Source organism: Lagenorhynchus albirostris, chromosome 3, assembly GCF_949774975.1.
Source record: "Lagenorhynchus albirostris chromosome 3, mLagAlb1.1, whole genome shotgun sequence".
Lineage (NCBI taxonomy): Eukaryota > Metazoa > Chordata > Mammalia > Artiodactyla > Delphinidae > Lagenorhynchus > Lagenorhynchus albirostris.
This window is the reverse complement of record NC_083097.1, coordinates 169,407,743-169,942,691: the sequence shown is the minus strand read 5'-3', so window position 1 is coordinate 169,942,691 and position 534,949 is coordinate 169,407,743. Positions and strand designations below refer to the sequence as shown.

At 57.4% G+C, this 534,949-nt stretch overlaps 23 protein-coding genes, 2 long non-coding RNA genes and 1 pseudogene across 63 annotated transcripts; 16 read left to right on the top strand and 10 right to left on the bottom strand.

Moving 5' to 3' along the window:
* Positions 1–28,553: 28,553 nt before the first annotated feature.
* Positions 28,554–43,940, bottom strand: SPPL2B (signal peptide peptidase like 2B). 2 transcript variants are annotated; one of them, XM_060145742.1, is made up of 15 exons: positions 43,832–43,940; positions 38,517–38,636; positions 37,772–37,954; positions 37,245–37,334; positions 36,522–36,661; positions 35,816–35,958; positions 35,550–35,646; positions 34,603–34,719; positions 32,794–32,875; positions 32,026–32,100; positions 31,882–31,944; positions 31,697–31,796; positions 31,266–31,343; positions 29,717–29,877; positions 28,554–28,927 (listed from the first exon to the last, which is right to left on the bottom strand). In XM_060145742.1, the coding sequence occupies exons 1-15, from the start codon at positions 43,904–43,906 to the stop codon at positions 28,700–28,702; spliced, it is 1,752 nt and encodes a 583-aa protein (XP_060001725.1). In that variant the 5' UTR covers positions 43,907–43,940; the 3' UTR covers positions 28,554–28,699. The 2 variants fall into 2 exon arrangements, with proteins under 2 accessions (XP_060001725.1, XP_060001726.1); XM_060145743.1 differs by having other exon boundaries at positions 28,789–28,927; positions 29,650–29,877.
* Positions 43,941–43,996: 56 nt separating this feature from the next.
* On the top strand, positions 43,997–48,827 carry LSM7 (LSM7 homolog, U6 small nuclear RNA and mRNA degradation associated). The gene is made up of 4 exons (XM_060145741.1): positions 43,997–44,068; positions 44,216–44,306; positions 47,048–47,119; positions 48,579–48,827. Exons 1-4 carry the CDS (start codon positions 43,997–43,999, stop codon positions 48,719–48,721), a joined length of 378 nt encoding a protein of 125 aa, XP_060001724.1. The 3' UTR covers positions 48,722–48,827.
* Positions 48,828–57,882: 9,055 nt separating this feature from the next.
* On the top strand, positions 57,883–65,795 carry LOC132517814 (uncharacterized). Its single transcript, XR_009539825.1, has 3 exons — positions 57,883–57,976; positions 64,576–64,804; positions 65,623–65,795. It is a non-coding gene; the product is annotated as an uncharacterized LOC132517814 (long non-coding RNA).
* A 3,847-nt stretch (positions 65,796–69,642) lies between these two features.
* On the top strand, positions 69,643–71,551 carry LINGO3 (leucine rich repeat and Ig domain containing 3). The gene has a single exon (XM_060146752.1). The coding sequence runs from the start codon at positions 69,643–69,645 to the stop codon at positions 71,419–71,421; it is 1,779 nt and encodes a 592-aa protein (XP_060002735.1). The 3' UTR covers positions 71,422–71,551.
* A 9,695-nt stretch (positions 71,552–81,246) lies between these two features.
* On the top strand, positions 81,247–85,742 carry PEAK3 (PEAK family member 3). The gene is given in 8 exon segments (XM_060146436.1): positions 81,247–81,273; positions 81,275–81,335; positions 82,087–82,372; positions 82,374–82,419; positions 82,421–82,450; positions 82,452–82,580; positions 84,994–85,213; positions 85,216–85,742. Coding segments are annotated over 8 exon segments (1,326 nt in total).
* Positions 85,743–87,908: 2,166 nt separating this feature from the next.
* OAZ1 (ornithine decarboxylase antizyme 1) lies at positions 87,909–91,574 on the bottom strand. The gene is given in 6 exon segments (XM_060145740.1): positions 87,909–88,463; positions 88,689–88,774; positions 89,208–89,380; positions 89,782–89,868; positions 89,870–89,927; positions 91,344–91,574. Coding segments are annotated over 6 exon segments (684 nt in total). The 5' UTR covers positions 91,490–91,574; the 3' UTR covers positions 87,909–88,329.
* Positions 91,575–119,223: 27,649 nt separating this feature from the next.
* LOC132518495 (ras-related C3 botulinum toxin substrate 1-like) lies at positions 119,224–120,749 on the top strand (annotated as a pseudogene).
* Positions 120,750–131,384: 10,635 nt separating this feature from the next.
* Positions 131,385–188,529, top strand: DOT1L (DOT1 like histone lysine methyltransferase). Of its 13 annotated transcripts, none has more exons than XM_060145734.1 (29): positions 131,385–131,636; positions 144,123–144,166; positions 152,918–152,992; positions 155,802–155,865; positions 156,450–156,678; positions 158,304–158,398; positions 158,797–158,859; positions 164,185–164,240; positions 166,217–166,296; positions 169,996–170,064; positions 170,577–170,683; positions 170,832–170,873; positions 171,537–171,647; positions 171,759–171,993; positions 172,297–172,389; positions 173,197–173,288; positions 173,685–173,786; positions 174,030–174,167; positions 174,375–174,500; positions 175,349–175,833; positions 175,985–176,120; positions 176,473–176,619; positions 177,760–177,889; positions 178,595–179,172; positions 179,256–179,461; positions 181,974–182,038; positions 182,423–183,355; positions 184,056–184,671; positions 186,140–186,276. In XM_060145734.1, the coding sequence occupies exons 1-28, from the start codon at positions 131,556–131,558 to the stop codon at positions 184,634–184,636; spliced, it is 5,163 nt and encodes a 1,720-aa protein (XP_060001717.1). In that variant the 5' UTR covers positions 131,385–131,555; the 3' UTR covers positions 184,637–184,671; positions 186,140–186,276. The 13 variants fall into 13 exon arrangements, 12 of the variants coding, with proteins under 12 accessions (XP_060001717.1, XP_060001708.1, XP_060001714.1 ...); XM_060145725.1 differs by having other exon boundaries at positions 131,386–131,636; positions 176,440–176,619; positions 186,140–186,365; XM_060145729.1 differs by lacking the exon at positions 131,385–131,636 and adding an exon at positions 143,783–143,998 and having other exon boundaries at positions 176,440–176,619; positions 186,140–186,365.
* Positions 188,530–189,076: 547 nt separating this feature from the next.
* On the bottom strand, positions 189,077–191,878 carry PLEKHJ1 (pleckstrin homology domain containing J1). Of its 3 annotated transcripts, none has more exons than XM_060145738.1 (6): positions 191,290–191,878; positions 191,123–191,190; positions 190,889–190,955; positions 189,877–189,986; positions 189,737–189,800; positions 189,077–189,648 (listed from the first exon to the last, which is right to left on the bottom strand). In XM_060145738.1, the coding sequence occupies exons 1-5, from the start codon at positions 191,381–191,383 to the stop codon at positions 189,759–189,761; spliced, it is 381 nt and encodes a 126-aa protein (XP_060001721.1). In that variant the 5' UTR covers positions 191,384–191,878; the 3' UTR covers positions 189,077–189,648; positions 189,737–189,758. The 3 variants fall into 3 exon arrangements, with proteins under 3 accessions (XP_060001721.1, XP_060001722.1, XP_060001720.1); XM_060145739.1 differs by having other exon boundaries at positions 189,891–189,986; positions 191,290–191,877; XM_060145737.1 differs by having other exon boundaries at positions 189,896–189,986; positions 191,290–191,858.
* SF3A2 (splicing factor 3a subunit 2) lies at positions 191,513–202,227 on the top strand. The gene is made up of 9 exons (XM_060145735.1): positions 191,513–192,040; positions 196,600–196,764; positions 198,284–198,355; positions 199,097–199,143; positions 199,343–199,452; positions 200,422–200,471; positions 200,552–200,692; positions 201,170–201,238; positions 201,325–202,227. Exons 2-9 carry the CDS (start codon positions 196,639–196,641, stop codon positions 202,102–202,104), a joined length of 1,395 nt encoding a protein of 464 aa, XP_060001718.1. The 5' UTR covers positions 191,513–192,040; positions 196,600–196,638; the 3' UTR covers positions 202,105–202,227.
* A 67-nt stretch (positions 202,228–202,294) lies between these two features.
* Positions 202,295–205,705, top strand: AMH (anti-Mullerian hormone). 2 transcript variants are annotated; one of them, XM_060146751.1, is made up of 5 exons: positions 202,295–203,396; positions 203,954–204,096; positions 204,310–204,418; positions 204,533–204,692; positions 204,778–205,705. In XM_060146751.1, exons 1-5 carry the CDS (start codon positions 202,931–202,933, stop codon positions 205,634–205,636), a joined length of 1,737 nt encoding a protein of 578 aa, XP_060002734.1. In that variant the 5' UTR covers positions 202,295–202,930; the 3' UTR covers positions 205,637–205,705. The 2 variants fall into 2 exon arrangements, with proteins under 2 accessions (XP_060002734.1, XP_060002733.1); XM_060146750.1 differs by having other exon boundaries at positions 204,533–205,705.
* Positions 205,706–205,918: 213 nt separating this feature from the next.
* Positions 205,919–209,824, bottom strand: JSRP1 (junctional sarcoplasmic reticulum protein 1). Of its 2 annotated transcripts, XM_060146748.1 has the most exons (7): positions 209,701–209,824; positions 208,614–208,766; positions 208,190–208,227; positions 207,942–208,044; positions 207,360–207,530; positions 206,579–206,670; positions 205,919–206,471 (listed from the first exon to the last, which is right to left on the bottom strand). In XM_060146748.1, the coding sequence occupies exons 2-7, from the start codon at positions 208,729–208,731 to the stop codon at positions 206,010–206,012; spliced, it is 984 nt and encodes a 327-aa protein (XP_060002731.1). In that variant the 5' UTR covers positions 208,732–208,766; positions 209,701–209,824; the 3' UTR covers positions 205,919–206,009. The 2 variants fall into 2 exon arrangements, with proteins under 2 accessions (XP_060002731.1, XP_060002732.1); XM_060146749.1 differs by lacking the exon at positions 209,701–209,824 and having other exon boundaries at positions 207,942–208,035; positions 208,614–208,784.
* A 6,784-nt stretch (positions 209,825–216,608) lies between these two features.
* AP3D1 (adaptor related protein complex 3 subunit delta 1) lies at positions 216,609–261,203 on the top strand. The gene is made up of 32 exons (XM_060145721.1): positions 216,609–216,767; positions 237,796–237,891; positions 238,484–238,564; positions 239,598–239,678; positions 241,110–241,217; positions 242,843–242,972; positions 243,692–243,831; positions 243,935–244,008; positions 245,194–245,243; positions 246,190–246,239; positions 246,333–246,381; positions 247,448–247,593; positions 247,669–247,817; positions 247,894–248,124; positions 248,538–248,769; positions 249,536–249,681; positions 250,125–250,266; positions 250,848–250,919; positions 251,555–251,630; positions 251,963–252,162; positions 252,507–252,580; positions 252,732–252,909; positions 253,237–253,293; positions 253,809–253,907; positions 254,087–254,233; positions 254,454–254,501; positions 254,808–254,997; positions 255,204–255,292; positions 255,374–255,459; positions 255,981–256,102; positions 256,209–256,288; positions 260,057–261,203. Exons 1-32 carry the CDS (start codon positions 216,672–216,674, stop codon positions 260,150–260,152), a joined length of 3,615 nt encoding a protein of 1,204 aa, XP_060001704.1. The 5' UTR covers positions 216,609–216,671; the 3' UTR covers positions 260,153–261,203.
* Positions 261,204–262,900: 1,697 nt separating this feature from the next.
* IZUMO4 (IZUMO family member 4) lies at positions 262,901–265,698 on the bottom strand. Of its 2 annotated transcripts, XM_060145720.1 has the most exons (9): positions 265,464–265,698; positions 265,301–265,381; positions 265,113–265,184; positions 264,608–264,634; positions 264,424–264,499; positions 264,229–264,276; positions 264,136–264,150; positions 263,780–263,797; positions 262,901–263,219 (listed from the first exon to the last, which is right to left on the bottom strand). In XM_060145720.1, exons 1-9 carry the CDS (start codon positions 265,675–265,677, stop codon positions 263,129–263,131), a joined length of 642 nt encoding a protein of 213 aa, XP_060001703.1. In that variant the 5' UTR covers positions 265,678–265,698; the 3' UTR covers positions 262,901–263,128. The 2 variants fall into 2 exon arrangements, with proteins under 2 accessions (XP_060001703.1, XP_060001702.1); XM_060145719.1 differs by lacking the exon at positions 262,901–263,219 and having other exon boundaries at positions 263,780–264,150; positions 264,424–264,526; positions 265,464–265,677.
* Positions 265,699–266,038: 340 nt separating this feature from the next.
* On the top strand, positions 266,039–288,777 carry MOB3A (MOB kinase activator 3A). 4 transcript variants are annotated; one of them, XM_060145714.1, is made up of 4 exons: positions 266,039–266,222; positions 276,745–277,268; positions 281,475–281,677; positions 288,663–288,777. In XM_060145714.1, the coding sequence occupies exons 2-4, from the start codon at positions 276,848–276,850 to the stop codon at positions 288,702–288,704; spliced, it is 666 nt and encodes a 221-aa protein (XP_060001697.1). In that variant the 5' UTR covers positions 266,039–266,222; positions 276,745–276,847; the 3' UTR covers positions 288,705–288,777. The 4 variants fall into 4 exon arrangements, with proteins under 4 accessions (XP_060001697.1, XP_060001701.1, XP_060001698.1 ...); XM_060145718.1 differs by lacking the exon at positions 288,663–288,777 and adding an exon at positions 282,960–284,293; XM_060145715.1 differs by lacking the exon at positions 266,039–266,222 and adding an exon at positions 266,818–266,879.
* Positions 288,778–302,996: 14,219 nt separating this feature from the next.
* MKNK2 (MAPK interacting serine/threonine kinase 2) lies at positions 302,997–314,897 on the top strand. Of its 4 annotated transcripts, none has more exons than XM_060145711.1 (14): positions 302,998–303,016; positions 303,159–303,293; positions 306,871–306,958; positions 307,056–307,157; positions 307,238–307,335; positions 309,419–309,498; positions 309,820–309,893; positions 310,140–310,244; positions 310,386–310,441; positions 310,531–310,626; positions 311,087–311,281; positions 312,060–312,224; positions 312,942–312,985; positions 313,334–314,897. In XM_060145711.1, exons 2-14 carry the CDS (start codon positions 303,243–303,245, stop codon positions 313,563–313,565), a joined length of 1,386 nt encoding a protein of 461 aa, XP_060001694.1. In that variant the 5' UTR covers positions 302,998–303,016; positions 303,159–303,242; the 3' UTR covers positions 313,566–314,897. The 4 variants fall into 4 exon arrangements, with proteins under 4 accessions (XP_060001695.1, XP_060001694.1, XP_060001693.1 ...); XM_060145710.1 differs by having other exon boundaries at positions 313,328–314,897; XM_060145712.1 differs by lacking the exons at positions 306,871–306,958; positions 309,820–309,893 and having other exon boundaries at positions 302,997–303,016; positions 313,328–314,897.
* A 20,119-nt stretch (positions 314,898–335,016) lies between these two features.
* BTBD2 (BTB domain containing 2) lies at positions 335,017–357,442 on the top strand. Of its 4 annotated transcripts, none has more exons than XM_060145709.1 (9): positions 335,017–335,420; positions 346,558–346,677; positions 350,344–350,500; positions 351,588–351,693; positions 351,865–352,062; positions 355,203–355,395; positions 355,540–355,627; positions 355,919–356,065; positions 356,481–357,442. In XM_060145709.1, the coding sequence occupies exons 1-9, from the start codon at positions 335,026–335,028 to the stop codon at positions 356,640–356,642; spliced, it is 1,566 nt and encodes a 521-aa protein (XP_060001692.1). In that variant the 5' UTR covers positions 335,017–335,025; the 3' UTR covers positions 356,643–357,442. The 4 variants fall into 4 exon arrangements, with proteins under 4 accessions (XP_060001692.1, XP_060001691.1, XP_060001689.1 ...); XM_060145708.1 differs by having other exon boundaries at positions 335,026–335,420; positions 355,146–355,395; XM_060145706.1 differs by lacking the exon at positions 335,017–335,420 and adding an exon at positions 338,652–338,866.
* Positions 357,443–370,264: 12,822 nt separating this feature from the next.
* On the bottom strand, positions 370,265–398,472 carry CSNK1G2 (casein kinase 1 gamma 2). Of its 8 annotated transcripts, none has more exons than XM_060145700.1 (12): positions 398,208–398,467; positions 380,533–380,965; positions 373,059–373,099; positions 372,844–372,913; positions 372,617–372,765; positions 372,284–372,518; positions 372,133–372,218; positions 371,970–372,054; positions 371,722–371,870; positions 371,475–371,558; positions 371,284–371,390; positions 370,265–371,164 (listed from the first exon to the last, which is right to left on the bottom strand). In XM_060145700.1, the coding sequence occupies exons 2-12, from the start codon at positions 380,714–380,716 to the stop codon at positions 371,110–371,112; spliced, it is 1,245 nt and encodes a 414-aa protein (XP_060001683.1). In that variant the 5' UTR covers positions 380,717–380,965; positions 398,208–398,467; the 3' UTR covers positions 370,265–371,109. The 8 variants fall into 8 exon arrangements, 7 of the variants coding, with proteins under 7 accessions (XP_060001683.1, XP_060001681.1, XP_060001686.1 ...); XR_009539823.1 differs by having other exon boundaries at positions 371,122–371,164; positions 371,747–371,870; positions 398,208–398,472; XM_060145698.1 differs by having other exon boundaries at positions 371,284–371,558; positions 398,208–398,471.
* Positions 398,473–407,950: 9,478 nt separating this feature from the next.
* SCAMP4 (secretory carrier membrane protein 4) lies at positions 407,951–420,174 on the bottom strand. Its single transcript, XM_060145696.1, has 7 exons — positions 419,164–420,174; positions 418,760–418,808; positions 417,474–417,602; positions 417,027–417,183; positions 415,207–415,308; positions 410,096–410,213; positions 407,951–408,405 (listed from the first exon to the last, which is right to left on the bottom strand). The coding sequence occupies exons 2-7, from the start codon at positions 418,764–418,766 to the stop codon at positions 408,229–408,231; spliced, it is 690 nt and encodes a 229-aa protein (XP_060001679.1). The 5' UTR covers positions 418,767–418,808; positions 419,164–420,174; the 3' UTR covers positions 407,951–408,228.
* A 103-nt stretch (positions 420,175–420,277) lies between these two features.
* ADAT3 (adenosine deaminase tRNA specific 3) lies at positions 420,278–425,462 on the bottom strand. Its single transcript, XM_060145695.1, has 2 exons — positions 425,389–425,462; positions 420,278–421,886 (listed from the first exon to the last, which is right to left on the bottom strand). Exon 2 carries the CDS (start codon positions 421,608–421,610, stop codon positions 420,558–420,560), a length of 1,053 nt encoding a protein of 350 aa, XP_060001678.1. The 5' UTR covers positions 421,611–421,886; positions 425,389–425,462; the 3' UTR covers positions 420,278–420,557.
* A 20,041-nt stretch (positions 425,463–445,503) lies between these two features.
* ABHD17A (abhydrolase domain containing 17A, depalmitoylase) lies at positions 445,504–454,015 on the top strand. The gene is made up of 5 exons (XM_060145694.1): positions 445,504–445,639; positions 449,037–449,573; positions 450,702–450,896; positions 453,256–453,435; positions 453,537–454,015. Exons 2-5 carry the CDS (start codon positions 449,242–449,244, stop codon positions 453,760–453,762), a joined length of 933 nt encoding a protein of 310 aa, XP_060001677.1. The 5' UTR covers positions 445,504–445,639; positions 449,037–449,241; the 3' UTR covers positions 453,763–454,015.
* Positions 454,016–462,870: 8,855 nt separating this feature from the next.
* Positions 462,871–473,704, top strand: KLF16 (KLF transcription factor 16). 2 transcript variants are annotated; one of them, XM_060145692.1, is made up of 3 exons: positions 462,871–463,459; positions 463,885–463,965; positions 471,356–473,704. In XM_060145692.1, the coding sequence occupies exons 1-3, from the start codon at positions 463,003–463,005 to the stop codon at positions 471,655–471,657; spliced, it is 840 nt and encodes a 279-aa protein (XP_060001675.1). In that variant the 5' UTR covers positions 462,871–463,002; the 3' UTR covers positions 471,658–473,704. The 2 variants fall into 2 exon arrangements, with proteins under 2 accessions (XP_060001675.1, XP_060001676.1); XM_060145693.1 differs by lacking the exon at positions 463,885–463,965.
* Positions 473,705–476,913: 3,209 nt separating this feature from the next.
* On the top strand, positions 476,914–497,964 carry REXO1 (RNA exonuclease 1 homolog). Of its 2 annotated transcripts, XM_060145690.1 has the most exons (16): positions 476,914–477,162; positions 486,862–488,597; positions 489,562–489,666; positions 491,072–491,282; positions 493,083–493,246; positions 493,396–493,527; positions 493,592–493,715; positions 494,253–494,366; positions 494,475–494,612; positions 494,729–494,842; positions 495,435–495,508; positions 495,732–495,842; positions 496,259–496,374; positions 496,540–496,678; positions 496,865–496,985; positions 497,064–497,964. In XM_060145690.1, the coding sequence occupies exons 1-16, from the start codon at positions 477,006–477,008 to the stop codon at positions 497,150–497,152; spliced, it is 3,645 nt and encodes a 1,214-aa protein (XP_060001673.1). In that variant the 5' UTR covers positions 476,914–477,005; the 3' UTR covers positions 497,153–497,964. The 2 variants fall into 2 exon arrangements, with proteins under 2 accessions (XP_060001673.1, XP_060001674.1); XM_060145691.1 differs by lacking the exons at positions 495,435–495,508; positions 495,732–495,842; positions 496,259–496,374; ... (1 more) ...; positions 496,865–496,985; positions 497,064–497,964 and adding an exon at positions 494,949–495,427.
* Positions 497,965–498,598: 634 nt separating this feature from the next.
* On the bottom strand, positions 498,599–500,225 carry LOC132518749 (uncharacterized). Of its 3 annotated transcripts, none has more exons than XR_009539944.1 (3): positions 499,999–500,225; positions 499,474–499,769; positions 498,599–499,042 (listed from the first exon to the last, which is right to left on the bottom strand). It is a non-coding gene; the product is annotated as an uncharacterized LOC132518749 (long non-coding RNA). The 3 variants fall into 3 exon arrangements; XR_009539946.1 differs by having other exon boundaries at positions 498,599–498,951; XR_009539945.1 differs by having other exon boundaries at positions 500,083–500,225.
* A 2,697-nt stretch (positions 500,226–502,922) lies between these two features.
* On the top strand, positions 502,923–511,654 carry ATP8B3 (ATPase phospholipid transporting 8B3). Its single transcript, XM_060146435.1, is given in 5 exon segments — positions 502,923–503,155; positions 505,130–505,232; positions 510,769–511,074; positions 511,207–511,419; positions 511,421–511,654. Coding segments are annotated over 5 exon segments (1,089 nt in total).
* A 4,887-nt stretch (positions 511,655–516,541) lies between these two features.
* ONECUT3 (one cut homeobox 3) lies at positions 516,542–534,704 on the bottom strand. Its single transcript, XM_060146747.1, has 2 exons — positions 533,522–534,704; positions 516,542–516,834 (listed from the first exon to the last, which is right to left on the bottom strand). The coding sequence occupies exons 1-2, from the start codon at positions 534,702–534,704 to the stop codon at positions 516,542–516,544; spliced, it is 1,476 nt and encodes a 491-aa protein (XP_060002730.1).
* Between the last annotated feature and the right edge of the window lie 245 nt (positions 534,705–534,949).

Below are 534,949 nucleotides of genomic sequence, written 5' to 3'. Positions count from 1 at the left end.
TCACCTGCATTGGGTTTTGGTTTCCCAGGTGTGCCCAGTTGACAGAACACAATCAGACCGTTTTCTAAATGCATTGTGGTTGGCAACACAGCCCCAGGGTGTACTGACCTCTTCTATCTTTTTTTTTGGTCAGATCTCAACTTCATCTTTATTATTTATTTATTTTTGGCTGCGTTGGGTCTTTGTTGCTGCACACGGGCTTTCTCTAGCTGCAGTGAGTGGGCTTCTCACTGCAGTGGCTTCTCTTGTTGCGGAGCATGGGCTCTAGGCGCTTGGGGTTCAGTAGTTGTGGTGTGGGGGCTCACTAGTTGTGGTGCGTGGGCTCTAGAGAGCAGGCTCAGTAGTTGTGGCGCCCATGTCCCCTGCATTGGCAGGCGGATTCTTAACCACTGCACCACCAGGGAAGTCCTGACCTCATCTTAAAGGTAAATGTCTAGTCCAGGGTTGGCTGGCTTCACACCTTGTTTTTATAAATAAAGTTATATTGAAACACAGATATGTCCATTTGATGAAATCAGTGGTTCCTAACTGGGAGCAATTTTGCCCCCAGTGGTGACACATGGTGATATCTGGAGACATTTTGGGTTACCGTGACTGGGGGTGCCCCTGGCATTTGATGGGTGGGGACCGGGGATGCTGCTCAACACCCACAGTGCCCAGGACGGCCCCACACAGAGAAAGATCCAGCCCAAGATATCAGTGGTGCTGAGTCTGAGAAACCCAGAGGTATATATTATCTTTGGCTGCCTTCGTGATGCAATGGTAGAGTTGGGTGGTCAAGACAGAGACTGATCTGGCCTGCAAAGCTGAGCGTATTTACTCTCTGGCCCTTTAGAAACATCTGCCCATCCTGCATAAGGCCATCCCCAGCGGAGGAGTCATCACTAATGCTTTGATGCGGAAGAGGATTTGCAAACATGAATGTCAGAGTTTGCCCTGGTGTCACAATGCAGGTGCTGGAAGAGAAGCCTCCTCCTCCTGCTGGCGGCTCACTCTCTTTGGGGCAGTGGATTCACCCCAGGGTGGCCCACAAAATACCGCACCACGGTAAACTGGCCCACTAAACACAACCTGAGAGCTCGTCAGCCCCTGAGAGATGGAAGGAACGCCATGGTAGACAGAATCCAAGATGGCGGCCATGACCTGAGGCCCTCAGTCCTGCAACCACAAGGAACTGAATTCTGCCCACAACCCTGTGAGCTGGGAAGCGGATCCTTCTCTAGTTGAGACTTTGGATGAGACGGCAGCCTCGACTGACACCCTGATTGCTGTCTTGTGGGAGACCCTGAGCAGCAGACCCAGCGAAGCCGTGCCCAGACTCCCGACCCGCAGACACCGAGAGGTAATAGATGTGCGTTGATTTAAGCCACTAAGTGTATGGTGATATTGTTTTGTGGCATAGAAAGTAAATACAATGCCATTTCACCCATTAAATGCTATTTGAAAGTCAACTGTTGGGTTCGTTTATATGAGTCTGAAAATTTTGAGCATTACGCTGATTCTCCGTCGTAACAGTTCACTCCATTCTTTTTTTTTTTTTTAATCTCTTATTAGGGAGGATGCAGGGTAAGAATAGCTGTGCGATCTAACAACCCTGGCATCCAGCTTCCTCCTCTGTCAAATGGGCAGAATGCAACGCCTGCCGTCTGGTTGATTTTTCCTCTCCAGGATCCAGGATCTCAGGATCTCAGTTCCAAGAAGCAGGCTGAGCTCTGGCACTTTTGCTTCTGAAACTTCTCTGGGTCAAGAGCCAACAAATTCACTTAAGGCTGTTGATTTCTGCTACTTGCTACTAAAAGAGCCTTGAATGTGTTAAGCCATCCCCAGCCCCCTGCTGGATAATTCTCTTCCGTTCATGAGACCTGAACAGACCTTTACTCCAAACCCAGCACGTTCTCAGTCTGCAGAGAAGCTTTTTTCTCCAGAGGGGATGAATCACCTTTACATCTCTGCAGAGCTGGATCTCATTACCTCCCCTCTGCCTCTGCTCCCCCGGGGATGCTGGTCCAGCGTGGGCGGAGAATGATTCATACCTGGCCTCTGACACACTCTTCCCCATTTGAACACCACAGAGAAGGAAGTGGGGGGACAATCCCATTCCATTTCCCTTGTCAGGGCTCCATGAAGGTGCCCACTCAGCCAGGTGCTTCTCTGGAGGGAGCAGAGCTGTTCTTGAGGCCCGTACAGATGAACGGCAGGCCTGGGTGTCAGATAAAATACGGTCAGACCTTCTGGTAACTGACTATACTGCTGAACTGAATGAATAAGCATTTTCAGAACTCTAATGGAAAACTGATGAATTCAGAAAAGTGCTAACAAAAGATCAAGATGAAAAAAAAAGTAATTACATGGGACTGAGTGAACTGGTGAGGATGATTAGAATTTTTGTGACTTTCTGTTTGAATAAAAAAAAAAATCCCACAAGGACTCAGAGGCAAAAAATATACAAATCAATTTTCACTGCAAAGTAAAGGAGCTGTTACAGTGGAGGATTCCTGGACTGAATGTCAATATCATGACATAGTGTGAGTGTGTTTCGTAATTGCAGTCGTTGTTGCTTTTGTTGTGACCATCCATTTACAAAAAAAAAAAAAAATACAGTCAAACTTGAATTTCAGATTGATAAGACATAAACAACCCTGTGATGGTGATTTTGTGTGTCCATGGGGCTAGGCCATGGTGCTGATTTCTGGTCAAATATGATTCTAGATGTTGCTGTGAAGATGTAATGAACATTTAATTCGTTGAGTTAAGCAGATAAGCCTCTGTAGTGCGGGTGGGCCATATCTAGTCAGTTGAAGGCCTTAAGAGAAAAGACCAAGGTTCCCCCCCCCAAAAAAAGAGAGAATTCTGTCTCCAGATAGCCTTTGAACTTGAGCTGCAACTTTTCCCTGGGTCTCCAGCCTGCCCTGCAGACTTCAGATTTGCCAGCTCCCATGGCTGTGAACCAATTCCTGTCTCTCTGTCTGTCTCTCTGTGTGCATCTCTCTCTCCATTCTATTGGTTCTATTTCTCTGGAGAACCATGACTCACACAGTTGCTAATACGTCTTGCACAAAATTGGGGACATACTTGTACCAAGAAAGGAAAAGTATTTGTTGTTCGCCTGAAGTTCAAATGTATCTGAATGTGCTGTATGCTTATTGTTATACCTGGGGCCCAGCCAGAAGGTCCCATCCTATCAAGATAACACATCTCTGCTGGGAACAGCCACTCTGTGCCTCACTGCCACCAACCAGAGTCAGTGGAAAAGGGGAGCTGTGCAGGGGTGGAGGGGGGGCGAGGCTGTACAACACTTACCCCTTTATTCTTACACTTGAGCTAAATTGCCTTCCGAGGAGCCAGAGAATCTCTAAGCATCACTTGATGAAATGTTTTAAGGACAAAGACACCCAGATTCCCTTCTGTGATTAGGGCTGGAAACTCAAATGTGGTGTATGAGCTCACTGACAGCACCCCCTACAAACACACACACTGTGTTCATTCAAGCCCAGACGATCCTGCCGCCACCCCACCCCGTGGGTTTTCTAAGGATTTCTGTGTTCTCTAAATTGTCTTGTCATCACTGTCACTAGGGCACAGAAGGGGTCTACTGCTATTTAGCATTGAATATAGAAGCTCCATTCATTGTTTCCATCCATCCGATATTTACAAAGGGCCAGGCTTGGCCGCTCTGTGCTGGGTACCCAGCCCTGAATGAGACAGATGTGATTCTCAGCTCATAGAGCGTACATCTTAGTGACAGAGACCCAAGTAAATTAAAATTGCAGCTACAATAAAGGCTGGAAAGGAGAGATGCATCCATGGGGCTCTGAGTCTCTGTAAAAAGGAAGCTTTGATCTAGACAGGGGGCCAGGGAAGTCTTCCTGACGGGGGAGATGAGTTATCTGAGTTCGAAAGGATAAATAGGAATCCAGTAAGTGCCCAGTGGAAGCAACAGATGTCCACGTAGTAAGAACAAAATATGGAAAAGCCCTGTGGCAGGAGGGAGGAAGTAAGGGCCATCTTAGAGCAAGTGTGTCAGTCAGCTACTGCCATGTAACAAATCACCAAGACATAGCTGCTTAAAACAACGCACATTCGTTATCTCACGGTTTCGGCAGGTCAGGATTCGGGCATGTTTTAGGGGTCCTCCGCTCCGGGCCTCACTCAGCTGCAATCAAGGTGTTAGCTGCGGGAGTTCCCTGGTTGTCCAGTGGTTAGGACTCAGCCCTTTCACTGCCATGGCCTGGGTTCAATCCCTGGTCAGGGAACTAAGATCCCACAAGCTGTGCAGCACAGCAAAAAAAAAAAAAAAAAAAAAAAAGTGTGAGCTGGGCTTCATTCTCATCCAGAGGCTCAGCTGGGGAAGGATCCACTTCTGAGCTCCCTGTTGTTGCTGGAATTTGCTTCCTTGTGATGTTAAGGCTGAGGTCCCATTTCATTGCCGGCTGTTGGCCCAGGGCTGCTCTCAGCAACGGGGAGCTGTTTAGTTGCAAGCAAATTTAGAAAGCATTTCCAACTCCCATCTTGACACTCCCTCTCTCTAGATATCCTGCCAACACCTACAGTGACCAACTGTCTCAGTTTTCCCGGGATTTCTCTGTTTTAGCCACAAAAGTCCCACATCTCAGGAAACCCCTCAATTCCAGGCAAACAGAGTCAGTTGTCACCCCACAGGCAACACCTAAACACAACCTGTCCAAAATTAAACTAATTTTCTTTCTCCAAACCTTCTCTCATCCACGCAGTTGACCAAACCCTGAATTCTCACTTACAGTCGACCCTCCATATCCATGGGTTCTTTACCCAAAACTTCAACTAACAGTTGATAGAAAATATTCAGGAAAAAAATTCCAGAAAGTTCCAAAAAGCAAAACTTGAATTTGCCACATGCCAACAACTATTTACATAGCCTTTACATTGTATTTACAATATTTACACAGCATTTACATTGTACTAGGTATTATAAGTCACCTACAGATGATTTCAAGTATACAAGAGGATTGCATAGGTTATATGCAAATGCTAAGTCATTTTATATAAGGGACTTAAGCATCTGTGGGGTTTGGTATCCATGGCGGGTTCTGGAACCAATCCCCCTCAGATACTGAGGGATGAATGTAATTACCCCTGTCATACCTTGTCCGTCACCAAGTCCTGCAGATTTTATAACCTGAATTTCTCTAGAATGGGGGTCATTAAACTTTTTCTGCAAAGGGCCAGAGAGTAAATATTTTCAGCTTTGTAGTCCCACAGTCTATGTTGTAACTACTCAACCCTACTATTATGTCATGAATGCTGTACCAGGCACATGTAAACAAACGGGTATGGCTGTGTTTCCATAAACAGGCAATGGGCTGGAGTTAACCTGTGGGCCATAGTGTGGTGATCTTGGTCTAGGATCCATCATTTGTCTTTATCCACACTGCCTAGTGCAAGCTGTCACCACCTCGAATCTGAATTATTACAGTGACTTGGACCCTCCACTTTATTACCTTCACTAGAGTCAGACTAACTTTTCACCAGGAAAACCCAGTGACTCCTCTGCTTGTAAGCAGTCAAACCCAATGGGTGGAAGACAGAAAAACAAAGTAAAACAAAACCTTTCAAGAGAGACACACCCTCATCTCAGATTCTGCAGGATTCCCACAGATAAAAGCGTGCTAAGGATAAGCTCCCCACCTCAAAATTGCAAAACACACGAGGGAAAAAAACCACCATCAGGAAGAAGCAGCAGACACGAGAAGGCAGTACTAGACACTGAAGACATTCAGAAAGTGACACTATCTGAGATTATAAAACAAGTATGCTTAAAATTCGTTCAGACATAAAATAATTGAAAATATGACAAATGATCTCATGAAAAAATGGGTACAACTTTAAAAAAATGGAAGTTCTAGCAATGAAAACTATGGTCATTAGGATTAAATTCTCAGTAGATGGGTTAAACAACAGATACAGATGAATAAAAAATAAATGACTCAGAAGACAGATATATTACCCAGAATGCAGCAAAGAGAAGTAAAAAGATGGAAAACCTGTGACAGAGGTTAACAGATACAGGACACAGAAAAAATGGAAGGCCCCACTGTATATCTCACAGGGGTTCCAGAAGGAGAGACTAGACAAAGGGAAGAGAGGAAATATTATAAGAGAAACTAGTTGAGAATTTTCTAGAGTTGTTGAAAGACATGCATCCTCAGATTTGAAAAGCACCATGATCTACAGAATAAAAACAAAGAGAAAATTATAGAAGTAACCAGAAAGTAAAGACAGGTTATCTATAAAGGAAGGCTGATTCAGAGTGACAGCAGATTTCTTGGGACTTCCCTGGTGGTCTGGTGATTAAGATTCCATGCTCCTGCATGCCATAACTAAGAGCCCACATGCTGCAACTGAAGATCCTGCATGCCACAACTAAGACCCAGCACAGCCAAATAAATAAATAAATGGATAAATATTAAAAAAAGAAAAAGAGTGATAGCAGATTTCTCATCAGAAACAAAAGAAACTGGAAGGGAGAGAATAATATCTTCAAATTGCTGAGAGGAAATAGGTCAATCAACAATTACATGCCTAAACCCATTTAGTCAAGGAAGAGAATGTAATATAGACATTTCTAGGAAAAGACTTAGAAACTTAACCACTAACAGACCTTCACTGAAAAAGCTACTAAAGGATGTATCTGGGGGAGAATAAAATTGAATTTACAGAAAAGATGTAAAAAGCAGGAAGCACTGTGAGCCCAGACACTGGTGAACATGTGGGAACATCTAAATAAGCATTATGTATATAAAATAGTAATAATGACCAATTAGGGATGTATAAAAACCAAGGTGGAACTAGCACACAAGACGGAGGGGATGATTGCAGTCAAAAGACATTAAGGTTCAGAGACTTCCTTGGTGGCTCAGTGGTTAAGAATCCGCCTGCCAATGCAGGGGACATGGGTTTGATCCCTGGCCCAGGAAGATCCCACATGCCACGGAGCAACTAAGCCCATGCGCCACAACTACTGAGCCTGCACTCCAGAGCCGCGAGTCACAACTACCGAGCCCGCATGCCACAACTACTGAAGCCCACGCACCTAGAGCCTGTGCTCCACAACAAGAGAAGCCACCAAAATGAGAAGCCTGTGCACCACAACGAAGAGTAGCCCCCGCTCACTGCAACTAGAGAAAGCCTGTGTACAGCAACAAAAACCCAATGCAGCCAAAAATAAATAAATATTTTTAAAAGACATTAAGTTTCAGGGGAGACTATTGACCAATTCCAAATCTGTTAAGTGAAGCATTCATGAACACTTTACGGGTAACTTTAATAATAGAACTAAAATGGATGACTTCCAAAAAAGTACAGTGAAAAAGATAGAAAAAGGGAGGAAAACAAAGAAAAAGAGAAAGAAAAAGTGCAAATGTACTAAATTTACAAGGTAAAAGACAGAATTTGTCAGGTTAGACTTTTTTTTTAAAAGCTATCAGGTGTTTTAAGTGGTCTCTTGTAAACAGTGAAAGTCACAAAATGGAAGCGATAAAAATTCTAACCTCATATGTACCAAATAGCAAGCTAGACACCAGACGATCTTGTTTAATGGAAATATATGTTCATGGCATTAGAGAACAAACTTACCATTTTCAGGCACACATAGAATATTTGCAAAAATTAACCATACAGTAGCCACAAAGCAAGTCTCAACAAAACCCAAAAACTCTCTCAGACCACTTCTCTCACCACAGTGTAATTAAATGAGATGTCTAGAAATAACAAGAAAATTATGACTGAAAATCTAAAATCACTTCTTGTGAATTAATAATTCCAAGAAGAAATTATAGCTAACTTAATAAAATATTTAGAACTGAAGGACAGTGAACATGCTTCACGTCAAAATCCTGGATGCAGGGACTTCCCTGGTGGTCCAGTGGCTAAGACACCACACTCCCAGTGCAGGGGGCCTGGGTTTGATCCCTGATCAGGGAACTAGATCCCAGATGCTGCAACTAAGAGTTCACATGCCGCAACTAAAGATCCTGCATGCCGCAACTAAAAGATCCCATATGCCGCCATGAAGATCCTGCATGCGGCAATGAAGATACCTCATGCCACAACGAAGACCCGATACAGCCAAATAAATAAATAAGTATTTTTTTAAAAAATCCTGGATGCAGTCAAAGCAGCCCTTACAGGCAAAGACGTGGCAATCACCATCCATGTTACATCAAGTCGGACAGCTGGACAGGCATTGATTTCAATGTTGCAGTCACTGGGGTCTCGACCCTCTGTGGAAAGCACAAATCTCTAGGCTCGGCCCCCCAACAGCACTCACTGCACTGAGGTCAGCTGCCAGGATCCTGGCATCCCCAGCAGAGAAGGCCACGTTTTGGGTTTTTCTGTCCCAAGCAAAACCCCATCTTTCCACAAGTGGTCCCAGGAGTACGCATGGGCCATCATAACTGCTTTCTCTTCTCTTAGTTTTTCCTTAAGAAGTGTCTGAGAAGGCAAATCCACCAGGAAGAGAAAGGGGTAGGAATTCAAGGGGGTAGAGATATCTCCTCATGGGGATGTGTAGTCAAAACTTTGGCCTTTGCCAATAAAATTGCCCTGTAAGTGAACTGGATTGTTAAGTCATCAGAAGGTCCTTGTGGGTTTCCTAATGAGCTACATAACCCATGCCCTATTTTCTATGACATTTCCTCATATTCTATGACTTAATGACAAAACAATGGGAGGTAAAAAATAAAATAGGAAGAACATTCTAAAAACAAAAAGTACAACAACAAAAACGAACAAACAAAAAACCTTTGGCCTTTGCCTCTGGTTCTGAGAAGTGATCTCTGGGAGGCTGAGGTCAACCACATGGACAGTCAATGAATTAGTTATGCCCAGTGAAAACTCTTCACCCTGTAGCATGGGGGAGCTGCCCTGACTAGCAATACTCCATGTGTGTTATCACACATCAATGCCAGGAGAATAATGCATCCTGAGTGCATGGGGAGAGGACAGCATCACTTCATGTTTGGTGATTCTCCGGATTCTGTGGACTACTGTTTGTGTCCTCCCCCAATTCTTATGTTGAAACCCTAACCTCCCACGTGATGGTATTTGGAGGTGGGGTCTTTGGGAGGTGATTAGGTCATAAGGGTGGGGCTCCCATGAATGGGATTAGTGCCCTTATAAAGGGACCCCCCCCCCCAGAGAGCCCCCTGGACCCTTCTGCCGTGTGAGGACAGAAGGGAGGGAGACAGCCACCTACTAACCAGGAAGCAGGGCCTCACCAGACACTGGACCTGGCAGCGCCTTGATCTTGGATTCCCAGCCTCCAGAACTGTGAGAAATAAACGCCTGTCGTGTATAAGCCACCCAGTCTGGGTATTCTGTTATAGCAGCCTGAAGGGACTCAGACAGCTGGACTAGCCCCGTGAGTCTCTCCCTTTGGTTGATCTTAATCGATAATCTTAACCCCTCTAACTGTTACAGTTAATCTTAAACCATAACTATGACTATGACAGCTCTAAGCGATTTCTGAGTTTTTCTAGTGAATTGTCAAACCGCAGGGTGGTTTTGGGAACCACCCCCCTTATTAGTTTCCTGGGGCAGCCATGACAAAGCACCACAAGCGGGGTGCCTTATATCAAGGGTTCCCCAACCCCTGGGCTGTGGACCAGTACCGGTCCGTGGCCTGTTAGGAACCGGGCCGCACAGCAGGAGGTGAGTGGCGGGCGAGCGAGGGAAGCTTCATCTGCCGCTCCCCATCGTTCGCATTACCGCCTGAACCATCCCTCTGCCACCACCGTCCATGAAAAAATTGTCTTCCACGAAACAGTCTCTGGTGCCAAAAAGGTTGGGGACCACTGCCTTATATAACAGACACCTGTCATCTCCCAGCTCTGGAGGCCAAGAGTCAGAGGTCAGCATGTCAGCTGGGCTAGCTCCCTCTGAAACCACGAGGGAGAATCTGTCTCAGGCTCTCTCCTGGCTTCAGGGGGTCGCTGGTGATCTTTGATGTCCCTTAGCTTATAGCAGCATCACCCCCACCTCTGCTTCCATCTTCACATTGCATTCTCCCTGTGTGTGTCTATGTCCAAATGTCCGCTTTTTAAAATTATTATTATTATTATTTTTTTTTTTTTGCAGTACGCGGGCCTCTCACTGTTGTGGCCTCTCCCGTTGCAGAGCACAGGCTCTGGACGCGCAGGCTCAGCGGCCATGGCTCACGGGCCCAGCCGCTCCGCGGCATGTGGGATCTTCCCAGACCGGGGCACGAACCCGTGTCCCCTGCATCAGCAGGCGGACTCTCAACCACTGCGCCACCAGGGAAGCCCTAAAATTAATTTTTATTGGCGTGCAGTTGCTTTACAATGTTGTGTTAGCTTCTACTGCACAGCAAAATGAATCAGCCATGCATATACACCTATCCCCTCCATTTAGGACACTACAGTGCATTAAGTAGAGCGCCCTATGCTATGCAGTATGTTCCCATCAGTTATCTACTTTATACATAGTATCAATAGTGTATATGTGTCGATCCCAGTCTCCCAATTCCTCCCCCCCAACCCCTTTCCCCCTTGGTATCCATACATTTGTTCTCTACGTCTGTGTCTCTATTTCTGCTTGGCAATTGAGGTTTAAATAGAACTACCATATGACCCAGCAATCCCACTACTGGGCATATACCCAGAGACACATGTGGTGCTTCCCTGGTGGTGCAGTGGTTAAGAATCTGCCTGCCAGTGCAGGGGACACTGGTTCGAGCCCTGGTCCGGGAAGATCCCACATGCCGCGGAGCAGCTAAGCCCGTGTGCCACAACTACTGAGCCTGCACTCTAGAGCCCGTGAACCATAACTACTGAGCCCACGTGCCGCAACAACTGAGCCTGCGTGCCTAGAGCTTGTGCTCCAAGCGAGAGAAGCCACCGCAATGAGAAGCCCACACACCACAACGAAGAGTGGCCCCCGCTTCCCGCAACTAGAGAAAGCCCACACGCAACAACAACGACTCAGCCAAAATAAAATTTAAATAAAAAAAGACACATGCACCCCAGTGTTCATAGCAGCACTATTTACAATAGCCAGGCTGTGGAAACAACCCAAATGTCCCTTTTACAAGGACAGCAGTTGTACTGGCTGAAAGCCCACCCAAATGACCTCACTCTAACCTGATTACATTTGCAAAGACCCTATTTCCAAATAAGTGCGCTTTCTGAGTTGCGGGGGTTAGGACTCCAACATATGAATTTCAGCGGGGGGGACACAGTTCACCCAGAACATCCCTGAACTTTCAGTTGATCTCAGAATCGAGGACAGTCCTGCGCGGAGACTGTGACCTCTGATCTTGTAGTGGGCCCTGCCAGCCTCACGCAGGAAAAGAGTTAAAAAGACAGAGTTCACGCCCCCTAGAACGTCTATCATCAAAACCCAGAAAACAGCAAGGGCTGATGAGGATGTGAGGAAATCAGACCCCTCGTGCACTGGTGCTGGGAATGCAAAATGGTGCAGCTGACTGGGAAGCAGTCTGGACGTTCCTCAAAAAATTAAGCATAGGGCTTCCCTGGTGGCACAGTGGTTGAGAGTCCCCGCCTGCCGATGCAGGGGGTAGTGGGTTCGTGCCCCGGTCCGGGAGGATCCCACATGCCACGAAGCGGCTGGGCCCGTGAGCCATGGCCGCTGAGCCTACGCGCCCGGAGCCTGTGCTCCGCAACGGGAGGGGCCACAACAGTGAGAGGCCCGCGTACCGCAAAAAAAAAAAAAAAAAAAAAAAAAATTAAGCATAGAACCACCATACGCTAAAGCAATTCCTCTCCTGGGTACACATACACCCAAAAGAAAGGAAAGCAGGGTCTCAAACAGATATCTGCCCACCCACGTTCACAGCAGCGTATTCACAATGGCCAAAGATAGAAGCAACCCAAGTGTCCGCTGATGGATGATGGATAGACACAATGTGGTCCATCTATACAGTGGAATATTATTCAGCCTTAAAAAGGAAGGATGTTCTGACACCTGCTACAATGTGGATGAACCTTGAGGACATGATGCTCAGTGAGAGAACCAGACACAGAAGGACAAATACCGTCTGATTCCACTCACAGGAGGTCCTGGAGGAGTCACAGCCACAGAGACAGGGAGTAGATGGTGGGGGCCAGGGGCGGGGGGAGGGGTGGGGAGTCAGTGTTTCATGGGGACAGAGTTTCAGTTTGGGAAGATGAGAAAGTTCTGGAGATGGATGACGGGGATGGCTGCCAAACAGTGTGAATGTACTTAATGCCACTGAGCTGTGCACTCAAAAATGGTTAAATGGTGAATTTCATGTTATGTATAATTTACCCCAATAAAAATAGATAGAAAGGAATTAAGAGGGAGAGGAACTGACATGCCAGAAGCAGAGATGTGAGAAGGGAAAACTGTTCACAGACAGAAACATCCAGAACGTGGAGGCCAAGAGCGAGTATCTGTGCACAAACAAGGAAGCTCAGGAGAGGCCAGGCCACCCTCAGGGCCAGCCCCGCCCCACCTCCGAGTCCAGCAAACGCTGGGCTGGATGCGCGCCAGTGCATCTGTGACCCGGCCCGACCCCACCTCGGCCTCCTCGAAGGGCACAGAAACCTCACCCAGCTGTTGGCAAGCCTGGTGGAGTGCAGATAAAAATCAGGCTCCAAAATCTGCCTTGGAACCAGAAAAGGCAGTGACTGTTTGGTCCAAAACACCTGACAGTGTCTCCAGGTCCTTCCACAGAAATGGCGTTTTGCTTGGACACTGTGACAGGCAAGATAACATCCCCTGAAGACGTCCCCGTCCTGGTCCTGGGAGCTGTGGATGGGTCATGGGGCAGAGGGGACTTTGCAGGTGGGGTTAAGTTGAGGCCCCTGAGATGGGGAGGACCATGGATTCCCTGGGGGGGGGGGCCCAGCGTCATCCCAGGGTCCTTATAAGAGGGAGGCGGGAGGGTCAGAGGCCGAGAGAGACGGCAGATGCTGCACTGCTGGCTGTGAGGATGCAGGAAGGGCCATGAGCCAGGGATGTGGTGCCTCTAGAAGCTGGAAAAGGTGGGAACCAATGATGCCCCAGTCATGATGCCCCACCCATCCGGCCCCCAGCCCTGCCAATCACAGTAATCACCCCTCCATCCCTATTGATGACTGGTCCACACTGGACCCAGGCCTGCCAATCACAGTACCCACCCCTCCACCCCCATCAGTGATTGGTCCACACTGGACCCAGGCCTGCCAATCACAGTACCCACTCCTTCATCCCCATCAGTGACTGGTCCAAAGGACTGCATGACTGAAGTAGGCCAACCAGATTTCTTCCTTGAATTTCAGCAGTATAAAATTGCCACTTCGGTAGGCCAAAAACAACAGGACACGATCAATTTCATAGGGTTTAACTAATAATAGGTGGGAGGGAGCAGGCTTCCTCCCAGTGGGGCTCCTAAGCTGTCATGGCTAGGCTTGGGGCCATTGGCTGCCATCTTGGCCTCTAACAGGAAGGAGGGATGAGGTGAATCTGGAAGGAAGAGCCTGGGTAGATATAGGGGCCACAGCCAGGGAAGGACCTCACGGGACAAGATAGAGTGGCCCAGCCTTGCCTGGGGCCAGGTCTTCCTCTGAACAGCCCAGGCACTGGAGCCAACCTTTGCTTGAACTGGTTCAAGTTGGGGTTCTCTCTCTTAGGACATCAAGATTTCTGGCTCTTGGACAAACCAAAGCAGGGAGCAGTAACTTCTACAAGGACACTACAGCCCTTCACCACCTCTTCCACCACTGTAAAAAAGAGAGCGCTCAATCAACATGCCCTCAGGCTTCTCCAAATTCTAGATGGCATCGCCTCCCCACACACGGGGACGCCCATTCCCATGAGGCCTGGGCAGACCCGTGCACAGCCGGTGGTCAGGAGAGGACCTCCCTCCTAAGCGCACCTTCCAAGTCTGCAAAGGGGCCCTGGAGACAGAGGAGCCTCCCCTGAGGTCTTCGTGTTCTCAATACTGGCCTCCTTTGGGGGAAACATCTCGATGGGACAATGCAAGTAGCCACAAAATAAATAAATAAAATAAAGCTTGTCCAACTATTTGTAAGTGGCATCCATACCACAGTCCGTGCAAAAGCCCTCCTCCCTCCCAAGGAGAGCCCAAGTCAGCAAGGATCGTTTATCCACTGACAATCCCCAGATAGAAGTTTCCAGCTCATGTCTCTCTGGAGCTTCAGGCAGGAATGGACACCTGCATGTCTCCCCCTGAAGCTCAGCATGTCCCCGGGATGGGGTGTCCTTCCCCTGACAAGCCTCTCAACCCCCTTCTCCTGAGTTCCCGGGTACCACCTCTCCCACCCCCGATACCCTAGACCAGCCTCTGGGGTCTCCTGTCACTTCTTTATCCTTCTTCTCTTCCTTGCTGGTCACCTTCAAATCTAGCTGTTCCACCTCCTTCCTCCTGTCCAGGGGCGCCACCCAGCCATTCCCGCTCTCACGACCTGTCCCCCTTCCCTGGGCTTGTGGTGGTCTTGCTAACCCCAGGCTTGCCACCACCTGGCCATTTTTCAGACAACTGGAGAGATGTGCCTAGACCAGGGGGTCTCATGTGGGCTGAGCCTGCCCCCAGGGGACACTGGGTGATGTCTGGAGACATCTGTGGTGGTCACGACTGGGGGCTCCTGGCATCAAGGGGGTGGGGGCAGGGATGCCGCTTCATCACCGCACCGTGCTTGGGGTGGCCCCCGCAGAGAGAATGATCTGGGCCCCATGTCAGCAGTGCTCAGGGGGAGACCCTGGTCTATACAAACACGATCGTGCAATTCCCCTGCTATGAGTAGCTACTCACTGCCCTTAGCACCAAATTCAAAATCTCGGCCCTGACTTCCCTCCCCAGGCTCATCATTCACCATCACCCGCTCCCACCACCAGTCACTCCGTGTCTGTTCTGCTCCCAAAGAAATTCCGACACTCACTACACCGTGGATGAACCTTGAAGATGTGACGCTCAGTGAGAGAAGCCAGACACAGAAGGACACATGCTGTCTGATCCCACTCACAGGAGGTCCCTAGAGGACTCAAATCCATAGAGACAGGAGGTAGATGGTGGGGGCCAGGGGCTGGGGACTCTGTTTCGTGGGGACAGAGTTTCAGTCTGGGAAGATGAGAAAGTTCTGGAGATGGATGGTGGGGATGGTTGTACGACAATGTGTATGTGCTTAATGCCACCGAACCGCGCACTTAGAAATGGTTAAGACGGTGCATTTTATGTGGCACACATCTTACCTCCGTAAAATAATTGTTGAGAGACATAAGCACAGAGTGGACAGGGTAGAAGTCTGTGTCTCTCCTTGTGACTGTGGACACAAGAAAGAGGAACATTTGGTGCTGGTAAAATGACTTCACACAAGTAGAAAACAGTGATGCCATGAAGGCAGCAGACCCCCTGGCTGGGTAAGTGATTATAAAGTACCACAGGGATGCACCCGGTTTACAGAAACTTCCAGACTCTCCTATATTCCTAAGGACAGAGAAGGGCCTTCCACACCTGTCCCTTACCCTCATCTCCCTGCAAAGTCTTTGCAAACAGTTGGTGCAGAAAACATGTTTGTTTCTTGAGTGAAAAGCTGACACTTCTACCAAAGGAGAAACAGGAGCGTGCTTATTAGCTTTGCAAGAAGTGGACCAAAACCCTCCAAGTAGCAACGTCTCTGGGTTGCTTTATCTTCCATCTAATGTTGAGGCACAAAAAGCAGAAGGTTGGATTGATCCCCTGCTAATTATCTGTCTTCAGTCGTAACGTAAAGTCCATTTGAAACCCAACTTTCCCCAAACACCCCTATTTCTAGATTGAAATAAAACTTCTCAGCAAGATGTAAAGTCCATTTATTTATTTTTAGATATTTATTTATTTATTTGGCTGTGCTTGGTCTTAGTTGTGGCCCGTGGGATCTAGTTCCCTGACCAGGGATCAAACCCGGGTCCCCTGCATTGGGAGCGCAGAGTCTTAGCCACTGGACCACCAGGGAAGTCCCTGTAAAGTCCATTTAGGGTTTTTTAAAAAATAATCAGCTCAGGGCTTCCCTGGTGGCGCAGTGGTTGAGGGTCCGGCTGCCGATGCGGGGGGCGCGGGTTCGTGCCCCGGTCCGGGAGGATCCCACGTGCCGCGGAGCGGCTGGGCCCGTGAGCCATGGCCGCTGAGCCTGCGCGTCCGGAGCCTGTGCTCCGCAACGGGAGAGGCCGCAGCAGTGAGAGGCCCGCGTACCGCAAAAAAAAAAAAAAAAAAAAGTCAGCTCAGACAAATTATTTGGTGTTGGGTAGACCAAAAAACAAACCTGCCTGTTTGGATGTATCTCTCCCCGTTCACTCAGATGTAATGGAGACAGCCCGGCTCGGGCCAGTGGGTGTTTTCCTGAAGAGAGAGGCAAAGGGATGGAAGATTCAAGAAGATCCTACACACCCCTAATCTCAGACGGCAAAATATCTTCTAGAATTTGCTTTATTTTTATTATTTGCAAAGATCGGGGGTGGAATACAAAAGCAGAGTAGAAGGAGGGAAGATAAGAGAAATCAGAGAAAACCGAAGAGGCGATTGCTGGCTCCACACGGAGACCTTGGGCTGAGAGAGCGCCCTTGACAGGTTGAGGACTAATTTATTTTTCTAAAAGCAATGTCGGAGGATAAGTTACCGCCTCAGCTTGAGAGATACGTGAGAACACCCCAGGCAGATCTGAAGAATGACTGTGCAGCAGAAAAGCGAGAGAAAGGAGTAGGCGGGAGATGCTGTCCCCGGTTACGGGAATGACCCGTGAAAGCTTCCAGAAGGATACGGATCCTTCTGGAAGATCTGAAGTGCGGGCCCAGATACAGGGATGGAAAAGGAAAGGGCTGGGGGGAAGGGTGGGGGGGAAGGGATAGTTAGGGAGCTGGGGATTGACATGTACACACTGCTATATTTAAAACCGGGGCTTCCCTGGTGGCGCAGTGGTTGAGAGTCCGCCTGCCAATGCAGGGGACACAGGTTCGAGCCCTGGTCCAGGAAGATCCCACATGCCGTGCAGCAACTAAGCCCGTGCACCACAACTACTGAGCCTGAGCTCTAGAGCCCGCGAGCCACAACTACTGAGCTGGCACGCCACAACTACTGAGCCCACGTGCCACAACTACTGAAGCCCGTGCACCTAGAGCCCGTGCTCCGCAATGAGAAGCCCACACACCGCAAGGAACAGTAGACCCGCTCACTGCAACTAGAAAAATCCTGCACGCAGCAACAAAGACCCAACGCAGCCAAAAATAAATAAATAAATAAATTTACAAAGAAGCAATATTGATTTCATTAAAAAAAGAAAAATGTTTTTTTTAAATAAATAAATAAAATGGATAACCCACAAGGACCTACTGTATAGCACAGGGAACTCTGCTCAATATTATGTAACAACCTAAATGGGAAAAGAATTTGAAAAAGAATAGATACATGCATATGTATAACTGAATCACTTAGCTGTACACCTGAAACTAACACAACATTGTTAATCAACTATACTCCAATATAAAATTAAAAGCTTAAAAAATAAAAAAATAGAAAAAAGAAAAGAAAAGGAAAGGGCTGTAGAACATATGACTACAGCACAGAGACTGCAGAACCAGACGGCAAAGGGTCAGCTCTGAGGTCTCCAGCCGAGCCCATGGGTGCAACAGCACCCCCTCCCCCATAACATCCCCCACTGTCATCTCATGACCTGACTCTCGTCCCAACTAGGCAGTGATGGGGTGACACTGAGCAAGTCACCCCCATATGGGGTGACCAATCAACCCAGGTTGCCCGGGACTCTTCCAATTTTAACCTGGAAATCCGGGTATCTGGTCACCCTACTCCCCCTCTGTCTTCACGTGCCAGAGAGGGTCTGGAGCCATTTGGGGGGGTCCCAAGGGAGGGCTCAGCCAGGAGACCCTGAGACCTGAGCCATAATAGTGAATGAGGCAGGAACAGTGTCTGTTTCCAGCCTCCTGACGTGCCACGGAGAGTCTCGGTGTAAAGCCAACGTGTCCTCAATGCCACCCGAACGCCTGCCAGAGTCTGTTTCCAAAGAGAGGGAACCTCAGGTGCAGGGCCTCCAGGGAGGATGCCAGGCCAAGCAGGGGGCGGGGTGATGAGACACTGGCCTCAGGGGACACCGAACACCTCCGTCAACAAGATCAATGGTGGGGGCGAGGGATAAACTGAAAGATTGGGATTGACACATACACACTACTATATATACAATAGATAACTAATGAGGACCTACTGTATAGCGCAGGGAACTCTACTCAATACTCTGTAACAGCCTACACGGGAAAAGAATCTTAAAAAGAGGGGATATATGTATATGTATAACTGATTCACTTTGCTGAACAGCAGAAACTAACACAACATTGTAAATCAACTCTACTACAATAAAAAACAAACAAAAAATCAAGATCAATAGTATTTTCTGCAACTTTTTTTTTTTTTTTTTTTTTTTTGCGGTACACGGGCCTCTCACTGTTGTGGCCTCTCCCGTTGCGGAGCACAGGCTCCAGACGTGCAGGCTCAGCGGCCATGGCTCACGGGCCCAGCCGCTCCGCGGCATGTGGGATCTTCCCGGACCGGAGCACGAACCCGTGTCCCCTGCATCGGCAGGCAGACTCTCAACCACTACGCCACCAGGGAAGCCCCTAGTTTCCTTTTGTTAAAAAAAAAGTTTTTAGGTTTAAAAAGTAGACCACTTCATAAAAAAAAAAAAATCAATAAAATGCTCTAAAATTGATTGTGGTGATGGTTGCATATAGCTGTGAATATATCAAAAACCACTGAATTGGTTTATAGGGGTGAATTTTATGAGATGTGAATTATATCTCAATACAGCTGTCATTTTAAAAATCAAAAGAGGGACTTCCCAGGCAGTCCAGTGGTTAAGACTCTGCGCTTCCACTGCAGGGGGCGTGGATTCAATCCCTGGTCGGGGGAACTAAGATCCCACATGCCGTGTGGCACAGCCAACGACAACAACAAAAAGTAGACCACTTGAAGGTTAAATAAACATTTTCACAGACTACCTGCAGATATGCGCCTGGCCCCTGTGATCCCATCCGGTCTGTGGTTTTAATAACACCCCTGACGCCTCCAAGCTCCAGGCCAGATTTATCTTCTGAATGCCCAACTCAGCTTGGCTTCTGCAACCTCCTTCTGGGTGACCTAAGGTGACTCCCCCAATGACCCCCACCTCCTGGTGCTCACGCCCCTGTGTAATCACCTCCCCTTGACTGTGGTCAGGACTCTGTTTCTAAGCAGTAGGGTATGGGGAATTCCCTGGTGGTCCAGTGGTTAGGGCATTGTGCTTTCACTGCCATGGCCCGGGTTCTATCCCTGGTTGGGGAACTAAGATCCCACAAGCCACGTGGCCAAAAAAAAAAAAAAAAAAGGCAGTAGGATATGGCAGAGGTGATGTGTTGTCACTGTCATCACTAAATTATATCTTGTAGGACCCCATCTTAGCAGACTTAAAACCCTCTTGGTGGACTTCCCTGGTGGTCGAGTGGTTAAGACTCTGTGCTCCCAATGCAGAGGGCACAGGTTCGATCCTTGGTCAGGGAAGTTCCGAATGCCGCGCCGCGTGGCCAAAAAGCCAGAACAAAACAAAACAAAAAACCCTCCTGGCTGGCCTGGTGAATATGTTGGTTTGCTGGAAGAGGCTGTATGGGAAGGAACCGTGAATGCCTCTAGGAGCTGAGGGTGCCCACCAGCTGGGCCCCTGGTCATCTGCCAGCAACCTGCACGAGTTTGGAATTGGATCCTTCCCCAGCCCATCTTTCAGATAAGAACACAGCCCAGCCAGCCTTCTGATCACAGCCTTGTGAGACCCTGAGCAGAGGACCTGGCTAAGCCACGCCCAGACTCCTGACCCACAGAGAACAGGAGATAATAAACACGAGCCGTTTCAAGCCACCACACTGGTGGCAATCTGTCACCACAATCCAATGACTGACAGACGTCTCAGATCTGACACATGCCAAACTGGCAGCCCTTCTCAGCCCCTAGAATATCTGTTCCTCCCATAGTTTTCCCCATCTCAGACGGAATTTCCACTTCTATGATCACTCGGACGCCAAAGCCCCAGGGTCATCCTGATGTCTTTCTCACAGTCCCCATCCAATTGGCCTGAAAATGCTGTCAGCTCTTCCTTTGAAATGCACCTAGGATTGGACCACCGGCACTATCTCTACCCTGGGCTAAGCAGAGATCTCCCAGGCCTTATCATAGGGCCTGCTGCTGCCACCGACACGGCAGCCTCAGAGAGCCAGCTGAAACCCGACCCAGGCCACATCCACCTCTGCTCGGACCTCCGCCTGGCTCTCGTTCAGGGCAAAAGCCCCAAGTGACCTGGTCTCACCCACTCTTTGCTGTCTGTCCTTAGCTCCCTCCCTCTGCTCCAGCCATACAGAGACATGACGGCCCTGCCTCAGGGCCTTTGCACCTGCTGTGCCCTCTACCTGATGAGCTTGCCTATACCCTCATGGCTGTCACCTCCACTTCCCCCGCTGCATCCCCTGCTTTGCTGGTTTTCTCCTGAACTGCGCCAGCTGCACTCATGGGGGTGTAAGTTAAGATGGTTTCTGCCAAGGTGCAGAGCCTGGAGTCCCCTCGAGTCCCTTTGGGAGAAGTGGCTGAGCACTGGAAAGGGAACCAGGGCAAGAACAAGTACAGCCCAATATGTATGGAGAAAGCGAGTCATCTTACTCTGCACCCTGATCTCACAGTTCCTGGGGGTTCTGGTTTGATGACTCCAGCTGGTATATCGTTCCTCAAGAGAACGGAAATGTACCGGGGGGAAAAAAATGCCTTCAGTAAAAATAAGTCAACAAGCATGTTCTACGTGGCAGGCATGTCACTAAACAATATTTACGTGCATTACCTACTTTATGACCACAACCCTCCTACAAGACCAGCTGCATTCTGATGGAAGAGGAAACAGAGGCACACAGGAGCAGGGTCACTTGCCCAAGGTCACGGGAGGTGGTGGTTTTAAAGGAGGTCCACAAATTTCTTGCCGCTTTTCTCTTTGGTGGAGCCTAAGTTTCCTTCCTTAGAGTGTGGGCTGGACTTGATTTACTCCTAATGAATAGAAAGTACCAGAAGAAATGGCGTGAGACTCCTGAGTAGGTCATAAAAGGCACAGAGGTTTCCCTCGCCTGCTCTGTGCGGGGCCGGCTGCCATGTAGTGAGAAGCCTCAAACAGCGCCTGGGAGGTCCACATGAGGAGGAGCCACGTGAGGGGGCCTCCTGGAAGCTGCAACTCCTGCCCCCATCAGGCCCTCAGGTGAGGCAGCCTTATGAGGGACCCTCAGCCAGAACCACCACACCCCCCGCAACAGATCACTCCCAAATTCTCACCCAGAGAAACTGGCATAATAAATATTTGTCTGAGACTGCTAACTTTGGGGATAATTTGTTATGCAGCAACTGCTAACTAATACACAAGACTCCAGGCCCCAGGACCTTTCTGCCTGGCTTCCCATTTTCCCTCCCAGGAACCACACCCTCTATTCTCAGTGGTCCATCCTGTTCCCTTCTCTTTATTCTCTCCTGCAGCCCACCAAGCGCCCACTGTGAATCTTCCACTTGTCTTTTTTTTTTTTTAATTTTTACTTTATTTTTTTTGGCTGCGTCAGGTCTTAGTTGAGGCACGTGCGATCTCTGTTGAGGCATGCGGGCTCTTCGTTGTGGTGCGCGGGCTTCTCTCTAGTTGTGGTGGTGGGCTTTGTCTTCTCTAGTTGTGGCACACAGGCTACAGGGCACATGGGCTCTGCAGTTTGCAGCACGCGGGCTCTAGTTGAGGTGTGCGAGCTCAGTAGTTGTGGCGGGCAGGCTCAGTTGCCCCGCGGCATGTGGGATCTTAGTTCCCTGAGCAGGGATTGAACCCACGTCCCCTGCATTGCAAGGCAGATTCTTTACCACTGGACCACCAGGGAAGTTCCTTCCACTTGCCTTTAACGGCCGATTTTATCTAGTCGGTTCAAACAGTGGTTCAGCCTCTCCAAGGGGAAATACAGCACTTGGGATCACTTTTTTCCAAACAGAGTCAACTATCAACTTTAATAAAACCCCAAACTTCATCCCAGCTCTGCTCCTGGCTCCTACATTTCTTCCCCTCCTCACTCTCAACTCTTTGCCCATCTCTCTGTATAAGTTTTTCTCTTGCCACTCATCCAAGACAATCACCGTTTTCCATCCCGTATGTCTCTGCTTCTTTGCTTCCATGGTAGCCAACGCTGGTCTATGGAACAGGCATCTCTTGTCTACACTACACCCTCTCCTGTTTCTCCCTATCCTACTTCTCAGGCTCAGATCCAGCCAGGAAACCTCCCCTCCCCCATTGCCCCAACTCCATGAAATCAATCACTCAGCAAGCCTTTAGGAAATTTAATAAGCTTGGCCTTTTTTTTTTTTTCCTTTTTGTCTGTGGACTTTTTGTTAGGTTTTCATAGGAAGAGGTGTTTGTGAGAGAACTATTTGCGGTGATGATATCTCGTGTTTTTGTAGCTTTTTAACGTGCACAGAGGAAAAGGAGTCAGAGATCCTGGGGGGAGGGGGGTGTGCGGTTGAGGCCAGAAGCTGATAAACACGAGTGATACCCAGGAAAACGGATAAAGACACGTAGATTAAAAAAAGAAACTTCCAATCACTTACAACTTGTAAGTTAAAATTAATACAGGGGGGCTTCCCTGGTGGCGCGGTGGTTAAGAATCCGCCTGCCAATGCAGGGGACACGGGTTCGAGCCCTGGTCCAGGAAGATCCCACATGCCACGGAGCAGCTAAGCCTGTGCGCCACAACTACTGAGCCCGCGTTCCACAACTACCAAAGCCCGCGCGCCTAGAGCCCGTGCTCCGCAACAAGAGAAGCCACTGCAATGAGAAGCCCGCACACCACAACGAAGAGTAGCCCCCGGTCGCTGCAGCTAGAGAGAGCCCACACAAAACAACGAAGACCCAACGCAGCCAAAACTAAATTAATTAATTAATTTTAAAAATTTCATACAGGGTCTCCATGCGGTGGGGCATCTCAGATTGGATCCCTGAACAGAAGAGGCGTTAGTGGAAAAACTGGGGAAATCCAGGCAAAGTAGGCTGCGAGTGTTTACGTTCATTTTAATGTCAATTTCTTAGTTTTGATCTACGGTGGCACAAGGTTTGAACACTAGGAGACGCTGGGTGAAGGGTGTACGGGGATCCTCTGCACCACCCTTGCAATGACAATTATTCTGAAATCACTGTTTTTAATTAATAGAGTAAAGCGGGAAAAATGGCAAAGCCTGATGCCGACACGAGCCAGAGACCCAGAACACGTGACCCTCTGCCTTACTTTTAGAGCCACGCATGTTCAAATAACTGGGGACAGCTGTTTCCCCGTTCTCACTTTTATGTGGATGGGTGCCCGAAACACGAGCAGCTAGGAGCAGAAAGTTCATGCCTAAAATCTGTGTGGGCTCACAGCCTCAGGTCAATTAGTTCAGACCTTCCAGCACTCCCATGGGGAGGGGGCCGGCACAATGATCCCTACTTTACAGATGAGGACGCTGAGGCTTGGAGAGACTATCTCCTCTGTCTCTGTCTCTCTCTCCCTCTTTCTCTCCCTTTGTCTCACTGTTTGTCTCTCTGTCTCCCTCCCCCTCCCCCCTCCTCCCTTTTCCACACAGAGTTCTTAGAATTCAGGAACGGCTCCCCCAGGCCCCTGTGGTCCAGGTAAGGCAGGTGAGCCCAGGGGACGGGGACCAAGAGCTCGAAACCCTGCCCCAGGGCAGGAAGACAGATGACGAGCGGCCACGCCCCAGTTCAGGTCCCAGCTCCCCACGTGCCGGCCACAGACCCCCCACGCTCGCCCCGCCGGTTTCTTTCTCCTTCCTCGACTGCAGAAACTGGAAGGAGGCGCCCAGACCTTCGTGTCCTCCTCCAGGAAGGACACACTCACCTGCACGCGGCCTCGGGTCCCTCCCAGGGCCTCTGCCCTGTCACCGACAGCCACGGTACCCCAGCAGACCTTTCTCCGCGCGCAGCTTGTGCCCAGACTTAATCAAAGGTCACCTGGCTTGCCTCTGTTCAAAGACTCTCCCGGCTCCACACTTCACACCCTAAACATTCAGAATCCTGCCAAGTGCACACGCTGAACAGCACGCAGATCTCCTGGGGGTGGAGAGCTGCAGGGTCCCCTCTCCAGTCCGTCACCGCGGGCAAATCAGGGGCAACACCTGACGTGCTGTTTGGAGGGACAGGAGGGCTATCCACCACGTCCTGGGGGCTCCCAGGGTCTTCCGTCCCCTTTTTCCAGGCGAGGAAACAGGGAAGGGGCGTCCACACACACACACACAACTACACAACCACACACAAAATCATACATGACCTCACAGTGCAATCACGCACACGTGGTCACACACTAGTTACACAGACACACAGCACACACAGAGGCAATGACACCACCCCACACAGCCATACGCAACCCCGCGCCGGTAACCAATCTCACACAATCCATCACAGGCACAATCACTCACACGCCACACCTGCCGCCGGCAGCGGACTCTACGGCCCCTCCCCCATAGGACCCCCAGCCCAGCTTCAGGCCTTGTGACCACACCCTCCCCAAACTGTTACCCCCCAAATCCTTGTCGTGTTTTTACTCACTAGCAAGGAATTGGCTGAGAGAAGCCACAGGGAGGAAAGCAAGGGGCCCCTCACCAGATCCCTGGAAACCTTCCCGCCGGCTCTGCGCGCCGTTTCCTGCCGGCCCAGCCCCACCGCGGGTTTAGCCGAGTTAATGGGTGGGAAGGCGGGAAAGCGGCCGTCGGGGTTGGGGAGCCCTCGGGGTGCCAAAAAACGCAGGGTGCCCGGCCGTGTCTACACGGCCTCAGTCACACTCCCCGAGGGCGTCTACACAGTCCGACGCGTTTCCCGCACGGGCCGGGCGAACCGAGGCGCGGGGAGAGGGCTGCCGCCTCATTTCGGGGGACCCCGGACTCACCGCGCTCCTCCCGAGGCTGCACCGCGGCCCGGCTCCCTCCGCAAACGACCCGGACTCCAAGAGGCTCAGGGATGGGGCGGGGCTGGGGGCGGCACCGGGTGGGGGAGCCGCCCTCCTCCCCACCCGGGCATCAACCGGGGCTGGGGGCGGCGCCCTCCCCCGCACCCGGACAGCACCGCCTTCGCCAGCTTCCCCTGCCTGCCCCCCCACTACACCCCTTCCCCTGCGCACCTGGGACTCATCCGGGCCGCTCCCAGCTCCCAGAGGCTCTGAAAGGACAACTGGGTGTGGGTCGCCCTGCGCACCTGGTCAGGAGCCCAGGTGGGTCCCATCAGCAGAGGGAAGGGAGTGGGCGGGCGGGGCCGCGGGAGCCACGTGGGGAGATCGGGTTCTGGACCCTTCGGCTTTCTGGAAGCTGCGGGAGGCCGGTAAGGTCCAGGTGGAGGGCATGACCTGGGCAGGTGAGCCCACGTGGGCAGGTGACCTGGGACACAGGGCAGGGGAGGGGTGCCCGGGCCCGGTGGAGCAGATGCTCAGGGTGGGAGACAGCTTGCCGGGAGGAGTGTGCATGCGAATAACTACGGTAGTTTATTAAATGAAATTTAAATTTTTGAACAGTTTCAGGCTTATGGAAAAGTTGTGAAGACAGTACTGAGAGCTCCCACACACCTGGCCCCGGGTCCCCATTCCTGTCTACTTACTTTAGCGTGGTACGTGGTCACAATCACCAACAATATTCGTTAAGCCCGTGCTCCTGGGGGCCACCGTCCTCCCTCCCCGAGGCCAGCCGAAGGGCTTTCTAGAACTTCAGAACACCTGAGGGTGACACCCCGTGAGTGCCTTGCCCACGTGGCTGGCAATCCCCACCTCTCCCCGGCCAAGCTCCTAACCTCCTCTCACCTCCCCACCGGAGCCCAAAGCAGCCTCTTCAGTGTCCCTCTGGCTGGACAGTCACCTCCTCCAAGCAACCTTCCATGCTACCTGCCCCCCAAGACAGAGCTGGGGGCCTCTCCCGTGCTGACCCTCGGATGGGCTGCCTTTCCAGACTCACACAGGCATCCCAGGCCTGAGCGACGCCTGGCACACAGGCGTGCAATGAACCAGTGAGTGAATGAGCAGGTGAATGAATGAGAAATGCATAAGATCTGGTCTACTTAGTGAAAGAAAATCACTGGGGCTTCCCTGTGGCGCAGTGTTTGAGAATCTGCCTGCTAATGCAGGGGACACGGGTTCACGCCCTGGCCTGGGAAGCCCATGAGCCACAACTAGTGAGTCTGCGCGTCTGGAGCCTGTGCTCCGCGACAGGAGAGGCCGCGATAGTGAGAGGCCCGCGCACCGCGATGAAGAGTGGCCCCTGCTTGCCACAACTAGAGAAAGCCCTCGCACAGAAGCGAAGACCCAACACGGCAAAAATAAATAAATAAATAAACTCCTACCCCCAGCATCTTCTTTAAAAAAAAAAAATCACTGTGCTCACAGCATGGGTCCTGTTTGTAGCTCAAACACGAGACGCTGATGGTGATGTGGCGAGTGGCACAGCCTGGCGTGAGCCTGGAGGCGCTGGCCCCAGAGACTCGACCTCTCCATGTGTGAAGCTGAAACAGGCCAGCACACGGGCCCCCGCCCCACACACGGCCTGCAGTCCTCACCACCTGCCGGGGTCTGATGGCTGGGGCCACCACCTGTTTTTGCTCAGCTGTTTGCTAAGCAAGGGCTTTCCATTTTTGAATTGTTGTAAATGAGGGTATTTTGTGACCTGTGAAAATGACACCAATGCACATTTTGGTGTCCACCAAGTTTTTGGCCACAGTCACGCCTGTCTGCTTACACGTTGTCTGATGCTTCCGGCTACACAGCTGGGTTGACCGGTTGTGACAGTGACCATGTGGCCCCAAAAAGGCCCAAACATTGACCATCTGGCTCTTTACAGAAAGTCCGCAGGCCCTGCTACAGGTGACTCCCTCCGTGGTTCTTAGATCATCACAGACAAGCTAACGGTATCCAAACACAGCCAACAGCAGGCTCCGCTACCCTCCCCTCCCCTCACGAGGACCCCACGCGAGTAAGGACAAGTAGCCACAGGCGGCAAAGCTGAAACCCCACTTGGGCGGCACCAGCGGCCACAGGCTGCGGGTGTGCTCCGGACACCTCCATCCACACGGGAATTCCGCAGGCTGAAGGCCACCGGGGCCCAGCCCGGCCGGCCCACCGAGGGCTTCCCCACAACGCCCCCGAGCCCCGCCCCCCAGCCCCGGCTCACTGCAGCACAGAAAAGGCAAAGACCCAGCCATAAGTATCAAAAGCTGTGTTTAATTATAAGATTCAAACAGAAGCAAGGCAAAAACTGCAAACTGAAACTTCAGGAACTAACATCCTCCTTTGATTTCTTTGACGTTTGTCAAACCAACAAAACAGAAAAAAGAGATTCCGCGCTCTTTACCGACGTACAAAATGGCTTAGAGGAAGGCGCAGTCCCTAGAGGGAGGGCGGAGGTCCGCTCGGGCCTTCCCCCAAGGCTGCCCCGTGGCTGCGTCCTGGTCCCGGCCTCTAAGGCCAGGGGCTCCCGTGGGGCTGGGCAGGTCCAGCTGCTCCAGCCCCGCCCTCCCACCGGATCACCTGTTCTTTTGAGAAACACACAGAAGCAGGTGGGAGACGCCTTCTGTTTTTTTTTAGGAATAAACATCGTTTCTTCCTCGAGAGGCGTGGCTGAGAGGCTGTGAGTCTGGCTGGCGCTGGTATTGTGTGGAATGGACCGTGGTCGCCCCCGCCTGCTGTGTGCAGCGCAGCAGCGCGCAGAGGGACACAGAGCCGGCGTGCGGCGCGGACGGGGTGTTGGGGGGGGTGGGGGGGGGAGCGGGCCGGGGCCCTGGCGATCAGCAGCCCCGGGTGCCTGTCCGGGCGCCGGCTCTGTCGCCAGGCGGTGACACGGGGGCCGGCGGCATCTCCGTCGTGAGGTTCAGAGAACCCTGTCCGTGAGGTAGAAGACATAACGCCAGTTCCAGAATATCCTCCCGCATTCCAGAAGCTCCCCGTCCCCCGTGCTGGAGTTGGAGGCCGAGGTGCGTGCACTGGATAGGGTGCTGAGAGCGTGCGGGTGCCTGTGGCGAGGGTGGGAGCCGAGTTCCCTTGAGCTGAAAGGCAAGATGGGGCCACCGGCCTGGCACCAGCCCCGCCCCCGAGAGAGGCAGTCCGAAGGGCTCGCACCCCACGAGGCGACACTATCAGAATTTCAAAAAGTCGTGGCCGTTTATTCAAACTTGGAGGAGCTGGACCACAGGCGCTGGGCGCTTCCGGGCGATGGACGGGCCGGGCGCAGGGCTCGGCGCTCACCGCGGGCCCCCAAGGCTGCGGCGGCGTCCAGTCCAAACCCCTGGGGGCCCTGCTGGGCAAAGGCGCCCCTCCACCAGGAGCCAGAGACCCGCCCTCTCCCGGCCCGGACCCGAAGGGAAGCAGCAGCAGGGCAAGCACCAAACTGGGCGTGTCCGCGGCCAACGGCGAAGGTGACGGCCCCGCCCTTCCCGGGGCACCACCGCCGCAGGAAGCGGGGCGCGCGCGGGGTTGGCCTCAGCCGGCCGGGGGCTTGGCAGCCACGCGAGCTCGGAGCAGGGCTGGGGTCCGGGGTGTGGCCGGGCTGGAGCAGGACGTGCGCATCGGCCAGGCCAGAGCACCAAGTTGGGGTCCGCGCGGGTCCAGTCCCGGGGCGCGGGGGCCGAGTCTGCGCCCTCCCCTAGGCCGAGGGGCCGGGGCCGAGGCCTGCCGGACTCTCGGGCTCCTGGGGGGGCGCGCCGGCCCCGCTCTCTTCGGGCGCGGACGACTCTGGGGGCTGCTCCGCGGGCGGAGGGGACGGGGCCGCTTCTTGGCCGGGAGGCTGCTGGGAGGGGGCGGCGTCGGAGTCCGCCTGGGGCTGCGGGCCGTCGGCAGAGGCTGGCGCCCACGGCGACTGAGGTAGGTCCTTCTGAGGGAGGGAGGAGGCCCGGGTTGGTGGAGCCGCGGGGGCGCTCCGGACCCAGGAAGGAGCTGCGCTCGCCAACTGGCACCAGCACCGCATCAGGGCCCCAGGAGGGCCCCACCCTGCCTTCTCTGGCCTGCTCTCCCTCCAGAACCTTCCAGAACCAATCCACCCGCTCTGTAGCAAAGCCAACGCCCGCCGGGAGGGAGACCTTTGGGGACGGGGGCACTGAGCCCAGGAAGCCTTCCCGACTCACCGGGTCACAACAGTCACACCACATGTAAAGCGTGTTCACATCTATGCGAACAAGTTACACACACACCGGAAGCGCTCAGAGCCCCCATCGGGGCAGGACGGGTCTCCTAACAGGGCCCGCTAGAGACCCCGCAGGCCCGGAATGCCCTTGAGTTGCAGGGATACAGCGGTCACCCTGCGCTGCACGGGGAGTGGCCTCTGTCCCTTTCCTCTTCAGTTTCAGACAAGAACAAGGCCCGGCCCACCCCCTGCCCGTGGCAGAAGCAGCTGGAACCCCAAGTCCAGCCAATCCAACCAAATGGGTTAGGGTTAGGGTTAGCAGCAGGGCAGCAGCATCACCCCGAGCCACACCACGGGCACATGTACCCCTCCCCGCCCTGCAGCCACGGGAGCACCACACCCAAAGCAAAACCTTCCAGAGACCGGACACGGGCTGCGGGGTTTAGTTGTAGCGCTAGGAGGTCTTACTCAACTTTAACTCTAGTTAGGGCTTATTAGGCTATTATTTCTCGCAGACATTCATAGCAAACTGGTATTCACCGCAAAGCCGCTGCCCGTCCAGAACATGCCCAGCTCCCTGCGCCAGAGCGCCAGGGCGCAGCTGGTGACGAGCGTGCAGGGCACCAGGTAGAGGAGGGCAGGCTGGCCGCGCTGCATGAGGGCCAGCGCCATGAACGTCACCAGGAGACCGATGCCGTAGGCTGCGGAAGCAGAGACAGGCAGCACGTTACCCTGGCCGGTCCCAAGCTCACCACCCACTGCTCACAGGGGCAGGAGAGGCAGAGCTCGCGCCAGGGCCGTGGCCAGCGGGTCCTCCCCACCCACACCTTCCCGGACGCTGGCAGGCGAGAGTGCACACAGGGGTCAGCAGGGAAAGAGGAGGGAACGAGGGCCCAGCCGCCAGACTGGGGAGAGGAAGCGGGTGGCCGCCATGGGAAGGCCTGGCGTCCCGGGAGCGGCTGGAGGAGCCGCAGAGGTGCCCCAATAGCTCATTTTTGTAAGCCTCTAGTTAGAAAAATAATTTGAACTGAAGTAACGTAGGTACAGAATTAGGAAATCAGACCTTTCATAACTGAGTTGTGACCGCATGAAAGCACTGAGGGGTGAGAAGCGTCCGCATTTCCTGCTCCCCGTTCAGCATAAAACAGCGTGTGTTATTTAGGGATGTGAGTCCAACGTATAAAGACCCCCGCGCACGTAGAGCACAGGGATGGACATACAACACAGCACACACGAGGAGTTAGAGGGGCCGGCCTGAGTGCAGCGGCGTGGGGCTCACTGTACTAACCTTGCAACCGTACACGTGCAATTACTCCCAGGTGAAGAGTTACAAAGAAAGACACCATTTACTGGCACACCCCCTCCGAGGCAAAGAGCCCCGTCTCCAGCACCTGCGTCGGCTCGGGCTGCCTGCCCTGCCCCTTACCTCCATGTTTCCAAGCGATAGGCTTGTGCAGGGAGAGTTCCCGCTTATTGGCTGTGGACTAGCCACCTGTCCTAAAGAAGTGATTCAACCGAGCCAACTACAGGATTTCAGTGACGGGAACTACAGAACAATTTGACAAACTGTGGTTCACACGGAGAAAAGCTCTGCAGGCGCATCTGGACGAGCTAATCATGGAGTGTGAACCCAGGGGGCAGGGGCGGGGAGCACGTGTCTGGGCCTTCAGGAACCCAGACGCCAACGGCCCAAAGTACGCCGGGAAGGCCAGCCTGCGTCCGCCTGGCACTGCTGGGGGCCATGGCGGGGCCTCCCCTCACCCGTGTCGGCTGGTGGGGCCTGTGCGCTCTGCACCCCTGCTCGTCCTGAAGAGCTGACCCAGCAGGACAAGAGAACTGGTTTGGACATTTTTAGAAATGATTGGACTCAACAGAAAATGAGAAAACATCCCTTTGGTGTAAATGGCTTTAGTAACAAAGGAAACAGAAGACAAAGGAAAAAAGAGAAAGACAAAGAAGACCAAAGAAAAGAGAAACAACGACCACCATGGAAAGTGACAAGGAGGCCTGTGACGGGGCACAGGCCTGTCCCCTACCACCCCGCGGCAGAGGACGAGGCACGGCCGAGCCCCCGGGGCAGCGGGCTTACCGATGGTGCAGGCCACGAAGTAGACCCTGGAGGACTGCACCTGGATGTCGAAGCGGTGGCAGTAGGCCACGAGCAGCCCTGTGGGAGAGAGGCCATGGGCAGAGGCCGGGCCGCAGCCCCGGCCAGGCACCAGGGGTTCCCCCGGAGGCACCGTGCGTTCCTCCCAGCTCAGGAGGGAGCTGGCCCGGCGCCACCCTCGACTCCTGGCAGGTAACCAGACCTCCAGCGAGCGCAAACCCCAGCTCAGAGGCTGCCTGGTGGGGGGAGGGGCCCGGAGGGGGACCCTGGGGGCAGTACGGCTGGGACAACGCCTCCGGGGGACCACCTCCCTGGCCCCCAGGCCCCACTGGCTCAGCTCTGCCTCTGCCCACCAGCCCCTGTGGCCTGACACCCCCAAGGGCACCCGGGCCGCCAAAGCCCGGCCCCAGTACCTGGGACCAGGATGTCCCCGAAGCCCAGGAGGGAGAAGGGCCGGTCACACAGGGCCAGCGGCGAGGCGTTGAGTCTGGGCACCTTCAGCACCATGGGGAGCTGGGGAGAGGGGGCAGCGTGTCCAGGACCCGCCAGCCCGCGCTCACTCCGCTTGCTCAGCACCTCGGCCGCGGGCACCACATACCTTCTCGTGGGTGGCCGAGTCTGACGGCCCGGTTGCCACCTCCACCATGATGCTGTTCCCACTCTAAGAGAAGGGGGACTGCGTCAGACGGGGGAACGCGGGGGCCAGGGCGGGGGGGGGGGCGGGGCGGGGCCCAGAGCCCACCTTGGTCAGGAAGGGCGTGATGAACACGAAGAACACATCGTAGATGAACAGCACCAGCAGCAGCAGCGTGCAGGCCTGGGAACGGGGCGTCCTGAGGGCTGTGCTCGGGGACCTCCACCGGCCCTGCCCTCCACCCCACCCTGCCCAGGGTCCCAGACGCACAGACACTCCGGGACGTGTCCCTGCCTCTCCCAAGGCTCAGAGTTTCCCTGTGGGGACGAAGCCTTTAGGACAAAGTCTGAGCACGGGCAGCCTGACCTTCGGTGCCCTGGAGGCAATGTCAGGCCCGAGGCTCAGGGAGGGCGACTTTCTGATGGGACGCTTGAGAGAGACACAGCCGCAACCAGCCAGCCACGGGTCTAGGCAGGTGACGCCCGGCTTCACGTTTGCCTGTGTGTTTCTAGGTTCCTCCTGCTGGGGTTGGGCCTTGGCCCAGGGTCCCGGCCCGAGCCCTGTGCTTCTGCCCCCTTGGTTTCACCTGGTTTTCCCTCCTCTGTTCACCTCACCAGCAAGGAGGCGGCCCTGCTCCGCGCGCCCGCCCGGGTGTTCCCTCGGCCAGCGGTCACAGACGCTGCCGCCACGCCGTGAGACAACTCTGCACTGATCCTTAAGCCCCGTCCCCAGGAGGGTGGCCAGAGGGACGGATAAGCCAAGACCACACGGCCCACACAGGGCCAGGCTCAGAGTGGAAGGCCCTGGGCAGGGCTGCACGAAGAGACCCCGTCCCCTCGTCCGCAGAGCGCCCCCACCACCCCGAGGGGCCCTCACCTTGAACGTGGGGAGGCGGATGGTTTTCAAGGTGTAGAGGCAGAAGGCAATGCCCAGCGCGTCCTGAAGGATCCAAGCCCACCTGGAAGGCAGCGCAGCCACCCTTGGGCGGGGCCTCCACCAAGAACCTCCGCCTGCCAGGCCCCTCCCCCGCCCTGGAAGCCTCAGCGCCAAGTCCAAGCCCAGATGAGCCCAGACGAGCCGCGGAGGCCCTTATGCAGACAAAGGCAGCGGCCGACGTCCTGAGGCCCGTGGGGGGACAGGAGGGGCAGCAATGGCTGGTAGGAGCAGGGGGTGAACCGACCCCCCAACCCTGACGCCACGGCCAGAGAAATGCAGGCGCGTGCCAGGGCCTCTGTCCCTCTGCAGCAGTGGCTCTCCCACCCAGATCACAGCCCGGGGCAGGGGGTGCAGGGCGAGGGGGGACCATGTATCCAGCGGATTCAAATTTCTTTAAAAAAAAAAAAATTTTTTTTTTTCTTGGCTGTGCCGCGGGGCTTGTGGGATCCGAGCTCCCCTACTAGAGATGGAACCTGGGCCCTCGGCAGTGACAGCGTGGAGTCCTAACCACTGGACCGCCAGGGAAGTCCCTCAAAAATATCTTTTAAAAAATTTAGAAAAGCAGGGCTTCCCTGGTGGCGCAGTGGTTGAGAGTCCGCCTGCTGATGCAGGGGACGCGGGTTCGTGCCCCGGTCCTGGAAGATCCCACATGCCGCGGAGCGGCTAGGCCCGTGAGCCATGGACGCTGAGCCTGCACGTCCAGAGCCTGTGCTCCGCAACTGGAGAGGCCACAACAGTGAGAGGCCCGCGTACCACAAAAAAAAAAAAAAAAATGTAGAAAAGCAAAACTTGTACCCACCCAGCCAAATGCCCCACACTCTCTGAGGAAATAGGGACTTGGGGCCCTGAGGACATCATCTGGAGTCCTGGGAAGCAGGGCGCCACCCTTGCGGGGCCACTTCCGAATTGGGAAGTCAAAGTTGTGTGATGAAGCCCGCGTGTGATGAGGCTCCCCGCTGGGAAATGGCCCCACAGCCGGCCCCGTCCTCCCTGCCCCTCAAGTTACTCATCAGAGCTTCATCTGAGCGCACGATGAGAACCTCTCTGAGCCAGGGCGCTGGTGAGAACAGAGAAGGTTCACCAAGGCCACATGGGCGCCCAGACATGGCGGAAGCCATGGCCTGTTCTACTTTTATGCGAAGGAGCAAGCCTCCTGGCTTGGATTTAACCGTGAGCGTCCCTATTCTCTTTGTGTACAAAGGACTCAAAATATTTTCATGCTTTCCTTCTGCCAGTTAAATCTGTTACAGCTCCAAACAGCAGCACAGCCAAGAGCGTTTAACTGCCCCGGGAGAAGCTCAGAGAGAGCGCCAGATGGTGTCAGTGACGGCAGGCGGTGGCGCGCTGCCTCGCGGGGGAGGCCCCCCGGGGGGGGGGGTGTTGGGAGAAGCAGAGCTAGCTGAGCAGGCGGGCGGGCACCACAACGGAGCAGCGGCCGAGCGGCGCCAGGCCACGTCCAGGCTGCCCCGGAGCACACGGCTCGGCGCCCGGGCAGCAGTGCCGGCGGCATCTCACGCCCAGATTGCGATCGCAGATCCCGGGGCACCGGACAAGCCACAGGGCAGACAGGGCCAGGCCTGGACAGAGTGCGGCCACTGCGTCCAGAGCACTGACAGGAGAGCCTTTCATAACCGGGAGCTGGCCCAGCTCCAGGCGCCCCGAGCGGAGGGCTCGGGGAGTCGCAGGGAGGTCAGAGCACCCGAGGACAGCTGCACCCACCCCCAGCAGGGCCTCCAGGACTGCACTCACTGGTCCTCGTTCCGGAAGACGCCCCACACCACACTGACGGCCACGCACAGCAGCGCCAGGAGCAGCATGCGGACCTGAGGGCGCTTGTGGAAGTAGGGCAGGCTGTTGTCAGGGACCCTGAGGGCAGGCAGGCAGGTGGAGAGATCAGCGGCCTCTGACCCTCACAGCCCTGCCTCTGCCCAGCACCCGGAGGGTCAGCTCAACTCCTGCCCAAAAGCCCGTGGCCTCCCCATCTGTCCTCCTTCTGTCCGCCGGGCTCTGCTCCCAAGGGCCACCCCTGGCCCTGTCCCTTCCCCTACTTTACCTTATCTGTTAAACTCACCATCCCTCACCTTTTATTTCTAGAAGGGAGGCTCCCAAGGGCAGGGCAGGGCAGGGCAGAGTGGGCAGGGGCAGGGCCTTGGGGGAAGCGACCGGACCTCAGCCAGTCGCTAAGCCGACCCCACCCGCAGGAGCCCTCGTCGGGTGCTGTGACCCCTCTCGCACAGCCCTCCCTGCTCCAGGCCCTCCCCCAAGCCCCCTGAGCCAAGCTTCCTGACCCCGTTGGACCTCGTCTAAACCCTTCCGTTTCCCACCTGCTCCACGACAAGCAGACCAGACCCCTGACCGCAGAGAACCTTCGGAGCCTGGATCAGCAGCGCCGCCCGCCTGCTGCCCCCAGCCGACGTCCCCCGAGGGATCCCACAGGCCCTGAGCCAGAACGGGAGGCCCACCCAGGGGCTGGAGGTGGGGCCCGTGAGCCCCCAGCCAGCACGGAGTGGGCACCTGCTGTAATGCCTGCACCGTGCCAGACTGACCGAGGGCTCCGGAGGGCAAGGGTCCTCGGCCTCAGCAAAGCTGTGGAGCCTCGGGGGGCCGGGTAACGGGAGGTGGGAGCGGACGGGCCACAAGGCAGCAGAGGGGGACCCCCGCGAGCAGGGCCAGGTGGGGGTCGCCCGGGGGCTCACCTGCATCTGCAGAACGGCAGCCTCTGGAGGAGCGGCGACAGGCAGCTGTAGAGGCCCGTGGAGGAGGCCAGGCAGAAGATGCCGATGATGACGTAGACTGCGGGGCGGGGCGGGCGGTGAGGGGAGCCTGAAGGACGGCTCTGTGCCGCACTCCCTGGCAGGGTGGCCGCCCCAAGGGAAGGAAGGGGTAGCCCCAGGCCCCTCCTGGCGAGGCCCCTGGACTCCCCCCTCCCCCGCCGCCCTGAGAGCCGGGGCCGGGAACCCACCGAGCTGGTCGTAGAAGTGGTAGAGCAGCACCAGCATGGAGCAGCACATGACCACAAACACGCAGATCATGACGGGCGTCACGTCCACAGCCTCGTCCTCGTGCTTCTCGGGCCCATCGTCCCGCTTGTGTTTCATGTACCTCCTTGAAAGACAAGAACGGGCTGGGGGACGCCCTACCGGCCGGCACCGCTCCCGGGGGCCGAGGGCCACAGACATGGGGAAGGACAGGCAGGGGCAGCCTGACACAAGGGGTCTGGACAGGCTGAGGGACAGCTTGCCCGGAGGTGACCACTGTCACCTGCCCCGTCGGCCAGTCCCCCGTCCCCACCCACCATGTGTACCTGGGGTCCCCCCCGACGGAGCCAGTCCTGCCGGAGGTGGGGCTCCGGTCCCCAGGGCCCAGCTGTGGTGGCCGCATGGGGGCCACCCTGGACCCTGGCCCTGTACCAACCCCACCACCGCCCTTCCCTGGACGGCCGGGGCGAGGTCTCCCGTGGATGCCCCCGCCAGGCTGGGCCCGGGCCGGGAACCCTGAGGGCAGGACAGAATCGTGGGGAGCGGGGCCCTCGGGGCTTTCAACGGGTCTCCTGGGTGTTTGTAGCAGCTGTTTTCCAGAAGGCTCTCTGGGCATGCGGACTCTCGTGGTTACTTGTCCAGCATTACGGCCGCCCATCCGGGACGCACGCACACGCGCGGACCACTCACTTCCTCACGTCCCGGCTCCCGGCCCAGTAGCCCCCGAGGGCAACGGTGCCCACAGCCATGATGAAGATGATGACCATGTTGTAGTCCAGCATGGGCTCCTTGGGGGCGTACAGTGCTGCCCGTACCACCCGGCCGAAAGTCTGCCTCAGGGAACACAAGAGAGCTAAGGTCGGGGGGGCCCACCCGTCCCCTCGCCACCCAGAGGGCCGAGGCTGGCCCACTCGAGGAGCCGGGGGCCGGGAGATCCCGCCTCAACCCACGCCCTCACCCGCTACTCCTGACCCCAGAGAAGCGGGCTCTGCCGGGATGAGCTTCACACAAGGTGGGTGACAGGACCGCGCGTGTGTGGGAACACAGACCCCGCCCCCAGACAAGCATGAGTGAACGAGGGTGGACGTGGCCTGGGAAGCGGCCCGGAGACGGACGGTGGGTCCCTTGGGGGAGACGCGAAGCCTGCAGTGGGGAACCTGGCTATCCCCATGTCACTGTGTGCTGCAGCTCGCCTGCTCGGGACCCGGCTCCCCAAATCAAAGACGCACCAGCCTCTGGCCAGACAGGGCCGGGCCGGGCGAGGGGCCGGGCAGGTCTGAGCAGGGGGTGACACGCAGGGTCTCTGGCATGGGGGAGGGCTGGGGTCTCCATTCCTGACGTTCACAGCACTGCGGGCACACCGTCTCCTCAGGCACTGGGCCCAGCTGCAGACAGGGCGGGGGACGAGCCTACCTCGAAAATGTCCAGCATGTCTTTGTAGCTGAGCAGGGCCACGGGAATGCCGATCTCGTCGTACTGCGTCTTGTTGCCTCCTGGGGGGACCTGGGGGAGAGGGGGAGAGGGCGGCTGGATGGCTTAGCAAGGCCCACCCAGGGCGGGGCAGCTCTCCCCGAGGGGGAGGGGAGGGGACGGAGGAGTCCTGCGTGTGTGTGTGTGTGTGTGTGTGTGTGTGTGTCAGGTGGGAGGGTCACACTGCCTTGAGGGCAGGCCTGCAGGCTTGGCCCCTCCCTCTGGGGGAGGGCAAGCTCCCCTTCCCTCTCAACCCTGGGCTTGGGTGACGCTGGTCTGCCCTGAAGGGCCTGAGGGAGAGGGTGGCACGTGGCCCACACCACCTGCTCCTCAGGCAGCGGCCCAGAGCTCCGCCCCAGGCCTTGTCGGAGTCCAGCACCGTCCTGGGACAGGGCCCCTCCGAGGCCACAAGTAGGAAACCCCCGCCCCCCAGGGCCCCCGGCTGCCCAGGAGGGGCCCGGCGGCCGCACCAGCGTCTCCTTGCTGATGATGAGCAGCCCACGCGCCCCGCTGCCCTGGGCCAGCCGCACTTTCTCGTAGAAGGTGCAGTTCCCCCGCGCCACCAGGGGGATCTGGTTACTGAAGCCTTTGGCAGGGAGGTCGGCCGGAGAGCAGAGCACGGAGGTCGTCCAGTCCCGCACCTGCAGAAGAGACTGCAGGAGGGCGGCCTTCACGTGAGACGCTCCAGGGGAGCCAGGGCGCGCAGCATCCTCGGGGAGACAGGTCAGCGGAGGCCACTGCGGCGACCACCGCCCCTACGCAGCCTCACCTCAAGCCCACATGGTCTCAGCCCCACACACGCGTGCGCACACACACGCACGTGCACAAGCGTGTGTGCACACCCACCCCGAGCACAAGGCAGACAAGAGGGGTACAGGGCGTCGTGTGCTCAGGAACCCTCCCCGCCTCTCTCGAGCCCGTCACAAACAGCACAAGGTGCGGGCGGGAGTGCTGGCCTTCGTTCCACCCGCCAAGCCAGGAACTGGGCACCCTGAGTCCCTCTGGGACGAGTGAGACCAGAGCAGGGAGCAGAGCATCCGGGCTAACCCAAAGACGGGGCCGGGCACAGGCCCTTCCTCCGTCCTCAACGGCTCTCTGCAAGACCCGTCCTCCAGAGGCCCTCGGGAGACCCAGGGGAGGAGTGGGGGGAGGGCAGCAAGCAAGACAGACAAGACCCTGCGTTGGGAGGGGGTTCCCGCGCTGGCCGGTACTCACTGCTTTGCTGAGGTCGAGCGGCAGGTGGGCCCACTGCGGGTTGTAGAGGATGCAGTAGTCTTTGCCTTTGGGGCCCCCGGTCTCGGACACCACGTGCACCATGCCGTACTCACAGGCCACCTGGACAGGGGGCAGCAGTCAGAGAGCCGACACAGGGCCGGCCCACGGCACGACCTGGCTTGGGTGGTCCCTCGCTCCGACAGCACAGATGGGATACGACTGCCACATCTTAGGGGGGGACACGATGAGGAGGGCAGGGCCGAGCCTCCTCAAGGGAGACCTGGGCGCTGACATTGGCTGTGTCAGGTCCCCTCCCTGTGGCTCCAGTGGCAGGAATGGGGGAGTCCTCCTGGGACTACAGGGAGAACGAGAGCCCCACGCCACTGCCATAAGGCAAGAAGGGGATGGGGAGTCAGCGGTGGCCCAGCAGGTTCCAGGCTCCCCGACAGGCCCCCACCCAGTGAGGCCAGCAGGCTCAGGGCAGAAATGGGGTGGCGGAGCCCGGGTCACGTGACCAGCACCTGCTGGGCCACAGGCCGGTGGGAACCCCTGGGTCAGAACCTTGACCTTCCCTGCCCAAACGCGTGGCAAGTGGACGGTGCGAGAGGCAGGGCTGCTCTGGGCAGGGGGCCCTTCATGACAGGTGGCGTCCCCACGACCCCAGCAGGGCCCAGGCAGCTGACAGAACCTCCTCCCCAGCACGTCCCGAGCAAGTACAGCAGCGCTCCCGATGGGCACGGGCAGCAGAAGTGCCCGGCTTCCTGGCCCACTACTCCCAGGAGGACGACAAGGCCTCAAGTTCCTCCTGCCCAGGCCCGCCAGGCAGCAGGCTGCTTGTGGAGGGTCCCACAGAGCCCACGTGGACCCCGCCCGCTCTGACACGGAGCAAGGTCGAGGGCAGCTGGCTGACTGCGGAGGACAGGGCGGGCTGGGCACACGGGCCATCAGGGCCTTTGCTCCGAGTGTGAATCCAGAGTGAGGTAGAGGCGCAGGCCCCAGAGTCCTTGGCACTCCAGCCCCTCCGCTGAGGGCAGCGGGGTGGTCAGGACCTGGGAGCGGCTTTACCTACATGAGAAACCAGTATCGCACACGAGCGTCCCCACTGCCTGCTCGTCCCCTCCCGCCTGGACCGCTGCGTCCCTGCCGGGGCTGCTTCCTCCTATAGGCCGAGCTCGGCTACGGAGCCCCCGCGAGGACCTCAGCCCCAGCGGGTCTCACGCTGTCTGGCCCTGGTCTGGGCTGCTCCCTGGGGCTGTGGGACCTGTGAGGGAGGACGGGTCCCAGAGAGAGCCTTGAGCAGGGAGCCCGGCCACGCCACGCCCACAGGGGCCTGGGCCCACCCCAGCCCCTTGGCTTCTTGGAGCTGGAGAGGTCCAACTGGACCCCAACTCTGCACACTCCGGCTCCTGGGGCCATCCCTCTGTACCACCTGGGGGCTGAGACAGAGACTGCACCCCTCGGTGACAACAGGCAGTAGCCTGTCTGTGCGGGGACAGACCCCCACCCCCATCTGGCCTTCCCAAGGTGCAGGCGGCGGTGCTCCGACTCAGCTGGGGTTCCGAGGGGCCGTGGCCCTGGGGCACAGACCAGCTCGGAAGGCCAGGCCCTCTGTGAATGTGTAACGGGGCCCAGCCGCTCCAGGAGCTTCTCCCCACTGATCCACATCCGCTGGCGGTGTGGAGAGGAACCAGGGCCCCCACTGCCCCTGCCCAGTGCTTTGGTTTGTCGCCTGGAACGAGGTACCGACAGCTGAATGGGCTGCGGGGTGTGCTCAGTGAGGCCATGTTTGCAGGGCACGTGGGCACTGCCACCAGCGCTCGAGGGAGGGAAGTGTGGTGACCTCCCCACCCACCCCTGCCTGGCCAACCTCGTTCCCTCGACCAGAGGCAGGATGAGAAGCCCCCTCTTCCGGGTTCTCCCCACCAGGCTGTCCCCAAGTACAGTGCCCAGCCCTGTGCCCCCACCCCAGGTCAGCCCTGCCCTGCCCCCCACCTTGGGCCACGCAGGGGTTCTGTGATCCCTCAACCCCCAGGCTGAATCCGGCCCACCTTCTGTGTTTGTCAATAAAGTTTTATCGTAACATGTCTGCCTGGTTGCTGAACGCAGGGTAGGGTGTATGCTGCTCTCTGCAGAGCCTGGGAGTTACAACAGAGGCCATGTGTCCTGAAAAGCCACAAATACTGTCTGGCCCTTTGGAAAATGTTTGCTGACCCCTGGTCTATGGGATCCGAGTTGCTGGTGAAAACTGTCGGTTGTATAAAATGGGAATGACTAAAAGCATTTGTTTTTAAAAAGTCACTGAGAAGCGCAAGGGCACACTTCACAGCTCTCCCCTCACAATGTGCACAACTGGCTTTCTGTTAAGAAATAAGCCTGGGCTTGTATCAAACACCCGAGAACACAGTCTCGCCGTGAATACGGTCTCCTCCCCGGGGAGTTAAAGGGCTAGGAGAAGTTCCTCCAAAGGGCCCAGGGCTGTGAGTGCCCCCCCGTTCCAGCACAGCCCATCCCAGTTTGGAGGACGAGAAACAGCTGGGGCTACCGAGGACAGGCTACCTCCCGATGCGCCACAATCATATCGAGCTCAGGAACTCCTAGGGAAACTATGCTTCAAGATGACAGTGAAAGCATCCATGTCACGGGACTTTGAAAGAAGCTAAGGGGTCCAGACAGGGAGTAGTCTTCCTAGGACTTGGTGAATTCTAGAAGGGGCTAATTAGGCCCCGGGAAGCTTAGAAAAAGATGTGCAGGCGGAGGGGGCAGTGGAGGGGTGAAGGGGCAGGCGGAGGGGGGCAGTGGAGGGGTGAAGCGGCAGGCGGAGGGGGCAGTGGAGGGGTGAAGGGGCAGGCGGAGGGGGCAGTGGAGGGGTGAAGGGGCAGGCGGAGGGGGGCAGTGGAGGGGTGAAGGGGCAGGCGGAGGGGGCAGTGGAGGGGTGAAGGGGCAGGCGGAGGGGGGCAGTGGAGGGGTGAAGGGGCAGGCGGAGGGGGCAGTGGAGGGGTGAAGGGGCGGGCGGGCGGAGGGGGCAGGCAGGGAGAACACCACTGTGTTCAGATCTGCCGAGTAACAGGCCCCACATGGGCTGTATGTGCACAACTTACAGCAACTGGGCAGGGGGTCCAATCTCTCGCCCAGGGTCACAGATGGTCGGGAATGAGCTTCGACCTGTGAGCAAGCAGCCTCCCGCCCCGTGGAGAGCTGGCCTTACCAGGGCGCCACCAAGAACCACACACAGGGTTCTGTCCTAGGAAGGGCTGGCCCAGGTGCTCTCCTGCTCGCTTCTACACCCTACCTGGCTCCCCACATTCAGGGTAAAGTTCCAAATCCTCAGCCAGTGGGAATAAAGTCCAAACGTCCCAGCACCCGGCTCCAACCAGCCCAGTCTGCTCCCCTGGACTCCAGCCAGGAGAGGCCACACATTCAGCCTGCCCTTTTCCCCCTACGCCTGGAGCCACTCCCACTGCTGCTCCCTCCATGGCCTTCCCTGCAAGGGCACCTGAAGGGTCTCCACTGGGATGACACCTTCCTCAGGTGTAACCATTGGATTATCCTACACGCCAGCTGTAGTGGACCCTCACCATCTCCAAGGAAATCATCAGCTCTCGAGGGGTAAGGGGGAGGGATAAATTGAAAGACTGGGATTGACACATACACACTACTATATGCAAAATAAATAAGTAATAAGAACCTAATGTATACACAGAGAATTCTTCTGAATACTCTGTAATGACCTATATGGGAAAAGAATCTAAAAGAGAATGGATATATGTATGTATAACAGATTCACTTTGCTGTACGCCTGAAACTAACACGACATTGTAAATCAACTATACCCCAATAAGAATTAAAATAAATAAATCTGTTATTTAAAAAAAAAACACATCAGCTCTCACACCTCCAGCCCTGCTCCCATCACCTGCAACAACCTTCTCTACCTTCTTGACCTAGCAAACGCCCACTCATCCTTCAGATCACCCCTCAGGCACCTCTTTTCAGAATGCTTCTGAAAAGCATTCCTAGGCCAACTGCGTCCCTCCTTCTGTGGTGTTCCCATGATCCTCCGCCTACCTATCGCTTGGCCCTCATTTGAAATATCCGGAGAGCTTAAAGTCCCTGCCTCCAAAGGCTCAGACTGCTGGGGAAGATGAGTGAACAGGGCTGGGGGAAGTACAGGGGGCTGGCAAAGCAGCTGGGGAGGGGGCATCCCAGAGAGCTTCTGGGAGGGAGGGACAGCTAAGCTGAGACGTGAAGCATAACCAGGGAATTCAGGGAAACAGAGACCAGCGAGCAGAGTGCCTTCAAGACACTAGAGCTGGAGAGAAACGGGAAGCTTCCTGATAGCCAGATCACAGAGGCCTCCCAAATGCGCCAGGAAGCCACCAGAAGGCTCGCATCTGGGCACAAGACACACTTTGAAAGGGATCACTCCTGCAGTGTTGAGAATGAACTGGGGATTCAGGGGGACAAAAGTGGCCACGGGAGAACGCCAACCGCCTGGAGCAGAGGTGGGGGCACTGGAGCAGAAGGGTCAAGGTTAACGGCCCAGTCTGTAGGGCTGTTGCGGGGTGGGGGGTATTTCCTGAGCTGTGGAACCTGGCGGGGAGAGGGAGGATTTGGAAATAAAAGATGAGCTTATGACAACGTACATCAGCCGTTTCCTGGTCGGTCCCCCGCTAGCACTGGAGACCCTGAAGGTTTAGTGACAAACAAGTAACATGCTGCGCGCTCGTGATCCCCTACATCGTTTTGCTGACTCTGCACTGTATACTTATCTTCCTTTTGCAGACTAGCAACGGACGCTCAAAGCGGGAAACTCCCTTGCCAAGGTCACGGGATCAAAAGATGGGGCGGCGATTCCACCCCACTCCAGGGCTGGGCTCCTGGCCGCTTCCCGACACTACCAGACACTGGGTGCCGCGCTCGACAGTTTACCACAACCACGGGAAGAGGGAGTAGTATGGCACTCAAGGGGAAACTGAGGCTCAGAGAGGGGGAGCCCCCCGGCCAAGGCCACGGAGCCAGAGAGGGGCGTCCCCGGCGGCGGTGGGAGACCCCGAGACGGACCAGCAGGGGCCGGGGCGGGAGCGGGTGACGCTGTGGCTGAGAAGGACTTCCAGGCGGGGAAGGGAGACGGGCCGGGGACAGGCCCGCAAGGTCACGACCGAGCCCCGGACCAGCGGGCCGCCCGCGCGCGGGGCACGGATCCCCTAAGCTGGCCCCAGGCCGGGCCGGGCGGGGTCCTGCGCGGGGCCTGGGTGGGGGGCGAGGGGCCGGGGCACCGCGGCCGGCGAGGCCGGCGGGGTCGGCGCCGCCCTCACCTGGGCCGCGAGGAGGAGGAAGGCCGCCGCTAGCCGCGCCAGCGCCGCCGCCGCCGCCGCCGCCGCCGCCGCCATGTCGCCCGGTCCCAGCCTCAGGCGTCGGCAGATGTTTCCCAGCAACGTTCCGGCGCACCGCGTCACGCAGGCGCCCTGCGTCCGCCGCGCATGCGCGCAGGGCAGGGTACAAAGGGCGCGGCGGCGGCTCCTGCGCACAGCGACGCGGCCGGCAAGATGGCGGTGAGCGTGCGGCGAGGCTGGCGGGGTTGGCGGGGCTGGCGGGGCTGGCGGGGCTGGCGGGGCTGGCGGGGCTGGCGGGGCTGGCGGGGCTGGCGGGGCGGAGTCCGGCTGCGCTCCCCGCCTCACAGAGCTCTGTTGCTCCTGCAGGACAAAGAGAAGAAAAAGAAGGAGAGCATCTTGGACCTGTCCAAGTACATCGACAAGACGATCCGAGTGAAGTTCCAGGGAGGCCGAGAAGGTGAGGTCCCTCCGCCCGCCCCCTCCACGGTCCACGAGGAGTAACGGGCGGCGGTACCGATAACGGATGCCTGGGCTGCGCTTTAAGCGCTAGGCTTGGACAACTCGTGCTGGCCTGACGGCGCCGGCAGGTAGGAACGGTTACACCCCTTTTGCAGGTGGGGAAACTGAGGCACGCAAAGGGTCCCCAACCTCACCGGAAGCTACAGTGGCTGGGATTCACGGCTCTGCTTCCTGTGGGTCCTGCCTCACTCAGGCGACTGTTCCAGCTCCTCACGGGTCGTCCTGCACCTGAGGGTTTCTCAGGCTCGGCGCTGCTCACGTTGGGGCCGCATTTTTCTCCGTTGGGGGCCGTCCTGCTCCCACCCACTCGGTGCCAGGAGCCGCCTAGTCGTGACGTCCCAGACATGGCCTAGTGTCCCCTGGGCGGCAGAATTGCCGCAGTTGCGAACCACGGCCCTATGGTCAGTTTCCACCAAGCTGCCTTAAGGGTTTGTTTAAAACAAATCTCGTCTCCTTGTTCACGGTTGTTCCAGGGTAACACGATGAACGTTTTGTACCTGAGTAATGCAGGGAGCTCTCGACTGCTCTGGGAAGCTTTCCCTGACCCCCACGCCTCCACCCCAGGTCAGGCCTCTGTTGTTACAAGTTCTTGGTAGCACTTGTCACAGTTTGCGGCTTTATGCTGTCACTGTGAGGCTTTAACTCTGAATTTGCTGTTGGAGTCTGGTGCGAAGACAGCAGGAAGGATGCTGCAGGGTTATGCAGGGAGCGCTGCTCGTGGCACAGCCCCAGCTCACTGGCTGTGGGACTTCGGGCAAGTTGCTACCCTCTCTGAGCCTCAGTCTCATTTGTCAGAGGTTATTAACTCCACTTACTTCAGTAGTGGCACAGAGATTAAAGTGTTTAAAGCAGGTAACGTGTTTTTCTTTTTTAAAAAAATAAATTTATTTATTTATTTGTTTATTTTTTGGCTGCACTGGGTCTTCGTTGCTGCACACGGGCTTTCTCTAGCTGCAGGGGCTGCTCTTCGTTGCCGTGCGTGGGCTTCTCATTGTGGTAGCTTCTCTTGTGGATCATGGGCTCTAGGCACACGGGCTTCAGTAGCTGTGGTGCACGTGCTCAGTAGTTGTGGCTTGCGGGCTCTTGAGCGCAGGCTCAGTAGTTGTGGCGCACAGGCTTAGTTGCTCCGTGGCATGGGGTATCTTCCTGGACCAGGGCTCAAACCCGTGTCCCCTGTATTGGCAGGTGGATTCTTAACCACTGCACAACCAGCGAAGCCACAGGTAACGTGTTTAACAGGGTTCCTGACACTTGGTGAGAGCCGGTCAACATTTCACTTATTCAGCTGCTTCTGAACGTCAGTTTCTTTATTTTGTAAGACAGTGATCCAGACCTCTCCTTCCCTGAGATGTGGATGACTGGGCAGCCTCAGAGGGCTAAAAACACAGCGCCTGCCCGTCTAGGTACCCAATGCAGTGAGGATCGGAATCTTAACAAACACTTGGCACCGTGCTGGCCCTGGGATGTATGAAGAGATGGGGCTCTTGCTTCTCAAGGCGCTAGTATTCGTTTTCTACGCTTAAACAACATACGTTTTTATCTCACAGTGCCTGTGGTTCCAGACTCTGGGTGCCTCAGGCTCAGGTCTCTGACGAGGTTGCAGTAAAGGAGTGTCTCTGTGAGCCTGTCATCTCAGGCCCAGGGTCCTCTTCCAAGCCTGGGGTCCCCGTTTTCCGCCAAGAGTTGGCCAGGGACCCCCTGGGCTCCTAGAGGCTGCTCACCGCCCCTGCCATGGACTCTGTCTACAGCACTGCACTTCACGTCTTCAAGACCAGCAGGAAAATCTCATTTTTGAAATTTCCTTTTTCAGAAAGGGCCCATCCCTTTAACGGCTCACCTATCAGGTCAGGCCCGCCCAGCATAGCCTCTCTTTAGATGTACTGAAAGTCTACCGACTCATGGACGTTAATGAGATCCACAAAGCTGTCTGTTGCAGCCTGAGCACAGACTGACGTCCCATCGTGGGTCCCGTCCCACACTGGGGTTTTGGGGAGGGGGAAACGCTGGCTCTGTCTGAGCGTCCTGCCCGCCTGCTGCAGCGCCCCTGTCCTGGTGAGGAGGGCAGACCCGCGGGTGCAGGCTCGCTGCCCGGCTGGGGCCAAGTGCCTGCACGTGTTACTGGATTTGTCACTCTCCATACCCCGCTAGGTGGTGCCTTCACGGTCTTTGTTCTGCAGGGGAGGGTAAGCAGGAGAGGAAGAGGGCCAGGGCGTCGCCCTCAGGCGGGGCTGGTGGACCTGTTCTGTAGGACAGCACACAGGAAATATTTTCAGCTGCGCCGGCCAGATGGTCTCTTGTCGCGGCTACTCCACTCTGCCATTGCAGCAGGAAAGAAGCCACAGGCGACATTGAACAAATGAGCATGGCCGGGTGCCAGTTAAACTGTTTACAAAACAGGCGCAGGCGGACTTTGCCGACTGTGTTGTGGTGGCGATGGTTTTGGGGTCCGCTGTCACTGCTCCCCGTCCGGGAGCCCTTCCCTTGCTTCCCCCGTGGTCTCCCATCTGTCCCGTCCCTGGAGAGGCTGCTCCCACACCTGCATCCGGCTGGGGAGACCCCTCAGCGGTGGGGGCACCCCAATCTCACGTGCTGACACCCGGGCACAGCTCGCATCTGCCCAGGATGACCGTTGATCTTACGCCTGTCTGTCTCTCTTCTCTTCTCGGTGATTCCGACAAGCCAGTGGAATCCTGAAAGGGTTTGACCCGCTGCTCAACCTCGTGCTGGATGGCACCATCGAGTACATGAGAGGTGAGTGCAGCCCGTGGGGCTCGGAGGCGTCCTCACTGGGCCTTCCTTAGTGTTTGTTCCAAAGCTGCTCTGCCGCCGCCCAACCGCTGTGTGAACGTGGTGCCTTGCGGATCACGTGGCTGACAGATGTGTTGGATCTCCCGCGGTCCTGGCGAGGCTCAGTAGACCATCGTCTCAGGACTTGGTATTTTCCGGATCCAGTCCTCACAACACTGAGCCCCCGCTGGGGCTGAGGCGTGCCCAGTGGGGCTAGAAAGATGCTGCGCCTGCCGTGAGAGAGCCGGCTGCCCTGTGGCTCGTCCTGCCCCCTTATCTCCTGCCGTCCCTGTGTGTTAACCCCCGGCTGCTGACGGAGGGCCCCCTCCCCCTTATTCCCTGTCCCCCCAGGTCCCCAGACCCTTCGCATGGTGGTCAGGCCAGCCCTTGCCCATCAGCCAGCAAGTTCTCCAGCTCAGTCTGACCGTAGCATGAAGGGGACCGCAAGGCCTAGGAGAGAGGGGGTGTCTTTTCTGGGAACTGTCGACGTTGAGACACACGTTAGTCTAATGAAGAGTTAATGGAGCCACACAGAAGTGTCAAAGGGCCCCCAGGGAGAGGCCCTCTTTGTGGGGAAGCGACCCCGTGGGGCCTCTTGCTTTGCCCTTGTCTTCCCTCTTCGCACTGAGTCTGCCCAGAGTCCCCCCCCCGCTGGGATCCTGGCCTGGCTTCCTTGGGCGGATGACTCTGGAAAAGGACAGCCTCACCTCGTGGGGCTGCAGGGAAAAGCAAGGGAGCTGGGGTGTGCCACGCGCTTAGACGGGCCCGGGCGGAAGAGCCCTGGAGGCAGGGCTGCTGTCCCTGCGCCAGAGGCCGCTCCCACCTGGGCCCGGGCTCGCTACTTGGCTGAGTCTGCGCCCTCTTCTCACCCCCAGAACGGCCCTGGGACAGAGGCCCTGACACATGCACACGGTTCCGGGAGGGAGGGGCAGGCTTGGCCAGCGGTCATCCTGCAGGGTCTGGGAGTGGGGAGCCACACCCCAAGTCGGGCCTCCCCAACTCGCCATCGTGCAGTAACAGTAATGGAGGCCTCGCCGCCGTGACCTCAGGAGAGCTTTCCTCGGCGTGCCATCACTTCCCGGGTCCCTCGCCCCACTGTGAACAGGCCGTTGGCACGGGGGTGAATGGTGGCCCCGCAGGGCTTCCGAGATTCTGCAGATGGGGCTTTTCTCTGCCGCCCATCTGAGAACTCGGTCTCCGCTGTCCCCTGGGCTGTGTCCTCATTGTAGAAGGAGGACAGGCTGCACGCGGCTATTTCCAGAGCTCTTCCTGAGCCTCGTGGTCCGTCTCGGGGAGAGGCTGCCAGCTGGCTTGGGAGTGGGGCCCTTCGCCTGCCCTCCCCACCCCCCACCGCGGGCCCATCTCCGGTCCTCCTGGGCCTCTGAGCCCACACCGCCTCATTGCCGCCCCTCTTCTTCTGCAGACCCTGACGACCAGTACAAGCTCACGGAGGACACCCGGCAGCTGGGCCTGGTGGTGTGCAGGGGCACCTCCGTGGTGCTCATCTGCCCGCAGGACGGCATGGAAGCCATCCCCAACCCCTTCATCCAGCAGCAAGACGCCTAGCGGCCAGGGCCGCCCCTCCCCCAGGACTCGGGCCACCCGTAGGAACGGAACTTTCCTTTTTGTATTGCTTATGTTTTTGTTTTCTTTATAAAATTGCAAACCTCAAGTGTCCAGGAGCCCTGGACTCTGGCTTTCAGCCTTGGTGTTCTGGCAAGACCTGGGCCCCAGGGATGCGGTCCATCCAGCAGAGTTTGCGCGCCATCTGGGGTCCAGGCCCAGGGCTGGGGGGCTCGGAGGTGACTGAGCGTGCACGGTCCAGGTGAGGGCACGGGACGTGGAGGCTGGAGCCTTTGCAGAGCCCCCCCGGGGCCACAGCCCATGCAGACCCCCCAGCCAACCTTCTCAGAGGCAGGCCCTGTCACTTCAGTGCCTCTGTACGCCGGCCTGAGTGGTCCCCCAAAGCCGGGTCCTTCTGTGTCACATCCCCGCACAGCCGTGACCTCACAAAGAACAAACTGGATGGAGCCTTGCTGTCCGCCCGGTCCCACGACCTCCTAGCCCAACCTGCTTCCCGCCTCAGCTCAGAGGACGAGCCCACCCCTGCCCCTCAGCTGGCGACTCTGTGGGCCATGATCCTGAACGTCCCCATGCCCGCCCTCAGGAAGCAGGGCTTTCTCCTGGCCCCGTTTCCTAAACCCAGTGTCCTCGTTAGGATCCTACCTCCATGGCACCGTCTGCTGAGAGCAGGCATGTGTCTGCTATTTGTAGGAGTGCTGGGCATGTGAGGACGAGCGGGGCCAGGAGTGAGTGGGAGTTGTCCAGGCGGGAACTGTAGACCAGGGCCCCTCCACCAACGGCTGGCGACACACAGGAACCCACCGCACAAGGGGACCCGGCTGGATGGCCCCCACGCTACCTGTCGGTCGTTGCCACCAGATAAACTGAAAGCAGCTGGCTTATCGTGGGGATCTGAGTCTGCTGTGGCCCTGCTGCCGGGGATTAGTCGTGGGGCCGCGTCGCCAAGCCCCGTGTGCTCATCCCTCCCGGCCCGCTTCCCTGCCAGCTGGCGGCCCTGCCTCATGCAGCTCCTCATCAGAGGCCTCAGCCCCAGCAGCTGGGCAGCGGGGGCGCCTGGGCTAGCTGGGGTCACGGTCCCGGGGAAGGCTGTGCCAGAGAACATCCAACCCGACGCGTCCTGCTCTTGGGGGCAATTCCCGTGCCCATTCAACAGCCGGGGGACTGCGACTCCGGCGGGGGGGACACACGGTGGAGGGACCGAGAACCTGGGCACCAGTGCCTCTGTTCTCTCCACACACCCAGCCTGCCCTATCTGAGGCTGAGATACAAAGGCTGAGACCCAGATCTTGGGGTCAGAAGGCCCAGGGGTCCGGACCCCAGGGTGGGGTGGGGTGAGGGAGCAGTGAGGGCTGGAGGCTAATCAGACCTCGTTAGAGCCCCGGGGCAGCCAGGGGCCAGGACAGATGAACAAGGACACCTGGCTTTCCAGCTCCCAGCTTTGGTTGCACAGAAAGCAAGGCTTGTCTCGGGAGCCTCTCTGCTCCATCATTACAGCCCTCAAAGGCTTCAGACCACTCTCCACCCACCCCTCACCTCCCAGCCGATGAGTGCAAAAGTTCTCTGTGACCACAAAGTCAGGTCCTTCTACCACTTGCTGTGTGGCTGAGGGTAAGTGTCCCAACCTCTCTGAGGTCCCATTCCTTCTCTCTTAAGCTCAGAAAAAGTCATCCAGTATCCACTCTGTGGCCGGGCACTGGGCTGCTGTTGGACGGGGAGTTGGTTAAGAGCACAGATCTTTGTGTTCAAGTCTGAGGCTGAGAACAAGATGCTCCGGGGGCCCAAGAGAGGGAGACCCTGACCTCCTGGGGGCTCAGGCAGAACTCCCCAGAAAGGGGGGTAAGATGAGCTTGTTCCACTGAACCGTATCCACCCTACAGAGCCACTATGACCTCGTTTGTAAAAGACCGTAAATAACCTAGCTGCCCATCACTGGGGGATCTGCTGGAGAAACTCAGGTTCCTCTGGCCATATATCAATACAAAGCAACTTTTCACAGAGAGGTAGATACATCTCTTTGTGCAGCCACTAATTCCCTGCAGCTTCCCTCGCAGAAGGGGGAGTCTGTTTCTCCACCCCTTGGAATCTGAGGGCTTGGTTTAATGGTAAGAATACGGCAGGAGTGACGTGGCATTCAGAGCTTAGTTTGCCAAGGAGCCCTGCGGCTCCTACCTTTGTCCTCTTGGAACACTGCCCAGAGGTGGCCGTGTGTCTGAGGCCTCCTGAGTTAGCCCAGGTGACACTGAGCCCAGCAGAGGAACTTTGCTGCCAACCCACAGAATCATGAGGAATAATAAATTTTTATGCCCCTACGTTGGGGGATGTTTGTTACGCAGTGACAGGTCACTGAGACTTGCTGACATACAAGTGTAGCATGTGCGTGGTGTAACACCATTTCTTTAAGATGATCCTTATTAAGAAGATCTTATGTTTCTATGATTTTAAATATATTGAGAAGGATCTAGAAAGATCCTGCTGACCCAGGATTGAAGATGGTGATGAAAGGGGGATGTTAGCCTATCCTTAACATTTTAATATCTCATGAGGAGAAATTTAATATTTTACAGAGTGTTATATTGAAATTTTAATATTTTACAAGGAGCCTGAGAAAGAGAAGGCCAGAGGCAGATAGGGAGACGCAGGGCAAGACCGAGGGAGACTAGGAAAGGCAGACACAGAGGCGGAGACTAGAGAAGGAAGAGGGAGAAAAGAGCCGGTGACACTGATCCCGCCCCCTCTGCCCCCTGGCCCCCGTATAAATCCCTGGCATCCCCAGCCGGCCTGCCCGCCAGCCAGCCCACCATGCCGTCCGGAGGCTCCCCGCTGACCCCTGCCCAGTTCCCACCCTTTCAGCTCCCTGCCCACGGTCAGCGCGGGCCTTGGAACACCGGGCGGGGGCTGCGGCCATTGGATGCGGGGGCGGGGGGGGCCGGTCCTGCTCCACGTGCCCATGGTCACCACAGCCACAGCTTCCAGGTGCTGTCTGCCAAGGCCCCGCTCCGGGAGACGTCACCAGAGGCCCCGGCAGGCCCCACCTTGAGCCCAGACCAGGCTCCCACCCCACGGCAGATTCCAGAGTCTTCTGAAGGTGGACAGGATCTTGACATTGCTGATGGTCAGCCCTGCCCCTCCCCACAGCTGCCTTGTCCCCAGAACAGCTTTAGCAACAGGCTGGGCTGACGTACACCTTCTGGTTCACTCAGCCCCCCACCCCAAACCCTTTCCTTATCCCCATCCACAGATGAGGACGCTAAGGCCCAGAGAGGCTGAGCAACGTGTACTGGGTCACACAGCCGGGATCCTAACTCAGGGGGCGGGCTGCCCCCCACATCCCTCCTGTGCTCTGAAAGCTGTCTCGTGGGTGAGAAACAGGCCCAAAGCTAGGTGGGTGGGAAGCAAACAGGGGAGGAACCGCCTGCCCACCTGGCCCCAGGAGCTGGGAGGAAACAGCTTCCCCCGTTCTCACGACCAGGTCTGGTCCTGCCACCCACAGACCTGGGGAGCCCTCATCTCCACCCTGGAGCACCAGTGATGCCGCAGAGCCCTGCAGCCCCCCATGGCTGGCCAGTGAGGCAGGAGAGAAATCCAGTTCCGCCTGGACTCAGACGTGGATGTGGATGTAAAAGGAAGAAGCTTTTGTTGACTTTGCAAATGGGGTGGGGGGGGGAAGGGTCTTGGATCCCTGGGGCTGTTGGATTGTGACGCCCCGGGGGTCTGGCCCTCCTGCTTCTCGCTTCCTCCCCAGCTCCAAGCCCGAAGCCCTCACTGTCCGCAGGAATAGTGCCTCCCACCCCGCCCCATCCGCTCCATCAGACCGAGAGCTTCTTGGCTCTGATGTGCAATATATGTCCTCCGCTGAAAAGCGCATGTCTTTTCATGCTCTCTGCCTGTGTTCAGGGCCCAGGTCAGCTCCTTGACCCACCCCGTCCCGTCCCCAAGCCATGCTGACTGGAGCCTGCAGGGGTCAGGACTCACCCAGGAATGAAGAGCCCAGAGGGAAAACAACATTCCTGGCTGAGGGGGCTGACCAGGAGCCTGGGATCCAGGCGGATATGCCTTTGGGCCCCACCCTGTCACTAATTTCTGAGTTCTCTTTCCCCACCTCTGCGCCGCCCCCGCCCCTGCCCGTCTCCCCCAAAGCACCAGATCCATACCCACTGCGTGTCTTAGAGGAACCCCAAATTAATGTGCCCCAAGCTGATGCTCCCCCTTCCGCCTGCCACCTCCCCAGCTTTCCTCATCCCAGGATCCATCCCCACAAGTCCCCTGCTTGCCCAGGCCCCAAACCTGGGGGTCACCCTTGACACCGCCCCCCCACCCCCGCCCGCCCCATGCATCCCATCCGTCAGCAAGTACTGACAACTCTACTTCAGAACTTATCCCGAAGCTTTTAAGGGACAAATAACACCAATCCAACCTCAGACACCAGAGGAGGAAGGAATATTCCCCACCTGTTATATGAGGGCAGTGTAAGCAAAACCTGTCAAAAACATTGCAGAAAAAGAAAACCACAGACCAACATCCCTCACGAATACAGATGCAAGGACCCCTCACCAAACATCACCAGATTGGATCCAAAGGATTGCACATCGTGACCACCAGGTGGTCATGGCCAGGAACGCAAGGTGGGTTTAACACTGGAAAATCCATCTATGTGATTCACCACATCGACAGAATAAAGGAGAAAAAAACCCATGACCATGTCATAGCTGCAGAAGAGGCATCTGACAAAGTTCAACACCCATTCAGGTTAAAATCGTGGCAACTAGAAATAGAAGGGAATTTCCTCAACCTGATAAAGGCCATCTGTGAAAAAACTGACAGCTAACATCACCGTAAACGGTGAAAAAACGAACGCTTTCCCCATAAGACCTGGCAAGGCTGGCAAGACAAGGACACCCACGGTCACCTTGGACATTGTACTTGAGAGCCTGAACAGTGAGATAGGACAGGAAAACAAAATCAACGGTAAGTGTTGGGAAAGAAGAACTAAGACGGGCCCTATTTGCAAAATCGGAAGCTGCTGCAAGGTTTACTTGCTGAATGACAATTACCTGCTGAAAACACCTGCTGTGATTCAGGCCCCAGCACCCCTCAGCTGGATCAAAATGGTACCTGCCCCAAGGCTGGAGCACTGTGGGGTCCCCGGGCTGAGGCCAGATTGGTCAATTTGTCAGTTCAACCGAAAGAGAGCGGGGTTTTGGTAAGCTCCATGGGGTGCACGTAGGGAGGCCCCGAGGGCACTGTTTCTCCAGTCGTACCAGGGACCTACACTTATTTGGGACTCTGGGACTTGCCGACTAGGGCCTGCCTTGCACAAGAGGCTAGTGTCAGTTCGAGGCCCCCGCTTGACCACACAGAATGGCTGCAGAGGCCCCAACGCCACGTCTGGGCAGCCCTGCGGGCTTTGCCCACACCGGGCCCTTTGCCGGCAGGCCTCTCCCACCCTCTGGGACCCTCAGAGCTTGTCCTGTGATGTCTGCCTTACAGTCTGGCTTTGGGCCCCTTTTTGTGGCGGGAGCCGCATTTGGGGACCAGCATCCCCATGCACAGCCCGGGAAAATGCTGACTCGGTAAATAACACCAGCTAACCAACCACTCAAGGCTGTTTACCGTGGATGGGGCAGACAGACTTGTGAATCATACAGTCCTGTGTCATCCTCCCAACAGCCTCGAGGGACTGCTTGCTATGATTCCCACATTACACACGAGGTTCCTGGGGCTCAGAGAGCTTAGGTCATTAGTCAAGGTCATCCTGAGGGGACCCGGCACAGCCCCAGGGGCCTGGAGCCCAAGGCCTCAATCCCTCTGCTCTCTGGCCTGCCAGAAATCCAGGACTCTGCTCCCGTCACAGAGGGAAAGCCACTTGTCTGAAGCCACACCTGAGGCTCCCAGGCCATGTGACCCCTCCCTCCCCTGGCCCCGACCGCCAGTCCTGCACATCTCGCCGGAGAACGAAGGAGAGAAGAGCTTTTAATTTTAGAAATAGTTACTGCCACCTAAGGGTTCCTGCTGGCTTTCCCAGGCATGAGGACGCAGAACGGGGAGAGCCACGGCCCTGCGACACTCCCACCCAGAGGGACACACGGGGGCTACGGAAGCCCCCTGGGCTGGCAGCCACCTCCAGGCCCCCTGCCCCTGCCACAGCTCCCCCATCTGGAGCCACCCTCTCTATCTCCCAGGGGGTCTGTCTCCACGGCAACATCCCCATCACAGGTGGTCGTAACCTTGGCAACCAGGTACCGCTGCCCCACCACCTGGGAGGCTGGGATCCCTGGACGCATCCCCTTCCCATGTCCCCCTCAGCCCCCACGGCAGCATCCCACTGGGGATGCTGGGCCAGGAGAGGCCACCCAGAAGCTGAGCCCACCTCGCTCCCCTTGCTAAATGCAACAAAACAGCAACGACGATGTGTACATTCTAGCCGGTTGCTGAGGACCTACTGTGTGCTCCTGGGCTCCCTCTTGGCACAGAGAGCAGGTTGATGCTGACCATGGACAGAGAGAAGACAGTGGTTTCAGGCAGCCGTAGATGCTTCCCTACTCAGACCCCCAGAACCTCCACCTCCGGGGCCAAAACCTACAGCCCTCAACGTCACTGGACTATTGGTTCATTCAGCCAGTCCTTACTGGACGCCTACTCCGTGTCTGCTGGAGCTGCGGCCGAGAAGAAGGCAGGGCCCACGATAAACAGGATAAGTCAGTAAATTACACAGTGTCTTAACTGGAGAGAGTGCCGAGGAGGCAGAGAGGGGACAGAAGGAGGCAAAGGGTGGAGCCATGAGTCAGGAAGGGGTGAGCCAGGCGGATGGCTGGGGGAAGGCACTGCAGGCAGAGGGGACAGCTGTTCAAAGGTCCTGAGGCAGGCAGTGTCCGAGACCTCATCCTGCCCTTCAGCCAGGCTTCCTTCCGGAGCAATGAATGCAAGCTGGGCAGAGCCGCTGAGCGCCCTGGTGTCCCCCTGTGGACACTGAGGACAGTGATGTCCCCCTCCATCATTGAGTGGGGTCTCTGCAGCCCTAGAAAACAGGTACTGTTTGGGTCCCCACTTTACAGATGTGGAAACTGAGGCTGCAGGGGAGTGTCCCACAGTTCCACAGGCAGGAAGTAGGTTCGAACCCTGACCACTGCATTGGTTACCCCCTTCTCCCTGCAGGACTCATCTCAAGCGCCCTCTCCTTGGAAAAGCGTCTCTGGCCCCCAGCCTAGGTTGGGTACCGGGTATCATCTGCTGAGTTTTCCGCCACCCCCTTTTGTGATAATCTCACAAATCTGCTCCCCCAGGCCCATGGCGAGCCCCCCCCGGCCACGTCTCCTCCCTCCGGCCCGGCGCTTGACCTGGTACACAGACCTACTGGCACATGGTAGGAAAGTGCTTGCTTTCCTAGAGCCCTGGGTGGCAGGTATCAGAGCCTCATTTTACAGAGGGAGACAGAAGCTCAGAGCTGGGAAGCGACTGCCCTGAGGTCACACAGCCTCTGCAGCAGTGTCTCCTCTATGCGGGCGCTGGGCTGTCCGTGGGGATGGGGAACCACAAGGGAGGGGAGCCCACGTCCTCCTCCTGGAACTCTGTTGGCCAGGAAAGGGATCTGCCCCCTCGTCCCATGGGGACCTGGCCTACGGCCTCCTGGGATGCGGTTTCCGGGCCTCCGGCCAACACGACAGTCTGGGAATGGAGCCTGCTCGAATCACAGTTGGCTGAGCTGATGCCAGGCCACCATGGAAGCAGCTGGGAGGGCGCAGCGGGCAGGGAAGGCTGGTGGGGGTGGGATCATGAGAGGTTACACGCCTAGCCCCCTGGGCAGCCAGGCCCACCTTGAGCCCCTCTCTTGGGACAAATGGTATCTCTGAGCCTCGCATTGCTGATCTGTGAAATGGGAATAATAAGTGTCCGCCTGTAACCATGACCCTGCAGCAAGCACAAGAGGGCCCGTGTTTGGAACGGAGCCCAGCATAGAGTAAGTGCTCAGTAATCTCGCTAATTAATCGTGTATTAGCATGACGGTGGGGGGGGGAGGGTGCCCCTACCCCGTCCTCTGCCCCTGCACCTCCCACACTGCAGTAATGTCCTGCCTCTCACCCTGGACTCCACAGCGTGAGCTCCCTAAACAGGGCCGATGCTGGGCAGGCTCTGTCCTGGGGGGGTCAGGACACTCCACTCCTGATTCCATTTCTGCCCTGGCTTGCACAATATCCCAACCTGGGAGTCAGGGTAGGGACACTTCACCCCAACTTTTAGTGATTCTAGGACATCTGCTCCAACAAGACGCCTTTCATCAGATGAGGCAGGACTCCCTCCTAACTTGAGGTTCCCAAGCTTGGGGGTGCCCACGGCTCCCCAAACCACCACAGTAAAAGTAAAAGGGTCATTCTTTCCACAAACATCCATTGAGCACAGCATTGAGCTGCAGTATAAACAAGCGATTACAAACTGGCCAACAAAGGATGCAGGGGAAGGCATTCCAGGCAGAGGGAACGGCGAAGGCCAAGGCCCTGAGACTGGCAGGAGCCTGGCATGTTTGAAAAGGGGCAAGGGGGCCTCACTGGGAAGGAGTGAGGCGGCCGGTGGGAGGAAGGCATGGGTAGGGAAGATCCAGAAACACACACCGAGTTTAGCCATGAATCTGAGGGCAACAGGGAGCCGTAGTTGGTTCTAGAGGCCAGTGGTTAAGCATCCTCCGGGGCCCACGTGAGGAATGGGCCTGGAGCGCTGGCCGGATCGGAAGAGGCTGGGGCAGGTATCCAGGTGCCGGGTGGCGGAGGCCTGGAGTGGGGTCAGCGAGGAGAGGCCAGATCCCAGAGGGTCACAGATGGGGAGCCCTGCGTTCCCTGCACCGCAGCCTCTGCAGGCCCACCAAAGCCATGGCCACAGGGGTGGCCCTCACTCGCGCCACCGCCTCGGGTGCGCACTGAGCGGCAGGCGCTCCCGGGTCCTGGACGCCCTGCCCTTCCCCCGCCCGCCGCCCTGGCGCCAAGTCCCGGCACCTGCGCGCACGTGTCCTCGCGCCCCGCAGCCCCGCACACCTGCCTGCGGTCGGGTCACCGCGCACCCCAGCCGACGGGCCGCGCGCACGTCCGAGCGCAGTCCCACGCGCCCCCGCACCGCGCGCCGTGGAGGGCGGCGGCGGGCACGCGCCGGCGGCGGCGCGCACGGTGGACCCGGGAGGTGGCGGCTGCTCTTGTCGGCTCCGGGCGGCCCCCGCGCCGCAGCCCGCGCCCTGTCCGCGGCGGAGCCGCCCAGGTGAGTGGCCGCGCCGGACCCCGAGACCCCGCTGCGCCTGCCCTCCGCAGCCCGCCCCCCCGAGCCCCCACCCTCGCCCGGGGACCACTCTCACTGAGCGCCCCTTCCGGGCTCATTGCTCCTCGCCAGGCCCCCAGCGCTCCCCCTGGAAACTTTGGGGGGCCACTCCCCATGCTGGGGTCCCCCGTTCCTCCCCTGGGGCGCCGAGGAGCAGGGAGGCAGATGGGCTTCTCTCTGGGGCAGTGGGTACGCCTGGGGGGATGCGCCCCCTTCCATGAGGGGAAGGAAGGGGGACTGGCTGGGTTTGGGGGTGGACGACGGTCGGGATGGTAGCGTCAGCCCCAAGCCTTCCTGCCCTCCCCTCCAGCGGGGTCTGGTCCAGCCTAGGGGGTGCCGAGCTGCCAGGAAGGAGAAGGAAGCGTTTGGGGTCCACACCAGGACCTGCTGCATCCCTGGGGCTGGGGACAGCTCAGCCAGGTGGGAGGGATTTGGGAGCACAGAGCCGAGCCCCCTGCACTGAGGGCCTGTGTCCAAGCAGCAGCAAGGATGGGGTCGGGGGAGCTTCTCTCCATCCCGTGAGGTTGGGCATAGGTGCCCCCCAGGGCCCTTTGGGGCCAGGCCTGGGAGGCCACTGAGCCCCATTCAACAAGTTGCGGGGGGGGGACAGCACCTTATGCCTTGACTGATCTGGGTGCAGGAAAGGACCCGGTCCTTATTTTTGAGACTGCCTTATGACTGGTGTTTTCAACACATGCCCCAGGCACTGACAACATAGGCCCCCCGGCCCCCCAGTTCTGAGGAATCAGAACTTCTGGGGTTTGTGCCCCAGAACCTGCGTTTTTAACAAGCAGTGCCTGGTGAATCCATGTTTGTACAGAGATGGTTGCTGGTGGGGGCATGGGGAGGGGGTGTCTGCTGCAGTATGGCAGCAGCAGAGGGACCATCTGGGGCTCGATGGGGGAACTTTCAGGCACAGCAGGGCTCTGAAACCTGGAGCAACCCAGGAGGGCTCCCTGGAGGAGGTGTGGAGGCTGGGAAGGCTATGGTGTGTGAGTGCCCAGAGGTGGAGGACACAGGGTCTCTGTGGATGAGACTGGTGAAACCAGGTGCAGGCAAGCGGGGAGAGGTCTGGGGCCGTCGGGCTGCGGGTATACTGCCTTGCCCATTCCCCACTGAGCTGGAGTGGCAGCCATCTGAGACAGGGTCTGAGCTGGAAGACCCCGTGGGCCCACCCCATAGGCTTCCCCCGCAGATGCAGCTCCTCCACTCTACCTGGATGGCGTGGGGAGATGGGAAGGGGACGCCCAACCATGGGACGAGGGCTCAGTAGGGCTAAAGCCAGCTGTCCTCGGCCTGCTTCTCTGTTCCCCGTCCCACCCGGTGACTTCCGGCAAAGGACAGCCCCTCTCTGAGCTCCAGTTTTGAGATGGACATCAACACGGGATGTAATAAATGGAGGTGCGTTGCACCCCCGGCATGGGGCTGCCATGAGGTAGGTGCTCTGAGACCGTGGGGCAGCCATGATCGTCCTCACTGGTACTCCAGCAGCTCTGCCTTGCCCCTGCTCGGCCTCAGTGTGATCATCTGTAGAATGGAGGTGGCTGCCACCCCCGCGTGATGCCTGAGATCCGAAGGTGCCTTGCTGAGTGGGAATTACAAAGCAGATCTTAGGCGTCAACTTGATTTCTCTTCCCACAGTGCTGCCATTCTTGGGCTCCCCTGAGTCACCACCTAGTCACCAGGTAGGGAGCCTCTTGGAGAACTCTCCGAGCAAAACTGGTCCTGGGTGGGCCCGGGCGAGCCGCCCACCACCCCATGTCAATCCTGGGCCTCTTAAGAGGGCCGTCCATCCACCCTCCAGTAGGGCTCTGGGATTCCGTGGAAGGGAGCTGGCATCAGACCCGGGTTCAGATGTTGACTCTCAAGCGGAGCGCTGCCAGGAGAGCTGGGGACCACTCTCACCCTCAGTCTCCTTTTCTCCGAGTGGGTGTCGTTATTCTGCCCCCTCGGGGCTCGGCTGGGCTCGTGGCTGAGCGGCCGTGCTATACAGCGGGCATTCAAAACGTGGTTCCAGATCTAGAGGCCTCCCCTGCAGAGGGCGGTCCACAGCCCCCCTGCACAGGCTGGCAAGGAAAGTGGGTCGGGAGGCCCCCAGCCCCCGGAAGGTTTAACAGGGACTAAAGGCAGCTGGAGGCTAATTAGCGCTTAATGAATTGTCATGGATCAAAGTCCCGGGAGGGCCCGGATCTAGGCCGAAGGATGCACCAATCCTGAGGGGTCGGCAGTGCGTCCCCAAAAGCAGGCCTCAGGGGGCCGGGCACTGAGTCGGTCCAGCCGCTGGAAGAGGGAACGCTTTGAGGACCTGCCAGCCGCACTGCCCTTGCTCCCTCTGGCCCCAGTTGTGGCCCCAGGGACAGAGGGGCTGGCTGCAACCATCTATTCCCCCCGCCCCTGCCCTCCTGGTGGGTTCAGCTGCTGCCTGCAGGAGGGGCCTGGCTCAGCCTTGCTCAAGGGCGTGTTCAGCATCCCCCAGCCTGAGAAGGGTCGGGAGGATGAGTCCCATGTGGCCTGTCGGGGGCAAAAGCTGGCTCAAGATAGAAGGGATGGGAGGGGGAGGGACCCTGGCCAGGAGGGAAGGAGGAAGCTAGCCACCTGGCCAGGACCCCTGGGCCTGGGCTGCCTCTGCTCCAGGGGAGGGGCCCCGGCAACCCCAGGCCCCTCGGCTTAAGAACTTCCTGGTAAATTTGGGTAAAGGACAGCTTGGGGCGAAGGGGAGGAGGGGCCTCCATTTCCCAGGTCCTGCCTGGACGGACAGATTTCGGGCTCCTCCCCCGGGGTAGGTCCCTGCACTGCAGTTGAGGCTGATGGCAGACCCTGAGGGGAGCTCGGCCCCCTCCACCTTCCAGCCCGCAGAGCAAGCGCACAGCTCTGGAGAGGCCTCCACCCACCTCCTCTTCAAATCTGCAAAGACCCTGCGTGAGTCTCCTGAGGTTGCTGCCACAAATCACCACAAACCTAGTGCTGAAACCACACACATTGATTCTCTGACAGTCCTGGGGGTCAGGAGTCCGACTGGGGTCTCACGGGGCTGAATCTAGGTGTGGGCAGGGCTGGTCCTTCCGGAGGCTCCAGGGGAGCATCGGTTCCCACCTTTTCCAGCTTCTAGAGGCGCCGCATCCCTGGCTCGCGGCCCCTCCTGCATCCTCACAGCCAGCAGCGCAGCATCTCCCATCTCTCTCTGCCTCTGACCCTCCCGCCTCCCTCTTATAAGGACTCTGGGATGACAGTGGGCTCCCCGGGGAATCCAGGGTCCTCCCGGTCTCAGGGTGAACTGTTCAGCATCCTTAATTTCATCCCCCTTTGCCACACGAAGTAACACTTGCAGGTTCCAGGGATCAGATCGTGCGCGGGCATCTTTGGATGGGGCGTTGTTCTGCCGACCACAGACCGCCACCTGCCCCGTTTTCTCTCCGTAGCCCTGTCCACACGTGGCCTCTGTTTTACTCCTCCTGTTTATCACCCGTGGATGAGTGGCAGGGATTCGGTCCATGTTGCTGTTTCCCTCAAAGAGCAGCGCCCGGCACACAGAAGGTGCCCATTCAGTACTTGTTGAATGAATGAATAAATGAATGAACAGATGAGGTGAGGACTTGGCCGAGAGCAGAACAAGGCCTAGGACTCGGGGCGCCCGACCCCAGCCGGCACCCAGTGGAGACTTTTCTGAAGGTGCCCAGGTTATAAAGTATCTTCTCTCTGACTCCTCACCTGCCACTCCGTCAGCCCCGGGAGGCGGCTGTTAGTCACATGAGTCCCTTTTGCAGAAGAGGAAGCTGCGGCTCAGGGCCTTAAAAGTCTCTTCCAGGGCGGTCGGGGGCGGGCTCCGACGGGGACCCCGAAGAGCTCGTCCTGGCGCGGGATTTCGCTGATTCTCTGCTTCATTCGTTGGATTTTTTTTTGCGGTACGCGGGCCTCTCACTGTTGTGGCCTCTCCCGTTGCGGAACACAGGCTCCGGACGCACAGGCTCGGCGGCCATGGCTCACGGGCCCAGCCGCTCCGCGGCATGTGGGATCTTCCCGGACCGGGGCACGAACCCGCGTCCCCTGCATCGGCAGGCAGACTCTCAACCACTGCGCCACCAGGGAAGCCCCTCGTTGGATATTCTTGGGTCCTCTGAGCACCCAGCTCTGTGCGTGTTGGTGATGGGGGGTAGAAAGAGGACTAACGTGGTCCCCGCCCTTGGGACAGTGCTGTCCAGGCAGGAGACACAAGTTTCCAGCCTCAGATGATGTGGAGTGACAGGGCCAGAACACACACAGCCAGACGCATCTTCAGACTCCAGCTCAGATACGTCCTGCTCCTGCCCCAGATCCCCCCATGACTCCCCCGCACTCTCAGAATCAAGTCCCAACACCTCACTGTGGGTTCAGAGCCCTGCGTGGTCCCACCCTTGCCAACCCCGACCCCCCAGATCCAAACTCAGACGCACCCTGAGCCTCCAGCCGCAACCCCCCTTTCTGTCCTCCGCGCACCAGCCTATTCCCACCCCAGGGCCTTTGCCCCGGTGGATCCCTCCCCCCAGAACACCATTTCCCGGCCTTCCACCTGCTCACTCCTGCCCGCCGTTCATGACTCAGCTCAGACAGGCCTTCCCGGCCATGCTGGACAAAGCATCAGACCAGATAACAGACCCCCACTTTTCCCAAACGATCTACTTCATGGATGTGTTTGCACGTCTTGCCTGTTTGCCCACCCGACACGATGCTCAGTGAGAGAAGCCAGACACAGAAGGACACACAGGGTGTGATTCCATGGATGGGAAACGTCCGGAACAGGCAGATCCACAGACACAGAGGGTGGGTTCCTGGTTGTCAGGGACTGGGGGAGGGGGTAGGGGGTGAGTGCTCATGGGGACGGGGCTTCTTCTGCGGGTGATGGAATGTTCTGGAATTAGAGGTGATGGCTGCACATATATGTGAAAGTACTAAAAAAAAAAACACTGGCCACTTGAAATGGGAAAAAAAGGCCCCAAGGAAGGCCCCCAGCACCCACGCTTGCACAGCAACCACGCAGCACTGTTCAGAGAGAGAGGGGGAGTCCTGGAGTGTGGCCAGGGTGGGATTTGCCCCTCGCTGGGGAGAAGAGATGGGAAGGTTCTCGGCCACCAGCCCCGAGGCTCTGGCTCCTCTGTGTGGAAAATGAGGGGGGGTGGCCCTGGGTGTCCAGGGGGTCTGGTCTGCAGCACACTCCGCATGAACAGGGCTCAGTCCACGTGGCGAGCAGTTTTTCCCACATCAACAGTCACATGGGGACTTAGCCCCAACACGGCTGCACTGCAGCCCAGGAAGGGCCAGGCTGGCCCCCAGGGCCTCCTCCACCCTTGGCCACAAGCCACGTGCTCGCTGACCATGGCGTGGGGGGAGGGAGCCTCGCTCTGCCAAGGGCAGCCCCGGGGCCTCACAGTTCTGCCCGGCTGGCACAGGGCAGGCTCCTGGGTCTGCAGAGCTGGTGGAAGTCAGGGTCCCACGAGGATGGGCTCCCACCGCCCCGACCCTGGGAGAACCGTGGGAAGACAGGGTGTGGAGTCCTGGATTCGAGTCTTACATCTGCTTCTCACCTGCTGTGTGGCCCTGGGCAAGTCACTTCCCCTCTCTGGGCCTCTGCTTCCCCATCTATAACACAGGCTGATGATAATCAGCCTGTCTCCTCCTGGGGCAGCCACTGGATGCCTGCTCTGTGCCCAGCATCCTCTACGACCGACAACGGGTCTCACCCGGGTGGTCCCGCCCCCCAGGGGGCGTGGGCGATGTCTGGGAATGTCTGTGGCTGTCACGACTGGGGGGCTCCTGGCGTCGATGGGGTGGGGGTCAGGGATGCTGCTCCACGCCCCCCAGGGCCCAGGATGGCCTCCCACAGAGAATGATCCAGCCCCGGAAGTCAGCGATGATGAGGGACCTCACACAACCCCAGTGCATTCTGAAGGTGGGGACGCTGAGCCCTGAAAAAAGCAGGGTGTCTGTTGAACGGTGGGGGGTGAGCTGGAGCCCATGCTGACAGGAAGAGGGTTTGGAGTGGGTTGGTGGTGGCCTGGCGGTGGCAGAGATGCAGAGCACGGTGGATCTGGGACATGTTTGGAGGTGGAGCTGACAGCACCTGGTGATGGATTGGTCGGGGGTGTGAATGAGGAGCTGCCAGGGGACGGGTGACGTCGGGACACTGCGGGGCCTCCGGGTGATGTCGGGATGTGGCTGGTCCCCAGGGCTGGAGCTCAGGAGAGACACGGGGTCAGGAGTCATCAGTGAACAGATGGTATTTAGTCCTGGGCGGACAGGGTGGCAGGTCCCTGGGGGTAAAAGGAGTGTCTGGAGGGCAGGTGGTGACCTTGACCGCCCTGTGGGTGTCACCTCCCCTGAGGCCCCTGCCTCAAGGAGGAGGGAAGGGGCAGAGAAGGTGTAGCATCAACATGGACCTGTCCACATGGCCTCATTTTACCACCCAGCACGGCCCCCCTGAGTGGCCTTTGCCAGACCTGTCCCTCCCACCCCCCGCCTGCCCTTCCCACCACCGTTCACAGCCGGCTGGCCTTCTCACCACCTTTCAGGAAATGGACCCGATGCCCTAAAAACGTAGCAGCAAAAGCAGGACTGGAATCCAGACCCCCACCCTAATTGGGACCTGGGATCCTGGCCTTCTAACCCCACCTCAAGGCCCAGGCCTCCACGCGAGGAAACAGGCCCAGAGAGGGTGACTCACTTGCTCAGGGCACCCAGCCCTCCACCGAGACCACCCTCCCGCGAGCTCTCCCGCTTCCCAGTCCAGCCAACGTCGAGGTAAGTGAATGAACAGGGTTGCTAGAGACAGAGTCAAGTCCCCGCTGCTCCCTCACCCAGACCAGACCTTTCCACAGTGGAGGGGGAGGCATCACAAGCTCCAGCCCAGCTGCGAGTCCACCCACCCCACACAGAGATGACAGGCCCATGCTGGGGGGAGAGGTTATAGCTCACAAACTGGGTCACAGCTGGAGCAGACCCCGCTGGGCGCCAAGGACCAGCTATCCTCTCATCCCGGGAGCAGTTACAGCGCGAGTGCTCCGAGGGCGCCCCCGGACTTGCTCCCTTTGACAGGCGAGGTTCAGAGAGGGCGCACTTTTCATTAGAGGTCACACAGCGCGTCAGAACCAAGGTCTCTGCCGGCCTTTCTGCGACTGTGTCACAGTGGCTGTGCCCTGGCCATGCTGGCCTCTTGTCACTTAAGTACTTCCTTCCTGATACTGTTCTGTGACAACTATTTTTTTTAAAATTCTTTCCAACTTAAAAAAAAAAATTTAAGTTTGTAAAAAGTCCACCTTCCTCTCTCTGCAGCGCCCGACCCCGGACTCCATGGCTGAATGGCCCAGTCCTGCTGCCTGCCCCCCCGCCCCGCCCCACTTGGCTCCCTTTCTCCCTCCCTAAGTCTTTGTATGAATGTCCCTTTTTTGGCAAATTAGATCATTGCAATCCCCTCAACACCCCCTTCGCCCTTTTCCTGGATTTATTTCTCTCCACTTAGGGCCACCTAAGGTGGGAGAGAGTGTATTTACTTACCTCTTTTATTATCCGTGGGCTCCAAGAAAGCTGACCCCTTTGTCTCACGCACTGTGTGTCCTCAGCACGTGGAAAATGCCTGGCACAGTAGATGTTTGTTGACTGACTGATGGACGGAATCAACGAATGAGAGGAGACCAGTGTTTGTTACAGGATCTCTGCAGGTGACGATGAAAACAGGTCCAGCAAAAACAGAGCCGTATTTTGAATTCTAGCTGAATGAACTGCCAGGACCCTCTCCTGCCTCTGCTAAAAAAAAAAAAAAAAAAAAAATTAGCGAGTGTTACAGGGTGTAGCACCACCCCACCTCACTCCGAGACTATCCCCTGCCACCTCTGACATGCGGTGTGAACCTGAGCGGGTGACTTATGTTGCTTTGAGCCTCAGTGCTCCCATCTGTAAAGTGGGCATGACCCACCCCTGTGAGGTTGTTGTGGGAATTAAATGGGCTGATCCAGGTAGAGCCTTAGCCCAGGACTGGCCCAGAGCAGAGCCTATAGCAGAGTTTGCCTTTTTTTTTTTTTGCGGTACGCAGGCCTCTCACTGTTGTGGCCTCTCCCGTTGCGGAGCACAGGCTCCGGACGCGCAGGCTCAGTGGCCATGGCTCACGGGCCTAGCTGCTCCGCGGCATGTGGGATCTTCCCGGACCAGGGCATGAACTCGTGTCCCCTGCATCGGCAGGCGGACTCTCAACCACTGCGCCACCAGGGAAGCCCCCAGAGTTTGCCATTTTGATGAAGATGATGATAATGATGAAGATGATGTTTCCAGTCCAGGAATAAAGACCAGCTTTGAACAGGGTTTAAGGTGCATTTCAGAGAGCCTGGGGGGAGGGGAGGGGTAGTTTAGTGCAGAGAGTCACCAGGGAAGTGACACTGGGGGCGAGACCCAAATAAAGTCAGGGAGAGAGCCATGAAGGGACAGTGGTCTGGGTCTTGCACAGCCCGTGCAAAGGCCCTGGGGCAGGACCATACCAGGCATGTTGGAGAAACAGCGAGGAGGCCTGTGGGGCTGGAGCAGAGAGAGCGAGGGGGAGAGAGGGAGGAGGGGAAGGCAAGGAGAGGCCGGGCGCGTGAAATTCTCTCCTGCAGAAGGCACAATGCAGGCAGCTCTGCCCCCACAAGGAGTCTGTTTGGGGGGCTGAACAATACCAGCCATTTCCTTCTTGGGGCAGAGCCAGGGAGGGCCTTGCTCCTCCAAAGCAGACTGCTGAGGAGCTGTGCCCCATCCCCGGCTGGGGGACAGTTATCCCTTGACCACAGGGAGCGGCCTGGGCTGGGCCGGCGACCTGGGAGTGACCTCAGAGCCCCTTTAACGTAGAAAAGAGACAGCTGAACAGGCAACCATCAATTCTGACTGTCATGTCCCCTCCTGGGACACGGCCTCTCCACATGCTCTCCAGGGCAACTACATGGGAGGGAATGACCTAGAAAAAGAGCCGGGGAAAGAAGTTTGCCTCAGGGAAGGATTATGTTCCCTGCAATGCCCAGGTCGGGATTAAGGACAGTTGCAGTGGGAAGGCACAACCAGATGCCTCTCACTCCCTCCCTCTGCCTCCCTGCTGGGTTTCCCAGCCGGGGACAGGGAGCTAAGACCCGTGACCTCCTGGAGGCCAGGGGTGCCTTGGTTTCCTCATGATGTGACCGCACTCTCCACTACGGCAACTCCCTTCCCGCCACTCACAGTGCCGTCCCGAACGGTGTGTGAATTCCCAGGCGTTTCAGGGGCACCTGCGCTTGTGTTTATGTGCCCGCCCAAATCAAGAACTGAGTTTGGTGTTTGGTTTTATTTCGCCACGAATAGGATTGTGCTGTCTGTGATTGTTTGGCAACGTTGATTCCCCCTGGCCTCCTGTGGAACTACTCCTCAGCCAGCTTTCCTTGTGGGTACATTTGAATCTCCCAGCCTTCCACAATAACCGTAGATTATGGCTTTTTTGATCCCCTATTGATGGGTGCTAAGGTTAGTTCATTTTTCCTCCATGTAACTAGATCTCGGCTCTCTTTTTCTACTGAGTACATACAGATCTCCTTGATTCCACAGCAGGCACAGACCACAGTTTATTTAACTAATCCCGTATTGATGGACACTTAGGTTAGTTTGGGGATTTTTATTCACACCCCCCCCCATATAACTACATCAGTGTCTTTCTTCACTGGTACATACAAGTCTCCCTGTGTTCCACAGCGGGCACGGACCACAATTTATTTACCTGATCCCCTATTGATGGATATCTAGGTTAGTCCCAGTTTTTGCTGTTCCGAACGACCCTGCAGCAAACCTCCTTGTTCACCCTGCTCCCATGTGTGAGTTTTTCTTACGGATCCGTGGATATTCCGTCAGGTCTTGTAGCTGCCACGATGAAATGCCACAAACACGGTGGCTTAAAACAACGGAAAGTTCTTCTCTCTGTTCTGGAGGCCAGACGTTCAAAATCAAGGTGTCAGCAGGGCTGTGCTTCCTCCAGAGATTCTAGGCGTGGACCCTTCCCTGCTTTTTCCAGGTTCTGATGGTTACTGGCAATCTTTGGTGTCCCTTGGCCTATAGATGCATCACTCCAGTCTCTGCCTTTGTTGTCACGTGGCCATCTTCCCTGAGTGTCTGCATCAAAATTTCCCCTTTTATAAGGACACCAGTCATTGGATCAGGGCCCACCCTGCTCCAGTATGACCTCATCTTAAATTGATGACACCTGCAAAATACAAACTCTCCCCCCAGTGACGTATGGTTCACCTCTGGCATTAAGTTACTCAGGGCTCTGTGTGTGTTCATGCTCACCTAAGATTCCCAAAAGGGCCCAGGAAGGCTGGAGCTGGCCACACCGCTGTTTGGCAGATGAGAATCTACAGCCTGGGTCTTTGCTGAGCCGGGCCTGCGGGAACAGTGAGGAAACAGGCAGTAAGCATGTGTCAGGGGTTAGTCAGGGGATGCCTGGGGGCTTCAGCTGCTAAGATGCTGAAAATAGGTGCCTGGCCAACGGAGCAGCACCCTCAGGCTGCCATCTGCCTACGCCCTCCCCACCCCCACCCACCTTGGCCCCGGGATCCGGGCTGCAGCCCAGTAGAGTGCGGGGACAGGGGGTGGAGGGCCAGCTGGCTGCCAGGAGAGATGGAGCAACTCGGAAGGCGCAGGTGCAAAGGCCCAGGCGTGTTGGCATCTGTCCCTCCGGGCCTCCCCAGCCACATCATCCAGCCTCCGTGAACCCTCCAGTGCATCTCCCACTCCCCACCCCCATTCATTGTACTCCTAGCCTCACCAGCCACTCCTTCAGCCTCAGGACCTTTGCACTGGCTCTTTCCCCAGCCTGGAACCCTCTTTCTGCAACACCCATGGGCCCTTTCCTGGTCATTCTTTGGGTCTGTATTAGCTTCCTGTTGCCAGACACAAAGTACCACAGACTGAGTGGCTGAAAGCAACACAAATCTATGCTCTCCCAGTTCTGGAGGCCAGAAGTCTGAAATCCAGGGGTCTCAGGCCATGCTCCCTCTGAAGTCTCCAAGGGAGGGTCCTTCCTGCCCCTCCCAACTTCTGGGGGGCCCCCGCCATCCTTGGCTTGTAGGCGCATCCCTCCAACCTCTGTCTCTATCTTCACGCGGCCTTTTACCCTCTGTGTGCACCTATGTGTGAGTCCAAACTTCCCTCTTATTATAAGGACATCAGTCATTGGATTCAGGGCCACCCTAATCCAATATAACCTCGTCTCAACTCACCACATCTGCAAAGACCCTATTTCCAAACGAGGCCCCCTTCCCATGTACCAGGGTTAGGACTTGAACGTTTCTTTTGGGGGAACACAGTTCAACCCAGCCCAGGGTCTCAGCCCAAATGTCACCTGTCCTGGTCTGAAGTCACCCCCTCCATGGACCCTGATTATCCATCCACACTGCTTCCTTACCCAGCCCTTGGGTAGACACCCCAGAGGGGGATCCCGGGTCCCACGGTGGATAATCGCTTCCTGAGCTAGCTGCCAGGATGGGATGGGACGGGCCGGGGTGGCGGGATGGCGGGATACGGGTGCTAACGCTGCCCCCGCCCTCAGGTGCCCACGAGGATGGTGGCGCGGCCCTAGGCCCAGGCTCCGCACCATGACCTGCTGGCTGTGTGTCCTGAGCCTGCAGTTTCTGCTCCTGCCCGCGGCCCCGCCCCCCGCTGGGGGCTGCCCGGCCCGCTGCGAGTGTACAGTGCAGATGCGCGCGGTAGCCTGTCCCCGGCGCCGGCTGACCGCGGTGCCCGACGGCATCCCGGCCGAGACGCGCCTGCTAGAGCTCAGCCGCAACCGCATCCGCTGCCTGAACCCGGGCGACCTGGCCGCCCTGCCGCTGCTGGAGGAGCTGGACCTGAGCGAGAACGTGATCGCGCACGTGGAGCCCGGCGCCTTCGCCAACTTGCCGCGCTTGCGAGAGCTGCGCCTCCGCGGCAACCTGCTGAAGCTTATCCCGCCCGGCGTCTTCACGCACCTGGACAACCTCACGCTGCTGGACCTGAGCGAGAACAAGCTGGTCATCCTCCTGGACTACACCTTCCAGGACCTGCGCAGCCTCCGCCGGCTGGAGATGGGCGACAACGACCTGGTGTTCATCTCGCGCCGGGCCTTCGCGGGGCTGCTGGCGCTTGAGGAGCTGACCCTGGAGCGCTGCAACCTGACGGCGCTGTCGGGCGAGTCGCTGGGCCACCTGCGGGGCCTGGGCGCCCTGCGGCTGCGGCACCTGGCCATCGCCGCCCTGGAGGACCAGAACTTCCAGCGGCTCCCGGGCCTGCTGCACCTGGAGATCGACAACTGGCCCCTGCTGGAGGAGGTGGCCGCCGGCAGCCTGAGGGGGCTCAACCTGACCTCGCTGTCCGTCACGCACACCAACATCACCGCCGTGCCGGCCGCCGCCCTGCGCCACCAGGCCCACCTCACCTGCCTCAATCTCTCGCACAACCCCATCAGCACGGTGCCGCGAGGGTCCTTCCGCGACCTGGTGCGCCTGCGTGAGCTGCACCTGGCTGGGGCCCTGCTGGCCGTGGTGGAGCCGCAGGCCTTCCTGGGGCTGCGGCAGATCCGCCTGCTCAACCTCTCTAACAACCTGCTGTCCACGCTGGAGGAGAGCACTTTCCACTCGGTCAACACGCTGGAGACGCTGCGCGTGGATGGGAACCCGTTGGCCTGCGACTGTCGCCTGCTCTGGATCGTGCAGCGCCGCAAGACCCTCAATTTCGACGGCCGCCTGCCGGCCTGCGCCACCCCAGCCGAGGTCCGCGGCGACGCGCTGCGCAACCTGCCGGACTCGGTGCTCTTCGAGTACTTCGTGTGCCGCAAGCCCAAGATCCGCGAGCGGCGGCTGCAGCATGTCACGGCGGCCGCGGGCGACGACGTGCGCTTCCAGTGCCGCGCCGAGGGCGAGCCGGCGCCCACCGTGGCCTGGGTGACGCCGCGCCACCGCGCGGTGACCGCCGCCAGCGCCGGCCGGGCGCGCGTGCTGCCGGGCGGCACGCTTCAGATCCGGGACGCGCGGCCAGGGGACAGCGGCACCTACACGTGCGTGGCCAGCAACGCGGGCGGCAACGACACCTACTTCGCCACGCTGAGCGTGCAGCCCGAGCCAGCCACCAACCGGACCCCGGGCGAGGGCCGCAACGACACGCAGGCGGCCGTGCGCTTTCCTCTGGACCTCACCACTATCCTGGTGTCTACCGCCATGGGCTGCATCACCTTCCTAGGCGTCGTCCTCTTCTGCTTCCTGCTGCTCTTCGTGTGGAGCCGCGGCCGCGGGCAGCACAAGAACAACTTCTCGGTGGAGTACTCTTTCCGCAAGGTGGACGGGCCCGCCGCGGCTGCCGGCCAGGGGGGCGCCCGCAAGTTCAACATGAAGATGATCTGAGAGGCCCCGGCCCACCTCCCGCGGCCCCCGCCGCTGCGCCTGCGCCAGAGGCCGCGTCTCCGTCTCCGCCCAAATCCACGCCAGCCCGTGGCTGGCCCATCTGACTACCACCTATGCATTTCCCGTAGGGGGCGGCCGCAAGCCGGCTCCTGGCACAACTTCCCCTTTTTTTGTAGAGACCCAACCACAGGACTGTTTTTTCATCAGGATGCATCTTTTGCAGAGTTTCTCAAGCATTTTCTTAGGGTTTCACGCTGTCTTCCTGCCCCTCGTGTGGTCGCTGAGCTGGGCAGGGGGCGGGGGGTGCTCAGAGGCCCAGGGTCCCGGGCGTAAACAGCTCACACCTGGTGGAGATGGTCTACACCTGGTGGAGATGGTCTACACCTGGAACCCCACGGAGGTCACCAGGGGCATGTGAAAGCCCTCACTGTTCACACCTGCACACACACACACACACACACACACACACACACACACACCGCCCCCGTCCCTACACCAGAGCACACACGCACACCTGGAACATACAACCAGACGCACGGCTCCAGAGTGGAACACACACACCTCACACCCAGCTGACACTGAGCAGGTGTCCCAAGCTCCAGAGCTCACCAAGGGCACGCAGGGCTCTGGGGAGAGACCAGCGCACACCTGGGCCAGGCAGCTCACACTTGGGACACATTTCAGCTCACACCCAGACAGCTCACACCCAACTCGCGCTCAGCTGGCCATCTTGGGGCAGATCTCAGGGGCTGCGCTACGGTCTCGCTGAGGAGGTCAGGCTCACCCTGAGGTGGTTCAGCACGCAGGCTGGTCCCTGACCTGCTGGCCCAGATGCCCCTGCACCCAGACTCCCGCCCGCCAGGACCTGTTGGCCAGGCAGGGTGGGCTGCCCGCTAGGAGAAGCCATTCCCCTGGTTCCTCCCACCATCCCTCACAGCTGCCACCTGCTTCCTTGCTCTCACCGCCCAGGAGGGACAGCCGTCCTGGCCCCTGGCCCAGGAGCATGGCTTCCAGGTGTCCCTCTCCAGCAGACCAGTTGGAGTGACCTTCAATCCCGAGTCTGCAGCACCCCTGCCCAGCCCCGTGGCCCATTGCTCACCTCGGGAAGGAGACCAGAGCGTGGAAGGTTCTCAGGGTCCCTGTTATGGGCATGGAAGGGGCAGCGACGGGGAGAAAGGCCAGAACAAAGGTTCAAGCTACAGGGAGGCCTGGACCTGGGTCGTTGGGAGAAGGTGACAGAGGCACCTTGGTTTCTGCAATGTTGGGGCAGATCTTGGGCCAAAGAGTAGAGAGGGTCACAGGAAGACTGTAGCTCAGGTGAAAGAAGAGCTTCCCCAAGGTCACTGCCCTGTTGCTCTACAGCTAGTGAGTTCCCAGTCACTGGGGGTATGCAAGCAGGAGCTGAGGTTTTGCAGAAGTATTCAGATACCAGACAGGGACCATACATGACCCTGCCTCACCCAGCCTGGTCCTTGCCCCGACTTTCTACCTCGGCCAGACAACAGTTAGGGCATCACTTGGGGGAAGGGGCACAGGAAATTTTGTGTGGCCAGGCCCTGGGCAGAAGGGAGGTTAGACAGTATTCTCAGGGACCTTGTAAGAAGGTTCAAAGCCAGCTCTGTGCCCTCGCAGCTGTGTAATCTTTGTTGGCAACCGAGGACCACCTGGACCATTGGTGTCCACGTCTATAAAATGGGTCTGACGGTCAAACCTATTGCTACACACGTAGAGGCCAGGCCCGTGGACAAGCTTGGTGATTGACTTGGAGTCTGGATCCCTCAAGATCTTTCTGAGATGAGCCAGAGAGAAAGCTGTCCCTCCTGGAAGTTTTGCACAAAGGATTCAGCCAGAAGGTGGGAGGGGCCACTGGCCATTCTCCCTGGGCTGGAAGCATCGGGAGGCCCTGATCCCGCTTCCACAGCGTGCACATGGGCCAACAGGGTGGGGACCCCACCCAACCCCATTCATGGCAGGAAGTGAGTGAGGGCCGAATGGGGTGTCCAGCAGCCCTACACAGAGTCGAACAGAGTGGACTAGTTTTGTTCCCTTAGCATCCTCCTGACCTTGGTTGCCACGACAACACCGAGGGCCCCTCCAAACGACATCCAAGTGCCTTTAACATCATCAAGACAGGAGGGAGTATGTTCTCAGCAGTGTTAGGACTTATAGAATGTCAGCATATTGAGATCTCCCAGTCCCCTCTGCCCACCCCCTGTCCCAACATCAACCAAGACCCTTAGCCCCTGCCCCCCACCCCTACCCGGCTGTATTTGGTTGGAATCCAATAAAAATGAAACCAATTTAATAACAAACTTCAGGGTTTTTTAAAATTCTCATGGGAAGCATGGGGGCAGAAAGTAGGGGCTGCTGGGGGTCCCTGAGGGAGAGGCCTGGCTTCAGCACCAAAGCTGACCCTGAGTCATAGGGCATTTGTGGAGAATGACCCGTGTGATAAGGTTAGAGGTCACACTTCAGGAGTGCCCGTGCTGTTCCCAGCGCTGTCCCCTGTGCTGCCTGCGTTCACTCCCCCGTGAGCTGGGTCCTGTTATGACCCCATTTTACAGGTGGGCAAAGGGAGAGTCAAGTCCCCAGCTAGGGAGAAGCAGGGTGCTGAGAGGGACCAGTGGCACTGGGCTGTCCAGGGGAACTCTTGCCCTGAGCTTGGTCCAGGGGCGGAGCCAGCGGCAGGGAGGAAAGGAGAAATGAGGTGCAGACTCCCTCCCTCCCTCCCTGCTGCGCCTCTGGAGCTGGCAGCTTCTCCCCCTGGGGCTTCCCCTGGCCAAGGGCAGCTGAAGGGGGACCCGCCCCGTTGGTGGCTAGAAACCCAAGGCGGGGCCCCGCAGAGGGGTGTCTGTGGCCTCAGTGCTGTGTGGCCTGGGGGAAGTCGCTGCCCCTCTCTGTGCAGTGTGCTCATCTATAAACTGGAGGATTATGGTCCTCTTTTATGCAGGGAACTGTTTGAGCTTCCTATGGCCGCTGTAACAAAACTTAGTGGCTTACAACAACTGAGATTTATTATTTGACAGCTCTGGGGCTCAGAAGTCTAAAACGGACTGGCAGCTGGTCCTTCCCGAGGCTCCAGGGCAGCATCGGTTCCCGCCTTTTCCAGCTTCTAGAGGTGCCGCATCCCTGGCTCGCGGCCCCACCTGCATCCTCAGAGCCCGCAGTGCAGCATCTCCCGTCTCTCTCTGCCTCTGACCCTCCCGCCTCCCTCTTATAAGGACCCTGGGATGACGCTGGGCCCCCTGGGAATCCAGGGTCACCCCCATCCTCATCTAATCAGCAACCTTCACTTCCCCCTGCCGTGCCACATAGCATATTCACAGGTTCTGGAGATGGACATCTTTGGGGACTGTAACCCTGCGTGCCACAAAAAACTGAGGCATTTTTCTCAGAAATGCGAAGTCATGAGAAATTTGGGAGGATCTGGCATCCTGAGCCCTTGCTCAGGGCGATGCCAGGGATGCAGAGAGCCCGGCCCCAGCTCCTGCAGCGCTCCAAAAACACTTCTCGAATAAAAGAACAGCTTTACTATCTGCAGAGGGTTTGACCCTGATGTGGGGTGGCCGGCCAGGGCTGACACACAGGGGCCACTTTTCAGGGTGAGCTGAGGCAATCGGTCCCCATTTCTAGGCCTTAAGGGAGGACTGTCCACTGGGGCTCAGTGGGGTGGTAGGCACATTGGGGTGCTGAGCAGATGTCAGCTGGCATCTGCTCTCCTCCCCCACAAAGGGCCCCCAACCACTCCAAGGAGGGGTCATCTTGAGGTAGGCAGGGGGGTTCCTGGGCACCAGCTGCCCCCCACCCTGCCTGTCCTGGGTGGAGAAGTCCCCAGGGATGTCATTGCTTGTCCCAGCCTGGCCCTTCTGCCCAGCCCCCAAACCCCACCTCAGGGTCAGGCAAGTAAGGCACTGCCCTGGCATCCAGAACTCAGTCATCAAGATCAATATTCTACGAACAAAATTAATTCATGCCCTGAGTCCACAACCCTTTAGATAAAGACAGGATCCACTCTGCCTTGGCATGACCCTGCCTCACTCCCCACACCTGAATCCTGGCCCTGGTGCCAATAAAACTTTATTTACAAAAACAGCCGGCCAGCCCAAGGGCCATAGTTTGCAAATAAGATTTCTTTTTAATATTACATTATTATATTACAATGTTATTTATCTTGATTACTGGGTTGTTGTTTTTTTTTTCAATCACGCTTTTAATGAAAAGATCATAAAATAACAGTTTCTCATCACTGTACATTAAGACTGCACACTTCTAAATGGAGAAATCGATGAACTGCTTTACTATGACACTTGAGGGTTGCATACCTGCAGCTATGACCTGAATTTATCCAAACTCTCGAGGGAAGTGAACTCGGTGTGATGACTGACCGTAGCGGTGGCCAGTACAGGGGTGCGATCACGGTGCCCCCTTCCTGGGAAGCGCGCGTAGCAGGACACGATCCCTCTTCCAGTTCCCGGTAAACAAAACAGCTATAACCCCATCCTTCGCCCTCCCCCTCGAGGTATTTGTGAATGGGCCAGTGCCCAACCTGGGGTCCCCCAACAGGGGAGGGGGAAAGCAAGTGATGGGTGGGGGACAAAGAGGTTCCCCTCAGCACCTGGCCCCCCCGGGGCCCCGCCAAGTGAAGGCGGGGAGCCCTGGGGATCCTCCCTGCCCTGAGTGAGGTCTGCTGTGCAGCGTATTTGAGGTCAATAAATTACAGCAATAAACAGCAAGGTGAGGTGGGGGGAGGGGTTCCTGGTAGAAAATTAAAGTGGGGTGACAAGCCTGGGGCAGGGTGGGTGGTCCTAGGCAGGGGGTCCCGGGCAGCCTCAGTCCCCACAGCTCACACCCACCCCCTGATTTGGAATGTCAGACTGAGGTCAGGCCCCGCTCCACCACCCGCTCCTGGCATCGGGTTCACAGGTTCAGTGATGCCCAACCCGGCTCTGGGGAAGAGCAAGGGCCTTGGTCCCTGCAGGGGGCCGGCAAGGCTGGGATCCCTGGTCTGTTCTGAGGCCTGGTGCCTCTGCTTTCGTCCTCCCCCCACCCACCAAGCCAAGGGGACGGGACGGATGCGGCCACCTCTGCCCTGAACCCTGCCCTCCCGGATGCCCAGGCCTCACCCCGACTCCGGACAGCCACGGGCAGCGCGGCTGGGGTCCCTGGTGGATCGCACTCCTGCACACGGCCAGTCCAGGGCATTCTGACGGGTGGGAGTCAGGGTAGCCCACGGCTGTGTGAGGTTCTGAAAGTCCGTCTGGGTCCAGATTGTTCGTTTCACAGGCTGAGGTGTGTGGCTATGCCGCGAGTCTGAGATTCGTATTTGCTTAAAGGTTCCTCTTTCCTTCTTTATCTTTTCTGCAATCCTGGAGGAGCCCCGGCGGCGGTGGGCTGGGCCTGGCGGGAGCGTGCGGTGGCGGAGCCCGGTCTGCCACTCACTCGCCCCAAGTCTGAGAAATAAATACATTCGTCACTGCACATTGATACAAAAACAACACTGGGGCTTCCCTGGTGGCGCAGTGGTTGAGAGTCCGCCTGCCAATGCAGGGGACACGGGTTCGTGCCTCGGTCCGGGAAGATCCCACATGCTGCGGAGCCTGCACGTCTGGAGCCTGATCCCACATGCTGCGGAGCCTGCACGTCTGGAGCCTGTGCTCCGCATACGGGAGAGGCCAAAACAGTGAGAGGCCCGCGTACTACAAAAAAAAAAAAAAAAAAAAAAAAAAAAAAAAAAAAACAACACTGTTCAGAGCGTTTGCACCGGCCGTGCAGTGTTTGCCCAGTGAGCCCCTCCCACGGCTGGGGTGGCGGTGGGGGTCCCCAGAGGGCGGTGACCCACTGGAGCCCACGGAGCTGCGCAAAGTTCCAGGCTTTTTGGCGCGAGAGGGACCCTCACATCAACACACCCGAGGGTCGCAGGCAGAGCAGCGGGATGGGGGCGCACCTCCATCCCAAGGGCCCAAGCCCAGGCTCAGGTCCTGCGTCCACAAGTGACAGCCACCCCTGCTGTGCCAGCTGGCAGGACCGCCAGGGTCCGGCCAGGAGGCCTGGGGGGGGCCAGCTGGGCTGGGAGAGGCCGGGCTGGGAGGAGGGCTCAGGGGCCTCCACGCCCGCCCCAGGGCCTACTCAGAAGGGGCTCCCGCGGAAGCTGGGATTCACTGGGACTGGCCTTTTGTCTGCTGAGGTCTGAAACTGTAGAAGTTTATGTAAACAAACAATGAGATAAATATATTAGTATCTTTTTTTCTGAGCCCATTGAGGTTCCACACGCATTCAAGATGTGCTTGGTTTAAAAAATAGGTTTTGTGAATTTGGGTGTGAGCTTTTCTTCTTCCCCTTTTTTTTTGGTCGTTGTTTATCCTCTTTCCTACATGACATCTGCTATTTTCTGTTTCCTGTTTCTCCAAAACATTCAGGAGTTCAGCGACTAAAGCAGAGAACTGTAAGCCGCCCTTTGGCCTCCAACAGCCTAATCTCCTGGTGAGGCTCTAACACACGTCCACGCACACACTCACGAGCTCGCGCTCCACGTGAAACCAAAGGAAAAGGAAAGCAAAACCAAGTGTCGTGTTAACGCCGCCCGCCCCACAAACCCTTAAAGTCTTAAATAGGAAACTAGTGTTTCACTTTCTTGTTCAAATACAGACGAGGCTCCGTGTATGATACAATACTCAGGTGCGCACAATACTACATCGCACGAAGGTCGTCGAGTGAGGGCCTTGCGCCCGGTCCCCGAAGCTCTGCCTTGAACCACCTGCTTCACTGGGGTCCGTGCGCAGGGGCGTGTGTGCAGCTCCTGCTACAGACTTCTGTCGTGTGGCTTAAGTGCCGACGGAGTAGGGGGGTCGGGAGAGCAGAAGCGCTGCAGGGGCCCCGCCCGACTTGCTGGAACACGAGTCCCCAGAGGGGAGAGGAGTGGCCGGAGGCCGGGGGCACCCCAAGGGCTCAGCAGGGCCCCGCGTGGCCCTCGTGCCCTCACTCCCGACACCCACCACTCGGGTCCCTGAACTCAGGCTCTGGTTTCAGCTGGAGGGTCTCTGGAGGGGTGGAGGGTAGGGGTAGGGGATGACTCTGGACTTTTTTGGTCTGAACTTAAAGTAGAAAGAAATAAAAACCTGAAGCAAAACGCAGAAGATAAAGCCACTGGTCCAGCCCTGTGGCTGCAGTAGGCTGAGGACAGCGGGGCCGACCTCTCAACCTCGCCCTGGCCTTGCGAGCGCTGCTCTGGGCCCACGGAGGTGTCTGAGGCTGGCAGGGAGCCCGAGGCGAGAGGTGAGGGTAGGGTGGGATTCAGGGCTGAGCCCATGGGTGGCAGCCAGCCTCCCCCTGCCGGTGGGTGGGAGAAGATGTACACACCCCTGTGGTCAGCCCCTCCGCGCTGGTCAGGTAAGGGCTGCTGCTCTCCCGAGGTGAGGCTCTTGCAGGCCCCGGGGACAGGATGCGGGGGGGGGGGGTCTCACTGCTGCCCCATCCTGGCCTGGCCGGGAGCCACCAGGAGCTTGTCCCACCGTGTGGCTCCCGTATCCCGGCACCCGCTCCTGTGCCGGGGGCCCCCCAGGGGCTAGAGCACCCATACCGCAACTCGGGCCCCGATGAGAGGCAGCTCGGGCTCCCTGACAGCAGCACATTCGGAACACTTTCAGGGTGGCCGGCTGGCCACACGCGCACGGAGGAAGTACAGGTGCCCCTTCTGAGAGGGGGCACGGGCGGGGGGCCCAGGAGGGCGACAGGAGGAAAACGCAAGTGTCACGGTCACAACGGCCATCACCAACCAACGTCCTGTTCTCGCGAATTCAAGAGGTAGCAAAAGGTCAGAAGTCTCTCCACCTTGATGGTTTTTTCCTTTTGTTTTGTTGGCGTCACCTTCAATTCTGTGCCTGAGGTGAGTGCCTTGCTTGCCTCACCCTAATTAGTCCTGGATGGGAGGCGTGGCCCAGCTGGGTGACCCCACAGGGTCTCCTGAAGGAAAGAATAAGCACTCGTGGTCAGCAGGGGTCTGGGCAGTGAGCAGGCCACTTCCTTGGCACCTCTGGTCCCTTCTGTTCCACCTGGAACAGCCCAGGATTTGTGGAATCCTTGTCCCATATAATTGGCAAATCCTTCCTTGAGCCTGCCATTCTCCGACTGCATGATTCTGAAATCTGCCCAAATCACAGGCTGCCCCATGGATTAAGACAAAGAGTATAAATTCTATGAATTACAGAAGCTGAGTGCTGGGAAAGACAAAATATTGAATCAAGTTACAGACACTCACGCTCGAAAAGCTGGCTGTTAGCAGGTCAGTGTGGCCCAAACTGTGGAGACCCACACGGAGGACTCCGTGAGATGGATCTGTCTTCTTTCCCACACCCAGGGGGCACCCAGCGATGGCCTGTGGACCCCTCTGCCCAGCCTGGACCTGCTATGTGACCATGCAGGGACTCCAGCCCTCTCTGTGCTCACTGCCCCTAAGGGAAACGAGATGAGGCGGAGGGAGAAACTCAGCATGAAAGACACTCAAGCTAGGAAGCAAGAACGTCTTCGCATCTTCGCATCTGCAGTGATTTCTTGGTTCTTCCATTACAGAGGGGAAGAGGCTGGGTTTCAGCTGAGACACCTCTCATGCCTCCGGGCAGGGAGGGCAAGCCTCAGGCCCCCAGACAGCTTCGACAGTGTGTGCTGAAGCTAGAATTTCACACTGTCTGGCTTTCCCTGGATTTTCACCCTTCTTGATTTTCTGTGTATGGTAATTCTATATCAAATGCCTTTTTCTGAATCAATGCATTAAGGTGGTGGGGGGAAGGGAAATGAGTTGATTAAATTTTTAAAGAAAAATCCAGCTTCTGTGGCTGTCAGGAGGCAGCAAGCAGGAGCCACTTTTCTTTATTTGCTGGAACAGAGAGGGGTGGTGACTGACCCAACATCACACAGCAAGTCAGAGCGGAGCTGGGGCTCAAATGGAGCAGTACCTGCCAAGGGTCCTGGGATGGGTCAGAGGTGGGGGCACGCGCAGTGGAGGCTTCTCAGATGATCCTGCAGAAGGGGAAGTGGCCCTGGGGAAAGTGAAAGCCACAGATGAAAGGGTCACCTGGTCAAATCTCTCCCTAAACAGTCACTGCTGGGGTTCCCTGCCCTCCCCAAAGGCGGGGGAGTCTAAAAAGTCTCTATCCTCCCCACCTCTCAGGGCTCCCCTCTGCCACCCACCTCGTGTAAACTTTGGGACCTCCGCCCGTCTTCCCATCTCCTGCCACCCGCTTTCAGCCCTGGAACCGGGTGGCCTTCATGGGGAAGTAACGCAGAAAACTTCCCCTCCTGCCTGCCGGGGCCTGCGGTCTAACAGTTGCCTGGGCATTTCCAGCAACCGGTCAGACAGTCCGGGAGGCCAGGGGCTGCAGCTACTGGGAGTTTGTCCCCAAGATCCCCCTGCCCCGAGGTCACTCCAGTCCTGAAGCTAGGGCGCTCCTAGAGGGGGACTGCGGCAGGGAGTGGGCAGAAGCAGCTGCTTTTCAAGGTTGGGCAACCTGGAATCTGGGTGGGGCAGAGCTGGGGCCCAGGCTGCTGCTGGCAACCACACAGCTTGAGGGGGCTGAGCTCTGGGGACAAGGCCTAAGCATGGGTTCCCTGGGTATTGTCACCGGCCCCCAGCTTCTTCCCCCACCCCCTTGAGGTCTTGTCCTTACAGCTGGACATTCTGTCCATGTCACAAAAGTACAGGGTCCTTCTCGCCGCCCTGAAAGGTTGATGGGCGACATTTGCCCAGAGAAGTCAAGCAACCCTCCCAGGGCCACACAGCAGGTGCTGGGCCCCTCCCACACATACCCTGCACTCTGACCTTCCCCCAGCAGCATGAGTAGCCCAGAGCCACCCACCGAGACCCCCCGGGGCCAACGCCCCGACCTGGCTGACCCAGCCCACGTACAGCAACCTTAGTGAGAGCCTGGGAGGGGCCCCGGATGGGGGTGGGACAGGTGATCGGTGAGGCAGCCAGAGCAGAAAGGTTGAGTGTTTCATTACCATGCAAGGAACGCTCTGCCCCATGATGGTTTAACTAGATCACAGCAGGGATTTTTTGTTGGTTTTTTTTTTTTCATTTTTGCCGTGCTGCTCGGCATGTGGGATCTTAGTTCCCCCACCAGGGATCAAACCTGTGCTCCCTGCATTGGAAGCGCGGAGTCTGGACCACCAGGGAAGTCCTATAGCAGCTTTTTAACTACCTTTAATAAAACTCTTTGTTTAAAAAAAAAAGCAGCTGGATAACCAGCTTCTAAAAATGAGGAAACTGGAGTTCAGAGAGGCTCAGTCACCTGCCCAGAGCCACACAGGGAAGTGGGGGTCACCTGTGCTGAGCCAGATGTTTCTCTGCCACTGACTTGTCACTCCTCTGAACCTTTGTTTCTTCATCTGTAAATTGGAGATGGCATCCTTACCCCACAGGGCATAGGGTAGTTAGAGTTGGTATTTTTTCCTTTTTTTTCTTCGGCCGTGCTGCGTGGCTTGTGGAATCTCAGTTTCCTGACCAGGCATTGAACCGGGGCCACAGCAGTGAAAGCTCCAAGTCCTAACTACTAGACCACCAGGGAGCTCCCCACTGTTTCCATTCTAGAGATGAAGGAATTATGGCTGAGGGTGGAGCCATGCGCACAGGACCCCACTCTGCGTGTCCTCACGCCCTTCCCCCACTCCCTCCCCGTGCCCGCCTGCTGCCCTCCAAGGCCTGCTGCTCACGGACATCTGAGCGCCCCGCTACTGACCCGCAGCCCCTGCCCAAGAAGACCCTGACCAGGGCCCAGTCGCTGCCCACCCACAAGTCCCCCAGCCCCGGCCCCACTCGAGCAGGGCAGCCTCAGAAGCCCCTTCTGGGATCCCGCAGTGTGCACGAGAGCCAGGCAGGCGACGACAGGGCGGGGCCAGCCTGTCGCCCTGCAGAGCTGCCCTTCTGCTCGCTGGACACGGAGCTGGGCCTCTGTCTCCGCCACGCTGGAGGCCCGGCAGCTGGAGGGCCTCCGCGCCGTGTACGCCCCGGCTGCTTGCCCGGCTCCTGGGGGGGCCTCCCGGGCCCCTGCCGCCCCGGCCACCGCTTCCGCCTCCTGGACAGCTCGCCCTGCGTGGAGAACCGGGACGCCCTCTACCACGGCCTGGTGTGGAGGGACAAGGAGGCGTGGCACCTCCTGGCTGCCAAGGTGAGCCCCGCCTTCGCCCCGCCTTCGCCCCGCCTCCTCGGAGGTTTCCCCAGTGTCCCGACCAAGGCGTAACCCAGGGCTCTTTAGACTGAGGCCCAATTGCTTATTTTGCAACTAACATACGAACTAACACCGTCAGCCCTTGGAACCGCGTTTCTCAGGTGTGGGGCGACCTACATTCAAATCACCTGGGAGTCTTGTTAAAATCTCCCCCACGACTCTCAGGGGCCCAGTAGTCTGCATTTTAACTCATTCACCCGTGAATTCTGGCGCGAGAAACCCACAGCCGGCTGATAGCTCCCACTTTCCATCACCATCTTCAACAAAATATACTGAGCACTGTTCCTTCATGTCTTGTGCTGTTCTAAGGACTTTTAGACACTTTCATTCAGCTAATCCTCATGCAAGCATCACCACGTTTCGTTATAAGATGCTTCTGTTTTATGCACCACCAAGAAAAAGAAAAAAAAGATTCCCATCAAATAAACCAGACTACCAAGCGTCAGACACATCACCATTTTGGAGGAACCTCACCCATTCGGCAGAATGTGTCATCATGGACCCATTTTACAGACCGGAGCATGGAGGGAGTAAGTTGCTGCTGGCTGTGAGTTCTTTAGTTGACAGCTCCGTCCTGGTTCCATCCATCTCAGATACCCCTGGGGAGTTTATTTTTAAATATCACACTCCCAGAGCCCCACCTCAGCACCTGTCCTTTTTAACCCCTGCCCCAAGGTGATTCAAATGTAATCCCCAGGGCTGATACTCCCCTACTTTCTAGAAAGAGCTTTGCTGTTCAGTACTGCAGCTGCTGGCCATGGGTGACTTCTGAGCACTTGAAGTGGGGCTGGTGCCAATTGAGATATACTCTGAGTACCAAATACACACCAGGTCTCCAAGACTCAGTATCAATAACAACAACAATAATGTAAAACATCTCACTAATACTTTTTTCATTTGGTGACCTGTTGAATGATAATATTTTGGATAAATTGGATTACATAAAATAGATTATGAAAGTTACTTTCAAGGTCATAAAACTCAGTATCAAAAAAAAAAGCCTAATTAAAAACTGGGCAGGGGACTTCCCTGGTAACGCAGCAGTTAAGAATCCGCCTGCCAATGCAGGGGAAACGGGTTCGAGCCCTGGTCCGTGAAGATCCCACATGCTGCAGAGCAACTAAGCCCGTGCGCCACAACTACTGAGCCCGCATGCTGTAACTACTGAAGTCCGTGCCCCTAGAGCCCGTGCTCTGCAACGAGAAGCCACCGCAATGAGAAGCCCGCGCACTGCAACAAAGAGTAGCCCCCGCTCGCCGCAACTAGAGAAAGCCCGCACGCAGCAAAAAAGACCCAACACAGACAAAAATAAAATAAAAATAAATTTATTTTTTAAAAACTGGGCAGAACACCTGAAGAGACATTTTTCCAAAGAAGACATACAGATGGCCAACAGGCACATGAAAAGATGCTCAACATCGTTAATCAGAGAAATGCAGATCAAAATCACCATGAGGTATCACCTCACACCTGTCAGAATGGCCATCATCAAAAAGACCACAAATAACAAATGCTGTCGAAGGTGTGGAGAAAAGGAACCCTGTACACTGTTGTTGGGAATGTAAAATGGTGCGTCCACTGTGGAAAACAGTCTAGAAGTTCCTCAGAAAACTAAAAATAGAACTACCATGTGATCCAGCAATTCCACTCTTGGGTATATATCCAGAAAAAACTGAAAACGCTAATTAGAAAATATATATGCGCCCCAGTGTTCATAGCAGCATTATTTACAATAGCCAAGACATGGAAGCAACCTAAGCGTCCCTCAATAAAAGATGTGAAATATATCTACAATGGACTACTACTCAGCCATAAAAAAGAACAAAATAATGCCATTTGCAGCAACATGGATGGACTTGGAGGGTATTATGCTTAGTGAAATAAGACAAAGACAAATCCTGTAAGTTTTCAATTGTATTGGAATCTAAAAAATAAAACAAACTAGTAAATTTTTTTTAAGAAGAAAGAAAATTACTTTCACCTGCTCCTTTTCACTTTTTAAAATGTGGCTACTGGAAAATTTGAATTACACCATGGCCCGAGTTGCATTTCTAGTGGACAGCCCAGCTCTGTCACCTTAGCTGTCATCTCCCTTGCTACCAAGTGGCAAGCATCCGCCCCTCTGGCAGAGTGGAAAGTCCAATCCCCTAAACGCTATCCTCCCTGGTGTAGCTTTCCTTAACATCATACTGGTGACCAACATCCGAATTAACACGAACCCCCCGCTTCTGGAGGGATACAGCGATGGTGGGCAGGTTGGGTTGGGTGGGAAGTCTTTAGAACAGGTAGAGGCACTGGGCGAGCTGTGCTGGTTTGGTGGTGGGGAGCTCTGAAGCGTCCCTCTGTCCCGCAGGTGCCCAAGCCAGGAGCTGACGAGCCCCACCCGTGTGGGCTAGGGCCGCAGGCCTCGCTGGCCCCGCATTTCAACCACCAGGAGCTGTGTGGTCTGGCGCCCGAGGGCGCACTTCCCGAGACGCCCTGGAGCAGCCCCGTGGCGCTGGCGGCGGAGATGCCGGAGCTCACGGTGGTCCAGTGGCCTGTGGAGACAGGCGCGCAGCCGCCCGAGGAGTTCGCAAGGCCATGCCCCTGCTGCTCCTGCAGCCCTGGAGCGCCCGGAGGGAGGCGCGGGCTGTGGCCCTGGCCGAGCTGCGGCCCAAGAACCTGATGCTGGCGGCACTGCGGGGCTGCTTAGCCGCCAGGCCCCAGCGCCTGCTGCTGGCGGACTTCGGCCGCGGCCCCCCGGCCGCCCACGCGCGGCAGCTGGGCAGCCCACTCCGAGAGCTGCTTGGCCCGGGCGCAACCTTGGCCACGTCCTTGGCCGTGGGCCTGCAGCACCTGGCGGCCCAGCTGGCCCGCGCGCAGCCCTCGGAGGCCGGGACTCGCGGCGCGGTGCTGCTCTGGGCGCCCGGGGCCGAGCTGCGCGGCCGCGGAGCCCCGCTGGGGTCCTGGCTGCGGATGCGCCGCGCGCTGCTGGTCCTGCACCTAGCCGAGCAGGCCGTTGGTGGGGAGGTGCCCAGCCTGGAAGACTGGCTGTGCTGTGAATACCTGGCCAAGGCCACCGAGGACTCCTTGTACCTCGCCCTGGAGCTGCTGTGTAACTGATCCTTCCCGTGAGCAATGCACCTGTTCCAGGGCCTCTCTAGGAGGCAGGTCCCCCTTCCCAGGGCTGGGGCTGGTGATAGGGTGGACGCCCCCTTCCAGAAGGAACCAGGAGGCCAGCAGAGGATGCAGCTGAGAACTTGGGCCCAAGGCCCCCTAAGAATTCAGGTGCCCCCCTTCCAGGGCTGGGGGCTAATGGCCAGTGCCTGCTGAGGCTTTCTGATGCCAGAGATGCCCACCCCTCTTCCAGGTGTGGAATCCCCGACAGCTAATGTCTCTCCCAGTGGGTAGAACCGCTCCCACCGCCTTCCAGCAGAAGCCAGGATGCCCTTCTAATGCTGGGGTCTGATGGCCACTGTCTCCATGACAGTGTGGACACTCCTCCGAATGGTGGCATCAGAGGCATTCCTGGCCCTGGAACACCCCCTTGTGCTGTGAACGACCTTGTCAAGAACTGCTTGGGGCCTCCAGGAGGAGGGAGGCTCCCTGGAACCTGAGACAGCCAGCCCACCCCAGTGGGGTCTGGGCTCACCTGCCCAAACCTGCCCATGCCCTGCACCCCCTACTCCCTCCACCCACCGTGGCCTCCTTGTTGTTCTTCTGTGGCACTAAATTCCGTCCAGCCACCAAGTCTTTGCATGGCCTGTTCCCTCTGCCAGACTGTCCAAATCTCACCTTTTCTAAGCAAATAAAGTTGCCCCTCCTGGGCCCTCTCTAGCTCCGCGCCCTGCCTTCCCCAAGCACTTGTCACCACCTGGAAGTATTTATTCATCTCTTTACCTGTCACCTGTTCACCTCACCTATCAGGCTGTGAGTTCCCTGAGGGCAGGGGCCAGGCTGAACACACGCTAGGCGTTTAATTGATGGAATAAACAAAGTGGTACACATCAGGGGACCTGAGGGAGAGAATGAGGTCTCGGTTTATACCTCTGAAAAATGGACACAGGAGCCCTGAGGGGTCCCACTGCCATAGCCTGGGGTCTCCAGTCATGCCCCTTCACTCACCCCAACCCTACCATGGCGATCCTGGGGGGAACTTTCTGACCCCCAGGTATGACCAGGGCCCTCTCCTGCTCAGACCTCTCCCATGGCTCCCTAGTACCTTCACAGTACAATCGGGCTCTTCTAAAGGCTCTACATGCTCTCTGGCCAGCCCCTCCTGCCACATCGCCATCTGCGGAGGTGCTTTCTGGCTTCCAGGCCTTGCCCATTGTTCCCTCCACTGCAGACACTCTCCCCTCTACCTCTGCTTCGGACTCCTGTACCTCCTCCAACACCCCGACTCCAAACCCCTTTCTCGGCCCTTGCCCTGCTGACGTGGACTGGAGTGTGTCCAGCTGTCTCCCCAAAGCTTTGAAAGCCAACTCCGTTATCACTCAGGTAGCTGAATAGCCCACCCAACCCCCAAATATACTTGAATCCCCTAAACTCCATCCTCCTCAGTAAAAGATACCCGCTTGGCCGCCTGTTTGTCAATCGCCGGGCCACGCTCGCAGATGCAGCCAGCAGGTGGCGCTGCAGCCCCGCAGCTCTTCCGCCTTCCACCCCCCGCCACTGCAGTGTCTTTGCCTTCTGGCTCTCAGACCTCCCCACCTCTGCCCCGGCCAGGACACCCACCAGCAGCGCTCCTGCCCCAGCACGACACTGTACAAAGGCTAAAGGGCGGGGTGCCCACGGCTAAACACCACCCCACCCCCAAGCTGGAAAAGTCCCGGGCAGCCCCTGCCCCGCCCCACGCCACGCTACGCCACTTCCCAGGACCCAGTAAACAGCTTCAGCCTGGAACCAGGCCACTCCAGCCAGCCTCAGGCCTCGGCCACCGCAGGGAATGGCACTGGGGAAGGCGAGTGACGGCCCAAGGTGTGGGGTGGGGCAGGAGGTGGCGGGAAGGCGAGGTATGGAGCAGCCGGGGTGGAGCCCCAGGGCCGGGCTGCCCACAGGAGGCCAAGGCTGGCTGTGGCCAGAGGTGAGACCGGGCCCTTGGCTTCCCCACCCCTCTGTAGAAAGAAGGAAGTGTGTGTACGGGGGTCACTCAGCTCAGGACGCTCGCACAGCTCCCTGAACCCCAGGCAACCCTGAGGCCCCTCTCCCCTTGGCCCCGGGCCACCCCTCCACCTGCCCTCCATTTCGGACAGCGCCCCTGTCAACACCACTGAGTCAACACAGGTCTTGGAAGAGCAATCGTTTTATTTGGATTTTTGAGAGCAATAGAAGGGTAGATTAATACCTATCTTTCCAAGTTAAGAGACCTAAGACTGTTTCCAAAAGACTTCAAATAAGAAACTCCTCCTTAAGGTACAAGGATAACCTGAATCATCTTAAACCAGCAATAAAAAAGTAAAATATAAATTTTTATTTAGAATTAAAGCAAATACTTCAGTATCACAAACACAATATTAAACTTCAAGAAATACACGGCTAATTTGGAGTGAGCATTTATTTGCACAATTACGACATGCGGACAAACCCAGCAGGTGAGCAGGCTGACGCAGGTCAGCGCGCAGTTGATCACACCACCCGCCCGAAGCACGGCAGCAAGTGCACACGGAGCGGTCTGCAATCGAGCCCCAGGGGCCGCAGGGGCATCACGCTACTCCTCCTCACCAGAGGACTCCCTCTCAAACGTGTAGGCCATGAAGCAAGCGTCGGGTCTCTTGGGGACAAGGGGATGCCCCGGTCTCACAATCTCAAAGCCCAGAAAGCTGAAGGTACGGAGCAAGGCGGCTGCGGAGGAGACGCCATCAGGTCAGAACCACCCCGTCCACCTGCAGGGCCCAGAGCCCTGCCAGCCCAGGGACCGCCTGAGACAGAAGGCCCGAGTCTAGGGCAAGGGGGCTGCTCACAGGGTGTGGTGCGGCCCCCGGACAGCATGGACCCCACCCTAGGCCTGGCCTCCAGGGCAGTGGGCAGCCTCTCCCATTTCCTCTCCCCCGCGTGGAGATCACCCACCTCGGTCATCGCGGTTCTTATGGAGACAAACGAAGACGTGGTCAGCGCGGAGCTGCTCCTCAGCAAACTCGAGGAGAACTGCGAAGCTGAGGTTCCAGCGTCAGGGCCCGCGCCCCTGCCGCCCCACAGGGGCCCTAGCCCAGCTCTCCCACTTGTGTCTGTGGCCTCATCTGCATACTGGGAGCACCAGCCTCTCCCGGGTCTAATCCAGGGTCAGCCTTGCCACTGCTGACATTGGAGCCAGGTCATTCTGGGGGACTGTCCTGGGCACTGTGGGGTGTCCCTGGCCCCACCCACATGACACCAGGAGCAACACCCACAATGTGACAACCATAGATGGCCCCTGGAGTCCCCTGGGTGATACTGCTGATCCACTGCTTAAAAGGGGAACCCTCACTCCGGAAACAATAACCACTGCCTGGCTCCTGACTCAGGCTTCCCTCCTCTGGAGTCCAACTTTGAGGTGCAAACACAGTTTGCCTTGCTCTGCCCCCCAGGCACACACAGGCCCGCCCTCACCTGTCCTTGCTCCCCTCGGGCAGAGCGCCGCCTGGGATCTCAACGTAGAGGCAGCTGTTGCTCAGCACCGCTCTCCAGTTAATGTGTTTGGCATCCGTGAGCCTGGACTGGACGTTAAAAATTCTCGTCTTGTTATTAGACGTTAGTTCCTCTGTTACATTCAGCCGATTATCCTGTGGAAGAAGACCAAACCCAACCTTGGACGCCAGCCTTCACAGCCTGGGGATCTTCCCCCTTGCTACTCTGACAGTTTGGAAAACCCAGAAAAGCACCCATATAACCCTGCAGCGCTGTTGGGGTGCGGGGCCTCCCGGGCCTCTGAGGAACGGTGGTTCCGCCCAAGGCCAGAGCAGGACCCCAAGCTGAGGCGCAAACATGAGGCGCCAACAGCTACTACAGGCTCAGGCAAAGCCTGCGCTGCAGTCTGCACCTTTGTTCCTTCCATCTTGGATTCAGGAAAACCATGTGGAGAGTTCCTGGCACATGACAGGCGCATAAAACATTTCGTGGGTCTGGCTACTCTCCCCCTCCGCCACCTCAGGTACCCAGAAGTCCGAGGAAGAAGAATACTTACAGAGTAAAATAAATTAGCTGAAAGACTGTGATCCCTCTGACTATTCCCTCGCCCACCTGGGATCTTCAGGGGTGGGTGAGGGACATCAGGAGCACCACCGAGGCCCTGGGCCCAGGTTACTACAGCAGTTGATGGACGCCCTGGAACTGGAGAAAAGGCGCTGGTGAGCAGCACTGGGGGAGACGCCCCGCCTCCGCTGACAGGGCCCCGAGCCCAGCAAGGCCAGCAGAAGACCAAAGCCTACCAGAGCCCAGGTCCCTGCGACGCGCCTCCCTCTCTCAAGCGCAATGTTTACACCGGGTGCAGAATCAACATCTGCCTCCGTCGGGTCAGCAGCCACAGGAACAAGAGGCCACTCAAATCCACCTCCTCGGGTGGTGACGCCGATTAAAGGTCCAACCGGTCCCGAGTGCCTCTTCTGCCCAGCACTAAGTGTCGCCCTATCCAGCCCTGCGCCAGGTTCTACTTCCCACTTCTAAGTCCAGCGCTTCAGCTTCCCCTTTTCCACTTTGCAGTCTCCAGCAGACCTGAACCTCTAACAGCTTTTTCTTAGGAGTCCAGCAAAACCGTCCTTCCACTGAAGCAGCCCCTGCTGCGGCTCTTTCGTTGTCGGCACCCGCCGGGAGGCGCGGGACCCGTTCGGTGTCCCCGCAGGCGCAGAGGAGACGGGCCCGCGCAGACGCCCTCCCGCGCGCACCCCGAGGCCTCCGCTTGCGTCATCTCGGCAGAGCGGCCCTCGGCCCCGGGGGAGGTTTTCACAATCGCGCAGCCGGCAGCGCCAGCAGCCATTTGCTGCGCAGTGTCAACAGGCCCCGCGGTCGCCTCCATTTTGCTCGGCTCCCATCCGGGGCGCCCGACCCGCGGGCGGCGGCATCTTGGCTCAGGGCCCGCGCGAGAGCACCCCCGGGGCCGTGGTCTAAGACCTCACGATCCGTGGCGAGCGCGGCTCACCTAGACCCCCGGCCCCGGCCACCCTCGACCCAGCCGTCCTATGGGGGAGAGGCGGGCGGGCAGCCACGCCGAGAAGGACCCCGGGCGCCGTCTACGTGGCGCGGCCCGGCTCCGCGCATCCTCGGGGCTGAAAAGTGACCGCCAGGGCGGCCGCGTCCCGGGGCCACGTCGGGGTGCGGGATAGGGGGAAGGGCCGCTCCGCTGAGCGCTCACAACCTCCGCGCCCGCAAAGCGCAGATTCCCGCGACCCGCCGGCCCGACCGCCCCCCAAACCCGACCCCGGAACCTCGCACCCCCAGACCGGACTGTGGACTCCTGTGCCCCCCAAACCCAACCAGGTTCCCTGGCGACCCCCAATCCAACCGGAAATCCTCGTGTCCCTCCCCCAATCCGACCAAGTAGCCTGCGGACCCCTCAATCCAATCAGAGACCCCCTTTGCCCCCACCCGCCCCGCCCCCACCCCGCCGAGAACCCGCCCCCGGCGCGACTGTTGCCTCGACAAAGGGGCGGACCTCGCGCTCCCGGGACTTCCGTGGCGCCCCGCGGCTAGGCCCCTGCGGGCCTGCGCGGCGGCGCTTCTGGAAGCTTCGGGCGGGGGCGGGGCGCTCACCTCTCGCTGCTGCGGCCTCCGCGGCTGTGCAGGCTAAGGAGCGGCATGGTGCGGGTGGCGTGGACGGTGGCGCTGGGTTTATCCCCCTCCTTCTCTCTGGCGAAGCAGTGGCTGTTCAGGATCCGCTGCAGGGAGGATTTCACCATCCGGCCGCTGGGGTCCGAAACCAGGAAAACCTCCGCTGCGCCTCTCCGCGCCCCCGCCGCTGCTCGCCGTTCGCAAAATGGCGCCTCCGCCTCCGCCCGCCTTTATACGCACAGCGCCCAGGCCACGCCCCCCCACGCCGCGGGAACGCGGCCGCACGAGGGAGTGGGGCCATCAGGAAGCCGAGGCGCGCCCGCCCCTCTCGGCGTCTGATTGGCAGACGGCGAGGGACATGGGGTGGGGCCGCGCCTCGGACTGAGCAGGACGCGTCGGGTCCCGCCCCCTCCGGCTCCCCGTCGTAGCTCTGCGGGCGCGCGGGAGGGGGCGGGGCCGGCGTGGCGTCGGGAACGCGCGCCGCGGGCCGCGCCGCGCCTCGCCCCGCTCCGCCCCGCCCCTCCCGCAGCCGGGCCTGGGGGCCGAGGCGTGTCGCTGTGCCCGCTTTTGGGGGACTCGCGGTGGCTACGTCTCCGCGGTGATCCCTGTCGCCCTCCCCAAGGTCCCCTCCCTCTAAAGGACTCCCTATCCTGGGCGGCTCTGGGCGACAAAGGTCCCGGGTATTTGGAGAGAAGGGTCCAAGCTCCCACACCGCCCCATAGAACACAACTATTTTCAGTAATAACCTCATAATGATCGATCCTAATAATGGTTTTTCTGGATTCGGTCTTTCACGTGTTAAAACAATTTGCAGTTTACTTTCGATGTCAAAGATATTATTCAAATTCAGTAAAATATTTCGCATCACATTTGGACTTAAGCAAAAATGCTTTTCCTTGGAGATAAACTCACAAAGATATTTCACGTGTGAACTAAAATTTGCCCCAAGCAAAATATTGTTCTCGCAGGTCCCACTTTGTTTCATGTTTTTACGTTTTAAGCACAGAGTCTCCGAAGAGTTGCCTGGAATGAAGTAACTCCTACTTGTTTCTTTGTCTTTACAATCCTTGCCTGTCCTTTTTATCTCATTTTTATTTCCAAGCTACTGTGTCCATTGGGGTTAGAGGCACAAACTTTCTGCAAAAGGACCTTGAATTATTACAAAACTGATAGAAATTTACTCTCCAAAGCATGTGGCGAAATCCCTGTGTGTCTCCAAATACCCTTCCATGTGGAATGCAGAATTTATTGTTTATGTATACAGCATTTATAAGTAATACAAACATCTAATTTACAGCTTCCGTATGTACATTATTAAAACTCAACAGAGACTGTAATAATTGCAAATGTTAGGCCAACCAAAGAAATTTCCCAGAGAAAGAATAGTTAATGAATGACATTGCTTAGAATTGCCGCTCATGGTGAAAACCAAAAGCAGATGAATTTGTGGTTAACTTTCTAATTGTTTTCAATGTTTCTTTTACTGCCAGGGCTCACTCCCACCGACCCACTTAGGGTGCCACTTAAGTGTCCTCACTATTTGTGGGGCTAGTATGCTTTTTTTTTTTTAACTTTTTGGCCACACCGCATGGCATGTGGGGTCTTAGTTCCCCAACCAGGGATGGAAACTGCACCCCCTGCAGTGGAAGCGCGGAGTCTTAACCACGGGACCACCAGGGAAGTCCCCGGTGTACCATTATTTAGGCTCTGTTTTCTTGAGGCTGGAAGAGCCTATGGGTTTGAAATCTGGGTCTTTGCCTCACGGTAACTCTCCGGTGTGTTACACAGACGGGCAATTCTGGGCTAAGAGTCCAGGATCTGGAACAGCCCATGGCTGGCCACTGGTCACTGGGTCGAGCCATGTTTACCCCCCATGACTGAGGCCAGGGAGTGACAGGGCTCCCAGGTGACTGTCAGCACAGTGGACTCAAGCAGCCAAGCAGACCCTGGTCCAGGGAGATGTCTCCAAGAATGCCTCGCATGCCAGGCCAGTCTCTGGGGGATGACATTTAGGCCACGTCCAGGTCTCTGCAGTCCACGAGAGCCAGCAGGAAACTCCAGACCCAGGACTTGGGGTGGGAGGTTCCTTCTTCATCAGCAGGCCGTGCGCCCTTGCTGGCCAAAGCACACTTTAATTTGGAATCACTGTGGGTGGAAAGGGGAACAGTATGTAATCTCTTGGTAAAAAAACAAACTGCAGCAGCTGGGGGAAAAAATGGGTGGAGAAGAAAATGGGTGCCCATGAGGTCGGGGTGAGACATGTCTGGAAAAGTCACCGTGGGGTCTCTAGGTGTTGGAGGGCCCCCAGCTCTGGGCGGGGATATGGGGAGCAGTGTCACGTCTTCCTCGTGGGGAGGGTGGGCTCCGGTTCTAGGGACAGCTCCCTCTGCCTGCTGTTGGGGAGGTGAGAGTGACCTGGTACAGGATGACACACGATGGGGACCGTGTTCCTCTGCTCTATCCCTGTGTGTGCATGTTGGGGGCACCAAAGCACCTGCCACTAAGATTGTAAACTCTGAACAAGACCAAACTCTCCTTCCAGGTTTCATCCGGCACCAAAAACCTTGCTCGCTGTCAGATCTCGGTTGTGAGCCTGCAGTCAGGGTTGGTTGTTTTTGTGGGGGTTTTTTTGTGTTTGTTTGTTTTTTTGCCATGCCACGTGGCGTGCAGGATCGAACCCGTGCCGCCTGCTTTGGAAGCGCAGAGTCTTAACCACTGGACTGCCAGGGAAATCCTAGGGTTGGGTTCTCGAGGCAGAAATGAATGCCCACTCTCCACATTCGGGGCCATCCCAGGTGCTGTGGGGTGTGGAACAGCCTCCCTGGCCCCCACCCCCTCGATGCCAGGAGCCCCCTCCCAGTGTAACAACCACAGGAGTCCCCAGACATCATCCAGTCTCCCCCCTCAGTGTCACCTTCTCCTACTTTCTCCCACTGATCTGGGGGCACCTGCACGTGCTGGGAAGGGGGAACCTACACACTGAGCAGAACACAGTGGGGAAGGCTCAGGGTGGGCATGGGTGCCCAAGGCAGCCACCCTGGCTGGGCTTGCTGGGGACGGAGAGAGAAATCAGGTGAGGCGACAGGGGTGATGTGGTAGGGAAGGATTGGGAGTTTGGGATTAACAGATGTAAACTATTATATAGAGAATGGACGAACAACAAGGTCCTACTGTATAGCACAGGGAACTATATTCAATATCCTGTGATAAACCTTAATGGAAAAGAATATGAAAAAGAATGTATCTATGTGTAACTGAATTGCTTTGCTGTACAGCAGAAATTGGCACTACATTGTAAATCAGCTATACTTCAATAAAAAATAAATATATAAATAAAAAATAAAAGGCCAAAAAAAAAAAAAGAAAAAAATCAGACAGAGGGGCGGTGCCTCACTGGGAGCAGGGAGTCTGTGAGAGGCGAGGGCCCCAGACTGCAGGGAGGGAGAGGGGGACATCAGGGAGGGCTTCCTGGAGGAGGTGAGAGCTGAGCTGCTGGGAAGGGATAACAGAAGACATGGGACAGGCACGTCAAGGATGGAGGGCCCATGCCCGGTGTCCTGCTAAAATCAGTATGGCGAGGCGGGAGGATGCCACGGATCTCACTCTGATTTTTAGAAAGATTCATGGAGTGTAGTCGGCTGAGTAACAGCCCCCAAACACCTCCCCATCCTAGTCCTGGGAACTGTGAATGTGCCACGTCACCTGGCAAAGGGACTTTGCAGATGGGGTTAAGTTAAGGCCCCTGAGATGGGGGTGACCCTGGATTCCCTGGGAGGGCCCAGCATCATCACAAGGTCCCCATAACGGGGAGGCGAGAGGGTCAGAGGCTGAGACAGAGACTGGAGATGCTGCACTGCTGCCTGTGAGGATGCAGGAGGGGCCGGGAGCCAGGGATGCAGCGCCTCTAGAAGCTGGAAAAGGCGGGAACCGCTGCTGCCCTGGAGGCTCCGGAAGGACCAGCCCGGCCCACGCCTGGATTTAGCCCCATGAGGCCCGAGTTGGATTTCCAACCTCCAGGACTGTGAGTGGATAAATCCGTGTTGTTTTAGGTCACTACACTGATGATGATTTGTTACAGCCGCCCCAGGGAGCTCATACACGGAGTGAGGGCAATATTCAGCATCTTCATGGGCCGTTGGTGACATTCAGCACATTTGACAAAACCCACCTTACAGTGCAGTTGGGACGTGTACATTTCCCTCGAGTGAATTTCATCCAAACATTAAAGACACATTAAAGACACAAACATTTGTCAAATGATTTTTTTTTTTTTGGCCACGCAGCTTGTGGGGTCTTAGTTCCCCACCAGAGACTGAACCCACGCCCTCTGCAGTGGAAGCGTGGAACCCTAACCACTGGAGTGCCATGAAAGTCCCTATTAAAGACACAAACATTTATGGATCCCCAGTAAACGGTGCGCCTGCTAAAGGGGTTTGATGCCTGCAGTAGACTTTGAAATGAAATTTTAAAAGTAAGGTGGGTAAACAAAGACAGGACAAAGCGAACACAGCAAAAGATAACTCGTAGAATCTAGGCGGCGGCAATGTGGGCCTTCACTGTAGATTTCCCTCGACCTTTCTGTCCGTTTGAAAATGTTCGTCATCAACTGCTAAAAAGTAAACATAAAAGGGGCTAAAGTCCTTTCACCGCATTCAGCATCCTTTTCAAGCCTGGCCCTCTCTCCTAACCTTATTCTCCAAACAGAAAGTCAAGAGGCCGGAGGCAGCCTGAAGAGGGAAGTAAACAAAAAACGACCACTTTTCCTACAGTGAGAACCGGGCCAAAGGACAACAGCCTCAAATGGCCGGATTTGGCCACAAATCCGCACACACGTCTGTTGCCGAGTGATAAAGTACAGGACACCCTAACATGCTCCTGGCGTTTTGACAGCCCCGTAAAAACACCATGACCAAGGACTAGAGGGGGTGACGGGAGAAAGGAGCAGGCTTATCTCAAACTCTGGGCTACTTTTTATGTTGTTCATGTATATATTTTTTGAAGTATAGTTAATTTATAATGTTGTGTTAGTTTCAAGTATATAGCGAAGTGATTCAGTTATACATATGTATTTATATTCTTTTTCAGATTCTTTTCCATTATAGGTAATTACAAGGTACTGAGTAGAGTTCCCTATGCTATACAGTAGGTCCTTGCTGTGTACTTTGGAGTTTCTGCTTTTGTGGTCATTACACAAAGGCTGTGTTGACTCTCTTGGTGTATACATATTTGTGGCATTCTAGATAACTTTCTTAGGATCAATTCCTAGAAGTGAAATCTCTAGGTCAAAGAAATAGCTATTACCTAAGAGCTTCTAGAAATGTTACAAGAATTTACTTTCCCACAGGCAGCAGGGGTGAAGGCCTGTTTTGCCATGGCCTCACAAAAAGGAAGTATTATCATAAAAAAAATGTTTTGGAACTCTTTTTGCCTTAATGTGCATGTTAATGGTCACTTGTGGGGTTGGAGAGTTTCCACGTGGTGAGATTTTTTTCTGCTGTGTTTCTGTTAGTCAGGAAGGCTGGGTACTGGGGTCTGCTGCAGGAACAAAAGCCCCCAGCTCACTGGCTTAAAGCACGAGGGGCTCGCCACAGTGAGACGCCACCTCACACCCAGTAAGGTGGCTATTATCAAAAAGATGGAAAATGACAAGTGTTGGCAAGGATGTGGAGAAATTGGAACCCTTGTGCACGGCTGCTCCGAAGGATATAAAATGGTGCAGCTGCTGTGTAAAAGTCTGGAGGGTCCTCGAAAGGTTAAACATAGAATCACCATATGACCCAGCAATTCCACTCCTGGGTGCACCCCCAAAAGAACCGAAAGCAGGGTCTTTTTTTTTTTTGTCCATACTGCAGCATGTGTGATCTTAGTTCCTCAACCAGGAATCGAACCCATGCCCCCTGCAGTAGGAGCATGGAGTCTTAACCACTGGACCACCAGAGAAGTCCAGCAGGGTCTTGAAGAGATATTTGCACACCCGTGTTCAGAACAGCTTGAGTCACACCAGCCAAAAAGGTGCAAACACCCCAAATGTCCATTTGACAGATGATGGATAAACACGATGTGGTCCGTCCACAGGCTGGAATATTACGCAACCTTAGAAAGGACGGACACCTGCTACATCACGGATGAACCTCAAGGACATGATGCTCGGTGAGAGAACCAGACACAGAAGGACAAATACCGTCTGATTCCACTCACAGGGGGTCCCCAGAGGAGTCACATCCACAGAGACAGGAAGTAGATGGTGGGGGCCAGGGGCTGGGGGAGGGGCTGGGGAGTCAGGGTTTCATGGGGACAGAGTTTCAGTTTGGGAAGATGAGAAAGTTCTGGAGATGGATGGTGGGGATGGTTGCCCAACAGTGTGAAGGTGCTCAATGCCACTGAGCTGTGCGCTTGAAGATGGTTCAGATGGTGAATTTGTTATGTGTATTTTACCACAATAAAAAAAAAAGGCACCCCACACCCACGATCCAGGGGTATTTCTTCCTCTTGCCTGGTGGCCTTCTGGGGCCCACACGGGGTGCTGCTTCCCAGAGTGGCCCGGGCACCCTACCCTCTTGGACTTCACTGTGGCCCTGGAAGGAATCACGCCAGCAGCTCAATACCCCAGCCTGGACGTGATCCCACCAATGGGTACAATGGTAAATTTCTTCTGCGAGCCTAAAATTATTTCAAAATAAGAAGTTAAAAACGAAGCCACTCTCTATGTCTGTGGATCTGCCTGTTCTGGACGTTTCCCATCAATGGAATCACACACTGTGCATCCTTCTGCGTCTGGCTTCTCTCACTGAGCATCGTGTTCTCAGGGTCCGTCCACGTTGTAGCGAGGGTCAGGGCTTCTCTCCTCTTCATGGCTGAGTGATGCTCCCATGTGTGGAGGGACACGTGTGTTTATCCACTCATGAATCTGTCAAAGAACATTTGACTCATTCGCACCTTTTTGCTTTTGTGAAACATGCTGCCATGGACGTGCGTGTAGAAATATCAATTCCAGTCCCCACTTTCTCCTCCTTTGGGTGTATACGTAGGAGTGGAATTGCTGTCATATGGTGATTCTATGTTTAGCTTTTTGAGGAACTGCCAAACCGTAATATACTCTTAAGAGGAAAAGAAAAAATGTAGGTTCCAAAACAAGATGTTCAGACCTTCACTAATGATGCCAGTCTTGTAAAAATAAATATGTAAATAATATTGAAACACAAGGTTACAAAAACATCTGAGGAGAGAACCCTTGAATATTAAACAGCGTCTGTTTTTGGATGGGAGCAGGCGGGTGTTTTAAAAACTGTCCTCTTTGAACTTGGGTACGTTTCTAATGTTCAGGTTTTGCCTGCGTCGTAAGGCAGAGAGTAAGAACTGTTTCTGAGCGAGGTGGGAGGGGGCAGGAAGCCTTTGGCCTCGGCCCGGAAGGTGGGCAGGTGCGTCTGGCCTCCAGGTGTCTCCGGGGGTGGGGAGGGCAGTGAGGTTATGTGTTCAGGATTTTTACTGGTGAAGACTCATTGAAGAAATCCACTTCCCTTTCTTCTCAGGGGTCCCAAAGTGGCCCATGCTTTCCAGCTGCAAACACCTGGCTGCAGGCCTTAGGACCCCTTAGGATGCCCCTTTGAAGGCTGAGGTCCCCCCAGAGGAGGGGAGCTGGGTTTCTCTGCCCCACCAAACGGGGGTGCGTGTGTGAATATTCAGGGTGTTTGAGTTTCCTGCAGCTGCTGTAACAGGTGACTGCATACTGGCGGGCTTCAGTCAACAATCATTTGTTCTCGAATGTTCAGGAGGCCAGAGTCTGAACCCAGGTGTGGCAGGGCCTAGCTCCCTCCAGAGGCTCCAGGGGAGGGTCCTTCCTGCCCCCTCCAGCTTCTGGGGCTCCAGGTATCCTTTGGATTCTGGACACATCACCCCCATCTGTCTCCGTCTTCGCATGGATATTCTGTTTCTAAATCTCCCTCTTCTGATAAGGACACAGTCATACTGGATTAGGGCCCCCAACATTCCAGTATGACCTCATTTAACTAATTACATCTACAATGACTCTATCTTGGTCCATTCGAGCTGCTGCAACAGAATTCCTGGGACTTCTCTGGTGGTCCAGTGGGTAAGACTCTGCGCTGCCAATGCAGGGAGCTCGAGTTCAAGCCCTGGTGGGGGAACTACATCCCGCATGCATGCTGCAACTAAGAGCCGGCACAGCCAAAATATAAAGAAATAATAAAATAAATTAAACAAACAAAAAAAGAGAATTCCTCAGATGGAGTGGCTTATAAGCAGAAGTGTACTTCTCACAGTTCTGGAGGCTGGAAGCCCAAGATCAAGACACCGGCAGATTTTGTGTCCCGGTTCAAAGCTGACACCTCCTCTTTGCTGTGTCCTCACGTGGCGTAAGGGGCAAGGGTGTTCTCTGGGGTCCCTTTCATAAGGGCACGGATCCCATTCACGAGGGCTCTGCCCTCCTGACCTAGCGTCCTCCTGAAGGCCCCACCTCCTCATATCATCACAAGTAGAGGGCGTTAGGATTCAACATATGAATCTGGAGGCGGGGAAACACAAACATTCACCATATAGCAGACCCCGTTCCCAAATGGGTTTGGGGTTAGGACTTGAACGTATCTTTTGGAGGGAGTGCAGCTAACCCATAACTGGGGCGGGGGAACACCAGGGAGCTGGGGACCAGGTGACGTGGGGTGAGAGCACTCCCAGTCTGAATGAAGGCGGGTTTCCCACAGCAACGCAAAGAGACAGGCATGACCGGTACCTTTCTTCCGGCAAACGACATGGATCTGGACGTGGGACAATTGGTTGGGACTCAAACTGGGGCCTCGGAATCCAGAGGCAGCCCTCTCAGCCCCTCCTGCAGACCTGTTTTCATGGGTAACTACCCTGACGGCCCATGTGTGCTAAAAGTGTTTGGACTAACTAACAAGGCTTTGTCCTGATGGTATTTTATATTGTATCATGTTTTGTTTGGTTTTTTTTCGGTACGCGGGCCTCTCACTGTTGTGGCCTCTCCTGTTGCGGAGCACAGGCTCCGGACGCGCAGGCTCAGTGGCCATGGCTCACGGGCCCAGCCGCTCCGCGGCATGTGGGATCTTCCCGGACCAGGGCACGAACCTGCGTCCCCTGCATCGGCAGGCGGACTCTCAACCACTGCGCCACCAGGGAAGCCCCTATCATGTTTTCTGACGGTTTAAATTAAACAGGGTCTCCCCCAGCACTGCTGACATTGCGGCCGGGTCGCCCTCTGTCAGGGTCCATCCTGAGCGCCGTGGGGTGTGGAGCGGCCTCCCTAGTCCTGCGCGTTTGATGCCAGGAGCCCCCACTAAGTGATGACAACCAAAGATGTGGCCCGGTGTCCCCTGCAGGCAGCATCGCCGCCAGTTGAGAACCACAGACCTACCATCACAGACATCACGTCGTTTTACAAATTTCAAAATATATAGCTCAGGGGCTTCCCTGGTGGTGCAGTGGTTGAGAGTCCGCCTGCCGATGCAGGGGACATGGGTTCGTGCCCCGGTCCGGGAAGATCCCACATGCCGCAGAGTGGCTGGGCCCGTGAGCCATGGCTGCTGAGCCTGTGCGTCCGGAGCCTGTGCTCCGCAACGGGAGGGGCCACAACAGTGAGAGGCCCGCGTACCGAAAAAAAAAATATATATATATATATATATATATATATATATATATATATATATATATATATAGCTCAGGGAGAGTATTCCAAAGTTCCTCGGTGCTTTCGAGATAAGCCTGTGACTTGTAACTCTGCCAGTGCACGTTAGCTACTTCGTCAGGGTGAGGTTTGTACAGGCAGCCCTTGTGGAAGGGGGTTAAATTATTTTCGGTCACTTTGTATGCCATTTTGGTAACGACCAATGGATGTTTTAATAATGATCAGGTGAAGTGGTATTTTAAGATTCTACAGAAGCTCACGGGGCCGGTACTGTTCATTTGACCATAGGAAATGGAATCCATCGATAAGTAACTCTTGGGTTGTCTTCACACATTTCAATATTACTAACTGTATGCTTTTTAAGGGTGAAGAGTACAGTATGTAAATTATATCTCATAAAGCGGGTACAAAAAAAGAAAGCAGGGCTTCACCCATGTTCACAGCAGTGTATTCACAATGGACAAAGGTAGAATGAACCCAAGTGTCCATTGATGGATGATGGATAAACACAATGCGGTCCATCCCTATCGTGGAATATTACTCAGCCTTAAAAAGGAAGGAGATTCTGACACCTGCTACAACAGGGATGCACCTTGAGGTCATCATGCTCAGTGAGAGAAGCCAGACACAAAAGGCCCCATACAGTGTGAACCCACTCACAGGAGATCCCTAGGGAGTCAGATCCACAGAGACAGGAAGTAGATGGTGGGGGCCGGGGGCTGGGGGAGGGGGAGGGGGAATCACTGTTTCATGGGGACAGAGTTTCAGTTTGGGAAGATGAGAAAGTTCTGGAGATGATGGTGGGGACGGTTGCACAACAATGTGAGGGTACTGAATGCCACCGAGCTGTGTGCTTACAAATGGTTGACATGATCGATTTGGTGTTACGTGTATCTTACCACAATAAAAAACTGGATATGGTGGCAAGTGACTGCTGTGTTGCAGAGCACAAATTTAGAGAAAGGTTGAATGGGGGCGGGGTGAGGTGGAGTGAGGAGTGGCCTGCACACCGTGGTTATGCCCATGACTCTGTCGGGGACTCAGGCAGCTCATTATTGGAGCCTCAGTTTTCTCATCTGTTTTGAGACGAAAACTAAACAAAAGTCCTTGATTCATGGGGTTGAACTAGGATTAATATAGAATCTCTCACCTGGGGGCGATCCCCCTCCCCAGGGGACACTGGGCTACGTCTGGGACATCTGTGCTTGTCACGACTGGGGGGAGGGCTAAGAAGCTGTAGGAGTGATCATCTCTTTCCCGGAATCCAGCTTCTTAAGTCGGATTCACCTTTGCAGGCCCAATGTCAGCCGTGGTGAAATAGAGAAACTGTGCCCTAGAAAATGCAAGGTAACCTGTAGTGACACAAAGCAGATCAGGGGTTGCTTGGGGACAAGGGGTGAGGAGGGAAGGAAGGAGGGATCACAGAAGGGCATGAGGAAACTTTTGAGGATAATGGGGTGTTCACTACCTTGACTGTGCTGATAGTTTCACAGGGTATACTAATGTCAAAGTTTACCAGATTCTGTAATGTACATATGTGCATTTTACTATGTCAGTTATACCTCAATAAAGCTGTTATTTTTTTTTTTAATGAAGCCCCCCCCCAGACTTCCCTCGTGGAGCAGTGGTTAAGACTCCGAGCTCCCAATGCAGGGGGCCTGGGTTCGATCCCTGGTCAGGGAACTAGATCCCACATGCACGCCGCAACTAAGAGTTCACATGTCATAACTAAGGAGCCCACCTGTCAGAGCTAAGGCCCGGCTCAACCAAATAAATAAATAAATATTTTTAAAAATAAATAAATTAAAAAAAATGAAATGAAACCCGTGATATCTGCTCCCTTTCCTGCTGAATTTTTCTCCATAAACTTTAGTATCTTCTAACACCATATTTTTTAAAAATAAATTTATTTATTTATCTTTTTATTTTTGGCTCTGTTGGGTCTTTGTTGCTGTGCATGGGCTCCCTCTAGTTGCGGCGAGAGGGGGCTACTCTTCGTTGTGGTGGCTTCTCGTTGTGGAGCACGGCTCTAGGCACAGGGACTTCAGTAGTTGTGGCATGCCGGCTCAGCAGTTGTGGCTCGCAGGCTCAGTAGCTGTGGCGCACTGGCTTAATTGCTCCGCAGCATGTAGGATCTTCCCGGACCAGGGGTCAGATCCATGTCCCCTGCATTGGCAGGCAGATTCCTAACCCCTGCGCCATGAGGGAAGTCCCTAGCACCATATTTTTGACCACTAGGCTTATAATCAGTATCCACCACTTCTCCCACCCTGAACTCAAATTCTATGATCTATGGATCTTTGTCTTTTTGTTTGCTGTATGGATAGGTGCTTAATAAATGTTTATTAAGATGATGAAGACTGGGGACTTCCCTGGTGGTCCAGTGGTTAAGACTCCGTGTTCCCAATGCAGGAGGCCTGGGTTTGATCCCTGTTCAGGGAACTAGATCTTTTATGCCACAGCTAAAAAATACCCCGCATGTCGGAAAAAAAAGAAAAAAGAAGAAGATGAAGACTAAAGCAGGATTTTGACAAGAGCCTATTTTTACATTACTGAGAACTGGTGGGCTGCATGCAAACTCCAGGACAGCCAGCAGAGGGCAGCGGTAGTCAGGCTCAGAGAAGGGATGGCTCTTCTCTGAAATGATCTAGGCCTGGAGCCCTGAGCATGGGGATCTGGCCAGAAGTTTGGACATGTATGATCAGTCCCTTTTCCAGCCCTGAATCAGTTCCCTCATCCCAAAATGACCCATCCATCCATCTATCCACCCACCCACCAATTTGTCTATCCATCCATCCATCCATCCATCCACCCATCCACCCATCCACCCACCCATTTATTCATTCATTCAGTAACAGTATACTGAGTGTCTATTGTGTGCTGACTTTGGCAGTGAGCAGAGGTGGAAAACAAAGTCATAGCCGAGAGAAGTTTTTGGGGAAATGGTCCAGAGAGATGTCAGGACAAAGTGAAGGGTTAGAATGAACTTGTGGTTCTTGGTATGATGTGGGGACAGAGAGGAGGCGAGTGTGGTTGGAACAGAGTGAGCAAGGAAGAGAGTGAAGGAGAGTGAGTTTGGCAAGGTCATCAAGGCCCAGATCAGGCATCACCTTATGGGAGAATTTATTGAGTGCCTATGGTATACTGCACACATGTTCTTCTATTTTGATCCTCGAGACAATGGGTGGGGGTTATCTCCATTTGCTCTTTTTTTTTTTTTAATTGAAGTAGAGTTGATTTACAATGTTGTGCCAGTCTCTGCTGTACAGCAAAGTGACTCAGTTATACACGTATATGTGTGTGAGTATATATATACCTCCATATATATATGTATATATATATACATCCTCCTTTTCATATTCCTTTCCATTATGGTTTATCCCAGGAGATTGGATATAGTTCCCTGTGCTATACAGTAGGACCTTGTTGTTTATCCATTCTAAATGTAATAGTTTGCATCTGCTAATCCCAAACTCCTAATTCATCCCTCCCCCACCCCCTTCCCTCTTGGCAACCACAAGTCTGTTCTCTATGTCTGCGAGTCTGTTTCTGTATTGTAGATAGGTTCATTTGAGCCATATTTTAGATTCCACATATAAGCGATATCATATGATATTTGTCTTCCTCTTTCTGACTTACTTTACTTAGTATGATAGTCTCTAGTTGCATCCACGTTACTGCGAGTGTCATTATTTTGTTCTTTTTCATGACTGAGTAGTATTTCATTGTATATATGTACCACATCTTCTTTATCCATTCATCTGTCCATGGACATTTAGGTTGTTTCCACGTTTTGGCTATCGTAAATAGTGTTGCTATGAACATAGGAGTACATGTATCTTTTTAATTATAGTGATGTCAGGATACATGCCCAGGAATGGGATTGCTGGATCATACAGTAATTCTCTTTTTAGTTTTCTGAGAAATCCATTTGCTCTTGACAGCCAGAGGCTCAGAGAATTGAGGTCAGTTAACCAAAACCCCACAGCTATTATTAAGTTGCCAGATTTGAAGTGAGGTCTCGTGTTCGCCTGTGCTCCCAGCTACCTTTGGACCCCACCCATCACCCTTAACAGACTCTCTCATCTGCACTTGGCTTCACTGCTCTGACGCTCTCTTGGTCCAACATGGTGGACACCTGGTGTATCAGTCAGCAACTGTTGTGATAATGTCATGTAACAAACTACACCAAAGCTCAGTGGCTTAGATCATGGTCACCCATGGTCAGCCAGGCTTCAGTAGGTCTAACCTTGGCTCAGCTGGTCTTGATTCCAAAGTTTAAATTGACCCAAGTATGTTCCATGCAAGGTGAGCTGGCAAATGTTTAAACACGGGCTCCTTGGCAGGGGTGGGGTGGTGGGGGCATTGATTTGTCACCTTTGCCAATTTCTGCCGTGTAAATATTCTCACTGATTTCAAGCTACCATTGTGACATCACCGAGTGCAGAATTAGGAAGAAAGATGGAGGGGTGGGCCATTACACACTGTCTCAGTCTGTTTGAGCTGCTGTCACAGAACATCACAGCAGACTTTTATTTCTCATAGTTCTGGAGGCTGGAAGTCCAAGATCAGGGTGTCGGCAGATTTGGCATCTGGTGAGATCCCGATTCCTGGCTCCTAGGTGGCCATCTCCTGGCTGTGTCCTCACATGGTGGAAGGGGTGTGGGAGCTCATTGGGGTCTCTTTTACAAGGCACTCATCCCATTCATAGGGGCTCCACCTTTATGACCTCATCCCAATAGCCCACCTCCTAATATCACCTCCTGAGTCCTCTGTCCTCTTGTGTTTCTCTTTTACTTGCACACTGCTGCCCACTCACATTTCTGACACCAGATACATGGTTTTATTTCCCCCAGAGCAAGCAATTCTCTGTGACATCAGCTGGGAGTCCTACCATTCAACTAAATTCTGACGCGCTCTACCTGAAGATGGCGTCAGACCCCACAGGTGAAAGGCTCGGTCCCACAAGACTGCCCCTCCGCACAGATGCCAAACTCAAGTCCAGGTTGTCACCTGTGCTTCTGACCAACTGGCTAGAGATCGGCGGTCCCATGACCCCCTCCTTGGGTTCGATTAATTTGTTAGAGCAGCTCACAGAACTCAGGGAAACTGTTTCCTGACTGCTTATTGGTTTATTATAAAGGGTGTGATAAAGGATACAGATGAGACTCCAAATGAAAAGATGCATAGGGCAAGGTAGGTGGGAAGGGGCACAGCGCTTCCATGCTCTCTCTCCAAGCCTCTCCCCATGTTCACCGACCAAGAATCTCCCTGAGCCCCATAGTTTAGAGATTTTTATGGAGGCTTCATCATATAGGCATGATCTCCATCATTAACTCCATCTCTGGCCCTTCTCCCCTCCCTGGAGGGTGGCAGTGAAGCTGAAAGTTCCAAGTTTCTAATCATGGCCTGGTCTTTCTGGTGACCCGTCCTGGCCAGGAGCCCACCCAGAGCTATCTCATTACACCAAAAAACACTCCAATCAACCAGAAAATTAAAAGAGATTTAGGAGCTTTGGCCACCAGAAACCAGGGGCCAGAGACCTATATATATATTTTTATTGTTTCACAAATATTATTATTATTATTATCTTGGCTGCATTGGGTCTTTGTTGCTGCGCGTGGGCTTTCTCTAGTTGTGAGAGTGGGGGCTACTCTCTGTTGCGGTGCACAGGTCTCTCATCGCGGTGGCTTCTCTTATTGTGGCATGCAGGCCCTAGAGCGCACGGGCTTCAGTAGCTGTGGCACATGGGCTCAGTAGTTGTGGCTCGCAGGCTCTAGAGCACAGGCTCAGTAGCTGTGGCTCGTGGGCTCTAGAGAGCAGGCTCAGTAGTTGCGGCGCACAGGCTTAGTTGCTCCGCGGCATGTGGGATTTTCCCGGAACAGGGATGGAACCCGTGTTCCCTGTATTGGCAGGTGAATTCTTCACCACTGCGCCACCAGGGAAGTCCCACAAATATTATTTATATACCATGAAATTTACACTTTTAAATGTACAAATCAGTGGTTTTTAGTACATTCACAAAGTTGTGCAACCACCACTCCATCTAATTCTAGAATAGTTTCATCACCGAAAAACAAAAACAAAATCTGTGTCCACTACCGTCGCTCCCCACCCCCTTCTCCAGCCTCTGCAATCAGGAATCCATTTTCTGTCTCTGTAGATTTGCATGCTCTGGACACTTCCCATCAATAGAATCACACCCTGTGGATCCTTCTGTGTCTGGCTTCTCTCACTGAGCATCATGTTCTCAAGGTCCATCCACGCTGTAGCGAGTGTCAGGGCTTCACCCATTTTCATGGCTGAGTGATGTTCCCGTGTATGAAGGGACCACATTTTGTTTATCCATTTATCTGTTGATGAATATTTGGGTTGTTTCCACTTTTTGGCAATTTGGAATAACGCTGCTGTGAACATTCATATACAGGTTTTTGTGTAGACACATATTTTATTTCCCTTGGGCATATACACAGGAGTGGAATTGGTGAGTCATATGATAACTCTGTTCAACCTTTTAAGGAATTTCCAGACTGTTTTCCAAAGCAGCTGCACCATTTTACATCCTCATCAGCAATGTATAAGTGTTCCAATTTCTGCACCTCCTCTACAACACTTGATATTATCTGTCTTTTTGATTCTAGCCATCCTAGTGGATATGAAGTGATACCTCATTGTGGTTTTGATTTGCATTTCCCTGGTGGCTAATGACATTAAGCAACTTTTAGGAGCACATTGACTATTTGTATATCTGCTTTAGAGAAATGTCTATTCAGCTACTTTGCCTTTTTTTTTTTTTTTTTTTTTTTTTTTTTTTTTTTTTGGTGGTACGCGGGCCTCTCACTGTTGTGGCCTCTCCCGTTGCGGAGCACAGGCTCCGGACACGCAGGCTCAGCGGCCATGGCTCACGGGCCCAGCCGCTCAGCGGCATGTGGGATCTTCCCGGACCGGGGCACGAACCCGTGTCCCCTGCATCGGCAGGCGGACTCTCAACCACTGCGCCACCAGGGAAGCCCCAAGTTTGCCTATTTTTTTTTACTGAGTTTTGAAAATTTTTTGAATTGTAAGAGTTCTTTACATAGTCTAGATAGAAGTTCCTTTTCAGATATCTAGATGCAAATATTTTCTCCTATTCTGTGGGTTGTCCTTTCATTTTCTCAGTGGTGTGCCAGGAAGCACAAAAGGCTTTCCTTCTGATGATGTGACATTTATCTAAATGGTGTGCATTCTTGGAAGTTCCCTGGTGGCCTAGTGGTTACAAGTTGGAGTTTTCACTGCTGTGGCCCAGGTTCAATCGCTGGCCAGGGAACTGAGATCCCACAAGCTTCATGGAGCAGGCAAAAAAAAAAAAAAGATGTACATTCTTGTGCATGTTTTTTGGTGGACAAGTGCTCTCATTTCTCTTGGCTGTGTATGTGGGAATGGAATCACTGGGTCATGGGGTAAGCGATTGCTAGATTTAGTCATTGATACCAAACAGTTTTCCAAAGCATTGTACAAATTTACAATCCCAGCAGCAATGGGTGGGAGTTCTGGTGCTATCTATTCTCGCCAACTCCTGGTTTTGTCAAAAAGTTTGTTCAATTAATACATGCCCATAAGGCGATAGTTCTGGTGCCCATATGGCAGGTGAGGAAGCTTGCCCGGGTCACTAAGAAGGTCAATGGCAGAGGAACAGCCATCTGGCTCAGAGCCAGAAGACACCTCTGCTTCTGCCTTTGAAAGGTGGAGTCCCGAGGGCTGCGTCTGGCTGGTGTCTGGGTGAGTGATTAGGCACCTCCAGCCCCCAGACACACCAGTTAGGCTGCCTCAGGCCCCTGGTGGCCAGGGAGGAGATCCCAGCAAAGTGCCCATAGTCTTGCATCACCTGCGGTACCAGGCACCAATTCCGCCGGGAGGGCTGGTAACTCCTGTCATGGCTTCGGTGTGAGCTGGGCTGCCAGGGAGTTGGTTCAGGAGCCTCGAGGGGTCATAGCCAAGGCTCCACCAGGAGCTCAACTCAACAATGTGATCCTGGGCCTTGGTTTCATCAACTGTAAAGTGGGGTTATTGTATTCCCTGCTTGCCTAATTTCATGGGAAGAAGGAAAGGCAGCGCTGACAGGAAAATGAAAAGAAGGAAGGGTAAAGCTGTTAATTATATGGACGCTAATAATGACAACAGGACTTTCCTAGTGGTCCAGTGGTTAAGACTCTGCATTTCCACTGCAGGGGGCAGGGGTCTGAACCTTGGTCGGGGAACTAAGATTCCGCAAGCCGTATGGTGCGGCCAAATAATAATAATAATAATAATAACAATGGGCAGATTTATTGAGCACTTAGTATAAGCTTTGCCTATGGTGCCTCGATTAATTCCCTTTATGATGTTCATATAAAAATCTGAGGCTTAAAAATAGATAACTAGGGCTTCCCTGGTGGCGCAGTGGTTGAGAGTCCGCCTGTCGATGCAGGGGACGCGGGTTCGTGCTCCAGTCCGGGAAGATCCCACATGCCGCGGAGCAGCTGGGCCCGTGAGCCATGGCCGCTGAGCCTGCGCGTCCGGAGCCTGTGCTCCGCAACGGGAGAGGCCACAACAGTGAGAGGCCCGCGTACTGCAAAAAAAAAAAAAAAAAAGGTAACTAAGGCTTCCCTAGTGGTGCAGTGGCTGGGAGTCCGCCTGCCAATGCAGGGGACACGAGTTCGAGCCCTGGGCTGGGAGGATCCCGTGTGCCGCGGAGCGGCTGAGCCCGTGCGCCACAACTACTGAGGCCTTCGCGCCTAGAGCCCGTGCTCCACAATGAGAGAGGCCACCGCAATGAGAAGCCCGCGCACCGCAATGAAGACCCAATACAGCCAAAAATAAAAACAAATAAATTTATTTAAAAAAATAGATAACTAACGAGAAACTGCTGTATAACACAGGGAACTCTACTTCACTTTGCTGTACAGTAGAAACTAACACAACATTGTAAAATAACTATACCCCAATTAAAAAAAAAATCTGAGGCTGAGGACCCTCCAAAACACAGCCACTAAGGATCAGAAGCAGGATTTGAACCCACTTCTATTTCTCCCTTCACTATTCCTACAGAGGAAGGCTCTCATTGGTCCAGTATGTCACCGCACAATGCCCCTATTGGCTAGAGCTCCAGGCTACCTGATAGGCTGCTTCTCCAAACATATGGCTGGAAGCTTTGGGAGATCCAATCCCTGTCAAGGAACTATGGTCACGTGACAGGGTCACGTGATAACAAATAACAAACCCAGGCCTCAGGAATTGCCCGGGACCATTTTTCCAAAAAGGCTGCCAGTATATTTCTGGATTGGAATGCCACCTAAAATACAGGACTGCCCAGTTAAATTTGAATTTCAGATAAATAGTGAATTTTGTTTAGTATAACCATGTCCCATTCAATATTTGGGCCATATACTACAAAAATTATGGTTTATCTGAAATTCAACTCTAACTGGAAATCCTGTATATTTATTTGCTAAATCTGGCAATCCTGATTCTGGAAACTCTCTACTGCAGGCGGTTCAGAGGGAGGGAAGGGGAAAGGGACTAAGTATCTGGATTGTTGATCCTGTCTCTCCCTCCTCCCACCCACATTGCAGCCTCACCTTTCCCCGAGACCCTTCCTTTCTTTCCTCCCGCGAAGAGGACAGTTGAAATATGTCTCATTTCTCTCTCCTCTTCCATTCTCACAACATCCACGGAAGTTCACTGGAACAAATTTACTGACCCCATTATGCTAATGAAACAACTGTGTCTCAGAACAACTGAATGTCTTGTGGAACATTACACAGAAAAAAAATGAGTCTAAAGACCTGGACTTAGCAAGGGCTAATCCCCACTTCCTTCTCTGTGTTGCAGAAATGGCCCTTCGCCACCCCCATCCCCTTCACTGGTAAAGCCCATCTGATAAAGACCTCCCGGGACACAATTTTGGTCTCTGAAAGTTAGGCTTAATAACTTGATGCAGCAAGAGTAGACAAAGTACGGGTTATCTCCCCAAACAAAAAAGCAAAAAGACAGAGACATATTATAGGATTTGGGGGCGATGCACAGTTTAGGTAATATTTACATAAAGTGGAGTTTGTTAGGCTCAAAGCTAGGCAGAGCTATGAGTAAAGAGGTTGGCATTAAGCTTGGGCTGATGGGAATTCCCTGACAGTCCAGTGGTTAGGACTCTGAAATTTCACTGCCAATGGCCCAGGTTCAATCCCCAGTCAGTGAACTAAGATCCCACAAGCTGCACAGTGTGGCCAGAAAAAAAAAAAAAAAAAATATATATATATATGGCTGAGATGAGGATGCAGGGTCCTGTTTCCTTGGAAACTACCAAATCGAATGTTTTGCCTAGACAACCTTTACTTGAAGCTCCACACCTGGGCTGGAAAACCAGGCTGCTTCTCTGGGTCAAAGTGACCTACAGGGTTCACACCCTCCAGGCAAGAGCAAGATGTTGGATTCTCACTAACGGGACTCAAAACAGCAATGGCAGTCTATAATTTTAGAGTACAGTGTGGTCCAGCACTATATCCTCAATGTGATTAACGAAAGCCATTTATACAGACTCACATCACATATCCCTGCCCCATCACATGGAACACTGAAAAGTTCATGACACCCAGCACCCAGATCTTGGTTTCTAATACCATTCTCCAATAAAAGGAACCAGAGCTTTGTGGAGAAATGGCTGATTCTAAGCTGGGGCAGGAAATATAGAAGATGAGCCTGGAGCATCTTGTGCTACAGAAAGTGTTAAGAAATCTACCACAATTGGGACTTCCCTGGTGGCATAGTGGTTAAGACTCCAAGCTCCCAATGCAGGGGGACCAGGTTCATCCCTGGTCAGGGAACTAGATCCCACATGCCACAACTAAGAGTTTGCATGCCACAACGAAGGACCCTGCCTGCCACAACTAAGACCCAGTGCAACCAAATAAATAAATAAAATCAATATGAATATATAAATAAATAAGACTCCGTGCTCCCAATGCAGGGGGCCGGGGTTCAGTCCCTGGTCAGGGAACTAGATCCTGCATGCCGCAACTAAGAGCCCACATGCCAAAGCTAAGACCCGGTGCAGCCAAAAAAACACAAAAAACAAAAAAACACTACCACAGTGATGGGATTACGTTGTAGAAACACAGAAACCAAATGAAGGAGTTCCCAATGCCCAAAGCTAGAACAACTTTTGCTGCAAGATAAAGCAATGCTGGATTATAACCCCAAAATTAACATAAATATCCATGACTCCATACTGTTATAAATAAATGATTAAATGAATAGGAGATTAGACAGACCTCCCAGGCAGCAGAATTCAAAATAATTTACATAAATAGTCATCAAGGAAAGGGAGCATAATTCCCCACTTCTTAGGTATGGGCTGTGCACTATTTATAATAGCCAAGACATGGAGACAACCTAAACGTCCACTGACAGATGAATGGATAAAGAAGATGTGGTGTATATGCAATGGAATACTACTCAGCCATCAAAAAGAGTGAAATAATGCCATTTGCAGCTACATGAGTGGACCTAGAGATTATCACACGAAGTGAAGTAAGTCAGAAAGAGAAAGACAAATACCATATGATATCACTTATATGTGGAATCTAAAGTATGGCACAAATGAACCTATCTATGAAACAGAAACAGGCTCACAGACATAGAGAACAGACTTGTGGTTACCAAGGCGGGGGTGGGGGTGAGGAAGGGAAGGATCGGAAGTTTGGGGTTAGCAGATGTAAACTATTATATAGAGAATGGATAAACAGCAAGAATGGATAAACTGAATTCTCATCAGAATGGATAAACTGAATCACTTTGTTGTACAGTAGAAGTTAACACAACATTGTAAATCAACTATACTTCAATAAAATAAACTTCTAAAATTTATTTATTTAATTAATTTTTTTTTTTTTTTTTGGCTGCATTGGGTCTTCGGTACTGCGTGAGGGCTTTCTCTCGTTGCAGCGAGCAGGGGCTACTCTTTCATTGTGATGTACATGCTTCCCTTTGTGGTGGCTTCCCTTGTTGCGCAGCATAGGCTCTAGGCATGTAGGCTTCAGTAGTTGTGGCACACGGGCTTAGTTGCTCCGCGGCATGTGGGATCCTCCCAGACCAGGGATCAAACCCATGTCCCCCGCACTGATGGGAGGATTCTTTACCACTGCACCACTAGGAAAGTCCCAATAAAATAAATTTTTTTTAAAAAGTATGTGCTGTGCATTTTGACTTCTTTCAAAAGAGTGTGGGCTGGAAAGACTGTAGGGAAGAGTAAATTTACGGTGGAGAAAACTGACAAACACACCTCAGCCAGGTGATCAAGACCAGCACCCACAGGGATAAGTCATGTGGATGGCACAGACCCTTGATACGACATGATGAGAAGTGCCCTTCACCTCTGCAGTGTCTTCCTTCCTGAAAACCCATCACCACAGCCTAATCATCAGAAAAACACCAGACAAGCTGCATTTGAGGGATTTTCCAGAAAATTTCCAACTAGCACTCCTCAAAACTGTCAAGGTCATCAAAAGCAAGAATTTCTGAGAAACTGTGTTAGCCAAGAGGCACTTAAGAGAATGGACGTGACATCTAAGTGTCATGTGGTACCCTGGATGGGATCCTGGAACAGAAAAAGGACACAGAATTGGCAAATCCATAGAGACAGAGAATAGAACATGGAATGGTGGGGGCCAGGGGCTGGGGGAAGGCTGGGGAATCAGTGTTTCATGGGGACAGAGTTTCAGTTTTGGAAGATGAGAAAGTTCTGGAGATGATGGTGGGGATGGTTGCACAACAATGTGAATGTGCTTAATGCAATTGAATTGTCACTTTAAAATGATTAAAATGGTAAATTTTATGTTATGTGTATTTTACCAAATTTTTAATTTTATTTAATTAATTTATTGTTGGCTGTACCACGTGGCAAACGGGATCTTAGTTCCCTGACCAGGCGTCGAACCCGTGCCCCCTACAGTGGAAGCCCAGAGTCTTAACCACTGGACCGCCAGGGAAGTCCCTACCATAATTTTTTTTAAAAAGCATATCTGGAGATTCCAGGGATCCTATGTGGCTGACCAGATGGCTTCTGGAGGCTGCCATAAGGTCAAAATAGCAGAACAGAATTTGTTTTTTGTTTATTTTCCCTTTGTTTTTAATCAGCATGCTCAAACCAACTGGTATAATTTGAAGCCCAAACCTGGACACTTGACCTTGCCTAATTCCTAAGAGACATGTCAGTAAAGGGAGCGCTTCCTTCAATTACAGACCTCCCTTACTGCACATCCATTGAGAGTCTCTAAGTGCAAAAATATTTAGAGGTTCCAGGAAAGATCCAAGATATGGGCTGCCCTAGAACTTGAGGATGACCCCCGGCTTGAGACCAAGTAAGGATCTGGAAATAAGGAGGCCTGGGATGTAGTTAGCAAGACAAAGCAGGAGCTAGAACTTCAGAGACCCTCAACTCTCTCTAGAGACAAACTAAGGGTGGGGGGGCATTTCAGTACCACGGAGAGCGCCAAGCTGCCCAGAAAGAGACAAGAGCCCAGATCCTGCTGAAGTGGGGAGGACGCAGCAGCCTGGACTAAGGGGGCAGAGGAGATGCAACCTCAGACCCCAGGGACCTTATGGGGAATGTGGAGTGCCCTAAAATAGCTCCGCCTACTTTACTGAGTGAAAGACCGGGTTTCCACTCTTCTAAACCCTGCATTCAGCCCTCCACTGCCTTCCTCCTGTCCACAGGCACTTGGGGCCCTGACAATCACAGCTCTGGTGAATAGCCTGGGCTCTGGAGTTAGACCACCCAGACCAACCACTGACTAGTCCCTGGTGACCCAAGCAAGTCACTGAACCCATGGGATGTTTTATAAAGTATGGTAGGCAGGTAAAAGGGCCTCCCCACAAAAGAGGTCCACATCCTAGTCCCCAGAAGCTGTGAATATGTTAGGATACAAAGGAATTAAATAAACAACAAGGTCCTACTGTATAGCACAGGGAACTATATTCAATATCCTGTGTCAAATCATAACAGAAAAGAATATGAAAAAGAATGTATATACTTTACTGTACAAGAGAAATTTTTTTTTTCTTTTTTTTTTGCGGTACGCGGGCCTCTCACTGTTGCGGCCTCTTCCGTTGCGGAGCACAGGCTCCAGATGCGCAGGCTCAGCGGTCATGGCTCACGGGCCCAGCCGCTCCGCGGCATGTGGGATCTTCCCGGACCGGGGCACGAACCCGTGTCCCCTGCATCGGCAGGCGGACTCTCAACCACTGCGCCACCAGGGAAGCCCTAGGAGAAATTTTTTTTAAATATTTATGTATATATATATGTATGTATGTATGTGTTCGTTTGTTTGTTTTGGCTGTGCCGTGTCCTAACTGTGACACGTGGGATCTTCAGTGCAGCACGCGAGATCTCTTAGTTGTGGCATGTGGGAGCTAGTTCCCTGACCAGGCATTGAACCTGGCCCCCTGCATTGGGAGCTCGGAGTTTTACCACCGGACCACCAGGGAAGTCCCTGTACAGCAGAAATTAACCCAACATTGTAAATCAACTATACTTCAGGGACTTCCCTGGTGGCACAGTGGTTAAGCATCCACCTGCCAATGCGGGGGACATGGGTTCGAGCCCTGGTCCAGGAAGATCCCACATGCCGCGGAGCAACTAAGCCCGTGTGCCACAACTACTGAGCCTGCACTCTAGAGCCCGCGAGCCCCAACTACTGAAGCCCGCGTGCCTAGAGCCCGTGGTTCACAACAAGAGAAGCCACCGCAATGAGAAGCCCACGCACCGCAACGAAGAGTAGCCCCCTCTCGCTGTAACTAGAGAAAGTCCGCGCGCAGCAATGAAGACCCAACGCAGCCAAAAATAAATTAAAAATAAAAATCAACTATACTTCAATAAAATTTTAAAAAAAAGAATTAACGTTATAGGTGGAATTCACATTGTGATTTAGCTGACCTCGTTGAGAGACCAACTGGGGATTTTATCTTAAACGGGGAGTTTATCCTGGTTTATGCTGGTAGACACAAGGTAATCCCAAGGATCTTGAAAAATGGGAAAAGGCGAGAGGGATGGCAGCATAAGGACTCAGCCTGATGTTTCTGACCTTGAACATGGAGGAAAGGGCCACGAGCCAAGGGTTGCAGGCAGTTCCCAATAGCTGAAAAGAGGAAGGGAACGGATCCCCCCCAGGCCCTTTAGAGAGGAATGCAGCCCTGATGACACCTCGATTTTAGCCCAGTGTACTAGTCAATGTTCTCCAGGGAAACAATATATGTATGATAATGAATTTGTGTTGTATTAAGCCACTAACTTTGTGGTCCTTTGTTACAGCAGCTGTAGGAAACGGATATGAAAAGAATGTCTCCCACGGGGGTCCTTGAAGGATCGAGTGAGGATTGTGTGTAAAGTGCGTGGTGCAGCCCAGGCACGCAGTAGTCGCTCAGTAATTGGAGGTGTTTTAGTTGCCTAAGTCCCCAGTAGCAGGGAACTCAGAGACTCTGGGCTCCGGAGGGATCGGCAGGCTGGACTTTGGCCCAGCAGAGCCAATGTGATTCTTCTGTTCTCTGCAGCCCTTGCTGTCCCTCTGTTGCAGGAAGGGGGACCCCTTCCAGGCCCCAAGAGTGGGCTCTTGCCTAAGACTCAGCAGTGAATTGTCCGAGGAGACACGTGTGCTGACAAAGCAAGAGACTTTATTGGGAAGGGGCGCCCAGGCAGAGAGCAGCAGGGTAAGGGAGGCCAGGAGAACTGCTCTGCTACAGGGCTTACAGTCTCGGGTTTTATGATAATGGGGTTAATTTCCGGGTTATCTCTGGCCAATCATTCTTTTTTTTAAAAAATATTTATTTATTTATTTTGACTGCTAGGGGTCTTAGTTGCAGCGTGCGGGATCTCTAGTTTTGGCATGCGGGATCTAGTTCCCTGAATAGGGATCAAACCCGGGCCCCCTGCATTGGGAGCAGAGAGTCTTGACCACCGGTCCAGCCGGGAAGTCCCTCTGGGAAATCATTATGACTCAGGGTCCTTCCTGGTGGCGCGTGCATCACTCAGAGGAGATGGATTCCAGCGGGAAGGATTCTGGGAGTTGGTAGGACATGGACTGGTGTCTCCTCTCCCCTTTCGATCTTTCCCAAGTTCTTCCAGTTGGTGGTAGCCTGTTAGTTTCCACGTCCCTACCAGGACCTCCTGTTGTAAGATAACTCATGCAAGTGGTTACTATCGTGTCTGGCCGGGACGGGCGGTTTTGGTCCATGGTTCCCTTAACGCCTCCAGAGACTTTATTTATTTATTTGTTTGTTTGTTTTGGCTGCACCGCATGGTATGTGCGATCTCAGCTCCCCGACCAGGGATCGAAACCGGGCCCGCTTGCAGTGGAAGTGTGGAGTCTTAACCACTGGACTGCCAGGGAAGTCCACCTCTGGAGACTGTAAAGTAGGCCTGGAAGAGCTGGCAGCTCCGTCATTTCACTTCAGAGGGACATTTGGCAGTTCGGCAGCTGACCCCAAGGGGAGGGTGCTCTGATGCATTACGTCAGGGGCTGGCAAACTTCCTGTAAAGGACCAGGGAGTAAATGTTGTTGGCTTTGCAGACCAGGTGGTCTCTGTCCGATGGTGCAACTGTGCTGTCGCAGCAGAAAAGCAGTCACAGACAGTGTGTAAACAAATGGGTGTTCTGATAAAACTTTATTTACAAAAACCAGAGGTGGTCAGGATGAAGACGCTGTCTTTAATCAATCCTCCTTAGGGGAGAAAGCAGGGGCCCTTAAAGCCTCTCCAAATGGCCTCAAGAGGTCTGGAAACTTCCATCCTTGTCGTCTTCCAGGAACGTCAGGATATACTGCACTGAAGTCTGGTTTGCCTGCTGGAGAACCAAGATCAGAGATGAGCCAGCCCAGCTGAAGCCCTCTAGAGCAACCAGCCTGCCGCCCACCTGCTAAATGAGCACAATTATGTGAGTGACCCCTGGCAAGACCAGCAGGGGATCTGCTCAGCTAGGCCCAGTCCAAATTGCTGATCTATGCACTAATTATTAGAGAAATGCAAATCAAAACGACAATGAGATACCACCTCATACCTGTCAGAATGGCCATCACCAAAAAGTCTACAAACAATATGGGGCTTCCCTGGTGGTCCAGTGGAAGCACCCTTCTATCACAGAGGGTGTGGGTTCAATCCCTGGTCCACATGCCTTGTGGCCAAAAAAATCAAAACATAAAACAGAAGCAACATTGTAACGAATTCAATAAAGACTTTAAAAATAAATAAATTTTAAAACTCTACAAACAGTAAATGCTGGAGAGGGTGTGGAGAAAAGGGAACCCTCTCGCACTGTTGGTGGGAATGTAAATTGATACAGACACTAGGGAGGACAGTATGGAGGTTCCTTCAAAAACTAAGAATAGATGGGCTTCCCTGGTGGCACAGTGGTTGAGAGTCCGTCTGCTGATGCAGGGGACATGGGTTCGTGCCCCGGTCCGGGAAGATCCCACATGCCGCGGAGCGGCTGGGCCCGTGACCCATGGCCGCTGAGCCTGCGCGTCCGGAACCTGTGCTCCGCAACGGGAGAGACCACAATGGTGAGAGGCCCGCGTACTGCAAAAATAAAATAAATAAATAAAACTAAGAATAGAACTACCATGTGACCCAGCAATCCCACTACTGGGCATATACCCTGAGAAAACCATAATTCAAAAAGAGTCATGTACCACAATGTTCATTGCAGCACTATTTACAATAGCCAGGAGATGGAAGCAACCTAAGTGTCCATCGACAGAGGAATGGATAAAGAAGACATGGCTCATATATACAATGGAATATTACTCAGCCATAAAAAGAAACGAAATTGAGTCATTTGCAGTGAGGTGGATGGACCTAGAGTCGGTCATGCAGAGTGAAATAAGTCAGAAAGAGAAAAACAAATGCCATGTGCTAACGCATATATATGGACTCTAAAAAAAACCCATGGTACTGGCTACTGTAAAAAATTGTCCTAATAATTAGTGTGTAAATCAGCAATTTGGACTGGGCCTAGCTGAGCAGTTCCCCTGCTGGTCTTGCCAGGGGTCACTCACATATATGTGCTCATTTACCCGGTGGGCGGCAGGCTGGTTGCTCTAGAGGGCTTCAGCTGGGCTGGCTCATCTCTGATCTTGGTCCTCCAGCAGGCAAACCAGACTTCAGTGCAGTATATCCTGACGTTCCTGTAAGAGGACAAGGATGGCTGTTTCTCTGCAGTTTTCCCCAGCTTTGGGTGGTGGCTACTGCTGGGCTCCAGCTTCCCATCGGCGGAGGGCAAGGCGGCGTGGACAGCGGCCCCAGCACCCCACGCTCCGCCGCCCACAGCCGCGCGCCCCGAGCTCTCCGCTCTTCGCCTCAGTGCCCGGCCGCCGCCACCGCGGCCCAGAGAGCGGCCCAGATGCAGGCCATCAAGTGTGTGGTGGTGGGAGACGGAGCTGTAGGTAAAACTTGCCTCCTGATCAGTTATACGACCAATGCCTTTCCTGGAGAGTATATCCCCACTGTCTTTGACAACTATTCTGCCAATGTTATGGTGGATGGAAAACCGGTGAATTTGGGCTTGTGGGATACAGCTGGACAAGAAGATTATGACCGATTACGTCTCCTATCCTATCCGCAAACAGATGTATTCTTGATTTGCTTTTCTCTTGTGAGTCCTGCATCATTTGAAAATGTTGGTGCAGAGTGGTACCCTGAAGTGTGACACCACTGTCCCAACACTCCTATCATCCTGGTGGGGACGAAACTTGATCTGAGGGATGATAAAGACACGATTGAGAAACTGAAGGAGAAGAAGCTGACACCCATCACCTACCCGCGGGGCTTGGCCATGGCCAAGGAGATCGGTGCCGTCAAATACCTGGAGTGCTCGGCGCTCACGCAGCGAGGTCTTAAGACGGTGTTTGATGAAGCTATCCGGGCGGTTCTCTGCCCGCTCCCCGTCAAGAAGAGGAAGAGAAAATGCCTGCTGTTGTGAATGTCCAGGCCCCTCCCGCCTGTCCCAGTCCCCCAGGACCCTTTGTACGCTTTGCTCAAACGGTGGAGCCTTCGCACTCAATGCCAAGTTTTTGTTACAGATTAGTTTTTCCATAAAACCGTTTTGAACCAATCAGTAATTTCTAGGTTTTGTTTGTTTAAAGTGTAAGAGTTCAAACTTTCACATCCTATTAAAGTTTAGCCCTAAGATGACGAGCTTCCTTAAAGCCTTATTTCTCAAAGCCCCTATTCTTGCTCAGATTAAGGGTTGCCAAAATATCTTGTGAACTAAGTTGCATTGTTGGGCTAAGAACACTAAGCACTAAACTGTTCAAAGACCTTTGTCTGGAAGAGACTAGCTTCTGAGGCAGGAGATGCAGACAGTCGCTAATGAGTTTCAGACGTGAAGAGCAGTACAGCCTCCTTCCTGAAACGTTGCCATTTAACGCATCCTGATTTACCAGCCCACGTTCACTACCTAACACTGTACTGTACGTCATAATGAACGAGTGTAACAGCTCAGCTCTTTGGATCCATCTTTTTGATTTCGTAGTGAGATTTTTAAAACAAATTAGTGTATTAGCTTTGGTGAGATTTTGAACAGAGCTTTTAGTCCCGTGTTCCCTCCGATGAAGCATTCTGCTCTGGCCGCGGGTGCACTGGGTGGAGTGTGTGGAACACTTGTGATCTGAGGATGAAGACAGTATTTTAACAAAATATGGAGATTAATTTACACTACATTGTATACGTAATAATTAAACTATTAAAAGTGTCACGGGTACACGTTTTAAAAGGTTAATTTCTGTCAAATGCAGTAGATGATGAAGAAAGGCCGGTATTATCAGTGTTTTCTTAAGCTTTTCCTTTTCCTTAAATGTGCCCATCCCTCCTGAAATTGGGCATTTAATCCATCTTTGACCTCATCATTCTCATAGTTGCTAACTTAATAAGTGCTTTTCTTATAGAACCCCTTCTTAATGAGCAATATGCCTCCTTGTATTATAAAATCGTTCTGAATATGCATTAGAAAATTTTTTTTGTAGATTAGTAAAAGTGCATTCCTGTTTTCATGTTACCTTATCCAAAGCTATAAGTGCTTTCCTTGGTTTTCTAGTAACTAGGTGTAAAAATCCTATGTTGCAGCTTTACAGTTTTTAAGATACTTAGATATTCTTCTTTTTTTTTTTTGCAGTATGCGGGCCTCTCACTGTTGTGGCCTCTCCCGTTGCGGAGCACAGGCTCCGGACACGCAGGCTCAGCGTCCATGGCTCACGGACCCAGCCGCTCCGCGGCATGTGGGATCTTCCTGGACCGGGGCACGAACCCATGTCCCCTGCATCGGCAGGCGGACTCTCAACCACTGCGCCACCAGGGAAGCCCATACTTAGATATTCTTAAACTGTAAACCCTGCCAGATCACCGACACTGCACCTGGACTAATAACACTGACCGCCTCTTGCCTCACAGCGTGCACACGCTTCCTGTCCTTGCCCTAACGATGTTCCTTGGGGTCCGTGAGGTTCTGTCAACCCCGTGCTCGTGCTAACGAAGTTCTGTACAACTTACCCGCTGGCAAGAATACGAGCTTGGACCTTTCAACCACTAGAACAAAATTTTTTAAATTGACAGTTGCAGAATTGTGGAGTGTTTTTACATTGATCTTTTGTTAATGCGATTAGCAGTATGTTTTGCATGTATGACTTAATAAATCCTTGAATCATGATTGGCAAAAAAAAAGAGGACAAGGATGGAAGTTTCCAGACTTCTTGAGGCCATTTGGAGAGGCTTTAAGGGCCCATGCTTTCTCCCCTAAGGAATATTGATTAAAGACAGGGTCTAGAGTTCTCAAAACATACACCCCTGCCCACTGACCCCAGGCTTGATGTTAAAAAAAAATTTTATTGGAGTAGAGTTGCTTTACAATGTTGTGTTAGTTTCTGCTACAGAGAACAGAAAACCATGGCAGAAAACCACAAAAAAGATGAGAAGACAACTCTCAGAATGGGAGAAAATATTTGCAAAGGAAGCAACTGACACAGGATTAATCTCCAAAATATGCAAGCAGCTCATGCAGCTCAATATCAAAAAAACAAACAAACCAATCCAAAAATGGGCAGAAGACCTAAATAGACGTTTCTCCAAAGAAGATACACAGATGGCCAACAAACACATGAAAAGATGCTCAACATCACTGATCATTAGAGCAATGCAAATCAAGACTACAGTGAGGTATCACCTCATACTGGTTAGAATGAAAGAGAAAAACAAATATAGTATATTAATGCATATATGTGGAATCTGAAAAAATTGGTATAGACGATCTTATTTACAAAGCAGAAATAGAGACACTGATGTAGAGAACAAAAATATGGACACCAAGGGGGAAGAGCAGGGTGGGATGAATTGGGAGATTGAGATGGACATATATACACGATTGATACTATGTATAAAATAGATAACTAATGAGAACTTACTGTAGAGCACAGGGAACTCTACTCGGTGCTCTGTGGTGACCTAAATGGGAAGGAAATCCAAAAAAGAGAGGGAGGATATATGTATGTGTATAACTGATTCACTTTGCTGTGTAGCAGAAACTGACACAACATTGTAAAGCAACTATATTCCAATAAATTTTTTTTGAAAAATTGCTGATCTACAGAGCAAGGAGCGTATTACATGGTGGATGTTCTAAGTTGTGTGCTGGTTTGTATGCAGCAGCAGATAACTTCTCTGCATCATCAAGCCTCGGGTCAGTGGGGCAGGGGTGTATGTTGTGAGCACTCTAGCGGGAGACCCTGTAAACACACATGGCAGAGCGTGGGGATGTGCACGGTCCTCTTGTTGGGAGAGACTCGGATATCTGGGAATAGCAATCTACTCTTCCCTTCCAGGTACCGTGCGTGGTGTGTTTCTCGTGAGCCAGAAAGAGCCCATCATACGTAAGCACACTGTATATACGTGTGTGTGTGCAAACATGCGTTTCTTCTGCACATCCCTCAGCACCTTGCTTTGTTCGTAGAACGTATGGTGTCCATTCTTCTCCATGAGGACATCTGTCCAAAGTTACATCTGCTGGATGACCTTCACCTTGACATACAGATTTCTCATCCTCCTTCCCTGCTGAGACAGATGCATCCGTGCTCCCAGTCTTGCCAAGAATGAGCTCACTGACCCCAGGACAAAGGAAAGGAGGCATCGGGAAGGCATCAAGAGGACACTGAGGGGGGTCCAGATTTCTGGGGCAGAAGCTTTTCCTGCAAAGCTGCTTATTAGGATTGTATTTGCTACCACAGTTTCTCTTTTAACTGTGATAAAATATACATAAACATAAAATGTACCATCTTAACCATTTTTAAGTGCACAGCTCACTGGTATTAAGTACATTCCCATTGTTGGGCAACCATCCCCACCATCCATCTCCAGAACTTTCCCATCTCCCCAAACTGAAACTCTGTCCCCATGAAACACTGACTCTCCGTCCCCCTCCCCCAGCCCCTGGCCCCCACCATCTACTTCCTGTCTCTGTGGATCTGACGCTCTAGGACCTCGTGTGAGTGCAATCAGACAGTATTTATCCTTTTGTGCCTGCCTGATTTCACGGAGCATCATGTCCTCAGGGTTCATCCATGTTGTAACGAGTGTCAGAATTTCCTTCCTTTGTAAGGCTAAATAATATTCCATTGTATGCAGGGACCGCATTTTGTTTGCCCACTCATCTGTTGATGGAAATTTGAGGTGTTTCTGCTTTTTGCATATTGTGAATGGTGCTGCTATGAACATGGGTGTACAAATATCTGTTGGAGTCCCTGTTTTCCATTCTTTTGACTCTCTGCCTAGGAATAGAATTTAGTGAATCATATGGCAATTCTATGTTTAACTTTGTGAGGACCCACCAAACTGTTTTCCACAGTGGCTGCACCATTTTACACTTCCACCATCGCAGACCTAGTTTTATTTTATTCTTTTCTTTCATTTTTATTTGAGGTATGATATACATACAAAAAGGACACAGAGGGGCTTCCCTGGTGGCGCAGTGGTTGAGAGTCTGCCTGCCGACGCAGGGGACGCGGGTTCGTGCCCCGGTCTGGGAGGATCCCACATGCCGCGGAGCGGCTGGGCCCGTGAGCCATGGCCGCTGAGCCTGCGCGTCCGTAGCCTGTGCTCCGCAACAGTGAGAGGCCCGCGTACCGCAAATAAAAAACCAAAAAAACAAGCAAAAAATGGACACATTACCAAGTGACCAGTTTAATAAATTTCCATCTATCTATCTATAATCTAACTATCCATCTCTTTCTCTAAGTAACCAGCCCCCAAGAAGTCTATATGCCCATTCTCAGTCAATATCCCCCAGAGAAAACCTCTGTCTGACTTTTAATTTCATCAGTTTCTCCTGTTTTTGAACTTCATGTAAATGGAGTTCTTAAGTATGTCCTCTTTGTTGTGTGTGACAGCCTTCACCCAACCTTTGTATTTTGAGATTCATCCAGGCTGTTGTGTGTAGTGGCAGTCTCCTCCTTTGCGACGCCGGATATGAATGTACCACAGTTTATTCACCTGCTGTCTTCTTTTTTTTTCTTTAATACTTATTTATTTAGGCTGTGCCAGGTCTTAGTTGTGGCACGGCGGGATCTAGATCCAACCTGGGCCCCCTGCATTGGGAGCACGGAGTCTTAACCACTGGACCACCAGGGAAGTCCCTCACCCGTTGTCTTCTGAAAGGACATTTACATTATTTCCAGTTGTTGGCTGCTGTGAATAGAACCACCATGGACATTCTGGTGCACGTCCTTTAGAAGGGAGTAGACATGTTCCTCTTGGGTGTGCCCTTTGGAGGGGAACTGCTGAGACCTGGAGTAGTAATGTCAGCTCTGGTGGATCATGCTGGACAGTTTTCCAAAGTGGCTGCTCCAATCTGCACTCCCACCAGGAAGATACGGGTGTTCCAGTGGCTCCCACTTGAACCAGCACTCCGCGTTGTCTGTGTCTTTAATTTTGGCCCTTTGAGGAAGAGGAATGTCCACCCGAGGGTTAAAAGACAATACTGGGGACTTCCTTGGTGGCGCAGTGGTTAAGAATCCGCCTGCCAATGCAGGGGACACGGGTTCGAGCTCTGGGCCGGGAAGATCCCACATGCCGTGGAGCACCTAAGCTCGCACCACAACTACTGAGCCTGCACTCTAGAGCCCGCAAGCCACAACTACCGAGCCTGCGAGCCACAACTACTGAAGACCGCATGCCTAGAGCCCGTGCTCCGGAACAAGAGAAGCCACTGCAATGAGAAGCCCGCACACCACAACAAAGAGTAGCCCCCGCTCGCCGCAACTAGAGAAAGCCTGCGCGCAGCAATGAAGACCAAACGCAGAAAAAAAAAAAAAAAAAAAGACGATACTGGCCAGGTGATCAAGGGTAAATTCGTTTGTCATAAGTCCTACTGATGGTGTGTATCCTTGATGTGACCTGAGGAGAATGGCATTTTTATCTCTGTCTGGATCTTCCACCCCAAACCCCGTAACTCCAGACCAACCATAAGAAAAACATCAGAATACAAACAGATAAACAAATTGAGGGACAAAATACCTGACCAGTCCTCCTCAAAACTTTCAAGGTATCAAAACCCAGGGATGTCTTAGAAATGTCACAGCCCAGAGGAGACTGGGACAGAAAAAGGACCTTAGGGGAAAACTAGGGAAATTCTAATAAAGTGTAGACTTTAGTTAATCGTAATGTATCCATCTTGGTTCCTTAGTTGGATAAACATGTTGTACTAATGTGTTGGAAATAAGGGTACTGGGTCGGGGTCCACTGGCATTCTGTACACTCTGTACAGATCTTTGCAACATTTTTGTAACTCTAAGCTATTCTAAAATTAAGCAAGTGCTAAACAGAGATAAGAATGTTATTTCCTTGATTTGAACATGCCTGAGTTTCTTTTCATGGTCACATTTTTGCTATCTGGATGTGTCTTGGAATTAGTGGCAAAGGAGAGTTGCCAGCCCCTGGGAAGATACGGCTGGTTTGCAGGTGGCTTGCTCTGGAGCTGAAGACCATGGTAGGAAGTCTGCAGCCTCGGGCTGCACTTAGAACCATGGGAGGGGATGGGCCAGCTCAGTTAGGGATGGAACCTATAAATAAAACTCTTTTTCTTTTCCATTATGGCTAATCACAGGATATTGAATATAGTTCCCTGTGCTAGACAGTAGGACCTTGTAGTTTATCCATCCTATATTTAATAGTTTGCATCTGCTAACCCCAAACTCCCAAACCAACCCTCCCTCACTCTTTCTCCCCCTTGGCAACCACAAGTCTGTTCTCTACGTCTGTGAGTCTGTTTTTGTTTCGTAGACAAGTTCATTTGTGTCGTATTTTAGATTTCACATATAAGTGAGATTATATGATATTTGTCTTTCTCTGTCTGACTTACTTCACTTAGTATGATAATCTCTAGGTCCATCACTTTGCTGCAAATAGCATTATTTCCTTCTTTTTATGGCTGAGTAATATTCCATTGTATATATGTACCACATCTTCTTCATCCATTCATCCATCAGTGGACATTTAGGTAGCTTCCATGTCTTGGCTATTGTAAACAGTGCTGCAATGAACATTGGGGTGCATGTATCTTTTCTTTCTTTTTTTTTTTTTTTTGTCACACGGCATGTGGGATCTTAGTTCCCCGACCAGAGATGGAACCCATGCCCCCTGTACTGGAAGCATGGAGTCTTAACCACTGGACCACCGGGGAAATCCCAGGGGTGCATGCATTTTTTCGAATTAGAGTTTTCTCCAGATCTATGCCCAGGAGTGGAATTGCAGGACCCTATGGCAGCTCTACCTGTTCTCTGCACGTCTCATATCAACAACCCGCATTCCAATCCTTGCTCTCAACGTCATCTTCGGGGAATCCAATCTGCGACAGGGACCTTGACAAGAAGAAATGGCTCAGGGAAAAGCTACCTGCACAGGGAAGAGATAGAGGCCATCGCCCCTGGGGTGAGGCGGGGAGGGTGGGCACAAAGATTTGTCATTTCACCCCCGATACTCATCTCAGCCTTCCTGGCTGCCCCACTCTAGGTCACCGCGGGATACAGAGGTGGCCCGGATACAGTCCCTGCCTGTGCAGGAATCTGGGGGCACCAGCTGGTCTGAATAATGTTAGTACAGAGTCTCCCCCGTGGCACTGGGGTTACTCGGGGCGGGTCATCCTCTGCTGGGGGTCCCTCCTGGGCACTGTGTGGGGTTCAGGAGCATCCCTGGCCCCACCCATTTGATTCCAGGGGCCCCTCCCTCCCAAGTGTAAAAACCACAGATTTTCCCCAGACATCACCAAAGAACTGGGTGAGGTGGGGGCAGGATGGCCCTGGGCGAGGACAGCTGTGTTGAAGCAACCAGCCTGTCCCAGGGCAAGGTCTGCCCCAATCCTGTCAGCGCCTGCATTTAGAACTGCCCCTTCCCTCTCCCACCTCCCCTGCCCTGCAGTGGTCTCCGAGACATCATCCCCATGTAACAAATCACACCTTCTCAGTTTACTGTCCCCAGCACCTAGAAGAGTGTCTGCTGTGTAATAGGTGCTTCATAAATACTTGCTGAATAAAGGAGTTCAATAAAGGGATGAGTGGATGAATAAATGAAGGTTACCATGGAAGGAGGGGGGAGATTCCCTTTCTGGCTCTCGGGGGTTGGGATATCAAGTGAAAGATCCATCCTAAATAGGCTGACCAGCCTTCTGGGGTTCCCCGGAAATGAGGGTTTCCCCAGAGTTCCAGCGCTCAAACCTGAGCGGTCCTGGGCAAACTGGGGGCAGGTGTTGGTCACCCTGTGTAAACACAGTAACAATTCCAACTGCAATAGCAATGGCCGAGGACCTCTACGGTCTTATTGACCAGGCCCAGTTCTTTACCTGGCGGGGAAGGGTGGGCCGGGATTGGAATTCTGGTGATCCAGGGTGGGTGAGGGCACACCCCGGGCTTGTGTAGGGGAGTCCAGGAAGGTTCTGGAGGAAGTGACAGTGACACAGGAGGGAGGGAGGAGTCTAAGGAAGAACGTCCCACAGCACAATTTGTGCCAATGGCCCTGGGGCCAAGGTCACACCTGACCACGGCTTGCTTTTTTTTTTAATTTACTTTTTTCCCACATGGATATGCAATTGTCCTAATGCCATTTATTGAAAACTCCTTAATTTCCCCACTTTCTGTCATATCAAGTTCTCATCTATCTGTTTCTGGACCTTTATTCTCTACCATAGAGCTATACGTCCCATCCTTGCACCACTAGGGCTGTTTCATCACTATAACTTTATTTTTTATTCATTTATTTCTTTGGCCGTGCCAGGCAGCATGTGGGATCTTATTTCCCTGACCAGGGATCGAACCCTCACCCCTTGCAGTGGAAGCTCGGAGTCTTAATCACTGGACCTCCAGGGAAGTCCCCAGGGCTTGCTTTCACATCCATCGAATGGTGGGGGTGGGCATGGGGAGAAGCGAGCCATCCTATGTAGAAATGCAGGGTGGAGAGCAGGACAGCTGGAGCGGGAGGGGAAGAGGCGGAGGAGGGAGGGAGGGATGGCGGGCGGGCGAGAGACAGAGAGTTTCCGGAGACAATAGCTCTGGCGTGTCCTAGGGCATGAAAGCTGAAAATAGCTCCTACTGCCGGGAGCCTTGGAGCCGGAGCCTGGGAGCCAGGGTGACTGGCTCTCCTCCCTGGTGTGTGTGTGTGTGTGTGTGTGTGTGTGTGGGGTGCTCTGGACTTCTCAGGCTGGGAATGGGGTGCACGGAGCAGGGACGGAGCAGGGACCCTTCCCTCTGGGACCTCGCGGGCCATCCTCAGCTCAGAAAGCTGAGCCACTCCTGGCCCTACGAGTGGGGGGCTTATCCTCCCTGTCCCCTGGATCACACCCCCTCACACACAACTTCCCCGTGTGTGCTCCCAGCAACCAAGAGAATCTGTTTTTAAAAGATTTGGGGGAGGGGGGTGAACATACAAACAAGAGCAGAATGGATACTTTTTCAGAATGGGAATGGCTCTGTGTAAGCCCATCCCCAGGGTAACCAGAGTCCTGACCTCTAACACCCTTGACGAGTCAGCCTTGGTCTGGGCTTGCAGACCCACGGAAGCTTCCTCATCCCCTTCTTCAGACCCGGTCTCTCCCTCGGCGTCTTCGTGAGAGGCACCCGGGGAAGTGGGACTGCTAGGCTGTACTGCTGCTAGAACTCCACCTGGGCTCCACCGGGCTCCAGCCCCCCGCCCTGTGCACCTCTCTGACCCTGAGGCACCTCAACTGGTAGGAGCGGCATCACCTTCCCTCCCAGGACTTGTGACACTTAAGGGAGACACAGAAAGGACAAGCGTGTGGCTCCCTGGCTGGCAAAGAGCAGGTGCTCAATTGTTATAAGTGTCCGTATCAGTGAGGGTTCTCCAGACAAACAGAATCCATAGGGTGTGTGTGTATATACACACACACGTACATATGTACACGCATACAAAAATATACAGCTGTGTATATATGCAGTACACATACAGACATATACACATATAGTATATACAATACACACATACATATATACACGCATATAAAATGCATAGTTTGTATATATACAGTATGTATACACACATATACACATAATACATACAATACACACATACATATACACTATACATACACACATATAATAAAATGCATAGTTGTATATATACAGTACGTACACATACATATAACATATACAATATACACACCTAGGTATATATATATTATATATATATACATACATACAAAGATATATTAGGTGTGTATATATACAGTATACATACATATACTATACATACACATATAATAAATGCAATACATGCACATACATACATATAGACACACATATACACCTACATATAAAAGCATATAGCATAAAAATATATATGTGCTGTATATATAAATACACAGTATATATACATACATATATCATATATATAAAATATATACACATACATATATACAATGTATATACACACATACACACCTATACGTAAATATGCACATGTATATACATATAAATACATACGCAAGTGGGTATATATACAGTATATACATATATACATATAATGCCTATACAACATATACACATACAGGTATACAACATATATACACACCTATACACTGTATACATACATACATACAGTGTACATATACTGTATATATACACACCCAAATATAAATATATGGGTGTGTATATATACAGCATGTTCACATGTATAATACATATACTATATATACACATACATACATATATACAATATATACACACAAATATATAGGTTTCTATGTATACTATATATAGTACTTACACATATACTACATACGCACGCACATATAAACATATGTGTATATACATATAAACGTGTATGTACATACCTTATATTCAATATATGCATGCGTACACACATATATATAATATGTATACACACATATACAAATTAATAGGCTTGTATATATTCAGTATTTTTACATATATAGTTTTGTTTTAAGGAGTTGACTCATGTGACCGTGAGGCAGGCAAGTCAGGGCAGAACTCTGGGCTGGAGACACAGGGAAGAGCTGATGTCTGAAGGCCATTGGAGGAACAGTTCCCTCTTTCTACGGAACCTCATTCTTCTCTCGTCCTTCAACTGATTGACGAGGCCCACCCACGCCGTGGCATTGACAATCTCCTTTACGCAAAGTGGACCGATTTCAGGTCCTTCCAGGTCAGGATACCTTCCTGACCATATCTGGGATGTTTGTGGTTGCCGGGGCCCCGCGCAGTGCGCACATGAAATTAACCATCCCCGTAGCGTTGATGACACTTTACTTTCTCCCCCGAGCATTGTCACTACTATTCCAATTAAAATGGGAGCGCCAAGAGGTCAGGGCATTTCCTTTTTTGCCAGTACTGAGCGTCCAGGGTCTGGTGCCTAGCATAGGCTAAATAAACGGCATTCTTGGAAACAGAAGCAGGGATTCCGGCTGTCACATTTAATGAGGAATTACAGTCATTAATGACGGGGGGGGGGGTGGTCACGGTACGCCAAGAGGTGGACTCGAACCCGCCACCGCAGGCCCCGAGGGGTCTCCCCGGGTCCCCACGTCGGGCCGGTGGGGTAGGCCGGGGGCAGCCGAGGACGTGCGTGCGTGCGTTCGTGCGTGCGTGAGAGCGGGCGAGCCCACGGGGCGGGGCTGAGGGGGGGCGCGCGCGGAGCGGCGGGCGGGGCAGCGGGAGCGCGCCGCCTCTTCGCGCCGGGCCCCCCCGCGCGCGCGCCGCGAGTGGTTCAGCCCGGCCCCCGGCTCATTGTGCTCGCCTCACGCCGGCCCAAGATGGCGGCGGCGCTGGAGGCTCCGGGCCTGTGACCACAAAGAGGGAGCCGGGGGCCGGACGGGAGCGCGGCGGCGGCGGCTGAGGCCCAGGCCAGGCCCCCTCCCCTCAGCCTCCCGCCCGCCCGCCCGCCCGCCTGCCTGCCCCGCCCCCGCCGGCGGCGCCCCGCCCCTCCCCCAACCGCCCGACTAGCATGGTGCGGCGGCCGCGCGCGCAGACATGGGGGAGAAGCTGGAGCTGAGGCTCAAGTCGCCCGTGGGGGCTGAGCCCGCCGTCTACCCGTGGCCGCTGCCGGTCTACGTGAGTGCCGCCCGTCCCCTCCCCCCGGACCCCCGCCCCTCTTCCCCCACGGCGAGCGCTGGGCCCACCGAGAAACGGAGCGACTCGAGTCCCCAGACCCTCTTTGGACCCTCCTTCCCGCCCCGCCGTGGTTCTCCGCGGCCGTTTCCAGCCTCCGCGCGCAGGGTGGGCAGAGGGGAGCCGGGGCCGGCCGGGGGCGCAGACTCGGCCGCGGGGACCCCGCGCTTCCGAGGGGCGCCCGAGCCGGGCTGCCGTTGGCTCTGCCGGGCTGGGGTCCCCGGTACCCCCGGGCCTGGACTGCCGGTGGGCTTGCCTGTCCGTACTTTATGATCTGACATGTAGGGTTTCTTCTTCCTGGTAGTTAATTCTTGGCGCTGTCAACGTGCTTAGCTTTTTTATTTTTGAGGACACCCTTTTCTCCCTCTTTCCAGTTTTTTGTGTTTTTGTTTTGTTTTAGTTAGGCATCTTGTCCCTCTGATCTTGAGTGGCAGGACTGGCTGGACCTTTGGAAAGGAGGCATTCTGTTCCCTGATCTTGAGTGGGTGGGCTGGCAGGACCCTTGGAACGGAGGCGTTCTGTGCCCTGATCATGAGTGGGTGGGCTGGCAGGACCCTTGGAGAGGAGGCGTTCTGTCACCTAATTTGAGTGGGAGGGTTGGCAGGACCCTTGGAGAGGAGGCGTTCTGTCACCTAATTTGAGTGGGTGGACTGGCCGGACCCTTGGAGAGGAGGCATTCTGTCCCCTGATTTTGAGTGGCCTTTGGAAAATGACAGGGAAAACGGAAATTTACACTGGCGTCCCGGTGGTTCCAGAAATGTAGGGTGCCCAGCCGGGTGGGCGCCCGGCCTCTCGTCCCCGGTGGCGGCGTGGTGCGCGTGTTCGTGTCCCAGGGTCCACGCTTGGGCCCTGCAGCCCGCCTTCGGGAGGGAAAGCGCAGCGGGCGCCGTGGGCCGGCGCCTTTGGGGCGCTCTTTCGCGCGCTCGGCTTGCGGGGGACCGGCCTCCAGGGACCCGGCGGGGAAGCCCGCGCGCCCCGCCCCTCGCGCGGGCTCCGTGTGTGTCAGTTTGTGGAAACTGTGTCGCGGCCGGGGGCGGGGTCGGGACGCTGGGACCGCCCGGGAGCCGATGTTGGCTCCGGGCCGCGGTTCTCCCCGGTTCTCCGAGGTCCGAGGGTTTCCAGCCCGCCACTGCGCACCGGCGCTTTCTATTTTTGCTCTTCCTGCGCCCGGAGGCGCGGCTGAGCCCGGGCTCTGGCTTTTCCGGTTGGGTAGCTCCGGGTGGCCCGGTGGGCGGCCTGAGCAGTGGGCAGGGCGGGGAGACATCCCAGGGCACGGAAACTGAAAGTGGGGAGAACCTTCAGAACTCCAGCTGATCCACTTGCCTCACCTCCCCCGCCCCTCTTACTGCACTTGTCATGTACCGGTTGGCTGGCCGGCGCATTTTTCAAAATGTAATAATTCGTTTATCCTTAGTAGCCGTGAAGCATAGTTCACTTGTAGTGCACAGTTCTAGGAGTTTTGACAGATGATCGCCGTCAGGCGGCAGAGCAATCCCGTCATCCCATTTGCTGCCCTTTGGCGCCAGCGCGCCTCTAGCCTCTTGGCCACTAATCTCCTCTCTGTCCCTAAGGTTTTGGCTTTTCCAGAAAGTCAGATAAACGGAACAACAGTATGTAGCTTTTTGATTCTGGCTGCTTTGGCTCAGCAAAACCTATCAGAGATTCATCCCTGTTTTTTTTTTTTAATATTTATTTATTTAGTTATTTACTTGGCTGTGGTGGGTCTTAGTTGCGGCACATGGGATCTTCATTGCCGCGTGCAGGATCTTTTAGTTGCGGCGTGCGGGATCTAGTTCCCTGAGCAGGGATGGACCCCAGGCCCCCTGCATTGGGAGCGCGGAGTCTTAGCCACTGGACCACCAGGGAAGTCCGTCATCCCTGTTGTTGCGGGTATGAGAAGTCACCCCTTTTTCTTCCTGTGTTGTATTCCATTTTCCGTTTGTCCATTCGCCTGCGGGTGGCAGGACTTGTGGGATATTTCCAGTTTTGAGGGGATCAGGAATAAAGCTGCTGTAAACATCCCAGGGCAGGTTTCCATGTGAACTTGGGTTTTTACGTCACTTGAGAAAATACTCAGGAGTGGGACTGGGGACTGTGCTAAGTGTATGTTTAACAACCCTTCTGCATCTTAGAAATTGGTATTTTTGAGTATTGGAAGAATTTAGAAATCCACTGTGACCCAGCACCCAGGCACTTGAAACAAAGATGAAAGTTCATCTGGAGATGGTCACGTTGTCCCCATCTCTGTCTTTTATTCGAGGCAGAGCAAGGCCACAGATTTGTAACCCTTGTAAGAAAGGCCTCATGTGTCCAGGCCCTGGCAGGACCTGGCTTTCTAGCGGTGGGCGGTTCTGAAGTGGAGAGCGTCTTTCCCTTGCTGGCCGGACCTCGCTTGGCAGGGTGCGGGGTGTGCTGCCTGCCTGGCCGGGCGCTCCTCCTGCTGGTCAGCAGCCGTTCCTGGTGTGTCTGTCCCACTACCAGGCAAGCAGTCAGGGGCCCTAGTGAAGGGCTCAGCGAGCCGCAGCCTTCCTAAAGCTTTGCGGGTAACGTCTGCTACCCTCCCATTTCCCTGCTGAGGAATTTTGCTTTCTCATGGGAAGTGAGGGGGCGGTACTTTATAAGAGTTCATATTTTGTGATGACTCGATGCTGAGTACATTAAGAAAATGGGCTCCTTCTAGAAGCTTAACTTTTCAGAAGGTCAGATTACTCATGTGACCGCACGTTTGAAATGACTGAGCTTGTTTGTTCATTGATTCATTCATTCTGCAAGCACCTCCTGGATATTTACACTCAGTGTTCCAGGGGGCGCGGAGGACAGTAGACAGTATTCTTATTCTCAAGAAACTTATGAACGAAGGACGGTAGGTGATCTATAAACACAGAAGGTCACCTGAGGTGTAGTGCCCCGTATATGGGACCAGCTGAGGTCCCAGAGGGTGGGGCTGCCAGGTTTGCCCTGGGGGAGGTGTGGGTGGCTTCTCTGAGGAGGGGGCACCTGCAGGAGGAAGTGCAAACAGCCACAGCCGTCCGCACGCGGAAGTGTCCAGCCTCCAAAATGGGCTTTTGCGCAATTGACAAATGGGAGGGCGGGGTGCAGGGGGTGCAGGGCGAGTTTTGTTCCTTCTGTGACTGAGAATTCCCAGATATCCACTTGTAGCTCACGGCAGCATTTCTAAAGCAGCATGGCCCTTCTTTTGGTGGGAAAACCGGGTCTCAGCTCAGGAGGGAGCAGGTGGTATCTTCGGCTGCCTGATGGCTGGGCAGGAGCCTGCGAGGGTGTGCAGTGGTCCTTCCCCTCCGTGACTCACTGAGGCTGTGGGCGTGGAGCGGCCCCAGCGTGACTGTCCCCGCCTGCTTCTGGCTTCCTCCTCAGAGCCCACAAGTCTCTGATGAATGCCCGCTGAGCAGTCATGCCCTTCACTCGACTGTGAGTAGTAGCTGAAGTGGGTGGCCGAGTGAGCCATCCCTCCCTGTGACTCAGAAAATATTTTCTGATCTGACCTCTGCTGGTATGAGTCCTGCCTGATCTGAGCTCAGGTGGAAGGCAGGTTAACCCTTTAACGACTTTCTGTGGGTGAAGTAGCCTCTTTAAAGAGGAAGGGATCACCTGAAAAGCCTGATATTCCATACGTACGTGACTGTTAGCTTTTGAACTTTTGTACCTTAACGTCCAAATGCTGCCTGTGTACTCTGTTCCTGGTGGGAGGAGCCAGAGGTGGCCGGCTCTTTGGATATTCACTAGGCAGGAGGTGGCGGGAACTGCAGGGGACCTGCCCCCAGTCTACCTCTAGGAACTGCATCCTTTTTTCCTTAATTAAACTTTTTTATTTTGAGATTATTGTAGATTCTTGCACAGCCGTCAGAAATAAGACGGAGACATCCCACATTCTCTTTACTCAGTTTCTCCTGATGGTGGCATCTTACAAAGCTACGCACCGATGTAATGATTTTGTTGGCATTGGTACAATCAAGATACAGAGTGTTTGGTGTCCCTTTTGAATTCGGTGACCTGTAGGGTGCGACTGGCTGTGTCTGCGCGTCCCTGGGTCCCGGCCTGGCGCTCGTCTCCCAGGAAACCCCTCTCCTGCCTCTTTCTTTCTGCCGTGTCCTCCTCTCGTGGTCCTGGCGCTCTGCCCCAGTGTGTGCGCCTTCTCTCCCTGGCTGTGGGATGACAGTCCTGTTTCCTTCCTCCCACTCAGGGCACTGCCTGGAGGCCTCTTTGGCATCTTCTCTGTCCCTTCAAGCTGTCCCGGCCGTTCCCACCAGCCGGGTCTCCTGCCGCGCCCATGGCGTTGAGCGGTCCCAAGGGTGTTCACAGAGGACGTGCCGGGTGTCTGTCTGCCGTGCTCCGCAGCTCACACGTGGCTCTGTAGTGTCTCCCTCACCGCCTGCCTTTGTCGTTCCTTCCCAGACTCTCTCTCCCCACCCATGGGCGCTGTCGCGGTGCCTGGCCCGGGGCTCTGTTCCTTGGCGCCCCTGTGTCGGACCGGGCCCTCTTCCTGTCCAGGGCGCCTGGCAGGGCTGCCGAGTCACAGGTTCCCGTGAGCTGCAGTTGGGAGGTCGGAGGCTGTGTGCTTCACTGAGTATTGACCTTGGATGACGATGTCTCCTCATCTCTGAGGGGCTTCCGTTTAAATCCCCTCAGTTAGTCATGGGGTGCGCGGCCAATGCCAGGAAAGCGCGTTAGACTCACACCAGGTGCACGGGCAGCCGGTGTGTGAGAGAGGTTACCTCTGAGAATGCTTCTCCCTTAAAAACCTGATGCATCTTTTCCCGGGTGGGGAAGGGGTTTTGCAGGCTGTGTGCTGGGGGCCAGGGGGCCGCCACGGGGTGGTGCCCACAGGGATGGCGGGAGTCGTGAGGCTCGGGGCGGGGAGCTCTCGGGAAGGATTTGCACGTCGCATGGTGGTGGTGGCTCACATTTCCCGTGGTCTGCAGGTGGCTCCCTGGCGTCTGCTCTGTGCTCACCCTGCAGGCTGAGTGAGGCTCCCACCGGGGAGCAGGTGCTGGGGCCACAGGACACGCTGGGCCCACACCTGGTCTGGGACAGACACCAGGTGAAGGGGCGGGACAAGGGGAAGAGGAGCCGTGCTGGGTCTTGTGGGTTTTGTGTCTTTTTAAATAACAGCTTTGTCAAGATAGCATTCACACACCACCCATGTGAAGTGTACAATTTAGTGGCTTCTACTATATTCACAGAGCGGTGCAACCATCACTTCTAATTCCAGAACGTTCCATCAGCGCAAAGGGCCCGCAGTCCCCTGCCCCAGCCCCTGACACTAGGAACCCATTCTCTGTGTCTGTGGATCTGCCTGTTCTGGACGGCTCCCATCAGTGGAATCACACACTGTGTGTCCTTCTGTGTCTGGCTTCTCTCAACTGAGCATCGTGTTCTCAGGGTCCGTCCACGTTGTTGTGTCAGGGCTTCACCCCTTTGCGTGGCTGAGTGATGCTCCCGTGTGTGTGGACCAGGTTGTGGGGTCTCGAAGCCCCTGGAGAGGCGTTCGTTTGGCTTGGTCCTGGGGTGGGGCGATGACAGTTGCACTGATACGGTGCTAACAGGACCCCTTGCTGGAGTGGGAGACAGTTGAAGGCTGGGGGTGCAGCTCGCCTTGGCCTTTGAGACCGCGGGGTGGAGGCCATGCTGCTGCTTGTCGCTTGGGGAGCTCCAGGTGAGTCCTTCTCCAGCTGTGCCCCCGCGGTCCCTGGGCTTTCCCTCCCTTCCCGTCACGGCCTCGGCCTCAGGCCGGACTGCTCTGTGGCAGTAAAGCATTTTCTTTGGTGAGGGCAAGAAAAGTTCTGGTGGTGAACTTTTGGTTGTTGTGTTCCCCCGTCCCACCGGAGTCACTGCACGACGGCCCCTCCATGTGGACCCCCGGCATCAGGCGCTAAGCACTTGCAGGCGCTCCTTGTGTGGGTGGGTGACCTGGGCTGTTACAGGTGGGCTAGTTTGGATTGAAGCAACTGAAATGGTCTTGTCACCCCTGGAGCCACCGTGGCACCCCGTCCTCCTATGGACACACCCATGCCCGTCCCGCAGAAGGACGGCTGCCCGGACATCAGGGCGTCCCAGCTGGTCCTGGCTCTGCGCAGACTAGCTTCCGTGAGCTGCGGACCCAGGCGTGGAGCTCAGGGTCAGGTCTGGAAACGCTCCCGCAGGTGTGGCGGTAGGTGAGGGGGCACAGGAGCCACGCACATGCCCTACTGGGAGCCACGTGACGAGTCAAAAGGGGGAGACGAGGTACGTTTTCATAGCGTTGTACATAACCGAGTATAGCCCAAATACTACGTTTTCAACGTGTCGTTTAAAAAATTAGTAAAGGGCAGTTTTACTTCGTGTGCGTGTGCTTGCGCGTGCTGTCTTAGAAATCTGCGTGCATCTTGTGCTCACAGCACACGTCACTGGAGTGGGCCAGCGCGCACCATTGCCCCTTGTCCAGGTGGCCAGGGGCCGCTGTGGGCACAGTGAGGCTCTAGACCCCTCTCCCTCGTGAGGGCTCCTTCCTTGGACCCTGGTCATCGGGACCCCAGTGTGCACAGCGGGTCCCACCCGCCCGGGTCAGGGCCACGGGCCCACCGTGTCCTGCACCGTGTCCGTGGCCCGGGAGCCACGAGCCTGCTCCCTCTTCTCTCTTCCTCCTCCAGCTGGACTTTGGCCTCATGGGGTCCCGGCAGCCCCTTCCTGTTTTCCCATGTTGACTGTTCTTGCAGTGCCAGTCTCGCGGGCAGGGTTTTGAGACGCGGCTCGGTCCCGAGACCAGCCTGGTTTGTCGCCTGGCCCTGCGGGGAGAGGACCGGGTGGGCGGTGGGAGGAGAGCCTCCTTCCTGGCTCTCTCCTTTGCATCGCTTTACCGGGCGGTTCCCATCCTTGGCCTGGCTTGTCCTCAGGTACGGTCCTGGGGCCAGGCAGCACCCCCTTGCTGGGGGCCTGCGGACATCCAGGGCTGACTGTGGACGAGACCCGTGTGATGCTGCACAGCCAATCTCTCTGCCACCCCTGCCCCTGTGTGAAATGCACTCATTTTCAATTGAAAACCTGTTTGCTTCTTGAATACTCAGGCCCACCACAGGCGCTGGCCCTCTGCCTCCCCCTTCACGCCCTGCTCCCTCTCCTTGGCAAGTGGGTGCTCCCCAGCGGGGCTGCAGGCTGAGAGGTGCTCCCCAGCGGGGCTGCAGGCTGAGAGGTGAGGCTGAGCTCCTTCACTGGGCCTCGGGGCCCTCTGCTCACCCACCTGGCTTTCCTCCCAGACTGAGAGCCTTCTGTGGATTTTCCACTCCTCCAGCCAGACCTCTGCTCTCAAAGCCCTGCCACTGAGAGAGGCAGACAGACAGCCGGCAGAACTCCCGCCGTGTTCCATCTCCCGTGCCTTTGACTCCTCCCGCTGTGCTTCTCCACTTTGGGAAGCAGTGCGTGCATCACATCCTGGCCGCTCTTTCCCACTTGCCTTGGCCTCCACCCCAGGTCTCCAGAGGTGTGCAGAGCCTCGGGGAAGAAGGCAGCGACCCCCAGCCCGCAGGCAGTGCCCCCTGCAGCCTGCTGGGGAGTGGGGACCGCGGGCAGAGTCCCAGGGTGCTCCCCCTCGGCACCTCCTGGGCACTTCTGCCCCCAGCAGACGGTGATACAGAGTGTGGTCCCTGCTTGCTTCAGGCCGGTGGTTCTCTGAGCAGGGCCCCTGGGCCAGCAGCTTCCCCACCAGCTGGAACTGGTTAGGAATGCGGGTTCCTGGGGCCCAGACCTGCTGACTCTGAAACTTTGCGGGTGGGCCCCAGAGCTCCACTCTGACCAGGGATTCTGATGCTCGTCCCGGTGTGATGCCCCTGCCTCGGAGGCCCCCTGGGTCCCGGCGTCTTCCTGCTGCAAGTGGGAAGAGGAGGACGGAGTCCACGTCTTGTCTCCTCCCTAGTCTCTGCCCCCTGCCTCTCGCCGGGTCCTCGAGGGACGATGTTTCCAGATGTCGTGCCCCTGTCACCGTGAACCAGCCTGTGTGCTCAGGGGTGGGCTGTGCCCTGGCAGCGAGCACCCAGGAGGCCTCCTGTCCAGGCTCCTCACGCCAGGTGCAGGGCCTGCGGGGACGCGCAGGGGCAGAACCAGACCTGCGGGCGTCCGGGTGGAGTTCCTGTTCCCACACCTGTCTTCACGGTCAAGGAGGAGGCAGGGGCCTGCCGAGTGGGACAGCCAGACTCCCCAGCCCCGTGGGCGGCCCCCGTCCTCCCCTGAGCTGGGCAGGGGAGGGGAGCGGACGGGACGGGCTTGGTGGCGGCTCAGGCCTGATGACAGCCCCCGGCTTGCGCACAGCGTGCTTTTTCAGGCGGGAACGGCTGTGCTTATTGCGGCTGCTTTCCCAGGACCCCGCAGTGAGGCCGCGGCTCTGTGCTGAGCAGCATTTCGCTAAGCCTCTGCGCGGCTTCCTGCGGAGGCTCTGAGGCTGTCAGTGAGAAGAGCCTGGGTTAGTCACTGACTCAGCAGGCAGCCAGCAGTGGGCCGGGGCTGTGGCTGGGACAGGGAGGCCGGGCGTCCCGTGCAGCAAGACCAGGGCTGGCCTCAAACTCCGGAGTTCCAGGGTTCCCCTGGGGAAGGAGGTGTGGGCGCTCCTAAGCGCAGGCTTCCTCAGGGCTGTTCTCAGTTGGACCTTTCTGGGTCGGCTTCTGGCGTCAATCTGTTCTGAAGGCCTGTGAAGCAGAAGAAGAGGCCACAGCCGAGAAGCTGTGAGAGCTTCTGAATCATCGATGGTGATCAGGGCATCTTAAATCATACGACTCAGGACGGTCGCTGGAAGCTGGCCAGTCCCTAAAGCAGCATCCTCAGATAGTAGGAGGCACATCATAAACTGTTTCCTTCCTTTTGTTCTGGTTTGAAAGTTGAAAGCTTGGGAAAGCTTGAGTTCATCTCATCACAGATGAGACCACGTTCCAGGCCCCCGTCTTCCCAGGTCTGCGTGATTCGGTCTGAGACGTGGTGGCTCAGCCAGGGCTGCGGCCCGCGTGCCGTGAGGGCCCCTGCCGCCCCTGCAGGAGGAGCGTCTCTGGGGCGCGTCCAGCCTCCTGGGGGGCGCCGAGGGAGGGAGCACAGTCCGAGCCGGCACGGGGCTGCCACGCGGCGCACGCTCAGGCACACGCGCATGCTCACGGGGTCCTTTCAGAGCGCACACCCTGTTTTGTAACTCCACAGTGGTGACTGGAATCAGACTCTCCTGGCTGCTGCCACGTCCTCCTGTGGCTCTAAGACTTGTTCTTACGGGCCGTGCTCGCAGGGTAGTGTATCGGCCTAAACGCAGACGTGAATTTAGCAGCTTGAGACGACGCACACTGATGACCTCCCGTGGTTTCTGAGGGCAGGGATTCAGAGCAGGCGGGCCAGGGGATTCCGGCCGAGGGTCCCTCAGGAGACTGCAGTAGGGGCTTTAGCCGGGGCTGCCCCATCTGAAGGCTGGACCGGGCGGGATGCCTGGCTTCCAGGAGGCCCCTCCCGTGGCTCCTCTGCACGTGGGCCCCGCAGGGCTGCTGAGGCTCCTCAGTGCACGGGGGCCGGCTCCCCTCAGGAGGAGTGTGACGTGGGAGAGCGTTGGTGGAAAGTTCTAGACCCTCCTCCTCATCCTGTGACTACCTCAGCGCCTTGTACACTGTGCTGTGTGCGTTTGTCTCTGAGCAGACCCTGCAGGACAGCGTGGCGTCTTCTCTGCTTTCAGTGGGTCCAGGAGCCCAGGGAGTTCAGGGCTGCCAGGACTGTCTTTGTGGACTCACTGAATGTTGGGGACCAGGAACAGAGTCTGTCGGCCGTGTGAGTGTCTGAGATGCTCAGTGTCTTCCTACTGAGGCGGAGGTGCTTCTAACGATACCGTGCATTTCCTCCTGTAGGTTTTGTTGTGGTTTTTTGTTTGTTTGTTTTTGCCACACCGTGCAGCATGTGGGATCTTAGTTCTGTGACTAGGGATTGAACCTGGGCCCTCGGCAGTGAAAGCACAGAGTTGTAACCACTGGACCGCCAGGGAAGTCCCTGTTGTTCTTGTTGTTGATAGCTGTTTTGAGGTGTAATTCCCACAGTCTTCACCTCATCCACCTAAAGCATGCTGTTCCCTGCTTTGTAGTGTATTCATTGAGTGCAGTCGTCACTACTACCAATTTTAGAACATTCCATCACCCCGAGAGGAAACCCCGTCCCCATTAGTATCCCTCCCACCCCCCTCTACAGCCCCTGACAACCAGGAACCCACTCTCTGTCTCTGTGGATCTGCCTGTTCTGGACATTTCCCATCAATGGAATCACACCCTGTGTGTCCTCCTCTGTCTGGCTTCTCTCACTGAGCATCGTGTTCTCAGGGTCTGTCCACGTTGTAGCGAGGGTCAGTGCTTCACACTTTTTCATGGATGGATAATATTTCAGTGTGTGGAGGGACACATTTGTTTATTTGTTCATCTGTTGATGGACATTTGGGTGGTTTCCACCTTTTGGCGGTTGTGAATCACGCCTCTGTGAACATTAATGTTCAGGGGTTTTTTTGTGTGTGGTTTTTTTTTTTTGGTCGTGTTGGGTCTTCGTTGCTATGCATGGGCTTTCTCTAGTTGTGGTGAGTGGGGGCTACTCTTTCTTGCAGTGCGCGGGCTTCTCATTGCAGTGGCTTCTCTTGTTGCGGAGCACAGGCTCTAGGCACGCAGGCTTCAGTAGTTGCAGCATGCAGGCTCAGTAGTTGTGGTGCACGGGCTTCGTTGCTCCGCGGCATGTAGGATCTTACCAGACTAGGGCTCGAACCTGTGTCCCCTGCATTGGCAGCTGGATTCTTAACCACTGTGCCACCAGCCACCAGGGAAACCCAATGTTCAGCGTTTTGTGTGGACAAATATTCTCATTTCTCTTGGGCAGACACCAGGAGAGGAATTGCTGGGTCATTTGCTAACTGTTTAACCTTTGAGGAGCTGCCAGACTGTTTTCCAAACCCAGCTGTCCTCACTGTTTCCTGCCGTTTGCCAGGAGGCCTTGGGGCCGATCAGTGGTTCTTCCCAAGGGTTTCTGGGTCAGCAGTGGTGCTGATGCTGCGGGTCGCTTCCCCCGTCTCGGGAACCACTGGTCTGCAGGGCTGTCCTGTGCTGGACCGCACGTGCTCCATCTCCCGCCCCCTGCCTTGTCTAAGTAATATGAGTTCAATGGATATTTACTGCTCCGTCCTTGGTAAGTTGGAGGATGTTATTAAGAACGATAGAAGATTGGTTTTTTTCCTTTGCCTTAAAAAATAAGACTCTGGGCAAAAGGTCACATATCGTAATTCTATTTACAAAGGTCCAGAACTGGCAAATCCACAGAAACAGAGAGTGGGTTAGTGTTATCAGGGGCTGGGGAGGGGATTGGGGTACGTCTGCTAATGGGGTGATGGGATGTTCTGGAACTAGATAGAGGTGATGGTTGCACAGCTCTGAATGTATTAAAACCCACTGAACTGTATACTTGAAGTGGAGGCCCATTCTGTGTGAATTATATCTCAGTAGGGCTGCTGTTGCAAACATGAGGCTTAGGACACAAAGGGTGTTTCCGGAGTTGTTTGACCTGTTAGGAACACTGCGCCGTGGGGGGCCCTGTCCTGGGACCTTACGGGCATCCGTGCCCTGACCTGCAGGGACTCTGCCCGCGTTGCCATCCTCCTCTGTGAATCGTGGAAATGGTGGCCTGGGCTGAGAGGGGCAGTCGCTGTCCCGGGGCAGGGCTGGCAGCTCTGGGCCTGACCATCTCACCTCCGGCTTCAGCCCATGCTCTTCGCAGCCCCTCCTCTCGCTGTGCATCCTTTTGAGACCCCTCCTCACCACGATAGAAACCTTCACTGGCGGGGCACAGGTGCAGTCTAGAGTTACAGACCGTCCACACGATGCGTCGTCCTCACTTGGTTTCTGCGCGGTCTTGGGTTAGCTGGCCGCCAAGACCCCGGCGAAAGGCCAGAGCGACCCCCGATGTGCTCCTCGGGAAAAGCGGCGAGGCCAGCCCGCCGGGCGCAGTGGGGCCAGGAGAGCGCCGCTGTGGCCGGGAGGGAGGACCGCTGCTTGCCCGCTCCCGGTGGTTGCACGACTGGTGTTTCCCCATTTTACAGATGGAAACCGAGGCCTGCAGCGGTTCAGGGATTCAGAGCCAGGCCTGTGGCTTCCAGGCTGCAGGAGCGCCCGGGGGAAGTCCTGGGGAAGGAGGGTCGGGGGCTTAGACTCCGTCCCGGTCCCTTCCCCGCAGCCCACTGGGCGGCAGGGCGCTGCAGGAACAGGCGCTCCCGAAGCCAGCGTGTCCCACGTGACAGGACATGGCCCCAGCGCTGTGGGTAGGGCTCTCTGGTAGGTCCCGCGGGTCGGGAAATGAGGCGGGGAGTCCTGGGGGCTGCAGCACCCGCCTCCTCTGGTCGCCACCATCACCGGAGGGTGGAGGGACGGCTCTAAACCCTGTCCCATTGTCTTTCAGGACAAACACCACGATGCTGCTCATGAAATCATCGAGACCATCCGGTGAGTGTGGCACCTGCTGGGGCTGGGCCTCAGGGGCGGGGCCTCGGGGTGGGCCAGTCCTGAGTTCCCAGCAGCCCCCCAGCTGTGCGCTCCCCCATTCCTCCATGCTGATCTGTGTCAGCATCGTCAGCATCGAGGCGGCTTGGGAAGCGGGGCTGTGGGGTCAGGGGTCAAGTCCTCTGAGTGTGACCCAGGACAGGTCTTGGTGCTTCGTGAGCTGGCTTCCTGTGGAAGAGGCTGGAAATCCTGAGTGGCCAGCTTCCCGAGGGACCCCCCCCTCCCCTCTCGCCTCATCACCTTGCTTTACTCTTCTCCCGTGGGGTTTGGTGTGACCTTTGGGTTTGGGCTGCTCTTCCCTCTGTGAGCCTGCCCCGTGCTGTGCAGAGGAGGCCGGGTGCCCAGGAGGCTGACCCGGACGAGATCTGGGAGGGGGGCCGCCGGCTGTGTTTCTAGTGGGCTGTCTCCTCACGTGGGACCTGAGGGTCTGCGACGGCCTCCAGAGTGCCTTCAGGGGCCCACGCGCGGAATCCTGCGACCGCTCTTGGCTTTAGATGTTCCACGTGTGTGACCGTGGCCCTGGCATCTCGCTGCATTGTTCCTTAAAATCCTTAGCTGTGTAGCCACTGCCTGGGCCACACGCCATTATATCCACTTGAACCTGGGGCGGACGGGCTGGCAGTGCCCCAAGGAGGAGTCAGGATTGGGGTCTGGGCTGTGACATGAGGCCCCCTCCTGCCCCTGGTGGCTGAGTGACCTCAGACTCCCTGAGATTGTTTTCTCTGCTCTCGGGTCTGAGCAGGGCCTCCTGCAGGATTGTCTGGAAGACCGAGTGAAATCATGGGTGTGAGTCTTGCAGGGTGGGCCTGTCCAGGGGTGGTGCTGAGAATTTGGGATCTACTTTTTTTGTTGTTAATGGTGTAATATATCATAAAAATAATGGTTTATTTTTAAAGAAGACTGCTGGTTAGGAAGTGGGGCTGTGTGATTAGGCAGGGGGCACTGAGTCGGCCGGCCTGGGTTCTCACCCGCTCCGCGGAGCCGGAGCCGAGTGAGCTCCGGGGGCGGGTCAGCCTCCCTACCTGCTTCCTTTCTGCAGGGAGGGGGTGTCCCTGCAGTGCGGAGTGTCAGGACTGGGTTTGCAGCTGTCCAGCCGGGCCTGGTCCTCGTCTCACAGGCGACTTCACCTCCTTCCCTCGTGTCCCCAAAGGCGGGTTCTGTTCACTGGCAAAGACAGTGGTTACCTATTTTGTTTTTCCTCTTATTTTACTTTTTATCCTGGAGGATTTACGACATGCCTAGAGGTAGGCAGTGGGTGTTATGAGCCACCCAGCCCAGCACTTGCCGACTCTCAGCTGCTTTTGTTTCACCTGTGCTTCCATTCACTTTCTTCTTTTCCATGTTAGGGTTTATTATGACACAGTCGAGGTGTGGTTGAAGTGCAGGAGACTGCACGTGTGGAAAGTGTACAGTGGCCGACGTGGATGCGTGGGTGTCCCCATGTACCAGTGTACAGAGTCACCCCTGTGTTTCCTTGTGCCCTCTCTCGGCCACCTCTCCCTCCCTTCTGTCCCAGGCAGCCCAGCCTGCTTTCTGCCGCTGTGGATTACTTTGCATTTTCTAGAATTTTACATTTTTTAAAAATGTAACAATAGTTTTTCCTTTTTATTCGTGAGGAGTGCATCATTGCAGGATGGACCACAGTTCTCTCATTCGTTTACCAGATGACAGACATGTTTGGGTGGATCTCGATTTTCGGCAATTGTAAATGAAGCTGTTGTAAACATCCCGTGGAGGTTTTTGTGTGGACACATCTCCCTTCCTTCCGCGTAAATACCCGGGAGTGGGATTGCTGGGTTGTGCTTGAAGACAGGCTGCCAAGGTGCTTTCCAAAGGGGCCGCCCCACCTGGCGCTGCAGGCAGCGGTGCAGGACCGCTCCCGTGGCTCCCGTTGTTGGCAGGTGATGTTCACTGGGTTGTTCTTGCTGGTCCTGTTCGAGTCGTGGGGTGGTATCATTGCGGTTTTAATGAGAGTTTTCCTAATAATTGATGATGTTCATCATCTTTTGCCTCGTTTTAAAAACTGGTTGTTTTTTAATTATTGAATTTTGAGCATTCTTTATCATTGTGATTTATCCTTATCAGGTATGTTTTCTTCTGGTCTGTGGCTTGTCTCTTCATGCTCATGACATTGTCTTTTAAAGAGCAGATATCTTAAATTTTGATAGAAGTCCAGTTTATCACCTTTTTTTTTTCTTTATAGTTTGTGGGTTTTTTGCATGCTAAGACGTGTTTGCCTAACTCAAGGTCACAAAGGTTTTCTCCTGTGTTTTCTGGAAGTTTTATAGTTTGGGTTTTACATTTACATCTTTTCATCCATTTTGAATAAATTTTTACATGTGGTGCAAAGTATGGGCTCAAGTTTATTGTTTTGCATGCCAGACGTCCAGTAGTTCCAGCAGCATTTGTTGATGAAACTGTCCTTTCTCTGTGGAATTTCCTTGTCACCCTTATGAAAGATCAGTTGACAGTGTACCAGGTGGTTTATTTCTAGACTCTGTTCTGTGCCGCTGATTCATGGCTCTCTCCTTTGGGCAGTACAAAACCTTGGTTACCACAGCTTTATGGTAAGCTTTGGAATCAGACAGAGTCAGTCCTCCATCTTTGTTCTTCTTTTGAAATGTTGCTTTGTTTATTCCATCTCCTTTGCATTTCCATGTAAATATTAGAATCAGCTTGTTGATTTTTGCACAGTTTAGTTAGGAATTGAATCTGTAGGTCATCTTGGAGAGATTTACCATCACTGTTGAGTCTTCCAATCCATGAACATGGTATACCTTTGCACTTACTTAAGCCTTTCAACACTTGTCTTGGCAGCTCTGGCATTGCAGTGTTGAGGTCTTGGACAACCTTTTGTTAGGTTTATTCCTAGCTCACTCATGCTTTTGGCACTACCATAAGTGGGATTGTGTGTTAAATTTTATGTTCTATTTGCCTTCTGGTAGTGGGTAAAAATACTGTTGATTTTTGTGTATTAACCATGACCTTGTGCTTAATTCATCAATCCTAGTGGTAGTTTTATAAATTTCCTGGGACTTGCTGTGGAAATAATTGTATCACCTGTAAGTGGGGACAGCGTTACTTCTTCCTTTACAGGCTTCATGATTTCATTTCTTTTTCTGGAGCTTATTGAATTGCCTGGGACCTTCAAGACTGTTTTGCAATGAAGTGGTGAAATCTAGTATTCTTGCCTTTTCCCTGATCCTGGTGGGAAAGGTTTAGTCTTCCACCACTGAGGTGATGTTAGCTGTAGGTTCTTCACAGATGCCCATTATGAGTTTGAGGAATTCTCTACTATTCCTGGTGTTATTTTCCCTAGGTGTGACAGTGGCATCCACTTATGTTTTAAAAAAAAAGAAGCCATAACTTTTACAGTTAAATACTGAAATATTTATGGATGAAAACGTCCCGTGTGGTCTGCTTCCAAATAGTATGGAATGGGTGCAGAAAAAGCATTTGACAAAACAGTGTTCCTGATAAGAGCTCTGAGTACAGCAAGAGGCACATGGCATCTACATGTCTTGCCACGATGACATTAACTTGGATCATGTGGTTGAGGTGGTATCTTCCAGATTTCTCCGGTGTAAAGTTACTGTTTTCCCCTTTTTAATTAATAAAAATCGTGGGGGAAATATTGGGTTGGCCAAAAGGTTCATTCGGGTTTCTGAACAAACCTTTTGGCCAGCCCAATACTGGGAGGCTGTGCAGATATCCTGTTTCTTCTTGGACTTTTGCTTCTGATTTTAGCATCCAGAGGTGGGTCTCACCTGCAAGGACTAGTTACTGGGGCATTTGAAAGATACTTTTTTTTCTTTTTTGGCCGTGCTGCGTGGCATGCGGGATCGTAGTCTGAACCCATGCCCACTGCAGGGGAAGCGCAGAGTCTTAACCACTGGACCGCCAGGGTAGTCCCAAAAGGTGCTTTTCTGTTTCCGTCATTCTCCCTCCATTTATTAATTGGAACTCTTCTGTGAGGAAGGGCTGTTCCTCCGCAGGCATTGACTTCATTCTGTGGGTCATACCCCGCTGCTGCATTACTTGTTTTGCTCCTCAGACTGTTCCTGTTCTGGCCTGGGGGGCTCTTTGGGTTTGTGCCCAGTCCCTTTGACTTGGCCTCGCCCACTCTGAGCACATCCTCACTTTCTGGAGCCGCCAGATGCTCCAGAGTCATCTTGAATTTGCTGTGTCCCAGCCCAAGAGTCGGCCACTGCTCCAGAGAGCTCTGGTTTTTCCCCTGGAGAAGAGTTTGTGCTGTTTTTTGTTTTTGTTTTTTAATTTTTATTTTTGGCTGTGCTAGGTCTTCGTTGCTGCGCGCAGGCTTTCTCTAGTTGCGGCGAGTGAGGGCCACTCTTCATTGCGGTGCACGGACTTCTCGTTGCAGTGGCTTCTCTTGTTGTGGAGCACGGGCTCTAGGTGTGTGGGCTTCAGTAGTTGTGGCTCACGGGCTTAGTTACTCCGCGGCATGTGGGATCTTCCTGGCCCAGGGCTTGAACCTGTGTCCCATACATTGGCAGGCGGATTCTTAAGCGCTGCGCCACCAGGGAAGCGCTGTGCTGGTTTTTGAGAATGGGTTGCTTGTCTTCTTACTGAGCTATAGAAATTCTTAACATGTTCTGACTGAGTGCCTAGTGAGGTAGTGTATTGTGCATAGTGTGGCTGATTGCAGCTTGAATGGCATCTTGAGGAGTGGAAGTTTTTAACTTACCGATTTATTCTTTGATGGTGGGTCATCTGGGTCATATCCAGGAAATCTTTGCCTGCAGAGTCATGCAGTTATTCTCCTGTTTTCTTCAGGAAGCTTTGTGGTTTTAGCTTTTACATCCAGGTTTAAGATCGATTGTGAATTAATCTTTGTTTATGTCTGATGAGGGTTTGTGTTTATGGGGGTCAAGATTTTTTTTTTCCATTCACTATTCGATCCTTCTAGTCTCATTTGTTGAAAAGATGTTCCTTTCCCCATCAAATTACCTTGGTGCTTTTGTCAAAAATCAGCTGTTAAAATTTAGTCTGTCTGTGGATTCCATGTCCTGTACCACTGATCTGTTTGTTCACCTCTCTGCCAATACCACACTCTTGGTTACTGTAGCTTTACGTTAAGTCTCAAATTAAGGCAGTGTGAATCTTGCAACAGTGCTGTTAGTTTTGAAGACTATTTTGGCTGTTCTGGATTCTCTGCCTTTTTTATGTCAATTTGAGAATCACCTTGTCTGTTACTCAGAAGAAAGCCTACTGGATTTTTTTATAGGAATTATTTTGCAGTTCAGTTTGAGGAGGAGATTTAACAATATTTAGTCTTGTATTCCATGAGCATTGTTTGTTTGTTTCTATATTTACTATTATGTTGTCTTTAATTTTTCTCAGTGATGTTTTGTTGTTTTCAATGTAGAGGTCTTGCAAATTTTTCATTAAGATAATCCCTAAGGATTTACATTTCAATGTTGTTTTTTTGTTTTTGTTTGTTTTTTACATTTATTTATTTATTTTTGGCTTCGTTGGGTCTACATTGCTGCACGCAGGCTATCGCTAGTTGTGGCGAGCAGGGGCTTACTCTTCACTGCGGCGCGGGGGCTTCTCATTTGCGGTGGCTTCTCGTTGCGGAGCACGGGCTCTAGGTGCACGGGCTTCAGTAGTTGTGGTGCACAGGCTTAGTTGCTCCGTAGCATGTGGGATCTTCAGTAGTTGCGGCGCACGGGCTTAGTTGCTCCGCGGCATGTGGGATCTTCCCGGACCAGGGCTCGAACCTGTGTCCCCTGCATTGGCAGGCAGATTCTTAACCACTGTGCCACCAGGGAAGTCCACGTTTTAATGTTATTTTTAGTAACATATAAAATTGTTCCCTTGGGCTTCTCTGGTGGCACAGTGGTTAAGAATCTGCCTGCCAATGCAGGGGACACAGGTTCGAGCCCTGGTCCGGGAAGATCCCACATGCCGCGGAGCAACTAAGCCCGTGCGCCGCAACTACCGAGGCTGCGCTCTAGAGCCCGCGAGCCACAACTGCGGAGCCTGCCTGCCACAACTACTGAAGCCCACGCGCCTAGAGCCCATGTTCCACAACAAGAGAAGCCACCGCAATGAGAAGCCCGTGCACCACAACAAAGAGTAGCCCCCGCTCGCTGCAACTAGGAGAAAGCCTGCGTGCAGCAACAAAGACCCAACACAGCCAAAAATAAATAAATTTATTTTAAAAAAAGAAAAATTGTTCCTTTTTAAAATTCTTTCTTGCTGGCATTTATAAATATAGTTGACCTTTGTCCTGTGACCTTGCTGAATTCACATGAGTTCTGGTAGGTCCTCTGTAAATTCCTTAGGATGGTCTGTGTATTGAGTCATGTGTATGTGAGTAGGGACAGTTTTGCGTCTTCCTTCCTGGCCTTTATTCTGTGCATTCCTTTTTCCTGCCTGTGGTGCTGTCCAGGACCTGTGGTAGAAGGCTGAAGGTCCCTGCCCATCCCATCCTTGGGGAGCGCAGGATCGCACCGCCAGCTTGGTGCTGGCTGCGGGGGCCCTTGCCTTCTGTGCTAGGGGCCTCCCAAGGGAAAGCAGGTGTGCTGGACAAGAGCTCACCAGCGGTGAAGGCGCTCACCCTGAAGGCCCAGGTGGAGAGGCTCTGATGACCATGGGGGCAGTGACTCCAGGGGCCCTTGGGTCTGAGGGAGCCGGGGGCTGGGGGGGATGACACACGGAAGCCAGCACTGCTCAGCTGCTGTGGTGACTGTGAGCTTGGGCGGGTCTCGCAGGGAGGGGAGCCAGACCCCTGAGGTGGGAGCACCGGCCACCGGTGGCTAGGGCCGGTGCGTGTGTTTGGAGGGGCCTGGGGTCTGTACGATGGAGAAAAGTACCTGCTGCTGGGTGAGGCAGTCTCGCTGGATGACACAGGGACCCGGGCGGGCACAAGAGAGCCAGCTCTCCTTCCTCTCCAGACCTGTGGTCTCCTTGTGCCCCTCCTGGCAGAGCCCCAGGCACCAGCGGGCTTGTTGCTGAGAGATAGTAGCTCCACCACGACCCCATGCCCTTCATCAGGCGGAGGGTGGCTCTTTCCATTTCTGTTTTCCTGGAAGTTTTTATGTGAATAGGAATTGAATTTCGTCGTGTGCGTTTTCTGCATCTGTTGAGGCGATCGTATGACTTTTTTTCTCTTTTATTCTCTTAATGAGGTAAATTACAGTGACTAGTTTGTTTTTGTCTTTGTTTTTGTTTTGGCCGTGCCACACGACACGTGAGATCTTAGTTTCTCAACCCGGGATCGAACCCATGCCCCCTGCAGTGTAAGCGCGGAGTCTTAACCACTGGACTGCCTGGGAAGTCCCTACAGTGACTAGTTTTAGAATGTTAAACAACTTTTCATTCCTGGGAGAAACTCTACTTGAATAAGATGTATTGCTGACTTCAGTTTACTAATATTTCTAAAGGATTTTTGTGTCTGTGTTTGTGAGGGATACGGGTCTGTAGATTTCCTTCCTCGTGATGACTTTATCTTTACAAGGCTTTGTCTTTCTCTGGTTTTGCTGTCAGGGTAACTAACGTTGGCCTCATAAAGCTGAAAAGGATTAGTGTTACTTCTCCAGTGATTCATAGAATTCACCAGCGAAGCTACCTGGGCTTGGAGTTTCTTTGTGGGAGGTATTTGATTAGGAAGTCACGTTCTCTAATACGTATAGGGCTATTCAGATGTTCTGTTTCTTCTTCTGTCAGTTTTGGTAATTTGTGTCTTTCAGGGAATTTGTTCATTTCTCCCAAGTTGTTGAGTTTATTGACATGCCATTTTTCATAATATCCCTTAATTTCCTTTTATTCTCTGTAAGTTCTGTAGTGATGACTCTTCTTTCACAACTTTTCTCAAGATTGTATCAGGATCCAATCAGGGTTACACCTTGGGATTGGTGGATATATTTTTGTCTTTCAGTCCGCAGGTTCCCCTTCCATCTCTTTTTTTCCCTTGCACTGTTTTTTTGTTTTTTGGGATCTTAGTTCCCCAACCAGGCATTGAACCCAGGCCCTTGGAAGTGAAAGCTCTGAGTGCTAACCACTGTCCTGGCCCACCAGGGAATTCCCTCAGTGTGTTTGTTGAAGAAGCCCCGTTGTTTGTCTTGGAATTAGTTAATTCTTCAAATAATAGTTCCCTTTCATTTCTTGTCGATACGTTGCTTTTCAGACTCCCTGATTTGAGCTGATTTGATTTCCTAGACCCTGTAACACATTAAGTCCATTTAGCTCCCAATGGACAACATTGTTGGAACTTGAAGCAACGTAATACTTGTGTAATTCATAAGGACAGCATCATTGTAATGATGGCATTGTAAAGTTCACAGCCTTTGTGTTTTTTTGTTTTTTTTTTTTGTTTTTGCGGTACGCGGGCCTCTCACTGCTGTGGCCTCTCCCGTTGCAGAGCACAGGCTCCGGACGGGCAGGCCCAGCGGCCATGGCTCACGGGCCCAGCCGCTCCGTGGCATGTGGGATCTTCCCAGACAGGGTCACGAACCCGTGTCCCCTGCATCGGCAGGCGGACTCTCAACCACTGCGCCACCAGAGAAGCCCCACAGCCTTTGTTTTGAAGTAACACCTCCCTTCACTCTTTCACATTTTGAGTTGGGTAACGAGGATGTTTTGTTTTTGTATTTGTAGAGTAAACAGTGTTTAAGAACAGTGTTGAGAGTAAAAAATAGAGCACTAATACTAGTTTTCTTTGTGTTTCAGGTGGGTCTGTGAAGAAATCCCAGATCTCAAGCTCGCTATGGAGAATTATGTTTTAATCGACTACGACACCAAAAGGTAAGCCAGGTTCTGCCTGGACTGCGTCTCCACTTGGGACGGGCTCAGCGTGTGTGGACACAGCCTATAATTAGATCTTCCTCGATGCTGCAGGCTGATGGGAAAGTTCCTTTTAGAGTTTCCTTTCAGAGCCAGCATTGAGTTATTTTGGTAGGAAATGTTTATCCAATATTGGCAGAGGCTGTCAGAGTGAGGACATAATTGGACACTGCACGTTGCAGCAACTGGGATTGGTGTGTGTGTGAAACTACCCCAAGTTAGGAGTCACTCTTCATGGCAGGCAGCTGCCAGCGCCGGCGGCCTGGCCTGGGGAGCCTTGGTCCCTGCCCAGCTCTGGTCAAGGTCTCACTTGGCTTTGGCCACGTCTAGCAGTTTCCTACAGCCACATCCTGGGTCTCCAAGGAGAGTCCTCTGGGTGGGGAAGGGCGAGGCCGTGTCTGGAATGCCTGCCTGGAATTTTTTTTGTTTTTCTTTGAGAAACGCTCCTGCCTGTCTCTGTCCTTGGCAGGCTCGAGGTGGCACGCAGGCTCGGGCTTAAGTAGCTGCTTATGGCAGAGAACGCGGCCCCGAGGCGCCCTCGAGCCCCGCACAGGCCCTGCTGCCAGGCCTGCTCACGTGGGCTCACTTCTGTGTTTGGAGGACTTGTGGTCCTGGCCGGCCTTCCCAGCCTCAGTCAGCCCCTGGTCCCACCCCCTTGCCTCCCCCTCCTCCCCGTTCAGTCATCAGCACTTGCTGTTGTGACAAGAGGCCACCCGTGCTGGCCCCTGGTCCAGAGCAGCCAGACCCCCGCAGCATCGGCACAGGTGGCCGCACGGCCTTGGGCGGCCAGCGCATCCATGGGTCCTGACCCCTGATGAGGACGCCTCCTGCCCCTGGGGTGAGGGCGCCTGTGGCCGCTGACCTTGAATGATGGTCTCGAGGTCCGTGCAACTCACGTCTCGTGATGGTTGAGTGCCGTGGGCCTGGCCTAGAGCAGCTGGGGTGCTTAAAGGCGCTTTTGGTGCAAGGTGCTTGCAGGTGGGGGTTTGGTGTTCTTCCCTCCGTGTTCAGCCAGTTGAGGAAAGACTGGAAGGACGTGGGGCTGGGAGAGGGCAGGGGGCCATCTGACGGTGCCCACCCCAGGGACCCGTGTGACCTCAGGGTCTGTGACAGCAGGGCCGGCGCAGAGAGCCGAGCTCCTCTGTCTGGTGGATCCCGGCAGGGATCAGGGTGCCCAGGTTCCCCTGAGCTTCCGTGTTGCTCATCCTCCCAGAAAAGGTCTCTTCCAGGGTATAGCCAGAGGCTTTGAAGGAGGTGTAGAAGTCAGAACACAAGGAAGTGAGGTTGTGAACTAGTGCATTGTTTTCTCCCTGAGGCCCGCGTAGGAAGACAGGAGCTGGAGATGGACTGGCCATCGCGTCCACCCTTCCATTTCGAAGAGTGGGTGCCTGGGGCCAGGGACGGGCGTGTCACTCACAGACACTGCACTCGGGTGGCTGCTGGGCCGTGCTCCCTGAGACCCCGCGGCCCAGTGCTGGGCTGGACCCCTCGCGCCTGTGCACGTGGTTAGCTCCCCTGGAATGTGGGTTTCCTGCCTTGTTGCGGCGTGTCAGCCTGCTCCCAGCGTGTTGGAACCGCGTATCCCTCGCTGTGTGTCTGTGTGTGAGTTTCACAGGCTTCAGCCGCGCCTGCTCTTTCCTGCTCGAGATCTCTGGCTTTTCAGCTGCAGCTGCCATTCTAGGAAACCGAACTTGCCGTATGGTTACAGGTCCCAGTTGAATTCTTTTCCTTCTGTTAGGAAGGAAGGAAGGCGCACTTCAATTCCCAGAGCCCTTCCAGGGCCGGGGTCGTGGGCCGGGGGGTCTCGAAGATGCAGGTGGGGAGGGGCTGCGGGGGGTGCTCCCTGCACCCCCGTATGCGTCCTTGGGTTCCCCGGGGTCCTGGCATCTCACTGGGGAGCAGCCGTCTTGCTGCCCTGCCTGTAGGGGGCGTTGGACGAGCCCTCGAGTGACAGCCCCTCCCCTGTGCAGCGCAGGCACCAGGCACAGCCCCTCACTGCAGGCGTCGGGCAGGTCATCCTCCGCGGGGCCATCCCAGGCAGCCCCCGCCCCATCTCTCAATTCCAGTGGTGACAACCACAAATAGCCCCACATACCGCTCCGGGGGTACCCCTGGGTTAGGGGGTTCCATTGAAAATTCATTCCCTTGGTGTTTGGGAGAACCTAGTCTTGTTAAAAACTCCCGACAACTCCCTCGTTAAGTATCTAACACAGGCTGCTTATATCTGTGAAAGTGTCAGAAACTTAAACAGGTGTAGTAAACAGAAGTGCTGTCGGCGTGAGGGGGGAGGTGCTGACCCTACTCTCTGCAGAGCCGGGGTGTCGGCCGTTGTCCCCTTCCACCCGACCAGCAGAGTGGGAGCCCTTTCTGCCTGAGCGTGGCCCTCAGCACCCCGGCTGTCCCCCCACCCACTCAAGTTAGGCCAAGGGGTAAACATGGAGGCCCCCCCACCCCCGGCTAGGACAGGGAAGGGGCGGCCCAGCCGTGGGGCGGTGGGACTTCATTGCATCCACGGGTTGGGGGTGAGGCGGCCTTGGTCCCACCCGCCTCTCTCTGCTGTGGTAGCCCTTTCCCTACCCAAGGCCTGCAGGGCACCGCTGCCCGAGGCTTTGACCCGTGAGCCGACCCCTCCGCCCTGGTCTCGAGGCCCCATGATGCCACGCTGGTCTCGAGGCCCCATGATGCCCTGGGACCTCTGCCCCCTCCCACGAGGCCCGGTGGCTTGTTCCGAGCTCGGCAGTGGCCAGCGGCTATCACCTGCCTCTTTCAGCTTCGAAAGCATGCAGAGGCTCTGTGACAAGTACAACCGGGCCATCGACAGCATCCACCAGCTGGTATGTGGCCTTCACCCGCCCCTCGGGCCCGCCTCCTCCTCCAGGTCCACGCTGTGCTTCAGGACCCTGTTGCCTGTCGAGTCTCCTGGGTGCTTCAACCCGGCCCCTGAGGCCCTGGGAGTGCAGAGCCTGCAGCACCCCAGGGCGTTGGACCCTGTAGTGGGTAGGAGGTGGGGAACCGCAGCCGCTGTGACGCAGATGGTCGGGACTGAGCGGCCTCATTACTTCCAAAGGGGTCCCGGGCCCTGGTGCGCCCCCCGGGGGCCATGGCAGGCGGGCGGGTGACAGGGAGCCTCCCTGGGGCTTCTCCGTCCTTCACCCACCCCTCGGGCACTCTGGGCGCTGGGACAGACCAGCTAGGAGAGGGGAGCTATGCTGGGGAGCTCACACTGCTTGGGTCCAGGGGTGCACACGTGTGCACACGTATCCCTGCACGGGTACATGCATGCATGCAGGTTCATACTACACACATCCACACACAGGCTCACACACACGCTCCTGCACACATGCGTCACCATTGGGGGCAGCGGCACGGCCGGCGGGGCGGGGCCCAGGTGGACCAACTGGCGCCCCCTGTGCCGCAGTGGAAGGGCACCACGCAGCCCATGAAGCTGAACACGCGGCCATCCACGGGGCTCCTGCGCCACATCCTGCAGCAGGTCTACAACCACTCGGTGACCGACCCCGAGAAACTCAACAACTATGAGCCCTTCTCCCCGGAGGTGTACGGGGAGACTTCCTTCGACCTGGTCGCTCAGATGATCGACGAGATCAAGATGACCGAAGACGACCTGTTTGTGGATCTGGGTAGCGGTGAGTGTGGGCCACGCCCATGTGCCCGCCGGGAGGGGTCCGGGGCAAGTGCTAGGCAGTGGGGGGGGCCCTGACCCTGCAGTCCTGAGTCAGCACACCCCTCTCCCCACCCGGCAGGCCGCAAACCAAGCCCGCCTTTCCGGTGCCCAGAAAGCTGCCCCTTCACTCCTGCTAAGCCAGCCTGAGAAGGTCCATGGGCTCCGCCCAGCCGCCAGCGCTGAGCTGCGGCTCTGCTTCTCACCCCCCCCACCCCCCCCACCCCCGGCCTGCTCCTGCTGAGAGGAGAGCCCTGCTCCCTGTGCCCCCAGGCCTCGTGGCCGCACTCCCTCCTGCTCCCTCCCGGGCCTGGGGCTGCTCCTGGCTCTTGGCCCACAGGTGGCCCCAGGGACCACCGAGGCAGACCAGCCCCCACCTTGCTGGCGGTCCCTCCCCTCTTCCCGCACTCACCAGCCCAAGCGGCCCCTCTGCTTGCTCACGGGGTGTCCTTCTGCACAGAGTCGAGACTCCTGGGGGTAGGGCCTGGCAGGCACACACGTGGCACACCGTGCTGCCTGAGTAAGCATTGGGCTGACTGGTTCCTGGTGGGACCCATGAGGTCACGGGCTGATGGGGAGCTGTCCGGCATGTTGTTGGGCGGCTCCATCAGGAACCCCCAGCACAGCCTGCTGGGGCATTTCTGCCATCCCATGTGACCTGCTCACAGACCCGAAAGTCCCGTCTCAGCCGGGCAGGGGCCCTGCAGATGGGGACGAAGATGGCTTCTTACGTGGTGTCATCATCGGTTTAAGTCCTTTTTAAGTGTATGATTCATATTTTGATAAGAATGCACGTACTTCAAAGGTCATTTCTCTAAAAGCCTGTAAAACTCCCCTAGTGTCAAAAGGCTTATGATTTCTGAGAAGCGCCAGCCGCCTCAGGCCGAGCTCTCCACGCCTTCCCCCTGTCCCCTGGGAGGGACCGCTCGTCCTCTCCCCTGTTTACCCCGTGTTTCTGAATAGAGGTTTGTTTTCATCATTGGAGTACATTCTATTCAAAATGGGAAGTCAAGGGGCTCCTGACACTTTATTTAAAGTGCAACTGATCTAAGTTCAAGGAGAGACCATTTAAAAAGCTTCCTTTTGTCGTGAAGGCTAAATGCCTGCAGACTCTGCCTGCGTCCTGCTGGTGTGTGTGTGCAGTGCGGGGCTCTCCCGCCCCCTCTCTGAGCCCGCTTCAGACTCGGCTGAGGATGCGAACTGGCCATGTAGTGGAACAGTGGTGTGTCCAGGGCGGGCGGGAGCCTTCCCGAGGGGTTCCTGAGTTCCACATAGCTGGGTCTGTGTCTGGACAGTTAATGCCATGTGGGGCCGTGGACCAAGGACGGATTCTGGTTGAGGGACTGTGGAGTGTTGTCCTTGGATGATGAAGTGAAACCCAGATGGCTGTCCCCTGGTGGCGGCTCAGCCCACGGCCTGGGGCATTTGAACACATTCTGTGACCTCGGAGAGCGCTCGGGCACCTTCACTGAGAGCCCGTGGCCTCTGCCTGGTGACCTTGTGGCCATCGCCCCAGTGGCTGGGGTGTGGCCTCTGTCACAGTGCACATCTGACACCTGCTGCTGTCTCTCTCTCTCTCTCTCTCTGAAGGAGTGGGCCAGGTTGTGCTGCAGGTCGCTGCGGCTACCAACTGCAAACATCACTATGGTGTCGAGAAAGCTGACATCCCGGCCAAGTACGCGGAGGTGAGCGCTTCTGGGCTCCGGGCATGGTTGCATCTGTTGCTTTTCTTTCTAACCTTGGTTTGTGGTGGCCTGTGGGGCAAGGGCGTGGCCTGTACCGGGGGTCAAGGGGAGGGGAGTTCCCCCAGCACCATGGGGTCAGCTGGCATCACCCTTGTGCCGGCGTCTGCCTGGGGGGCGGCAGGGTCTGGGGAGAGCACACGTCTGAGCGGTGTCATCCCCACAGGAACGTGTTTAGAGTTGTGGTTCGCACGCCCGCTGACTCGGGTTCCCTGTGGTTGGGAGCCTTTGCCAGGAACCCTGGAGCGGGCAGGCGAGGGGAGGAAGGGGGATTGGGGAGCCGTGGGTGCCATCCCGGCTGCCTGGTTCCTGATGGGCTGTCTGGTTTGGCTCCCTTGCAGACCATGGACCGAGAGTTCAGGAAGTGGATGAAATGGTATGGAAAAAAGCATGCAGAATACACAGTGAGTGCCACCGCTCCATGCCCCGTGGCTGCTGGTGCAGTGCCTGCCCTGAGCCTCCGCCCCCGGGGGCGGGGGCAGCTACCCCACCTGGAGCCCCCTCCCCACCGCTTTCCACCCTCTGCCGGACACTCTCATCCTCCCTCCTGGGGGCCCTTGCAGGCGCTCAGAGAACAGAGGTGGCCCACGTGGTGTTTCTCTTCCTCAGCCCCCCAGGCACTGTCAAGGCCTCAGAGCACCGGCTCTTTCAGAGGCAGCGCCCCGGGTTGGCACGTGGGGGCGGCAGGGGGCGGGCGAGGCGGCCTCTGCCCCGTCCGCGGGCCAGCTGAGGGCATCTTTCTCCTGCTTGCCCCCCGCAGCAGCGTGGGGCCCAGCGGATGAGTCCCCCGGCTGTCCCGGTGCCGCCTGCCCCTCTGCCCCTCACTCAGCATCGCTCAGCCCGGCCTTTCGACGCCGAGGTTCCTCGGGTCTCGCTCCTGGATCCTGGACGCTCTGGCCTCTCTCTCTGCTCCTCCTACCCAGGGTGTCCGCGTCCGCATCCTCGGCTCGAGTGCGTTTCTGTGCTCAAGGCTTCATCAGTCTTTCTGCCAGGTTTCGGTTGCCTGTGGACGCACGGCCGCCATGCAGCCACCATCCCCTGGGCCGCTGCTGGGGCATCGCAGGGGGCGGGGTCCGCAACCGGATCTTCACCACACCCACCACTTCCCATCTCACGCCCCCCAGGTCACTTAGACCCCAGCTGGCTGCGACGTGGTCCTGACGCCCCCTCCCGGAGTTCCTTGCCGTGCTCGCTGCTCTCCCTGCGCCGTCCTGCGGGCAGGGTTGTGGGGCCAGAGTCGGCATCCCTGTCGCCTCAGGGACCCAGAGTGGGTCACGTAATTGTAGGTGGGAGGCGGATGGGGGCACAGGAAAGGGGGCTCCAGGCTCTTAGAACAGCCTAGCCATTTCTCCTTTCATGGGTCGTGCCCTCGGTGTCGTGTTTAAAAAAGCCAAGCCTCAGCTCACCTAGATTTACCCTCACGGTATCGTATAGGAGTTCTGTGGCTGTGCGTTTTGCCTGTAGGTTTGTGGTTTCTTTCTGGTTACTTCTTGTGGAGGGCGTGAGGTCTGCGTCTACATTCATTTCTCCGTGTGCAGACATCCAGCTGCCCCGCCCTGTCTGCTGCAGGGCTGCCTCTCTCTGTTGAGCCGTCTTTGTTGATTCGTCCGAGGCCAGCGGCCGCTCCGCTCCGTCCCACGCTCTCCCCGTGTGCTCTCTCAGTGGCACTGCAGTGTCTTGACAGCTGCGTCTTCGTGAGAGTCAGTCCTGAACCGCGTGGCATCGGGCCTCCAGCCTCGTTCTCCTCCTTCAGTGATGTGCTGGCCACTCTGGGGGGTTTGGACTTGACTTCTGTCTGCGCTGTGCTGACATACATCCATGCCCTCATCCTGCAACCTTCCTGTAGTTACTGTGTTAGTTCCAGGGTTGTCGTCGTTTTCGTTGACTCTCTTGGATTTTCTACATAGACGATACCATCACCTTTGAACAAAGGCACTTTTATGTCTTCTTTCCCAGTCGGTACCCTTTCCTTTTCTTGTCTTATTGCATTAGCCGGGGCTTTTACTGTGGTGTTGAGGAGCAGGGATGAGAGGGCACATCCTTTTCTTGCCCCTGACCTCAGCAGGAAAGCCTCAAGCTTCTCACCATGGGTGTGATGTTAGCTTTGGGATTTTTCTGTGGACGTTCTTTTTAAAGTTGACGCGGTTCACCTCTGTTCTTATTTTAGTTCCGGAAATCTTTATTGTGAATGGGTACTGGGTTTTGTTAAAGCTGCTTTTGCATTGTGTGATTTTCCTCTTTGGCCTGTTGAGGGGACAGAGTACAAAGGCTGATGTACTTCCATGCCCGGGGCAAGTCCCGCCTGGCCCTGGGGTATAGCTCCTATTTTGTTGAGGGTATTTGCAGCCAAGAGGGATGCTGGTCTGTAGTTTTCCTTTCTCGTGATGCCTGGCTTTGGTATCAGGGTGGTGTGGCCTCGTGGTGTGAGCTCGGCTGTGCCCTCTCTGCCTCTGCTCTGCTGTTCTTGGACCAGGACTTGCACATCTACAGGCTGGGCCCAGCTCCCCTCCCCTTCTTCCTGGTGGGATTTCTTGCACGATTCTCTCCCCTCAGTGAAAAGCGAGGGGTGTATCCTCTGGCCTCCTGTGTCCCTCCTGCATCTGAAGTCCTCTGGTGTTCGTTGCTCAGGCTGACGGCAGTCAGTCCAGTTGGTTTCTGTTTCCAGGAAACTTCTTCCTGCCCAGTCCCTAGATCCACTGGCATGCTGCTAAGAGTTCCTGGATGGTTTACCATTTTCCTAAGACCTTATGACCTCCTAAAACATAGGTTTTTAAATTTAACAAGTGCCTCCTGCTTCTGGTGAGAGGGCCAAGCGGTTCAATCCCCTAGCGTAGAAGTCTGCATCGACACAGGCCCCAGGGGTGCCCCGATGGATCCGCGAGCAGCCCTCGCTGCTTTATACGGAGTGTGGTTCTAGCTGTTAGTACAATCCCCGCGACTGGAGGGAGAGGCAGGGGTGAGGCTGGTGGCCTGCCTGCCCCGGCGGGTCACCTCTCCTCCCTTCCTCCCCTTGTCACCTTTGGGCGGCAGCGCCTGGCCTGGTGGGTGTTTGGGGGTCAGTGGCACGTCAGCTGGCTCATTGGCGGGGCTCCGTGTGTGTAAACCTTCTCGCTCTTTGGCCTCGTGAGGTCCAGGGCGCTTGTCAGTTGCCCTTGCTCTGTGGCCTCGCGAGGTGGCTGTGAGCAGAACTCGGCTCAGAGGACTCTTGGTCGTGGCCTTGGCAGCCGTGTCCGGAGCGGCAGCCAGCTGTGCCTCTGGCGTCCACGTGGCCCTGCTCCAGGAGGGTGTGGCGACAGCCCCTGCCCAACGCCTGGATTTGGCAGGAGCTTGCCGGCTGGGTCTGGAAAGGTGCCCTCACTGCGGCTCTCTGTGGCTGGGAGCAGGTGCCCTGGTTGGCGGGCAGGTTCCTGCCCCTGTCACTTAGTAACTGAGGGGAACAAAGCCAGCAGGAGCCTCCGAGCCCAGTGTGTTTCCTGGCGTCTGAGCCGCCTCTTCAGTCCCTGCCCGGCCCTGGAGCCCACAGCTCTCCTCCCGTCGGAGGCCCTGGGCCCTCCCTACGCCAGGCTTCTGCCTGTGTCTGTCACACCTCTGGGCGCCCCCTCTGCCTGGCGACAGCCGGGTGACCCCGTGCTGTCGGCCCCTGGCAGTGGGCCTGGCGCACAGGTTTCCCTTGCCTGGGGCGGTGGCGGCCTCACAGAAGTGCCATGTGGGGAGGTGCCCCCGGCCAGGTCCCCAGGCAGGCAGTGGCAGCCCCTGTGCCTTTGCGGGCTGGGGTCCGTTCTTCTCTCTTATGCCCGTGTGCGTTTCTCCACACTGGAGGTCTTGGTTATCTTGGGGCCAGTCATGGGTCCTTGGTGGGGGTGACATCTTCCTGGCACGGTTAACTCGGGCACACTGGCCCCAGCAACACAGAGCCGACTCGGCCAGTCTGTGTCAAGAGGCGAATGGCGGCGGGGCCGGGACAGTGGCCATTTTCTTGCCTTGAACATGAGGCCACAACAGAGCAGTGGTGCTGTGGCTTGGATGGGTGAGCCCCCATGGAGAGAGAAGCCACATCAGGACGAGCCTGTGGGACCCCAGGACGCAGCAGACGTCGTCCTCACATTGTGGTTTATTCAGAGACAGGATGGAGCAAAACCAGCAGAGGGAAGAGGCGTAGGGTGGGTCCAGGGGACCAGGCGCAAGCTTCCAGACTCTATAGGAGGCGCTTCACTCCCCCAAACGAGACGTGACAGCACGAGCGAGGTGCGCGCCCCAGGGAGGCTCACAAGACCCAGTGCCCGGGGGCTGTGGTCTGCTCTCTTGGCCACAGAGACCCAGCCCAGGGTTCTCACTGGGGGCCGGTCAGCCGAGACCCCAGACTCCGGGAGGAGAGCAGGTGCCCGTGTGGACCCCGTGTTTTCCCAGAGAGTGTGCGGACAGGGAGCCCCCGAGGTCGGGTTCCAGACACCGAGCGCCCTTCCCAGGACACGGCCTCAGGCCTGCAGCTTGAGCGTTTTCCTGTGCGGCATCGTAAGGACTTTGGACTTGGGTCAGTGCCCCGAGCCTGCCGGGCTGTGCGCAGGGAACCGTGGCAGCCTCACGAGGGGAGAGGACCCAGCGAGCAGACGCGGACGTCTGGGACGTAGACCTCCCACAGCACCCGGGTGTTTTAGGATGGCCATCTCCCTTCTGCCCTGCGGGGCTCGGCCCCTCATGCCCCTGGGTGACTCCTGTGTGCTGGAGGGCGCCGGATGTGGCAGCCGCTCTGCCTGGGCGCCGTGGCACTCACAGGCTCCTACGCTTGGGGTCTTCCCTCCTGCCCGTCCCCAGACAGACTCAGGGGCCAGCCCTGCTGGGCGGCGCTGCCCCATCACTGCCTGGAGGGCCTCCGGTCACCTGGTGGCTTGTGGGGTGCAGATGGGGGCCGCCAGCAGCCACCTCCACCCTCCCCCGGAGACGCTCTGTCTGTGGGGCCGCCTGTCCTGGACGTTTCCCATCAATGGAATCACACACCGTGTGTCCTTCTGTGTCTGGCTTCTCTCACTGAGCATCGTGTTCTCAGGGTCCGTCCACGTTGCAGCGAGTGTCGGGTCTTCACCCCTTTTTATAGCTGGGTGATGCTCCCATGTGTGGAGGGACCACAGGGTGTTTATCTGTTCACGTTCATGATGGACACGTGGGTTCCCACCTTTGCTGCTGCGGACGGGTGTGCAGGTTTTCCTGTGGAGGTCTGTTTTCATTTCTCTGGGGTGGACACCCAGGAGTGGGATGATAGCCTTTTTTTGAAGAATTATAAAGCCAGATTTCTTGGTTTGTTAAATGGTACAGTTCTGGGCAGTTAGGTTAATAAGGTCTGAGTTGTCTCAGGCAGACTTTGGCCTTGAGGCACAATGAGATTAGTCGGCTAACAAAGATAGTGGTCAGAGCAGTGCTGAGGGCGTAAGGACAGCCCTGCTGCCCAGGAGACAGGCGAGGTGGTGCAGGAGAGCTGAGCCATTGCCGCGTGTGCTCTGTCCAGCACGGCCGCCTCGGGGCGCCCCCTGCTGGCCCTGCATGGGCATGGCGTGGTCTCGGTCTCTCCCCGCCGTCCCCTTGTGGGAGCCTGGCCCCAATGCCACCGCCCCGCCGCGGCCTCCCCACTCAGGGCCTCTGCTCATTCCATCTCTTCTTTGGGGGGCAGGCAGGGGTGGGGTGCAGAGGCGAGCGAGACCCCTGAGTGATGGGCTATCCCTCTTTTCTCCTTTCAGCTGGAGAGAGGAGATTTCCTCTCGGAGGAGTGGAGAGAGCGGATCGCCAACACGAGGTACGGCCGGGCCAGAGTGAGGCTGCGAGGGCCGCGGGGGCCTGCTGGGCAAGGCAGGATGGCACGGGGTGGCACAGCTCCCCATCCCCCCCCCCACCCCGGGGTCGCTCCCCCTCCCCGGGGGTCATCCCAGCAGGCAGGGGCTGGAGAGAGCAGGGAGGGCCCGGAGAGTGCGGTGAGGGCCCGGGCTCAGTGCAGGTTCCTGCTCTCGGGCCTCCCCGGGATGGACGGTAGCACCGTGGCAAGCAGTCTCCAGGCCGACACTGCCGCGTGTCCTGAGCTTGCCGGCAGCTCTGCCTCCATGGCTCCTTCCCTTGTCCTGCCCAGGCCTGGGGCCGGGGAGCGGGCTGGACCCCGCGCTTGCGCACCTGGCGGCAGCAGTGGCAGCACCTGTGGAGCGCGAGGTGCTCGTGTGGCTCAGTGGGGGTGGCCGGGCCTTGGTGACTGCGGGGCGGGCGTGTCACTCTCTCAGCTCTCTGGCGGGGCTCGGGTCACACCATTTCCCTTCGACCTCGTGGTCTGGCCTCCCCCCCTTCTTTCTGCATGTGCTCGCTGCATGGCGCCCTGAGGCCCCACCACTGGGTTCCGTGCGGGCAGGTAGGGAGCAGGCGTCCCTCGTTCACAAAGGCCTGTCCTCGTCTCGCTCTCCTGTGAGAATGTCTCACCTGATTTGGGCACGCCGTCCCCCTTTTCTTAAGGGGACCGTGCTGACCCCGTGGGTGTCCCCATCAGATCAGATGGGGTCGGGGGACTCTGGAGCAGCTGCTGTGGGGGCCTCTCCCATGGGGGGCATCCAGCAGCTGTGGCCTGGCAAGGAAGAGCTCGCCCAGAGCACCGCGAGGCCCCAAGGCCAGGCTCTGCCAGGGCCCCCAGACGGTGTCCCCCAGACGGCGAGCGCCCTAGGCGCTTTGCTTCCTGTTGGAGGCGTCCCCGCCCTGATGAGCTCCTCTGCGCTCAGGGGTCTTCATCCTGGCTTCTGCGGGCCTCAGGGAGCTTTCTTGTTTCCTCTCGGGTGACTCTAGTTCGGGCAGCCCAGGGTCTGTCCTGGCTTACCCCCTCTACCCACCTTGGCCACCTTGAGGCCCTGGCGTGCAGCCTCCCCAGGCTCCGTCCCAGAGCAGGGACCCCTCCAGGCCGGCCCCACTCCCTGTCGGAGCCTCCCCAGCTCGCCGCTCTCATCAGGGCTCAGCCCGTCGGCCCCAACCTGAACCGCACCGCATCTGGGTTTCTTTCCAAGCAGTCGGCAGCGAGAGAGCTTGGCTTACACCTTCAGTGCTTCTCCTACTGCCCGTGGCCATCCTCACCCCGGTCAGATCTTCCGTTACTGTCCTAGTCCCGAGATTCCAGTCAAGTGGCGTGGAATGGCAGACAGCATGCTGCTGCCCATCACGTGCAGATGGGGAAGGGATCCCTGGTGGGGGTCCTCCGTGGGGGCAGGAGCTGGCGGGCAGAGGAGGGGACAGGTTGGGGGCCTGTGCAGGCAGCAGCCTCCCACCACCCGGTGGGCGTCTTCAGGCAGCGCTTCTTCGGGCCGTCGGGTGCCAGAGAACGTTTGAGAAACGGGAGAGGATGGGCCAGGCCCTGCCTCGGAAGAACTTGGCGCTGGGCTCCCGGGTGGTAGTGCAGCTTGATGGGTCTGTGCTGCTTTCCTGCCCGGGTGTTCTCGCACCTCTCTGCCCAGGTGGCGCTCGAGCTGCCCGCTTTCCAACCCCGGGGCACCGGAGGGGCAGGCGGGGCAGCCCGTTGCCCTGGGCCTGTGTCCGTGCACGCCTTCCCAAGGAAGCCAGGGGTCTGCTTGTCGCGGTGTCTGTGTTCACGGCACCCAGGGTGGCAGTCACAGCCTCTGGGCCCTGGCACCCGTCCCCAGGCTGGGCGGAGGTGGTGCGGGCAGAGGCGGTAGGCGGCGTAGGCGCGGCGGCTCTGTGTGTGTGTGCAAGTAGAACCTCCTTTCACTCAACTGGAATATTATTTTGCAGTGTTATATTTGTGAATAACTTTGCCTTTGGTCCTGAGGTGGATCACCAGCTGAAGGAGCGGTTCGCAAACATGAAGGAAGGTAACGGACTCCCCCCACCCCCCACCCCCACCCCGTGCATCCCGCGTCTGCGCCTGCTCGGGGCTCTGCAGCTGTGGCCCTGATCGCAGGTGGTGGGGTCCGGACTGCCGTTGGGATCGGCCCTGGTGGGAAGGCCTCAGGCAGCGGGTCCCGTCCATGGTGGTTCTCACCGTCACCTAGGTTGTGGGAGGGTGCCTCACAGCTCAGCGTGTGTGGTGGAATAGACCCGACGCCTCCCCCCGCTCAGGCCCCAGCTTGCAGCTGCCGGAAGGACTGGGGCGGGGGCCAGATTAGCAGGGGAGCTGCAGGCTGTCTGGTTCGTTCGGTTGTGGAGACAGGGAGTGACTTCTTAGTTCAAGGACGTCCTGCCTTCTAAAGGATTCTTCACGGTGTATGGGAAACTGAGACTTGATTGGGTGTCCCCACGCGATCTGGAACCCTAACTTGGGGGCGCTGAGGGCACGGGGGTTCCCCTGGCCAGCCCCTGCGGCCTTTGCTGGTCGGGTCTTTCCCGTACTTGGACCCGGGCTGCCTGGCTAGCGCCGCTCCCGCTGCTTCCCCTTCCCCCTCACACTCGGTCCCCAGGCCAGTCGAGACCCGGACACCGGAGGGGACCTCACCCTTCTTGTGTCCAAGTAGGAGGGGCGTGTTCTCCCGTGCTTATGAAAGCGTTTAGACTCACAGGTTACCTTGGGCGATGGGAGCTCCTGGTGTCTGAGCAGACTCTCCTCTCCTCAGGAACGCGGGCAGGGGTTGTTAGGTCTTCTTGTGTCCCGAGCTCCTCCCTCTGGCGTGGTGAGCCTGAGCAGGGTGGTCCCCAAGTGAGATCCCTCCAGGCCACTGAAGGTGCAGGGAGGGAGCTGCGTCGAGGTCTCGGCTTAGCCACCAGAGTGGGTTGCGCCTGCCCAGGCCCAGCAGCACACATGAGGTGTCCCTCAGCTGTGCTTGGGGCATCCTCGTGCACATGGAGCATCAGACCGATGCAGACACCTGGGTGGGAGCCTTCTACACAGCTGGGAGCTGACCAGTTTCTTTGAACCTAGTTTGTGTTCTCGTGCCCGCCCCTGGGTCCCGTGGTGAGTTGCGCTTAGGCTCAGAGTGGGAGAGCAGGTCCGGTGTGTTCCAGGAAGAGGAGACGGAGGAGTGGCTGCTTCTTCAGGCCGTCCTCCCCAGTCCGCCTCCCTCAGAAAGCTGGGCACTTTCTGTCCCAGCACCATCGATGGTCCTGACAAGCAGGGCAGCAGTGGGGGACCCATGCAGGGCCCACATTTCCCCTTGTCCTGTGCCCTCGCGCCTGCTTCTCACCTGCTGCTTTGTTTCTTCCCCGTGGGGAGGCCGGTAGCTTCCCATGTGTGGTGAACACTCAGGATGACGGCGGCTCCGTCTGTGCCCTGTGACGCGCTCTGCTCCAGGAGCGTGGTGGTCATCCCACCGCTGGTGGAGTCGCGGGCTTCTTTCCCTGGACGTCCAGTCGCACACGGCCGGGCTCTGGTCCTCGGCCGGGGGCTGTCGCCACCCGTGTGAGAACTCCAGCCTCGGGTGCCCATCCTTCTCGGGGTCCTCCTGGCAGGACGGGACCAGTCTCCCGGGCCCCCCGTGGGCTATGACCTCAGCGTGAGGTCGGATATGCTGCCCCACATGCCCACGGCCCCGCTGGGCTCTGCCCGCTCCCCTTCCTGGGGCCTGGCCGGGGATGCAGCCCTGACAGTGTGTCCCCATGCTTCTCCAGTCGTGACATGAGATGGCAGGAGTCACCTGTCCTGCAGGGAGGTCTCCAGAAAGCGTCTTCATCCTTGGGCTCATGAGGGTGGCTTCTCCGGCCGCTGCTGCTGCCCCGATTCCCACGTCAGGTCTTCCCTGACGTGCCGCAGGAGCCCCGGCAGGGCAGATGTGCTGCGCTCTGTCCTGCCCGCCCCCCACTGCTCCCTGTCCCCGCAGCTGCAGGGAGGCCCCCGTGCCATCCTGATCTCTGTGGCCGGGAGACAGAAACGGGGTGTGTCCCCCAAGTTTTGTTATGAAACATTTCAAGCAAACAGGAGAGGGGAAAGGATCACCCAGCATGGACGCAGAGAGTTTCCAGCTGCCCTCAGCACCGCCGGCTGCGTGTGTGTTTGCGTGTGTGCGTGTGCAGGTGAGCGTGTGGCAGGGTCACTCCTGATGGTTTTGTGGGAACGAGCGCCCTGCCCGGGCCCCTCTCCTGAGCACTCAGCGCCCATCCCCGCGCCCCACCCAGGAGAGGAGCGTGGATTCCTGCTCTGCCAGCTGCCACAGGCACCTCTTGGGCTGTGCAGTCCCGACTCTCTAGCCTTAGGGCCTCGGGTCGTGGCCCCTCCATCTTTGTGGACGCGGCCCGCTGGGCATCGGGCCTCATTGTCTCGTGGGATGTCGCCCGTTCTTCACTCATCCCTCGTGGTCATCTTGACCTTGCCCTCCGCACCCCGTGTCCCACCTGAGTGCCTGGGTGTTGCACGCGGCCGGCTCGGGGCCCCTGGTGACATGCCCACAGAAGTCCCCTCAGGTTACCTGTTGTCCCGGAAGCCTTGCAGGGGACACATTCCTAATTTGAGCGTCCTCCCTTCGACACTCTTCAGGTGCGCCCAGGGGACCCCCTCAGCCTCTGGCTGCTGTGACTTTGCTGTCACAACCAGCCGACTGCCCAAACTCGCCCCTGGCCAGCCCGGGACCTAGCATCGCCGCCTCCTCGGGGTGGGGGGCGCCCAGAGGCCAGGCTGGGGCTCGGGGAGCCGTGAGCACATGCGTGAGCAGAGGGCTCATCCTGACTGCTTCAGTTTACTCACCACGCGTTTTCTTTGACTTCTATATTTGGTTCTGTATTTCCTACGCTGGAACGTTCTGGTGTATTACGTTTCCTGACAGTGTTTCATACAGGATGGGGGAAGCGTCTGTAACCTGAGGGTGACATCATCAATCATGGTGATCTCACTGCAGGAGGCTGCGAGTCCTTGTGGTTCTTTTCCCTACAATGACTGCACACGTGCCGGGAGTTAATTGGAAAAACTTTTCTGTGCAGCTGTTCCCGACCTGACCCTTCCGCATTCTGTCTGTGTGGGGTTAGGGCCCGGTTCTGCCTTAGGTTCTGTCTGTTCCTGTGGATCAGGACCCAGTTCTCCCTCAGGTTCTGTTTGTGTGGAGTCTGGGCCCGTTCTCTCTGAGGTCCTGTTTCCCTGGAGTCGGGCCTCGTCCTGCCTCAGGTTCTGTCTGTGTGTGTGGATCAAGACCTGGTTCTCCCTCAGGTTCTGTTGGTTCTGTGTTAGGGCCTGGTCCAGCCTTAGGTTCTGTCTGTGTGTCCGGACCCGGTTCTCCCTCAGGTTCTGTCTGTCTCTGGGGTCAGGGCTGGTTCTGGTCCAGGCCTGGTGTGGGTGTGGCGCATCTAGACAGTGCAGAAGTTGTAGAGGGGGTGCCCAGTGGGCCCCACGACGAGACCCAGGGGACTGTGAGGCCCTGAGCACGTTTTGCAGGAAAGCAAATCGTGAGATGGGTCGGAGCCCTCAGGCGCCGCTTTCTTTGCTTTTAGCTGTGAGGTTAGCTCAGGACTCCCAGTCCCTCGGCTTTTCTGTGTTCAGAGGGCTGGTTTCTCTGGATGCTTTTGCATCCTGGTGCTCTAAGCTTCACCAGGCTCTTGCTCGTATCGCGCACTGGTGTCCCCACGGCCAGCACTGATCCCTCTCTGTGTTTTAGGTGGCAGAATCGTGTCCTCGAAGCCCTTTGCACCTCTGAACTTCAGAATAAACAGTAGAAACTTGAGTGGTAAGAGCTCTCGTGTTGCCGAGTTCTTAATACATGTAATTATGAGCACCTGCCGTGGGTTAAAGCGGGGTCACCCGCCAGCAGTGGTGACGGCGGGGGGCGTCCCGGGTGCTGTGGGATGTGGAGCGGTGGCCGCACTCACTCCATGCGGGAGGCCCCCAGTTGTGACAACCCCAGACATCCCCAGACATGGCCCTGGGCAGGACTGTGGTGCCGGGACCCAAGGGAGCAGTGACAAGGACAAGCAGCGGTGTGTGCGAGCCCGCGGGGTGGCAGGACCCTCAGGCGCTGGGCATCCTTGCGGCTGCTTGGTTGCCACATTGGCCCCCACGGGCCTTTGGAGCCCGCCCTGTGGGCTTATCGCCCTTGTCCTTAGCCAGGTGCCTGGGTGTGGGGAGGGCCATGGGCACCTCCCCAGCTGGCAGTTGGGACACGCCTGGGACCTGAGCCCCGCCATACCCCTCCCCCTGGTGCCCTGGCAACCCCTGACCCCTGCGCCCTGTTGTGCGCAGACATCGGCACCATCATGCGCGTCGTGGAGCTGTCGCCTCTAAAAGGCTCGGTGTCGTGGACGGGGAAGCCGGTGTCTTACTACCTGCACACCATCGACCGCACCATAGTGAGTGGCACCCCTTCCTCCCCGACCCGCCTCTCAGCGCTCACCGCGCCCGTCACTGCCTGACGTCGGTGGGTCTGGGGTGTGGCTCTTGTCCTGACAGGGTTTTCCATTGCTAATGAGACGTTTTCTTTTCCTTTTCCATTTTTAGCTTGAAAACTATTTTTCTAGTCTGAAAAATCCAAAACTCAGGGTAAGTTTGTGTATTTGTCCTTGATCTCTAAGCTGACCAGGGCCCGAGGCATCCCGAGTAGCCGGGCGTGGGCCTGGGCGCTGGGGCCCCCTGGCTGCGGCGGCCACGTCTTGAGCAGCTGCACCCTGGCCACGTTTCTTGAGAGATTTGGGGGGAGATAGGTTGGAGTTACAGCCTTTCAAAATGTCCCGCGGCCTCGTGCTCATCACTTTGTCTCTGAACCTCGTGGGACGTCTGTCCCAGTGACTTTCTCTTTGGAGGCTCAGACAAGCACGTGAGCCTTGAAGGAGCCCCCCGCCCAGGCCCTTCCTGCCGTACTAGGGCCTCTGGGTCAGGGCATGGTGATGGCCACCCCCACCTGGAGACAGAGGACGGCCTTGAGGGTGGCCCTGTCCTCCCTCCTGTTGCCGTGGGTGTCCCGCAGCCCTCGCCTGTGGACAGCGTGCCCCTCGGTGGGGAAGTGGTTGTGGGGACCTTGGGACCACCCGCCGCGGGGGTGGCCAGGCCAGGCCGTCCGGGGGCCCACTGGGTTCCCAGCAGAGACTGGGTGTGGGGTGTGTGTACCTCGCTTTCCCCCAGGGCCAGGGCTGCAGGGCCCCTGCAGGCAGGAGGGTCTCCGCGGTGCCCACGGTTCAGAGGATGAGCCCCCCGCTTACTCCCCAGGAGGAACAAGAGGCAGCTCGGCGCCGGCAGCAGCGGGAGAACAAGAGCAACACGACCACCCCCACCAAGGTGCCCGAGAGCAAGACGGCCATGCCCGCCGACACCCCCATGGTGAGCACCCCGCCCCCGGCCAGATGGGGCGGCCCCGGTCTCGGAGGAGGGAGCCAGGCTGCCCCCGGGAGCCCACATCACCGGCTGGTCCCTCATGTGGTCTTCCGCTAGGACTCTGGTGCTGAGGAAGAGAAAGCCGGGGCGACCACTGTCAAGAAGCCATCTCCCTCCAAGGCCCGGAAGAAGAAGCTGAACAAGAAGGGCCGGAAGATGGCCGGCCGGAAGCGCGGACGTCCCAAGAAGATGAGCACCGCCAACCCCGAGCGCAAGCCCAAGAAGACCCAGAGCGCACTGGACCTGCTGCACGCCCAGACTGTGTCGCGGGCGGCGTCACCCTCGCCGCAGGGTGAGTGCCTCCTCGCCCCCGCCCCACTGTGCTCTGGGGTCCCAGGGAGCCTCACTGCTGTCCCTTTTCCTGCTGGCCCGGGCAGAAGCCACTGCGACAGCGTCTGTGCTGAGTACTCGGAGATGGGGGTGGGGGGGCTCCAGCTCCAGAGCCTCCCGAGGGCTCTCCAGGGGTCCCGTGCAGAAGCCCCGCTCAGGCAGGGCGAAGTGCCATGGTTTGGGGTCTGGTGGCGGCTTGGCTGGGCAGCTGGGGCATCGCGCAGGGCCTGGCGTCTAGAGAGCGTGACCCGCTGTCTCCCCGCAGGCGCCCCCTACCAGCTACCTCCCAGCACGCAGCGACGCCCCCCTGAGCAGCTGCTGCTGGCGCCCGCCCCGCCTGCCCTACACCGGCTGCTAGGTGAGCCGCCCCAGGGGGGCGCGGGGGGAGGCCGGGCGGACGGGGTGGCTTGTTCGCAGACCCCCTGGGAAACCCACGCTGCATGGCCAAGCGCACCACCCCCAGGGCTCAGGCTCAGTCCTGCCAGGGCACGCCTGGGCTTCGGGGTCAGCGGGGCCCGTGCGGCAGTCTGAGGCTGCAGTCCTGCCCCAGGGGAAGTGAGGCCACATCTGGGGGCATCATCACAACTGGAGGGGTGGCTCCTGGCGTCAAGGTGGAGGCCAGGGATGCTGTTCCACCACCCACGGTGCCCAGGGTGCCCCGCAGAGAAGGACCCAGCCCCGTGTCTGCAGTGTCAGGGAGACCTGTCCGGGATGAGCCCGGTGCCCCGAGGGAGCAGGGCCCTGTCCTGCCGAGTCGAGCTCGTGCTCACGTGGCTGGGCTGCCTTGAGATGCCTCGTCCCTTCAGAAAGTGGATGAAGGAAACTCCTGTACAATTTCCTCAATTCAACATTGGTAGCATATGTTTACCGAGAAGACCGGCAGACTGGCTGACCACAACCCATGTGTCCTTGGGGAGAACGAAAACGCGGGCTGGGGATGGCAGGAGCTGTGAGGGTCCCCACGTGGGCGCGAGCCCCACGTGGCGGCAGGACATGCTGAGGCAGTGTGGGGACACGGGCCCCGGCACGACAATGGCACCGTGCGACCCCAGCACCGCTCGGGCCCTGGGGAACCTGCGCGTCGTTCCCGAACTCCACCCACCCCCGCCTCGAGCCTCAGCTGGAGGGTTTCTGAGTTAAAACCTTGTCTTGGCTCCCCTCGTAGAATCCTTCAAGATTCAGTACCTACAGTTCCTGGCGTACACAAAGACCCCTCAGTACAAGGCCAACCTGCAGCAGCTGCTGGACCAGGAGAAGGTGAGCCGCACATGGTGCTGCCAGACCCAGCTGCCCTTACCTACGGGGTCCGATGGCCCCGGGGCCGCGGCTGGCCGGGCCCTGCTGCCCCGTTTGAGGCGTCCTCGTCTGGGGACAGTGTGCCCTGCAGCCTCAGTGGCGGAGCTGGGGTGGGGGGCTGTGAGGTGCGGCCGCCCTCATGCGGGCCTGGTGCGGGCACCCCAGCTTTCCTGAGGGCGGGAAGCGTCAGGCTCTGTGGCTCCCGGTAACGTGGTGCTACGTTCCGGGGTGAGGCCCGGATGGGGGTCTGGCCAACCTCCTCACGGGTGCGTGTCTGCCACCGTGTCCGCCAGGCGGGCTGCAAGTCGGGCGGGGTGCCCGTCCCGGGGGCCTCACGCTCATGGCCCTGCCCCGCAGGAGAAGAACGCCCGGTTGCTGGGCGCCGTGCAGCAGCTGTTCGGCCACTGCCAAGCTCAGAAGGAGGAGATCAAGAGGCTTTTCCAGCAGAAACTGGATGAGGTAGGCGCCCTGCCCTGGCCACCCGGAGGCCACGCAGACGGCCCTGGTGCGGGATGGAGGGCAGGCAGGGCCCAGGGCCCAGCCGGACGTCTGGCCAAGATCCAGAGGGACTGGTGCCCTCCTGGTGCTCTTCACCTTGAGTCTCCCTGATGGAGAGGCCCGGAGGTGGTCAGAGGGAGGCTTCCTGCCTCGCGATGCCCCTGGCCCCCGTGAGAGCCCCCCTTTGCCGTCGTTTGTCCTCAGCTGGGAGTGAAGGCGCTGACCTACAACGACCTGATCCAAGCGCAGAAGGAGATCTCAGCTCACAACCAGCAGCTGAGGGAGCAGACGGAGCAGCTGGAGAAGGGCAACCGGGAGCTGAGGAGCCAGAGCCTGCGGCTGGTGCGCTGGCGGGACTGGCGGTCTGCCTGAGGCGGGGCCCCCCAGGCCGGGCCGGGTCTCGGGATGGAGAGATGACCGAGGGCAGCCCCCGAGTCTGCGGCAGTGGGTCCTGGCAGCCCCCCGCCCCCCGTCCCCGTCCTCCCTCAGGATCCTCGCGGGGCGTCCAGGGGCCTCCGACGCCTCACGGCTGCCCACCCATCCCCACAGCTCAAGGCACGGTGCGAGGAGCTGAAGCTGGACTGGTCCACGCTGTCCCTTGAGGGCCTGCTGAAGGAGAAGCAGGCCCTGAAGAGCCAGATCTCGGAGAAGCAGAGGCACTGCCTGGAGCTGCAGGTAGGAAGCCTGTCGGAGGCGGGGGGGGGGGGGCTCCGGGCTTCAGCTGGGGCGCCGGGACCAGCGTCCTAGGCCCAGTCCCCGCCGCACCGCCCGGGCTTGCGAGCGCCTTGTTTGTGAGGCCGCCGGTGGCGGCCCTCGCTTGCACCATGAGAGCGGCTCATACTGACGAGGTGAGCAGAGGATGGTGCAGGAAGGAAGGACGGACAGATCAGCACGCAGGTGCGGGCTTTCCGGAAGCCCGTCTGCAGGCTGAGGCCTCCCACCACTTTGCGTCTCCCCAGCGAGGTTTCGTGATTTACGTGAAGCTTTCGCTGTTGCCCGGCCCTGGGGGCTCTTTCAGGGATGGGTTACTGCAGAATGGCACTGCAGTGAATTCCTCTGCACCGGAGGCTGCTCTGGAGGCTACGTCCCTAAAGACACGCATCCCCCAAGTAGCCGTTGGAGCGGCTGTAGGTCACGGGATACGGTGTTGCGCTGCCTCCTGTGGTGGCCCGGCCCTGCTGCCAGCCTGTGTGCAGGAGTCTCAGGAGGCTGCGCGCTGGGCCCTCACGCTCCTGTGTCACCGAGAGGCAGCCCGAAGCTGTGGGCCCTTGATTCATTGTGGGGAGAGCCAAACGATGCCTCAGGCCCCAGCCCCCGGGGCCGATACCTTACCCTCGCAGTCACAGTGACAGCCACGGAGCCTGGGCCCCTCGCTTCCTCAGGCCGGCGCGTCTGCCCGTCACACTAGCCGGCCCATGTCCCTCTAGCCGGCCCACGTCCCTGTCGCTCTTGCATGACCATCCCTGCCAGTGAGGTGCTGGGCATGGGGCCTCTCAGGCCTGACGCCTCCTCTCGTCCCCCAGATCAGCATTGTGGAGCTGGAGAAGAGCCAGCGGCAGCAGGAGCTCCTGCAGCTAAAGTCCTGCGTGCCGCCCGACGACGCCCTGTCCCTGCACCTGCGCGGGAAGGGTGGCCTGGGCCGAGAGCCGGAGGCCGAGCCCGGCCGGCCACACCTGGAGCTGGACTGTGCCAGGTTCTCCCTGCCCCACTTGAGCAACATGAGCCCGGAGCTGTCCATGAACGGCCACGCGGCCGGCTATGAGCTCTGCGGCGCGCTGAGCCGGCCCTCGCCCAAGCAGAACACCCCCCAGTACCTGGCCTCCCCCCTGGACCAGGAGGTCGTGCCCTGCACCCCGAACCACAGTGGCCGGCCGAGGCTCGAGAAGTTGTCCGGCCTGGCCCTGCCCGACTACACCAGGCTCTCCCCGGCCAAGCTGGTGCTGCGGCGCCACCTGAGCCAGGACCACACAGCCAACAGCAGGGCGACCGCCAGCGAGCTGCACTCACGGTGAGCTCGTGGTGGGGGGCCTTCTGAGCGGGGGATCGTCAGTTTGGAAGAGAATCTCGGGGGTTGTTAGGCCCAGGCGGCCAGCTCTGAACGCAAAATTGTGGGTCTGAGGGCTCCCCAGAAAATGACCGAGGACACGTCTCATTTCCAGAGCTGAGCATGCCAAGGAGAACGGCCTCCCGTACCAGAGCCCCGGCATCGCCAACGGCATCAAACTGAGCCCACAGGACCCTCGGCCCTCGTCCCCTGCGGCCTTGCAGATGACGGGAGAGAAGGGCAGTGAGAAGGTGAGGCCACCGCTCTTGTGAAAGTGCCCACGCGTGGGGTGGAGTAGGGCTGAGAGGGAAGGTGGGAGGCTGCCTGGCCGCGCCCTAACCCTGGGGTGAGGCTGGAAGAGTGGGATTGTCTCTGGGGAAAGGAGAGGCCGGGTTGAGCAACAGGGGAAGGGAAAAGCCTGTTGCACTCCTGTGATGGGGTGTGTGCTGGGGTGATGGGTGGGGGCCCTGGCAGGTCGGGAGGATCGCTTTGGGGTGGGGGTGACTTGTCACTGGTTGGAGGGCTGCTGTGTCCCTCGGGGCGGTGCTCAAGGCCCAGTTTCCTGGTCAGCGGGAGCAGGCTGGCCCGGTGGTGTGTCTGCAGGGTTTGAAGGAGCGCACCTACGCCAGCAGTGGGGAGGCCATCACCAGCCTGCCCGTCAGCATCCCGCTCAGCACCGTGCAGCCTAGCAAGCTGCCAGTCAGCATCCCTCTGGCCAGCGTGGTGCTGCCCAGCCGCGCCGAGAAGGTGGTGAGTGAGGCCCTCGGCCTGGAAGCCTGGCGTCCCCAGGCACCGTGTGTAGGCGCCAGGAGAGCCGGTGCTCTTGTTCTTTCCCCTCGAGGCCCAGAGCCTTCTTGTTCAATTGCACGTGGTTAAGTTTGGAGCTTACCGTGATGCCCGAGAAAAACAGAATGTCTGATGTCCACATTTAATTCCAGTAACATTTTGCCACTTTTACTTTAGATCCTTTTAGTAAAAGGTGACGTGTGCAAACGGAGAGGGACTAAAACTTCCAGATTCTGTAGAAACTTCTCCCTTTCCTTATAGTTCACATGTGCATTCAGCGTCACATGCATGGACTTGGAAATGACACTCTCCTGTGGAGTGGGCTGTTCGTGTTTATGGAGATGTCACTCACACACAACTCACCCACCTAAGGTGTTCGGTGCAGTGGGTTTTAGTACATTCACCAGTCGTGCAGCCATCTTTAGTTCCAGAACATTCCATACCCCCAAAAGGAAGCCCATCCCCACCAGCAGTCACCCCCATCCCCTCCCCAGCCCCTGACAACCAGGAGCCTACTGTCTGTCTCTGTGGATCTGCCTGTTCTGAATATTTCCTGTCAGTGGAATCACAGACTGTGTGTCCTTCTGTGTCTGGCTTCTCTCACTGAGCATCGTGTTCTCAGGGTCCATCCACGTGGTAGCGAGTGTCAGGGCTTCTCTCCTTTTCGTGGCTGAGAGATGTTCCACCATACAGACGGACCACATTGTGTGCATCCGTCACCTGTTGGTGGTCATCTGGGGTGTTTCCACTTCAGGGCTGTTGTGAATTGTGCTGCTGAGGACATGCGTGTGCGGGTTTTGTGTGGGTACTTGCTGTTGTCTGGCTCCACGTAGGAGTGGAGTTGCTGGGTCAGATCATAACGGCTGCCCTCACTGCTCTCCCTGCCCATTTATCCCTGGCCCAATGCTTGCCTGTTAGCCAGGGCCATCCCTTAGAACCGAGGTCAGACACCTGTGCCTCACCTCGTGAGAACCTTCCCGTGGCTGCCCACCAGGCTCACACCCTGAGCGGCCACTTGCCCTTCCGTGCTCGTGGCCTCGGGCCCTTGGCACGTCCTGTGGTGTATGGCCGGATCAGCTGAGAACCTGCATTTTCTCTCCGCAGAGAAGCACCCCCAGCCCCGTGCCGCAGGCCCGAGAGTCCTCGTCCACACTGGAGAAGCAGATGGGTGCTGGCACCCACGGCTCCGGGTGCAACGCTGCTGGGAGCAGAAGCCTCGCCCTGGCCCCCGCAGGTTAGGGCTCCCTCCCGTGCGAGGACCCAGAGGTGCTGGGTGGGCTCAGCATGTCAGCTGCACAGCGTGGCCCGGGGCTCGGGGGCTCCGAGCTGGGCTGTCCCGCTCTGCTCATCTCAGCTGGCTGTGTTCGGCCTGGGCCCATGCCAGTCCTCTGGGCGATGGCGTCCTCATCCAACCGCGTTCCAGCCGGTTCTGCTCCTCCTCAGAGAGCTTCGAGTGAGGCTTCCGGGCGGGGCCCTGCGACCTAGAGGGTGCCTGTCACCACTGCCCAGCCATGGATCCCATCGGGGGCAGCGGGCATGTGTGGTCAGGTTGCTTGCCTGTGTCCACATGGCCTGATCTATGCCTGTTCTTCTGGGGATAAAGAGCACAGTGAGGAGGCTGCTGTTGGGACGGGCGTCCCGCCTCTGGCGCTGCTGCTCTCGCGTGGGGAGGGCGTCACCGCTGGTGGTGCCCGGGGTCCACCGGCTTGTGCGTGAGCTCCAGGGCCCAACCAACCCAGGCCCAGAAGTGGGAAGAGCACACAAGTGACGGCCCAGGGGTCCCCACTTGTCCTCACCCGAACCTGGTTCCGTGGTGCCGTCTCAAGGTGCTGGGCACTGAGCATGCGGAGAGCTGAGCTTCCTTGCGCTCCGCCGGGTTCGGCCAGGTGGGCATCCTTTCCCGGACGAGCTCCCCTGAGAAAGCGTGTCCTTCCTACAGGCTTTGCCTACGCCGGCTCAGTGGCCATCAGTGGGGCCCTGGCAGGCAGCCCGGCACCACTCGTCTCTGGAGCCGAGCCCCCCGCCCTGGACGAGTCCTCCAGCTCTGGAAGCCTCTTTGCCACTGTGGGGTCCCGCAGCTCCACCCCTCAGCACCCCCCCCTGCTGGCGCAGCCCCGCAACTGCGGCTCGGCCTCGCCCGCCCCCCAGCTCTGCGCCAGTCCCCGGCTCGGCGCCCAGGGCCCGCTCCCCGACACCAGCAAAGGAGACCTGCCCTCTGAGGCCGGCTTCTCGGATCCCGAGAGTGAAGCCAAGAGAAGGATCGTCTTCACCATCTCGGCCGGCTCTAGCAGCGCCAAGCAGTCACCTTCCAGCAAGCACAGCCCTCTGTCCTCGGGCGCCCGCGGTGACGGCGGCCAGAGCCACGGGCAGGACAGCCGCAAGAGGGGCAGGAGGAAGCGGGCAGCGGCGGGGACCCCCGGCTTCAGCTCGGGCGTGTCCCCCAAGCGCCGGGCCCTGCCATCCGTCGCCGGCCTCTTCACCCAGTCTTCAGGGTCCCCCCTGAACCTCAACTCCATGGTGAGGCTGGGAGTGGCGTTGGGGGCGGTAGGTCCAGGGCGCTCCAGGGGCCTGCTGACGGGCTTGTGCGTCTGACCCCTCAGGTCAGCAACATCAACCAGCCCTTGGAAATCACGGCCATCTCGTCCCCCGAGAGCTCCCTGAAGAGCTCGCCTGTCCCTTACCAGGACAACGACCAGCCGCCCGTGCTCAAGAAGGAGAAGCCCCTGAGCCAGACCAACGGGGCCCACTATTCCCCGCTGACCTCGGATGAGGAGCAGGGCTCTGAGGACGAGCCCAGCAGTGCCAGGCAAGTGGGGCCGACGGGGCAGGTCCCTGTGGCCAGGACGCGGGGCAGGCAGCTTCCCACCTGCTGCTGGGTGGTGAGCACAGGGTCCCGACCTCACTTGGGGCACTTCCTGGAGCAGACAGGCCCCTTCCTGGATCGTTCACTTTAACTGTGTAAGAAACAGCCCGTGAAGGGCCCAGGGCATCTGAGAGCCTCTCGCCACGTGCGTGTGGGGCAGGGCTGACCCCTGAGTCTGTAGCTCCCGGGGCGGCGGCGCGAGGCGGGTGTTTCTTGGTGGCAGAGAGAAGGGGAGGGCGGCCGCCACAGCGCAGAGCCAAGAGGCAGGCGTGCAGGCTCCCATCAGTGCCTGGTGTCCACTCAGCTGACGGTGAAGAGTGCTTTCTTCCTGGGTTTTTTTTCCAATAACAGCTTTATTAGGTATAATTCATATACCACACTGCGCGCTTGACGTGCGACCCAGTGGTCTTTGACGTATTCGTGGAGTTGTGCAGCCATCACCGCTGTCGGTTTTAGAACATTTTCATCACCACAGAAAGAACCCCTGTACCCTTAAACACTTGACTCCCCAGCCCCTCCCCCAGTCCCTGGCCCCCACAATCTACTTCCTGTCTCTGTGGATCTGACTCCTCTAGGGACCCCGTGAGTGGGATCAGGCAGCGTGTGTCCTGTGTCTGGTTTATTTCACTGAGCATCCTGTCCTCAGGTTCATCCGTGGTGTAGCAGGTGTCAGAACCTCCTTCCTTTCTGTGTGTATATATCACGTTTTGTTTATCCACCGTGTGTCCATGGACGCTTGGGTTGCTTCGTTTTCAGCTCTTGTGAATCGTGCTGCTATGAACGTCCCTATACTACATGTGTTTTTACTTGAAAGTGTGTTTGCAATTTACCCAGTACTTAGGCGTGGAATTGCTGGATCTCATGTGGCGAGTCTGGGTTTAACGTTTTGAGGAACCACCAGACTTTTCCACGGCAGCTGCCCCATCTCACATTGCTGCCAAGCATGCACAAGGGTGCCAGTTTCTCCACATCCTCACCGGCACTTGTTATTTTCTGGGTTTGTTTTTAGTACGGTAGCTATTTCTGTGAGGGTGTGGTGGTGTCGCCATGGTTTTGACCTCATCTCCCTCACAGTCGACGACACTCAGCATCATCTGTTCCTCAGACAGATGTCTGTTCAGGTCCCGGCCCCACTCTTGAGTCGGGTTGTCTTGTGCTGCTGTTGTTATGTCATGAGAGTTCTTTAGACGTCTACGTACCGGATCCCTTGTCAGGTACGGGATCTGCAGCTGTGTTCTCCCATCCTGTGGGTGGTACAGGGGTGGTGTGTTCTGTGGGTGGTGTGTTCACTCCATTGCTGGTGTCCTTTGAGGCATAAGAGTGTTCAGTGTTGACAAGATCCCGTGTGTTGTGTATCTGTGTTTTCTTTATTATTATTTTTCTTTAAAATTAATTTATTTTTGGCTGCGTTGGGTCTCTGTTGCTGCGTGAGGGCTTTCTCTAGTTGCGGCGAGCGGGGGCTACTCTTCGTTGAGGTGCACGGGCTTCTCATTGCAGTGGCTTCTCCTGTTGCGGAGCAGGGTCTCTAGGCGCACGGGCTTCAGTAGTTGTGACATGCAGGCTCACTAGTTGTGGCGCACGGGGCTTAGCTGTTCCACGGCCTGTGGGATCTTCCCAGACCAGGCTCGAACCCGTGTCCCCTGCATCAGCAGGCGGATTCTTACCCACTGCGCCACCATGGAAGTCCCTTTCTTTAATTTTATTTAATTCTTAATTTATTTATTTTGGTCGCTCTGGGTCTTAGTTGTGGCATGTTTAGTTGCGGCATGTGGGATCTTTAGTTGCGGCATGCAGACTTTTAGTTGCGGCATGCATGTGGGATCGAGTTCCCCCACCAGGGATCGAACCCGGGCCCCCTGCACTAGGGGCACGGAGTCTTACCCGCTGGACCGCCGGGGGACGTCCCTGTGTTTTCTTCAGTTGCCTGTGTTTTCAGTGTCTTGTTGACTTACCCTTCCACATACGAAAAGTACATTGTACAAGTTCTGGATTCTTTGGCGAGTTCTGTGTCTCTGGAGGTCATAGTTCTTCGGGATGGTCCACAAAAATCCTGACACATGAAGCACACACTGCTCTGTACTTCGGTACAGCTATGGGTACAGCTTGCTGGGGAGTTAACGTGCTAGGTGCTGCGCATCTGCCTCTGTGGACGACGCGGTCTCCTAGAGCTTGAGAGCACGTTAAGCATGGAGACAGTTCTGTCTGGGACTCGCGGCTGTCTTTGCGTGTTGGGAAACGGCATCCCTGCTCCTCCGCCGGGGCCTGGCTCTCACCACAGCCGTCATCGTGCCGGCACAGGTGCCACCGCACGGGCATGGGGGCGCCCGGGGGCCCTGACAGTGGGTCATGCATTGCCGGCTTACTGACCCCCGCTGGGCAATTCGGTGTAAACGTATAGCGCTCTGGTGTGCCCGTGGATTGCAAACATTTATCATCTCTTTTTTTTTCCTAATAGAATTGAGAGAAAAATTGCAACCATCTCCTTAGAAAGCAAATCTCCTCCAAAAACCTTGGAAAATGGTGAGTTTGGTGCTCCCGATGCCTGAGTCCTTGGTGCCCGGCCTCTGAGGAGCCACACGGGGCTTCCAGAGTGGTCCCTGGGTGGTGTGGGTGCCGCCCGGCCTCCTGGCCCCTTTCCCTGTGGACATGACGGGCGCTCTGGGTGCTGCCTGGGTAGATGGGGCACATGTGGTGCTCTGTGCTGACACGCCGGCCCTCCCGCACAAGCAGCCCTGCTCCCTGAGTTTCTCCCACGGCCCCACCCTCGCCAGGTCTGCCCCGTCCTCCGCCATGGGGGCTTGTCTTGGGGGCGGGGGTCATTCCGAGCCGGCGGTGGTCTGGTCCCCGTAGCTTCCGCTCTGCCCCACCCAGCCCAGGCCTCATAGCCGCTGCCTCTCCTGGCAGGGGGCGGCCTGGCGGGAAGGAAGGTGCCAGCCAGCGAGCCGGTCAACAGCAGCAAGTGGAAGTCCACCTTCTCGCCCATCTCCGACCTCGGCCTGGCCAAGGCAGCCGACAGCCCGCTGCAGGCCGCCTCCGCTCTGAGCCACAACTCCCTGTTCGCTTTCCGGCCCGGCCTGGAGGAACCTGGCGCGGCTGATGCCAAGCTGGCTGCCCACCCCAGGAAGAGCTTCCCAGGCGCGCTGCCGGGGGCGGGCGGGCTGAGCCCCAGCAGCCATCCCGCCAGCAGCTTCGCCCTGGGCGGGGGCCTGGCGGCCGACCTCAGTTTACACAGCTTCAGCGATGGTGCTTCTCTCTCCCACAAGGCCCCCGAGGCGGCCGGCCTGGGCACCCCCCTGAGCTTTCCCGGCCCGCGGGGCAAGGAGGGCGGCGCCGCAGACCCCGGCCCCTTCGTGAACAAGAGACAGCTGGACGGACTGGCCCCGAAGGGCGAGGGGGGCCCACCTGTGTGCGGGCCCGCGGACAAGGCCTCAGCGACGCACGGCAAGGCGGGCAAGGGCCGTGACCGCGAGCCCGACGTCAAGAACGGCCACAACCTCTTCATGGCCGCTGCTGCTGCTGCCGCCGCCGCCGCCGCTGCCACCCCCCCCGGGGGCCTCCTCAGCGGCCCGGGCCTTGCCCCGGCGGCGTCCTCGGCAGGGGGCACGGCCCCGTCCGCCCAGACCCACCGCCCCTTCCTGGGCGCCTTCGCCCCCGGCCCGCAGTTCGCACTGGGCCCCATGTCCCTGCAGGCCAACCTGGGTCCGTCTGTGCTGCAGTCCCTGTTCAGCTCCGTGCCCGCCGCCGGCCTGGTGCACGTCTCAACCGCCGCCACCAGACTGACCAACTCGCACGCCATGGGCAGCTTCTCCTCCGGGGTGGCCGGCGGTGCAGTCGGAGGTAGGCAGCGCCCTCTGGCCGTGCGGGACCCGCTGGGGGATGGGCCGCGGGCCGCATGCTCTCACCGGCGCCCTCCGGGACCGCTGGGTTTAACCACCGCTGTTTGCAGGTTCCCTTCCAGGGCCCCCTGAGGGGGGAGAGGCTGTGCCCGCGTATCCCCTTGGGTCCACTTTGCACCCGTCACCTCGTTCCTTTTCGCGAAACGCAGACGTGACTGTCGTGTGGGCAGAGCGCTCAGGCGTGAGTCGGCCTGTGCCACGCTCTCTGGTCTGACGGCGTCCCTCTCGCTCTCAGGGGAGCTGGCGCCAGACGGAGCTCTCTCCTTCCTCCCCGCGGAGGTCACCTGTCAGGCCTGACGCAGCCCGGGCTCTGGGCAGCCTTGGGGCCGGCGCTGGGGAAGAGCCAAGGGCCGCGGCGCCCGCCAAATGCACCGTGGCGCGTGCGGGGTGGAGAGGAGCGCAGGGAGCCACAGCCGGCCCCTCACCGGGCACGGGCGCCGGGGCTGGGCTGGGGAGGGGAGCCGTCCTGCAGGTTATCCCAGCGCCTGCGCTCCCGCTGCCTGCGCTTCACCCTCACCTGTGCCGCTCGCACGCGGAGCTGGAGCTGCAGCCGCCGTCGGCTTCCCCTTCTCCGCGCGCCTTCCTTGGCTTGGCTGGTGATGCCCGCCTGTTGAAGCTGGGTTTTTCTCTCCTGTTTGCAGGTGCCTTTAACCACGCGGTGCCTCCCGCCTCCGCTCATCCGTTTGGAGCCAGTTTCGGCAGTGGGGCTGCATGTCGCAGCGCCACGCTGAGCCTAACCCCGCTGCAGGCGGTGGCCAGCACCCCGGCCTCTTCCTTTCAGGCCCCGCCCCCTGCGGAGCCGAGGCCGCCCCCGCCCCCTCCGCACCTGGGCCGGCCCCCTCCGGGGCCGCCCGCCCTCCACGCCCCGCCCCCTCCTAACGCCGCCTTGCCTCCGCCCCCCGCGCTGCTCCCGGCTAACTCTGAGCCCGTGCTCCTGCAGAACCTCGCGTCCCTCCCAGCTAACCAAGCTTTCTTACCTGCCTCCTCTGCTGCCTCTGTGCCGCCTGCTAACGCCTCTCTGTCCATCAAGCTCGCCTCACTTCCGCACAAGGTGTCCCGCCCCTCCTTCACGGTGCACCACCCGCCCCTGCCCGGGCTGGCCCTGGCCCAGGCCGCGCCCGTGATCCCGCAGGCCAGCTCCACGGGGCCGCCCGCCGTGTGGGTTTCCCTTGGCATGCCACCTCCGTATGCCGCGCGCCTTGCGGGGGTTAAGCCGCGATAAAGACCTTGCTTAGCTAGCAGTTCGTATTCTGTAAGGTAAGGCTAGAGCTCGACCAGGCGGCCCATACGAGAACCTGAACTGACCTTCCTTTGCAGAAAACAGGCGGGCCCGCGGGGCTCCGTGGAGGGGCCCGGGGGCCAAGGTTGCTCTCCTGCGGCCGGGAGGTGCGAAGGCGAAGAGCCAGGGAGGCAAGGGAACCCGGGCGGCGAGAGCAGAGAGAGGGAGGGTGTGGCTGGCCCCGCCCCCTCCGCCGCTGCCGGTGGACCCTCCCCCCCGGTCGCCCAGGGAGGGGGCCAGGAGGAGTCAGTCAGTCAGGGTTGGCGTCCTGGCCGGGTGGAGCCTAGCTCGAGCTTGCCGCCGCCCTAGGCTTGGCGTCTGCAGCAGCCTGGGACCTGGGCAGCCCCGGCGTGGGGTCATGGGGGCAGCTCAGGATCCCAGCTTTGCCTTTGTGTGCGCTCTTGGGCCCCTCAGCCCGTTTCCATAAACGCGCCTTATGAGGGTTTGGGGAGAGCTCAACGCGTTTAAGGCACCTGGTACACGGCAGGCCTTCTGGACGTGGGGGTCGCGTTTGTTGGGCTCCTTAGCTAGAGGGCCTGCCTGCAGGGGCCGATGGGCAGCAGGGTGAGTGTGGCGCCAGCCCCACAGGCAGGAACGCCGGGCCGGTGGCGGGGCTCTGTAGTTGTGGCCGAGGCCCGGCTCCTCCGGCCTCCGAGGCGCACGGGCTGCCTTTCAGACCGTCCGTGTGAGGGTCAGCGAAGACAAGCGTAGGAAGGGCCCGCTTTCGGGAGCTGGAGGGGGCAGGTGTCTGCGAGGCCTCCAGGGAGGGTCCTGGGCCCCGGTGCAGCTGGCCTGGCCACTGCTGGTGCCATGTCCACATCCCCTTGGGGCCAGGACTGGAGCGGGGGTCCTGCCTGCCGTCCTTGGCTGTCTGTCGTGTTTTTAAGTGAAAACAGATGGGAGGCCGCTGGAGTCTGACGGCCTCCTGGTCAGGGTGCAGGTCAGTGGACAGCCCTACCCGAGGCCTGGGGATGGGCTGTGCCTCGGTTGTTGGAAAAGCCCAGAAGGTAGGGCGGCTCAGCCTGCAGTGGCCTCGCGCCGTCAGAGGAGCTTGGAGAGGGCAGACGTGCACTGGGAGGTCGGGGACCAGGCCCACAGTGGACGCTGCCTGCCTGCCGTCCTGGCCGCGCCGGCCTCACTCCTGGGGCATGCAGGCTTGTCCTGGAGCGCTGCCCGGCGTGGGGACCGGGGAGGGTCTCCTGGGGAGGAGGGGAGGCCAGGACCCAGCCAGCGCCCCACACGCACTGGAAGGGCCTGGGGACAGGACCTCCTGCCTCTGACAGGGCCCAGAGGCGTGGCTCAGGGTGCTGCCACCACCTCGTCTGCCGTCTGTCGTCCGTCCGTCCGTCCGTAGGTGGCTCTGGCGCCCTGGCCTGGGGGTGCGACGGGCTCATCTGGGCGCGAGGCTAACGCTATGCTGCCTTTCCTCCCGCGCCGTGTCCGCAGGTAACTAGGATTTCTACCTCAACCGCGAGACTATGCAAGGATGGGGCGGGCTGGCGGCGCGGGGCCCCCCGCAGGACGGCGAGGACGGATGGAGGCCAGAGGACAGGCTCTACTGTGAATCAGCGCCGCGCACAGCTGCGGAGACGGCGCGCTGGGGCCTGGCTCCAGCCTGTACTGTCGATAGTCTTAGATAAAGTATTTATCGTTTTTTAAAAAGTATAAACAATTTTGACTTATTTTATTTCACCGAAGTCGTGAAGGCAACCTATCGAGAGATGTAGATACTATATTATATGAGAGAATATATGTAAAGACATCGCCGAAGGACCGGCCCACCGCGGAGACGCTGGCAGCCGGCCCGGTGCTATCTCGTCGCCAGGCTCGCGCCTCCACGTGCTCTTGGTGCTGACTCTCGAGGTTGACCACGCCAACGCCAGGTCCTAGCGCCTGGCGTGTTCATTCCCGCCGCTCTTCCCATACCAAAGGCGGCGTCTCCGGTGGAGGCCCGCCCCGCCCCGCCATCACTGTGAACGGCCTCGGCTCAGCCCTCGGGATGGCGCCTTTGGCATCGGAACGGCAGTCCTGCGCGGCAAGGCTGCGGTGGCGGAGCCTCGAGGAGGGGACCCGTTCTCAGTGGTGCTTGTGAGGAGGGTCTGGTACCCGACTCTGCTGCCTGCCTGGCTGGCTCACTCGTGTGACAGGTGCATTTACTTTTGTACGTCTCTGCTCGCCCTGGGCTCACGCCGCAGCCCCCCCCCCCCCGCAGGGTCGGCTCCTGTGGTGGCCGGGGACGCAGGCGGGTTAGTTGTGGGTGCCTGCTTTGTCTACAAGGGAGTCACGCTGACAGGTGACAGTATTTTATAGAGAGGTGATAAAAATTTATAAATTTCATAGACGGACTTCATTTATTTTTAGACTGTATGACGAATACACAGTAAACTAAAGAGAAAAGGAGGAAAGGAAAGTGAGGGGAAACCCTCCCGCCTGTTCAAGTGCACAGCGGCACCGGCCCAGGGCCCTCCTGCCCACCCTGCTGGGGTGACACCTGCTCCACCCGAGCGGCCACGGTGGTGCTTGGGAAGGGATGCGCTTGGGGTGGCCGGGCAGGAGGGCTGCTCCCTGAGGCTCCGACGTGGCCGGTAGGGTTCTCGGTCCCTCGAGCACAGCACCTGTGACTGGTCCTGGGTCCCTGGGTGGGGCAATGTTGTCTGTGTGCCTCCCGAGAAGCTCTCGGTCCCCCGAAAGGGCCAAAGGTGGGTGCCCCAGCGAGGGCTGAGTGTGGGCAGTCGGAGCCCCATCCTCAGGTGTTTGCCACCCAGGCGGCACCCGTCAAGGAGCGCGGGAGGGTGGGCCTCTGTGGTGGCCTAACGTGAGCCTTCCCCGGCCTGGCCGACTCCACATACCCTTCAGAGGTGGACGCCACGGGTCCTCTGCCTGCCCTTGAGTGGGGTCGGTGTGGTGGCCGAGGCCTGGCCCCGCTTCCTGACCCCCGGGACGCAGGCCACAAGGGTCAGAGCGGGCCAGTGCGCTGCCTGCAGCCACCTCTACACTGTGTGGGGCAGCAATCAGGCTAGAGACGGAGCCTTCCTCCTGTGACCGCCCGCCCTGCCCCCCTTCCCCCCAGGTCGGTGCTCCCAGTGCACGACGGTGCTGTCCTGACCCCCGGCCCCCGGCCTCTTCAAGAGGCTCCCCTTCCCGTGTCAGGAACACAGGGCTCCCGAGAAAGCTACGGCGCTGCCAGCGGAGCCCCCATCTGAACAAAGGACACTGTACACAAACACTGCGTCACTTCGGGAGGACCACCGCGCCGCGTCTGTCCTCTGCATGCACGCGCAGGCACCAGGGGACGGACGACCCGCGCAGGGCCTGCCCCACAGCGGGGCCCAGCTCGGCCTCTCCACACCCACCCTCCGGTCCCAGCCTGAGCGCCGCTGCTGACGCCAGCCACGGGAGTAGGGCGCCGGCTGGCGTGCGTGGGGAGCGGCCCTGCGGAAGCCCCACCGCTGCTGCCGACGCGGGTGCTCCAGGTCTGACGGCTGCTGTCGCTTTGCTCAGGAAAACCTAACTAGGACAGCCTCCAGTCAGGGGATGCGTTCTCTGTTCAGCTATGAATCGTGACCTATTTAAGAACCACCCCCCCCCCCACTGCCCTTATTTATCCTGCCAGCCGGCCCGTCTACAGTTAGGACTGTTTGTTCTCATTTACACATCCATCCACGCTGGCTCGCGCATCCCTGCCTTGGTTTGTAACGGAGACGGGCTTTGCTTTCTTGTTCTGGTAGCTTATGTTTCAGTTGGGGCGCTGGCTCCACCCCCTCTTCCCAAGGGAACCCCACTGCACTGCGTTTCCACCTGTAGACGCTGTAATAAAATACCTGTTTTCACTTGAACCTGGTCTGGTGGCAGTGTTTCTTCCCGACCGTGACATGGCAAGGTCCTGGAGCGCAAAGAGGGTCCCGGGCCGTGATAGCCATCCCCAGTTGGGGAGGACGGTCACTCCCAGCAGAAGCCCCACCTGCTCCGGAAGGCAGGCCCTGTGACCACAGCAGACAGTGAGCCCCACCTCAGGGAGGCCCAGCCCCTCCTTCAGGGCCAACACCTGACTAGGTCAGGCCCACCCAGGGTGGGCCTCCTCCTTGACTAACTGAAACCGACTGCTTGGGTACTTTTCACACCACCAACAAAACCCTTCCCGAAGTCCCGCCTGCACTCGGAGGGAGGCCTGTGAGCCCCAGAGGCCCTGTGGGCTGGGCCCCAGCCTCCCTACCTTTCCTGGCTCTGGGTTCTAGGCCTCCTCTCCTCTGTTCCTACTGGGCACTTAAACCTTGAACCTGGGCAGGGCTTCACTTCCCTCAGGACCCCGCTGTGACTCTGCGGGACCGGCAGCCTGCGGAGGACAGAGGTCCCTCTCTGCATTCACTGCACCGCCGTCCCGTGTGAAAAAGAGGTACCTTTATTTGAACAGAACAAACTGGCCACCCGAAAGGCGCACCTTCCAGCTCTGCCCAGAGGCGTCCGGCCGGGGCCTGCCCCTTCAGCAGGAGAATTCACAGCAGCCCCAGCATGGGCCCACGCCCTTCACAGCATCACCTAATGTTGTACATTCAGCCTGCACGGGGCAGGAGAGTTGCACCAGCCTCAGGCACCTGCCAGGCCTGGATGGACGCACCCAAGGGGCTGGGCACAGCTCCTGGGAGGGGACACCTGTCCCCTGGCAGCAGCATGTGGCACTGAGGTGCCACAGTCCAGTGGGTCCCAGTGCATCCAGAAGGGGCTTGCTGGATTGTTTCTTCAAAAAGGCAGCCCCTGCGGATCCTGGGGCTTTTAAAATCTGTAAACCAAGACACCTCCCACGACAAATCAAGGCTTGGCCAAGAAACCGGGGACCCAGGGAGGGTTCATCCAGCCCCCAGCAGGAAAGCTGAGGAGCCCCACACCCAGACTCATGCCTTCAGGCCGCTCAGCTGGAACCTGGCCTCCTCTGATATGCCGAACTGCTCCAGGGGATCCTGTGTGGGTGGACGATGGTGGGGGGGGGGGCGGCATGAGCCTAGGCCCAGAAGACCCCCCAACTCCCACCCCTGCACCCACGCGCACCTTGCCAGTCATCTTCTGGATCTCATTCCGGTAGAAGATGAGGCTCCTCCGCATGAACTCGTAACTAGGGAGGAGGGTGGTGTGAGTCCACAGGGCCTGCCCCGCCCCTGCCCCAGGCCCCCAAGGCGGCCGCACCCCACCTGGCTCGACGCACCCCACCTGGCTCGACGCAGAGCAGCCATCCACTCCTGACACTGCTCCTCACTGCAACACTCAAAGTGATACTTTCTCTCTGGGTCCTCTAGAAAGCCTGCGGAAGGAGTAGCCCCCATCTGTCCCTGCTCGCTCCCACCTCCCCCCCACCCAGCCCTCAACTTCCTCTTGCCATTGTCCACGACTGTCCCCTTTCCAGCCCCGGCCCGCCTGGGCCCACTGCTTCCCACCAGCTGGGCGTCGGTTTAACTGTGTCCCCCAAAAGATGTATGTTCGAGTTTTAAAAAACATGAGACATTTCCCAGGACTATGAATCTATCCGGATGTGGAATCACTGCAGGTCTAAATAGTTACAAGCAGTTGAGCTGAAGTCACGCTGCACTAGGGTGAGCCGCTAATCCAACAGGACTGGTGTTCTTAAGAAAATGAAACCTGGACACTACCACACAAGGGAGAAGAGCCCATGAAAAGGAAGGCAGAGATGGAGTGAAAACGGTCGCCAGCGACCCCCCAGAAGCCGGGAGAGAGATCATGGGGGCAGATTCTCCTTCAGAAGGAACCAGCCATGCCAACACTCTTGATGTCACACTTCTTGCCCCCCAAAACTGGGAGAAATAAATTTCTGCTGTTTAAGCCCCCTAGTCTGTGGCACTCTTGCAGCCTCCCCGGAAGACTAGTTAGTAGCTCCGTCTTCGCCTGCAGACCCCACCCTCTCAAGACGACCCAGGAGAATCCTCCCAGTCCCCCAGCACAGGGCCCTGATCCCAGGAGAAATGAAACAATTACAGCGAGGCATCCACCCCGAGAGGGCAGCGCTCCCCAACAAGACAAGGGCGGCCTCTGGGGTAGTGCGCTCGGCCTGGGTCCCCACCCAGAGGAGCCAGCGCGAGTGGGGCTGCCCGGGACACTGGACTCAGCCTCTGGGGACTCAGGCGGGGCCGCGCCGGGGTGGAGCGGGGCGGGACGGGGTCAAGTAGCCTCGCCCCAGGCCGCACTCACTGATGGAGAAGCCGCTGGGCTCTTCCTGAGTGACTCTGCAGTGCTCCAGCAGCAGGGCTCCGACGGGCTAGGGGCAGACAGGGGCATGGGGGCGGGCACCGGGAACCTGCCCCCGCCCCGCCCCCGACTCCACACCCCGCCCCCCAACTGCGGCCGCCCCCCCCCAACTCCGGACCCCGACCCCGACCCCGACCCCAACCCCAAACCCCGACCCCGCCCTCCCCGCCGCCTTACCTCCGCCTCGTCCGTCCGGAAGTAGAAGAGGAAGTTGACCACCAGCTTCACCAGCCGCCGTTTCACCACTGCGGGAACAAGGCGGGCTCGCGCGCGTTCCGCGGCTGCCCACCCCCGCCCCCCGGCCGCCCTGCCGCCCGGCCGCTCCGGCGCCTCGGGCCGCTCACCGCTGCCCTTCTTGGGGCCCCGCATGCCCAGCTCAGCTGCCATCTCGGCCGGCTGCCGGGACAGCGCCTGCAGCTCCTTCTCGTTATAGCGCATGGCGCCGCTGGGACCCAGAACGCGGAGCGCTGGGCCGCGCCCTCCGGGCCGCCGTCCTCACTCGCGCCGCTGCCGGCGCCAAAAGAGTCCCACGGCGTCGTCCCGGAAGCGCGGCCGGAGCTACCACGCCTGCGCGCTCCCGGGCCGCCCAGCCTGTCCTACACCGGCGAGTGGCAGAAACGTCCCGGGGGCCGCCGGGGCCGAGTAGAGCCTTCGTGGGGCGCACAGAGCAGTAGGCAAGATGGACGGTTGTCACGTAACCAAGCAACAAGGTGGACCCGGGGTGGAAACGATAAAGCACCCCCACGACCTATAGCGCCCAGTACTCAAGGGAACAGGCGGACGGGAGTGGGAGACGAGAAGCAACTCGCTATCCCGCGAGAACTGGCTCCGCGCGAGTTTGGCCGACGATAAGCACAGTGAGAGCCGGTGCGCACGCGCGCTTCGGCTTCCGGCCTGCACTCCTGCTGCCCGCAGTCCTCCAGCCTCCGAAGCGTCTAGCCCGCGCCGCTGGGCGGGCCGGGCATGCGCACACGGAAGAACCCCGCCCCGCTTGCCCTCGGAAGTGCTTCCTTAGCCCGCGGCGCGCATGTGCAGAACGAAGTCGGCGCGGCGGCAGAGGTGGTGGCCGAACAGGCGACGGCGGTGCGGCCGCGGGTGAGAGTTAAGAGCCGCGCGGGGCTAGGGCGGCGACCGCGAGGGGCTCCCTGGAGGGGAGTAGGCGAGGGGCGCCTCGGCAGGGGCGCGGGCTGGGGGCGGGCGCCGGCTCCGCGCCCGGCGCTGGGCAGGCCCGACCCCCACATCCTCGCCCGCTAGGAGCTCCGGCTGCAAAGGCCCATTGGGTCGGGTCGGGTCGGGTGGCGGCTCCCGTGGTCCGGGGCGCCTTCCCTGCGCCCGAGGACTCGTCCGTTGGCTTGCTGGCTCTGTGGTCCGGGACTCACCTGGATAGGGGTGACGGCGGCCCCAGTTCCAGGCCCACCGAGTGGAAAGGAAGGTCCGGAGGCGGAGCGCCCGGCACCGCGCCCGAGGCCACCAGAGCCCGTTAGCTGGGCCCGTTTCGCAAGCGAAGCCCCGAGGTTAAGTGACTTCCCCGCCTGTCAGTCTAGGTTTCTTATACCATTCTTCTTCCTGCCCCCCAAAGCTCATTAACTTCTTCACCTTTCCTATTCGCCTGATTTTCTTTGCTTGTTGTTAAACCTTTGTACTCAAAGCGTTTTCACCTCACACGCCTAGCGGTTGTATTTTCCCACAGGTTGAAACAAATGGAAGTCTTTTTTCCTTTCCCCCGTGGAAACTTCCCTCTCAAAGCTGTCATCCTCCTGCTCCGGTCGGGACTGGAGCCCCACCTTGCAGCTGAGTAGCTGTCCTAGAACCTGTTGTCCGGGCTCCCCTGGGCTGGCTTCTTTTCAGTGTGACCATCTACTCCCCTTCCTTTCTTCCATCAGAGCTCATCAGGTAGCTTTTGAAGAAGTCGACTAATTTTTTTTTTTTTTTTTTTTGGTGATACGCGGGCCTCTCGCTGTTGTGGCCTCTCCCGTTGCGGAGCGGACGCACAGGCTCAGCGGCCATGGCTCACGGGCCCAGCCGCTCCGCGGCATGTGGGATCTTCCCGGACCGGGGCACGAACCCGCGTCCCCTGCATCGGCAGGCGGACTCTCAACCACTGCGCCACCAGGGAAGCCCTCGACTCATTTTTTTTATATTGAGCTCTCGGTTAGCTGAAAACGGCTTTATTTACCCTCACAGGCAGAAGGGTGGGTGTAAAGTTCCAGATCAAAAGCCCCCGGTGGGAGCTGTGAAAGCATTGCCCGTCTTAGGAGTTCCCTGCTGTCCTGAAGGGTCTCGTCCCGTTCTGGTTTCCGACCTCTTGTTTCTGATTTTCTTTCTGTCTAGTAGAAACTTTAGGTTTTCATTAGTGCTGTGAAATTTAATGGTTTCTTCGTTTGAGAGTGGTTTTTTTTGGTTTTGTCTGAAAATTAGGTTCTTTCAGTTCTGGGGTATTTTCTTTTATTTCATAGGTTATTCTTTTGATGATATTCTCCACGTTTGTTCTTTTTAATTGTTATTTTATGTGGGTCTATAGTTGATTTACGACATCGTGTTAGTTTCAGGCGTACAGTAAAGTGATTTATACACATACATGTGTCCGCTCTTTTTCAGGTTCTTTTCACATATAGGTCATTGCAGAGCATTGAGCACAGTTCCCTGTGTTATGCAGGAGGTCCGTAGTGATTATCTTTTTTTGAATAAAGTTATTTATTTTATTTATTTTTGGATTTGTCAGGTCTTTGTTGCTGCGCACGGGCTTTCTCTACTTGCGGCGAGCAGGGGCTACTCTTCGTTGCGGTGCGCGGGCTTCTTGTCGTGGCAGCTTCTGTTGTTGCGGAGCATGGGCTCTAGGTGCGCAGGCTTCAGTAGTTGTGGCGTACGGGCTTAGCTGCTCCGCAGCATGTGGGATATTCCTGGTCCAGGGCTCGAACCCGTGTCCCCTGCATTGGCAGGCGGATTCTTAACCACTGCGCCACCAGGGAAGCCCTGGTTATCTATTTTAAATATAGTAGTGTGCCCACGTTTCGTTCTGTTTTCAGTTCGTGATTTCTAGATTCTTGCTTTGCCTGTTATTATTTTGCTATTATTGTTATTATTGTTGTTCATTTTCCTGTTCTCCATTATGAAAGCCTTCTTTAACTCTTACATTCAAGCGCTCGTATTCATTGTTTTGTCAGGTTCATCACGTATTTACTTTTAAAGGTTTATTTTTTTTTAACTTTATTTGTTTATTTAGGCTGCACCGGGTCTTAGTTGTGGCATGCGGACTCTTAGTTGCAGCATGTGGGATCTAGTTCCCCGACCAGGGATGGAACTCAGGCCCCCTGCATTGGGAGCGTGGAGTCTTACCCACTGGACCACCAGGGAAGTCTCAGGGTTCGTCTGGTTTTAATTCACCATGCTCACCTTTGGCATCTATTCTAGTTTCACGATGTGGTAACGTCTCCTGTCATCCGGGAGGACGTTAACATCTTCTATTGATGTTTTCACCAGGTTTCTTTTTTCTCTGATACACACGTTTCTTTGCGTCTGTTTATGTTAAGTTACCAGTCTGCATGGAGAGTAGTGCTTCTCATCTAGCGAGCTCAGTGGGCCTGGCAGAGTGCTGGGGTTTGGGGAGTGTGGGGGGCCCCCAACTGTCAGTGTCTGAGAATACTGTCTCTGGTGCTCTCTTCCCAGAAAAGACTCCTGATCTCCCCTGGGCTGGGAGCACCAGCTGGGTCTCCTGCCTGCTGGACACAGACCAGGGGAAGGGGTGTTGCCTGCTGCTTAACGGGTGGGTTTTTTGTTGTCTTTTTTTTTTTTTTTTTTTTTTTGGCTGCATCAGGTCTTCGTTGCTGCGCGGGCTTTCTTTAGTTGCGGCGAGAGGGGGCTACTCTTCGTTGTGGCGCGTGGGCTTCTCATTGCGGTGGCTTCTCCTGTTGTGGAGCAGGGGCTCTGGGTACGCGGGCTTCAGTAGTTGTGGCTCGCGGGCTCTAGAACGCAGGCTCAGTAGTTGTGGTGCATGGGCTTAGTTGCTCTGTGGCATGTGGGATCTTCCCAGACCAGGGCTCGAACCCATGTCCCCTGCATTGGCCGGCGGATTCTTAACCACTGCGCCACCGGGGAAGCCCTAGCAGATGGGTTTTGATGGACCTGCCCCCTTTTCTCTCTGGCCTCATCTCAGTCTCTGATAGCTACTGGCACTCACTGTAACGTGGTGAGTGATTAAGTACTTGCTTGTGTTTGGGTTTCCTGAGCCAGTCGGATCCTCTCCACAGGTGCTCTCACGACACCTGTGGTGCGTACTCCCGGCTAGGACAAGAGCTTGTTCTGGCTGCTTGAGGAGAAACTGGGCTCCCCCCAAACTGACTGGAACTCTTGGCTCTGGTAGTGTTTTGCCTTTACCAGTTGGCGGCTCTGGGTGGACTTAGCGTGAAATAAAAAGTCTAGTCCTGGGATTCTGCAGCCTCACCACGTGTGAGGTTTTTGTAAACTCATCAGGTCACACTGCCGGTCGGTGGCACAGCTGGCTGGTGCCTGGACTGTTAGTTTCCTGTGGTCGGTGCAGCAAACCACCACCGACTTAGTGGCTTAAACGACCTAAGTTCATGATGCAGCTCTGGAGGTCAGGAGTTCATTGTGAGTCTCACTGAGCTTTATTTCTTCTGGAGCCTCCAGGGGAGCATCGGTTCCACCTTTTCCAGCTTCTAGAGGCGCCGCATCCCTGGCTCGCGGCCCGTCCTCCATCCTCACAGCCGGCAGCGCAGCATCTCCTGTCTCTCTCTGCCTCTGACCCCCCTGCCTCCCTCCTATAAGGACCCTGTGATGACACTAGGCCCCTTGGGGAATCCAGGGTCCTCCCCTTCTCAGGGGCCGTAACTTAACCCCACCTGCAAAGTCTCCTCTGCCCCGTGAGGTGACACGTCCAGGAACCCTTGAGATTGAGATGGGGCCATCTTTGGCAGGGGTCATAGTCACTCCTGGGCCCCATCCCTGTGAATTTACCCCAACAGAGACAAGATGCCAGGGGCCTGGGGCCAACATTGACCAGTGGGAAAGGGAGTGTAAGATGAGAGAGGTTCCTGGAGGTTGGGTCTGAGCTGAGCCTGAAGGAGGGTGGGAAACAGTGGCTGGGCTGGAAGAGACATCAAGGGCTCGGGAGAGCCTTCCTCAGCCGCGAACGAGCCGTGAACATCTTGTGCGTTAGGCAGTGGCGGGGGGATAGGTTGGTAGATGTGTTCCTTGTTTCCAGCAAATGTACAGCTGAGCCAGAGAAGCAGAATTTAGGCTGAGAGAAATAAGTGTAAGACAATCAGAAAGGGAATTCAGAGGAGGGAGTGAACAGCATGGGCTTGGGTGGTCTGGGGAGGCTTCTTGGAGGAGGTGAGACTAATTAGTGAGACCTTGGTCTCATTTTGCCCTTTGCCATTTCGGGTCCTTGGGCCTTTGCACTCCTCAGGCTGGGGGGACTTCCTCAGTCCACCCACCAGGTCACCTGGAGATGCCCTGTTTCTCCTTCTTCCTCATTTCCATGTGCTTGGCCCATAGTGGACCCTCGGCCACTGGAAGAGACTTGGTAAAGCGTGGGCATGAGGCTGAGAGCTGCGAGAGCTCTGGGGGATGAGGCTGAACCAGGAGGGCGAGGCCTCCTGCGCAGCCTCACAGCCGCCCCTTGGCCTCCACAGGTTTCCTCTCTGGTCTGGTAGAGCCCCAAGGTCCTCACCATGGACTTCCAGCATCGCCCCGGAGGCAAGACCGGGAGTGGGGGCGTGGCCTCCTCCTCTGAGAGCAACCGGGACCGTAGGGAGCGCCTCCGGCAGCTGGCCCTGGAAACCATCGACATCAACAAGGTACACGTGCCCTCCCGCCGCCTGTGCCCACCCTGCACCAGGGAGCTTCACCTGGAGTGGCAGCTCTCAGTGTCCACCAGAGGCCGGCTGCTGTTCGTAGCCCCACGTTTGAAGGGTCTGTTAGCACAGGAAGCTATACTTAGCCAGAGGTGTGGGGAGTCGCCAGTGGTGGGGGCCCTGATGGCACCACAGGCAGCGAAAGACAGCAGCTTATCCGTACAGAGCTGTAGGGAGACAGGCCTCTGCCTCGGCCCTGGGGATACGTATGTGGGTCCCCCTGGGCGCTGTGGGGTGTGCAGCAGCATCCCTGCCCTGCCCCCGCGCCAGATGCCAGGAGCTCCCCAGTCACAGTGGCCACAGATGTCCCCATATGTCGCTCAGTGTCCCTTGGGGGGCGGAATCACCTCCGGTGAGACCCCAGGGATAGGGATTCCACTGACCCCAGGAGACTGGGTTCCATGACCACCTGACCTCTGTGGTCCTGGGATGCTGTACACATTTCAGTCCACACCTGAGTGGGAGGGAGAGGAGGTGATACAGATGATGGGGGCCCCCCTGGTTTACACCAGCTGAGCATCGGGGATTTATCCTGGTGTCCAGCGTGAGCAGGGAGCAGACTCAAGGTTTTCGCGAATAACTGACTAAGGGTTTCTCAGCTTGGAGGTGCGGCCCGGTCATTCCCTGGGGCGTGGGGGCCGTCACAGGCGCTGTTGGGTGTGGAGCAGCACCCTCACCTCGACACTTGATGCCAGGAGCCCCCAACTCTTGACAACGACTGACGTCCCCAGACATTGCCCAGTGGACCCTGGAGGCAGAGTTGCCCTCGATGTGCCCCTTGCTGTTCAGTGTATAGGTCCTCTTAGACTTTGAAACGCTCTGAGGTGTGTCGAGCCCGCACCGTGTGCCGGACGCTCCCAAAGCCCCTCAGAGGCCTGGCCTGGGAGGTCAGTTCTGTTACTCTTCCCATTTTCCAGATGAGGAAACAGAGTTGAGAGTGGGATTGTCATCGCCAATGACGACACGGTCTCTGGGCGGTGGAGTTGGGACCTGAACCCCTGCCGTCTGCTCTGCGCCTCTTGAGTGGTCACCAGTTGGCCCTGGAGCCCCTGCCCCACTCACGGGATGTGCAGAGACGGGGTCTCCTAGGGCCTCGGGTTGGCCTGCTTGCTTCTCTGCCCGCGTCAGGCTGTGCTGCGGCACGAGGAGGGCTGGCCTGGTCGGCGCCATGGAGATGCATGAGCAGCGGTGCTGTTTCGGCTCTGCCTCCTGGACCCCAGGCTGCCGAGGACGTGGGGCCGGGGCTCCCGGAGGACCCTTCCCCGAGCTTGCTGCAGGGGCGTGTGGTCAGCCCCAGCCCCACCCAGTGGGCTCTGCGGTGCTGCCTGGGGGGCTCCTGCTTGTCCTCTGCGCCCCCTCCCCCGCCGCGAGCGTTTGCCCTGAAGAGAGTGGTGTTCTCTCAGCGCCCGTGCGGGGTCCCCAGGGCCCCTCCCACCGCATAATAAGCGTGCTTCCTCCGCAGGACCCCTACTTCATGAAGAACCATCTGGGCTCCTACGAGTGCAAGCTGTGCCTGACGCTGCACAACAACGAGGTGTGGCCCCGCCCCTGCCCCACCCCCCACCCCGCCCCACCTGTGCTGCTGTGGACTTGGCGAGTCCTTCAGTACCGGTGGCACCGTTGCCACAGATGTGTATCTGGGAACGTGGGGACACCCTGGGATGTTCCACGTCAGGGTCGGGGTCGTGAAGTCTAGCCGGTGTGGCTCTAGTTTGCGCCTTTGAAGCAGGCGAGAGTCTGATGCTCCCTCACGCTGGGCCCCTCTCCTGGCACGAGTAGGTCCCTTTGTCCCTTTTCTCGTGTGGAGGACGTGCTTTGTTTCTGGTGGTTGCCAGCCCCGGTCGGCAGCACTGAATTGAACAGCCCGATATGGGAGGGTCTCCCCGCGGCATTGGGGCTGCTCATCCTCCGGGGAGGACCGTCCTGGGCATGCTGTCCCCGGGGGTCAGAAACCGCCCCCACCACCGGCCCCCGTTGAGAACCACTGATTCGCCTGTCTCATCCCTGGGGCATCGTGGAGATGGAATCACGGGACATGATCACTCCCGGGTTTCCCCACCACTTCCAAGCAGTGTCCACAGCCCACACTGCACCCCAGCAGCTGCAAGACTGCCCGCATCGCACCCTCCGGAGGCCCGCCTCACCCCCGGCTTTTGGGGGTCTCGTTCCCCTGTGTGCAGACCCACTAGCGCTCGTCTACTCAGCAGCGATCGGGTGCCTATCGGCACCTCCCCGCTCGCTTTGTTCTGAGCTGTGCGTCCCTCTCCCGTTCTAGGGGAGTTACCTCGCGCACACCCAAGGGAAAAAGCATCAGACCAACTTGTGAGTACCTCGCGCCCCTTCCCATGCCCGGCGCTCACCCCCACCAGAGCTGTCACCTCACTTGACCCCCGTCCCCCCTGACCTCGAAGCTCCAAGGTTGGCTGGGGCAGGGCGGGGGGGTGGCACTCCTGGCACCTGGGCCTATGGCCTTGGCGGCCTGTATGGAGGGGCCTCAGCCCCATGTCCGTCCCACCTGCAGGGCCCGGCGAGCAGCCAAGGAGGCCAAGGAGGCCCCCGCCCAGCCGGCGCCAGAGAAGGTCAAGGTGGAGGTGAAGAAGTTCGTGAAGATCGGCCGCCCGGGCTACAAAGGTAAGGATGCTCTGTGGCCTTGGCGGGCAGCCCCACACCCATCCACACCCACACCCACACCCACACCCACACCATCCGCCTCTGGGAAGTGGCTTCCTGTCAGAGGGCTTTCTTCCCTGGGGGCTGGGACCGCCTTCCCACCGTGAACTTTCACACACATGCCGGAGGAGGAGCAGTGTCGTTATTCTTTACGCTCCTAGCAAAGGTGGGTGAGCTTGTGGGACGTGAGCGCAAGCCCTGGTGTGGCTCTCTCCTCTGACCACGGAACTGGGTGCTGGCTCTTCTTCACCTGAGGAGAAAGGAAGGGGAGGGGGAGGGTCTGTGCGTGCAGCAGCGCCTGTGTCACCTGGTTCGGAAAGCCAGTCAGGCGGCCCAGCTGGAGCACAGGGGATACAGGAGACCGTGTGCCGGGGTGGGGGGGACGGCAGGCCACCTGGTAGGCGTCCTGCTAAGGTGGGGACATCCTGCGTGTGGGTGGCGTTTCGGGGCGTGGCGTGCAAAGGCCCTGGGGTGGGCCTGCTTGGTGAGCCAGGACAGGGATGGCACTGTTTCCCTGGGGAGGCCACCACAGGCTTTCTGGCCAGTCCAGGCCATCTGGCGTCTTCCTGGGTGTAGCGGGGAGACACTGAGCACCCGTGTGGAAAGCAGCCCAAAGCCACAGAGCTCTGGCAGTGGGCACCCTCTCCCAGAAGTGGGGGCACAGTCTTGACCCTCACACTCGATGCTCCCCAGGTGGGGGGGCGGGCAGTGGGGAGGTCTCCCTCCCACCCCCACCCCCACCCGTGTGATCTGGGGCAGATGGCACCCGGGGTGCAGCCCTCCCAGCCCTGGGTGGTGCCCGTCCAGCTGCGGATGGCTCTTGTGCTTCCCCAGCCAGGTGACCACCCCCAGGCCTGCTCTCCCGTTTGTGGGTGGTGTTAGGCCAGCCCCAGGGCCCCTTAGCTGGTCCTGACACCTCCTGTGTTGCAGTGACCAAGCAGAGGGACACGGAGATGGGTCAGCAGAGCCTCCTCTTCCAGGTGAGCAAAGGCTGGGGACCCAGTTCTGAGGGAAGGGGCTCCCTGAGAGGCGGTGCTGCCACCTGGCCGTGTCCCCACAGATCGACTACCCCGAGATTGCCGAGGGCATCATGCCCCGCCACCGTTTCATGTCCGCCTACGAGCAGAGGATCGAGCCTCCGGACCGGCGCTGGCAGTACCTGCTCATGGCCGCCGAGCCCTACGAGACCATTGCCTTCAAGGTAGCGCACTGGACCCCCGAGAGGTGGGGAGCCGGCTGAGGAGTTTGCTTCGTCCGGGCAGCTGGCCTCCAGCCCACTCCAGGATGCCCCTTCCTGCCAGGGCCAGGGATATCCCTCTGGGCCCTTGCCTCTTGAGAGGGTGGCAAAGGACAAGGCAGCGCGAGGGCCGGGGGCTGGGCATTGAGGTGGGTGTCCGCCCAGAAGCAGAGACCCCTGACATGGCCCCAGCAGTAAGGTGTCCCTGCTGCTGACTGTTCATGGATTCCATGACCGGATCTGGTCCCCAGATGGACGTTAATGGCATAGCGTAGATCACGGCTTTCTCGGGCTTGCAGGTTTGCTGAGCGGTGGAGCAAGGACATCAGTCGACTCTGTTACCCCTAAGCTAGACCCTGTCCCCTCACAGAAGGGCCTCCTCAGCCAGGCCATCTCGTGGTCCTGAAGGCCCGTCTCTGCCCCCTGCTCCACCCCACGCAGGTGCCAAGCAGGGAGATTGACAAGGCTGAAGGCAAGTTTTGGACTCACTGGAACCGGGAAACTAAGCAGGTGAGTCATTGCAGGTCCAGGCAGTTGCCGAACCTTCTCCCAGCCCGAGGCCCAGGGGCCATGCTCAGCCTCTCCTTTCTGTCCAGTTTTTCCTCCAGTTCCACTTTAAGATGGAGAAGCCACCGGCCCCGCCGAGCCTCCCTGCAGGGCCTCCTGGGGTGAAGCGGCCCCCACCCCCGCTGATGAATGGTTTGCCCCCTCGGCCACCACTGCCCGAGTCATTGCCCCCGCCCCCGCCAGGAGGCCTGCCCCTGCCCCCCATGCCGCCCAGTGGGCCTGCGTCCTCGGGGCCTCCGGGCCCTCCTCAGCTGCCCCCACCGGCTCCCGGTGTCCACCCCCCAGCACCAGTGGTCCACCCCCCAGCATCTGGAGTGCACCCCCCAGCTCCTGGGGTCCACCCACCGGCACCAGTGGTCCACCCACCAGCATCTGGGGTCCACCCCCCTGCTCCGGGGGTCCATCCCCCAGCCCCAGGGGTCCACCCTCCAGCACCAGGGGTCCACCCTCCAGCCCCCGGGGTCCATCCTCCCCCATCTGCTGGGGTTCACCCCCAGGCCCCAGGGGTGCACCCACCAGCTCCTGCAGTTCACCCCCAGGCCCCGGGGGTCCATCCTCCAGCTCCCGGGGTCCACCCCCCAGCCCCAGGGATCCACCCCCAGCCTCCTGGGGTCCACCCCCCACCTCCTGGGGTCCACCCATCAGCTCCTGGGGTCCATCCTCCAGCTCCTGGGGTCCATCCCCAGCCTCCTGGAGTTCACCCCTCAAATCCCGGGGTGCATCCCCCAACTCCCATGCCTCCGATGCTGAGGCCCCCGCTGCCCTCCGAAGGCCCTGGGAACATTCCTCCCCCTCCCCCCACCAACTGAAAAGCCACCCCTGTCCCAGCAAGTCTGGCCTTGTTTTCCTGTGTTCCCCCCCGCAGAGTGAAGTTGAGTTTTTTGTACAGGGCTGGGCCGTGTTCCCAGAGCCCATTAAAGAGTCTCTGCTAACCTTGGAGTGCACTGCTGTGTGGGCTGGCCAGCGAGCGGGTGGGCGGGAAGCACCCACTCGCTGTGGGTGAACACGCACGGCTGCCCTCTGCCACCTATGGGGGTGGCTCAGGGTCGGGGCCCCACCAGGATCCCAGGGGGTGGCCGCTGGCAATGCTGTGCCCTGGAGGCTGCTGGGTGAGGACAGACCCTGCTGGCCAGCAGGGGGTCTGGGGTCGCCCTCTGGGAGGAGAGCAGAGCAAAGGCTGCTCGCTCTCCTTGGGGGTCTCTGTGGGCCCCGAAGGCGTGGTGAGCGAGCGTGCAGTGGGTGTGGGGGTTCGCCCCCCACCTACCCAGTGGTCCTGTGGGGCAGGGGCTCTGCACCTCTGCCCTCCTCCAGCACCCTCCACCCCCCCAAATTGTTGATCGTTTGGGCCACGCACTCCCTGCTCACATTCCTGCTCCTGGCTCTAAAGGGGAAAACTTGTCAAGGACATTTTGACAAATGGGTCACAGGCCACACTTTGTAGCACTGGTGAGAAGAAGATAGATAGGCAGCTGAGCCGGAACAGAAGGGGCTTTGAGGAGGCTGCCGGCCTGCCCGGGCTCACAGCGGGCACTGGCCCCCAAGGTCACATCCCTGAAGGAGATAGGGGCCGCCTTCTGGCACAAACATTCTTGCTCCCCCATATAAGCTGGGGCAGCCCGGCCTCTCCAAGCTCCCATGATGCAGGGTCCACCTCTCTCTCAGCTGGCCCTGGTGCTGTTGGCAGTGGGGGCCCTGCTGGGGGCCAGGACCCTCAGGGGAGAGGTCCCCAGCACCCTGGCCCTGCCCAGGGAGCCAACCCCAGGCGGCGGAGGCGGAGGGCTCATCTTGCACCAAGACTGGGACTGGCCACCCCCTGGTGTCTGGCCACCAGGCAGCCCTCGGGACCCCCTGTGCCTGGTGACCCTGGATGGGGGTGGCAACAGGAGCAGTGCTCCCCTGCGGGTGGTGGGGGCCCTGAGCGGCTACGAGCGGGCGTTCCTAGAGGCTGTGCGGCGCGCCCACTGGGGGCCCCGGGACCTGGCCACCTTTGCAGTCTGCCCCCCGAGAGACGGGCAGCCCGCCCTGCCCCATCTGCAGCAGCTGCAGGCATGGCTTGGGGGGCCCGGGGGGCGGCGGCTGGTGGTCCTGCACTTGGAGGAAGGTACGTGGGGCCCTAACCCAGGGGCCTGGGCGGGGGGCCGGCTCTGGTGCCCCGGGGTGGGAGAACCCTTGGGAAGTGGAGGCTGATGGCCACAGAGGTGGGTGATCTTATCTTTGCCCTACCTGGGGCAGCAAGTCCTCCTGCAGTGCCTGGGGAGGGTCCCCTCTCCTCCGACCTTGGAGCCACAGGGGGCAGGGCCAGCACAGCCTGAAGGTCCAGCCGAGGAGGGCCCCTCCCCCCACTCCCTGACCAGGCTGCCCAGGGGGCCTGTCCCCAGGGACCGCTGGCCTCAGACACACTACAAGGAAGGGCTTTACCCCAGGACATCCCCAGACCAAGAGACCCCAAGGGCTCCACCCCACTGCCCACAGTGTCTGTCACTCCTCCCAGGCCACCCGTGTCCCAAGGAAGCGCTACACCTGGGGTCCAGGGGCGTCAAGCCTCTCCGTCTAGGTTCCCCGGGGCTCTGGGTGGGGTGGGGGCTCTCCCTCCTGCAGGACTGGGACAGGCTTGGGGGAGGGGCTCAGGCATCCCCTTCCCCACTGTCCTGACCGCAGTGACGTGGGAGCCGACACCCTCGCTGAGGTTCCAGGAGCCTCCACCTGGAGGAGCCAGCCCCGAAGAGCTGGCGCTGATGGTGCTGTACCCAGGGCCTGGCCCGGAGGTCACCGTCACCGGGGCCGGGCTGCCCGGCGCCCAGGTACCAGGGAGTTGAAGGGGACTGCCCCTGGGCCACCAGGAGCCCTCACTCAGGGCGAGGAAGGGGTTACGGTTTTGTTGATTTTTTTAACTGGGTTTAACAAAAAGGCTGCAAGTGCCCAGGTTGGAATTTTGAAGGGATGCTAAGGGCAGCAGGCAGAGCAGGGCTGGCGCCCTGCGCACCCACTGCCTGGCTGAGCCCCCATTTCCGCAGAGTCTCTGCCTGAGCCGGGACTCCAGCTACCTGCCCTTGGTTGTGGGACGCCCCGAGGCGGCCTGGCGCGGGCCTGGGCTCGCCCTGACCCTGCGGCGCCGCGGAAACGGTAGGTCTCGCCCAGAGAGGGACAGGGATGCTGCGGAGCGTGGTGGGGACGGCTGTCCTCGACCCCCAGACCTCCGGCGCTGAAGCAGCGCCGCGCACGCGCCTCCCGTCGCAGGTGCGCCACTGAGCACCGCCCAGCTGCAGGCGCTGCTGTTCGGCGCCGACTCCCGCTGCTTCACACGGATGACCCCGGCGCTGCTCCTGCTGCCGCCGCGGGGTCCCACGCCGATGCCCGCGCACGGCCAGCTGGACTCGGTGCCCTTCCCGCAGCCCAGGTGCGCGCGGGCCCGGCCCTGGGGGCGCGGGGAGTGGGGGGCGGCGCAGCCTTGCGCCCTCACGATCCCCCACTCTGCCGTCCAGGCCGTCCCCAGAGCCCGAGGAGGCGCCGCCCAGCGCCGATCCCTTCCTGGAGACGCTCACGCGCCTGGTGCGCGCGCTGCGGGGACCCGCGTCCCGAGCCTCGCCGCCGCGTCTGGCCCTGGACCCGGGCTCGCTGACCGGTTTCCCGCAGGGCCAGGTCAACCTGTCGGACCCCGCGGCGCTGGAGCGCCTGCTCGACGGCGAGGAGCCGCTGCTGCTGCTGCTGCCGCCCACGGCAGCCACCCCCGGGGTCCCCGCGCCACTGCAGGGTCCGGCGTCCGCGCTGTGGGCCGCGGGCCTAGCGCGCCGGGTAGCCGCCGAGCTTCAGGCGGCGGCCGCGGAACTGCGCGGCCTCCCGGGGCTGCCGCCCGCCACCACCCCGCTGCTGGCACGCCTACTGGCGCTGTGCCCGGGGAACCCGGTCGGCCCCGGCGGTCCGCTGCGCGCGCTGCTGCTGCTGAAAGCGCTGCAGGGCCTGCGCGCCGAGTGGCGCGGGCGGGAGCGGAGCGGGTCGGCACGGGCGCATCGCAGCGCCGGCACCGCGGCCACCGACGGGCCGTGCGGGCTGCGCGAGCTGAGCGTGGACCTCCGCGCCGAGCGCTCGGTGCTCATCCCGGAGACGTACCAGGCCAACAACTGCCAGGGCGCGTGCGGCTGGCCGCAATCGGACCGCAACCCGCGGTACGGCAACCACGTGGTGCTCCTGCTGAAGATGCAGGCCCGCGGCGCCGCCCTGGCGCGCCCGCCCTGCTGCGTGCCCACGGCCTACGCCGGCAAGCTCCTCATCAGCCTGTCCGAGGAGCGCATCAGCGCGCACCACGTGCCCAACATGGTGGCCACCGAGTGCGGCTGCCGGTGACCCCGCGCCGTGCTCCGGCCGGCCCATATTTATTCGGACCCCTTCATCGCTCCCAATAAAGACCAGAAAGCACGCGGTTGGGGTGTCCGTGCATGTCTGGGGACAGGCGGAGGCCTCCTTCCCCCATTTCTCCTCTGGCAGGCAGGGCCGCGTCCTCCCCGTTGGCACCCACTGCCTCCCTGACCCCGCCCCCGCCCCCCCCCCACAGCCGCCTAAAGCTCCCCATCCCTGTCACTCAGGCCCCGGGCAGGTTCTGGAGTCCAGGCACAAAGGAGCAGGCGATGAGGGGGACCACAGCGCTCGCTTTATTTGCTGGAACTGCGGGGCGGTCGAGCAGAGGTTCAGGGACCCCCGCGCAGGACCCAGGTCTGGCTCAGTCCCGCCCCTTGCCCGCGTGGTGCTTCTGGCGGCCGGGAGGCCGGTCCTCCTCATCGGGGCGCCGCGGGGAGGCCCAGGCCTGCCTCTTCCTATGCTCGGGGTCTCTGGACTCTCCCGCCCATGCCCGATGGCCCCCTTCGCGCGCCTCCCAGCGTCGGTGTAGGGCCTCCCCGGCAGCCCGCGGCCTCTCCTCTTTCCGGGGCCTCTCCCTCCTCGGCCTCTCCTCCTTCTGTGGCCTCTCCTTCCGGGGCCTCTCCTTTCTCAGCCTCGCCGCCTTCTTCCGCCTCTCCTTGGGCCCTCGGTCGGCAAGCGGCACGCGCTCCTCCTCAGCGGTCTCCTCAGACTCCCCTTTGTCCTTCCCTGCAGCCCCGCTGCTCCTGGGAACCGCGGCCCTTTCCTCTACCTTCGCCGGGGGCTCGAGCGATCCCAGTGGGGGGGCCCAGGCCACGGACTTTGGCTGCAATGTGGACAGTGTGGGGTGGTGGGGTCGGCACAGAGTTCCAAGGCCCAGGCCCCTTCCCCCAGTGAAGGCCCCACTGACAGGTCACTTGAGGAAGTGCTTACCAGGGGTGACGCTGGCTCCTTCAGGGACGAGCTTGGCGGGACCCACGGCTCAGGGACAGGCGCAGGGGCTTCCGCCTCCCCCGCCACGGCCTCTGGGAGGGGACGGGAGGGGATGCGAAACAGCCTGGCCCAGGGGACCGACCACTGCACACCGTCCATCCCCGCCCTTGCCCCCAGAGACCCCTCTCCCTGGGGACATGCAAGGGTGCCCAGCCGGACCCCACCGGGTACGCTGAGGCTGGGCTGGGTCCCTCCGAGCCCTGGGAAGGGGTTCCGAGTCTCCGCTGCTGCGATGACCTTCCCTTCAAACCTCCCTCATTCAGGCTGCAAAAGGATACTCCCGTTTCTCTGAGGGACGCAGGAGCGCCCGCCCTGGCGCACAGAGAAAGCAGCACGCTACCGAACGGGGGCGCACACGCCCATCCCGGGCCTACAAGGCCCGGGGTGGGAGTCGTGGGGCAGTGAGGGTCGGTCACCGGGAAAGGGAGATGCACCGAGGTCCTTGCTGGGGGGTGGGGGGGCAGGGCTCCTCTTAAGGTCTATGGGAGGCGGGGGTCAAAGCTGGTCCTGGATAGAGGGAGTCGGGCGCGACCGTCGGGGTGCACAAGGTCAGTCTGTCCCTGAGCAGGAGGTGCACGGGGCGGGGGAACCCCCCCTCACTCACAAGGTCCATACTGGGGGGAAGGGGGGCGCACGGCCTAGAGTGGGAGCGCACAGACCCTCCCCCTGGGCTGTCCGCGCTTCCGGGAGGGAGTAACCACGTGCTGCGGCGCAGGCTCACCTCGGCACAGCTGGAAGGCGGAGCCCAGCAGCGCCACGAGCGAGGCGAGCACCAGGCACCTGTTGAGCGTCAGGTGTCCCCAGAGCAGCTCCTCGCTCAGGACCGGGGGCGTGGGCGGCGGCTGCGAGGGCGGCGCGGCCTGCGCCTTCTTCCGCGCGGGGCTCCGGGGACCTGCGGGAGCAAGTGCGGGCTGGGCGCAGGCCGCGTGGGGCTGACCCGCGGCTAAACTCAGCTCTGCCCTGCCCGGCTGTGCGGCCTTGGGCCGAGGAACTAAGCCCTGCGGGATTGGCCGCTTCACTGGGATGCCGAGAATATTCTAGAAGATAATTAGCTGAAGCTTAGTGGCACCTAAGCTGGTGTTATCATGAATTAGCAGAGGCTCCCACAGCCCACTGAGTAACGGCCTGTGACACCCAGACACCCCCCAGTCAGGAGCCCCATGCACGCTATCACCCTGCCCCCTAGATCCAAGGACCCAGCCCAGGACCGATCCCCCACCCCCATGCTGGTCCACACCCACCCCCCCCACCTCACCCCTGCCTCCCGGAAGCCCACTTGCTTCTGCTTTCAGCCTCTCCTTACCCGGTCCGGAGGCCACTTTGTCCACAGGCTCCTTTTCTGTTTTCTTGGGCCAAGCATCCACACCGCCTGCGGGGCTGCCCTCAGCTGCCGGCTCCTGAGAATCCTGTGGGGAGTAACATGTCATCCTGGGTGTTTCCCTAAGGGAGACCAAACCCTTCCCATGGGCTGCAGAAATGCACCCTCTTGGCCAACATGTCCCCTACTTTAGGGGCACCCTGGGCTGAAACCCCAGGGCCCTGGCTACTCACACGGGGCCAGCTGCTGGAGTCGGCCAGCCTGGATGTCGCTGTTGGCAGGAAAAGAGGGACAGTCACAGTCGTGGAAACCCCCAGGCTGATCCCACCCTCCGCTCAGTTCTGCTGGGTGAGGGGCAGGTGACTGCTCCCGTTCTGCAGATTAGAAAGCAGACAGACGCAGAGGCAGCCTTGCATGAAGGCACACAGCACGTCACTGCCAAGCTGGGATTCAAACCCCGACCTGTGTGGCCCAGCACCTGTGTTCTCTGGGCTCTTTACAAACCCCCAACACACTAATGGACACAGGTTGGAAATAGGGGGCATGGTTTAAGTCAGTCCAGTGTGGGAGACCGAGTCCTGGTCCCTGAAGGTGAGCCACCTGGCTCAACAGGAGGATGGGGGCGTGGGCTTCATCCTGTGGTACCCTCTTGGCTACCTTGAGCCCTGTCCTCCCGGGGCCGGCCTGGGCAGGGGTCAGCCAGTGCAGAGAGGTCCTCGTCCACTTGGCAACTGCCCAGGCCTCCATCCAACTCCTCCAAGGCCCTGGTTGTCATGGAGACGTCTGAGAAGCAGCAGGTCCGGAGTCCGGCTTGGGGGGGAGGGGGAGGAGGCAGCCTGCATTTGCTGAGCCCCTGGTATGGGCCTGGGCCTGGGCCTGACCTGGGGAGAAGGGGGCTCCCTACCTCCCCACACCGCCTTCCTTGTCCCTCTGCCTGGAGCCACCTTTCCTCGGTAGCTTCACACGCAGGGCACGACCACAGCCCTCCGCCAGGCACTCTCCCTGCCCCCCTCAGGCCTGCCTCAGGACCCCTCCTGACAGGCTGCTGGGCTGCTGGGGCCCAGAGTGGGCTGGGTTCTGGCCATGGTCACACAGAGGTGAGCAAAGAGCCCAAACCGGAACCCTTGGCTCCAGGGTCGGCTCATGTTCTCAGAGACCAGCGACTATTTTTATCCAGTGCCTGAGGCCAGCAGGACAGGCCAATGTGGGGCCCAGCCCCTCCTAGGCCCTTGCCCCCCTGGGGTCTCCCTTTGGACCATCCTCGCCCCCTATTCTTGGCACCCAGCCTCCCCCCAGACACCCTGGGTGTAGGAGCTCAAGCCCCAGCAGCCGGGACCGGCCTGGTTCTGGCCTTGGCAGGCAGGGGCAGGGGTCCCGGGCCTCCAGACCCCAACGCTGGGGTCGCCACCTCTTCTGGCCGTCTCTGCTCCCATAGGGCAGATGAAGAAACTGAGGCTGGAGGTGGAGCCGTGGGCCAGAGGTTGTGCAGAGCTGGAGCCAAACCCGTCTGTTGGCTTCCACAGCCCTGCTCTTTGGGGTCCCCAGTGTCTCTGCTGCCAGCGTTAGTGTGACCCATCCCTGGGGCCAGAGCAGGCCGTGGGGAAGGGGCCCAGTGGGCCAGGGGGTGCCCCTAAGGGTGTGTGTGGGCAGCCACAGGAGTCGGGGACACCCGTGGACCTCAGGGATGCCCTCCCAGATCCCAGGGACCACCATCTCTGCCCAGGCCTCCCTCTGCCCCTCTTACCCCGCTGTTGCCACGCTGGGCCTGGTGGACAGGATGGAGCATGGGGAGGGTGGCCCCAAGACAGACAGCAGCAGGTGGCTGGAGGCCGCGAGGTGGGCCAATCAGCTCCTCAGCCGCTGCGGGGGTGGAAGGAGGGCTGGCCTGAGGTCCCTGCTGGGGCACATCCCCACCTCGGAGCAGGGCCAGGCACTGGCCCCACCCCCATGAGCACAAAGCCACCACCAGGCTGGCCACGGTGACTCTGGGAGCATTGCTTCCTCTCTCAGCCTCAGAAAAGAGGGTCCCTGGGGGTGGGAGCACCCACAAAGCGTGGTCACCTCGCCTTTATGAGCACCTGCTGCGTGCCGGGCTCAGAAGCAGCTAAACATCCACGTCCCTGTGGAGCCGGGGTCCATCAGGGAGGGCTTCAGGGAGGAGGATGACACCATCGAAAAGAAGCCAGGCTCTGCAGGCTGACGCGGGTCAGGCACAGCTCAGAGGCCTTGGTTTCCTCATCTGGAAAGTCGGGTCGTTTCCTCCCAGGGGGGGCTGTGAGGCTCAATTGTGGGCTGTTTTTTTTTTTTCTTTTAATTGAAGTATAGTTGATTTACAATGTTGTGTTAGTTTCTGCAGTACAGCAAAGTGACTCAGTTATACGTATATATATTCTTTTTCATGTTCTTTTCCATTGTGGTTTATCACAGAATATTGAATATAGTTCCCTGTGCTTTATAGTAGGACCTTGTTGTTTATCCATCCTATATATAATAGTTAGCATCTGCTAATCCCAAACTCCCAATCCATCCCTCTCCCACCCCCCTTTTCCCTTTGGCAACCACAAGTCTGTTCTCTATGTCTGTGAATCTGTTTTTGTTTCGTAGATAAGTTCATTTGTGTCATATTTTAGATTCCATGTTTAAGTGATATCATATATTTGTTTTTCTCTGACTTACTTCACTTAGTATGATAATCTCTAGTTGTATCTATGTTGCTGCAAATGGCATTATTTCATTCTTTTTTTATGGCTGAGTAATATTCTATTGTATCTATGTACCACATGTTCTTTATCCATTCCTCTGTCGATGGACATTTAGGTTGTTTCCATGTCTTGGCTATTGTGAATAGTGATGCTAGGAATATAGGGGTTCACGTATCTCTTTGGATTAGAGTTTTGTCTGGATATATGCCCAGGAGCGGGATTGCTGGAACATACGGTAACTCTATTTTTAGTTTTTTGAGGAAACTCCATACCGTTTTCCATAGTGTCTGCACCAATTTACATTCAATTGTGGGCTGCTTTTGTATCATCCCACCTAGTCACCCATCCACACCTTTGTTTAGTCAATCATCAAACACACACCACTCAGCCCAGCCGAGCTGTACTGGAAATTACTTTGTCATTTTCTTAAATAACAGCCTTATTGAGATACAGTTCATGTGCAATTCACTCTGTAAAGTGTACAATCCAGTGGTATTTAGTACATTCCCACAGTTGTGCCACAATCATCTCTATCCGGTTCCAGAACATTCCATCACCCCAAAAGAAGCCTGTCCCCATCAGAGTCACCCCCTATCCCCAGCCCCTGGCAACCAGGTATCCACTCTCTCTGTCTGTGGATCTGCCTGTTCTGGACGTTTCCTATCAGTGGAATCACACACTGTGTGTCCTGCGTCTGGCTTCTCTCACTGAGCATCGTGTTCTCAGGGTACATGCACGTTGTAGCGAGTGTTGGGGCTTCACCCCTTTTCGTGGCTGAGTGATGCTCCCGCGTGTGGAGGGACCACATTGTGTGTATCCCTTCACTTGCATCTGACAGGACTGGGATTAGGAGGAGGAGAGGAGGAGATTTGGTCAAGTGCAGGTTCAGATCCTGTCTTCCTGCAAATTTTTTTTTTTTTTTTTTTTTTTTTTTTTTTGCGGAGCACAGGCTCTGGACGCGCAGGCTCGGTGGCCATGGCTCACGGGCCCAGCCGCTCCGCGGCATGTGGGATCTTCCCAGTCCGGGGCACAAACCTGTGTCCCCTGCATCGGCAGGCGGACTCTCAACCACTGCGCCACCAGGGAAGCCCTGTGCATTAATTTTTAATTGTGGTAAAATACACATAAATATAAAATTCACCATCTTAACCATTTTTAAGTGCACAGCTCAGTGGCATTAAGTACCTTTACACCGTTGGGCAACCATCCCCACCATCCATCTCCAGAACTTTCTCATCTTCCCAAACTGAAGCTCTGTCCCCATGAAACACTGACTCTCCACCCCTCCCCCAGCCCCTGGCCCCCACCATTCTACTTTCTGTCTCTGAATATGACTAGGGTTAAAACATACTGCTTCACACATCCTGTAAGACCCTTACAAGCTTCCATTTCCATTTCCACCTCCCATTCTGTATATACTATTGCTTTACTTCAAATATGTTGTAAAATAAATCTCATAGCACATTGCTGTTAGTTTTTCTTTAAAAGGGAATTATCATCTGAAGACAGTAAGAAATAATTATAGGGCTTCTCTGGTGGCACAGTGGTTAAGAATCCGCCTGCCAATGTAGGGGACACGGGTTTGATCCCTGGTCTGGGAAGATCCCACATGCCGCGGGGCAACTAAGCCCATGCACCACAACTACTGAGCCTGTGCTCTAGAGCCCACAAACCACAACTACTGAGCCCGTGCACCACAACTACTGAGCCCGCGTGCCACAACTACTGAGCCTGAGCTCTAGAGCCCACAAGCCACAATTACTGAAGCCCGTGCGCCTACAGCCCATGTTCCAAAATGAGAAGCCACTGCAATGAGAAGCCCGTGCAGGGAAACAAAGAGTAGCCCCCACTCACCGCAGCTAGAGAAAGCCCGCGCAAAGCAATGAAGACCCAACGCAGCCAAAAATAAATAAATAAAAAATAAATTAATTAAAAAAAAACCCTGAATGTAGTAAGGAAGAGACTATTTAAAAAAAAAAGAAAAAGAAATAATTATATTGGGACTTCCCTGATGGTCCAGTGGATAAGGCTCTGCACTCCCAACGCAGGGGGCCTGGGTTCGATCCCTGGTCAGGGAAATAGAAGAGCCTGCATGCTGCAACTAAGACCTGGCATAGCCAAATTAAAAAACAAAAAAATTGCATTAACCACATTTTGTAAATTTCTTGTGTTCTTCATTCCATTGCATAGATCCAAATCTCTGGTAACATTTCCTTCTTTCCAAAGAACTTCCTTTAACATTCCTTTCTTTTTAATTTTCTTTTTCTTTCTTTCTTTCTTTTTTTTTTTTTTGGTGCCAAAACCTAGGAATGAAAACATTTCTTTTATTGTATGTCTACTGGCCACACATTCACTCAGCTTTTATTTATCTGAAAATAGGTATTGCCTGGGACTTCCCTGGCAATCCAGTGGTTAAGACTCGGCGCTTCCACTGCAGGGGGCCTGGGTTCAATCCCTGGTCGGGGAACTAAGATCCCGCATGCTGCGCACGGCTTGTGGGGTCTTAGTTCCCCGACCAGGGATAGAACCCAGGCCCCCTGCAGTGGAAGCTCAGAGTCCTAAGCACCAGACCACCAGGGAATTCCCACTTTATCTCTGATTTCCAACACTTTAATTTATAATGTGCTTGGTTGTGCTTTTCTCTGTGTTTATCTCCTGTGGGATTCATTGAGCTTCTTAGATTGTGGTTTTATAGTTACTATATTTGGAAACTTTGTGGCCATTCATTCTCTGATTTTTTTAAAAATAAATTTATTTATTTATTTATTTTTGGCTGCGTTGGGGCTTCGTTGCTGTGAGTGGGCTTTCTCTAGTTGCGGTGAGCGGGGGCTACTCTTTGTTACTGTGCACGGGCTTCTCATTGCAGTGGCTTCTCATTTTGGAGCATGGGCTGTAGGCATGCGGGCTTCAGTAGTTGTGGCACGTGGGCTCAGTAGTTGTGGCTCACGGGCTCTAGAGTGCAGGCTCAGTAGTTGTGACGCACAGGCTTAGTTGCTCCACGGCACGTGGGATCTGCCTGGACCAGGGCTCGAACCCGTGTCCCCTGCATTGGCAGGTGGATTCTTAACCACTGCACCACCAGGGAAGCCTCATTCTTTGTTTTTTTGTTTGTCCTTCTTCTCTCTCCTTCTTTCTAGGACTCCAGTTATGTATATTAGATTACTTGATATTGTTCTACAGGTCACTGAGGTTCTGTTCATCTTGTAAGCGTTTTTGCTCTCTGTGTGCTTCATTTTAGATAGCTTTTAAGTCTTTAATTTCACTAATCTTTTCTTCCTCAATGTCTAATCTGTTATTAATTCCATGTAATGAATATTTTTCATATGTTGTACTTTTTCAGTCTACAAGTTCCTTGGTTTATTTTTTAAATCTTCCTTTTTCTCTCTTTATTGTGTACATGTTTTCTTTTCAATCTTTGAGTGTATTTGTAGTAGCTATAGTATAATCTTTGCTTATTCTCGTCTCTCTGTTATTTCAGGGTCCATTTCTCTTTTTTTGGTCATGCTGAGCAGTATGTGGGATCTTCGTTCCCCGATCTTCAAACCTGAGCCCCCTGCAGTGGAAGAACAGAGTCTTAACCACTGGACCACCAGGGAAGTCCCCAGGGTCCATTTCTATTCATCCCTTTTGTTCTCTTGTTCATAAGTTACATTTTCTTGCTTCTTCACATGTCTACTAATTTTTTATTGAATTTATTTATCCAGTTTCCAGTTCTTTCTTGTATAGTTGTGTAACTTATGATGTTACTTAATTCTATCACCATAGATTAATTTTGCCTGCAATTGGACATCATGGCAATAGAACCACACTGTGTACACTCTTTTGTGTTCACCATTGTGTCGTGTAATTCATCTATTTTGTTCTGTGTATTAGTAATTTGTTCTTTTTTTCTTATAAATTTTTATTTATTTATTTTTGCCTGCATTGGGTCTTTGTTGCTGTGCACGGGCTTTTTCTTTTTCTTTTTTTTTCGGTTAATAGCAACTTTTACTGTTTCACTGGTGAAGCAGGCTTTTTCTAGTTGCGGCGAGTGGGGGCTACTCTTTGCTGTGGTGTGTGGGCTTCTCATTGCGGTGGCTTCACTTGTTGTGGAGCACGGGCTCCAGGTGCACAGGCTCAGTGGTTGTGGCTTGTAGGCGCTAGAGCACAGGATCAGTAGTTGTGGCGCACGGGCTTAGTTGCTCTGCGGCATGTGGGATCTTCCCAGACCAGGGCTCGAACCCGTGTCCCCTGCATTGGCAGGCAGATTCTTAGCCACTGTGCCACCAGAGAAGTCCCAGTGATTTGTTCTTTTTTGTTGCTGCATAGTATTCCGTTGTTGGATATACCACAGGAGTTATATATCCATTTTATGTCAATGGACATTTGGATCATTTTGAGTTTTGGGCTAATATAAATACGGCTGCTGTGAACATTCTTATCCAAGTCTTTGGTGGATGTATTTATGCATTCTTGTTGGGTACAGTAGTAGAGTTGCTGGGTCAAAGGGCATACATATATTAGCTTTAAAAGATACAGCCAGGGGATTTCCCTGGTAGTCTAGTGGTTAACTCTGTGCTTCCACTACAAAGGCTTCCAGTGTAGCTGTTTAGTTTTACATTCCTACCTGAAATGTAAGACAGGGAAGTTGCAGTTGCTCCACATCCTTGCCACACTTGAAATTGGCAACCTTTCTAATTTTAGCCATTTTTATGGGGGTACAGAAATATTTCAGTGTGGTTTAAATTTACTTTTCCCTCATAACTGAGATACAGCAGTCTATTGGCCATTGCGGAGCACAGGCTCCGGACGCGCCGGCTCAGCGGCCATGGCTCACAGGCCCAGCCGCTCCGTGGCATGTGGGATCCTCCCGGACCCGGGCATGAACCCGTGTCCCCTGCATCGGCAGGCGGACTCTCACTGCGCCACCAGGGAAGCCCTGGATATCTTCTTTTGTGAAATGCATATTCACAATCTTTTGCCATGTTTTAACTGGTTTGTGTTTTTCTTTGCGATTTGTAGGAACTTTTGTTTGGTTCTGCTTTATTTTCTGTTTAACTGTATTGTGGATATAAGTCCTTTGTCAGATATATGTATTGCTAATATCTTACCCCAGTTTGTGGCTTGCTTTTTTACTCTCTTTATGGTGGATCACGGTGGCAGGAACCAAGTGTATCTCATTCACTGGTCAGGCCTGGCACATAGTAGGCTGTCAATAAAGTTCGTTGAATGAAAGACTGTGTTGAAGTCCTAGTTCTGGGCCTCAGTTTTTCCACGTGGCCATGTTAATCCCTGTCCTGTCCATATCACAGGATTTTGTGAGATGTGCAGGAGACTCAGGATCGGTTCGCCCTAGAGTCGGTTTTGGAAGTTCTCTGACACCGTCAGCTTTTAGAATCAGAAAGGGCGGAGCTGGGTCCTTCTGCAGGAACCACCCTGGGAAGCTCCACGTGGGCGCCCCGCCCATAGCAGGCCCCGCCCACAGATGGGCCCGCCCACACCTGTCACTTAACTGAGGGGCGGGCCAGGGAGGGAGCGCTTAGGGGGCGTGGTTACAACCGGAACGAGGAAGTAGGTGGAGTTCCGGAGGTCACTGACCTATGAGAGGGAAGAGCCCTGAGCTGGAGGGGTCGCGGCCGAGCGGCCCGGAGGCCGGTGTCTGCGTTTCCATTGGGCTGTCTGGCGTTGTCAGGGAAACGCGGCGTCTAGGGGTGAAGGGGCGGGGTTTATAGGGAGGCGGGGCCTATGGGGGCGGGCCGCCCGGTCCGGGTTACCGCCGTCAGCTGACCGGCCGCCATTTTGTCCGCCATTTGCAAGCGGCGCGGAGCCGGAGGGGAGGGGAGCGCGGCCTGCTGAGCGGGTCCGCTGCCGCCGCCGCCGCCCCGCCGACCGCCGCCGAACTGGCCTGGGAGACCGCCCCGCCGCGGCGGCTGGCAGCGCAGCGCTCCGCGGGCGGCAGACGCGGCCCCCCGGGCCCCCTCAGGGCGCCTGGCCGCGGGCCTCCCGGGGTTCGGGCCCGACGGCAGCAGCCGCGATGGCCCTCAAGATGGTCAAGGGCAGCATCGACCGCATGTTCGACAAGAATCTGCAGGATCTGGTGCGCGGCATCCGCAACCACAAGGAGGACGAGGTGAGCCCGGCGCGCTGGCCCGGGCCCGGATCCGGACCCGGACCCTCGCGCCGACGCAGTCCGACCCCGGCCCTGCCCCTGATTCCTGCCCCCAGCCCGCCCCCGAGGCCCCGCTCCCGGCTCGAGCCCCGGCTGCCCGCGGCCTGGGCCTCCGCACGCCCGCTCCGTCTCCGAGCCTTAGTTTACTGCCCGGCGTTGGGGGCCCGCCTCCTCCCCGAGGGTGGCCCGGAAGAGACTTCACAGCCCACCCCCGCCCCCCCAGTGGTGGATCTCCAATCTTGAGTGTGGTTCTCGGTCTCCTGTTCAAAAGGGAGGGCCCCCGGCCCCGCCCCAGGCCTTGGACTCCTGGTTGGGGGACTCTCCTCTCCGCGGGGGAACCCCTGGTGGGATAAACGCACGTCCAGGCCTTGCCTCGTGGGCCCATGTCCCCCGGAAGGTGGGGCCGCGCCTCTTACGGGGTGGGGGAGGTGGGGCAGCGGATGTCTTCGGCCGAAATGAGGAAGCCGCTCAGGGGTCCTGGAATAGGGAAGCCGACTTAAACTAGACACCCGAAAGTCGGAGGGAAAAGGTTTTCCAGAAGTAATGTAATCGTGGGCACCATTTTCTTCCCTCCCGCCACCCCCCAACCTGTGACCTAGATTTAGGAGGATCGGGGACAGTTAGTGACCACCAGACCTCTGATTTCCATGAATGGACGCCCAAGCCTGCACTTACACAATGGGGTGTTGGAGAAGGTCCCCTTTTCCTGGCTGGAGAGTGAGGCTGCCCGATGGAGAGCAACTGTTAGACATTGTGCAGGTCCCACTACCAGATTACACCCCGCCGGCCCTCACAGTGGCTCCCGGGAAGCCCAGCAGTACCCGGAGGAAGGTGCAGAGAAGTTAAGGAATTTGCTGGGAGGCACCAAGGGCCCTGGGCTCTGTCCTTCAGCTGAGAGCCTGAGTTCCTTGCCTCTTTGTTGCACTTTCTCAGAATGGGTGTGACTTCGCTGAAATGTAATTAGGTTGTTTTGGTTCATTTCTGTCACTCCTTCTCTTCTCTGGCTACACTTGGGTTTTAAATCACATTGGAAGCTCTGGCCAGCTGCGTTGGTTACAAGTGTAGGGAACTCTTGGTCTGATTTTCAGTTTCTCTTTGAGTTGAAAGAGTACTGGTTGGCCTGCATTTTGTTTTATTTTATTTCAATTTTTTAAATATTTATTTAATTTCTTTCTTTTTGGCTGCGTTGGGTCTTCGTTGCTGCGCGCGGGCTTTCTCTAGTTGCGCCGAGCGGGGGCTACTCTTCGTTGCGGTGCACGGGCTTCTCATTGCGGTGGCTTCTCTTGTTGCCGAGCACGGGCTCTAGGCGCGCAGGCTTCAGTAGTTGTGGCACGCGGGCTCAGTAGTTGTGGCTCATGGGCTTAGTTGCTCCGCGGCATGTGGGATCTTCCTGGACTAGGGATGGAGCCTGTGTCCCCTGCATTGGCAGGCGGATTCTTAACCACTGAGCCACCAGGGAAGCCCTGGACTGCATTTTAGATACTAAGCATGGTTAAGTGAATTTGGAAGGTGTTTGCACCCTTAGATTTCCTTTTCTGTGCCAGTTGGCCTCCTGATTTTCCCGTCTTGGTTAGTGGATGTTACCGAGCAGTCTGTTCCAGGATTCCGAGGAGGGGCCGAGGGGTCTTTCCAGTAGAGAGATGCACAATGCAGTTAGGGGGGTCTGCTTTTTACGGCGTGTGCCAGTCATCACTGGTAGTACCCTGGGCTGTGCTCTATTCATTTGGGATTGATGGCGCTGTCCCCACAGGCTCGGAGCCTACTAAATGGGGTTTTGGTGGTGGAGGTGCTGGTGCTGGGAGTCCTCAAGGCAAGGTTCCACGCGAATATTGCCCTTAGCCTGTTGGCGATTCCCACAGACGTGGCGTCGGGATGTGGAGGTTTCCTCATCAGAAGAGTTGTGATCTGGAGGGTCATTACTGGTTCCAGATGTTCTGGAGCACAGCAGGTGGCTGTGGGGTGACTCTTCTAGCTCCAAGATGACTTCTTCCCTTCTACCCCGCCCCGCCCCACACATTCCAGGGAAGACTTTTGGCAGCAGTATAGTTTCCCCTCAAAGTAACAGATTTCTTTTTTAAGGATTTACTTATTTATTTTTTATTTATTTATTTAATTTATTTTTGGCTGCGTCGGGTCTTAGTTGCAGTGTGCGGGATTTTCGTTGTGGTGCATGGGCTTCTCTCTAGTTGTGGCGCGTGGGCTCTGTAGTTGTGGTGCGCAGGTTCCAGAGTGCGTGGGCTCTGTAGTTTGTGGCACGGGGGCTCTAGTTGAGGCGTGTGGGCCTAGTTGCCCTGCGGCATGTGAGATCTTAGTTCCTCGGCCAGGGATTGAACCCGTGTTCCCTGCATTGTAAGGCAGATTCTTTACCACTGGACCACCAGGGAAGTCCCCAAAGTAATAGATTTTAGCTTAAAACTTCCGTGCGGCACCACAGAAGTGAGGGTTATCGGTGACTTTAAAAGCCATGTGGAAAGGCAGCGTGGTTTAGTGTTTGACTTTGGGAGACCCACATCCTGGTTCTTGGGTCTCTTTGGGTGACCTGGGGAGAGCCCCCTGATGTTTTGAAGTGGGGGTGACAGCCACCTCTCCGCCTTGCTGAGCGCCTGTGAGGGTGCAGCAAGTGACAGAATGCAGGCTTCTGTGAGCCCCCAAAAGAAGAAACTAGGAAATCCGGATCACTGGTGGAGTAACTTGTTTTTTGAAACTTTTGTTTCAGTTTATGATACTAAGTGTATGTATGCCTGTGAGTTGGGTTACCATGGAAAATATATGTTTTCCAATGAGTCAAAGAAGTTTGAGAAACAGTTGGCTAATTCACCTGTTTCTTGGATGCTTGAGTTTGTTTCAGTCCCTAAGATACAGTACAGGTAATGTTGGCAGGTAGGTGGAAATTCACTTGCGAATGTCCTTGCTTCCAAAACTTGGGTATGACTAGGAAAAAACAAATGACTTTTTAACGTTTCATTCTTACGAGTACTTTTCATGTTTTGGGGAAGGGTTTTTCTTTCAGTCTTTTAAACTATACCCGTAACTTTTTGTAACGAGCTTAGCGTTTATTAAGTCAAAAGGTAACATTCTTCTCCCCAGAAATCAATTTGAGAATTTTTTCTGTGTGTAGAAATTGAGGGAGGTTCTGTCTGTTAAGATTCTGTCCTGGTCTTGCCTGTTAGCCTTCCTGAGTGCTGTCCACGCACGCCAAGTGCTCCTGAGGGCTTCGCCCTCACGAGTGTGGATTCCACGTGGGGCACTGCAGTCTATGTACCCTGCCCCCCAGTGGCGTTGAGGTGGGTTCCATGTTTTCTGTTTGGTGCCACAGCTTATTCCATCAGGCGACGCTCAGCAGTATCAGCCAGGGTTTGGGTGGTGTCTGAGCGTTTTCTCTTGGGTCTAAAAATTTCCGACCCACTTAACTGAAGTTTCTGAACTTTATTTTTAATTTATTTATTTGCTTTTTAAATATTTATTTGGTTGCACTGGGTCTTAGTTGCAGCACACAGGCTTCTTAGTTGTGGCATGTGAACTCTTAGTTGCGGCACGCGTGTGGGATCTGACCAGGGATTGAACCCAGGCCCCCTGCATTGGGAGCACAGAGTCCTATCCACTGCACCACCAGGGAAGTCCCCTGAACTTTGTTTTTATTTATTTGTTTTAAAATTTTTAAAATTTTGTTTTTTTTTTTGTTTGCGTTGGGTCTTCGTCGCGGTGCACGGGCTCAGTGGTTACGGCGCATGGGCTTAGTTGCCCCGTGGCATGTCGGATTTTAGTTCCCCGACCAAGGATCGAACCTGCATCCCCTGCGTTGGAAGGCGAATTCTCAACCACTGGACCACCAGGGAAGTCCCGAAGTTTCTGAACTTTAAAAAATTCAGTTTTAACTGTGTGTGGTCGGCTCTGTGTATCTACAGGTTCTGTATTTGCCAATTGTGGATTGGAAGTATTTTTTTTTAAATTCCAGAAAGTTTCGGGTCTTCCCCGGTGGTCCAGTGGTTAGGACTCCATGCTCCCAACGCAGGGGGCCTGGGTTCGATCCCTGGTCAGGGAACTAGGATCCCGCACGAAGCAACGAAGATCCCACGTGTTGCAACGAACACCTGGCACAGCCAAATAAATAAATAAGTAAATATTTTTTTAAAAGCATACATCATATATGTGCTGTTACATACATTAAACACATTTAAAAAATATTTCCAAAAAAAAATTTCCAGAAAGTTTCAAAAAACACGACTTGAATTTGCTGAACGCAGGCAACCATTTACACGGCACTTGCAGTGTATCAGGTATTGTAAGTCATCTAGAGATGATTTAAAGTGTACCGGAGGCTGTGTGCACGTTGTATGCAAGTCTGCGCCATTTTATACAAGGGACTTGAGTGTCTGAGGATTTCGGTGTCTTCGGGGGTCCTGGAACCAATCCCCCACAGATACCAAGGGGTGACTGTAGAGAGATATTTTGAAATTGGGTATAATCTGGGATTAAGATGGAACTGTGTGAAGTGCTGATATTCTAGTGCTTCTGACCTCAAAAATGGCAATTTCCTGGGGTTCATCCTTGTGCCGAGTTGTGTGGGGCTCCTCGGGCTGTGAGGTGTGTGTGGGGCTGGCCCTCGCTCCGAGGACAGTGACGAAAGCACGTGTTATGTCTGGCACGGCTAAGCACTTGGTGCTTTTAAGCTATTTCTGTAAGATTCCTTTTAACAGCTTCTGAGGAGAGTGAAGATAGGACGTTTAGTAAATGGGTTGTTACCCTAAGTCAGGGTCTCTCCCCCTCGGCACTGCCCACATCAGGGCTGGGTCATTCCTCTGAGGGGGGCTGGCCTGGGCGCTCTGGGGTGTAGAGCAGCATCTCTGGCCCCGCCCATCTGATACCAGGCCATGCCCAGTCTTGACAACCACAGTTTCCCCAGACGTGGCCCAGTGTCCCCTGGGGGTTGGGATTGCCCAGACGAGAACCCCTGACCCAAATTGATAAAGGAAAATTTCCCAGAATTCCCTAATGCTGGCCCTTCATCCAGGCGTCCCTTGTCCCCTGTGTTGTCATTGTGTTGTTGGACGCTGTGCTATTGTGAGATAAGATGGCCTTTGTCCCTGCTCCTGTCGCAGAGCTCCTGGAGCTTTTGTCGTTTCCTAAGCAACAGAGGTACTAGGGGCATCCTTGTTGGGTTATTCGGTCGCTGCCCCCGGTTCCTGACACTGAGCTGCTGAATCCCTTGGGGTTTCCTGGGTGATAGGAGTGTCTTTTGTTCTAATGAGATGATCCGGGGTGGGCTCCTGGGTGGGACAGGTCACCAGAAAGACCAGGCCGTGGTTTGAAGCTTCATACCCGCTCACCCGCCAATCCTTCGGAGAGGGGAGAGGGGCTGCAGGTGGAGTTAATGATGGATCATGCCTGCGTGATGAAGCCTCCATAAAAATCTAAAGTATGAGGCTCAGGGAGGTTCTCGGTTGGTGAAAGCATCCATGTGCCAGGATGGTGGCGCCCCCCAGTGCCACGAGGACAGAAGCTCTGCCTCCTGACCCTCTGAACCCCACCCTCTCTGCCTCTTCGTCCAGCTGTTCATCTGTATCCTTTGTCGTGCCTCTCACACCGTGTGATAAACTGGAAAACACGAACGAGTAAGTGCTTCCCTGCGGAGAAGCGGGTCATGGGAACTCTGGTTTACAGCTGGCGGGTGTGTGAGGTGGGGACAGACCTGTGACGGAGCCCTCAGCCTGTGGGGTCTGCGCTGATGCCGAGCAGAGAGGGTCAGATCCGAACTGAGTTTTGGGACACCCAGCTGGTGTCAGGGAGTCGGTCATTGTGCGGGACGCCCGCGCTGGATGTCAGAGTGAAGGGAAACGGGGAGGTTTCCTAGACAGCCCACAGGGTGAGTCTCCTAGATTTGTGTGTTTTTTTCAAACTCTTGTTAGTTGTGAAGTATATAATGCACATTCGTACAGCTTAAGTATCATATGATAATTATCCTAAGTTCTCTGAGGGTAATTTCCTTGCCTTGCTTATAGTTTTGTCTCTTAAATGTCCCTGAACGTCTCGCTTACTTCTGCTTGCAGGCTGGTGTCAGTGGCCGCCTCTGTCGCTCGCTGCTGCGGGGAAGGGCCACGGTGGCTTGTTCGCTTTGGACGCCGGCAGGGGTCTGCTGTGGTTGATTTATCCTTCAGAACATCCTTCGGACTGTTGCCAGACCTCTGGGTTGTTTCCCGCCTGGGGCATTTGATGAAGCGCCCTGCGTGGGAGGGCAGTCACTGCAGCAGCATGGGCAGGAGCAGCCTTGGCCTCCAGGGCAGCGTCGCGACCACTAGAAGCGCTCCTGTGGCTCCCGTTCCCAGCAGCAGCCGCCGGGGCCTCGCCTGCCTTTACTCTTTCCTCGGCTTAGTGCCATCTGCAGCCTTCGTGACGCCGTCTGCCTGACCCTCCCAGCCTTTGCGCTGGGAGTCTGGGCGCTGGTGCCCGACAAGACCAGAATGGAGGATTTGTGGCGGCACTCTGGGGAGGCCAAGCTTCGGGAGAAAGTGAGGGGGGCGCGCCCGTCCTGCCTGTGCCCACCGAGGACCCGGGCACAGCTGGGGGTCCCGGGACTCGGCCACGGATCGGCCGCAGGGTTGCAGTCAAGCCTCAAGCTTCCCAGCCTTCGACCCCCAGCCCGTCCCCGCAGCAGAGCTCCCAGCATAAGGCTCTCAGCTCTCCCTGACTTGGAGGAGTTATTCACAGGGCACACAGTCCGTGCCCTGGGCGCAGTGGGTGGCCAGGCTGTGGGCGGTGGCAGTTGTGAGGACCAAGTCTGTAGTGGGCTGTGTCTGTGCGGGTCACCAGCCCTCGGGAATTCCATTTGCATAACAATTCCAGGAGGTTGAAAAGCAGGAGGGGGGAATTCCTTGCGGTGCAGTGGTTAGGACTCCGCGTTTTCACTGCTGAGGGCGTGGGTTCAATCCCTGTTCAGGGAACTAAGATCCCACAAGCTGTGCGCGGTGTGGCCAAAAGTATTAAACAAACAAAAAAAAAAACAAGGAAGGAATGGTGACCTAAGTAGGCTCGATGCTGGGGTGCCCCCTTGGCACCGTGGACTCTGGGGCCTGCTCATCCCCTGGGGGGTGGCCGTCCTGGGCGCTGGGGTGTGGAGCAGCCGCCCTGGCCCCACGCACTGCCTGCCAGACCCTCCAATCTGAGGACCAAGGAAGTCCCAGGTGTGGCCCGGTGTCCCCTGGGGGCACGGCCGCAGAGCTGAGAGCCTTTGCGCTGGGAGCTCTGCTGGGGGGACGGGGTGGGATTCGAAGGTCGGGAAGCCTGAGACTTGGCTGCGGCCCCATGGCCGAGTCCCGGCCCCCCCGGCTGTGCCCGGGTCCGCAGTGGGCACAGGCAGGACGGGCGTGCCTCCCTCGCTGTCTCCCAAAGCTCGGCCTCCCCAGAGTGCCGCCACAAATCCTCTGATCTGGTCTTGTCGACCCCAGCGCTTACTTGGGTGCGGAGGCTCAGGGTGAGTCCTGGCGCCACCGTTGCCGTCCACTGCCGGGGGACCCCGGCGCTGAGGGTCTCTTCCTCCTCCACTTGAATGACTCGGGCCCTGGAGGCCACTGCTGGGCCGGGTCTCCGGGCCGCTGTCGCCCTGCAGGGAGGAGGGTCGCCGCTCTGGTGTAGACTAGTGCTGTGAGCATTTGCAGAACCAGAGGCACAGGCCCGTCGGGTCACGTGTCGCTGAATAACGTCTTTCCATTCTGGTGGCACCGAAGTGGTTTTTCTCTTGTGGCTTTATTGAGACAGTATGGTTTATATAGCTTAGCATCCACCTGCTTGAAGTGTGAAATTCTGTGAAGGTTTTAGTGTATTTACAAAAACGCGCAGCCATCAGCACGATCTACCTTTACATTTCTGTCACCCCACCAGAGATGCCGTGCCCACTCTACGGTCCCCATTTCCCCTCCCCCGGCCCCCACCCATCTGCTTCTGTCTCTGCCGAGGTGGGGCTCCAGTCCGAGCCGAGGGCGACTAGGTGACGAGAAGGGCCATGATTGGCCGTCAGGAGCTGCTTGACGTGCCTGCGTGGGGTGCCGGGGGCTGAGCGCGGGGACGAGGGGCTCGTGGGGTGGATGGGGTGGATGGGGTGGCAGTGGTCCGGATGGGCTGTCTGGCCTCTGTCCGTTGAACTCCTCAGCGCCGTGCCCTGGCTGTGTTTGTTGCTGGGATGGTGAAGGGTCCTGACCCCAGGTGGGCCTCAGCTCGGACTTCTACAGGAGGCCTGACTCTTCCGGCTGCAGAGGCGTCGGCGCCCATGCCCAGCCAGGTGAGCACAGGACAGTGCCCTCCTTGTGGGTCCTGCTTGCATCTCGTCAGGAGAAGTTCTCTCGTCTCGACGCTGACTCGCCTACGTTTCTGGGTTAAAATGTTAATATTTTCTTGTGGAAGCAATGGTTGTAGATGGCAGCTGGGTTGTTCTTGGCAAGGTGGATGGAATAACGGGGAGAGCCCTCCCTGGTCGTGTATCATAACGACTTCTGAAATGTTTCTGGTCTGACACTGGCATGCCCTGGAAATGCTGCTGTCCTTACACCCATCTCTGGCAGCGGCGGTGGTGGTCTCAACCCGTCCAGGCTCCCAAAGGTCTGAGCACTGCTGGTGCTGGTGCTCATGAGAGCAGGGTGCTGGGGCTCTGGGTCCCGAGCCGGGGCAGCTGTGGGTGGTGGCAGGACCGGCATGTTGGGACGATCCAGAGAGCACCTCTGGGAGACGGCAGGGGACGAGGCAGCAGAGATAATGTCGCCCAGGTTGTGGACGGAGCATCCAGACGATGCAGTGTCCCTCAGAGCTAAGGAGAAAGCCATCAAACCACAGAAGACACGCAGGAACCTTAAACGCACATGACCGAGAGGAAGAAGCCAGTCTGTAAAGGCTACACACTGTGATTCCAACTCTGGGACATTCTGGAAAAGGCAGAACTCTGGAAGGGGGGGAAGGATCAATGGTGAGGGGATTGAGGAGAGGAGGGATGAATGGGCGGAGCACAGAGGGGTTTTAGGGCAGTGAAACTACGCCGTGTGACGCCGTAACGGTGGATGCGGGTCAGTGTATGTGTGTGCAAACCCACAAACTAGTGAACCTCCGTCAGCTGTGGCTCCTGGGTGATAACGACGTGTCCGTGTAGGTTCATCGGTTGTAACACACGTCGCGCTGGTGGGGGATACTGCTAGTGGGGACGCTGTGCACACGTGGGGTGGGGGGTGGGAAACCTCTGCCTCCCAGTCAGTTTTGCTGTGAACCTAAATCTCTTTAAAAAGGAAGTCTAAAAGAGGAGTCCAGGGTCCAGCTGCATGGTTTTGCAGCCTGCCAGCACCTCCGGGTCAACGGCAGCTTCTCTGGGCCTCAGCCCTCGAGGTCTGACTCCACTCCTCTGGGAGGGCCTGGGGATCCTGGGGATTTTTAAGTGTCCCAGGGAACTCTGCTGAGCAGGCAGTATTGAAATGGCTGTTTTATTATAGCTGCCGGGTTCATATATGAGGGAAGGTTGTATCCTTTGTTCTCTGGTAAATTCTGAATCACACATCCATTTCAGTACTATTTGCTCTGTGGTGAAGTGTGACCCTGCTCAGAACAGGCCAAGGTGTTTGAGAATTTCGTCATGCTTGCATCTCCAACTTCTTTTTTTGAAAACAGTGTACGTTATATGTGTTAGCTATTTATACTTTAGATCTTAAAATATTTCTATTTCATGTTTTTGGTACAGACAGGCCTTATTTTTTCGCACTTCCCTTCGTTGTGCTTTGCAGATACTGCGTTTATCACGAATGGAAGGTCTGTGGCGACCCTGCAGGGAGCACGCGTGTCGCCGCCATTTTTCCAACAGCATTTGCTCACTTCCTCTGTGTCACATTTTGGTAATTCTCACAAGTTTTCAAACTATCTCATTATTACGTGATGATGATCTGTAGTCTGTGATCTCTGATGTTAACTCTTGCTGTTGTTTTGGGACTCCACGAACCTCGCCCACGTAAGACATGACATAATCGATTGTTGAAATGACAACAAAGCATTTAGAATATTACATAACTTAGTTGATAAAGGGTTTGAGAGCATTGACTCGAACTGTGAAGGACGTTCTACTGCGGGTAAAATGCCGTCAAACAGTATCGGACGCCACGGGGAAACCATTCGTTAGAGGAAGAGGCCACCGATACGGCAGACTTCATTGTTTTATTTTAAGAAATGGCCACGGCCGCCCCGTCCACAGCATGGGGGCAGGACCCGCCACCAGCAAAAAGATTGACTCGCTAGGAATTCCCTGGCGGTCCAGTGGTTAGGACGACTTGGCGCTTTCACTGCTGAGGGCGCAGGTTCAATACCTGGTCAGGGAACTCAGATCCTGCCCCCCCCCCAAAAAAAAAGATGGCTCGCTGAAGGCTCAGATGATGGTTAGCCTTTTTTAGCAATAAAGTGATTTTAATTAAGGCGTGTATGTTGTTTTTTTAGACATAATGCTACTGCATACCTGGCAGACTACGGAACAGCGTAAACGTAACTTTTACGTGTGACTTGCTTTACTGTGATATTCACTGTATTGAGGTGGTCTGAAACCCTCCCTACAATATCTCTGAGGTCTGCCTGTATAATTTCCTGGATCTAGATCATGCCTGTATACCTTGGCCATTTTTTTTTCTTTTTTTGTGAAAAGGAGAGTAAATAGTTCTTTGTTAGCAATGCTGTGTGTAAATAAGACTGCAAAGACTAATCATTCTCTCCCACGTTCCTTACTTTAACTTCATGTGTGTAACTATGTTTTAGATAAATATTTAAATACTCCCAAGGGAATATGAAACATTTTATTTATTTATTTAAACATCTTTGTTGGAGTATAATTGCTTTACAGTGATGTGTTAGTTTCTGCCCTACAGCAAAGTGAATCAGCTATATGTGCACGTATATCCCCGTATCCCCTCGCCCTTGCGTCTCCCTCCCACCCTCCCTACCCCACCCCCTAGGTGGTCACAAAGCACCGAGCTGATCTCCCTGTGCTATGCGGCTGCTTCCCACTAGCTAGCTATTTTACATTTGGTAGTGTATGTAAGTCCATGCCACTCTCTTACTTCATCCCAGCTTACCCTTCCCCCTCCCCGTGTCCTCAAGTCCATTCTCTACGTCTGCGTCTTTATTCCTGTCCTGGCCCTAGGTTCATGAGAACCATTTTTATTTTTAGAGTCCAAATATATGTGTTAGCATATGGTATTTGTTTTTCTCTTTCTGACTTACTTCACGCTGTATGACAGACTCTAGGTCCATCCACCTCACTACAAATAACTCAATTTCGTTTCTCTTTATGGCTGAGTAATATTCCATTGTATATATGTGCCACATCTTCTTTATCCATTCATCTGTTGACGGACACTTAGGTTGCTTCCATGTCCTCACTGTTGTAAATAGAGCTGCAATGAACACTGTGGTACATGACTCTTTTTGAATTATGGTTTTTTCAGGGTATATGCCCAGTAGTGGGATTGCTGGGTCATATGGTAGTTCTGTTTTTAGTTTCTTAAGGAACCTCCACGCTGTTCTCTGTAGTGGCTGTATCAATTTACATTCCCACCAACAGTGTAAGAGGGTTCCCTTTCCTCCACACCCTGTCCAGCATTTATTGTTTGTAGATTTTTTGATGATGGCCATTCTGACCGGTGTGAGGTGATACCTCATTGTAGGTTTTTTTTTTTTTTTTTTTTGGTATGCGGGCCTCTCACTGTTGTGGCCTCTCCCGTTGCAGAGCACAGGCTCCGGACGCGCAGGCTCAGCGGCCATAGCTCACAGGCCCAGCCGCTCCGCGGCATGTGGGATCTTCCCAGACCGGGGCACGAACCCGTGTCCCCTGCATCGGCAGGCGGACTCTCAACCACTGCGCCACCAGGGAAGCCCTCATTGTAGTTTTGATTTGCATTTATCTAATGATTAGTGATGTTGAGCATCTTTTCATGTGTTTGTTGGCAATCTGTATATATTCTTTGGAGAAATGTCTATTTAGGTCTTCTGCCCATTTTTTGGATTTTTTTTTTTTATATTGAGTTGCATTAGCTGCATGTATATTTTGGAGATTAATCCTTTATCAGTTGCTTCATTTGCAAATATTTTCTCCCATTCTGAGGGTTGTCTTTTCGTCTTTTTTATGATTTCCTTTGCCGTGCAAAAGCTTTTAAGTTTTATTAGGTCCCATTTGTTTATTTTTGTTTTTATTTCCATTTTTCTAGGAGGTGGGTCTAAAAGGATCTTGCTGTGATTTATGTCATAGAGTGTTCTGCCTATGTTTTCCTCTAAGAGTTTTATAGTGTCTGGCCTTACATTTAGGTCTTTAATCCATTTTGAGTTTATTTTTGAGTATGGTGTTAGGAAGTGTTCTAATTTCATTTTTTTACATGTAGTTGTCCAGTTTTCCCAGCACCACTTATTGAAGAGGCTGTCTTTTCTCCATTATATACTTTTGCCTCCTTTATCAAAGATAAGGTGACTATATGTGCGTGGGTTTATCTCTGGGCTTTCTATCCTCTTCCATTGATCTATATTTCTGTTTTTGTGCCATTACCATACTGTCTTGATTACTGTAGCTTGGTAGTATAGTCTGAAGTCAGGAAGCCTTATTCCTCCAGCTCCATTTTTCTTTCTCAAGATTGTTTTGGCTATTTGTGGTCTTCCGTGTTTCCATACAAATTGTGCAGTTTTTTTGTTCTAGTTCTGTGAAAAATGCCATTGGTAGTTGATAGGGATTGGACTGAATCTGTAGATTGCTTTGGGTAGTACAGTCATTTTCACAGTGTTGATTCTTCCAATCCAAGAACATGGTATATCTCTCCATCTGTTTGTATCATCTTTAATTTCTTTCATCAGTGTCTCATAGTTTTCTGCATACAGGTCTTTTGTCTCCTTAGGTAGGTTTATTCCTAGGTATTTTATTCTTTTTGTTGCAATGGTAAATGGGAGTGTTTCCTTAATTTCTTTTTCAGATTTTTCATCATTAGTATATAGGAATGCCAGAGATTTCTGTGCATTAATTTTGTATCCTGCTACTCTACCAAATTCATTGATTAGCTCTAGTAGTTTTCTGGTAGCATCTTTAGGATTCGCTATGTATAGTATCATGTCATCTGTAAACAGTGACAGTTTTACTTCTTCTTTTCCAATTTGGATTCCTTTTATTTCTTTTTCTTCTCTGCTGTGGCTAAAACTTCCAAAACTATGTTGAATAATAGTGTGAGAGTGGGCAACCTTGTCTTGTTCCTGATCTTAGTGGAAATGGTTTCAGTTTTTCACCATTGAGAATGATGTTGGCTGTGGGTTTGTCATATATGGCCTTTATTATGTTGAGGTAGTTTCCCTCTGCCTACTTTCTGGAGAGTTTTTATCATAAATGGGTGTTGAATTTTGTCAAAAGCTTTTTCTGCATCTATTGAGATTATCATATGGTTTTTAGCCTTCAGTTTGTTCATATGGTGTCTCACAGCGATTGATTTGGGTATATTGAAGAATCCTTGCATTCCTGGCATAAACCCCACTTGATCATGGTGTATGATTCTTTTAATGTGCTGTTGGATTCTGTTTGGTAGTGTTTTGTTGAGGATCTTTGCATCTGTGTTCATCAGAGATACTGGCCTGTAGTTTTTTTGTGTGACATCTTTGTCTGGTTTTGGTATCAGGGTGATGGTGGCCTCGTAGAATGAGTTTGGAAGTGTTCCTCCCTCTGCTATATTTTGGAAGAGTTTGAGAAGAATAGGTATTAGCTCTTCTCTAAATGTTTCATAGAATTCGCCTGTGGAGCCATCTGGTCCCGGGCTTTTGTTTGTTGGAAGATTTTTAATCACAGTTTCAATTTCACTGCTTGTGATTGGTCTGTTTGTATTTTCTGTTTCTTCCTGGTTCAGTCTCGGAAGGTTGTGCTTTTCTAAGAATTTGTCCATTTCTTCCAGGTTGTCCATTTTATTGGCGTATAGTTGCTTGTAGTAATCCCTAATGATCCTTTGTATTTCTGCAGTGTCAGTTGTTACTTTTTCATTTCTAATTCTGTTGATTTGAGTCTTCTCCCTTTTTTTTTTGATTAGTGTGGCTAATGGTTTATCAATTTTGTTTATCTTCTCAGAGCCAGCTTTTAGTTTTATTGACCTTTGCTATTGTTTCGTTCATTTCTTTTTCATTGATTTCTGATCTGATCTTTATTATTTCTTTCCTTCTGCTAACTTTGGGTTTTGTTTGTTCTTCTTTCTCTAATTGCTTTAGGTGTAAGTTTAGGTTGTTTATTTGAGATTTCCCTTATTTCTTGAGGTAGGATTGTATTGGTATAAACTTCCCTCTTAGAACTGCTTTGGCTGCATCCCATAGGTTTTGGGTCATCATGTTTTCATTGTCATTTGTTTTGAGGTATTTGTTGATTTCCTCTTTGATTTCTTCAGTGATCTCTTGGTTATTTAGCAGTGTATTGTTTAGCCTCTATGTGTTTGTGTTTTTTACAGTTTTTTTCCTGTAATTGATATGTAGTCTCATAACGTTGCAGTTGGAAAAGATACTTGATACGATTTCAATTTTTTTAAATTTACCAAGGCTTGATTTGTGACCCAAGATATGGTCTATCCTGGAGAATGTTCCATGAGCACTTGAGAAGAAAGTGTATTCTGTTGTTATTGGATGGAATGTCCTATAAATATCAATTAAGTCCATCTTGTTTAATGCGTCATCTAAAGCTTGTGTTTCCTTACTTATTTTCATTTTGGATTATCTGTCCATTGGTGAAAGTGAGGTGTTAAAATCCCCTACTATAATTGTTACTGTTGATTTCCCCTTTTATGGCTGTTAGCATTTGCCTTATGTATTGAGGTGCTCCTATGCTGGGTGCATAAATATTTACAGTTGTATTTTCTTGGATTAATCCCTTGATCATTATGTAGTGTCCTTCCCTGTCTCTTGTAATAGTCTTTATTTTAAAGTTTATTTTGTCTGATATGAGAATTGCTACTCCAGCTTTCTTTTGATTTCTGTTTGCGTGGAATATCTTTTTCCATCCCCTCACTTTCAGTCTGTATGTGTCCCTAGGTCTGAAGTGGGTCTCTTGTAGACAGCATATATATGGGTCTTGTTTTTGTATCCATTCAGCCAGTCTGTGTCTTTTGGTTGGAGCATTTAATCCATTTACATTTAAGATATATTTTTTTAATTTATTTATTTATTTATTTATTTTTGGCTGCATTGGGTCTTTGAGTGCAGGCTTTCTCTAGTTGCGGCGAGCAGAGGCTACTCTTCGTTGCGGTGCACGGGCTTCTCATTGCAGTGGCTTCTCTTGTGGAGCACAGGCTCTAGGTGTGCGGGCTTCAATAGTTGTGACACGTGGGCTCAGTAGTTGTGGCTCGAGGTTTCTAGAGCACAGGCTCAGTAGTTGTAGCACACGGGCTTAGTTGCTCTGCGGCATGTGGGATCTTCCCAGACCAGGGCTCGAACCCCTGTCCCCTGCATTGGCAAGCAGATTCTTAACCACTGCGCAACCAGGGAAGCCCTAAGGTAATTATTGATATGTATGTTCCTATTACCATTTTCTGAATTGTTTCGGGTTTGTTATTGTATGTCTTTTCCTTTTCTTGTGTTTCCTGCCTAGAGAAGTTCCTTTAGCATTTGTTGTGAAGCTGGTTTGGTGGTGCTGAATTCTCTTAACTTTTGCTTATCTGTAAAGGTTTTAATTTCTCCGTCAAATCTGAATGAGATCCTTGATGGGTAGAATAACCTAGGTTGTAGGTTTTTCCCTTTCATCACTTTAAATATGTCCTGCCATTCCCTTCTGGCTTGCAGAGCTTCTGCTGAAAAATCAGTTGTTAACCTTATGGGCATTCCCTTGTATGTTGTTTGTTGCTTTTCCCTTGCTGCTTTCAATATTTTTTCTTTGTATTTAATCTTTGATACTTTGATTAATATGTGTCTCTCAGCATGTTTCTCTTTGGGTTTATCCTGTATGGTACTACTCTCTGTGCTTCCTGGACTTGATTGACTATTTCCTTTCCCATGTTATGGAAGTTTTTGACTATAATCTCTTCAAATATTTTCTCAGACCCTTTCTTTTTCTCTTTTCTTCTGGAACCCCTGTAATTCGAATGTTGGTGCGTTAACGTTGTCCCAGAGATCTCTGAGACTGTCCTCAATTCTTTTCATTCTTTTTTCTTTATTCTGCTCCCTGGCAGTTATTTCCACCATTTTATCTTCTGGCTCACTTATCTGTTTTTCTGCCTCAGTTATTCTGTTATTGATTCATTCTAGAGTATTTTTAATTTCAGTAGTTGTGTTGTTCATCACTGTTTGTTTGCTCTTTAGTTCTTATAAATCCTTGTTAAATGTTTCTCGTATTTTCTCCATTCTGTTTCTGAGATTTTGGATCATCTTTACTATCATTACTCTAAATTCTTTTTCAGGTAGGTTACCTGTTTTGTTTTTATTGATTTGGCCTTGTAGTTTTTACCTTGCTTCTTCGTCTGAAACAAATTATTTTGTCTTTTTTTTTTTTTTTGATGGTTGGTGCTGTATTCCTGTCTTACTGATTGTTTGTCCTGAGACGTCCAGCACTGGAGTTTGCAGGCAGTTGGATAGAGCTGGGTCTTGGTGCTGAGATGAGGACCTCCTGGAGGCCTCACTCTGATTGATATTGAATATCTGATTGATATTCCTCAGAGGTCTGAGGTTTTCTGTTAGTCCAGCGGTTTGGACTTGGAGCTCCCACCATAGGAGCTCCGGCCCGACCTCCCACCTGGGAACCAAGATTCCCCAAGCATTGTGGCGCAATAAGAAAAATTAAAAAAAAGAAGAAGAAAGAAAAAAAGGAGCAGTACAGTATCAAAGAATAAAAAACAAAATAAAATTAGAGAGATAAAAAATATATTAGGAAAAATAAAACTATAATGGAAACAACCGGTCGCTGGGGGTTCCTCCCGTCCCCTTAGGTGTCTGTGGTCCCCCACCGGTGCCTGGTAGGTGCTCTTAGTTGTGAGGAGGTGCGAATTCCACGTCCTTCTAGTATGCCATCTTGACTCCACCCTCCTGAAACATTATTTTAATATTTTACAACCCATTCCTCCCTTTTCCTGCCTGTAGGAACCATGAGCCTGTGCACTTGTCCTATAGCTAAAAACTAGTGTTGAGGCTGGGTCTTCCTGCAGGTTAACCACTTCCTGTGGGCTCATTTGTGGCCCCCGTGGGTGCTCTGAGGTGCAGGGATGTTACTGTGCCTTCATTCCTGAGGGGTGTTCTTGGATGGAGAGCCCTGGTCCTGGAGTCCTCCCACCTCCCTCAGCCCCCTGCTCCCCTGTAGCAGCACACCCTTTTCCTCTGGCTCCTCTGAAGAATTTCTCCTTATATTCAGTTTTTAGCAGTTTGCCTGTGATATGTGTGGGTGTGATTTTCTTTTATATTTCCTGTTTTGGGGGGGCGGTGCTGGGCTTCTTGAAATTGTAAGTTTATGTCTTTCACCAAATCTGGGGAAGTTTGAGCTGTTAGGTTTTCACATATTTTCTCTGTCCTTCCTCTCCTGGGACCCCAGTGGTACACACGCTACACCTTTGGTGTACCACAGCCTTGCCTGGCTTTCCTCCCTTCAGAATGAGTGGGCCCTGTTGTTCCCTGTTCTTCTCAGCTCCAGCTCCCCGTCCAGTCCACGCAGTGCCTGTTCTACCTCAGAAATTGTTTTTCATTTCTAGGGTTTCCATCTGGTTGTTTTGTGTCACTTTCCTTTCTCTGCTGAGATTTCCTCTCTTTCTATTCATTAGGAGCATATTTTCTTTTTTGTCATGAGAGCGTGGTTACAGTTGCTGTGTTGAAATCTCAGCAAATGAATGCGTTCATCATCACCAGGATCACCTCAGGGCCCGTCTTCATTGGCCGTCTCTTTTTTTCCTTGGGTATAGGTTAGGTTATGTTTTCCTGTTTCTTTTTTTATTATTATTTTAATTAACTAATTAATTTTTGGCTGTGTTGGGTCTTTGTTGCTGCATGCGGGCTTTTCTCTGGTTGTGGCGAGCAGGGGCTACTCTTCATTGTGGTGCATGACCTTTTCATTGTGGTGGTTTCTCTTGTTGCGGAGCACGGGCTCTAGGCGTGTGGGCTTTAGTAGTTGTGGCTCGTGGGCTCTAGAGCGCAGGCTTAGTAGTTGTGGCACACGGGCTTAGTTGCTCTGCGGCATGTGGGATCTTCCTGGACCAGGTCTCGAACCCGTGTCCCTTGCATTGGCAGGCGGATTCTTAACCACTGCACCGCCAGGGAAGTCCTTCCTGTTTCTAATTTGAATAATTTGGGCTTGTGAACCGGACATTGTGGCTGGTATGTTGTAGTCACTAGATTCTGTTGTATTCTCAGTAGAGTGTTGGTTTTGCAGAGAGGGGATGTGTTTTAGGGGCAGTGAGCTTGTCTGGGCTGGAAGTTCGGCTCAGCCTCTCCTACAGTGGGCAGGAGGCCGCTGGAGTGCTGCGGTGGGTGCAGAGTTCACGTGAGGATGTGCCACCCCCTGCCCCCATTCCCCCCTCACTTCCCAGCAGCTGCGTTTGCCCAGGCTGCTCCCTGCTCTGCGTGGCTCTCAGGATCAAAGCCGGGGCAGGACCAGTGGTCTCGCCTGTCCTGTGCTGCCTGGACATTTGTCTCCAAACAGTGCTGGTGGGAGGCGTGGTCTGACGGTGGCTGCGCACACATTACCAGGAGTGGACTGTGCCTGACTTCCTGAAAGCTGAGAGGTCATTGGGCCACCTAGAAAATAGATTTGTGCAGAGAGTGCACCGTGTTGGCCGTTCACCAGCGGACGGACATCTGGGCGTTGAGGGGCCAGCGTGTGTGTGTGCATGCACGTGCACCAGTTTGCACCTGGGACCTGCAGACCATCTCCCACAGCGGTGTGTGCTGGGCCTGTTCTCCCACGCTTGGGATCATCTCTCTGTTCTTTCCCTTTTGAATCATTAACAGCACATCCAGGGTGCACGAAGGGGTTATCGTGCACTGGGATGGGAACTGAGGCGCCTGGGGGATTAGTAACTGGAAGCCCGTTGGAAGGATCTGGTGACCCATGTTCCATTGTCCGACTCTTGGTCATGGAATATTCATCAGACGCTCGCTGAGAGCGCTCTCAGGGTGGCGCCTTCCCCGGGAGCCTGTGCTGGGCCTACGAGTGGTCTGGGGTGACATGGGAGGAGGGTGCAGCCACTTGGGCGAGGTCACTGAGCTCGCTAGCCTGGCAGGTTTAGGCGATGCCACTATTGGTGGGTGACGGGAGCGCGGGGCACCACACTCCTCCCAGCCCTGAGTGACGACCCGTCTCTGGGCAGGGCTGGGCTCTCCTGGGACTGCCAATGGGACTTCTGTGCGGCTCTGGGGGGTGGAGCCTTGCGCCCCATGGGGCACATTCCTCGCTCTGGACCGCGTGTGTCGGTACTGACCTTTTGGTCCGTGTTTTAGTACAGGTGCTGGGGTAGTGAGGAAACTGAAGAGAATCGAAAAGGTGTCCACACAGGCGCCTGTATAAACACATCCACGGCAGTGTGCATCACGGGAGCTGGAAAGTGGGAAGGATCCAAGCCCTTGCGCTGCTGGGTGGGTGGACACGCATGATGGCAGCGCAGCCAAGCACTGACACGCTGCAGCGTCCGTCATAAGGCCAGTGGGGCGTGCACACAGACCCCGTCAGACAGGCCCTGAGAAGCCTGCGGGAGAGGCTGCCTAGAGAAGGGCCTCAGCGAAGGGGGATCCCAAGGGGAGCCTGCGGTGCCCCTGCCAGCGTGGCTGGTCCTGGGAGGAGCCGGGGGTCCCAGGGGCTGGAGGTGTTCACCCTCCCACCCCCGGCGGCTCTCACCTGTGCCCATGCCATCTGGCCCATCTAGGCTTTAGGCGCCTCGGCGCTTTTCTTGGGTGGCCAGCCCCAGAGCAAGCGAGAGGCCTGCGAGGGGCCCTCCCAGGGGACCCATGGGTGCTCCTGCCCACGGGGGGCAGCGCTGCACATGGGCAGTGAGCCCCAGCCCTGCAGGAGCTGGAAGGCACCAGCGCGCTCACCTGGACGGGGGCACGGCGGGGGGTCAAACGAGTGGAGTTATGTGAAGCTCTGTGGCGGGTGCCTAGGGGGAGGCCCCGGCGTGGCCTGTCACCTGCTGGGCCCCGGCTCTGTGATGTGTGCGGTGTGGGGAAGGAGAATGGCTGCCCGGGCCAGTAATGAACCCGGGCCGCGTGGAGGTGGACGGGAGGGGCCCAACAGGCACGGTTCCTGGGGCGGCCAGGCCCTTCCTGCTGTGGGTGCCAGTGGGGCCCCCCAGCGTGGGTGGCCGTGCTGGGTGGGGCTCCTGGGCTCCCCGGTCACGGCAGCGTGGGACCGAGGTGGACCTGCCGCCCCTGGCCATGCGGGCTGAGGGATGGGCCTTTGGCGCTGGGATGTGGGATCTCTTCTGGGCTTGCAGTTTCTCTCGTTCACAGCTGGTTAAAGGGCTAAACTGGAGGACTAAGAACTTTTCCGTGTCTTAATGCTCTGTGTTGGAATGGTTACTCTTTTTTTTCTAAGTTTCAAAACTTTTCATCATAGAAAGTGTCAGATATACACATGAGTAGGGGAAGCAGAATTCCCGCAGCTCAGTGTGCCTGCTTCAGGCTAGATCAGCCCAGGCCACTCCTGTTCTCTCGCGGCCCCCTGCCCCTTGGGAGGAGAGCTTTGGGGGATCCCAGGCAGCTTATTGCACTGACAGGGCTTTTCAGGATAACAGCCTTGTTATCATTCACATACCATTCAGCTCACCCCTTTAATATGTGTAATTCAGTGGTTTTTAGTATAGTCACAGAGTTCTGTTGAATTCCAGAGCATTCCATCACCCTCCCTCTCCCCCTCCCCCAGCCCCTGACAACCAGGACTCCCCTCTGCCTCTCTGGAGTTGCCTGCTGTGGACGTTTCATCTAAATGGAATTGCACACTGTGTGACCTCTTGTGTCTGGCTTCTTTAGGTTTTAGCCAGACACTTGCAACTTTTCAATTTTTTTTTCCTTTTAGGCAAAATATATCTCTCAGTGCATTGATGAAATCAAGCAAGAGCTGAAGCAAGACAACATTGCAGTGAAAGCAAATGCGGTCTGCAAGCTGACCTACGTGAGTGCCGGGCCGCTCGCTCTGTCAGGCCGGATCTGGCTCCAGCATCCCCCTGCTGTCTGTCCATCCGTCCCACCATCACTGATAGACACCATCCGCTCCAGGCGTCAGCCTGGGGGCACACGCTGGGCTGACTTGGGGTGGAGGGCGAGGCATGCGTGAGGATCACATGGCACAGGGCAAGCTGGGGCCCCATCCAGTGGGCCTTTCCCACCTGGAGGGGCGGGAGCGTCCCTGCTTTCACGACTGCCCTGCGGGCTGGGCCCCGAAACCTGGTGGGTGGAGCCCTGCAGTCCCTGGTCGGGGTGTGAGCCTGGGCCAGGCACCCCATGCTGGCCTCCCCTGGTCAGAGAAGGGAGATGAACGGCCTGCCCGTTTACCGGTCCTTGTGGGGAATTTTAACCCATGTAACGCTGGTATTTCAACTGCAGGTGTTTGTTTATCAGGGGCATTATTTTAGTGTGTTATTAACCTGTCACTTTGGTTTTAAATGTGAAGACTCACCTGTCAGAAAAAGAAATGAATCTCCCCAGAGTGTATGGGGGTGCGGAGCTGGGGCAGGTGCGTGAGAATCGACCTCTTTCCTCCGCAGCTGCAGATGCTAGGATATGACATCAGCTGGGCCGCCTTCAACATCATAGAAGTGATGAGCGCCTCCAAGTTCACATTCAAGGTGAAGGGAACCAGCTCGCTCTGGGGCCTGAGCCCTGTGGGTGGGGTCCTGGGGGAGGAGGGCGTCCATCCTGTGACGCAGGCCATGCTGGGAGGGCACACAGTGACAGACACCAGCGACCCATTCCCATCACCACTTCTGTCCAGTTAGGTCTTAGCACTATTGCATCACGTTTTTCTTTCCATTTTAAGTAGTGTCAGTGAAATTCGGGTTTGTAGGGTTGGTTATGTGTTTCATAATACAGATTAAATTTGTGACTCTTCAAAAAAATAAGCAGACACTGATCGTCTCCCTGAGAGGCCACCACTTGTCATTTGTCGCAGTGTCTCTTAGGACCCTCTGAGCGTTTTTTCTTGGCGTCTCAGCGATCCTACTCATGCGCAGTTTGGGACATTGTTTTCTTCTTACTTGATATCGTAACAAATAAGCATGTCTTCTGCTTTAGTAAATGTTCTGAAAAGCGGTTTTCAGTGCCCACAGCCCATTTGGGGGTGTTCCGTGGCTTTCCTGGCTTGGCTCAGTTTTCCTTGGGAACACACACCCTGCGGCGGCTGAGGCTGTGTCCTGCCGACGGGTCACTGCCGAGGGCGGGTTCCCGTCCTCCTGAAGGACACAGTTGTCCTGCCTGCTGGTTACTCTTGGTGAAGAAACGAAATGCCGTATTTGCCAAAATTGGGCCAGTGCTCTGCACGTGTGTTTAAGTATCACATGCAAGTGCGGGTGTGACTTTAGGTTACACTCAGCCCAAGTTTAGGCGCTTGTGATGACTTACTCTGTCAGGCCGTAACAGCAGCTCCCGCTGCCAAGAATGCGGTGAGGATGCACACGTTAGCGACAGGACGTGCTTGGCAACCCCTGAAATACACTGTGCTCCAGAGACCATACGCCTGGGACAGGGCGAGGGATGCCCTCCTCCTGGTTTGTGACGGGCCGGCCAGGGCTGCTTGGCGTGAAGCTCAGGAGGGCTGGGTGCTTCCCCGAGGACGCCCAGTCCCCTTGTCACCCCTGACGTCTCCATTTGTTCCACTCACAGCGAATCGGCTACCTCGCTGCTTCCCAGTGCTTTCACGAAGGGACCGACGTCATCATGCTGACCACCAACCAGATCCGCAAGGTAGGCCCCTCCTGCGGGAGCAGGTTAGCGGGCAGATGGACAGCCTTCTGCGATCCTCGGAAATGGGAAAAGGGACGGCGGGGCACGCGGGGCTTTCCTCTCTGGTTTTCCCCCCTTGGCGATGGGGGCTGCCCCCTCAGTCACTCCTTTTTTCAGCCCCTTTCCCCTCTTTTGGGGGCGCCTGCTGAGGGATCGCCCCTCCCAGCGTGGGGGCCTTTGTGCCCACTGGGTCTTGTGAGTCGGACCAGGTGCGTCTCTCGGCCCCGTGTGGTATTCTATGTTCTTCAGTGAGAGCACTGAGTAGTCAGCTCCTCCTTGGCCTCAGGACTTTGAGTATCTCTTGTCTCCCGCTTCGCTGCAAGTGGTCAGAGGGGGTGTCAGAGGCACCCTTTCCCACCCCAGACCCTGCATCGGACCCTGTGGCCCGGGGCTCTCAGACAGCTGGTGCCAGGGTCGGGGCAGAGCTGTTGTGGTCGCCCCGCAGGTGGCTGGTGTCGGGGCTCCAAGCGGGCGCTGCAGGGCAGGCTGCAGGGCTACTCTTCGTTGCAGTGCGTGGGCTTTTCATGGTAGTGGCCTGTCTTGTTGCGGAGCACGGGCTCTAGGTGTGCGGGCTTTAGTAGTTGTGGCACATGGGCTTAGTAGTTGTGGCTCGCGGGCTCTAGAATGCAGGCTCAGTTGTGGCGCCCGGGCTTAGTTGCTCTGTGGCATGTGGGATCTTACCAGACCAGGGCTCGAACCCGTGTCCCCTGCATTGGCAGGCGGATTCTTAACTACTGCACCACCTGGGAAGTCCCTGGAAGATTAACTCTTAAAACGTCTCTCAGTGTATCTTTTACCACATGTGTGAAGTTTGGGGAGGTTCTCTATGTAAACAGAGTCCTCTCTTTGTGCCGAGATGGGGCTTCCGCATCGGTTTTAGCGGGAGCACAGGCGAGTGACGTCAGAGGCTAGGGCAGATGTGCGCTTCCTGTGGCTGCTTTTCCTGCTCCCCTGAGGGGTGGAGCTCTGGTGGAAGCTTCTCTCCGCTTTGGGGAGGGGCCCAGAGGAGTCACCCCTGGCTGTAGTAGGGGAGACACCCCAATGGAAGCAGAGGTTCTGGGGTTCCACCCTGGGCGGCCCCCACTCTGTGCCTTTGGGCGGTCAGAGCCCGTCTGGCTGCACCATTTCCTCGGCCCTTGGGTTCTCCCATAGGGAAGCCATGGGTGGCACTGGCTCTGCCCCATTGCACCCCTGGAGCGAGGGGCGGACCCAAGACAGCCCTCCCCTTGGAGCCGTCCCGGGTCTTGCTCGGTGACAGAGCGTGGAGCTGGCTGCTGCTTGTGAGTCCTCGTCCAAGCCCGTCTCCAGACCCAGAGCAGGACTGGCGGGCGCAGCTGGGACCCAGTGAGGCACGGTGGGCGCCTGCCTCTAACCCTCTCCCTCCCTTTCCAGGACCTGAGCAGCCCCAGCCAGTACGACACTGGCGTTGCGCTGACTGGCCTGTCCTGTTTTGTTACCCCAGATCTTGCCAGAGACTTGGCCAACGACATCATGACACTGGTGAGTCTGGGAGCGTGACCGCCCCCCTTGGCTTTTGCTCCCTGACGTGCCTGGAAAACCGAGGTTGTAATGTCACGTTGAGGGCCTTGGGTGGGTGGAAACGGCCTGGGTCCCCAGGATGAGCTGGGACACCGAGTCACTGTCTCCCCTTCCATCACTTGGTGGGGCCCAGCATTCACACCTCACCTCCTCTGAAATGGTCCTGCTGGGGAGGGGCGGGGTCTGGCTGGGGACGATGGCCTGTCGTGAGCGCATGACCCATCAGCTGTGTTCTGAGGCATGGGTGGTGATGGCAGTGGTCTTGGCAGGCAGCGTGGTCAGGTGGTTCTCTGGCGAGGGAACTTTTTATTTTCATCTGAGCAAATCTGTTGTCTGGGGCCCAGTCCATCCAAAAGGCAGAAACCCCAGCCAGCCTTGATCTCCAAGGTGGGCAAGAACTTTGTTCTGAAATGTGGACATGCTCTTGGAAATCACAATCCTCGACTCCAATAAAAATTAATTTAAAAAATAAAAACAAAATTGGAATTGACCCTAAAAAAAAAAAAAAAACGGAAAGAAATCACAGCCCTCAGAGGGTTGCCTGCACGCCAGATTCTCCATGATTGGGAGGCTTCCCCCCTCCGGCCACGATAAAGCAGCGTGGAAGGGTGGCATGTTCCTCCCAGGAGGGTTCTGTCCGTACGTGGCCCGTTCTCTGTGCAGATGGTCAGGTCTTGGCTCGCAGTCTAGAAGGCTTTGGGTACACGCAACTTCTAGATCCCAGGCTGCATCCAGTCACCGCCTGCTATAAATGGTTTGTCCACACACGGCCCCGCCCCTTCGTCCACACGGTGGGCTTCCCAGCAGCAAGGGCAGAGTCAGATGAAGACTCTGGCCTGCGAAGCCGACAGTTGTTGATCTTCAGGCCCTCTTCGGGAAGTGTGAGGAGCTCTCTAGGTGAAAACGTCACGAGTCCACAGGGGGGTGGTAGTGAACTATCACAATGAGTCTCGGTGCCAGGTCATGGGGGCGGGGGTGGCTTCCTTAGGGCCAGGCTGCCTGGGGCCCTGACAGGTGAGGAGTGTGCCCACCTGCAGACCAGAGGCCCTCCTGGCCGGAGCACGGTCCCGAAGAAGGACAGGAGCTCCAGGGGTGCAGTGCAGAAGTGTGGAGGGGGCTGAGGCCCGGGCGAGGGGCACTGCTCTGGGGACAGGTCTTGGTGGCCCTAAGAGTCCGAGGCCAGTGTTGACAGGTGGAGGCTCTCTCCAGCGTGACCTTCCATTTGGGGCCCCCCTCCCTCATTCTGTCTCTCAGTGCGCCCCAGTGAGTCCAGGAGGCCGGTCTCAGCCTCCAGAGGGCAAGCTGGGGTCATGGACTCAGGGAGGCAGGTTTCAATTCCGTCCAAGACACTGTTGTGTAATCCCTGGGCTGGGGGCGGGCAGTGGAGTAAACCTGCAGGCCGGTCTCAGAGGCCAGAAGCCAGATGAGCTGGAGAGAGGGTTATCCTCCAGGTGATGGAGGCGAGATGCGGGCAGGTGTGGGAGGGGAGGGGAGGCGAGGGGGGGGGAGCAGGGGGTACGGGAAGGACCGGGGAGGGGTGGGCGCAGTGGTGTCAGCAGGGAGACTGACACCCTCTGCCCCTGCAGATGTCGCACACCAAGCCGTACATCCGGAAGAAGGCTGTGCTGATCATGTACAAGGTGTTCCTGAAGTACCCTGAGTCTCTGCGCCCTGCCTTTCCCCGCCTGAAGGAGAAGCTGGAGGACCCCGATCCCGGTTTGTTGACTTGAGTTAAGAAGGGGCCCGTGTGGGGCCGTGATGCTCCACCAGCATCTGTGAAGGCTTGGTGGAGGGGGGTAACTAGGTCCCAGGACCCCGTCCTAGCCCTCCTCCATAGGGCACCTTCTTACTTTCTGGCACCACGAGATGCCAGGTTCGCTTTCTACTTTCCCGCCAGTCCTGGAATCCGCCGTTTCTCCAAACAGCTCTAGTTTTGTTAGCTGGTGTGGGATTTAGAAACCAAGACCACTGGGTGTGCTTATTTCTGCCAGCTGTCATTGCCTCCAGGCCGTAGCAGACACCACACTCGCTCACTGGGGAGGCCTCTCTGTCCGCATGTTCGCAGTCTCGTGTTTATTCTGCTGCCTTGATTGGCAGTCCCACACCACAGGGTTCACTCCTGCCTCCGCCTGTCCTTTTCTGTAACTCCTTCCGGAGAGACCCCGGGCCATGCAGATGTAAAACAGCTTCTCCAAATCTTTGCTTGTCTCGGGAGAATCTGCTGTGCATCGCAGAGGATCACGGGGTGTGGAGCGTCGTGGTTAGGGTCAGGAGCCGAGGGGCAGGCGAGGCGGGCTGGGGGCATGAGCGGGGGCAGCCCCGGGGGGAGGCGGACAGAGCACCTGGAGTGACTTTGATCCTGCTGGGGACACACCCCGAGGGTCCCGCCTGCTCTGGTGGGCGCCCCCTTGCTGATGGTGTCCCTCGCTTCTCAGGGGTCCAGTCGGCGGCAGTCAACGTCATCTGTGAGCTGGCCAGACGTAACCCCAAGAACTACCTTTCTCTCGCTCCGCTCTTCTTCAAGCTCATGACCTCCTCCACCAACAACTGGGTCCTCATTAAGATTATCAAACTGGCAAGTGTCGCCCCTGGGGTGTCCTGGGCATGCCAGCCAGCAGAGCCCCGGGCTGCCGTCCCATCCCTGCTTCGGGTGACCACTGGCCTCTCTTGTCCCCTAGTTTGGTGCTCTGACTCCCTTGGAGCCAAGGTTGGGTAAAAAGCTGATTGAGCCTCTCACCAACCTGATCCACAGGTAGGGCTTGGGGTGGGCGTGGGAGGGGTGCCCCAAGGAGGGGCGGGTAGAGGGGCACCCAGGCCTGAGGGCCTGCCGCCGCCAGGAGCCGCATCTCTGGGTTCTCCCTTCCTCAGTTTGCAGACAGCACATTCATGACAGGAGGGAGAGGGAATTTCTTGGCGGTCCAGTGGTTAGGACTCTGAGTTCTCACTGCCGAGGTCCCGGGTTCAATCCCTGGTTGGGGAACTAAAGTCTCACAAGCCGTGCAGCACCACCAGAAGTAGACAGACAGATAGATAGATAGGCAGGCAATGGGGATATATTTTAAAAATAATAAAAGGATGGAGAAAGCTGTCCCAGCCAGTCTCTGGTTCACAAGTAGACCTCAGCGGTCTAATTGAAGAGCCCTAGGTGAGTGTGTCACCGCCCAGTTCTGGAATGTTCTAGGAGCTTCTACACGACTTCAGGTGCCTTCAGGTGGTTGAATTGTGGGGGCCAAGCTTCAGGTGCCAGGAGATTCTGCTCCTGGGGTCCCCTGGGAAGTGGCCAAGGGCTTGGGACGTTGCTGATTTTAAACAAATCACCAGTCACCGGGTTTATAGCAGCTGGTGGTTTTCAGAGCATTTACGAGAAGCCATCAGTCCTGTGACCGTTCATGTGGACTGCCTCTGGTGGCCCGTGCTGTCGGGTTTGGGGGATTTGGGCTTGAGAACATCACTGTGAGAATTTCAGAGTGGAGTGGACGTGCCTGGTGCCCACCCTGGTCGTCCTGGGCTGTGCTCACTGTGGCCCTGGACGCCCCCGGGGGATGACATGGGGCACGACTCCGTGTTCTTCCTGCCTGCGCGTGGCCAGGCCTACTCCCTGTCCCAGTGGAGGCGGCCGGCAGGGTCTGGGCTGGAGGAGAGAGGCCTTTGGGGAACTTGGATTCTCTTCATGGGGGTCGCAGAATCAGGTTATTTGTGCGTGGGCTGCAGTGGCGGGAGCATTTCAGTTCGCTTTTGAGGGCTAGAAGGGGTGCTTCCGTCCCTTGGAGGAATCTGATGGCCTCACTGCCGAGGGTGGGGTGTCACCGGCATGGCCTTCAGACCCGAGGCTTCCTGGGCTCCGCATTTCCTCAGAGGTGGTGCCCCCAGGAGTCTCGGTGGGGTGAGCGGGAGGCAGGCGGCCCTGTCTTCTCGGCTCCTATGTTTCCTTCTCTAGCACGTCTGCCATGTCCCTTCTGTACGAGTGTGTCAACACCGTCATCGCAGGTGAGCACCGGGGTGACCTCTTCTGGAGCAGGGAGCTGTCGCCGGCGGGGGAGCTGGTCCCCGGGCCTCACCAGAACCTTGTTCCCGGCTGGGAAGCTGTTTGGCCCGGCCCATCTGCAGCCCCTTTGGAAGTGTCAGCTCAGACACGGTTGCAGCCAGAGCCATTGCCAACCTCGGGCTCCAGTGATAAACACTGCACCCTGGCATCTGCCACACCCACCAGCAAGACCGCTTTTCATGAGCATTTTAAAGCAAATCTCAGGCCGCTTTCCCTGTGGTGTCTTTAGCATAGGACCTACAACCACGAGAGTTCTCGAGAGGGAATCGGCACGTGCTCCCCAAAGGGTCTCGTGGAGTCCGTTAGTTACAATCAGACCGCCTGGTGACTTGTCCCTGCAGCCCAGTTTCCTGTAGATAGGCAGAGGGAGTTGGTGGCCCAAGGGTTCAGCTTCTTGCTGCCTGCCTGTCACTGCCCTAAACTGTCAGATGCTCCTCACAGCCCATGGGCAGCCTTAAGTTCAGTGAAGCCCAGGAAACTGGCCCGGGGTCGACACTCATGACTGCTGTGTGGGCTGTGAGTGTCGCTGAGGGTCAGCGACAGTGAAAGGGAGAGGAAGGGCGAGTGTGGGACTTGGGAGCAGGGCAGGCTGGCCAGAGAGTGGTCCCTGAGTCTGGAAAGGTCCATGGGGAGGACCAAGGTGTGGCAGGATCGCAGATGGCCCTGGTTATGGGCAGAGGGAGTGGGGATGCAGACGGGAGGTAGGCCTGGTCCATTGTGCATTGCAGGGCCAGTGGGTCTCAGCTGAGGGCTGGCCCACAGACCTGCCCTGGACAAGGACTCCTGGTGCCCGGGGCCTGTGGTCTGCTCTCTTGGTCGCAGAGACCCAGCCTGAGGTTCTCACTGGGGCTGGTCACGCAGGGCCCTCACCCCAGTCATTTGTTTCAGTGCTCATCTCGCTGTCGTCTGGCATGCCCAACCATAGTGCCAGCATCCAGGTATGTCATGGGACCAGGGGCTCCTCTCCTAGGCCCCAGGGACTCTGCCATTGGTTTAGAAGATGTGACGGGTGGCATCTCCCCTCTTTACAGCTCTGTGTTCAGAAACTGAGGATATTAATAGAAGACTCCGATCAGAACTGTGAGTTGCTCCCTCTGCAGGTCCTGCAGGCCCTGCGCCCTAGACCTCCGCAAGTGAGGGCTCGTCCCCGCCCGAGAGGAGAGCGAGCCTGGCACGGCTGGCAGATTCCTCCCCGGGTACAGCCCCCTCGTCTGCACGGCGGGCTCCTTCCAGCTGGCATCTCAGGGTGTCGCTCGGCCGTGGCCACTGGAAAGGTCTTTAAACTCGGGCCCACATCCACGGGGAGCTGGGACCCGGTTGCAGGGAGGAGCCGGGGAGGCCAGCGGAAGCACAGTTGAGACATAAAGGGCGAGCTCAGCCCCGGGAGGAGCAGGCTGGGCGTGGAGGAAAGTCCCCGCGGGCATGCTGCAGGCACCCCCGGCGGTTAATCAGATGGGGTGGTGCGTGGGGCTCCTGACGAGCGAGGGGGAGCTGCTGTACGTCTTGCTCGTGTGCCAACTCGTGCACTTCCTTCAGCCGACATGTGCTGTCGAGGGTTCCAGCCAGTCACACGCCCCTGCTGCCAGGACCACGGTGGAGAGGGCTTCTGAGGGCCTGGTCATGTGGGCTGCTCAGTTTTTGGTTTTCGCTTTTTTTTGTTTTTTTTGTCTGCGCCTTGTGGCTGCTGGGATCCTAGTACCCCGACCAGACCAGGGATTGATCCTGGGCCCTTACAGTGGAAGTGTGGAATCCCAACCACTGGACAGCCAGGGAATTAATTCCCTGGCTGCTCATTTTGAATCCAGGTCTGTTTGTTTTGAGAGGAGTTGCCAAACTTTTCCTGGAAAGGGCCAGATAGTAATTCTTGTCAGCTTTGCAGGCTGTGTGGTCTCTGCCACCGTAGCGTAGAAGCCTGCTGGCGGGTGTAGACCACAGGCCTGTCGTGTGCCAGTAACGCTGCCCTGGAGACGGGCTGCGACCTAATCTAGATGACGGTGCGTTGGGCTGCTTGAGGTGGGCAACGAGGTGGGCCTGGTGCCTGTGAGACGTGGGCCGACGGGGTCCAGGTGGTTTGGGGTGGGGCTGCAGGCCCGGCCTCGCTCTCAGAACCTCGTCCACGTCTGAGAGTGCTGCGCTGTCTCTGCAGTGAAGTACCTGGGGCTCCTGGCCATGTCCAAGATCCTGAGGACACACCCCAAGTCCGTACAGGCGCACAAGGATCTTGTCCTGCAGTGCCTGGACGACAAGGACGAGTCCATCCGGCTGCGGGCCCTCGACCTCCTGTACGGCATGGTACGTGCCCACCCTGCCACCTGGCCGCCCCGCCGGCCCGCCCAGCCCCTCCCTCACCAGCCGCCCCCGCTCCAGGTGTCCAAGAAGAACCTGATGGAGATTGTCAAGAAGCTGATGACCCACGTGGACAAGGCCGAGGGCACGACCTACCGCGACGAGCTGCTCACCAAGATCATTGACATCTGCAGCCAGTCCAACTACCAGCACATCACCAACTTCGAGTGGTGCGGCCCGCAGCCCAGCGTGCAGGCGGGTGGGCGGGCAGGCGGGGGCGCTGCCCTCACGGGCTCTGTCCCGCAGGTACATCAGCATCCTGGTGGAGCTGACCCGACTGGAGGGCACCCGCCACGGCCACCTCATCGCCGCCCAGATGCTGGATGTGGCCATCCGCGTGAAGGCCATCCGCCGGTTTGCCGTGTCGCAGATGTCCGCGCTGCTTGACAGCGCCCACCTGGTGGCCAGCAGCACCCAGCGCAGCGGCATCTGCGAGGTGCTCTACGCGGCCGCCTGGATCTGCGGGGAGTTCTCCGAGTGAGTGGGGGCCAGGGACCCCTGCTCCCCAGGGGAAGCGGGTGTGCCCGCCAGACCCCAGTCCTGGCAGCTGCCCCGCCCACCCGCCCACCTCCTCTCTCCCGCCCTCATTGGGCAACAGCTGCTCTCGCGGCGAACGTCTCCCGTCACGGGGAGCGGTGAGAGGTCCACCAGCCGCTGGCCCAGCCTTCCTCCCCTCTTCACTGCTGCAGCCACAGGTCGTCCGTTGCCAAATCCAGGCCGTTGATAGCTTTCCTCTCCTTTTTCTCGACTGCTTTGTGCGGCTGCGCTGTGACTGTCATGCCATTGCTGTGGTTTCTCCCTTCACATCCCCTCCCTCAGCACCTGGCATCGGCCAGCCCTGGCACACAGACCCGCTGGGGCGGCTGCTCACCGGCCCTCCCTGTCCTCAGGCACCTACAGGAGCCCCAGCAGACCCTGGAGGCCATGCTGCGGCCCAAAGTCACCACCCTGCCGGGCCACATCCAAGCCGTGTATGTGCAGAACGTGGTCAAGCTGTACGCAGCCATCCTGCAGCAGAAAGAGCAGGCCGCGGACGCGCAGGCGGCCCAGGAGGTCACGCAGCTCCTAGTGGAGCGGCTGCCCCAGTTTGTGCAGAGCGCGGACCTGGAAGCCCAGGAGCGGGTGAGTGCCGCACGTCAGCACGTCCTCAGGGGGTCGGGTCAGCTCCGGGAGAGCAGCTTGGGCAGGTGTTCTTTTCCTGGCTCCCCCGCACTCGGCCTGGGGGGGTGGGCAGATCTGAAGCCACCGTGCTGGGGAGGCCCTGGGTCGGTGGGTGGGAGACTGAGCGAACGGGAGACAGTGTGAGGGTATGTGGTCAACCCGAGAGGGAAGCCTCAGAGGTGACCGCGGTCCTGGAGGGCGCTGGCCGGGAGGGTGGAGGAGAGCTGGTTGGACGAGAGTTTGGCATGGCATTTGGGCATCGGTGGCCTAGGAGCCCGCCTCTTGGCTCTGTGGTGACGTGGGGCTCTCAGTTACCCAGACCCCGCACCGGCGCTCAGTGGGCCCCGGCGGCCTCTGCGGTCATGGGCGGGTGTGTGACGTGCGCCTGTCTGCTGGCCGAGGGTCAGCTGCACTCTTGGGGGCCGTGTGAAGGTGCCCTGGTGGCTGGCGCCGCTGCTCGCTGGGGCGGTTGCCTTGTGGGGCGGTGCTCAATCCACCCCCAACCCCTTGTCTCATCTGGGAGCCCTTTTGTGTCCTCGTGAAGGAGACAGCAGCTGGGCTGGCCTCCTGGCTGGCCCGGTCAGCGGTTCCTCGTGGTGTGTTCTGCAAGTCCTCAGCAGGGGTCTGGCTGGGCGTCTGCACGGTTTGAGCAATGCCCTGCGGGGGCTGAGTGGCCTTCACAGCCAGGCCTCCGTAACTCCTTCCTGACTCATCCACGGCCCCCCAGGCATCCTGCATCTTGCAGCTGGTCAAACACGTCCAGAAGCTTCAGGCCAGGGATGTGCCAGTGGCAGAAGAAGTGAGTGCGCTCTTTGCTGGGGAGCTGAACCCGGTGGCTCCCAAGGCACAGAAGAAGGTTCCGGTCCCCGAAGGGTGAGCTGTGTTCTGTCCACGTCAGAGGACACAGACACGGGGTGGCATAAGGGCCCGTGGGAGCAGAACCACAGCCCGGACCTGCTGTCCAGACGGGCGAGGTGGAGGGGTCTGGGAGGAAGGTCCCGTGAGGCCCCAGTCGCCTGTGGACGGGACAGACCCTTCTCACACAGACCGTAGGCACGGCACTCACTACTTCTCCTGCGGCCCTGCTGCCCCACCCCTGGGAAGCAGGTTGGCTGGTAGTTGTCGCCCACAAACCCTGCGGGCAGCGTGAGAACGGGGGAGGCGGGCTGCCCAGGCTCCAGGGTCCCTGGTCTGCCTTGCCCACTGTGACCTTGGGCCGCTGCCCAGCCTTCATATCCTTGTCTCCAAGGGGGCGGCAGCGCCCAGGGCCAGGCATGCAGGCTGGAGCCACCGTGTGATCTCACTGTGTCCTGCAGCCTGGACCTGGACGCCTGGATCAATGAGCCGCTCTCGGACAGTGAGTCTGAGGATGAGAAGCCCAAGGCCATCTTCCACGACGAGGAGCCACGGCACGCCAAGCAGCGGCCGCCCGAGGCGGACGAGCAGGAACTGGCCCGGGTGAGGCGGGGCGGGCCTGGGCCGCGCATGGTCAGGTCTGGGCTTGGGTCCACTGTCCGGTGGGCAGCGCTGAGCCCACCTTCGACTTTGGGTGGGGGTTCTCGTTGAGACCAGGAGTGGCCTCTTGAGCCAGGAGCTCCCTAGGGAGACCGTGGGGCCCGAGCATGCTCAGGCCCTGGGGTGCCCGGCATGCTGCGCCTGCCTGCTGCCTGCGCTTGTGGGTGCGGGGCCTCAGGGTGTCGTGCAGAATGGAGAAGCAAGGCGTGCTGCGTCCCCCGCTCCCCCGCCGGCCTTCCTCGCCCGGCCTGCCCCCCACCCGAGGCCCTACCCCAGAGCACGCGGTCTCTCCGACCCCCGCCTGTGCAGCTCCTGGGTTGTCCCTCCTGCCGCCTGCCTGTCTCCCACCTGCTCTTTCCCACCGCCGGCCTCTGTCTCCTGGTGGTCAAAGGCCAACAGTGAAAGTGGCGAGGGGTCCCGGCCCCCTTGGGTCTGGCGCGTGGAGGAGGCCCCCACCTTGGGAGCATGCGAGGGTGAGGGCTCCGTGTACCCGCTGACGTGTGCGCTGCATCCTGTTCCCTCAGCGCCGCGAGGCCCGGAAGCAGGAGCAGGCCAACAACCCATTCTACATCAAGAGTTCCCCGTCCCCCCAAAAGGTGAGGCCGGCCTGCTCGTCCTTGAGACACGCTCCCACGGGGCCCATCCGCTCTCTGTCCACGGCCTGTGCGGGGCTGTCAGCAAGTCCACGGGCAGGACCGTGAGGGGCTCCCGACACCAACAGCTGGGGAGTGAGTCCTGCATGGGCGAGGTCAGGCTCCTTTGCCTTGGTGGGAGGGGAGGGGGCGCAAGGGGACCTGGGGTCCTGCCTGGAGCCACCTCCTTCATCTGTACCCTCCACGCTGCAGACCCGTCATCCGTGTTGGGCTCCCCTGGGGACATGTGGCTCCACGGGGCGGGTGCTGCGTGGTTTCCTTGATCCTGGGATTTCTGGGTCACCCCTCTGAGGGGCTGCAGACTGTCCCCCGCTGGCACCTGTGTGTCGGGCTTGCTGATTCCAGCCGTCCTGGGGGCGGGAAGCACTATGTCACCATGGTTCCAAGCCTGCACTGTTTTTCCGACTTGGAAAAAAAAAAGATTCAGGTGCAAAAAATGGAGGTCTTGCGCCGCATCCTGTACTCGTCCCCACTGGCACCCCACCCCCGTCTTTGTGACCCCTTGCTCTGGGGCGTCGGCGCATCACGCTGGGCCCGCCGCCCTGCCCATTGACGGGGCCTCAGTGTCTCCTCTCCAGCGGTACCAGGACGCGCCAGGTGTGGACCACATTCCCGTGGTGCAGATTGACCTCTCGGTGCCCTTGAAGGTGCCAGGCAAGTGTGTGCCCAGTGGCACGGGTGACGGGGACCTCACGCCAGGTGCAGGCACCGCCTCGGGCCTGCGCTCCAGCCCTGCCCTGCACCCCGTGCTGCATCCTCGTCCCAGCAGGCACGGGTGCACGCCACGGCCCCCAGGTTCAGCCCCACACCCCTCACCGCCCAGGGGCCCCCATCTGCGTCTCGGTAGCCAGAGGGCATTGCCCAGCATCCCCTTCCCCCAGGCATGGGTCTCGGGGCTGTGGGTGAACCAGGTGGCAGCAGGGTGCTGGCCGGGTGGGACGTGTCCACGGCTCTGGGCTGAGTGCCGCATGTGCACCTGTCGGCAGGGATGCCCATGTCAGACCAGTACGTGAAGCTGGAGGAAGAACGGCGGCACCGGCAGAGGCTGGAGAAGGACAAGAGAAAGAGGAAGAAGAGGGAGCGGGAGAGGCGGGGTGCCCGGCGCCACACCTCACTGCACACGGAGAGCGACGAGGACATCACCCCCGCCCAGCGTGTGGACATCGTCACCGAGGAGATGCCCGAGGTCAGCCGCGGGCTTGCGTGTCGGGTGGGCGCCCTTCCCCGAGGTGGGCTCCGCCCTGGCGTGGGCCTGCCCATCGCTGCTGCCTCCATGGCACGGGGCAGCCTCAGCCAGCTGTGCCCTGTGTACTGGGAGCAGGCGGCCCCTGCACTCCTGGCCCATTACCTGTGTTGAGTTTGCTGCCCGCGCTGAGCGCCAGGCCCCAGATCAGACTCCCTCGTGGGTGTGGACCTGGTGGCCCGTTTCTGAGAAGGGAGATGGGGGCCCTGTGGACCCGTAAAGGCTTGGCGGGGTCAGGGGCCGGATGGGTTGATCTGGATGGACGCAGGGCTTCTCTCCCCCCTCAGAACGCCCTGCCCAGCGACGAGGACGACAAAGACCCCAACGACCCCTACAGGGCCCTGGACATCGACTTGGACAAGTGAGTGCTGGGACTGAGACCTGGGCAGCTGCCCCGTGGGGCTGGACGCGGCCTGGGCTCCCCATGGCCTGGTTCCTCTCTCTGTTCTCTGTTCATTGCACAGAGGGGGAGCGGCCTTGTCACGGGCCACGCCTCCTGTGACCACCCCCAGGCCCCTAGCCGACAGTGAGAAGCTGCCCGTCCAGAAACACAGAGATACTGAGACTTCCAAGTCCCCGGAGAGACAGGACGTCACTGTCGTGGAAAAGAAGAGCAAGAAGCCCAAGAGGAAGGAGAAGAAGCAGAAGGAGAAAGAGCGAGAGAAGAAGAAGAAGAAAGAGGCGGAGAAGGTGAGAGGCCAGGCAGCATGTCACGTTGGGCGGGGCGGGCCCGGGTTGCCAGCCGTCCCTCTTCCATTACGTGTGTGTCACACGTGTGGAGGGGGGCTCCTACACAACCGTCACGCACGGCTCGTGGGCCTTGCCGCAGAGCAGCGTGATTCCGCCTGGCCACGTGGTCCTGGCGGGCGCTCGGTTCTGTGGTGGTAGCGCTGGACATGCCCCCAGCTCCCTGCACATTCGGGTCCTGCGGGGCCGCAGTGGCTTGTGCCTGGCGGAGCCACTGTGCCCTCTCGGGGCTGCTGCTCTGGCCAAAGGCACGTGTTCCTGTGGTTTCAGGGTGTGGACTTAGACTTCTGGCTGTCCACCACGCCGCCTGCTGCCACCCCGGCCCCGGTAAGAGCCTGCTAGTGACCCGTGCTGGCCCCGAGTGTCCCTCGGTGGACACCTGTGCTTTTTGGCCTTGGAAACGTCAGGGTGCCACCTCGGTGCCCTGCCCTGGCGGTGGAGGAGGTGGGGGACCCTCAGGCAGAAGCCCGGTCTGGGCCGGCTCGGTTCTGTGCCCAAGGTCTCGCCCAGGCAGTGGCTGCGTGGCTGGCCCTCGGCGCAGGGCCCGGGCCCCCAGAGCCAGGCAGCGCTCCTGAGCGACCGCTTTGTGTTAGTGGCTGGGGCCTGGTGGCTCTGGGGTCTCCAGCCGTGACCCCGGTCAGTGCCAGCCGGCCACAGGCCGGGCCTCCTTTTCCCTCTGCTGGCCACCGGCACTTACTGGGGGCCACATGTCTGTCTGCGTGCTGACAACTGGCGTGTGGAGGGAGGTTCGTCACTGCGGGGTGTCCCGGACCAGGGCAGGTCAGGGCTGAGGGCGCAGGCCACCCCATCCTGGGCGCCAGCTGCCACCCGGCTTCCTGCAGGAGGAGCCTGACGTGAACGCCGCGGTCACTGCCCCTAAGGAGGAGCCCAGGGGAGAGGAGCAGGACGCCGGTGAGGACGCGGAGCAGGACCTTGAGAAGGTGTGGGGCGCGCTGTGCAGGAGCCGGGCTGGGGGAGGTGCTAGCCTGCCACCGGGTCCCACCGAGCGGGCCACTGGGGCCTCCTGTCGCTGTGCTTATGGGGTTCTGCTTCCACACGGCTCCATGGGCTGTGACTCGCACAGGAGCATGGGCTTGACCTGAGCCCTTTTCTGTCTCGGAAGCCTTCCGAGCAGAAGAAGAAGAAACACAAGAAGGACAAGGGGGAGCGCTCCAAAGACAAGAAGAGACCCAAGAAGAGGGCGCCTCCGAGGGAAGGGGACGCCGAGCCCGTGCAGAACGGCGCGCTCCGTGAGGAGCCCCTCCCGGTGAGGGTGCTTCCCGAGCACGTTGGGAGCGGGCTGTGGGCGTTGCACCCTCCCTGCGGTCCTCCCGGCCCTGCCAGTGTCAGGAGCCCCGGGGTGTAGACTCATGTTGTCCGGGACCCGCGGGGGTCCCTAGTGTTTCCTGCCGGAGGCACCTGGCAGCTCCCAACGTCAGCCCCAGGTCCTCACCGCCTAAAGCTGAAATGTTTCTCTTTTGTTCCAGCCCATGTCTAGCTACTCTCTCCTGGCTGAAAATTCTTACATCAAAATGGTGAGCCACGTGGGGGTTACGGGTGGTGGGGCTGGGCGGGCTCAGGGCTCTTGTTTCTGGATGTGCAGGGCGTGCAGCGGAGCCGGGTGGCCGGCGAGGCCTGCTCACTGTGGGTCGGGAACAGCTGACAGTCGCGGACAGAGCTGGAACTCGGGTGCTTGTGCGAGGGCTCAGGACGTTCCCTTGTTTGCACGTTCATGCGCTGGGAGAGCGGATGGTGCCCACACTCTCCCAGGCCCTCGTCTAGGCCCACGGGGGTCCCTGGTGGGCTCCCCTGCCCCGCCGACCCCGGGCCTTGCTCTGCAGACGTACGACGTGCAGGGCAGCCTGCAGAAGGACAGCCAGGTCACGGTGTCCATGGTCCTGGAGAACCAGAGCAGCAGCTTCCTCAAGAACATGGAGCTCAACGTGCTGGACTCACTCAATGCCCGACTGGCCCGGCCAGAGGGCTCCTCGGTCCACGACGGTGTCCCCGTGCCTTTCCAGCTGCCCCCTGGTGAGTGGCGCCCAGGAGCCCCTGGATCCTGTCATCTGGTGCCCTCTCAGGGCTGAGCCTGGCTTCCCTGACCAAGGCAGGCAGCACTGAGGACAGACCCAGGCCAGGCTTGCATCCCTGCCACCTGCCCAGGTGGCTGCACCCCCATCTGCCACCCCAGGCCGTGCCCCGTGCTGCTTCTCAGGTACGTTTCTCGCCCTCTCCAGGCATCTCCAACGAAGCCCAGTTTGTGTTCACCATTCAGAGCATCGTCACGGCGCAGAAGCTCAAAGGGACCCTGTCTTTCATCGCCAAGGTACCTAGTGGGGGAGGGGGTGCACCCTGAGGGTCAGCTGCGTGCCCCGCCCCCACCCACCCTGTGCCCCTGCTCCTGCAGAATGACGAAGGTTCCACCCATGAGAAGCTGGACTTCAAGCTACACTTCACCTGCACCTCGTACTTGGTCACCACGCCATGCTACAGGTGCGCCACCCTCCCGCCCACCCCTGGCTCCCCACTTCTGTGCCATGGGAAGCTCTCCATGCGGTCACATTGGCAGCGTCCTCTGACCCAAGACGAGGATGTGCACGGAGTGTTGGGTGACCGGCTTGTGGTTGGCGCAGAACGCCCAGCACGTCTGCCGGGCCAGCCAGCTCGGGCGCCTGACTCTCAGCACAGGCCTGGCGGCCCTAACGCTGGACGTCCGAGCCCAGAGTGTAGGCAGGGCTAGCCCTCTTGAGGCCCCTCTCCGTGGCCGTCTCCCCGTGTCCTCACATGCTCGCCCATCCCTGCACGTCTGTATCCTCATTTCCTGTTCCCACAGGGACCCTGGTCACGTTAGATTAGGGCCCTGTCTCCAAGTGCAGTCGTGTCCTAGGGACACAGTTCAGCTCTTGACTTCCTACCCATAAAGGACGCGCCCCACCCCCTGGGCTGGGGTCTCTGCCTGCCCTGCTGCAGGGGAGCCCCCTGTTGTTCCCCCCCATTCTGTGTCCTTCCCACAGTGACGCGTTTGCCAAGTTGTTGGAGTCCGGGGACCTGAGCATGAGCTCAGTCAAGGTTGATGGCATTAGTATGTCCTTCCAGAACCTTCTGGCAAAGATCTGTTTTCACCACCATTTTTCCGGTAAGACTGGACGTGCCAACAGATGGCTCGGCCCTCTTCCCGTACCTGTGACTGTCCCCTGCCGCCAGGGGCTGGCCCAGCCTCACCCCCAGGCCCTCTGTTGCAGTCGTGGAGCGGGTGGACTCCTGCGCCTCCATGTACAGCCGTTCCATCCAGGGCCACCACGTCTGCCTCCTGGTGAAGAAGGTGAGCCCCATGGGAGGGCCCCAGCCAGGCCTGTCCACCCCTCGCCGCTGTGCCTCCTTGAGCCTGTGTTTGTGAGGAGTGTCGGCCTTTCCTTTTGTCCATCTGGCCTTGGCATCAGGGCACTAGTGCATTCCCTCCTCTCGCATTTCCCGGAAGAGATTGCGTGTAGTCAGTATTCCTTCTTGCACATTATGTAGAATTTGCCAAGGAAATCGTTTGGGGGTTTCTTTTTTGGGGGGGGGTTCTTTTTTGAAAAGTTTTTATCTACGAGTTCAGTTTCTTTTTTTGATAGTTGTAAGACTTATTGCTTTCTCTGTTTCTTATTGGGTGATTTTTGGTAGTTCGTAGTTTTCAAAGAATAGGTCTGTTTCATCCAAGTTACGGAGCTGATGGTGTGTCAAGTCATCCAGTTCTCTTCATGTCCTTTTAGTGTCTGAGGGCTCAGTGGTGATTATTTTTCATTCCTGATGTTGGTGATTGGTGTCTTCTCTCATTTTTCTTGGTGTCTTGGTTATCCTGGCCCTATTCCCTCTCTGTCCTGGCCAGAAGTCTTACTTATCCATTTTGTTGATCTTTTAAAAGATCAATTTGATAACCAATCTTTTTAAAAGTTAGGGACTTCCCTGGCAGTGCAGTGGTTAGGACTCCGTGCTTCCACTGCCGGGGGCCCGGGTTTGATCCCTGGCGTGGTGCGGCCAAAAAAAAGTTAATGTTTCTTTAAACAATAAATTGTATTGAGTTCTGCTGCATATGTCCTTACTTCTGCCTGCCTTGGGTTTATTTTGCTCATTTGTGGTTTCTTAAGGTGAAAACTTAGACCAAAACCTGTCTCTTCTTCTTTTTTTTTTTAATATTTCTTTGTTTGTTCGTTTATTTACTTACTTATTTTTGACTCGAGCCAGGTCTTTAGTTGCCACACGCGGACTTCTTCGTTGTGGCATGTAAATCTTTAGTTGCGGCATGCGGGATCTAGTTCCCCAACCGGGGATCGAACCCGGGCCCCCTGCATTGGGAACTGCACCACCAGGGAAGTCCGAGACCTGTCTCTTCTAATAAAGGTTTTAGTGTTATAAAATTTTCTCTAAGTACTGTTTTGGATGAACTGCACACATTTTTATGATTCATTTTAATTTCTATACAGTTCAAAATACTTTCTATCACTCCTTCCTCTCTGACCCTTGGATTACTTAGAAGTATGTTAATTTCCAAGCATTTAGAAAGTTTCCTGTTGCTTTTTGGTTACTGATTTCTAGTTTGACTTTTCAGGCCTTTGAAATGTGCTGAGGCTTGCGCTCTGGCCCAGGATGTGGTCATTCTGGGTGGATATTCCATAGGTGCCTGGAAGCATGTTATACCTGTCACCTAGATCCTGCTGGTTGATGGCGTTTTCCTTTTCTTCTGGATCCTTGCAGATTGCAGATTTTCTTCTGGGCCTTGATGAGTGAGCAAGGAGCATGAGGCCAGTGGTGGTCAGTTGGTCTGCTCCCCCAGTTTGTCAGGCTTTACTCCATGTGTGGGAGCCCTGTTGTTGGCTGTGTGGACCGTTAGAATTGTGGGATCTTGGCAAGGGACCCTCTCATCAGTGGGTGTGCTCCTCTCTGTCCTGGGCTGTGTTCTTTTCTCTGAAGGCTACCTTGTCTGGTATCAGTACAGGCACTCCTGCTCTCATTTGATGGGTGCTTACGTGGTATGTCTTTTGCTATGAACCTGCCTTTATCCTGTTTGGATAAGAATTCCTTGTGCATGCTGTAGAGTTCGGGTCACGTGTCCTTATTCATCCTGTCAATCTTTGTCTTTCACTTGTCATGTTTAGACCATTTGTGCTTAAAGTATTACTGATTCATTGGGGTTTGTCCCACATTTTGTTTTTTCCCTGTGTTTTTCGTTCCTCTTCTTCCTATTCCCACTTTCTGTGGCGTATGTGAGCATTACAGTATCCCATGTTTATATGTTGGCTGTGTTGTTGATGGTCTCCGTGTATCTGCTTGGGGGGCTCGAGGGATTACATTACACACTTGGTGTGCACAGTCTACTTGGAACTCAGGCGGAATGTAAAAAGCTCACACCCTCTCGGTCCCTTGACCCTCCCTTCTCATGGGCAGTTGTCTTAGGTTTTGCCTTTGCAGACGTTGAAGACGCCTTACGCCACGTTACAGCTTTACAGATTTCAGAGAACTCGGGGTGTAGGTGGGGGTGGGAGGGGGTGAGATAGCCTCTTGTGCTCACCCACGTGTCTACCATTTCTGTCGCTTTCATTCCTCACGTTCCACCCTTCTGGCTCATTTTCCTCTGTCTGAAGAACAACTTTTTAGATCAGGTCTATTGGATGTGTATTCTCTTAGTTTTCCTTCATCTGATTATTCTTTATTTCAGTATTCCTCAAGGCTATTTTTGCTGGGTATGAAATTCTGGCTTTGTTGGTCTTTTCACTCAGTACCTCAAAAATAGGCCATTTCCCCCTTTTTAAAAAAAAAAAAAAGGAAATATTTACTTATTTGGCTGCGCCAGGTCTTAGTTGCAGCATGCAGGATCTTTTTAGTTGCAGCATGAGGGATCTGTGGTTGCGGCATGCGGGATCTAGTTCCCTGACCAGGGATCGAACCCGGGCCCCCTGCATCGGGAGCACAGAGTCTTAGCCACTGGACCACCAGGGAAGGCCCTAGGCCATTTCCTTTTGGTGTCTGTGGTTTCTGACAAGGAACATTTTACTTTTACTGGGGAATGCATCGTTTTCCTCTGGCTATTTTAGGTTTTTCTTTGTCTTCAGTTTTCAGCAGTTTGTGATGTGTCCGGGCATTGACTTCCTTGGGTTTATGTTAACTGTGTGGAGTCTGCCGAACTTGCTGAATCTGTGCGTTTATGTCTTTTGCACAACTTGGAAGTTTTCAGCTATGATTTAAATACCTCTTCAGCACTGCATTCTTTGTCCCCTCCTTCCGGGACCCCTGTGATGTGAATCTCAGACCTTTTGTTACTCTGCCCACCCTACTCCACCTCCGACTCCTTTCTGCTCTCTGTTCAGCTTGGATTATTTCCATTAATCTCTTGTCTGGGTCATTGACTCTTCTGTCATGTCCATTCTGTTGTTGAGCCCACCCAGTGAGCTTTTCATCTTGGCTGTTGTATTCAGGTCTAGAAGTTCCACTGGGTTGATCTTGACTCTTCCATTCCTTTGCTGAGATGTTGTGTTTTCTTGTGTGCTTCAGGAGTGTATGTGGTTGGTGATGGGAGGTTCTCCTAGTAGCTACTTCAAAGCCTGTTAGGTGATTCCAACATCCACCTCTTCTCGGTGGGCGTTTGTTGATTGTCTTTTCCACGTGAGCTGAGATTTCCCCGGTCTTGCGGTGCCAAGTGATTTTGGACTATATCCTGGACACTTCGAATAGGAGGAGACCCTGGGCCTTCCTTACACCCTGTGGAGAGCGTTGACACATAGGTTCCAGCTGCAGGATGTCTGGTCCCACGCCCTCCGGTTTTCACAGCCTTCCTCTCTGCACAGCTGCCTCCTGCGTGCCCGTGGGGCCGGGCCGGGTGGGGCTGTGTGTCCTCTGCAGGGCTGGCATTGCTGCCTCTGCTGCGCTCTGCCAGAGCGTCCATCCTGGGCCCCTGGGAGACAGCAGGGCACGGTGCACCTGCTCCTTCTTGCCTGGAGCCCCTCCTTTTGATTGTGAAAGCACCCGGGCATAGGAGAGCATTTGTAAAAGTTGGAGGTACTTGGGAGTCGCAGGGTGGCGTCTCAAGGCACTGGCCGTTATTTCCCCGTTTCAGGGTGAGAAGTCGGTGTCGGTGGATGGGAAGTGCAGCGATTCAACGCTGCTGAGCAACGTGCTGGAGGAGATGAAGGAAACGCTGGCCAAATGCTGAGCTTGCCGCCCGCCATGGGGAGGGCTCGCGGGGAGGGCGGCCAAGTGCCGGGTTTCTCCTCTGTCGCAAGGACTGGGTGCAGCCGGGCGATAACCCAGTCCACCGTCATCCACTGTGTAGACACTGAGGTTTATGTTGCGTTGATTTATCCTGTCATCTTTTTTACTTTGCCCTCACTGCTCTCTCTGGCGAGAAGCCCCCTTCCACTCCCCAGGCCAGCAGGGACTTCTGTAGCCGGAGCGGACTGTGCACGTGGCCACAGGAGCTGCCCGAGGGTGGGGGTGACCGCCATCCAGGCCGGTTCCTGGTGGGGACCAGACGGGGTGGCGCGTCCCGCTTCTGTCAAGCCATCCAAGTCCCATGAGTCCCCAGATGCCCTGCCCACTGGCAGCTGGGGGGTGAAGAACAGGCTAGCTACTCAGGCGACATTCCTGTTCATCCCTGACGCCAAGGGTCACGTCCTCCCCGCAGGACACATGGTGGGAGAGGGTCGTGCAGGCTCTCGTCCATCACATCCCGTTCATCCCACCACCGTGTTCGTGTGTCCGCTGAGCGGGGGGTGCCCAGCGGGGATCCCGGACCTCACTGGCTTCCGTGCCCAGTCAGGTGTTGGGGTGAGCGGTGGAGAGCTGCGACTCTGGCCCCTCTGCTCATCACTGGACTCTGCAGGTCTGTGCCTGCACGTGCGGAAGGGCCTAGTCCTGGGCTCCGCAGCCCTGATGGCGAAGCACGTGTGTCCAGGGGCGGCTGGGCCCCTGAAATGCACCTCAGGGGCAGGGAGGGGGGACCCCAGCCCACCCCCGTGAGACGGAACTTTCCTCAGAAATGACAGTCCTCGATGACGTTTTAACTTTTCCTTTTGATGAAAACTGTCACTTTAGCATGTAGAGTAACCTATTACAGAATCCTGTGCAGTGATTCTAGAATCTCGAAATGTATGATGTGTTATATAAGAATTTATTTGCTATCGACATTCCCGTATAAAGGAGAGACATATCACGCTGCTGTAATGATTCTGTGTCAAGATGATCCAATAAACTTGCAAAACAGACGTTCACCTGTTGGGTCTCTGGCCCATGACAGTGTATGCCCCCCAGCCAGGGGATTCTGACCCACTGTGCGGGTCAGCACACAGCCCCTGAAATGCTCGTGGTCCGAGGGGGGCTGCAGGGCACCCTCATGGAGGTTGCAGTGTGCGGGGGGAGCCCTTGCCCTCCTGCCATGCACCCCTCGGCCCCTCGGGAGGGGACGTGGTCCTCACGTCATCCAGGCCCCTGGGCTCTGGTGGTAATGAGGAGCCACCTGACACCCCCCCACACGGGATTCTGAGGCGTCCACCGATCTCCCTCCTTTTACTAGGGAACCCCATTCGTAAGTGGTATGCAGGGTGAGCAGAAACATTACTAAAATAAAGTTTAAGTTAGGTAAACGCTTGTACATGCACGTGCACACACACCCTCATTTCTAATCTTCGAAGTGCCTAGTGAGAAAAGGGCAGGGTTAGGAGTCCAGACACACGTGTACAGACCCCGGGGCCCCAGGAATCAGTAGGAACAGATGCTGGAAGGAAGGCCGTGTTGCTGTTGTACGGTTCTTTTGTTTCGTTTTGTTTTTTCTTTTTTTTAATTTTATATTTTATTTTTGGCTGTGTTGGGTCTTTGTTGCTGGGTGCAGGTTTTTTCTAGTTGCGGTGCGCAGGCTTCTCATTGCAGTGGCTTCTCGTTGTGGAGCACAGGCTCTAGGCGCGTGGGCTTCAGTAGTTGTGGCACGCAGGCTCAGTAGTTGTGGTTTGCGGGCTCTAGAGCGCAGGCTCAGTAGTTGTGGCGCATGGGCTTAGTTGCTCCGTGGCATGTGGGATCTTCCCGGACCAGGACTCGAACCCGTGTCCCCTGCATTGGCAGGCGGATTCTTAACCGCTGCGCCACCAGGGAAATCCCCTGCTGCTGTTTTAATTCTCAAGGTTTCATATGGCTTCACTGATGCCATGTGTACAGAGGACTGTGTCAGCAGAGCCCAAATCAACTCCAACCTGAATCCAAAACGTGGGCAGGTGCGGAGCCCCGCACGGAAGCCCCCTCCGGCAGCGGGTGGGGAGAGAGGCCTCAGGTGGCCCCCGGGTGGTCATTGGCCTGGCCTGCCCTGCTCCAGCTCGTGGACCCCGCACAGGTCCCGGGGCGTTGGAGCATCCCTTTGGAGTTTCCCACTCACCGTTCCCCTGATCTCAACATTCCTGGGCAGGCAGAGACCAGTGTTCTGTCAGTGAGCCCTTGGAAGGAAGGCGCCACGCCAGGCAGGGGACCCCTTAGCTGGGGGAAGGGATCGTCGGCTGACCAGGCTGGGAAGGGCCAGCCCTGGAGCCAGACAACTGCTGGGCTCACCATGGCATCCACAGGCACAGAGGCACCTCCCGTCTGCTGGATGGATGTTGAGCCCTGGGTCACAGTTTGGGTCTGTCCCCTCATGACCCATGTTGGGTGTTTTCTCGAAACTAAGAAGCCAAGTGGTGGGCACAGCAGTTCCTGTGCCTCGGCTGAAATGCAGCCGATGTGGTAGGAGCCCCAAGATACACCGATGCTGGCCTTGGCTTTCACCAAACCGCCTCCTTTCGTGTCATCAAAAGAACCAGTTGCCCTGAAGGCTGATTGCCGTGCGCGCCTGGGAAGCCCCGCAGCCCAGCCCTGTAGGCCAAGGTCGCACCTCGCCTGGGGCCCCAGCCCGGAGCCCCAACAAGGACTACTTCGGGATGAGAAATGTCAGGGATATTTAATCATTCCCTCAAACAGCTGTGATCCTGCCGCTATATACAAACCCATCTACCTCCCTTCCCGTCCTCCCAGCCCCAGCCCGGCCCAGCCCGGGCTCCGAGCCGGGTGGAGCACCCAGGCAGCAGCAGGCCTGCTCCACAGCGCCAGGCTGAGGTGGTCCAGCGGAGGCCCCGCACCATGGCGGGGGCGGGTCTGGCTGGCCTGGCCGCCCTCAGTGCTGTATCAGGCACTTGGAGGCGTTTTCCAGAGTCAGGTTGGCCAGGTGCGAGGACTCCAGACACCTGAAGCTTGGTGATATCAAGCTGCAAGGAGACGTGGGTGCCCCAGTCCTTCTTCCCCTCCCACACCTTGCTCTCCCTGGTGGGGTTTTGCTGGAGGCCTGGGCCCCTCGTCCCAGCTGGGCATGTGACAGGGCTGCAGACAGACCCTCAAGCTGAACTCGGAGGCCTTTCCTGTTCTCACATCCCTAGGACAGCAGTGGGGTCACGCCCTACACTCCCACGACTAGGGCTGCGAAGGCAGCAATGGTGGGGGGGCATGGGGTTCTGATCTCTGGCTTAGGCACAACTCCTGCCCCTGGAGTCCACCCATGTCCCTGCGGCCTACCCCCACTGGGTCACTCAAAAGGCTGGAGTGGTTCTGTGTGTCCAGGCTAGGGGCAGGAGGAGCTCATGTTTATTCATGGAGTGATGGCATGGGCGGGGTTGCAGAGGTGATGTCCACATGTCCCAGGTGCAGAGAGGGAGCCCTGCCCGGCTGCACCCACCCCATCCAACACCCCTGCCCTCCCCCACTGACCGGGACAACCCCACGCCACACACCCCCGCTCCAGGAGGACGGGCCTTGTTGGGGGGGGGCTTACCTTGTGTTGGTGTTCTGTCTGAAAGAGACAACGGGGCCCCAGTTAGCTCTGAGCTTTGGGGCTGAGGCTGTGCCTGTGGCCCTGAGGTGCCTCCACTGGAGCACGCCTCCACCAGGGGGCGCCCTCCCCAGCTCCGACCACAGCCTGCCACCAGCCTGGGGCAGGGGTAGAACCAGACTCTGGGGACCACTTAACCGGGATGTGCCCCCTCGTGCCAGACGAGCTCAGAGACCCTGGGAGGTAGAGGCTGGGCCCGCCACACCGAGGGCAGGTGCTGCCTTCTGTGGCTGCCCCGGCGCATACTCACCCACGAGGACGCACATGCACACTGCCTTTGCGGAGCGGGAACTACTTACTTGCTCCAGTTATTTCTACAACGACAGCAGGACTTTAGTCAGGGCCAAGCGGCCTTGATCGGGGTCTCCCCGAGCCAAGCTGCCCTGACTCACATGTGCTGGAGGAGGCCCTGCACTGCTGCCTTCCACTCTGCCGACGACCTGCGGGGACATGGGGTGTGGAGGGGGGCGCGGCCCACATTCACGGGCCAGGTGGGGGGCTTCCATTCCCTGCCTGGGTGATGAGGGGACCCTCCAGGGAGAGCCTTGGACCCCAGGGGCAGGGGGCCGCCCGCATCTGAGCCCTACTCGCAGCTGTAGCCAAAGCAGACGACGTGTGAGTTCGTGCAGTTGGTGCAGGAGATGGTCTCGTACTGGAAGATGCCTGTAACACACCAGAGGCGGCCGCACCCTACCCTCACCCTCAGCTTCTGGGGCCCCGAGCTGCCGCCACTGCCGCCACACCCCATAACCGGGACAGAGGCTCACTCACCGCAGTGACGCTGACAGTCGATGCGGCCTGTGGGGGGACGAGAGCACAGCCGGCGCCTTCTTAGCAGGCCTGTCCTGTCCCCCGCTCTCTCCCCCTCCCAGGCTGCCCAAGGCTCAGGGCCTGTCCGTTGGCCACTTAGGTGGGCCCCAGCCTGGGATGGGGCAAAGCACGGGGGAGGGCAGCCGCAAGACTCTTGAGGCCTCCAGGGACCCGTTGGGGGGAGGTAGCAGGGACGGGTGGGATTTATCCTTCAAGGCCCTCCTGTTGGTGCCCACTGGATGAAAAGGGCCCCCCTCAGGGTGTGGCCCTTCTCCCCCGTTTCTGCCCTTTCTGAGTTCTGACACCTGGCTGCACCAGGCCAGACGCCCTATTCACATTACTCCAGTCTCACCACGACCTGGCCGGGACCCCAGGCCTGGAAGGAGACTGAAATACTCGCGTGGCCCTGGGTCCTCAGACCCTGGGCAGCAGCACCCTCCCTCCCCCACAGCCCTCGTTTGCTCACTTTCGATGATGGCTTTCTGGATGAGGTGCACCTGCTCCCGGAAGATAGCTCGCAGCTCGTTGGGAAAATACCCTGATGGCGGGAAGGCAAGGGGTGGGGGGTCACGCACAGTTGGCGGGCGGACCTGAGGTGTCCTGGGGCGGGTGGGCTCTGCCTCAGTTCCCCATGCGCGGCGGTCGCCCTCTTACCAGGGAAATACAGCTTCCCCTGGTACAGTTGATCCATTCTCTGGTACACGACGTTCGCCACTTGGTTCAGCTTCTCCCAGGCTGGGGACGGCAAGAGGAGGCGTGTGAGCGGGCCGGGGCCTGACTGGGCCGGGGGTGATCCCGGGCGGGGCCCCGCACTCACTGATCTCCGCGGGGATGGCCAGGTGCAGCTCCTTCATTGTGTCCTGGCTCCAGTCAGTGAGCAGCGAGCCCGACACGGGGATGTCGCCCACCCACCAGGACTTGAGGTTCACGTGATGGCGGTAGAAGGAGAACTTCTCCGAGAAGTTGCCGTGGCAGTGCAAGCAGCCGCGGGCCAGCGCCGCTGTCAGGGCCAGGCACAGCAGCAGCGCCATGGCCCGCCCCCGCCCGCCGCCGGCCAACCGACGGCGCCTCCCGTGCCACGCCCCTCCGCCGCGCACCAACCAACGGTGTCTCCTGCCACGCCCCTATCCGGGCACCAACCAACGACGCCCTCTCGGGCCCGGGCCGCGCCCCCCAACCCCGCCCCCGGCGTAGGCCCCGCCCCCGCAACGGACAACTGAGGGCGCCGGATCCTATTCCAGGCCCCGCCCATGAGCCGCCGCTCCCGGGGAGGTTCCACCTCTCTGTTGGCCCCGCCCGCGACCTCGCTCCACGCATGCGCCGTAGGCCGGCGCAAGCTCCTCCTTCCAGGCTGGCCTCTATTCAAGGCCCCGCCCCGCTCTACGAGCAAGCTCCGCCCGCAGGCCTCCCCGGAAGCCTGGGAGGCCTCGGCCCGGAGCGGAAGTATATCCGGCCGGGGGGCGGGGTGGTCGTGCGCGGAGCTTCTCCGGCCTGGCGGCGAGGCTACGCTGGCTAACGGCCCGGGGACGCGGTTCAGCGGCGAGCTTGGCCCGACTCTTCTGGCGGCAGGCGGCAGGCGGCAGGTGGGTACTCAGAGAGGCGACCGCGGGCGTTAGGGAGACCGAGCCCCTCAGGAGAGGAGACCGCGGGCGGCGGGGAGACCGGGCCCCTCAGAGGAGTGAACGGTGGCGGCCCTTGGTGGAATTAGGGGTTACATGTGTCACTTTGGGGTCACCCCCTGGCCGTGTCAGTAACCAGGACCCCACCTCCTGGTGTGGATGGAAAGTCCACAGGATTTTACGGCTCCCAGCACACTGGGACCCCGCCCTCTGAAAGCAGGCTTCTTGGTCCCCAGAACCCCTGAGCAGTGGGAGGTGTTTGCGTGTCAGCACTGCCCACTGGCTGACTCCACCGCTCCGTCTGTGCACTGGCTGTAGGGCTTGCGTTTGCTTTAAAGGCCCATGTATTTTACAAAATGTCACTGAGGAGGGAAGGGGGTGTGTGATCGGGGTGATTCTCTTTGTGACGGAGAGTCACAAAGCAGAAAATAAATTGCGAGTGATGCTCCCCCCCAGAGAGCCACTCACTGCTTATTTTGGGGTAAGAGTCTTCCAGTCTTTATTCATATGTGCCTTCTGCTCCTTGCATTTTTTTTTTTTTTTACCTTTTATAGAGGCTCAACTGACATGCAGTGAACTGCACACATTCACAGCACACACTTGGATAAATTTTGGTATGTGATGCGCGAGCACTTTTCATATTTCACCCCCACTGCCTGTCCGCACTTTCGTGATTTTGGACTTGCTTCTGTTACACGTGGCCCCCGCCGGCGGCTTCTTTGTTCTTCCCTCCCGGCAACATAAAGTTCAGGGGCTTTTATTAGCCCATTTTACAGACTCAGCGTGGAGTGATGCCAAGAATCCTGGCCCTGGCCAGTGTCAGGACAGGACGCTGCAGCCTCCCAAAGCCCTGAGCACCCGTCCACCCACCTCCCCCCACCCCAAATTCATGGTAGCCTGTCAGTGTCTGTTGTACTGATTATGGAGTGGAGCAAGTGGAAGTCCTGGCTGCCCCGCCCCTGCCTGCACCCTGGGGCGCCCTGTTTCTCCCCTCCCTTCCGGAGGCGCCCTTTGTTTGTTCACCTCAAACCTCAACCTTCTCTGATCCAGAGCCTCTCCCCTCCCTGGGGTCCGAATCCAGTGCCCACCTCAGACAGCACCCATCCCATTGCTCCTGTCCTCTGACAGGTGAGTTTTCCCCTTTTAAACCGCCCCGGAGCTGGGCTGTCCAGTGCAGCAGCCAGGCTAGTGAGCACCTGAAACGAGGCTGGTCCAAAGTGGGATGCGCCATTCGTGTAAGATATGCACCAGTTTCTGGAGACTCTGTGTGTTAAGGCGGGGGTGGGGCGGGGAGTGTGTGCAAATTATTTCCTTAATATTTTCTATGTTTGTTAGGTGTTGAAGTGATGTTTTGGTGCTCTTGGGTTAAATAGTATATATTATCAATGTTTAAGTCACTTTTTTCATTTTTTATTTTTCAGTGTGGCTACCAGAGGTTAAAAATTATATATGTGGTGTACATTATATTTCAATGTGTTCCATGGCATTTATTCTTTTTTTTTTTTTTTAATTTTTGTCTGTGTTGGGTCTTCGTTGCCACACACGGGCTTTGTCTAGTTGTGGCGAGCGGGGGCTACTCTTTGTTGTGGTGCGCGGGCTTCTCATTGCGGTGGCTTCTCGTTGTGGAGCACGGGCTCTAGGCGCGCAGGCTTCGGTAGTTGTGGTGCACGGGCTCAGTAGTTGTGGCTCACAAGCTCTAGAGTGCAGGCTCAGTAGTTGTGGCACACAGGCTTAGTTGCTCCGCGGCATGTGGGATCTTCCCGGACCAGGGCTCGAACCTGTGTGCCCCTCATTGGCAGGTGGATTCTTAACCACTGCACCACCAGGGAAGTCCCCTGAGTTCACTCTTGGTGTTGTATGCTCTCTGGGTTTGGACAATGTGTACTGACATGTACCCATCATCTTATCACACGGAGTAGTTTTGCTTCCCTAAAAACCCCGTGTGCCCCCCATTCATTTGTCCCTTAGCCCCCACCCCCACTGCCTTCCACAACCACTGGTCCTTTTCTGCTCTGCCCTTTCCACAGCGTCACAGAGTTGGAATCGCAGTGTCGTCTTCTCAGACGGGCTTTGTTCACTTGGTGGTGGGTGTTTACAGTTCCTCGTTTCTCTTCGTGGCTTGATAATTTGCTTTTTATTTGGACCTCCCTAAAGGAGAAGAGTAACTCTATCATCTTGAAAATCTGGACCGTGGCGTTCGCACACCAGGTGCCCCAAATAGCTGTGACAAGCTGAGTTCTAAGATCACCTCTGTCTCTCAGCAAAAGCATAAGTGGTTATTTTAGTCCCTGAGGGGGTTCTTGGAAGTGCTGTTTTCAGTTCCAGGACTCTAGATGATCCGTATTCCTAAGAAGGTTAAGCTAGTCTGTTTCATGTGTGATGACACTCCCAAGCCAGCCAGAGTTCATGGAAAAGTCAGCCATTAACCATCATTCCGGGAGCTGCTCTCACATCTCCAGGGCTTCTCGAAATGGAGGTTGAACAGAAATTCCCCAGGCAGCCGGCTTGGAACTCGGGTTTTTACTCTGGGAACTTTTGGACATGCCCCAGCTGGTGAGCCCCGCTCTTGACTTCCTGGAATTGCGAGGTTCAGATTGCTGCAGCAAAAGAGGCGAATCCGACTTCAGAAACCGAGTTCTGGGAAGGAGATGGTCATTCCTGCAGCTCCTGAGTCCCAAATAAGACATCCGGGGCCGGGTCAGTCTCTGGGGGGGCCGTGCCGGGCGCCGTGGGGTGTGGAGCAGCCTCCCTGACCTCCATCCACTCGGTGCCAGGAGCATCCCCAGTTGTGACAACCACAGATGTCCCCCGTGGCCCCTGGGGGCCGGGTCGCCTCATTCGAGACCCACGGCTGCAGCGGAGCGTGGCAGGAGCTCTTGCTGGCGCCTGGAGAGAGTGCGGTCCTTGGTGGACACCCTCCCCACAGACTGGGTCAGCGCACAGGCAAGTCCAGATCCCGAGGACCCTGATGTTGAGAGGAAGTTTGGGCAGCCAGCGAAGGGGAGCTCGCGGTGGACGGGAGATCGGGCCGCGGTTTCTTGTCCATTACCCTTTCTGACACTCAGGACTCAGGTCAGTTAAACACGCGGTGACGGCTCTTGCAGCCTCAGACCGGGTCCTCAGAAGGAAGAGGTGTGGCTCCTACACAGACACACCACCCACGACCTCCCCCCACGTTTCTCCTTTCTGTCCCCACCCCCACCCCCCCGTGACACCGTTCTGTTGAACAGAAAATCGCGTTTGCCCCCATGGGGAACTGAGACTGAGGAAGGAGGTTCGGAGGAGAATCGTGGCGCTGGGCTGTGTGCACCCGGCAGCCCCTCTCCGTCTGGGTGGAGTGAAGGCCGTGGACGTGGGGACAGCCGGGTTTAGATCCCAGACCAGCTCTTATCTGCTGTGGGCTCAGGGCTCTCAGAGGCCCCAGGGAGGGACCTTCGTGCCTCTCTCCCGGCTTCTGGTGCGGCCGGCCATCCTGGTCATTCCTTGGCTTGTAGGGCTTGTAGACGCATCACCCGATCTCTGCTTCCATCACATGGCTGTCTCCCGGTGTCTGTGTCCAGATCTCCCTCTTTTTATAAGGACAACAGTCATTGGCCTAGGGCCCACCGTCCTCCAGTGTGACCTCATCTTAAGTTAATTATGTATGCAATGACCCCACTTCCAAACAGGGTCCCTTCACAGGTTTGGGGGGTTAAGACTTCAGTATGTCTTCTGGGGCCGGGGAATGTGATTTAGCCCATAAAGGGGGATAGGAAGCGACTGCTGATGGGCACGGGGTTTCGTTGTGGGGTGATGAGAATGTTCTGGAATTAGATAGTGGTGATGGTTGCATACTTCATGATGTTTCTAAAAGCCGTTGAATTGTATACTTTTAAAGGGTGGAGTTTATAGCTGTGTGAATTATATCTCAATTGGCATTTTTTTTTTTTTTTTTTTTTTGCGGTACGCGGGCCTCTCACCGTTGTGGCCTCTCCCACTGCGGAGCACAGGCTCCGGACGCGCAGGCTCAGCGGCCGTGGCTCACGGGCCCAGCCACTCCACGGCATGTGGGATCTTCCCGGACCGGGGCACGAACCCGTGTCCCCTGCATCGGCAGGCGGACTCTCAACCACTGCGCCACCAGGGAAGCCCTCAATTGGCTTTTGTGTAAAAAAAAAAAAAAGATTATCAGGAGGGCTGGAATATACAGAACATGCCTAAAGCACCTGGCTTTCATGTGTGTCCTGCAGGATGGCGGGCAGCCTCCCCACCCAGGCTGCAGTCGCAGTATTTAAATATAAACATTTAGTTGATGGAAGACAGCTCTGGAGCGCAGCCATCTTTAACAGGACAGATCCTGGGCCGTGAGCATCTTCCAGCCAGACACTTAGCCTTCCAGGCCAGGGGCCAGGGCTTACATGTCAACCGAAAACATGCGGGACTTCCGAGCTTGGGGCCTGTCCCCATGGCGGCGGTGGCCGGCCAGGATGTGGAAGCACCGGAAGGAAGTGGCTGCCGGGCCAAGGTGCGGCAGTTGCTTACAAGAACTGTTTCATTTTGTTCTTAGAAGAAAACGGGGGTGCGTGTGTGCCGGGGAGGGGAGCTTTGTCACCTTTACTTTTGTCACAGAGTTTGAGTGCCACACGCATCTCATCTGCAGGAAAAACTAGGGGAGCCCTTAGCGCTGAATTCCGAGAAGCCTGTCCTGGCTCCCCCCGGCCCCGCCGTCCTTGGAGGTGTTCTGAGAAGGACCAAGACAAAGCAGCCCCAGAGATGGTACCTGGAACGGCGGGGCGGTGGTGGGCAGCAACTCCCGGGCGCCCTGGCCTGCGGCAGCGCTTCTCAAGGAAAAGGCACTTTCCGGTGGCCGGCCACCCCGTGGCCACGGGAGCATGTGTTTCTGATAGAAAGCTCTTTGCTTTTGATGGGACCTTTGCCCATCCAGGGAGTTGTTCAGAAAATCGTTGCTTCCAGTTAGAAAAAAAACCCTCCCACTTTCTGAGGAGACAGAAGGGCAGGCAGGAACCTTACAATCCCCTTCCGCTGCCCCGCTCTGTCTTCCAGAACTGTCCTGGCATGGGTCAGCCCACGGCATGATGGGCTGTGGATAGAGCCGCAGGGTTGCCCCAGCCCCCTCCCTGAGACCCTCCTCTCCACCCCACAGCCACACCTGTCTGACATGTCACGCGTCGCCAGGTAACATCGTGGGGAGTTAGACTCCCAAACCTGTCCGCAGAGAGGCCCCAGGATCAATAGAAGGCAGCAGCGGGACACTAGCGGGCTGCGTTCTTCTTGACGCTGTGGTTTCTGTGAGGGTTAGAAGGCTGGCTGCAGGGTGGATAAGGAACCTGGGCGGGTGGGTGCACGGAAGCTGCTGCCAGGGCTCGGTGGCTGGTCTGGCCCAGCTCTCCCAGCCCCGCCACCCGCCGGCTGGACAGCGGGGAGCACCCCGCCTCATCTCCTCGTGACCAAAGTGGGGCTGTGCTCAGCCTGGGCTGAAGGGTGTTTGGAGGCTGAAATCAGTCTGTGCCGCTGGCAGGTGGTGGGAACGGGGCAGGACGGCTTGAGTCGCTAGTGGGTCCACACAGGGTCACCGTCCCTTGACCTGCAGCCGAGTGGCCTGAGAGTGGCTGGTTAGCAGATTAATCACCTGGGCAGGTTCACGGTGCCCTGGGAAGTTTGCAGTCACAGGTGGGGCCGCAGGGTCCCTACGCGACACATCCAGCGCCCATGCCCTCGCGTAGAGGGGTCCTGGCTGCCCGGCGCAGGGGACACGGCCAGTCTCTGCAACAGAGGGTCGGGGCAGGTGGCCTCTTTTAATCAGTGCCTCCTGCGGGGTCTGAGGTCCTCCATGTCGGGAGAGAAGCAGGCAGGTGGGGCGTTTGTGGCTGCACCCTGTACTCAGCTGCATTCCCTTCTCGGAGGCACCACCTTCCTGCAGCATCCCTGCCTGCACCCCCAAAACCAGGGAGAGTCGGAGCCGGAAGTACCCAGCTGGCCTGCAGGCATTGTGGAGGCACCTGGTGCGGGAGCAGCCCCGGCCCAGAGGGCACTTGGCCCTGGGTTTGGGATGAGACGGACAGAAGCTCGAATAGCAGAGGGGTGGGGCTGTGGAGGCGGTGGCAGGCAGAAGGAGCCACGGTTCAGGGTGTGGAGTCGACTCCTCCTGCTGCCAGCTGCGTGGCTTAGCACTGATTTACTAATCATTAACTAGTGGTACTGAGTCACCATCTTCTAACCCGGTGGTTCTCACCTAGGGTGGTCCTGCCCCCAGGGGACACTGGGCCATGTCTGGGGACATCTGTGGTCTTCGGGACTGGGGGGAGCTCCTGGCATCGAGGGGATGGGGGCAGGGATGCTGCTCCACCCCCCACAGCACCTGGGACGGCCCTAATGTCAGCAGTGCTAGGTCTGGGCCTCAGTCTTCCCATGTAAAGTGGGGGTTCTGTTTTGTTCTGAGGGTTACTGTGAATGCCTCACTGGGTGTTAACCAAGGTGGCAGGAAGTGATGATGGTTTTGGGGAAGGAAGCGAAGGCACTTCTGGTCTGTGGACGAGGCACGGGGCCTTCTTGCTCCAGAGCACAGGTGGCCTCCAGCTGCGTTGCCAGGGGGGCCCTTACACAGCGAGTGTTCACTCTGTGGCGCATCAGTGACTACACCTTTTATCCCATGCAGTTTTCCGTGCTTGTGTTGTTACCTTTCACGGTAAACAGATTTTACAGGTAGTGCTGACCTCGATTTGAGCTGAGAGGGAAACTGCTTCAGTTCTTTATGGTGCCTGGGGTAGCGGCTCAGCCCGCACTTGCTCTGCTTGTCCCCCGCGCCCTGCTTTCAAAATGGCAGCTTCACTGACTGTCATTCACATGCCGGACTTTCCGCCTGTTTCCCGTGTACATTCCAGCGTTTTCAGTACATTCACAACGTTTGCAGCCACCATCTGTGTCTAGTTCCAGAACATTCCATCACCTCAGAAGAAGCCCCATCGTCAACAGCAGTCACTCCCCATCCCCTCCCCAGCCCCTGACAACCAGGAACCCACTCTCTGTGTCTGTGGATTGGCCCGTTCTGGACGTTTCCCGTCAATGGAATCACACACAGTGGGTCCTTCTGTGTCTGGCTTCTCTCACTGAGCATCGTGTCCTCAGGGTCCATCCACGTGGTAGCGAGTGTCAGAGCTTCACCCCTTTTCAGGGCTGAGTGATGTTCCCGTGTGTGGATCAGTGCACCCGTTGCTGGGCATTTGGGTGTCTGCCTTTTGGCTGTTGTGAATCATGCTGCTGGGCACATGCACAGGTTTTTGTGTGGACATGTGTTGTCACTTCTTTTGGCTGGGCACCTAGGAGAGAATCGCTGGGTGAGGTTTAACCGTGTTTTGGTAACTGCCAGGCTGTTTTCAACAGCGGTGGCCCCATTTTACGTTCCCACCAGCAGTGCAGGAGGGTTCCAACTGGTCCACGTCCTCAACAGCCCTATTGATTGTCCTTTTTGATTACGGCCGTCCTCATGGGGGGAGGTGGGTCCCTCCGCTCTTCACTGGAGCTCCTCCCGTCCATCTGGCTCCATCCCCGGATGCTCAGCTCCTGTGTTTTGCACAGTTCATGCTGCCTTGAGTTGACCTTCCCACACCCGTAGTGTCCAGCGGGGCCCAGAAGCGTGAGCGGGCTTTGCCTGCCAGCGGGGAGAACAGAAGATCCCAGGCCCACATGTAACCAGATCCAGTTACATCAACTACAAGTTATTTTGCCCAGCGCTCATTAGGATTATCTGCGTAGCCTCTGTCTGAGTTTCCTAAGACTGCTGTAATAAGTCACCACAGACTTTGTAGCCCAAAACCACACAGGTTTATTATCTCACGGTTCTGGAGGTCAGGAGTCTGACTCGGGCCTCACGGGGCTAAATCCAGGTGTGGGCAGGGCTGGTCCTTCCGGAGGCTCTAGGGCAGCATCGGTTCCCACCTTTTCCAGCTTCTAGAGGCGCCGCACCCCTGGCTCGCGGCTCCTCCTGCATCCTCACAGCCAGCAGCGCAGCATCTCCCATCTCTCTCTGCCTCTGACCCTGCCGCCTCCCTCTTATAAGGACCCTGTGATGACACTGGACCCCCCAGGGAATCCAGGGTCATCCCTGTCTCAGGGGCCTCAACTTAATTCTGTCTGCAAAGTTCCCTCTGCCGTTTGAGGTGACATGTCCTTGGGGCCCAGGACCAGGACGGGGGTGTCTCTGGGGCCCTTATCCTGTTGACCACGCCCTCTCCCCTAACCAGGGCAGGGAGGCCTCCTCCATGCTTTCACATTGGATTCTTTTTGAGCCCTCTGTGAGCAGGCCCTGTGGACACGCTGAGGACACAGGAGGAGGTAGGGTCAGGGTCACTCCCGCCCTGAGGGGAGAGACGCTGGGGTCTCCTCCGCCCCCTTCCATCGGGCCCCACCCTCCCCACGCCTGGGCTCCAGAAGGATCTGCTCTCCAGGCTCAGCTCGAGCACCATCTCCCTTTAGGCCAGAGCAACGTTTTTCTTTGTAAATTCTCATAACTTAGAGTCTCCATCCTCCTGGCTCTGCTGCCCTGGGGGCAGGACCGCCCCGGCTAGAAGGCTGGTTTGAGCCCTAGACATCATCTCTCCAGCCTCCGGAATTAACCCAGAGGCTCACATTCTCGAGGCAGCTGCTGAAGGCCAGGCCAGGAGCCCTGGGCCTGCGGGGGTTTCCAGACCTCCGAGCTTGGAAGGGCTGAGCCTGCAGGAGACGCTGGCCTACAGGACGTGGTGGGTCGTGCCTCAGCTCTTACTGTCTGCTGAGATCCTCCCCGTCCCAGTTGCTCTGCCTGGACCCGCGGACACGGGTCCTCCAAGGTCGGGGTGACCAGACCTGCCGGCCTCGGGCCTGCCCACCTGGAACGGCTTCTCTGTCACTGAGGCCGTCCTGGTGGCATTGACGTCCTCTCTGCAGGGCCGCCCTGGGCCTGGGGGGTGACAGGTCCCTACTCAAGGACACATGAGGCCCGGCTCAGATGTGGGACGTCCAGAACTTTCTGATAATGAAGCAGGGCTGTTCAAAGCCCCTCAGTTTCTGGCAGTTTGCCACACACTGTGCTAGTCTGGAGGGCGGGCCACCTGACAAGGCTGCTGGTCCCAGGGCCCAGAAACCAACTGCCGAGGGATTTATTAAAACGTTACAGATAAGTGGTCGTTCGTCATATGGGGGTGCACGTTCGTCATATGGTGCGTGCGGTGCAGCCCGGCCTGGGCGGTGCAGAGGCTCTGCTTCCGCTTCCCCTCTAGGCCGACTTCCCCTTCTGTGGCTGCTCCTGGGTGAGCGCCCAGGACACCCCCGTGCCGGCCAGGTCCACACTCCCGGGAAAGCGCATCTCCTGGGCCGGAGATGAGAGCCAGGGGCGGCGGGCCAGCGCTGTCATCGTAGCAGCAATGGGGACGGGGATGGCGCCGTGACCAGTCCCGAGCGTGAGCCCGACCTGAGCTCCTTGTGCTCGATTTCATCCTTTCCTGCCCTCCGAGGTGGGGTTTGTAACAGAGGAGACGGTGCAGAGCAAAGACTCGGGAGGAGCCGGAGGGGGACCGGGCATCACGGCAGGGCCATGGCAGCTGCAGCCCCTATATCGGGGCCTCATCCCCCAAAACGGGCGGCGTCAGTCACGAGTCCAGACAGCTCATAGAGGCATCTTTACTTAGTGCACTGGGGTGGATAGTGTCCCCGCAAATTCATATCCACCCCTTGGAAATGGAGTCTGTGCAGATGTCACAATGGAGAGATGAGGTCACGATGGGTCACGGCGGCCCCTAATCCAGTGACGAGATTGGGACACGAGACACAGGAAGATCAGAGAGGCAGCAGGAATGTACCCCCTCCCAGTCCCGGAGGCCAGAAGCCCCAGATCTGTGTGGGCAGGGCCGGTTCGCCCTGGGTCTCTGAGGGGGCATATGTCCCAGGCCTCTCTCCCGACTCTAATGGTGCTGGCAGTCCTTGGTGTCCCCTGGCCTGTAGACACATCACCCCATCTCTGCATCCGTTATCACATGGTCTTTCCCTGGGTGTCTGTCTTCTCTTATAGGGACACTCATCATTGGACTTAGGGCCCATGGGGATAATCCGGGAAGAGGGCATCCCAAGATCCTTAACCCAGTCACATCTGCGAAGACTGCAAAGTCTCTTCTTCCAGATAAGGTCCATTCGCCAGTCCCAGGGCTGTGGATGTCTCTTCGTGGAGATGAAGAGACCACCTCGCCTGTGGGGGCCGCCCTCAGCCAGCGTGTGGGAGCTAGCAGCTCTCTCCGCTTTACTGAAAGCCTCCAGGCGTGGAGAGGATGATGCAGGGCCCGACTCAGTGTCTTCTGCTCTGAGGCAGGGGGATGTGCCTGGGGCAGTGCTGTGCGCCCTTTTGGTGAAACTCAAAACCAGAAGTCCCGGGAGTGTCCCCAGTCTGCCCGCCGGTGCTTACAGAACAGGGTTCTGAGAAGGGTGACAGTGCTTCCTCTTTGTGTGTTCCAGGTCTGGGGGAGACCCGGGGGCCCGGTGACCTTCGCATCGTGAGCGTCCCGCCCGGCCCTCCCCGTGGAGGCCTCGCGGGGGGCGTCCTGAGCGCGCAGCGGAGATGTCCAACCCCTTCCTGAAGCAGGTCTTCAACAAGGACAAGACCTTCCGGCCCAAGCGCAAGTTCGAGCCGGGCACCCAGCGTTTCGAGCTGCACAAGAAGGCGCAGGCATCGCTGAATGCGGGGCTAGACCTGAAGCTGGCCGTGCAGCTGCCCGCCGGCGAGGAGCTCAACGACTGGGTGGCCGTGCACGTGGTCGACTTCTTCAACCGCGTCAACCTCATCTACGGCACCATCAGTGACGGCTGCACCGAGCGCTCCTGCCCCGTCATGTCAGGCGGCCCCAAGTATGAGTACCGCTGGCAGGACGAGCACAGGTTCCGGCGGCCCACGGCACTGTCGGCCCCCCGGTACATGGACCTGCTCATGGACTGGATCGAGGTGCAGATCAACAATGAGGACGTCTTCCCCACCAACGTCGGTGAGTCTCTGCACTTTCATGTTCTTTTTTTTTTTTTAATTTTATTTTTCTTTATTTATTTTTGGTTGCATTGGGTCTTCGTTGCTGCGTGCAGGCTCCCTCTAGTTGTGGCGAGCCGGGGCTACTCTTCGTTGTGGTGCGCGGGTTTCTCATTGCGGTGGCTTCTCTTCTGGAGCACGGGCTCTAGGCATGTGGGCTTAGTAGTTGTGGCTTGCAGGCTCTAGAGTGCAGGCTCAGTAGTTGTGGCGCACGGGCTTAGCTGCTCCGCAGCATGTGGGATCTTCCTGGACCAGGGCTCGAACCCGTGTCCCCTGCATTGGCAGGCGGATTCTTAACCGCTGCACCACCAGGGAAGTCCTCATGTTCTTTTCATAACAGTTTTATCAGGATGGAATCCACACCCTGTAAAACCCACCCACTTAAAGTGCACAGTTTGGTGTCATTTTAGGACAGTTACAGCTTCGTGAAGCTATCAGCTCTATCTAAACCCATCACCCTGGGACTTCCCTGGTGGTCCAGTGGTTAAGACTCCACCTTGTAATGCAGGGGGTGCGGGTTCGATCCCTGGTCGGGGAAGTAAGCTCCCACATGTTGCATAGTGTGGCCAAAAATTTTAAAATAACAGTAATAAAAAATAAATAAATAAACCCATCACTCTAAAAGAAGCCCGTCCCCGTCAGCAGTCACTCCCCACCCCCTCCCCAGCCCCTGACAACCAGGAATCCACTCTGTCTCTGGATTTGCCTGTTTTGGACGTTTCCCATCAGTGGGATCACCCCACTTTGTGTCCTTCTGTGTCTGGCTTCTCTCACTGAGCATCGTGTTCTCAGGGTCCGTCCACGTGGTAGCGAGTGTCGGGGCCTCCCGCCTTTGCACGGCTGAGTGATGCTCCCACGTGTGGAGGGGCTACATTTTGCTTCAAGTTAAGGATCTTGAGATGGAGAGATTATTCTGGATTATCTGGGTGAGCCCTAAATGTCATCACAAGGGTCCTAACAAGAGGGAGATGGAGGGAGACTAGACACCCAGGAGAGCAGAAGACAGTGAAGCAACAGGAGGAGGAAGGGATTGTGAGCCCAGATAAGGCAGGAACGGGTTCTCCCTGGAGCCCCCGGAGGACCCATCCCCGCCCATACCTGCACCTCGGCCCAGGGCACCATGTGGACTCTGGCCTCAGGAGCTGTGGGAGAACCCGTATGAGTTGTTCTGAGCCACTGAGCAGCCCTGGGCGACTTGTCCTGGCAGCCCTGGGCGATGGTAGATGTCGTTCTCACATTCACCAGTGCGACACGGCTTCCTGGCAAACCACTGGCCAGTGCGCAGGCCTCGGGCCCAGCTCTTGGCCGCTGACGTGCTCTGTGCCTCGTTAAGTTTCTCGCCCGCTGTCGGTACACTGAACCAGGCTGACCCTGGTGGGGTTTTCAGGGACTCATCTGGGAAAAGGCCATCCCGGAATCATCACTTGCCCAGAATAGAGATTCCTGGGCAGCCCCCCATCAGGTTGCCGGGTCCACGTCTACACATGCTCCGTGTCATCCTGAGTCCCTGCCTTGCTGGGACCCCCTGAAGCCTCCCCAGATCCTGAGCGGTCCACATCCTAGAACTCAGACCCTGAGGGCCTCTAGTCAGTGCCTCGCCCACGGAAGCAAATTCTAGTAATCCTACCAAAGAGGAAAGCACGAGAAGGGCGAGAGAAATGACCTTGTCAGACATCACTCAGCTGCCCAGCAGGGGTCAGAGACCTCTGCCACACGGCCACAGTGGGTTCTGTGGCTGCTGGCGCCTTCCTCGGGCCACCTGGCCCAGGCCACACCTTCCAGCCCTGTCCACAGACCCCGGGGCCAGCTTCGCCCCTCACCTAGGTTCGACCCCCAGCCAGGCACACAGACTGGAATGCTTCTTTTTGCTGGTCTGTGGTGCTGCGCAGAGCCTGCCTCGCTCCTCAGGGTGAAATTTGTGGGCGGGCAAAGAAAGGGCGGGTCCAAAGTTCATCCTACCTTCCGTGCTGGTTCCAGTCACACCTGAGCATCCACTTAGGCCCCAAAGCCACCTGCCCACACTCTTGAGCTTAGACCCAGGTTCTTTCCCATAAAAGAAACGTTCTTTCACAGACTTTTCCCGTAAAGGGTCAGACAGTAAATCTTTCCGGTTTTTGCCTCTAGATGGTCTGTCTCAGCTATGTGGATCTGCTGTGTAGTCTGAAAGCTGTCATGGACGATATATAAACAGACAAGGGTGCATAAGGAGTGGGCCTGCGTTCCAATAAAACTTTATTTACAGGAGTGGGCGGTGGGCCGGATTTGTGACCCCCGTGTGAGGGCATCGTGGCAGGTGTGGGCAATGCAGTCCCAGGCTGCAATGCAGTCCCAGGCCTTTCTCCTACGGGGCTGCCGCTCCCCCTCCACCCAGGATGGCCCAGGGTGACCTCGGTGACTCCTGGCATCCCTCTCCCAGGAGAGGGGGCAGGGCAGGGCCTTAGCCTCGTTGGGCCCAGGACCCCGTGTGGCTGGTGCCAGCCACACCCTGTGCTCACCTTCCTCTGCCTGCCATGGGCTGTGCGCTCCCTCTGACTTCCTGACACTGTTAGGGGGACTTCCCTTATGGGGATGCCTATGCCCTGGAGACCACTGTCCCACCAAGTGGCTTTCACAGGCCTTCAAGACGGCGTGTGCTCCTGAGATGCCCCGTGAACGTGGTCGTCTCTCGAGAGTGGAGCATGCCTTTTGTTTTAGCCTTTTTTCTCCGGTTGGATGGAGGGAGAAAACCCAGAGGCCTCATTGATGCTGAACGAACCTTCCGCAGAGGTAGATCCCTGGAGCCGCTGGGCCCTGTCCACCTGTAACAGATGTTCACAGGCACTTCTGGCCGATGGAATACCAGTCCCATCAGCTGTCACACCCACCAGGACACGCAGGAGGGAGCAGGATGGGAGCTGGAAAGGCGCACGTTCGGGGGAGCGTCTTTCCCGTTTGCCTCGTGCCTCCACAGTCCCGGGACCTTTCCCTGGTGTGAGCCGCCGCGTGGGCTCGTCTTCCACCTCCCACTTGGGCCGGGCTGTTCCCCATCTCACTGCAGACGCCATCCCGTGACGCCGCCCTGCGCACGGATCTCCGGCACTTGCCTGCACGTCTTTGGGGCCTTTGCTCGCCGACCACAGGGCTGTGAAGCACAGCACCGTCCAGCAGCTGACCGCTCCATCTTCCGGAAGCGTGTGCCTTGTGCGCCATGGCTTTCCTCGCGCTTCGTGGCACCTTTGTGCTCCTCCCCCTGGGCTGCCAGCTCTGGAGCCCCTCTCTTGAAGAACTGGTGCCGGTCCACCCTGGTCCTGGGGAGCCCCCTGGTAGTGCCAGTCAGGTGGAGCGAATGCATGGCATCTGCCCTGTGGGACGAAGAGGACACCAGGTGGGAGTGGGCGAGCACGTGGGGGGCACAGACTAACACCGGAGGAGGGCTGAGTCCGCCAGTCCCACAGTACGTGTGTGTCACCGCAATTTAGAAAACAGAGGGGCCTCCTGGTGGCAGAGTGGCTGAGACACCAGGCTCCCAGTGCAGGGGGCCCGGGTTCGATCCCTGGCCAGGGAACTAAGATCCCACGTGCTGCAGCTAAGCCCACGCGCTGCGACTACTGAGCCCAGGCACTCTACAGCCAGCGCGCCACAGCAAAGACCCAGAGTGGCCAAAATAAATAAATAATAAATACACTTTAAAAATAGAAATAAAACGTATTAAATTCAGTAATTGGACAAGAAAGTGCAATATAGTGTATGCATGCAATTAAGTTAGGATATGTACATTCAAATTTAAGTGATGTCATGAAACATACACTGGAGAGAGAGAAGGGTATTAAGTGAAAAATGTCAAAGGCCAAAACATAGGTTTTTATGGGTTCTCCAGTTCTATTCCAAAAAATAAACGTAACTGGAGACAGACACACACAGAAACCTGTGAGCCACCGGAAGTGGGATGGCGTGTCCACATCTGGCCAGACCGGGGTGGGGCGGGGCGGGACACGTCCAGCAGGTGCTGGGCCGCGGGGGCTGCAGTCCTGGCACTCTATCTGCCGGCACCCCGCTCCACCCCACCCCGCCCCCAGGCACTGTTAGGGAGCCAAGAAGTGGGCTTCCCAGGCCCGGGGTCCCGCAGAGAGGGGTTCGCGCCTGCAGCTGGGGGCGCATCCTAGCTGAGCTGCCCCTGCCGCCTCTGCAGGCACGCCGTTCCCCAAGAACTTCCTGCAGGTGGTGAAGAAGATCCTGTCGCGGCTCTTCCGCGTGTTCGTGCACGTCTACATCCACCACTTCGACCGCATCGCGCAGCTGGGCTCGGAGGCGCACGTCAACACCTGCTATAAGCACTTCTACTACTTCGTCACGGAGTTTGGCCTCATCGACACCAAGGAGCTGGAGCCGCTGGTGAGTGGGTCGGGGCATCGTGGGGAGGCGAGTGCCCCCTGTCCTGGGGCTGCATGCCCATCGGGGCACGGGCGGGCGGGTCACTGCCTGCAGCTGCCCCCGCATCCCTGTGGGAGAAACAGATGGGCCTCTGGTGACTGTCCCCACCTACACCTCCTCCACCCACCCCCGTCCCCTGCCGGCGGAGAACAAGGATTTTTTTGGTTTTAATTGAGGTAAAATTTGCATAACGTAAAATTAGCTATCGTGAAGTCGACAATTCAGTGGTGTTCAGCGCATTCACAGGGTTGGGCAACCATCACCTCTATCCAGTTCCAGAACCTTCCTTCCGTCACCCCAAAAGAAGCCCCGCCCCCATCAGCAGTCACCCCCATCCTCCTCCCCAGCCCCTGCAACCACTAACCCACTTTATTTCTTTTCTTAAAAAATTTATTTTATTTATTTGTTTATTTTTGGCTGTGTTGGGTCTTCGTTGCCGCGTGTGGGCTTTCTCTAGTTGCAGCGAGCGGGGGCTACTCTTCGTTGCAGTGCACAGGCTTCTCATTGTGGTGGCTTCTCTCATTGCGGAGCATGGGCTCTGGGCGCGCGGGCTTCAGTAGTTACAACATGCGGGCTCAGTAGTTGTGGCGCACGGGCTTAGTTGCTCCGCGGCATGTGGGATCTTCCCAGCCCAGGGCTCAAACCCGTGTCCCCTGCATTGTCAGGTGGGTTCTTAACCACTGCGCCACCAGGGAAGCCCCAGCCCCTATTCTTTTACAACTTCTAAAACTCTCTGAAAACAACTTCACAGAACTTTCTCATTTTTGTATATTCCCTTGCAGGCTCTGCCTATCAGTAAACATTTTTCCGGAGTTAAAGTTACAGTGCGCATGCCTAGTGGGGTTGGGGTTTTCCTCTGGGGTAGTGGAACGTTCTGGAACTAGAGGTGGGGTTGTGCACCCTTGTGGAGGTGAATGCCTCTTTCCCACAGTTCCTTTTATGTGAATCTCACCAAATACTGAAAGTCATTGTGTGCAGTTTTGTGATCAGCTCACTTTTGTTCGGTTAACTCAGTGCCCTAATCGCATGGTCATTTGTCCCACACTGATGCTTAGAGTTAGCTCTTTCTGGACACAGGGACTGTGGGACCCTTCACAGAAAGAGTCTGCGCCCCAGCCTGAGGCGCGCTGCCGTCTGCTCTGTATTTCGTAAGATTTGCTTTAAGTGAGGCCTGAGGGCTCCCATGAGACTGCGTCCCCCGATTTCCTGTGTGATTTGCTGATGTCCTGCTTGTTCTTAACAGAAAGAAATGACCGCACGGATGTGCCACTGAGAGCCCCTTGGCCCCGTAGTCACCGAGTCCGCGCCTGGGGAACAGTCCTACTTGAGGGCCACGTCTCCAGAAACAGGGACCGGTATTTTCTAGCCCAGCAAATTCTGTGCTGTCTGGGCTGCGTCCTCTCTCCGATCCCAAGGTGGCAGCACCCATGGGTCTGAGCCTCCCTGAGCCCCAGTCTCCTCGGCCAGCATGGGGGAGATAAGATAGAACTTGAACTCTGTGATTCCACGTGTTGTGAGCAACCGGGAAAACCCACTTCATTTGCAGACCGCTTGCACCTGCCCGGAGGCTGGCCCCACTCGGGTCCGTCTCCTGCACCAGCCCGCCTGCTCGGCCGTGGGTGGTCAGGCCCCCATGAGCGAGGCTGAGACCCCGCAGTGCCCCCCTCTGCGGCCCAGGCCTGGTTCCGAGTGGTACGAGCGCTCGGCTTGCGTCCTCCCGGCGTCCTCCCCCCAAGCCACTTCCGTCCCGCTGTTCCTCTGGGACCCTTAGGCTCCTGTGCCAGCTTCCCGAGCCCACACCCACATCCCAGGTGTCCTGGGGCCCCTTCATGTCGCATAAAAGATTGAATTCGTCTAGTTGCATTTACGACCACTATGAGATGTTACCGGAATAAAAAAGTTTTTTACCTACAAGGAGTCATCCCCCTCCCCTCTAGAAAAATGTCCCCTTTCCGTCGTGAATAGCAGTACGATTCTGCCAGGGAACGCCTCTCCCTGGTTTGGGACCTTTGAGTTTTGCCGAATGTTTAGCCGGACTTAGCCTTGCTTCACACGCCTGCCAGCTTCATATCGAAACCCGTTGTCAGCGTGGCCCTCCGTGGCTCCGGGACCAAATCCCAGCACCGTCTCCCCGCAGAAGCTTGGGGGCCCCGCCCGCTCGCGCCCCACCCGCGCACAGCATACTCCGTGGCCTTTCGCCGTGGCGGTCCTGCCCACCTGGACCACACCAGCTCTGAGTACCTCTGGGTGTCTGGGACGCTCGCGGGGAGACAGGGCCACCACCCGACACCAACACCCAACAAGTGCAATTAACACGACCTGGGCCTCGGTCCTTCCAGAAGTTGCTGGGGTCCTGCTCCCGGAGTCCTGGAAAGACTGCAGGAAACCGCCCGGTCGCGTGTAGCTCCTCTTAAATGCAGAACCACGACCAAACGCCGTAACCACTGTGCCACTCAGGTCACCAGCCAGGTTGGAAAGGTGGCGGGGCTGGAGGGGAGGGCTCCCCTGCCCACCCTCCCGTGCCCATGGGTGTTCCCACAGGACCATCAGAATAAATCACGTGTCTCCTTACCTGCACCTGCTGGTTGTCATTTCTGTCTTCCTGGTGGGAGGGCCTGGCATTGGGACACATCCCCAAGTGGCAAAGAAATCTTAGATGTCACAACAGTTTGTGCCCACCCCCCCGCAGAGTGTCCCAAGTAGCTAAACAGATGCACAGAATATCAGTGGGATTAGAATTTCACAGGGTACAGGGCGGGGCTGATGAGGACCAGAGTCTGGAAAGCAGGTTGAGACGGCGCCCACTCCCTCTCCCGTTTCTGCTTTCAGCACTCAGCAAACGAGATTTTAACTGTTGCCTCTTTGCTGTGTAAAGAAGGTTCCAGAAAACTTTGAACCACGTGGGAACAGAGGGGTGTTTTCTGTCTCAGCCCCGTCCTAACTATCCTGTGACCTTGACACATGAGTTTACCCCCAAAATCTCTTATATGTGAGGAATGGGAACGGGTTACTTACTCTCAGGGGTCGTGGGGCTGACAGGATGGTCTTTTGCCAGGCGGGTTGGGGCCTGTGCTCCAGACCTTCCTACCCCTAGAGGGCGTGCCATCTCCATCGGACAGACAGAGTGACTTGCGGGGACTCCCCATCACTTGTAAATACCTTCTAAAGAAGCTGCTGTTTCCTTACCCCTTGATTTTGCAAATGCACCACAGAGGTCTCCAGGACCATTTTAAAGTTTGGGGAGCTGTGATTCGGAACAACAGACCCCGAAGCCATCCACATCCCGGTCCCAGGACCTTTGGATGTGTCACCTCACGGGGCAGAGGGGACTTTGCAGGTGGGATTAAGTTGAAGCCCCTGAGTTGGGGGTGACCCTGGATTCCCTGGGGCCCCAGCGTCATCTCAGGGTCCTTATAAGAGGGAGGCGGGAGGGTCAGAGGCAGAGGGAGGCGGGAGGTTCAGAGGCAGAGAGAGACGGGAGATGCTGCACTGCGGGCTCTGAGGATGCAGGTGGGGCCGCGAGCCAGGGATGTGGCGCCTCTGGAAGCTGGAAAAGGCGGGAACCGATGCTGCCCTGGAGCCTCCGGAAGGACCAGCCCTGCCCACGCCTGGATTTAGCCGTGTGAGACCCGTTTTGGACGTGTTACCTCCAGTACTTTAAGGGAATAAATTCATATTATTTAAGCCACTGAGTTTGTGGTGACTTGTTAGAGCTGCCACGGGAAACTCACACACCCTTTAGAAGGAAAATTTTCGCACACAGAATGCCTGGGACCCGCTGACTTGGGCTGCCTGGAATGCGAGAATTAGCCAGGCCAGCTTCTGAGCAACTCCTCCCTCCACGGGCCTGAGAATCACTCGTCTTAACCGGACAGTTCACCCCAAAACTTGTCCAACCAGGAGAGGTAGTGGGGGGCAGGAACTGGTGTCTGGAAGTCTGGTCAGCCGGGGCAGTGGTAGAAGAAACCAGCTGTGTTGCTTGTACAAGACCGACTGGCCCGGTTCCTTCCCGGTCAGCATGGGAGAGGCTGCCACTTAGACGTGGCTGTGGATTCGTATCATCCCAATGGAGGTGACAAAGAAGGCAACCTCTGGTGTACCCGGAAGGGATGTTCTTCCAGGAAGAGGAGAACTGCTTAGTAGGGCCATCTTGGAAAATCAGGAGCCCCGTGCTACTGAAAACTTCCAAACTGGGGCAGGCATTGTCCTAGCGTCCCATGCTGTCCAGTATGGCAGCCACTAGCCACAGGTGGCTGTTTCACTTCTAATTCAAGATCAACTAAAAGGAAAATGGGGACTTCCCTGGTTGTCCAGTGGCTAAAACTCCATGCTCCCAAAGCAAGGGGCCCGGGTTCGATCCCTGGTCAGGGAACTAGATCCCACATGCCCCAAATAAGATCCAGCGCAGCCAAATAAATAAATAAATATATTTTTAAAATTAAAATAAAAAATAAAAGGAAAGTGTCTCAGCTCCTCCATCTCACTAAGCCCTTGTCGGTCCACGGCCACCCATTTCTGCCACGCCTGTTGGCACTGCTTCTAGAAGCAGTTCCTGAGTCAGAACGAAGGTCAGGTAGAGATGATTTGAATCCTTTCCAGTTCATAAAACTCGATGGTGAAATCTGGAATTTGATAATTGGTCTTCACCTGGACCACCAAACGGAGAGGCCATGTGGGGTCATGGAGGACAGATGGAGGATTTGAAAAAGCCCAGATAGACTTGTCCTTCTGTTGAGAACCAAATGAAGCCCCTCTGGGTTGTTGCCATTATTTTATAGCTATGATAAATATTCCTCTAGCTGAATCTTTATAAACATCCTTAATTTTTTTTTCAATTTTTTGGCCACCCCGAGCAGCATGCGGTATCTTAGTTCCCTGACCAGGGATCGGACCCATGCCCCTTGCAATGGTAGCACAGAGCCTTAACCCCTGGACCACCAGGGAAGTCCTTAAACATCCTTAACTATTGACATAGCCAATATTGCTGTTGGTGTCAGAGGGAATTACGTTGTAGGGTATTTTTGTATGTGTTGTGCAATACCCTGCAGATAGGGGAAACCAATTTACACCCCCATCGAGGTGTCTGGTGGTTCCCATTTCCTGCATCCTCCTCCCAACACTGGGACTTAGGCCTTGAGTCACTTATCGATTCGAGGTGGAATATCCTCGTTGTAGTAATTCATTATTTTGTTTGTTTAATTTTTTTATTTTATATTGGAGCATGGTTGATTAACAATGTTGTGTTAGTTTCAAGTGTACAGCAAAGTGATTCAGTTATCTATATACATGTATCTATTCTTTTTCAAATTCTTTTCCCATTTAGGTTGTTACATAATATTGAGCAGAGTTCCCTGTGCTACACACTATGTCCTGATAGGTTATCCATTTTAAATATAGCAGTGTGTACATGTCAATCCCAAACTCCCTAGTAGTAATTCATTGTTGACCAGAGATATTGCCAATTCATATCCCTTGTCCATTTTTCCATTGGGAAGTGGTCTTTTATTGGTTTCTGAAAACATTTTACATATGGGCTTATTAATGTTTTTTACTTGTTTATAAAAGCTTTCCTATATATAATTTGTCATATATGTTACACAAATTTCTCCTGGTTTCTTGTTTGTCCTTAACATTATTTATGATCCTTTTGACATACTTTTCCCTTCTTCTTCTTTTTTTTTAATTTTGATTGGAGTATAGTCGATTTACAGTGTTGTGCTATTTTCTGCAGTACAGCAAAGTGAATCAGTTATACATACACATATATCCACTTTTCCTTTATTCTTGAACTTTCATATTTTTGGTCAACCTTTTCCCTGGTGGTTTCTACCCCTGGTGATGAGCTTATAAACTTGAGCTGGGGAAGGCCTTTATGTGAATATTCACCTCTGTTTTCTTCTTGTTCTCCATGTTTCTTTTTTTTTTAATATTAAATACGGGTAAACTAAAGAGTTTAATTTCCATGTGTGGTGAAAGGAAAGGCTCTAGAGAAATTTTTATTTTTTTAAATTTTATTTATTTATTTAATATTTAGGTGCTCCAATGTTCGATGCATTTTTATTTATTTATTTATTTATTGGCCACACCCGGGAGCACGCAGGATCCTAGTTCCCCAACCAGGGATTGAACCCGCGCCTCCTGCAATGGAAGCACGGATTCCTAACCATTAGACCACCAGGGAAGCCCAAATTTTTTATTTTTTAAATAATAAGTGAATCCCCTGTTCCAACACCATATGACTCTCCCGCCTCAGAAATGTTTCTTATTTACACAGGGGTCCATTTATGGCTTTTCCAGGAATTTGCCTATCCCACCTCCAGTTTTACTGTACCTTATGAAGTTAGAGTAATTTTAATATCTGGCAATATGAGTTTCTTATTTTCTAAAATATATTTTCTTGGGACTTCCCCGGTGGTCCAGTGATTAAGACTCCACACTTCCACTGCAGGGGGCGCGGGTTCAATCTCTGGTCGGGGAACAAAGATCCTGCAAGCCGCGTGGTGTGGCCAAAGAAAATAATAATAGTAAAAATAAACAAATAGGGACTTCCCTGGTGGCACCGTGGTTGAGACTCCGTGCTCCCAATGCAGGGGGCCCGGGTTTGATTCCTGGTCAGGGAACTAGATCCCACGTGCGGCGGAGCAACTAAGCCCGCGAGCGACAACTACTGAGCCTGTGTTCTAGAGCCTGCGAGCCAGAACTACTGAGCCCGCGTGCCACAGCTAGTGAAGCCTGTGCACCTAGAGCCTGTGCTCTGCAACAGGAGAAGCCACCGCAATGAGAAGCCCGCACACCACAACGAAGAGTGGCCCCTGCTCACCGCAACTAGAGAAAGCCCACGTGCAGCAACGAAGACCCAACGCAGCCAAAAAATAATAAATAAGTAAATTTATTTTTTTTTAAAAAAGGAGTACCACAATCTTAACACTTTCTTCTTTTCACACAGACCTATACAGTGGTGATGGTTGCACAACTCTGCATATGCTAACCCAGGAGCTGTGCACTTACCATGGGAGAATCTCAGGACATGTGACTTCTATCCCAATAAAGCTGTTATATAAAAGGCACAGCACGGGGCTTCCCCGGTGGCGCATTTGTTGAGAGTCCGCCTGCCGATGCAGGGGACACGGGTTCGTGCCCCGGTCTGGGAAGATCCCACATGCTGTGGAGCAGCTGGGCCCATGAGCCATGGCCGCTGGGCCTGTGCGTCTGGAGCCTGTGCGTCTGGAGCCTGTGCTCCGCAACGGGAGAGGCCACAACAGTGAGAGGCCCGCGTACCGCAAAAAGAAAAAAAAAAAAAAAAGGCACAGCACGGTTCAGGGTAGATCAGGCCGAGTTATATCCAAGCAAAGAGAACCATGAGAGAGCAGGGATTGCAGTATTAACGCGTACGAGAAAGAGTATACTTATTTTGATCAAGTTTCCTGATTAATAGCTCTATAGGGAAAATATATTAGTCAGAAAACTATATGTACTGAAATATATTAAATGAAATAGAAATTCAAGGAAAACTTTAAAAAAATTATACAAATGAACTTATTTACAAAAGAGAAATAGACCCACAGACATAGAAAACAAAGTTATGGTTACCAAAGGGGAAAGGAGGGGAGGGATAAATTAGGAGTATGGGATTAACATATACACACCACTATACTTAAAATAGATAAACAACTAGGACCTACTGTATAGTACAGGGAACTATACTTGGGAATTCCCTGATGGTCCAGTGGTTAGGACTCGGTGCTTTCACTGCCGGGCTCGGGGTTCAATCCCTGGTCGGGGAACTAAGATCCCACAAGTCATGCGGCACAGCCAAAAGAAAAAAATAAAAAGGGAATTAAACTCAATATTTTGTAATAACCTATAAGGGAAAAGAATCAAAAAGAACATATATGTATATGTAACTGAATCACCTTGCAGTACAACCGAAATGAACACAACAGTGTAAATCAACTATAGTTCAATTTAAAAAAAAAGAAATTCAAGGAAAACATGGCAAAATGATTTAAAGTTACTTCTCTTGCCAGCTAAGAAAATGTATTAATATACTGATATATCAATATATAAATTTATTGATAGATTGATTATAAAATGATATATAAATTTATTAACATGACATATCATATAACTGATTTACAAGTTAATATATTTAACTGAATATTTAATATGTTCAATATAATTAAAAGTAAAATAATATTTTCTATACATGCTATTTATTAAAGTTTACTTGCTGGCTATTTTTAAAATTTCTCACTCAGGGTTTCCCTGATGGTGCAGTGGTTGGGAGTCCGCCTGCCGATACAGGGGACACGGGTTCGTGCCCCGGTCTGGGAGGATCCCACATGCCGCGGAGCGGCTGGGCCCGTGAACCATGGCTGCTGGGCCTGCGCGTCCGGAGCCTGCGCTCCGCAACGGGAGGGGCCACAACAGTGAGGGGCCCGCGTACCGCAAAAAAAAAAAAAAAAGAGAGAGAGAGAGAGAGAGAGCTTAGGGGTCTGCTTGTGGTTTTATTGGGGTTGAGGGTGAGGGCCTAGGTTTCATGGGCTCACTCTTTATTGGTGACTTTAAAACATACGAGCAGGAATTTAAAGCATGGGAAGAGAAAAAACAAGCAGCCCAAATGGTCAGTTATGGAAACCAACCAAGATCTCTGACTCAGTGAGGGGTGGTCGCCTGGCTCTTTACTTCGTCCCGTGGCTGGCAAGGTGTTTATTCGAGATGCCATCTTTTTTTTTTTTTTTTTTTTGGTTTTGGTTTGTTTATTTATTTGTTTATGGCTGCGTTGAGTCTTCGTTGTTGCCGCTCGTGGGCTTTCTCCAGTTGCGGCAAGCGGGGACCACTCTTCGTTGTTAGTTGCTTAGTTGCTCCGCGGCATGTGGGATCCTCCCGGACCAGGACTCAAACCCGCGTCCCCTGCATTGGCAGGCGAACTCCCAACCACTGTGCCATCAGGGAAGTCCGAGATGCTACCTTTGAAGTAGGTGTGTCAGCAATCTAAGTCAGGCGCCTGCATTATGAAAAAGAAAACAAAAAATCAACTGTCAGGGCTTACACTACACCACTAAAACTAGAAATTAATAGCCAAAGATTAAGTAACTCTCAGCCACTGGAAACATACTAAGCCTTCTCCAGAATGAATACCTCTGCATGGGGGGAAGAGCCCAGATTTTTTTTTTTAAAAACGATGTTTTGGGGTTTTTCATAATTTATTTAATTTATTTATTTTCGGCTGCGTTGGGTCTTCGTTGCTGCACGCGGGCTTTCTCTAGTTGCGGCAAGTGGGGGCTTCTCTTCGTTGCGGTACGTGGGCTTCTCATTGCAGTGTCTTCCTTGTTGCGGAGCACCAGCTCTAGGCGTGTGGGCTTCAGTAGTTGCAGCTCGTGGGCTCAGTAGTTGTGGCTCACGGGCTCTAGAACGCAGGCTCAGTAGTTGTGGCACACGGGCTCAGTTGCTCTGCGGCATGTGGGATCTTCCTGGTCCAGGGCTCAAACCTGTGTCCCCTGTATTGGCAGGCAGATTCTTAACCACTGCATCACCAGGGAAGCCCGGCAGGCGGATTCTTAACCACTGCGCCACCAGGGAAGCCCAAGAGCTCACATTTTACGGGGAGAGGCCTGACTGTAGGGTCAGACAAACCTAACAAGAAATGTAAGCTGTGTAAACATCAGCTTCCATGAGTAAAGTGGAGATTGCATATATGTGTCTTTAAGAGAAGCTGTTAGTTATATAGTAATGGAGTAGCTGTATTAGTCAGCTAGTGCTGTATAACAAAGCACAACAAACAAAACTTGAGACAACACACATTTGCAGTCCACAGTTCCCATGGGCCAGGAGTCCAGGCCCTGCCCTGCCCTGCTTGGGCTACAGTTATGGTGTCAGTAAGGCTGGGGTCTCACCCAGAGACCCAACTGGTGACCCATCCTATTCGAAGCTCTCGTGGTTGTTGGCAGAGTTCAGCTCCCTGCAGTTGCAGGACAGAGGGCCTTAGGTTCTCGCGGGCTGTCAACCAGAGACCTCCCTCAGCCCCCTGCCACGTGGATCACCCCAACATGGCCACATGCTTCATCAGAGCCGGCAAGAGGAGTGGGCCAGAGGGGCATTAGGACCTGATGTGACCACTGCCTCACTCATTGGTGCCGTCCACACTCAGGGGAGGGCATGGCACCAGGGCGTGACCACCAGGAGACGGGTTGCAGCGGCCACGTGAGAGCCTCCAGCTTTTTCTCATTAAGTGGACGTGAACCCCACCATTGAACTACTGGGGTCACTCCATCACGTGACAGGAGCACAGGTCGGTGGCTCTTTGATGGCATGAAGGCAGTTGCAGTCGTTCGCCTCTAGAGACATTTCTGACGTCTCCTCCTCCTCCCGCATGGGGAGTCTCTCTGGACCAGGGTCTGTCCCCTTCGGTGCTGCTGGCGTTGGGGCTGGTTATTCTCGGGGGTGGGGGGGCGTCCTAGGCACTGGAGGGTGTGGAGCAGCCTCCCTGGCCCCACCCACTGGATGCCAGGAGCCCCCAGTGTGACAGCCACAGCCATCCCCAGACATGACCCAGCGTCCCCTGGGGGCAGGACCCCGCAGGTGCAAAGGCTCCAGGGCACGCTCCTGGCACGGGAGGTTGGTGCTTTCCCCGACCCCCACAGGGTAGCGTCTGGGGGTCCTGCCGACCTCACACCCTCACCAGCACCGCCTCTGACCTATGTCCTCTCTTGCGTACACTGAAATGTCTTGCGAGTGACAGCAGGTGTTTTCTCAAATGCCTGTTTCCCGTGGTGGATGTTTTCCGAAAGTGCGATCTTCAGCGCCCAGCTCCTGACCTGTGGCGGACGCACGCTGGCTTCCTTCTCTTTGTCCGCTCAGACCCTTTCCTTCCTTCCATCACGGCCAGGAAGCGTGGAGTGTGCAGATGTTTGCTTTGCATCCAACCTCAGTTAACAGGCCGGCAGGGTCCTCTCGATGCCCACCTGGCGCTGTCACTGCACAGTTGCCAGCCGCCACTGGGCTGTGCAGGGTCTCTGTTGTTGATAAGCATCTTTGTGAGCCATCACTGACGTGCTCTGCAGTCCATCTGTTTACAGTGGACAATTCAGGGCTTACAGTCCATTCACAGGTCGTCCAGCCGTCACCCCTATGCAGTTCCAGAACATCCTCACCACTGTAAAAGAAGCCCATTAGCTCCAGCCCCCCAGTTCCCCGCTTTCTGTCTCTGTAGATTTGCCTGTTCTGGACGTTTCATATACCAGCAGCTGCCCTCCGGCCACCGCGCTGAGGGCCTTGCATCCCTGGACAAGAATTCTGCCCCACGAAGGCCAGCTGGGAAATGGGTGAGGGGGGAGGCCGGTCCCCACATCCGCCAGGCCATCAGGGTCCCCTTCACTGCCCGCCCCGGGGACCCATCTGAGCGTCTAGCCGATGTGGAGGGTTGACCTGCATTTCCCACTGGGGACACTTGACCCCTTCAGCACTTTGCTGGAGAGTAGAGATGGACTCAGGTGGTCCCTGCTAACCCCGCAGCCCAGGAACCCCAGCCAAGTTGCTGGAAACTTCTCCCTCTGGCCAGGCCCTGGGCTCTGGTCCTGACCTCTGGTCCCTCAAGGTCCCTGGTTGGTCATGGCGCAGGGAGACAGCCTTGAGACGCCCAGCATGTGCTGGCCATGCTGTCCTTCCACTGCCATCTGGCCCGTTTCCTGCTTTCTGTGAGCCCATCTCCCTGCCTGTTTCTCCAGCTCAGCTCGGGGGCCACCATGAGTTCCTCCAGGAACTCTGTCAAGTGAACGTACTCGTCCGTCAGTCCAGGCCCCCCAAACCACCCGAGAGCCACGCCAGTCTGTCATGGCAGTACGCTCAGCCCTTAGGGTTAGCCCGGGGTGAGGGCATGTTGGCTTCTCGTGGCTGCTAGGATGAATCACCAAAACTCAGTGGCTTAAAACCACACGTGTTTGGGACTTCCCTGGCGGTCCTGTGGTTAAGACTCCGTGCTTCCACTGCAGGGGACGCAGGCTCGATCCCTGGTCCGGGAACTAAATTCCTGGAAGCTTCCGGGCGCAGCCAAGAAAAAAAAGAAACACCACACACCTTTATCATGTCACAGTCCTGGAGGTCAAAATCCAGGCGTGGGCAGGGCTGGCTCCTCCAGAGGCTCCAGGGGAGCATCGGCTCCAGCCTTTTCCAGCTTCCAGAGGCACCACATCCCTGGCTCGTGGCCCCTTCTTTCATCCTCGCAGCATGCTGGCCCCCCTGGATACAGACAGCCCACCCCAGTGGTACCTCCGTAAACCCCAAAGAATCCTGGACACGTGGGTGAGCTTCCCCCTGGCTGGGGGTCCCAGGAGAGTGTGGAGAACATGGACAGCTGACCAGGAGGGCCTCGGGGGGCCGGGTGCCTATGACCTCCCCTCCGCAGACCAAAGCCAGCCTTCCGAGGACATAGCATGCCCGGAAGCAGTAAAGCCTGCTTTCAGAACAGCTGGAGGCTGTGGCACTTCTGGGACGTGTCCAGCTTCATGCCTTGGAGGGCCATGCTGCACCTGCTGGTCATCTTTTATGGGTCAATGGGCAGGGGCGACAAAAATGTTTAGAAATTACTTAACACTAGTGGTGTGCTTCCTTTATTATTTTACTTTATTTTGAACAAGTTTTAGACTTACAGAAAAGTTGCGAAAATTGTACTTCGAGGTCCTGGATGCCCTCCACACAGTTTCCCCTAAAGCTAACATCTTACATCACCAGGGAACAAGGATCAAAGCAGGACACCCCAGGTTAGCGGTGTCCAGGGTGCTGGGGTCGGGGGTGATGGAGGGACAGGAAAGAGGGCCACCAGGGGGGAGCTGAGTCCACATCCCACATGGACCAGGGACCCTGCCCAGCTAAATGTCCCCCTCCTCCCCACATCTCTGGGCCCAGTCACCCCTCCAGATTCCAGCCCTGTTCTTTGAGACCAGTCTTGGCAGAAACCCAGGCCGCAGGCATCTCCAGGCACCACAGGCCACCCCTGGGGGGACTCCAGTCTTGGGACACAGAGGGTGCAGGTGAATGGTTTTTTGGAGGGGTCACTTCTGCTGATCTTTGCACCCTGGATCAGCCAATGTCACTTCTTACTCCTGATTTGTCTTTCATTGACATGGGCCACCTGACAGCAGAGAGTAGGGTCCATCCAGAGTGGAGGGACATCGTAGCTGTGGCCATTGCCCCCCAGAGTCCACGGGAAATAGACCCTCACCACCAACCCCTTTTGCCTTCCCCTGTCGGAACTGAGGGCGGGTGGGTATAGTGCCGGGGCATTGAGACCTGAGGACAGGGGAACCAACCTCCCAGACCTACAGGTGGAGAAGGGGTCCTTGTAAGGGATGTTTCCTAGCCCTTGAGGAGGAGGGGTTGGCGCAGGGGCCCAGGCCTGAGGACAAACCTGGCCCCCCAGCTGCAGTATGGTCTTCTTGGGGACGCGATCGCCCTAAAGCCGTGCGGCCAGGGACATCCTGCGGGGGGCGGGGGGCGGGGGGATGGCGCCGCATTGGGTCCAGGTGCAAACTGGCACTGCATAAATGCAGGGGGCCCCTTGGGGGAGCTGCGGGCTCTGGATGCACGTGCCCTTGCTATGCGCACCTGGGGAAACTGAGGCTCAGAGAGACACGCGGACCCCTAACCCCGCGCCGTGTTCTTCTCTCAGAACCCGTAGGCAAGCCCAACGCGGTGAGATGAGCGCGATCCCTTTAAAGGGGCGCGGCCCTCCTAGCGCGACCTCGACAACAACAACCCCATTGGCCGGTGGGCAGGCCGAGGCCACGCCCTTCGCGTTCAGTCCCTAGAATTCTATTGGCCCAGCGCCAGGGCCCGGCCTCCCGCTCCAGGGGAGCCCGGGCCCAGTGCCGGTTTCGGTGACGCAAACGCGTTGCCCGGCAACCGGTCCCGTAGCGGGCAGAGGGGCCCCGCGCCAGAGCCAGAGCGCAGGCGCCGCAGCCCGGGTCCCCAGGGCACCCAGTCCTGCAGTCCACGGCGTCCCCCGCCGCCGCCCCAGGCCGACGGCCACCCCAGGGCAGCCGGCGGTGGGCCCCCCGGGAGTCCCCGCGACTGGAATGAGGAGGAGGCGCCCCGGGGAGGGCATGCCTGGCGGGGGTCACGGCGTGGGAACGGGCTGGGCGCCGCTGGCGTCTCGCTGCAGAGGGCGGGGAGGGTTCAAAGGCGCCGGGTCACACGCCAGGCAGCAGATCGGCTCGAGCATTTAGCAGCACAAGCAAATCCGACCCCGGGGGAGGACATTCTTGGAGGCTGGTCCCTGCGCCAGCTCCGTGGTCAGGCAGAACCCCCCTCCTCCGGCCACAGCGGTCTCTGGGGCCTTTGGCAGGTCAGCAGACACCGGGCCCAGGAGTCCAGGCTGCGAGGCCCACTGAACACATCGCCCCTGTCCCCAGCCCCATCAGGGGCCCTGGCCGGGAAGCCGGGGTCGGTTGGCCTCCTCCGGACCCGGCTGGACTTGCCTCATTTTGCTCATCTGCTAAATGGGAACTCTGGGATGCTGCGGGTGTTGGTGCCTGTATGAAACTCCTAGGGCCGCTGTAACAAGTTGCCACAGATTTAGGGGCTCAAAATGACAGAAATTTAATCTCTGACAGTCCTGGAGGTCAGGAGTCTGACTCGGGTCTCACGGGGTTGAATCCAGGTGTGGGCAGGGCTGGTCCGGAGGGTCCAGGGGAGCAGCGGTTCCCGCCTTTTCCAGCTTCTAGAGGCGCCGCATCCCTGACTCTAGGCCCCTCCTGCATCCACACAGCCAGCAGCGCGCCTCTCCCGTCTCTCTCTGCCTCTGACCCTCCTGCCTCCCTCTTATAAGGACCCTGGGATGACACTGCCCGACCCCTAATCCAGGATCACCCCCATCTCACGGCCCTTAATCTCATCTGCAAAGTTCCTTCTGCCACATTAAGGTTTCATATCCACAGGTTCTGGGGAAAGCCCCCCACCCTCCTCAAAACTAAGGGCTCTTGTACGTGACGCCCAGATCACTGTTGGGGAGAGGTCAGCTGGGAGTGGGAGACCTGGCTCCCCTGAGAGCCACCTGGGTGTCCACTGCCTTGGACATGGAGGGAAAGCGGGATGACAAGCCAAGCGCCCCATCCCCAGTTGCAGAGTGGCAGCCATTGGCCGTCAGTTGGGCCAGCACTGCTCAGCCCCCGACCCCACCCCCACCCCTCCCTTGGGGACTTTCAGTGACTGACCCCTGGGAGGCTACACAGCCGCCACCATCACAGCAGAGCGGGCCGCACGGCTGCACACACCCACAGCCAGGCAGGCGGGCCAGCTCCGAGCTCCTGGCCACACCCGCCCCTGCTTTCCCTTCTCCCTGCCCTCTCCCCACCCCCACAGAGGACAGCGGGCCTGGCTCCGTCCCCAGGACTGCTGAGCCACTGGAATGGAGCGGGCTGTGAGTCAGCCAGTAGGAAGGGACACTTACAGCCACTTGCATCAGATGTTCCTGCTGCTGGGCCCCACGGCCGGAGGCCCCAGCCCAGCAAGGGCCCAGTGATGACTCTGCCCATGACCCTCACTTATCTGGGGACCTGATAAGACCGGGAGCTGGTGGTTCCTATTTCTGGGGGTCCAGACAGGTGGGAACATGCAGAGGGGGCACAGGCCAGGCTGGGCTCCAGCCCAGGATTCCAACTCTACCTTCCCCTTATGCTCACAGTCACCCAAGCACCGAGTGCCGACCGACCCTGATTCTGACACCCTGATCCTAGCTCAGAAGCTGCGTTGGGATCTGGCTCCTTCCATAACCTCTCAGTGCTTTAGGGCCAGCCCTGTGCCCGCTCTGAGCCTAAGGTGCCTGAGCAGAGGAGGGAGGCATGCCTCCGCAAAGGCATGGGCTCATGAGGATACTGCAGAGGTCCCAGCACTGGCCCCAAGCACGGGCTTTACCTCCACTCCCACCTGTGCACAGTCTGCCCTACACAGACACAGGCTCAGTGCCTCTCTAAATGTGCACAGACACACATACACACACCCCGATCTGCTCACACTCACACACAATCACACCAAACAGGTGCCTCTTTTTAATGTTGGGAGACAGGGACTTCCCTGGTGGCGCAGTGGTTAAGAATCCACCTGCCAATTCAGGGGACACAGGTTTGAGCCCTGGTCCAGGAGGATCACACATGCCACCGAGAGACTAAGCCCGTGCGCCTGCAGCCTGCGCTCTAGAGCCCGCGAGCCACAACTACTGAAGCCCGTGCGCCTGCAGTCCGTGCTCCACAACAAGAGAAGCCACTGCAATGAGAAGTCTGTGCACCGCAAAGAAGAGTAGCCCCCACTTCCCGCAACTAGAGAAAGCCCACACGCGGCAACAAAGACCCAACACAGCCAAAAATAAAAATATATAAATAAATAATGGTGGGAGACAAAGGTCTCACCATTACCCCTTGGTAAGTTTGCCAGATAAACTAGAGGACACCCATTTAAATCTGAATTTCAGATAAACAAAGAATAATTGTTTTGGATATACTTACGCATGGAATATACTTATGCCTGGGAATTACACTGGAAAGTTATTCATTATCTGAAATTCAACTTTTTTTTTTTTTTTTTTTTTTTTTTTTTTTGTAGTACGCGGGCCTCTCACTGTTGTGGCCCTTCCCGTTGCGGAGCACAGGCTCCGGACACGCAGGCTCAGCGGCCATGGCTCACGGGCCCAGCCGCTCCGTGGCATGTGGGATCCTCCCGGACCGGGGCAGGAACCCGTGTCCCCTGCATCGGCAGGCGGACTCTCAACCACTGCGCCACCAGGGAAGCCCTCAACTTTTTTTTTTTTTTATAATCTTTTTTAATTTTATTTATTTATTTTTGGCGGCTTTGGGTCTTCGTTGCTGCGTGCAGCCTTTCTCTAGTTGCGGCGAGCAGGGGTTACTCTTCGTTGCCTTGCGCGGGCTTCTCATTGCAGTGGCTTCTCGTGTTGCACAGCGCGGGCTCAGTAGTTGTGGCGCACGGGCTTAGTTGCTCTGCAGCATGTGGGATCTTCCCGGACCAGGGCTCAAACCCGTGTCCCCTGCATTGGCAGGCAGATTCTGAAGCACTGCGCCACCAGGGAAGCCTTGAAATTCAGCTTTAACTTGGCGTCCTGTATTTTTATTTGCTAAATCTGGGGGCTCCACCTGCTGGGTTTCTAGGCCCTGAGCTGTCCTGGGGTCCCTTGGATGCCGTCCAGGAGGTGAACTCTACACGACTGAGGCCCCAGGATGCCAGGGCTCTGGCTGCCCAACCAGACCCAGGGGAAGGTGGTCAGAATGGACCCCACCCAGCCAGCCAGCCTGCCTTCTGGCTCATAGGAGGTAAGGGGAAGCAGAGGCCCTAGGGCTCAGCATCATGTCCTGCCTCGTGTCTCCTCTGGGGTTTGGGGGAGACCATATACAACATGGGAAGAGAGTCACCTTGCAGAAGGGAGGGGCTTCTCAGAAAGCTGATTCTCTGCCCCTTTGGCCTAAGGCTTGCCAAGTCCCCTCCATGACTGGGGTGGAAGATGGGGGCCAGCACCCCTGTCCTCCTGGTCCCCTAGGGTATCCCAGGGGAAGCTGGGGTAGGGGAGGGGAAGGCCCTGGAGCCAGGGAATTGCTCCAACTGCTGCAGAAGCCTTGTCCTTCTTTATCAGGCCAGCGCCTGCCAACTCCAAGTCCCCCAGAGCAATCCTGAGCCCCCTTCTGCAGCTGGCCAGCTCCCATGCTATCCTTTGGGTGGCGGGAGTATCCTTGCCCTGGATTCTGCCTGTCCTGCCCACTGCTCTGTGTCGTCCTTCGCCCTGCTGGACCTGCCCCTCACTGTGTCACTGCCCCAACCCCGAATGCACTCCGAAGGGATGGAAGAAACTGGCTGGCAAGAGGAGGAGGGGCCGGGCCCCAGGTTTTCTGGCTCAATCGCCCAGTGTCAGGCAAGACTCCTGGGGCCCAAGGTAAGGTGGGCAGCGTGGCCAGGCCCCCAGCTACCTCCCAGCCCCTGGGCGCCCAGCACCTCTGGGAGCTCGGCCTGTACATGAGGTCAAGGAAGATGACAGAATTGGCTGGGTCTGGCAGCCGGCCTGTGGCAGGACAGGGCTGAGGCCCCAGAGCCAGCAGGCCAAGCACAGAGGTCCCTCCGCTCCCCCATTCCCACTAGCAGTACCCTACCCCCACCTAGTGCAGGCCGGGCTGGGGCTGGGCCTGGCTGCCTCGCCCTGGCTACCACAGCCCAGGCACCCACAGGGGCCCGCACCAAGGCCAATCCCACTTCTCAGCCTTGGGGGCTTAGGTGCCTCCTGAGGGCTTGGGTGAGTCTCCAACCTGTCCTGTTCCTGGGGGGACGTGTGGCGACTGTATGCATATGCCTGTATGCACCCATGGACACACGCACACATGCAGGCACTCGTGTTTCCAACACAGAAGCCCATGTGTGTGCACACACACGTATGGCCCCTACCCTGGTTGAAGAGCCCGTGTGTGCACCAGGACCCCTCCCAGCACTCACACAAGTGCTCCCTTGGTGGCCACCCTCCTCACACACGGGGTGGGGGGATGGCAGGACTCAGTGCATCCAGTGGGCAGAAGCAATGACTCTTACCTAGGGGGTGATCCTCCCCCCAGGAGATGCTGGGCGGTGTCTGGAGGCATTTGTGGTCGTCATGACTGGGAGGGCTCCTGGCATTGAGTGGGTGGGCATGCCACTCAACAGCCCACAGTGCCCAGGACGGCCCCGCACAGAGAATGATCCAGGCCCCAGATGTCAGCAGGGCTGGGTGGAAGGACCCCAAAGGCCCGGGGGTCATCTTCCCATCTCTGAGCTTCCTGTTTCCCAACCTGTGGTACTGGGCCCAGCAAGGGACCATCTGTCCAGGCTGCGTGAGGGTAAGGCAGTTCCTCTGAGCAGCGCCCAGGGCTGGATGGTGCTTCTGGCTTTGGGAAAAAAAATCTACCCCCACCAGCCGGACTCCCAAATCAGGCTGCCCAGGAACTGAGCTCGGCTGGACCGAGGAATATGGCCTTGAAGCAAGACCTCAGTTCATTTCTATTCCCTGAGGTCAGCGTGACCGGCAACCCCCATGGATACACACATGAGGATGGACACAGCTAAACACCCGCACCAGGAGATAGATGTATCACAGCCACACACCAGAAATTGGGTCCCCTTCCTGTCTGATCTGAACTGCGTGCCTCAGAAAGATATGTCCACGTCCCAACATCCAGAACCTGTGAATGTGACATTTGGAAACAGGGTCTTTGCAGGTGTGATCAAATTAAGATGAGGTTGTACTAGATTAGGGTGGCCTTTTTTTTTTTGGTTGCATCAGGTGGGATCTTAGTTCCCTGACCAGGGATCGAACCTGTGCCCCCTGCACTGGAAGCATGGAGTCTTAACCACTGGACCTCCAGAGAAGTCCCTAGGGTGGCCTTAATGCAATGACTGGTGTCCTTAGGAGAGAGGAGAGACACAGACAGAGAAGATGGTCCCGTGACAATGAGGCAGAGTTAAGGTGATGAGGCCATGAGCCAAGGAGCACCAGGGATTGCCAGCAACCACCAGAAGCTGGAACAAGTAGGAAGGATCCTCCCCTATAGCCTTCAGAGAGGGTGTGGCTTTGCTGATGACACCTTGATTTCAGACTTCTGGGCTCCAGAAGCAGCCTCAGGAAGCTCAGACCTTACCCAACCCCTATATGCGTGCACACAGACATGCACATACGCACTCACACATGCTTAAATACATCCTTTCTTTTCAGCACTATTCAGTGAGCACTTCCTGTGTGTGTGCCAGGCCCTGTGCTGGGTGCTGGACCAGCAGTGCGGGGATCTGGGCTTTCTCAGAGCTGGCCTTCTGGCGAGGGGCATCTGTACACACCCATGCCATCCAGAAGCACATGAAGACCTGCAGGTGACGGTGTACACACAGAGAGGGACAGCCCAGTAAGGAGGGGGGTGGGGATGATGAGGAAGGAGCCTGAGGCTTCCCCTGGGCAGGCAAGTCCAGCAGCCCCACCCCAGCACCTGGAGCCAACGTGTGTCTACAGACACACACACACACACACACACACACACACACACACACACACACACACTCACACGTACACACGCACACGCACGGGGCAGGGGAGGGCTGGGGGCTGGCCGGTGAGCTCCCTGCAGGTCCCTCCAAACACCCCAGAGCTGGCTGAGGTCAGGTCTTACAGCTCCTGTGGCCTGAGCTGTGGCCTTGGGGGGCAGCACAGAAATAGAGGTAGCCTAACAGGCAAGGGGACGGTCCAGCTCAGGCCTCGTTGGGGGACAGTTGGGGGTGGGTGGTGGGAAGCCTCTGAAAGGACAGGCTGGGGCCTGGAGGAGAGGGAGGACAGTTCCCTCCGCAGGCCTGTAATACTAAGAGTCCAGACACGGGTCTGAGGACCATGCACCACTGGGCTGCGGGGACAGAGAACTGACTGATTCTCTCAGAGCCTGGGTCAGGGGCCCCAGCCAAAATGGGGTTGTGTTTTGCCTCCCGTCCTGGTCGCCCCCACCCCTTGGGTTTTCTCTCCATCAGGCAGGCGAAGCACTCCTTTGCAGGACGGGAGGACAGTCCTTCACAGGTCTGTCCCCACCCCCTAATGTGGTCCCCTTTCCCAGCCAACAATCACGTGAACTCTTGGGAAGCAACCTGGGGAGGCAGCTGGGCCTATAAGCCTGTTTGGGTGCGCCTGCACGACAGCTGGGGCCAGGATCGGGAAACCCAAAAAGAGAGCCACGGCAGATCCTAGAACAGAGATGCAAGAGGGAGCCATGGCAGGTTCTAGAGCAGGGGTGTCGCCCAAAGGAGTCAGTGTATTCTAGGCCCCGGCCGACAGACTGCGGTTGTTGCCAGAGGTCAGGGCCGGGCTTGGGCTCAGTGTCAGGGTCCTGCGGGTCTCCCGGAGCCTCCAGCAACCCTGCCCACGCCCGCCAGGACCCTTCCCGGGTCCCGCCCCCCGAACCCCGCGCACCACACGGCGCAGGCGCGCAGACACGCCCCGCCGCCAGAGCGGCCTTCCAGTCCCGCCCCCGCCGTGCGTGCATGGGCGGAGCCATGAGGGGCGGGGTCTGCGTCGGGGCGGGGGCGGGGGCTGGGGGTGGTGGTGGCGAGCCTGGCCTATAAAAGTGGCGGCGACGCGGCCCGCCCGGCTCCTCTCGGCGGTGGCGGCCTTAGCGGAGGAGTCCGCGGTGGCGGCAGCGGCGGCGGCGGCGGCGGCGGCGGCGGCGCTGTTCCCCGCGCGGTCCGCGCAGCGGGCTCCGGGCTACGCGTCTCGGGCGGCGGCACTGCGGCCCCGGCCCGAGCCCGACCCCGGTGAGTGTGGCCCAGCGACCCCGGCCCGACCCCGACCCTGACGCGGAGAGCGGGCCCCACGGAGCCTCGCCGCCCTGGCCCGGGCTCCCGGCGCGCCGGCCGCGGCCACTCAACGCCCTCCTTTGTCTGCTCCCGCCCACAGGGTCCCCTCACCGGCCGCCCCCCGCCCACGGGCCGCCCCCCGGGCCCCGCGTCCCCTCCCCCGCTGGCGGGGCCCGGACAGAAGATGGTGCAGAAGAAAACAGCCGAACTTCAGGGCTTCCACCGTTCCTTCAAGGTGAGGGCCGGGTCGTCTTGGGGCCGCCCGGGGCTGGACCACCCGAGTGGCCGGTGGCGGGACGCGGAACCCGCCCCCCAGGATACCCACCGGGGCTCGTGCCAGCTCCCCACCCTTCGCCTGGAGCTGCCCCAGCCTGGTGTGCATTGTCGGGGGGGGCGGTGTCAGCAGGCCACAGTCCAATCTCAAGCACCCTGGGACCTGTCGGGTCTTTCTTCTAGAAGCCCCAAACCGGGTTGGGGACCCCTACATATGTGTCCCCTGCCGACCCGAGCTAGGCATGTGCTGGTATGGTGAGCAGGGGGCAGTTCAGTAGGCCACAGTCCTTAGCGCCCTGGGGCCTCTGGGGTCTTTCCTCCAGGAACCCCGGGCAGGGCTGAGGGGCGTCCTGCCCGTGGGGGCCCCTGGCTGTGCGTCCCCTGCAGAGCCCAGCCGAGTGTGCACTGCTGGGGACTGTCAGCAGGCCACAGTCCGGTCCCCAGCGTCATGGGGCCTGCGGGGGTCTGAGGGGCCCTTCCTTCTGGAACCCCAGGCAGGGCTGCAGGCCTCCCCTACACACTCCTGGGTGGTCTGCAGAATGGGGCAGTGGACTGGATGCCCTTCCAGCCCAGCACCTCCCAGACACCCCAGGCCCAAGGCTATTTCCTGTCGGAGCAGGAAGTTTCTGCGGCGGGCCCCACGGCTGTGGCATGGGGCCGCTGCAGTTCTAGTCTCAGATGAGCGAGCCTGGGGGTGGGGGGGCAGGCAGGTGCTAGGCAGGGACCCCACAGGGCCTGGCCCAGGGGACACAGTGATGTCAGCGGCCACCCCACCCCGCTGGCCGCGTTATGTAATGGCTTCCCTGGGCCTTCTTGGGCAAGAACCTGTTGCCCTCTAGAGAAGGCAAGACCTGGGTGTATGTGCATGTGTGAGTGTGTGAGTACGCGCGCGCCTACAAGCGAACTGCACACCAGGGTGGGAGGAGCGAGCTGAGACTGTTTGGGTTAAAATTCCCAGGCCCGTCCAGCCAGCGTCCTGGGCCAGCGCCCCACCCCTGCCCACACGCCTGTCATTCTGGCTTCTCCCCCCAGGGCAGCCACAGCCTTGGCACGTCCAAGTGTTCAGGGCAGGGCGGGAGCAGGGTGGACTTGAGACGTCACTGGTGGTGGTCTGTCCCCTCTGGGGGCTGGGTGGGAGCTGAGATGGGGTCAGCGCGTGGGGCCGGCACAGTGGCCAAAGCAAAGTCGAACTTTCTGGATGGTTCCAGCCACCTCCTGCCAAGGCCTGCTGACTGGAGGCCCACAGCCAGCCCTGGGCCTGGCCTGGCAACACTGCCTGGTACTATGGGTTGGCCTCTGCAGGCCGTGCGAGAGCCCAGCGCTGAGGTGGGAATGTGGGAGTCCTGAGGGAGTTGGAGGGACACTGGGCCGGGAGTGCTGGCTCTGAGGTGGCCCTCCTGGTGGCCAGAGGCCGGCCTCGCTACGTGTCTCCTCCCGCTGCACCCCAAGCTTCCTCGGGCCGCAGCCACCTCCCTCCCCTCAGCCTGGCAGCAGCGTCTGCCAGGTGTCTCTGATGTATTTTTCCCCATTTCCACATGGGAGAGTGGAGCCTTGGACAGCGTGGGCATTTGTCTTAGCACCCCCCGCACGTGGTGACAGGGACACAGGAGCTGGCATGGCTAGTGTCCCTTCACCTTGGTGGCTTGGCCGCCCCTTCTCTCCAGGGTCCAGCTCTTTGCATTGGAGGTTGGCACGGGGGTGTGGGGTCGGTGACAGGCCCCCTGAGGTCCTCATGCCCTTACGTGGTCCTTTCGAGTCACCCCTGGGTGCTGGTCAGGCTCGGAGCTGAGGTCACTAGGCCGAGGTGAAGTAGCTGGTGAGGGCCGCCGCTGGCCCCGAGCCTCACGTCCACCCTCCCTCCTGATCACCCCCACGTTGCCACGCTGGGGCCCCTCCTTCTGGGAGGAGGGAGCCGCCTGGCGCCTCCAGACGCCCCTGGACTGAGCCTTCTCAGAGCGCTGACTGCGGTACTGGCACAGCCGTGTGCCTGGCTCCCCGGGGGTGCCGGACCCCTGGGCCGGCAGAGGCAGGTGCTGGTGGACGATCCTGCGCCGACAGGCTGGAGCGCCGCCCTCCTCCCCTCCCCCGCCCGCTGGGCCTCCTAGCAACTATCTGCAGGGCGGGTGGGTGGCGAGGCCGGGAGGGCCCACGCCTGTTTTTCAGCCGCTCCCTGTGACCTCTGCCTGCCCCTGTGCTGCCGGACTGGCTTCCGGGCCTCCCGTCTGCAGGAATCTGGCCTGGCCCCTTCTGCTGTTAGGCCCCTGGGTATCTCCCTGGGGCTCTCCCGGAGTTCCTTCTCTGCCAGATGGCCCTCCTGCTGGAGACCTGCTTCCCCTTGTCCCAAGGCCCAGAGGGAGGCAGTGACTTGACCCAGGTCCTCCAGCATCAGAGCTGGAGCCACCGCTGTTTGTACAGGGCCCCCACGCCCACCTGAAGCCCTGGCCACCTGGACCCCAGGATTCGGGGAGCTAAATGAGAGCAAACTCCTAGAGAAACACGGTGGGGCCTCAGAGCCTCAGCCTTAAAGCCTCAGCCTCGTGCTTTGCCGGGGGCTGCCAGTCCTCACGCTGGATCCGCAGAAACTGGAGGAACCCCAGCTGCCTTCGTTCCCTTGTTAGGATCCCACGCACCCCGCCCCAGTCCCGGGGGCTGTCAGGTGACCTTGAGCAGGCCCCTTCCTGCTCAAGGGCTGTTTCCTTAGCTGGACACCGCGGCCTGTGAGGGGCTCCATCCTGGTGTGTCTGAGGGTACACGGGACAGTGCGGCTGTGGCCGGGCGAGGGAGCGGCCCGGTGCTCACGCGGGAGACCGCAGGTGCCTTTCCCGTGATACCCCGGAGCCGGGTCCCAGCGGTGCGGAGCTGGAAGCAGACGAGCGAGGGGGTCGGACCAGGAGAGAGGCGCAGATCTGGGGGACGGGGCGCATTGTGGGCGCATCAGGAGCAGAGGTGTGGTGGCGGGAATCGTCTCGGGCCGGGAGGTGCAGTGGGGATGAGCGGACAGTGAGAGGCAAAGAGGGCAGTGGTGCCCCATTACACAGAGGGGAGACTGAGACCAGGAAGCCATGGGAAAGCAGGCAGGGCCGCCTGGCTGGGAGCCCCGCTCCGGGAAGCCGCTGACTCACTCCCTCCCACTGGCTGCCCTGCGCCTTTGATCCCTGCGCCGGGGCACGGCAGGGGCGCGGGCGGTCAGCCATGCTGTGGTGCTGGCCCCATCCTGCAGGTGAGCAAACCAAGGCTCAAAACGTGGCCTGGTGCCCCACGGCGACTCAGCCCTGGCCTGGGAGGCGGCACCCCCTCCCCTGCCTGCGTCTGGCCTCTTCCCATACCACACCCCCTCCCCAGAGGCCCCGAGGGCCCTGGGCTGGGGGTGAAAGGTCCATTTCCTTGTGGTCAGGCAGAGCCAGGCTTTCTGCTCCGCAGCGTGCGGACGTGGAGACTGGGGCACTCTGGCCACCTGGACCCCAGGATTCGGGGAGCTAAATGAGAGCAAACTGCCCCGCAGGGCTGGGGCCTGAGCTCTGTCCTCTCCTCTCCTGCAGGGGCAGAATCCTTTCGAACTGGCCTTCTCCCTAGACCAGGCCCACCACGGGGAGCCTGACTTCGTCCTGGAGTGCCCGGCCCGCCCTGGTGAGGGGCTGGAGGGGAGGGCGAGCCTCTGGCGGTGGCAGAGGGCTGGGCCACCTCCTGAGCCAGGCGGGCCTCACCTCTAGCTCCCCCTGCACAGATATGCCTGCAAGCCAGCCCATCGACATCCCCGATGCCAAGAAAAGGAGCAAGAAGAAGAAGAGGTGCCGGGCCACCGACAGCTTTTCAGGCAGGTTCGAAGGTGAGTGGGGCCGGCGGGGGCAGCGGCGTCGGGGAGATGGGCCGGCCCAGGGTGGCTCTCACCGGCCCCCTGCTCCGCAGACGTCTACCAGCTGCAGGAGGACGTGCTTGGGGAGGGTGCCCACGCCCGTGTGCAGACCTGCGTCAACCTCATCACCAGCCAGGAGTATGCCGTCAAGGTGAGACAGGCCCCAGCACCTGGGCGGCCCCCTCGCCCCTCCCCAGCCGTGCCTGGGATCTGGCACCCTCCAGGGGTGGCAAAAGGAGGGGAGCTGGCATTTGAGCTGCCGGACTGGCAGGCGGGGAAAACCAGTGTCTAAAAATGGCCTCAAGGCTGGTGCCTCAGGCCACACCTGGGAATCCAGGTCAGCCTGGGCTGAGCCCCCAAGTCCGGGTGAGAAGTGACAAGGGGTGGCCCCGCTGCACAGGTGGCCAAGGACCTGGTGCCAGAGGGACCGCCGAGAACTGGGGGCTTCAGTCAGAGCTGATGCTCACCTGCTGGGTCACTCGGGCCAGGCCCCTGTCCCCAGGGATGACGAATGCTTCCCTGTACTGGTTACAAACATTGAAAGGCAATGCCCTATTCGGGGCCCTGGGGGAGCTGGGCATCAGGGGAGACCAGGGAAGGCCTGCAAGAGCCTCCTGCAAGCCCTGGGCCGCCTCTGACCCAGTGTGCGCCTGCGCAGCCTGCGTTGCCTGGCCGGGCGTCAGACCCTGCGTTCCAAAAAGCCTTCCAGGCTTCCCTCGTGACCCTGCATCTGGGCTGGGTGGGGTAACAGGAGGCTGGCTGCCCAGGAAGGAGGGCCAGGTGCACAGTGGCAAGCGGGCTGGCCCGGAAGCCTCAGGCCCTGGTGGAAGCGTGGTGACCAGGGTGGCTGTGGTCCCCACCCCCTGGGAGCGACCGGGTTGGGTGTGTGATGGTGCCATAGGACTGCACACCTAGCAGGCATCAAGCACATTCTGCACGGTCAGTGTCCTCCTTCCTCAGGCCCCTGCTGGGCAGCCTGGCTTCTGTCACTCTGACGGACAGGGAAACCAAGGCTCCGAGGGTTGGGTTAGTTGTACCGTGTGTGACCCCTCAGAAGGCCGTCCCCTCTCAAGAGGGACCGCTGTCTCCTCCGTGGAGTGGGGGGCCCTAGCCACATTCCCAAGGGATGGAATGAGGTTCAGGTAACTCCAGGAGGGCACGGCTGCTGGCATTATCTCAAGGAGCCCTGGCATCTGGTGGTTCTGCCCCTCTGTGGGGCAGGTGTATTTGTCACTAGACAGGTCGGACAGTGCTTAGGGTGGTGGCCGAGCCCCAGTGACCAGTGGATGTGCGTGCCCGCCTGCTGCTGGAGCCTGGCCAGTGGAGCACACCACGTCCCCTCCCCCAGGCTGCTGGTGGGCCGGGAGCCCTGGGCACAGTGGTGACCCAGGCCGCCCACCCACCTCGTGAGAGGGGGCCCTAGGTCCAACCTGGGAAGAGGTTCCCAGGAGGTGTGTGCGGCCTGGCTTTGCTGGGAAAGAGCTGGCACGCACTTCTTTTTTTTTTGGCACGCGCTTTTTGACCTCCCCTCTCTGGGAGCGAAGCGGCTCACCCCAGGCGGTGGGCCCAGAACCCTCCTGTCCTTAGAGCTCCTGGGTGCCAGAGGGGGGTGGGCGCAGAGGCGTGGGCTGGTTTCCTGAGGCTCTGGGGTCCTGGGCGGCTGTGCCCACTGACCTGGCCTGAAACAGACTTGGGCTTACGGGGCTGGGGCATCTGTCCAGACTGGTTCCCAGGCAAATGGGATGTCTTGGCTGGCAGCCAGGCGCCCCTAGGCCCCTCCAGTCCCCTGGGTGGTGTGTGAGCCAGCACAGTGGCCCCCAAGTCTCCTGGTCAGGGAGAGCAGGCCGCTAGGCTAAGGAACCTGCTGCCCTGAAGGAGTATCTTGCAGGGGCTCCAGGCCCCAAATACACCCCAAGGCTTGTGGCAGTCAGGGGCAGAGAGCTACCGGCTCCTGTCCCGCTCGCCCCTCCTGTGATGCCTCTGGGGAAACACATTGCCCCCAGTTTGTTCTGACACCACAGTATTGACTTTCAGTAAATTCTGGGCCCCCATAGGATAGCTCCGCTTTCCAGAACTTTAAAATCTAAGCTCTGACGAGCTTCACGCGTGACACAGGAGAAGTTTCTGACAGGGGAAGTTTCTGGCAGGGGAGGGGGGGCGGGTCTCAGGCTGTAGGGGGTCTGGCTGACCCAGTTGGTGTCTGTGTGTGTGTCCTCCCCCCGCTGACATTTCAGATCATTGAGAAGCAGCCGGGCCACATTCGGAGTAGGGTTTTCCGGGAGGTGGAGATGTTGTATCAGTGCCAGGGACACAGGTAATGTGACCTACCCTCACAACACTGGGCCCCGAGCCATCTTTCAGTGGCTGAATGGGCCCGAGTGCCTCATCACCCCCAGCAAGCACTTAGTGAGCACCCACAATGTGCCAGGCCCTGTGCTGGGCATTGTGGGTGGGCCCAGTGGCAGGCAGGCTGACAGTCCGAGGTGGGCAAGGCGGAAGCAGGCCCGTGGCCCCGGGCGCAGCCTTCCTGTGGGTAGGTGGGGTGGAGAAGGCGGGCCCCTGCTGGGCAGTTCTGTGGCTGCCCACAGGCCTGAGGAAGCCTCACTCCTCCCCCACCTCCCTGCCCCCACCCCAGGAACGTTCTAGAGCTGATTGAGTTCTTTGAGGAAGACGACCGTTTCTACCTGGTGTTTGAGAAGATGCGGGGCGGTACGTGGGGCCTGGCAGGCTTTTCCATCTGATCTTAATGGGCCGGGGGTTTAGGGCCACCAGGGAGAACCTTTCAGGGGGGCCTGCACATCAGAGGGGCCTTGTGGGGTCCACACGCCAGCTCAGGTTGGAGGACTCTGGACCCGAGGAGGCCGGAGTGGGGGCTTCCCTGCCAGGGTGGGGTGGGTGCTGGCCGTTGGGCAGTGGAGGTGACCCCTGTGTGTTCTGCTCCATGGCCTGGCCCAGGCTCCATCCTGAGCCACATACACAAGCGGCGGCACTTTAACGAACTGGAGGCCAGCGTGGTGGTGCAGGATGTGGCCAGCGCCCTGGACTTCCTGCACAACAAAGGTGAGTGGCCACTCTGCCTGCCCCAGGGGTCCCTGGGTGTCTAGCCTTGCGCCCAGCCCACCTGCCCAGGACTCCTGGAAGATGTGTCCACCCACCCATGGACCCCTGACCTGCCCTCGTGGTTCTTGGTTCTTCCTGCAGGCATCGCCCACAGGGACCTAAAGCCGGAAAACATCCTCTGTGAGCACCCCAACCAGGTGAGGGGCACCGGGGGGTGGCCTTTCCTGCGGGCCAGGGCCCCCAGGGTCGGGACGCCACCCTCACAGCCCCTTCTGACCCTGCCCAGGTGTCCCCCGTGAAGATCTGTGACTTTGATCTGGGCAGTGGCATCAAACTCAACGGGGACTGCTCCCCCATCTCCACCCCGGAGCTGCTCACCCCGGTGAGGGCCTGCGGGGTCAGGGCGCCCCGAGTGGGGTGCGGGGGGGAGGGGTAGCTGGCAGGGGCGGAAAGGGCGGGAATGGCCCCGGAATCCGGTGCCAGGCTACAGTTGCATAACCTCGAGGTGCGGAGCCTGCTTGGCGGCTCGGGCCTCGGAACTCTGGCTTCCGCTTAGCAACAGCCGCTGATTGGCCGGGCAGAGCGGCTGGGCGGGGCCGTGGTCGGGCGCGGTGAGGCTGGGCGGGCTCCCGGCACCTGTTGATTGGGCGGGGGGGGTTGGGGGCGTGGCCGAATACCTCAGCAGCCTGTGATTGGCCGGCAGGGCGAAGGCGGGGCTGGCTCCCTCAGCAACCTGTGAATGGTCGGTCAGGGCTGTCTGGCTTTGGGCTCCGTGAAGTCCCTGTCGGGGCGCCCCCCTATCCCCCCTCCGCGGGCCCTGACGCCCCCGCTCCCGCCCGCAGTGCGGCTCCGCCGAGTACATGGCCCCGGAGGTGGTGGAGGCCTTCAGCGAGGAGGCAAGCATCTATGACAAGCGCTGCGACCTCTGGAGCCTGGGCGTCATCCTTTACATCCTGCTCAGCGGCTACCCGCCCTTCGTGGGCCACTGCGGCAGCGACTGCGGCTGGGACCGCGGCGAGGCCTGCCTGGCCTGCCAGGTGCGAGTGGGGTCCTGCCGTGCACCCCTCCCCCGAGCACCGCGTCTGGCCTGCCTCGGCACACACACACACACACACACACACACACACACACACACACACACACACACGTGCACTCTCACCCCTGCCTGCCCAGTGCACCCCAAGGCTTGGTCCATGCACACACCTACCCCCCACCCTGGAGGAGCTGGCCTGTGAACCCCCCTGAGCACCCCTAAGGGCCTGGCCTCCAACCACTGACAACATCCACAGGCCACTGCCGGCCTGACCTTTCTGGGTTTCTAGAGGCTTGTTGGGTTCCCCAGCCCAACAGGAGAAAGCAGTCAGGGGTCAGGAAGTTGAGGTGGGGCGAGGCCTATGGTTTGAGGTGGCCAGGTTCCAGCCTTCTACCCACCATGTGAGGCTCAGGCTTCATGGCCTGATCCCCCCAGAGCCTGGCCGTCCAGAGCCACCCTTCAGTAAATCGGGCCCCACTTGAGCAGAGCCCACCAAGTGCCTCCCCGAGTCCACTCTCTGGCCCAGCCTCCCAGCCACCGCCAGTTGGGTGGGTCCCTGCCCTCCTTGGCCTGCCAGATCCCCTGGCCTTGCCAGCTGAGCTCAGGGCACTTTCCCCGACCCTAAGCCTGGGCCCAGGTCACATGCAGCTGGTGGAGGCTGGGGACCCTGACAGAACTTGTCACTCATCGGTGCTCCTCTGGGTCCAGGCCTGCCAGGCGTCTGCGACGTGGCCTCAGCCCTTGCTGGCTGCAGCTCACCCCACCTTCCATGTTCCCTCCAGAACATGCTGTTTGAGAGCATCCAGGAGGGCAAGTACGAGTTTCCGGAGAAGGACTGGGCCCACATTTCCTTTGCTGCCAAAGACCTCATCTCCAAGCTCCTCGTCCGTGACGCCAAGCAGAGGCTGAGTGCTGCCCAAGTCCTGCAGCACCCCTGGGTGCAGGGGGTGAGTGGGAGCACTAGGGAGGCCTGGGGGGCGGCTGGCCTCCAGCCTCTGCCATTGGGCTGGGGTGACTCAGAGCACAAGGGTACGACAGCCCTAGGCGGCTCAGCATCGAGACCCCCCAGAGCGGGCAAGGGCGCAGCAGGGAGGCCCCCACTGCCTGCTGGCCAGGTTGAGTTGCGACTGCAGGAGCTGCTTCTCAGTGAGTCACCAGGCCCTGTGTCCTGGAGGCGCAGGGGCCTCTTCTCACCTGGAACAGAGTGTCAAGCTGAGGTCAGCCAGGTGGCAGGCGGGGGCCTGCCCCCCCGTCCAAGGCTCTGTCCCCACCAAGCTGAGAAAAGCTTGCTGTTTCTTCTGCCCAGTTGCTGTCCTGGCGGGGCAGATGCCTAGGCCAACAGGGCAGGGGGCTTAACAAAAATACAAGTTGGCACTGTGGGGAGCAAAGACTGGGGCCCCACTGTCAAGGCAGATGGGCTGTTGGAGCGGGCTCCCAACCCCTGCTGGGAACTGGGGCAGCTTTGGTGAGAGGCAGGCCCCGCCCATCACGCGGTCTGGCAACGTCCACCACGCTCGCCCGGCTCGGGCCGCGCCCCTCCCCCCAGCCTGGCTCGGTTCCCGGGCAGGTGCACCGCCTTAACCCCCGGTGCTGTCGCAGCCAGCTGGGCGCCCCGAGGCGGGCGGGCTCTGCTCTCCAGCCTCACCTCTCCCGTCTCCTTGCAGTGCGCCCCGGAGAACACCCTGCCCACGCCCATGGTCCTGCAGAGGTGAGGCCCGTGTGGGATCTCAGGCTCCGAGCGGGGAGCCCCGGGTCCAGGAGGGGGCGCTAAATGTTAAGATGTTTAAAGAAGACTACACGATCCTCTTTCAGTCTTGGCGGGGGAAGCCGTCCAAGCGCTTGGGTGTCCTTGTACCGGGTGATGAGTTTGTGACCCCACCGCGAATTCCAGTCCGCCGGCCCCTCCCGCCCCCTGCGGAGTCTGGGGCTTCCTGGGGCGTGCAGCCCCTCCCCCAGGGCACTGCACAGACCCCGGGGGTCCCGAGGGAAGCAGGGGGGACGGGCCGGCGGCTACCTCCCCCTCCTTGCTGACCCCCCACCCTGTCCCCAGGAACAGCTGCGCCAAAGACCTCACGTCGTTCGCGGCCGAGGCCATTGCCATGAACCGGCAGCTGGCCCAGCGCGAGGAGGACGCGGCCGAGGAGGCGGGGCAGGAGCAGCCCGTGGTCATCCGAGCTACCTCACGCTGCTTGCAGCTGTCCCCGCCCTCCCAGTCCAAGTTGGCCCAGCGGCGGCAGCGAGCCAGCCTGTCCGCGGCCCCCGTGGTCCTGGTGGGAGACCACGCGTGATCCTCTCCTTCCCTTTGTACATAGGCCGCCCTTCACCCCGTCAAGTCTAAAGATTTTTTTAAGCTATTGCCCGCGGGTGACCAGCGGGCTGCCCTCCCCCGGCTGGATTCCGAGGCGCTAAGCTCAGCTCGGGGGTCTTTTTATATAAGGTTTTTGCTGTTGGGTTTTTTTTCCTGTTTCCCTCCTTTTGTTTTGTTTTTTTTCCCCTTTCAATGGTGTTAAACGCAGAGCAGGCGCTCGGGGAGGAGAGCGGAGGGCCTGTGGCTGGGTGGGGCCCTCCCGCCGCCCCGGCCCGGGATGCGCCGGGTACTGTGAAGGCCGCTCCCCGCCGCCCGCGTGACTCAGGAGAGGAGGGCGTGGCGTCTCCCCGAGCCGGCGGGACCTCGCCGCCCCCCTCCCCGGCCCTCACAGTGTTTTCAGGGACGGGTCGACCCCCACCCACCTTCCCTCGACGAGACGGTAGCTCCTTCCCTCCCCTCAGTCACCCGGGCGGGCCGGGGGCTTCTCACGTCTCCCCTGTCAAAGGGCGGGGCCTGGGGGCAGGCGGGGTGGCGCCGCCCGCTGGAGCCCCCGCCGACTGACAATCGGGGCTCCCTCGAACCTTGACCTTAAGCTGCGGCTGCCCGGGGCCCCTCCCCTGGCCTCTCCACTGGGGAGTGCCCACCCGCGAATGGGGGCGCCAGAGGAAGCGCGAGGAGCCGGACAGGCCCCCGTCAGCCGAAGTGGGGGTCCCGCGGACCCCCGACCCGGGCACCCGAGTGCCCCTTCTCAGGGTTCAGTCTGACCACGGCCACGTCCTGCCCGGCCGCCCCTCGGGTCTGGCGTGGAAGCTCTCTCAGCCCCGTCCCCGGGGTCTCGCGGGACCCACCCAGGGCGGCGTCTCTGTTCCGCCCACCTTCAGGAAAAGGCCGCAGCTGCCGCGCCCCTTCCGCCCGCGCCTGAGTCAGACGTTGCGTGACCCGCCGGGCTGGGGAGACTCTGACGCCCTTCGTCCTCGGGTGGGAGACTCTATGCAATTCACAGGCTTCCTTTTCCACGTGCACACGGGCTTCTGCCGGGGTTGGGGGCGCGGGCAGCCGCCCAGACCGCCCTCCGGCTCCTAGCTGTTCGTCCTGTCTCGTTAGTTTTCCAGAACATCAGCTGACTTCCCTTCCCTGTTCTTGACGAATACTTGAATGTGGGGGGGGGGGGGGCGGGCCTCGAGGCGTGGGGGGCTCGAGTGCCGTCTCTGCGGTCCCCCGAGTCTCGGAGATTGTCGCCGTCCTTGGTGGCTGGTGGGGGGCCACCGCCCCGTCCCGCCCACCCGCCGATCTGTGGACTGGCCTTTCCAAAGACTCCGGGGGTGGGGAGGCCACCCCCCATCATTTCTCGCCCATCAGTGATTCCACGTTTTGCAACCGAGGATTCTGCCTTTTTGTAAAAAAGAAACAAATGGACTCTCGCCCGCTGCAGGCGCCATGGCCATTTTACTCCGGAAAGCTGAGCTGTGAGCAGCTTTTTTTTTTTTTTCCTCAAAGGTGGGACAGCCACTTCCTCCCCCACCCCTGTCACAACGACAGTGCGGCCCGGAGGACTGGTCAGAACCGTTACTGTGAACGAGCCTGGCGCTGGGGGGAAGGGGGCACAGCAGTGTTTCAACGTTAAGATGTGTAAAAAAGACAAAAAAAAACTCAAATTTTTTTTAAGTGGGGGAAAAACGTCCAAGCACTTTAACTCCACTGTACCAGGTGAACTGATACAGCTCAGAAGTTTTCCTTTACACCAACTGTCAACGCCGGTATTTTGTATTCTGTTTTGTAAGGATTTAATAAAAGTCATAAAAACTAGTTTGCGCGCCCGCACCCTGCTTTCTGTTGCCTTGCGACGAGCTGCTCAAACCTAGTGGCCCGAAGGCATTTTGATATTCCCGGTGATGCTGTGAGTCACCGATTCAGATGGGGCGCGGGTGGGCTTGGCTTCTCTCTGCTCCAGGACACCTGGGTCCTCGGCTGGGAAAGACTCATCTGCAGGTGTGGGCTGGGCTGGCACCAAGGCTGGCTCGGCTGGGAACGAGGGCCAGGTGCCCACACGTGGCCTCCTGCGTGGCTTGGGCTCCCTCGCAGCATGGCCGGTGGATCTGAGCGGCCTGTCCTCGGAAGCCTTCCTGCATCACCTCCCCACGTCTGAGCTTAGGTTGGGGTCAAGCGCACAGCTGTCCCAGATCCAGAGGGAGATGGGAAAACAGCTTCGTGTGGGGGAGGGGCGTCTTTGGACCGCGCAACCTAATTCGATAAAACCCGGTGTTCCAAACCTCCCCCTCATGTCTGGCCCGCCTCCCTCTCTAGACTCCATCCCCTCAGCCATGATTAAGTTCTTGCTGTAGGCAGGGTTTTGCTGGACAGTCCAGGGCTGACTTCAGATCCTGGGGGGGCATGCGGGTGGAGAGGGAGGCGGTGGGTGAGGGAGGGCTACCTGCAGGCAGGAGCCAAAAGGGGGTGGCAGTGGAGTCCAGTGGTTAAGGACTGCTGTGCTTGTCAGTTTCCTCAACTGACAACGGGGATCTGAGAGGAGCCAGGTGAGGAGGCCAGCAGGTAGTACAGCAAGAGGGACAAGAAAGAAGTAGATGTGGTCGTCTCTGCAGGGCCTGGGGTGGGGAGCAGGCAGTCCCAGGGTGGGCCAGTCCAGGTCAGCCCCCGGAGCCTTCTGTGTCTGGCTTCTCTCACTGAGCATCACGTCCTCGAGGTCCATCTGTGTAGCGGCGTGTGTCAGTGTCTCACTCCCTTACATGGCTGAGTGATTGGTCCATCATCTGGACCACACTGTGTTTATCCATCACCCATCGATGGACACGGAGGTTCCCGCTCTTTTGAGTTGTGAGTCATGCTGTGAACATCAGTGTACGTTTGTCCAGTGGTTGTTTCATTGCCCCTGGGTGGACACCCGTAGGAAGAAAGTGAGCAGGGTACGGACCCCATCAGATGCCATTTTGGAAGGACTGTTCTTGTCACCAGGTGGAGTGTGGGCTTGGAGCCCAAAGGACCCCGAGAGCCATTGTCATCCTTGCAGCCAGTCCAGTGAGGGCTGACAGGCCTGGTGAGGGTGGAGGCCACAGAGCGCACAGATGCTGGGTGTCTGCCAGCGCCCGGGGACAGCCTGCATGTTGGCGGGGCGGCGAGAGGGGGGCTCTCCGGGCTGTCCAAAAGGCCTCCTGGCAAGGTGTATGCGCTAGGATCCCCTCTCCTGCCCAGGATCCCAGGCTCGCCAGGTGGCATCCTCCCCAACCTGGCCCTTCCAGAGGAACCTTCAGGCGCACCTTGGAGCCTGGCCCTACCGCTGAGCGCCTGCTAGAGCCCTCCTCTCAAACCCCGCAGTCCCCCTCCCAATTCCTCCAGGCCCCGCCCCGTCCCTTGCCTGGCCCGGTATATGTGGGGGGAATGGGGTGGGTGCTGCATGCCAAGCCACCGACCTCCTAGGTGGCACCGAGCTCTGCCCATCCCCTCCAGGCCCCGCCGCTGACCTCTGCCTGCCCCGTGCCGCCTGCCAAGTTGCAGCTGCCAGGCACAGCTTGTTCTCGGAGCTGCCGCTGTACATTTGATGTTTGCGGTTTCCTCTTGGACGATCCCGCCCCTTCCACGTCCCCTGGAGGAGTGGCAGGAAAATCCCGGAGCCGGAGGAGCTGAAGCCTTTCCCAACTGGGCGACCGTGGCCACCTGTCTGCACCTCAGTAAACGGGGCTCACGGGCTCACGGCAGGTGCTTCAGCTGGTCCGGGGCATCTGCAAACTGGATCTGTCACCCAGAGATCACGGCGAATCACATGTGTGATTCGGGAGCTGCCCTCCACCCTGCCCCGCACACGCAAGAGGGCCACACATGCTGATGTACGGTGTTAAGAGTAGGGGAAACAGGGCGAGTATCTGGAAACTTTGTACTGTCTTCGCCGTTTTTCTGTGAACCTAATAGTGTCTTTTAAAAAAGAAATTTTATTTTAAAGAATAAAGTGAACTAAAAAAGACACAGACACAAAAGGCCACGTGGTGTGTGATCCCACTTATGTGAAATGTCCGGAACAGGCAAATCCACAAAGACAGAGAGTGGATTGCTGGTTTTCGGGGGCTGTGGAGGGGTGGGGGGTGACTGCTGATGGGCACTGGTTTTCTTTTGGAGGGATGGAATGTTCTGGAACTAGAGGTGATGGTTACATAGCTCTGTGAATGTACTAAACACCCTGAAGTGTTCATTTTATTTATTTTTTCGCCACGCTGTGCGGCAGGCAGGATCCTAGTTCCCCGACCAAGGATGGAACCCGTGCCCCCTGCTTTGGGAGAGCAGAGTCTTAACCACTGGACCACCAGGGAAGTCCCTGAAGTGTTCATTTCAAATGGGTGAATTTCATGTTCTGTGAATTTCTCCTAAATAAGAATGAAAAAGATGATGGGACCGAGTCTGTGTTGAGTCTGGTACACAGTGAGTGCTGAATTAATGCATGGAGGAATGTTTTATCACCAGCACAGGTGTCTCCACCCCAGAGTGTAGGGATTTGTGCAGGTTTTGTTCCCGCCATTGTCACCAGTCACCAGCCCAAGTCCTCCCCGTGGATCATATCCCATCTCACAACCTCTTTCACTGTTCCGTCTCAGGAAACTGCAGCCTGTCCTGGTCTTAGACTCACCCAGAAGGAGGAGAAACTGGTTTAAAGCGAAGCCTGATGAAATCAAGTCCGACGTGAGGAAGGACTTACCCCGTTGGTGGAAGCCTGCATGGGGTGAGCTGGCGAGGGAGGGAGGGCTGGCTTCTTGGGGGCGGGGAACCTGGGTGAAGAGCGTCACCTGCCAAGGCATCTCGCCTGCCTCTGGCATTTGGATGGGCATCTGGAGCCCATCGGCCCTGGGCCATCGTGTGCCGTGAACCCTCTCCGGTCCCCACACTGGGCTGTATTCATCCCCTCCGTCCAATGGGCATCACGCTCCCCGGCACATAGGGTTTGGGGTCTGTGGGCAACTTCGGGAAGACGCCGTGGGGTTTCTGTCACGTCTGCCAACTCCAGCTCTCCCCGGCCTCAGTTTCCCTTTTGTGACCTCCCGAGAGGCGGCAGAAACCTGGGACACCAACAAGAGGGGGCTTGTCCAGCGCTGCATCCTTGGCTCTGGAACCAAGGAGGCCTCCAGGGTCTGGGTCCCAGGATGCTGGTGCCAAAGGCCGTTGGGGAGAGCGTCTGGTGAACAAGTCCCCCAGCAGAGATTTGCAGACAAACAGGGACAAGAGCCTGTTGCCAGTGGGGCTTTTTTGTTTTGTTTTTTTGGCTGGTCCGCGGTATGCGGGATCTTAGTTCCCCAACCAGGGATTGAACCCGTGCCCCCTGCAGTGGAAGCGCAGCGTCTTAACCACTGGACCACCAGGGAAGTCCCCTGTTGCCAGTGTTTTATCTGCACATTCAAAGGGGCATCCACCCCGCAGGTGCAGGGGCCACATAAAAGTTGTGGGTCGGAGCCCTGATGCCTCCCCAGCTGAGGTCATCAGCCCAGTGAGTCACCCCTGGCCACTTATCCCTTCACCGGGGGCCTGGTTGCAGGCACACGATGGTGAGAAACTGGCTTGCCACCACTCCAGTCCTGGGCTAGGACCCTCCCCGGGCGTGAAATTTAAGGGGGTGCCAAAAAACCTCCGTCATCCAGATAATGTTTTGTGCCGTGACAGCTGTAGATTCGTAGCAGTTGTAAGAAATAACATTTTCCCCAGTGGCAACATTTTTGCAAAAGTCTATTACTGTGTCACAAGCAGGATCCCAACATTGCTACAAGTCGACACTGTCTCTTGTATCCCCATGTGTGTGTGCCTTGCGTGGTACCAACCAACACTGCTCTGGGCTCAAAGCAAAATAGAACCTGCTTTTCAGGTGACAAAACTCCACTCACCCCCTGTTCTCACTTGGAAATAGAAGGAATCAGACTGGACCGTGGAAGCCGGTGTCTTCTGATAGAACCGCCTGGAATGATGAACGTGTCCTCCATCTGTGCAGCCATCAGCCACGTGTGGCTACTGAGCACGTGAAACGTGGCCAGTGCAGAGGAGGCGCAGAATGCTTCACTGATTTCATTTGCATTTTTGTGACCCAGTGGGGCTGCTGGCCCCATTGGAGAACGCGGGTCAAAAGGCCCGGTCTGTGCGTTACCTTGGGTTTCACCCCAGGTCCTTGGTTTATCCTGTCTGTTCATCCTGAGCCCCGGGCCTATGGTTGGCGCTCAATAAATGTTTGTGGTGGGACAGGTTGAGTGAGTGAGAGGTCTCTGGATGGGCAGTCCCTCCTGGCCTTCTAACCTCCTCCATGTGACTCTGGCCCCTCCACGTGAGACTGGGTTTGCCCTCACCTGGGCCTCAGTACACCCATCTGCAAAATGGGTCAGGGCACCAGAGTTCCAGGAGATGGGGCTCCCCGCTGTCCTCCGCACCTTCACCCCTCGCCGGTGCAGAGCCTTGGGGTTTCACACCCTGTGACAGCCACCCAGGGGGATACAGTCCACAGCAGTGGGTGGCACCTGGGGGAAGGGCCACCGGGACCCCCACCCTAGCAAGAGATAGAAGCAGGGCTGCATCTGGGGCCGGGGGTGCTCTGGGCATCCCAACGAGGAGGAGTCTCAGATGGGGAAACGGAGGTGCAGCCACGTAAGTCACCTGCCTGTGGGTGCAGAGCTTTCGTGTCCTCAGTTGGAGCCGGTCCCGCCTCCTTCTTTCCCTCCTGTCTGCCTTCCTTCCTATCGTAAAGGAAGGCACATGCTGTACCTGCTCTCTATCCAGAACCACTTTACGTCCCAGAACGAACATATATAAAATATTTTTGTCCCGTGGGTTTAAAAAAATTCCTCAGTGAGTAAGTGTTTTCATTTACAGTCTCCACACTGGAGGGTACACTCCCCACACACTGGAGGGTTTTCCTGATGGCCAGTGGGGTGGGGGAGGTCCCTGCCCACAGAGGAATCGCCCTCCTGCTGCCCACAAGGCCAGTGGGCGTCCTTGGCGGGTGTGTCAGCTGATGTTGCCTGCACGCTTGCCTCTTTGGTGTGCTTGTCCTGTCTTGTTTGTTTTGCCTCCTCGGTTGGGTGGGTGCTGGTATCTGGGGCCTCTCCTGGCTCAGGTAGGAGCTGGGGAGGGCGGGGCTTCTCCCTGTGAAGAATTTAGGCACCCAGAACCTTCTGGAAGAGGGGAGGAAGTGAGGAGCTGGAGTCAGGGAAGTGGTGGAGGTTGAAGGAACTCAGGTGGCTGAGCCCCACACCTCCTGCTGCTCCAGGATCTCTCTCTCTCTCTCTCTCTCTCTGTCTCTCTTTTTTTCCTTTTGGTCGAGGCACGTGGGATCTTAGCTCCCCGACCAGGGATCAAACTGGTGGCCCCTGCAGTGGGAGTGCAGAGTCCTAACCACTGGACCACCAGGGATGTCCCAGGAGGTAGAAGATCTATTTAAAAACCCTGCACTGAGGTCATTCGGGAGGAACTGCCAATCTTGGTTGCCTGTCCTGTTCATTCCCTTCCTTTTTATTTATTTATTTAATTAAAAATTTTGTTTGTTATTCAATTCTAGTTGATTTACCATGTTGTGTTAATTTCTGCGGTACAGCAAAGTGATTGTTATATACATATATACACACTCTTTTTTCATATTCTTTTCCATTATCGTTTATCATAGGATACTGGATATAGTTCCCTGTGCTCTACAGTAGGACCTTGTTGTTTATCCCTTCTATATATACTAGCTTGCATCTGCTAATCCCAGACTCCCAATCCTTCCCTCCCCCACCCCCTCCCCCACCCCCTCCCCCTTGGCAACCACAGGTCTGTTCTCTATGTCTGTGAGTCTGTTTTTACTTTGTAGATAAGTTCATTTGTGTCATACTTTAGATCCCACATATAAGTGATATCGTACGATATTTGTCTTTCTCTTTCTGACTTGCTTCACTTAGTATGATAATCTCTAGGTCCATCCATGTTGCTGCAAATGGCATTATTTCATTCTTTTTTAATGGCTGAGTAGTATTCCACTGTATATGTGTACCAAATCTTCTTTATCCATTCATCTGTCAGTGGACACTTAGGTTGCTTCCATGTCTTGGTTATTGTGAATAGTGCTGCCATGAACATTGGGGTTCATGTATCTTTTTGGATTAGAGTTTGGTCCAGATATATGCCCAGGAATGGGATTGCTGGGTCATATGGTAGCTCTATCTTTCGTTTTCCATTCCCTTCCTTTTTGATGGTCACCAGGCCTGCAGGTTGGCCCCCCATGATCGTGCTGTTGGATACTCATGCTTTGTGTAGCCCTCACACACGTGGAATAGGATGGACCAGGCGACCAATGGGATACTAGGGAAATGACGGGGTGTGACTTCTCTCACTGTCTCTGGGATCACTCATCTGGGGGAAGCCGGCCACCATGTTGTGAGGATGCTCAAGCAGCGCTATGGAGAGGCCTACGTGGAGAAGGGCTGAGACTCCTGCCAACAGCCCATGTCACCTTGCCCTTTGCTCCTGATCTGACTTCCTGCAGAGGCTAAGCCCCTCGTCCTGCACAATGCCACTTCTGGCAGCTCCAGTGCCTTTAGCTCTTTTCCTGAACCCCTGAATTTCTTACAAGTGGGAAATCAGAGTCAAAGGCTTGATGGAGTCAGTGTAACATTTTTGGCTTGAATACTTCCTAGGTGGCACTTGCATCCCCTCAGGCAGGACCTGGTGACTCCGTGTGCTACAGTTTATCCTTGGACTAGAGTGACATGAGGGACTTCCCTGGTGGTCCAGTGGGTAAGACTCCTCACTCCCAATGCAGGGGGCCTGGGTTTGATCTCTGGTCAGGGAACTAGATCCCGCATGCATGCCACAACTAAGAGTCCGCATGCCACAACTAAGAAGGCCACGTGCTGCAAAGACGTTCCCACATGGCACAATAAATAAAAAAAGACCCGGCTCAGCCAAAATACATACGTACACACACACACACACACATACATATGTACATACATAATACATACATGAAATATTTTAAAAATAAATAAATAATAAAATAACTTTAAAAAAATCGAGTGACACAAGTCACATGGATAAAACTCTTGGGACGAGCTTCTAGCACATAGAGTGGCTTGATTTCCCCTTTTGTGACTCACCTGGTTATCTCAACAGTGCTGATCACCACTGCTAGAACCAAGAATTTCATTAAGAGCTCCAAACTCCTGGCTGGTCTCAGTTGAAATTGTCTCTGCCTTTCCCCAAATCCAGTCACATCCTCAATTTATGATGTAACAAGGGCCGTGCTGTCCCTGTGGGTGAATCTTCTGCGCTTTGGCAAACCCCATAGTCTGATGGGGTGTGAGACTTTAAATGGCCCAGAAATTAAACCCAGGCCGAGCACCTGGCACGGGCTGGGCCGCATCTGTTTGCGGTCACTGACCCATTTGTAAGGGGGTCCCCTCCTGGGCCAGGATGTCAAGGAGAGGCTAGGCTGGCTTCTCAGAAGTGTTTCCACCTTAGACACCAGCTAACTTAGGCCAAGTAGAAGCAGGAAGCATCAACCCACAACTGACCTCGTTGTGTGGGGGAGGAAAATGTTTCCCTCTACCCTCCTAAGTTCGTAACTGGGGGCTGCGAATTAAACTGACAAAGGATATTTTTACAGGAGACAAAGTGTACAAATGTATTAATTTTTAATTTTACATGCTTGGGGCGTCACAGAAAGAAGTGAATCCCCAGAGGAACAGTGAGATTTGAGAGCTCATAGGCCTTTGTAATAGAGGAAAGGGAGAGGAGAAAGGCCACTTATGGGAGAGCAAACGAATGTTAGGAGAGATAAATGGGCCTTTGGAGAATAGGTGAGAGATATGATAGTTTGTGACAAAGTCTGTCCGGTAGCTGACTTGTCTTCTCTGAAAAGAGAAAATGAGTTGATTCCGGGCAGGGATTTATGACAGTATGAGGCTCTGTGTTTAGGTAGATAACAGATTTCAAGAACTCAGATGCTTTCAGCTCAGAGAAATTCTTACACCAGAGCGGCACATTTGGGGATGGCTAATCCACATCTCCAGTTGGCTCCTCCCAAATTTTCTGTTGCCTCTCCAAAATTTTTCTTCAATATCAGGCATTTTTGGTGTGAATGATATCCCTGAGGGACAGCCCCAGTGTCCAAGAGTCAGGGAGGTGGGGAAGGAAATGATCTCCCCCCTTGCTTGCCAATGATGGTTTCCTAAAAATTGCTGAAGCTCCAGGATGAATGAAAACTCCTGGGATTGGCTATGTTAACAGCGCCCTCTAGAGGCCACCACCAGCTTAGACAGGGCTGGGGGTGGTTCAGGGAGCCCTGGGTGTGAACCTCAAAAACCCTCTCCAAGAATTTCTGCGAGGGACTCAGGTGTTTGATCAGCAAACAGGAAGTATATCAACATGGTGGGGCGGAAAGGCTTGGCGCCATTCTCTGGTCACCCCCGCGTCTGGGCGGGCTCAACTTTCTGCATTCACAGCTAATCTCTGTGTCTTTGAAAAGATGCCAGAACTGATGGTAGAAATGTAATATTTTTATGCCACCTGAACTTAATTGAGGTATAGTTTACTAATGGTGACCTGCACAGATCCTAAGTGTACTTCGATGGGTCTAGGCAAGTGTGGGAACCCATGTCACCCACACCCCATCGAGACCTGGAACATTCCGGCATCCTAAAAAGTCCCCTCCACTCCCCCAGACACCCGTCTTCCTGATTTCTAGCACCGTAGGAATTACGCCTGTTCCGGAACTTCATCCAGTTGGTCCCCCACGGGATGTCTTCAGCACCTGCCTAAAGAGCTGTGACTTTGCAAAGGTACGACGTAAGGTAAGAAAGTTTGTATTCAGAGAAATTTAAAACATTAAAAAAAAAGATTTTTTTTTCCTTTGGAGATGGAGCAATCTGCTCTCTCTCTCTTTTTTTTTTTTTTTAATTAATTGGTTTATTTATTTATTTTTGGCTGCATTCCGTCTCTGTTGCTGTGCGTGGGCTCTCTCTAGTTGAGGCGAGCGGGGCCTACTCTTCATTGCGGTGCACGGGCTTCTCATTGCTGTGGCCTCTCTTTGCTGCGGAGCACAGGCTCCAGGCACACGGGCCTCAGCAGCTGTGGCTCGGGGGCTCTAGTTGTGGCACATGGGCCCAGCCGCTCCGCAGCACGTGGGATCCTCCCGGACCAGGGCTCAAACCTGTGTCCCCTGCATTGGCAGGCAGACTCCCAACCACTGTGCCACCAGGGAAGTCCCAAAAAATCTTTTTTGACGTGGACCATTTTTTTTTAAGTCTTTATTGAATTTGTTACAATATTGTTTCTGCTTTGTGTTTTGGTTTTTTGGCCAGGAGGCCTGTGGGATCTTAGCTCCCTAACCAGGGATCGAACCCACACCCCCTGCATTGGAAGGCAAAGTCTTAACCACTGCACTGCCAAGGAAGTCCCTTAAGACATTTTTTTTACTTGAAACATAAACATCTTTATGGATAGATGTGTTGGTCTCTTCCCCGCAGACATGGAAGGGTGAAATGTGTACAAAATAACTAAAGATCTTGTAACTTATTCCTCAAAAGTAATTTAACCACCTTGACCACCTATGGGTCCTAAAAATGGTGATTTGAAATAGCATTATGGTCAATTCACCAGTTTTTGCATTTCATCCTGATTTGTTTAGAAAAGATCATTTTTTTTTTTTTTTTTTTTTGCCTGCGCTGGGTCTTCGTTTTTCGTTGTGGGCTTCTCTCTAGTTGTGGCGTGTGGGTCTAGTTGCCCTGCGGCATGTGGGATCTTACTTCCCCGACAAGGGCACCTGCATCCGCTGCATTGGATGACGGGTTCTTAACCACTGGACCACCAGGGAAATCCCTAGAAAAGATCATCTTGCCAACAGGAAAGGAGATGTTCTGATCAAAATCATGAGCTTGACCTTTTCTAGGCTCTGACATTTCAAAGAGGGCAGGATGGCATTCCCTTTCTCCATCCAAAGGTGATGTTTCAAATGTTTATATTTACACATTTTAAATGGTTTCAAATCTAGGGGCTTTTATTAAAAGGCTTTCAGTTTAACATAAAGAATATGGCATATTAAAATTGAACATTTATTTCTCACATTTCAGAATGTTTCCTTATGTGTTGCTAAAAGAAATGTGTCTCAGGATTTTGGTGGTTCTTTTTGTTAGATTTTTAATTAATTAAATTTAGTTTTGGCTGCGTTGGGTCTTTGTTGCTGCACGCGGGCTTTCTCTAGTTGGGTATCTAGAGTAGCGGGGGCTACTCTTCGTTGCGGTGCGCAGGCTTCTCATTGCAGTGGCTTCTCCTGTTGTGGAGCACGGGCTCTAGGCACGCGGGCTTCAGCAGTTGTGGCTCGCGGGCTCTAGAGCGCAGGCTCAGTAGTTGTGGCTCACGGGCTTAGTTGCTCCGCGGCATGTGGGATCTTCCCGGACCAGGAATCAAACCCGTGTCCCCTGCATTGGCAGGCGGATTCTTAACCACTGTGTCACCAGGGAAGTCCAGGATTTTAAGTTTTGATTCATCTTTTTAGCAATAGGGCAGTTACAACAAAATGGAACCTTGGGGGGCTTCCCTGCGCTACTGAGCCTGTGCTCTAGAGCCTGTGAGCCACAACTACTGAAGCCCGCATGCCTAGAGCCTGTGCTCCGCAACAAGAGAAGCCACCGCAATGAGAAGCCCGCGCATTGCAACAAAGAGTAGCCCCTGCTCGCCACAACTAGAGAAAGCCCGCGTGCAGCCAAAACCCAAGTGCAACAAAAACCCAAGGCAACAAAAACCCAAGTGCAACAAAAACCCAAGTGCAACAAAAACCCAAGGCAGCCAAAAATAAATAAATTTATTACAAAACAAAAAATGGAACTTGGGGATCAAGCATCACCAATTTTACTTCCTGCAAAGATTTGCATTTTTTGCATTGATGTTGAAATGGCTAAAGCTTTCTGAATTCTCTACCTTTGCTTTAATAAAAACCCTACCAGTTGGTGAACTACTATTCCAGAGAATGGAAAATAAAATATGACTATGGCTTTATGCCAAAATTTGTTATACTCTGACTTACTGATGTCTTTTAAAACATCATGTGTGCAAACCTTTTTATTGTGAATTGTAATGCATTTTCAGAAAAGTGCATGCAATGCCGATGAATAATCTAACAAGTTATTATAAAGCCAACACATGATCACGGCCAGGACCTTAGGAGTCCTCCCCACCCCACCCCCCTTGCAACCACAGGGCCTCATCTGGACCCTGTCCTCCCTTCCCACAGTGTAGCCAGTAACTTGAATTTTATGATTATTACTTTCTCGCTTTGTGTATGGTTTGACCACAGAAATGTGCAGCCAAATAAATTTAGTTTTGCCTCTTTTAAAACTTTACATAAGGGACAGTGTATTGCATGCATTCTTTTCTGTCTGGTTTCTTTCAATTAATATTCATCCAGGTTATCCCATGTAGCTGAGTGCATTCACTTTCAGGACTATACGTATTCCATTGTGTGAATATATCATCAAATTATTTCCTATTTGACTTGAGTTATTTTCAGGCTTGGGCTTTTACCCCCCCTCAAAAATTGTGGCTATGGATATGTCTGGCTATATACGTGTGTGTGTTTCACTAGAGTGTATACCTAGGAGTGGGATTGCCAGGGTGTAGTGTTTGTGAATCTGCAGACTCATGGCTAATGGTAAACTCTTTCCCGAAGTTGTTGGACTGATTTATACTGCCACCCACCACAAGGATGCGATAGTTCCCATTGCCTTGCATCTTTGCCAAAACTTACCAGCACACCTGAATTTTTATTTCCCGACCAGTTGGGTCTGTAGTGTTATCTCATTGTAGTTTTGATTTTTATGTTTATTTATTTACTGATTTATGGCCATGCCACATAGCTTGTGGGGATCTTAGTTCCCCTACCCGTGATCAAACCCATGCCCCCTGCAGTGGAAGTGCAGAGTCCTAACCACTGGACTGCCAGGGAATTCCCTTACTGCAGTTTTAATTTCCATTTCTCTATTTACTAATAAGGTTGAACATCTTTTCATGATTCATTGGCTATTTGGATTTCCCCTTTTGTGAATCATTTAGTTAGGTATAGCCCAGTTTTCAACTTGGCTGCCTGATTTTCTCTCAATGATTCCTAGGGTGTCTTTTAAATTGTTTTTTTTTGTTTTTTTTTTCCCCACACACACTGCAGCCCCTGCATTGGAAGCACACAGCCCTAACTGATCTCAGGTGGCCTCGGCCTGCAGTGGCTTGAAGCAGGATTTCAGTTCCCAGCCAGAAATGGAAGTCAGGTCGCAGCAGTGAGAGAGCTGAATCCTAGCCACTAGACCAGTGGCCAGTGACAAGGCCCTGGCCCTTTGGCTTTACAGAAATTAATTCCCACAGAGACATGGAAAGTAGTGAAACAAGTAAAGTGTTTATTAGGAGGAAAAACAGTATGTGTGGATAAACACATGGCTGGGCTCAAAGAGAGAGTTGCGCCCTCATGGTAGTTTGAATCACTTATATGGGGCATTTCTTCCAGGTTTCCTTTGGCCAATCACCTTGCTTTGCCTGGTTCTGAGTCCGTATTTGGTATACCTCAGGGTCCTTCCCTGTGGGCCTGTGCATCTCTCAGCCAAGATGGATTCTAGTGAAGAGGCCTGTGGGTAGTTGACATCACTTACTATGGGGTGACGCCCCCTCTCTTTTGACCTCCAAGGAGCCTTTCTGCACATGTGTAGTCAGGAGGGTCTCCTTGACTTCGAGAATGAGGAATATGTGCTCTTTTATCTCTTATCTGGGCAGGGCCCAGCCTCCTCTCTGTCCACAGGGGAGAAACTCCAGCTGCTCAGACTGGGGCCCATCTATCTCCTGCCTCATAACCACTGGACCACCAGGGAAGTCCCTGAACAGTTCTTAATGTTAATGTAACCCAATGTTTCATTCTTTTCCTTTATTGTTATGTGACCTGTTTCAGAAATCAATCCTTGGGAATTCCTTGGTAGTCCAGTGGTTAGGACTCGGTGCTCTCCCTGCTGAGGGCCTGGGTCCGATCCCTTGTCGGGGAACTAAAGATACCACAAGACTTGCAGCAAGGCCAAAAAGAAAAATCCTTACCGCAAGGTTATAAAAGTATTATTTTGTATCACCTTCTAAAATGTTATTGTTTCATCTTTCACATTAGGTCTGCAGTCCTCCCCAAATGGGCTTTGTGTTTGATGTGAGGTAGGGGTCACATTTTGTGTATTTTCCATAGTGATATCCAGTTGTCGCAGTGTATTTATTGAAGAGATTGTCCTTTCTGCACTGCTCTGCATTACCACCTCTATCATAAATCAACCCTCTGGATGTGGATACAGTCTGTCTTGGGCTCCTAATCTACCCATTTGTCAATCCTTCAGCCCCTTTCTTACTGACTACTGTATAGCTGTTTAAGAAGTCTCAATAGCTATCTGAGACAGTATTGTGTGTGATGAGAATCCCGCATATACAATGGCTTAGTTCTCCATCAACAATGAACCAAACGGGGACTTGCCTGGCGGTCCAGTTGTTAGGACTCTGTGCTTCCACTTCAGGGGGCCCAGGTTCGATCCCTGGTTGGGGAACTAAAATCCTGCAAGCCATGTAGCACTGCTTAAAAAAAAAAAAAAAGAACCTAAGTGTCTCAACACCGTTGGTAATCTTTGCCTGAATCAATAATTTCATGAAGAGCTGAAAACTCTTGGAGATTTCATCTGCTTCACCAGAAGCCCTCCAACTTCAGAATGAGTGTGATGCTGTCAGGTGGGGCCAGAGCAGGCAGTGTGCATCTGAGTCTTAACTTACCCATGTACAGGGACTTCCCTGGCGGTGCATTGGTTAGGACTTGGTGCTTCCACTTCAGGGGGTGTGGGTTTGATCCCTGCTTGGGGAAGTTCCTGCAAGCTGCCTGGTGCAGCCAAAAAAAAAAAAAAAATTACCCATGTACAATTTTCATTGCATTGCAGGTGGGTGGTCATAGGGTCTCTTCACGAAGCCTTCAGACATTGAATGGCTTATGTTGTTTTCCTTCTGTCTCATAAAGCAAACTACTTAGAGCTGACCTCCCTGACCCTCCAATAGCCAAATGCCATTATCAAGGAAGACCTGATGGCTGTAAGCTACCAAGTAAGAAGTGTCAGGAGTCAGGATACCTTTTTTATTTCTGGCCGTGCCTTGTGGCATGTAGAATCTTAGTTCCCCAACCAGGGATCAAACCTGCTCCCCCTGCATTGGAAGTATGGAGTCTTCACCACTGGACTGCCAGGGAAGTCCTGATAGAACACCTTCTGACTAAACATGAACTTAAACAACTGGACCAAAGGACTTGGGTGTATTGTACAATGACCACAAATTCTCCCCATCCCAATATGCATGCCCCTTTGCAATGGAACTCCTAGCCAGAGGGGGAGTCAGTTTCTCCACCCATTTAAATCGACGCATGGCCACGTGACTTGCTTTGACCTATAGAATTCGGCAGAAGTGAGGTGTGGAAGTTTGACCACCATGATGTAAGGAAGCCAGTGTAGCTTTTTGGAGATTGGGAGACTCCATGCAGAACTGAGGCCTCCCAGCCAACAACCAGCACCAATTGCCCAATATGCCAGTGGAGCCATCTTGGACCTTGCAGCAGACTGAACCCTCCAGGTGTCTGTGGTCTCATAAATCAGCCCAGATGAGATCAACAGAGGAAATGCCCCCAACCTGCAAAAAAAACACAAAATTCGAGTTTTTTCCCAACAACATTTGGTTGTGAAAAATTTCAAATGTGTATCAAAGTTTAAATAAGTTTACAGTGAACACCCACATTCCTAACACATCACTTCTACCATTCCCATTTTATTAAATCTGTCATCTCCCCATCCCTTTGTTCATGCATCACTTCATCTTGTTTTTCGTTGTTGTTGTTTTTTGGTTTTTTACTTCATCTCATTTTTGATGCATTTCACAGTGGGCAGACATCAGCCCACTACTCCTTGAACAGTTTGGTGTGCATATCATTAGCCTATGACTAACAAGAGTCCAATATTTGTTTATATTTTTTCTTTTGAAGTAAAATGGACAATGACTTGCCTAAGTCTTAAATATGCTTTTGCTGAGTTTTTTTTTTTAAGTCTTTATTGAATTTGTTAAGATGTTGCTTCTGTTTTATGTTTTGGTTTTTTGGCCTCGAGGCATGTGGGATCTTAGCTCCCCAACCAGGGCTCGAACCTGCACCCCCTGCATTGGAAGGCGAAGTCTTAACCACTGGACCGCCAGGGAAGTCCCCTTTTGCTGAGTTTTGACAGATGCACACATCTGTGCAACTTGAACTTCTATTAAGATCTACAACATGTTTGCCATGGCCCAGGTTGAATCCCTGGTAGGGGAACAGAGATACAAAACAAAACATTGTATCAAGTATTATACATAATCTAGAAATAATATATGTATCATTTGTGCATAGGTTGTATGCAAATACTATGCGATTTTATATGAGGGACTTAAGCAGCTTCGGATTTTAGTACGTGCAACAGTCCTGGAACCAGTCTCCCCAGGATACTGTAGGATACCTGTAAATAACTACACAGTTATTATCAGGGATTATCAAAACAGATGCAAGAACAAAGTCACTTCCCTGTCTGTCATTAGCGGGAGGTGTTCAGAGGTGGCCACCAGGGCCAGTTGCAGCAGTTACACGCCTGTAGCCATGAGTAACAGAGAACACAACTCTGCTTGCTTAACTCCATAAAGACGTTTATCAGTTTACAGAACAAATAGCTGTAAGCTAGGGCAGCCTCCAGGCTCGGGATGCTAGGGGCGTACCCACCCCTGCAGGCTTTTCCTCTGATCTCATTGGCCAGGACTGGTCATATGCCTGGTCCCTTAACCAATCCGTGAGTGAGTCATTCACACTCATCCTGATAGCTTCTGTGATCTTAGATCTTAATTTCCAACCTGCAGTTATCTTAGGTATTGTTGATCTTACTGTCATGGCCTGGATTTATATTTTATATTGCCAGATAAAACAAGAAATTACACTAGTTATAATAGGATCTTCGGAGACTCACATGGTTCACAAAACGATAAAAGAGTAAAATTATAATTTGGGTGAGGCATTTATAGAGCAGGAATCTGCAAATGTTTTCTGTAGAGGGCCAGAGAGTAAATATTTTCGGCTGTGCTGGCCATAATGTCTCTGTGGCAACTGCTCAAATCCATGCAAGCCGGGAAGCAGCTGTACGTAATGTGTAAATGAGTGGGTGTGGCTGTGTACCAGTAAAGCTTTATTTACAACCACAGGTGGTGGGCGGGGTCTGGCCCGCAGGCAGGCCGAAGTTGCTGAGGGCAGGTGTTCTGCAGCATTGTTAGAACTAAATTAGAGCAACAGGATCTTCCAATCTTTGAAATTTATTATTTCTACCTGACCACTGAAGTCGTTTTTAATCAGTTTTCCACCACAAATTTGTGGGCAGTAATTAGAGAGGGGTCCCAATATCCAAAAGGCAGTCATCGGTACTTTTCCCCACCCCAAGGAATAAGGGTTCTTTGGAGAATAGCTGGTTTTATGTTTCAGGGCAGGTAAGATGCAGTATGGGCCTAGTAGATCTTGTTGCCAGAAAGAAGGGATGCCTAAGTTCTGGGTGTGTTGAAGGTACACCGGAGCCCACTTAAAGGTATCCCATGGCAATAATGATTAGTTAATGACCAATTCATGAAACTACTCAAGTCTGAATGCCATGAATTCATAATTATCCTCAAAAGACAAGAATCAGGATTTTTGTCCTTTATCAAGCTGCTAGTTCTATATCCATAGCCCGAGTTTATTTGGGTGAACCATGTTTTAGCATCCCTACCTAAAAAGGCTGACATCTTCTTACCAAATGATATATATTTAGGGTGATCCCAACTATATAAAAAGATTCTCCTCTTAAACAATAAAAAAAGATAATAAATACAGTATTAACATTGGTTATTTTTGAATAGTAATATGATAGATGATATTCATGTTCTTTTCCTGAATTTTTTCTGGCATTTCCAAGTTCCCGCCTTTATTTTTTATATATTACTTTTAGAGTGAAAAAGAAAAATCTTTGAAAAAAATTTATCTCCAGGGACTTCCCTGGCGGTCCAGTGGTTAAGACTCTGTGCTTCTACTGCAGGGGCCACAGGTTCGATCCCTGGTCAGGGATCCCTCATGCCATGTGGTGAGGCCAAAAAAAAAAAAAAGAGAGAAAGTATAAAAAAAATTTTTTTTTAAATACTTTCTTGAAAAGAGAAGCAAATATTAAAAAACAAAAACAAAAACACTACTATCTCCAGGTTCAGGATGTCTTTTTCCATGGTTATAACGTTGTATGGTTTGGTCTTTGGGAAATTTCTCACCCCAAAGAGCAGAGGATGGCAAGTGAGATTTTGTAAAACCCAGAGCCCAAGGCTGAGGATGGGAGTACATCCTATGAGGCGGGGCTGAAAGACATCGAGCTAAGAGGGCTGGGAAAATCTGTGCAGCTGGGTCCTCGGCCCTGGGGGTAAATGTGGTCCCCAGGTGAGGGCGTTTGGCTTTCAATTGAGGGAAGTACTGGTAGGGCTTTACGCATTGGCTCCCAGAGACCTGGCTTAAGTTGGGAGGAGCCTAGATTCTAAAAAGAGTAAGGAAGGTTAGGTAGCTGGGGCTGGGGGTCGTCAGAGAGAGGGCTGGGCAGTTCTAGACGGCAGTGGAGGAGAAGTGGGACCTGGGCCACAGTGCAAAATGAAAACACGCGGCCCCTTGTCGAAAAATTATTATGAATTTCACAATGGTGACAGCAGAGCATTCAATCAAGTGCAGGGGCTGAACGCCTGTGAAGCCGGCCTCTGTGGGGACCCAGGAAAAGGGAGTCGCTTCAAGGTCTGCTTTGGAGGTAAGAATTGGCCAGGATTCTGGCAGAGACTGGACACTGAGGCAGAATGTCTTGCCTGTGGCTCTCCTGGGTGTCCATGGGCCACAGCCCACACGCAGAAATCCCTTCTCCATGGGATGGACCGGGTCCAAGACCCCTGGGGGTCTCCCAGCCACTTATTAGATGCTAAATTATCACAGGTGTTACTCAAGTCCCATGCTCAGATGGGGGGCGGCGGAGGGCCCCTCACCCCTCCCTCTCTACCCAGCCCCTGACTTCTGGGACTTTAAAGAGGTTACCCAACCCCTATTCATCTTCCTGACTCTAAGTCACTGGTCAGCATCCCTTCCTTCAGAAAGCCCTCCGGGCTGCCCCCTGAACTTGTACCCCCGTTACATCCCCTAGGCTGCATCTCCAGGTTGCAACCCCCAGGTTGCTCAAGGGACCCCATTTTATGCCCTCCTAGCTCCCTGTGCCTCATCTTCAAGGCATTCTGTCACTCTGACACTGTGGGTGCGGTTAGCCATTTAAGGCTTCCAGCTCTGCCGGCGCTGGGCAGCCGAGACCTGGCCCAGAGGAGGGCTCCATATATCTGTTGAGTCTGAGAGGCACAGAGCATCCTCCCTGCATTCAGTGGCAGCCTGCCCGGGCCTCAGCTTCCCCTGCCACACACTCAGTGCTGTCCCGTCCACTGGGCAGGCAGACCGACTGGGGATAGGGTCTGGGGTTTGGACTCTGGCGTTGGGTCTGGCTTTGGGATTGGGGGTCCTGGGTCTGAGATTGGGATCTGGGTTTCAGGGACTGGAGCTGGGGTCTGCTTTGGGGTCTGGGGCCGGGGATCTGAGTTCTGGAGCCCCAGGTCTGGAATCTGAGGTCTGGAGTTTGGGATCCAGTGCCTGAGTTCTGAGGCCTGAGGTCTGGGATATAGGGACTGGGGTCCCAGGTCTGGGGCTGCTGGGATGGAGGATCTAGGATTTGGGGCTGGCGATCCTGAATTCGAGGTCAGGGTCTTGAGGTGTGGGGTCGCAATTTCTGGGTCTGGGGTCTAGTGTCTGAAGTAGGGGGTCTGGGCTCTTGTACCTGGGTTCCGGCGTATGGGGTCCACGGTCTGGGGTCGGGGTCTGACGTGAAGGATCTAGAATCCGGGGGTCCGGGGTCTGAGGTTAAAGATCTAGAATCTGGGGGTCAGGGTCTGAGGTCCAGGATCTGGGGGTCCGGGTCTGAAGTAAAGGATATAGAGTCCGGGGTCCGGGTCCCGGGTGTGAAGTACGAGATCTAGCACTTGGGGTCCCATGTCTGAGGTCTGCGGTCTGGGGTCCAGGCCCACGGTCGGAGGTACGAGGTCCGTTGCCCCCGCGTGCCCCTGCCCCGCCCCCTCCCTCCTCCTAGCCCCTCCCCGGCCCCCTCCCTTCTCCTCCCTGCTCTCCAAGTCCCCCACCTCCTCCCCCTACCTTCTCTCCCCTGCCCCTCCCCCTCCCTCCTCCTCCCCTCTCCCCCTCTCCCCCTCCTCTGCCCCCTCCTTTCTCCTCCCTCCCCTCCCCCTCCCAGGCCCTCCCCCCGCCCGCCCCGCCCCGCCCCCGCCCCGCCGGGCGCCGCACCGACAAGATGGCGGCGGGTGGGAGCGGCGGGCGCGCGTCGTGCCCGCCGGGGGTCGGCCCGGGCGCGGGGGGCGGCCCCGGGCCCAGCGCCAACGCCGCCCCGGCCCCCGGCAACGCAGCCGCCGCCGCTGCCGCCGCCGCCCCGGCCCCCGCCGCCCCCGGGCCGCCCCCGCCGGTGTCGGTGTCGGGGCCGGGGCCGGGCGCGCAGGCCGCTGCGGGCGGGGAGCGGGCGGCCGAGGAGCCGGGGGCGGGGGCGCTGCTGCGCGAGCCCGTCTACAACTGGCAGGCCACCAAGCCCACGGTGAAGGAGCGCTTCGCCTTCCTCTTCAACAACGAGGTGCTCTGCGACGTGCACTTCCTGGTGGGCAAGGGGCTCGGCGCGCAGCGCATCCCGGCGCACAGGTGGGCCGCCGTCCCGGGACCCGCCGCCCCCGGGGACCCAGCATCCCCGGGCCCAGACCCCGCCAGCCCCCGGGACTCAGCCATCCCTGAGATCCCGCCACCCCTCCCCCCCGCCGGGGATACCCGCCATCCCCGGGGACCTAGTCATCCCCCAGGACCCGCCCTTCTTGGAACCCCTGCCGTTCCCGGGACCCCACCACCCTCAGGACCCCGTCGTCCCAGGACCCAACCCGTTATTCTTGGAACCCCTGCTGGTCTCAGGGACCTGCCCTCACCCCGGGACACCCACCATCCCTGGGACTCTGCTGTTTCCAGTAACCACCATCCCCGGGCCCTAGCACCCCTAGGCCCTGTGACCCTGCCAGGCCCCCTCCCACTCGTACTTCCAGATACTGGCCGTATTCTGGTCCTGCGACCCCTGCCCCTCCACTCTCATCAGCGTCTCCTGGCTCTGTGACCCCTGACCCTGCCACCTTGGCCAGGATCTCCCAGACCCAGTGACCTCTTCCACCCGCAGCATCCCTGTGACCCCTCAGCCCCTGGCAGGCTCCCCAGACCCTGCAACCCCCAGCCTGGCCAGCCCGAGGACCCCCAGACAGTACCATTTCCCTCCATTTCCTCCTTCCTGCCCCAGTGACCTCCTCCCCCAAGTGCCCCATCCTTCTGGGGCTGAGACCCCCAGAGCCCCACCAGACTCCCACCTTGTGAACCCAGGACCCCCAGTGACTCCCAGCTCTGCAGTCACCCAGCTCTGCGACGCCCCATCCCACAGGCCTCCTTTCGAAAGGCGGGGGGGTGTTGGTCCAGGCCCCATCCCTCTGCCAGTCTCCAGGGTGCAGCACCCAGACTCCTGGGTAGGGTGGGAGTGATGTCAGACAGCGTCCTGCCCACTGCTGGTTCCTCTGCCCCTGCTCGCTGGGGGGTGCTGGGGAGGGTTCTGTCTGGGGAGGGGGCTGCAGGGGTTCTCACCACTCTGCCTGGAGTGTCCCCCAACCTGCTGTGAGGGTCCTCCCCACCTTTCTGACGTGTGGCCTTTATTTAACTTGTGCCTTCGAGATTCCTCTTTCTGGCTTTTTTTGGTTATTTATATACAACTGGGTCTAGATTCCTGTCCAAGGAAGCTTCCAGGCCCGTGATGCGGTCCCCAGTACCTCCGTGCCCTGTGTGTGTGTGTTGTGGCCCTCCCACCTCTCCCGCAAGCTGTGAGTAGGGGGCCAGTTGATGTGTCACCTGTGAGCCCCCAGCCTCCGTCATGCCTTTCTTGTCCCACATTCCTGCTGTGTGGACCTCCCAGATCGAAGGTTCTGGTTCTTTGTCTTTTCAGCCTTTGGGTGGTTATTTCATATGCATTGTTGACATTTTACCTGTAGCTATCAGGTAGATGACTGTACCGTGAGTGACCCTGGGCTCTGCTGAGCCTCAGTTCCCCCCCACCTCCCCACCCCCCAGGACCTGGGACTGACCACTCAGACACCTCCTTCCCAGGGCCACAGGGAGGGTGGACCCTGTGACCCAACCAGGTCCTTATCACAGTGGCCTGGGGCTCATCCTCCATACAGGCTGGCTTAAAATGCAGGTGGGGATGTGACCCAACGCATAAAGGAAACACCTCGCAGCCTCACTGATGGAACACAGACAGGAGTGGGGAAAATTCCTAATACCGTGCGCCATGCTCCTGGGCTGGACCTAACTCCCGCCTCTGTCCCAGGTGGGCTGGATTTGGGGACTTGCTTGTAAAGAGTAGATTGGAATCCCACCTTGGGGGAACCCGGCAGATGCCACCTCAGCCAGATGGTCAAGGTCGACCTCAGGGTGATGTCCTGGGGGTGTCAGGGTCCCCCTAGAAGGAATCAATGAGAAGGGCACCTCACCTCAGTGTGCTCCACCCCAAACCCTTAACCCCAGTGTAGTGGGTTGAATGGTGGCCCCCAACAAGGTGTGTCCACATCCTGACACCCAGAACCTGTGAACGGGACCTTATTTGGAAAAAGGGTCTTTGTAGATGTGATTAAGAGTTTCAAGAAGAGATCATCCTGGATTATCTGAACGGGCCCTAAATCCAACAAGGATCCTTATGAGAGACAGAGGAGAGACCGAGAGAAGACGGCCATGTGACAACTGAGGCAGAGATGGGAAGGACACACGGCCGCAAGCCCAGGACACCTGGGACCCCAGAAGCTGGAAGAGGCAAGAGGGGGACCCTCCCCGGGACCCTCCGGGGGCAGCACAGCCCTGGGACACACTGACCTTGGACATGCGGCCTCCAGAACGTGAGAGAGGAAATTCCTGTTCTTTCAAGTCACCCAATTTGCAGTAATTTGTTAGAGCAGCCCCAGGAAACCAGTACACCTGGTCCTATCGGAGAAAATACCAGATAAACCCAGCTTGGGGCCATGCTGCAGGACGCCAGCCAGTCCTGGGAGGAGCCTGAGGACACAAGTGAAAGCCACGTGGCATCCTGGATGCGGGCCTGGGGCGGAGAGCATCCTGATCTGGTGACTGGCGAGCAGGGCTGAGCCGGGGAGGGGCTCGTGCTAACTTTGAGGAAAGCCATGGGGTCTGGACCCACCATTTCCCAGGACCCAGGCTTGGGGTGGTCTCAGGCTGGGGCCGTGAATTCTGGGTACAGGGTGACCCGGGGTGTGGGACACAGGAGGGCCTGGCATGAGTGATGGCACCCGGACAAGTTCGTACCTCACTCGGAGCCTCCCCCTGCCGCACGCCCCCAGTCGCCTTAGCCCCACCCCTTCGCCCTGCACGGCGTTTTGACAGCTTTCTCCTCCTAACTTTCTCTGCGACTGCCGTCATTGGCTTCCTGTGAGCAGGAGTTTTTTTTTTTTTTTGGCTGAGTCACAGCTTGTGGGATCTTAGTTCCCCAACCAGGGATTGAACCCCGGCACCTGGCAGTGGAAGCGCGGAGTCCCCGCCACCGGACCGCCACAGGGTTTTGCTTCTTTCCCTCCTGCTAGGCCCAGGAAAATGCCTGGCACGGCAGGTGCTCAGGAAACCTGTGAGTCCACTGTCTACGCTCGCGCTCACGGGGCTCCCTCTGAGGAAATACCGAGCATCTTCAGGGTAGCACTGTGCACAAATCGGATGGTCCCACGTCAATATCTAAAATACCTTTATTCATCTATCACGGAAAACTTAGCAGTGCAGAGAAGTCCCAGAAGTGGAGCAGTCTGTGTCTGGGGTCTCTTCTCCTTCATCGATCTGTGTGTGCTTAGCCCAATAACACGTTTTTTGATGACCGTGGCTTTATGGTGGGTTTTGAGAACTGCATGGCTGTTCTTCCCAGTTTTACTCCTTGTCAAGACTTTTTCAGCTCGTCTCACACTTAACTCTTCCAGAATCAATCATCCATCCATCTGTCCCTCCCTGCATCCAACAGTCATTGAAACAGTGCTGACAGAAGACATCTCTTTCCCTGTGGGACTTACCTTCAGGTAAATTTGCACCAGCAAAGTTTTGTAAAGAGCCAGATAGTATATAGTATCAGCAGGCCACACGGCCTCTGTCCCAACTGCTTAATTCTGGCATAGCAACACAAATGCATTAAGACAGAAATGAATGGGTGTGGCTGTGTGCCAATAAAACTTTATTTACAAAAACAAGCGGTGGGCCAGATTGAGTCCCAGGGCTGTAGTTGACCAGCCTCTGCCTCAGTGGTTCCTTATGATCTTTAGAATCAATTTATCAAATGCTAAAGGAATTGCCTGGAGGGATTGGTCTTTGCAGAGATACAGGTTGGGAGAGCTGACAATTTAGAATACAAAATATATCTGGGAACGTGTTTATCCAGGGCATTTTTGTGAAACCTTAGGGAAGTTTTGTAGTTTATTCAAATAGGTCTTGCACGTATATTGCTAAGTTTCTGATTAGTTTTTGTTTGTTTTTTCTCTGTTGTGAGTAATTTCTCCATTGTATTTTTTCTAGTTGGTTCTTGCTGGGAAGCTGTAGATTTTTTGCGCATTTATTTTTATCTATTTGAACGATTTCTTTCTGAACCCTTCTTAGCATTAATAATTGCTCCACTGATTCTGTGGTCTGGCACTGTCCAGTAGACTTTTCTGTGATGTTGGGATTGCTCTAGATCTATGCGCTCCAGTCCTGGCCACTAATCACTTGTGGCTGCTGAGCACTTGAATTGTGGCTCTTGCAACTGAGGAACTGAATCCTTTTTTTTGGTTTTGTTTTTTCAGACGCACTGCGTGGCTTGTGGGATCTTAGTTCCCCAACCAGTGGTTGAACCTGCGCCCTCGGCAGTGAAGGCGAAGAGTCCTAACCACTGGACCACCAGGGAATTCCCAAACTCAATCTTTTATTTACCTTAATTTTAATTTAGATTTAAATAAGCCCTGAATTTAGAGTTTTAAGTGAGACAATCACGTTATGGGCAATTAATTTCTCATTCTCTCTCATATTTCTGCCTCATTTTTTCTGTTCTGATTGCATTTCTGACCACCAGGGGCATTGTTCCGTAACAGAGGTGTTTTTCACAGTTCAATGTGATCGTTGATACTGGTTTCTGACAAATCCTTTTTAATACAGTAACAAGTTTCTTTCCATCCCTTGTTCACTAAGAGTTTCCATGAAGTGTGGGCATGGGATGTTATCGAGTGCTTTTAATGGATTTTGGTTTGTTTGATCTGACAATTGGCCATGTAGAAAATTATGCATTTGTGTGACAACTGCCATAGCCCAGTTTGGGAGCACTTTTGTCACCCCCAGAAGCCCCTTTCCCCACTCCCACCCTGATCCCTGGGCAATCACTGACCTCCTTCTTTCTCTCTAGTTTTGCTATTTGTAGAAATTTCATAGAATTAGAATGATAGAATGTGTAGGCTTTGGTCTGGCTTCTTTCACTGAGTGTGCTGTTTATAAGGTCCATCCACACCGTTGTATCGGCAGTTCATTTCTTTGTATTGCTAAAGCAATTCACGTTACTGCTGAATTCCATTGCATGGATGGACCATGCCTTGTCCACTCACCAGTCGATGGGCATACGGGTTATATGGGTTATTTCCAGCTTTTCATTACGAGGAATCATACTGCCATGAACATTCCACATTCGTGTGGAAATATGCCTGTGGAAGAACTCCTTTTCTCTTGGGTGAATACCTAGGGGTCGCATGTTGGAATTACAGGGTAATGTGACATTTTAAGAAACTGCCAAACTGGTTTCCAAAGTGGCCGCCCCATTCCCCACCCCCCACTGGTGCCCGAGGGTTCCAGAGTGTCTTTGGCCTCATAGGTGAGTTGGGAAATATTCCCTCCCCCTCTCCTTTCTGGAAGAGTTTGCATGGGGTTGGTATTATTTCTTCTGGGAATGGGCTTTTCTGTGTGGGAAGATTTTTAAAAATATTTATTTATTTATTTGGTCTCACCAGGTCTTCGTTGCAGCAGGCGGGCTCCTTAGTTACGGCTTGAGGGCTCCTCAGTTGCGGCAGGTGGGCTCCTTAGTTGTGGCATGCATGTGGGATCTAGTTCCCTGATCAGGGATTGAACCCGGTCCCCCTGCATTGGGAGCGCAGAGTCCTATCCACTGCACCACCAGGGAAGTCCCAGTGGGAAGATTTTTTTTTTTTTTTTTAATTGGCTGCTTTGGGTCTTTGTTGCTGTGCACAGGCTTTCTCTAGTTGCGGCGAGGTGGGGCTGCTCTTCGTTGCAGTGTGCGGGCTTCTTGTGGTGGCTTCTCTTTGTTGCAGAGCACAGGCTCTAGGCACGTGGGCTGCAGTAGTTGTGACACGCGGGCTCAGTAGTTGTGGTGCACGGGCTTAGTTGCTACGCGGCATGTGGGATCTTCCCGGACCAGGGCTCGAACCCGTGTTCCCTGCATTGGCCGGCGGATTCTTAACCACTGCGCCACCAGGGAAGTTCCGGAAGGTTATTAATGAGTAGTTCACTTACTTGTTATGTGTTTGTTTAGATTTTCTCTTCACCAGTGAGTGTTGGCAGGAAGTCTTTCCAGGAAGTCGTCCATTTCCTCTTAAGTTGTCTTAAGTTGTTGGCATAAAGTTGTTTCAAAGTTCTTTTAGCACCTATAGGGTCTGTAGTAATGTTCCCTTTTTCATTCCTGATTTTGGTAATCTGTGTTTTTTTCTCTTGGTCAGTCTAGCTAAAGTTCTAGCAATTGTTGATTTCCCCGCCCCCCACCCCCAAAGAGTGACCTTTAGGTTTCATTGTATTGTCTCTATTTTCCCATCCCCAGTTTCATTAATTCCTCCTCTCACTTTTATTATTTTCTTCATTCTTTGGGCTCGATTTGCTCTTCATTTTCTAGATTCTTGAGATGGAAGCTTACCTTGCTGATTTAATTTTTTAAATTAATTGATTATTTTTTGGTCATGCCACACATGGCTTGCGAGATCTTAGTTCCTCAACCAGGGATTGAACCCAGGCCCCGGCAGTGAAAGTGCCAAGTCCTAACCACTGAACCACCAGGGAATTACTGGAAGCTCACCTTGCTGATTTTAGATCTTTATTTAATACATATATAATGTTTACTTCTAAGCACTGTTTTAGCTGCATCCCTTACATTTTGATGCGCCGTGTTTGCATTTTTGTTCCAGTTAAGATCTTTTCTAATTTCTCTTGTGTTCCTTCTCTGACCCACGGGTTACTTAGAAGTGTTGTTTCATTTCCAAATATTTGGGGATTTCTCAGAGGTCTTTCTGTTGTTGGTACGGAGTTTAATTCCTCTCTTTGGAGAACATGCTTTGACTGCTTTCAGTGCCTCTGAGTATCTTTGTTTGGCCTTGCATGTGGTCCGTCCTGGAGAATGTGCCATTGCGCCTAAGAGCATGCATTCTGCCGTCGTTGGGCTGAGGGTTCCGTAAAGGTCGCTTGGCAGCACTGTTCAGTCTTCTGTGTTCTTGCCGATTTTGTCTGGCCGTTCTGTCAGTTGTGGAGAGTGAGGCATCAGAACCTCCAACGATAATTGTGGGATTGCCTCTTTCTCCTTTAACAGTCAGTTTCTGCTTCGTGTAGTTTGGGACTCTGTTGTGTATTCATTTGTACTGTTACCTGTCCCCATGTACTGACCCTCTGTTCACATGAAACGTCCATTGTTCAGTAATATTCCTCATCTTCACGTCTGTCTTTTTTTTTTTTTTTCCCACGTCTGTCTTGTCTGATATCTGTGTAGCCACTCCAGCTCTCTGGTGGTTTCCGAATGCAAGGTATGTCTTTCCCCACCTTTCTCCTTTCATTCCCTTTGTGTGTTTGAATGTAACACCTGTCCCATCTCTGGTGACGTGAGCCTTGGTCATGGGGTAGATTTCTCCACTGGATGTCACCACCGTCTCCTTGTAAGTCGCCCTTCCCGAGGGATACTTCGGGACTGTACAGACATCCCATCCCCTCCTGCTGTGCCCGCTGGTGTGTGGTGGTTCCTGCTGGAGAGAGCCACTTACTTTGGCACCTGCCACATGGTGAGCTCCTCTTTCCGTAACTCCCTCTGCATTTGTTAACTGGGGTTCTAAAGGGAAGAGCTGTCCCTTCTCCCTTACTCATCCATTTCTTCAGCTATGTATTTATTTCATCATGGACTCATGGATATTGATTTTATGCTGGGGGTCATCATCCGACACGAACATTGTTTTGTTGTTCGTATCGTCCCAGATCTGGCTCCTGTGTCCGTTCAACATTTCCCTGTCATGCTGGAGCGTGTTTTTACTTTCTGGCGCCACAGATACTCCAAGCTCGTCTTGTCCTTCCCCTGCCCCAGCCCTGCAGTCAGCCATTTCTCCAAGGAGCTCTGGTTCGTTTTAGTGGAAAATGGTATTTAGAAACCAAGACTTGGGTGCTGGGTGTGCCCGCTGCTGCTGGGGTGTTGTTGTTTAGAGACCTTTTTAGCAGGTAGGGTGAGGAAATGTACCAACACACACATATCTCTGTTTATTTGTGTCTCTCCACCCGTCTGTCCATCTGTCCATCCATCCACCATCCAGCTACCTGTCTAAAAGCCACGAGATCATCTTGATCGCTCTGATTTCGGTTCAGCCCTCCAGAATTTATTCCAGCCCCCCCCCTTATCTATAACTGTTTTCTCCCACGATGAGGACCCTGGCTCTCATTCTGCACACGTCTACTTGGTAGCACAAACCTAGATATGTAGAGTAGTTTCAGAGCTGCTAACCCTCTCCTGTGAAAAATACTTTTACTAAGTAAAGCACAGTATTTGTATGCAGTTCTTTTAGCCTTTAACCTGTTTCCCAAAGCTACTTAGCTGGCCTCTTCTTCCCTGCCCCTTCAGGGTAGTATGTCATTCTTTGTTTTTTTTAAAATTTTTAAATTGTGGTAAAATACACATACCATAAAGTTCACCCTCTTTACCCTTTTTAAGCGCACAGGTCAGTGGCATTAAGCACATTCACATTGTTTGCAATGATCCCCACCATCATCTCCATAACTTTCTCATCTCCCCAAACTGAAGCTCTGTCCCCATGAAATACTGACTCCCCGTCCCCCAGCCCCCAGCCCGCAACCCCTGGCCCCACCATCTACTTCCTGTCTCTGTGGATCTGACTCCCCCAGGGACCTCCTGTGAGTGGAATCAGACAGTGTGTGTCCTTCTGTGTCTGGCTTGTCTCACTGAGCATCACGTCCCCAAGGTCCATCCACTCTGTAACATGTGTCGGAATTTCCTTCTTCTTAAGGTAACTAACATTCCTTGTATGTATGGAGGGACCACACTGTGTTCATCCGGCATCTGTCCATTGATATTGGACAGATGCCTTTGGCTGTCTGTGAATCGTGTCTCTGTGAGCACTTGTGCACAGGTTTTATGTGGACGTGTGTGTTCGTTTCTCTCGGGTACGCAACTTAGGAGTGGAACTGCCAGGTCAGACGGTAACTCCACGTTGAACCCTCCGATGAACCCACTGGCCTGTCATCCAGCGCTGCTGCACCCTTTATGTCCCCACCCGCCCTGCACGAGGGCTCTGATCTCTCCACATCCGCAGCAACTCCGGTCATTGTCCGGATTTTCTATCCTAGCTGGCGTTTCCTAGTGGGGGTGAGGTGGTGTCTCATGGTGGCTTTGATTTGCCGTGTTCACCGTCATGTTTTTGAGGATGGATGGATAAGGGAGGGTAGAAGACTCCTGGTGGGAGGCGAGCAAGGGGCCGGCGGGTGAGGCTGTGGGTGGAGGAGCCTTGGAGATGTTCAGCCCGCCTTCGACCCAGTGGCCTTGCCAGCCCTGGGGTTTGTCGCCACGTCCGCCGAGGGCACTGAGGGTGCATACAGCCTGGCATCCGGGGCTCTGCACAGACACACAGGCCCAGTTGGGCCTCCTCTTACTTCCTGCCAGTGAATCGTTGGGGAAATCCCCGCGGGAGATCAAGATGCTTTGTTTAATCTAGAAAGAAAGGAGGAACCGGAAGACACTTTATTTATGGAGAGCGTGCGTGGGGAAGTGCAGTGAGGCCCCAGGGGCCCAGCTGCGGTGGTGAATGAGCGGGGCTTCGAGGACGCGGTGGGGCAGCACAGGGCATGAGCACCGCCGCTGGATGGGCAAAGCCGCACAGATCTGTCCTCTCTCAGTTCCGGGATCCAGAAGCCCAAGGTCAGGGTATTGCAGGGCCGCGCCCCCTCCAGAGGCTCCCGGGAGGGTCCTTCCCGCCTCCTCCGGCTTCTGGGGCTCCAGGCTCTGCCTCCGGCAATACGTAGCCTCTCCCTGTGTGTCTGGGTCCACATTTCCCCTTTATAAGTCATTGGATTAGGGCCAGCCCGGATTTGGGTGGCCTCATCTTAATAAATGGCATGTGCAAAGACCCCGTTTCCAAACAGGGTACCATCCTGACGTTCCAGATGGACATGACTTTGGAGACACTGTTCACCCCACTACACTCACACTCGGTTTCCCACCTGGCCCCCATCGCTGGTCTGGCCTTTGGGGTGCCGTAGAGCCCCGGGCCAGACTGGGGACCAGACAAGGGCCTGGCGGGGCCGGGAGCACCAGTCCACGACGGAGGAGTGGGTGGGAGGCGGTTCTTTTCGTGGAGAGTAGGGGGCCGCCCGGGTGGGGCTCGCTGGGAGCGGTGGGAACGTCCCCTGGGCACTGGGCAGAGGCCGGGAATCGGGCTGTGGCTGCCGACTCCAGCGGTTCCACAAGGGGGTGGCCTCTCAGAGCCCTGCGTGCGTCACCGTGGGGACCCCGGGAGGGGCTGCGACGTGGGGCCTTGCAGACCCAGAGGACAGGGGCTCTGCAGGGCCGCCCCGGGGTAGGCTGCTGTGGGGCGGGCCCTGGGGACCGCGGGTGCACAGCACAGTGGGCGCATGATGCCAGGCAGAACCTGCAGGCCCCCGTGGCCACCCATGTCTGGATGCTCCCTTGGCCTCCACGCCCTTCCCCATGGGCTCAGCCCGATTCAGGTGACCCCGCCAGGCCTTTCCTGACTGCGCCTTCACAGCCCTGCGTTCTCCTTCCTGCCCCACTGTCAGGCTGTCCACACCGTGGACCCGTGGCTGCCTTCCTCCAACAAGGCCAGGGTCTCAGTGCCCACAGCCCCAGCACGGGGGCCGTGTGTGTAGAGCGAGGAGGGAGTGATGAAGGAGCGGGTGAATGAGGGAGGCAGGGAGTGGTTGAGTGAGTCACTGAATGAATGAATGAAAGGATGGGGTGAATGACGAATGAATGAGGGAGTGAATGAATGAATGAATCAGTGGGTGAGCCAATCAGTGAGTGAAGGAATGAGTGAGTGAATGAGTGACGGAGGGAGGGAGTGGTTGAGTGAATGAATGATCGGGTGAATCCGTGAGTGAATGAGCAAATGAGCGAGTGAATGAATGATGGAGGGAGGGAATGACGGAGGGAGGGAGTGAATGAGTTGCGTGGGGAGGGCATGAGCTCTCTGCCATAAGCCATTCAGCCCCTGGGGAGACGATTTCGCTTCTCCGGCCTCTGTTGCCACCGATCCACACGTGCTGCCTTCTCAGTCCTCAGGGCCTTCCTAACGGAAGCATCCAGGGCAGGATGCTCTGGGCACAGCATCTGCTGCAGGTGCTGGCTGGGGTGTCACTGCTGCGGGGACACTTGCCTTCCACGTCCCGGGGCCCCGACAGCCCCCCGGGCTCGGGCGGTGGGGACCGGTGGGCCTCGCGAAGGGTAACCGGGTCTTCTCTGACACACCAGGTTCGTGCTGGCCGTGGGCAGCGCCGTCTTTGATGCCATGTTCAACGGGGGAATGGCCACCACGTCCACCGAGATCGAGCTGCCGGACGTGGAGCCCGCTGCCTTCTTGGCACTGCTCAAGTAAGATTTTCCAGGTCCTTCACGCCCTGGGGGGAGGGACGGACACACCTGATGTTTAAAAAAAATAGAGCCCTGGTGACATTGCCTCCAGAGCCCCCAGCTCCCTGGAGATTTCTAGAACTCACCTCCTCAGTGAGGGGTGGGCTCTGGACGCCCCCCCCATTTTCATTTTTGTATCTTTAATATCAGGATGTAATTTGCATACCATACAACTCACCCGTGTGAAGTGTACAATTCAATGACATTTAGTATGTTTACAGAGTGTGCAACCATCACCTCTAATTCCAGAACATTCCATCACCCCCAAAGGAATGGCATCCCCCTCCCCCAGCTCCAGGAACCCACTCTCTGTCCCTGTGGATCTGCCTGTTCTGGACGTTTCCCATCAGTGGGATCACACACCCTGTGTGTCCTTCTGCATCTGCTGCTCTCACTGAGCATCGTGGTTCCAGGTCCACCCACGCTGCAGCGTGTGTGTGAGTCCCTAAGTTTTCATCCTTTCAAGAGTTTTTGAAGAAATAGCCTGAGGCAAAAATTTTAAATTCCACCTATATTTTTTCTTCCTGGGTTTCAAATTTTTTCTCAAGGACTTTAAAACAAATATAGTGGATGTTGGGGGTGGGAGTGCCGCCCACAGATTGCAACTCCACCGAGGAGGAGGCCGGCGAGCTCTGTGGAACTCCCATACACCTCCCTGCTCCGCGGAGCACCGTCTTCCCCTGTCCGGAAACCCTGGTGTAAATGGTCTGGGTGGCTTGAAAGGTTATCCCGAACAGTCAAGACAGCTCTTCAGATGTGGAGCTTATTTTTTTTCCCCTTCTGATTATAAAAATGGCATTGGCTCACAGCAAAAAAGGGAGAGAGAGAGAAAAAGGGAGGGTGAGAAGAAAAGAAGAGAAAAGAAAGCATAAGAAAGAAAATGGAGTGAACCTGCCTCTCAGCACCACGGGGGCGGGGCCCACGGGCGGGGCGGGGCTGGTTGCTCCCATTCATATCGGGTCCCATTCATATCACGTGCTCAGAGCGCCCCTCCCCACCCACTGTGTCGTCATCTCCTTTTTTCCTCTGGTGTCTGCAGGGTGTAAACTGGTTCCCTTCAGCTCCATCTAACAGTGTTGAATCCTGTGGGCTGATCACAGCACTTTGTGGAATAATCTCACTCCTCTGTCTTTAGGCAACTTTTCAGATGGTCCCTCAGACCAGGGGCCGCAGGCCCCTGGGGTGGGTGGGAGGGTAGGGGCTCTGTCTCCACAGCTCCCCGCCGACATTGCAAAAGCAGCCTGGAAGGATTTGTAAACTGTGGGCAGGACTGTGGGCCAAGGAAACTTTATGTACAAAATAGGGGACAAAAGCACGGTGAGATATCACTTCACACCCACCAGGGTGGCTATTATTAAAAAACAAACAAACAAAACGACTTGTCTCGAGGAGGTGGAGAAATTGGGACCCTCGTGTGCTTCTGGTGGGAATGTGAAATGAGGCAGCCACTGTGGAAACAGTGGACGATCCTCAAAAGCTAAACATAGAATCACTATGTGCTCCAGCAACCCCATTCCTGGGTACATCCCCCAAAGAAGGGAGAGGTGGGGGCTCGAAGAGAGATTTGCACACCCGTGTTCACAGCAGCTTGATTCACAACAGCCAAAAGGTGGGAACACCCCAAGTGTCCATGAACAGTTGAGGGATGAACGAGGTGTGATCCATCCACACACCGGAATATTACTCAGCCTTCAAAAGGATTCTGGAATTCAGTAACACATTAAAAGGATCATACACCATGATCAAATGGGGTTTATTCCAGGGCTGCAAGGATTTTTCAGTATCTGCAAATCAATCAGCATGATACACCACATCAAGAGGTTGAAGAATAAAAACCATACGATCATCTCAATAGATGGCAGGAAAAGCTTTTGACGAAATTCAGCACCCGTTTATGTCATAAAGGATTCTGGCAACTTCCCTGGCGGTGCAGTGGTTAAGAATCCACCTGCCAATGCAGGGGACACGGGGACACACAGAGCAACTAGGCCCGTGCGCCACAACTACTGAGCCTGCGCTCTAGAGCCCACGAGCCACAACTACTGAGCCCATGTGCCACAGCTACTGAAGCCCGTGCACCTAGAGCCCGTGCTCTGCAACAAGAGAAGCCACTGCAATGAGAAGCCCGTGCACTGCAACAAAGAATAGCCCCCGCTGGCCGCAACTAGAGAAACCCCATGCACAGTAATGAAGACCCAACGCAGCCAAAAATAAATAAATTAATTAAAATTAAAAAAAAAAAAGGATTCTGACGCTTGCTCCAACAAGGATGGACCTTGAGGACATGATGCTTATTGAAATAAGCCAGATGAAAAAGGACAAATACAGTGTGAACCTACTCACAGGAGGTCCTAGAGGAGTCACTTCCATAGAGACAGGAAGTAGATGGTGGGGCCGGGGGCTGGGGGAGGGGGAGTCGGGACAGAATTTCAGTTTGGGAAGATGAGAAAGTTCTGGAGATGGATAGTGGGGATGGTTGCACAGCAATATGAACGTACCTAATGCTACTGATAAAAATGGTTAAAATGGTAAATTTTATGTTATATGTATTTTACCATAATTTTTAAAAATGTAAAAGTCATATCTATAAAAAAAATCAAGACCCCAAACAGGTGACAGGTTGCAGTAAGCCAAACCCTGCCTTAGTCTAAGCTTGGTGAGATGTGGGGTGGAAGGCTGTTCTCTCCGTCTCCCGCTCCATCCCTGTGTCTCTCTGTCTCTCTCTCTCTCCCCATATCAGCTTGGGTTTTGGTAACCAAGCTGCCCCCCCGAGAGGGTGGACACTATCTCCACTGGCATGTGAAGGGCTCCCCCATCTCCCCGCACGTGTCTCGGCCTGTCCCATTACCAGGTCCCCCTCCGCACTGCTGCCATGGGTGGTCGTCCTGTCCCTGACCCCGCCGGCCGCTGCTGTTCGGGCTTCCTGTGCATTCTCAGGGGAGTGAGTCCCAGGAGAGGGGGGCCCCTTCCAGGAACGTGCTCTTTGGGCGGCTCCCGGTTGGGCTCCTCTACCCCGCCCCCAATCCCGTGTCCATGGTGCCCGTGGACGGACACTCGGGTGGTTTCGCGTGGATCGCGCTGCTGTGAACACGCGTCATTTCTCCTGGACGCAGAGGGGTGAGCTGCGCGCCCAGGGCCGCCTCTGAGGCGCTCCCACCAGATGGACCAGGGTTGTGATTTCTCACCATCTCCCCGTGGTTTTGTAATCGACCCTGACTTCTGACCCACATGTAGAGTCGGCCCGATGGCGAGTGGTCAACACATCCGGTATCTGCGATTCCGGCCGGCATTTCTGGTCCCGTTAGTGGTCGGGCATGGCAGTCGGCTGTGGCGGGGTCGGGGCGGGGGGGGGGTGGTGGTGGTGGTGCGGAAGCCTCTCCGCGTCCCGGGGCAAATCCCGTGCTGCCCACGGAGGAGCCGGACAGAGGCCTACCTGCTGTGTAGACTCGTTTCCAGGGTTTGCCTGTGGGCACTCCTTTTCCCGGGTAACTGCCTTTGCGGGGTCACATCCACAGGTCAGAGGGCGACCGATGCTAATTCGGTTGGTTCCTCGGGCCAGGCCGGTGGGTGGGGCTGGGCGGCTGTCCTCATGCCGCCGTCCGCTCCCCCCCCTCAACCCCGCTCCAGGTTTCTCTACTCGGACGAGGTTCAGATCGGGCCTGAGACGGTCATGACCACGCTGTACACCGCCAAGAAGTACGCGGTGCCCGCGCTCGAGGCCCACTGCGTGGAGTTCCTGAAGAAGAACCTGCGGGCGGACAACGCGTTCATGCTGCTGACGCAGGTACGGGATGGGGGGTGCAGGTGTGCAGGTGCGGGGCGAGGCCACAGGGGGCGGGGTGAGCAGGGCTGCGGGGCGGGGCGAGGGTGCGGGACCCGCTGGGGAGCAGGTGCTCCGGGTCTGCGCAAGGATGCAGGTGCGTGGGTGCGAGTAAGGACGCCGGGGCAGGGGAGGACGGATGGGGGAATTTCGGAGTTTAGGCGCCGCTTAACTCTTGCGCCCGGGTGAGTGTCTCCCTCACTTCATCTTGCCCTTGTCCCTGCCCCTGGTGGCACCGCGGTGTTTCCCTGGTCGCCTCTCGTGCAGTGCACCTTGTTGGCAGGCCGGCCTCACAACAGTCATTTACTAAAGGATTCCCGTTGGCGTTTTGGTGTCCTTGTGCAGAGCTCAGGTGTGGGGGGAAAGGCGTTCCGTACTAGGTTTCTTGGAGGGGGACCCTTTGGGGTTGTCCGGTCTGACGGTCTGTGGCGGTCCTGGACCACTGTGGGGGCTGGGAACCTGGCGGGACGGGGCAGAGCCCGAGTGTCATCGTGGCTCCACAGACCCCTCGCTGAGATGGCACCTGGGCCTTGGCCCCGTCTGCTGAGTCGCTCTCAAGGGCCAGAGCCTGGACGGTCGGGTGGGGGCCGGCTGCTCCCGGCCATTTGCTGAGAGCTGCAGCCACGTGGGGTGTCCTAGCCTCCTAGCCAGGCCCTAGGCAGAGACTGATGCACAGGGGTGTGGGCGTCGAGCTGCCCCACAGGTTCTCCGTCCCCGGCCCCCGCCCCCGCCCCGTGTGCGAGTTCTCGGTCAGAAGCACAGCGCTGCTGCGTCCCACGGGTCCTCTCAGCCGTCTCCCCCGGGCTCCTGCCTGCTGCAAGGGGCGACTGGGCCCGCCTCCAGCCTGAACCTCTAGGCGCCCCAGCTTTTGAGGTGTAGGCCTGACCCCCGCCCCAGGCAGTGGTTACTGAGAGTCTGTGAACCTCAAGAAAGAAGATCCCTCTGGACCCTCGGCCCAGGATTTGAAATCTGTGCCCGGGACTTGAAATCTGTGCCCAGTCTGGAGCCAGGGTCCATCCGGCTGGGTGTTGACAGGCTCTCTCCCCCGCAGGCGAGGCTTTTCGACGAACCACAGCTCGCTAGCCTGTGCCTGGAAAACATCGACAAGAACACGGCCGACGCCATCACTGCAGAGGGCTTCACAGACATCGACCTGGGTAAGGCCACAGGGCCGGGGAGGGCTCGGTGGTCACATGCGTCCCACCGAGGCCCCGCCGCCTGCCCCACTTTGCTGCTGCACGGGCCGTGGACAGCCTGGCCGCGAGCCGGTCAGAGGTCATCCCCGAGGCCATGGAGGCCGGCGCTCGCTGATGGCCCCTCCCCTGCAGACACGCTGGTGGCCGTGCTGGAGCGGGACACCCTGGGCATCCGCGAGGTGCGCTTGTTCAACGCTGTCGTCCGCTGGTCTGAGGCTGAGTGTCAGCGGCAGCAGCTGCAGGTGACGCCTGAGAACAAGCGGAAGGTTCTGGGCAAGGCGTTGGCCCTCATCCGCTTCCCGCTGATGACCATCGAGGAGTTTGCTGCAGGTAACGGTCATGGGGCACCGAGGGAACGCTCAGGAGGGGTGTGACCCCAGGGACCCTGCTGCGTGTGACTCAGTCCCATGACCCTCGGCCCGGCCACAGCGGGTCAGGTGCTGGCCGTGTCCATGCGGGAGCCTGGACTGGCTCAAGTGGGTGAAGATGGAATGACCCCCAGATGCCGACCCTCCCGCGTCCCAGCCTCTCCCACCCCCACGTCTCGGGTGTCCACACGCACGTGTCTGAATGTACCAGGCCCCTGAGGGTCCCGTCTGGGGCTCAGGTCCTGGGAGCTGGGGTCTGGTGCCCACGTCCTTGACGAGCCCCATGAAAGGGTGGGCAGTGTCTGGGACTGTGGGCCGCTGCTGCCGGGCCTGGGCTTGGGCCCAGGTGGGGTTGGCCCTGACCCTGCCTCTCGCGCTGGGGCACACTCGGGTCTTGGGGATGTGCAGCAGCGGCAGCGGTGGCCAGCTTGGCGACCCCTCCCCTGGGCCTGGGCCTCCCCTTCATGTCATTCTCATGGCCGGTGCCGACCACGGTCCTGGAGCCAAACTGGCCTGGAAGGTTCTGGACGGGGCTCCGTGATGCAGCCCCGTGGCAGGTGCACCGCTGTCCCATAAGGAAGCGTTGTCCCATAAGGAAGCGGGACCATAACGGGACTGTCTCCCCGGTCCGTGCTGCCCCTGCTCCCACCCAGGCTTAGGGTTGCCAGATTTAGCAACAAGAGCAAACAATTTTTTTTAGTGTAAGTGTGTCCCATGCAGCAGCTGGGAGACGCTTATCCTAGAGATCAGCCCTCTTTGATCTGAAATCAAGGCTTGACTGGGTGTCCTGCATTTTATCTGGCGGTCCATGGTGTTCCCTCAGTGCTGGGGCGAAGCCTGAGAGGCTGTCTCCACACTGGGGGTCACTCATCCGTCAGATACTTAGCACCTCCTGGGTACCTGGCCTTGGCAGTACAGCAGTGACCGAGGCAGCCTGGGCACTGCAGACATGGGGCCGGGTCCTACTCTGTGGGGGGCCGTCCTGGGCACTGTGGGGTGTGGAGCAGCCTCCCTGGTCCCACCCCCTCGATGCCAGGAGCACCCCTAGTCATTTTTCTTTAACAGTATGAGGGCTTTATTTTTTTATGTTTATTTATTTATTTTTGGCTGCGTTGGGTCTTCGTTGTTGCGCGCTGGCTTTCTCTAGTTGCGGCGAGCGGGGCTCCTCTTCCTTATGGGCACAGGCTTCTCAGTGCGGTGGCTTCTCTTGTTGTGGAGCACGGGCTCTACGCGCGTGGGCTTCAGTAGTTGTGGCTTGCGGGCTCAGTAGTTGTGGCTCGCGGGCTCTAGAGCGCAGGCTCAGTAGTTGTGGCTCACGGGCTTGGTTGCTCCGCGGCATGTGGGATCTTCCCGGACCAGGGCTCGAACCCGTGTCCCCTGCATCGGCAGGCAGACTCTCAACCACTGCGCCACCAGGGAAGCCTGCACCCCAGTCTTGATCACAGATGTCCTCAAACATTGCCCAGTGTCCCCTGGGGGGCAGGATGCCCCGGGTGAGAGCCCCGAGCTATAGTGTTGAGTTGTCTTGGCCTAAGACATCTGCGTGAGCCTTGCTGGACCCCTCTCCAGCCCCGTTTGCACCCCCGAAACCACTCTCCTCATAGGCCACCTGGCCGCCAAATCATCCGGGGTCTCAGGTCTCCTAGAAGCGCCACCCCTCACCCTTGGCCCCCTCGCCACTCTCCCATGATGGGCCTCCAGGCCAGAGCAGCCCACCACCCCTCAGCTTGCAAGTGCCTGGGATGAGTGTGTGTGTGTCCAGGGCTTGTGTGCTGGGCCTCTGGCCTTGTCCCTCTGCAGCATGGCCTGCGAGGCTTCAGCTCTTTGTCACTCAGTGTGTTGTAGAGAATTCTCCTGCTTCTTATGTTCCACTTGAAATTACAAGAATGTAGAAGTTTGAAAAAAACTCCCCCAAAGACTCCCCTGGCTCAGTGTGTCACAACTGAGTTCTGATGTATTTTTCTTTCTGTATTCTCTATGCAGAGATGTAAAAAAAAATGGTATTTTTCTTTCTGTATTCTCTATGCAGAGATGTAAAAAAAAATGGTTATCTGTATTCACTTTTATTTATTTATTCATTCATTCATTCATTTTTGGCTGTGTTGGGTCTTTGTTGCTGTGTGTGGCCTTTCTCTAGTGCTGAGCAGGGGCTACTCTTGGTTGTGGCGCAGGTTTCTCATTGCGGTGGCTTCTCTTGCTGCGGAGCACGGGCTCTAGGCACGTGGGCTTCAGTAGTTGTGGCATGCGGGCTCAGTAGTTGTGGCTCGCGAGCTCTAGAGCGCAGGCTCAGTAGTTGTGGCGCACGGGCTTAGTTGCTCTGTGGCATGTGGGATCTTCCCAGACCAGGGCTCGAACCCGTGTTCCCCGCATTGGCAAGCGATTCTTAACCAGTGCACCCCCGGGGAAGCCCTGTGTTCACTTTTGTATCTTAACTTGCTCTCGTGATCCATGGAGCTCTCTTGCCCTGTTGCTCAGACCTGTGTGCCTGTGAGCTGTTGGGGCAGTGGGCCGGGTTGTGGCTGACCTGCGCAGAAATGAGCTCAAAGCGGGTGAATGAGTGATTCTTGTAAAGCAAGGGTGGTGCCGTAAGGCCTGCGTCAGGCACCCTGTCCCGGTGCAGGTGGTGGGCAGAGGCGTGTACAATCCTTCCGCACCACCTGTCTGCCCCACGCGCTGCCCCCTGTCACCAGCTCATGGCTACATCCAGGCCCCCACCTCCAGACTCCTCTCCAACTCTGGGCCTCTCTTGGGGGCTGGCATCCCCCCTGTCTGTGTAGGTGCCCGGGGTGGACGGGCAGGGCGGCAGGTGCTCTGTGGAAGAGCAGTGGTCCCCTGGGGTGGTCCCAGTGGAGGTGGGGAGGCCTGGGGCAGTGAGGGGGATTTTGCCCGATTAGCCAGCAACTCAGAGCATTGGCCCCAGGTCTGCTTCGGGTCCTTCCCCAAACGTGGCAGAAGGGCCATCCCCCCGCGGGGGTGGTTGGACCGGTGATGTTCTGCAGAAGAAAGATGCTGAGGAGTTCAGAGGCTGGGTGCCATGCTTTCCAGTGTCTTCTGCGTGCTTGGGGTCTGCCCAGCCTTCCCTACCCGCCCCTGTGCCCTCAGGGCCCGCACAGTCGGGCATCCTGGTGGACCGCGAGGTGGTCAGCCTCTTCCTGCACTTCACCGTCAACCCCAAGCCACGCGTGGACTTCATTGACCGTCCACGCTGCTGCCTCCGCGGGAAGGAGTGCAGCGTCAACCGCTTCCAGCAGGTGGAGAGCCGCTGGGGCTACAGCGGCACGAGCGACCGCATCAGGTAGGTGCGGGCCGGGCGCAGGGCCGGGAGGCGCGGGCAGCGAGCACAGCGGCGGGGGGGCGGGGGGGCGGGGGTCCTCCGTGGGGAGGGGCGGGCACTGGCCAGTCGAGCTAGCTCAGCATCTCCCTCCTCTGACGGGTTCAGGTTCTCGGTCAACAAGCGCATCTTCGTGGTTGGCTTCGGGCTCTATGGCTCAATCCACGGCCCCACCGATTACCAAGTGAACATCCAGGTACCGCTCGCCTCCAGGCCCTGCCCCTCCACATCCCACCGCGTCCCTCTCAGTCGAGGGTCTGCTTGTGTTTCCCCCAAGGTGGCACCAGTGTTCTGGAGTCTGGGGGACCCAGGACGATGCCTCCCCACTCCTGCCACTGGCCTGCTTCGTGCAGGTCACGGGTCGGACCCCCCCGCTGCAGGGCCTGGAGGTGGGGCTCAGCCCTGGGCTCCAGGCTCCTGGGGGTTCTGCGGGTGGGCACAGGGGCCGGGGCGCCAGAGTTAGCTGTGCCTGGCTCCTGGCCCACAGATCATCCACACAGACAGCAACACGGTCCTGGGCCAGAACGACACAGGCTTCAGCTGTGACGGCTCCGCCAGCACCTTCCGAGTCATGTTCAAGGAGCCGGTGGAGGTGCTGCCCAATGTCAACTACACGGCCTGCGCCACGCTCAAGGTGTGCCCGACCCCAACCCTAGCCGTGCCCCTGACGCCCCACCCCACCCAGGACCGAGACCCCAGCCCTGATCCCTGAGCCGAACCCGAGACCCTGACCCTGGTCCCTGAGCCGTACCCGGGACCCCGACCCCTAACTTGATCCTGACCCCTGAGCCAAACCCGGGACTCTGACCCCGAACCTGACCCCTGAGCCGTACCCAAGACCCCAACCCTGAACCTGACCCTTGAGCCGTACCTGGGACCCCGACTTGGACCCTGCCTCCCAGTCCATTGCCCACCTCTGACAACGTGGGGCTAGCAGCGCGCAACCCTGCGTCGCAGCCATGGAGGGCCTGCTGCCTGCGCCGGGTCAGGATCCTGCGCCCTGTCCAACGCAGCACATCCATCCTGACCCGCCGGGCCCCACCCCGCAGGGCCCGGACTCCCACTACGGCACCAAGGGCCTGCGCAAGGTCACCCACGAGTCGCCCACGACTGGGGCCAAGACGTGCTTCACCTTCTGCTACGCGGCCGGGAACAACAATGGCACGTCCGTGGAGGACGGGCAGATCCCTGAGGTCATCTTCTACACCTAGGCTGTCCCATCCCACGCCACACCTGCTGCTCCCCCTGCCTCGGTCCCGGGCGCCAGGAGGGCTCCTCTGTTCCGAGGTGGCGGATGGGCAGGGCAGTGGGAGACAACCCCTCAGGACTTGGGGGGCAGGGCCGGCCTGACCCTGCCCTGAGCCGAGGGTCCGCCCGCTGCCCCTGCAGCTCAGGGTTGCCTGACCAGCTGCCCGACCATAGGATTCGTGTAGGGTGTTGCCTCGTGTTTGTTTCAGCTGCACGTGGCAATGCATCTTGGATTCCCGTTTCTCTGGTAGGAGACCACGTACGGGGCCCCTAGCGGGCCTGGGTCCTGCATTCCTCTGTTCTGTTCACTGGGGACACTCAGACCACCCTGACCCACCCCTAGGATGCGGGCTCAAGCCCTCCCGAGGTCCTGCGGGCCAGCTTCCTGCCAGCCCCAGGCCCAGCCCGTGGGCCCAGTGAAGGACCATCCCTGTCCAGCCCTCCTGGACGGCCCCTCCCAGCCCCTGCAGCTGTGGACACGGGCGGCAGACCCTGTCTGCCTGGGAAGGGCGAGGCTGCGGGCCACACACAGGGGCCGCATCCCAGCTGGCCCACCTGCACATCCTGTAGCCCCACTCCCGGCCCCCAGCGAGCACTCTGCACAGAGGTGCTGGAGGGCACAGCCCCTCCCTGACCCCCAGGTACTGTCCCCTCCCCACACCCATGCTTCCACCTGGAGCCTGTGTCCTCCCCGAAGCCATGGAAGGTGTGTCCTCACACCACACCCCAAAATGTTTTTTTTTAAATAAAGGAAAGAAACTTACCGGCCCTGACCCACGTGCTGCTTCCCAGCAGAATGGGCCCCTGGCAGCTGGAGACCTGGCCCTTCTCACTGCATCTGTTTCCCCACCGTTAGAGGGGCCAGCTGGGCTAGGGGGCCCACAGGAGGGGCCATCTCCTGACACAGACTTCTCACCTTCGGGGCGTCCAAATCACGCGGGGCTCCACGTGGGCTGCGGACCCTCCCCGGACCCTCTGTCCTCTGCACAAAACCCTGGGGCTCCCATTGTGCCCCTGCTGTGCAGCGATCAGGGACCCTGGGCAGGGTGGGCAGAGCCACCAGCAGGTGATGGCCACGCAGTGGGGCTGTGTGTGCCCTGGCACTTTCTGAGGATGTCAGCAGGGCCCCCACTGCAGTGAGCCATGCAGGGATCTTGTCAGCTCTGCCCTCTGGACCTGGGGCTGCACCCCAGAGCGGCCCTGCTGGCTCTGCACCAGGGGAGTCCCCTTGCATTCACACCCCACCCCTGGCCCCTCCTTCTGTGCGGTGAGGACTCTTGGGTGCAAGTAACAGTTTACACCCGAGGTGGCCCAAAGGAGGATGTGGCATCTTACTGTTCCAAGGCAGGGACGATCCAGACCCAGGACTGGGCTGGCTGCCGAGATCCACTGTGGCCCTCAGGCTGTGTCACCTCCTGAGACGAGCCACACTGCAGGCAGACCCCAGCTGAGGGATCCACGGGGTGGGGGGCCAGGCCTTCCACTGTAGCCCCCAGAGCAGTCTGTCCTGGAGGCCACTGCAGTTCAGGGCTGCCGCCTCAGGACAGGATGACAAATGGTGTCAGATGAGGGCACAGCTGGGGCACCCATGGCAGGTGGGCATGAGTAGGAGCAAAGCCTGGCAACGAGATGCAACAAGATGGTGGGGTTGTCAGAATAGCCCCCGAGACATCTGCGTCCCACTCCCAAGACGTGTAGCTATGTAGGGTCACAGTGACCTGCCAAAAGGAACGTGCAACTCGCCCTCTGGAGAAAGACGGACAGTATAAGCCTCTACCAGCTGTCATGACAATGTCCTACGGCAACTCAAAAATTACAAAGCAAGAGAGAAAACGGAAACCGATCCACATGTACTTCAGAAATGGGAGTTATCACATACCTCAGCATAATAAAGGCCATATTAGGCAAACCTACAGCTAACATCATACTTACGGGTGAAAAGCTAAAAGCGATTCCTCTAAGATCAGGAACAAGAAAAGGACTCCCATTCTTAGTTTTATTCAACATAGTTTTGGAATTCCTAGCTACAACAATCGAAAGAAGAAATAAAAGGGATCCAAATTGGAAAAGGAAACTTGTCACTATTTTCAGATGACATGATATTATACACACAAAATCCTCAAAATGCTACCAGAAAACTACTAGAGTTCACCAATGAATTTGGTAAAGTCACAGGATACAAAATTAATATACAGAAATTTGTTGCATTTCTATACACTAACAATGAAACATAAGAAAAATTATGGAAACCCATTGCATCAAAAAAAGTAAAATACCTAAGAATAAACCTACCTAAGGAGGCAAAAGACCTGTACGCAGAAAACTATGAGATGCTGATGAAAGAAATTGAAGATGACACAAACATATGGAAAGATATACCATGTTCCTAGATTGGAAGAATCAATATTGTTAAAATGACCATACTACCCAAGGCAATCTACAGATTCAATGCAATCTCTATCAAATTACCAATGGCATTTTTCACAGAACTAGAACAAAAAAATTTTTAATTCATATGGAAACACAATCCCAAATAGCCAGAACAGTCTTGAGAAAGAAAGAAAGAGCTGAAGTCAGAACATACTCCATGACTTCAGACTGTATTACAAAGCTACAGTCATCAAAACAGTATGGTACTGGCACAAAAACACACATATAGAGCACTGGAACAGCATAGAAAGCCCAGAAATAAACCCACGCACTCACTGTCAGTCTATGAGACAGGGATATACAGTGGAGAAAAGACAGTCTCTTCACTAAGTGGTGCTGGGAAGACTAGAGAGCTAAATCTAAAAGAATGAAATTAGAACATTCTCTAACATCATATACAAAATAAACTAAAAATGGATTAAACACCTAAATATAAGACCAGATACTATGAAACCCCTACAGGAAAACATATACAGAACACTCTTTCACATGAATCACAGCAGTATCTTTTTGGATCCACCTCCTAGAGTAATGGAAACAAAAGCAAAAACAAACAAATGGGAGCTAATTAAAAGCTTTAGCACAGCAAAAGAAACCATAAACAAAATGAAAGGACGACCTATGGACTGGGAGAAAATATTTGTAAACAAATGTGACCTACAAGTGATTAATTTCCAAAATACACAAACAGCTCATGCAGGCTCAATATCAAAAAAACAACCCGGGGGCTTCCCTGGTGGCGCAGTGGTTGGGAGTCCGCCTGCCGATGCAGGGGACACGGGTTCGTGCCCCGGTCCGGGAGGATCCCACGTGCCGCGGAGCGGCTGGGCCCATGAGCCATGGCCGCTGGGCCTGCGCGTCCGGAGCCTGTGCTCCGCAACGGGAGAGGCCACAACAGTGAGAGGCCCGTGTACCGCAAAAACAAACAAACAAAAAAAACAACCCGGGACTTCCCTGGTGGTCCAGTGGTTAAGACTCTGCACTCCCAAGGCAGAGGGTCTCAGTTCAATCCTTGGTCAGGGAACTAGATTCTGTATGCCACAACTACAGGATCCTGCATGCTGCAACTAAAAAAAAAAGATCCCACATGCAGCAACAAAGATCCCACGTGCCACAACTAACACCTGGTGCAGCCAAATGAATAAATATTGAAAAATAAACAAAACCCACAACCCAATCAAAAATTGGGCAGAAGATCTAAACAGCCATTTCTCCAAAGAAGATATACAGATGGCCAACAGGCACATGAAAAGATGCTCAACATCACCAATTATTACAGAAATGCAAATCAAAACATTACAATGAGATACCACCTCACACCAGTCAGAATGGCCATCATCTAAAAGTCTACAAACAATAAATGCTGGATAGGATGTGGAGAAAAGGGAACCCTCCTGCACTGTTGATGGGAATGTAAATTGGTACAGCCATTGTGGAGAACAGTATGGAGGTTCCTTAAAAAACTAAAAATAGAACTACCATATGATCCAGCAATCCCACTCCTGGGCATATATTTGGACAAAAGCATAATTCAAAAAGGTACATGCAGGGACTTTCCTGGTGGTCCAGTGGTTACGACTTTGCCTTCCAGTGTACGGGGTATGGGTTCAATCCCTGGTTGGGGAGCTAGGATCCCACAGGCCTCAGGCCAAAAAACCAAAACAAAACAGAAACAATACTGTAACAAATTCAATAAAGACATTAAAAATGCACGTCAAAAAAAAAAAAAGTACATGTAACCCCTATGCTCATAGCAGCACTATAATAGCTGACAATAGCCAAGACATGGAAACCTAAATGTCCATTGACAGATGAATGGATAAAGAAATGTTACATATATAAAATGGAATACTACTCAGCCATAAAAAAAGAATGAAATAATGCCATTTGCAGAAACATCAATGGACCTAGAGATTATCATACAAAGTAAATCAGAAAGAGAAAGACAAATATGATATCCACTATATGTGGAATCTAAAAAATAATACAAATGAACACATGTACAAAACAGACTCACAGACATAGAAAACAAACTTAGAGTTACCAAAGGGGAAAGGTCGGGGGGGGGGAGGGATAAATTGGGAGTATGGGATTAATATACACACAGTACTATGTCTAAAATAAACAAGGACTTACTTAGAGGAAACTATATTCAATATCCTGTAATAACCTATAATGGAAAAGAATCTGAAGAACAGATATATAGGTAACTGGATCACTTCGCTGTATACCTGAAACTAACAGAACACGGTAAATCAACTATACTTCAAAAACAATAAAAGAAATTGGAGTTATCAGAGAGTTCATATATTCAAGACAGTAGAAAAATGGACAAAATAGATGTAATAGTAATTTCAACAAGCAGAACACTCTCTCATATAAATTGCAGCCATGTCTTTTTGGATTCACCTCCTAGAGTAATGAAAATAAAACCAAAAATAAACAAATGGGACCTAACTAAACTTAAAAGCTTTTGAACTGCAAAGGAAGCCATAAACAAAACAAAAAGACAACCTAAGAAATGGGAAAAAAACATTTGCAAACGATGCGACCTACAAGGGATTAATCTCCAACATACACAAACAGCTCATGCAGCTCAGTATCAAAAAAACCAAAAAACCCAATCGAAAAATGGGCAGAAGATCTAAATAGGCATTTCTCCAGAGAAGATATACACATGGTCAAAAAGCACATGAAAAGATGCTCAACGTCACTAACTGCTAGAGAAATGCAAATCAAAACTATAATACGAGGGGCTTCCCTGGTGGCGCAGCGGTTGAGAGTCCACCTGCCGATGTAGGAGATGTGGGTTCGTGCCCCGGTCCGGGAAGATCCCACATGCCGTGAAGTGGCTGGGCCCGTGAGCCATGGCCACTGAGCCTGCGCGTCCGGAGCCTGTGCTCCACAACGGGAGAGGCCACAACAGTGAGAGGCCCGCGTACAGCTAAAAAAAAAAAAAAAAAAAAAAAAAAAACTATAATACGAGGTATTACCTCACATCAGTCAGAACAGCCATCATCAAAAAGTCTACAAACAGGGACTTCCCTGGTGGCGCAGTGGTTAAGAATCCGCCTGCCAATGCAGCGCACACGGGTTTGAACCCTGGTCTGGGAAGATCCCACATGCCGCGGAGCAACGAAGCCCATGCGCCACAACTACTGAGCCTGCACTCTACAGCCCGCAAGCCACAACTACTGAGCCTGCGCTCTAGGGCCCACGAGCCACAACTACTGAGTCCACGTGCCACAACTAATGAAGCCTGCACGCCTAGAGCCCATGCTCCGTGACAAGAGAAGCCACTGCAGTAAGAAGCCTGCACACCGCACTGAAGAGTAGCCCCCACTCACCGTAACTAGAGAAAAAGCCCACGCACAGCAATGAAGACCCAACGCAGCCAAAAATAAAATTAATTAATTTTAAAAAAAGTCTACAAACAATAAATGCTGGGGAGGGTGTGGAGAAAAGGGAACCCTCCTACACTGTTAGTGGGAATGAAAATTGGTGCAGCCACTATGGACAACAGTATGGAGGTTCCTTAAAAAACTAAGAGAGCTACCATGTGATCCAGCAATCCCACACCTGGCCATATATGCAAAGAAAACCATAATTCAAAAAGATACATGCACCCCAATGTTCATAGCAGCACTATTCACAATAGGCAAGACACAGAAGCAACCTAAATGTCCACTGACAGATGAATATTTAAGAAGATGCAGTACATACATACAATGGAATAGTACTCAGCCGTAAAAAAAAATGAAATAATGCCATTTGCAGCAACATGGATGGACCAAGAGATTCTCATACTAAGTGAAGTCAGACAGAAAAGACTAATATCATATGATATCACTTATATGTGGAATCTAAAAAATGATACAAATGAACTTATTTACAAAACAGAAACAGACTCACAGACCTAGAAAACAAACTTATGGTTACCAAAGGGGAAAGGTGGGGGGAGGGATAAATTAGGAGGTTGGGATTAACATATACACACTACTAGACATAAAATAGATAACCAACAAGGACCTACTGTATAGCACAAGGAACTCTACTCAATAGTCTGTAATAACCGAAGTGGGAAAAGAATAGATATATGTGTAACTGAGTCACTTTGCTGTACACCTAAAACACAACATTGTATATTAACTATACTCCAATGTAAAAAAAAATTAAATGAATAAGTAAGAAAAAAAATAACAAAATTCAACAGAGTTGGAACATATCTATATTTGACAGTCTAGCACTGAAAAATACAATATCTGTAATGAAAATATTGGCAGCTAGGAGCAACAGTAGACTGGACACAACAGAAGACAGGGCAATAAGAAATGTCCAATGTGAAGAAAAGTAAAAAGTAATAAGAATGGGAAAATGAAACAGATCATAAGGGATGTGGGACACAGTCAAAGGGCCTGACGTCTGTCAGTGGAGTCCCAAAGGAGGGGAAGAGGAAGAATGAAGAAGACTCCATGCAACGAAGACCCAATGCAGCCAAAAATAAATAAAATATTTTAAAAAATAATAATAATTAAAAAAAAAAAGACTCCACACTCCCAATGCAGTGGGCCCTTGTTCACTCCCTGGTCAGGGAACTAGATCCTGCATGCCACAACTAAAGATCCCATGTGCTGCAACTAAGACCCAGTGCAGCCAAATAAATAAATATTTTTTTAAATATATTAAAAAAAAGAACTGACAGGACAAAACTGAAAAACTGGCAAAACTATATTCATAGTTGGAGATTGGACACCATCACACAGCTCTATAAATGACAGAAGAAATCAGGAAGGATCATTAAGATCGGAACAACATGAACAACATGAACAGCAGACTTGCCTAGTGGACATACACAGAACACTACTCCCAGCAACTGCAGAACACAGGTTTTTATCGAGTGCACAGGAAACAATGACCACAATAGGTAATATTATGTACCGTAATGCAGGTTTAAGAATAATTTACCTCCTGCAGAGCATGTTCTCTGGCTAAAGTGGAATCAAACTAGAATCAATCATAGGATAACAACAAGAAATCCCCAAGTGTTTGGTAATTAACTCCTTGACATAAACATAGGCTGAAATAGAAACCATATGGAAATTAAGAACGACTTTGAACTGAATGGTGGTGATTATAATACACCAAAATTTGAAGATCCTGCTAAAGCAGAATTGAGGGGAACACTTACACTTTATGCATAGGTTGGAACAGAAGAAAGGTTTATTTTACTTATTTATTATCATTAATTTTTTGGCTGCACCACACAGCTTGCAGGATCTTAGTTCCCTGACCAGGGATTTCACCCGGGCCCCACAGTGAAAGCGCCAAGTCCTAACCACTGCACCGCCAGGGTATTCCCAAGAAGAGAGGTTTAAAATCCATGGTCTCAGGTTTCATCTTAAGACACCAGAGAATTAACGGCAAGTTCAACCCAAAACAGGAGAAACAACAAAATAATGAGGCCAAAACTGAAGCAGAAAACACGAAAAACATGAAATACAAACAAACCTTTGGTCCTTTGATAAAACAATAGCAAACGTTTCTGTTTGTTTTTAAAGAGAAAACACATGACTAACACCAAACGTGAGAAGCGGGGGCTTCCCTGGTGGCGCAGTGGTTAAGAATCCACCTGCCACTGCAGGGGACACAGGTTCAAGCCCTGGTCCGGGAAGATCCCACGTGCTGCGGAGCAACTAAGCCCATGCGCCACAACTACTGAGCCCTTGTGCCGCAACTACTGAAGCCTGCGTGCCCTAGAGCCCGTGCTCCACAACAAGAGAAGCCACCGCGATGAGAAGCCCACATACTGCAATGAAGAGTGGCCCCCGCTCACTGCAACTAAAGAAAGCCTGCACGCAGCAACGAAGACCCAACACAAACAAAAATAAATAAATAATAAATAAATAAAAATAAAGTTCCCTTTATTAAAAAAAAAAGAGAGAAGGGGAACACCACTACAGATCCTACAGACATGAAAGAGATAATAAAAGGGGTTCAATTTCTGGTTAGGATATAGACTGTTGTGGCAGACCATAACTTTAGGTGGTTAAAAATAAAACGAGAAAAAGAACAGATTCACTACAGAAATCTACAGAAATACAGAAACATAGATACAGCCGCAATGGAAAACAGCATGATGGTTCTTCAAACAATTCAAAATAGAATTCCCATATGACTCAGCAGTCCCACTTCTGGGTATATATCCAAAGGAAATGAAATCAGGTATCTTGAAGAGATATATGCACCCCCCATGTTCACTGCAGCATTATTCACAATAGCCAAGACACAGAAACAACCTAAGTGTCCCTTGATGGATGAATAGAAAATATGATATATACATTTTTTCTGGTATATTATAATCACAATATCATTCACTTCAGGATCGTTCCTAATCTGCACACAGTATAAATACATATATATCTATTTATATACATAATATGTATAGATACATATATCGCAAATCAAAACTACAATGAGGAATCACCTCACACCAGTCAGAATGGCCATCATTAAAAAGTCTACAAATAATAAATGCTGGAGAGGGTGTGGAGAAAAGGGAACCCTCCTACACTGTTGGTGGGAATGTAAATTGGTGCAGCCACTATGGAGTACAGTATGGAGGTTCCTCAGAAAACTAAAAATAGAACTACCATATGATCCAGCAATCCCACTACTGGGCATATATCCAGACAAAACGCTAATCTGAAAAGATACATGCACCCCAGTATTCACAGCAGCACTGTTTACAATAGCCAAGACACGGAAGCAACCTAAATGTCCATCGACAGAGGAATGGATAAAGAACATGTGGTACCTATATACATGGAATACTACCTCAGCCATAAAAATGAAATAATGCCATTTGCCACAACATGGATGGACCTAGAGATTATCATACTAAATAAGTCAGACAAAGAAATACCATATGATATCACTTATATGTGGAATATAAAAAATACAAATGAACACATTTACAAAACAGAAACAGACTCACAGACACAGAAAACAAACTTACAGTTACCAAAGAGGATGGGAGGAAGGGATAGATTAGGAGTCTGGGATTAACAGAAACACACTACTATACATATAATAAGCAACAAGAACCTACGTATAGCCCTGAGACTATATTCAATATCTTGTAACAAGTTATAATGGAAAACAATCTGAAAAAGAACACACACACACACATATATATATACACACATATATATAAAATTTGATCACTTTGCTATATACCCAAAACTAACACAACATTGTAAATCAACTATACTTTAAAAAAACAACCAAAAACACCCATCAGAGTCAAATAACTTCAAACTATAAAAAGCAGGGCTTCCCTGGTGGCACAGTGGTTAAGAATCCGCCTGCCAATGCAGGGGACACTGGTTTGAGCCCTGGTCCTGGAAGATCCCACATGACGCGGAGCAACTGAGCCCGCAAGCCACAACTACTGAAACCCGTGCGCCTAGAGCCCGTGCTCCACAACAAGAGAAGCCACTGCAACGAGAAGCCCGCGCACCGCAACAGAGTAGCCCCCACTCACCCCAAGTAGAGAAAGCCCACACACAGCAACAAACACCCAACGCAGCCAAAAATAAATTTAAAAAAAAAGCAGCCGGACAAAAAAGACACATTCCTTTGAAGGGGGTTAACAGGGCCAGCTCACCTCTTGTCAGGAGCAATGGAATAGCATCTCTAAAATGCTGAGGCAAGAAAGTCAAACCCAAACCACCTGCCAACGCAGAATCCCATTCCCACTGAAAATACCTTCTGCTAATGTAGGCGAAATAAAGATATTTTTAGGCCACTAAAAGCTGGGAGAATTTGTTGCCAGTAAACCCGCACCACAAGACGTATTAAAGGGAGCTCTTCAGACCGAAAGGAAAGGATCTCAGATGGAACCTCTGGTGGGTCAACAGATGAAACAAAGAGCAGTGGGAAGCGTGACCACGTGGGTGTACATACAAAACTCTTTTTTTTTTTTTTTTGCGGTACGTGGGCCTCTCACTGTTGTGGCCTCTCCCGTTGCGGAGCACAGGCTCCAGATGCGCAGGCCCAGCGGCCATGGCTCACGGGCCCAGCCGCTCCGTGGCATGTGGGATCCTCCCAGACCGGGGCACGAACCCGCGTCCCCTGCATCGGCAGATGGACTCTCAACCACTGCGCCACCAGGGAAGTCCACAAAACTCTTCTTAAAAATGTATTTGAGGAGCTTCCCTGGTGGCACAGTGGTTAAGAATCCACCTGCCAATGCAAGGGACACGGAATCGAACCCTGGTTGGGGAAGACCCCACATGCCACGGAGCAACTAAGCCCGTGTGCCACAGCTACTGAGCCTGTGCTCTAGAGCCCGCGAGCAGCAACTACTAAGCCCACGCGCCACAACTACTGAAGCCCACGAGCCTAGAGCCCGTGCTCCACAACAAGAGGAGCCACATCAATGAGAAGCCCGCGCACGGCAACGAAGAGTAGCCCCTGCTCACGACAACTAGAGAAAGCCCGCATGCAGCAACAAAGACCCAACGCAGCCAAAAATCAATAAATTAGGGGTTAAGAACCTGCCTGCCAACGCAGGGGACACGGGTTCGAGCCCTGGTCTGGGAAGATCCCACGTGCCACGGAGCAACTAAGCCCGTGCGCCACAACTACTGAGCCTGTGCTCTAGGGCTCACGAGCCACAACTAGAGAAAGCCCGCGCACAGCAACGAAGACCCAACGCAGCCAAAAATAAAATAAATTTATTAAAAAAATGTATTTGAAAGACTTGACCGTATATAATGACAGGGAGTTGCGGGCTTATAACGTATGTCAGAAGTAAAATAAATGGCAAAAATAGCACAAGTGGGGGTAAGTGGGAATAGGCCAACATCACACAGGTGCCCCTCTCTTCTGCGTTCCTTCTCTGTTTATAACGAAAACCGCCACATGAGCCGACCCCTCTGGTTCCGGCACCGCCAGAGGGCTGGCCTGGCCTCCTCTCCGCCTGCTCTCCCAGCTGCGCCATTTCCACTTCCCCACAACACAGAGGTGGCCTCTACCCCTCCATCCCGGACCGGGCAGGCAGCACTGGCCTTCCCAGGCCTCGGTGCTGGAGGGACACCCTGGCAGCACGTGGGAGCCTCAGCTCAGGCTCGTTCCACCAGCTTCTGGAAAGGCTGAGGAGCCGAGTTCTCGGGCCTCAGTGCACGATTCTACCTCTCTGCCTGCAGGCCCCAGTCACGGCCCTCCCCGTGCACGTCCTCGTAAGGTCGTCCCGCATCCTTGCGAGGGTGTGCCTTGTGGGCAACTGTCTCTAATTCGTGGTGGAGATTCCAGGCTCTACCTGGAAAGTTCCCCTCAGCAGCAGCTTTATTTTTTATTTTTTGGCTGTGCTGTGTGGCTGGCGGGATCTCGGTTCTCCAACCAGGGATTGAACTCTGGCCACAGCAGTGAAAGCACGGAGTCCTAACCACTAGACCACCAGGGAACTCCCAGCAACCGACACTCACTCAGCCACCATCTCCTGCGTCAGCAACTGCGTCAACTCTTCACCGTCTTGTTCTGCTTCCCAGGCCTTTTCTCAGATCTCCCCTGGAGCCTGGGGCACCTTACAGTTTATCCTTCGTTTCTAAAATCATCTGTTCTTTCATTTTCTTCCAGAATTGGATCAGCCATTTCCAAGTCTGGTTTTTGTCCGCGTCTGTCCCTTGTTTTTGAATTTCTGATCCAAGATGGTTTCGTATCTTCTGACGCTGTTGGGACAGTCTGCCCTTCTCCGACCTCATGCTCTCTCCTGGGGACGCTGGGGTTCCTGGCTGGGGCAAGGGACATGTGCAGGTTGTGCTGTGAACCTCTGCCTTTTGGCTTCTGCCCACCTCGCTGGCTGCCCCCTGCCGATGCTCCCACACGGCCCAGCAGAGAGAAAGGGCTGGGAGGGAGGCCAGGCTCCCACGGGGGACTTGGCAGTGTTCCTTACTTTGTAAGTGTAGGCAGGATGTTGCACGCGGCAGGCATTCCTCCCAGTGGTTCTGTGTTGTTTGGGACAGACGGTGGGCTGCCATCGTTTTCAACTACCTGGATCCTTGTGAAACTGTTTCAAGAACTGCTGCTGTTGTGTTTTCTTAGCTGATGCTGCCCTAACAGAACAACACAGGCTGAAACCACACATGGCATTTCTCACTGTCCTGGAGTCCGAGATCGGTGTGGCCAGTTCCTGGTGAGGGCCCGCGTCCCAGCCTGCAGACAGCCGCCTTCCCGCTGCATCCTCACCCAGCACAGAGAGCTCTGGTCTCTCCTCCTCTCCTTACCAGGACGCTAGTCCCATCATGAAGGCCCCATGCCTCCCAACACTGTCCCCCACTGCGGGTCTGGCAGCACCATCTGAATGTTGGGGGATATAAACAATTAGTCCATAGCCACCAAAGTCATTTTTCCTCAGCCGCGTCCACAGTGACTGTGACGCTGTCACAGGGCTTCCCACTTTGTGCTGTCGGGTTCACTCAAGACCTAACCATTCACATACAGCTGGTACCTTTTTGCTCCTGGAAGGGAAGCCTTAGGGTTAGGGTTTCAGATGGACTTGTGCAGACAACGGCAAGGAGCCTGTCCTTCAGCTCCCGTGTTTGCTGTTCTCACTGTGATTTACTTCAATGGCTCTTTTTTCCACCAGCCCCAAGTAGACCAAACCTGGTTTTTTTTTTTTTTGGCTGCGTTGGGTCTTTGTTGTGGTGCGTGGGCTTCTCAATGCAGTGGCTTCTCTTGTTGCAGGGCACGGGCTCCAGACGCACAGGCTCAGTAGTTGTGGCATGTGGGCTCAGTAGCTGTGGCTCGCAGGCTCTAGAGCGCAGGCTTGGTAGCTGCGGCTCCTGGGCTTAGTTGCTCCGCGACATGTGGGACCTTCTGGGACCAGGGCTTGAACCTGTGTCCTCCTGCACTGGCAAGTGGATGCTTAACCACTGCGCCACCAGGGAAGTCCTAAACCTGGTTCTTACATCCACTTCAGTTCTGTTACCTTGTTTCCGACCGTTTATTTCTCCTGAGCAAGGGGGCTGCCACTCCCCGGCTCCTTCCCCAAGTTGTCCTGCCTCCTAGCCTGTCCCTTCCCAGGGACTTGGCTATGTGAGCTGCTGCTGGCCTCAGCCAAGCCCCTTGGAAAGACTGGACACCACGCTCAGAATTGGTTTCATTTTCCTTTATTTTTTAAAAAAAGCCCCTAAGTTCTATGGCTTCCAGGAAGCATCAGAGAAACGGAAGTGCCATTTCTGTACACTTTTTGTAAAGCAAGACCTAGACGCACACGCGGGGCGCCCCCAGCTGCTCTGCCCTCAGCACGCGGGCCCCAGGGGACCACGGGGGCCGCACCGACGGGCTGCCGGCTCCACACGCACCTGCGGGGCTCGGATGGGCTTTAAGGCGCTTGTCTCCACGGCTCGGCCGGCAGCGCAGAGCGACACAAGGAGCCCACGGGCCACGCGGTGGCCACCCCGAGAGTTCCAGGCCGGCGGCTCCACGAGCAGGTGTGCAGACCCCCCGCGGGCTGCGCCCACCGGCCCAGGCTTTGGTGCAGCATTTCAGTTGGGGGCCGCTCTTATCCCGCCTTCCCCTTTGGTCTGGGGAGGCCCAGGGCGGGCTCACCCCTGGCAGCAACGCCCCGCAGCGCCCCCTCGAGAAAACGGCCTTTGGATCGAGGGAGACAAGCTGCACTTTATGACACTAACGGGCGAGCGGCGGGCTGGATGGAGGCGGCCGCGCTACTTACTCAGCAGACGCGCGGGGGCACAAGGCAGGGCGGCCGCTGTGGTTTTCTCTCTTCCTTGTTTTAAATAGTTAATGCTCTCGGAGGGGAGGACTAGACACAGGTGTAGAAATCTCGGCCAAAGTCTTACGTGAAGGAAGTGACCCCACGCGGGGGCTGGCAGCTCTGCCGGGCCTGCAGTCTGCGTCCAGCGGTGGCCACGCGGCCGTGGAAAAGCGGGCCCCGAGGGGCTGCAGCGGGAGGCTTCAGAGGCCACCGCCCCGGGGTCACTTGTGTCGCTGCAGAGATTTTCTCTTCTTCCTCTTGAAGAAACAGCAGCACCTGGAAGGAGCGGGCACAGGCTGGGAGGCGGCGCAGGCTGGAGAAGAGGGGGATGGGGGAACGGGCGCGAGGGGGTGGGCCCAGGGAGTCCCAGCCCCCAGCAACCTCGGGGGCCTTACTTGGTGTCGTCGGCCACCTCCACCTCTGCGGGGGCCGTGATGGGGGCGTTGGAGTGGCCAGCGGTGGGGTCATCGGCATTCAGCTCCCCGTTGGTGGAGTTCAGTGCCTGCGGGGCAAGAGGGGCACGGGAGTCCTGTAGGCCCTGCTCTCCCCACCCCCACGCTGCTGGGGTCCTCGGCCGGCCCCTCACCTGGTTTTTGCTGTATAGCAGGGCTTTTTCCCGAACCTGAGGCTGCGAGGGCAGGTCGGTGTGGACCGTGCCGATGGGCGTGGGCTGCAAGGGGGCAGGATGCGGCTGAGGCCCGGCAGCCACCCCCCGCCCCACGTCACGTGCCAGCCACCCCCGCCCCCGAGCACAGGGGCTTCAGGGTCCTTGCCAGCTGCCCCCACGCGCCAGGGGCCCCCCTCCAGCACCAGCCTCCCCTCCGCCCACGTACCAGGGGCTTCCCGGCCCAGTCGTACTCGTAGTCGAACACGAAGCCGCTGCGGTCAAAGAGGTCGGTGAAGAGCTTGCGCAGGTAGTCGTAGTCCGGCTTCTCGAAGAAGTCCAGGCGTCGCACGTAGCGCAGGTACGTGGCCATCTCCTCTGCAGACAGCGACAGGGCTGGGGGGCGTGGAGGAGCAGGGCGGCGGCACTGGGCAGGGGGTCTGCGGGGAGTGCGGGGGACGGGGGGCAGACCCTCACCTGGGAAGCTCTCACAGAGCACCTCGATGGGCGTGGCCCGCTTAGTGTCCCCGATCTTCTGGTAGCGCTCCTTGAGCGTGTCGGCCTGCAGGGAGAGTGCGGTCGGCACCGAGGCGCTGCCCGCAGGAGACCCCCAGCCCCACCCCGGCCCCGGCGCGCCCACCTTGAGCCCCTGCCAGGGCAGGCTGCCGCGCAGGAAATACATGAACATGTGGCCCAGCGCCTCCAGGTCGTCACGGCGGCTCTGCTCTGCGGGGGGGACGGCAGGTCAGCGCAGCCCTCGCGCCCCCCCGCCCACCCCGCACGCCGCTCACCCTTGCCCAGGTGCGTGTTGATGCTCATGTAGCGCGCCGTGCCCGTCAGGCTCTTGTGCTCGCGGTACGGGATGTGCTTCTTGGTCTCGGGGTCGATGTACTCCTTGGCCAGGCCAAAGTCGATGATGTGGATGGCGTGCTGCCGCTTGGTGCCCGGTCGCCCCACCAGGAAGTTCTCGGGCTTCACGTCGCGGTAGATGAGGCTCTTGGTGTGCACGTACTCCATGCGCGTGATCTGCGGGCGGGCGGGCCTCAGCGGGCTCCCTCCGCCCTGCCCACCTTCCCTCTGCCGCCCCACAGCGTCCGGCCCCCTCGCCCTCCCGCGGCCCGCACCAGCTGGATGGCAATCATGAGCACTGTCTTGAGAGTGAACGTGCGGTCGCACAAGTCGAACAGGTCCTCCAGGCTGGGTCCGAGCAGCTCCAGCACCATGGCGTTGTACTTCCCGCACGGGCCGAAGTAGTAGACCTGAGGGACGCCCTCTGCGGGTGGAGGACACACAGACTCACGCGACGCCCGGGCGGGCTCCCCCTGCGCTCCCACACCCGGCCCCGGGGTACCTGCGGCGCTGAGCTGCTTGTAGAAGCGGTACTCCAGGTGCAGCTGCGGCGCCCGGGACTTGATGGGCTCCTGGGAGGGACGAGGGGACACATGGATGTCACGCAGGGCGCGGTCCTGCCCTCCTCCCGGGCCCGTGGGGACAGCCTCTGCTGGGGGCCGGCGAGGGGCCTGCCCGGGCTGGGGACTGGGGGAAGGGGGCAGGGCCCGGACTCACCAATTTGATAGCTACGTATTCATTTGTATAGAGATTCTTTCCTGTGGGAGGAGAGGCACGTCAGGTCGGCAGGACCCCCAGCACACAGGAGACCGCTCACGACCCACCCGTCCAAGGGGCACCTCCTGTTCTGCGGCAGCCCTCCTTGAGCGTGGCCCATCCCTCCCGGACCTGGAAGGGAAAAGGATGGGCCCATCCCTCCCGGGCCCGCAAGGTACTCCCACCGGCCGTGGGAACCCGCATCTGCCCCCGCACCCTCATCTCCTGGGCCCCCTCCCTGCCATCCTGCCCTCTCCTCCAGCACCGCCCCAGAGGCCAACCCTGCCTCCGCCCACTCGGGGCTGCTCCCAAGTCCTCTGCGGGATCCTTCCCGCCAGCACGCCAACACGCTCCAACTTCTCCCATCTAAAAAAGTGAAAACACAACAAAGAGTCCTGGTGACCCCAAGGCCTTTCTTCAGCTCCAGCCGCAGGGAACCTGGAGGAGACATCACACCCCTCCCACACACCCTCCCCCCACCGTCCCCAGAGGCTCTGTGAGGCCCCCGCCCCCGCCACCTGACCTATGCTCACCGCTCCAGCCTCTAGGGACCCCGAAGACGCCCCCCATTCCACAATGCCAGGAACTCCGGCCTTGAACTGTACACGTCCAGAGGACAAGCCCCGCCCCCTCGCTGTGGAGCAGGGGCCCCAGCCAGGAGCCCATCAGGACGCGTAACCTGCGTCCTCAGCTTAGACAGACATGCCTGGGGCAGGACATCTCACGCGGCCCATCGCTGGCCCACCTGGACCTCCAGGTGCCCACGGAGAACAAGCCATGGCGCTCAACCTCACGAAACTGCAAAAACACGAGCTGTTCACCTGCTACAGTTCCTACCAGTGGCTGAGCCCCTGGGTGGCCGTCTGCATGCACAGTGTGGGCCAGCCCCTGGGTGGCCGTCTGCATGCACGGTGAGCGCTGTGCACACGCTCCACCCTCTGCCCCTCCCGGTGCTGCCGTCCCGCCTTTCCAGGTCCTGAGCTCCAACTCAGCCCCACGGTGCGCTGCTCCTCCAGGCGACCTCACGCCCGAAGTGCCGTGCTGCTGCGTCTTATTTCTGAGAGGATCCAGTGTGGGAAGAGGCCTCAGCTTCCTCTCCATCCCACTGCAGTGGGACAATCTGGGAGACAGCTGCACCAGGCCGTTCTGCCCCACCCGTGGGTGGCCAAGACACCGGTGCGTATGACCCCACAAGCCCAAGTCAGGGGCCCGCATGCCTGTCAGTCGGTCCCCCGGGTCCCTGCCCATCCCGGCTGTCTCATCACTGTGGTGCTTGGCCTGGAGTCTTCAGCTCAGCCTCAGCTCCTCCAGGGCCTTGGTGTCCGTCCCCGTCTATAGAGTCAGCTGGTCCCCAGACAACTGCAGGGGTGGCCCCGAGTCTGCGGAGAACCGTGCCGTCCATGTCTCCAGAGTTAACTTCTCTCAGCGATGTTTTTACTGCTCAGCGTAGAGTGTGCGGCCTTTGAGACTCGGCGATGTTTTCACTGCTCAGCGTAGAGAGTGTGCGGCCTTTGAGACTCGGCGATGTTTTCACTGCTCAGCGTAGAGTGTGCGGCCTTTGAGACTCGGCGATGTTTTTACTGCTCAGCGTAGAGTGTGCGGCCTTTGAGACTCGGCGATGTTTTCACTGCTCAGCGTAGAGTGTGCGGCCTTTGAGACTCGGCGATGTTTTCACTGCTCAGCGTAGAGTGTGCGGCCTTTGAGACTCGGCGATGTTTTCACTGCTCAGCGTAGAGTGTGCGGCCTTTGAGACTCGGCGATGTTTTCACTGCTCAGCGTAGAGAGTGTGCGGCCTTTGAGACTCGGCGATGTTTTTACTGCTCAGCGTAGAGTGTGCGGCCTTTGAGACTCGGCGATGTTTTTACTGCTCAGCGTAGAGTGTGCGGCCTTTGAGACTCGGCGATGTTTTCACTGCTCAGCGTAGAGTGTGCGGCCTTTGAGACTCGGCGATGTTTTTACTGCTCAGCGTAGAGAGTGTGCGGCCTTTGAGACTCGGCGATGTTTTTACTGCTCAGCGTAGAGTGTGCGGCCTTTGAGACTCGGCGATGTTTTCACTGCTCAGCGTAGAGTGTGCGGCCTTTGAGACTCGGCGATGTTTTCACTGCTCAGCGTAGAGTGTGCGGCCTTTGTGAGATTTGTTCTGGAGGCACCTGATGGGTTTTGGTGCTCTTACACGATCGGGACTATTCTTAAATTTTTGTTTTCCAGTCGTTGCTCCAACAGAGAAATACAGTCGATCTGTGTTGGCACATGCAGCAGCCTTACCAAACTCATTCCTTTCTAATTGTTTACTGAAAGACTACTCTGGTCTCCGCACGTGGGCAATCAAGCCGTCCGAGACAGGTCACAGCTGTATTTCTTCCTCTCCCAGCTTTCTACCTCTCTGTTCTGTTCACTGCCACTGTGCGAAGGGGGTGCCCGCAGGGGCCCCTCCTGCAGATTCCACTCCTTCGGTTACTACGAGTAAAAGGCACCCAGTGGCAGAGAAAGAAAGCGCCCATCTAGTCCTCCTCATTTTCATTAAATAACAGGCATGCCTCTTGTGTTTCCCCGCCACTCTTTATGATGAAAGTTTCACACATTCAGAAAAGCAGGAAGAGCTGGGCGCAGGGAGCCCCACACCCTGGCTGCCTGGGTCACACAATCCGCGATTGCTCTGTTCTGTTTGCCATCACCTGTTCATCTCATTTTCAGATGCGTCTGGAAGTTGCAGACCTCAGCACCCTGCCCCCTAAACACTGCAGCCTGCAGATCAACTTCGATTTGTACTTAGTGCTTGTTTTTCCCTTGGGAGGAGGCATTTACCTGGGAAACGCACAGCATTTGATGAGCTTTGGCAAATGTGTGCTCCTGGGCCACCCCGATCCCGTGAGGACAGACAGCGTCACCGCCACCTCACCTCCTGAGAGGCCACCCCACATGCTCCCTGCTCCTTGGGGTTCCCTGCACACGCATGACGCGGCTCGCTCTGGCTTCCTGCCCGGGCACGTCCGTCGCAGCACGGACACACCTGGCCCGTCTCCAGTGTCCGTTACTGAACGCTGCGCACGGGCCTTCCTGTCACTTCTTGGGCAGGTTTGCTGGCTTGTGCTGCGCACGGAGCAGAAGTCCTGTCCGGGGCCAACAAGGCGAGGTGCCCTCCACGCCCCCCAGCCGCTTGTCCGTCTGCTTCTGGGTGGTGTCTGTTCAGATCTCTGGCCCAGTTTTAATCGCAGCACCTGTTTTTTTATTGCTGACCAAGCTGTTGTCTTCTCCTGCGTCCCGGGTAACAGCGCTTTGTCCAATGGTGCTCAGCAAATAGCACCTCCCGGTCTGTGGCTCGCCTACTCGTGTTTTTTTTTTTTTTAATTTAATTTTACTTATTTTTGGCTGCTTTGGGTCTTCGTTGCAGTGCACAGGCTTCTCATTGCGGTGGCTTCTCTTGTTGCAGAGCTCGGGTTCTAGACGCGCGGGCTTCAGTAGTTGTGGCACGTGGGCTCAGTAGTTGTGGTGCATGAGCTTAGTTCCTCCTCGGCATGTGGGATCTTCCCAGACCAGGGATCGAACCCCTGTCCCCTGCATTGGCAGGAGGATTCTTAACCACTGCGCCACCAGGGAAGCCCCCCTACTCGTGCTCTAAACAACATTTCTGGAAATTTAAACTTTGATGATGCCTAACTGATCCTTTCTGGTAATTGGTCATCTTATTCTGTGTCTTGGTCAAGAAACCTCCTGTTTTGACTGTGCACGTGGGGAAGCCAAAGTCCTGGAGTCCAGATGAGTTGAAGGTGAGAGTGTGTGTGCGCGCACGTGCATGCGGGCATCTGAAGTCTGGATTTACAGCTTCCTGGGGACCTCGGGTGCTCCAGGCTCTGAGCCTCACCAACAGCCAGCTCAGCAGTAGGTGTGAAAAGTGGGAGAGTCTGCAAGGCCTGACAGAGAATGCCTCCGGGGGGCCACGAGCAGAAGGGAGATGCCGGGGCTGCACAGGGCAGGAGGACGCTGGAGCCTCCACCACCCAGAGCACGGAGGCCACCCTGAACCCCCCGGACATTTGGCTGAGAACCCAGAAAGCCCACACACTGGGAGGGGGCGACCCCAGCCCTTGAGTAATGCCTGCTTGCCACCCACTCTATCAAAGCTGAGAAACAGTCCCTGGTGGGGTCATGATGAGTCGCCAGGATGAAGCATGATCCAGGCCTCATGTGTGGCACCCACATTGTCCAACAGACAATAAAACATCACTAGACATGTGAAAAAAGGAACAGCACTGCAAGAAGGAAAAACAGCGCCAAAGGCACCACAGACACAGCATTTAAAATAGCTACTGCAAAAGGGAACGCTCCTACACTGCTGGTGGGAATGTAAATTGGTGCAGCCACTGTGGAGAACAGTATGCAGGCTCCTCAGAAAACTAAAAAGAGAGCTACCATGTGATCCAGCAATCCCACTCCTGGGCATATATCCAGACAAATCTATAATCCAAAAAGATACATGCACCCCTGTGTTCATTAGCAGCATTATTTACAACAGTCAAGACATGGAAACAACCTAAATGTCCATCAACAGAGGAATGGAGAAAAAAGACGTGTACACACACACACACACACACACACACACACACACAGTGGAATACTACTCAGCCATAAAAAACAATGAAATAATACCATTTGTGGCAACATGGATTGACCTAGAGATTATCATATTAAGTGAAGCAAGTCAGAAAGACAAAGACAAACACCATATGATAGCACTTATATGTGGAGTCTATCTATGAAACAGAATCACAGACATACAGGACAGACTGGTGATTGCCAAGGAGGAGGGGTTGGGGGAGGGATGGAGTGGGAGGCTGGGGTTAGCAGATGTTAGGTAACACGTCAGCAGATACAAGGTCCTACTGTATTGCACAGAGAACTATATTCAGTATCCTATGATAAACCAATATGAAAAAGAATATTTAAAAAAGAATATATGTATAACTGAATCACTTTGCTGTACAGCAGAAATTAATACAACACGGTAAATCAACTATACCTCAATTTAAAAAAAGCTGGGACTTCCCTGGTGGTCCAGTGGTTAAGAATCTGCCTTCCAATGCAGGGGATGCAGGTTTGATCCCTGGTCAGGGAACTAAGATCCCACACGCCGCGAGGCAACTAATCCCACATGCCTCAACTAGAGAGCCCATGCACCACAACTACAGAGCCCATGTGCTCTGGAGCCTGCACGCCACAACTAGAGAGAAGCCCAGGTGCCACAACTAGAGAGAAGCCCGTGCACTGCAACAAAGATCCCACGTGCCGCAACTAAGACCCAATGCAGCCAAAAATAAATAAGTAAAATAAATAAATATATACTTTTAAAAAGCCATTGCAAGTATGTTCGAGGATTTTAAGGAAAAGATGGGCAAAATGAACAAGCAGATGGGAAATCTCAACAGAAAAATAAGGGAATCAAATGGAAGTGAAAAATACCGTGTATCAAATGAAAAATTCAGTGGATGTATCAAATAATATATTGGACGCTGCAGAAGAAAAAAAAGGGTGAACTTACAATAAGGCAGTAAAAACTATCCAGGCTGAAGAAAGAAAAAAGACTGAAAAAAAACTTGAGAGGAACCTGAGGGACCTGTGGGACAGCATCAAACACTCCTAATGTGTGACTGGAGTATGAGAACGAGAGGACAACTCGTTTAGGACAACAACTAAACAAAGGCAGAAAGAACATTTGAGGTAATGATGGCAAAGTTTTTCCAAATTTAACAAAAGAGTGTTAATATACATACCCTAGAAGCGCAATGAACCCAAAGCAGGATAAACAGAAAAAAAAACCACACCTAAATTAAGGCCGAATCAACATCTGAACCCAGAGATGAAAAAATCTTTGCAGCAGGCACAAGACAAGACACACTATATACAGGAGAACAGTGGTCAACAGTAGTCATCAGGGAAATGCAAATAAAGTCCACAGTGAGGCACCACTTCACACCCGCTAGCACGCTCCAAGTGGAAAAGCCTGACAACTCCAAGTGTTGATGAGGATGTGGGATACTGAGAACCTTCACACGCTGCCCGCGGGAGTTCAAAGGGGTACGACTGCTTTGGAAACCAGCCTGGCAGTTTCTCATAAGCACACGTGACCCAGCACTTTGATGAAAACACTCATACACGAGACTTGAAGAAAGGTGCTCAGGGCAATTTTATTCACAACACCCCAAATCTGGGCACAGCCAAAGGTCCCTGAGCAGGAGAACGCACGAACAAAATGGGGTGCAGTCATACAGATGGACAGAGTAACAAACAGCGACTAACTGCAGGCCCAGAAAACCACAGGCACTGAGCCGGAGGAGCCTGGCAGGAAAGAACACAGTTGCCCCTCAGCCTCTAGGGGAATGCTTCCAGGAGCCCCCGAGGATACCGAAATCTGCAGCTGCTCCAGCCCCTGACATAAAACCCCTCAGCACAACCAGCACAGTCAGCCCCTGTACCGCGGGCTCCAGCCCCTGACAGAAAACCCCACAGCACAACCAGCACAGTCAGCCCCTGCACCGCGGGTTTCGCATACTGAGGTGTGGAGCAACAACCAAACCTCGATCCTTAAAGAGCGTTGTAAGCCAAAAGCCACTACCCCCGCAGTCCCCAACGCACGCTCCACCATCTGTTTACCCAGACCTGTGCTGTTTAGGCTGCGGCTCCCAATGCCAAGGCCAGAACCCAGGACAGCCATCTGGGTCCCCAAAGCCACAAGGGGCACCCCCAGGCTGTAGGACAGGACTGGGCCGGGGGACGTGAGTGTGCGTGTGCCAGCCAGTGTGCGTGTGGGCACACATACGTGCACACACTAATGGGGCAGCAGGGTTGGGGCGCAGAAGCCCCGTCGGGGAAGCTGAAGAGTCGGCCACCGTGCAGCACAGATCAGGCTGGGCACGCGGGGCCCCGCACCCGGGGGAGGCGCCTGTCTCTCCAACACCTCCGCCCTTCCCGTGAGCAGTTTGGGCCCCTGCTGCTGGCAGTCCACTGGCTCAGACCCAGAGCCCAGGGCAGTGAGGACCCGCTGCTGATCCCATCCCAGCGCCTCTGGCATGGCCAAGGTTCAGGCTCAGGACAGGCCTCTCCCGGCCTCGCAGGCTGCTGGGCATGTCAGACACCAGCAACACCAGCCGACAGACAGACACGGACCACTGGACGGGGGCTGGGGGTCGCCCACCACTAAGCTCCAACCACTAAGTGCTGTGCAGGAGATGCCCCTGGACCCCCACCTCCGCGTCACCAGCCTCCTGAGCTCTGTGGGCCTGGGGCCCCTGGCACAACCGCCCCACAGCTGTCGGGGTCCAGCCCTCTGCAGAGCCTCCTCCGGGGGCAGGGAACAGAAACCCACACGCGCTTACCTGCGTTCCCAGCCCTCACGTCCACCCCCGCCCCCGCGTCCCCGGAAGTGAACGAGCGGGGCTCACCTAGCCGGAGCTCCCCGAAGTTGCCACAGCCTATCTTCTTCCCGACTCGGAAGTTGGGGCCCACCATCAGGACCCCCGAGCTGGTCCCGGAGCTCCGGACGCCGTGGCTGCTCCGGCCGGCGGCCTTGGACATTCTCCGGCCCTCCTCCGACTCCCCTTTCCCTCCTTTCTTGTCAAAATCCATAAGTTTGTGGTACCCTGGCCTCTCCACGGTGACTCTGCTGCCGTGCAAATCCCGGCTCCACGGAGACCTGTGGTCGCGGCGGCTCTTCAGGGCTAGCACCCCATGGCGCCCAGCGGGCTCCTGCTAGTGAGACGCGGGCGCTCGCGAGGGCCCGGCCGCAGCGCTCTTCTCGGTGGCCTTGGGGTCACGCATGGGGGGAGGACACATGCTGCTGACGGGTCCCGGGAGCTCAAATCTCGTGGCTCTCGGCTGCAGGAGAAACAGAGGCACGGGTTAGAAGGCCGCGATGCGCCCGCCCGCCACGCGCCCCGGGGCCCAGAGCACAGCCTGGCAGGGGACCCGGGACTGGGCATTAAATGGTGGCGGGACCGTGTTCTGGAAAGATCTCTGATATGCAGGTGCGACCTGTGACCTTCTAGGGGCAGAGGGGAGGGAGGCTCGTGCAACCTGTGACCTTCTGGGGGCAGAGGGGAGGGAGGCTCGGGCCTCCGAGAATTCCACGTGCCGCCTGCCGGCCCACCCGAGGCTAAAGGACGGCTGTGCTGGGAGAGGAGACGCCTAGTTGAGCAACAGAGGCCCCAGCACTGCTCCTCCGAAGAGGACAGGTGCAGAGCAGAAAGTGCCCGAGGCTAGGAGACAGGCCCCTGCCACAGACCTGGGGGGCCTCCGAGCTGCCTCTCCCCCACCCCACCCCTGCCCAATATCCAGGTGACATCAACGTCCCTGGGCCTCGTTCCAGGAGCCCGTGACCCTGTGGACAGATGGGTGACCGGCTGCTGCTGCAGGAGAGTGAGAGGGCAGGAGGGGCTGCAAGGGCCCCGAGTGCAGGCAGATGGGCTGTGAGCCTGACGGGGCTGGCTGGACACGCGCCCCCAAGGCGAGTCCGGCCTGGCCTCTCCAGCAGAAAGCTGGGGCTGTGGAGGGAACGGTGGGCACCCCGATAGCCCTCCAGGTTACAGGGAGGGGCTGGCCACCCGAGCTGGGGGGTGGGGATACACTCCCAAGGTCTGTCTGTGGTGCCGGCTTCTCCCTCCTCCCCCCACCACGTGGACCAGTCACCCTGCAGCTCAGACGGACGGGGCTCTCCCCTGCCAGCTGGCCTAGCCTCTCAAGCCACCTCCTCCTCTCACGAGGGTCACAGGCCCTCCTACAGGCCCTCGCCTCCTCTTGTCCCCTCTGGCCAATTCTCACGCCAAAGCCACAGGAATCGCTTTAGAAAGAAAACACTAACCTGCTCCTATGACACCTCCCCACGCCCTCTGCCTGCCCAAGCTCCCCTCGGGCCCAGATTGGCCACTGCGAGGCTCACACCTGTGCTCCCCTCCCCACCAAGCACTCAAGGGCTGACACCTGGTGGAGGCCACGCCCCCGAATGCCTGCAGGGGTGGGGGGAGGTGAGGCCAGGTGAGGGCCCTGACGCCATGTAGGCGGCCCAGCTGTAGCTCATCCACAACCCATGAAGGCACCCGGGGGAGCCCCCAGCGGGCTGTGGCAGGACCAGCACTGAGGCCCGGTGCCCTGGGGGGGGCGATGAGGGGGTCGCCTCCCACCCCCGTGGGTGCCCGAGCCCCCAACTGGCCTCCCACATGGCCCCCAGCGCCCCCACCTACCACCGAGGGCCTGATGCTCGGAAGGGCCAGCCAGCAACCGTATGTCACCGACGGCACAGGTGCCAAGAGTCGCAGGCCGAGGACAGGCCCAAATGAGGGGGCCTCTGGCCATGCGCCTAGAGGCAGGCCCACAGCCGGCAGGACGGGGTGGGGAGATGCTCACACACGTGTGCACACGCCAGTCCATGCTCGGCACCCACGCAGGTCATCACTGCACGGGGGGGCGTGCAGGGCCGGAGCAGCCAGAGCCTGGGAGCCCAGGAGATGCCCAGACAGGCAGGGGCCCAGGCTTCAGGACAAACCTCACCATTTAAGGCCGGCAGCTTCCCAACCACATGGACGGTGTGTGTGGACAATGCGACCCCAACAAGAACCGTGCGCCCAGCTCCGCCACTGCCTGGGGTTCCCACCAGCCGACACCCCGGCACCGCAGCCGCGCCACCTGAGCAAGGGGCCGGCCCGGCAGCGCTGTCCGCGCCTGTGGACGACACACTGGTCGCTGGCCAAGCGGTGCCCCTGCTCGGGCGGCCACCCGTCTGTCTCCACCTTCACCGGCTGCACTCGCAGGAGATGGATCTGAGCCAAGGGGACGCCACACGGGCACTGCAGGCCCAAAGGCAGGCAGGGAGGGGCGTGGCCCAGAATCCGGGCCCTTAACAGAGCAGGCCACTCCCCACACCCTCGGCGTCTCAGGGGTTCCGACGCCACGGGCCAGGCCGCTCCCCACCTGTAAGCGGTTAGTTCCCTGTGGGGGGTGGGCGGGCGGACAGCTGTTCACCATCAGGAATTTGGGAGTCAACTGGGAACAGCTGTTACAAACTTACAAGGAAATAACTACATTAAAAACAAAGGAAATAGTGGGACCTCCCCGCTGGTCCAGTAGCTAAGACTCCATGCTCCCCAATGCAGGGGCTCCAGGTTCGATCCCTGGTCAGGGAACTAGATCCCACATGTCGCGCGGCAAGGCCAAAATAAATAAAGTGGACAGTTCAACGGTTCTTACTGAACCACAGCTTATGTTTGCAGAGTTGTGCTACAATCACCTCAAATTCCAGCACATTCCATCACCTCAACAAGAAGCTCCGTCCCCATCAGCAGTCACCTCCTCCCCCTCCCCAGCCCCTGACAACCACGAACCCACTCTCTGTGTCTGTGGATCTGCCTGTTCTGGACGTTTCCCATCAGTGGAATCGGACACCGTGGGTCCTTCTGTGTCTGGCTTCTCTCACTGAGCATCGTGTTCTCAGGGTCCGTCCACGAGTGTCAGGGCTTCTGTCCTTCTTGTGGCGGAGTGATGCTGCTACGTGTGGAGGGCACGCTCATCCACAGGAGGACACCCGGGCTGTGCCCACCTTTGGGCTGCGGTGAACTGTGCGGCCGGGGCGTTTGTGTACAACCCCCAGGAGGCGAGTGCTGTCTCCCGGCTCGGACCTAGGCTGCAACTGCTGGGTCAGGTGGAAGTTCTATTTTAATTGCCAGAAGAGCTGCCCCCCTCCTGCGCCCGCCCACGCCCTCCGCATCCCCCGGCATTGCTGCCACCCAGCTTTAGGACAGCTGCCCGGGGCGTGGGGGTCCTGCTTCACCTCCGGGCACGCGTTGCCCCCAGAGCCCGTGCCAGCGCCGGACACGCGCTCACCTCACGGGTGCCTGTGGAAAAGGCACCCAGCAGTGGGGGAGGTGCGCACAGGGACCAGGTGGAGCCAGGCTCAGAGCGGCCAGATGCCTGACCACACGGGAGACTGCACACGACTCACTTCTGGAGCCGCCGAGAGGCCAGATGGAGCAGAACCGGGCAGGAGGCAAACACTCCCTGAGATGGGAACCAGCCGGCGTGGGATTCCTGCAGAAAACTGAGGCCACCACCCCTGGTGCCCAGCCCCCTGCGTCTGCTGTTTCAAGACCTGCACACACGCAGCGAACCCGTGCCCTGTACACCCTGGGCACCTTGTGCCCGGACCACACGCCTGGATACGCTACCCTCATTCATTCTGCTGAAGTCCTCCCAGATTCCATAGAGAGGGAACACCAAAATCTACAGGCCACCCCGCTGATGGATACTTAAGGGTGGTTTCCAGCCGGATTTTCTTTCTTGTCAGAAAGAAATTAAAAACACATGCCTGGGGACTTCCCTTGCGGCGCAGCGGTTAAGAATCCTCCTGCCAATGCAGGGGGCACAGGTTCGAGCCCTGGTCTGGGAAGATCCCACATGCCGTGAAGCAAATAAGCCCGTGTGCCACGACTACTGAGCCTGTGCTCTAGAGCCTGCGAGACACAACTACTGAGCCTGCGTGCCACAAGTACTGAAGCCCACGCACCTGGAGCCCTTGCTCCGCAACAAGAGAAGCCACCGCAGTGAGAAGCCTGCGCACCACAGTGAAGAGTAGCCCCCACTCGCCGCAACTAGAGAAAGCCCAATGCAGCCAAAAATAAATCAAAAAAACAACAAAAAAAACAAACCACCACATGCCTGTGCACACACACGCAGGCACACCAGAGGTGGATGTAAAACCCACGGGAATTTCAAAGATTAAAAGCTGAGCCCTGCGATCTCCCAACTCCTCGGCTCCACTCCCCGAGGATGCCCCGCGCACTCCCGCCAGGCACTCCCGCCTGCAAGCGGCAGAAGCAGCCAGGGTGCAGGGCAGGCAGACGCCAGCAGCAGGCCACCACGGGGCCGTGAGCTCAGGGGGACGCACACACAAGCGGGAGGGGACGAGCGCCGAGGTTCTTAAGGAACCTCTGAGGGTGGTTTCCACGCAGACGAGGCCAGGAGGACTGGGCGCATCTGCGCCAGTGCGGGGCGGGCGCCTCGCCGTCCCGCGTCCCGCCGCCGCGACCCACGCACCCCCGCGGGCAGGGAGTCATGTCTGGGTCCTGCTTTGTGCAAGCAGCTTTTATGAGGCGGGGGGCCCTGACACCGCCCAGCCCCACAGCACACACAAGGAACCCCTCCCAGGGCCCCACTCCTCTGTACTCCAAGCCCACCCGCCTGGGAGCCCGTGCCCCGCCACCGGCACCTGGCTCCCTAGCAGGCCTCCTTTCCGGGCCGCGACCCCCGCTTTCAGGCCAGGCGGGACGTGCTCTCGGCCCCAGCCCAAGATCCACAGAGGCACGGCCTTCACCTCCGCCTGGCCTCACGTCCCCAGGTGCAAACCCTTCCGAGCTCACAGAACCTCTGACGGCCCCAAAGCCACGAGACACGCCCCCTCGGGCTTGTTCAGAAGCGCCCCTACCCCCAGGTGCTCACTCCCAGGCCCTCACTCCCAGACCCTGCAGGACGCAAGCCTCAGGGTCCGGCGACACTCCCCTCGGCAGACCCTTCTCCTCTGCCGCCTCCCAGGATGGCTTGTGTTAGGTGAGCGCTTACTCCGTGCCCAGGGCTCGGGCAGCAGTGGGTTCCCGGCCACAACCCCCAGCTGCAGGCCTGTTCTCCCGGTCACACTGTCCAGCAGGGGGCCCTCCAGCCAGCGCGGAGAGGCACGTTCGCAAGCACACCTGCGGCAGCCGGTGGGCCGAGAGTCCAGGAGGCGCCATGCAGAGACGGGCATGACCGGGCACAGCAGGGAAGGAGCCCTGTGTGAGCCGAGAGCCAGGGCACAGCCCGCGTCGACAGGGGCTGCAGTGCTAGGCGCACCGTGTTGGCCCCCACGCCCCGATGTCCACGGGGCTCCCGGCGGGGAGCCAAGGACAAAATCAGAGACTCTGGCGTGTGTACTCCCCACCCTGGCCCGCAGCCCACACGCGACGCCAGAGGCCCCACCGCAGCTCACCCAGCCGGGCCGACAGCAGCAGGGCAGGCCTACGGCCCCCCCATCCGCCTCCTGACAACAGGCAGGCGTGTGGCCACCACGGGGAGGCGGGGGAGGAGCCCTAGACCCTGAGCCTCCCAGGGACAGGACGCCAGCCCTGCTCACCCCGCAAACGAGAGCAGCCACCCGCAGCGCGCACGGAGGGGTCGCCCCACCATCCACAGGATGGTTATCCTGGGTCCCCTCCTGGGGCCTGAGGGGGGATGGCAAGAGCGAGTCCCCCACTGACCTGGGGCGAGCAGGGGTAACAGAGAGTGGACACAGGGCTAAAACCAGAGCCAAACGTTGCCAGGAGCCTGGGCGTCTGCAGGTGCCCCCCGGCACACCTGGGGGACCAGGAGGCAGGTGTGTGTGATGCCAGCCCCGGTGCAAGCGCCGAAGCTAAAACTCATCATGGGGGCGGTGTACCCAGTCCTTGACCCAACCCTAAAACAAAGCCAGTCTCGATCCAACCAACATGGCCCTCAGGTCCTCCCAGGGGCACCTGGACTCTCCCCCCATGCAGGGAAGGCCCTCCAGGGGTGTGGGCTCTGCTCAGGCCCCCATGGCCAACTTAAATTCCACTGGCCCCGCTGAGCCCCGACGACCCACTCTTGCCCCCCAGGCCAGTCCCCAGGCGGCCCCTGGCCTGCCTTCCAGCTCAGGTGAGTTACCTGCCGTGTTCTCTGGGGGGTCCTCCATCTCGTCAGGGCCTGGGCCAGGTCCCCTTCGCGGAGGCCCCGGGAACCCCCTTGTCTGAGCGCCTCTACCCAGTGATGTCACAGTTCCTGGCCGACATCACAGGCACAGCCCTGGCCCAGAGGCAGGGCCAGTCTGGGGCGGAGATGGGCAACCTCTCTCCTGGGGGCGGCCCCTCGGAGGCTGCCTGGCTCCACCGCACACGGCAGGCCCTGGTGGGTGCCGCCTGGGAAGTGCCGGGACTCTGGTGGGATCGTGGCTGCGGCCCCCTTTGAGGCACCTCCGGACACGCGTGTCCCTCCATCAGGCTGAGCCCGTTTCCGTCCCACGGGGCCTTGGTGACACGTGTAGGGAGGGCCTCCTCCCCAGGGTCACCCAGAGCCGGGGTTGGCACCCCAGCAGCCGTGAGCACCCCGAGCGTCAGGTCTTGGTGCCTATGCACTGCTCCCCAAGAGGGACCCGGACCCTGGAGACGCGCCGGCCCTGGGGCCGCAGCCTAGAAGCTTGAGGTCACCGCAACGTGGAGTTACAGCACAGAGCTAGGAAGTGGCCCTAAAACAGTGACCAGCCCCTGGGACGAGGTCGACACCTAAATGAATTAGGCAGAAATGGGTCACAACACACTGACTGACAGACAAGGGAACGTGACCTGAGGAGACGGGAGAGGAAGGGGCACCCCACCCGGCGGAGGCTGCAGGTAACCGCCACCAGCAATGCTGGAGCACACCGAGGCGCAGCCCGGCATCACCTTCTCAGCAGCCACGAGGAAAAGTCCGTGTGCGGCACAAGCCGGCTGCTGCCCAGACGCTGCGCCCCCTGGAGAAAGGGGTGGAAGGGGGCCAGACTTCACGCTCGGGGGCAGCCGCAGGCTCGGGGTCATGAAGAGCAAGTGTGGGCAGAGACGCACAGGTGCACAGCCAAGCTACAGGCGAGCCCAGGAGGACTGGGGAACTGACAGCGCTTTCCTTCAAACCTCTCCACAGACTTGAAACGTTCTCACGACAGACCCCACAGCCTCAGCCCAGAAGTCACCGGGCGCTTCTGTGCAGGGGCGACTCGAGAACCTACCGGAGGAGTGCTTGGCAGTGACCCCTGGACACAGCACCTGGAACGAGCTGAGGTGCTGCATCGTTCGCAATGCTGGGAACGGGTGGGCCCGGGCCACGGGCTCACTGGCCTGTTCTCGCTGCGTCTGGGCACGTTTAAAAGCATCCCGACAGAGAGCTAAAAGGAGAACAGGCGGGGGTCGGGGAGGGCGGGAAGGGACACAGAAGGAGTCCGATCACGGGGACGGCGGGCGTCCAAACCCCACATGATGCCAGGTGGAACACAAGACAACTGGAGGCGCAGAGACAGGGCCGGGCCGGCCGCACGGGCACAACTGGCCGTCCTGCCCCAGGACACGGGCCACGCATTCGCAGAAGGCAAACACACAGAAGCGCGCTCGGTGGCACCAGGCACGTGCCAGGAGCTCAGCACCGCCGGGGCTGCCGCACACTATCCTGGACGAGCAGGTCTGGAACCTTCCATCACTGCGGAGGCTGGCCTCTCCCTGCAGCCCCTCCGCCAAGGCCTTGTCCACACCTTCGCAGTGAGCTAGCCGCCCGTGGAGGGGGCAGCACCATCCCAGCCCACATGACAGGCCTTGTGTGACCCCTCGTCCTGGGTGCTCAGGTCAGTTGTGCCCGCACTGCAGCCCCATATCGGTCCCAGGAGGGGGCTGAGCTGTGTCCCCCAAAGACACGTCCCACCCCTGGAGTCTGGGACTGTGACCTTATCTGCAAACGAGGGTGGGCCTGAAGCTGTGACGGGTGCCCTGTGAGGAGAGGAGACAGAGACAGGGAGACGGCCATGCCCCCCACCCCAGGAGAGCGGGCGACACCAGCACAGCCCGGGGGCCTGGGGCAGAGAGGACGTGGGGTAGAGAGGACGTGGGGCAGCATGGACTCTGGCTGAGGATGACATATGAACACGGGCCCATCAGCTGGGTTGCGGGAGGTGCTGAGGGGCTGGTCGTGGGCACACGGGGACCCTCTGAACTGATTCACAGCCTCTCTGTAAATCTAAAACTGTTCTCAAACAAAGTCTGTTTAGGGACGTCCCTGGTGGTCCAGTGGGTAAGAGTCCGCCTTCCGATGCAGGGGACGCGGGTTCGATTCCTACTGAGCCCACACACTCTGGAGCCCATGCGCCACAACTAAGAGAGAAGCCCGCGCCGCAATGAAAGATCCCACGTGCCACAACTAAGGCCCAACGCAGCCAAAATAAATAAATAAATAACTTTAAAAAAAAAAGTCTATTTAAAAAACAACCCCGTGGCTTCCCTGGTGGCGCAGTGGTTGGGAGTCCGCCTGCCGATGCAGGGGACACGGGTTCGTGCCCCGGTCCGGGAAGATCCCACATGCCACGGAGAGGCTGGGCCCGTGAGCCATGGCCGCCGAGCCTGCGCATCCGGAGCCTGTGCTCCGCAACGGGAGAGGCCACCACAGTGAGAGGACCGCGTACCGCAAAAAAAAAAAAAAAAAAAAAAAAACCTCCACCTCCTCTAGCAGCTCCCCCAGTACCCACCCAGCACCCACTCCAGTCCTCACTCCAATGTCACCCACCCAGCCCCTCAAAGAGCATCACGGCGCTCACCGCCATCGACGGCAGCCCATCCACCCAACGCGCTCCCCAGGGACACAGCAGGTCCGGGGGGAACATGGCGGCTACTTGCTGAAAGGGGTCCGAGAGCACAAGGGGCAGAGCAGGGAAGTAACGTGAAGGCCTCTGAGGGCCAGAGCGTGGGGCGGGGACACGTGCGCCGATGGAAACGATGGAAACCTGGGCTCCCAGGCCAGGTGCTGGGAGAGGCACGTCAGGGCCCTCAGAAGCGGCCTCCGCGCTTCCACAGCAAGGAAGCCAGACTGCAGCCCAGGGGCTCCTCTGTGCCTTCCCTGCCCCTGCCAGCAGGTGCAAACTTTCCTGAGCTCAGGAGCAGGGCGGGGGAAAGGGTGGGGGAAAGGGTGGGGGAAAGGGTGGGGAAAAGGGTTCTCAGCACGGAGCCTCACGCGGAGCCCCGGCTGGGCACGGAAGCGGGGTTGCTGGGGTGGAGGGGGACACGCAGACGCAGGGGCCGGAGAGACACACGAGGGAGGACATTAAGGGGCCCCCCAGAGCACCTGCAAACTCGCCAGAAAACCACACCCACCAGCCCACCCGTCCGGCCAGCCCCCCACCGGGTGAGGAGTCAGGGACAAAGACCCGGGCCCTCCCCTCAGGGCCGGGGGCATCACGAGGCAGCTGCCTCTGTGAAGGAGGCCCAGCGCCTGCCCAATGGGCCGGGCTCCTGCATCCAGGCTGGAGCCTGCACGGTCCTCCCTCCCCAACCCCCCACCTGGACCTGGTGCACCAGGAGCTTGCCTGAGGCCCACAGGGCTTCGTTTCCCATGGCGCAGCCTGAGACGGTCTCTCTACCCCACACGGAGGAAACCCGCAGCCAATCCCGACGGGTCCGTCCACAGCGTGTCGCTGGACCCGCTTACAAACACGCCCGTGTTGTTCAGCGGTCTGGAAGGACTTCACCAACGCGTGGCTGGTGCCCACCTCCTAGATTCTGAGCAAGTTCTTAAGACATTCCCACGCTTTGTCGTAACGGCCATTCTCCTCAATGTGCGTGTGGCTTTTGCTACTGAAAACACCAACGAGAGGACAGTGGTTTTGTGGTATCACAACTGGGGGGGCCACCTGGCCCTTTGGGGCCTGCCGGTCACTCCAGGCACTGGACACGCCTGCTCAGAGGAGAGCAGCCGAGGGCGCCAGGACCGAAGTCCACAGGCCAGCCCGTTGTCTGTGATGTCAAAGGGCAGGACCAGCCCCAGCGACCACATGCTCCAAAGGGCTGGCATTCTGGAAAGTGCAGGGCAGTGGGAGAATGGTCTTCCAAAAACCGGCCAGGGTTCCCAGGCTCTGAGGAGACAGACACCACCACAAAGGACAGACCCCAACCCAGGACAGGAAAGATGCTGGGAGAGGCCAGGACACAGAACCTGGAGAGGAAGCTGGTGGGGACGTGGACAAACGGGACCCTCACCCATGGCGGGTGGGGCAGAAGGTGGTGCAGCCGCCATGGAAAACAAGCAGCAGTTCCTCAAAAGTTAAACACGCAGTCCCCACTCGACCTACTCCGTGTCCACCTGAGGCAACTGAGAACACGTCCACGCACACCTGTGTCTGCACATCCACAGCAGCATGACTCATGACGGCCAAGAGGTACACACGACCCACATGTCCATCAATTGAGGAGTGAATAAATAATGTGGTCCCTCCACACACAGGAACATCACTCAGCCACGAAAAGGAGTGAAGCCCTGACACTCGCTACCACGTGGATGGACCGTGAGACCACGATGCTCAGTGAGAGAAGCCAGACACAGGACACACAGGGTGCGACTCCACTGATGGGAAACGTTCAGAACAGGCAGATCCACGGACACAGAGAGTGGTGAGTAGCTGTCATGGGCTGGGGAGTGACTGCTCATGGGGACATGGTTCTTTTGGGGGTGATGGAATGTTCTGGAAATGATTTTAGTGACGGCTGCACAATTTGTGAATACACTAAAACCACCAAGGTGTACTCTCCAGCGAACTGCATGGTCTGGGAGTCGTACCTCAGCTAAAACCGGGGGCGTGTGTGGCATCTCCACAGAACTGTCTGGAGGGGCACAGGGCGTGAGGCTTGGCAGGCAGCCCAGAGAACAGGGCTTGTCCAGCACAGATCAAAGTCCGACGCACGTGCAGCTGCCAGAGCCACGCCTCCTCCTCCCACCAGTTGAAGCAGCTTCTGTGACAGACACGCAATAAATCCTTCAGAGGACAAGGGGTTCGTGCCCACAGGAAGTAAGAGACGCAGACACCGGCGAGAAGGTGGGGAGAGGAGGAAGGGCTGACTCACGGCCTCGGTCCTTCCCAGCAGCCCGGGACAAGGCCCCAGGGGCGCAGAGGTGTCCCCACGATGGCCCAGGACGGGCTCACGCTCACCTGGGCACACTCAGGAGCTCCCTTCTCGCCCCAGAACTGCCCCGCTGGCCTCTGGCCCCGCTCAGCGAGCAAGCAGCACCCTGACTTTGGTCCCCCAGACTGGCCGCGAGCTGGAGCGCCTCCACTGCCCACAGGCTGCATCAGAGTCACCAGATGCCCAGCCCACCCCCAGATGCGGAGGCCCGGGCAGGGCCTGCAGCCGCCTGGGAGCACCACCTCCTCATTGCAAAGGTCCGCCTCCACACCTCAAGGCCGGCCACCGGCCCCAACCCACTGAGGCCAACACAGCCCCGAGCCCCCGATGGAAGGCTGCCACCAGCCCGGGGTGGCCAGACACAGATAAAAACACAGGGCGCCCAGCTGACACGGAAATTTAGATAAGCAGCTAATAACTTCTACTACAAGTATGTCCAATGCGCTATTTGAGGCCTATTTATACTAAGCAATTTTCGGTGGTTTGTCTGAAACTAAAATTTCACTGGGCACCCCACACTGTTATCAGCTACACGTGGCCATGACTGACAGCAGCGCAGACAGCCTCTGCCAGGACTCACATTGCCAAAGGCACTGATGTTTTCTACTCAAGTCTGTGTATTTGTTAAAATCAAGCGTTTCCGATGAAAACTTAGCTTCCAAATGGTGATGAGCCACGAGTATGGATATATACCCAATAGGAAGGACATAAGCCGCCTCAACAGTAACTTCTCACACCAATTAACGTTTCAATGATCATACCTCAGAAAACAAAATTAAATGACGTAAACGGAGCGTCACCTGTTGCTTTCTACTTTTCAACCAGGTACCAGCACACTGTCCACCATCCACACGGCTTACATCCTGTCTGTCTTGCGGACCAGGGCTGGGGAGCCTGATAGACACCTGGGCCTCCAAAATACTCCGCACCGCCCGCAAGCTGGGTACTGTCATGACCATTTCAGACAGGGAAGCCTAGGCTGGGGTGTGAGAGGCGCCGGGCGCGCCCTGCAGCCTGCCTGGGTGAGGGGCACTACCCAGGGGCGCGTGGGGACTGGCCGGGCTGGAGCCCCAGCTTTGGAGGGAAGGCAGTGGAGCGTCCAGGGGAGACGGTCTCCTGATTGGCTCTGCCCCCTTCATCTGGCCACAGAGGAAGCTCCAACTCCCCAGGCAGCAGCCTGGAGGCCAGGGGCGAAACCAGGAGGGAGGATGAGGGTCACCCTTGGACGAGCAGCAGGGCGGCCCGAGGTGAGGGGGCAGACACTGCCCCATGGGGGGACCTTGGCCGGCCACCACGTCCAGTCCACATGAGCCGCATCCCTCCGGGCCTCCCCTCTGCCGGTCCCCTCCCCACCTGCTTCCACAGACTTCCAGCTCCTCGGGGCAAAGGTGGGCCTGTGGAGGCCCAGAGACGCACTCAGGGAGCACCTGAAACGGGCACCCACCGGGCCCTCACAGCAGGCTGTGGAGTGCAGGAAACACCCAGCTGGGGTGCTCGCCGGGCTGATCCTGCCGCCCTAACACCGCGCAGCGCCTGGGATGTTTGCGGCTGTCACGACGGGGCTGCCCTAGAGAATGACCCGGCCCCAACGCCCACAGTGCCGAGGGGAGAGACCTGGTTCTAGAAAGAGTCCCTCATGCAGGTTCCCGCTAGACCCATGGCTGCAGCTTCAGGAAACAAGCAGCTCATGACTGAGGGCCGGCAGTCCGAGGGAGGGCCCAGGCCAGGGCGGGAGCTCCCCAAACTGCCCCCGTGCAAGTGTGAGAGCAAAGGTGGAGGTGGGGCACTGGTGGGGCAAGAGGCGCACAGGGTGGCACGAGGGGTCCTGGGAGCTATCGGCACTGACCTGGGCCCTCCCGGCCCGCTCGGGTTAAGCTACGCGAGCGGCTGGCTTCAAGGCCAGCCCGTTCATGTGGGTGATCCCCGAGACGGTGCGGCCTGGCACACAGCACGGTCAAGTTTCTGTAAAGACACCAGTCTCCCAGCGTGGCCCCCTGAAATGACACCCAAGGCCTGTTCTAGAAGCAACGAGGAAGGGAGCCTGCACGTGTCCCCAGGCACCTCCCCCAACCTCAGCCCTCACCACCCCACCGTCCCCCCACGAAAGCCCCCAGTCTTTCCGGAATTCTCTGCCTGGGATTCTTAATCTCAGCCTACTCCCCAGCCAGCTGCCCCGCGGTCCCGGCTGGGTCACCCACTGGGCGCCCAGCAGAGCTCTGCCACGTGCCTACCAGCCAAGCTCTGGAACCACAGCGAGCAGAGCCCCCCATGACGGGCACGGCCGCAAGGGGGCACCGCAAACACTCACCAAGGCCCAACAATGAGCGACGTTGCCCTGCAACCCTACGTCCTGCAGGGGGCTGGCGGGGGAGCGGCCTGGCCCCCAACACCAGGCAGGGCTGTCCCTTCATTCAAGAGGGCGGAAGTTCCACTTCTGGCTGCATTAGGCCTTCGTTGTGGTGCGCGGGCTTCTCGTGGCAGTAGCTTCTCTTTGTTGCCGAGCACGGGCTCTAGGCTCACGGGCTTCAGTAGTTGTGGCGCACGCACTTCAGTAGTTGTGGCACGCGGGCTCTAGAGCACGGGCTCAGTAGCTGTGGCACACGGGCTCAGTTGCTCCGCGGCTTGTGGGATCGTCCCGGACCAGGACTCGAACCCGTGTCCCCTGCATTGGCAGGTGGATTTTTAACCACTGTGCCACCAGGGAAGTCCCCAAGAACAACTTTTTAAGACTGAGGTGCATCACAGACCAACGTAAAGTTGTGATACATACCGTATATCTATTTCTACCTTTTTTTTTTTTTTTTTTTTTTTGCGGTATGCGGGCCTCTCACTGCTGTGGTCTCTCCCGTTGCGGAGCACAGGCTCCGGACGCGCAGGCTAAGCAACCATGGCTCACGGGCCTAGCCGCTCCGTGGCATGTGGGATCTTCCCAGACCGGGGCATGAACCTGTGTCCCCTGCATCGGCAGGCGGACTCTCAACCACTGCACCACCAGAGAAGCCCCTATTTCTACCTTTAAATAGCGATCCTACCATGACCCAGGATGACCCGGGACCAGATCCAGCACCTGGGTGCCCCTGCCCGCCACTGGCAGGAGAGGCTCCGAACAGCGGGAGGACGGTGGGCAGCTCTCTGTTCTCCAAAGGACGGGCTGCTGGCGGGGGCACCGGGGGAGAGCAGTCCCGCACCAGGGGTGCTCAGGCACTGCAACATCTGCACTTGCTGGGACCTCCTGCCGCCCCGCACGCACGCTGCACGGGCTCTGCAGGCTGGGGCTGCACGGGCTCTGCAGGCTGGGTCTCCGCGGTGAGGGGAGGGGCTCGCCCTCTGGAATTTAAGCACCGCGGTCTGTTCCGAGCAACCTGGCTTCTGCCGCTCACTGAAAGGGGCTTACAGGAAGGGCTGCGTGACAGCAGGGCGGGCGCACATCCGTGGACCGTGCCGGGTACCAGGGGACGCATGGGGTTCGGAGAAGGAAGTGCTGCTACCAGCCACTCTCCCGGAGAGTCCCACCGACCCTCTGCATGGAGCCCCGCGCTACAAAGGCGGGCGTGGGCTCAGCCTGGACCAGAAGCTCCTGTGGAAGACAGGGCAGGAGGGAGGGGCTGAGGCCAGGAGAGGAGATGGGTACTCGCAGCCCCTGTGGGCCAGAGGAGCCCAGGGAGCATAGGTCTTCCTACTGGAGGTCACTCAGGCCTCACCTCCTCATCTGTAGGATGGGCACTTGGGCCATCGCCCAGCACAGGCCCCCCAAAGCTCCCAAACGGGGATGGGCAGACACGGAGCTGCCCGAGGTAGGGCCTTCCGCACCTACCAGGTCTCGGGCCTGGCGGACCCTTCCTCCACGGCGGAAAGATTCCCGACCCGACGGCCAGAGCTCTCCCGAGCACACCCCGCTGCCTAGATCACGACAGCAAGGCCCCCATTGGGCGTGACAGCACCAGCTGGACCCCAGACACTGACCACGACCCCAAGCTGCACGCACCACCCATGCTGACCCACCCAACGCCCCTGGCCATGACACCCCGCTGCCAGCTCCCTCCCCAGCCTGCAGCCTGGTAAGGCCTCCCAGTAAGGCCTCTGGGGGGAGGGGGGGCAGGCAGCAACCCAAACCCACAACAACTGTGAGGAGAAAACCTGCTGCTCTGAGGTGGCCCAGGCAGCACTGGAACAAGGAGTTCCTGGTGCTCCAGGACGTCCAGGAGAGGTGCTACTTCCCCAGGTACAACCTTGCGGGGACTGGGCCCACAATGAGGGCTCGCTCAGACCCACCAGTAAACCCCCAAGGACACAGGTTGCCCCTGCAGCTGTCCGGAACGCCTCTTGGCTGGCTGGCTTCCCCAGAGCTGGGACGAACAGATAGAAAGCTTTCAGTGTAAAAAAAAAAACCAACAAACCTCACCTACTTCCTCTTGCAATCCAGAGGTAATTACTATGTAGCTGAAAGGAGGAGGTTAAGATGGAACCAGCAGCAGCAGTTCAGAGGAGTCTGTGTACACACGGCTCTGCTGTCACATCTCTGAGCCAGGGAATGAGACGCCTGTCCCCACCCCGCTTCAGAAAAATTTAGAGGAACTCGAAATCAGACCAGAAGACCCAACTGGCAACTGCACACGGAAAAACCAGAACCGGGCTGGATGACCGCTGCAGACCCCAGGGTTTGGCCCACCCCTAGGGTGGGGGTCCAGCCAGCTCCTTCCCGACCTCCCTCCCTCCCTCCACGGGCAAACACAGCACATACAACTGGCCCCCAGCCTGGGAGCTGCCCCCCACCAGCTGGACCCCCGGCCCACACCCACCACCCCCAAGTGGCCCTCCCATTCCACTCCTCAGAGATAGGGCCACAGACACCACCGCAGCCGGGGAACTGAACACCTGGGGCCGCGGAGACAGTGAGGCGGGCCTGTCCAAGCCTGTGTGCGCTCCTGGGGGCGCTACAGTCAACCCCCCAACCCACCTGGCCACGTGCCTGCGGAGCCACAACTTGGTGGAGACGCAGCAGATAAAAACGAACTCCTGGCGAGGACCACAAACTTCCCCCTTTCAAACCGGCGGCCCAGCTCAGCCGGTTCCCCTCAAGCACAGCCTCCACCTCCTTCCAATCAGAGCCATCCCCCAGCCCCCGGTCTTGCCTCCAGGTCAGAGCCTTTGTGCTCTCCCACGGATCTCTCACATCCCTGAACCACAGGAGCCCGTGGGGGCCCGGAAACGCCAACTGAGCCTGTCCGTGTCCCCTGGGGCAGGGACGGGGGACCCCCAGAAGCCCCTCAGGATGGATGTGTGAACAACCCTGGAGTCCCAGATGCTGGCCTGGCCAGGGTCCCCCTGTGGAAGGGGTTGGGGAGAGAATGCTAGGCTCCACCTATGTGCACAGAGCTCTCCAGGCCGTTTCCTGCAAACAATGCCATCCGGAGGCCAAGGGACTACCCCAGCTGCCCAAAGCCTGCCCAGGACGACGCCTCGGACGTCACAGCAGTGCTCTCAGCCCCCAGCCCGATAGTGAACACACTTCCCCTGAGAAAACAGGGGCAGAGGAAACAGGGGAAGCACAGGGCAGGGAGGGGATGAGTGTGGCTGCTGGGCACGCAGACATCGCACTCCCCTCCCTGATCCGAAGTGTTTCCGGAAAACAAAGCCGGTGGCGAGGGCGGAAGGGGGAGGCGCAGCCAGGCGAGAGCCGGGAGTTCCTGAGCAGCCCACAACAGGTCCCCCAGACCAGACCCCTACTGTTGCTCCCCTTCCCTGCTCCCAGCTCCCCGCTAAAACCTGCAGGGCCACAGAGGGGCGAGTGTATGCGCCAGCGTGGGGAGGAGCGATGGGCCCAGTAGAGAGAGCTGGAGGGGTGGGAGGACGCGGGGAGCGGACCGTGGGCTTGAGCGCTGGGGGGTGGTGAAGGGGGGAGGTGGGGTGGGGCTGAGGGACAGTGGGGGACACTGAGGTCTGGAGTGAGCGAACAGTAGGGTCTGGAGTGAGGAATCAGGAAGGACAATGAGGTCTGCAGTATGGGGATTAGTGGGGGTGAGAGGTGACAGGGCCTGAGTTCGGGGGTCGCTGGCGGCGGCAAGATCAGGGGTGCAGGGGAGAAGTGCTAAGCGGTTGGGGTCTAGAGTGTGGGGGTCAGTGAGCTGGAGGGGCAGTGGGGTCGCAGTGCAGGGGGCAGTGGGGTCGCAGTGCAGGGGGCAGTGGGGAAGCAGAGTCGGCAGTGCAGGGGTCCACAGGAAAGGGTCAGGACTGTGAGGTCCGCGGGGTGCGGGACACGGGATGCAGGGGTCTGCGGGGGTCCGAAGTGCGGATGTAGGGGCTGCGAGGTGCCGGAACTGGGAGGTCCTCGGGATATAAGGGCGGCGTGGTCCGGGAGTCCGCGGGGGTGGGGCCGCCGACAAGGGCGTCCGCGTCGTTACCTGACGGCCTCCGCCGTGGTCGTGGCCGTGGCCCCGCGGCCGGGCGGCCGGGCTGGGCGGCCCGGGCTCCCTCAGCAGCGCGGCGCGGGCCCCCGCTCCGGACCCCGTTCGCGCTCCGGCTCCGGCTCTGGCGCCCGCTCGGGCCCCCACTCCGGCGCCGCTGCAGCTGCCGGCCTCCGCATGTTGGGCGCGGGCTGTCCCAGCCGCGCGGGCGCCCGGCTCGCCCCGGTCTCGCAGCGTCGCTCGCGGCCCGCGTTTACGCCGCCAGCGTCGCGGGGGAGGGCCCGGCGCCCACTGCGCAGCGGCCGGCGGCCCTGGGGCGCGCGCGTGACGTCACCGCGCGGGGCGGGGCCCGGAGGCGCGCCCGCCGCTTTGCGGCAGCGGGTGGCGCCGCGCGACGACCGCCGCGCTTTGCGGCCGCTCCAGCGCGGCCGGGCCGCAGCCCCCGGGACCACTGGAGGCGCGCGGCCGCGAGGGCGCGCACGGGCGGGGTGAAGGAACCGGACCCCATCCACCCTCCCGGGAGGCGGGGCTCCCGCCGCCGGCCCTGGACCACCCTGCCGTTGCCATGACGACGCGTGGCCGGTCGCCCGGACACCGCCCCACCGCGCTCCTGTGACGTCAAGGTCTCGCCACTTGACGTCACGGCCGGGCGGTGCCGCGGGGCGTGGTCAGCGCGGGGCAGGCCGACTTCCGGAGCGGGCGGCGGGAGTTGGCTGGGTGGGACCGGCAGGGGCGAGGACTTTAGGTCGACGGGCGAGAGGCTTGGCGGCGCTTCTCCGCGTCCTAAGAAACAGTGACGTAAGCGAGGAGCCAAGGAGGGGGTCACCCAAGGCACTGGTCCATCTGGGCCTTCCGGCCGAGCACGGGCCCTGGCACGCAGCTGGCGCTCAACAAGTGTCGTCTGCAGAGTGCTGGCTCACGCACTGTCAGTCCACCCCGGACCGAGAGGAAGCTTGGGGATGGGGCGACTGGCAAGGGCCCTGCAGTGAGTGTCTGCTCCCCCCGGGACAGGGCCTCCTCCGGCGGGGCATTTTTACCGTTGGAGGAGACTCACTCATTCTCATCTTTATTAAGTGCCTGCCAGCGGCTCTGAAAATAGAATGGTGAGCTAGGCTCTTGGCATGGATTCCCAGCGAGTCCTAAGTGCTGAGCCGGGGGATGGACAGGACGGTGAATAAATGGACACGACGGTTTCAGATGGTGTTACAAGGTGACTTGGGGCAGAGTGACCAAGGGCCAGGCCCTAAGGGCTAAGAGCTAGATCTAGCAGACGGGAAGATTTCCATGGTCTCAGCAACCAAAAACGGGGGAGGAGAATTAAACTGGAGGGGGGCGGCGAAATGACAACGGTTTAGGGCTTGTCCTGCCCCAGTCCTCCTCCTTCAGCCCCACTTGCAATGTCACCGCCTCCGGGAAGCCCAAGCCACGTTCCCCTGTTGTCCTTTCTCACTGCATCCTCACCCTCTCCAACCTGAGCCTTAACTTTGTTTCAAATCAAAGGCTTCCACCAGCTGTGCAAGAACATGGACTGAATCTGTTTTGCTCACTGCTGTGCCTGTAGGCACCTACTCTTGACGTTCAAAAAAAATCTGCCCACAGGTGCTCAACTCCCAGGGGAGCAGGAGGCATGATGGCCTCTCCTCCAGATGTATTTGAGCCTTAAACCCGAGCTCCAGCCTTGTCCCTGTAAAAGGCAGGGGGGCTTGTGCAAAGGAAAGAATGCAGAAAGGCCACGGGACTGGGGTTGTGCCAGCCAAAGGCTCTGTGACTATGAGTAGGTCACTAACCCCCTCGGGTCCTCTGCATCTTCGTTTGCAAGTTGTAACTAACGATAGCCCCCTCGGGTACATCATGAGAATCCATGAATTAGTGAATAAAAGACCTGCCAGCATAGGACCTTCTGCCTCAAATGGACATATTTCTCTCTAATCACTTGGGATCTTTGAAAAAGCAAACAGCCTTTCATGCTCCCTCTTTTTTAACCCACTTCAAAGGTGCACCACATGTTCCTGCTTCCTTTTGGCTTTGATCATGGGGACACCATTTGGGGAAGCTGGGGTAGGAAACAGCCCATTTGGGGCTCTCGATAAAATAATAAGAACATTGCAAAGAGGATGAGCTAGTCTCCACATTGCCCCCTCCCCCCACCCCACCCATCTACCAGGGAAAGTCGAACAACATCCCAGCCTCCCAATAAATCCCAAACAGCTGTAGATTTCGGGGAAGAGACAAGCAGGAAGCACCCCTTTCTGTTCCTTTACCCTTGTAAGAGGCAGGTGCATGGAGAGACCCCAGGACAGAATCAGGGCTGCGTCCTGGTGTCCAGCACCAGCCCACAGACACAAGCGGGTGCCCCGGTTAGCTTTTGTTGAATTGAATGGAATTAGCCCTCCCTGCAGCCAGGCCTCTGCCCCAGTGGGGCAGGAACTTGGACACATACATTTCCATTTTCGAGCTGTGGAAACTGAGCATTACAGAGGCCAAGTGACGTGCCCAGTGTCTCCCAGCTTCAAACCTCCAATGCTGCTGCCTTCCACCAGTGGGTAGAGGGTGGGCCCAGCACCACCCCCCCTCAATCCCAGTGGCTGCAGGCGAGGCCTGGCGCCATAAGCTCACCAGTGATTGGGACAAATCAGATTTCTCTCTTTGGTCATTGTGAACTATGGAGGGAAAACTGAGGCCAGAAGACACCAGGAAGAAACCAAGGCCTTGAGGATGCAGAAGCTCTCCGGAGCGAACTGTTCACCCCAGGGGCCTCCCCATCCTCTGAGAACAGCCCCCAGCAATCAGGTCTGTACCATGTGACTTCCCAGCCATCTCTGATTGGCCCAGCATGAGCCAATCAGATCCTCCTCTAGGACTGCTCAGCGGATGGAGGCCAAGGTACATGACTTGTGTGAGATGTGACCCAGATGGTGGCCTTCTGCCACTGTGTGGTTTCTCTGGCATCCACCACCCCCCATTGTTGAGACACAGTGTAGGGTGACCAAGCACCCCAATATACCCGGGTCTCCTGGGACCCGGACCTTTCATTGCTAAAATCCCGAAAATCCCACCAAACCAGGAAGCTTTAGTCACCCGAGCATTGGGCATATAATGTCCTACCTGTCCCCAAGGAGCCCCCATGAGGAGCTCCTTCGCCCCACTACCGGGGGCCAAGGCCTGGGCAAGGTAGAGAGTTGGATAGCGTCCGCCCAAATTCACATCCACCTGGAACCTCAGAATGTGACCCTTCTTGGAAATAGGGTGTTTGCTGATGTAATTAGTTAAGATGAGGTCATGCTGAATTAGGGTGGCCCTAAATCCAATGCCTTGCGTCCTTATAAGAAGAGGGACACATAGAGAAAACAGCCACATGAAAACGGAGGCAGAGATTGGAGGGATATGTCCACAAACCAAGGATACCTGGAGCCCCCAGAAGCTGGAAGAGGCAGGAAGGACCCTCAGAGGATAAATAGCTGATTTGAGCCACCCAGTTTGTGGTACTTTGTTACGGCCACCCCAGGAAACGCATACAGATGTGCACCCAGATTTAGCCACTGTTAGGAATTGTGGTCCCCAAAAGGTATGTTGAAGTCCTGAGCCCTGGGACCTGGGATGCAATCTTATTTGGAAATTGGGTCTTTGCAGTCGTGATCAAGTTAAGATGAGATCGCACTGGATTAGGGCGGCCCTGATGCAATGGCTGGTGTCCTTGTAAGAAGAGGGACATTTGGACACAGACACACAGGGAGAGGCCACATAACCACAGAGGCAGAGATTGGAGTGATGTGTCTACAAGCCAAGGAATGACAAGGATTTCTGGACCCACTAGAAGCCGGGAAAGACATGGAAAATGTTCTCCCTGGTGGCTTCAGAAGAAACCAGCCCAGCTGACACCCTGATTTCAGACTTCCAGCCTCTAGAAACAGGAGGGAATACATTTCTGCTCTTTTGTTTTTTCTTTTCTTTTTTTTTAGGCCGCGCCACGTGACTTGCAGGATCTTAGTTCCCCAACCGGGGATCAAACCCAGGCCCCCAGCAGCGGAAGCGCAGAGTCCTAACCACTGGACTGCCAGGGAATCCCCAAATTTCTGCTCTTTAAAAAAAAAATTATTTATGTGGTTGCACTGGGTCTTAGTTGTGGCAGCACATGGGCTCCTTACTTGCAGCACACAGGCTCAGTTGCTACACGGCATGTGGGATCTTCGCGGACCAGGGATCAAACCCATGTCCCTTGCATTAGGCAGGCAGATTCTTTATCCACTGTGCCACCAGGGAAGCCCAGGTCTGCTCTTTTAAACCACAGTGTTTGTGTTAATTTGTTACAGCAGCCCCAGGAGACTACAACAGCCACTGAACAGTCCTGTTCGGGATTCGGAGCCTGGAGCCAGCTCCCACCAGCTCACTCCAGGGGCGAGGCCGTCGTCCTACCCTCTCACCACGCAGGATGCTTTAAAAGATGATGTTCTATTAGCATCTCTTGGTCCTCACAGCCACCTTCACTCCTGGTCTGGGGTCTGATTCAGGGTCTCCAGCCTCTCACCAATTCCTTGGGTATCTGCTAAGTTCCTATAAATCAATTTACTCTGAAAAATCAATTCCAATGAATTCCTGGGCCGTCTCGAGACAGCCAGAGGTGGTTTCTGATGCTTGAGGCGAGATGCCCGGCTTACCCGATGGGTGAACAGAAGCCACGAGGCAGTGGGGAGACATTCTGGGTTGTGGGTGAAGGACCTGGTTGGTGACGGCTGGGGTCACAGGAGCAGAGATGAAGACTGGCCAGGCGACAGGACAACCCATCTGTGTGTGTATCTGGGGACGGCTGTAACAAAGCACCCAGACTGGGTGGCTTCAACAACAGAGATCTATTCTCTCCCGGTTCTGGAGACTGGAAGTCCAAGGTTGAGGTGTCCCCCTGAAGGGGAGAGGGGAGGCCCTTCTCTGAGCTTCTGGTGGTTCCCTGGCTGTGGCAGCATCACTTCAACCACCCCCGGTGTTCTCTCTGCCTGTGTGTCTTGTCTGTGTCCAAACTCCCCCTTGCATAAGGACACCAGCCATACTGCGTTTGGACCACCCCATTCCACTATAGTCTCATTTTAACTAATCCCACATGCAATGACCCTATTTCCAAATATACTCCCCGTGAGGTCCTAGGGTTTAGGACTTAAACATACAAATTTGGGGGGGGGGTGACGAGGAGAAACAATTCAACTCATAACAAGACACAAACACATTCCCCACAAACACACACACACACGCACGTCCACACACACAGACACAGGCACACAGACCAGCACTCTCCACCTGAGGGCAGAGTCAAGGCCCCCCGGCCCCCAGCCCAGGTGTGTGAGCTGGAGGATGAACGCCCCCAGCGCACCCCCCGCGGGCAGACAACCTGAGGCAGGGTCCTCGAGGGACTGAGCCCTCCTGACTGCCCACGGCTGTGACCTGCTCATTTATGCCTTCCGCCTCCCGGGTAAACCTTTCACCCTCAATCTGTGTCTCGGGTCCAAGTCATCCTGCTGCAAAGGAGCCCACGGGCGATTCCAGCTCCTCTTCTCTGAAGCCACAAGTCAGAGATTCGAAAAATGAAAGCAATGTCACTCATCCTTTTATTTTTATTTTTATTTTTGGAAAATGTGGTTTTTAAAAACGTTAAAATGCAGGCATAGAAAACAAACTTATGGTTACCAAAGGGGGAAGGGGGGGTAAATTAGGAATTTGGGATTAACATACACACACTACAGTATATAAAATAAACAACAAGGACCTACTGTATAGCACAGGGAACTATATTCAATACCTTTTAATAACCTATAATGGAAACACCACTGTAAAGCAATTATACTCCAATAAAGATGTTAAAAAAACACCTATAATGGAAAAGAATCTGAACAAGAATAGATATACATGTATGTATACCTGAATCACTTTGCTGTACACCTGAAACTAACATAACATTGTAAATCAACTATACTTCAAAAAAAAAGTTCAAATGTAATGAGTTTATTTTTTAAATGACATTAACAAATGTTTCAAAATTTTCTGTCTTCAATCCTAATATAGTAAATAACAGTACTGAGCTGGGAGAGGCAGGAAGGGTCCCCCCAAAGGTCTCAGAGGGAGCAGGGCCCTGTGACACCTCAGCCTTGCACTCAGGCCTCCAGAATGTGGGCGTCAGTTCCTGCCCGTGTTAAGCCACCCAGTCTGTGGTTGTCTGTTACATGGACCTTTCCACCTGCCCCCTGGCCCCTGGGTCTTTGTTGATGAAAGACAGCATCTAAACCCAGATTCACCACCCCCCAACTGATGAGTTTCTTTGAGTAGGTTCGGAGTAAACTCTACAAATCAAATGTAATCCTGATCAATCATTCATTTTCTCCATAGCAAAGTTAAATCGCTTCCAGTTACCTTTTTTTTTTTTTTTTTTTGGCCACACCGTGCAGCATGTGGGATCTAGTTCCCTGACCAGGGATCAAATCTGGGCCCCCTGCATCGGGAGCGCGGAGTCTCAACCACTGGACGCCCAGGCAAGTCCCCTTTTAAAAACTTTGTTTTTTTTTTGTTTTATGTTCTTACTCCTGGAAGTGACTTCCATCAGCCTCGATGCTTTGGCATGAAACTGAGGGTACTTGATCCCTCAATCAGATTAAAAAAAAAAAACCTTTATCAAGTTTTCTAGTTCAGTTGCTGCTCTTGACTTCCACTGAGAACAGATCTGCCAGGTCAAATCTTGCAGCTAAAGCAGGGATCTCACCCGGGTGGTCCTGCCCCCAGGGGACACGGGGCCATGTCTGGCGACGTTTGTGGTCATCACGACTGGGGGGCTACTGGCATCAAGGGGGTGGGGCCAGCAAGGCTGCTCCACACCCCGCAGCACCCCGGACGATCCTCAGAAGATGCTCCAACCCCAGTGCTCGCAGTGCCCAGGGAACCCCGAGCTGGAGGACAGCTGGTGAGAAGCTGTCAGCTATCAACTACTCACAGTTCGCAGGACCTGCCTGGTCCGCCGGCCTCCTGTCACCAGAGGTGACCTGTCGCTGCTCCCGACCAAGGTCAGCCCCTCCCCTCGGATCCCACTGAGGATGCTCTCAGCCCAGCCTCCCCTGCAGGAAGGCTCCCACGGGCGTCTGCAGGTGCCGTGCCCCCACCCTCACCTGCACCCCTTCCCCCGTGAATGATGCTCTCGTCCATCCCAGGGACCCATCCCCAAAGCCAAGCCCCTCGGTGCAGCCTCGGTTCTCTTTCCCTGGACGGGCTGAGCGGTGGCCCGGAACCTGTGACCTTACTTGGAAACAGGGTCTTTTCAGACGTATGAAAGGTAAGGAACCAGCTGAGATCATGCCGGATGTGGGGTGGGCCCCAAGTCCAAGGATGGTTTCCTCGTAAGAGACAGAAGAGAAGGCTGTGAGGACAGAGGCAGAGCCTGGAGCGCCCTGAGGGTCGGAGAGGCAGGAAGGACCCTCCCCTGGAGTCTGGAGGGAGTGCGGTCCGGCCACACCTGGATCCAGAACCGGGAAGGATAAATCCTTCGTTTAGGTCCCAGGTCAGTGGTCCCGTCACGGCCGCCCCAGCAGACGGTCCCCTTCTCGACCTGGCCTTGGTCCCCTCACCTCCACCCTGTCCTGTGTCCCCGTCACCTCTGAGCCGAGGACGCGGATGCCCTTCCCCCGACCCACGTCCCCCACACCGACAGGTGAGCCCTACACCGCCCGCGACCCAGCACCGCAGACTGCGCGGCTCACACACGTGTATCCCCTCAGCTCGGCAGGGCAGAGCCCGAGATCCGGGGTCCCAGGCTGGCTCCTGCCCAGGGACCACCTGCCCTCCTCCGCCCCCACTCTCCCCTGGCTTCCGGGGTTCCCCACAACCCTAGGCTCGGAGCGGCCTCACCCCATCTCTGCCTCTGCCTTCACATGGCCCCTCCCCGTGTGTGTCCAAACGGCCCCCCTCTTAAGGACACCAGTCCTGCTGCGTTAGGACCACCTGCTTCTGTGTGACCTCCCCTTAACTAACTACTCCCGCAAAGACCCCGTTCCCACACAGGTCCCATTCTGAGGTGCTGGGTCAGGACTTCACGTGAACTTGGGGGGACGCGAGGAAACCCACGCCACTTGCTCTGGGTTCCGTCTGCCTCCTCTCTGCTGACTTCGTTTCCTTCCCCGGGTGTCCGTGGGGTAACAGACCCGCCGCCGCTCTCCTGTGTCCACGCGGGGTGTCCACTTCACCACCAGGGCCCCCCGTGAGCCGGGCTGGGACCTCTGCAGACCCACGCCGCTCCTATCTCAGCCACTTCAGCCCTCGTGTCTCCTTCCCGGCAAGTGGCGCTGGTGTCTCACTTCCTGCAAATTTTCTTTCTCAGATGAAAGCTGCTGAGCGTGAAGAAAATGTGACTGAAAGCAAGAACACGAAGGGACATGGCTTGCGGGCGAGGTTCCGCGGTGGGTGGGGCAGGGTCCCGGGCAGGGGCGGCCGGCAGCGTGGACGGCACTCGGCCCAGCGCACAGCCTGGTCCTGGTTTATCCCACCGGAGGCCGTGGGCGCTGGGACCCAGGGGAGGAAGGCCCCGGAGGTGATACCACATGGCGCCAAAAACAGCCCCCTCGGAGGCTCCTCTGATGCAGAAAGGATGTCTTTATTTCCTGGATATTCTCACGTAACAAAAACCACAACGCACAGCGAGGAGCGGGGTGGGGGTGGGTGCTGTGGGCGATCCCGGGCTGGCTGACGCCTGCTCATCGCCCGTCACTGGTGGCGCCCCGCTCACGCGAGACTCGGCCCCACGGGGAGAGCGGCGCACGCCTCCGTCACGGGAGGTGGCCTTGGGGACGCCATCTCAGGGGCCCATTAGGGTCCCAGACCCGGGCGCTTTCTCGCAGCCACCTTCGGGCACCGCGGGGTGGTCAGCACGAGTAGCCAAGCAAGCAGGCAGAGGCCTGGGGGGCGGCCCAGCTGGTGCGACAGGAAGGGCGTCCTGCCCCGAGGGCTGGGCGGCTAGGAGCCGAGGGGCAGCATCCGGGGCGCCCGGGAGCCTGGACGGGGGCCCATCCACTCACACAGGTGCAGGCTGCTTGTCTGGGAAGGAGCTGGAAGGACCGGAGGGCAGAGCGAAGGGGCGGGTTCAGATTCCTAATAAGGCACAGACTTGTCACTCTCCTCTGTCCCCTCAGGGACTCCAACTCCTGGTCCCGCGGCCCCGGTGTGGACGGCAGCCCACGAGCCTCGGGCCCAGCGCTCGGCCTGGGGCGTGGGCTCTGCGGAGATGCGTCTGGTTTCCCGTCTGCTTTCATCGGGGACAGACCGGTGGCTCCCCTTCCCCGCAGAGCGAGTTGGTCCCAGGTGTCAGATCTGACGAGGTCCTGCCTGAAGGTCCCAGCTCTAAGACCCCTCCGGGGGAGATGAGAGCGTCTCGGAATGAGCGTGGCCACGGGCAGGGGGACTGGAGGTAAGCTGCCAATGGACAGATGGACAGCCAGCCAGACGGGGTGAAGCTCAGATCATGGCACTGAGGCGGCAAGTCCACAAGAGGGGAAACACATGGAGGATCCGGCTACCGTCATGCCCCTCCGTCTCCCACCAGGGACCGGAACCTGGTGCTGGGAAGGCCGCCCTCTTTCCCTCTTACTGGAAGCTGGGCCGAGGGCGACCACCCGGATGGAGGCCGGGAAGGGTGGACGCAGGGCCAGGGCCCTTCTCCGCGTCAGCAGCTCTGGAAAGGGGGCAGCGGCCCACCTCTGACCTGCAAGGCCCGAGGGGAGAGGGTGGCTGCAGCACAGTGGACGTCACGGTGACTAAACGCATTCGGGGCCACAGGGGGTGGCCTTCTGCTGACGGCGGCGGCCGGCCAGCTTCTGGGCAGAGCCCGCAGGGAGCCCTGCTCTCGGGAGTGAGGTGAATGCGGGGGCGGGTCCCCGAGAGCCCCCGGGTCTGCCGTCCCGGCTGGCAGTGGGGCCTCACCAAACCCAGGGCAGTGGGAGTGGATGGCGAGGGGCAGGTGGGCCGGTGGAGGGCGGGCAGCGGGGCCGCCGGACTCCCCCTAAGGCCACTGGCTGCCGCTGGCCGGGTAGCTGGGCACGGTGGGGTACTCAGGCAGGCTGTTCCCCGAGAAGTTGTACTGGGCCTCCCGGGACGGCGGATTCCGCCAGGCGCCTGTGCTCCACTCCGTCTGCGCCTTCTGGAAGCTCCCGCCAGCCCCGCGGTAGATGCTGTGCACCTGCGGGGGTGGAAGAAAGGACGGTGGAGAGACCCACTTGGGTTCGAGGCGGGGCTTTTCTTAAATAGATGACAAACTGCAGGAGCTTTAGAAAAAGTGCAGAAGCTGAGACGGGGTCGGGGGGGGGGGGCTCTGAAGGCCACGCCTGCGCTGTGACCACTGCCTGCCCGTCCGAGGGTCTCCGCCACCCCAGCGGAAAGGGGCTCGTCCAGGACAGGCCTGCAGCCTGGCGACCACCCGGTGACTCAACCCCCGGGGCACATCAGGCCCCGGGCCCCCGTGTTGCCAAGGGCATCTCTGCAATGACTTCCTCAGCAGAGACCTCTGGGGACGGACCACTGCCTCCTCCCCACCGTGCAGGAAGGCTGGGCCCCTCGGACACGGGGCTGGGCTATTTCTGGAAGTCCCAGCAAATCCACTAACTGAGAAGATGGCATTTGTTTTAACTTGAGGCTCTTGAGCAGCGAAGCTGACGCTTTTGTCCTTTATCTTTCTCCTGTGCAATGGCCTCCCGGCGAACCCCCAAACCGGGGCGGTGCTGGGGACCCCGATGGGGCAGCTCTGCTCTGGAGGACTCGCTCAGCTCGGAACCCCTCCCGTCTGCTGCTGAGATGTTCCTGGTGGAACCGCAGCTATCCCTGTACCGCCTTTGTCCCAGCATCTCCCCAAGCTTCCCTTGGTTCCTCCTGCCCCCTTCGGGTCATCCATAGAGCCAGGGGACTTCAGGGGCAAACACGGAGGAGCAGGCACCCCTCTGTCCTTCCAGATGACCCAGGGCTCCGGAACAGTGCAGGCCTCAAAACCTGACAAAACAGTTGAGATCCCACAGCACAGAGGCTGGAAGGGACTCAAAACCCAGCTTTCAGGGACTTCCCCAGCGGTCCAGTGCTCAGGACTCTGCATTTTCACTGCCGAGGGTGCAGGTTCGATCCCCGGTCAGGGAGCTAAGATCCCACAAACCCCACAGCATAGGAAAAAAAAAAGAAAAAAAAAAAGTTGTAGGTAGGGCTGGCTTCCCTGAGCAGCGGAACTGGGCGCACAGGAGGGGCACGGCCGAGAGGGTCACCTCCGGGAAGGCCAGGTGGACGCACCATCAGCCTCATCACCCGTCAGTTTCCACGTGGCCCCAGGACAACCCTCGTGCAGCCGATGCCCCCAGACTATAGGGCTCACGTTCCCGCTGGAAGCCTCCAAACGCCTGGAGTGGGGCTGTCCAAGGAGAGCCCGTGACGGTGGAGCTGGTCGGCGCCAGACCCTCACGGCCTGAGCGCTCGGGAGGAGGTGGGTGCGATGGACGCAAGGAATTTTTAGTTTTAGTTAACTTTACTCAATTTGGATTTAACTGTAAACAGCGATTAGTGGCCGGCAGTGGCTAAACTGGCAGTGTGGACCACCCTCTGGGACACGTGTGCTAGGGGCTCTGGCAGGCAGTGGTCACCATCGGCCACAGGGCACTGTCTCCCCAAGTCCCTCCTCCCTGGAAGGCCATGTGGGCAGGACGGCAGGGCCCTGGCCTGAGCAGTCGAGGGTCCGGACCACGGAGGGTGTGCCCTGCTGACAGCGCTCACTTCACTTCCCGATGCTCGGTCTCCTGCTCCCAAAACAGGGTAAGACGAGCCCCCGGGGCTGGGAGGTCAGGACACAGGATGCGAGAGAGGAAGTGGGATGTCTCCGGACCCAGAGGACTTACCTTCATGATTGTGATGGCCATCATGGCGGCCGACATGGAGAACATGATGGCCGGAAGCAGCATGACCACGGCGGCCCCGACACTGGTCTGGAAGAACCCAATCGCGGCCAGCCAACCACTGCAAGGGGCGAGAGAGCGTGTGGGAGCCAGCATGACCGCCAGACAAGGGCCCACCATCCCTCATATGTAAAGAGCTCCAATAAATCAACAAGAAAAAGGTAAATGACCAGCAGAGAAAATGGGCAATTCACAAGGAGCAACAAACTTAGGAAGCGATGCTCGAACCCACCAACAAAGATGTGCAAGTTAGAAAAAGTCTTGTTCTCACACCATCGTCCCGGCAAACATGGTGAGGGAATGGAGAAACAAACACTACTTTGTCAGTGTGGGGTGCACCCTTCCTGGAGGGCAATGGGGTGTGACCTACAACAAGACTTAAGTGCTCATTCCTTTTTCTTTCTTTTTTTTTTTTTTTTTGCGGTACGTGGGCCTCTCACTGTTGTGGCCTCTCCCGTTGCGGAGCACAGGCTCCGGACGCACAGGCTCAGCGGCCATGGCTCACGGGCCCAGCCGCCCCGCGGCATGTGGGATCTTCCCGGACCGGGGCACGAACCTGTGTCCCCTGCATCGGCAGGCGGACTCTCCACCACTGCGCCACCAGGGAAGCCCCAGCGCTCATTCCTTTTCCCCCAACTATTTCACTTGTAAAAATTTATGCCACGGCCATTGTTTGTAAGAAGGAAAAGCTGAGGGTAACCTGTAAACGCCCACTGGCTGGGAATGACTGGAACATCAGTTTGCTAAGGAGACAGCAAAACAAGAGAAAAGCTGGTGGTCACTGGGTGCGTCCCTAGTCCACATGCGGAAGAACACCCATCTGGTCTCTGGGAGGGAGAGGCAGGAAATAAGGTGTTTTTGAGAATGTTTCTTCTTAGCAAGTAATGACACCGCACTGTTCAAGATTCAGGAAATTAAAAAAAAAAAAACACAATAGACAGTCTCTCTCCTGCCGACCCCCTCCCCAGCCCAGAGGGAACTGGTGTAGCTCATCCACTATGTATCCATCCTGAGAGAGTTTATAAGACGTATGCAACCCGCTGCAGGCACACACGAACAGGCCTCGCCCCTCTGTGAAACCAGGAGAGACGTCCTTGTGTACAAACAAGGACAGCAGAACACGCTGCTTTGCACTTTGAGGGGTATGAGCACAGCCGGGCGGCTGGGGGGCTCAGGCAGGTAGACAGGCAGATGGGGCTGGGCCAGTGGGGGGCTGGATGCTGTCCTGTGGGCTCCTGGGAGGGGAGGAGGGGCTGGCTCTGCTGGAGGAGGGGCCCCTCTGGGGACCAATGATCTCGCATCGGATCTGGGGCCATGGATCCTGGCCACTGGGGAGGGTGGGGGATGTAGGATGCGGACCTGCTCCACGGCCCAGACTCCCAGAGGGACCGGCAGCCGGAGCTTCCAGAGAGCAACAGCCCAGGGTGACCCACTCAGGACAGTGGGTGATAAACCGGCCTCGACCAGCTACGGACAGATGTGCAGAGCCTGCTGCACCCACCAGGCGGGTCAGCCAAGGCAAGTGGCAGTGGGGGGAGGGCAGGGAGGATGACAGGCCTGGAGACAAGGCGGCAGGGACACGAGGGTGCCAGGTGCTCCCCCAAGGCCACTCGGCCAGGAGCTCGAGGGGACAGAGCCAGGGATATGGGGACAGAAGGTGCAAAAGGACAGCACAGGGATGCAGCCTGCAAAGGCTATGGGAGGGCCTGGCAGCTCCTCAGACAGCTAAACAGTTACTGTGTTGCCCAGCAATTCCACAACCAGGTGGAAGAGGAATGAGAACACACATTCACACAGATACCTGTAGAAACCGCACAGCAGAATGACAAGCAATAACAGACAGGCACACACAACCCAAGCATCCACCATGTGTCCGTGAATGGACACACATACCGTGTCCCTCCACACACGGGAGCATCACTCAGCCACGAAAAGGGGTGAAGCCCCGACACTCGCTACCACGTGGACGGACCCTGAGAACACGACGCTCACTGAGAGAAGCCAGACGCAGGACGACACACAGAATGTGATTCCATGGATGGGAAACGTTCAGAATAGGCAAGTCCACAAACACAGAGAGGGGATGCGTGGTTGTCAGGGGCTGGGGAGGGGGCGTGGGTGACTGATGATGGGGACGGGCTTCTTTTTGGGGTGACGGAATGTTCTGGAATTGGATAGAGGTGATGAACCTCTATCCTTGTAAATACACTGAAACCCACGGAATCATGCACTTAAGAGGCTGCCTTTCTGGCTGTGAAGGCACCTAGATAAAGCCCCTACCGTGGAGACTACAGACGGTCGAGCTCCCGGATCAGAGAGGCGTTCACACCTCACCTGGAGTCTGATGTGAACCAACCGCAAAGGCCAAACGTTAACCCACAGGGATCCCCGCGGGGAAAGACCTGTCACGGAAACACTGTGGAAACCTGTGACACCTGCAGGCGGGTAAGAGCACTGCACCCGCCACATGTGGTCGAGGCGAGGACGACAGATGTGGGCGGGGAGTTGGCTGAGTGGTGGGCGGCGGGCTCTGCCCCCGGGTCCGTGAATCTCTAAGGAGCCCCACGTGAGGTCACGAGAGGGCAGGAAGGACACGTCTGAGCACCTGAGGTGCTGGGGTCACTGTTGGTTTCCTGGCGCAAAGCAGCATCGCAGCCTTTTACGTATAAGACGTCTCAGAGGTTTTAAAAGTCCGCCTCCTGCACGGACTCACAGGGAAGCGTCTGGAGTGAGCAGGGAGGGACAGACCTGCGGGCCCGGGACTGGCTGGGAGCCGGTGCCCCCGGAAGGCATCCCCGAGGCTCCACACGCTGACCCCCGAGTGGTCCACTCTCTCCCTGGAGGTGACCTGCGGGACTGCGGTCACCTGGGCAGGAGGGTGAGACCCCGGGAACAGGGAGACCCCAGCCAGCCAGGAGGAGACCCCTGGAATGGGCAGACCCCGGGCGGGGAGGCTCAGCAGCGGGGCAGACCCCAGGCGGGGGAAGCCCAGGCTGGCCCGTCAGGGTGAACGCAGACAGGCAGAGCTGCAGCTCCTCGGCCCCAGCCCCAGCACTGAGCCCCGAGGCGGCCCCCGGGCCAGGCGCCATCTACTCCCCCATCTGCGGAGGCCGGGGGTCCCCGTACGGGACCAGAGCCAGGACAGCTGCCCACACCAGCAGGAAGGGGAGGGCCTTGGGTACCAGGTATGGAGCCTAACCCTGACCCTAACCCTTGCCCCCATCCACGCCTGTCCCCCTGTCTGCAGACTAGGAAGTCAGGAGACCCCTTCAAGGGGAGCAAATGAGCCAGCCCTTGGGAGGTGCCCAAGCCCCCCTGCACACCCAGGAGCACTGTCACCGTCACTGTCACCGTTGTTATTACTACCCCCCTCCCCCTCCCCACGACTTCCCAGACAAGGGCAACATCTCGGGGCAGCCCCTGCGCGAGGTGAGGTCACCAGCTGGGGAGGCCCCCACGGGAGGTGGGAAGGTGGGCTCCGATGTTCCCTTTCTGCAGGCTGGGCCCCAAGGAAGGTGTGCGCCCTGCCCGTCCGCGCAGAAACCATGGCGATGGGGGGCCAGGCAGAAGGCGGCTGGGTGCCAGCGTGAGCCCACGTCTGGACCAGACCTCGGGGGCTCCCCGTCCCAACACCGCCTATGCAAACGTGGAGTCCACCCGGGCACCTACTCTCCCGCTGGATATGGGGTCTCGGCCGTGCCTGGGGGTCGCCCAGTGAATCCCTGCACTTGGGGTGGTCCTGAGGACCCCACACCCGCATCTGGGAAGGCATCGGCCAAGAGGAGGCCCAGCATTCAGGGTCTGCTCACCATGCGGGGAGGGAGCAATGTCAGGAACCCGGAGAGACGCACCCTGGAGATGACCCTGGGTGACAGGCTCCATCCTGGGGAGGGGTGAAGGCCCGGCAGCAAACGGACACCGAGAGGCCGTGCAACCTCAGCGGGGCCTCAAGAAAAAGAGCGCGCACAGCTCACCACTGCCAAGGGCACGTGGCGGCCGTCCCCGCGGACACGGCAGAGTGACGGGGACGGACACCTAGAAGGCAATGGCAACAGGCGCCCCCCACCCAGGAGCCAGAAGATCCACCAGAGGGCGTGACCCAGAAGACCCCCCGCCGCTCACACGGGCAAGGTCCCGACACGCCGAGAAATTCTACCAAGAGACGTGGGGACACGCCAGGCGGCACATGCGGCAGGAAGAGCAACCGCCCAGCGCCACCTCTGGGCACTGCCTGCCGCAGACGGACCCGCTGCCCCGACACTGCCACGTCCTGCTCCAGGGCCCCGCAGATGTGGCACCTTAGGTGGCAAAAGGGACTTTCCAGGTGGGATTAAGTTAAAGCCCCTGAGACAGGGATGACCCTGGATTCCCCGGGGGGCCTAGCGTCATCCCAGGGTCCCTATAAGAGGGAAGCGGGAAGGTCAGAGGCAGGGAGAGACGGGAGATGCTGCGCTGCTGGCTGTGAGGATGCAGGAGGGGCCGAGAGCCAGGGATGCGGCGCCTCTAGAAGCTGGAAAAGGCGGGAACCGATGCTGCCCTGGAGCGTCCGGAAGGACCAGCCCTGCCCACTCACAGGTTAAAGTGAGTTCTGACCTCCAGAATATGACAAAAGTTTCTTTCATTTCAAGTCACTAAATCTGGAGTAATTTGTTACAGTAGCCACAGAAACCTCGTATGATACCCCAAAAGCAAACAAATGGAAAACGGCTCACCCCCTAGATGGTAGGCCTAGGCACAGGTGGCCGCTCGGGGCAGGCCCTCGAGCTGCTCTCCCACCCCCCAGACACACCATGGACCACGCTTCCCAGGTCCTCCTGGGGCCGGTGACCACGCACGAGGCGGCAGAAGGCGGGCGGATCCGCCGCACCCGGCCCCCCGAGCCGGCAGCTCCCTGGAGGGTTGACGAGAGCAAGGAGCAAACGTCAGCCCTGTCCCGGCTGTCGGAGTTTTGGGGTCCTCGTCACAGAGCTCAGCCTGCACTAACGGTACGAGCAAGTGACTCGTGGCCCCAGAGCTGACCCCGCTCGTCGCGGGCTCTCGGGGGCCCTGCTCACCATGCGCCCCATCCCGAGAAGCCAATAGCCTGGATGACGGTCAGGATGAACTGGGCTCCGAAGATGAAGAAAAACGCCATGAAATTGAAGGAGCTGTCAGATCTGGAGGAAAGGAAAACAGCCATTACTGAGGCCGAGGAGGAAGAGGCAGAGGCTGCGGGAGTGGGACGGCCCCTCCCCTGCAGTTCCCATCAGAAGGGGCCCAGCACTGCCCTTCCCAGAGGACGTCACCCAGACACACTCCTCCTGGGAAGTTTAAGAGCCTCCTGCGTCCTAAGGACATGCCCGCACCCGCGTGGCCCAAGGGAGGTTCATCGTGGATTTGAGGTGCTCTGCATGCTGGACCCATGCCTGCTGCCCCGGACAAGGGAGGCTGCACGGGGCTCACCCAGGCCGCTTCCGGCTCATGAAAGGAGGGCAGGCGCCGGGGGACCCACAGCAGAGGAAGGGGGGGTAGGCAGGGATGCCCGCGTAGCTCAGGGCTGCTCCCAGGCAGTCCCCGAAGCCCTCGGGGGTCCCCGTTCCTGCGCACGGTCACACCAGCCAGCCTGGGGCCTCAAGCAACAGGCCCCTTTTGCTTCGCACATGAGAGCAGGTTTCTGATTCTTGCCCCCAAGAGGGCACCAGGGGCCCTGTATGACTCCCACTGAGTCCTGGATTCAGGGACCTTCCAGGGGCAAACATGGCACACACCTGAGTAGCAGGGGGCTGGCTGGGGTTGAACTCACAGAGCAAGATTCACAGCACCCAAAAGGTGGCAACAACTCAAACGCCCATCAACGGATGATGGATAAACAGCTGTGGGGGGACTTCCCTGGTGGTGCAGTGGTTAAGAATCCGCCTGCCAATGCAGGGGACACGGGTTTGAGCCCTGATCCAGCAAGATCCCACATGCCGCGGAGCAACTAAGCCCACGCGCCACAACTACTGAGCCTGCGCTCTGGAGCCTGTGAGCCACAACTACTGAGCCCTTGTGCGGCAACTACTGAAGCCCGTGCGCCTAGAGCCCGTGCTCGGCAACAAGAGAAGCCACCGCAATGAGAAGCCCGCGCACCGCAACGAAGAGTAGCCCCTGCTCTCTGCAACTAAGGAAAGCCTGAGCGCAGCAACGAAGACCCCACACAGCCAAAAAAAAAAACCCCACGATATTATTAACAAGAACAAAACAAAACAAAACCTGCTGTCCCTCCACACACGGGGGCACCACCACTCAGCCACGCAAAGGGGTGAAGCCCCGACACTCACTACAACGTGGATGGACCCTGAGAACACGATGCTCAGTGAGAGAAGCTAGACACAGAAGGACATGCAGTGTGTGATTCCACAGACAGGAAACGTCTAGAACAGGCAGATCCACAGACACAGAGAGCAGGTTCATGGTTGTCAGGGGCTAGGGAGCGGGATGGGGGGATGCTAATGGGCACAAGGTTTCTCTTTGGGGTTTGAGACAGTGGTGATGGTTGTCCAACCTTGTGAAGATACTAGAAACACTGAACGGTTAAGCAGGTGAGCTGGATAACATGTAAAAATATGATCTCAATAAAATTCTTAGAAGTGAACAAAACAGGCAGCAGCTGGTTTTGGCCCGTGGGCCGCTGTCTGCAGACCCGATACAAAGTGCCATCCGAACTGGACAAGGGGAGGGGGTGGAGCTCACACCTGGGCCCGGCGGCAGATGCAGACCAGGATGCAGCCCACGCGGGGCCGGGCACGGAGGGGAGCGCACGCGGTGAGGTAGCCTGTTCCCCTCAGTTCGGGGCTGTCAGCACCAGACACTCCCCGAGGGCCCCTGGAGGGTGCAGGCCACCCGCCCCACTCACCGGAAGGCCTTGTATGCGGGCCGGAACCAGCACACGTAGCCGCAGGGGGAGAAGAGCAGCAGCCAGACCAGGGCCAGACCGAAGTTGGCTCCCGAGCCGCCGGCGATCCACCAGGCCAGGCAGGCGATGAGGTTGACGCCCAGGGTGGCGCAGTAGACTGTGGGGAGGGGGCGAAGGGGGAGAGAGGGGCTGAGCCGGGACACCCCCCACCCCTGGACGGCGGCTCCCATGAGTGCAGGGACCCCGAGGCCAGAGAAGGGTCCAGAGGGCCCAGCCCCGCCCCCTGCTCCATCCACACCGGACAGGAGCTCAGCAGAAAGGAGCTTTATCACCAAACCCTCAGGCTCTCACCGCCCGGGTGCAGGGCGGCCTCCTAGCCTGCCCCTGTCCCAGGCTTGGGTCTCTGGGTGGTGCAGGTGGCCCCCCATTCCTGCCCTGTCCACTCACACAGCCACAGGCGGTAGATCCTCTTCACCAGGACCTGGTGCTCGATAGGGATCTCGTCAGAGAAGTTCTGGTAGAAGCAGGGCTTCAGGGGGATGAACTTGGGCAGCGGGGGGAAGTTGTTCTCCTTTTCTGCAAGGACAAAGGAGCCAGAACAAAACCCACACTGCAATCAGCTTGTAGCGGCCCCAAAGATGCGCCCATCTGGTCCCAGGACCTGTGGACATGTCACCTCACGGGGCAGAGGGGACTTTGCAGGTGGGACTAATTAAGGCCCCTGGGATGGGGAGGACACTGGATTCCCTGAGGGGCCCAGCGTCATCACAGGGTCCTTATAAGAGGGAGGCGGGAGGATCAGAGGCAGAGAGAGATGGGAGATGCTGCACTGTTGGCTGTGAGGATGCAGGAGGGGCCGCGAGCCAGGGATGCGGCACCTCTAGAAGCTGGAAAGGCGGGAACCACTGCTCCCCTGGAGCCTCCGGAAGGACCAGCCCTGCCCACACATGGATTCAGCCCCGTGAGACCCCAGTCGGACTCCTGACCTCAGGGCTGTCAGAGAACAAATTTTATTTTAAATCACTGAGTTTGTGGTGATTTCTCAGAAGTCACAGGAACACACACAGACTCCACGGCAGGGCCCACGTGCCATTCACACCTTTGACTCCAGGGAAGGTTCTGGCACTTGGGACATATGAACTTCCCAGGGCGGCTGTAACAAAACGACCACAGACTGGGGGGCTTAACACAAGAGAGATTTATCCATCTCCATTCTGGACACCAGATGACTGAGATCCAGGTGTGACAGGGCCACGCTCCCTCCACACGCTCCAGGGGAGGGTCCTTCCTGCCCTTTCCAGCTTCTGGGGGCTCCAGGCGTCCTGCGCTTGTGGACCCGTCTCTCCAGTGTCCGCCCCCATCTTCCCTGGCTTCTGTGTGTCTGTGCCCACATTTCCTCCTTCTTAGGACGTCTGCCATGAGACATCAGAGCCACCCTATTCCATTGGGACCTCAAATTAAGTTACATCTGCAATAGGGTCCTGTTCCAGGGTCCCGGGGTCCAGACTTCATGGTTTTCAACACGAAACTTTTCCGGTCTCGCGTGTCTCCCGGCTCAGGGGCCGTGCTCATCTCTGTATGGCTCCATTTTAGCGCACGTGCTGCCATGGCAGGCACTGCACGGGCCTCAATGGGGACGTGATCCTGCCCGCAGCACAGCGTCCAGCGCCCGAGCGCTTCCCAGAGGAGTGGAGAAGCCAGAACCCTCGCTGTGTGACGCGGCCAGGACTCACCTGACATTTCCGCTGTGAAGACAGGGCAGGGGCAGAAGCCTGCAGCCACCTGGAGGGGAGACAGTCACAGTCAGGGGTCCCCATGTCTGCTGGGTGACCCCAACGCCAGCTGCAGTCCCAGAGGGCTACCGCGGGCACCGTCCTAACCACCAAACTGTCCACAGGGATATCTGGGCTCTTGGCCCAAAGGTTGGCCCAGCCCTGAACATGCGATCCCAGTCACCACCTCACCTCAGAGCCCCCCAGGCAGCCTGGCACTTATGCGAGGGGAGGCATCAGGCCAGAGGATCCCGGCAACCCACCCCCACTGCCCTCCTGCCTCATCTCCCCCACCCCCCAAACTTCCCCTTTATCCACGGATGGCTCTGAGCACCTCCTATGGCCACAAAGAATCTCTGAATCACCGATAAATGGGTCCATGCTCATTGCTGTGTGACCTCAGGCAAACCACACAACCTCTCTGGTCTGCGGTTTTTGCCCCTGTGAGTCTTGCAAGGCCAAGGACCCCATTGCAATCCAAGTAAAACACCAGGGGACAGACCCGGCACCCAGCGGCCCTGCCCAGAAGGAGCCCAGGAGCCCGTGTCACAGAGCAGCCCCTCACAGGAGACACCACCGAGGCACGTAACTGAGCTGAATTCACCTGTTCCACGAGGGCCCTGTGGGCAGATGGTGTCATCTTCAGGAAACGGGCCAGGCAATGTGGCCACGCCTAGCGCCCACCTGGCCCTCACGGTACAGCTGGCCCTGCACTGCCCCCTGTGCCTGGCACCAGAGTGGGTAGGGGAGCCCTGCCTGGAGGTGGTCCAGGTGGGAAGGATCCAGTGACCGAGAGTTCCCTGGGTCCACCCCCCGGCCCCCTGCTCAGTGAGGGCCCCACCGGGACCCTCAGCTCGGCCTGGCCCTGCCCTCCTGCCTGCAGGCCCCACTGTCTGCCCACTGCTCCGGCTCTGGCCGAGCCCCCCTGACCTGTCCCCACGGGCTGGGAGCATCCCCGAGCTGGGGGCTGGAGCGGGGGCTCAGGGCAGGGATGTCTCAGGGCCCTGTGGCACTGTGTGGTCAGTCAACATGTATCTGCTGGATGGACAAACAGGCTGCTCCGAGCCCCTCGCACACGGGTCCTAGTGCTAACCCGCCTTGGAAGAGCCCAAGGGCCCCTCTGGTGACCCCGTGGGCACCTGCGAAGGACGGGCAATTGATGTGGTCAGCTGAGTCCAGGCTGGCCGGGCTCCTCCCCAGAGTCCAGCCACAGCCTTCCAGACTCCGGGGGCCCCGCTCTGCCCACACGTGACTCAGAAGCTCACCGCCCGCGCCCCCTCCAGTACAAGCCCAGGTGTCGGCGGAAGCAGCCACCCCGATCCAGGGACCCTCGTTCCTCTATCAACAGACAACGACCTGTTTTTTTTTTTCTCTTGGCCGCACCGCTTGATACGTGGGATCTTATCGAACCTGTGCCCCCTGCACTGGAAGCACAGAGCCCTAACTACTGGACCGCCAGGGAAGTCCCAGACACCGACCTGGTTTTCAGTTGTTTATTTTCACACGTCAGAGCTGTTTCCTGACACCTGAGAAAAGGAGACACAATCCTGGTGGCCCCAGAGGCCCAGGTCTGAAGCTGCCCAGCTACTCGGCCTGGCTGGAGCCCCGCAACGCCCAAGCCCGGAGAAGAGCTCACCCAGACAGGCATGCACCCCACGCGCCGGCAGCAACAGCGCGAGTGTCCCCAAGCCGAGACGGGCCGGCAGCCCCTGGCAACGTGAGGGAGGCTGAGGAAGGTCCGGTCCGGTCCAGGCCGGGCCTATGCGTCGGGGTCCAGCCGGCGGCACTGGGCCTCCAGCACGCCACAGAAGGCCTGGAAGCGGTGGTTGAGGTCCGGCTGGGCGTGGAGGCGGAAGCGGGTGCCCAGCGCGCCGTCGGGCGAGGGCGCCCCGTAGAAGACGCGCCGCACGCGGGAGTGGACCAGGGCCATGGCGCACATGGCGCAGGGCTCGCGGGTGACGTACAGGTCGTAGCCGGTGCACACGTAGGGCAGGCCATCGGCGTCCTCATCCAGCTTGTGCACGGAGCCTGCGCGGACGCCTGGGGGGGCGGCGGCTGGGGCGAAGGAGCAGGCGGGGTGGGGTGCAAGGTCATAGGCACCGCGGCCCTGGCCCCGGGCCACCAGGTCGATGCACACCATGGTGGCGTGCAGCAGGGGTCCGGCCGCGCTGCTGCAGTCGTGGCCTGTGGCCAGCACGCGGCCCGAGGCTGGCTCCACCACCACTGCCCCCACGGCCCGCAGGCCCTGCGAGGCCGCCTGCTGCGCGGCCCACACGGCCCGCTCCATGTGGCCCTGCATCGCCACCCGCTCCTGTGCCGAGAAGAGCTGCCCGGCCAGGGCTCGGGTCACCTGCCGGTCCTCGTGGAAGGTGGTGGGCCAGTGGGCGCGCGCCTCCTCAAACTGACCCCTGGTCAGGGGCGGCCGCGCGGGCACAGGCACCAGGAAGGGCTGGCCCAGGCCACGGGGGTCCACGGCCGGCGGCGGGAGGAGCTCGGCCAGCGATCGCATGCCCGCGGCCGGACCCGCCAGGCACAGCAGCATCTCCAGCGCGTGTGGGCAGCCGGGGCGGGGGCTGGGTCGCACCCTCTTGAGGTGAGGCTGTGCGGGCAGCGGGTGGACGGCTGACACCTCCTTGAGGAGGCGTGAGGTCTGGCGCTTGTCCAGGACCGGCGCGGCATAGGCCAGCACCAGCTCCACAGCGCCGGACTGCTGCTCAGACAGGATCGGGAGGGCCTGCCACGCCGGCTCTCGCTCGGGGCTCCCGGCCTTCGCGTCTCTGTGTGGCTCCACGTCGCCCGGGGTGGGGTCCATCCTCGGCAGGGCTCCGACTGCGGGGACAGACACCGGAGCAGGGCATCATCCTCAGCTGCGGGAAGCCTGCTGGGCCGGACGAGGGGTCGGTCCCAGGAGCGTGCCGAATCTGGAGGCTCGTCCAACCGAGCGAGACGCATCAGTGGTCGTGCTCTCACTCACAGCCTACTAACGCTTGCTTTGCACAGAGTTTAAACCGCCCTTGTTACGGTGTCTTTTTCCCCCTTTTGCTTTGAGATGTCTCACGCTGGGAGAATGCACACCGGACCTCAGAGACTTAATACAAAAGAAAGAACATAAACTGTCTCAGTTTTTTCTGTGTTCCACGGATACCGAGGACCGTCTGCACTACACCGTTTTACATAAGGGCCTTGAGCATCCTCGGATTTTGTCATCCTTGGGGGTCCTGGAACCAGTTCCCCATGGATACCGGGGAGCGACCGTGTTGACTACGTGCTGAAGTGGGAATACCCTGCCTGTCTCAGGTTAAAGAAACGTATTACTAACGTTAAGTTCACCTGTTTCTTCATACTTTTCAAAAACATGGCTTCTAAACGCTTCATCTCACATACATGCCCCGCATTATATTCCTACTGGTCAGGGCTGCCTTGGATGACGTTAGAGATGCACTACAGATGACCTTCGCGGGACCCCAGAGGATCTCGGTGCCACGCCCGCAGCACCCTGCACCCTGGCGGCGTCTCGGAGTGGGCCAGCCCCTTCCGCCTCTCCCCCCAGACGAGGCTTTTGCTCCTGTGATGCGCCCCGGCTCACAGGCCCCCCAGAGGACACGGTAGGTCCTCGCCCACCACCGCCTGTCCGAAGCTCACGATACGAGCTCGGCAAACGCACAGGACCAGGGGTGCAGGTGGCAGCTCTGAGAAGCAGCCAGCATGGACGGGCCCCTCGGGCGCCCATGACGCCTGTGCCAGGCGGGGGCCCTCAGGAGGGTCCGGGGCACTGGCTCTGAATCTGCTCCCGGCACACACCGTGCCCAGGATGCCAGGGCCTGCACAGCCTGCCCCAGGCCACAAAAGCTCCCATTGTCTCCCGGGCAAGATAAAATTGTCTCCTGGGCAAGACAGACACAGTCCCGTTTGTATCTCCAAGAATGCAAGCTCTGTCTGATCAAAATAAAACAAATGACAAATACAGGGGGCTGCCATTGGGACACTGCTGGCCGGGCTGCCGGCTCCCAGGGAGGATGCCTAAATACAGCAGGCCACCATCCGCTCCTAGGTGTGTGTCCAGGAGAACTGGAACACACATCCACACAGGCACCCGCACACGCATGTCTGCAGCGGCAGGATTCCAGCAGCAAAAGGTGGACACAACCCAGATGTCCACAGAAAGATGGACAGATAAACACAACGTGGTCCCTCCACACCCAGGGGTATCACTCAGCCATGAAAAGGGGTGAAGCCCCGACACTCGCTACAACGTGGCTGGACCCTGAGAACACGATGCTCAGTGAGAGAAGCCAGACACAGAAGGACACACAGGGTGTGATTCCACTGACGGGAAACGTCCAGAACAGGCAGATCCACAGACACAGAGAGTGGCTTCGTGGCTGTCAGGGGCTGGTGGAGGGGATGGGGAATGACTGCTGATGGGGACAGAGTTCCTGTTGGGGGGATGGAATTTTCTGGAATTAGACAGATGTGATGATCACACAACATAGTGAATACGCTCATACACTTTAAGTGGGTGAACCACACAGTGTGTGAATCATATCTCAGGAGAGCTGCTGCTCCTTGCGGGTGGTGGGGGACATGTGGTGGTCGCCAGGGCAGCCGGCCCCAAACGAGGCCCAGCACCTCGTGACCACTGCTGGCACTGGAACCACCGCACGTCCTCACACTGCCGTGAACAGGCTCCCCGACTCCTTCCCATGACCCAGGACAGAGACTGTGGGGCTGTTCCCTTTCTAGAGGCCAAGGAACTTGCCTGGGGCCAAGTGGCTGGGAGGACAGAGCCAGGACCTGACGCTGAGGCCAGGTGGCCAGCAGCTCCCCGACTCTGCCTTCTGAGCCCCGGACCATGGGGGTCCTGAGCCCCTTCTACAGATGAGAAACAGGGTCCGCAGAGGGTGACCCACCCAGCGACTTGCTTCATCGTCCGCGGGGACCTAAACGCACGCGCTCGGAGGCTGACCTGGTCCTCTTTTCGTCCTTGAAGCCCCGCATCCACCCCCAGCTCTGGGCGCCCCACTGCGTGCCACCCTCCCCGCTGTGCTCTTTGCTGCTCCCGCCAAGCTCAGGCCCTTCCCTGGGTGTATCCACCTCCCTCTGCCTACAGCGAGGGCACCTCATAAAGGTGCCTGTGCTCCAATGGGGGGGGGCAGCCCCTTTCACAACTGTTTACATTTACGGTTGTAGCCTCTGTGGCGGGCACCGGCTGCCAGGCTCAGGGAGGGCTCAACTGCGTGGGGCAGGCCCTGGAGGGTCTGCAGAACCAGGGAGTCAGGACACCTAACAGCCAGTCCCCTCACTGGGTGCCCTGGAACTCCTGGGCTGTGGGTCTGGGGTCCGAGGAGGCAACGGGGCTTATTCAGCAAGCTGAGTCAGGCTCTGAAGGTGACACCCAACCAGAGGAAGGGGCCTTATCTCACCCCTGGGTGTGTCCCAGCCCTGCCCGAAGCCCTTACCCAGCCCACGTTTTCCTAGCTGAGACCTGGTGTTACCTGTCCTAACCCCACCCCCAGCTTCCCCCTCTGTGAAATGGGATCCACGGCCACCGCCATGCATGGCTGCCTGGGGCAGAAAGTGACAAAATCCACAGGAGGCTCAGGGGCCCAGGGCCCTGCAACGGGCAGACTCCAGGAGGGCTCCTCAGAGGCGATGACACAGAGCTGGGCCTGGAGGGAGGGTGGGGAGCCCTGGGCAGAAGGAACAGCCAGGGCTGGAGTCTCCAACACTCACACAGTCCGGGTGGGCACTGGTTTCAAATACGGTTTCCAGGACTCGGCCCCATAGAAGGGGGAGGGCCCCAAAAATCTGCATTTCTGACAAGCTCCCCAACAAAGTGAGGTCCGCAGATAACATGCAGGACGCTTCGCTAAATTCGAATTCCAGATGATCAGATAAATTTTTAGCATAATCGTTGTGTCCCATGCAATCACTGGGATATACATATTCTAAAATATATATGTGTGTGTGTTGTTTACACTAAACTCCCATTTAAGGGGGCAACCTGCGTGTTTATCTGCAGAACCTGGCCACCCTATAAGTGGGCCATCGTGCATGAAAATTCGAGAACCTCGTGCATGTGGGGTGTGGGAGAGACCCGAGGTCACAATTTTAAAAGGTCTTGAAAACTCACACTTTCCTTAAGTATCAGAAAAGATTATCAATGTTCAGGACGTACAGAAAGGTTGGGGCATTTCCCCCAAAGCGGGCGGGAAGCTGGTAAGTGGACAGTCCAGTGGACAGCCCGGAGGTAGAGGGCTGGCCGCGATGACCCCTGGGCAAGGCACGCCGGAAACAGCTGGGGCACGGGGTCTCCACCACGGACGGCAGGGGCGCGCGCACGCGCAGAAGAGCGATGGCGCGGAGAGCGGGGTCCCGCGGCCCGGCAGCCCCGAGCGCACGCGCACGCGCACACGCACACGCGCCGCTCCCCGCGCCCGCCCGAGGCGCGCACGAGCCTGGCCCAGGTTGCTCCCTAGCTCCCCGCGCGGCCGGCGTCCACCGCAGCCGCGACCCCCGCCCCAGCTCCCGCTCGCCCTCCGCGGGAGCCTGGGACGCAAGAGCCCGAGACCCCGGGGCCGTGCGCTTACCTGACGAGACGGGCGGAAGCGCTGCGCCTCACCAAGTCTTAGCAACCGGCCCGCCTGCCCCGCCTCTTCACCGCCTGGCGCCGCGGGGTACGACGGGAGCGTAGTTCCAGGGGCGGAGTCAGCGCAAGGCGGAGGCGGAGCCTGAACTACAATCCCCACAAGAGCGCGCGCGCGCGCTCCGCCACGCTCCGCCCCTTTCTTGAGCGCTGCTCCCGTGACCGGCGGGGGGGGGGGGGAGGCGAGCTCTGAGTTGAGGGTTCGAGACCCATCAGGGCGGCGGGAAAAGTCCGACCCTGGGGGCCCTTTGGGAAATCAGCAGAGTGAAGAGACTGAGGCGGAGAGGCACACGCCACCCGTTGCAGTCACTCCCCGAGTCCAGTTTGCTGCTGCCACGTGGCACCGGAGAGCCTGTTCCCAGAGACCAGGATGCGGTCTGGTTCCAGTTCTGCTCTGGGGCCCCAGCCGACTCCGGCCTCACTTTCCCATCTCTACAGTAAGCGAAAGGGACCTCTTGACTCTCCCAGGCGAGACATGCTAATGAACAAATCCGGTTATTCATTCTGGTTAAAGAGGTTAAACCCAGAGGGTCTCAACCAGGGGCAATTTGTCCCCCCACTCCCAGGGGACACTGGGCGATCTCTGGGGACATTTGTGGTTGTTATGCCTGGGGTTCCTCCTGGCATCAAAACCTGGGATGCTGCCAAACACCCCACAATGCATAGGACGCCCCCAAAGCAGCCTCCCAAATTGTCCACAGTGCGGGGGGAGGGTTGGAAGACCGTGGTTTAACCCCACTGCTAAGCAAGGAGAAAGATTTAGGTCTAGAAGGACCCTGAAGGGGGAAAATTTTCAATCTTTCCATTTTCTCCCTGCTCCACTCCTGCAAGAACCAAGGTATCCGTTCAACGTCTACCCTTGGAAGGCAGTGGCTGGAGGGTAGAACCCACCTCCTAGAGTCCCCCCCGCAGCCCAGCTCCTCAACCTTGTAGGACCCTGAGAGTCCAACCCCCTGTGTTTCTCCTCTTAATTTGCAAAACATCTCTTGGTGTCCCAATCTATTCCTATGTGAAACAGCACTCCGGGAAACCATCCTGCTGGAAGCTAATCACTCTTTTCTTTTCTAAATACTCAGATTAATGTATGCTTTAGTTTAACTTTTTTTTTTTTTTTTAGAGACGTCTTTCCATCCCTGCATGTCCCACTCAAGCTAGCCAAGCTAGCCAAGAGTCCCTGTTCTGCTGATTTTTTTTTTTTTTTTTTGGCCCTGCCGCACAGCTTGTGGGATCTTGTTCCCCAACCAGGGATTGAACCTGGGCCCTTGGCAGTAGTGAAAGCACGGAGTCCTAACCACTGAACCGCCAGGGAATTCCCTGCTGATTTTTTTTAATGCTCTTTAACTGGTATGTTATTAAAAGCAATGCCTAGATTATTTGCATCTAAAAAATGAATCTCTTCAATGTATCTTTCTGCTTACTTTTAATTTCTCAAAATGCAAAAACACATACAGGTACGGACGTAAAATGGTGCAGCTGCTGTGCAAAACATTGTGGTGGTTCTTCAAAAACTTAAACAAAAAATTACCCAAAAATCCAGCAATTCCACTTCTGGGTATATACGGAAGAGAGTGGAAAGCAGGGACTTGAATGGATACTTGTACACCCACGTTCATAGCAGCATTATTCACAATAGACAAAGGGTGGAAACAACTCAAGTATCTGTCATCAGATGAATGGATGAACACAATGTGGTCCATCCATACAGTGGAATATTACTCAGCCACGAAAAGGAAGGAGATTCTGACACCTGCTATGACATGGATGAAACTTGAGGACGTGACGCTCAGTGAGAGAAGCCAGACACAGAAGGACAAATACTGTCTGATTCTGCTCACAGGGCGTCCCTGGAGGAGTCACAGCCACAGAGACAGGAAGTAGATGGTGGGGTCAGGGGCTGGGGGAGGGGATGGGGAGTGCCTGCTAATGGGCATGGAGTTTCCTTTGGGGTGATAAATATGCTCCACAGTTAGATAGGACTGATGGTTATACAACATCGTGGATGTACTCTCTATCCCACCAAATTGTACTGTCGAAACAGTTAATTTTGTGTTGTGTGAAATTCTCCTGAAAACAAGAAAGACATAAAAGAGAGAAAAGAAATGATCCCTGTCTCTCTGCCTCTTGTTTGCATGCTGCCTTCATTTCCTTACCGGACAGGGACAGACAGGATTTCGGCAATCCTCTGGCTGCAACCTGACAGCTGCTGGCTGGCCTCCAACCCACCTGTCTACCAGTGGGGTCCCCTTGTCCAGGGACCCTGCTGTCAGGCTGTCCATGCAGACAAATGTCTGCCTACAACATAACATCCTCTGTGTCAACACAAAGAACTCCACTTTGGGGAGAAAAACCAACAAAGGCCCACTGAATCTTTCTTTTTTCTTTCTTTTCTTTTTTCTTTTCTTTTGGTTGCACTGCACAGCAGCAGAATTTTGGGATCAAACCCGGGCCCAGCAGTGAAAGTGCTGAGTCCTAACCACTGGACCACCAGGGAATTCCACACACACCCCCGACGCCTGCCACTGAATCTTTCTAATGGAAGTCACGCACCAAGTCTGTGCATCCACAGGGCAGCGCTAAGGCGGGGAGGGAGAGGCAGTGTGGCGGGTGGGCAGAACAGGGCACACACACATAACAGCTTGGTCCAGGGGTGTCTCTTTCACTCGGGTACTGCCTGGTCATCGGCATGGTTACAGCAGAGGGGGTGAGAGAGGGGGTGAGACTGGAGTCAGGGCATTGACTCCCAGGTGCACACCCCAGAGAATTAAAACCAGGGACTCAAATACTTGTACATGAGTGCTCCTAGCAGCTCTACTCGCAACAGCCCAGACCTGGAAGCCACCCAAGTGTCCATCAATGGACGCGAGTGGATAACCAGAACAGGGGCCTTCCATACACTAGCGTATTATTCGACATTGGTCCTGGATCAGGAAGATGGGGGAGCTGCCTGTGCTTATGTTTCCAGGACTGGGATGGGGTGGCAATGGAAATGGGTTGGCATCTCCTTACTGGAAACCCCATCAAAGCCGGGCAATTGTAAGTGGTGTCTGTGTTGTATTCTCTTAGGATCCAGCATACCCTTCTGGACATGGCACTCCAATGTTTGTGGGGGACTGTCCTTCTCACATGCTCATGTGGCTCTACAGATCCATTATCAACTTAGCCCCCCATTAATCAGAGAATTTCCATCCACAGAGATTCCATCCACAGTGATTGGTTCGGGGAATGAACATGTAACTCAAGTGGGACCAATGAGAGTCATCCCAGGCACTTTGTCTGAAATATAAGCAGTGTCGCTCATGGTGCCATACAGTGGAAGCCTGGAGCTTCCATGAGTCATTTTTTGCCACCCAACAGCTCTGAGATCTGGAGGGTGTGACCATGTCGCACATAGACTCTGACCCTAGATACTAGCCACTCTGCTGTTCCTCGTTTGTGAATTCACCCCCACCTATCAGCTGGACTTAAGCCTTCTGGGAGCATCATTGTGGTTGTTTTGCATTTGTATGTCTGGACCATGAGCCTCAGTTAAATAAAAAAAAAGGGGGGCTTCCCTGGTGGCGCAGTGGTTGAGAGTCCGTCTGCCGATGCTAGGGGACACGGGTTCGTGCCCCGGTCCGGGAAGATCCCACATGCCGCGGAGCGGCTAGGCCCATGAGCCATGGCCGTTGAGCCTGTGCATCCGAGCCTGTGCTCCGCAACGGGAGAGGCCACAACAGTGAGAGGCCCGCGTACCGCAAAAAAAAAAAAAGTAATGAGAATGAAGACAAAGAAGAGGGCGGATCTTAGAGAGAAAGAGAAGTTGAGGAGTCCATGCCTTCACAACATTGTTTAAGCACCTTTTTTTTTTTTTTTTTTTTTAGCTGTGCCACACGGCATGTGGGATCTTAGTTCCCAGAGCAGGAATCAACACGTGCCCCCTGCATTGTAAGCATGGAGTCTTAACCTCTTGACTACCAGGAAAGTCCCTGTGTAGGCACCTAGATCCAGCCATACCTGAAGCAGGCGGCCCTTAGCCCTTCCTGTGTATTTTGTTTTGGTTTTTTGGTTTAAGCTAATTTGAGTCATGACTTCAGTCTTTTGTAAACCGAGAGTTTCGACTGATAGTGTCCCTTTTGTTTTTTGGGTTTTTTAAATTTTGCATTTATTTATTTATATTTTTTGGCTGAGTCAGGTCTTAGTTGCAGCACTCATGCGGGCTCTCTAGTTGTGGCGTGCTGGCTCAGTAGTTGTGGCATGTGGGCTTAGTTGCCCTGCGGCATGTGGGATCTTAGTTGCCCGACCAGGGATCGAACCGGCGTCCCCTGCATTGCAAGACAGATTCTCAACCACTGGACCACCACAGATGTCCCATGTCCCTTTTGTTTTGATGTGATTCATCATCCAGCACCTCTCATAAGTAACGTGATCCTCAAAACTCACAGTGGTAGGTTAGTGTCTGCCACCAAAATGTGGCGAAACCATGGAATTGGTTCCCCAATTGGAAGCTCAACAGCAGCAGAAAGCACCCTGGAGTCAGTCAGAAGCCTGTGTCAGCTGCAGAGGTAAGACTTCCACCTCTGCAGGGCAGTCAGTCAACAAATGAGTCCAGGGGGGAGAGAGGCTTCCCCCCAAGCCACCCCTATCTCCATGCGGCTGGGGCCAAAGTCAACATTTCTTCAGCCAAGTTGTGGGGCTTGTGTTTATCTGGCTTTTCATCCTGTTGACTTTCTGAGGTTGCTATGGGCAGCTGTATAGGCCCCAGGTGTTTCCCGCCTCTCTGGGGATCTTCCTGGAAATGGGTTGCAGGGGGCTTCCTTCAACTGCCCAGGAAAGGCAGATTAAAGGCTGTGAGAGCCTCACAAGGAGGGGAAGGTTGCCATCTCCTGTTTCCCGGAGGTTACAGGACACTTTCAATAAATGAATCCCTGCCTACCTACCCAGACTCTAACACACACACACACACACACACACACACACACACACACACACACACACACACACAGCTCATCTGGCCATTCCCCCAGGCCGGAAAACATTAGTTTCCAAAAAGCAAATTCAAGTGTTGTAAAATTCTAAAACACAGCCTCTTTTCTCACAGCCCTTTAACACTTAGTTTACACACAATTAAAACCTACAGCGTTCTCTGCGTTCCCAGGTCTCAGATGCTGAAAGTAATGATAATAATTAATAGAGGTTAGGGACTTCCCTGGTGGCGCAGTGGTTAAGAATCTGCCTGCCAATGCAGGGGACATGGGTTCGATCCCTGGTCTGGGAAGATCCCACATGCCGCGGGGCAACAAAGCCCGTGCGCCACAACTACTGAGCCTGCATGCCGCAACTACTGAAGGCCGCATGCCACAACTACTGAGCCCATGTGCTGCAACTACTGAAGCCTGTGCTCCTAGAGGCTGTGCTCTGCAACAAGAGAAGCCACCGCAATGAGAAGCCCGTGCACCGCAACGAAGAGTAGCCCCCACCTGCCACAACTACAGAAAGCCCGTGTGCAGCAACAAAGACCCAATGCAGCCAAAAACTAAATAAAATTTTTTAAAAAATAGTGGTTAATATTGAGACTTCCCTGGCGGTCCAGTGGTTAGGGCTCCATGCTTCTGCTGCAGGGGGCTTGGGTTTGATCCCTGGTGGAGGAACCAAGATTCTGCAAACTGTGTGATGCAGAAGAAAAAAAAAGTGGCTAATATTTACTAAGTGCTTATTTGGAACCAGACACCATTGTCAACACTTTATATCATCTCATTTAGTCTTTTCAACAACTCTGTAAGACAGCAGTGTAACCTGTTTTAAAGATGAGGAAACAGAGATGCAATCTCCTAACCACCCAGCTATCTTTCACTGAATCTGTGTCCTTTTGATTAGTTTACATTTATGCTTACATTTATGTGTGCACCTCCCCAACTAACATCCCAAGGTCTGCCTAGCTGTCCACTGTGGTTCTAGCTTAGCCAAAAACAGGGCCTGGCACAGCTAGGAAGACCACAAATCTTCGTCTCTGAGTTTTGCGGCTGCGGAATGACCCACCCCTGGCCACGTGGGAGTGGGGTGTCAGAGAGGAACCCTCATCTCTAGTACTCCCTATTCTTTCCCGGCCAGCTCTTTATTGTATTGTCTTTCCAGCATTTATATTAGCTGGTGATATTTACCTAGAATGTCTGCTCCAGGATGAGTGGACATGTTGTCTACGGAGGTGTCCCCATTGTCCAGAGTGAGAGCGCAATTCGTGCGGAGGGACCACGTTATTATTGTTAGTGTGCTGACAAGTCAGTCGCTCACGCATCCCGCCCCGCCCCCACCCCCCACCCCCACCCCCGCCGCATCCCTGCGCCCCTTCCCCAACCTCCAGGATCAAGCGGGCACTGTCGCCACCTAGCGACGAAAGGCACCATGGTCCGAATCCCTGGCTTCAGGCCAGATTTGGAGATGCAGTCATTTGAGCACTTCCCCCCCAAACATCTACCCCCCCGCCCCCCCCGGTCCCCCCCACCCCGCCTCTGGCTCCTCCCGGTCAGAAGGAGGCAGCACCTGGCTCCAGTGGCTCTCAGTCTGGCAGGGGCGGCGTTACAGCAGTGGGTCTCCAAGAGGGATTCCCCACCACCAGCAACACCTGCATCACCTGAGGTCCTTTAGAAATGCAGATTCTTGGGCCCCACCTCAAACCTGCGGAATCAGAGACTTGGAGCGAGGCCGGGCCTTCTGTGCTTCAGCGGGGTCCCCGGGGGATACCCCTCCAGCCCTGAGCAGCAGTCTTCAACCACGTTTGCTCCCAACATTTTCCACAATTGGGGAGTCCTCCAGGCATCGTGCAGGTGGGGACCAGGGATGCTGCTCAACACCCTACAGTGCCTAGAAGGGCCCCAACTCAGAGAACGATTTGGCTCCAAGTATCAGCAGTGCCGAGGTTAAAAAGCCTCACACTATTTGGGGGAAAAAATGGAATCTGACTCAATTGAGTCCCTGCTCACACTACGCACCAGGACAAATCTCCAATGGTCAGACAGGGTAAACCAGGGTGACCCCCAGTGTCTGTGTCTCCTCCTCTCCCTCCCACTCAGGTGTGTATTTAAATGTGTGCAGCATTCCAGGACCTCAGAGGTCAGGGAGTACATTGTCCTGGGGGGGGTCCATGAAATCCCCTAATCCAGTGAATCTCACCCATGGTGATCCTGCCAACCCCCCAGGGGACACTGGGAGATGTCTGGGGACATTTGTTACTGTCATGACCGGGGGACGGGGGTCCTGGCATCCAGTCGGTGGGGGGCCAAGGATGCTCTCCACACCCCGAAGAGCCCAGGATGCCCCCCCCGCAAGAATCATCCACCCAGTCTACTGTCTAGACTGAAATTCCTGCCCCAGAGCCAAGCAGATACGCTAATCATAGTGGGGGACCTTGGGCAAGGGTCTTGGGGCTCCAAGCCTCCAAGCCCCAACTTTTGTAAGTTGGGAATGATGACAGGACCTATCCGCCTAAGAATGTTGCAAAGACAGCGACGAGCATGGACAAGACAGCGACGAGCATGGGAGGAATCTATGGGGCGGCAGACCCCTCGCCTTTAAAACGGAGGCCCGTATGGGACTTGAGGAAATGGGGGCCATTCTGCAGAAGCCCGTGCCACTGTGCCAGGGACTGGGGGAGCCCCTTGTCCTTCCGCCTTCTGCTCTATCCTGCAGGTACAAATACATGGCCGCGAGAAATGCGGAGACATACTGGCTGCCCGTCCCGCCTCCGCCTGGAAAGGCTGCTTTCTATTGGTCTCGGGCAGCAGTGGCGAGGGCCGATTGGCCTCTCCCGTTGCGGAGCACAGGCTCCGGATGCGCAGGCTCAGCGGCCATGGGGCCTAGCCGCTCCGCGGCATGTGGGATCTTCGTGGACTGGGGCACGAACCCGTGTCCCCTGCATCGGCAGGCGGACTCTCCACCACTGCGCCACCAGGGAAGCCCCGGCCTTACATTTTAAAATTGATTAATTAATTAGGTACAATGACTAAGTTTTGTAACATGTGTATTGAGACATAATTTTCATGCCTTACAATTCACTCATTTAAATTGTACAATTCAGTGGTTTTCACAAGGCTGTGCAACCAGCACCAGGATCTATTTTAGAGATTTTCATCACCCCAAAAGGAACCCTGCCCCCCTCATTAGCAGTCACTCCCCACTCCCTTCCCCAGCCCCTGGCAACCGCTAATCCACTTTCTGTCTCCGTGGATTTGCCTGTTCTGGAATGTTATATAAATGGATCAGACAGCATTTGTCCTTTGGTAACTGGCTTCTTTCTCTGAGCATCATGTTTTCAAGGTTCATCCACATTCTAGTGTCAGTGCTTCATTACTTTTTACTGCTGAGTAGTAGTGTGTGGACAGACCACACTGGTTTATTCATTCGTCAAGTTATGGACATTTGGGTTGTGTCCACTTCTTGGTGGTTATGAATCATGCTGCTGTGAGTTTGTGTGCATACATTTTTATGGGGCATACATTTTCATTTCTTGTGGGCATGTACCAAGGAGCAGAATTGCTGGATCATATGGCAATTTTGTGTTTAACCTTTTGAGGAGCTGCCAGACCGTTGTCCACAGGGGCTGCTCCATCTTACATTCCCACTTGCCACGTGTGAGGTTCTGATTTCTCCACACCCTCACCAACATTTGTTATCACCTACCTTTTTGAATGCAGCTGTCCTAGTGGGCATGCGGTACCATCTCACCATGGTTCGGATTTGCATTTCCCTGATGGCTTATGATGTTGGAATGCCTGCTGTGTGCCAGGTTCTCTCCTGAGCTTGGACATAGAGCGTGGACAGCAAACTTGGTCCCTGTTCCAGGAGTACTCACGAGCAGTAGAAGGAGACAGGTAATAACCAAGTAAGATAAAATTGGGACTTCACAAGCAGTTCAGTGGTTAGGACTCTGAGCTTCCACTTCAGGGGACCCAGGTTCAATCCCTGGTCGGGGGACTAAGATCCCGCATGCCACGTTGTGCAGCCAAAAAGAAAGATGAGGTCACAGGAAGTGCTCTACGGAGAATGGAAGGTAGTTGCTGCCTTCAGGATGACCATGTGGCCATGGTAAAGGGAGTGGTCAAGAAGGTTGGGCTTCCCTGGTGGCGCAGTGGTTGAGAGTCCACCTGCCGATGCAGGGGACACGGGGTCGTGCCCCGGTCTGGGAAGATCCCACATGCCGCGGAGCAGCTGGGCCCGTGAGCCACGGCTGCTGAGCCTGTGCGTCCAGAGCCTGCGCTCCGCGACGGGAGAGGCCACAACAGTGAGAAGCCCGCATAACGCAAAAAAAAAAGAAAAAAAAAAGAAGGCATCTCCGCAGAGTGATGCTTTCCCTGAATCCTGAACGATGAGACGTTTTCTGTTGGAAAAGCATTCCAGGCAGGACCTGGCTCTGCATATTGAAACCAGGAAGATTCCCTGGGATTTGAGTTTGGGGAAAACAGGGGCAGGTGGAGGAGATGAAGCCAGGGAGCCAGAGAGCCCGGCTACTCTGAAAAACCATTTGGCATTTTGGACAAAATCTAAACTCATGGGTATTCCGTGACCCAGCAAATAAGCTCCCGAAGGCGTAGGTGTCTGTTAGGGACTAAATTTTGTCTCCCTAGATGCATACATTGAAGCCCTAATTGCCTGGACCTCAGAATGTGGCTGTATTTGCAGACAGGGTCTTTACAGAGTTAATTAGGGTAAAATGGGTCTAGACCCTAATCCCATCTGACTGGTGCCCTTGTAAGAAGAGGAGATTAGGACACAGGATTGAACAGAGGAGACATGGGGAGAAGATGGCTTCTCCCCATGACATGGGGAGAAGATGGCTGTCAAGGAGAGAGACCTCAGAGGGAACCAGCCCTGCCCACACGTCAGTCTTTGGAGCTTCCAGAACTGGGAGAGAATCAATGTCTGTCGTTTAAGCCCCCAGATTGTGGTACTGTGTTATGGCGGCCCAGGCAAATGAATACAGTGTCCAATAAAATATGAGTGCAGGCTTCCCTCGTGGCTCAGTGGTTAAGAATCCGCCTGCCAATGCAGGGGACATGAGTTCGAGCCCTGGTCGGGGAAGATCCCGCATGCCGCGGGGCAACTAAACCCGTGCGCCACAACTACTGATCCTGCACTCTAGAGCCCGCGAGCCACAACTACAGAAGCCCGCACACCTAGAGCCCGTGCTCCACAGCAAGAGAAGCCACTGCAATGAAAAACCAGTGCACTGCAACGAAGAGTAGCCCCCGCTCACTGCAACTAAAGAAAGCCCGGGCACAGCAGCGAGAACCCAACTCAGCCAAAAGTAAAAATATATATATATATATATATATATATATATATATATATATATATACACACACAACCAGGAAAAGACTCATAGTAGCTGTGTCCATAATAGCCCTAAAGTGGAAACCACCCAAGTGTCCATTTGCAAGAGATGGGTCATGAAATGGTGGTGCGTAATAAACAATGATAAACCATAGTGAAAAAGAATATATATTTAAAAGAAAAGAATGTAAGTACTTCCCTGGCAGTCCAGTGGTTAAGACTCCACGCTTCCACTGCAGGGGGCACAGGTTCGATCCCTGGTCAGGGAACTAAGATCCCACATGCTACACAGTGTGGCCGGAAAAAAAAAAAAAGTATATATATGTATAACTGAATCACCTTGCTGTACAGCAGTAAGTAACACAATATTGTAAATCAAGTATACTTCAAAAAAAAAGAGAAATCATAATTCTTAGGTCAGTGCATCAGAAGAACAAGAATGCTTCTGAATTCTTGAAATCTGTATTTTGACTTAGGATCATGCAGTGCATTGTGAAAGACTTCATTTAGACTATTTGTGAATTTAATATATGTCAATTAATAAAATTGAACGGTTTTTTAAAATAAATTCATTTATTTATGTATTTATTTTTGGCTGCGTTGGTTCTTCGTTGCTGGGCGTGGGCTTTCTCTAGTTGCGGCGAGCAGGGGCTACTCTTCATTGCAGTGCAGGGGCTTCTCATTGCGGTGGCTTCTCTTGTTGTGGAGCATGGGCTCTAGGTGCGCGAGCATGGGCTCAGTAGTTGTGGCACGTGGGCTCTAGAGTGCAGGCTCAGTAGTTGTGGTGCACGGGCTTAGCTGATCCACGGCATGTGGGATCTTCCCAGACCAGGGCTCAAACCCGTGTCCCCTGCATTGGCGGGTGATTCTTAACCACTGTGCCACCAGGGAAGTCCCTTGTGTGCAGGATTTTTTTTTAATTTATTTATTTTTGGCTGCTTTGGGTCTTTGTTGCTGTGCAGGGGCTTTCTCTAGTTGCGGCGAGCAGGGGCTACTCTTTATTGCAGTGCAGGGGCTTCTCATTGTGGTGGTTTCTCTTGTTGTGGAGCACGGGCTCTAGGTGCATGGGCTTCAGTAGTTGTGGCTCGCGGGCTCAGTAGTTGTGGCGCACGGGCTTAGTTCCTCTGCGGCATGTGGGATCTTCCCGGACCAGGGTTCGAACCCATGTCCCGTGCATTGGCAGGCAGATTCTTAACCACTGCACCACCGAGGAAGTCTCCCTTGTGTGCAGTTTCTAAAGACAATTTCTCAGAGCAGTTTTAGGTTCCCAGAAAAATTGATCAGAAGGTACAGAGATTTCCCACTTCCCCTCCCCCCCCATGCATAGCCTCCCCCACTATCAACATCCCCCACCAGATGGGACGTTTGTGACAAGGATGAACCTACACTGACACGTCATTATCAGCCATTGTCTGCAGTTGACACTCGGTTTCACTCTTCCTGGTGAACGTTCTATGGGTTTGGACAAATGCATAATGAGAGGCATCTATCATTATGGCATCACACAGAGTATTTTCACTTCCCTGAAACCCCTCCGTGCTCCACCTGTCATCCCCTCCATCCCCCGACCCCTGGCCACCGTGGATCTTTTTACTGTCGTGACATTTGCCTGTATGTGTGTAATTTCATTAAGTCGTGCAACATTACGCTCTGTAAGATACATCTCTTTTTTTTTTTTCTTTTTTGTCCTCACCATGGTGGCTTGCAGAATCTTAGTTCCCCAACCAGCGATTGAACCCGCGCCCTCTGCAGTGGAAGCTTCGAGTCCTAACCACTGGACCGCCAGGGAATTCCCAATATATCTTCATTTTTTAAACTTGAATTCTGGGTGTGTCTGTGCAGGGCTTTCCGGATGAGGTGGTCCTTTGAATCAGTGGACCCCATAAAGCAGATGGCCCTCGCCTAAGTGGGCATCAACCAGTCCATTGTGGACATGAATGAAAAGCAAGGCAAAAAAGGGAGAATCTGTCCCTTCTGCCTGACAGCTGGCAGGACCATCCATCACCTCCTGCCTTTGGCCTTACAGCACCAGGTCTCCTGGGTGTCCAGCTTGTAGACGGTAGATCCAGATAGAGGGACTTCTCAGCCTCCATAATACTGATTATACATCTCTTTCTGGGTAGCAATATATCTGTATCTATATATTAATAAATTTTCTTTCTTTATTTTTTTGGCCATGCGGTATGTGGGATCTTAGTTCCCTAACCAGGGATCGAACCCACCCCCTGCATTGGAAGCACAGAGTCTTAACCACTGGACTGCCAGGGAAGTCTCCACAATATATCTATATTTGTATCCTTATATATTTTGTTGGTTCTGCTTCTCTTGAGGACCCTCATCCAAGCTGTTAGGGTGGTCCTCCGGCACCTCTTTGCTTTGAAACCCAACTCCTGAGGCTGGGCTGGTAGGGCCATGGTGCAAGGTCTGGCTGAGTCCAGGGAAGGAGCAGGGCTGGGTTCCGGGGAGGGGGCTTCCTCAGAAAAGTCCCATCCAAGCCCCTCTCCCCGTCCCCACCCACAATCAGCTGGGTGAGCAGTGCTATTTTCAGACCCTCCTCCCCCCACTTCCTTCCGTGCCCTGTCAGAAGCCCACTTCCTGACTGGGTCTCATCCTCTCCCCTCAGGGTGGGGCAAAGACAAACTTACATATTGTGGCGTTTCTCCGCCGACTTCAGGGTCCCAGACCCCGACCTTGAGTCCTTTCCCCGAACCAAGACTGGCCACATAATGTACAGATCCCAGTGCAGAATGAAAATTAAGATGCCCTTGCTCAAATACTACGAGGAATTTCAAGACACAAGCCACAGAGCAGTAAATCATGGGTGCAGCCCTTCTGAGCATGAGGTCCTGGGTGACTCCATGGGTCTCAGCCCAGAACGCTGGCACTGCCCCCAACCACCTGCAGCCCTCCCTCCACCTCCTGGTTTCATAAAGTTTTATTTATTTTATTGTGTTAAAATACACATACTATAAATTTTCCATCTTAACCATTTTTAAGCACACAGCTCAGTGGCATTAAGCACATTCACATTGTCGGGCAACCGCCCCCACCATCATCTCCAGAACTTTCTCATCTTCCCAAACTGAAACACTGACTCCCCGGCCCCTCCCCCAGCCCCTGGCCCCCACCATCTACTTCCTGTCTCTGTGGATGTGACTTCTCTTGGGACCTCACATGACTGGAATCAGACAATATTTGTCCTTCTGTGTCTGGTTTCTCTCACTGAGCATCCTGTCCTCAAGGTTCATTCATATGGTAGCAGGTGTCAGAATCTCCTTCCTTTATAAGGCTGAATAACATTCAACTGTGTGGATGGACCACGTTTTGTTCATCCATCGATCCACGCATGTTGCTTCTACCTTTGGCTGCTGAGAACCATGCTGCTGTGAACATTCCTGTACAGGTATCTGTTTGAGTACCTGTTTTCAGTTCTTTTGGGTCTGTACCCGGAAGCACAAACATTAATTTTAAAAAATTAATCAGTTAATTAACTTTTGGCTACGTTGGGTCTTCATTGTTGCACGCGCGTTTTTTTCTTTCTTTCTTTTTTTTTTTCTTTTGCGGTACGCGGGCCTCTCACTGCTGTGGCCTCTCCCGCGTTGCGGAGCACAGGCTCCGGAAGCGCAGGCTCAGCGGCCATGGCTCACGGGCTCAGCCGCTCCGCGGCACGTGGGATCCTCCCGGACCGGGGCACGAACCCGTGTCCCCTAGCATCGGCAGACGGACTCTCAACCACTGCGCCACCAGGGAAGCCTCGCGGGCTTTCTTCAGTTGGGGCGAGTGGGTGCTACCCTTCGTTACGGTGCTTTGGCTTCTCACTGCGGTGGCTTCTCTTGTTGCAGAGCACAGGCTCTACGCGCGCGGGCTTCAGTAGTTGCGGCACGCGGGCTTCAGTAGTTGTGGCTCGTGGGCTCTAGAGCGCAGGCTCAGTAGCTGTGACGCACCGGCTTAGTTGCTCCATGGCATGTGGCATCTTCCCAGAACAGGGCTCGAACCCGTGTCGCCTGCATTGGCAGGTGGATTCTTAGTCACTGAGCCACTAGGGAAGTCCCACAAACATTAATTTTTAATAGCCAACCTTCCCTTAGGCATCTAGTTTTATCTCAGCTTCTGGCTGATCCTAACAATGAAACACTCCCTTTGCCTGGCAAAACCAACGAAAACTCAGAAGACACATCAAAGAGTGAAGAAGAGAAAAAAAAAAAAATCTCCTGTAACCTCATGCCCCAGCGTCCCCCTCGTTCCCACTGTGGCGTGTTTGGGGGCGGGGGTGTCGGCTACAGTTGCGCTGGTTGCGCTGTTTGCTGGATGTGGTGCGTGAATCTTCTCATTAGAATCCTCTGCTTCCAGGAATCTTCCCCTCAAGTCCCGCCCACAAGTGGTAAATGCCCCAAGTGCTGTTTTTGTCCCGCCCACAGCGGAAACAACCTAAGTGTCCAGCAAGAGCGGACTGTGTACACAAACAGTGGGCCAGCCCTAGGGGTTGCATGAGAGGATCGCAAGTGCAGTGTTGCTGAAAGCTACTATATGTGTCAAAAAATAATAATAATAATGGGGATTGTGTCTTTACACCTGCTCACAGGTGAACACAGATGCCTGGGTTTCTCAGCACTGAATCGGTTGCAACTGAGAATATTGGCCGCCTTAAGATGGGGTCATCTGTTTCCTGCGCAACAGGATTGGGGGAGAGAGGTCTTCTGCACAGCCTTTTAAACCCTTTGAATTTTGAACCATGTAAATATATTTCCCATAAAAACATAAATCAAAGTAAAACTTTTTTAAAAAAATTTATTTATTTTTGGCTGTGTTGGGTCTTCGTTGCTGCGCGCAGGCTTTCTCTACTTGTGGCAAGCGTGGGATACTCTTCGTTATGGTGCGCGGGCTTCTCATTCCGGTGGCTTCTCTTGTTGCAGAGCATGGGCTCTAGGCGCGCGGACTTCAGTAGTTGCAGCACGTGGGCTCAGTAGTTATGGCTCGTGGGCTCTAGAGCACAGGCTCAGGAGTTGTGGCGCTCGGGCTTAGTTGCTCTGGGGCATGTGGGATCTTCCCAGACCAGGGCTCAAACCCGTGTCCCCTGCATTGGCAGGCGGATTCTTAACCACTGCACCACTAGGGACGTCCCCGCAAACTGTTTTTTTTTTTAAAAAAGACCGACAGCCTAGTATGGGTCCGCATACCTCAGGGCTGCAGTTTTTTTCTTCAAAGGTTGACCATAATCTTTTTACTTAATTTCCTCTCTTCACTTTGAGGATGTTTTTTCTGTTTTCTTTTATATTTTATTTTATTTTTTTATTGGAGTATAGTTGCTTTACAATGTTGTGTTAGTTTCTGCTGCACAGAAAAGTGAATCAGTCATACGTGTACATACATCCCCTCTTCTTTAGATTTCCTTCCCATTTAGGTCACCACAGAGCACTGAGTAGAGTTCCCTGTGCCAGCAGTCCCCAAACTTTTTGGCACCAGAGACCGGTTTCACCGAAGAAATTTTTTCCACGGACCGGGGGCAGGGGGCGGGGGCTGGGGGTGAGGGGGTGGGGGTGATGATTCAGGCGGTAATGCGAGCGATGGGGAGAGGCAGATGAAGCTTCCCTCGCTTGCCCACCGCTAACTTCGTGCTGTGCAGCTGGTTCCTAACAGGCCAGGGATGGGTACCTGTCCGCGGCCTGGGGGTTGGGGACCCCTCCCCTGTGCTATAAAGTAGGTTCTCATTAGTTACCTATTTTATACATTGTAGTGTATATATGTCAATCCCAACCTCCCAGTTTGTCCCACCCCAGCTTCCCTTCTTGGTAACCATAAGTTTGTTCTCTACATTTGTGACTCTATTTCTGCTTTGCCAATAAGTTCATCTGTACCATTTTTCTAGATTCCACATATAAGAGATATTATACGACATTTGTTTTTCTCTTTCTGACTTACTTCACTCTCTGTGACAATCTCGAGGTCCATCCATGTCTCAGCAAATGGCATTATTTTGTTCTTTTTTATGGCCAAGTAATATTCCATTGTATATAGGTACAACTTCTTTATGCATTCCTCTATCGATGGACACTTTTCACTATTGTAAATAATGCAGGGATGGACATCTATGGATAGAACTTGCTATCTTCATCAGATTATTTACTTTGATTCCTACAAGGAGAATTCCTTCTTTCCTCCCTCCCTCCTTTAAACATTCATTGAGCACTGACTGAATGCTAAGCTCCAAGCTAGGCACCAGAGACGCAACAGGAAACCAAAAGGATACCAACGCAGATGCCTTTCCTCTTGGAGCTCAGGGGCTAGACCGGTGCTTCTAGAACTTTCTGGGTGATGGACTTGTTCTCCATCTGTGCCATCCAAAATGGGAGCCCCCAGCGCCAGGTGGCTCTTGAACACTTGAAAATGAGTCCATAGCGACTGGAGAAGTGAAATTTAATTTACTTCTAATCAAGTCATTTCAATTTATTACTTTTTTTTTTTTTTTTTTTGCGGTACGCGGGCCTCTCACTGCTGTGGCCTCTCCCGTTGCGGAGCACAGGCTCCGGATGCGCAGGCTCAGCGGCCATGGCTCACGGGCGCAGCCACTCTGCGGCATGTGGGATCTTCCCGGACTGGGGTACGAACCCGTGTCCCCCGCATCGGCAGGCGGACTCTCAACTACTGCGCTGCCGGGGAAACCCAAGTCATTTCAATTTAAATAGTGGCTTGGGGCTGACGGCCTCCATATTGGATAGTGCGGGGCTGGAACTTATGGCTCCAGGTGGGATTGATCTCGGAGAGAGACAGCAGTGAGCGGGGGCTTGAAGTGTGATCTTAGTTCCCCACCCAGGAATTGGACCTGGGTAGCTTGGATGAAAACCAAGAATCCTAGCCGCTAGTCCACCAAGGACTAGAGGCTAGAAGCAAGGTTCCCCTGGCTCTTGCCCCCATTGAAAAATGCATTTCTCAAGGAGGCAAAAACTGTAAGAAACAGGTACAAAGTCTGTTATTAGAGACACAGCACAACAAGCGGGAGAGCACACAGAAAAACAATTTGTTTAGTTAAGACAGAAGCAAGGCAGAGATGCACCCAGGGACAGAAAGATATAGGCGTCCCCACTAAAGAGGAGGAGCGCAGCAAAGGGGCGGTTAAGTCATTCATATAGGGCAATTCTTCCGGTCTTTGTTTACCTTTGGCCAATTATCTGGCTTATTTTTCCATACCTGAACTGCCCTAGGACCTTCCCCAGCATGCGTGTGCAACTTTTTCCCAAGATGGATTCCAGCCCAGAGGCCTATGGGGGTCCTTGGCATCACCTATTATGGGGTGACGCCCCCTCCTTTTTGTCCCCGAAGGAAGGTTTCTGCGCATGTGCGGTGTCTCCCTTGCCCCAAGGATGGGAAATATGTGACCTCTTGATATTTTCCTCAAACAGGATTGCTTTTAAGACCATTGATTCCCGTGGTCACGTTATTTTGCCAATGGGTTGAGTGTCTCGGGAGAGAAGGAAAAGCACAGCATCCCGCCAGCCTGAGGTCTGTGCCAGTGGCACCGAAAATCTCATGGAGCCTCCCTCCACCCTCCCGAAAGCCTTCCTCTGGGCTGGGAACTACCCTTCTCCTGTGCATCCATTGATTCATCAGACAGCATGGGAGACAGCTGGGGACCTGGTGGGTAAGAGCCTGGGTGTCTGCCCCGGGGAGCTCATGGAATGGGGGGAAGACAGATGATAAGCAAAAAACTCAATAAAATGATGTCAAGTTCTATGATGGAAATGAATAGGGTGTGGTAGGGATTTTGACTGGGGGTGGTCAGGGAGGGCTTTCTGAGGAGGTTATATTTGAGCAGGTGCTTGAAGAGGAGGAGAAGCTGGCCATGTGTCTATCTGGGGGCACTCCAGGCAGTAGGCACCACTTGTGCAAAGGCCCTGAGGTAGGAACAATCTTGGCAAGGATGGTTTGGATGGGGCAGAGAGAGCAGGGGCAAAAGAGGTGGGGAAGGGACTTCTCTGGTGGCCCAGTGGTTAAGACTCCACATTTCCAATGCAGGAGGCATGGGTTCGATTCCTGGTTGGGGAACTAGGACCCCACACACCTCGTGGTGCAACCAAAAAAAAAAAAAAGAGATGGGGAAAATGGGCCAGCAGCTGCATGGCAACACCAAGCAGGGGCTTTGGGGAGGGGAGGAGGGAGGGGTGACTGACCTTCTGAGACCTTGGGGTATTCACAGCAGTGCCTTCATCCTTTCAGAGTGTCCTCTGGTTGATGGGGGAACTCCGTGGGAGCGGGTCAGGCCACATTTGGGTGGGGACTAAGCCTATCCCCACATCCTGGCCACCCTCTTCACAAGTGTTCCCCTTGGGGCATTTCAGTCCTGGTTGAGCTGGGCTTTCTGGAGGCGCCACTGCTCTGGCCCTTTCTAGCCCAGGCCTGGAGGGGAAGATGGGCAGGGGAAGGAAGCTGCGGACAGGCCTCTTCCTGTCTGGCACAAGGAAACTGGAAGGAGCCTGGCCCAGGTGTGACCTTTGGACCTCAGGAGAACAGCTGATGCCAGGAGCCCTGAGGGGGGCAGCCGAGCCAGGAGGACTCCGGGGCACCCCTCAACAGCCCCCTGGCACATGGTGTGGAAGGTGGCAGCTGATCCCGGGGCCAGGGGCCAGAGGAAACCGGCTGGAAACTACCTCTGGACAGTGTCCACTCCTGAGCCTAAGCCTCTCCGGGAATGGGGCCCTGGGGGAGGGCTGGCCAGGGAGGCTTATCTCTGCAAATGAAGCTGAAGGTTAGGCGTCCCGGGGAGGAGAGGGGCCTGGGGTTGCCTGCAGCTGGTGGGGCGGATTTTGAGCTGGAATAGGCTTGCCGGCCCAGGGAAAGGAACACGCAAAGGGCGGAGGCCTGGAATGACGAAGCTGTCCCACTAACTCATCTCCCTGACTCAGGCTGGGCCCTGTTGGCCTCTGCAGCCTTCCTGCCCCTGTCCCTGTCACTCCTCAGGAAGGCCTGCCCTGACTACCCTCGAAGAGATTCCCTGGTCACCTTCAGCCACACCGCCACTTTGCTCTCAACTGACATCCTTTTTCATCTCCCCTACCTTCAGCTCGGTAACCATCCGCCTCCCTGCCCGCGGGGTGAGCTGAGTGGGAGGGGCTCGAGATCCATAATATTTTACTATATTATTTATTTATTTGGCTGCCCCGCGCGGCATGCGGGATCTTAGTTCCCTGACCAGGCATGGAACCCGTGCCTGCTGCAGTGGAAGTGCAGAGTCTTACCCACTGGACCTACTGGACCGCCAGGGAAGTCCCCGATCCATAATATTTTAATTGCACTAGTAAAAAAGCCAAAACCAAGGCAAAAGAACCCATGATGAACAAAATAAAGGCAGGATCACTTGCCTTACCCCAGTCAGGGGCCTGGTTCCAACAAAACTTTGTGGGTTTTTTAGTAGTGCATTAAAATATATTTTTTTACGTTGACTACTGAGTTTTTTGGCACGCTGTAAGCTTATTTTCTAGGAGAGTGCCTCACTTCCCTCACCCGAGTCCTGGCGCTGGAATGAGTGAAGGATCGAATGAATGGTTGTGAGTCTCCACTGCCTGAAACCTAAGGCGAACCCAAAGCCCGGGCCCGCCCACCCACTCTTGCCCCGCCCACCACGACGTGGTCCCGCCCCTCCAGGGAGCCAGCTCCACCCCCAAACCCTGCCCAGCCCCCAGCGCCCGGCGCCTGGCCCCCGGCCCCTCCGGCCCTCGCGCACACCTGCGCGTCACTTCCGGGGCGGCGGTGGGAGTGAGGTTCACTTCCGCCAGCGGGGGAGCGGCGGCGGTGGCGGCGCAGGAGACCGGGCCGGGGCCCCGGGGGATCGACGGACGCACGGGCGGGCGGCCGGGAGCCATGGAGCGCGGCCCCGGGGCCGGGGGGCGCGGGCCGCGGCGGTGAGTGTCCTGTAGGGGCTGGCGTGGCTGCACGGAGCGGTCTCAGTGCTTTTCGCGGCCGTTTGGAGAGCCGGGCCGGGCCGCGAGGCCGGGGCAGTCCGGCCGGACGCCCCCGAGACCCCGCACTCCCGGGGCGGCCGAGGTCGCAGCCGGAGGACCCCAGGATCAGGGCCAGGGACGGCGTCTCAGACTCCGGCAGAGCCCCGTCCGCCGTCCATTCAGCCCTCCGACTTGGGGTGTGTTCCCACCTTTCCGGGTACGCGGCCCCGCCTTCGGGGAATGCGCTGTCCGAGCCAAATACTCTATCCCCGGCCCCGAACCAGTGCCCCAGCCTGACACCCGGACCCGCCGAAGCAGCCGGAGCCCTGCTTCCTAAACGTCTCCAAGACACCTCTGCCCTTTCTCGGGCGTCCTCTGGCGGGCTGGGACACCTGGACAGGCTTCCCAGCCTTTGCTCCAGTCCCATCTCCAGGCTACAGCTAGGGCATATCCACAGCTTCTAACCCACGGGCTCCATTCCCAGCCCGGGACTCCTCCAGGGCTCCTCCTTTTCCCCCAGGATGAAGTCCAAACTGCAGCAGGGCTTACGGGCGCGGCCCGACCCAGCTGTGGCTCTCTCCAGGATCCCTCTGGTCTCCTCCTCCTCCCAGTGTCCCTCTAGCCTGGGACCCGCAGTTCCTGGAACCCGCTGTCACTTCTGGGTTTTGCCTGTTTTCTCCCCTCCCGGCACCCGGCACTTTGCCTGTGCCTTTCAGGCTGACTGGATGAATGAGGTGCGGTCATAGTCGTCCGTATTTAGGTCGTCCTGGAGTATTGTAATTGCCTGGTTCCATGTTGGTCCTCATGACACTGCCAGCCTGCACCGGCCCGGCAGCGGGGTGTCCGATTATGTGCTTGTGGGTGAAATCGCTGGGCTCTTGGTGCCAGGGGTGCCTGCCCAGTGAGTGAGGTATCTGGATGTGCTCTGTCCAGTCCGAGGCCAGGCTCTCAGGTCACATTCAGTGACATCCATAAAAGACAGCGGGAGGTCCCAGGTCTGCGTGGCTTGAGAAGAGACCTTCCCCCCTCTCTGTCAGATGTCAGACCTGGCGGACTGTAGCGTCCCCCCTTCCCTTTTGCCCCTGGTACTTTGTCCATTCGTTCAGTCAGTGTTTACTGAGCAAGAACAGGTAGTAGTCTTGCCCTCATGGAGTTTCTCTTTGGTTTGAGGGGTATGGTTGAACATGCAGCTACAAGCTGCAGAGACAGATCTGAGCCATGAGAGTGTGTATGGGGGGCTGACCCTGTTTGGAAGGGTGCTGGAAGGGAGATGTGAAGGGTGGGTGGGACAGGGGTCACGGGCTCTCTGGTGAGATTAGGGGAACTGCTGGGGCTTCGGCTCTGAGTCAGGAGAAGGCAGTGGGGCTCATCAGGGGAGAGTGAGGTACAAGATGCGTGAGGCTGAAGAGGTCGGCCCCACGCCTGGTGCCAACCTGGCAGATTGTGGTGAAGGCTTTGATCTCTATCCTGAAAATAGTGGGGCCACTGGGGCACCCCAAAAGGGAGGTAGCATGATCAGATTTGTGTTGTGAAAAGATCTTTTGGCAACTGGGGTGAGAATGGCCCAGAGTGGGTGATGGTGGCCCAGCCGGGGGTGGGGGTGGGGACCGGCGAGGAAGGAGACTGTGCATGCCCTAGGCAGAGTCAGCAGGCCCTGTGACGGGCGGATCTGAGGGTGCAGGGAGGTGTCAAGGATGGCATCCCGGTTTCGGCTTGGTCAGTGGGACCTTGTCCACCTTAGTATGCCTGTTCATCCTCGGGTCACCAGAGGCCTCCTACCTGCCCACCGGCTCTCAGCCAGACCTTCCTCTCAAAACAAGCCTTCCCTGTGCCACCCAAACTCCAGACCCGCCAAGCCACCAAAAGCACCAGGGCAGTGTCCTCTGTTGGGGCCTGGGCCTCTTTGAGAATGTGTTGGAGCAACATCGGTTTGGTTGACACTCTGGAGGGGGAGGGAGGGTGTCCTGGGCACTGTGGGGTGTTGAGCAGCACCCCTGGCCCCGCCCACTCAGTGCCATTAGTAACCCCCTCGCCCCCAACTCATGACAGCCAAAGATGTCTCCAGACCTTGGCAAGTGTCCCCGGGGGGCAAACTTGCCTTCGTCTGAGAACAGTGTGATGGAATTGTAAAGCGAGCATCCCACCTGGGAGTCTGGGGGCTCCTGGAGGCGGTCCGTGTCCCCTCCTTGGCTTTAGCCACCCTCTCCCACACCCCTCCGTGTGCCCCCATCCGAGTGACTGCAGTGCGGCTCTCTGCAGCCCCCGGTCTCAGATCACAGGTCTGGAGGGAGCAGGTGTATTTCTGGACCTCAGACTGCGCCGACCTGCTGTGCATCCGTGTGTCCCTGGCCCAGTGGTTTACAAATGCTGTGGCCCCGAAACAGAACAGGCTCAGGTGCTCTGCTGCTGACACTTGAGTTGTGAGCGTGTGTCCCTCCCTCACTCCAGGCTGTAGGGAAAATGTAGTAAGCGAGTACTCCGTATTTTCAAACCTCTGTATTTTCTTCCAGTCTCCCTGTTGGCAGCTCCATGTACGATTGTAGTTGCTTTAGCAATTTCGCTGTAGTCTGTTCAAGGCCACGTTTCACATGACATTCTGCATTTCTTCTCTGAGCCTGGCCCATTCCACCACTTTCTCCTCATCTTATTCACTGTCTCTGTGACCTGAGTGGTGTCTGATTGATAGATGAGGAAACTGAGGCCCAGGGATGCTAAGCGACTTGCCCAAGGCCACAGACACCTAAGCTGGCAGAGCTGGGGAAGGAACCCCAGGCTCCCATGACCCTGCCCTGCCTCCCCCCTGCAGCAGGCTGACCCCTGGGCCTGGCCCCAAGCACTGGAGAGAGCCATTGTCTCAGCCCAGTAGGCCTTCCCAGCCTCGAGATGTATCCTGCTTTTGTTTCCAGAGCCTTTGTTTGTTGTATTTCCTCTGCCTGGGCTCCTGTCTCCGGACTTCGCAGGCCCTGGGAGCTGGGAGCGTGCTCCTGGGTCCCTGTGGTCAGCAGTCGGTCCTCGCCTGGATGAGCTGTGGCACCTGGGGGTGGCAGATGGGGATGGGCCCCAGGGCAGAGTCTGGGCCGGCCGTGTGGACAGAGGCATGGGGCGGGGGTGGGCTGGGGTGACATTTCCCAGGGCCTGGAGCAGGAGCTGTGCCCGGGAGAGCTGGGTGGGCCAGGGCTCTGATCGCCCCGCACAGCCTGCAGGCCGAGGCTGGGTTGATGAATGGGCTTAAATGGCAAGAGTTGGTGTCTGCCAGCGGAGGAAGGGTGGTGGCAGGCGGGGTCCTGGTCAGGTTTAGGTCCCACCAAGGTCTCTTGGGAGCCCCGGGGGAACTCCACATCTTGCTGTCCCCCTGCAGGGTTTCCCTCTGTGCGACATGGACACACGAGGCTGCGAGGCTCCCAAGGGCTCAGCTTGGACCGCGATGGGGCTGGGCTGCAGCCTCCTAACGGGGCTCTCGTCTGGGGCGGTGGCCGGGGGTCGCCCTGCCCCCTTCCCGTGTCTCCGAGCACCCCCATCCCTCCCCTGCCGGGCAAGGCCCGCCCCGGGGCCCGGCGCCCGCCATGAACGGCCTGTCGGTGACTGAGCTCTGCTGCCTCTTCTGCTGCCCGCCCTGCCCCGGCCGCATCGCCGCCAAGCTCGCCTTCCTGCCTCCAGAGCCCACCTACTCGCTGGTGCCTGAGCCCGAGCCCGGGCCTGGTGGGGCCGGGGCCGCCCCCTCGGGGACCCTGCGGGCCTCGGCCAGCACCCCCAGGCGCTGGAAACTCCACCTGATGGATCGCGCCGACTTCCAGTACAGCCAGCGTGAGCTGGACACCATCGAGGTCTTCCTGACCAAGAGCAGCCGGGGCAACCGCATCTCCTGCATGTATGTGCGCTGTGTGCCCGGCGCCAGGTGAGCCACATGGACTCGACCCCCCCGGGGTGGAGGGACCGGGTGAGGGGTGGGAGCCCAGGATGTGCTCCATCCTCAGGGCTCTCGTTTCGGCCACTGGTGGCCCTTGGAGGGCCAGAGACTGGTGAAAGCCCATCTGGAGGTGCGGGTGCCCCGGGGATTCTTCTCGCCAGAGGGGCAGCAGATGAGATCTGCCCATGGCCACCGAGGAACTGCCGGGGGCCCTTCCACTTGCAGCCCTCTGGGGGGCCCTCTCGGCACCCTGTTTTGTGGACAAGAACCCTGAGGCTCGGGGGTGGCTCTGAGTGGCTGCGTCACGTCACCTGCTCGATGTGGAGCCGTCTGCTTCCGGGTCTCGGTGTTCACCTGCCCAGGGCTGGTCTCCTGGGCCCTGGGTGCCTGGTGAGGCCCGGCACCCGCTTTGGGCCGGTGGCCCCTGAGGCCTGGCTGGCGTCTTGGGCCAGGTCTGACTGCCGGAGCCCTACAGTGGTGCAGAGGGGGACCTTCCAGCTGCTTCCGCCTCAGAGCAGGCTGGGTCCAAAGGGCAAGCTTTTACCTTTCAGCTGGGCTGGGCTAGGGCCGCAGTGGGGCTGGAGGAAGAAGGCTCTGCAAGGCTGTCAGCCGGGATCCAGCCTGGTCACCTGCCATCGGCATGACTGCCTGGCAGGGCCGCCATGGGGCACAGGGCAGAGGTGGCGGCCCGGGTCATTCCCTGGAGGAGCGGGAAGAGCTGCACCGCGGTGACCGGGGCTTGGCTCTCTTCGCCTGTGGTCGGAGGGCCGCGTCTCATCCTCCAGGATGGTTCCGAGCAGTAGGCAGACGTGCCTCCCATCCTCGGGCCGTCAGAGTCCCTCCAACAGGAACAGTTCCAAGGGAGAGGTGGCTGCTGCTCAGGGCGTCAATGTGATGGTCACTGCGGCTTCCTGGGCTCACGCTGGGGGTCCACCTGTGGCAAGAAGGTGACTGGTGGGCCCAGCGGCCCCCTTAGATGAGCGGAAGCCCGAGGCTCCACTGTGTGTCATGGCCTAAGTCACACCGGGCAGAGCCAGGCACTGTTCCCCTTGGCAGGGCTCCTGCCCCCTCCGCCCTTCGCCGTCTGACCTGTGCTTCCCCACTGCCCACCCCAAGGTACACGGTTCTCTTCTCGCACGGCAACGCGGTGGACCTGGGCCAGATGAGCAGCTTCTACATTGGGCTGGGCACGCGCCTCAACTGCAACATCTTCTCCTACGACTACTCGGGCTACGGCGTGAGCTCGGGCAAGCCCTCCGAGAAGAACCTCTACGCCGACATCGATGCCGCCTGGCAGGCCCTGCGCACCAGGTGAGCTCACGCGGCGGGGAGGGGCTGGTGGACGTGTCTCCTCACAGGTGGCTGGTCCTGGTGAGACCAGGTGGGAGGAAGCCCAGGTGGGTAGCCCCGCAGGAGAGGGAGCTGATCTGCGGCCACACTGGGCCACAGGAAGAAGCCCGACCCCTGTTCCCCCTGCAGGGTAACAGGCATGCTTGGTGTGCAGGGGGAGGGCGGTCCTCCAGCCTCCCTGGGGGGGGCCCCTCCTGGGAGCCACTGGCCTGGGACTGTCCCCATGGGAATGGAGGTTCCGCCTGGAGGGAGGGGGCAGGCAGAGGCCGAGGCCCCTCCTGAGCCCAAGAGGTGGCGTGTGAGGGCAGTGTGAAAGGACTCTGGGAGCCCCGAGGCTGAGGGAGCACTTGGGGTGCGGGGAGGGGCTGGGCCTCTGCATCAGGGTTCTGGTCGTGGAGCTTGGCCTCATCCTGAGGAGGGTCTCCTCTGGGCCTGGAAGGTTCTGTCGGGCAGCTTTGTACCCAGCACAGTCCTGGTGGCTGGAGGGAGGTCAGCTCCTGGAGGCTGGGTCCTCCGCAGGCATTGTGCCCAGCACACAGCTGCTTGCTTGACTCAGACAGGGCCCCCACTGTCTGGTCTACACCTCCGTCCCCAGACCCCACTGCCCCGGTCATCCAGGTCCTGGCAGCCCCCTTCCACCCCGTGCTCGCTCACTGAAGCACAATAGCTCAGTCTCTGTGCAGAGATGGCCCGGCGCCCTGTGCTGCTCTAGAGAGAGACCCACCCAACCCCACCCTCCCAAAGGTGGTGCCCTCTGCCTGCCCAGGGCTGCCCCATCTTGGCCCTGCCTGGCCGACTGGCGCAACCAGCTCCTTCAGGGACCACAGCCAGCCTGCCATGGGGAGGCGGGGCCCTGGTTGCTGGAGTGATGCACCAGGCAGTCCCTGATGCAGGCCCTGGGAGCAGGGTCCGCTGGCACCCCCCTGGCACTGGGACCCGTGCTGGTGGCGTGACGCAGGTGTGTGTCCACACTCGGCTGCAGCAGCCTGTCCCCACTGGCTGGGGGTTGCTGGCAGAATCATATCCCGCCGAAGGGTCAGGGGTCTGAGCTCTGTCATCCATCCATCTGTCCTGCTGCCAGGCTTGACCTCCAGAGACCTGGTCCCTCAGACCCAACGGCTGAGAATCAGCAGGAGGGTGGGAGGCTGGGGCCCAAGTGGTGGCCTGGGGCGGGGCAGGCACTGGAAAGAAGAGCTGTGTCATCCGGCACCTGTCATGTTTGTCCAGGTGGAGACAGCCAGGTGGCAGCTGGGGGTCCCTGCCTGGAGCTGGGTGATAGGACGAGGCTGGTGCTCAGCACAGCAGTACTCATGGTGAACCAGGGAGCAGGTCGGGGAGGAGCTTGCAGGGTGGTAGGCACAAGGCCAGATGGCATCCCCGAGGCCTGGGGGTTGGGACCGGAGGACAGGGACAGGGGCAGATGGCGCCTGGGTGCCCAGGTGGGTTGCCCAGGTGAGACTAAGACCTTCCCTGGCCACTCGGAGAAGGGGCACCCCCTTTGAGATCAGGATGTGGGTGTGGGGAGGAAGGCCGTGGAGGCCCCCTGCAGTGGGAGGGTGGTGAGTGGGTCCTTGTGGGGTCAGGAGAGGACTGTGCTGGGATGGCGCTGGGGGAGGCCCGTGTGGAGGGGGTGTGTGGGGGGGTCAGGACCTGGCCACTGTGTAGGAAAGATGCCCAGGGAGGGAGGTGATGGCCACCCACCTCCTCCCCTCAGGAGCCGCTATGCCTGCTCACCCACGTTGTACTAAGCAGCTGAGGGGCTGCAAACTGGCTGAGATAAGAGAGGACGAGGCTGTCTCCATTCCCCGAGGCCAAGGGGGTGGGTGAGGGTGACGGATGCTGGGAGGAAGACACACCCCCTTGCCCTGCGACCTGGAAATGCTGTCGAATTCCGAACAGCGAGGACAGGAGGGCCCCAAGCAGGTTCTGCATGTGGCCCTGGTCGAGTGTGTGTAGGGGTGGGGGTGGCCTGGTGACCAGGAGGAGCAGGAGAGGCCCCAGGGATCTGCCCCCAGGAACCACACAGCGCAGGTACGGCCCGCACAGGTGCACTGCCCAGGTGTGACCAAGTAGATGCTGTCGAAACTGAGGGTAGAGCTGGGGGCTTGGGGCTGCGGGCAGCCAGCTCCCCTCACACCTGTGGGTCCTGCCTCCCCTGCTGAACGGACCGCCTCGGGGCTGGGAGGCAGGGGAGGGTGCCTGGGCGCCACCCTATTGCTTGGAGCCTAAGCGGAGAACAACTGGGGACTGCACTAGGAGGGCAGGCAGTGGGAGGGGTGTGCGTGTTGCGTCGCGGCTGATCTGCCCCCACCGCCGCCAGGTACGGCATCAGCCCAGACAGCATCGTCCTGTACGGGCAGAGCATCGGCACGGTGCCCACCGTGGACCTGGCCTCGCGCTACGAGTGCGCCGCGGTGGTGCTGCACTCCCCGCTCACCTCGGGCATGCGCGTCGCCTTCCCCGACACCAAGAAGACCTACTGCTTTGACGCGTTCCCCAAGTGAGCGCTGAGGGGGGCGGGGCCGCGGGCGGGGGCGGGGACCCAGGGGGCGGGGCCGCGGAGGGGCGGGGCGTGGAGGCCTAATGTGCCCCGACCCGCAGCATCGAGAAGGTGTCCAAGATCACGTCGCCGGTGCTCATCATCCACGGCACGGAGGACGAGGTGATCGACTTCTCGCACGGGCTGGCGCTCTACGAGCGCTGTCCCAAGGCCGTGGAGCCTCTGTGGGTGGAGGGCGCCGGGCACAACGACATCGAGCTCTACAGCCAGTACCTGGAGCGCCTGCGCCGCTTCATCTCCCAGGAGCTGCCCAGCCAGCGCGCCTAGCCTAGCAGCAGGCCCGAGCCGCGCCGGGACCTCAGCAATAAGGCGGCGCCCGGCCCCGGCCCCGGCCCCGGGGGCTGCATGTGAACCCCCGGGCGCCCCACGTCCTCGAAGCAGCTGGCCGGTAGGGGTCGGGACCTGACCCGGCCCCTGGGCCGTGGACAATGTACAGGCGACGGAGCTATGCGCTCCTTTCCTTCTGGAAGAAAAACGAAGGAAAAACGTGAGAACAGAAATTAAAGATTTAAAATTTTAAGGTTCCTCTCCCTTTCTTGGCTCATGCGTGCTCTTCCGGGGGCTCAGCAAGCACGAAGAGGGGGCCGGGCTTTGTCCCCAACCCCCCAAGGAAAGTTCACAACTGCGGATGTCAGGTCACTCCCTACAGAAGAGGGGTCCAGTTCGGGTCCTTGGGGCTGCAGGTTGCCTGGGTGGTGACGGAGGGGCAGCAGCATTTGAACCCAGGACGCTGCGTGCTCAGAGGGCGCGCCTGGGGAGGGTGGTGGGCTTCCTGTCTCCGAGACAACCCTGGGGGTGGAAGTGGCCGCCGCCGGTTTAGGCTGGGCCTGCTCCGGGCCCCCAGAGAGGCAGACAACCCTTCCGTGCCCGTGTGGTAGACATCGCAGGGCTGCTCTTCCCATCCCACCCCACCCGTCCTCGGCTCCCCCTGCCCAGAGAGCTAAGAGAGTCTTGCAAACGGGGACGCTTGGGTCCAGTGGAGGGCAGTGGCAGGTCCGAGGCCGCGTGGGGCCTCCCCAGGAATGAGGTCACCATGAGCACCCCGCAACACGCCTCCGGACCTTGGTCTGAGTTGTATCCTCCGCCCGGGGTGCCCTTGAAGACAGGGTCGGTCCGCGTCACCCTGGACCCTGGCCAGACGCCTGGCTCATCAACGGCCTCCGGAGTACCCCCTGCGACCTCCAAGGGCGGCACTCTAGAGTGGGTAAGGCCTCAGAGGCCTGTCATCCACCCCGAGGTCGGGCGGCGGCTCGGCGTGTGTGGCGACACTAGGCAGTGGCGAGGCCGGGAGCCGGCGATGCTTCCGCCTCGGCCCCTCGGGGTCCGCGGCCCCTTTAAGAGGGGGCAGTGCTTCGGCCTGGGGGCGGGGAAGACGGCAAGGGGCGCGGCCGGGCGAAAGCGGAAGTGGGGTGGCGCGCGCACGGCGGAGGCGGTGGGTGGTGAAGCGCGAGGAGACCGCGGCGTGCGCGGTAAGTGGCAGCGGCTGGGGCTCCGGCTGGCCGGCCCTGCCCTTGCCGCCGTCCCGGTCGTGGGGGCGCGCCCAGCGGGCCGGCCGACGGCGGCGGGTGTGTGTCAGCGCTCTCTGTGGCTCACAGCTGGCCCTCGGGCCTGGGGCGCTGGAAGAGCCGGGAGTGGCCCCGGGCACGCCGTCCCTGATCCAGGACGGTGCCCGGCCTTGACCCTCCCGAGCCCCACGGGCCCTCCCGCTGGGAGGCTAGGCTCGTGTTTGATAATCCAGGACGTCTAGGAGCAAAACTGAACGTGGGGTGTGTTCTCTCGGGAGCAGAGAGCATCGGGTCCTTTCCGCCGCGGGGCCTTTGCACGGAGTGGTCCTCGTGACCGACGTGCCGCCACTATGGCCCGGCCTTTGCCGATCCCCCTCAGCACGTCCGGCTCCTCAGCCTCCCGCTGCAGTATTTCTTCCTCGAAGCCGCCCCCCAGCCCTGTGCTCCCACTGACCCCACTGCTGCCCGTGTCACAAGAGCCCGCCGTCTTTTCACCCCATCAGAATGTAAGTTCCCTGAGTGCCGGGGCTCCGCAGTGCAGCAAGTCCAAAGCGACGGCTCACGATTGAACAAAAATGTTTTCAGACACACAGAGTAATTCAGAGTATAGAAGAGTGTTGGGTGAAAACTCAGTGTTCTTCCCACCCCTGACCTCAAGTGCTCCCCTCCACTGGGGCAGAGAGGAAGCAGTTTCTTATGTGTCAACAAAGAAAGTGCATGTGTACCTAATGAGTTTATACAAAAGTGTGATCCTCTTACTCAGCGTGCCTTGGAGAGTGTTGAGTTTCCCCTACATAGATAGACTGGATCCAGTCCTCCTGGTGGCCACGCCAGTTTATTAGCACTATAATTTATTCATCCTGTTTCTTGTTGGTTGAGATGTAGGTTTTTTCCAGTCTTCTGTAGCAGGCAATGCTAGGTCCAGTATCCTCGTACAAATATCTTCCTACCCAAGTACGAGTACTTCTGGAGGCTGAATTCCTTAATACAGAAGGACTAGATCCAAGGGCTTTCCATAGAACTCTAAATGGGTATGTGAGCCCTTAAAATAGTATTTCATTGTAGCTTCATTTGTGTTTCCTAGAAGTATAATCAAACATCTCAGTGCTTCTGTCAGATTTGTTTTTATGTTGATCATTTCTACCACTAATATAATCATTTTGAAACTGGAAGTCTATTATAAACATGTATATACTTAAAAAGCCATTTGTATTTCACATTCTTTGTCCATTGGGTTCTTGATGTTACTATTGGGTTCTTGGGTTGGGTTCTGTTGGGTTCTTGGTTTACTGTTTTATAGGAACACTTTACAGACAAAGAAAATTAGCCCACTGTCTTAAAAAAAGATATATTTTTTCCAACTTGTCATTCGTGTTTGACTTGGATTGTGTGTGGGTTTCTTTGGGGTTTTTTTTCGTTTGTTTGTTAATTTTATTTATTTAGTTTTGCCAGGCACTTAAAATCGTTATCAGTCATTACCTTATCAATATGGCTTCTGCATTTTGTATAGTGCTCAGAGATATCTTCCCTACTCCACGATTGTAAAACGTTTGATGTTTTCTTATGTAAATATAATGGTTTGTTTTCTAAATATGTATTTAAATTTTTGGTCTAACTCTAGAAAGGACTTCTGAGAAGGAGTAAGGTAGGAACCCAACCTGCTTTTTCCCGAATCGTTCGACCCCAAAGCCATTTCCTGATAAAGCCATTCTTTTCCCCGACTGAAGCACCGCCTTTACCGCACGCACGAGGGGCTCTCCATGTCCGGGGCTCTGTTTCTAGACTCTATCACCCCAGTCATCCTGAACCCTGCTGACTTCTTTACTGTCTGGAGGCCCCAACTCCCCTCGTGAAAATCAAGAAAAGTTCTGTCATAATAAATAGCTGACGGCTTGAACATGTTCCCTGTAATGCTAGTTCTGACAGATAGGATTCTGAAAACTTAAGCCTTTGGGGCCTCCCCCCTGGCCCCCATGTACAGTCACAGTGCGAGGTGCTGACCTTGCTTGAGGTCAGCACAGTGCTTTACTCGCCGGTGCCTGCCCATTGCAAGGAAGGGATAAGCTAAGGCCAGGGGCTCCTCAGGCTGGCCCGGCCGGCGGGCTCTGCCCTTCTGCGGGGGACTCGCCTTTCCCACGGGGGGTGCCTCTGAGGGGCTCAGCCTCTGAACCGCAGGGGCTGTGATGGGGGAGTGGTACCTTCCGGGATGCACCCCCCCCTTCCTTTCCACTTGGTACGGCCCATGAGCCAGGCCGCCTGGGACAAGGGCCAACTTTCGGTTCTCCATTTTGTGAATTTCCCAGGACACACGTGTTCACACCGGGCAGCGTTCTTGAGCTGCTCAGCAGGCGCCCCCCGGCTCCCCAGAGCCTCGCGTCCTCCGCTCGACACCTGGCCTGGCGCACCTCACCTGACACCTGGCCCCTGGGTCCCGGAACCAGGGTCCAAGCTCTCTGATCCGCGGCCTAGGCACGCCTGGCACCCAGAGACCCCGGGGGACACAGCCCGCCCAGGGGGTGGGGCTGCCTCAGCCAGGCACAGGCCCCTCCCCGAGGGTGGGGTCCGGGTTGTGCGCATGCCCCTCGCCCTCTGGAGCCCCGACTGGACTTCCTGCAGGGCCCAGCCCCCGAGGGCCCTCCGTCCATCCTCCCTTCCTTCCTCTGGCGACCCTGCTTCACTGCCCACCCCCCATCAGGCTGAACTGGTGGGACCCACCCCTCTGGTTCTGCTGTCTTCGTGTTAACTGGGGGGCCCCAGGGGTCCCAGAAGAGGATGGGGAGTTCAGTGTCCTCCCTGACGCGTAGTGGCTAAGGTTATGTGAGGAGCTGTGGTCCCCCCAGGGCCCAGATCTGAGATGGGGCCTCGTGGTGGGTGCCACCCCTCAGGGCCCCCGGCACCCCGACCCAGGGCCTGGGCGCTCCCCCAGGGCAGGCACTTGTCTGTATGCTTCACGGTCAGGGTGCAGGGCCAACGTGTTAATTGTGCGATTCCGTCAGGTGGGAGTGCCAGCCCAGCATCAGCGTCCCCCTTAAGTTTCAAAGCTCCTGCCGTGTGCAGTGGATCTTCACGACGACAACCCTGGGCTACTGGGGTCGCCGTCCCCACTGTCCCAACTTCAGGGGAGATGGCTCTGGCCAAGCTGCCCAGAGAAGAAGGCCTGGGACCCTGACAGGACTCAGGCCTGGGCTCTCTGGTGCTCAAGTGGTCTTGGGACACAGGGACCACTGCCCTGGACCACTGCCCCTGGACCACACTTGGGACGTGTCCACAGCACGTCCAGGTGAGGTGGAAGGGATGGGCCTGTCTGTGGTCATGGTCATCGCTGGGAGGAGCCGAGCCAGGTGCTCTCTGAAGCCCAGCAGAGCACCGCGCAACCCACGTTACAGGAGAGGGCCTTGAAGAGGGCTTGTCATCTCCCCCAGCAGGGCACAAGGAGGCCAGGCCCATAGGTGGCCCCCACTGCATCTGGCCATCTGAAACTTTCCTCCAGAAGCCCCTGCTTTCCAGGGGTTGGTCCCAGGCCAGCAAGGAATGGAGAATGAGCAGGGGCCCTGGGGAGGGAATTCACGGGGCTCAGGCCATACCCGCCCCCTCCCGCTCCTAGAGAAGGGACGGGGTTGCGGGGGTGGGCGGGTGGGCTGGGTCTCTCCCCAGAAGCTGGGAGCAGGGACCTGGCACCTCCTGTGGGGGAAGTTAGCCACATGCCCACTGCCCGGCTAGGCCTGGGCTGGGGCCTTCTGCACCTCCTATGTGTGACCAACCCCTAGGACCACGGTGAGTAATCTGACACAAGTTAGAAATAAACAGGGATGGGGGCTTCCCTGGTGGTCCAGTGGTTAAGACTCTGCGCTCCCAATGCAGGGGGCACGGGTTCGATCCCTGGTCGGGAAACTAAGATCCCGCACGGTGCACGGCTTTAAAAAAGAAAAAATATTTTTTGTGTACCTTTGCAGGCGTGGAATTGCTGGGTCACAAGGTACCACATTTACGGCTGTGACAGCTCTGTACACAGCTGTGAAAATGTAGAACTCCTGGTGCCTCTGATGTGGACTGCTAGCATCCACTCCTCGTGTTTAATTTCAAATGTTCACCTCGGACTAGTTTGGGGTTTACAGAAAAGCTGCCATGTCTAGCCTTCCCCCAGCGCCCCTCGTGGGAGGGTCTCGTGAACCAAGGACTAACTTGTGTACCTGCCCATTCTCACGCTCCAGACTTTTTTCCCTGTCTCCGCAGTTTTCCCACTAACGTCCTGTTCTGTTCCAGGGTCCGACCCAGCAGCCCACATGGCCTTCAGTCATCATGTCTCCTTACCCTCTTAAAACCTGTGACACTCCTGCAGTCTTTCCTGGTTTTTCATGGCCTTGACAGTTTGGGGACCAGTCGGGAATTTCTGTAAATGTCCCCTAATCTGGGCCTTTCTGAGGTTTTCTCGTGATCAGACCAGGGCTATGGGTATAGGGAAGAACACCCAGAAGTGAGGTGCCCTTCTCATCACATCCCACTGGGGATTGCTGACACCCTGAAGACGACCTTGACCTCCTGGCTAAGGTGGGGTCCCCAGGTTTCCCCACAAGCAGGTTACTGTCCTCAGCCCAGCCCACACCAAAGCAGGGGAGTTATTTAGAAGATAACTTTTCAGGGACTTTCCCGGCAGTCCAGTGGTTAGGACTCTGTGCTTTCACTGCCGGGGCCCAGGTTTGATCCCTGCTGGGGGAACCAAGATCCTGCAAGCCGCATGGCATGTCCAAAACAAAAAGAAAAACAAAAACTTTTCATACGGAAAAGTATGAAAGGAAAGGGCCCATGGCCCATGATTGCACTGCCTAGATATCTACTGACATTTAAAGAAAACAAAAGTAATAAATCCACATGGATTAAAAAAAAGGTTGAACTATACAGAAAGTACTATTAAGACAAAAAGTGAAGGGTTCACTGTCTTTAAAAGAAAAAAAAAGCTATGGTCCTTCCAGAATGTCTATACATACAGACACACAGACGTACACGCAGGTACATGAGCCTAGATTCCCACTCTGACCTGTTGGGGCCCCAGGGCATCCATGTTTCCAATGCGCTCCACTTTATATTGCCTTCCCCTCACTGGCAGCTGGAAGGCTCACCCTCTGAGCCCCCTTCCCTTCCACACCTCCCTGTGTCTGCTTCTGCCCAGCTTGGCTCCATGGGCCTTGTGGTCTGGCGAGAGCCCCCCCTGAACTCCTTGGTGCCAGAAGGGAAGGCTAGAGATGGACCCCCATCTACAGGTGAGGAAACTGAGGTCTGGAGAAAGAAGGGACTGACCTCTGTGTGGGTGCCCCGGCCAGGACAGAAGCTCAGGCCCCTAAACCCTCTGCTGCCTCCTAGCTCTTCCACGTGGGCCAGCCACTTCAGGCCACTTCTGAGACCTCTCCCAGCCTTGATGTCTTCATCTATGAAATGGGGTGACAACTCCTGAAGGGCTGTAGTGAGGATAGGATGACAAAACATAAGGCAGAGGTGGGCATGGGGTCAGGGTGGGGCAGGGGGGGTCATCAGGGGTCACCCAGGCATCCCCCGGGGCCTGGGGTGTGAACAGAAACACTGTGGGTGGAGTGTGGTCCCCCGCCTGGGGTCTCCTGCCTGCACAAGTGGTCCGTGGAAGAAAGCCACAGGTCCAAGACCCTGATTATCCGTGGGAGCGAGTGCACACCTGGGGTTCTGAGAAAATGGTCTGTCTGGGGCTGTGAGATCTGCCAGGCACAGCCGGGACAGCAGTCCTAAGCCCTGCTTTGCCATGGTCCACCCCTCGCTTGCCTGTGGGAAGTTATTGCCCCAGTTTCCCGTGGCTGCCCCCTTGAACTGCAGGCCCCAGGTGGAGCCATCTCTGGGATGCTACCCCCACTTGTTCCACTTGTCATCCCTGTGTCCATCCGCTGTGCCACTGTCTTGAGTCCCAGCTGCCTTGCCCTAGACTCTGAGCCCCTGGAGGGCAAAGCCACTGGGGAGATCTTGCTCGGGGTCCTATAAACATCAGTGGAAGGAACTAACAAAGGGTCCCGGCATCTTTCTTGTCCTGCTTCTTCCCCACATGCTGGGGTGAGCTGGGGCCTATGGGGGCAGCCTGCAAAGCACTTCCTGCCTTGTCTGGACTTGGGAGAGGCCAGGCACAGGGACTTGGGGAAGACCTGAGGGTGGCTGTGCTGAGATGGTGGAGGGTGGGGCCCTGCCCAGGTGGGCCACCCTCCCAGACTTTCAAAGGCACAGGAGGCCCCGGCCAGCAGGAATGCTGACAGCCGGCGCCCACCAAGTGCCCACCTGGAGTGGGAGTGGGCTCATCTGTTAAAGGAAAAAGCGGCGTCTCCTCTCTGAAGCCTGAACTCATCGCTCCAATGCCCCTCTCCTCTCCCTCCCTCTGTCCACCCTTGTGCAAGGGCGGGCCCCCAGAGGAGGCTGGCACAAGCTGGCACCACCAAGGATGGTCGGGCCTAGACCAGGGGGACGCATGGGGCGGAGCCAGGCCTTGTCAGCCAGCGCGTGGAGGGGGTATGTGTTGCAGGTGGCCAGGGTGAGTATTCAGTCCCGGGATGGGGTCTGGGCTAGAGCCCCCGGCCTCTGTCCACACCCAGCTCAGGGCGGGTCACCGAGAAAACAAGAACCCGTGCAGGAAGGTCCCCTGGAGGCCGCTCCTGCCACTGCACGGTCCCCGTGGCCTGCCTAGGAAGGGGCGGGGGCGTGGTCGCAATGGAGGGGACCACCCCATCGCCCCACTTCCCCGCGCCCGCTGCTTCAGACCTGAGGGTTGGGCGGACCCCGGGCATCTGCGTTCCTGGCGTCATCGACATTAAACAACTTGGCCAGGACGTCCTCGGGGTCTTGCCGAGGCCCCACTTGCCCCGTCTGCGCCCCAAAGATCCCTGACTGGCGCCGGTACTGATGTTCCCGACCCCCTTGTTCTGGCGGGGCCGACCCACTCTTCCAACCCAAAGCACCCCGCGCCCCACCCTTTGTGACCCCAACCATCTTCACTCCCGAATGGGTCAAAAAAAGAGGAACGAGCGCACGTTAGCCTGACGCTACCAGGCGGGGAGTCCTCCCCTCCCCTGCCTAGCTGTGGGTCTCCGGGAGCGGCGAGGGGGACACCCACCATGAAAGCAAGCGGGCGAGAGAAGGCAGGGGGCGCGCGGTCGAGCAGGGCCACAAACTGGGGAGAAGAGGGGGAAGGGTCGCGCACGTGGCCGGGGGGCGGGGCTAGCCGCTTCCGCACCCCCACCGGGCCACGTGGGGAACGACCCCTCCCCCATCTTGACCTGGGGCGCGCCCGGGCCAGGGTGGAAGCGTCCGAGGAAGGGGCGGGCCCCCGCCGGCCGCGCGCCCCAGCGTGGGGTGGGCGAGCCCGCGGGGAGGCGGGGCGCGCGCCGAGCAGGGAGGGGCGCGCCCTAGGGGGCGTGGCCCTCCGAGGAGGGAGGGGCGTGCCGGGACGGGGCGGGGCGCGCCCCGGAGGCGGGACCGTAGCGGGGACCGGGCGGAGCTTCCTGGTGTGAGGAGAAGGTGCTCGGGGAAGCGGACCAGGGGTGGCCGCAGGGGGAAGGGAGGGCCAGAGGGGGCTAGCTCCCCGGCCTGGCGCCCCGCGCGGGGAAGGAGCGCTCGGAGAAGGAGGGAAGGAGTACTCCGTTGCCAGAGTAGGCGCGCCAGGGGGCGGCTCCTTCGGCCCGGCCCCGCCCCCGGCGGCCGCGCGCAGCGGGCAGGGTGGTGGAGGGCGCGCCAGGCGGGGGGCGTGGCCGTGCGCCCCGAGGGGGCGTCCTCCGGGCGGGGCGGGCCGCGGCCGCCCCCGCGGGCTCCGGTGCGTCAGGGCGCGTCAGGCGGGGCGGGGCAGGCCGAGCGCGGGCGGCGGCGGCGGCGGCGCGCGCCGGCCTCCTCCTCCTCCTCCTCCTCCGCCTCCCGCACTCGATCAGCCGCCGCCGGCCGGACGGGCGCCGCTCCCGCCGCCTCCGCTCCGCCCGCTCGGCCGCGCCGCCCGCCCCTGCCTGGCATGTCGGCAGCCGTGGCGTGCGTGGATTACTTCGCCGCCGACGTGCTCATGGCCATCTCCTCAGGCGCCGTGGTGCACCGCGGGCGACCGGGCCCCGAGGGCGCGGGCCCGGCCGCTGGCCTGGATGTGCGCGCGCCGCGCCGCGAGGCCGCCCCGCCCGGGCCCCCGGGGCCGCCGCCGCCGGCCCCCGTCGTCCCGGGCCCAGGCCCGGGCGCCGCCGCCGCCGCACCCCACCTGCTGGCCGCCAGCATCCTGGCCGACCTGCGCGGCGGGCCCGGCGCCGCTCCGGGGGGCGCCTCGCCCGCCTCCTCTTCTTCGGCCGCCTCGTCCCCGTCCTCCGGCCGCGCCCCCGGCGCCGCGCCCGCCGCCGCCAAGAGCCACCGCTGTCCCTTCCCGGGCTGCGCCAAGGCGTACTACAAGTCCTCCCACCTCAAGTCGCACCTGCGGACGCACACAGGTGAGTCTGGCCGCGCGCCCGGCCCGCGCGAGGGCGGCCTCCCGCGCTCCCCCCACCCCCCCGCCGGGACCCCGAAACTGCGTGGCGCGTCGGGGGCGGGGAGGGGGGCGCGCCCGGGCCGCCGCCGCGCCGGCCGGGAGGGCGGGGCCTTGGTGGGTGGGGCGCGCGCGGGGGGCGTGGCGGCCACGCGGTCGGGCGGCGAGCGGATGGCGGGCGCCGAGGCAGCGGCAGCGGCTCGCGGGGCGCGCGTCGCGGCGGGGTCCGCGGGCGGGATCGGGGCTCCCGGGCAGTCTCCTTCACTCTCGGCCTCGTTTCTCTTTTATTTTCCGTTGGTTTCGGATCTGGTTGGTGGGTATCGTGGTCGGAGCGTCCAATTCTGAGGTTCTCGTTCTCTCTCCTGCCTTGGTTTCCTTCTCTGTAGAAAGGCAGGAGGAACCGCGCGCTGCCTCCGAGGTGGCCGCGAGGATTCACCCCAGAGAGCGGCGGAGCGCCTGGTGCAGAGCCAGGTTGGGGGGTGCCCGACACGTTTTTTTTTCCTTTATATGTATTTTAATAACGCGGAAGGCAGGGCTAGGAGTGCGGGTTAGGGCTTGAGTCTGGGGAGGAGGGAGACCCCTGAGGGTGTCACGTCCTCAGTGCGTTTCGCAGCTTCCTGGGTCCCCCCCACGCCCCCGCCTGCAGCGGGAGCCGGGAAGGCTTGGGGGCGGGGGTGGGTTCCGCGCGACACTGTCACGTCTCACAGCCCAGCCGGGGGTGGGGAAGGGCCGCTAGGGAGCCGGAGGTAGGGGGGCTCTGGCCACCCTTTCACTCTGTCACCCCCTCTTTTTCCTCCTGTGGGTCCCCCCAGTCCTCCCCACGGAGTCCCACCCTCAACCCTGAGGATTTTCTTTTGGGCTGGGGGTCTGGGGATGGTGGGCCTTGGTCACCAGCCTGAGTTTGAACATTGGAGGTGTTCCTTCTGTTGGAAAGGGCAGGGGGGCTGGGTGGGCGTGCACTTGGACTTGGTTCTGTCCGTTTCTAGCACATTACCTACCGCCTCCGGGCTGCCTTCTCCTGAGGGCCGTTATGGGGGTCACGTCGGGCAGTAGGGTGCATCAGCTTGGCTCAGTGGACACGCTCCCACTGTAGGAACACGTGGAGCGGGTGCATGGAAGCGGGGTTGGACCTAGCGTTGTGGCAGAGACATGGATGGTGTGACCCCTGAGAGTGGCTCAGACCCCCTAGTGCTCTAGTTTGGTTTGTTTTTTTCCACATTCTGTTTGAGTCTCTGGGTCTGGTGAAGGGGGTGGCCACCCCCCTTCCCACTGTGGCTCTGTAGGGACACTTCCCCAGGGTATTCTGGGATCCTTGAGAACCTCGGTGGGCCCCCAGGCCGCCCCCGTAAGCCTTTGGGGGAGAAAGGACTCCTTGTCGAGCGCCTGGATGTCAGTATTGCCATTCTGGTTTTAAAGAGAAAGCGAGGCCCAGGGGACTGAGTTGGGGTGTCCCAGTGATGGGTGGGGAAGGGCAGGGTGCCATCCCCCCATGCCTTGCCCCCTGGATAATAATGGTGCTGGGCCCTGGGGTGGGGGGGCTGCTGCTCCTGAGAGTGAGAGTCGTGCACCTAGGCACCTTTGGTGCCGGTTTTGGAGGGTTTGGGGCACCTTTGTGCTCAGTGATTGCTAATTCAGCATCTGTTTAGTGCTCAGGACCACCAAACCCTACCCAGGGTTTGTGTCAAGGCCTTTGGGTTTTTCCAGCCCCCAGGGGAGGGGGCAGCTGTTTTTATGCCTGTTTTGGGGTGGGGAAGCCATGCTTGTCTGGACCTTGTTACCCACTGCTGGGGGCAGGCCTGGGGAGTGATCTGATGAGGAGCTTTAATTAGATGATGGCTGTCTGCTGCGCCGTTGTCCCCCGAGGGCCTTTGGGAGGGAGTCCCGTTCCACCCGCCTCTGCCTGATGGCGGCTCTCCTCTCTGTAAAGTAAAGAGAGCTCCCATCCTGGCCTGGCCCCATTTTACAGATGAGCAAGCAGGCCCAGCAGGAGCCAGGCGAGTTGAGTGTGGTGCCTCATCATCCCTGCTCCATTTGGCACAGAGGTTTGGGGTGGGGAGACCAGGAGGGGCGATGGGGTCCTTCACAGGGCCACCCAGCTGTGGGGGAGCGGGGACGGCTGTCCTCCGGTCCCCTGTGTCTGGCCCGCAGCCCCTGGCCCAGAAGGCGCTCTCCTGCCTCCAGTGTGGGGCACGGAAGGACTGGGAAGCTGCAGGAGATGTTGACGCGGTTGCCGTGGATACCGAGAGGGAGAGGGAGGGAGGTGGGGCGGGGGCGGAGAGGCTGGCAATCTACTCCTCGCTCTCCCAACCTCCCTCGTCTCCGGACTGCTCCCCTGCCCCACTGCCCCCAGTGTCCAGCACCTTCTGGTGGGCTCAGGCCCGCTCCCCGCAAGGAGCTGAGATCTGGAAGTGGGGCTGTTAGTCTAGAGTCTCCCCTTCGGCCCTGCTGACTTCGGGGCCGGCTCATTGTGTGGGGCGTCCTGGCTACTGTAGGGTGTTGAGCAGCCTCCCTGGCCCCCACCTGGAGCACCCCCCGTTGTGACAATGACATATGTTCTCAGACATCATCCAGTGTCCCCTGGGCGTTGCGGCAATACCTCCAGCTGAGACCCCCTGTAAAACCCTGTCTGCTTGAGCCAGAGCAAGAGTAGCTGAGCCTTTACAGTGTGTGAGAGACACTGTGGGGACGACCCAGTCCCCGTCCCCCGGGACTCCTGGAACACTGGGGGGACAGTGACAGCAGCGGTGATGGAGGAAAAGGCTTCCTGTAGGAAGAGGCCGCTGAGCGACACCGCGGGGTCAGATGTAGCAGGGAAGGGTGTGTCCCAGGAGAGGGGCCGGCACCCTGGCTGCAGGGGGTGGGGGCAGGGACCCTGGGGCGTGGATTTGGAGGGCTGCGGCTGTGGTGGGTGGGAGGTGGGGAGGGGGCAGAGTAGGTAAGTGTGCCCTTTAATCCCAAGGGCAGGTGGGGGGGGCGGGCAGGCCCGGCTTTGCAGAGGAAAATCCGTTTATGGGGAAGGGATTAGGATCCGGCAGAGGGATCGAGGAGGGGGGCCACTGTGTTGGAGGGAGAGCAGTGGGCCACCGCACGAATTGGTTGGGAGGGACAAGGCCCAGGACTTGGGGGACAAGAGGCGGCTAGGGCGACCCCTGTTTGCCGAGCGGCCTAAGGGGGGTGGTGGTGGTGGTATTCTTTGCTGAACAGGCCCCCAGGAGGAGAGGCAGACAGGGAAACTGAGGCCCAGAGGGGAAGTAGCCACCGCACCCCCCAGGGCTGTCTGAGTCAGCAGACCCCACCTCCACACCTCGCAGAGCTGTGAGCGCCCCTAGCGTGCCAGGTGGGGCGCAGGAGACTGGTGGCTTATCTGGGGGGCCAGAATGGGGCAGTGCCAGGGCGTGGGGTGGGGTGCGAGTGCCCAGGACTGCCCGCCCCCCAGCCCCCTCCTCCCGCAGCAGGGTGCAGCGAGCAGCTGGGACTGCTCACGGTGCTGGTGCCCCAGCTGGGGGGCGGGGGAGGGTGCCCCCAACCTTGCAAGGGGCGATAACCACCCCCCACCCAGGCTCCCTGATAAAGCTGGCCCAGATGGCCCGGGAGTTGGCACACGATACCAGCCTGAGGAGCTGGCCTCCCGGGGAGGGAGGGGGGCCACCCTCACCCAGTCCCGTTTCCAGAACAGCGGGGCTCCGGAACACACATGCTCTGGGGGGCCTGAACACACAGGCACTGAGTGGGCCATCACCCCCGATGCTGAAGATGCCAGTCCGAGTGGGGAAGCAAAGCGAGGGCAGCCTGGGTTCCCCAGGAGGGAGGAGAGGTGTGGGGTGGCAGGTGGCCCGCTTTTTATGTAAACGGGGGTAGTGGTGGCTCCTACCTGGGGGGTGGGGAGGTAAACCAGATGACGCACCAGCAAGCTAGCTGGTTAGCTGCTGCTGGAGCTGTAGCAACCTGAGTGCCATTCTTGGGGCTTGTAGACGCTTTCCACGGATGTGTTAAGCACCCACGGTGTGCCAGGCCTGTGCTGTCAGCTTTATGGTCAGGTGGGGGGCACATATCATTCCCAGGAGAGACTGAGCATAAGCATAAGAAAGCCGAGAACGGGGACAGTGGGGGGGGTACCCCAGCGGGATAAGGAGCGTCTGCTCTGAAGGGTGACGTTAGCACAGAGAAGGGACGGAGTGATGGGGGAGAGGTTCCAGGCGGTGCGTGAGGAGCAGCTACCGGGGCTGCAGAGAAGCGAGGCCACAGTGAAGACTTCAGCTTCAACTCCGAGCCAGGGAGCAGAGCACAGGCTGGGCGGCCCAGGCACCCGCCGATGGGCTGCCGCCTCACTCCTGGGCTGAGCTGGGGGGGGGGGTTGGACATATTTTGAAAGGGGCTCTGATGGGATTTGCTGCCAGGTACCACGTGGGGAGGTGAGGGCCTGCAAGACCCCTGCCTACGGTTTTTGGTGGCAACCGCAGAGCAATTGAAATGGAAAACCTACAGGAGGGGCGGGGACAGGGAGAGAGATGGGGGTGGCTAACGTCTAGGGAGTATTTAAGATCACAGAGCACATGAACTTCGCGCGGGTTGGTCTTTGTTAAAGCCATCAGGATGGCCAGCCGCACGGGGACCCTGTGCTCTGACCCCCGGACCTCACCATCAATTTTCAATCCTTTTGGCTGTATGTCCGTACTGTCCTTCGCGGCCTGCTCAGGCCTGTCTCCTTTGGGAAGCCCCCTGCCCCCGCACCTGCTGCAGTCCCAGCCTTCTCCAGCTCTCCTGGGATGCTACCTTACCTGGGCCCCTCCCCCGGTGCAGTCCACCTGGTAGGTGGGCATTTGCGCAAGGGTTGGCTGTGGGCCACACACCCCCCTCTTAGGTTAGTGATGACCTCAGAAGGTCACAGTGAAGGTCAGCTGTCAGACCCTTGGCCCCCAGCCCCAGCCCGGGGAGGTGGGGCACTGTCCCCCGTGAAGGCCGAGCACACTGAGCCAGGCCTGGCGCACGGTCGCCAGGACCTCCTTTCCGGCCGTCCTGAGCTCACCCCTAGTCCCAGCCCAAGTCAGAGGGTCAAGTCCACCGCAGCCCCGCCCACCGCATCCTCCTCCGGCACCCAGGTGGACTCAGCAGACAGGCAGCTGCACCCGGCATGCCGGCTCTGAGCCTCTGAATGTTACCGCCCTTCCCGGCCAGAGGACTGAGAGGGTGGCAGGCCCTGGCATCCTGCAGGCATCCGCCCGACGTTGTGGGGAGGGAAGCCTGCAAGCCCCGGGCCGAGCCACCCACGTGTGCACGTGCGCTGCGCTACCCAGCAACCCGGCGTGGGGCGGGGTTGGCAGGCGGCCAGCCGGCGAGGCGACCCCCGGCCCCGGCGGGAGCGGGACCACGTGAGCGGGGCCGGCTGGGGCTGCGGATGTCCCTGCCGCCGCTGAGCTACGTGCGGCAGCTGTGTTCCCGGCGGCTGCAGGCGTCCAGCCCCTGCGGGCACTGGCACCGCTCTTGCAACCTGCTGGTGGCAAAGTAGAGCTGCGGGACGGAGAGAGGGGAGGGCAGGGCGGGAGGCGGGCCCCGCTGCCCTAAATGGGGAAGTGAGCCAACTGTGGGGCGCACCCGTGGCGGGCTGGCCCCCCTCTCCCCCCCTTCTCCCCCGCCTGCGTCCTGCAAGATGGCGACAAGGCCGCATGCCCCTCGGAGGGGCGTCGCTCCCCCAGGCCCCCGTTTGCTTGGAAGCCAGCAGCCCCGCCCCCAGACTTAGGCCCTCGGGACCTGTCGATTCCAAGTGGGGTGGGGTGGGGTGTACCTTCTGGGGCTGTTTTGAGCCCCGTGATTCTATGGAGGACGTCCCCGCCGGGGCCCCTCCCCCAGCGGCTGCGGACTCTGCCTGCTGGATTGTTGCAGGGGAAGCATGGGGGGTGTGTGTGGGGTGGCAGCCCCAGGGATTTGGGGCCACCTGTGGTCTTGGACAGTTGCTCTCCCCCCAGCACCATGATTGTGGCCTGTGACCCCTGGGGGAGGTGGCACCAGCGCGTCTGGGTCCCCAGCCTCCTGGGGCGTGCCCTCCCCCAGCCGTGAGTATAACCGACAGGTAACCCACAAGAAACTTTCTGGGGGAGGCTGCTGGGCTTTGACCCCCCCCCCCCGCTTTTCTGCCTCGCTGGTGGTGTCCGAGTGCGACCAGGAGGAAGGGGTGGGGGAGAGGAGGTTTTAGTCCCGCTCTCTCCTGGGCAGCCCCTCTGAAGTCCACTGGTGCCCCTCAGTGGTTCGCGATCCCTTCCCCCTCCCAGCCCTCTCCCCAGGGCGGGCTTTGAGCTTCCAGAGCAGAGATGTCACTGGGTCACCCTGAGAATGCAGGTTCCCCCCACCCCACGGCTGCGGGTCTGTCCCATGGCCCCCACCTCCGGCTCCTGGTCAGCGGTGCACGCCCCTACTAGGGTGCTGCTTTTCAGGTGCTTCTCTGATCCTCGGCTGAGGACACCCTTCAGTCTGTCTCCCTCAGCACCTCCCCCACCGGTGGGCGTGTTTCCTGAGGCAGGGTCAGTCTGGGTCACCGCAGTCCCCAGTGCTCGGTGTGGGCCTCCCAGTGTGTAACCTACCCTGACCCCACTGTGGCTCCCCCTCCTGCCCCCCAGCTGGCCTCCCCCTCTTCCTCTGCTGGGTTCCGTCCAGTGCCACGAGGGGCGACCCTGCCCACGTGTCCACACTCTATCCACCCCCAACACACCCTGCAAACCCCCTGAGCATTGGGCAACACAACGCCTGGGGATTCCAGGGTCCCAGGTACCCGGCGCTGGGTCCAGAAGGGTGCAAACTCTTGGGTGCTTCACGGCCCCCGGGCCTGGGGCGTGGCGGGGGTCCCCCTGGGTCGGCTGGGGACACGCTGACAACACAGACGTTGATGTGTTGATGAGGGGGGTCGGGTGACCCCCCGGGTTGATGAGGGGGGTCGGGCGACCTTGTTCCGGGGCGGAGACCCCCCCAAGGGATGGGCGGGTGGGGACTGGCAGGCGGGGAAGGCCGTGGCCCGCAGGAGCAGGATGGGCGAGGCCGGCCTGGCGGTGGGAGGGGTCTGCGGAGGAAGTTGCCGGTGGCGGCCCGCCCCTCCCCTCGCCTTTGCTCCGCTGGGGCGGGGCGAGTCCTGGGCTGCCTCGGGCTCCGCCCCTTCCCCGCGCACACCCAGGGGCTGTCCCCGTCTCGCCTTGCGTGTCTCCGCACCCTGCGAGTGCGGCCCCGGGGTTGGCCGGGGTTGGGGGTCCCTTCACATGTCCTTCAGCTTGTAGAGGGGCCACGAGGGTCAGCAGTGGCGTAAGGCATGGGAGGCTGCCCAGACGGTGCACCCCACGGGGTGGTCATTTCCAAAAGGAAGGGGCTTGACTGGGATCGCGAGCACCTGGGAGACCCCGAATGCCCCCACAGGAAGGGCAGAAGGGAGTTTCGCGGGAGTGGGGACGGCAGGACCCGTTTGCCTAAGAAGCCTCTCCGAAAACTCGACGTGCGTTCGGAGCGGACACGTGTGTGCCAAGTACACATGACACCGAGGTGGCGCCTTCCTGGGGGTGGGGGCGCGCGGGCGCGCGGTCCTGGGAGAACGCGGTCTCTGTAGATTCTCTTTTCAACCCATGGCAGCTGCTCCCAGTCTGATTACCATTAGTCGTAGGAAATAGAGGGGAGAGTATTCACGGGGGTTCGCGAAATGAGTTGGGGCCGTTTTCTTTAAACATCTACACGTTTTAAATTCACGCCCAGAATTCAGCCTCTAGAACGAGGTGGGGAGGGATGAGGCAGATGACGAGGACCTTTGGGGATCTGATGGGACTTCCTCCTCTCCCTCTTTCCCCCGACATTGACCAATGTCTGTCTGTCCTCCGCCTCCTCCGCGCAGGTGAGCGCCCCTTCGCTTGCGACTGGCCGGGCTGCGACAAGAAGTTCGCGCGCTCCGACGAGCTGGCCCGCCACCATCGGACGCACACGGGCGAGAAGCGCTTCCCCTGCCCGCTCTGCTCCAAGCGCTTCACCCGCAGCGACCACCTGACCAAGCACGCGCGCCGCCACCCGGGCTTCCGCCCGGAACTGCTCCGGCGCCCGGGCGCCCGCAGCACCTCGCCCAGCGACTCGCTGCCCTGCAGCCTGGCGGGCAGCCCAGCGCCCAGCCCGGTGCCCAGCCCGGCTCCCGCCGGCCTGTAGAGTCCCAGTCCAGCCGCCCTGAGCGCGCCCCCGCTGGGCCTGGGCATGGAGTACCAGCAACACGCCTGCTGTCCCGGCCCGGGGCGGGGAACGGACTGACCGCTAGCCCGGCCCCTTCCAGTGTCCCCCTGAGGGCCCCCCAAGATGCCCTTGCCCCCTCGAGAAAACAAGGAGGGGTCTGAGACTGGACCGGGGTCATCCGGGCCTTGGAGTTTGCTCTCGGGAGGGGTAGTGGCCCCGTGTCTGTATATAGCCATGATCGTTAACTCTCTTCCCAGCTGTTAAACAGGGACCCCGGGTGGGTGGCCAGGAGGAGTCCCCCTTCCCCCTTCGCCACCTCCCTGCTTTGAGGGACGTGTGGGCCTTGGGGGGAGGTGGCCCAAGAAAGGCACCCCCTAACCGGTGTTCACACTTGGTCCCCAGGCCCCTCTGTCCAGGTTGGGATGAAGTGTGCAAAGAGCCATAGGTGAACCAGGGGTTACCGCGGGCTGCCTCGTGTCCCCCCATCCCCCGCCCCGGGAGCCCCTCACCCCACCGAAAGCCATTGGAGACGTTCAGGGAAACGGGGGTGTGGCCCGGCCGCCCCCATTCGGGTACTCAATCTCAGGTGTCCACAGGTTCTACCCCACTGCTCATGGGAGGGGCCCCTCAGCTCCCCAGCCTCGAGGGCTGGGTGGGTGGGGACGGGGGAGGTCGTAGGGTTTCCATAGGGGTACCGGTTTTGCTTCTGAGACTTGGGGTAGGGAGGGAGAGAAAGGGGGGTTCTTCCAAAGAGCAATTTGACTCACGGTGGGGGCGGGGTGCGGGGCGCGAATATCACCGGATGGGAGTTACTGCAGGCTTATTTATTTTCCTCTGTCTGCTGGCTTGGGGGGCTGCCTTGCCCCTCTGGGTGGGTGTGCGAATGTGTCAGTGAGAGAGACTGTGGAGAAGCTGGCCCCCAGTTTAGATGGCTGGCTCCCCTCTCCTGAAGGGGAAGAGTCCCCGACTTTGGCCTTGTGCAGCATCACGTGACAATCAATCCCTCCTATTTGGGACCAGGCCAGCCTTCGGGCGAAATGCACCCCTTCCCCGCCCTGCGGACGGGGGTGAGGAGGCCCCGGGCCCTTGCTCCATCCTGCCCCGGGCATGGCCACTGGACCAGCGGTTGAGGTCCCGCCCACGCGGGCGGGCGGGCGGGAAGTGGGAGGGCTGACCCCCCGAACCCCCTGGGAGAGCTCGATTTTTTTGGACCGGGTAGAATATTTTTTCAGGCGCCAATCTCTTCCTTGATCTGGGCCCCGGTGGGTGGTCTGTTGTCCTCAGGCTTTGTGGGTGTGGGGGGGAGGGCCTGCGTGGTCTGAACTTAGGATGAGGAAGGACAGATGTCACGTCCCCTCCTGGTGTCTTCCCACCGTGGCTGCGGTTGGATTTCATTTTGGACAGAGGGACTGAAGACCCCGGCCCTGGAATGGGAAGGGACCCAGGCTCCCTGTCCCATACCCTGAAAAGGCCTATCCCGCCTTTGGCTGCACGAGGTCTGTGACACCCCTCTGTGTTCCAGAACCTTCCTGCCTCCCAGTTGGCGGCTGGGGCGTTTGGATGGCACTAGCGTGGACCGGAACGGCCCTGGCAGGATCCAGGGACAGGTGCCTGGGGTCCTGGGGAGGGCGGTGGGGCTGCGGAGGATCTTCCCGCGGTGGTGAGATGCCTTAGTCCAGGGGGCAGAGGGCGGGCCCGGGCCTTGTTTCCCTTTGTGTCTGTCTGGACGCCCCCCTCATTGTCCCAGCCCTGGCCGGTGCATGTCCGCGGGGGTTGGACTGTGGTCTGAGGACCCAGGGAGCTGAGAACTTGTCCCTGCCCCCCCTCCCCCCCCCCCGTGTCCAGGAGTCTGGAGGGACCGATGGTCATTGGGGTCTGGCTCCAGCCATTTTAGCTGTGGCCTCTCGAGGTGTGGGGGGGTAGGGTCCTAAGGGATTTGTGCTTTCGGGTGACCCCCCCCCTCCCCTTGCCCTGCCTGGCCTCATCCTGGTATTTAATTAATTAAACATGTCTTTTTTAAACCCGATTTCCAGAGCCTTGTGGTTTTTCCCATCGCTGGTCCGAGCCGGTGGGCCCTCTGAGTCCCTCTGTCCCCCTCGCCAGTGGGGTCCCCAGCCTCCTCTTGGGGAAACTGAGGCAGTGGGCTAGTGAATTCGGGGACCCAGTGGCGGTCTTGGCAACGCCCCTCCAGCCCTAAGGTGCGGGGGGGGCTGCCCTCTGCGGCGCGTGGCGCGTGCTGCAGTCCAGCGGCACCCACGCCTCGAGCAGCTGCGCCCCCAGCCCGCCTTCCGGCTCCGTTACCCGGCAACCGAGGCGCGGTGACACGGCGCCCGGGGGCGTCCGCTGCCCGCCCCCTTCCGGAACCGGGGGCGGGGGGAGCCCGCGCTTCTCTAGACTCTAAAGGACTCGCGGGCTCGACAGGGCTCCTCCCCGGAGGTTCCCCTCGACCCCTGCCTGGCTCCTGTGCCCATCGTCTGGCCGCTCCTGTATCGTGTATGCCTGCTGTATGCCGGCTCCCAATTGAGAGGGCAAGGGGCCTCGGGAGCGTTGAGAAACTGGTGAGGGCTCTGAACCCCTTCTTAGGAAAAGTGCATCCCAGGTTCCAGCGGTCTCCAGAGCCCGGATGGTGTGTGGGGGACTGCGGTGGGGGGAGCGCGGACCCTCCCCACGGGTTTCCCCGCTTCCCGCCCCCGGGAAGGCGGCAGACCTGCCATCTGGTGGCCTCCCCTGGTACTGCACCACCGGCTCCGGCCCACCCCTCCCCAGGGTCCTGTCCTTGGGGCCGCCAAGGTCGCCCCAACCTGGGCACGGGGCCCTCGCCTTTACTCGATGGTGGCCTCCCTCTGGCACTCCCCTTGCTCCCTTTCTCCTGGAATCTGGCCCGAAAGCCCGCAGATCTCGCTCCCTGGACCCCTGTCCCCCTCCAGCTCTGGCAGGCTTCTCTGCTCCTTTGTGGCAGGGTTCCTGGAATGCTGGGTCCACGCGGGCAGCCCCCCCTTTAGTCTCTCTTGGTCGCACTCCCACGTGCCCCGGAAACAGCTCGAAGATGCCCCCTCTGCCTCCGGGACGCTTCATTGGCAGGTGGCCTCGGGACCCCTGGCCCTCCTCCCCAGGTGTGCTGAGGACACCCCCTGGTCCATGCCAGCTGGGCCTCACCCTCAACTCCAGGCCCGGAATGTTCTTACCCCTGCTCCCAGTCTGCCTTGGTCGGCTTCCCTTCATCACTGCAGCTTCATCTTTCCAGGTGTACAGGCCAAAATCTTTGGGGTCACCCGTGACTCCCCTCTTTGTCTCACCACCCACATCCAGTCCACCCGGAAATCTCCCTAGAGCTCTACCTTCAAAACATATCCAGAATCCACCCACTTCTCCCCCCTCCTCTGCCTCCACCTGGTCCCACCTCATCATGGCCCACCTGGACCAGCATGGCCTCCCCTGTGGTCCTTGACTCCCACCCTAGCTCCTGACAGTCTGTCCACCCTGTAGTGGCCACAGGGCGCCAGTGAGCACCTGTACCAGGTCCAGTCCCTCCTCTGCCCATAGGCCTGCAAGGTTCCCACCTCCCTGGGGGTAAAAGCCCATGCTCTCCCCATGGCCCACAGGGATCTGCACGACCTGCCCCGTCCCCTTCCTGCCCTCCCCTCCTCCCTCTCTGCCCCTTGCTCACTCTGCTCCAGACACATGGACCTTCTAGCTGTTCCTCCAACATGCTAGGCCCGGCCCTGCCCCAGGGTCTTTGCACGGGCTATGCCCTCTTCCTGGAAAGCCCCTCCCCCAGATGCCTGCTTAACTTCCTCATTCGCTTCCTTAGAACTGCTCAAATCCCACCTTTCCCATAGGACTATGTGAACCACCCCTTGTCCCAGCCCCCTACTCTGTTCTGCTTCCCCGTCATAGCACTTTTTACCTTGTATCAAGATATTTACTGATTTCCTGTTGTCTGTCTGTCTGCATCTATAATGCTACAGCCACCACGGTGGGGATCTTTGCTTTGTTCAGGAGCCCACCCTCCTGTTGGCAATGGAGGAGAGGCATTGAGAGACCCCTGGGGTGAGGGGTCTCAAGCCCATATGTCTGCAGGGCCAGGTGGCTGAGGTAGGGAGCGAGGTGGGTTGGGAGAGCGGGGAGGTGACCTGCACAGACTACCGCCTGCTCACAGGAGGATCCTTGGTAATTGCCAGCTGGTGGACAGGCTGGGAATTGTTGTATGTGACATCTCCCTACATTTTAAAAATGGGCAACAGGGCTTCCCTGGTGGCGCAGTGGTTGAGAATCCGCCTGCCGATGCAGGCAACGCGGGTTCGTGCCCCGGTCCGGGAAGATCCCACATGCCGCGGAGCGGCTTGGCCCGTGAGCCATGGCCGCTGAGCCTGCACATCCGGAGCCTGTGTTCCGCAACGGGAGGTGCCACAACAGTGAGAGACCCGTGTACCGCCAAAAAAAAAAAAAAAAAAGGGCAACAGGCAAATTTACATCATTTGAAAAACTAGTACTGAAACAAAACTGGTACTCAGATACACACATGTTCACAACAGCACAATAGACAAAAGGCAGAAACAATCCGAATGTCCATCATTTGATGAATGCATAAAATACGATTTAGGGCAGGGCCTTGGTATACAGTAGGTGCTCAATATTTGATGGATAAATGAGTGAATTGGAACAGGTCTCCTCTGGTAGACCTGGGGATTAGACTGCTGACAAGAGTCCAGGTGGGAGAAATGAAGCGCTTATTGCCAGTCAACCAGGGAGGAGTTGAGTTTCAGAGCCTGAACTGGGTAACTCAGGTGAGGGTTCCCAGGTGCAGGTGAGATGCGCCCGCAGGACTCGAATCGACCCGCAGAGGGCGCTTTAGGGGGACAAGCTAATAGAACGCAAATTGAATGCAAATGAGCCGCAGCCGAGCCGTGTGGGGCGTTTTTTTTTAATCAGGCGCGCCTTGGACAGCCCAGGTGCCGCAGGGGCCTGGGCTGAAGATGGTGCTTCTGCCGCCGCAGAGGCCCGGGCGGCGGCGGCGGCAAGACACCCGGAAGCCGCAGGCAGGGCAGCCTGCGCCCCCCCATCACTCCCTCCGTAGCCGCCTGTCCCAGGCCAGGGGTCCGTGACCCACCTCGGTCCCGCGGGAGCAGGCGTTTCTGATCAGGCGCACTTCGGGCAGCCGCTCCCGGGGTCCCTTGCGGCGTCGTCCCGGGGGCCTCCGGGGACCTCGGAGCAAGATGGCGGCGGCGGCGGGGTCCGTGAGCTGCGGGCGGCGGCGACCGCGGCGCCAGTGAGGGGGCCCGGGGGCCCGGGCGGCTCCGGGCCGGGGCCCCGCCGCGGGACGGACCATGCTACGCTCCACCGGCTTCTTCCGGACCATCGACTGCCCCTATTGGGCCGGGGCGCCTGGGGGACCCTGCCGGCGGCCCTACTGCCACTTCCGGCACCGCGGGGCCCGGGGTCCGGGCGCACCTGGCGAAGGCGGAGCGGCGCCCCCCGCAGCAGGTAATGTCTACGCGCCCGCCCCGGGCTCCGTTCCCTGGCGCGGGCCTGGACCCCAGCGCCCGCGTTTCCATGGTTTCCTGTTCCCCGCTCAGCCCTCTCCCTGCATGGTCGCGGGCTTCGTCCCCCCAAGCCGGGACCACCCACCCCGGGGCCCAGTGCCAGTCGCGGGACCTCTGTAAGCCACCGTTTCCATGAGTGTAAAACGTAAACAATGGGAGGACCTGCTCTCCTAGAGGTGTCGCGAGGGTGGAGCGCGCGGGGATCGGGAAATGAGCGCGGCCGACACTGGTCTGCAGGCCCGGGACTCCTGCCCGGGGAACCGTTCCCGCCGCCTCCCCGGCCCGGGGTGTTGGTTGCAGCCGTTGTTTATTTCCGCGCTTCCTCTCGCGCCGCGCCTCTGCTCGTGGCCGCTCCTGTTTACTACAGCGGAGTCGAGAGGGTCTTGTTTAGCGGCCGCCGACTGTGTGTCGAGCCTGGTGTGTCATGCCAGGGTTAGGGAGTGAGTCAAACCCGGTTGACTGTGTGTTGTGTGTGTTTTGGAGTCGGGGACCGCCTTCCGAGAGAACGCTCAGAGACTGCGCATCCCATCAGCGTGGTGATTATCAATGTCATGGCAGAGTTCGGTGAGAGCTGTCAGGGGGCAGGCAGTGCTTCTCGTAGGAAGTGTGGGCCTTGAGCCGAGACGTGAAGAACGGGGGCAAAAAGAGGGACATCACAAGGAAAGGCCCGCCGGGAGGATCGAGTGTGGTGTCATTCTTTCCGAGGGGAATTCAGGCTCCCGCTGTGGCCCCTGTCCTCCGGGACTGGCTCCCCCTTTCCATCAGGGCCCAGATTTCCCCCATAAGGCACTGGTCCTTGTCTCAGAGTCTTCTTACTTGAAGAGAGGGGCGTCATTGCTAGCATGAAACCATAGGGCTGTTTTCCCAGTTTGCCAGAAAAAAAAAAAGGTAGAATTTTTTTCAAATTTCCACTGTAAATTTGCTCAGACCGCTGGCCCCTGTAGCCCAGTGTTTGCTACAAGGTCGGGCTCCACACCTGCGCTGGGCTCCAGCCTGCGTCTCAGGAACCTTCCCTCGAGGAGGGAAGACAGACGTGCACGCAGGTGCCTGAGCTTCAGGTCTGGGAGAGGGGAAGGGGGTGAGTGGGAGGCCTCTCGGTGATCACCCTGTCACAGGGCAGTTTCTCACTCCATCTGTTGAGTTATTGGCGTGGCGTGTGGCGTTCTGTAAAGAGCCCCTGGTGTCTGGGTTCCTCACTGTCAGGACAGACCGGGCGGGCCGGCTCCCTGAGACCCCGGGACTGACTCTTCTGCAGGCCCACAGGTGGCCTTCCAGCCGTCTGCGCTCTGGGGCGCTGACTTCTCCTCCCGTGCATTTCTCTCGTGCCAAGTCAGTCTCTTGATTGCTTCCTACACCACAAATGGCCATTTTCCCAAAGGATCGTTTTTGAGAATCCATTCGGTTGATGTAGCCCTGTCTGCTTCACTTTCCCGCAGGAAAAAGTGCAGCTGCCTACCCCTCACCCCAGTGTGTCTGCATTTTCCTTTTGCAGGTGAGAATAAGCAGCCCTCTTTCCATCACAGAGGGCGGGGCCTGGGGGGCGTGCTCTGGTTACCTTCTGGTCGAGGGCTACCTTGCCCTGCAGAGAGGCAGGGGCAGATCCAAGCCTGGCCTCTTTCTCGCTGCGGGGCCTCTCTGACACTCTCTTTCCTTCTCTGTGGCGTGCTCGTGGGCCAGGGGGAGTGTGTGCCTAGACCTCCCCCACCCCTTCAGCTCCCGTTGCTCCAGATTTTGACAAACCCACTTCCCATCGGGCTTGGAGAGACTGCAAAAATCCAGGCTTTGGGGGTCCACTTTTGACCAGATAGGCACGGCCCAAGCACAGGTGCTTTGGCAAGGGTGGGCTGCGCAAGGATGCTGAGGTGCTGGGTGATGGCCACCTGCAGGCAGGATGTGGGGGTCCCTGTGTAGCCCAGCACCTCTGGCCTTGGGTTGATGGCCTCCTGAGGGCTGGGTGGGCATCCCGTTCTTCCCGGCCCTCAAATCTGCCCTCCTGTGCTCCAGGGTCCCCACCTTGGCACTCAGCTGGGGGATGCCCAGTTACCGCCATGCACCCTCAGTCGTGCTCTTTAACCAGTGGTAGGGACGATTGTCCCCATTTTAGGGACAAGGAGACAGGCCCAGAGAGGGGAAGCCACGCACCTGTGTACACATGGCTGGTAAGTGGGGGACACGGGGTTGATCTGGACTGTCAGGCCCTTGCCCCTCACCACCGACGGCCGATTCCTGCTGCCTGACACATGTGGGACCTGGGCACCTGGGTACCCATTACATGTGGGCTCAGTGCTGTGCCCTGAGGCTGGGAGGTAACAGTGAGAGCTGGGAAAGACGGTATAGCAGGGCCTGAGCACTGAAACCTTCCAAGGATGGGCCGGAAGGAGGCTGGAAGGCGGGGGTGGCCCCAGCTGGGTGGCAGTGGCAGCTCCCTGGGCAACCCGCTCCCCGGGGTCTCAGATTTAGGCCTCGGCAGCGGCCCCTTGTGGTCTGGAATCCTGAGAGCAAGCCCTGCTTCTCCAGGGAAGGTCGCAGCCAGGAGTCAGGCAGGGAAGGGAGGGTGCAGCCAGAGAAACGAGTGCTTCCAGCAGAGGGTGGGTTTTGTTTGATTTTCTCCGCGAGCTGACTTGGAACAGGAGGGGGCAGCAGCCCCTGCAGTATCACTGCCCCGGGCCGCTGGCCACGCTGCCCCTTAGCTGCCTCCCCCGTGGGCTGGGTGCCAGCAGCTTTCCCACTGCCCTGATGACAGTGCTTTCCTCGGTTTGACACTTTCTCTTCCAGAGTGAACTGCCGTGTGCACTTCCCTCCCTCCCCTTCCTGGGAGAGAACTGATACTGAGAAAACCTCAGCAGAGAGCAGAATCGCCTTTGTCTGGAGGCCCAGCCAGGGTACTTGAGGACCTGGGAGGGATTTTCCTAGCTGGTTGTCAGGTGTGGTCTTTGGTCAGGCCAGCCACGGCCTCTCACTTCATCGGGGGGTCGGGGGGAGCTATGAAGAATAGCAGAAACTGGGGACATGGGGGGGTTATCCTCTGGGCCAGTCCTGGGCACTTTGAGGTGTGGAGCAGCCTCCCTGGTCACAGCCCCTCGATGCCAGCAGCCCCCCCAGTCACAACGTGCACAGATGTCAGATGTCCCCAGACGTGGCCCAGTGTCCCCTGGGGGGGCGGGATCACCCTGGGTGAGACCCCCTGGTCATAGGCTGCTTCTTGCTGAGGCCACTTTTTTTTATTTAAAGTCTCCTCCCTGCCCCTCCCAGGGAACTGTGTGCCCAGGTGCAGCTCCAGCCCCAGGGAGCCCGGGCCACCAGGCTCAGAGGACAGAAGCTGTGGCCTCCCAGAGGAGGGGCCTTCACTGCCATCCCGTGGGTGGTTCTCTTGTTCTATTGTTCTTGACTTTTTTGTAAAGAGAGAGTAGAGGAGAGGTACTGTTGGATTTTCAGAGCAGAGTTCGTCTCTTACACCAGGATGAGAAGAATCTAGGTTGTATTTGTGGTTCAGCCCCACCCAGATGCAGCCCTTGTCTTCGGGGGCAGTGTCCCAGCCAGCGGCAGCCTGGACACGTTGTCTCTCCATTCAGAGCACTTTTTTTTCTGGACTTGGAGAACGTTCATTTTAAAACCACTGGAGAATGCCGCAAAGTCAAAGGAAAGATGTTTCGTATGTTGTCGCAAGTCCTGCATCTGCCGGCTTGTTGTGCGTCCTCCCAGCCTCAGAAACAAAAGGCTCTGTGTCTCTTTTCTGTACTCGTGACCCTGCCTCACTGGTGAAGTTGCATTCTTTTGTGGAGGCTCCAGAGACTCCAGTGAGGTGAGAGGCCGTCCCCAGGCCTGCGGCCCCTTTTCAAGCACTTGGGGAACTTTAAAAACCTGCCTTCTTGCCCAGATCCAGGCTTGGGACACTTGAATAAGGGTACATCTGCCCTTAAAGCTGTTTTTGGTATTTTAGGATTCTTTGCTTCGTGTCAGTAAAGCAGTGTCTCTCACCGTGGACAGTCCTGATCCCCTGGGGGACACAGGGCGATACAGGGACATCTGCGGTTGTCATGACTTGGGGGTGCTCCTGGCAACAAGGGGGCGAGGGCCAGGGATGCCGCTCAGTGCCCGCGGGTGCCCAGGATGGCCCCCTTCCCCTACACACACAGACTTTTCCAGCCCCAAACGTCAGTGGTGCCAGGTGACATGGAGCAGCCTGATCAGTGTCCCAGCACCTGGCCCCTTTCGTATTTGAGAATAGGACAGGAGGGCTGGCCACGCCTGCAGGGAGCCAAGAACCCCGAGAATCGTCACCGCCCCAGCTCCTCCGGCTCTGGAGGTGAGGCAGGGCGGCCCAGGCGCCCAGGTTGGGGTGGACAGGGACAGCACCCTGCTGGGAGAGCTCAGAGGACCACGTGGGTGCCCGAGTGTACCCCCCACCCCCAGAGCATCCTCCAGAGAAGAGGTACAGGCGCCACGGCTGGCTTTCAGCCCTGCAGGTGGAGTAGGGCCTCAGATGAAGACCTTTTGGCTCCACCTTCCGTTGTGCGAAGAGCCTGGCGTCAGTTACTTCTGCAAAACGGGGTCGCGACGCAGACCCTCTACACACAGTGCGCCTCTCTCGTCTCAGCTGCGGTGCGCAATGCTCCTGCTTTGCCATCCTCCTCCACTCCCATTCTGCCCTCAGAATCCCCCACACAGGATCATTTCCAGCGAGTGCTGGGGGCATAGGAATTTGGTTTATTATTATTTAAGCTGTCCAAGTGCGGAAGGTAGACTTCCGCTGGTCTGATCTGACTCAAAGCAAAACCTGGAACGCTAAAGAGGAAAAGTGCGGAAGGAGGATCACGGGAGCTGGGAGGTGGTCAGGGCAGATCCGGCCGGAGCCCCGCAGGGTTGTCTCCTGGTCCCCTGTCCTCCTTGGTGGTGGCAGGTCCTCGGGCTCCTGCGGTAGCCAGTCTGCCCTTTGAAGAAGCAGGCACATGTGCCAGCGGTTTTAGGGCGCTGGGTCCGTGGCTTCCTCTGAGCACTGAGGCTTTCTGTAAAGGGCCATGTGGAGCACCCTGCCCCCGAGGGCTGCGCGGGTGGCAGGCAGTGTCGAAAGCCCAGGAATGTTGCTGGGGGAACTGCCCTCCTGCCTGCTGCTGTAGTTGCTGGGGGGAGCAGGACGGGTGGCTGATGGACCTGGGTGCTCTGGGGGCTGGGACTTGGCCATCTCACAAGCTGTGGCCTCAGCCTGGGCATGCACGCGGGCATGGCACGGCTTCTGTGTCGTCCGTAAAATCAGGAGCTGGCTCTGGGGCCTTCCAAGGGCTCTTCTGGGTCTGTCTGAATTCAGTACTTATCTGGGGACCAGGCTATGGGGACTCTGCAAGGGAAGGAGGGATGTCCAGCAGCACAGATAACGGCCCAGAGTCCGGGAGAGCGAGCCGTTGGCACCTGAGGTTGCAGGGAGTCAGGCGAGTATCCCCAAGCAACCAGTTACCGAGCTGGGCTTTGAAGGATGAATTGAAGTTTGCCTAGTGGCTGGAAGTGGAATGTCCTCCATTCTTTCTGCCTTTGAGGCCTCTGCCACTTGGGTAGCTTCCTGGGGCAGGGCTGGTCTAGTTGCTCTTCTTCGACTCATCCTTGTGTCCTGCTTACCTCTCGTGTGGCGGGATGGTGTCTGTCTTCTCCTGGCTCCCCTGCCCACCCCCTTGTGTTGTGACCGTCCCCTGGGTTGGAGGAGTCCCCACTGATGTCTAATCAGAGCACAGGTGGGCGGGGGGTAGGGGTGGGACCACTGTGTGCTTCTTGTCTTTGGAGGTGCAGTGGGGAGGAGGGGTGGGGTGATGGGGAGTCTTTCGGGGCCCAGAAAGTATCGCGCGGCGCTGGGTCTTCTGGTCTGGGGGCGGGGAGCCAGGGTTTGGGGTTAGGCAGATCCCTCACCCGCTGCCCTAGACCCAGCCTCCTCTTTCCTCTGTGAGGGGGGCTGACGGGAGCAGGGCGAACATAGAGATTAAAGGGGAAGGCCTCGGAGCCGGCTGGGTGGGGGTCACGTGCCTCCCAGTGGGGTCTTCATGCTCATGTGTCTGCTCATTTTCGCTTGTTAATTTTACGTGCAGCTAGAGCTTGTGGGCCGGGCGTCTGCGCAGTTATGGAAGGGTGCGGAGTGTTTTCTGGAATGGAAGGGCGTGGTGGGAGCAGAGAGGAGCAGGGGGAAGGCTTGGAGGGGTTGGAGGTGGCCACCACCCCGTGTTGTCCTTCGACCCGCCGTGGGCTCTGCGTGATCCGTTCCCTGAGCGCTGTGGCCCCGAGTGTTTGCTTTTCCCGGCGTGGAGGTGGGGCAGCTGGCCTGGGCCCCGCTGTGCCGGATGCTGCTCAGAGCTGGTGATCAGAGCCGGTCGGGACTGGGTCACTGGGAGAGTGTCCAGCAGCACCAGAGCCGGGAGTGGGAGCTGGTGCACACAGAACTGGGCACAGGGACGGCTGAAGAAGGCTCGGCCCCATGAGCTGGCCGGGAGCCTTCCCAAGGGGCGTCCTTCAAGCGGTGGCCCACCTGGGCAGGCCCTTGGCCTTGTGGGTGTCCCTCTAGTGGCAGTAGCCAACCCCTTCCTTGCCCTGGGCCGGGGGCAGGAACTTCTGAGAGTGTAACCCCAGCAGCCAGGCCTTCAAGGTGCTTTTCCAGTCATCCCGAGGTTCGCCCCCTTTCCGAAAAACAGCCCAATTAATCTTGTTTACCAAAGGCATGCTTCCCTGGTGCAAGCCCTGAAGGAGCTCCCATTGGCTCCCAGCCAGGTTAACTCCCCAGTAATGGGGAGGTGCTTCTGAGGTGCTCCCACGGCCATTCCTGACCTCTCGAGGGTCACCTGTCGAGTCGCTTGTAAAACATTTTCTTGGGGAGCTTCTCCAGTTCCTACCGGTCCCTGAGGCAGGGTACGGCGGGGGCGCTAGGTAACATCACAGATATCTTCTCCATTTGCCCGCCTCCCCCCACGAGCCTCCAGTAGCCTTGGCAGGGGCTTGGGGCTGCACCTCCAGGGACCAAGCTCTGGGCCCCATGCACTAGCTTCTGAGCTACAGGGGGCTGCTGCCGAGCCCCTGGCAGCTGTGTCCTTGATGCGGCTAGACCTGTCTGGAGCTCCTCGGGCTGGTGATTTGGCCTTATGGTACCTTGGGGACACTGAGGCCCTGGAGGGGAGGGTGTTAGCCTAGACCGGCTCACACCCACCTCGGGCTGTTTCTTTTGCTTTTTGGTGTAGCCTGATGGGGTGTGAGGAGGCAGCCTCCCCTGGGACTGAAAACACCCCACGCTGACAGAGCTCCTGGAAGCTCAGATCTAAGGGGCTGGGGGCTGGGTCCCAGGGTACCTCCTTCCTCTCCTTGCTTCCAAAGCACAGACTTGTTTGTGGGTGGATCCCTTTCAAAATGCAAAGTGCAGGGGTTTGAACTCTGCCCTTACTTGGGAAGGGCTAGAGGCACTCCTGGGTGATTTGCATGTTGTCTGTGGCCCTTTGTGACCTGTTCCAGAGCAGGTCAGAGGTGGGGAAGGACCCCCATCCATTTGATCCTCACCCTGCCCTGCCCACCTCTCCTGGGGGAGGGCATTCCCACCAGCTGGGCCCTTGCTCCTGTCCCCCACCTCGGGGAGCCGGCTGGTGTGGGAGCCATCTTGGCCTCAGGAGGGAGGTTGGGAGTGAGGTGGGTTGGGCTGGAGGCCCCCTGAGACCGGCAAGACCCGACCCACCCCTCACTTGAGATGCCCTGTAAGTGCCCCCTGGCTTGTGTCCTGGGCCCTCCACTCTGAGGGGACGGCATGCGGGGGCGCTGGCTCTTCTGTTCATCCGGGCGGGTGGTGGGCTAGGGGTGGGTCTGCTTTAGTGCCTTCGGACCCGTTGAGGGTTAGGGTGGGCTGGGAAGAGGGCCCTGGATCTCGCTGTTGGGGTTTCTAGCCTTTCCTCTCTGTGGTGCCTTCACCTTGAACCTTGTGGGGGGGCAGAGGGCCCAGTGGCTGTGTGTCCTGACCTGTCCCCCACTCCGCCCTTCACCCTGGCATCCTCAGCTGGGAGGTGGGGGCCTGAAGTGACTGCTCCCCGGCACCCCAGTCCCGCTGCCCTCTGCGGCCTCTGCAGCTTGGTTTTACCTCCCCATCTATAACCCGCAGCCTGGGTGTGTCCTCGGTGTTCTGAAGCACAGATGTACGCGCGTGTCCTTTCTCCTTTCTAAGCATTGTTTGAGAAATAGGTTCCAAAGTACAAGCCAGACAACAGGCCTGCAGTGGGCCCCGCCCCACCTTGGGCCCCCAGGCGGCCCAGGCCCAGCCACTGGCCCCGGCAGTGCCGGGTTCTCTGGTGCTTCATCAGTGATGCGTGCGTTTCCCGGGGCTTCTGCAGCAAGACCCCACTCACCAGTGCCTTAAAACAACACAGGGTTTTTCCTCTGGTGGTTCTGGAGCTCAGAGGTCCAAAGTGGGTCTCCCTGGCCTACAGTCCAGGTGTGGGCATGGCTTATCCCATCTGGAGGTTCTGGGAGAATTGGCTGTTACTTTGCTAACCAGAAAGCACCAAATCGATCCACTTTTCTGCCAGAGGTTTTACAGATTATGTCTGGCAGACGCTTTAACAATGAACCGTCTCTACGTTCTGGAATATTTGAACACGTTATCCTTTCTCAGAACGTTGGGCTTTATTTGCTTACATCTTACTGAGAATTTCCGCACCTCTGTCCTGAGTCTCCCGTGAGCTTCGTGTCAATGTGGGTGGTATTGGGGTTGGACTGGTCTCGTGGAATACACCCTGGAGCCAGGTAGCCCGCCAGCCGCTCCGCCACCCCTGTTCAGCTTGATACAAACCTAAGTGTGTCCTGTGCCCGCCTTGCCGTCCACCCCACTTCGTGCTTCCCCAACATTGCCCATTGCCGGAACGTCTTTCACGCCGTGGCGCTGTTCCCTGGACATCGTCGTGCCTCGCTTCCCCCGTGAGATGTGCTGTGCTGTCCTTCGTCCACCCCACCCGCTGCCCCTTCCCAGTGGACGCTTCGGGGCTTTCTGTGTCCTCACTGGTACACACACAGCCGGTGGAGTTCTCTGTGGGCGAGAGTGCGTGTGGGGGACAGAGCCCTAAAGGCGCTATCACCAGGCAGGGCCGTGTGCATCCGCCTGTCCACCCGCTGCTGTGGGTGGGCTGTGTCGGCCCCGCCTCCCGCTCCCTCTCGCACCCCTGTCGCCCCCCAGTCAGGCGTCTGTGCGCTCTGCGCTTTCTGCCCTGGCTGGGTGTCCGGCCTCCCCGGCTGCAGGGAGCAGCGTGGTGTGTCTTCAGTGTGGGCTGGGCCCTGGGGGGAAGCCACCCTCTCGCCCAGCTCCCCAGGCCTCACCATCCCCTGTCCCAGGCAGTGAAGTCCCCGGGATCTTGTGGCCTCCTCTGGGGCCTGGGCTTTGTGCCCTCACCCCACCTGGCAGCCTCTTCGGGGCAGGACCTGCAGGGAGGGGCCCTCTGGAAACCCTGACTTGCTGCTGGAGCCTTGGTGGGGGTCGACCGGAGGTCTGGCCCCCGGTAGGTTCTGGAGGCTGGTACTCTGCTCTTCCTTGCTGGCACCTGGGGTCGAGGCCCGGGACGAGGCAGTGACCGGTCACTGGCTCGTCTGGCCTGCTGCTATAGCCACCTGCTCATTGCTGTTTTCTCCCTCTCCGTTTCAGGGCTCGGTTATGACCCGTACAACCCCGAGCTGCCCAAGCCCCCTGCCCAGAGGGAGAATGGCGCCCTGGGCAGAGGTGCCGAGCCCCGCTCAGACATCCTGGAGCTGGAGCTGGTCAACCAGGCCATCGAGGCCGTGCGCTCTGAGGTGGAGCTGGAGCAGAGGCGCTACCGGGAGCTCCTGGAGACGGCCCGGGAGCATGGCTCGGCCGAGGCCCCCGCCCTGGCGCCCCACGGCCCCACTGCCGGCCTGGATGGGGACACCTTCTCTCTATCCTTCGAATACAACCCCGGCGGCCGTGGCCTGTTAAGCCCCGATGCCAGCTACCAGCCCACGCCTCTGACCAGCCCCACCGAGCCTGGCACCAAGTACTCGCTGGCCTCTCTGGACCGGGGTCAGGGCCATGGTGGAGGGGCTGGTGGCACCCTGGAGTACGTCCCCAAGGCCGTGGGCCAGCCCCGGCGGTATGGCCGCCCCATCTCCAGCGGCAAGTACGTGGTGGACAACTCCAAGCCATCTACAGACCTGGAATACGACCCCCTGTCCAACTTCTCCGCCCGCCTGCTCAGCAGGGCCAGCACCAAGGACGACAGGGCCCCCAAGCGGCCCCGGGGCTCCCGCGGCAGTGAGCCCTACACACCTGCACCCAAGAAGCCCTGTGACCCCTTCGGCGGCTGCGACGCCAGGTTCTCAGACTCTGACGATGATACCGCTGCTGCTCCGGGTGACAGGCTCGCCACCGCCAGCCCCCCGAGAGCCCGAGTGGGCCCTGAGAGCAAGGCCCTGGGGAAGCCGGGCTCTAGGGAGGGCCCAGAGCCTGAGGAGGGCAGCCTTCGGGAGACCAAGGAGATGGCCGTGCAGTACGACGTGGGGGACCTCGGTCAGCCTGCCAAGGGCCCAGGCGGGCTGCCTCCTGCCAAGCCCAGTTCCCCGGGCAGGGCCTCGCAGGAGCGCAGCAGCCCCAAGGAGGGGAGACCCAAGAAGAAGAAAAGCGGGGGGCCGCCGGCCGCCGGCCGCAAGGATGGCGTCGGGAAGACAGGCAGGGGTCAGGATGGAGAGCATGGGAGGCCAGCCGAGAAGCCCTGTGTGGACAGGAGGGGCCCGCGGGCCGGCAGCCCCCGGCACAGGGCGGAGCGGCCCCAAGGGACCAAGAAGAAGCCATCTTCAGCCACTCCGGTGGCCAGCTCAGGGAAAGGCCGGCCCGAGGGGCCGGGACCACGGCCCAGCCCCGCACAAGGGGCTGCCCACCAGCTGCCAGACAGGACGGGCAGGAAGACCCCGTCAGGGAAGCTGGCACAGCGGAAGGCCCGCTCGCTGGATGAGGGTGCCCCCCGGGGTGCCCCCAAGCTGCCGAGGCGGGCCCTGAGCCACGCCGAGCTCTTCGGGGATGAGAGCGAGGACGAGGACCCGGGGCCCGAGGCGCCCACCCCGCGGCCGCCCGCCCTCCCCAGCCTCAGCTCCAGCTCCGATTCCGACTCGGACTCCAGCCTGGGCCCCTGTGGCGCGCAGGGGCCGCCCAAACGCCTCAAGGCCTCCCCACCCCCCTCGGCCAGCCGGTCCTCCCCTCCCCGCCCCTCCTCCTCCTCCTCCTCCTCCTCGGGGGCGGGCTCCGATGTGGACTACTCGGCCCTGGAGAAGGAGGTCGACTTTGACTCCGACCCCATGGAGGAGTGCCTGCGCATTTTCAACGAGTCCACCGCTGTCAAGACGGAGGACAAGGGCCGCCTGGCCCGGCAGGTGAGGGCGGGCTGGGCTCGGGCAGCCGGGCTCCTTCCTGGCTTCCCCCGTGACTGGAGTCCCAGCGCCTGGTGGAAATGGCTCGCTCAGCGTCGGCCTCTCAACTCGTTCAGAATTCAGGACCCCTCGCTGGCTGCCTGCTGCCCCCCTGCACCCCGTCCAGAAAGAGGACGCTGGCTTATGGCCCACCCAGCGGGGTTCCCACGGCAGCCTTCTGAGAGCATCCCGGCCAAGGGGTATCAGGCACCACCATCCCGCCTTCCTCAGCCCTCTCTCCCCACTGAAGCGTTGCTTCTCCCCTGCCTCTCTTGCCTCTCCCCTCCTCCCTCCTTCCCCGGCTTCCCCCCCCTGCAACCCATCCCTGACCCCCCCAAACTCAGCCAGCCTCCACCTTTCTGGTCTCCTGCTGCAGTGTCCCCACCTCGCCACCAGAGGGAGCTTGCTCTAAACAAAGCAGGCTGAGCCAGTCAGTCCCTGCAGAGAACCTGCGGCTTCTGAGGGATCCCAGGGTGGGACCCTGGCCCTGCCCCTTACTGCCTCCATTAGTGCCCCACCCTGTTCTTGACCCTTTGCTTTTCTGATTTCTTCCCCTTCATTCCCACGATTCTGAGCTTGTCCCTGTGCTGGCTGGGTGGGAGGGGAGCAAGAGGCAGGCGTGAGCGTGGGCTGGGCCAAGTCTGCAGAACTCACCATCCGCAGGGCCTGGGAGGGGGGCCCGGGGTTCAGGCAGCAACTGGGGGCCTTGGCTCCGGGGCGCCAAGTCTGTTTGCTCACCTGGGAGGTGGGGCAGATGCCCCAAATCGCATCTCTAGACGTGGCAGCCCTCCCTCAGCACGGTACTGTCTTCCACCCACTACTCGGGCCTGGGAGTCAGATCCTCCGCGTGCTGCGGGCCAGGGTGAGAAGAGCCGCAGCATCGGTGTGTGGGGGGGGGGCCTCGCTGAGGGCCGGATGTGTGTCTCAGCCCCCCAAGGAGGAGAAGACCGAGGAACAGGGGCACTCGGGGCTGACCACTCTGTTTCCTGGGCAGAAAAGGAGGATCTCTCACCTCTCCAAGCAAGGCAAGGAGGTAAGGGAGGGCCCGCTTCTGGGTCCTGGGTAGAGGCTGGCAGGGGGGAGATGGGCCTCGCTCTCCCTTGCCCATGGGTGCCTCTGGCAGCCGTGGATCCAGCACTGCCTGTGTCCTGCAGAAAAATGCCAGGGACCCACGTCCAGTCATCAAGTTGCGCTTAGTGCGCAGAGTGGGGCACAGAGCAGGGACAGCGAGATGAGGGGCAGCCCTCCAGCAGGGTCGCACTGCCCCATCCCAGTCCCAGTTCAGAGGTACGCTGTGTGATCTTGGGCAAGTGGCGTGACCTCTCTGAGCCTAGGTTTCCTCCCTTGTGGTCCAGAGACAGGATCAATTGTCAGTCACTATGGGGCTGCTCAGTTAGTTAGCACAGGGAAGGCTGGAGCAGAAGACAGGGCTCCTGGCTGAAGAACTGCAGGTGATCCAATCACCAGACCCCTGCCCCACCCGGATGGGGATTTTGGAAGTACAGTTCAGAGAAGATTGGATCAAGCAGGATCTAATCTAGGTGCTGGGGGTTCCCACCCACTCTGTGTCTATATAAGGGCTGAGAGCACAGTCTGGGCACTTAGAAGCCAGGACAGCAGGGCTGGGAAGGGACCTGGGAGAGTGAAGCATCATGGTGAATTTGAGAGCCGAAGCACCAAGCTGGTTCCCTCCCGGGTATCTGCAGACTTGGGGGGAAGCTAGTTGGTTCCTTCCAGGGTATCAGCAAACTCAGAAGACCAGCTGGTTCCCTCCGGGACCCCTGCACACTCAGGAGGAGGAGAGCTGGTTCCCTCCGGGATGCCTGCATACTCAGGAGGAGGAGAGCTGGTTCCCTCCGGGACCCCTGCACACTCAGGAGGAGGAGAGCTGGTTCCCTCCGGGACCCCTGCACACTCAGGAGGAGGAGAGCTGGTTCCCTCCGGGGCCCCTGCACACTCAGGAGGAGGAGAGCTGGTTCCCTCCGGGACCCCTGCACACTCAGGAGGAGGAGAGCTGGTTCCCTCCGGGGCCCCTGCACACTCAGCAGGAGGAGAGCTGGTTCCCTCCGGGCCCCCTGCACACTCAGGAGGAGAGCTGGTTCCCTCCGGGGCCCCTGCACACTCAGCAGGAGGAGAGCTGGTTCCCTCCGGGACCCCTGCACACTCAGGAGGAGGAGAGCTGGTTCCCTCCGGGATGCCTGCACACTCAGGAGGAGGAGAGCTGGTTCCCTCCGGGGCCCCTGCACACTCAGGAGGAGGAGAGCTGGTTCCCTCCGGGGCCCCTGCACATTCAGGAGGAGGCTTCTGAGGTGGCCTGCTCCATCCCAGCCCTGGAGCACCTGCCACCCGCCCCACAGTACTACCTCTCTCCTGACACTCCTCGAGGCCTGCTCTGGGTACCTCTGATGTGCAGTCTGGACTTGAAATTTGTCACCCAGGCGGAGCCCACAAGCAGAGGCCCAGCGCCTCCTACCCGTCCCCCGACTGCCCAGGAGGTGTGCTACCGCCGGGCCCAGCAGGCACAGAGGGAGTCAGCCAGCCGGCTCCAGGCTGCCCAGCCACTGGCCGAGAAGCAGTCCTCCATGCACATCTCAGCCCCCGGAGAGAAGAGGAGGATTGCCCACGTCCCCAACCCCCTCCTGGCTGCAGGTGGGTCCCAGGGTTGTGGTCTCGGGAGTGCTTGTCCAGCAGGAGGACCCCAAGGCCGGGCTCCTTTTATGCCAGTACTGGTGGCCTTGAGCAGGGCCTGGCTGCGTCTCGGTGATTATATGTCAAACGGGGATAAAAGTCTCCCAGCTGTGTGGGAGGCTGAGGCAGGCCTGTTGTGGCGCCCGGCAGCTCTGGGCCTCTGTGGGCTTTGGTTTTAGCAGTGGGGCGGGCCGTAGGGAGTCTGAGGGGTGTCTTCCTCTCTTCCCTGTCTGTCCACCAGCCCCAGAGGTCTGCCTGTGACTCCGCTCTGCCCCTGCTGCCTGCTCTGTGGGGGGCTCCCACCCAGGTGTGGCTTGCACCTTGTAAGGTGTTAATGGGGGGGTGGTCCTGGAGGCCTTCACCCTTGAGTCAAGCCAGCTGATCTGGGGTGGGAGTTGGGGGCTGGTTTTCCTCCCCCTCCCACCCTGAGGGCCACTTTCCCCCACTTGGGCTTGTCTGAAAGCTGGGTTGCCCTTCAGCAGTCCGATGCGTGAGGTGCTCAGTGGTGTGTCTGGGGCTGAGGACGTGGGACAGGAGCCGGGGCTCTGCAGCCACCTGGAGGCTCGTTCAGATGCAGTCGTTTGCCCCCTTGGACCAGGGGGACCCTTACTGTCTGAACAGCTGCCTGGGATGTCCTTCCTGCTAGTTCCAAGACCCCTTTGAGGAGCCAGCCCCGAGGAGACGGCTCCACACGCTGGTCCTGCGGATACAGGCTTCCGCAGGCCTCCTTGGTTTCCCTGGGTGCTAGAGCCTCCTTCAGGAGAAGCTGGCCAGATCCCCATCCTTCCCCCTGCCCCAGGATGCTGGAGGGAGCGCTTACAGCCAGGCGGCTTGTCAGCCAGGGGCTCTATCTCCGGCATGGGTTTTAGCAGTTGTTTGGCCCTGGGGATGTGAACAGAGATCGACCTGAGTTGTGGACCTGAGACGCACACTCTCAAAAGCCTGCACCTGCTCTCAGGTTGTCTGGTCATCACCGATGGCTTGGGACAGTTCTGCCACCGTTGTCACTGCACGCGCTGTGGTGGGGTGGCGGCTCTCCTGAGCCCCAGGGGGACTCACCTGTCATCCGATGCCTCATGCTCCAGATGACCGTAAAAGCGTTCCTTCCTCCGTCACTGAAAAGTGTGCATTCTTAGAGCCGAGGCCGGTCGGCAGCTGGCCTCCTCTGTGGCCCGAGAGGCTGGGCCTGGTGTGGGCCCCGCCGCTCTGTATCTGTGCCTCGGTCTCCTTGCTGCTCCTGTCCTTCCTCGGGGCTGAGCCCTCCCGCCACCCCACCCACCCTCCGAGCCCTTGGAAACAGCCCTGCTGGTGGTCACAGGAGACTGTCTGGTTTGTGACCTCATCAAAGAGAGAGACAGAACAGAGGTCGCTGGGGGCAGGCTGGCCGGTCACAGTGAGCAGGCCCTCTGCCCAGGAGCCAGGGCCTTTCGTCCCTCACACTTGAGTGCCTCGGGGTCGGGGCCGCAGCATGTGGCAGAGGCTCCCCACACCCCCCCGCCACTTGCAGGGCCACCCCAGTGGCGACCTTGCCTGAGCTGGCCTCCGAAGCCCCGTTTTCGTCGCGTCCCCTCTCGATGGACTTGCCCGAAAGCTGATAGAGCCTGATGGCGTTCCACAGCCCACAGGCCAGACCCCGGCCCTTCTGCCTGTGCCCCAAGACGCACGTCCTGCTGGCACTGAGCGGCCGCAGCTGCCTGGTGCTCTGCAGCTCAGTGATGGGCGTGCTCTCCTCCCGTACTCACGTCCCCCGTCCCCCTCCAGCCCCTACAGGTGCCAAGAGGACCCTCTCGGCCGGCAGCAGCCAGCCCCCCAATGGCCCCGAGCCGGGCAGCCAGCCCCTGAAGACGCGTACGTTGTCGGGCATGGCGTCCAAGACTACCGCCACCGTGGCCCCCAAGCGTGTGGCGCACAGTCCATCCTTACAGGTGAGCCCTCTGCTTAGCTTACCTCTCCCTGCTCCCCTGTTGTTTCCATTTAACCCGTAGCCTTACTCCTTCGAGCAGTTTCAGTTTGCAGACCCTGAGCGGGGTGCAGACGGGAGCGTGCCACGCTCTGCTGGTCTCTGTTCCCCTAGAGTTTAAAGAAGCCCGTTATCCCAAAAGAGTTCGGGGGCAAAGTTCCCACTGTCATCCGCCAGCGCTATCTCAACCTGTTCATTGAAGAGTGCCTCAAGTTTTGCTCTTCTAACCAGGAAGCCATAGAGAAGGTGCGTGGGGCGGGGCTGGTGGGAGGCGGGGCTGGGCTGGGCTGAGCCGAGTGTCCTCCTGCAGGCGCTCAACGAGGAGAAGGTGGCCTACGACCGGAGCCCCAGCAAGAACATCTACCTGAACGTGGCCGTGAACACCCTCAAGAAGCTGCGCGGCCTGGGCCCTGGCACCGGGCCTGGTCTCAACAGTAAGTCGCCTCCGGAGGACCGGGGCCCAGCCCTCCCCGGGCCACCGGCAGGTTGTCAGACAAAGGCTCTGCGCGCCAGCCACCCGGTTGCCAGGCTCCTGTCAGGATGGCGCTGGGCCCATGCCCTCAGAACAGCCTCCTCTCGCTGTTAACCGCCCTCCTCAGCGAGCCGAGGGCCGCCACTAATGGGGGCCTCTTCAAAGCGCAAAGCAGGGGGGCATTTCCTGAGCCCTCTCGAAGGATGCATTAGCGCCTGTCTGCTCCGCCTGCTCTCCGGTTCGGCCCGCTTCCCTGGCAGGCAGCTGCGCACAGCGCCCGAGGTGGCCATCAGAGCCTGTGTAGAGTCCTTTCCCTTCCTTCTCCAAGGGGTGAAGACCCCCGGGGGGTCCAGGGGCGGTGGAGGGGCTGCCGGGCAGCCTGCTGCTCCCCAAAGAGTGCACATCACAGGAGGTCAGGCCGTCCCCTTCTGGAGGAGGGTGGAGGAGCACTTGTGAGGGCTGAGATATGAACCTCGTTTACCCTCCCCTCCCCTTCCAGAACCCAGCGGCCGGAGGGTGGTGTCCCATGAAGTGGTGCTGGGGGGCAAGTTGGCTGCCAAGACCAGCTTTTCGCTCAGCCGTCCCAGCAGCCCCCGCGTGGAGGATCTGAAAGGTGAGCTTGGCTCTCCAGGTGCGGCCCCTGGAGGCTCTCCCACCCTCCCCGGCCACTGGGTCCAGCCCCAGCCCGGCTGGGGGCTGACCCCCTCTCCCCTGTCCCCAGGGGCCACCCTGTACAGCCGCCTCAAGGAGTACCTGCTCACCGAGGCCCAGCTCAAGGAGAACGGCTACCCCTTCCCGCACCCCGAGAAGCCAGGGGGCGCCGTCATCTTCACGGCCGAGGAGAAGAAGCCCAAGGACTGTGAGTACCTCCTGCGCCACCGCCCTTGGGGCGGAGGGGCCATCTGGGGACAGGGAACGCCAGGCCCAGGCTGGCCTGACGCATCGCCCTTCCTCCTGCCCCGTCCCCACTCGCAGCCGCCTGCAGGGTCTGCTGCCGCTGCGGCGCCGAGTACCTCGTGTCCTCCTCCGGCCGCTGCGTGCGCGACGAGGAGTGTTACTACCACTGGGGGCGGCTCCGCCGGAACCGAGGTGAGACCCCCGCTGGGCCGGGCTGGCGCCAGCTCTGACCATTTGTAACTTTTTTCCGTTGGTTGTTCTTTATGGGAAAAGTAACACAAAGGTCTTCCTGTGACAGTGTTCCCGGGTAGATAAAAGGAAGGCCTCCCACCCCATGAGGCCCCCACGCATCCTTTCCACGACTGTCCCCATGGAACGACGTGGGCGGTTCTGCCCCAGTGGGAACAAAGCGTTCGTCCTGTCCTGCGGCTGCTTGTTTCATTTTGTCGCCGGTGTGGCCAAATTCCCTCTCCTAGGAACACACGGGGTGGAGCTGCCGGCTGGCCGCCCGCAGACACGTCTCTGGGTGGGCAGGCCTCCCTGGGGGCCGCGCCAGGCGTGTCCTCACTACCAAATGCGAAGGGCTTGCGCTAAGCCTGGGCAGGGCGGTGGGTCTGCGAGCTGTCCTGGCCCCTCACTGCCTGGTCGGGCCTGGCGCCTTTCCAGGGAAGGGCACTGGGAAGCCCCTGCCCCGCGCAGGCAAACCAGCTGGCATTTGTAGTTCCCTGCGGGAGGCTTGGGCCCAGGGCATCAAGGAGGTCTGCTGACCGCGTCTCCCTTGCAGTGGCAGGGGGCTGGGAGACTCAGTACACATGCTGCTCGGCCGCCATCGGCTCCGCCGGCTGTCAGGTCGCCAAGGTAGGTGTCCTGGGCCCTTCCTCGTCCTGGGAAGCCCCTCCCCGATTCTGGCCAGAGCCCTGACCTCTGAGCTGCCCTTTTCCCATCCTTGATCTACCTGCCTGGTCTGGGGGCTTTGGGAAGAGGTGGACAGTCTGAAAGCCACCAGCACAGCACAGCCCCCTGAGCCCGGCCTTGCCCTTCCGAGCCTGCCGCCCTGACCTTCCTTCCCTCCCACCCTCAGCAACACGTGCAGGACGGCCGGAAGGAAAACCTCGAAGGGTTTGTGAAGACCTTTGAGAAAGAACTTTCAGGAGATGCACACCCAGGAGTCTACGCCCTCGACTGTGAAATGGTGAGGCGGCCCGGCTGCCCAGCGGGGCCGACCCAATCTCTCTACCCAGAGCCTCGGGCCAGCGCAGGTGCCGGGATAAGAGCGTGAACGGCAGCCGGGCCCACCTGCCCGCTGAGCACCCGTCACAGCCTTGCCTGCGCCCGAGGGCCTGGCACACAAGGTCCACCTTGGCTCTCGGAGGCTGTGTGGGCCTCGTGAGCACAGCTCTGGCTTTGGGAGGGTGCCTGGGCTCACGCCCCCTCCAACCCGCAGAGAAGCCCCGGAAGGCCTCTGGCCTGGTTTCCGTATCTGAGAGTGGGAGCTGAGCCTCCGCCCGCAGGGTTCAGGGACAGGGTGGCCTAGGTGGGAGTGCTGGTGTGCAGGGCCGGGGAGGGCCACCGGGTGCTCCACCTGAGGCCTGTCCTCTGGCCCCGCAGTCTTACACCACGTATGGCCTGGAGCTGACGCGCGTCACGGTGGTGGACACAGAGCTCCAGGTTGTGTACGACACCTTCGTCAGGCCGGACAATGAGATCGTCGACTATAACACTAGGTGTGCCCCCCCACCCTGACCCCCGACCCCTTGACCAAGGAGCTGGGAGCCCTGGCAGGACCCCCATTCCCCACCACGGCCCAGCCTTCCTGCCCGCAGCCCAGCCCCGGGTTGGGGTCCCCGTGCCCTCCCCAGCTCCCTAAGGCCTCCATCCTCCCGCCCCAGGTTTTCAGGGGTGACTGAGGCTGACCTCACGGACACAAGCATCTCGCTGCGGGACGTCCAGGCCGTCTTGCTGAGCATGTTCAGTTCAGACACCATCCTCATCGGCCACAGCCTGGAGAGCGACCTGCTGGCCTTGAAGGTACCCGCCTGCCTCGTCTTCGGCTCTCTGAGGGTCCTCAGAGGGTGGGTGGGGCCGTCTGGGGCCCGCTGCCCTCAGCCCAGGGCGGAAGCTGTAGGGTCGGGGAACAGGCACTCGGCGTCCCCCTCCCCCCTTTGCCACCCCAGCCCTCCTGTGGTCCGTGACCGCCCACCCGCCCACCCGCAGATCATCCATAGCACCGTGGTGGACACGTCCGTGTTATTCCCGCATCGCCTGGGCCTCCCCTACAAGCGCTCCCTGCGGAATCTCATGGCCGACTACCTCAGACAGATCATCCAGGACAATGGTGAGTGCCGGGCCGTGGGGCCGCGGGGGCCGTGGGGGCTGTGAGCTCCCTGCCCTGATGCATTTGTCTGCCCTGCAGTGGACGGGCACAGCTCCAGTGAGGACGCCAGCGCCTGCATGCACCTGGTGATCTGGAAGATCCGCGAAGACGCCAAGACCAAGCGGTGACTGCCGCCTGCCCGCCCGCCCACCTGCCCGCCTCTCCTGCCGCCCCGGCCCGTTCTCTACCCCAGGCCTCTTCCAAAACAGTGCAATAAATCTTGAGATCTAACCCTGTCCACGTCGCCAAGACACAGAAAACCGAGAGAACGGGACAAGGCGGAGGCCACGAGAGCCCAACGCCGAGACTGACCCCGGAGCCCCGAGCCCCCGCCGCACCCCGTCGCCCGTCCCTGCCTCTCTGCCCCAGACCTCTGTCCTCTGGAGACTGCTGCTGACTCGACGGGCGAGGCCAGGGCCCTCCCGCCCGGCATCTCCAGCGGGCCCTGCTCGTGCCCCAGGCAGCGAGACCACCTGCCCCTGCTCCTTCTCGTGGGCGGGGGGGGGGGGGGGGGGGCGGCTGGGCAGGCTTGTCGAGGGTTTGTTTGTGACAGGAGTTGTCTTTTTATTTTGTATTGTTATTTTTATTATTTGTAATTTAAACCTGATAACTTGCACAGTTGTCTTCCCCCACCTGGAGGAGCAAGGCCCTGGTGCTGCCTTCCCTCCCGGGGGACGGGGGTAGGGCTGGGAGTGGAGCACCGGCACCCCAGCAGCCGCCAGGACCTGGGAGTTCTGGGAACCAAGCCAGCCCCTCCATCAGCCCCCAGGGCCTTGCCTTCTGGACGCCCCAGGGCCCATCAGCCTCTGGACACTTGTCTTCCCGCCAGAGCCCCGCCCTCCTCGGGGGGCTGTCTGTAAAGGCCCGCAGTGCCCCAGTTCCTGCATCCCCTCTCCCCCACCCCCAGGCAGGGGCAGAATAAACGTTTGTATGGATTTTAGAGCTCATGGCGTCTGGAGGTGTTCTTGGTGCCAGGTGTGGCTTTACACACACAGTGGAGGTCACCGTCACCCGTAATGGGGGGAATCAGGAATGGGACCTTGCTGTCCCTCACAAAAAACAGCCCAGTGCTCGGGTTTACCCCAGGACCAGTGTCCAGAGCAGACCAGGGCCTCATGCTTCCAGCCCCTCGGGGTTCCGTGACAGTGGGGCCAGCGGCCAGGCCCTGGGACTGGAGTTGCCTTGCCCACTCATGAGGTGGGGCCTGTGTACGGGGCTGGGAGTGGGGAGACCCCGGCCACCGCTGCATGTTCCCTGTCTGAGCAGCTAACTTGGGAAGGGAAGGGCAGCCACTGGGGTAAAGCAAAAAGTGAAGCCCAAAGAGCCTCATGGGTCGGGGAGATGCTGGGGGGCCCCAGGTCCCTGTGCAGGAGCACGAAGGTGCTGGAAGGAGGGCTGCCTGGAGGAGGCCCCCTTGCCACTCCACTTCCGCAGAAGTTCCTCTGGCTTTTGCTAAAGGCCAAGAGGGCAGGCTCCCATCTGAGGACACAGCAGCCAGGGCTGCAGAGTTCCCAGGGGGCGTCGACTGAAAAATACAAGACCTGAAAGCTGTGAGTTATGTTTTATTCCAGGAACTTACTGAGGACTGTAGCCCAAGACATTGCCTCTCATATAGCTCTGAGGAACTGTTCCTCGGAGTTTTTGCTGAAAAAAACCCCATAGAGTCAAACATCAAAAGGTTCCTGCTAATCACAAAAAGCTGACATCTCTAGTTAATGATTGCAGTGCTTTTCTGTGTATGGGAAGATGCTAGATGCTGTCTGGGCTCACTGAAATCGTTCCTTGGATATGCACTTCAGCTATCCAGGGCCAGTATCTGGTTCTTCTCCATCCTGAATCCCCTCACGGCGCACCACTGTGGGGAAGGGGGTGGCGCTGCAGTGGCAGAAGGCTTGATGGTGAGCAACATTCTCTGTCCACAGGGGCCCTGAGGGGAGGGTTCTTGGTGAAGTCAGGCCTCTGCCACCATCGTGTCCCTCCGGGGCTGTTCTTGTGACCAGTTGACTTTCCCCCACCCTCTGTGAACAAGGAGTGTTCTTCTAAAGAAAGGATGCAGGCAGCATCCCAGAAGCCCCGTTTCTGTGTGGTCTGTCCCCCTCCCCAGAGCATGAGTGCCCCAGGGAGGCCTTGGGCAGTTGGGGGAGGAGCTCCCAGGTGTGGGGGGTGTTGGGGGTGGGGTGCAAGCTTTCAGCTTGCGAAAACTGCTGCCTCTTGGAGGCCAAAGAGCCTTTGCAAACTCGCTGCTTGGGAAACTCCTCTCCCTCTGTCACCCTCCCAGGGGGGAGAACCGATCCCGACCCCCTCCTCACAGGCGCCCACCGGGTGAGGTGTCTCCTAAAGGCTGTTAGAGCAGTTTGTCCAAGACACTCCCCGCAGTGTCTTTCTCTGTAACCGCTGGGTAGGGCTGGATGAACGTTTCTCCAGTGAATGAAGGAAAGGAGAGGTTTACCTGGCATCCCCCAGAGGCCGCTGGGTGTGCAGGTCTTCCCAAGAAATGGGAGTGGGAGGCTGCTGCTCTGATGGGGACGGTCAGCTCCTGGGTGCTGTCACCATCCCCATCATTCATTCCTTCACCCAACATTAGCTCAGAGGGGATGCCCGTGCCCCAGGCAGCGCACAGTCAGACAGGCACCCTCGGTCTGTTGGGTGGCGGCTGGGCCAGAGGGAGAGAGCAACCCCGAGGCTGGGGAGAAAGGGTGGTGGAGGTGTCCACTACCTTCCTACTTTCTGCGCTTCAGAGGGTTCCTAAAAGAATATGAAAAACAGAGCTTAATCACCTCCCCTGAACCCCCAAGTTTGACCCTCCTAGGAGGACCCTACCTTCAGTAGCGCCTCCCACACACCCTCCACGCCCTGGCTCAAGTCCCCCATCTCCGGCCTGGACGCTGCCCCAGCCTCATCGCTGTCTCCCACCCCTGTCACCACCTCCAGGAAGGCCCCCGGAGTCCCGGCCGCGTGCTGGGTAGACACACACCGGGCTAGAACCCTGTGGGCTTCTTCCTGGCGGGATGATCTCTGGTTCTAACAGCCTCTCGCAGCCTGAAGTCCAACACTGTACCTGCGCGTACGACATGCTCGCTGAACTGGAACGCGCACACAGCTCAGACTCACGCTCCGCATACCTGCGATTACCTCTCCGTCCTTTCTCCGCCCCTAGCCTCTCCCCCGCACACACACCCGGCCCCGCCCAGCTGCAGCCGGGTCCAGCCCACCCCCGCCAGCGACTGGCCCCTTAATTCCCAGGCCCAGATTAAGACTCCATCCCGCCCCAGCTCCTCGAGGTCACGCTCGGTCCCGCCTTAGGCCCCGCCCCTTTTGGCCCTGTTAGGCAAGGCCTAGCTCAGCCCCGCCTCTGTCCCGCCCCGCCGTCTGTCTTGGCCCCACCCCTGGGGTCCCGCCACGCCCACCCCTGGGGTCCCGCCACGCCCACTCTACCCCGGCCCCACCTTCCACCCTGGCCCCGCCCTCGACCCCCTGCATTCTGCCCGGCCCCGCCCCTAGGCCCCAACCTTCCGCCCCGCCCCAGCCCGCCCCGCGCCCGCGCCGCCCGTTTCAGGCCCGTTTCAGGCCCGTTTCAGGCCCGTTGGCACCGGGCTAACAGCTCCACCACGTCCGTCGCCCTGGACGCCTGCGGACCGCCCCAGGAGGCCCGGCCCCGCCTGCCCCGGCCCGCGCAGGTGAGCGGCGGCGCTCCCGCAGCTGTGCGTCCCCGGGCGCCCGCGCACCCTCTCTGGACTCCGCCCGGCCTGAGGGCGGGAGGACGCAGCCGCGGTGGCGGGGGCGCCCCCTAGAGGTTCGCGTGGGCCAAGGTTCGGACGGGCGCCGGAGCGCCCTGTGTCGTGTGGGCCCGGATATCCAGGTGCATTTCCCAGCGGCCTGGGCGTTGAACCCTGAGCCGCTTCGCTGCGGGAATGCTCAGGGCTTCCCGGGGGGGGGGGGGGTAGTGGGCGTTCCGGTGAGCTGAGAATGCGAGGGAGGAGGGCGTGTCCCTGCCCCCTGATACGCTTTGATTGGATTCTGGCCCACAGCATTCGTCTAACCCCGGCCGGGTTTCCCCCGGCTCTGGCTCCGGTGGGGCCAGAGCTCATCCCGGCTGTGGCCCCACGGGATGAGCCTCACTTTTCCTCATCTGGTGAATGGGCACTGGCCTTGCTCGGGCCCCCAGGAGCATCAGAGCTGGCCCTGAGCCAGGCCCTCCCTCCCCCTGGGGGCCCCGGGACCAGTGACCCAGACGCCAGCAGTCCCTGCCCTGGGAGGTTCCAATTTCATCAGGCAGCCCAGACAGGGGAAGAAGCAGAGGAGAGAGGGTGATCAGAAATGGGATGGGGGATCCCGCAGGCAGAGGGGAAGCCCAGAGGAGGCGGCAGAACAAGGCTGGGCAGTAGGAGAAGTAGGGGCTGAGAGCCGTGCTCCCGGCAGAGGGAACAGCGGGGCCAGGGCGTGGGGAGTAGGGAGCTGCTGAGTGCTGGGGGTGGGAGTCATTTTGGGGAGCTGCCAAGGGCACGGAAGGACTAGGAGTGACCATGAACTAGCTGGTGGGAAGGCTCCGGGCTCTGTGGAGGGCTGGCAGTCCCTGCCCCAACACCACACTCAGACCTCTCAGCCCCTTGGTCCTCAAACACACTTCGAGACATGATGGAGAGCCCTGGGGCCCCATTTAGTCTGTCAACAAACATTGACTGAGCACCTGACCAGGCTGGGCATCGTGTGCCGTGTGGGGATTGGGGCAGCAGGGGGGCCCGGGAGGATGTGGGTGCGATCGGCCCCGGAGAGGTGATGGGGGACGACCATGGGGGGCCATAGGGGGCCACAGGGGTGGGGAGCAGCGGCCAGGTGACCGGCTGTAACGGGGAAGGACTCACAGCTGGCGACTGGACCTCCAGAGCCTGGGGAGGGGACAGCAGATGGACGTGGGAGGTGACATTTCAAAGAAGGTGGAGTGGTGGGCACTGTCCGGCTGCCAGTGTGACCTCAGACCCCTCTCCTCGACAGCCCCACCAGCACGGGCAGCCTCGCGTACCGAGAAGACCTTGAGGAGGAGAAGAACTTGGGCGCATGTCTGGCCAAGCGCGGGCGCAGGGCTGGGGGTAGAGTGAGGGGGTGCCAGGGGGACCCTGACAAGGGGCGTTAGAGTGCAATGACTGAAGTGGGGAGATGGGAGGCCAAGCACGCGGTTCTCAGTGGGTTACAAAGAGTTCAAAATCCTATCACTGAAAGGTGGACTCAGGATTTGTGGGCCTGTGAGCCCAGAACTATCTGGGCAGGGAGTGGAGCCTCGGACACCTCGGCACCCGTCCCTGGGCCTCAGTTTACCCCTCTGTAGAAGGAATGTGCGTGAGTGGGTCTCCCAGGGCCTAGGGATTGGCTCAAGGGGAGCCGGATGCTCAGATCCACCTGGGCTCCCCGAGTGCCTACTGTTGTGCAGGGGCCGCGTGGGCCCTCTCATCTGTTTACGGGCTGGATCCCCGGGGGGCCCCTTAGCCCTCCTCCGGGGTGTCATTAGCCCGTGTTTGTCCTCTCGGGCCTCAGAGTTCACCTGGGAGGTGCAAGCCAACAACCGGTCCTACAATAACCAGTTCAAGGAGAAGGTCTTCCTGTGCTGGCAGAGGAAGAAGTACAAGGTGGGCAGGCCCAACCCCCGCGGGCCTCCGGGACCTGCCACCCAAGCTCTGCATGCTGGGTCAGTCCACTTAGTCCTGAGGACTGTAGCGCCGCCCTCGCCGAGTCGTGGGGTCCAGTGCTGGCGCTTCGCGTGTCTCCTCCGCCCTAAATAAGTTACTAGGCAACCTTCACGGTACAGCGTGTCCATTGGGCTCTACCTGAAACCCCCGGCCTGCGTCTCACGCGGGGAGTCCTGGGGTCACAGCTCGGCTCACTGGGTCTGCACCCACGCTGGTCATGGCCGGAGGGAAGGGGGAGGCGGATGGGGCTGGGTGGGAACCCGGGCCCTCCTGGACGGCGCCCCCATGCCGGCTGCCGGCTCTCGTCCCAGAGGAACGTCATCCACAGGCCAAGTACAATGTCTTCTCCTTCCTGCCCTTGAACCTGTACCAGCAGTTCCACTGCATGTCCAGCCTCTACTTCCTTCTCATCATCATCCTCCAGGCGGGGCGGGTGGGGCAGCCCCAGGGGTCAGTGCCTGTGCCCACTCCACTCCTTCTACCTGCTCAAGCCACCTCCTCCAGGAAGCCCTCCCTTCCCACCTTCCCATGTGGCTCTGTAGACCCAGGGTGGTCCTACCCCGTGTTTGTCTGTGTGGCTGGTGAGTCAGTGTCCAGCCCCCCTCACACTGGGAGCACCCTCATGGCTGGGTCCCCACTGCCCAGCCCAGGGCCTGGCACACAGGAGGCGCTCAATATATGTTGGATGCTGAGGGTGCATGGGTGGCCCCTCCAGGTCTAAGGTGGCCTCCTGACCCCTTTGGCCCCAGCAGGCTGAGCTGATCCCAGAGGGCCAGGAGGAAGGATTAGGTTCTTGGGACCCGCCGGGTCACTTCCTGGCATCAGGCCGGTCATGGATGGAGATGGGTGAGGGATGGGCAGTTTCCAGTGCCTGCAGAAGAAAGGCCTGATGGAGTGGACCACGGAAGAGGCCTTGGCCGTGAGTCCCTGTGGGAAGGGAGGGTGGAGGGGCAGGTTCAAGGGCACAGGGACAGGAGGAGAAGGGCAGGAGAGGAGAGTGTGCAGAGAAATGGCCTCAGGTACCCAGGGCGGCCATGTACAGTTGATCAGGTTGTGCACTGTTCTGCCCAGCGCGCACACACACACACACACACACACACACACACACGCAGAGAGAGACTGGAGAGGGAGCCAGACTCCAAGCTGCACCTGCCCAAAGGGAATACCTTTTTCTCAGTCACGCAAGGACACCCTGTGGTTGGGCTTTTGTTCTGGTTGCTACCCCCCTATCCCAGCCAGGCCTAGTTTCCAGGACATGCTTAGCCCTCTCTGCCCCAAAACTTTTGTCTCCGTGGGTGAAGCCCAAACGCCTTGGCCCAGCTTTCCAGGCTGTCTTTCTGTGTTCTGCTATCCTGTCTATCCTGGTCCCTCCTTGACCTCGAGGGGTTCCCCAGAACCCCAGTTTCTGGCTTGCAGTTTCCTCCATGCTCAGGTGTTGCCTCAGGACCTTTGCACACGCTATTCCCTCTGCTAGGAATGCCTTCCTCCACTCTAGCGCTCAGTCACCATCCTTTGGTCCTCAAGGTTCAGCCATAGGTCCCCACCTCCAGGGAGCTGTTCCTGCCCCGACCCTGACATGGGGCTGTCCTGCCGTGCTGGCCCAGCCCTGACCCTGCAGGTCCCCAGCCTCACCCAGCACAGGGGCCAGTGGGGCTGTTTGGGGAAAGAAATATCCTGTGTCCCTCCACACGGGGGCCTCCCAGACTGCCCTGTTCTACCTCTGCCAGGAAGTGGGTGGGGGGTGGGGAGCAGGCAGCTGGTCTGTGACCCACAACTGAGGAAGTGCAGTCAGAACGATGACCCAGAGCCCAGGAGCTCGGCAAGACGGCTTGGCTTAACCGCCTATGGAGTGGATGGGGAAACTGAGGCACGAGAGGAGCACAGGCCTGTCTGGAGCTCCTGACCTGTCCAAGCTCAGCCGCTCAAGCCCACCTCCAGTCAGGAACAGAAGCAAGACCCCAGGCAACAGGCGAAAAGCCTGGGGGAGGGTTAGGGCGTAGGAGGGAAGGAAGGAGCCACGATGGGCCCCCCTGGGGCGAGCGAGCTCTGGGTCTTCCCTGGGGTCTGGAGACAGAGTCCCCAGGATCCTTACAGTTCCACCCACCCCAGAGGCCTCAGCTCCTTGAAAAATGGGGCAGAGGGAGGGGTATGAGGCTGGGGGAGCCCTGACGGCGGAGGGCTCTGGCAGGGCTGCACCGAGTGTCTTGCGGAATAGTTAGAATTTGCCTGTGAGGTCTGGGGGCAAAACAGAGCTGGGCATCGGCGGGTGGGGGGTGGGGGGGGGCAGGGGCGGGCTGAGACAGAGCGGGTGTGGAGCAGGGCGGCACGTGGTCCAAGCTCCCCCTGCCCGGGAAGACAGACTGTGGGTGGCGGGTAGGTTGGGTGACCCCAGGCAGAGGGAGAGGTGCCCGGGTGAGGGGGCAGGGGTTGGCGGGGGTGCCAGTGGCACCAGGAAGCCAGCATCCTGCTGCAGAACCGTGCCCACGCCCTGCACCCGCTGTACGAGGAGATGGAGCAGAACCTCCAGGTGGGTGGAGCTCAGGGGGAGGGGCGCCCGCACCCCAGCTCCAGCCCCTCAGCCCCTCCAGGGAGCTGGCTCCCTGCTCAGGCTGTCCCCACGCCCACCCCCGGCTGCTGGGAGCCACAGCCGTCGAGGACAGGCTCCAGGACGGTGTCCTCGACACCATCAAGTGTCTCAAGCAGGGGAACATCAAAGTGTGGGTTCCCACAGGGGACAAGCAAGGTGGGTCCCAGGGCGGCCACCCCCAACGTGGGGAGAAGGGAGGCGCGGGGAGAGCTCACCCCTGCCTGGGCACCACCGTCGGCCCATCCCTCTTTTTTTTTCAAAGATTTATTTTTGATGTGGACCATTCTTAAAGTCTTTATTGAACTTGTTACAGTATTGCTTCTGCTTTATATGTTGGTTTTTTGGCCACAAGGCATGTGGGATCTTAGCTCCCAGACCAGGGATCGAACCTGCACTCCCTGCATTGGAAGGCGAAGTCTTAACCACTGGACCGCCAGGGAAGTCCTGGCCTATCCCTCTTGTCTGAATTCAGCATTGCCCTCCACCTTGTCCCTGGGAAGGGAGGACCGGGAACAATGGAGTGGGGTCCCCTGGGCGCCTCCCTCGGGCGGGCCGGTGCCATGCTCAGCGTCTCCTTGGGGTTTGGCCCCCTGGCAGCGCCATGCAGTGGGGCCCTCATTACCCCTGCCTCATAGATGACCCAGCGGGGCTCAGAGAGCATGGGCACCTGCCGCAGTTGCTCAGCCACCCAGGAGCCAAGCTGGAATGGAACCTCAGGTCCTGTGGCCGTGGAGCCATGACTCCACTCCACTGAGGCTTCTCCGGGGCCCCACTGGGCATGGGTGCCTGCAGGGCTGCATTAGAACTTCTGCGGGCAGGAGGCACGTACACACAAAATATTTAGAATGACGTTTAACAGCTGTGCTGGAGTAAAGACAAATATCCAGGCTGCATTTTTATATTCATTTTTTTCCCTCTTCTTTATTTTTTTTAAACAAATTAATTCATTTTTGTGGGTTCCTGGAAGTGCCTTGGGGCCCTAAGCACGATATGTCTAACGATCCCTTGGCCCTGGCCCCAGACCCACCTCTCACTGGCAGCCCAGCTCCAGCCAGGTGAGTGGAATGGAGCCCCCTCTGCTCAGAGCTGCAACCAAAGTCTCAGGGCTGACTCTCATTGGCTGGCATGGTCACATGCCCTCCTCCAAACCAATTGCCGTGGCCAGGGGGAGGGGCATGCTGCTGTGATGGGCAGAGTGGGCATGGCCGCCAGGCAGGGGGCTGTGGAGGGGCTGAGCTGGGCTGGTTTGCAGAAACAGCAGTGAACATCGGCTTTGCCTGCCAGCTGCTCTCGGAAAACATGATCATGCTGGAGGAGAAGGAGATTGTGTAAGACGTGGGGGTTGGGTGGTTGGGTGCATGAGCCTGTGTTGGGGGGGTCAGGGTTGGGGCAGGGCACCACCCATGGCCCAGGCATGGCTCTGGGGTCTGCAGAATGCCCTCAGCCTCTGCCTGGTGGGGCTCCCAGAGGGGGAAACCAAGGCACAGCTGGGGAGTGGGTGCAAGGAAGCCTGTGCGGCTGGTGTGGCTGAGCCCCTGCTGGACCCCTGCAGGCAGATCCTGGAGGTCTACTGGGAGAGCAGCAATAGCCTGCAGGGTGGCAAGAAGGGCCACCTGAACAAACAGCTCCCCCTGCAGGTCAAAATGGCCTTGGTCATTAACGGGGAGTTCCTGGTCAATGTCAGCTCAGGGTAGGCAGCGGGGCCCTGGTACCTGGGAGGGGGCTGGGGACGGCCTCCACCAAAAGGCCCCCAGATGTGGTGTTGGACCAGCCAAGGCGAAGGGCCTGAAGCGTCACACCGAGAGATGGTTCTCAGCAGGGCGAGAGCAAGGGAAAGACGCAGTCGGATCCAGCCGGGAGGAGGGCCCAGTCGGGGCGTTCCTGGAGGGCAGCGGTGCAGCTGAGTGACGCGCTCCCTGTCCCCCGCGGGCCAGGACCAGCTGCTGCTGTCCCTGCGCACGGAGGCCCGGGCCCTGGTCCAGAACGTGAGCTTGGAAGAGGAGGAGCCCTGGCAGGAGCCCAGAGAGGAGAGGGCGGACTTCCTGCAGGCCAGACGCCTGTCCCTGGTGTGACAGTTCGTGGGTGGTGGGCAGCAGCGTGCGGGGAGGCCGGCGGCTGGCAGCAGGCGGTGGTGGTAGCTGAGGGGCCCGGGGCCGACAGGCTGCATGTGTCTCTGCAGCTGCGGACATCGGCATGGGGCTGGCGGGTCAGGAGGGCATGCAGGCGGTGCAGAACAGCGACTATGTGCTGGCCCAGTTCTGCTTCCTGCGGCGGCTGCTGCTGGTGCATGGCCGTTGGTCCTACACGCGCGTCTGCAAGTTCCTGCGCTACTTTATCTACAAGACACTGGCCAGCATGATGGTCCAGATCTGGTTCGCTTTCTACAGTGGCTTCACGGCCCAGGTGCGCTGGAGGGAACTCCCCTCTTGGGGCGGGGGGGGCCGGGGGGGGTGGGCTCTGGGATTGCCGTGTCCTTCCCATAGCCTCCAGGAAGGCAGCAGGCAGGCTCACACTTGGGTCATCACGGGGCAGAGTTGCCTGAAGTCACAGAGCAGCACAGACTTTTATTTGGCCGCATTCATAGAGGTAGAGATTCCAGATGAAGGGAAGGGATGGTTCCACGCCCAGCTCAGTGCCAAGCCTTTTCAGGGATATTTGGCAAATTTGAGCTTTGGAGCAAGGGCAGGACAGGTGCTCCAAATATACATCCTTCAAGGAGAGACAATGAGAGCTTGAACTTGAGAGAAGATAAGACTATGGCGGCTGGTTCCCTAACTTCAAGACTCTTGACAGTATCATGGTGAATACTGGCTGTGCTCTCCAGAGTGTTAGAGGAGTTGTAGGGCAGTGATGTCCCCTGTGTGTAAGGAAATTGTCTGAAGATAGACTACAGTGAGAGGGAATGAGCTCCCCGTCACTAATGCCAAGGTATTTGAGAGAGAGCTTTACAGCAGCAGCCCTCATAAATATATATATGTATATATATATATTTTTATTATTATTATTATTATTTTTTTTTTTTTTTGCGGTACGCGGGCCTCTCCCTGCTGTGGCCTCTCCCGTCGCGGAGCACAGGCGCCGGACGCGCAGGCTCAGCGTCCATGGCTCATGGGCCCAGCCGCTCCGCGGCATGTGGGATCCTCCCGGACCGGGGCACAAACCCGTGTCCCCTGCATCAGCAGGCGGACTGTCAACCACTGTGCCACCAGGGAAGCCCCATAAATATATATTTTTGTTTTACTTTCTATTTCTAGATATTTTCTTCTTTTAGATGCTGCTCTAAATGGAATTGTGTCTTTAATTCACTTTTGAGATTGCTTATTGCTGGTGTATAGAAACAGTTTTTTTGTGTGTGTTGATCTGTGTGCCCTTCAGCTTTGTTGAATTTGTTTATTGGCTCTAGTAGCTTTCCTGTGAATCCTTTGGGATTTTCTGCATATAGATCCTGTCCTCTGCAAATAGAGATAGTTTTACCTCTCCCTTTCCAATTTGGATACTTTGAATTTCTTTTTCCTGCCTAATTGCTCTGGCTAGGACTTCCAGTGCAATGTTGAATTGCCATGGTGAAAGCAGGCACCTTTGTCTTGTTCCTGATCTTAGAGGGGACAGTGTCCAGTCTTTCTGTATTTGTTAATTGGAATTCTTCCATGGGAAGAACTGTTCCTTCTCCCCTATTTATTTATTCAATTATTTATTTCTATCAGTGTGGACTCGTGGGTGTTTATTTTATTCTATGCTTTGTTGCTCAAGTTGTCCCCGATTTGCCCCTTTGCCACGTGCCTGCTCTCCTCTGAGTACATCCTCACTTCCTGGTGCTACAAGAGGTTCCAGGCCCATTTTGTCTTTTCTGTGCCCCAACCCTGGAATGAGCCATTCCCATACGGAGCCCTGGTTCTCTTCACCAGAGAATGGTAGTTAGACACCAAGATCCAAGTGCTTAGTGTGGTCATTTTGCTACTGGGATGCCATTATCCTCTCGGTAGACAGAGCTAGGAAATGCACACATGTTAACCCATGTTTAGATGCAAATCTATATCGCTATCGACACCTATCCATCTATCTATTTTTGTGTATGTGAGTTCACACTGATACCTCTGCTTCCTGACCCACAGAACAAGGCTCAGCTTAGCCTTTTCCGTTTACTGCTTTGTGACTCTTATCTCCGATGGTGAGAAACTTGATTCTGGTAAAAAAGTTTGATCGTTACTTATTTGCTCAATCCCATAATGCACATAAAGTGGTTTTTGGAACTGAAACTGATATTCTTTTAACTAGTCTGGATTCATGCATTCGGGAAGGAAGCTGGGCTATTTGTCTCTGAGGTCTCTTCCAACTCTTCTACCCATCAGTGATTTCCTAAATCGAAAATGATCTAAAAACACACTCTCTAGCCGTTTTCCCTCCTGTAGCTTTTTATTTAAGTCATCCACTTAGAACAGGCTCAAAGGTGCTGCTTTAAAAGAATTAGACCAGGGCTTCCCTGGTGGCGCAGTGGTTGAGAGTCCGCCTGCCGATGCAGGGGACACGGGTTTGTGCCCCGGTCAGGGAAGATCCCACATGCCGCGGAGCGGCTGGGCCCGTGAGCCATGGCCGCTGAGCCTGCGCGTCTGGAGCCTGTGCTCTGCAACGGGAGAGGCCACAACAGTGAGAGGCCCACGCACTGAATAAAAAGGACAAATACTGTCTGATCCCACTCACAGGGTGTCCCTGGGGGAGTCACATCCATAGAGACAGGAAGTAGATGGTGGCGGCCAGGGACTGGGGGAGGGGGTGGGGAGTCAGTGTTTCTTGGGGACAGAGTTTCAGTTTGGGAAGATGAGAAAGTTCTGGAGATGTTGGCGGGGATGGTTGCACGACAGTGTGAATGTACTTAATGCCACTGAGCTGTGCACTTAAAAATGGTTGAAATGGTACATTTTATGTTATGTGTATTTTACCACAGTGAAAAAAGGTGGGGGAGAGGACTCACTGGCTCATAAAATCAGAATCTAGAAGGATGGGTCGCAGCTGGGCTGGGCCCCAGAATTGACTGGAATGGTGGACTAGGACATGGCCACAAACCTGCCACCTTCACCCACACAGGCTGGACATTGGGCTGCCCCAGACTCTGATTGGCTGATCCAAAGTCAGGTCCTAGGGAAGGAATCTGATTGGCTGGTCCAAAGTCACGTCCCATGGGACTTCCCTGGGGGTCCAGTGGTTAGAACTCTGCACTTCCATGGCAAGGGGCACAGGTTCGATCCCTAGTTGGGGAAGTAGGATCCCACATGCTGCGCGGTGTGGCGAAAGAGAAAGAAAAAGAAAAAAGTCAGGTCCCATGGAGGACTCCAGTTGGGTCAACTTGGGTAGGAAAGAGCCTGGCCAATCCGTGGTGGCAAAGGGCTCTGACTGGCCCCCACTGGAGGGGCAGGTGACCCGAAAGCAGTCAACATGGCTCAGGAGCCTGATGACTCCTGCTTTCCCCTTTGCTCTGTAGAAGGAGGAGGAGAGCATCACCGTGGAGCCCATACCCCATGTCCTCCGGGAGGCACGGACCCGGCACTCCAGCTATGCCTTCTCCCACCGGGAGGGCTATGCGGACCTCATCACACAGGGCACAATTCTGTGGAGGTCACCAGGGGTCAACAGCGACACGCTGGTTGGTCACACGAGGCCACCTGATGAGCTGCCCTCAAGCATGGAGGAGTCCTCCTGGTACCCCAGGAAGATGTCGTTCCTGGGGAGGAACAGGCGCCAGCACCAGGGGCAGGTGTCCTCTGAGGATGTTCAGCCTGCCTCTGAGGTGAGCTCATCCTTGCCTGTGGATGGGCAGTCCTCTCCTTATCAGGAGAGCCAGCACTCTCTCCCCAAAAACCGGCTGTCCAGGTCTCTCCAGGAGAAGTTGCCGAAGAGGCAGGAGAGGTCACTGTCATAGGAACCGTGGCCATATACTCCCCAGAGTCTGCCACCAACCAAGGAGACACCACTATCAGCGGAGGAGAGCCAGATGACTTCTTCTGAGAGCCAGATGCTGCCTTCAAGCCAGCTGTCTTTGAAGAGCCAGTCAGCACACTTGCAGGAGAAGACATTCCTCTGGAAGATCCGGAAACTGTCCTGGAAGAACTGGCCATACACCTGGCAAAAGGAGTCCGGGCCCTCCCAAGGAGGGGATGGTGCCAGTTTCCAACTCGAACCTCACTGCTCTGATGGAAACTCCACCACCAACTGCGAGAGGATCATCCACCAGCGAGCAGCCGATGGCGGTGGAGCCCTCCCCTGTGCAGAAGCAGCCGTCGCCCATGGAGTGGCTGCCAGGGCCCAGCGAGGGTCAAACCCCGCCTGATCCGGCAGGGCTGCCGCCCTCACCTGAGGAACAGCAGTGACTGCCCAGGCTTAGTAAGTGTCACCCAGCATCGTGAGGCCTTCCCCCAAAGACAGGGGCTCCACCTGCTCCTCTTTCTCTAATAAGCCACGGTCTGTCTGACCCCAGGTCTCCTTGAGGCTCTCTCTTCCTATACTTCTTTCTGTGATGTCCCATGAAATAGTTCTTTTCTGGTTTTAAAAATCAAAACACTGACCTCTAGTGGCCTGATGGGGGATTTGCAGGGAAAGCTGGGTTTCTTCGGGTTTCTTTACCCTGGGGCAATGTGGATAAAAGCTTTATTGCTCTCAGAAGGGAGAAAGGTGCTGAGCAGACTCTGCTTACCAGCCCTGGCTTCCTGCCTGCAGCCTGCTGGCCTATCTCAGGGCAGTTTATAAGGTCCAGTCCTGACACCACCCAGCCTTTTCCTCCACTGGGCTGCCCTGGTTTCTTCTCAAACAAACCACCTTACACTTTAGGCTCCAGAAGGCAGTGGTCCGTGACACCTCAGAAGCAGAGCCCAGCAAGATCCGAGGCTCAGGTGGCCCAAAGGCCCTGTGGAGGCAGGGGCTCAGGGAGGGCTGAGTTCAGAGCAGAGAGGGGTGGGCTGGGAGAGGCCCGCTTCCACTTTCCCTCGTCCCCTTCCTCCTTCATGGAGGGTGAGCCCCATGCCTCCCACTCCTGCACCAGCCCCTCCCCGCCCCTCACCATTCAGCAAAGGCACAAGCCCAGGTGAGTGACTAGAAAATAATTTATTGGAGGGAAACAAAACAACAAATCCAGCACAGCAATGGTTCACAACGATGATGATATATATTTTTTAAACTTTTAAGCCTGTCGCCTGAGGGTAGGGTGGAGGGGGCCTCTGTTCCCTCTAGCCCTGGGGGTTCGGGGGAAGACTTTGGATGACCCAAATCGTGTGTCCCCTGAAAGCAGCCCTAGTGTCCAGTTGTGATTACACACTCAGGGCCACGTGGCCTCCTGGCCGCTCTCACCCCTGGTGGAGACAATCCTCCCAAAGACCAGCCCTTGGGGGGCCTGCCAGGGATACAGGAGGAGACCAGGGAGCTGATGGGCTGGTGTGGCTGAAACTGCTTTGGGCCAAGAATGTGAGTGTCCCCAGTTCCAGCCGGTGCAGGGGCCCCGGAACACGCCCCATCCCCACCCCCCGCCCTCATTGCAGGTGGGTTGAACCTGCGCCCCCAGGCCCAGCCCTCCAAACTTGGGCCTTCTGTCCTTCAGGGTGTGAGAGACCCCCTTTGGCCAACCAAACCCACCTTACCTGGGGCCTGTCCTGGAAAGTGGGCTCTCCCCTGGTGGGAGCGTGGGGCCCGTGGCAGAAGAGTCACAGTCCGGGAGACTGTCCCAGAGCCCCCTTTCATGATTTTTTGGGGGCCCCTTTGTGCTCTGGGTACCAGTGGGGGCTGGGAGGGAGGGCTCCACAGGTGTGCACCCCCTACCTCCCAGGCCAGACAGAAAGGTGAAGGCCAGGCCTGAGGGAGCTGGGGCGTGTGGGTGGAGCCCGGGCAGGTGCCTTCCTTGGGGGGGTTGTCTCAGGAGGGCCCTTCAGATCTGAGGAAGTAGGGGTACACCCCGCCCCCCACCAACCTAGGCAACAAGACTCGAATTGGTTGATTGTCTGTCTCCTCTGAACAAGACACTTGGGAATTCATGCTAACATGAGACCGACCGACCGAGCGGGGGGCCCGAGGTGGCAGTGACGCCCACTGGTGCCCCAGGACCAGGAGCCGGAGGGACTCTGGTGCCAGGAGCTGGAGGCCCCGCCACCGGCCGCCTTCCTTCTGCACCTGAGGCCCGTCCTCCCACCGCCGGCTAGACACAGATCCTTGGAAAGGGGGGAAAGTAACACAGAGCAGCGCCGAGGAGCACCGAACAGCACCTACTGGGGCATGAAACACAAGATGCGACACGGAATCCCGGGGCTCCGGCCCCGCGGCCCCGCCCCACCCCCACCCTTCCACCTAGTACATTATCTTCAAGAAAAAGTACATTAGTCATGCATCAAATCAAATTCCATTGCGTCTTTTTTTTTCATTTTTCTTCCTTTTTTTTTCTTAAATTACATTTGAACACAGAACACATAGAATAATAAATACTCTTATAAGACATGACTTCAAAAAACAAGAAACAGAACACGCCAGAGAACAGAAAGGTATCCAACGCTCTCTCTCTCCTCTCTTTCCTAAAGGACTCATTGAAATAAGAAATCTGTAAACGCCGCAGGTCCTTCCTCGTGCGCTCCCAGACTCTCTCTCTCGCTCATGCTCCCCCGTCCCTTTGCCTCTGACCACCCAGCTTCCCCTGCCCTGACATTCAACGCGTCTCCCACGGAGCTCACCAAAAGAAATGACATACCATCGTCTGCAAAATTATAATTTAACGGTATAAAGCTTCAAGTCACGTATTCCAAAAACTAGCTAAGGATTTTTTTTTAATCACATAAACTATACATTAAATATCTTGAGGTATTTCAGAGAAAATTGTCAAAGGCTCGAAGGAGCTGTGCTGGAGGTGTCATTCCCTGTGTGGAGAATGGTCTTTGGTATGTGACAACCAGCTGGGTGTTGGGGCAAGCGGGGCTGGGCGGGGCGTCAGAAGGGAGATGGTGTGTGTGCACGTGTATGCGTGCGTGTGTGCATATGTAATAGGAGGGTGTTTGAAAGGGACGCAGGAGTCAGGGACGCTTCTGTGACCCATGTCACTGGGGCTTGAGGGGTCCCGTCACCAGAAAGGTCCCATGTCCATTCCTAAGTGTCCAACACGGGACAAACCCAGGAGGCCCTGGCCTCTGACGCTTGGGTCTTGAATGCAGGACCAGCAAGTGACTTAACCAGCAGAGAATCCCCGTCCCCCAAAAGCAGGTGCTCTCTCAAGTGGGGCCCACGTGTTCGTGGCAGGCTGAGGGAGGGGCCGTGTCCACCCAGACCCCAGCTCCCAGTGTGGTGGGACCAGTGTGTGCACAGGAGTGTGTACGTGTGTCTGGGGGGAGGGGTTGTTGCTGAGCGGGAACGGGGACCCTTAGGATTCTGCCCCAACACCCAAAGGTTCTAGAAGCATCACTCAGATCCGGTTGCTTGAAAAGCGGGGAGAATAGCGAGTCGATAAGGACAAGAGAGCATCTCACACACGTCTTTGGTTCAAGAAAAAGGCACTCATCGACCTCACCACCCTCTCCCTCCCTCCCACTCTCTCTCTCTGTCTCTCTCTCTCTGTCTCTCTTTCTCTCTCTGCTCTCTCTGGTGGTGGACAGGTGGCACCCGGGGGGCAGGGCCCAAAGCAGACCCTCGCCCACACCTGGTCCCCAGGCGAGGGAATCCTAGCATCCAGCACAAGTCCTTGGGGGAAATCTTTGGTATCAGGCGTGATTTTTCCAATCACAGACATGAACATTTGAGTGAGGTAGCCTTTACCTGGGGAGGAGGAGGGGCATTTCATTAGAAATGTCTCTTGCATTCTCAAAGGGGAGGGGTGTGGCCACCTCTCTGGGAGGCGGTGGTCAGGGGGTGGGAGGTGGTGGTCAGGGGGTGGGAGGCGGTTTTGTGGGGAGAGGTTCCTTCTAGCCTCCAGCTCTTGAGCCCTGGGCGGGGGAGCAGGCTCTTGGGATCCAGCTGCCGGCCAGTCCTGGAGGTCACCTGGAGAGGGTGAGCAGGGGAGGGGGGCGTGCTCATCTTCATTTCTGACCCTTCCTTCCCCTTTGTCATTTTTTGTTTTTCTTTTGGCAAAAATTAGAGCAAGCAGATTCCACCTTGTTCATCATCTTCTTTCTCTCTTTGGAGAAAAAGCAGCAGCAGGACCGGTTCACCCCTGCGCCCCTGCAGGCCCAGCGCCGCACCCCCGAGCGCTGGGAGGTGGGGGAAGTTCCGGGGGGTCCCGAGCAGAGGGCGACGCCGCGACCCCAGCGAGCAGAGGCTCAGGTGTGCCCTGCTCTTCCGGGGCCCGTTTCTCCGTGGAATCTGGGTGTTTTCTTCTGTTTCCTGGGGTCTCTCTCCCCGCGCGTCATTCATCAAGGTGCCTAGCGGTAAAGTGAACTGGCAGAGGGATGTGGGGAGGGAGGCGTCTGGAATTACCCGCTTGTTTGAGCTGCCGTCCCCTCCGGTCTGGGACAGGGTGGGGAAGGGTGCTCGCCGGTGGGTGCTGGGCGGTCGCCACTGCAGGGCACCCCCGCCCCCAGACGTTAAGGCAGGCAATTCTTGGCACAAGGAATCCCGGCTGCCGGGAGGGGCGGCTGGGTCTTGGCTGCGGAAGCAGTTCTGCCGGCGGACCCGGGGTGGTCTTGGTGGGGTGGGGGCAGTGTGAGGCTCCAGCTCGACGTGGGCTTTGGCGACTTTGGAGGGGTTGAGATCTCGGGGAAGGGTCCGTGCCGGGGGTTTGGGGGGGTACCATTGTAGAGGAAGCCTCCCTGCCTCCTTCCGTGGGGTCGGGGGGCCGGCGAAGGAGGGATTATTCTTTAAATTCCTTTTTTAAATACCCGGTTTGTTTCTAGTATGTGCTTCTTGGCCCGCTTTCGGGACGACACGTGAGCCCTGGTTTTCCTCGAAGGCCCCTGGGCGTCCTGCCTTGAAAGGGAGCCCGGGAGCCCCTTTCTGTCACCCCCTCCCCTCTGGCGGGGGGGTGGAGGGCTTCCTTTGGCCTGAAGGAGATTGGGACAGAGGGAGGAGGGGGGCCCTTTTTGTGCACTTGGGCTGGGGGTGTGCTGCGTCCCTTCCCGGGGTGTGGGAACCCGGACGGCAGCCCCTCCAGGTGCCCCCTGGCGCGGGTCTCCGGGCCGGCAGGGTTGGGGCTGGGGGACGTGGGAGGGCAGCGCCCGGGCCGTGGAGGCTGGGAGGGCTTGGTGGGGGAGGGGGGAGGGGAGGGCGCGGTTGGGGGTGAGGGGAGGGGGCGGGGCGCCTCAGGCCTTGGAGAAGGTGGCCGCGGCGCCGACGGGGCCCCCGGGGGCCGCGCCTGGCTCCTCGGCCCAGCGGTTCATGCAGCGGCGCCGCGCGTTCATGAAGAAATTGCTGACGGTGTTGAGCTCCAGGCCGAGCTGCTGCGAGATGGTGACCTGCATCTCCTTCGACGGCCGCTTGTTCTCCTTAAAGATGGCGATCAGCGTGCGCCGCTGCAGGTCGGTGAACACCAGGCGCTGCTTCTTGGGCTGCAGCGCGCGCTCCTTCTGCTGCTCCTGCTCCTTCCGCTTGCAGGCTGCGGGCGAGCGGGCGGGCGGGCGAGCGGGACGCAGCGCCACCGTGCGGCCGCACGGAAGAAGACAGGCCACGCGTCCCGGAGCGGAGAGACACGAGGAAACACAGAAATACGCGGGAAACGCGAGAGATGGAGGGAGAGACAACCCGGGGACAGGGCCAAAAGAGACAGGGAGACACAGAAAGAGGCCAGGAGGCAGCGAGTAGAGACCGCCAGTAATGGAAGGAAGGGGGGGGGCAGACAGTCGTGGGCAGGAGACAGAGACAGAGGAGGCAGATGTGGAGGTGGGGAGAAACAGAAGGGGACACAGTGTGAGCACACCTCCACAGGCACGGGTCGCCACCCCTCCCGTCCCTCTTCTGCATGCTTGGCCCCCTCCCCAGCCTCATATCCCCAAACCCCTCCCCACCCCCCCAAGAATCCTGACCTCAAGAGCACCACTGGTGTTGGTGGCTTTCCGCCCTCCCTTCTGCAGCCCACACCTGGGGGGTGCTGGGGGAAATGACATGGAAACTCTACATGTGAGTTATTTGGCTCAGTGTAGACCTGGGTGAAAGAAGTGGTTAATTCATAGGTCCTTGGAGATGTGTCACAAAGCCCAGTAACCTCCCCCTGGAATGATGGGGCAAGGGGGTTCAGAAGGGGGGTGACAGCCCACGCTTCCTTCCCTGGTGTCCTCTGGCGCCTGGCCAGCTCAGGGACCCTGAACCAGGCTCACATGGGCAACCACTGCCTGATTCTGATATCTGAGCCCCCACTCTGGCCTCCCCCCACCAGCAGACTGAGACTGAGGTTTGGCTCCCCTCGAGTCCCCAGAGGAACTTCTGGAGCTGGGAGGATCTAAGGGGGGTTGAGAGACCAACCCTCCCTCTCCCAGGGTCACCTGCACGGAGGACCGGGAAGGCTGCAGGAGGCTGCCCTGTGGTCGGTGGATGCTTGCAAAGGGGAAATGGCAACATCTCAGGGTGGTGGAGCTGGGCTGGAGCCTATGGTCCTCCTCCTCCCTGCCCCAGCTCCAAAGCGGACCCCTCCCCTCAATGCCATGGGGGCCAGTGGGTGGAAAAGATGAGCTTCACCAGCCAGAGCAGGCTACTTCCCCCCGGGGGCTGCTGACATAAGCACAAACTCTATCAGAGTCTCAATTCCTCATCCACGTAGCAGTCAGGGGCAGTGGGTGGTGGACACCTGCCCTATCCTGCCTCCCTGCCAACCGCTTGCCCCAGCGACTCTGTCACCCCCATAGTGGCCGGTGGCACAGGCTGTACTAGCAGATCCCTGCTGCCAGGCCCAGTGGCCTGCTGGGACCACAAGCCAAGCTGGAATTTTTGGTTCCAGGACAGCCTGAACCCGATGACATGCCAGATCAATGTCCACACACGTCAGCAAAAATAAATGAATGTCCCCTGCACTGTGGCTCGTTTCTCGGGGACGACAGGTTCCCCTGTGTGACCTGACGCACCACGTCCCTCCCTGGCCCCCTCTGACCTGGAACACACACGGGGCTTCTGATTGGCTGTTTCAGGTTTCATGATTAAAGAAGAGTGATGATCAGAGGTTACCGGACATTTCAGAAAAGCCTCTAATGAAGGAGAGAGAGAAAAAGTGAGAAAAATGGCAGGAGGATTGGGGGATGATGCTCTCAGAAGAAACAGACAGGTCAGGCACTGTTGTAAGTCAGATTCTTGGAGAGGTAAGAGAAAAATACTGTATCCATGAAACAGGACCATGAAAGGGGAAGACAATGCTCTTAGAATTTAAGTATATAATAGCTGGAATAAAGTCAATGTAAGAATTGGAACGTAGGGAATTCCTGGTGGTCCAGTGGTTAGGACTCGGCGCTTTCACTGCCAAGGGCCCGGGTTCAATCCCTGGTCGGGGAACTAAGATCCTGCAGGCCATGTGACTGGGCCAAAAAATTAAAAAAAAAAAAAGGATTGGAACATAAAGCAAATATCCCTGGAAATACAGGTGGACACAGAGATGGAAAATGAGGGAAAGGTGATAACAAAGTTAGAGGATGAATGTGCAGGTTTGTCATCTGAGCAAGAGCCCATCCAAAACCAGAGGAAGGGAAGCCCAAATAAATTATATATATATATATATATTTTTTTTAAATCCATGGCTGGAAGACATGAGAGTTCAGTTTAAAAGAGCCCATGAAATGCTCAGCTCAATGAATGAAAAATAATACACTCCCTGAGGTTCATCCTTGTGAAATGTCAGGGACCCAGGATGAAAAAGAAGATAAAATGTCCCAGAGAGGAAAGCCACACGCCATTTGGAGACCTAAGAATCAGAGTGGCTTTGGGCTTCTTGAAAACTGGGAGCCAGTGGAACAATGCCTTCAAAATTCTGAGGGAAAACTGTATTCAGCTAGAATTGTGTGACCGGCCAAACATAAGCATGAAGGTGGACTAAAGACATAGTCAGACATTCAAGGTCTCCAGAAGTTGACTTCTTTATACCCTTTCTCAGAAAGCTACTAGAGGGTGTGTTCCATCAAAATGAGGAAGTAAATCAAAAAAGGAAGGTGCGGGAATCAGGAAATGTGATTCAACCTAGAGGAAAGGGAAAAGCGGTCCCCCAAATGAAGACGGGAGAGCCTGAAAGACAGCAGGACAAAGGCACCAAGGGCACGGAGGGCAGTCCCATTCAGGTCAGAGCAGAAGAACCAAGGGAAATGGAAATGTCCTAACATGCGTTGGTTTCGAACTTTGATGGAGGATGTGGGAAGAGTTTGTGATTGGCAACAATTAACTCCTGGAAAAACAAACAGCCGTGCAAGAAAGGAAAAGCAATCCTGGTACTGTATGAGGCAAAACCCAGGACATGAACAGTGTACCGGGCAGCCTTTTGTATACAAGACAGGGGAGTGAGAACATTTGTTCGTATTTTATCTGCTTAAAGAAATGTTCGAAGGAAGCACAAGCAACTGCCTTGACCTCCCATCTCCTTGGAACCTGGCAAGCCTGTGAGACTCACCAGAGGAGGCCACATCCCCCACTCTTTCAAGGGAAAGCTGGGTCTCAGGCAGCAAGGCCAGGGAAGAGTCAAAACTCAACCAGGCCTTTACGTTCCAAAAGAGGCCTTTCTTGCCCTCCTGTTGCGATCATCAATTCATTCATTCACTCATGCATTCATTCATTCTCTTAGCAATTTTCTCATGAGTTCACTATGCATTTACACTAGGGACAGATATACAAATGCTCCTTTGTATCAATGCTCTAGCTTGCAAGAGCTTTGCATGTGCAGGGCCTTATAATTCCATAGGGCAGGAAGTTTCCTTCTTACTTACTCAGAGAAGGTAAGCCCCTCGCCCAAGTTCGCCCAGCAAGTCCTGGCAGGGGCAAGACAGCAGCCAGAGTTGACTGGCAGAGGGGAGGGAGGTAAGATGTGGGTCGCCTCTTTGCCCCCGGCCTCCCCCTTCTCCAACCCAGAGCCTAATGGGGGCCCCAGAGGCAGAGGCTGGGGGAGGGGCCGGGCGAAGCAGAGCGGTGAAAAAACTTCGCGTTTTGTCGATCGCAGCAAAAAGAGGCTCCGCTCGCCCCCCTTCCCAGCGTTCAATCTAATTACAGCTCCTCACAGCCTGGATCGATCCGGGCTCCAGTCGGAGCTGTTTACCTCGAGCAGCTTTTGTCACCGCTTCCCTCCCCCACAGACCCCGGCGGCGCCTGCCTGGAGGCCCCTGCCCCTGGCGGGGGTGTGAGTGCCAGCATGGGAGGTGCCCCAAAGCCCCCCAGCAGCCGGTCCTATCGCTGCCCTGCCCCTCATCAGTATCCCTCCCAGCGCCCAGCATCACCCGGGTCAGCCCTAAAAACCAGTGCACCGCTGGAGGCAGCCCCAGAAGGAGGAGAGGCCTGGGTATGGGCCCCTTTCACAGAAGTGAAAACCAAGGCTGCCAGAGGACCGGCCAGGGAGCAGGGCTGGGGAAGAGGAGCCCGGGGAGCAGCCTGGGATGTACTCATGGCACCAGCCAGCAGCCTCACACTGCCATGCCACTGCTGCGGCCACCTCTTCCACGATGGTCTCCAGTGGGGACCGCCACTGTGGTGTACCTGCATCGCCTCCTCCACCTGCATCACTTCTCCCTCCATCACCTCCTCCACCACCCCCACCTCCTCCACCTCCATCACCTCTTCTGCCATCACCTCGTCTCCACCACCATCGGTGTCCATCTACCACCATCCCTTCCATCATCTGCATCAGTTCCACCACCAGCCCCTCCTCCTCCACCATTACCACCACCTGTACCACCACCACCTCTCTCCGCAGCCGAACTCCATCATCAACACCACCTCTGCTCTCATCACCTCCTCCACTTGCACCTCCACCACCGTCACCTCCATTTTATCCCCTCCACCACCGTCTCCTCCAAAATCCTCACCGACACCATCAAACCCCATCCTAGAGTCCACCTTGTATGTGCCCAGCACAGGGGGACTCAGCCCAGGTTCCCCCACCAGGGCCACCCAGCCTGTGGTGGGGAGACAGGGAGTGGCCTCAGACACAGGCCCTCACCACCAACCATGGCTGCCATGACAGCCAGCAGAGGAGGAGTCAGCTGGGCTGGCCTGTGGGATTGGTGTGGTGGGGGGCCTTCATACATGCTCTGGGACCCTGGGTGGGTCAGTTCCCTTGCAGGGCCTGCCTCAGTCTCCTCAGTTGCAAAATGGGACGTTCTGCCTCCTTCAAACATTTTTCAGGGCGCATCAGCTGCCCCAGCCCTCCCCATCTCACTCGGCCCCTGGTCCCCCACTGCCTCTCTGTTCTCACCTCCTCCTGCTGCCCCTCACTCAGCTCACTCCTCCGTGGCCACACTGGTCACCTCCCCCGGGCACAGTCCAACCTCAGGGCCTTTGCACTGGCTGCCACCTCTGCCTGCATCGCTCTTTTTTATTTATTAATATTTATTTATTTATTTGGCTGTGACAGCTCTTAGTTGTGGCACGTGGGATCTAGTTCCCCGACCAGGGATCGAACCTGGGCCCCACGCATTGCGGGCACAGAGTCTTAGCCACTGCACCACCAGGGAAGTCACTGCCTGCGTTGCTCTTCCCACGTTTCTTCATTGTTCCCTTGCCTCCTTCCATTCTTCGCTCAAATCTCTTCTCTGTGAGGCCCACCCTGACCCCCCCCCCAATTTAATACTGCAACTTTCTCCCTCCTCTGCTTTTTTCTTTCTTTTTTCCACACCATTCTCCCACTCTATCCAGGGGTGCCACAGAGTGAGGGTTTTGGACCCAACTTTCTCTCCTGTCCACCCTCCATGACCCCGGGGACTGAGAATCTGATACTTGGAGCTGCTGATTCCAAGATGCTCTGATCTTAAAGATGGTGGGGAAGGCGATGGAGATAGAAATGATTCAGGTGGAGGAGGGGGTGCAGGTGCACCACAGTGGCGGGTACACCCCATCCTGTTTCCCTCATTGCTATCAGTCTTTTTGGAGTCCAGGGATGAGGAGGGTCTGGGGCTGGCTCCTGGGGGGTCCCAGAAGCCCTGGAGGAGATCAAAGGAGATACAGAAGAGACCTTATTCCCAAATCAGCTGCCTCACGGGGAGCCCAGCAGGCGCTAACGGCAGGCTTTTCGGCTGGTCTGGCCCGCGGTTCCCGCAGTGACTGACAGGGGAGCTGACCCCGCCCCAGCGCTGGCCGGGACTCCAGGTAGGAGGGTGGGCCCTGTTGGTCCACGTTTCGGGTGGCGGCAACGGGAGGTGAGTTGGGGGGACCCTCAAGTTCCCTTTCATTTCAGACCCTTGGAGACTTGCTCCCATGGCACCTCTGTCCCTCCTGCCTTTCTACAAAGCTGCTCGCGTCCAGGGGCCCAAGAGGGCAGTCAGACCCGTCCCCACCGTGGATTACTGCGTGGTGACGGCCTCTGAGTCTCAGGTTCCTCAAATGGAAAATTGTCTTAATCATGATCTCTGCCTTACCAGGTTCTGAGAAGGGGTTTAGCCAGAAAAGTCTTGAATACGATGGTGGGGCTGGGATGAGGCTCCCAGCTCCCATATGGGGGCCCGGGGAGGAGCTAGGCTCTGGGCCCCACTTGCAGGGCAGCCGTGAAGTTTCTCCCCCTCTCAGGGCAGGCCTCAAGCCTCAGCACCTTCCCTAGAATCTTCCTGGAGGGGAGAGGGATGGAGAAAATGAGGTCTGGAGTAGGGAGTTGGGCTGCCTCAGCCCAAGAACTCCTAGACATCCCTCAAGGCCCAGCCCCAGTTGCCCTTGCCCCAGGAAACTCTTCCCCTCACCCTCAGCAGAGCCCCAATTCTCTCCCCTAGGAGCCTGCTGGTGCCCAGCACAGAGTGGATCCACGGGAGGCTGCCGGCTGGCTGTGTTGTCCAATGCCTGACACCCCTATGTGGGTGGTAGGGGACTCAGCCCAGACTGGAAGACCCTGCGCAGGGAGACCCGGCTGGTCACTGCCCTGGAGGGTCCGGTAAAGCAGGGGGACCCCAGGGAGGGCCCTCAGCAGGGAGCACCCTGTCCCCAGTCAGCCAGGGAGAAGCTGGGGCTGTGCAGCAGGAGGGGGAGGGGGTGTGTCCGTGGATTCAGTCGCCCCTCAGTGGATGGAGAGGATCAGGTCCGCAGTGGAGGGAGCTAGGGTTGCACCTGTTCACCCCCATCATCACCTGACAGACACCCATCTCCTCCCCGCCTCCGTCTCCCCCTCCCCTCTGGCATCCTGCACCTTCCTCCTCTCCTCCTCCAGAGGCCCACTGTGGTCTGGGTGGGTGACATGGCGGGATGAGTGCCCCTGCTGTGCCTGTCCTGGGCCATCCCTGGCCCCAGCCGGCTGAGCACGCGGGAGTCTGCCTGTCCCCCATCAGCTGGGTGTGCCTACGTGGGGCTGCACAGGGCCTGGCCGGATGGAAGGCGGTGCGTGCAGTGTGGCTTTGCTGTGTTGGAAGGGGTAGCCACGCACCGCAGACCGCACGCGCGTGAGGAACGGAGAAACTGGGAGGGTAGCCAGAGCCTTCGGTGCGATAGGCAGACAGGTGGGCAGCGGGTGGGGACCTGGGGGGCGGTGGGGACAGAGGCTCAGAGGATGTGGCCGGTCCGTGGGCAGCGGCGGAAGACCCGGGGGCCAGCAGGCCTCAGCGTGACGTTTGCTTGCAGCTGGTCTCGGGGTTGGGGACACAGCGTGGATGTCAGACAGAGGATGCAGTGTGAAGAATCAAGGGCGGAACGTGACTTGCTGGGTGTGACAGCCAGGGTGCGTAGCGCTGAGCCCACTGGGTCTGAGTCTACAGGACGTAGGATGGGCCGTGAGACCCCCGGGGTGGCCCCTGTCTGTCTTCCGGCCTTGGGCCTGCTAACTGCCCCACTGCCCTGCCCTTCCCCATCAGCGGGGACGCCGGGCCTGGGCTCCGGGGGCCGAGTGGCCCTGAGCACACAGTCTGTGGACACAGTTTTCCTGGTTTCTAAAGCGGGCCCAGCGACCCCTGGTCCTGATGTCCCCATCTGTCCGTGGGGTTGGGGGTCCCAAGCAAAGCTGGCTCCACATGCGGGCCAGGGTGGACCCTGCAGCTGCTCACTCCTTCCCCCCTCCCCCCCTTCACTCACACAGTTACCAAGCACCTCCCGTGTGCACCGTGTGCACCGTGTGCAAGGTCCCACGGAGCCTCGATGTGGTGTGAGAACACCGTCACCCAAATAATCCACAGATACAGGGAAACCGATGACTGACTGTTCCCAGACGGGGCTGCCAGCTGGCCCCGCTGTGCAGCTCGGGATGGAGGTGGGCATGGTTGGGCTATCAGGGCGGGGTGGGGGGAAGACATGAGCCCGGCTAGGGGGGAACAGATCCGGAAGAAGCCAGGTGGCATCAGGAGGGTGGCTCCCCCCACTGTGGAAGCCTGGGTCTGACAGGGGAGGACAGCAGCCAGACGGCGGCCCCAGAAGTGCCCATCCCTCTGTGTCACCCTCCGTGCAGTGTCAGAGCCGCCGCGGAGCCACTCGCGCCTGCCCGCAGGGCCCCGGCCCCGTGTGCCGGTACCACCCCCTTCCCAGGATCTGTCTACCTGGGCACCGGGTGGTGGTGTGGGAGCGGGAGCCAGAGCCACTGTCCCGTTCCCTCCCCTCCGGCCACCTCCCGCGCTCAGCTCAGCTTCTCGGGGCAGACAATTCAATACGGAGCCAGGTCCCCGGCTGGGATGATGACCGGTTTCCTTGGCGACACGTCCCACCCCGGCCACCAGCTGCTCAGCCCCAGGTGTGGGCCACATTGATGCCACCACCCTAGTGGCTTGTCCCCACTGGGCTGAGCTGCCCTGAGCATCCCCCGCTGGCCTCCCCTGGCCAGGGACAGTGAGTGACTTGCCCAAGGTCACACAGTGAGTCACTCGGAGGGGAGCCCGGAGCATATACATGCCTCGGACCTGCTTTATCCACAGCCTGCGCTCCTCAGGGGTGGGGGGGAGGGGAGTCATCTCCAGCGAGACGGTGCTGAGCCAGGCCCCTGCCCTCAGATGTGGACCCCCTGGAAGCCTCAGCAGCCCCTCCTCTGTCTCCGATGCCTCACCACTCTCTGCCCCTCCACCCCTCCCCTGCCCGCCAGGTCCACCCCTCCCCCTCCCCCAGCCTCTGAACGCACCTTGGCTGTCACCCAGCCTCCCTCCCCACCCCCCTGCTTCCCCTGATGGGATTTTAATGGCCGCATTTTCAAATTAGTTCTGAGCCTTTCAAAGACTTATCAGGGAAATGAGCGTTTCCACCGGGTTCTGGGCTGCCCCTCCCGGGGGGGGGGGGGGGGCGCTCCATCTGGTGGTTGCAACGCCTGGGGATGGGGGGACGGGGGTGTCCAGGGGCAGCTCTCATGCCTTGAGACCCGCCCCCCAATTCAGGCACTGGGGGCAAACCTCATCAGCGGGTGCACACAGAGCTTTTATTTTTAAAAAAAATGTTAAGAGTCGCAGCGGCTGACAGCTGTAAATGGATTTGAAAAAGATGACAGGAAAGGAACCTTCGGTGATAAGAAAAAGCATAGAGAAGCCAAAGCAGAAAAGGCCAGCGTGGGGGGGGGGAGGACCCAGCATTTCAGTGACTGGGAAACTAAGCCACAGATAAACTCAAAACTGTCGTGCTGCGCGTGCTCACTGCAGCCCTGGGGGCGACGACAAACCACCTGGAACTGTCCTAAATGTCCATTGGGCAGGGACGTGGTTGAAGACAGAAGGAAAGGGCCAAACAGAATACTATGCAGCAGGCAAAAATGCCTTCGAGGCTCTCGGATGTGGATGTGCCGGCTGTCGGTGAAGCAAAAGCACAGCAGAACCGGTGTTTTTTAAAAAGAGGAAAAGGAAAAGGAAAAGGACGCGCATTATGGCTGCCGGATGAAGTGTAACCTCTCTTTCGGAGGAGCAATACGAACTGCGGTTTACAGAAAGGGGACTTGCTCCACTTAAATTTGGAACTTGGCGAATGTGTCCGCTGTGTGAAAAAAAATAATACAGCATTTTTTAAAGAACAGGGTGGGTAGACAGGAGGGAGGCGGAGGAAGCAAGCAGGGACTTTGCCGTTGCTCCGACGCGCGCAGGAGGCTTTTCTTTACGTGCTTCGTTCTCAGCCGGGCTGAGGATTCTAGTCTCCATTTGGGGAAACGGAGGTGCGCAGGGGAAGCGCCTTGTCCACAGTCCCGGGCCTGACCGCCGCCGCACGCATCCCTCCCCAAGCGCCCCGGCCCCCGCGCTGTGCTGTCTGCATTCCAGGAGCTGTGACCCGACGTTCCGAGCGCACAGCCAAGCGCGCCAAGTCCGCCGCCGCCCTGGGTTGGGCCAGAGGGAGGCGAACCCAGAGGCGGCTCCCCACGGGTGGGATATGACTTCCCCCGGGGTAGGATGCGGGCACTTGTTGAGGGCGCGCCGGTGACCCTGAGGCTCGGAGGCCGCGGGTGTGCAGTGCAAGGGGCCGGGTCCTTACACTGGGCTGCGTGCGCCCATGTCCCTCCAGGCTGTGGAGGGCGGATGCACGCTAGATCCTTCTGGGTTTGTGAGATCCCACGTCCGCTGAGGACAGACGTGCGGAACGTGGCGGCCCCGGCTGCACTCCGCGGCTTTGCCGGCACTGCGGGGCGGCGTTGACCTGGTGGTGGAAACTGAAGCACCGACATCTTCCCTAGTGGGCGCGGATGCGCTAGGGTGCGTAGAAAAGCATGAACCCTGCTGTGCCCGCACCAGGTCCCCCATCACCTACCTCCGTCACCGCGGGCGGACGTGACCCTCTCCCAACCCCCCCAGCTCTAGGGAGTGGGGTCCGGACCGCAGCTACCCGGAAGTGGATGGGTAGGAGAGGTGGCCCAGCGGCTCAGCTGGGGGCCCGTGAAAAATTCCCAGGCGCCAGCGAAGGTGTCGGGGGGACGGAAGTGGGTTCTTCCCTGCTCCCCCAGCACCGGGATGTGCCAGACCCCGACCGGAGGGCGGTGGGGGTCCTGGGCCGGAGTCTGCGCGCGCTTGCCGTAGTGTGGATGTGGGCGTCTACACTTGTGTCCCGTCAGGATCTACACTTATATCCCCCGTTCCTTTGCATCTCCGCTTGCGTTCCCCGCGTGCAACTACACTGTGTCGCTGGCACTGGCATGTCTACACTCCCGTCCCCTCTCTCCAGAGGCCCGCGCCGGCCATGGGCGCCTCTCCTTGTCCGTTTCCACCTGCTGCCAATTTGTGGCTTTACGCGTGTGACTCTAGGTCTAAGCCCCCGGCCTACCCCACATCTGTCCATAGGGCAAGACACCAGCAGCAGGAGAGTCCCCCCTTTTCCTAGCCCCACCACGTCCACACCTACTTGGCAGAGGGGAAACTGAGGCTGCAGGTGTCCCTGGACTGCCCAAGGTCAGGTGGGTCACCCAGGCTGCCCCTGGCTCCCGGCCAGCCTCTTCCCTCCCCCACGAGCACAGCCTTCCTTATTGATCAAGGGCCATATTTAATTAAACACTTGATTCAAACCAGCCTGAGCTCCCCTGGTTCAGCTGAGCTCGCTGCTACGTACAAAGACTCCAGCCGCAGGGGTCCAGCCTCCATCCTTACAGCAGCTCTGGCTTCCCACCTCCCAGCCTTTGTCCTTGGTGGTTCCACCTGCATTGACGCAGGACAGAAGGTTAGGGCCGTGGAAGGAAGTTTCCTCTACTTCTGGGCTCTTGGGAGCCACGAGGCACGGTACTAAGCAGAAGAACGATGAGCTCTGACTTACTGTAAGAAGCCCCCTCCAGCTTTGGAGTGAGGACATCAGGGGAGGGAGTGGAGCCTGGAGACCAGCAAAGAGGAGGCAGCGGCCAGAGGTGGGTTGCTCAGACTAGAGTGGTGATGGTTGATAGGGAGGGAGTTTAGGGAGAATGGCTGGGTCTTGGTTAGTCCTAGGATTTTCAGGTAAGGGGACTGCAGAATAAAGGAGCCAAAGCCCAGCTCCAGCTCCTCACCCGGGAGATTCCTCTGTGTGCTTCTCTGTGACGTGGGAACGACCATCCTTGTCTCTCAGGCAGGAAGGTACTATCGGGACTGGGGTCCAAGGAGGGCTGGACCTCCAGTTCAGGGCCCAGGTTCCCCCTGAGGACTGGCAGCCAGGAGGGGGCAGTTCACCAGGAAAAGCAGAAGCGGGTGGCTCTGAGTGCAGCAGGAGGACCCATCCCCAGGGTCCCTGGTGGTCCCTGGGGGGACTCTCATGGGTCCGTGATCCTGTCCAACTCTGAGTCGGAAGGACAAGTGCAGGCCTGCCCTCCCGGCCCAAGGGTCACCCAAGCGGTTTGTAAAGTGGACCTTGACACGACCTTGAGAGCCTCCCTCCTGTCCCTGGCCTCAGTCCACTGAGCTCCCCTCCCAGCCTTTGTCTCTGCCAGGCCACCTGCCCGGAATGTCCCCCCATCTCTGAGGGAGGTGGGAGCCTGAGCATCGCAGGCCCCATTTACTAAAGGCTCTGAGTCACCCTGAGTGCGCAGCACTGGCAAGCACCCTTCTTTCAGCCTTGGCTTGCTGGTCTGTAAAGTGGGCTCAACACCCAAACTGGCTTAAAAGGTCCCTCCTTTCTGGTGGGTGAACCGAGGGGGAGGGGGAGGGCTTCCGGGCATCCCAGCCCGCCCCCTCCCCATCTGACAACCTACCCCTCTCCTCTCCCTCCCCCTCTGCGTGGAAATGAAAGCCAGAATCAGTGAACCTGGGCAGGGTGCTGGTGCCGCCCCACTTGGGTCTTGTGGTCTAGAAGGAGGGACTGGTTTGGGGGACCCAAGACATCATGCACAGCCCCTCATGGCCCTGGAACACACAGCCCCGGACAGTATCCCCCCACTCCCTGCTTCCCTGAGGAGGCCTGCAGCGTCCCCTCCAGGTCCCAGACCCCTTCTGGCTCCCCTTCCCCACTCTCTGTGGGTCCCACAAAGCACAGGCTGCCAGGGATGACCCAGGTCCTCCCTACAGACAAGGAGATGTGGGTGTGAGTGGGTGATTAAGCAATGGGGCCTCAGGGTACAGGGTCTGTGAATACATCCTGAGGGGCTCTGGGGGGGGCGGGGTTGATAAGAAAAACCTCAACAAATACCTTGGAGGTGGTATCTGATTCTGTCCATTTCTCAGATGAGGAAACTGAGACTCAGACCCTCACCCAAGATCAGTCAGTGACTGAGCCCGGGTGAGGCCAGGTCTCCGAATTCTCCACTGGGGTGGCTTTCTGGAGGGGTCTGCAAGAGGTGTGGACCCTTGTGGGTGGATCAAGGTCAGGTTTTACTGAAGGTACATTGGTCTTTGCAGGGGTGGGGGGATGGGGGGAGGGGAGAGGGGGTGGAGAGTGCTTGCGGGGGGGATGGATAGTGTCCCTCCAAGTGGGACTCTGGAATTGGACCTTGTGGGTGAGTCTCTTCTTCTCTTCCCATTCAACACCTGTCCGGGATGGTGGCTGCAGAATGGGGGGAGGGGTGGGGGAAAAGCCTGTCCTAGCCTGGAGGGGGGCAGCTGGTGTGCCTTTCCCCTTTCCATCACCATCCCTTCCAGACTCCAGGCCCCTGGCCACCGCACTGCAAAGCCACCGCCAACCCTGACATCTGCCCTCACCGTGCCCACCCCCTGTCACCTCCGGAAATGGCTCCCTCTCTGCCTCAGTTTCCCCCACGGCCGGTCTCCCACAGCCTTCAGGGATTCTGGGTCTGGGGCTCATCGGCAGGCGAGAAGGAGGAGGAGAAGGCCCTTCTTTCAATCGCCACCATCTGATATTTTATATATATTTTCTGATCAGTTACAAAAAATACTTTTCCTCCGGAGTTGCAATTTAAACAATATTTGAAGACGGCCGAAGTTATCGACCCGGCGACGGTGATGAATTAGAGACGGTAATTCGAATTCATCGACCGCCCCGCCCCCGTGGAGTCCGCCAGCCCCTCCCCCAGCCCCTCTCCCGTAATTACTGTTTGAGACAGAGTCGGGGAGGGCTTCGAAGAGGCGGCGGCTCCGAAGCTGTGGGAATCTGAGGATCCTGGGGTGGAGTAGGGCTAGTCACCACCCCCCACCATGGCAGTGGGGTTGGGGGGATGCAGGATGGGCCATCCCCAGAATGTCAGAGCCAGAGCCTGGCTCCCCCAATGCACACACATTGTACAGGGGGGTAAACTGAGTCACAAAGAACAGGCAGGCCTGGCGGCAACGGAGTGGGGGACCCTCAGGTCTACCTGGCCAGATTTCTTGGGTGCTTCAGAGAAACAAAGAAACTGCTCTTCCCTCCTAAGCCCCAGAGTCGGGAAGGAGAGAGGCGGGGGAGCTGGGAGGTGACAGGGTCCAGGCTAGTGGAACCCAGCAGCCGGGCAGCCGCTGGGACCTCTCCACTCCCCTTTCCAGTCTCTCCTTTTCTGTCTCTTTGACTTTCTCGCTTCTTTTTTTTTTTTTGCCACTCTCTGTCCTTCCTTACCTATCTCTCTTTCTCTCTGTCTCTCCGTGTGTCTTTCTCCCTCCTGGTCCAGCGCAAGGACGGGACTACCTGACGGGAGGTCCGGAGCAGCTCGGCCAAGAGGCGAGGCCGGAGGCGGGCCAGCGCGAGGGGGTGGGACTGGGGCGCGGAGCTGCAGGGTCCCGGGATGGGGCGGGGAGGAGGGAGGGCGGCGGTGAGTACTCCCTGCCGGGGTTGGACTGTGCGGGTCTGGGCGCCGGGAGGTGCTTTTGGCTGTCGCTTGCGGGTCGGCGCGTTGCGGAGGGATGTGCCCCGCCTCCCCCACCAACCGCTGCGATTTGCCGCCACTTAACGGCTTTTCATTCGCGCAGCGACCGGAACTAAAGGCCTCTCGGCCGGTCGGTGCCTAATTACCCCGGCCCGGCCACCGCTGACATCCTAAGGCCAGCCCCGCGCTGTGGACGGGGTCCTGAACGCGCTAGAGGTGTGGCGGGGGCCCAGGGCCGGGCGCGCGGACCAGGCGGACGGGGGTGGGGTGGGGTGGGTGGGTCACGCGTAGGCAGCGGCCTGGAGGAGCCGGGGACAGGCCGGGTGTCGCGGCTCAATGTCGCCTGGACCTGAGCATGTGCCAGGTCCTGTGCTCATCCTCTCCATTCACCCCACGTACCCCTGAGACGGCCACTATTCTGACTCCCACTTCGAAAGGGGAAACCGAGGCTCAGAGAGGTGAGGCGTCTGACTGCCGCCGCAGAAGCCAGGGAGGCCCGGCTGGGATGCAAACGCAGCCTCAGTTTCCCCTGCCCTCCCCGCACTGACACCGACTCTGGGAGCTGGTGCCCTGCTGGCTGGCACTGATCCCTCACAGCAGCACCCGCCACAGGGACTTCTCACCTGAGGCTTGTCGTTCTAAGACGCCCTGGCCAATCTGTTGGGTGGCCCCGAAGTGCGCCACTCAAATACCACAAAGAGGTCCAGTTAGTTAAATGACAGTGACGGTGGAAAAAAATGGAAAGTGGTGTGTCCTTTGGGTACACACATGTCAGACACGATGTCCCCAAAATACACGCGCCGGGGAGGAGGCCGAAGGTGGCCAGTGTACAGTAAGTCAAACCTCACAAGTGACCCCATTCGCTGGGGGCTGCTTAGTACCTACAGCGTCAGAGCCATGCCCTTGACCTGCTCCCTGATCACCTGCTTCACACACGGCACGCTGTGGCTGTGTGCTGGTGTGACTGAGTGTCCCCCGTGAGCACACCTGTGTCACTGCATGTGTCATGAGCAGTGGGTACTGCCCTTACACACAAGACCCTCCAGGTTCCTGATGCCATTTCTAACATTTCACGGCCACCTTCCCACGCACTTGGTTACCTGCCACATCAAAGGAGGATTTAGTCCCCAATGTGGAGAATCTAGGAAGCCTATCCGGGGCTCAGGCAGTCACCTTGTTCTGCAGAAGGGGCAACTGAGGCCCGCGTGTGGGTGCAAGTCCCCCAGGTTGTCCAGGACGCCTAGGGGGAGGGGAGGAACGAACACCGACCCCTCTCCATCCCCCAACGGCACCCCCTCTTCCCCAGCCCCCCTGCCCGGCCCTTCACAGCCAAGTGCCTCCCTGCCTCCCCGCTTACGGGGTGCCTGGTTTGAGCCCCAGTCCACTCCATCCAGCCCCACTCGCCCCTGTGCGCAGAGAAGCGATCGATCAGGCGCCCGGGGCCGCTATTGTCCCCGCTGCTGGGGCAGCTGCAGCCCCTCCCCAGAGTGGCCAGGAAAAGACTCCCCCCCACCCAAGCCAGGCCACCGTGGTGAGAGTGGGGGCTCTCTCCTGCACCCCACCACGCACACCCAGGAGAAGTGGTCCTGGCCGCAGGCTCTCTGGGGGCAGGTGTGGACCCAGCTGTTGTCAGCTGGGAGGGAGGAGGGAGCGAGGGGAGGATGAGCATCAGTGTGAGTGAGACACGGAGACAGAGGCAGAGAGAGGTAGAGAGGGAGCGGGACAGAGAGAAGGAGAAAGAATGAGACCAGGAGGAAAACGGAGACAGAGCAAAAAAAATAGATCCCAGTTCGCCCGACAGAGAGAGAAGTAGAAGCGAGAGAAACACAAAACGGAAAAGAGAGGCCAGTGGGGTGCGCGCACCCTATACAGGAGCAAACGCGTGGGGCGGGCGGCCGGCTGGGGTGTAAAGGCCTCCGCGCCGCGCAGGCCGAGGGTCCCCCGGGCTGCCCCTCCCCCGCCCGTTCTCGGGTGACCTTTGCCAGCGGCCGGAGAGGGGGAGGGGGCTATCGATCGCAGAGGCCCAGCTACAAAGAAGCGCGCGCTGGGGCCGGGGGCTGAGCGCGGGCCCGGCCCTGGCTGCTAAGGTTCTGGCACCCGGTGCACAGTCCCGGCGCTCTGCCCCGGGGCTGGAGGCGCAGCGAGGGATCGTTTGGGAGGAGGGGAGTGGCACCCCGAGCTGAAAGCGGCGGCGCGTCTTGGGCACCCACCCCCTAAAACACACACGCACACATCACACACACAATGAGCGACCCTGCTGGCAGCTTGGGGATCCTCCAGCAGTCTAAAAAGGGTCCAGGAACCCCCTCCCAGTTCCCGGAAGGGCTGGGCGGGAGTCTACGGGAGGGACGGCGGCACAATCCTTTTCCCCCTTTTGCTGACGGAACTGACGGGCAGGGGCGCAGATCACGCTCTAGCCTCCCGCACGGGGGTCCAGAGTGGGGGGCGGGGCGCAAGGCCGCCGACTGGGGAGGGAGCCGGGGCTCTCCGCTGCCGCACTGCTTGGTGCTGGGGAGCCCCGAGCCGGACCCCTAGGGTCGGGCGGTACGCGCCGCGCTCCTACCTGCGAGGCGCAGCGCCGACATGCGCTGGAACTCGGGCTCCTGCAGCCACTTCCACATCCTGCGGAAGGTCTCGCGGCCCGACTTGAGCTTGCTCCAGGGCTTGGGGTTGCGCAGCAGGTCGGAGAGCGTGCCCTGCGAGCGGCACAGGATGCGCTGCGCGAAGATGGCCTGCGGGATGCTGTAGCGCTTCAGCTCCGCCGTGATGCGCTGCGCCACCTCCTTGGTGTTGATCTCCTCGGCCGCCGCGCCCGCCCCGGGGCCGCCGCCTCCCGCGGCCGGGCCGCTGCCGCCGGAGTGAGGCCCGTGCGCTCCGGCCGCCGCCAGCCCGCCCAGCGGCGCCAGCAGCCCCCCGGTGCTCCCGGCGCCCGAACTGCTGCCGCCGCCTCCGGGCAGCCCGCGGGCCAGCGCGTCCTCCGCGCGACCCAGCAGCGCGGCGTGAGGCTCGAAGGCGGCGGGCGGCAGCAGCTTGTCCCCCGCCAGGTGGCCCGGCGCGCCATAGGCTGCCAGCGGCGGCGGCGGCGGCGGCGGCGGCGGGGGCTGAGGGGCGCCGTGCAGCGCGGGCGGCAGTGCGTTGGGCAGCGGCGAGAGCGGCGACCCCATGGCGGGCAGCTCCTTGCCGTAGGGCCCGTAGAGGTGGCCCACGGAGGCGAGCGCCGCGCGCTCGTCGCGCATGAGGGTGAAGCTGCCGCTCACGCTGGCCGCCAGGCGCTGCGGCGGGGGCGGCGGGGGCGGCGCGGCCGCCGGGTGCGGGTGCGAGTGGGGGTGGCCGCCGTGCGCCCCGGCTACGGCCGCGGCCGCCGCGTGCTGGTGGAACTTGTCAGCCACGGCCGCGAGCGGGGGCAGGTGCTGCAGGGGCGTGAGCGTCGTGTAGGTGCCGCCCAGGCCGGGGGCCTCGCAGGCCATGCCCATGGCCGGGTGCAGCGGGCCCGCCAGCTCCCCGCGGAAGTCGGCGCCGCCGCCCGCGCCGCTCGAGCCGCCCGCGCCCCCGGCGCCCCCGGCGGCGCTGCCGCCGCCGCCGTCCAGCAGGCTCGCCATGCCGGCCACCAGGCCGGGGCGCCCGGGCGCCACCAGGCCGCGGTGCGGCGCCGCCGCCGAGCGCGCGTGGCTCGGGCTCAGCAGCTCTCCCGCCTGCGCATGGGCCACGCCGTGCAGGCCCCCCAGGCTCTCCAGGCTCAGCTCCATGCTCGGCCGCCGCGCGCGGGCCCCTCGCCGGCTCGGCCGCCCGCCCGCCGCGCGCGCTCCTTGGCGCCGGCCCGGCGCGCTCAAGGCCGACGCATGGCCCCCGCCCGCTCCCCGGTGGCTGCGCGCGAGGCTGCCCGGCTGAGCGGCGCACGGCCCGGCCCGGCTGCGAGCGCGGCCACCAGGATGTGGCGGGGGAGCGGCCGCCGGCGCCCGGGCCCGGGTCTGACGTCAGTGCCCCCGCCCAC

Bases quoted from the DNA above. Each gene is read 5' to 3' on its own strand.
- MOB3A (XM_060145714.1), top strand. From the start codon at position 276,848: ATGTCCAACCCCTTCCTGAAGCAGGTCTTCAACAAGGACAAGACCTTC. The intron at 277,269-281,474 runs GTGAGTCTCTGC...CCGCCTCTGCAG, and splicing joins CGTCTTCCCCACCAACGTCG to GCACGCCGTTCCCCAAGAAC. The intron at 281,678-288,662 runs GTGAGTGGGTCG...CTTTTCACACAG, and splicing joins CCAAGGAGCTGGAGCCGCTG to ACCTATACAGTGGTGATGGT.
- SF3A2 (XM_060145735.1), top strand. From the start codon at position 196,639: ATGGACTTCCAGCATCGCCCCGGAGGCAAGACCGGGAGTGGGGGCGTG. The intron at 196,765-198,283 runs GTACACGTGCCC...CTTCCTCCGCAG, and splicing joins AAACCATCGACATCAACAAG to GACCCCTACTTCATGAAGAA. The intron at 201,239-201,324 runs GTGAGTCATTGC...CTTTCTGTCCAG, and splicing joins GGAACCGGGAAACTAAGCAG to TTTTTCCTCCAGTTCCACTT.
- IZUMO4 (XM_060145720.1), bottom strand. From the start codon at position 265,677: ATGGCGCTGCTGCTGTGCCTGGCCCTGACAGCGGCGCTGGCCCGCGGC. The intron at 265,382-265,463 runs GTGAGTGCGGGG...TGCCGTCCCCAG, and splicing joins GGCCATCCCCGCGGAGATCA to CCTGGGAGAAGCTGAACCAA. The intron at 264,500-264,607 runs GTGAGTGAGCCT...GGTGTGTTACAG, and splicing joins CGACTGTCAGCGTCACTGCG to GCATCTTCCAGTACGAGACC.
- REXO1 (XM_060145690.1), top strand. From the start codon at position 477,006: ATGCTACGCTCCACCGGCTTCTTCCGGACCATCGACTGCCCCTATTGG. The intron at 493,528-493,591 runs GTGCGTGGGGCG...GTCCTCCTGCAG, and splicing joins ACCAGGAAGCCATAGAGAAG to GCGCTCAACGAGGAGAAGGT. The intron at 496,679-496,864 runs GTACCCGCCTGC...GCCCACCCGCAG, and splicing joins GCGACCTGCTGGCCTTGAAG to ATCATCCATAGCACCGTGGT.
- DOT1L (XM_060145722.1), top strand. From the start codon at position 155,467: ATGGAGGCCCCCCCACCCCCGGCTAGGACAGGGAAGGGGCGGCCCAGC. The intron at 164,241-166,216 runs GTACGGCCGGGC...ATTATTTTGCAG, and splicing joins GAGCGGATCGCCAACACGAG to TGTTATATTTGTGAATAACT. The intron at 174,168-174,374 runs GTGCGCTGGCGG...CCATCCCCACAG, and splicing joins GGAGCCAGAGCCTGCGGCTG to CTCAAGGCACGGTGCGAGGA.
- ONECUT3 (XM_060146747.1), bottom strand. From the start codon at position 534,704: ATGGAGCTGAGCCTGGAGAGCCTGGGGGGCCTGCACGGCGTGGCCCAT. The intron at 516,835-533,521 runs GTAGGAGCGCGG...GCTCGCCCGCAG, and splicing joins GTCGGCGCTGCGCCTCGCAG to CCTGCAAGCGGAAGGAGCAG.
- CSNK1G2 (XM_060145698.1), bottom strand. From the start codon at position 380,716: ATGGATTTTGACAAGAAAGGAGGGAAAGGGGAGTCGGAGGAGGGCCGG. The intron at 372,219-372,283 runs GTGAGCGGCGTG...TCCCCCCCGCAG, and splicing joins CAACACGCACCTGGGCAAGG to AGCAGAGCCGCCGTGACGAC. The intron at 371,165-371,283 runs GTAAGGCCCCCG...CGCTCCTTCCAG, and splicing joins GAGGTGGCCGACGACACCAA to GTGCTGCTGTTTCTTCAAGA.
- MKNK2 (XM_060145710.1), top strand. From the start codon at position 303,243: ATGGTGCAGAAGAAAACAGCCGAACTTCAGGGCTTCCACCGTTCCTTC. The intron at 306,959-307,055 runs GTGAGGGGCTGG...CCCCCTGCACAG, and splicing joins GGAGTGCCCGGCCCGCCCTG to ATATGCCTGCAAGCCAGCCC. The intron at 312,986-313,327 runs GTGAGGCCCGTG...CCCTGTCCCCAG, and splicing joins ACGCCCATGGTCCTGCAGAG to GAACAGCTGCGCCAAAGACC.
- ADAT3 (XM_060145695.1), bottom strand. From the start codon at position 421,610: ATGGACCCCACCCCGGGCGACGTGGAGCCACACAGAGACGCGAAGGCC.
- JSRP1 (XM_060146748.1), bottom strand. From the start codon at position 208,731: ATGACAACCAGGGCCTTGGAGGAGTTGGATGGAGGCCTGGGCAGTTGC. The intron at 207,531-207,941 runs GTAAGGAGAGGC...TTGCTCCCGCAG, and splicing joins CAAAGTGGCCTCCGGACCGG to GTCCCCGGAGCCCCGCGCGG. The intron at 206,472-206,578 runs GTAAGCACTTCC...TCCACATTGCAG, and splicing joins AGGAGCCAGCGTCACCCCTG to CCAAAGTCCGTGGCCTGGGC.
- ABHD17A (XM_060145694.1), top strand. From the start codon at position 449,242: ATGAACGGCCTGTCGGTGACTGAGCTCTGCTGCCTCTTCTGCTGCCCG. The intron at 449,574-450,701 runs GTGAGCCACATG...GCCCACCCCAAG, and splicing joins CGCTGTGTGCCCGGCGCCAG to GTACACGGTTCTCTTCTCGC. The intron at 453,436-453,536 runs GTGAGCGCTGAG...CCCGACCCGCAG, and splicing joins TGCTTTGACGCGTTCCCCAA to CATCGAGAAGGTGTCCAAGA.
- LINGO3 (XM_060146752.1), top strand. From the start codon at position 69,643: ATGACCTGCTGGCTGTGTGTCCTGAGCCTGCAGTTTCTGCTCCTGCCC.
- SPPL2B (XM_060145742.1), bottom strand. From the start codon at position 43,906: ATGGCGGCGGCGGCGGCGGCGGCGGCGGCGGCGCTGGCGCGGCTAGCG. The intron at 36,662-37,244 runs GTAGGCTCGTCC...TCCCTGAGGCAG, and splicing joins ACATGCTGGACATTTTCGAG to ACTTTCGGCCGGGTGGTACG. The intron at 32,876-34,602 runs GTGAGTGCAGTC...GCTGCCTTCCAG, and splicing joins GTCTTCCGGAACGAGGACCA to GTGGGCTTGGATCCTTCAGG.
- PLEKHJ1 (XM_060145737.1), bottom strand. From the start codon at position 191,383: ATGCGCTATAACGAGAAGGAGCTGCAGGCGCTGTCCCGGCAGCCGGCC. The intron at 190,956-191,122 runs GTAAGGCGGCGG...GTCTGCCCCTAG, and splicing joins TCCGGACGGACGAGGCGGAG to CCCGTCGGAGCCCTGCTGCT. The intron at 189,987-190,888 runs GTGAGTGCGGCC...CTCCTTCCGCAG, and splicing joins GCCCAGCGGCTTCTCCATCA to GCTTTCTAGAGGACCCAGAG.
- SCAMP4 (XM_060145696.1), bottom strand. The intron at 417,184-417,473 runs GTGAGTGGACAG...CCCTCCCCACAG, and splicing joins GATCTACCGCCTGTGGCTGT to TCTACTGCGCCACCCTGGGC. The intron at 415,309-417,026 runs GTGAGTGGGGCG...CCTTTCCTCCAG, and splicing joins CCCGCATACAAGGCCTTCCG to ATCTGACAGCTCCTTCAATT.
- KLF16 (XM_060145692.1), top strand. From the start codon at position 463,003: ATGTCGGCAGCCGTGGCGTGCGTGGATTACTTCGCCGCCGACGTGCTC. The intron at 463,460-463,884 runs GTGAGTCTGGCC...CTCTGTAGAAAG, and splicing joins GCACCTGCGGACGCACACAG to GCAGGAGGAACCGCGCGCTG. The intron at 463,966-471,355 runs GTTGGGGGGTGC...TCCTCCGCGCAG, and splicing joins AGCGCCTGGTGCAGAGCCAG to GTGAGCGCCCCTTCGCTTGC.
- AP3D1 (XM_060145721.1), top strand. From the start codon at position 216,672: ATGGCCCTCAAGATGGTCAAGGGCAGCATCGACCGCATGTTCGACAAG. The intron at 253,294-253,808 runs GTAAGAGCCTGC...GGCTTCCTGCAG, and splicing joins CTGCTGCCACCCCGGCCCCG to GAGGAGCCTGACGTGAACGC. The intron at 255,460-255,980 runs GTGCGCCACCCT...TCCTTCCCACAG, and splicing joins GTCACCACGCCATGCTACAG to TGACGCGTTTGCCAAGTTGT.
- LSM7 (XM_060145741.1), top strand. From the start codon at position 43,997: ATGCGCGCAGGGCAGGGTACAAAGGGCGCGGCGGCGGCTCCTGCGCAC. The intron at 44,069-44,215 runs GTGAGCGTGCGG...TTGCTCCTGCAG, and splicing joins ACGCGGCCGGCAAGATGGCG to GACAAAGAGAAGAAAAAGAA. The intron at 44,307-47,047 runs GTGAGGTCCCTC...GATTCCGACAAG, and splicing joins GTTCCAGGGAGGCCGAGAAG to CCAGTGGAATCCTGAAAGGG.
- AMH (XM_060146750.1), top strand. From the start codon at position 202,931: ATGATGCAGGGTCCACCTCTCTCTCAGCTGGCCCTGGTGCTGTTGGCA. The intron at 203,397-203,953 runs GTACGTGGGGCC...TCCTGACCGCAG, and splicing joins GGTCCTGCACTTGGAGGAAG to TGACGTGGGAGCCGACACCC. The intron at 204,097-204,309 runs GTACCAGGGAGT...CCATTTCCGCAG, and splicing joins CCGGGCTGCCCGGCGCCCAG to AGTCTCTGCCTGAGCCGGGA.
- BTBD2 (XM_060145708.1), top strand. From the start codon at position 335,026: ATGGCGGCGGGTGGGAGCGGCGGGCGCGCGTCGTGCCCGCCGGGGGTC. The intron at 350,501-351,587 runs GTACGGGATGGG...TCTCCCCCGCAG, and splicing joins CGTTCATGCTGCTGACGCAG to GCGAGGCTTTTCGACGAACC. The intron at 355,628-355,918 runs GTACCGCTCGCC...CCTGGCCCACAG, and splicing joins ATTACCAAGTGAACATCCAG to ATCATCCACACAGACAGCAA.